A 477,206-nucleotide genomic window follows, 5' to 3' on the forward strand; every position below is an offset into this window, starting at 1 on the left:
CACTTTTTTCTCTTTTTTTTTTTCTCATCTTTCCTTCCCCAATCTCCCTGCTGTTATTCCTTCATTTTTCCCCTATCACGGACACTGCCCACTTCAGGGGTATTGGGCACCAATGTTCTGTCCGTTCTCACCCCTACTTTAAATACTCTTTTATTCTTCTGTCTTTTTACTTTCTTCCCTGAATGTCTTCATGCCTTGCACTGACCTAACACACCTGCTTCTCTGCCCTTGTCTATGCTGATCTCTATTTGTGGTCAAACCTTCGTTTCTGTCTTTCTATATTCTGTTCTGTTTTTTCTCACCTTTTTTTCTTTCTCCTATTCTGTCCATCTCTTTGATTTGCGAGATGTGCGCAAGACTGTGCTTGTTGTGTGAATGGTGCATAACACCGAATCCAGGCGACTGCGATTTGGGGTTTGCCGTAAGTTTATTTCAATGTTCAAAATCTTTGGATTGGTCTTTATGCTAGCATTCTCGCTTAACAATCCTTAGAGATTGCGCATTCTCTGTTTCCCATTCCATCTTGTGTCAGATTGCTCCCTTCTAAAATCCTTCTGGTTTCTCTGTTCCTATACCTGACAACCCCCACCTTTCCACAAATGCTATTGCCTTTACTCTGTGTGTGCGGCACATACTTTTGCTTATGCTGACACAGTTATCCTCGAGATTTTTTTTATTGCCTCGGGACTGTCCCTCCTACTTCCTACAACTCTCTTCTCTTTTCAGCTGCAAACACTAATTGCGGGGCTCAGCTATGTAGCTGCTTACCGCCGTTCAACTGCTGTTTTCCCCTTATCTCTAAACTTCTCTGCCTCCCATTACTTTGCCGTATCCAAATCTTTGTGCACTACACTTCCCATAAGACTCTATTCAGTTTTTTTAACTATGCTTTCCCTCTAACAGCCCCCCCTTCTTCCTGTACTTTTCTCGGCTCTTTTTCTTAGCGCTGTATTACAACCTCTGCTTTCCGTTTCTCCTTATGCCTGTGGGAAACTGTAGTGGATATCTCTGAGTGCTATCGTTTCAGCTGTTACACACATTTCCTGGTCTTGTATGAATAACTGCGTAGTATCTCTTATTTTTTTTTTGTTTGTGTCAGTAGGAGTGTCCGCTTTTTCCTTTTTGCCTCTTTGTGTACGTCTCTGCACTCCGTCTGATTTGGATTTTTGTGTGCACTATACTGTACCGTCTCTGTTTTTTTCTTAGTTCTTATCTCTGTATGCCGTTGTCTAAATCTGGCTTGGCTTTTTCACTTTGAATCGCATTTCCTGCCCGTTATTATTTACTGCGTAGTTCACCTTATTGCTCTTTTTCACTGCTGCTCAGTTCTGTGCTCTCACCCCACCCCCATAGCCATTTCTTTTTCCCTTAAGTCCAATCTGAATTCCTTCCTCTACAACATTTTGTTCTGCCCCCACTTTTTCTGCCCTAATAATCCTCTCTGCCCTCTTTTCTGATGCTCTACCAACTGTTCGTGGTCCGTGTAAAATTTATAAGGGTGTGGCCCGCACGATACCAATTGGGGTAACTTAACACCTTACATACACCTTTTTGGCTTCTGGTGCAAACTAGAAATCATTTTTTTGATTCCCTATAAAACTATTCTTTTTCCTTCTCAGTCCCATGTGGTGTGAGTTTTAATTTTCTTTCTGGAACAAAACTTACTACATTACTAGTGATTGTCATATTTCATATATACTCCCTCTTGGGCTTCGAATCTGCCTTTATAAATCCATTTAAATTTGCCCGAAGAGCTGAAGTTCTAAACCCTTTTTTCCCTCACATATCCTTATCCAGGCTTCCGAAACTGCCATTTCTTTCTGTAACTTTTAAGAGTTTTCCCTAACAAGCGCTGTAGTTCACTATCTCAAGGACATGAGAATCTGGGAAGCTTGCCCACTTTAGCTGCCTTATCAGTCCAGCACTGCTTTGGCAGAGGAGGCTCTACAGTTCACTTTTAAAAGCTCAGAAAGTAATTTTTTTCCCCTTCTCCGTCCGTTTTTTCTGTTCTATGCTGAAGTGGTACAAATTAACCAGTCATTTACACAGGGATATTGTGAACCTCTTGCTGTCTATCCTCTGTCAACTGTATTGCTCCTAAATCCATCTAACTAACTCCCTTTCATATCTTTTCCATATCTTTCAACTCCGTTTTCCCCTCGACATTGGTACAACTTTTTTTCCAACATATTCCCGACGGTGGACTTATGCAAGGGTCTTTCCCTTAACGCCGATGAGATTATCTGATTCTCTGGTATATTTCCTTAGCAGGTATCATAATTGTAAAATGACTTATCTTTTCATGCCTCATGCTGCCAAGTCCGTTACACGTGCACCTCTGAGCATGTAAGAATGTATGGATGTATTTTTTTTGTCCTTCACTTTTAAGATTATGGCACTGTATCTTAGTCTTACTCTGCATTCTCCTTTTATCAGGGCATACTTTTTTTTCCTCCTCTTTTGTGTCATGTTATTAGGACGGTGTCTCCCATTCCCCAAAATTTTCTGCTCATACTGCTTTGACTTTTGGCCGTTGTCACCTTCCTTAAACAAATGCTTTCTCATTCTGCCTTTGAGCCATGATTTTAACCTCGAGACAGGGTGTTCAAAGGGTATCATAATTTACTCCTTTGACAACCGGCTTTCTCCTTCTTTGTCCTAGTGTGGCTCCTTGTGATTATGTTACAATGCTTCTTTAATCTGTTTTTGGTATTATGCTGATAATTCATTTACGTGGCCCCCCCATGATTTATGCTTCATGATCCTGGTTTTCGCACTTTAAATGGTATTACTCAATTCCTATAGATGTTACTTTCTTTTGCCCTGTACAGATATATGTCACATTTACCTTAGTATGATTAATACGCATGTATTTCTTGCTGAATGCTTAACTGGTAGTACTTTAGGAAGACTGTTGCATATTGTGGTTATATTGTTGAGAAGCAACTGTTTTTGTTATATCTAAATGCTATCATATTGTGCTTGTGTTCTATAACACAAGGGTATAGCGTGATTTCCAGAGCATGCTAGCTACAGAATCTTTCTTGTACAAATATTTGTGCTCAAATTTTCATAACTTTTACTTCTATAATGGCAGTGCTGGTCCGCTGCCCATCTACAATCTTTAACACTAAGCTACGTATGTCAAAACTGTCCTACAAGGTTAAGTATTTCACAGTCTTTTTCAGCTTTGTTCGTCTTGCATGACTGAGTTTGTACTGCCTGCCCTAGCTTCCTTCCTGTTCCGCTCTACCACCTCCAAGCTTTCCTTCCATAGTTTGCTGTGTGGCAGCCTTAGTATACACGGTAAAGTTAAGGTGCCTTACCAGAAGAGCTTACATGTTTTTTCCCTTTAAAATAATTTTTTTGCTTGCTACTTCTGGATTAGGCTTCAGAGATTCTCTTTAGGAACAGGCTATATTTCTTATTTCTTTTTTCTTTTTCCCTTTATTTCTTAATTTTTTATTAATTTCTTCTACTAGTGTCATGCAATTAACTTTGATATTGATGTCTGGGACTCACATCCATCGAGGGATGAGGGTATCTCAAATTAGTTTGAGCAGACTTCCATTCCATTTTCGGAGTGGCCTGCGGTTTTGGCATTATTGCCCATTTATGAATTACTTGTATAGATGACCGCGGGGTTAATAAAGAGACGTCTAACGACTTTCGTTGCGATTGTGTACAAGGTGATTCGGGCGTATCTAAATTCTTAAATGTATTTTGGTTGTTTGAATTGAGTAGAATCTTCAGTTGAATAGAGCAGAATCTTCAGTCTAAATTTTTACCTGTATATTTAAAATATCCGATGGAGGTTAGTCGAATTGAGCGGAATCTTCATTTGAATAGAGCAGAATCTTCCTAACCAGCGAAAATCCAGAGGGTATCTGTTCTCCCAGTTCAGGGAACTAATTTCGCAGTTTCCTGAGCACTTTCAGGGGTAGTAGTCTCCCCTCCTTTGAGGGTTCCACCATTGGAGCGAATCATGGCCAATGGAGCTGACTCTTGGCGGCTGGTAGAGCAGAATCCTAGTTGTAGGAAGCCTACCCTGGGGAAACAGTTTTTTTTTGATTTTAACATAAGAAACATAAATAAGCAGATACTAGGCATTTATTTATTTATATACCTTTCTGAAGCATATATTGGACTACATTATACACATAATAACTAACACCACTCGCTCCTACCTAATTTCTTACATATTCCCTTCACCTTTGTTACTATTGTTCGTCTATGATTCTAATGTGCGGCAAAAGCATAGGGCTTTCCGCCAATTGGTAATTTATATTCTAGGTTCTGTTACTGGGACGCTCTTGAAGACACGTGAGTATAAAGGTGTTTTCCATACGCATGATGCATGTTTTCCTTTGAATGATCTTCTTTTGCACCTTTTTTATATATATATTTATATATATATTTATAGAGGTACCTATTATAATTCTTTGAACTAGGATCCACCTTGAGATTTAATTTGCCATATTACACTGCACACCTCCACCTATGTGGATTGCTTTCCCCTTACTCCTAAATCCATTATGTCCACTCAGTCCTCTACTAGCCCCCTGGAAAGAGTTCTCAACTTTTTCCCCGCTGATAAAAAAGAACTTTCCCGTTTATGCCAGACCTGGCACACCGTTTGGTCCGCTAAAGACCCAGGACTAGAATGGCCAATAAAGGGTTCATTTGATCAGGGTAAGCTCCAAGCCTTGATCTGTTACAATGAATCCAACAAAACAGGAAAATCTAGGGATAAGCATTTAGCTGCTATTAATAAATTTATACTTATTGCACAAAACCAGCATGACAGAACCCTAGCGAGGTCTGATTGCGATCAAGCCCCTTGCCAAGAGGCAATAACACCTACGGCCCCTTTGTGGAACCCGGATCAACGTAGACTGCAGTGACCACAGACCTAGGGATCAATATTAACCGCCCCATAATGACTGGACGTAATCCGAACCCGATCTAATTTTGTTGCTCTCAGTTACTCACACTACTCAGCTTCTCATTTAGTATCCAGAAACCATTTCTCTGTATATATATTGATGTGATGTTTCTGTTTCTAGTACAGATAACATGTCTTTATTTTATACTTTTCTAGGTTTAATTGCAAGTGTATATTTATGGTACCATACAAATGACCTAACTAAGTCAGCAAGTTATTTATTTATTTGCTTTTATGCATACCTTCCCTGGGGAGTTCTTATCAACTGCAGGGATGAGCGATCCCCGAAGGATGTTCATTTTATATATATACCTGAACTGACTTATTTATGCCATTTTACTTTATACGGGATCCCTTTTAAATAAAAGCTGTGTATTGCTCATGGTTAAAATGTTTTCTGCTTTAACTGTTGCGCTGTTTAAATTGATGTGACATTCACTTCTTTAGTTTTTTCATGAATATAAAGCCTTCATTTTTGAAATCTCTCTATGATATGTGTGACATCTGAAAGCTTTTCATTATTTCCTTGTCTAAGAAAGAAGAAATATTTAATAACCATTATCCGTTATATGGAATGAATGCGAAAAATATTCCCTTGAACTGGCCATTTGGGGGAGCATTTTGCGCTGATCATAGATTTTATAGTATTCTTGGACTGAGAATTGGTGAAGCTTTCAGACATAAATTGAGAAAGTTGTACACTCCACTTTCTGATTCCTTTCTATTCAAAACAGGTTATCACAATATGGCAACTATTGCTCTTTTTATCTCTCTGTCTTTCACTGTGAGTGATTGTGAGAAGAACTGGTGTACATTATTTGTGTGCAGCAGTCCTGGAATTTATGCTTTGTGTATTTAACTAACACCTTGCTTCAACTAACTCTTACCACGTGGTAGCTTTGTCTTAAAGCGATATGCTTCTCCCTACTTCTTTGACTGATTGAAAAGGGTTACTTAAACTCTATGTGAAGGTCAATCAAGTGGCTGCACTTTTTAATGTTTTTTCCTTTCCATTTGTCTTTTTCGAGGAACCTTTTCCTTGCATTGCCATCTGAATATGCCTTGCCGCAATTCAGATGTATAATATTTTGTTTTATTTTTATTTTCAATTTTTTTGTGTGTAAGCCTATTTTTATTTTTTTTTTTGGTTTTTCATTTTCGATGCTTTGTTTCTTACCAAGCCTCTTTCCTGGCCCCCATTTATACCCACAACCCACCTCCTAGCATTCTGACTTCTTTCAATAACTTAACCACATAAATTGCACTACTGGTCTGTTTAAGTTTTGCCTTTCTCCAGATGGATACACGAATTCCGCTGACGTTCCTCACCGAGGACACGACTGCTAGCAAAGAAGAACTACCCGATAATGTATCTGATCTGAAGGCTATGTTGCAGCAAAGAATCGCTAAATTAAAAGACAGATGCACAGACCCCAACATTACCTGGTGTGAAAAACGAGACATTATTGAGCGTGAGTTTCAACAGATGCATCAAGTGGTCCATGAGCGAAAGAGACAGGCTCTCCACTTATTAGAGTTACAAAAAGCTTTGGCCTCTACCTCTCTTTCTGAATCATCTAACTCGTAAGTCCTGCTGGCCTCCTGCAGCTGAGGGCTCAACCCTTGGTGAATGGTAGTCATTACAGGTGAAGAATCCATACCTACTGGCTATACATTGCAACGCATTATCCGTGCCTTTTTGCCTATTTCTGTTCACCATATTCCTTGCCCTCCATACATCAATAATTGAACATTTACCATCATCTCTAAATTCTAATTGTTTTTTGTAGATATAATTTCATATATACTATTGCTATTTATGTAAATTGGCTTTTCATTATTGAACCCTTCTGGTTTCCCTTTTGCTTTTGCACTTAATTAGCACTGTTTTCTCCATGTTTACATTGTCTTTCATGTCTATTCAATTCACACTGATTATGCCCACTAAGATATAGCAATGTATCATTCAGGCATACAGTTATTTTGCTTATTCCTTTGCCAGCCTCTGGCTCTTGATGGACTGATTATGATGGTGTATGCCTAGAATAAAGACATGGAAAGATCCCACTTTATACACCACAAGTACGTCTTCAAGATCTATCTAAATGATGTTAGATCCCCCAAGGTTGTGGCAATAATCTTTACACCTTGCAAACTATTGGACCATAAGTTTTGGGTCCATGTGAAAGATATACGCAGAACCAGCCTAACCATCTCAAGACCAGTAACTTCCTTCAGCAAGCCAACTTGAAAACCCAGTCCTGTTAGATCTTCCAGATCTCCGTCCAGATTCTTCAGCGCTTCCACCGCCTCAACCATGATCGATGAAAGAGAATTTGGAACTGATACTTAATTTGAGAATTACTGTTGCTGTTTATGGACATTATAGATTCATATTTTATTTTATTTTCAGTTTAGCAGTAATCATGTCTAGATATTGAAAAGGTTTTATTTTTATTTTCCTATTATTTCCTTTATTGTTCTAATTGTTTTTCTAAGAGTTTCCCCGTTATTTCTGTATGTAACTCAAATTGAAGTTGATATTGCTCAGATACAAGAGTTATGCAATTGTTTAACTCTGGTGTAGGCTTACTTACGTTGCATGTCTTTCTGTAGGTTTGACTAAGCTCCAAGTGGGGTAAAGGATATATAAAATGCTTCCCATACTTCCAGGTCACTATGCATATGTCAAGATCCATGCATGACCTTTGTTAATATAAATTTTCCTAGGATTGACCATTTTTGCTGTATGAGGCAACCTCATAACCATATATTTGTTGAGCCACCATAACAATGCTTAATCAAGATCACTGTTCCTTCTCAAGACCACTAAGAAAGATACATTAGATTATCTCCCCATGTACTATGCAACAGATACAATAGAAGTCATAGCAAAACCTGGAAGTATTTATTAGTATGATCCACCTGAAATTGCTATTACCCGTATACCTATACTGCATAGGATTTTGTAAATGAGCTCATGGATTAGTCCCATTCATAAAAACATTTCTCACTACAGGTTTGACTAAGTCTCAAGAGAGATGACATCAGGATTAAACCCAAGGGGTTGAGTAATATAAAGGGAATTCCATATGCCCAAAAATATACCACCTAAGATTGAAGTTTTCTGTCTGGCATAATATCTGCTAGCAACCCATAAGAGCAAAACTCCCCCTCTCGTTTGATAGCTTGCCACCTTCTGGAATGGATGATGACGAGCTTTGTGTCACCCCTCCTCAGAGGGGGTGACAAGTGGGGAATGTATAATTATAGTACAGCAAGAGACCCTCACTGGATGCCCACCGGAAGGGTGGGAAGGCCAGATTTTAGGACTCAGGCTGTAAAAATACCAGCTAGGTTTAAAAATCTATGACTGGCTGCGCAAGGACTTGCTTTTCCTGTAAGTTAATATGTGTCCCCGCTTGGGATCCATCCACTGGAATAGTGATGGGTCAATTTACATACCTTTAACAGCTAAAATAACTGAAGAAGTACTGACTAGGCCAAATAACAAGTACATGATTTAATATTTCAGAATCTGTAAAAAAGCAGGTCTGAACAATGAGTCCTGACACAAACTGGTACAACTGTCACTTTAAATCAGATGAACAAAATGGAGTCTATTAGTTTTGTATAGAAGGCTACAGAGGTTATACAGAGTTCTTAAGATGGTGTGAAAAGTATTGCGACACAGACAGATGTGGAACTGTTATCTCAACGCTTCCCAAAACATGCTGATAAGACTGCGTGGGAAAGTATCATCTCAGAAATTGAGAGCTAGGTATCTCACCATTGACTTCTATGGAGAGGTTTGTGTATAAAAGAGGGGACAATTTGCCATAGCTTTGGAATCCTCCCCAACGCTTCCGTCAGACGGCGAAGCTCTGTCCGGTTGTACCAAGAATCTGTCTGCTGAATGTACCTGATTAAAGTCTGATGTCTGTATTTGTACCAACTTGAAGACTTGTCTTTGGGTAAGAAATAAAATGTATCTATCTATTTAAACCTATCTCTGTCTTTATTCTATCTTCTCTTTACCTTACATTTAGCTTACAAGGCACATCACATACACTCAGTCTCTGGAGAAACTTAGACAGATTTTTAATAGGCATTATCTGGGAACATAAATGGCCCAGAGTATACCTAGATCCAGGAAGACAGAAAGCAGTAGTTATGGGAATTAGATTTCGATTACAGCCCCTAATGCAAACCCAGAGCAGACCTCCTTGTGATTGGGTGACAATGGAGGTTGGAGAAACCATACAGAACCTGTTATGTGAAATAGGTATCTTTAGTCCCCCGTGTGATCTGGAGTCAGAAAGAGGTCCAAGAGGGGGGAATTAAAACAGGAGCAAAAAAACTTCACACAAAATCTTTTTAGGAAAAATTCTCAGAGTTGTAATTCACCCAAGCATAGTACGCACAAAAAGTGAAAAAAATACTCTTAGAGGATGGAAAAGTTTCTAAATCATTGAATTTCTCCATTTATTTTTAATTTCAAGCACCCTTTATGCCCAATTTTCTTTCCTTCTGCTCCACATATATAGCTGTCAAACTGTGTGAAATATCAATCATAACTTTCACAAATCACATAACATTTTGCCATGCCCCCCACATTTGTTATAAGCATAAACATATATGTTACATACTTCACAGTATTACTTAATGTCAATTTCAGTATCAGTGAGAGATAACTAGATGACTGAATAACACTTATCTCAGGGCTGTCGGGTGAACTCACCACACTCGGCAGCCTTTGCAGTATGATGCTTCAAAAATCCTCCAGAACTACTCTATGCACCAGAGTCTTATGCTGGCAGTGTCCCTCCTATTGTCTGACACCACGGAGTTTCGATTACCTCTCGGGCCTTGCTGATTTCTTACACTTTAAGTTCATGCTGACCTCCTTCCAATCTGCTCTTTTACGTGCCAAACAGGATTATTATATCCAACTGACCAACTCTCTTGGCTCTAATCCTCGACTTCTCTTCACCACATTGAACTCTCTCCTCAAGGTGCCCCCTCCCCCAACTCCCCCTTCATTATCTCCTCAGACCCTTGCTGAATTCTTTCACAACAAGGTTCAAAAGATAAACCTTGCTTTCTCTACCTCACCACCTCTCCCTCCACTAGTCCGTTCCCCTCTCTCTCCTTCCCCTCATTCCCTTTCCTCCTTCCCTGAAGTTACTATTAAGGAAACTACACTTCTCCTTTCTTCCTCAAAATGTACCACCTGTTCCTCTGATCCCATTCCCACCCACCTTCTTAATGCCATCTCTCCTGCTCTTATTCCTTTTATCTGTCACATTTTCAACCTCTCACTTTCCACCAGGGGCGTAGCCAAGGGTGGGCCTGGGTGGGCCCAGGCCCACCCACTTTTGCCCAAGGCCCACCCAGGAATGGTGCAATGACTCGCTGTCCCCAAGTTGCATCCCTAGCTGGCTCGCTCCCTTCCCTTCGCTCCCACTCGGCGAGTCCTTCAATGGTTTGTTTTGTTTTCAATTCTGCAGCGGTGCTTCCAAGTTAAGAGCCCCCCACCCTCCCCGGAAGGTGATCGCTGTGTTTTTCCTCCTTTCTGTAGCTCTTTTCCCTGTGCTCCCACCTCGTTTCGCGAGTCCGGCACTTCAGTTTTTTTTCTCCCTGCTTTTGCCGCGGTGCTTCTAACTGGCGTGCGCAGCGATTCACACACACACAAACCGGCTTCAGGGTTCGCTCTTCTGCATCCCGCCCTCTCTGATGCAACTTCCTGTTAGGGCAGGACGCACGTGGCAGAGAGGGAACCTCGGAGCCGGCCAGGCCAGTGTCTGTGTGAATCGCTGCGCAGTGCACGCCAGTACTAAGTTAGAAGCACGGAGAAAAAAATCTGAAGTGCTGGAGACTCGCGGATCGATGTGGGAGCACAGGGAAAGGAGCAATAGAAGGGAGGAAAAAGACAGAGATGACCTTCCGGGGGGGGGGGGGAGGGTCTGGAGGAAAGGGAGAGAAGTGCTGCCCTGTGGGAGGGGCAGGCTGAGTGGCTGGCTGGGTGCTGGACATATGGGGGGGGGGCTGTAGGGAGAGAGGGGCTGGAACTGGAGGGAAAGAGATGCTGGAGCAGTTGGGGGAGGGGCTGGAGAGAAGTGCTGGATCCATGGGGTAGGCAAACCCAGTACTGCCGCTCAATCCCTCAATTCTCCTATGTCCCCCTTCTTCCTGGACTCCATTTATGCCATCCATAGGGTTGTCATAATCAAAATTGGGCAGGGAGTAGTGATCCCATTTTCAAAATGGTGCTAGTTGGCCATATGTGTGTCTGTATTGCATGGAGAGGGTCACAGAGGCCATGGCCCTACCAATTTTCTTGCTGCACAAAGAGCATCTGCAATCAGGGAAATGCAAAAGGGGAGGGGGCAGAACACAACTTAGTTTGGCCCTCGTTCTCCCGCCCTGCTGTATTGCATTAAATACATGCCTATATGCTCACATGTGCCTTGTGATCAGCTGGCAATAAAACAGCAGCTGAGGAAATCCAAATGAGAAGCTGGGCCTCATCTCTCCAGTGGTGCAGCAGTCTGAGTGGATGGGGCGCAGTGGTCCGGTCCTTTCTCGGGCCCAGCTAGGTCTCTTGGCCACCCAGGTCTTGCCCACAGGACCCTGGCAACTAGTGTGAGCTCTTCAGGACCGCATGGGAAGGAGAGCGATAACATAGTAGATGACAGCAGATAAAGACCTATACGGTCCATGCAGTCTGCCCAGCCAGATAAAGTCATTACATATGGTATGAAGTGATACTTCATATTGGTCTTGCCATTTTCAGGTGAGGGAGCAGTGCTGGACCCACAGGGAGAGAAGGAGAGAGACTGGCCCGGGGAGGTGGGTGAAAAGGCTTAACCTGTGGCCCAGGTGAGATCAGAGGCTGGGTAATGTGGCTGTACACACATTATATTAATTTGCCACCTTTTTGGAGGTATTCACTCAATGGTGTACAGCTTCAGCTGCAGGCTTCTCTGGGTCTAGATGATTTTATTAGTCTCCTCTTGTTTCTCGAATTGATCATAGCAGCACTCCCCCGTGGCCCCACACAACAGGAACAGGAGCCAGGGTGATTTTCTACACCACGTGCAAGCAGCTGCCCAGCAGGTAAAATACATATATTTTTTAAATTTTAGCGTGTCATGTAATGTGTTCATACTCAAGAGTGTAATCAGAATGCTGGCTAGTGGTGGGCTTCTGGGTGGGGTAAGTACTTCACTGCCTAGGGCAAAAAAAGGTATATTTAATGATTAAATATACTTTTTTTGCCATAGGCAGTGAACATCCCACCCCCACCCAGAAGCCCACTACCAGTTGTAATCAAAATGATGGCTCTGATGGATTAATATTTAAAAATATTGTTTTTCCCCTCCATTAAGTATGTATGTGGTTTATGTTGATGCAGGGCAGCTGTTGGGCAGACTACTTAGAAATCCATCATCAAGTGCATTCTAAGGCATTATTTTGTAATATCCCAAAAAACACTACTCATCCATAGTGCCCACCCATATTAGCACTGGGCCCACCCAAAATGTCAGGTCTGGCTACGCCACTGCTTTCCACTGCGACTGTCCCTGCTGCCTTTAAACATGCTGTGGTCACACCTCTCCTTAAGAAGCCTTCACTTGACCCTACTTGTCCCTCTAATTACCGACCCATCTCCCTCCTTCCTTTTCTCTCCAAATTACTTGAGCGTGCTGTTCACCGCCGCTGCCTTGATTTTCTCTCCTCACATGCTATTCTTGACCCACTACAATCTGGTTTTCGCCCTCTCCACTCAACCGAAACTGCGCTTACTAAAGTCTCCAATGACCTATTACTGGCTAAATCCAGAGGTCAATATTCCATCCTCATTCTTCTTGATCTTTCCGCTGCTTTTGACACTGTCGATCACAGCATACTTCTCAATACCCTGTCCTCACTTGGATTCCAGAGCTCTGTCCTTTCCTGGTTCTCTTCCTACCTCTCCCTCCGCACCTTTAGTGTTCACTCTGGTGGATCCTCTTCTACTTCTATCCCTCTGCCTGTCGGAGTACCTCAGGGTTCTGTTCTTGGTTCCCTCCTCTTTTCTATCTACACTTCTTCCCTTGGTTCATTAATCTCATCCCATGGCTTTTCCTACCATCTCTATTCTGATGACTCCCAAATCTACCTTTCTACCCCTGATATCTCACCTTGCATCCAAACCAAAGATTCAGCGTGCTTGTCTGACATTGCTGTCTGGATGTCTCAACGCCACCTGAAATTAAATATGACCAAAACCGAGCTTCTCATTTCCCCCCCAAACACATTTCTCCGCTTCCCCCATTTTCTATTTCTGTTGATGGCTCTCTCATTCTCCCTGTCTCCTCAGCTCGAAACCTTGGGGTCATCTTTGACTCTTCTCTCTCCTTCTCTGCTCATATCCAGCAGATTGCCAAGACCTGTCGTTTCTTTCTTTACAACATCCGTAAAATCCGCCCCTTTCTTTCCGAGCACTCTACCAAAACCCTCATCCACACCCTTGTCACCTCTCGTTTAGACTACTGCAATCTGCTTCTTGCTGGCCTCCCACTTAGTCACCTCTCCCCCCTCCAGTCGGTTCAAAACTCTGCTGCCCGTCTCGTCTTCCGCCAGGGTCGCTTTACTCATACTACCCCTCTCCTCAAGACCTTTCACTGGCTCCCTATCCGTTTTCACATCCTGTTCAAACTTCTTCTACTAACCTATAAATGTACTCACTCTGCTGCTCCCCAGTATCTCTCCACACTCGTCCTTCCCTACACCCCTTCCCGTGCACTCCGCTCCCTGGATAAATCCTTCTTATCTGTTCCCTTCTCCACTACTGCCAACTCCAGACTTCACGCCTTCTGTCTCGCTGCACCCTACGCCTGGAATAAACTTCCTGAGCCCCTACGTCTTGCCCCATCCTTGGCCACCTTTAAATCTAGACTGAAAGCCCACCTCTTTAACATTGCTTTTGACTCGTAACCACTCGCCTCCACCTACCCTCCTCTCTTCCTTCCCGTTCACATTAATTGATTTGATTTGCTTACTTTATTTATTTTTTTGTCTATTAGATTGTAAGCTCTTTGAGCAGGGACTGTCTTTCTTCTATGTTTGTGCAGCACTGCGTACGCCTTGTAGCGCTATAGAAATGCTAAATAGTAGTAGTAGTAGTAGTAGTACTCTGCTTCAGGGACCTGGGTTCGTCCTACCGCAACCTACAACCTTCTTACCTTATAGAATAGAATCAGATACACACAGTGCACGGCACACCAGCTTATGCTTGCCATTGAGCTGGCTTTGCACTACTATTCTATAATAGGTTAGGCGTGCCTTAACACTTATAGAATTGGTACTAAACGTGCTTCTTTGTTGCAACTACATTTAGGCACCACTCTACAGAACTGCCCCTTACCCATGGATTCTATATATGGCGCCCAAAATTGCGCACCCAACTTTGAGTGCACTTCTGAGATGCATGTGCAAATAAAATGAATAATGAGCTCTGAACCATCAATAATTGGGTACTAACAACCAATTATCAATGTTAATTGGCTCTCATTAAAATTTGCATCTGCATCTGGATGCATGCTATGCTATAAAGCATGGTGCCTAACTTTTATGATGCATATATCAAAATGAAGCGTAGAATTACAGAATACTGCCTAAATGCACCTAACTTGGGTGCCAGCATTTAGCCTAGGTTTTAGCAGGTGTAAATCAAGCAACCAAAAGTTAGGCATAGGATCCACATGAAACACTATTCTATATAAGGCGCACACCCTTTATAGAATAGTGTATAGTGCTGAATTTTTTTTTGGCACCTAAGTTTCAGCAAAATGTAATGAACTCCCTCCTTAGTGTCTAACACCAGACACCTCCTTATAAAATCCCTTTTTTTTCACTAGCTTGACTGGGAGCTATTAAAAAAAACATGGGAAGGCAGCTTAAGATAAAAGGGGGTTTCAATGCCAAAGCTACAGCGAAGGGTGACAAAAATGATAGTGGGGATGGGACGACTTCCCTAGGCTAGGGCTTTTCAGCTTGGAGAAGAGACAGCTGAGGGGAGACATGATAGAGGTGGATGTGAAGTGTCTGTTCACGCTTTCCAAAAATACTAGGACTAGGGGGCATGCGATGAAACTACAGTGTAGTAAATTTAAAACAAATAGGAAAAAATTTTTCTTCACCCAACGCTTAATTAAACACTGGAATTCATTGCCGGAGAATGTAGTGAAGGCGGTTAGCTTGGCAGAGTTTAAAAAGGGGTTGGACAGTTTCCTAAAGGACAAGTCCATAGACCGCTACTAAATGGACTTGGGAAAAATCCACAAATTCAGGAATAACTTGTATAAAATGTTTGTACATTTGGGTAGCTTGCTAGGTGCCCTTGACCTAGATTGGCCGCTGTCGGGGACAGGATGCTGGGCTCGATGGACCTTTGGTCTTTTCCCAGTATGGCATTACTTATGTACACAGTGGTCATGTCACACAGTATTGTATGAGGGCTATATGATCATATAAGTGATCATATAGCCCAGGAATTTTCACACAATTCTGGAATGTTATCTTGCAGCAGTTTAACAAGTGCAGCAAAACTTTTCAGACAGTGCAACTCAATTTAAATGCTGCAGTTGGTCTTCTGAAAACTCTCAGATTTTGATTAGCACCACTGTGATAAATTTCATGTATTTGAATGAGTTGGTAGTGTATTTCAGGCACAGAAAAGCACATTTCTGAGCAGTGTCAAACTTGTTGCTGTAATGTGCTATGAGATGGCATGGGGTGGCAAGTGATACCCTCAAAAAATGGATTGCCACCCCAGCTTTACACACAATCTGGCATTTCCCTCCCCCCACCCAGTTCTGTAGCTGTCTCGAGACCTTTTTCTCCCCCTGCCCAGTTCAGTAGCTCTCTTGCCTTTCCCTCCTCCCCTTGGCAGTGTTCCTGTGGGCTGCCAGCAGCATCAAAAAAGAAAGCAGCTTGCCTCCAACTGACCTTGGAAGTGTTCCCTCTGCTTTGTCCCGCCTCATCTGACACAACCTCCTGTGTCCGTGCAGGCAGGACCTAGGAGGTTTAATAAACAGGAATGCCAATTAGGACAGTCTAAGTTTCCCCTTTCGCAGCGCAGCCATCATCCCCATTCACTCAAAACAAAGCAAGCAAACCTATGAGCTGCTGCATCCACATTGTCATTTTTTATTGTTGGCCCATCTGTAACAAGTCTAAAGCAGTTTCAATTGGATAGGCAGTGCCTTTAAAGGTGGCGGACAAAAGTTGGTTTTTTTGTTTGTTTGTTTTTTTTTACTCATTGGACAGCTTTTTAATGTATTCGAAAGCTTCCCATATGTAGATATAAATATCATGAAATAACAATTCATATCACTAAAACAGCTTAAAAATTATTATAGCTGGTAGAAACAGCAATTTTAAACTCTGTATTTAATTTGTGCTCAATTTTCTACACTAAAAACTAAATAAATACACTGTATACAATACAGATGGCCAAATTTCAGTGAGAATATCCTGTTTCCTGATGGGTTCATCTTAAATGTTGTTGTAATCTGCCTTGGGAAGCCTGGTGTTATAAAGATGATGGAATATATTGAAATTAAATGGAAGTAGAATTAAACTCTCCTTTCATTGGGGCACATGGAATCACAGCTTCATCTGTTTTGTAGAAGTTTACCTTTTAGATACACAAATAGATTTTTCTGTTGTTTGAGCATGTTTCAGGGACAAGTCAAAATAATACAAATATTTTCTGTCAAACAGATCTCTCATTTGTTGAAACATAACTAAATGTGCTATAAGCCCCTAATGCAGTCCATTTTTTTTCTTATATTTTGTTCTTGTGATGGCTTATACTGTGCCAAAACTGGAAATACAGTGAGACAGAATAATAGAATTCAGTAACATCCAAAACTTATTTTTTTATGTTTTAATCATCTTTATTAAAAGCAAAACATGTTGGTTGATAAGCTTCATACAGAACAAGAAAAAACTTTTACAGAGAACATACCCCAAGAACCCTTCCTCTCCCATACTCCCCTCCTTCCCTGTAAGCTCACCTGACTGTTTCCACCCGCCAAAATAACACAACAGATGTACAGAACAGTAGGACTCAAAGCATTTCATAACACGCACTGCCTCCACTGTATGCAAATCTCTCTCATGAATATTCATTGTCAATATCCTGACAAACCTGACTGCCTTGGGTAACTCCAAGACCAGGTTATCCTAACTACCATAATAGGCAGACACGGTCATATAATTAACATTATAATTTTATTTGTATTTGGGTAATAACTGAGAAAATGCTATTAAAAATTATATTACAATGCACGAAGTTGATTTGGTTAACTTCTGCTGTATATCAACCAGTAGTAAATGATAGTAATAAACAATATTAAATGCATTTTTATAATATACCACTGCATTCAAAACAGAAGGAGCAAGTTCCCAAAAACCATCTTTCTCTTTTGATCTAGGCACAGGGAAAAAAAAAAACTTTCAAATGCTCCCCGGCTTCAACCTAATACATGTTAAATGTGGGATATAAATATCATAAACAAATAGATAGATAGAAACTCTGAATGTTAACCACCTGATTCTCATAATATGATGTCTGTTTTAGTGGCCCATTACCAGGAGAAAAAAAATCTCTGCATGAATATAATACGTGCTAGGATGTCCCTGTAACCAGCCCCTCCAACTGACCACTGATTAAGATTTATAACAAATTACTACTCTACCTATGAAAAGTTATTCCGTTATTATACTTCCTCTGTGTACATTCGTATGCTGCACAAGCTGGCATGTTTGAAATTATAAGTGAGATTAAATAAAAATGCTACCAACAATAAAGAACGACAAGGTGGATGCAGCAGCTCATAGATTTGCTTGCTTTGTTTTGAGTGAATGGGGATGATGGCTGCGCTGGGAAGGGAAAACGTAGACAGACCTAATTGGTTTCAGCGTTCTGACGGCACTTCATCTCCTGTCTATTAAACCTCCTTGGGCAGAACAAAGCAGAGGGAACATTTCCAAGGCTAGTCAGAGGCAGGTTGCTTTCATTTTTGATGCTGCTGGCAGCCCACAGGAACACTGCCAAGAGGAGGAGGAAAAGGTGAGAGAGATACTGAACTAGGCAGGAGGGAGGGAAAGACCCAAGACAACTATTGAACTTGGTGTGGGGAGGGAAAGACAGAGAGCTACTGAATCCAAAGGGGGGAGCGGGAAAGACAGGCGAGATACTGAACGAGGGGGGGGGGGGAGGAAGGCTAAAAGAGATGCCACACCGTGAGCAAGGGAAGGGAGAGAGATGCCAGAATGTGGGGAAAGGGGACAGGAGCAGAGATGGCAGATCATGGGGGGAGGGGGGAACTGGACAGGAGAAAGAATGGAAGGAAGAGAGATCCAATGAAGGGGAAAGACCCTGGACCCACAAGAGAGAGAGAGAGAGATGCAGTACCATGGGGTAGGGGACAGAGAGGGAGAGATGCTGGCTTTGGGGTGGGGTGGGGTGGGGTGCAGGAGAAAAGGAAGAAGCTGTACACAAGGAGGGACAGGGAAAAGAAGGGTAATACTGGACACAGGAAGAGGGATGGGGATACAGAGAGTAGATGGTGAATATGGGGAGGAGGACAGGGATAGGGACACAGAATACAGATGCTTTACAGGAAAGATAGGTACATAGTAGGAATGATGGTGGACACGGAGAGAGAAAAAATGTCAACTGGACAGAAGACCCTGGAAAGAGTAGAAGATTGGCACTTGGGGAGGGGGCAGAGTAGAAGATGGATTGCACTCAGGGTGGAACAGAGCAGACGATGAATGGCACTTGGGAATATGAGTGGGGGGGGGAACAGAGCAGACGATGGATGGCACTTGGAAGGGGGAAGAAGGGGAACAGAACTGAAGATGAGACTGGGGAGAATAGGGCACATGATGGATGAGACTGGGGGGTGGGGTAGAAGGGAAACAGAGCAAACATGAGAAAGGGGCAAGGTGATGAATGTGGGAAAGGGGAGAAGGGAAACTAAGCAGAAGATGAATGAGACTATGGGATGGGGAGGGGAGAAGGGGAACAGCAGAAAAGAGAAAGAGACTAGGGGTGGTGGAAGGAGAAGGGAAAAAGACATGGGCATAGTTTGGGGGGCGGGGGGGGCAGTGGTCCCCCAAACAAACCGCTCCTACCTGGCAGCCTAGAGCAGGGGTAGGCAACTCCAGTCCTCGAGAGCCGCAGGCAAAGTCAGGTTTTCAGGATATCCACAAATGAATATGCAGGAGATAGATTTGCAAGCACTGCCTCCTTGGTATGCAAATCTATCTCCTGCATATTCATTGTGGATATCCTGAAAACCTGACCTGCCTGCGGCTCTCAAGGACTGGAATTGCCTACCTCTGGCCTAGAGGAACCGCAAACTTACATGCACTTCCCTTTCCTTCTCTGCCTCTTGCTCGCTCACTCACTCCCTTCCCCTCCATGGCAAAGCATAATGCAAATGTGCACGGAGCCATACTCCTGCTGTGCGCGCCGCTGCCGGCCTCCCTCCTTCTCCCTCACTCGCCTCATAATATAAGTTCCTTCCTGTTTCCGGAGAAAGGAGGGAAGCCAGCAGTGGCATGCGCAGCAGGAGCACGGCCCTGCGCACATTTGCATTATGCTTTGGAGGGGGAGGGGGTGAGTGAGCAAGCGAGAGGCAGGGAAGAGCATGTGAGTTCACGGTTCCTCCTGGCTGCTATAGCAGCAGCCACGAGGAGTAGCTAGTAGTTTGGCGCAATGGCGCCTATGTCCCTAACCTTGCTGGGGGGGGTGGGGTAGGCAGGATACTGGGCTAAATGAACCATTGGTCTGACCCAGGATGGCTATTCTTATGTTCCTATGTTGATTGTTGCCACAGGCCCAGTGGCACAACTGTGGTGGCAGCAGAAGAGAGAAAGGTAAGTTTGAGGAAGCGATGCTGGACTGGGGGTGAGTGGGATAGGGCAAGGAGATGATGTTTGACTGGGGGGGGGGGGACTGAGGAAAGAGAGGAGGTGATGCTGGATGGATAGGAGGGTGGAAAGAGTAGGGGCAATGCTGGACTGGACGGAGGGAGGGAGGGAGGAGAGAAAGGGCTAATGCTGCATGGGTGGGTGGGAGGGATAGAGACAGACATTAATGGGAGGGAAGGGAGGGAAAGGTAGATGCTGGATAGGGAGAGGGAAGGGAAGCGAAAAAGAGATGCTGGACTGGGTGAGGGGGAAGAAAGAGAAAAGGTAAGGGGAGGAAAGAGAAAAGGTAGAGATGCTGGACTGGAAAGGGGAGGAAAGAAAAGCAAATGGAAGATGCTGGACCAGGAAGAGAAAAAGGGAGGAGAGAGCCAATTTATAAGTTTGGGGGGAGGGAGGTGATAGAAACCCTAGCATCGGCCCTGAGGAGGAGTGAAAGGAAGGGAACAAAGGGAAAGGGTGAGGTACAAAGAAAGAGCAAAAGATTGTGTGAGTGTATGAATGTGAATAGGGAGATACTGGCAGAGAGAGAAGAAAGCAGGAGTACATGGAGGGGGAGTGAAAGGAGAGCAAGAGTGAGGTTGAGGGCCCAAAGAAAGAGAGCAAGAATTAGCTAAATATTGGCAATCTGTTAATTGTATGTCATATGGGCAAAGTGGGCCAATAGGAAGAGACAGGGTATGGTACACATTAATGTAAAAGTTCAATTATTATACTTGTATTTGTTGACTATTGTAAATACACCAATGAAAAATGAAAACAATGGAAGACATGTGAAAGAAGTGAAGGAATGTTGAGGCCTGGTGTAGCATCATAGAGCACAAGTACTTAACTCCATCCCACTCCAAAGAACATGTTAACTGTGCTGAGGGAGGCTGGGGACCCCCTGATGCTAAGCTGCTGCTGATCTGGGGTTGTGGGAATCTATGGGGTGAAGAGGGAAGGAAGACGGGCAGTCTGGGTTATCTCCCAAAAGTATCTGGGAAACTTAACTGTTCTTATATCAGAGACAGGTTCAAGTTAGGTTTGCTGATGAGTCATGGGGGAGAAAAAAATATGATCCAGGTGTAATAATTAGCTCATACCTTTTCATGCTAGCTTGACAAATTACATTTGGGTACAGTAGGTATTTCTCTGTCCCAGAGGTTTTATAATTTAAGGGTCCTTTTACTAAACTGTGTTAGGTGCTAATGTGCACCTAACACAGCTCAAAATGGAGTACAGTGGGAAAAATTTAGGTGTCCTGTGGAAACTACCAAATCGGCACATGCTAAATGTGCAGTAAAAAAAAAAATATTTTTTTTTGAGGAGATATGTCAGGGGCAGAGAGTGGGCATTCCTGTGCTAATCAGTTAGTACATCTACATTACTGAATGCTAACTTGTTAGCGCATGGATACCGCATAAGCCCTTACCGTACTGCTGTCATTTACTATGTTACCACCTACAAAATGGGTGACGTAAGTTCTCATGCAGTAATTTCCAAAAACCGCCCCATGCTAACATCAACATGGTCTTGGTATACAGGAGAGAAACGCATAAGGGTGCACCAAGACCATTTTTTACTGCAGCTAGGTAACTGTGGCAATGGAGGATGAAGTGACTTATCCAAGGTCACAATGAGCATCAGTTGGATTTGAACCTAGGCTTCCCAGCCCTTCTACGTATCATTTCTATAGCACTACTAGATTTATGCAGTGCTGTACACATTACATGCAGGTACTTTTTATGTCCCTAGAGGGCTCACAATCTGTGTTTTTTGTATCTGGGGCAATGGAGGGTTAAGTGACTTGCCCAAGGTCACAAGGAACTGCAGGTTGCCAGGATCAAAGCCTGCTGCACTAACCATTAGGTTACTCCTCCACTCCTGGTGTATTTAGATCAACCAATCTACAGAGCTAAAGACAAGATCACAATGATCTGTTCTTCATCATTGGCTTAAAAAACCTTCCCAATCTTTAAAGAATTACTGTGATCGTCTTTAGCTCTGTAGATCGGTTGACCTGGAGCTTTTTGAGACTTTTTCCTTCCTTTAATGCACATTCTTGTCATTTATATATATATAGTTGAAATTTGAGTGGGTCATTATTTTGATTTTTGGTTGTGATTGTTTGGTTCAATTCACTCTACATCATTTTGAATTGATTTTTTAGCTGTATTACACTAAAATGGATGTGATCTCCTTACAGATTCAAGCCTCTTACAGCAAATGCCTGCATCCCAGGGAACCAGAGTCTCGGGACAAAATTAGAAAACCCTGAAGAAGGGTTTTTGTAATAAGGTATGCAGCTTACGCTTTACTGTGCTGCAAACTGAAAGTAGGAGGAACCTGTTTCATCCGAGATATAAATAAATTTACTGTGGGAAGATTTCAGTTGATAAAGAGAAGCATTTCCTTTTGCGTGTTAATAATAAAATAGTATCTAAATTGCCATTAAAGCTGTTTATTTTAAAAGTCCTATCGCACTTCTTTGACAATGTTGTTCTGTTTTAGCTCATATAAAAAGTTGTGGATTAAACTGCATGATGTATGAGCTGTTTTAAAGGTACTATATTTGCAGGGTTCAATGTTTTAAATGGACGGAGCTAGTCAAAGACAAGCACCCAAGAGAATCAGATACCCAGACCAAACTAGCACTGTGGGAACTTCTTAACCTTATGATTTGGATGAGAAAAGCACTTTGCAGGATTGATTGTCTCCCCTTACCTTTCAGCCAGAAACCCAAAAAAAAGTGGCCAGAGAGAGCACTTGGAGGTCTTTTTACTAAGGTGCGCTGAAAATGGCCTGTGGTAGTGTAGGCGCGGGGTTTGGGCGCACGCAGAATCATTTTCCAGTGCACCTGTAAAAAATGCCTTTTAAAAAAATTTTTGCTGAAAATGGATGTGTAGCAAAATGAAAATTGCCGCGCGTCCATTTTGGGTCTGAGACTTTACCGCCAGCCATTGACCTAGCGGTAAAGTCTCATGTGGTAACTGCGCGGTAATGACCTACATGCACCAAATGCCACTTGGCCCGTACCCAATATGCGCGGCAGAAAATAAAAATTATTTATTTTTCGGCTGCACATATCAGACGCACGCAAAAAATGAAATTACCGCAAGAGCCACGCAGTAGCTCCATTTTGACATGCATTGTGCGCACGTAGGAGCTTACACAGCTTAGTAAAAGGCCCCCATGCCTGCATAAACAGAACTTCCAAGCACACCTTGATATGCTGCCTCAGTATATATAAAATCACAAGTTGGACCAACCACGTAAAAAGGATTTGCTGGTTTTCTTTTCCAAATATTTCTGCAAAAACAAAAACCAAAGGATAGTTTCACTTATAAAGCTCAGCTTAAAACCAAAACACGTGGAACTAAATTCACCTATAAAAAAAGTGCAAAAGCAGTAATCAATCATTCAGACTTGCTTCCTCTCAGACCCAATCCCAACGCCGGCCAACATGGAGCTCTTTACAGCAGGAATAACTTTTTACGACCCTGAGTTTCCCCTGAAGAAGCCTGTATTGGTGAAACGGGTCGTCACTGGGATCAGGTCTTTGATGAAGCAAGTCTGAAGCTAAGTGCTGTTATATTATGTGATTATACATTGAAGATTATGCACAGGATTTTGGTTATTTTTGCTGCAAGTAGTTTGTTATAAGCAAGTCTTTAATTGGAAGCACTTTAAAAAAATGTTCTGCAATAAAATGTCTTCGGGAGGTTTTTGCCAATGATCGGTCTTAGTCAGTGGGCTGCTGTGGCACTCTTGTCTTAGTGACTGAGTTGATTTGACCTTGCTTGATTTCCACAGCATAAGTTTGTGACTGCTGTGCTGAGGCTTTTTTCCTCCCAGTAGTGTAAATTTTGATCAGTTAAAAATTCAGTACCAGAATGCTTAAAAGGAAGCACTGATTACTGCTTTTGCACTTTTTTATAGATGAATTTAGTTCCACGTGTTTTGGTTTCAAATATTGCTACACTACACACTTTGCACCTGCTCATTTGTGTGGGCAGCAAAGTGGGGGGAATTAACACATGTACATGCGAAAATGTCACGTATGCCTAATATTTTCCTGCTCACACCTAAATACACTCCTTGGAATGCCTCCCAGCAGCCTGGTTAAAAGTGTATGTGCTGTGGGTGTAGTTTTTGTTTGGCAAAGAAGGGCAATTTTTAGACAAACCTATGTCTTTGAAAGTTGTCTCCTAAAAGACTAATTATAGTCAGTTATCCTCACAGTCTGCTCACTGCTATGTATACTTAAGAGGTGGCGAGATTTATTTATTGCACAACTGCAGATGATGCTGTGCCCATTTCACAACAAATTGTAATAGCATATTGTCAAAGTCCAGTGGTGTAATATAATACAGAATTTTTCAGAGAGACTATTCAAAGGAAAAGATTAACTTTATTAACCGCCTTTATGAAGAGATTCACCCAAGGTGGTGTACAGTAGGTACAGTTTTTTTTGTTACATTTGTACCCCGCGCTTTCCCACTCATGGCAGGCTCAATACGGCTTACATGGGGCAATGGAGGGTTAAGTGACTTGCCCAGAGTCACAAGGAGCTGCCTGTGCCTGAAGTGGGAATCGAACTCAGTTCCTCAGGACCAAAGTCCACCACCCTAACCACTAGCAACATTCCATGTAGAAGTCGGCCCTTGCAGATCACCAATGTGGCCACGCAGGCTTCTGCTTCTGTGAGTCTGACGTCCTGCACGTACGTGCAGGACGTCAGACTCACAGAAACAGAAGCCTGCGCAGCCTTCTACATGGAATGTTGCTAGTGGAATAGCAACATTCCATGTAGAATCTCCAATAGTATCTATTTTATTTTTGTTACATTTGTACCCTGCGCTTTCCCACTCATGGCAGGCTCAATGTGGCTTACATGGGGCAATGGAGGGTTAAGTGACTTGCCCAGAGTCACAAGGAGCTGCCTGTGCCTGAAGTGGGAATCGAACTCAGTTCCTCAGGACCAAAGTCCACCACCCTAACCACTAGCAACATTCCATGTAGAAGTCGGCCCTTGCGGATCACCAATGTGGCCGCGCAGGCTTCTGCTTCTGTGAGTCTGACGTCCTGCACATACGTGCAGGACGTCAGACTCACAGAAACAGAAGCCTGCGCAGCCTTCTACATGGAATGTTGCTAGTGGAATAGCAACATTCCATGTAGAAGCTCCAATAGTAGCAACATTCCATGTAGAATCTCCAATAGTATCTATTTTATTTTTGTTACATTTGTACCCTGCGCTTTCCCACTCATGGCAGGCTCAATGCGGCTCACTTGGGGCAATGGAGGGTTAAGTGACTTGCCCAGAGTCACAAGGAGCTGCCTGTGCCTGAAGTGGGAATCGAACTCAGTTCCCCAAACTTACAAATTTGTTAACAGCATAACAATAATAAAATGAACAAGTATAGAAATACACACAGTGAAAGATGAAAACTTGAAATCAGCAAATTGAAAACTAATAATATGAAACAGGATCAAAAATATACACATTTAACAGCACTGAAATTAAAAAAAAAAAACAGAGATATAATGCGATGTAAGCATAATAGCAATGAAATATCTAATAAGCACACAATTAGAACATTCAAATACCATTGCTATGATACTAATGCTTTTCTACAATACAGCTTAACATATAGCTGAGGGACCAAATGCAGATATATAGATGAGGACAAGATTTATTTGGATTTGGATTTTGTTCACACCTTTTTCAGGTAGACTGGGTGGTGGTACAGAGTCAGTTGGGATAAATAAATAAGTTCCTTGCATAGTTAATCAAGATATAAGGAACTGGTCTAAGTTACAGTGGGTGTAGCAAGCTAGTCCAGGTGCAGAATGGGTGTACAGTCATTCACCCTATGTATTAAAGGCTTGGGAAAAGAGCCAGGCTTTAACTGCTTCCTGAAGTAGAGGTAATCTCGAGTTATAGTAGTCCCTCTGGGAGTAAACTCCATAGTGTGGCAGTTACCCCTGAGAAGGCTCGCTGGTGGGTTTCACATCATACAATTTCCTTTGATGAGGGGACAGATAATGATGATCCTTGAGAGGATCTTGGAGGTCTCAAAGGTGTGTAAAAGGCTAACTTATTCTTTAAGTACTCTAACCCATTTTGTCTAAGGGCCTTTAAAATCAAACATAGAGTTTTAAATTTAGGCCTGTAAGGTACTGGTAGCCAGGAAGGGTGTGATGTGGTCAAGCCATTTGCTGCCTTCCGTCAGTCGTGATACAGCATCTGTATTAGTTGAAGCTGATACAAACTCTTTTTGGTTTAACCAGTGTACAGGGCATTACAATAGTCTAGTCATGATGTTATCATGGCATGGACCACTGTGATCAGACTTGTTTTTTCAATATATGGAGAGAGATTTTGTAGCTGCCATAGGTGAAAGAGACAATTTTTAAAGATTATTTGAATTTGCGGGATCAGAGTGAATGATGAGTCTAGCAGTATCTCAAGATTCCTGACCTGTGATTTTAGGGGGTGTTCATACTTCCCAAAAGGTATTTTGAAGTCACATATTTGTCCACTTGTGGTTAGGTACCCAAAGAATCTCTGTTGCAGTTAGGCAGGCAGACACTTTACTCAGAGTTGTGGGTAGATCTGGTTCAATGGGTATGAGTAGTTGCACATCACTAGTATAAATGTAGAATTTTGTGTCCATCGACTGAAGCAGCTCAGCCAGAGGCTTGAGGTAGATATTAAATAAAATGGGAGACAGTGTCAGGCTTATTTTTAAAAGAGAAGGACACCAATCTTTCAACACAAATCAGAAGATGGGTGTCCTTCTCACAGGGTAGCCCAAATCGGCATAATCGAAAGCTGATTTTGGGCATCCCCAACTGCTTTCTGTCTCGGGGATGACCAAAGTTCATGGGGGAGGGGGGTGTCGGAGGTGTAGCGAAGGCGGGACTTGGGCGTGCCTAACACATGGGCATCCTCAACCCATAATGGAAAAAAAGGGCATTCCTGACAAGCACTTGGATGACTTTACCTGGTGCCTGAACTGACCAGATGACCACCGGAGAGAATCGGGGATCACCTCCCCTTACTCCCCCAGTGGTCACCAACCCCTCTCACCCTCAAAAAAACATCTTTAAAAATCTTTTGTGCCAGCCTCTAATGTCATACTCAGGTCCATCACAACAGTATGCAGGTCCCTGGAGCAGTTTTAGTGGGTGCAGTGCACTTCAGGAAGGCGGACCCAGGTCCACCCCCCCTACCTGTTACACTTGTGGTGGTAAATGTGAGCCCTCCAAAACCCACCAGAAACCCACTGTACCCACGTCTAGGTGCCCCCCTTCACCTGTAAGGGCTCAGGTAGTGGTGTACAGTTGTGGGCAGTGGGTTTTGGGGGGCTCAACACACAAGGTAAGGGAGCTATGTTCCTGGGAGCAATTTGTGAAGTCCACTGCAGTGCCCCCTAGGTTGCCCGGTTGGTGTCCTGGCATGTCAGGGGGACCAGTGCACTACGAATGCTGGCTCCTCCCACGACCAAAGGGCTTTGGTCATTTCTGAGATGGGCATCCTTAGTTTCCATTATTGCCAAAAAATCAGAAATGACCAAGTCTAGGGACGACCATCTCTAAGGACGACCTAAATTTCAAGATTTGGGCGTCCCCGACCGTATTATCGAAACGAAAGATGGAAGTCCATCTTGTTTCGATAATAACGGGTTTCCCTGCCCCTCCACCGGGATGTTTTGTGAGGACGTCCTCAGCAAAACTTAGGCGTCCCTTTCGATTACGCCCCTCCACGTATCCCTGTGGCACTCCATAGTTTAGTACCCAAAGTAATGTTCCAATGATATAAAGCACCTCATCTGGCAATAGCATGGCTCAAAATTGCAACTTAAAGTTACACTCTTAATTCTGTCCTTAACAAAGGCAAGAGAAGCTCAGCAAATTGTGATCCCTTCAAATCAGGGGAAAAAATGTCAAACTCCCTGGATTAATAAAGGCTCTTAAACATGTAGTGTTGGATAAAATCATTTTGACAAAGATTTCAAATCTAAATCACGAAGTACAAAATTAATTTGAAATCAAAATCAGTAAGCCAGTTGTGATTTCAAATCATAATCAGACAAGAAATGATTTCAAATCGAAAATCGGCAGAGCAAGGTACTAGTATTAAATGTAATTCCCATGGGACAGGATCCATCAATATTGATATGCGTGGATGTGTGAATTACAAAGCCATTCATGACAAGAATTAATATATAAATAGGGTTTACAGACTTTGGTAGCTTATGCTGCAGTTTAGACCTCACCGGCATTATAGGCCATAACATTAATGTCCATGAATCCTAAAATTAAATCAACATCCATCAGCAAGTGACTTTTGATTTAATAACTCACAAAGATACATGGAGGGGCATTTTCGATATGTCTAAATCTGACTTTGGATGAACATCCAAAAATCCAGTAGCAAATATACCCCCCCCCCCCCCCCCCATTTACAAAGCTGCGTTAGCGGCTGCTGGTGGGCTAATGCTGACATAGCCCATTCACTTTGAATGGGATGTGTCGGCATTGCTGCGCAGCTTTGTAAACAGGAGGCATAGCCATTTTCAAACCTGAAAAAAAATTTTTTTCTCAAAAATGGTCATTTGCTAGACATTGCTGTGCTCGTTGTGTCTATCTTTTTGGACCATTTTCAAAAAAAAAAAAGTCCACGTAAAAAACACACAATCAAGCCATTGGGATGTAGGAGGAGCCAATATTCTTAGTGGACTCACCACACAGACATCCCAGCAGAGCAGTGGGGCACTCCAGGAGGCTCTGCAGTGGACTTCACATAAAGGGTCTCAAGTACACATCTCACCTTTAGCCCCTTATATTGTATGGGGAGCCCTTTATAACCCACCAAAAATCTACTGTACCCAACTGTACACCACACCAATAGCCCTTATGCATCACCTATATGTAGGTACAGTAAGTTTTTGGTGGGTTTTGGAGGGCTCACATTTGCCACCACAAGTGTAACAGAGTGGGTTATGGGACTGGGTCTCCTTCTCTACAGTTCACTGCACTGACTACTAGGCTACTTCAGAGACCTGCTTGCTGCTCTAATAGGACTGATCATAGAGCCTGGTTTGTAGTCTTTTTTACATTTTTGGGGTTGGTAGGGGGTCAGTGACCACTGGGGGAGTAAGGGGGAGGTCATGCTTTAATCCCCCCAGCAGTCATTTGGGGCACCTTTTTGTGACCTGGTCATTATTAAACAGGTCTAGTCCAAAGCAACCAACTTTTAGCCCTGGATGTTTTTGCTTTGTTCCATTAAGCAGAAAAACATCCAAGTGTTAGGAATGCCCAAATCCTGCCCCCAGCATGTCCCCCCGACATGCTCCCTTGTGATTTGGATGCTCTTCAGATGAACTGCAAAGAAAACTGTCTTTAAAATGGGTTTTGAAAATAGTGAGTTGGACATTTTGGTGAAAAAATGTTCAAATGCCACTTTGTGCCACTTTTTGGACATTTTTCTGTTTCAAAAATGAGCCCCCAAATCGCTTGAATATGTGATTTCAAATCTAAAACCAACAATAAGGGTAAAAAAAGTGATTTCAAATCAAAATCATACAAAATAATTTTTAATCGTCACTTCAATTTACTTGATTTGAAATCATGCCCCACACTTAACAAAAGATGGAGCTTATACTGGATTGGGAAGACTTGATTAACTGTTCTGTCATAACCTAGTTTTTCTTGTGTTCCCTGCAAATTCTACTGTTCAGCCTCCATAGACTCCTCTTCTGAAACAGAAAAACAAAGACAGACATATTGGCCCCTATTATAGAAACTCAATTCATATTTTGGACATCTGAAAACTGACATTTTGATACCCATATTGCAGGGATGTCCAAATCCTGATTTTATAAAATTGGGATACAGACACCTAACACTGCAGTACATCTTTATGATAAGAGGGCGTGGTCCAGGAATATTTTGGGTCGGACTACAGATTGGTCAAAATATGGAGGTCCAACTCCAATTTCAGAAGGGGAAAGGGTGTCCGTGTTCAGAAAGATGGATGTTGGTATTTAGACCTGTAACACGATACCTCCAGGTTACAGACAAGTGCTCTGATTGAGCAGCTTTCCAATGGAGAGTTTAAGGGAAGTCATCTTCTTAATCTCCCACTGGTTGCTGCCCTTCCCCCTCTGAATGTGAAACTGAACTCTGTGACAGCTTCATGAACTATAAACATTCATGGTACTAAAGTTTTTAATTTCTTGTACGCTAACTGCAAGCCCAAAACAGTGTTCAATCAAATACAGTAGGTATTTGTTTGTTCCTGCAGGGCTCATAGTAATTAAAAAAAACAAAAACTCAAAGAGCTGCAGTGGAATATGAACTAGGGTGCCTAGGTTCTCAGCCTGCTGCTCTAACCACTGGGCTACTTCTCCACTACGCATGGATGTGGCCATTTTATGATATGGATGTTCTTATGCTGCCACAATGATATGCATGTTGCTTGTTTTACCCTGGTCATAGTTTCAATGTTTCATCTTGTAAAATGGATGTGCATTCTAGACGTAACCAGCACATTGACATCCATTTCTCATGTATTTTAGAACAGACTAAATGTCAGCAAATCTATTCTAAAAAGCTAGCACCACCAATGCCACACTGACTTGGATGTCCTTTCTAAAATGTCATTCGTTGTGGAGAATCTAGCACACTGCCAAACTTCTGGCCATTTGGCAAAGTCAGGAATCAAAAGTTGCATGGGTTTTTTGCATTCCTTTAGCATGCACTTAGCTGTAGTAAAAGAGCCCCCCAGAGTTATCCAACACCCATATCACCCATGTGAAAAAATAACTGTTCTCTTTATTAATCAATTGACCAGATTTAATTGATAATTAGATCCAGCTGATTGAACACAGCCAGGTTTGAATTTGAACTTCTTTATATATTGAACCTTATCATGAGAGTGAAGTAGTCATCACAAGATTTCTACAAGAACACTATGCCAAGATCAAAGGAAATTCCACAAGAGTTGAAAAAAAAAAAGTTATTGAAATACATCAGTCTTGAAAGGGTTATAAAGCTATTTCTCAAGCTCTGGGACTCCATCAAACCAGAGAGAGAGAGTAATTACCTCCAACTGAAGAAGACTTGGAACTGCGATGAATCTTCTCAGGAGTGGTCGGCCTGTCAAAGCTACTCCAAGGGCACAATTCCTCCTCATCTGGGAAGTCACAAAACATCACAGAACATCTAAAGAAATATAGGCCTCTCTAGTCTCAGCTAAGGTCAGTGTTAATGACTCCACAATAAGAAAGAGACAGAGCAAAAATGGGATTCATAGGGGAGAAGGTGGAAACTGCTGCTATCCAAGAGTAAAATCAGTGCTCACCTCACATTTGCAAACACACACCTAGATGATCCCAAAGCCTTTTGGGATAATGTTCTATAGACAGATGAGTCCAAAATAGAACTCTTTGGACAACACAGGTCCCATTATGTCTGGCATAAAGCAACCAAAGCATTCCATAATAAGTCAAACTTGGGGGTGGCAGTGTGATGGTGTGGGGGTGCTGCACTGCACCAGTCCTGACTTGAACCCAATAGAAATGCTGTAGCAGGATCTGAAATGAGTAGTTCAAGCATAAAAACCTACAAATGTGTCTGAATTAAAGCAGTTCTGCAAAGAGTGGATTAAGATTCCTCAACAGGAATGTGAAAGACTGCTATCAAATTATATGACGTGTTTGGTTGCAATTACTGCTGCTAAAGGTGGTGCAACCAGTTTGAAGTTTAGGGAGTAGTTACTTTTCCATATCAGTTATACAGGTGTTGGTTTGTTTAATATATTTACTTAGGTTCCATTTGTCTAATATTACATTTTGTTTGAAAGGAAATCAGAAGGGGGGGGGGAGGTAGAAACATTTTCACATTATTGTACTATGAGCACCACTACAGAACTTTTCGGGATCTTCAGATAAGTGCAGCAATAAAACATAATACTCATCTATAAAATGCAGCACAAGACTCAACACATTACCTTCACAACAGTTCAGACAACAGCTCATTCATGCCTACACCTATCCAGCAGAACCTTGTATCAATAATCACAACAACATATGCCCAAATAGGAGACATTATCTTTATTGATTATCTAACAGGACCCAGAAAGCCAGGCCATATCTCTCACCAGAATGAGACAATCACAGTATACGTGCCTAATGAGAATACTGTAATGCTTATCATGCTGGTAGTAACCTCCTGGAGCCTTAGAGGGACAAAGCTCATCCAAGTGCATCTACTTCCCTGACCACACTAGGGAAGTGAGATAACCCACAGAAACTTATTTGCCCTTCTTGATCAGTATACACCTAATAGGTTTCATCAGGTATACAGAAAACCATAAAGGAGTTGCCAAATCTGGAGACCATATTAATATCTGCAGCACTTCCTGCCATTTTTGGAAAGAACTATTACCCAGGAAGCAAGTAGCTATTATCACTTTCACCAAACTGCATACTTCTCCAAGCAGTCCCAGCAAAAGACTCCAGCAGACACTATCGCTTCAGCTTCCACCAGCCCCACAATCCTTCCAGCAACAGAAAACCAGAAAGCGAATGTCTTGCGGCATGCACACATGCCCTTGTCTTGTAAATTGCTACATTAGATTTAATATGCTAGCAGAGAAATTTAGTCACAAGAATCAATTAGATATTTTCATCCTTAAATAAGTAATTCTATCCTTACTATTACCAATAGATTAATTGTAGTCCCTTTGCAGATCATTGACAAAAACAAAGAACCAAATAAATGTCAAGTTTCAGCATCCCTGCTCTATTAGCAATTTTAAGTAATCAACAAGTTTAAGATTCAGACAGGAATCTACAGGGGGGGGGGGGGGGGAGGCTACCCAGTTTTTTGCACTGAATACCACATCTACACTGTGTCCAGAAAACAAATGAGCCCCCTAAACATTTTGCAATAACAACCTCGAACCTGCATCAAATTAAAATTTTATGTGCAAAAAGTGACATCTATTTGCGTCACTGACGCCAAATTAGATCCTGTTTAAGAGATTATTAATTTTTACAAACTGCTGTTACAAATCTCAGTTTCTGACATGACTTACTCACTGATGTCATATGTGATGTCATTGCATATTGATAAACAAACAAAATGTTGTCAAAAGAAGATAGAGTTTTAGTTAAAATAAGAGTTGAAAAAGGATACAGCACTAAAAGATCAGATTTTTTAACATTCGGACTGTTCAGGTATAACTTGTGCTAGAGTAGGTAGCATTATTTAAAATTTAACATCTCGGTAACATTAAGGTGTATTTCTACAAAGCCACACAACATTGTTTGAAATAGATGTCACGTTGTGCATGTAAACTTTTAATGTTTAGGGGGTCACACTTTTTTCTGGACGTAGTGTATAATTATCTACCTGTTGGTGAATTTGTGCACAATGCACAGAGCTAACTCTCAGAGAATGAGTCCCATCTCTGAAGGCTAGACTGATCTGGAAGAGTGAGGTAGACAGACAGATATATACAGTAGAGAAGACCTTTAGGGACACAGTAGAGCAGTCTCATCTCCAATCTGGCATCCTCTGTGCTGAACGGCAAAGATCATCTGGAAAGAGAGCATCGCCTTGTTGGGGAAGGAAGTGATACTGTACCTCAAAGTGAAGCAGTATCCTCTCGCAACATGGGTGTCTGCAGAGGAACATGTCCAGGAGGGAAGGGTGAAGACCACAGATGTAGTTGGTGATTCAAGAATGTAAATAGTTGGGTGGCTGGTGGATCTGAGGAACACTTGCTTGGCTCTTCAACCAAGCCTTTAATGGAAGAACTAACTAACTTGTTAGTCTCACACACACAAGGATTGACTCGGGCTGCACATACTGCAGCAGGACATGTTTATCCACTCCTACCCTAGCTGAGATCATATTTAACCATCTCTTTGACCTCATGTGCAACTTTCTTCAAATCAGTCACCTTACTTTCTAACTCTTCCTACTTTCTTACCCATCTATAGGTTACAACTTTGCCTTACCCTTCACTACCAATTATAATATTCTATTACACATTGTATTGACATTGTAAGTAGTATACCATGCCATACTTTGTATTGTTAGTTGAATATTTTTACTGCTGTAATTGCCTATTGCTCATGTTTGATCTATTCTTACTGTACACCACCTTGAGTGAATTCCTTCAAAAAGGCGGTAAATAAATCCTAATAATAAATAAATAACTTGCCTGGCTGGTGCAAAGGTAGTGGACCTCATGTATCACAAGATAGGGCTTTAGACAGTGCTGGAGAAGACCTGTGTGTACCAATGACATAGAAGGGTGCAGGAAGGAGGTCCTGGAAGTCATACTTGGGGATTATAGATAGGAATTTTAAATTCAGAACCTCCAGAGTACATTTTCAGACATAGCCTCCATTTCAGATGCAGGATTCCACAGGCAAGCAGAAATCCAGAGTCTCAATGTATGAATGAGACAGTGGTGCAGGAAAGGCTTTAGATTCATTATGAACTGGGCAACATTTTGGGGAAAGAGGAGTCTACTCAGAAAGGATGAGCTTCACCTTAACTAGGCAGTAATTAAGGATTCTGGTGCTAACCTTTACAAAGGAGATAGAGCAGCTTTCATATTAGATAATGATGGAAGTCGCTCAGGTGCACATGGATCAGAGAATAGTATATTGAAAAGATACTGGCAAAAAGCTGAAGTTAGAACATCTCAACAGAAAGGCTGTGGTAGACACTGAAGTATTTAAATAAGGAGCAGAGATCAATGATTACCAAATTACTTCCATGAACCGTTACACAGGTTGTGAATACAAATAAAAATACGCTTTGTCTATAAGCAAATGCCAGAAGTTTAAATAAGATAACGTTAAAACGTATGGCATCTAGGAAACCTGGTGGAAGAAGGATAACTAATGGGACACTATGATACACAGAACTGCACAAAATGACATTATTCCCCTAGGTCTTACCACAAAAAGGTGAGTGGCAGCATGTGAGTGAGAGTACAGGTGCACCTAAAAATAAAGATGGGAGCAGCACAGTTGACGAAGAAAACTTTCTTGATGGCTTTCCCATTGTAACAGTGAGAATGCCAGAGCACTTTTTTATATTCTCACACCATTCGGCAGCAGACAGCCCTGTTCCTTCTGCACATCCACATCTCCCTTCCCTTCACCTCTTGGAGCAGCTGCAGAGGACCTGGCATGTGAGGTGAGCTGGAAGATTGTGCTGTTGCAACTGACTGTTCCTCTTTCCCACCACTCATCTGTGGGCTGAATGAATGATTGGTCTAACACTTCTTTCACTTCACAGGGGTCTTTGAATGGGAGTGCAGGCGGTGTATGGGTCTGGGTTTGGCATAGGAGGGGAAAGAGAGGCTGCAAGATCTTGCTCAGTTTCCAGGCTATCTAATCTGACATCATTTCCTCTAAAGCTAGACGACCTGGGAAAAACAAGCTTTTAATTTTTTCAAATTAGCCTGATCTAAAGTAAAGGATTTAGGGAAACCAAACACAGCATAAGAACAAGCCTTCACATACACAGTATATAAATACAAACAGCAAAGGTGACGAATAAGTCCTGAATCAAAAAGATATGGTGCAAAACATGTGTTAAAGATTTAGGAAGCAATTTTATATAGGATGCCAAAATGCGGCGTGCTGAGTGCAAATTCTATAATTGCATCTGGGCACCCAAATTTCATCATAGAATATACTAGCATAAGTCAGCATTCCGGTGCCAATATTTTGACATGCCCAGATATGGTATTTTTAGTGCATGAATGACAGAATTATATAACCTAAGTGCATAATTGACACACCCATGAACTCCCCCTTGCAATTACATATGCAACTTGTGCACTCACATTATAGAATAGCACTGTGTGCGCACAAAGCATTTACACACTTATCACTATTATTTGAGGAAATAGTGCTTACACTTAGGCACTATGGTTATAGAAATGACAGGGGGTGGGGTTTAGAGTAATAGATTAAAAAGTTGTGTCAAAGAAGCCTAACATTTCCAGCATTGCCTGTGTTATCTCGATTTTCTGCACTGGAAAGTGGCACAGAAAGGGGGGAGCAGAGCTGTGGTTTGTGTGACTTTCATCCAGAGAGTTGTGTTTCATTATAAAGCAAGCAAACAAGGAATTATATTTTATCTTTCCCTTCAAGTTTGTTTATAAGTTTAGCCAAGGAATTGTGACTTTTAATTCCCACACACATTCTGCATGACCTTTGTTTCACACAAACAGACCTCTTATATCATTTAACAGTACAAACACTGCACCCCTGAGATTTATAATGTTCAATTTAATATATCGTATAAAAATGCCATAATTACATTTGCAAAATTTTCAATATTTTGGTGCATAATTCCCTGTATGTAATACATGTAGTTTCATTTTTGTATTTTACAGAAGATAAATGTAGCATAACTTTTCTCTCATCAAAAACATTTGGGAAACTTTTACAGAAGATTACCAGTAAGAGGATGACTCCAACATGAGATTGTCCCAATACTTAAGTTATCCGAGTAGGCCTAGAGAAGTATTGGAGTGAATTGGTTAAATGGGGAATGGTTGTTTTGCCTTTCAATCAACTAACTCAAAAGGACACACTAAGAAATTAATAACCAGCAGACTGAAAAAAAATTGTACAAAGTTATTTTCCACATAGTGTATAATTAAGCTGTGGAATCTGTTGCTGAAAGAGTGATCAAAGCAACTTAAAAGCAGGGTTCAAAGGAGAATTGGACAAGTTCCTGGAGAAAAAAAATCACAAAAAATTATTAGCCAGGTAGAATTAGGAGAGCTATTGTTTATTCCTGGAATTAAGCTATGAGAAATATATTTAATCTGTGGTATCTGAGGGTACTGAGTAGTGACCCAGACTAGCCACTGTCAAAAACAGAATGCCACCTTGATGCATCTTGGTCTGACTCAGTATGACTTTTATGTTCTTGTGTTCTGTGTATATTCAAAAACCCTTCTAGGTTTCCTGAGCTCTGAGAGCTACCTGTGTCAATGCCATCAGATGGTATCACCCACTTTATATGGCTGATTCATCCTGCTTATAAAAAGAGAATTTATTTTTTCACAAAAAACCTCAATGATTTTAAAGAAACTGCATTATATCGCAGTAGCTTCTCTCATATATACAAATGTGCATAGGTGATTCTCTTGGAAACTGAACACACAACAGTTGTATCTGGGATGCGAGAACATCAATTAACACAGATTTGTTTGTACTCTCAAGAACATCCTGAAACTTTGTTAATTTGCTTTTGGACTCAAAGATTTTGCTAAGAGCTTTTTCTCATCATAATGACATAGAATTTAACCCCGTTTACTAAGCCACGAATGGGCTGTGTCGGCATTAGCACACCGCCAGCTGCTAGAGTGGCTTAGTAAACAGGGGGGGTTTGTGTAATGAAAATGAAGACATACCCATATGTCTCTAAGTTTACACAGAAAAGGGGGAGGGAATTTTTACTTTTACTCCCTGGGGTCCTGCAGCCTGGAGTTTTATTTTGGCTCAGTTTCTCCTGCAAATGTGTAGTTAAGTATAATTTATTTATCACAGTTTCTATTCCACTCAATCCTACGTTCTCGGCAGAAAATGGTGTCAAGTATTCTTTCAACAAAAATTAGCTATGAAATTTTTTTCTAATAAACTATCTGTTGGGGCAGGATGAATCAACTAAATAATTGCAGCTTTGCTCGTTTATAAATGATACGCTGAATATAGAAGAGAGCTCCTCTGCTTATGCAATGTATTTCTTCCTGTTACGTTTTTTTACACTTATTCTTCTTACATTGTGACATTGGATTGTATTTTCCCCTCTTTTGTGGGCTAATAAGCATTAGTAGTTGCTTGTTGTTCATTTCTTTATGGTTTTTCCATGTACCCGATTTTGGGCCTCTTTTACTAAACTGCATTAGTGATTCCCGCAAGGCAAATGCAACACAGCCCATTGGTGCAATTGCAACACCGGGAATTGTTAGCACAGTTTAGTAAAAGAGGCCCTTTCTTTGCTGCTGTACTATCGTAAGAATATTCTTGTTGAGAAATGGTCATTTTCATTATAAAAATAAAAATATTAAAAATATAAAACTGAAGTGCTATATTTATATATATACACCATGATTCTAAATGACAGAACCCCCTTTTATTTTTCTTTACAACAAAGAAATGGCTGGGTGTACAAAAATAAAATTTGTCTCACAAATAGGCCTATGACAGCATTATTGTATAAAATGATCATGTAACAAATATGTAGCATAATAAATATTCTTTGTAAATATCACATAATAAAGATACTTCAAAACTTCATATCAACAAATGAAAATGATAAATATGAATGCTAAGAATATTACGCTCAAAATCAATTTGCATACAATAATTTGCCAAATTTCAGTTATTAACATGCACATTCAATCTCTTGCATGGAATGAGGCTGCAGAGCGTCCTACTGACTTAATACCAGATCTTCAAACTTCATCAATGACAACGGTGGTGCATGTGCTTCAGAATTGACTGTTAATAGGGCAGCATTTGAAATAATTGGGAATATCAGTATTGTCAATAAGTTTATTCAGTCCACCAAGCGACCACTGTTTTTCAGGAAACATTTTCACTCCGTAATGTTTTGTTTGTCTCAGATATTTTATTATGTGCTTATCTTCTAGTGAAAAAAACCATGTTGAATGATGACATAATTATGTCACGGTTTGCAAAGAATATTTATCATGCTACATATTTGTTGTATGATCATTTTACAGCTCTAGCATAGGCCTATTTGTGAGCCAAGTTTTATTACTGTACACCCAGCAATTTATTTTTTATAGAGAAAAATAAAGGGGTCCTCTATTTAAAACATTGACTTGCCAGGGGTTTGCACAGGGTTCTTAACTGATGACATCACTTCTCAGTACTTCTCAGTCTCCACCTGCTGGCAGGACAGCACAACCCCAAGCATCTGGACTGCTCTGGCTGGAATTGGGTTTTCCAGATGGACATTTAGCGCCCTTCCTGAGGCAGAAGGGGTGGCGGTTTTTTTCGCCGCAGCGTTTACTCAGGGCTCCGGAGTTCCTATGTGGGGGGTCCTTTCGATTGAGGGTTTTCTTGAAGTTGCTTCACTCGATCTAAGCTAAGTATTTTTTCTCTTGCATGAGTATATCTTTGACATTTGAAAGAGGGTTTTCCTCAATACTGCTGAAAAATACTGCTGAAAATCATTATATATATTTGAAGCTGCATAACTATTTAACTTCTAGTTTTTCCCCCTGTATGGGACTTAGGTAGGTAGGTAGTCCTTTACTGGCTGAAGTCAGTTCTTTTGGGATAGTTTGGGTATATTGGTGTTCGTTTAAATATAGTAGTTATATACAAAGTTTAAGAGAGAAAGAGAGTTTTTCATCCCATACGGTTTTCTCATCTAGTTGATGAGTTTTTACGTTGGGGTTTTTTTCTCCATTCTCTCTTAAACAGAACCTATGATAGTATTCTACTCCCATTTATACAAGGGATTGACAATATTTTTGCAGAGTTCCTTGCTGGGAGATTTGAGGTTCGTTTTGTTAAGATTCAATAGTCTTAAGGGTGAATCTATTTGTTTTTCACCAATTTAAAGGGACACCTCCATACTATCAGTATATACAAGAGTCAAACTCCTTTATTTGGGTTGATATATATTATATTGGGTTTGCCTTCTCCCACACTAGTTGGACAATAAGGAATACCAGGTTTAACATCTTATTTTGATGTCCCCTACCAGATGATTTCCATACTCCTGCTACGTCTTGCAAGGTTCCGCGTTAGGAGTTACGGATCAAGAAAGGGATCTGGGTGTCGTCGTCGATGATACGCTGAAACCTTCTGCTCAGTGTGCTGCTGCGGCTAGGAAAGCGAATAGAATGTTGGGTGTTATTAGGAAGGGTATGGAGTCCAGGTGTGCGGATGTTATAATGCCGTTGTATCGCTCCATGGTGCGACCGTACCTGGAGTATTGTGTTCAGTACTGGTCTCCGTATCTCAAAAAAGATATAGTAGAATTGGAAAAGGTACAGCGAAGGGCGACGAAAATGATAGTGGGGATGGGACGACTTTCCTATGAAGAGAGGCTGAGAAGGCTAGGGCTTTTTAGCTTGGAGAAGAGACGGCTGAGGGGAGATATGATAGAAGTGTATAAAATAATGAGTGGCATGGATCGGGTGGATGTGAAGCGACTGTTCACGCTATCCAAAAATACTAGGACTAGAGGGCATGAGTTGAAGCTACAGTGTGGTAAATTTAAAACGAATCGGAGAAAATTTTTCTTCACCCAACGTGTAATTAGACTCTGGAATTCGTTGCCGGAGAACGTGGTACGGGCGGTTAGCTTGACGGAGTTTAAAAAGGGGTTAGATAGATTCCTAAAGGACAAGTCCATAGACCGCTATTAAATGGACTTGGAAAAATTCCGCATTTTTAGGTATAACTTGTCTGGAATGTTTTTACGTTTGGGGAGCGTGCCAGGTGCCCTTGACCTGGATTGGCCACTGTCGGTGACAGGATGCTGGGCTAGATGGACCTTTGGTCTTTCCCAGTATGGCACTACTTATGTACTTATGTACTTATGTTTCAATTATGTAATATCCATGAAAGTAAGCACTGCTAGTCAAAGTCAACACAGGCAAAATTATCCCAACAATGTCGACTTGCAACAGCATGTATTAACAAAAAATATTTGGGGTTTTTAATTGCATGCTTCAACGGATTGTGCTTGCAGTTAATTCTCTGAATCTGGCCACTCTTCTAGTTTTTAACTGTCCTGATTCTATATGACCTTTAAGCATCTACTTCCTTGTTCTTGGAAAGCTCAGGATGGTCCCATGTAAATACTTTCCTGAATAGTACATTTTCTTCGTTTCTTTTCCCGCTTTTTCAGTCAATTTCTTTCTCATATCTGTTTTTCATCAGTTGCGACATCTGATCTGAAGTGAACAGGAATTCTTTGGGCAGCAAATTGAGGAACTGCAGCATCCATCGTGCCTAGGAAGTTGTAATCAGGGAGAGGAGGCTTCCAGTCACGGTCAGCTATAACAGCTAGAATAGTGAATGATTAATGTTGAGAAACAATGAATAGGAAACTACAAATATTTTTTGGCACAAAACAGTTATCAATGCATTTGGTAGCCTAAGAAATGTGCACAACTCAATAAGCCAAGCATAATTATACAGAGGTTTGTTCAACAGCAGATCTACTAAGTCTACACCTAGGGCAATAAACCTCTGGTGACTTGAAAGATCTGAGCATTTTAAAATATGATGTATTCAGGCCACAGCACCCATCATATGCTGTCTCCACCCCAATTCCACCTCCACACTGCCCAGAAAGTAGTCGTTTTCAGCATGGGCAGTCAGAGGGAATATTTAGCGGCAATGTCCAGTTAAGTGCCACTGAACATCCATGGTTAGCTCCAGATAGGCGATTTAAGCAGCCAGGAACCTCTACTAGCCATTTAAATCATTTTGAATATCAACCCCTCTGAGTGCATCCCAATCACAGGTAGTACAAAGTAATATTGCTTACCTGTAATAGGTATTTTCTATAGACAGCAGGCTTGATAAGGCACAGAAGTGGGTGATGTCATCCTAGGTATACTAAAAGAGAAATACGTCTAAAAAATGGCGGGACGTTTTTTTTTCTCCGAAAACATCCAAATTGCAATTTTCAAAACTCGGATTTGAGATGGTTTTCTCTGCAGTGCATGCAAATCACAAAGGGGCATGTTGGGGGTGGGATTTTGGCGTTCCCAAACTTTGGACATTTTTCTGCTATAATGGAACAAAAGCAAAATCATCTAGGGCTAAATGTTAAAAGTTCTGGTCTACACCTGTTTCAATCATGACTAAGTCACAAAAAGGTGCCCTAAGTGACTCAATGACCACTGAAGGGATTGAGGCATGACCCCCACCCCCTTACTCCTTCAAATAGTCAAGAACACCCTCCTGCACCCCTCCCCCGTAGTCCATGTCCTCTCACTCTCAGGTCTATCTACTTGCTTGTCTCAGCCCTCCGAACTTGCCTTTAACGCTGCCATGCTGAAAGCATGCTGCTTCTGTCACCCACTTGAATCCTCTCTCTGTAGTGTCCCGCCTCCTCTGACAGAACTTGTTTCCGGGCGGGACGCTACAGAGAGATGCTTCGAGTGGGTGACAGAAGCAGCATGCTTTCAGCATGGCTGGGTTAAAGGCAAGTTTGGAAGGCTGAGACGAGCAGATAGATAGACCTGAGAGTGAGAGGACATGCAGTGCGGGGGAGGGGTGCAGGAGTGCCAGAAAGATAAGCAAAGATGCCCAGAAGAAGAGGTAACTGAGAGAGAGATGTGGACTCCGGGGGAGGGGAGGCATTCAGAGGGACAGATGCTGGAAATATAGGATGGAAAAAGCAAAGAAGGAAGATGGCGCCATGGAGGGGAGGAGAGAAGGAAGGGAAGAAATGGTGACCATGGAGATGGTATCCATGCAGAGGAGGGGAAAGGGGGAGAGAAAAGGCAGGAGATGGTGCCCATGAAGGGGCAGGGGTAGGGAAGAGATGAGTTTCAAGTTTCTCTATACCGCCCATCATGGGCTGTCTGAGCAGTTTACATATACATATAAATTAAAATCAGTAGTGAAAAGAATTCCATTAGGATAGGAAAGAGAATAAAACAAGGTCAAAAGAAAACAGTGTAAAGTGTCATCCAGTACCCCTTCCCCAAACAGCAGGACTCTCGACTTTATCCTTTATCAATTGAGGAGAGAGTACTCAGGAAAATGCTTCCCCATAAAATAAGGTCTTTAGTTCAGTTCTGAACTTAGGTAATGTGATAGAGTCACATCCAGGATAGTTGGGTTAAGGCAGTTTCAGTCTGAAATACAAGTCCCAGTAGGCATTGCAGGCAAGGAGCCAGGGGGTGAGATGAAGAACCGGGACTGGACTCCTAACTGCAACAGGGGAAGACATGGGTGTAAGCTGGCAGGACGTGTAGATTGGCTGCCACTAGGGTGAAAGAGAGAGATAGGAAACCCTGTGTGCAGGAGCTCATCATTAGTCTAATGCTTAACTCAGCTGATATGGGTGTGGGGGAAGCTAATGGAAGGAGAATAATTGATTGTGGTAGCAGAAGCCAGGGATTGATTAGGCAGGTGGAAAGGAGTCCCAGGAAAGAGAGAAGCAGAAGGAGAGAAGAGGGTAGAGTGAAGCAGATGCAGGGTGAAATCCCTTGGGTGTGAGAAAGTCCCAAAAGTATTTGCAGGCTGAGAACCCTTGGGTAATAGAGGTCCCTAAAGAATTTAATCTACCAGTGAAGTCGATATAAAGGGGAATCCCTTGGGGTATGAGAAATCCCTAAAGTATGGAACCCCTCCTGAAGGTAAAGAGAGTAGAAGGTAGAAACTGCTGCTTTGTGATTTAACTGTGATGATGAACTGAATGAACTACTGTTTATTGTGCACTGGATAAAGAGCCCAGACTGGAGCTGACTGTGAGCCTGTATTGAATCCTGGTATGTGCTGATAGCCTACTGCTTAAAGGGGACTATTTGCCACACACTTTCAGGTGGCTTATATGTGCTTAAGATTGAAGGTGAATGTTGCTGTTGGAACTGTGTATCAGGTCTACTAGAAACCTGCATGGAATAAAGTCCTTAAGATTGAAGTTGCTGGTGGACATTTATTTCTTGACTGTACCGGGAGCCTGTGGCTGGAGGAGATTGTTCTATCCTTGGCTGCACTTAGAGGGAAGTGGTTACAGTAAGGACTCCTGTAACCTCATAAACATGGGTAGAGTGTTCCTCATATCAGGGACTACAACACTAAAAATCCTTTACCTGATTCACTCATGGTGTATTTGCTTGCATGTGGGAACAGTACATAAATGTTGTTGACTGGATCTAAGGGTATGTTGAGGAGAATAAGGAAGTAATAGAGCTTACAGGAAATGTATTAGCGGAATTGGAAAGTAAGCATAAAGAAACGGCCACATCCATGGAATTGCCATGGTATTTGGTGTGGGATGCGTAGGGTAGGGGGTAGGTGGGGGAGAATTAACTACAGAGAGGACACAATTTTTTTAGAGCTTTGTTTGTCAATGCTCAATTATTACTTCTGTAACTTACACAGGATAAGATGCAGAAACAAGTTTGCATATATCTTATTCCAACAGGCCTATCTGTGGTGTGCCGCAGGGATCTGTGAGTGATATTGCGGATAAACTGTTTGGTAAGGTTTGTCTCTGCGGATGATATCAAACTCTGTAATAGGTTAGACACCCCAGAAGGTGTGGATAGCATGAGGAAGGATCTAGCAAAGTTTGAAGAATGGTCCAGAAATTGGCAACCAAGATTTATTGCTAAAAAGTGCATGGTCATGCACCTGGGCTAAAAAGATCCAAAGGAATAGTATAGTATAAGTACTGGGTATGAAAGAAGAGCAGAACTTGGGGTGATTGTATCTGATCATCTTAAGGTAGAAAAGGTGACAAGTCAAAACCAGAAGGATGCTCAGGTGCATAGGGAGAGAAATGGCCAGTAGGAAAAAAAGAAGCGATAGTGCCCTTGTAAAAGTCTCTGGTGAGACCCCATTTAGAATACTGTATACAATTCTGGAGACCGCACCTATGAAAAGATATAAACAGGATAGAGTCGGTCCAGTGAGCAGCTACAAAATTGGTCAGTGTGTATGAAGACAGACTTATAGACCTCAATATGTTTCCTCTGGAAGAAAGGTGGCAGAGATGGGATATGAAAGAGATGTTTAAATATTTCCATGGCATTAATCTACAGGAGATGAGCCTTTTTCAAAAGAAGGATCCGGAATGAGAAGGCATAAGATGAAATTAAGAGGTTATAGGGCTCAGGAGTAATTTAAGAAAATACGTTTTTATGGAAAGGATGGTGGATGCATGGAATAGCCTCCTGGTGGAGGAGGTGGAGACAAGGACTGTATCTTAATTCAAGAAAGCGTGGGACAGGCATGTGGGACTGCTTAGGGAGAGGAGGAGGATAGTGGATGCTGTGGATGGGCAGACTGGATGGGAAATTTGGCCTTTATCTTCTGTCATGTTTTTGTGTTTCTAAGCTGTTTTGCAAATGATAGTGGTAGGATGGTGTGCACGAAACAGGTCTTTTACAGTATCAGGTGGCTCAAGAGCAGAAGTACTGGCATTGCGCTGATGTTCCTGCACAAGGAGTGCGTTCTAACAGCTTCTCACTTCGATTATTGGAAAAGTAATGGAAGCGATGCTGAAGGAAAGGATAGTGAATTTCCTGGAAGCCAATAAGTTGCAAGATCCGAGACAACATGGTTTTACCAAAGGGAAATCGTGCCAAACGAATCTCATTGAGTTCTTTGATTGGGTGACAGGAGAATTGAATCAGGGACAAGTTATGGACGTAACCTACTTAGATTTCAGCAAAGCTTTTGACATAGTTCCCCACAGGAGGCTCTTAAATAAACTGGAAGGGCTGAAGATAGGACCCGAAGTGGTGAACTGGATTAGGAACTGGTTGACGGACAGAAGCCAGTGGGTGGTGGGTGAATGGAATTCGCTCGGAGGAGGGAAAGGTGAGTAGTGGTGTGCCTCAGGGATCGGTGCTGGGGCCGATTCTGTTCAATATATTTGTGAGTGACATTGCCGAAGGGTTAGAAGGTAAAGTTTGCCTATTTGCGGATGATACTAAGATCTGCAACAGAGTGGACACCCGGGAGGGAGTGGAAAACATGAAAAAGGATCTGAGGAAGCTAGAAGAATGGTCTAAGGTTTGGCAATTAAAATTCAATGCGAAGAAATGCAAAGTAATGCACTTAGGGAATAGAAACCCTCGGGAGATGTATGTGTTAGGCGGGGAGAATCTGATAGGTACGGACGGGGAGAGGGATCTTGGGGTGATAGTATCTGAGGATCTGAAGGCGACAAAACAGTTTGACAAGGCCGTGGCCGTAGCTAGAAGGTTGTTAGGCTGTATAGAGAGAGGTGTAACCAGCAGAAGAAAGGAGGTGTTGATGCCCCTGTATAAGTCGTTGGTGAGGCCCCACCTAGAGTATTGTGTTCAGTTTTGGAGGCCGTACCTTGCGAAGGATGTAAAAAGAATTGAAGCAGTGCAAAGAAAAGCTACGAGAATGGTATGGGATTTGCGTTACAAGACGTATGAGGAGAAACTTGATGACCTGAACATGTATACTCTGGAAGAAAGGAGAAACAGGGGTGATATGATACAGACGTTCAAATATTTGAAAAGTATTAATCCCCAAACGAACCTTTTCCGGAGGTGCGAAGGCGGTAGAACGAGAGGACATGAAATGAGATTGAAGGGGGGCAGACTCAAGAAAAATGTCAGGAAGTATTTTTTCACGGAGAGAGTAGTGGATGCTTGGAATGCCCTCCCGTGGGAGGTGGTGGAAATGAAAACGGTAACAGAATTCAAACACGCGTGGGATAAACATAAAGGAATCCTGTTCAGAAGGAATGGATCCTAAGGAGCTTAGCCGAGATTGGGTGGCAGAGCCAGCCGGTGGTGGGAGGCGAGGATAGTGCTGGCCAGACTTATACGGTCTGTGCCAGAGCCAGTGGTGGGAGGCGGGGCTGGTGGTTGGGAGGCGGGGATAGTGCTGGGCAGACTTATACGGTCTGTGCCCTGAAGAGGACAGGTACAAATCAAAGTAGGGTATATGCAAAAAGTAGCACATATGAGTTTGTCCTGTTGGGCAGACTGGATGGACCTTGCAGGTCTTTTTCTGCCGTCATTTACTATGTTACTATGCACTGGACTGCTTGCTTTTCATCAGTGTTTTTACTAGAGTTGATGCAAGCAGCCTCTGTTTAAGCTTCTGAAGGCACTCTAGAAGTGGCTGTGCTGTGAGCCCGGATACCTCAAGGGCATCTGCTCTTTGGGAAACTGGACTCTTAAGGTCACTTTGCCTAGAGGCAAATGGCTTCTCCGTGGAAGATTACTGACTGATCAGCACAGAAAAGGTCTTTCTGGAAGATTTTTCTAGGAGCAACTTCTCTACATCTAAATGCTCCCTTAGACTGTTGAGACAGTCTCTTTGTGCTTTTGGTGACATTCGAGTACAATGCTCACAGGTCTTCTGATTGTATGAGACATTTTGCATGACTTTCAAAGTTCTACATTTTTCTATCCCATTTTGAGCAAAGATGAAGTGCAGATTTTGGCACTAAAGTTTATTATCTTTTTGAGGAGAAATGTAAAACAAACACTACAAAAATACAGCATCAAAACCAATGAACATGGGAGAACTTCGTTTTGTGTTCAGTCACAAGTAGAAAACAAAACTGAGGAGCTGAGAGTGCTGCATATAGAAAGAAAGACCAGTTCCATCAACTGATATCACCCACTTGTGTGCCTAACTCAATCCTGCTTCTTGACGGAAATCACATTTATATGATTACATTTTTACAAACATCAGATACTTACTGCTGGGGTTCCAGGTACCCAGTTGTATCTTCTTCAGCCAATGCAAAACATTCGCTTCTGTAACAGTTTGATCTGATGGAAAAGCAAATGCTTGGCCTTTGGAATGAAGATCTACCAGAACAAGCTGTGGCAAGAGAGGTACAGAGCCAAAATAACTCTTCAGGATTCCTCTGCCCACTGGAGTATTCTTCCTAAATATTTTAAAAAGTATTATGAGTATGCTTAAAAACCTACTACGATCAGAAATGAAATAAATCAGATCTATTACTGATGATCCTAAAGTTCTATTTTATACCGAAAATGAAATGGAACAGCAGCAGCACTGGTTATTTGTCAAAACGATCTATCCCCCTAAAACAGTGATTCTCATCAGTGTGTCCCCATGAGATGGGAGGTGTGTCACAAAACATTTGGTGTAGACAGCAAGCCTGTGTTTGCCTTTACCATCACTGCCTGCAAGCTGGGAAGATCATCTTGAGAATCAGGTTCTTGAAATCCCTGTAACTGGGTCCCTATTTCTGATTCCCTACGATCCCCAATAATAACTTCTGCCTCCTTCCCCAACTGAACATGTTGTAAGTCTGTTTGCTATAGTTTTTGAGTAGCATATTTGCAGATTTTTGTTCAGAATTTACTTCTGTCTATCCTAGACTATAGTAATAGTATTTATGCTGGCTGTCAGAAGAATCTTCTAAAGACAATGCAAAAAGTTCAGAACACAGCAGCTTGTTTGATTCTTTGTGCCCATAAATTTGATAGAGTGACTCCTGTGTTGGTGGTGCTTCATTGGCAGCCAGTAGAGGCACGTGTCCAGTTCAAAGTTTGTATGTTAAAATTTTTTAAAATGTTTAAATCATTTTTATTCATACAACCAGCAGGTGAGTGCAATACAAACAAACAATGTTTCTAACAACAGATACTCTCCTTTCTCAAACCCCCCCTTTGATTTTTAAGATTCTGCATGGGCTAGCTCCTTCTTATCTAGTGAACTGGGCCCAGACCACTGTTAAAAACAGAGGCCTTCGTGATGTCCAGCTTCACTTTCCTAATCCTAGGGGGATGACACATAAGTCTATATTCTCTGCTAGTCTTTTATACCAAGCACCAGCTATCTGGAACTCAATTTCTCTTTAGTTGAGAAATATAGAAAATTATTTTGTCTTTCAAAAAGCTTTGAAACCATTTCTCTAAGAAATTTCTATTTTAAATGGTTTGTAGATTCTCTGTATGCAATGGTATAATAATGATTTTATATCTGATATTGTGTGTAAGCTGGCAGGGTCTGCCTGCTTTTTTAATCTGTTATCCGCAATGAACTCCATTTGGGTATACTCGCGGAATATATGTAATAATGTAATGTGTTGCTTCACAGTTTCTGGCAGTGGAGGGATTTTGTGTTGCTATTACTGAGGCTTCACCAGAATTTGAATATATATTTGTTTTGTTGTATGATAAATGAGAAATCTGGGATTGATGTGTTGAATACAGCTTTTTGATATGGTGTGTGCAAATTCATTCTAAACATAATTTAATAATGAAATATTTAGGTGTGCTTTCTTCGGCTGTGAATTTTATTGTTCGGTGTGTCACATATAGATGAAAGGTTGAGAACCACTGCCCTACAACAATCGGTTACCTCAATTTGAAACTGTAGTCATGAAGTTACCTGCCATTAACTGAACACCTTATTTTACAGCTAATTCAAAATTTGCATAGTGTTTTAGTATACTTCGTAGTCCAGGAGTAATACCCAAGCAGTCTGGATCTTTTCTGATTTCAAAGGCTACTGAAAAGACATGAGCTAAAAGAGAGGGAGGTAAAATTCACACTAGATCCCATTTAATTTGCAAATCTAATTAAATTCTTCCAGATGATTTTCATGAACAGGATAGTAGGACTGAAGCTCCTGGATTTTGAATAAATGGTGAATTTACAAGCTGAAATTTATTGTGGTGGCTGATTTTGTTTCTGCAAATTATGTATTGCAGGGTCAATAGTCAGCCGGCAATGAAGAGCATTTTGCTGACCACTGCCGGTATTATTCCCAGATATTCAATGATGGGTCAAGTCCGGGCTTTGGGACTGACTATCCGGTTTATGCGGCCAGCTAACACACAGACACTTAAGTTGATATTCAGAATTTAAGCGGCCATGGGTTGCTACATAAAGACAGGACTGTGTGTTAAGCAGTTCCATTTATACAGTTATCCTGCCCGGTTAAGTGTTGAACATCAGCACTCAACCAGCCAAGTGCAGACTCTGTCCCCGGAACACTCCCATAATAGCTGACTCTCATTTGGGTGCTAACCACTAATTTTCAGCTGTTTCTGGTCAATTAAATTGTTTTTAATATCAACCAATGCATAAAACTCACGGTAACTTCTGTGAACAAAACTGGAAGACTACAAAATGCTGACTGCTGCCACACACACACACGCACACTATATATATATTTTTTTCTTTTCTTTTCTTTTATTATTTATTTATTTTACTGGAATTGCTAAGGTCTGTGGGGGCAATTCTAGAACTTATGCCTCCATGTAGGTGCCCAGAAGGAACTACTCTGTAACACTCTACTGACGTTCCAGTCCAATCAAGAGGTTAGCCGGGAATTATAAGCAGTGCTTTTTTGTAGAAAAAAAGGTGCCGGTACTCACTGTGGGTGGAGTCACAGGTACACATCAAGGTAAGGTATACACAATAAGTAGCGCATATGAGTTTATCTTGTTGGGCAGACTGGATGGACCGTGCAGGTCTTTTTCTGCCATCATCTACTATGTTACTATATATGACTCCACCCCTATTATAGCCACACTCACGTTAGCCACACCCCTTATACCAGCCATAGCGCACATAAACAGACATCATTGAAAATATTATACTAGTATAGGAGAAAAAAATAATGCGATTTTTTTCATTATAAATAATTTCTGTAAGCTGTTATATCTCCAGTATACCCAGTGCAAAATAATACAGCAGATGTAAATTCTCAAATTGGACATATTCCAGACACTAAAATGAAAATAAAATGATTTTTTTCTACCTTTGTTGTCTGGTGACTTTCTTTTTCTGATCATGCTGGCCCAGTATCTGAATCTGCTGCTATCTGTTCTCTTAACTGCGTTTCCAGGGCTTCCTTTCCATTTATTTCTTTACTTTCCTCCTTTCTTCTTCATTTCTTGCTCTATATCCATAAGTAAAAGCTGGGTCCTCCGCAGACTTGACTGTCCAGTGGATCCAGCTTCTGCCTATTTTCTCCATCCATGTGCAGTTTTTCTCCTCTCTTCCTTTTATCTCATCTCCTTCCTCTCTCTTCCCTCCCCTCCATCCATGCCCAGCATTTCTTCTCTCACCTCCATCCACCCATGTCTAGCAGCCCTCCTCTCCCCTGCCCTCCATCCACCCATGTCCAGCATTTCTTCTCTCTCCCTACCCTCTCCTCCATCCACCCATGTCCAGCAACCCTCCTCTCCATCCACCCATGTCCAGCAAGCAACCCTCCTCTGCCCTTGCCCTCCCCTCCATCCACCCATGTCCAGCGACCCTCCTGTCCTCCCTGCCCTCCCCTGCCATCCACCTATGTCCAGCGACCTTCCTGTCCCCTCTGCCATCCATCTATGTCCAGAAACCCCCCTCCCCTCCATCCACCCATGTCCAGTGACCCTCCTGTCCTTCCTGCCCTCCACCTATTTCCAGAAACCCCCTCCCCTCCCTCCATCCATGTCCAGCGACCCTCCTGTCCCCCCTGCCCTCCCCTGCCATCCATCTATGTCCAGAAACTCCCCTCCCCTGCCATCCACCCATGTCCAGCAACCCTCCTGTCCTTCCTGCCCTCCCCTGCCATCCACCTATGTCCAGAAACCCCCTCCCCTCCATCCACCCATGTCCAGCGACCCTCCTGTCCCCCCTGCCATCCACCTATGTCCAGAAACCCCCTCCCCTGCCGTCCACCCATGTCCAGCGACCCTCCTGTCCTCCCTGCCATCCACCTATGTCCAGAAACCCCTCCCCTCCATTCACCCATGCCCAGCGACCCTCCTGCCCTCCACTGCCACCCATCTATGTCCAGAACCCCCCTCCTCTCCATCCACCCATGTCCAGTGACCCTCCTGTCCTTCCTGCCCTTCACCTATGTCCAGAAACCCCCTCCCCTCCATCCATGTCCAGCGACCCTCCTGTCCCCCCTGCCCTCCCCTGCCATCATCTATGTCCAGAAACCCCCCTCCCCTGCCATCCACCCATGTCCAGTGACCCTCCTGTCCTTCCTGCCATCCACCTATGTCCAGAAACCCCCTCCCCTCCATCTACCCATGTCCAGCGACCCTCCTGTCCTCCCAGCCATCCACCTATGTCCAGAAACCCCCTCCCCTCCATTCACCCATGTCCAGCGACCCTCCTGCCCCCCCCCGCCCTCCACTGCCATCCATCTATGTCTAGAACCCCCTCCCCTCCATCCACCCATGTCCAGTGACCCTCCTGTCCCCTCTGCCCTCCCCTGCCCTCCACCTATGTCCAGAAACCCCCCTCCCCTGCCATCCACCCATGTCCAGCGACCCTCCTGTCCCCCCTGCCCTCTACCTATGTCCAGCAAACCCACCCCCGCCCCCCTGCCCTCCACCCATGTCCAGCGACTCTCCTCGTTCCCCTGCTCCCCCTCCCTCCAGCCACCTGAGCCATCTGAGCCCCCCTCCCGTCTGAGCCCCCCCTCCCCGACCCAGTCCCCACCTGCCGCCAGACGACCCTATTCTGCCACCCGACCCGGCCGGCACCTGACCCAGCATTTAAAAAAAAAAAAACTACGAAGCGGCGGAGTGGTGCCTCGAGTCTGAGTAAAAGAAGAAAAAAATTGCTTTGTCGGCCGGCCATCCCTCACTGTGTCCCACCCTTGCGGAAGTTACATCAGAGGGCGGGACACAGTGAGGGAAGGCCGGCCGAAAAAGCAATTTTTTTCTTCTTTTACTCAGACACGAGGCACCGCACCGCCGCTTGTAGATTTTTTTTAAATGCTGGGTCAGGTGCCGGCCGGGTTGGGTGGCAGAAGGGTCATCTGGCGGCGCAGAGGGACTCCAGGCTAGCTCGGGGGAGGGAGGGAGGGAGGGAGGGAGGAGAGCCGGCTCCAGCACAACTTCAGACCTAAAAAAAGGTGCCGGTACACCTTACTGGTGCGTACCGGCACAAAAAAAGCACTGATTATATGTGTCTTGAAGCAGGTGTAAATGTTAGAGTGGCATACGTATATTTCCATTCTAAAATATGGAATACATGTATGCTTCTGATGGACTGCTCAACCCTGCCCAGAACCACTTCCTACAATCTTTGCAACCTGACGCATGTATGCGTTAGTAGCATCTTTTCTAAAAATTATTTATATGCACTGCCAATTTACACATGTGAAGCTGCTTTTTGTCAGTCTATATGGTGGCTATCGTTTCTTAAAACTAACTCCCAAATCTTTCCTGTGAATTAGACTAAGCAGTCAAAATGTGGGATACTTGAATCAATATTTTGAGTGTTTTTCTCAGAATTAGTCAGCAATATGAGAAAGGACACTGCTGGGGCACAGTGTCATATGTTTGGAGATGCTGCCACCAGCAGGAACAAATTAATTTCAACAGCAAAGGTAACCAAGAGGGGCATAATTGAACGGGGCGCCCATGTTTTCCTGAGGACGTCCCCGCAGGATGTCCCGGCGAAGGGGCAGGAAAACTCGTATTATTGAAACAAGATGGGCGTCCATCTTTCATTTCGATAATACGGTCGGGGACGCACAAATCTCAACATTTAGGTCGACCTTAGAGATGGCTGTCCTTAGAGATGGTCGTCCCCGGTTTTCGGCGATAATGGAAACTGAGGACACCCATCTCAGAAACAACCAAATCCAAGCCAGTTGATCGTGGGAAAAGCCAGCATTCGTAGTGCACTGGTCCCCGACATGCCAGGACATCAACCAGGCACCCTAGGGGGCACTGCAGTGGACTTCAGAAATTGCTCCCAGGTGCGTAGCTCCCTTACCTTGGGTGCTCAGCCCCCCAAAACCCACTACCCACAACTGTACAACACTACCACAGTCCTAAGGGGTGAAGGGGGGCACCTACATGTGGGTACAGTGGGTTTGTGGTGGGTTTTGAAGGGCTCATATTTACCACACAAGTGTATCAGGTAGGGGGGGATGGGCCTGGGTCCGCCTGCCTGAAGTGCACTGCACCCACTAAAACTGCTCCAGGGACCTGCATACTGCTGTCAGGAAGCTGGGTATGACATTTGAGGCTGGCAAAAAATATTTTTAAAGTTTTTTTTAGGGTAAGAGGGGGTTAGTGACCACTGGGGGAGTAAGGGGAGGTCATCCCCGATTCCCTCTGGTGGTCATCTGGTCAGTTCGGGCACCTTTTGAGGTTTGGTCGCAAGAAAAAATGGACCAAGTCGGCCAAGTGCTCGTCAGGGACACCCTTCTTTTTTCCGAGGATGCCCATGTGTTAAGCACGCCCCAGTCGCGCCTTTGTTATGCTTCCAACATGCCCCCGTGAACTTTGGTTGTCCCCGCGACGGAAATCAGTTGAGGATGCCAAAAATCGGCTTTCGATTATGCCAATTTGGGCAACCCTGGGAGAAGGACGCCCATCTTGCAATTTGTGTCAAAAGATGGGTGCCCTTCTCTTTCGAAAATAAGCCTGCAAGTAATTTACAATAGAATCCCAATGCTATAAAAATGTTCAATTCACTCATTCAAAACTCACCAGAGAACCATCAGTAGCAACTCATTTCACATGGGCTTTCCAGCTAAGATTTGCTCAACTCGTCATCTGTTCTCTAAATTCAGGCAAGTTAAACTATTTATTGAAAAAAACTTTTCAATTTTTAAATAAATTTTTTTATGTATTTTTAATTTTATATAAAACTCTCCAAAGATCACTCAATACTGATATGCCATAATCATAACTTAATGGCATTTGTAATGCACAATGCACTTATCTTAAACAACTGGACCCTCCGCTGACATGGGCCATGTTTCGAAATCTGCTTCAGGGTCTGGCCCATATATTTATGGTATAGGGATTTTATGTAACATTGCCCCTTGTTGTCAGGGTTTGATATCATATTCTTTTTACTTGCACTTGGGTTTATTGCTGCTTACGGTTTAAATAAAGTATATATACAAAGAGAATATCTAATCTCTCTCTTGTATAAGATATTGTTTGCCTAATTCTTGATTGTTGTTATTATGGGAAAGGGAAAAGGTATTAGGAAGTGTACGAACAATTTTCAGAGTGAGTTACCCTTTCGGTTTTCTTACTCTTCAACATCTGGTGTCCCTCAGGGTTCCATATTATCTCCTGTTTTATTTAATATTTTCCTCTCTCCTCAACTTACTTTAGTACAATTTCTCGGTTTTACTTGGTGGTAATCGGGCACAGTCGCGCGCTGCCCGCTTACTGCTGGGTTAGTGCCAGAGCCCTTCTCGCCACCTCAATGGGTGGCAGTAAGGGCTCCCCACCGTGTGCCATTTTTTTCCCGGGTTTTATTGGCTATGGGGAAAAGGGCCCTGGTACATGGGAAAAATGGCCCCCGCTGCCAGCGCAGGGCCCTTTTTCCTGCAGCTTAGTAAAATGACTCCTTAACTTCCAGACACAAATAGTAATATAGTAACATAGTAAATGACGGCAGAAAAAGACCTGCATGGTCCATCCAGTCTGCCCAACAAGACAAACTCATATAGTAGTAAAGCGTTCATTTTTCAGATTAAGACTTATTCGTTCTATTCAATCTCTCTTGCATCCTTCAGCTCTTTCTATCTTGGTTCACTCACTCATCATATCACAAATTGAATACTGTAATTCGCTCTACAAAAGCCTTCTACTTAATGACGTACATCGTTTACAACTTGTACAGAATACTGCTATTTGGCTAATCCATAAAGCAAAAACAAATTTGACCATATTATGCCGCTGCTAAAGAATTCCTATTGGCATCCAGTGACTCATCGAATAATATATAAACTTTGTCTTCTGGTTTTCAAAACCCTGGACTCAAAAGGACCTCTATCTTTACTGTCTACTACTTCCATATGTCCCTTCATGTTCTCTCTATTCCCAGGACCACAACTTACTTATTGTCCCAACCTATAAACAAATCCTTCACAAGCATACTCGTGCCTCCATTTCCTCTGTTCAAGATCCCCAGCTTTGGAACCTCCTACCCACCACCTAACGACATCAAACCTCTTTACCAGTTTTCAAGTCAGAACTTAAGACTTTTTTATTCCAGGATGCATTTTATTAAACTCCTCTTTTTCATTGAGCACCCGATTATCATTCTGGAAGAGTTAAGAGCATCCCCAAAGTTTGTTCCCTCCCTTTCTTTCTCTCTGAAAAATTTTTTTTTTTAATATAGGGTGCATTTCCCCCCTCCCCTTCCCCATCTCCTCCGAGTTCCAGGCCCCTCTCCCTCTCCTCCGAGTTCCAGGCCCCCTCCCCCCTCTCCTCCAAGTGCCAGTTCCAACCCCAGCCCGACCTCTTCTCCCATAATAGTCCTCCGTCCAGTCCCGCCTTCCTGCCGCCCAGAATTTAAAACTCATCTTTCTTACCTCGGTCCCAGCGGCAGCAGTGAAAGGCGAGCAGGCTCGGAGCTTCAGCCTTCCCTTCTCTCTGAACTCTGGTCCAGCCCTCATTTCCTGTTTCCGCAAGGGCGGGACCAGAGCTGAGAGAGAAGGGAAGGCTGAAGCGCTGAGCCTGCTCGCCTTTCACTGCTGCTGCTGGGACCAAAGGTAAGAAAGATGAGTTTTAAATTCTGGGTGGCAGGAAGGCGAGGAGTGGATGGAGGACTGTTGAGGCCGAAGGCGGGCAGGTCGGGCTGGCTGGGAACTTCCGGCAGGTTAAAATATTGGAGGTGCTCAAGCACTCACAGAGTCGGTGCCTATGGTGTTAGGCATGCCATAATCCCGCCTTTGAAACGCCTACAACATGCCCTCTTGGATTTGGGCGCACTGCAGAATAAATGTATAAAATGCATAGATAGAGGTCTGCAAAATAGGTTTTGAAAATATTGATTTAGTCGTTTTGAGAAGAAATCCGTCCAAATGGTGTTTTATGACACTTTTTGGACATTTTTCTCTTTCGAAATTCAGCCTGTAGTAACTTATGGAACTTTGTAAGTCTAACTGCTTTGAATATGAGTCCCATAGTGTTGCAGGAAAGAATTTTTGCAATTTACGCCACAAGTGTTTGCACTAGATGCAACTTTCTTTTTGAAGTTTTCTTGTAAGTGCCTAATAAAACATTCAGATTCCTCGTATACATTTTTTGATCCAGTTCAGTTGGAATGATTTTTTGCTAAGGAAGTTAAACAGTTGATTTCTCTTATTTAATAATGTAAAGACTATCAGTTAGATGGTGGGGGGGGGGGTGGGGGCTAACTATTTATACAGTGGTGGAAATAAGTATTTGATCCCTTGCTGATTTTGTAAGTTTGCCCACTGACAAAGACATGAGCAGCCCATAATTGAAGGGTAGGTTATTGGTAACAGTGAGAGATAGCACATCACAAATTAAATCCGGAAAATCACATTGTGGAAAGTATATGAATTTATTTGCATTCTGCAGAGGGAAATAAGTATTTGATCCCCCACCAACCAGTAAGAGATCTGGCCCCTACAGACCAGGTAGATGCTCCAAATCAACTCGTTACCTGCATGACAGACAGCTGTCGGCAATGGTCACCTGTATGAAAGACACCTGTCCACAGACTCAGTGAATCAGTCAGACTCTAACCTCTACAAAATGGCCAAGAGCAAGGAGCTGTCTAAGGATGTCAGGGACAAGATCATACACCTGCACAAGGCTGGAATGGGCTACAAAACCATCAGTAAGACGCTGGGCGAGAAGGAGACAACTGTTGGTGCCATAGTAAGAAAATGGAAGAAGTACAAAATGACTGTCAATCGACAAAGATCTGGGGCTCCACGCAAAATCTCACCTCGTGGGGTATCCTTGATCATGAGGAAGGTTAGAAATCAGCCTACAACTACAAGGGGGGAACTTGTCAATGATCTCAAGGCAGCTGGGACCACTGTCACCACGAAAACCATTGGTAACACATTACGACATAACGGATTGCAATCCTGCAGTGCCCGCAAGGTCCCCCTGCTCCGGAAGGCACATGTGACGGCCCGTCTGAAGTTTGCCAGTGAACACCTGGATGATGCCGAGAGTGATTGGGAGAAGGTGCTGTGGTCAGATGAGACAAAAATTGAGCTCTTTGGCATGAACTCAACTCGCCGTGTTTGGAGGAAGAGAAATGCTGCCTATGACCCAAAGAACACCGTCCCCACTGTCAAGCATGGAGGTGGAAATGTTATGTTTTGGGGGTGTTTCTCTGCTAAGGGCACAGGACTACTTCACCGCATCAATGGGAGAATGGATGGGGCCATGTACCGTACAATTCTGAGTGACAACCTCCTTCCCTCCGCCAGGGCCTTAAAAATGGGTCGTGGCTGGGTCTTCCAGCACGACAATGACCCAAAACATACAGCCAAGGCAACAAAGGAGTGGCTCAGGAAGAAGCACATTAGGGTCATGGAGTGGCCTAGCCAGTCACCAGACCTTAATCCCATTGAAAACTTATGGAGGGAGCTGAAGCTGCGAGTTGCCAAGCGACAGCCCAGAACTCTTAATGATTTAGAGATGATCTGCAAAGAGGAGTGGACCAAAATTCCTCCTGACATGTGTGCAAACCTCATCATCAACTACAGAAGACGTCTGACCGCTGTGCTTGCCAACAAGGGTTTTGCCACCAAGTATTAGGTCTTGTTTGCCAGAGGGATTAAATACTTATTTCCCTCTGCAGAATGCAAATAAATTCATATACTTTCCACAATGTGATTTTCCGGATTTAATTTGTGATGTGCTATCTCTCACTGTTACCAATAACCTACCCTTCAATTATGGGCTGCTCATGTCTTTGTCAGTGGGCAAACTTACAAAATCAGCAAGGGATCAAATACTTATTTCCACCACTGTAGGTCTAAATATTTGGACGATAAAAGTGACTTTGTAGTTATACAAATGTCTTATTTTTTTCCTTATTATTATTAGGAACTGTTGGTAAAATGCATACTGGCAAAAAATTACAAATAAAAAAAATAAAAAGAGAAATAAGGAGAAGACACAACAAAATGAACAAAATAAAAGGATGAAAGGCACGGCATTGAAAGACAATAGGTTACAAGAGTATAAAGGTCTGAAAAAACCCCTATTTTTTATAATACTTGCATGATTACATAGGTTTAAATCTTGGTACCTTAGAACGTATACAGTAGGTAAATTTATATGTTTAATTTTTATACTCAAAATATTTATAAAGGCAACATAAAAGCATAAGAATTGCTATACTGGGGCAGACCGGTGGTCATTCTAGCCCAGTATCCATCTTCCAACAGTAACTAATTCAGGTCACAAGTATCTGGCAGAATCCCAAATAGTAGCAAGATTGCATGCTACCAATTACCAGGGACAGCGGTGGCTTTCCCCATTTCTATCTCAGTAGAAGACTATGAACATTTCCTCCAGGAACTTATCCAAACCTTTTTTAAACCCAGATATGCTAACCGCTGACACCACATCCTCTGGTAATGAGTTCCAAAGCTTAACTATTTATTGAGTGAAAAATTATTTACTCCTGTTCGTTTTAAAAGTATTACCATGTAACTTCATTAAGTGTCCCCTAGTCTCAGTACTTTTTGAAAGAATAAACAATTGATTCACGTTTACCTGTCTAGACAACAAAGTTAGAAAAAAAGCGCTTTATTTTGATGTTATTAACTGAAATATGTTAGCTCTGGGGGTATGTTAATTGCGGTTGTTTTTGTATTGTGTTCAGTGGTGAAGCCAGGCAGGTAATTGTGGGAGTGGCAGGCCACCATATTTTCTCTCTGCCCTCCCCCTGGTATCCCGTGCCCCCTGCTCAAATGCAAAATATACATTTTTGAGCTGACAGGGATCCCAAGCCTTGCCAGCTAAAGACCACTTCCTCTGGTTCTCCAAGCTCTTCAGCTGGCAACATGTCCCCGACCTACTGCTGCCCCCCATGTATGCTCGGTTGGAGAGTTCTGGTCACCGGACTGGCGAAGTCAGCTAAATTGGGGGGGCCTCAGCCCAATATACAGGGATCCAGGCCCCTCACCCTCGTGGCTACAATACTGATTGTGTTCAGTATAAAATTAAGCAAATTTCTGTTTTAATTTCTCCACTGTTGCAGTATTTGATAAGTTTAACTTCTTGGGATTCCCAGTTCAATTTTCTTCTTCATATATTTCTAATCCTAATTTCTAATCTTTGTTCTGTATTAGGTGAAGGCCTGTTTGTGTGTTTTTTTGTGTGAAGAAGTCATTTAAAGTTGTTTTATGCGTGATAGTAATGGCAGGTGGACAGATCAGGGAGCAGGGAGGGTGGATCAAGGGGCCTTCCTTAATTTCTGCCCTGGGCCCCAGCAAGTCTAACACTTGCCCACCAAGCTAACTGCCTCCTTACAGCAACTGAAAGTGGAAGATGAGCCTCTAACTTCTGAGATTGAGGAGACTATTTCAATAATAATTTGTACTGGAGTGGCCTCGTGTATGCTCATGACCACGGACCATCACTGCCATGGAACCAAGAAGCTGACGATAATCCCCATGCTGTTGACGCTTGCACTGCACAAAAGGCACTTAATTGGTCTAGATCTTGTATATGCCTCTTAAGAGAAATACCACTCCTATGAGAGTGTTAAAGTAGATCCACAAGATATTGGTTTTTTTTTATTTTTACCCCGCGCTTTCCCACTCATGGCAGGCTCAATGCGGCTTAGGTACTTATTTGTACCTGGGGCAATGGAGGGTTAAGTGACTTGCCCAGAGTCACAAGGAGCTGCCTGTGCCTGCAGTGGGAATCGAACCCAGTTCCCCAGGACCAAAGTCCACCACTCTAACCACTAGGCCACTCCTCATATTCAAGTACTTGGAGGGAACTAAATGACTCTTGGTGAGGTTTACAACCCAACCAAGGCATTGCAGGAAGAGACTACTGTAGCAATGGCCTCCCGAGAATCCTGCTCATAATCAGCTTGAATAAGCAAATCGTATTAGTAAGGGTGAACTTGAATCCCTTCTTTGTTCAAGAACACTGCTGTCACCACCATTCCATTATATTCCGTTGCTTATATACCACTTAATTCAACCAAGGAATCAACCACCATCACCTTGAAGAATGTTCTGGGAGCCGTTGCCAAACTGAAGGGCAGAGCTCTAAGCTGATAATGCTTCAATGGCACATAAAATCTCAGATATCACCTGTAAGCTGCCCTTGTAGTAAGGTGAAAATATGCTTTGAATAAATCAAGAAAATTCAGGAATTCCTCTGGTTTTACTGAAGGTCTCCATCTGAAAATGGTGAACTCAAAGAGCAACGTTGACTCTCTTCAATCTACAATTGGCCGAAAGGTTTCTCCTTTCTTTGGGATTATAAAATATTAGGAATCCTGGCCTTGAAAGGGAATAAACTCAATGGTGCCCAAGTCAAGGAGACAACAGAAGGTATCCTGCATCACCCTATGCTCTAGATTCAACCTGCATGGGGTCACCATAAAAGCCTTTGAGACAGGATGACCGAACTTGAAAGCAATTCTGAATTACTTCTAAGACCCCCTGATTTGAGGTGATAAAAGTCCACTCCAGAAGATACAGATGAAGGCTGCCCCCTCCCCCCCACACTTTTATCACCATGGAGAGGACCCACTGACCTTCCTTGGGAACCCTCTGGGGCAGCAGACAGAGAAGAGAAAGAGGCACCACTCTCTCTCTTAGCCCCGTGAAAGGAATGCCCCTTCTGCTTACCCACAGAGGAATGAGAACCCTTCTTAGAGATCCCCAGTCTCTAGCATGAGAACCACAGACCAACATCTTACTAGAATGGGATCTGTCTTTGGAAGGTGTTAGGGTCTAGACTTGCCCAATTCCTTAAACTAACTGAAATCTTTCCATACAAGCAGTTGACCCTGAAAATGAAGCTTACTTAAACAAGTCTTAAAAGCAGAATTGGTCTAGAAAGCTGCCACCGATTCCAAAAGGGTTACCTCTGATGAAACTAGAAGTCGCTGGATCCAGCAACTGCACCCAAGCTACATACCCTCCATAGACTGTTGCCTCGACTCCAAGAGTCCATAACCCACTATTCTGGACTGGTCTAGCATGATGATAAGGAAACATGATTTTTGCTTTTTTTAAAACTGCATACAATTCTAAACCTGAAATTGGTAAACATGTAGTAGAATGACAAATTAGTTTTAAAATACTTTGCTATTAGTAGAAAAGTGATGTGAATTCTCATGCTGAGTTAATGTGTTTTTATTTAGGACCTAACTTGGTATTGCTGTTTCCTCATTCAATTAAGAATAATTCAGTAAAGATTTTTTTTCACCTTAGTCAAGATCAAGACATATCGCCACCAAATAAAAACTTTTTTTATTCTTTTTAATAGGCGAATCACTGGCTGCCCTTTCATTCCTTACTGCATAGGCCTACTTGGAAGGTAGTGAATATTTCTCAGATTAAAACTTATGTTGCATTAGTCAAACTTTCAATTATGTGGGTATGGCAGTTGCAATACTGGATGCTCGTATATATCTAGATGTCTAGTACTGTTAGTTGTACTACAGTAATGATTCATTTATTTTCATACAGAAGATGATTGAGTTTGAAGTAAGGATCAAGGTTAGTAGATTATTTTCTATGATTAGAGAAAATGCACTGCATACTTACAGGTTCAACCAACAAGTAGCATATGTCTCCAGATGTTTATCTCTCACCAACTTCAAAATCACAGTTTGGTCACTATGCCTTATATTGCCATCGGAGAATAAAATTAGTAAAGGTTTCTGAAGTCTTAAGTAAGCAGGAAGGTTTTCTACTGTGATTTCTGACTAAAAAAATAGTAAAGAAGTACAATATTATCAGGTTGTTAAAAACAATACAAAAATCTGAAAATTCTGCCATTTTTACCCAGTTCTTAAACACTGGCTGGACACTTTGAAAGCCCAGTATGCCAATGTGTCAAAACCTCTGCATTGTTTTGAAGCCACTGAAATGATAGCCTGCTCAAGTACCCATTACACAAGCAGGAAGGGGTTAAAACTTGCTTACACCCCTAAATTCAAGCTGGGCAATTAAAGGACCACTGACCAAACGTGGAGACAAGGGAAGAGGAAAGAAAAGCTGATTATGAATAAAGAAATAGGATTTGTACAGAGAGGGGCCAAAATGGCTGTTGTGATTGGTCACTGCTTATAACAGCATACAGCCTAGCTCAGATGCTGAGGAATTAGCCCCCCCCCCCCATCCACATACCAAGTGTAAATTAGCAGTAGGCTGCTGTACATATAAGGCACCCAATCCGCCACATGACTGACAACACACCCAGTGATGTTGGCACCTAAGTTGTATTTGAAGTATGTCTTAAAGACACTAAGCACAAGTGTCCAATATGAAACACTGGTATTTGTAATTTGCTCATAAAAAAGATTTGCTTAGTCATTTGCCCCCAGATTCTATAAAGTTGTGCTCCCAAATTTCCAACTACTGTAGTTGCCCTCCTATCTTAACTGTTAAATTAGGCGCCATTTGACCTTATATATCAATAAAGGGAAAGGGGGGAATGGGAATAGGACTTTATATACCACCTTTCTGTGGTTTTTGCAACTACATTCAATAGGTTTACAAAGGGGGCAATGGAGGGTTTGTGACTTGTCCAGAGTCACAAGGAGCTGAAGTGGGAATCGAGCCCAGTTCACCAGGATCAAAGTCTGCTGCACTAAGGCTACTCTTCCACTCCATAGCCCTCAAGTGCCATTAATTGATGTTAATTAGAACTCAGTTGTAGTTACATGTGTAACTGCAATTAGGTGCTGTTCTATAAACTTAGGGGCCCTTTTACTAAAGCTTAGCACGTGCTAAATGCTATGAAGCCCACAGGTATAAAATGGGCTTGTTAGCATTTAGCGCACACTAAGCTATAGTAAAAGGGCCCGTTATTGCCTAAATGCTGTAGCACACAACTAGAAATGGGTGTGCACATGGGCAGATCAGGGGCGTGTCTTGCAGTTACACACACGTTATAGAATACTACAACTTCCGTGCACAACTGCCAACTTTAGACGTGACCATTTGCACCAGCTGTTGACATGGCGTAAGTGCTCGCATCTAAAGTTAGTCATGTGCATGCTGACTAATGCTCTATTCTGTAACACCAATTTCATGTGGTCAGAATTGACTCTTAGCATCCATATATTTTGTGTCTAATTTTGGCACATTTTTGAATCTACCTGTTGGAGTGAATTTTATAACAGGATATGTATGTTGTACCTATTTTATAAATCAACATAAGCAGGACATGTATATTGTACCTCTAACATAAGCACCTATGTGTCTTTATAAAATAGCCTACTGGAAAGCCCCTGTACAAAGTTACACCTGTTCCAAGACAGTGTGTGTATATGCCTGTGGGAACTGGCACATACGTATATCTTATAAAATATTTAAATAAGAGCCAATCCCACCCCCACATCACACTTTCTTTATTCACAGAAACACCTACAGATATGTAGGATAATTTTATAAAGGGACTCTTTTAGGAAATTTTACACAGATGCCCTGTTATGAAATAATCCTTGTATTATATAAAAGCATATGGCATATTTTATGAGCACCTACTTTTATGCCTATGTACCTCGGGACAATTTTATAAGCATCTGCTTGAATGTGTAAAACACTGTTTTACATGTTCAAGTCACTAATAAAATTATTCCCTCTACAAGACCTGGAGAGAACGATTGAAGCTTTAGACAAAGAGCACATGTTCCAGAAAAGCATAGTATAACCAAAATCCAGTTATACAGACCTGTGTGCAATTGATCACAGCAGATCAACCCTTCAAAGGTTGTCATATTGGGAAGTAATGGCATAAAATATCACTCTGGGCCAATTATACCCTTCTTTATTTTATTTGCCCAGATAAATCTATTGAATATTTTTGCCAACCATGATGCAGTTTCTGAATCTATAATCTTCTAAATCTAAATTTTGCTCTAAGGGGATAATTTTATAAACCAATATATCACCTGGACTCATGCCAAAACACAATTGATTATTGCTGCTATCAAAATTATATGAGTTGCAGTGAATCTTGCTTTCTGAATGGTGCTCACTAACAATATACTATCAATACTATAAAAAAATGGAGAAAAAAGCCTCAGACTTAAGTAGCTGCTCTACAGTATCAATGTTCTAACACAATGCTGCCATAAGCACAATCACAGGCAAAACAACTCCGTCTTGTTATATAACATGAAAAAGAGAGAGAGCATACATCCAAGAAAGCAAGAAGACAAGCTTTAGCACCTACATACAACAATCCCTCTCTCTTTTCCTTCTAATCTCTATTCTGGTGGACCAATCCAGTCAAAAATTTGTTTTGGTTTTGTTTAAGAGATCCTAAGCTGAGAACACTTTTAGCCCTTTATTACGGTATGCTAGATTCAATTATTGGAGACTCCCTACTGCATTTGCTAATACACAAATATAATTTTGAATTGATGATTCTACTTGGAGAAGACAGGGGCAAGTGAAGTGCTCATCACCTCTCTTTGCTAAAGAAAAGCTGATCTCATACATAGACTCCTCCAATACATGTACCACTATCCAAGTTTCTCCCATAAAACCGATCCCTCAGAGAATCTCTTCTTTGCTGGAGATACTGCAGTTCTAGGAGTCCTCGTATTCATATGTTTTCTGGAGGAACAGTTTCAGTCATTTCCCAGCCCATAGGACATTTCACCATCCCTTCTTCCAAGTTAGCACCATTAAGTTATTGGTGTCTCAAATGCTACTGGAGGCAAGATTTATTTTGGTCGATGCTGGTAATTAAAATTACACTCACAAATGATGCCAATGATTTTTGTGTGATCAATTTAAGAATGTCCTCTGCGTTATAATTTGAGAGAGAGATGCCATCAATTCTGTGCTCATTGTGCCTAGCAAGAAGCAGTGCTGGCAGAGTTACAGCATATCTGTGAGATCTGAAGGGAAAATAAAAGAAAAATTAAACAGCCTGAATTTATATACCAAAGCAAGAATGAAAAAGCAGGAAAAATAAATTCAATTGTAATTTTTAAGGTTATGCATTTTTGCTTTCAATCACTGAGCTGCTGAAAACCTGAGTAAAAAAAACTCTACTGGTTTCCTCAAATAACTATATTCAGTCGGAATCTTAAATGCAAATGGAATGATGGACCAAGATGTTCTGTGCTTTATAGTTCATCATTGATCATGTTTTATCCATGCCTTGCCTTTATGAACATAAGTATTGTTAGTGCAAGTTCTGTTTGTCAAAGATATACAGAATTTAATGGGATATTCAAAAGTTGTTACGTTTGGAAACGTTAAAACATGCTGCTTATGTCAACTTCTTCAAAAAGTTAAAAAGCTAACTTACAAATGTTGGACATTTTCTTCAAAATAAATTCCCAGTGCTGAATAACCTTTTAAGATGCTCCCAACTTCAACAAAGGCTTCTCTTGCTATGAACAAAAAAACAACAAAAAAAGCAAAGTCCACAATACTGTTTGTTCATATCAAGACATACATCTTGCATGGAAAAGAAAAAGACATCATTAATGCAAAAAAAAGGAAAACAGACAAAAGAAACAATAATGGTCATATCGTCCTTATCAAAGTCCACATTCTAATACTTAAGAAAGATACATTGGGCTATATAGGATGCATGAAAATTCTGCATGGAAAAAAATATGCCTAGGTGTATTCTCTAAAGTACACCTAAATTTTATAGAACAGGCTTAAATTTCTGAGTGGTATATAGAATTACACCGAGCGCCTCTCCACACGGCCAAACTTAGTAGCGGCCATTTACGTCACATTTTACTTGGTGCAAATCCCGATGCCTAAATTAGGCACAGAGGGTGTATTCTATAACAATGCACATAGATTTTAGAAATGCCCATGCCCCACCCATGACCACACCCCCTTTTCAACTATGAGACTTAGAATTTACATGCACCATGTTACAGAGTACACTTAGCAAGTTCTATGCGTAAATCTTAATTAATGACAGCGTTAATTACTTGTTAACATTTAATTGACAATGCTGATTACCTAGCTGACCAATTAAGTTATGTGCATTGTTATAGAATATGCTTCTATTTCCACGCGGAAATTGAGGTGTGATATATAGAATCCAGCAGATGTGATCCCTAAGGTAAAACACTAACCAGCTAATTTTAGTATGTGATCAAAGGAGAGGGATCATGTAAAAAAAAAAAACCCCGACAAGAATATTATAAATTATAACTAAGGAAATGGAGGCATAAGACAAATCACACAGTCAGTGGCAGAGCAAGATTTGTACTTCTGAATCTCAACTCTTCTGAGTCATACGACTATCTTACACCTAAATAACTTTCAACACTCTTTGAAGTGGAAAGATTTGGGGGGAAGTTATCAACACGGGCTACTGTTAAGACATTTTATTTTATTGTTTGTTGAAGAACAGTGGGCTTCCAAGCCTGTGAACTGTATTAATTATTTCATGAAGTGCATTTCCCTTGTTTGGTGACTATCTTTTTTTTTGTAAAGCTGTTACAGAAGTGACAGTTTTTTCCCGACTAAGTACGAGGTAATCTACCTCAGTCTCAGATAGGGAGAGAGAAAGATCTCTTCACTGATGTCCTGTGTGCAGTTATATTTTATAACCTATGAACAGCTATATTTCCTGAACTCCCCAGATACTACTCAGGTAGTAAACAAATGTTTAGTTACTTTTAATATTGATACCTGTTTGATTTACCTGTTATTGTTGCTATATTTCTACCATTTTTTCCTCCTACTGTTCACTGTTCAATTTCATGACAATAAATCTTATTAGTTTATTGACTCTGCTGTCCTGGATGGACTAAGAATCCTGGTGGTTTGTGTTTTGGTCTGTGGGTGCTTTCTGAGAACTGTGAGTCCCCTGAGATTGTGGCCCCAGTGTCCTTAGAAACCACCAGGGAAATAACTTGTGGGTGGGAGACTTGCCCAGAGGCAAGTGGGACCCAGCAGGTGGGTGGAAGGGTATGCAAGTAGAGCACATGATTGATGGTAACGGATTTGAGCAGTGCTGGGACAGACCTTTTAGGTGGCCACGGGGTTAGCCCCCTCCCCAGTGGGCTCTACGCCTTTCGTGACATTGTTAACCCCAGTTATTAGTAACTAGGATTAATTGCATAAAATGGGACCTGTGCTAAAATAGCCCACATTGATAACCATGGGATCTTTTTAATATGCCGTGCTAAAAAGTGTCTGGCACTACTGTCAGCACATGGGCTTCCCACATGCTGTGGCCACTTTTAGTGCGGCAGTAAAATGACTGCGTTTGGGGTTTTTTTTTTTTTGTAATGGCCATGCACTAATTTCTCTATTAGCGCGTGGCTATTACTGCCGTGAGCCCTTACTGCCACCAATTTAGAAGGTGGTAAGGGCTCCCGCGCTATTCCTGTGCTAATCAGGTAATGCATGGTAATATGCCCATACTACCCAATTAGGGCAGGCAAGCCTACTCTCTGCCCCCAGACACACCTCCCGCGCTGGAAAATAAAAAATATTTTCCAGCGTGGGATTAGCATGCGCTAAGCAGAACACTATCATGGGACGCCTCAACACGTACCACAGTAGTGCTCTTTTACGACATGGTAGGCCTACTATGATTAGTAATAGGGCCCCTATGTCCCTTTATCTTTATTAATTTTATTGGTCAAAGACTTTAAAAAAAGTAAATTATAGAAGGGCAGTACCACACAAATAATTACAATTTACTGAAAAATAAGGACAATCAAATATTGTAAAAGCATGGAAAAATTTACTTGGCAAATATAACTTCTTCATTCCATAAACAGTGAAACGTTTAGCAAAAGCAAAATCCTAATGTTAAAGAGATGTTAAAAACATCTGATGAGGTCTCATATCAATTAAAAACAGGGAATACTGGGATCATCCCAGTTGCAGCATTGTGCACTACCATGCAGGAGACCAAGGTTCAATTGCTGACAGAAGAAATAGAACCCTGGGGAACTACAAATTCTGGCGGATATACAGAAGAACAAAGGCCCTCACAGTCTTGAGAACACACAGAAAACAGCGAGGGTGACTCAAAACTAAGTAGAACATGCTCCAGTGGTCTAAAAGGTTACAAAGACTTGACATAGATGTGTTTCAGCCAACTGGCCTGCCTCAGGAGTCTCCTAAAGTTGTCGCAGAGAGCTGTCTATACCAAACACTGCAGGACAATATGGAGCCCTTTTACTAAGCCGCGTAAATGTCTATGTGCACCCAACGCACGCCAAAATGGAGCTACCACATGGCTCTTGCGGTAATTTCATTTTTGGCGTGCATCCGATATGCGCATCTGGAAAATAATTTTTTCGGCCATGCGTATCGGCTGCGCGCCAACTGACATCTGGCGCACGTAGGTCATTACTGTTCATAGCAAGGGAAGCCTTTGTTGAAGTGGGGAGCATCTTAAAAGGTTATTCAGCACTGGGAATTAATTTTGAAGAAAATGTCCAACATTTGTAAGTTAGCTTTTTAATGTGTGAGACTTTACCGCTAGGTCAATGGCTGATGGTAAGGTCTCAGACCCAAAATGGATGTGCAGCAGTTTTGATTTTGCCGCACATCTATTTTCGGTAAAAATTTTAAAAAGCATTTTTTACAGGTACACTGAAAAATGATTCTGTGTGTGCCCAAAACCCATGTCTATACTACCACAGGCCATTTTTCAGCACGCCTTTGTAAAAGGACTCCTATGTTACACGCTATTATCTGTTGCTAGAATGGAAATTGGCAGAAAGCACTGCGCACCAAAAAATGGTCAACCTCTAAAACACTTCTTTAGACTGTCGGCAAAGCGTCCATAGTCTGGAAAATGAAAAAACATTTTTTTCCACACAATGGATGCTTTTACTACAATCTAGAGAATGTTTTAGAGGCTGAACATTTTTTGACGTGCAGTGCTTTCCACTACGTTCCATGCTAGCAACGGATGATAGCATATAACATATTGCCCTGCAGCGTTTGATACAGACAGCTCTCTACAGACATTAGGAGACTCCTGAGGCAGGTCAGCTGGCCAAAACACGGCCGTGTTGAGTCTTTGCTGTTGGACAATAAACCATTGAGACCACTGGAGCATCGTCTACTTATTTTGAGTTATTCTCACTGTTTTCTGTGTGAACTACAAATCTTACCACAGTTGATAGGCAGACTTAGAAAAAATTATCAGACTGATTGTTAGGTTCCAAAAATCACTACAATTACAGCTTCATTTTTACTTGACTTTTCAGGCCGGCCAGGGTGGGGCTGCAGTCAGAGCTCCTGGGGGGAAAGGAGTATTGGTTATTGCACAATGGTGAAACCTGGTGATCAGACTTAAGATATGTCCTGAAAGAAGTGGAGGGTCTGTTGCACCTGGTCCAGGAAATCACTGTGACAGCTGTGCTAGACAGGAGGGAAGGTTACAAAATGCAGAAAACCTCCAGATAGTTGCAAATGAAGGTTTATGAAGTTGTAGCTCAGCAGAAACTAGTTCTAAGAAAGATTAAAGTAACGTGCTATTCTGCCAACCGTCTTCTCCCATCCTCCCACCTTCCCCCCAAAATGGAAATCACAGTAGATAATAAAAACAGTAATAAATCTTGCTGATACATAGAAATATATCATCTCATTTCACAAAAAAAAACCCTAAAAAGTAAGGAGGAGTGGAGAAATCACTGGTCCACAAAGGCAAGGAAACTGAGGATCAAATGGAGATGAATGGAAAACTATAATGAAAAGCTTAATATGGGGCACTAAAGAAAATATCCAAATAATCCATATACATTTCTTAAACATTGAATATGCCTTGAAAAATAGCACTTTCAAAAAAAAAAGTCAACTGAGCATACTGAAGGTGAAAAGCTCCTACTTAAGCACAAATATAGTAATAAATATTTTGTATATTCACACTAGTAAGATGTCTTATTAGCAGTACTGTATAATGCCATATGGAAGATCAAACTTTGAACCCGGGTCAGATGAGGCAAAGGTGATCCAAATAAATCCTAGCTGTTGCTCTATGGCAGCACTTACCAATCTTTCCGTGGATGCGTATGGGCCAATGATGTCTTTATTGAGGGCCCACCCAGGTCATGACTCCAAAAAGTGGGTTTCCTGACCCCATCTGAGGACACAACCCACAGTTTGGGAAGTCATGTTCTACGGTGACATTTAGCAACTAAACTTGAGAGAAGTACTTATGCACTCTGGGGCCGATGCCCAAAACTACCACCAGTGCTAGCATACAGTTAATGGCGGGTTTGCGCACACATTATTGCGCGCCAAATGCCATAGGGCTTGTAAGCCAGTGTTAACATGCGCAGTAAAGATGGCCGAAAATTGTATAGAAATTTATTACAATGGATGGTAATTATAGAGTTGCAGGGGAAGAGAAATCTAGCCTGTCCCCACTGGAATCTAACTCATCCCTTCAAGAATTTAATGGTACCTAAAATACAATTCCGGTCAGCTCTCTGTCTCTCTTTGGGTTTGAGCCACAGCACTGCAGGTAAGGAAGGAACCGAAGTTCGAACTTGGAACACTCTGGTGCGCACATGTAAGACTTGTTTCTGATTTGCTGGCACTGTGCGCTGAGAGGCTGCCACATGCACGTGCCTCAGTCAGAGCTGAGGCCTGCACATCAGCTTGGGAGCAGAGAGGTTTCATGGAAGACTTTCCGCATCTGCGCTGTTAAAGCAAGGAGGAGGAGCAGGCGGCACTCAAAGAACTTGGTACTTAGTAGGTGAGAGACTGGCGCAGGTGCAGTTTACACTTCCACAGGAACCCTGCAGGAACTGCTTCTGTCCTCACTGGAACCCCACAGAACTGCTTCTGTCCCCATAAGAATTCCACAGCCCTGGAGGGGATTCCTGCAAACCCCGTTCTCATGCAGGTCTCTAATGGTAATGAGGCCAGTAAGTATTCCTTTGCAATGCAAAAATGAAAGCACTGCAATAAACAGAAGAAAATGATGGCCCATAACGCCAAAAATTTATCATCAGATCAGGGACAGCATAGATGTTTTTGAGGAGAGGATTTCTTGTCAATTTTTTTTACAGTGAACTGAGGGTTCTGTCTTCTTTTACAAGCAGAAGGAGGCTCCTGCACGTTTTAAAGCCAGGCGGGAAGGAATAAAAACGTGTACATGTTAGAGCAAATTGGAAAGTAAAAGCACACATCCTCGCCTTTTCTTCTACGCCTAAATATGAGCCTTGCCAAAATTCCATGTGCTAATAATATTTTTGAGGCCCACATTTAGGCGCTGGAAAAAAAGTGCCAATATGTGCTCGCACTTCCGTTTTAGTCTGGACATGCGTACAAGAGCTGTGCTTACTACAAAACCTTTGTGCACATGTGTCAGGCATGTTCCTCTCTCCCTGTGATTTAACCATGCATAAAATTTAAATATCATTAGCTTCGAGCCATCACTGAGCTAGCTTTTTGCGTTACTGCTGCATTGTGGGCCCATCAGCACACGGCTTTGAACATCGCCTCTCTGGAAGGAATCACAGTTCATGGCCCCTGAGAGAGAATCATTACAAATAAGTTGGAAGGGGATTTTAAAACAGGTGACAAATATTGAGTAGTTATGAATGATGCCTCAAGGCACAAATGAAACAGGAAAAATGGTCACCCTCACCACCACGACAACCAAAAATAAAATAATTTGTTTGGTGTACAGCTATGAAACAATTAGAATTCTTAAAGCAACAAAATTATCTACATTAATTACTAAGGGGTCTTTTCACTAAGATGTGTTAGGCACTAACACATGCCTAAGCAGCAAAAAAAACTTGAGTAAGGTGGGACATGCTCAGGCATCCCATGATAAAAAGGAAATCTGCGTGTGCTAACCCCATGCGAAATAATTTTTCTTTTCTTCTTTTTTTAAAACTTTTTTATTTATGCAATTTTTCAAACTTCTTACAAGATACAAATTGCTTTAAGAAACATATCTATATACCAAAAGTACCCATTAAAGGAAGAAAAAAAAAAGAAAAGAAAAGAAAATTAAGACTAATGCAGAAATAATTCAATAAAATCCCACTAATGAGGGGAACCAAAAATAAATAAGGATGACATAAAGAAGAACTATCTCTTTTTCCTTTTTTAAATAACAAAGCTTAGCAATGAACCAGTGTAAATATTATACGTATTTAAGGATGTTCTATGCAAAGTCACATCATAGTCATACAGTTAAGAAACTTATGTAGACAAAGTTTGAGCCATTCCATTCTGTAAGAATTGTTTTAATTGTGCAGGATCATAAAATAGAAATTTATGATTTTGCCATTTTACCAAACACAGGGAAAACACAGCAAGAAATTTGCACCTTTAATACAACAGACCTTTCATAGCCTGTAAAGGTTTAGATATAACTGGGGATGACCACACGCTAATGGCAACATCAGCGCATGGCCACTGATGCAAAAAAATTAAGACATTTTTATGGCCACATTTGAAAAAAAAGGCAATAGCAGGTGGGAAAGAACTACTAAGGCCACTTTTCACTGCAGCTTAGTAAAAGGACCCGTAAGTAAAAATTTCCAAAAATTTCTACTCACAAGATCCTGCTATGAAACACAGAAAATTTCAGAATGAAAATTGATCTTAATAATTTTGACAACAGCAATATCAGAGAGTCTTTCCTAATACTGATACTCTAAGGGGCTCATTTTTGAGAGAAAAACATCTAAAAAGTGGCATAAAGCAGCCTTTGGACGTTTTTCTCATAAAAACACCCAAATTGGTATTTTCAAAACCTGTTTTTCATATGGTTTTCTATGCTGTTCGTCTGCAGTGCTTCCAAATCTCAACAGTATGTGTCGGGAGCGTGTTAAAGACAGGACTTGGATGCTTTTCAGCCATAATGGAACAAAACAAAACCTTCCAGGACTAAAACTAAGACATTTTGAGCTACACCAGTTTTTAGAATGAATAAGGCACAAAAAGATGCCCTAAATGACCAGATGACCACTGGAGAGAATCAGGGATGACCCCCCTTACTCCCCCAGTGGTCAATGACCCCCTCCAACACCCCCCCCTCAAAAATGTGATTGCCAGCCACAGATGTTATACTCAGGTCCATTACAGCAGCATGCAGGTTCCTGGAGTAGTCTAGTGAAGGGTGCAGTGCATTCACTTTGCAGCTCCTCAGTACTTCTCCACTCTTATTTCTCCCTACACTCCTCCCCGGGAACTCCGTTCACTGAGTAAATCTCTCTTATCTGCGCCCTTCTCTTCCACTGCTAACTCTAGACTCTGTTACTTTTATCTTACTGCACCATATGCCTGGAATAGACTTCCTGAGCCAGTACGTCAAGCTCCATCTCTGGTTGTCTTCAAATCTAGGCTAAAAGCCCACCTTTTTGATGTCGCTTTTAACTCCTAACCCTTACTCACTTGTTCAGCACCCATCACTCCCACCTGTGTAATTCCCTTATCCCTTATTAGTCCTGTTTGTCTGTCCTACTTAGATTGTAAGCTCTTTCGAGCAGGAACGGTCTATGTCCGGTGTACAGCACTGTGTACGTCTAGTGGTGCTATAGAAATGAAAAATAGTAGTAGGTGGACCCAGGCCCATACTCCCCCCTACCTTTTACATTTGTGGTAGAAACTGTAAGTCCTCCAAAACTCACCAGAAACACACTGTACCCACATATATTGCAAAGGACTTAAGTACAAAACTTACTACGCATCCAACTTCTCCGTCATAGGCAGCCAACTATGGAATGCCTTACCAAGATCCATTCGAACAGTCAATGACCATCTACCTTTCCGGAAGCTGCTAAAAACTTACCTCTTCAAGCAAGACAGTGAATGATACATACCTGTAGCAGGTGTTCTCCGAGGACAGCAGGCTGATTGTTCTCACGACTGGGTGACGTCCGCGGCAGCCCCCACCAACCGGAAAAAAGCTTCGCGGGACGGTCGGCACGCAGGGCACGCCCACCGCGCATGCGCGGCCGTCCTCCCGCCCGTGCGCGACCGCTCCCGCCAGTTGAATGACTAGCAAAAGATGAAACACACAACTCCAAAGGGGAGGAGGGAGGGTAGGTGAGAACAATCAGCCTGCTGTCCTCGGAGAACACCTGCTACAGGTATGTACCATTCACTTTCTCCGAGGACAAGCAGGCTGCTTGTTCTCACGACTGGGGTATCCCTAGCTTTCAGGCTCACTCAAAACAAGAACCCAGGTCAATTGAACCTCGCAACGGCGAGGGTACAACAGAAATTGACCTACGAAGAACAACTAACTGAGAGTGCAGCCTGACCAGAATAAATTCGGGTCCTGGAGGGTGGAGTTAGATTTACACCCCAAACAGATTCTGCAGCACCGACTGCCCGAACCGACTGTCGCGTCGGGTATCCTGCTGGAGGCAGTAATGTGATGTGAATGTGTGGACAGATGACCACGTCGCAGCCTTGCAAATCTCTTCAATAGTGGCTGACTTCAAGTGGGCCACTGACGCTGCCATGGCTCTAACACTATGAGCCGTGACATGACCCTCAAGAGCCAGCCCAGCCTGGGCGTAAGTGAAGGAAATGCAATCTGCTAGCCAATTGGAGATGGTGCGTTTCCCGACAGCGACCCCTAGCCTGTTAGGGTCGAAAGAAACAAACAATTGGGCGGACTGTCTGTGGGGCTGTGTCCGCTCCAAGTAGAAGGCCAATGCTCTCTTGCAGTCCAATGTGTGCAACTGACGTTCAGCAGGGCGGGTATGCGGCCTGGGGAAGAATGTTGGCAAGACAATTGACTGGTTAAGATGGAACTCCGACACCACCTTCGGCAGGAACTTTGGGTGGGTGCGGAGCACTACTCTGTTGTGATGAAATTTGGTATATGGAGCATGAGCTACTAGGGCTTGAAGCTCACTGACCCTACGAGCTGAAGTAACTGCCACCAAGAAAATGACCTTCCAGGTCAAGTACTTCAGATGGCAGGTATTCAGTGGCTCAAAAGGAGGTTTCATCAGCTGGGTGAGGACGACGTTGAGATCCCATGACACTGTAGGAGGCTTGATAGGGGGCTTTGACAAAAGCAAGCCTCTCATGAATCGAACGACTAAAGGCTCTCCAGAGATGGCTTTACCTTCCACACGATAATGGTAAGCACTAATCGCACTAAGGTGATTCCTTACGGAGTTGGTCTTGAGGCCAGACTCTGATAAGTGTAGAAGGTATTCAAGCAGGTTCTGTGCAGGGCAAGAACGAGGTTCTAGGGCCTTGCTCTCACACCAAACGACAAACCTCCTCCACTTGAAAAAGTAACTCTTTTTAGTGGAATCCTTCCTGGAGGCAAGCAGGACCCGGGAGACACCCTCCGACAGACCCAACGCAGCAAAGTCTACGCCCTCAACATCCAGGCCGTGAGAGCCAGAGACTGAAGGTTGGGGTGCAGTAACGCTCCGTCGTTCTGCGAAATGAGAGTCGGAAAACACTCCAATCTCCACGGTTCTTCTGAGGACAACTCCAGAAGAAGAGGGAACCAGATCTGACGGGGCCAAAAGGGCGCTATCAGAATCATGGTGCCGCGGTCGTGCTTGAGCTTCAGTAAGGTCTTCCCCACCAAAGGTATGGGAGGATAAGCATACAGGAGGCCGGTCCCCCAATGGAGGAGAAAGGCGTCCGACGCTAGCCTGCCGTGTGTCTGAAGTCTGGAACAGAACAGAGGCAGCTTGTGGTTGGTCTGAGAGGCGAAAAGTTCCACCGAGGGGGTGCCCCACTCTCGGAAGATCTTGCGTACCACTCTGGAATGGAGCGACCACTCGTGCGGTTGCATGACTCTGCTCAGTCTGTCGGCCAGACTGTTGTTTACGCCTGCCAGGTATGTGGCTTGGAGGAGCATGCCGAACTGGCACGCCCAGCGCCACAGCCCGACGGCTTCCTGACACAGGGGGCGGGATCCGGTGCCCCCCTGCTTGTTGACGTAATACATTGCAACCTGATTGTCTGTCCGAATTTGGATAATTTGGCAGGACAGCCGATCTCTGAAAGCCTTCAGCGCGTTCCAGATCGCTCGGAGCTCCAGGAGGTTGATCTGCAGATCCTTTTCCTGGAGGGACCACAGACCCTGGGTGTGAAGCCCATCGACATGAGCTCCCCAACCCAGGCGAGATGCATCCGTCGTCAGCACCTTCGTGGGCTGCGGAATTTGGAATGGACGTCCCAGGGTCAAATTGGTCCGGATGGTCCACCAGAGCAGTGAAGTGCGGCAACTGGTGGAGAGGCGGATAACATCTTCTAGATTCCCGGTGGCTTGGAACCACTGGGAAGCTAGGGTCCATTGAGCCGATCTCATGTGAAGACGAGCCATGGGAGTCACATGAACTGTGGAGGCCATATGACCCAGAAGTCTCAACATCTGCCGAGCTGTGACCTGCTGAGACGCTCTGGTCTGCGAAGCGAGGGACAGGAGGTTGTTGGCCCTCGCTTCGGGAAGGAAGGCCTGAGCCGTCTGGGTATTCAGCAGAGCTCCTATGAATTCCAGAGACTGGGTTGGCTGGAGATGGGACTTTGGGTAATTTATCACAAACCCCAGCAGCTCCAGGAGTTGAATAGTGCACTGCATGGACCGGAGGGCTCCTGCCTCCGAGGTGTTCTTGACCAGCCAATCGTCGAGATATGGGAACACGTGCACTCCCAGCCTGCGGAGGTACGCCGCCACCACCACGAGGCACTTTGTAAACACTCGTGGGGCGGAGGCAAGCCCAAAGGGCAGCACACAATACTGAAAGTGCCGTGCGCCCAGGCGGAATCTGAGATACTGTCTGTGAGCTGGCAGTATCGGGATGTGAGTATATGCATCCTTTAAATCCAGGGAACATAGCCAATCGTTTTTCTGAATCATTGGCAGAAGGGTGCCCAAGGAAAGCATCCTGAACTTTTCTTTGACCAGGAATTTGTTCAGGCCTCTCAGGTCTAGGATGGGACGCATCCCCCCTGTTTTCTTTTCCACAAGGAAGTACCTGGAATAGAATCCCCGCCCTTCCTGCCCGGGTGGTACGGGCTCGACCGCATTGGCGCTGAGAAGGGCGGAGAGTTCCTCTGCAAGTACCTGCTTGTGATGGGAGCTGAAGGACTGAGCTCCCGGAGGACAATTTGGAGGCAGGGAGGCCAAATTCAGGGCGTATCCGCACCGCACTATTTAGAGAACCCACTGGTCGGAGGTTATGAGAGGCCACCTTTGGTGAAAAAATTTTAACCTCCCCCTGACCGGCAGATCGTCCGGTACGGACACTTTGAGGGCGGCTATGTTCCCGTGGATCCAGTCAAAAGCCCGTCCCTGGCTTTTGCTGTGGAGGCGCAGGGGGCTGCTTAGGCGCACGCTGTTGACGGGAACGAGCGCGCTGGGGCTGTCCCTGTGCCTGACGAGGCCTTCGGGCCGGCTGGTTGTACCTACGCTTTGCAAAAGAATAGGGTGCAGCCTGCCGGGCCCGGGAAAAACGTCCACCTGCTGAGATGGATGCTGAAGGCGCCCGGTGGGAGAGCTTGTCGAGAGCGGTTTCCCGCTGATGCAGTTGGTCCACCATCTGCTCGACCTTCTCACCGAAAATGTTATCCCCCCGGCAAGGGACGTCGGCCAGTCTCTGCTGGGTGCGGTTGTCCAGGTCAGAGGCACGCAGCCATGAGAGCCTGCGCATCACTATACCTTGGGCCGCAGCACGAGATGCCACGTCACAGGTGTCATAGATACCCCTGGACAGGAACTTTCTGCACGCCTTCAGCTGCCTGACCACCTCCTGATAAGGCCTGGACTGCTCCGGCGGGAGCTTCTCGACCAGGTCCGCCAGTTGTTGCACATAGGTCCGCATGTGAATGCTCATATAGAGCAGGTATGACTGGATGCGGGTCACGAGCATGGAGGATTGGTAGGCCTTCCTCCCAAACGAGTCCAGAGTGCGAGACTCCCGCCCCGGGGGCGCCGAGGCGGTATCCCTCGAACTCCGTGCCCTCTTGAGAGCAGAATCCACGACCGCCGAGTCATGGGGCAATTGGGGCCGCATTAACTCTGGGTCGGAGTGGATCCTGTACTGGGACTCTGCTTTCTTGGGAATGGTGGGGTTAGTTAACGGTCGCACCCAGTTCCGAAGCAGTGTCTCCTTGAGGACATTGTGCAGCGGCACCGTGGAGGACTCTCTAGGTGGCGATGGATAGTCGAGGACCTCGAGCATCTCGGCCCTCGGCTCTTCCACAGAGACCACGGGGAAGGGAATGCTGATAGACATATCCCGCACAAAGGAGGCAAAGGAGAGGCTCTCGGGGGGTGAGAGCTTCCTCTCCGGTAAAGGCGTGGGGTCCGAGGGAAGGCCCGTAGACTCCTCTGAGGAGAAATATCTAGGGTCCTCCTCTTCCCCCCACGAGTCCTCATCCTCGGTATCGGACATAAGCTCATGTAGCTGAGTCCTGAACCGGGCCCGGCTCGACGTCGAGGCACCGAGGTCTCGGTGTCGTCGAGCGGTGGACTCCCGCGCCGGCGGGGACGGAGCTCCCTCCATCGACGTCGACGGGGACTCCACCTGCGTGGCGGTCGAGACCGGCGCCGCAAGCGGCGGCGGTGTCGACGGCCCCGGCGCCGGGCTACAGCTCACCGGCGCCACAGACATCGGCGCCGAGGGCGCAAACACCCCCGGCGCCGGCACAGCCTGGCGCATCAGCCCTTCCAGGATCCCTGGAAGGATGGCTCTGAGGCACTCGTCCAGGCCCGCTGCCGGGAAAGGCGGTGGGGCCGGTAGGGGTGTCGGTGCCAGAAGCTGATGGGGGCCAGGAGACGGCACCGAGGTGCCGGAACCCTGACGCGTCGGTACCTCCACGACCGACGGGGACCTCTCCTCTCGACGATGACGCTTCGGCGCCGCCTCCTCTCCGATGTTCGGATGCACCGAGGGCGACCGGTGACGACGCTTCTTGTCTTTCTTCCGATGCGCGTCACCGGTGCCGGGAGGTATGGAGGAGGAGGAGGACGATCCCCCTCGGTCCCGGGGAGCCGGGTCAGACAGGGTTCGGTCCCGAGGGCCACGGGCTGAGGGAGTGACCGGGGCCGACTGCCCACGCGGCCGCTCACCTCTACCCTCGCCAGCGGACCGGCGGGCCGACGGGACCTGTTCTCCTGGGGTCGATGCCATCGGTGCCGATGTCTCGGGCATCGATACCGGTACCGAAGGACCGGGCGTCGATACCGATGCCGTCGAGGTCGACGTCGAGGGGCCGGCGCAAGTTCCAAAAAGACGGTCCCGCAGAACTTGCCTCGCAACCTGAGTCCGTTTCCGGAGACCGAGACACAGGGAACACGACTTGATATTGTGCTCCGGCCCGAGGCACTGGAGGCACCAAGCGTGGGTGTCGGTCTGCGAGATCGGCCGGCCGCAGCGACCACACTTTTTAAATCCACTCGGGACCCTTGAGGACATCGACGGAAAAATCGCGTCGGCGAAGTCAAAGTCGTCAATGGTGGCTGAAATCACACCACGAAAAGGAAAACGACCGTGCGGCCACTAGGCCGTAATGCGGCGTCCCCGCTGGAAGCGAGGGAAAAAGGGAGCGCGTGCTCCACACGCGCAGGGTTTCTTTTTTTTTTTTTTTTCTTCTTTAAAAAGAAACCGGACGGTATACTAAACAAACTAAACAAAACAAAGAAAAAGCACGATCCGCGTAAACGCGATCGAAATCCGGCGGCTGAAACAGAGAGAGCGGCGAGGCACGACTCTCTCCAGACGCGGAAAAAAAGGAACTGGCGGGAGCGGTCGCGCACGGGCGGGAGGACGGCCGCGCATGCGCGGTGGGCGTGCCCTGCGTGCCGACCGTCCCGCGAAGCTTTTTTCCGGTTGGTGGGGGCTGCCGCGGACGTCACCCAGTCGTGAGAACAAGCAGCCTGCTTGTCCTCGGAGAATACACAAATAACCTGACTTAGACTATGAGTCCATCTGCGCTACCCAGATCAGACTATGAAGACTGAACCTGAAATATGCTCCCTATTTAATCCTAACACATCCCTCTTCCTACCCCTCCCTATACATTCTCCCATACTTAACAACACGCTAATCGCAATATACACTCTCCTCCCACTCCCCCACCTTTACCATCCTCCTTTCTTGCCCATCTTACCTATCCACATCTAAACGACCACCTCTTTACTTACTATATTACAGCTGCATCCACTCTATGTTACTTTGTTAACCTGATATACTATGTAAGCCGCACTGAACCTGCTAGTGAGTGGGAAAGTGAAGGGTATAAGCATTACAAATAAATAAATATAATAAATATAAGTACCCCTCTTCACCCATAAGGGCTATTGTAGTGGTGTAAAGTTGGGGGGAGTAGGTTTTGGGGGGGCTCAGCAGACAATATAAGGGAGCAACGGTGATATGTGTACTTGGGAGCCTTTATATGAAGTCCACTGCAGTGCCCCCTAGGGTGCCTCACTGCTCTCATGGAATGTCTGGGGAACCAGTCTAGTAAAAATGCTGGCCCCTCCAACTTCCCAATGTCTTGATTTTCTATGTTTTTCATTTAATTTTTTTTTTTGTTCTGAAAATGGTCCAAAAAGCAAAACATACAAAGCACAAATCCTTGTTCAAAATGCTATTTTCAAAAAGAAAAGATAGATGTTTTTCTTTTTTCGAAAATGACCTTCTTTTCTAGTTGGATTTTGGACATTTTGCTGAAAACTTCCAAAGTTGGACTTAGATGCTGTATCAAAAATGCCCCTTCATGTACACTGTAATTTCATTCTGTATGTTCTACTTACCTTCATTCATATCTGAACTAAATATTCCTAAAACTGAGATATTGCAGTGTGATAAAGCTTGATGGAACTGTCCACTTAAATATCCCTCCACATCCTCAACTGTGGTCAGCTTCAAAGGACAAGGAAGTCTGCTCCTGAACAATGAAAAGGAAACACAGTTCTTATCCAGGAGTTAGATGCTAAGAATCCATGAAACATGCATATATCATTTTTATTTTCCAAGAATACCAAAAAGATTTCCAACAAACTGAAAACCAGTGGAATTAAACTAACCCTCCTTTTTACAAAGCTGCGCTAGCGGCTACAGGTGCAGTAACACTGACACAGCCCATTCAAAGTGAATAGGTTATGTTAGCATTACCATGCACCTTTGTAAAAGGGGCGGTAAGAAAAATATTCCAGCTATAATCACATTGTTCCTGGAGAAAACTGCAGTCTTAGCAGGCTATGATACTCTTGAAGGGTAATTTTCAAAAGTCACGTTAAGGGAATAACAATTTTTACCAAATAATGCATGTTAAATGGTAACATAATGCATTATTTCTCCTTACCGCACATTTTTGTAACACACCACAAGTTAGATAATTTATTTGTAACATTTATATCCCACATTATCCCAAGGAATCTTGAGTTCAATGTGGCTTACAGCAAAATAATCAATATAACAGTGGAAAGGATCAGAGTAGCACCTGTGTAGTAAGTTACTACAAGTTGAAAAACTGGGAGCATTACAGCAAGGGTGTAGATGAAAATGTTGACTACAATGTACAGCAAAGAACAATCATCAGAATGAGAAGGGTAATAGTAGTAACAGTGCAATAAAATTATTATGAGCATTAAAATTAGTGCAAGGGAGATATAAGTACAATACCATTGAAAGGTTAGCACAGGAAGTAATCGATTAAATAGGATACAGAAATTACAATGTGACATTATATAGAAATTAAGCAGGAAAGTTAGTTTTCTTTTGACAAGAATTTTTTACAGAGATGTGATTTCAAAGATTTGCGGAACTGTAGATGATTATATTGATGGCGCGAAACGGTGAGCAGCGGACGAGCAGCGTACGGCAACCGGAGCAGAGGTGGTGTGCCCTTGGCCTCGACCTTCGCTCAATCGCCCAGCCAGGAAAGGTGAGGCGTCCAGGCCTCGCCCCAGTCAGGGAGCGCATGGGCGTGCGTGGCCGCGATCGCACGCGGTTGAGTGCCTAGTTGGGCACTGTGACGGTGGAGATGCCGGGGGAACAAACGAGGAGAAACGGAAGAACCAAGGAGGACAGTCTCTGCGGAACTGAGGCACGGCGATGAAATGCCTGCACGTTCCGACCACCCAGCTTTGAACTACCTCTGCCGGCTCAACTGCCCTGAATTAAAGTCACCTCTCCATCAGTCTTCTACCTCCAATCTCTGAAACAGCTCTACCTCTCAGATCTATGGGAAATATATCTGAACAACTAATTGTGGGTAAATTAGTCAGTCATTTTTAACCAATAATGTGAAGCGTCTGCTCACGCTTACCAAAAATACTAGGACTAGGGGGCATGCAATGAAACTACAGTGTAGTAAATTTAAAACAAATCGGAGAAATGTTTTCTTCACCCAACGCATAATTAAACTCTGGAATTCATTGCCGGAGAACGTGGTGAAGGCGGTTAGCTTAGCAGAGTTTAAAACGGGGCTAGACGGTTTCCTAAAGGACAAGTCCATAAACCATTACTAAATGGACTTGTGAACAATCCACAATTCCAGGAATAACATGTATAGAATGTTTGTACGTTTGGGAAGCTCGCCAGGTGCTCTTGACCTGGATTGGCCGCTGTCGTGGACAGGATGCTGGGCTCGATGGACCTTTGGTCTTTTCCCAGTGTGGCATTACTTACGTACTTATGTACTCCCCCGCTCACCAATATTATAAGGGGCTCAGAACTACTTCTGACCTCCATAGACACCATCCCAAAGAACAAAGCCCTACAACATAACCATCAAATGCGGCCTTCCAGAAGCCCAAAGAGAATCAACACCACAATGAACACCGTCAAATTGCTCCTAATAATTTATTCCATATCCCTGATCCACCATACACTAGCCACCCCACTCACAGAAACCAACATCATACCCACAATAAACAATCTCACTAGACTGTCTAGATACAACACATCCCACCAAACTGACAACAACCAAAACAATGGAAGATCACCAACACGTGGACAACATCAACACAAAGGAAAGAAAGGCCATAACAAACCCATACTACAAGAGAATAGGCAACTAACAAAAATCAACACAACGCCGTACACAGCTGACCCCTACCAAAACATTCAAGTGGGATACATCTACGCCAGATCAGTAGTTAATAAAGCAAAAAAATATCAGATTGGATCAAGTCAGACAACCTCGATCTACTATTCATCAATGAAACCTGGATCCACGATCAAAAGGACCCCATAATTCTAGATCTATGCCCCCCAGGTTACAAAATCACTCACTGGACAAGAAAAGAAAAATGAGGCGGAGGCATAGCACTAATCCATAGATCCTACTTCACCGCAGTAACCGTAGCCGAGTCCATAACACCCCAACTTGAAATAGCCTCAGTCAGAATACCGTACAACCTTGCTTGACCACCTAAACTGTGTCTTGTTTTACAGACCACCAGGTAACTGGAACGAATGCCAATCACACTTCATGGATTTCATATCAACCACCTGTGTATCTAACTCCAATCTACATATACTAGGTGACATCAACCTGCACCTAGAAGACCCTAACTCTACCAATGCACAAGAATGCAAGGAATTCCTCCAACTATAGGGCATTAATTGGCCACATATGCAAGCAACCCATGTCAAAGGGCACACACTTGACCTTATCACACACAAACTGTCCACAGATCAGAACCTAATACTATCAGATACAAAATGGACAGACACACCATGGTCAGACCACTACAAATTAAACCTATCCCTACAATGGCGAAAAAACAGCTCATACCGTATACAAGAACACTCAGCCTACACCCGAGAGGACAAATGGACTCTGAAATATGCTGGCAACAGATATACAATAACGAATGGACAGCACAAACTGACTCGATACACTATCTCCTAGATTGGGATAACAGATGCAGAAGCATATTAGATGAAATAGCACCACTACAAACAAGAACCTCACAAAGACACAACTCAACACCATGGTATAACGAAGAACTGAAAAAAATAAAAACACAAGCTAGGAGGCTTGAACGAGCATGGAAAAAAATAAAAGATGTACACACACTCAACGCATGGAAACAAATGCAAAGAAAATACAAATATGCAATAAGACAAACCAAAAGTTCTTATTACAAAACCAAAATAGGGCCAGACTACAAAGACACAAACAAACTATATCAACTCGTGAACAAGTTACTAGATACCACATTGGTTACCACAACCAACAAAGACACCCCATCTGCAGACAAACTTGCTAAATACTTCAACGAGAAAATAGTAAACCTAAGAAATACATTACCACAGAATACCACCGACATCGAAAAATTCATTGAATGCCTGGATCCAATCCTCGGTGAATATCCAGCAGACCGAATCTGGACAAACTTCGATCTCCTTACCAATGAAATTTGTCATCCAAGCAATTAACAGGTTCGCCAAGACTCACCCCAACTACCTAATAAAATCCACCCCTCAACGCTTCATAGCAGACCTCTCATTTCACCTAAACTGCAACATGGACTCTTCCCTAAGGACAAAGGCAACATACTACTCACCCCAATACCTAAAGATACAAAGAAAAAAGCAGATGAAATCACCAACTACCGCCCAGTAGCATCTATCCCTCTGGTAGTCAAAGTGTTGGAAAGCATGGTAACCAAGCAACTTACCGATAACTTAAACAAATTCTCAATATTACACGAATCACAATCAGGATTTTGTTCCAACCACAGCACCGAAACAGTACTAATTACTCTCCTAACTAAATTCAAACAAGAAATTGCAACTGGCAAAAGCATACTTCTTCTACAATTCGACATGTCTACTGCGTTCGACATGGTAAACCATAAAATATTACTAAACATCCTAGAATACTTCAGGATTGGTGGAAGTGTACTTAGTTGGATCAAGGGTTTCCTGGGTTTCCTAACCACAAGAACATACCAAGTGATATCAAATTCAAACATATCATCACCATGGAAACCAGAATGTGGAGTACCCCCAAGGATCACCGTTATCACCGACCCTTTTCAACCTAATGACGATCCCACTAGCAAAATCCTTATCCAACCAAGGCCTTAACCCTTACATTTACGCAGATGATGTCACGATATACATTCCATACAAACACGATCTAACAGAAATCACAAACAAAATCAAACTCAGCCTGCAAATCATGAACTCATGGGCAGATGCATTTCAAATAAAACTCAACGCAGAAAAAAACACACTGTCTCATCCTCTCATCCCAATACAACACGAGCAAACCCACCAATATAAACACCCCAGATTGCACCCTTCCTGTCTTAGACAGACTGAAAATTCTCAGAGTTACAATCGACCGAAACCTCACGCTAGAAAGCCAAGCGAAAACTACAACAAAGAAAATGTTCCACTCAATGTGGAAACTCAAACGAGTAAACCTTTCTTCCTGAGGGAAATATTCCGTAACCTGGTACAATCAATGGTACTAAGTCACCTAGACTACTGCAATGGAATCTATGCATGATGCGAAGAACAAATCATTAAGAAACTCCAAACTGCCCAAAACACCGCAGCCAGACTCATATTTGGAAAAACGAGATTCGAAAGCGCCAAACCCTTACGAGAAAAATTGCATTGGCTCCCGATCAAAGAACGAATTGCATTCAAAATCTGCACCCTGGTTCATAAAATTATTCACGGTGAGGCCCCAGTATACATGGCAGACCTCATAGACTTGCCAACCAGAAATACAAAAAGATCAACACGCACATACCTAAATCTCCACTACCCAAGCTGCAAAATATAAATCAACCTATGCATCCAGCTTCTCCTACATAAGCACGCAACTATGAAATGCACTACCAAACGTCATGAAAACAATGCATGATCTAACAAACTTCCGGAAATCATTAAAAACCAACTTGTTCAAAAAGGCATACCCTAACGATCCAACTTAAATGCCTGAATCCTGCAACACAATTAAACCAATACTAGAACTGGACAAAACCTAACTCTTCCTCCTTGATTATTTATTCATTTGTTTGTTACATTTGTATCCCATATTTTCCCACCTATTTGCAGGCTCAATGTGGCTTACAATTTATCCGTCATGACTTATGTCATTTCAGAATACATATACAATTGGTAATATATATAGAACATGAATGCTGAATAACAGTCGAATAAAAAGGAAAATACACAATACCACTCTATACCTGTCATACCGGAATTGGCGATCGCCATCACGGTACTATGTAAGCCACATTGAGTCTGCAAATAGGTGGAAAAATGTGGGATATAAATGCAACAAATAAATAAATGTTTAATTCACTTTGTTAATGAATTCCACCATTTCGTGCCCAAGTATGTAAAGTCCGTTGATAGAACAGATTTATAAACAATATTTCTGCAACTAGGGAATCGTAGTATAAGACAATCTCTTGCTCCAGAGGCTGCATTACGCAAGGGAAGTTCTATGAGTGCCTGCATGTATTTAGGAGCTGTATAGCCGCCCCCCCCCCCCCCCATCTTGCCTCTAGGAGGAGCTAAACAACTTCAGAAGAGACGGAAACAAAGCACTTCTGGCAAAGGAAAAACACTCCAGAGTTTTTCTCTTTTATAATAATCCTAAAATTTATTAGAGTAAATAAATGGTTACAATAAAAATTATTTTATTCCAGTATTACAGAAAATGGAATTCTTATTTATATCAATCTAAATTTCAGTACAAGGAAAAATAAAATCTCTCTCTGGTGTTTCTGTGCATTTCCCTGGAAGCTTAACAAAATCTGACTGCCACAAGATGTGCTTGTCAGATTGCTGAAGCTTAATTTTGTCCAATCACTTAATGCCTTATATTTTCTCTCTTACTTATCTGGTATTCTTCAACTCTGACCTCTAAGGTCACCTTCACATAATTCTGCTTCTTTGGTATTTTCCCCAATTATCCAACATTTGCCCTTTGCAACCCCCCCCCCCCCCAAATACTTAACACTCATACTTGTCCTTCACTGAGAGTGTCTCTGTCAGGGACGGCGCAACCCGGTAACCATGGCAGGGGGGCGCCGACCTCTGGAGAGCACCACAAGCCACGCTTACCGCCGCTTACCTCACCTCCCACAGCCCTCATTTGCCTGCGCCCGCACCACCCTGGGGGATTTAAATCTTTTATTTACCTCCATCGCAGTGGCTGCGTCAGTGAAAGCCCTGCCCATCTCTAGCCTTCCCTTCAGTCCCTCTCAGTGTCCTGCCCTCGCAGAAAGAGGAAATGACGTCAGAAGAAGAGAGGGAACGAAGGGAAAGCTAGAGAGGGGCACGGCTTTCACTGACGCGGCCGCTGCGACTGAAGTAAATAAAAGATTTAAACCACGCAGGGTGGCAGGAACAAAAAGGGGGATGTTGGGGGGGATAAGAGGGTGAGCAGGTGGACATGAATTGGAGGGGAAGATGGGGGCAAAGAAGAGAGGAGAAATCGCTGGACATGGAGGGGAGGGCAGGGGAGAGAGGAGAAATCGCTGGACATGGAGGGGAGGGCAGGGGAGAGAGGAGAATTGCTGAGTATGGATGGATGGAGGGGAGGACAGGGGAGAGAGGAGAGTTGCTGGACATGGGTGGATGGAGGGGAGGACAGGGGAGAGAGGAGAGTTGCTGGACATGGGTGGATAGAGCTGAGGCCTGGGGAGAGAGGAGAGTTGCTGGACAGGGGTGGATGGAGGGGAGGGGAGAGAGGAGAGTTGCTGGACATGGGTGGATGGTGGGGAGAGAGGAGTGTTTCAGGACATGGATGGAGGGGAGAGAAGAGAGAGGAAGTGAGATGAACATGAATGGAGGGGAGAGAGGAACAATGCTGGACATGGATGGAGGGAGAGAGGAAAAATGCTGGACATGGATGGAGGGAGGAGAGGAAAAATGCAGGACATGGATGGAGGGGGGAAAGGAAAAATGCAGGTCATGGAGGGGAGAGAGCAAAAATGCTGGACATGGATGGAGGGAAGAGAGCAAAAATACTGGACATGGATGGAGGGGAGGGGAGAGAGAGGAAGGAGATGAGATGAGGGAAAAGGAAGAGAAGAGAAAAACTGCACATGGATGGAGAAAATAGGCAGAAGCCTATCCAGATCCACTGGACAGTCAAGCCTGCGGAGGACTCAGCTTTTACTTATGGATGTAGAGCAAGAAATGAAGAAGAAAAGAGGAAAGTAAAGAAATAAATGGAAAGGAAGCCCTGGAAACGGAGTTAAGAGGACAGATAGTGGCAGAATCAGATACTGGGTCAGCATGATCAGAAAAACAAAGTCACCAGACAACAAAGGCAGAAAAAAATCATTTTATTTTCATTTTAGTGTTTGGAATATGTCCACGTTGAGAATTTGCATCTGCTATCTTATTTTGCAATATATAGCAATGTGTTTCTTTCTGTTTTTCTGGTATTGTGCTGCATGCACAGTCTAACTTCTTAGGATTTCAGGTTAGTTTTTGAAGAATTTGAAGAGGGGCTATCTGTTCTGCATGTGTGACTGCAAGGTCAAATGCATGAATAGGGATCTGTTTGTTAGGTTCTGAGATTTTGTTTTTCAGAGTTGGCAAGACTGTCTGTTCTCCTAATTCTTGGTCTGTATGCTAATTTGGTTTCTGTCATTTTGGGTATACTGGAGCTGTAACAGCTTTAACAAATTAATTATAATGAAAACAAAAAAAAAAACCACAAGTTATTTTTCTTCTATACTGGTGTAATATTTTCAATGATGCCATGGCTGGTAAAATGGGTGTGGCTACTGTGGGTGTGACTACTGAAGGGGCAGAGCCATAGTGATCCTGCCCCTGGATGGGTAGGGGCGCCAACTAATAGGCTGCGGGAGGGCACCAGAAACCCTAGCACCGGCCCTGGTCTCTGTATTAATTCAGAGTCTGTCTGAAAGAAACAGAGCTTTTAAAGTTTATGGCCCATTATTTTAGGCCAAGCAAACCTGTCTGTTAACTTGTCCCTGTAAAAGTCAAGAAAACACAAGCTAGCTAATTGCCCTACTAGATCATAAATAAGAGAATAAGTTATATATACAAAGCTGGCTGATCTGCAAAACCAGACAGCTCTATACTAAACAGGGCCATTCCATAAATTATTAAATGAATAAAAGCACAGATTTTGAAGTAGACTCTAGCTTTTAAAGGTAACCAATGAAGCCTAATTAGCAGAGGGGTTGCACTATTAAAGTGCAACATATTGTAAATAGAGCAGGCTGCTGTGTTTTGAACAATTCAAAGGTTTTTTGTTTAATTTATTGCATTTAACAAAATATTACAAGTATCTACTTGATAAGAAAAGCACCATGAGGCAATATTATATTTTATAAGGCAAAACAAACAAACAAAAAAATAGGGGGAAATATTAGTGCTAAGTCAGTACACAACAAAGAAAAGAAATCCAAAAGGAAAAAACTCCTGAAACAAGGGTAAACATGAAAACCTATAAAAGACTTACTTGACAGAGAACCTATCTATTGAAAAACTTCATCTACTCTTATTCGCCTGCAGGTTTAGGAGTCTTTGATTTCTTCACTTCCAGAAATGATTTCAACAGATTTAGGGTTAAAAAAGATAAATTTCTGAGCACCCACACACAATATTTGCAAGGAGATCTCAAAATAAACTTGGTGCCAATTGCAAGCACTTGTTGCCGCATCTGAAGAAATAACTTTCTACAATCTTGTGTACTTTTAATTAAATCAAGAACCATCCATATCTTCTGACCCATAAAAAGCTTTTGTCTGCAATGAAAATATAACTTCAAAATATGGTGACGGTCTTGAGGAAATAAGAAAGCCACTATTAATGTCTCTCAAGTCACAGTCTCAGAATCAGATTTTTCCAGATAAGCAGTCAGATCTAAGCTGTCCTGAGATAATTCCTCCTCATTTAGAATCTCAGCAGCCCCTAAGGGTTTATCCTATAGAGGTAATATCTTAGATTTATTAGAAATGTGGCTGTTGGTGGAAAAGCTTCTTTTGACAATAAAAGAATTTCCTCAAAATAGGTTTTCAATAAATGCACTGAAGAAAAAAAACAGATGCTTTTGGAAATTCAACAGTCTCAAATACAAATACCTCATAGAGGGTTTTTTTTACAGAGTGGCGGTAAGCCCAATGCGGGCTTACCGATCGCTCTTCCGAGACTACCACCGATCCAATGTGACCGCTGGCAGTAGTCCCGCCCTGAGCACGCGCCACTTTCAGGGAAAAAAAGAAAACCCACTGAAATGTCTTGTGCGACGATAATCAGGCATCGCTGCACACTGGTGGGAGCCCTTATCGCCACCTCAATGGGTGGAGGTAAGTGCTCCCCGCCGCATGGCCACAAGGTAGGAGTTACCTCACCGTGTGGCCATTTTTTTCACCTTTTATCGGCTGCAGAAAAAACAGCCCCCACCGCTAGCGCAGCGCCCTTTTCCCGCAACTTGGTAAAAAAGACCCCAGAGTTCTCTAGATTCTTAACTTTTCTAGCCATATAAACTTCATCATTAATCAGGGCAGCCAGAATCTTCTAGATTCCAAACATTTACCAGACTAATTCTGTAATTGACTCTGTAATGTAGGTAAAACATTCTCAGCCTTCATTATAAGAACTGAAAGTCAACACAGTCCTCATTAACGAGGAAACAGATTCATCAGTGGCGTAGCCAAGGGTGGGCTCGGGTGGGCCCAGGCCCACCCATTTTGTGCTCAAGTCCACCCAGTAGCAGCACACCTATGATGAGGCTGGCAGGAATTCCCAAGCTCCACCAGCCGAAAACTCCCAACAACTCTCTCTCCTGCATACCTTGTAAACAGCAGATCTTCGCCTGCAGCGAGCAGCAACTGATACATGCTGTGGAGCTAACAAATGTAGTGTGTATTAGTTGCTGCTCGCTGCTGGTGAAAATCTGCTATTTAAAAGGTATGCGGGGGTAGGGGGAATGCTTGAGAGACCATATGGTATGCAGGCGAGAGAGGAAGAGACCAAATCACTTGTGGGATAAGGCGGAGTTCTTTTGCCCAGTGATCCCAAGAAACTTCTAAAAGAGGTTAGTGCCTAAAACAGAACCCCCCCCCCCCCCCCCTAGAAGGAAGATAAGGTAGACTGCACCCCCCCCCCCCCCCCCCCCACCATCTTAACATCCTTCTCCAGTATGAGGTAGCACTTTCCCTGGAGTCTAGTGGGAGGCAGGAGCTATCCCTGGTCATGCCTGGGTTTAAAATGGTGCTACTCAACCCTTAGCAGAAGTCTTATAGTACAACTATTAGGGGTTGAGGGAAGATATGATGGAGGTCTATAAAATAATGAGTAGAGTTGAACGGGTAGATGTGAAGCGTCTGTTCACGCTTTCCAAAAATACTAGGACTAGGGGGCATGCGATGAAGCTACAATGTAGTAAATTTAAAACGAATCAGAGAAAATGTTTCTTCACTCAACGTGTAATTAAACTCTGGAATTCGTTGCCAGAGAATGTGGTAAAGGCGGTTAGCTTAGCGGAGTTTTAAAAAGGTATGGACGGCTTCCTAAAGGAAAAGTCCATAGACTGTTATTAAATGGACTTGGGGAAAATCCACTATTTCTGGGATAAGCAGTATAAAATGTTTTGTACTTTTTGGGATCTTGCCAGGTATTTGTGATCTGGATTGGCCACTGTTGGAAACAGGATGCTGAGCTTGATGGACCTTTGGTCTTTCCCAGTATGGCAATACCTATGTACTTATGAGCTGCCACATATTTCCTTTGTAGTCAAACTACTCTTAAAATAGTGTAAAAAAGGAGGAAGTGACGTCATCGGAGAACATGGCCGCTTAAGTGCCGTGCTCCCGACTGCCCACCGCAATAATTAGCGTTTTCGAGCGTGAAAGCCCAACGTGCAACCGGGAAAAAACAGTGGCAGAACTAGCGGAGGGGAGAGATCCCGTCAGGGCCATGCAGAAGCGGGCGGACGCCGTCGATCTTTCACAGTTCGCATTCGCGAACGACGGGTCCAAAAAAAATATGGCGCCTCAATCGCTAGAGGAGACAGCGGACCAAATGGCAGCGGAGATCCCGTTTTCGGGGGACTTGTTTGCAACACAAGGCCGCGGAGACTCGGAGGGCGCTGGACTACCAGAACTCTGTGGCTGGATTCAAGAGATTCGCGCCGATTTGAAAGCGATGCGCTCAGAGCTGGCTACTCTTGGAAACGATCTCAGAGGAGAGATAAAGGAGCTGGGCCACAGAGTTGAGGAAGTGGAGAACAGCCTGGATGACCATGCGGAGACTCTGGGCTCTTTGGAGAGACAAATAGCCGATGAACGGCTAGGGCAACAAACAATCAATGATAAACTGGAGGACTTGGAAAACAGGAGTAGACGCCATAACCTCCGATTTCGTGGAATACCTGAGACCCCGACTTACCAAAATAGTGAAGAGGTGGTACAAAAGATTGTGAGTGCTATACTAGCGGACTCAGCTGACCCGATCCCACCAGAAAGTGTAAACCTGGAACGGGCCCACCGGGCACTGGGAGCCAATAGACGAAATCTCGCTAAGGACATAATTGCATGTTTCCAGGACTTCAAATTAAAAGAACGAGTATTAGCTGCGGCTCGAAAAACAACAGACTTCCAATGGGACTCGTACCCTATAGAAATTTATCAGGACCTGGCCGCGATCACATTAAAGCGTAGAGCAGATCTTAAGCCACTTACTACCAAATTGAGAGACTTGGGGATTCGCTATCGTTGGAGATACCCGTTTGCGATAGCATTCTACAAAGATGGACAACAGTATCAAATAAAATCACTAGCAGAGGCCCACGAGATTCTCCAGGGAGATCAGCAGGCAGATCCGCTGTCCACGCCAGCTGCCTCACGGCCAGTCCAAGGTCAGCGAACCCACCCGAAATGGCAGAGAGTAGGCCAGAGGCGTCTGCAACGCCAGAAGTCAGCGGGACGCCTCACCTGAGAGATTTCCGGTTTGCGGGAGGCTGGGTGAAAGATGGCCGGCTGAAGGCTAACGGTACACTCGAGGAGGCGAGTGGAACTGGCTGTCTGTTTAACTGTGGACATATGGTTGAAAAGTTAAGTTGGGTCGAAGATATTATGCCCGGGGTGCTTAGAGGGCTATTAGATAAAAGTTAATGTTTGGCTGAGTTTGAAGGTGGAAGAGGGCAAGAGGGTCACTTCCCCCCATCTAAGTTCCGACCTAATTGTGGGATCGGATGTTAAAGTTATGGGGTAAGGTTGAGGGGAGGGGGGAGGAGGGTGGGGAAGCTGAAATTGGTTGGGGTATTATGCTATTGGAGGGAGGAGGGTGGGGAAGAGAGGGAAAAGGGACTATCATCTTGGTACACGTTAAGGTTCTCAGTGAATTAGATATCATATTACTATTCTGCCATGTGTAAATATGTTACCATAAATGTACGGGGTTTAAATTCCCCGCAAAAGCGTAAGCAGATGTTCAGAGAAATGCTGCGCCAAAAGGCAGATGTGGTGTTTCTACAAGAGACCCATCTCAAAAGACAACATGAACACCTAGTAAAGCATAAACACTATCCCAACATAATCTGTGCATCCAGTATAGAAGATAAAAAAAAAAAAGGGGTTTTGATTGCGCTCTCGAGTTCTCACCCGTGGATAATACATAAAACAGTTAAAGATAAGAAGGGCAGATATTTACTGCTGATAGTCTCTAGAGGTAATGTGTACTACACACTATTGTGTGTTTATGCACCCAATGAGGGCCAAAAGGTGTTCCTGGCAGAACTGGAGCGGGTCCTACGGGATCATGTCAAAGGCAATTTGATTGTGGGAGGAGATTTTAATTTGACAACTAACCCACAATTGGATAATTCGGGTGGTGCAGAAAGCTATGCCAAAGGAGAGCGTATGGCCTTTAGGGCATGGATGGCAAGATGGGGACTCATGGACCTATGGCGAGACACTCATGGGTTAGAAAAAGACTACACTCATTATGCACCCACACATAACACATACTCGAGAATTGATTATTGGTTGGGTGATGTGACCATGAGATCCAAAATAGATAAGGTGGAGATAGAACCATGTACCTGGTCAGACCATTCTATGGTAGTACTAACAATGCTATCAGATACTCGGAAGAAAAGGCGAAAGCCCTGGAGATTAAATGAGGCATTGTTATTGGACCCACAAAATATACCTATAATAGAAAACTATATTATGGAATATATAAAGTATAATGACACGGGAGAGGTGCACCCAGCCCACGTGTGGGAGGGCATGAAAGCGGTCCTGAGAGGTCAATTAATAGCTTTACAGTCCCATACCACCAAAAAAAAGATAGAGCAAGAGGCTGACTTGCGAAAAAAGATAGAAACCAGTGAGAGAGCACATAAAAGGGATCAGACAGATACAAAAATGTTGCAGGAATTACAACAATATAGGGCCCAGCTTAATGAGTTGCAATTATTAGATATAGCACATCAGATGCAACAAGCCCAGCAAGAACATTTCGAATTTGGGAACAGAGCTAGTAGACTGTTGGCCAACAAATTAAAAAAGCAAGTTCAGAGGAATTATATATCGAGTATATATGATGACACGGGTAAACTGTTAACTCAAGCAGAGGAGATACAAACAACATTCTGGGACTATTATGACCAAATATATAAATCAGAGCAGGAAACAGCCCAGGGAGATATAGAGAAATATCTACAGGAGGTCAGGCTCCCAAGACTATCTGAAGAAGCGACTGAAACCTTGTCAATCCCTATGACATTAGAAGAAATTGAGACAGTGATCAGGAAAATGCCTACGAATAAAGCCCCAGGGCCGGATGGCTTTCCCGCACGTTTCTATAAAATGTTTGCCAAATGGTTGGGCCCCTTGTTGCTGAAGGTAATAACATCTTTTGATGAGGCAGGGGAGTTACCATATTCCTGGAGACTGGCTGAAGTAGTCTTAATACAGAAACCGGGAAAAGATCCCATGAGCTGTGGTTCGTATAGGCCCATATCGCTATTAAATATTGATTATAAAATCTTCACTAAAATCCTTGCAAATAGGTTGCAAAAAATGTTACCACATATTATACATGAGGATCAGGCGGGATTTATTGAGGGCAGACAGACGTTTGATAATATCAGAAGCCTCTTGCATATCATCCAGCAGGCGTCTGATGAGACAGAATCAGTAATTTTGTTCTCGGTTGACGCGGAAAAGGCCTTTGACCGAGTGGAATGGTCCTTTTTATTTACAGTCTTAGAACAGATAGGAATGGGAGGGAGGTTTCTAAAGTGGTTACAATTATTATACACAAGCCCTATGGCAATGCTAAAAATAAATGGCTCCCACACGAAATTGCTGAACCTGGGAAGAGGGACGAGACAGGGTTGTGCAGTTTCTCCTCTGCTTTTTGCACTCTCAATTGAACCCTTAGCTAAGAAGATCAGGGAGCATGGGAATATACGGGGAGTAATTAGAGGGAAGCGAGAGCATAAGATTATGCTCTTCGCTGATGATGTGCTGATGACATTGGCTCATCCTGCACAATCGCTTGGGCAGGTGATGGAGGAGTTGCAACAATATGGGAAGATGTCGGGATTTAAAATAAATGTAAATAAATCAGAGATACTTAATCTTACCATGCCTCAGGATGAGGCCCAGAGGTTGAAAGCATTATATCCAATTCAATGGGCAACCAAAACAATCAGATATCTAGGCATAATGGTCACATCTAGGATTGAGAACATAGTCCAGGAAAATTTCCCAAAGAAACTGAGGGAGTTGTTCGAGGAGCTGGACAGATGGGAAGGCCTAACAATAACATGGCTAGGTAGAATTCAGGCCGTAAAGATGATGCTTCTACCTAAATTGCTGTACTTGTTTCTGGCACTCCCATTGCCGATTCCCCGAACCTTCTTTCAACAATTAAATAAGAAAATGTTTGCATATATTTGGAGAAAGAGACCACCAAGGGTACGAAGGAGTATGATGTTTCAAACTCCAGCAAAGGGTGGAATGGGAGTCCCTAATTTTTATCTGTATTACCAGGCAGCACAACTTAGGATTCTAGCGGGGTGGGATTCAAGGAACAGCAAGAAGTGGCTACATTGGGAAAGAGCGTGGTTGGGGACCCGATACCTGAGGGACATACTATGGGGCCCGGGAAGGGAGATCTTAGCAGCAGCAGGGAAAGTCCCGATGGGTCTCAAACACTTACTAAATACATGGCTCCAAGTTAGGAGAAAGGTGTTTCCAGATAGAAAGTACTTTCTACAGACGGCTATACGAGGTGCACCGGGCTTCCCCCTTGGAGAAGAAGAGAGAACGTACTCAATATGGGCCAAGAAAGGGCTTGATAGACTAGGACAGCTATGGAGTAATGGGGAAATAAAATCCTTTGAAGATTTACAGGAAGAGTTTGATCTAGAGGAAAGAGATCTGGTATTTTATGTCTGCTTAAGGAGTTACATTTTGAAATGAGCCAGGGATGAACTAGAACTGACTGAGACAGGGTTGGAGCAAGCGATGAGAGGGGGAGATGGGAAAGGTAGCATAACACGACTGTATAGAGCATTACTCCTCCTCTCGTCGCCCCAAGGCTTTTATACGAGGAGATGGGAGGAGGATCTCCGGACACAGTACTCGGAGGAGTGGTGGGCGGTTGGATATAGACATCTGTTGAAACTGACCGTGGCCCAGTCATTGGCAGAAAACGGATATAAAATCTTGTATAGATGGTATTATACGCCGATGCGATTACATAAAATTTATCCACAGATTACAACAGACTGTTGGAGAGAATGTGGGGGACGAGGGACATTTTGGCACATCTGGTGGGATTGTCCCCGGGTTCAGGGGTTTTGGACCGAGATTCTAGATATGATATTTGACATGTTAAAGATAAAATACCCAGCTCAAGCCCAGTATTGCTTACTGAATGCACGTCCGGGGAAGAGCCCTATACATTGCCATAAGTTGGTTATCCATCTCCTGGGAGCAGCTAAAATAGCGTTAGCTCAAGCCTGGAGACAGAAAGAAGTCCCCAAAATGCAGATAATAAAAGGTAGACTGCACCATCTCTATCAAATGTCAAAGTTGACAGCTATCCGTAAAGGGCAAATACAACAATTCCAAAAAATATGGCATGTGTATGAACAATGGAAAGGAATTTAGTGAGGATATGTTCTGTACCGATGATGGGTGGGGGGGAGGGGGGATAAGGGGAGTTTAGGGGATCAAAAATATCTGATGTAATTGGAGGCTGGGAATAGTTATGTTATGTTTAGGTAATGACCATCACATTCTATTGAAGAGCATTTATTTTGTATGTTAAGGAAAATGAAAAATTGATGTTAATATACCAAATGGTGTATACTGTTGGCTAAGGTGTATTGAAGTTACAGAATTTGGTTGTCATTTGTGATATGCACTTATTCATTAATAAAAAGATTACATAAAAAAAAAAAATAGTGTAAAAAAGCAAGAATGATGGGCTGCATGGTGAAGACCAAGCAGTGGTGTGCTGGTAAATTTTTAACAACAGGCTCTCTCTCTCAAACACCTCTGCGCCCCCCCCCCCCCCCCCAAAAAAAAAACAAACATTTGCAGAACTGGCTATACCCGGGGAGAGAACGTGCTTTCAAACAATCCTTACATCCAAATTTACCTTCTTTTAATGTAAAAAAAAAATAAATCCTTTATCCTCCATCTTTTAAGACACTGCCTACCTGCTGGATAGTGATGGCACCAGTGAAGACTAACTCAAAATAACCTGGCTGTTCCTTAGCTGGGCCCTAGTATTACCATATTAAAAATGCGACCATACCAACCCTCTGTGGTTATGCTCCACTAATAAATTAAAAGATTAACTGGATTTCTTGAAAGGATTATATAAACTTAGGATGCATCATGACTAGGGACACACACATACGCTTATTTATTCAATATCACAATTCTTCATACCGCCACAAAACAACCTTTTAGGGTAGATAGTGTTCACAATGAGCTCCTTTTATTACCGACCAGACAAAGATAAGAGTTTTCAGTTTTGGCACAGTATAAGTTATCATAAGAACAAAATATAAGAAAACCAATATTGGCTGCATTAGGGGCTTATATAGCCCATCCTATATAATAAAAAGCACCTCCAACATTCTGAAGATGACTCCATGGCACTGTGGCAGTGTAGGATTCGTAAGTCTGTAGTTCAGCGTTTCATTGGCTCTCACTGTCAACGAAGAACCAATCAGACAGAATGGAACTTGGAGGAGGGAAGTGGAGTGGATTGAATCTCTAACAAACAATCATATACAGGGAGGTACGAACATCAGTGGAGGCAAGTGCACAGAACGGAAGGGAAGATAAACATTTAATCACTTTGTCACTCACACACATACACACACACAGACATCACACACACACACTCAATCACTCTGTGTATCTCTCTCTTACACTGTCTGTAAAACACACTGTCACTCTCTCACATGGGCAACTGTATATTGCATTCTCACGAGTAAGGAGCTCTTCTGATGTGACTGTTAAACTGATTGAAGGGCCTGAACAAGGAAAACTTTTACCACATTGTAACCCAGTTTACACAAAAAATATTGTATATAAAGAAATCTTACACATGTAAACAACAATTATATTCAGAATACAACCATGGAAACATTAATGGCAGGAACTCATTACATTGCTAGCGCCCGTTTCATTGCGTTAAGAAACGGGCCTTTTTTACTAGTTTATGTATAAACAAAATAAATCTGCATGAAACAAAATATTTGACTAATAAAACCACTTCCCCCTGAAACATGTTCAAAACAGAATAATCCATTTGTGTATCTAAAAGGTAAACTTCTACAAAACAGTTGCAAAGGTCTAAAATACAGACTAACGCATGCATCCAGTTTTTCCTACCTGTGCACGCAGCAATGGAATGCACTACCGCTTAACCTAAAAACTATTTACGAACTAACAAACTTTCGGAAATCTCTAAAGACCTACCTCTTCAGCAAGGCATACCACAATGATCAATAACTGTAAATGTAATACTTCTCACTTATTTATACTTGAAATTGTTATCCTCTCATATTTGTTTACTTCATCTTACTATGCAAGACATGTTCTCTATGCAATACAAACTTATCTAATCTAGTAAGGCAAATGCCTTAAAGATACATTGTAAGCCACATTGAGCCAGCAAATAGGTGGGAAAATGTGGGATACAAATACAATAAATAATAATGAAGATCTGATTCTATGTGTGCCCCAATGAAAGGAGAGTTTAATTCTACTTCCATTTAATTTCAATATATTCCATCAACTTTATAACACCAGGCTTCCCATGGTAGATTACAACAACAACAACAGTTAAGAGGAACCCATCAGGAAATAGGATATCCTCACTGAAATTTGGCCATCTGTATTGTATACATTTATTTTTATAATGTAGAAAAATGAGCACAAAATACAGAGTTTAAAATTGCTGTTTCTACCAGCTATAATAATTTCTTAAAATGTGTTAGTGATATTCAATTGTTATTTCATGAAATTTATATCTAGACTATATGGGAAGCTTTCAAATAAATTAAAAAAGCTGTCCAATAAGTAAAAAAAAACAAAAAAAACTTTTGACCTCTACTTTTTAAGGCACTACCTATCCCAGTGATGGGCAACCTTTTGAGCTTGGTGTGTCAAAATTCACCAAAACACCGAGCATAACTCGGGTGGTGTGTCACTTCAAGAAAAATCACTGCTACTAGGACCGCCCCCGGGCCCCCCTACCCGATATCGCTGCCCACCCGAGGTCGCCGGGCCCCCCCTCCACCCGTTACCAGGCCCGGAACTAACCTTAAAGCCTCCTTTCACGTTGCAGCAAGCAGCAGCAGGGCAGACCTCTCCTCCTTCCTTCTGTGCTCCACCCTCGCGGACGTTACATCAGGCGAGGTCAGGACAAGGAAGGAAGGAGTGGCCTGCCCTGCTGCTGCTTGCTGCGACGTGAAAGGAGGCTTTAAGGTTAGTTTCCGGGAGCGAGGAGGGAGAGCGGACCACATTGCGGCGGCGCCGCGTGTCATCGAAAATGGCTACGCGTGTCAGTGCTGACACGCATGTCATAGGTTCGCCATCAAGGACCTATCCAATTGAAACAGCTTTAGAGTTGGTACACAGAAGATGGGCAATAAAGAACAAGAACGTGGATGCAGCAGCTCATAGGTTTGCTTGCTTTGAGGAGATGACAGATATGCGGGGGGGGGGGGGGGGGGGGGGCAGTGAAAACAGAGATTTACCAAACTGGCTTCCTTACCGTGGTGAAGTAGATAGGCAGCACAGCAGACTCATCAGTTTCTTTCAAACCTCCTTGGTCCCAACTCCCGAGTGTCCTTTGACTGCCGCGTCCTGCCTACGCAGAAACAGCAAGTTGAATCAGAGTAGGCGGGATGTGGCAGCAGAAGGACCTCGACGCTGGCAATGCATCCTGACCTGTTCTAACCACCGCCTGCAGCTACTACAGGTACGGTAGAGAAGTGGACAATGACAGGCGGGGGCAGAGAGGTTGAGGGAGAGAGGGAGTGGATGCGAGAGGCAAGAGAGAAACCGAAGGGACAAAATAAAACTTAAAATGCATGGGGCAGCAGGAAGAGCAGCAGGGGAGAGAAAATCGGAACACGGACGGTGCGTGCAGCAAGTGGGGTTTTTTTTTTGGGGGGGGGGGGGCGGCCGGGGGACAATGCTCCCCCAACCACTTCACTACTACTACAAATCTGTCCTCCCTCAACAAACGAGCCCCCCAGCCCAGCAACAAGTCTGATTAAAATAATTCTTACCAGAGGCAGGGTATGCTGCTTGCTGACGGTGTAGGGCTCCACGACCAGCTGAGCGCTGCTGAGGTGAACCAGGCAGCCCACGAGTGACGAGCACACAAATACCTTGCCAATGCAGCACGAGGAGGCAGGGCTGCCACACACCATGCATGCACCAATATCAGGTGACAGCTGGTGTGTTTGAGCATGCGTGCCTCCAGCCTCCCGCTGTAATTTGTAGGGGGGGGGGGAAAAAAAACTTTGTCCTGTCCCTGCTGACAGCTGAACAACCGATTCGCAAAATTCTTCAAAAATGAACAACCGGCTCTGCAGCGCCGGTGCGAGCCGGCTCCAGCACACCACTGAGACCAAGCCTTAAAGATATACAAAATAACTCACATTACTTCAATATGCAGTAAGCTCACCTCATTCATCTCTTGTCTTCTAAGTGTCAACTCAAAATTTCATAACCTAGATTTACATATTTGTTTTAGTAAATTACAAAATGGTAGGCCTACAAGTGTTTTACATCAATATGAATGTTTTCATCAAAGCAGTTCATAAAGGTACTTCTCTATGACAGATCAACAAAGTATGAGTAATACTATATTTTTACAGATATAATCACTCACTATATAAATTTTTACAAACCATGCCTACCCCTTGCGCGCTATATATGTGAGCGTGCTGTACCAGTGTATTTTTACTAAGATGCGCCTAGGTGTAATTTTTTACCTTGTGGATTTCTCAGGCACCATATATAGAATCTAGCCATATATGCATAAAAATATAGTAATCTTCAAAGAAAAATGACCTAATTACAATACTTACAACATAATAAACCGGAGCAGATCTTTTGTACCCAACATCCCAGTATAAAGTGATGGATTCTCTCCATAGGAGTACATCTTTATAGCAGGGAAATATGTGACACTTTGTTTCTTGCAGGCATCAGGCCACTCAGCACAGTCAACTCTGCTCAGTAAAACATCAGCTGTTTCTAGAGAAGGAGACACAATGTGTTTCAAATATTTATAATTTTTCAGCTATTAACTGTAACTATTCAAGAAATTAGTTTCATTTTAATATTTGCTTCTACAGAAAACCTTCATGAATGCTACCCACAGTTCAAACCTTAAATAATTTGAACTAAACAGCGCTGTTTAATGGTATTTGCAGTACTGATTGGTTACGAGATGCGTGACACTATATTCCTGCAGCTGTAGCACTCTTGTGGTTCTTGCTTGACATATTGTGACAAAGCAAGTTCTGTTCAAGATACATTACTCCTGAGGCAGGCACTGTGCACCGAAACACGAGTCCATGTCGAGTCTGCTTGCATATTTACCAATAAAATATCTTCAATAATACTATATCTCTTTGGTTGGATTGGAAGGCTGTTCATACATCCCTACTCTTTCCTGCTTGGATTTTATATGTAGGGTTGCTTTTCCTTTTTTTTTTTTGTGCTTAAGATATACATGTATCAGATCATCAGAAATGAAGTTCTCCATGTAGAAAGCAAAGGTAGAAAAACTAATACTGGACACTAATAAATTAATAGCACTGAGGAATTTTGCTGGATTAGTGCAAAATAGACCTCAAGAAAGTAAAGTGATAAAAATGTCAATCTTATACTGCAAGCACTGAATAAAGTATCAGCAAAAGATCTATGTGATGTGCCATGTTTCCAACAAGCATGTTAGTTCATTACCTACCATGTTATTCATATATATATATTTCTTTTTTTTTTTCAGTATTCTAGCTCATGCCTTTCCATTGGTAGTTCAAGGCAAGTTGCATTCAATAAAACTAGGTAATTCCCCTGTCCACAGCATGCTCACAACCTGAGGCAATGGAGGGTTAAGTGACTTGCCCAAGGCTATAAAAATGCCAATGAGATTCAAACCCTGGTCTCTCTGGTTCACTGCCTGTTGCTCTAACCACTAAGCTACTCATATACCTTGCCCGAGAACTGTAAATTGTTCAGCTGTATTCATTTTTTTAAAGTCTTCCAATATCTCATTTTTTTCATTCAAAGATCGCTGCAACTCTTCAACTTTATGACGCAAAATCTTAAGTTCATCCTCTGCTATCAATATTCATGTTTCTACCTGGCCTATATGTTTGCAGTTAAAATTTGATAGATGACCTGATATAAAACTTGTCAAACTTACTTTCCAAAGCTACTTCTACTGCTTGCATCATATTTTCCACAATCATCATCTAGGCTACATCCTCCTGTGTGTGGGCTATTTTAGGGTTTGCCTGCTTTTGTTCTTTCTAAGCATTTCAAACCATTTTTTCTGCTATCTCCTGAACAGTTTATTTATTTATTACATTTGTACCCTGCGCTTTCCCACATACAGCAGGTTCAATGCGGCTTACATAGTAAGCGAATGATACATACCTGTAGCAGGTTTTCTCCGAGGACAGCAGCCTGATTGTTCTCACGACTGGGTGACGTCCAGGCAAGCCCCCTCCAACCGGAAAAAAGTCTTGCGGGAGGTCCCGCACGTGGAGCACGCCCATCGCACATGCGCGGCCGTCTTCCCGCCCATGCACGACCGCTCCCGCTCAGATAAGTAAAAAGCAAAGGAATAAGAAATAACAGCTCCAAGGGGGAGGAGGGAGGGTAGGTGAGAACAATCAGCCTGCTGTCCTCGGAGAATACCTGCTACAGGTATGTATCATTCGCTTTCTCTGAGGCCAAGCAGGCTGCTTATTCTCATGACTGGGGTATCCCTAGCTCCCAGGCTCACTCAAAACAACAAACAGGGTCAATTGGGCCTCGCAACGGCGAGGACATAACAAAAATTGACCTACGAAGAACAACTAACTGAGAGTGCAGCCTGAACAGAATAAAACTGGGCCTAGAAGGGTGGAGTTGGATTCTAAACCCCGAACAGATTCTGCAGCACCAACTGCCCAAACTGACTGTCGCGTCGGGTATCCTGCTGGAGGCAGTAATGAGATGTGAATGTGTGGACTGAAGACCACGTCGCAGCCTTGCAAATCTCTTCAATAGTGGCTGACTTCAAGTGGGCCACTGACACCGCCATGGCTCTAACACTATGAGCCGTGACATGACCCTCAAGAGTCAGCCCAGCCTGGGCGTAAGTGAAAGAAATGCAATCTGCTAGCCAATTGGAGATGGTGCGTTTCCCAACAGCAACTCCCTTCCTGTTGGGGTCAAAAGAAACAAACAATTGGGCGAACTGTCTGTGGCGGCTGGTCCGCTCCAGATAGAAGGCCAATGCTCTCTTGCAGTCCAATGTGTGCAACTGACGTTCAGCAGGGTGGGTATGCGGACGGGGGGAAAATGTTGGCAAGACAATTGACTGGTTCAGATGGAACTCTGACACCACCTTTGGCAGGAACTTAGGGTGAGGGCGGAGGAGTACTCTGTTATGATGAAATTTGGTATAGGGAGCATGGGCTACCAAGGCTTGAAGCTCACTGACCCTCCGAGCTGAAGTGACTGCCACCAAGAAAATGACCTTCCAAGTCAAGTACTTCAGATGGCAAGAAGCCTGTGGCTCAAAAGGAGGTTTCATCAGCTGGATGAGGACGACGTTGAGATCCCATGACACTGTAGGAGGCTTGACAGGGGGCTTTGACAAAAGCAAACCTCTCACGAACCGAACGACTAAAGGCTGTCCCGAGATAGGCTTACCCTCTACATGATAATGGTAAGCACTAATCGCACTAAGATGGTTCCTTACTGAGTTGGCCTTGAGACCAGACTCCGATAAGTGTAGAAGGTATTCAAGCAGGGTCTGTGCAGGACAAGAGCGAGGTTCTAGGGCCTTGCTGTCACACCAGACGACAAACTTCCTCCACTTGAAAAAGAAACTCTTCTTAGTGGAATCCTTTCTAGAAGCAAGCAAGACTCGGGAGACACCCTCAGAAAGACCCAAGGCAGTAAAATCTATGCCCTCAACATCCAGGCCATGAGAGCCAGAGACTGGAGGTTGGGATGCAGAAGCGCCCCCTCATTCTGAGTGATGAGGGTTGGAAAACACTCCAATCTCCACGGTTCTTCGGACGACAACTCCAGAAGAAGAGGGAACCAGATCTGACGGGGCCAAAAGAGCGCAATCAGAATCATGGTGCTGCGGTCTTGCTTGAGTTTCAGCAAGGTCTTCCCCACCAAAGTTATGGGAGGATACACGTACAGAAGTCCGTTCCCCCAATGCAGGAGGAAGGCGTCCGACGCTAACCTGTCGTGGGCCTGCAGCCTGGAACATAATAGAGGCAGCTTGTGATTGGTCTGTGTGGCGAAAAGATCCACCGAGGAGGTGCCCCACTCCTGGAAGATCTTGCGTACCACACTCGAATTGAGCGGCCATTCATGCGGTTGCATGAGTCTGCTCAATCTGTCGGCCAGACTGTTGTTTACGCCTGCCAGGTACGTGGCTTGCAGAAGCATGCCATGCTGGCGAGCCCAACGCCACATCCCGACGGTTTCCTGACACAGGGGGCGAGAACCGGTGCCCCCCTGCTTGTTGATGTAGTACATCGCAACCTGGTTGTCTGTCCGAATTTGTATAACTTGAAAGGACAGCTGATCTCTGAAAGCCTTCAGCGCGTTCCGGACCGCTCTCAACTGCAGGAGGTTGATCTGTAGACCAGATTCCTGGAGGGACCACAGTCCTTGAGTGTGAAGCCCATCGACATGGGCTCCCCACCCTAGGAGGGATGCATCCATCGTCAGCACCTTTTGCGGCTGAGGAATTTGGAATGGGCGTCCCAAGATCAAATTGGATCGAATCGTCCACCAGCGGAGTGAAGTGCGAAAACTGGCGGGCAGTCGGACTGCATCCTCTAGATTCCCCGTAGCCTGATACCACTGGGAAGCTAGGGTCCATTGAGCTGGTCTCATGTGAAGACGTGCCATGGGAGTCACATGGACTGTAGAGGCCATATGGCCCAGGAGTCTAAACATCTGCCGAGCTGTGATCTGCTGGGACGCGCTGGCCCAGGAAGCGAGGGATAGAAGTGTCTGCGCCCTTGCCTCGGGGAGATAGGCATGAGCCGTCTGTGTATTCAGCAGGGCTCCAATGCATTCAAGTTGCTGGACTGGGCGGAGATGGGGCTTTGGGTAGTTTATCACAAACCCCAGTAGCTCCAGAAGTTGAATAGTCCTCTGCATGGACTGTAGAGCTCCTGCCTCCGAGGTGCTCTTCACCAGCCAATCGTCAAGGTAAGGGAACACCCGCACCCTCAGCTTGCATAGTGAAGCCGCAACCACCACTAGGCACTTCGTGAACACCCGTGGCGCAGAGGCGAGCCCAAAGGGCAGCACACAATACTGGAAATGCTGTGTCCCCAGGAATCGCAGATACTGTCTGTGAGCTGGCAGTATCGGGATGTGGGTATAAGCATCCTTTAAATCCAGGGAGCATAGCCAATCGTCTTTCTGAATCATGGGGAGAAGGGTGCCCAAGGAAAGCATCCTGAAATTTTCTCGGACCAGAAATTTGTTCAGGCCTCTCAGGTCTAGGATGGGACGCATCCCCCGTTTTCTTTTCCACAAGGAAGTACCTGGAATAGAATCCCAGCCCTTCTTGCCCTGGTGGTATGGGCTTGACCACATTGGCGCTGAGAAGGGTGGAGAGTTCCTCTGCAAGTACCTGCCTGTGGTGGGAGCTGAAGGACTGAGCTCCCGGCGGGCAATTTGGCGGAGTCGAGATCAAATTGAGGGCGTACCCACACCGCACTATTTGGAGAACCCACCAGTCGAAGGTTATGAGAGGCCAGCGTTGGTGAAAAAATTTTAACCTCCCCCCGACCGGCAGATTGTCCAGAACGGGCACTTGTATGGCAGCTATGCTCTCTTGGATCCAGTCAAAAGCCCATCCCCTGCTTTTGCTGGGGAGCTGAAGGGCCTGCTTGGTCGCATGCTGTTGACGTGAACGAGTGCGCTGGGGCTGAGCCTGGGAAGGCTGCCGGGAAGGAGGATTGTACCTATGCTTGGTGTAAGCGTAAGAAGCAGTCTTCTTTCCCCTGAAAAATCGCCTACCTGAAGAGGTAGGTGCTGAAGGCGCCCGGTGGGAGAGATTGTCGAGGGCGGTTTCCCGCTGGTGGAGCTGTTTGACCAACTACTCGATTTTCTCACCAAAAATGTTATTCCCCCGGCAAGGGACATCCGCCAGCCGCTGCTGGGTCCGGTTGTCCAGGTCAGAGGCGCGCAGCCATGAGAGTCTGCGCATCACTATACCTTGGGCAGCAGCTCTGGATGCAACGTCACAAGTGTCATAAATACCCCTGGACAGGAATTTGCGACACGCCTTCAGCTGCCTGACCACCTCCTGAAAAGGCCTGGACTGCTCCGGCGGAAGCTTATCAACCAGGTCCACCAGTTGCCTCACATTATTCCGCATGTGAATGCTCGTGTAGAGCTGGTAAGACTGGATTCTTGGTCACGAGCATGGAGGAATGATATGCCTTCCTCCCAAAAGAGTCCAGAGTGCGAGACTCACGCCACGGGGGCGCCGAGGCGGCATCCCTCAAACTCTTGGCTCTCTTGAGAGCAGAATCCACAACCGCGGAGTCGTGTGGCAACTGAGTCCTCATCAACTCCAGGTTAGTGTGGACCCTATACTGGGACTCCGCTTTCTTCAGGATGGTGGGGTTAGATAAGGGCTTCAACCAGTTCCGAAGCAATGTCTCCTTCAGGACATTGTGCAATGGTACCATGGAAGACTCTCTAGGTGGTGATGGATAGTCGAGGACCTCGAGCATCTCGGCCCATCCACAGTAACCACAGGGAAGGGAATGCTCACGGACATGTCCCTAACAAAGGAGGCAAAGGAAAGGCTCTCCGGTGGCGAGAGCTTCCTTTCCAGTGAAGGAGTGGGGTCAGAGGGAAGACCACAGGACTCCTCGGAAGAGAAATACCTGGGATCCTCCTCCTCCCCCCACGAGGCCTCCTCCTCGGTGTCGGACATGAGCTCCCTGACCTCCGTCCGAAACCAGGCCCGTCTCGACTCAGAGGAACCACGTCCTCGATGATGGCATCGAGAGGTGGACTCCCGCGCCGGCAGGGACGAAGCTCCCTCCATCAACATCGACGGGGATTCCACCTGAGCGGCGGCCGAGACTGATGCGCAAGTGGTACCGGTGTCGACGACCGTATCACAGGGCCAGAGCCAGCCAGTGCTTCCGTCAACGGTGCCGAGGGCGCAAGCACCCCTGGCACCGGGAGCGACTAATGCAGCAGCCCTTCCAGGATACCTGGAAGAATGGCTTGGAGGCGCTCGTCCAGAGTCTCTGTCGGGAAAGGCTAAGGGGCTGGTGCAGGAGTCGGTGCTCGAATCTGCACGGGGCCAGGAGACGGTACCGGACTGCCCGACGACCGACACACTGACACCTCCTGGATGGAGAGGGAGCGGTCCTCCCGGCATCAACGCTTCTCGGGTGCCGAATCTCTCGATGCCCCGGAGCTCCCAGTACCGTGTGAAGGGGGCGACCGATGACGATGCCTCTTAGCTGACTTCTTGCGATGCACGTCATCGGCGCTCTGCGGTACCAACGAGGAGGACATGGAATCCACACGCCTCCTCGGGGTCGGGTCCGTAAGGGGTTGGTCCCGAGGGCTCTGCACAGCAGGAACCGCCGAGGTAGGTGGAGGCCCACTCGGCTGCTCACTGCTCCCAGTGAGAGGTGGTCGTTGGGCCTGTAGTACCTGTACTCCTGAGGTCGATGCCATGTCCGGTGCTGAAGTTTACGCCACCAGTGCCGATGCTGCTGACGTCGACACCGAAGGGCTGGTGCAAGCTCCAAAAATACGGTCCCGTTGAGCTTGTCTCGCTACCTGTGACCGCTTCTTTAAGCCGAGACACAAGTTGCACGCTTTGGGATTATGCACAGGCCCGAGGCACTGAAGGCACCAAGTGTGGGTGTCGGAAAGCAAGATCTGCCAGCTGCACCGACCACACTTTTTGAAGCTGCTGGATGGCGCCACTAAACAAAGAAAAAGCGGACAAGGCCGCTAAACCGGTTTCCAAGGGCTGACACAGAGAGGGACGCAATGCAGTCTCTCTCCAAGCGCGGAAAACAAAAAACTGAGCAGGAGCGGTCGCGCATGTGTGGGAAGACGGCCACACATGCGCGGTGGGCATGCCCCATGTGCGGGACCTCCCACGAGACTTTTTTCCGGTTGGAGGGGGCTGCCGTGGACGTCACCCAGTCATGAGAACAAGCAGCCTGCTTGTCCTCTGAGAAAATAGAATTATAAAGTATTATATGGAGAATATTACAACCTGATATAAACATAGTAGTAGTAAGGTTTAAGAATATGTGAATTGAACATGGAAATATATCCTATCAATTATTGTAGTTCTCCTCCTACCTTTAATCAGGACTACAGGTTTTTTTTTTTACCATAGTGTTTATTTTCTACTATATTTTAGATCGTAAGCTGCCCTGAAGGTACCCCAATAGGGCGTGACAGTAAAACTACAATAAACTTGAAACCTGATAAAATCATTTATGGGATATTTTTAGTGTTCTTCTGGAATTACTGATGTTTATGTGTGAAAACATATACATTGTAGATCCCACATATAACAGGTGCAGAGATCTAACATATTTGACCATGTTATAAGTGAATTTGTACTACATGGGGTCTACAGTGTAATATCTAATTAAACCACATTATAAGAAATACAAAAAAGTAATAGTGGAATTAGAAACGGTACAGAGAAGGGCAACGAAAATGAAAAAGGGGATGGGATGACTTCCCTATGAGGAAAAGCTGAAGCGTCTAGGGCACTTCAAGCTTGGAGAAGAGACAGCTGAGGGGCGATATGATAGAGGTCTATACAGTGGCATTCCTATGGAGGCTGACACCCGGGGCGCCCCCGGATGCAGCGCGACCCCCCCCCCCCGAAAGGACCCCCCCCCCCCCCCCCCATGAAAGACCCCCCCCGGGTGCACACCGCTGGAGGGTGGGTGCCGCCGCACACACCTGTCCTTCGTTCGTTCCATGCTCCCTCTGCCCCGGAACAGAGAGTAACCTGTTACAGGGCAGAGGGAGCATGGAAGGAACGAACGAAGGACAGGCATGCGCCGCGGCGGCGCCCCCCCCCCCCCCCCAGCGGCATGCACCCGGGTCGAACCACACCCACCGCCCACCCCTAGGAACGCCACTGGGTCTATAATGAGTGCAGTGGAACGGGTAGACATGAATCATTTGTTTACTCCTTCCAAAAATACTAGGACTAGGGGGCATGCAATGAAGCTACAAAGTAGTAAATTTATTATGAATCAGAAAAAATGTTTCTTCACTCAATGTGTAACTAAACTCTGGAATTCGTTGCCAGAGAATGTGTTAAAGGTGGTTAGCTTAGCAGGGTTTAAAAAGGGTCTGGCCGGCTTCCTAAAGGAAAAGTCCATAGACCATTACTAAATTGTCTTGGGGAAAATCCACTGATTATTTCTGGGATAAGCAGCATAAGATGTATTGAGTTTTCTGGGATCTTGCCAGGTATTTGTGACCTGGATTTGCTACTGTTGGAAACAGGATGCTGGGCTTGATGGACCTTTGGTCTGTCCCAGTGTGGCAATACTAACGTACTTATGTGTTACGTCAAGTCACATTGTATGGGGTCTACAGTGTAGTACAGTTAAGTCTGGTGTGGCCAAACTTCACTGACTTTTGCCTCTTCTCTCTTTTCTCCCTGTTGCTGTTAAAACAATACAAGATGGCAAATTTGGATTTAGCACACACTTTTCCCTGTAGATCAAGGCATGTTACATTCAGGTAAACATGCTATTTTCCTGTCCCAGGAGGACTTACAACCTAAATTTGTATCAGGGGGAAGTGACTTGCCCAAGATCACAAGCAGTGGCAGAGGGAGTTGAACCTAGCTTCTCTGATTCTCAGCTCACTGTTCTAACCATTAGGCTACTTCTCCATTCCACAAATTATGTATCCCTCATTAAGACAACAGGGCTTGTGTCCGGAGTCTGTAAGCATGTGCTAAGGCTAGAAATCTAGACAACAGACTAGATCTACTTCACATGAGAACACAACATTTGAATAGTATGCTATAAACACCTACAGATCTATTCTTGGACACCTTGACACCGGCTGCTCGAAGCCGCCTTATGAACAGATAATTGTTTAACCAGTACTGGTGGAGTGAATGTATTTTGACTAGTCAAAGAAGGGGTTTAATGGGAAGGGTAGGGTGGTAGGGTGGGACAAGGAAACGACTTTGACTCACCATTGGGAATCTTATCCGGAAAGAGTAAGATGAAAAAGGTCAAGTCGGGGGATGGGGAGCTGGGGTATAAAAGTTTAAAAACAAAAAGATCTTCAAGTCATAATGCTATGAACATATGTGATATGCTGATTGGTGTAATGTTTAGCTTGAAATGTCAGTTCTGTTAATAAAAATGATTAAAACATAAACACCTACAGATGACCGCAGATACTACTGCATTCGATAGCCCTTCCGTTCTCGGCTTCTTCGCTGCCTGTTTTTTGCTTGTTTGCTTTGTGAAGAGTGTGCCCTCTTCATTGTGTTTTTTCCCTCACTAGTCACCATAAAATTCTACAGAATTGATCAAAACAAAATGAAACTGATTTTATGCAGTAAATAAAAAGATTTGTTGAATGCTGGTGCAGTATTTTCAGTTCTATTTTTAAGAGAGATTTTCCATGAAGAGAATCTAAGAAACAAGTTTGAAAATATGATTCTCAGTATTGTCTATTTATATTCTGCCACTTTCTTGAAGCTATCTGGTTGGTGACAACAAAAGTCAGTTTTTCCTGGGCTTTATATTTTCCACCTGACCATTACAGTGACAAAATGTCCTAGAAATGAGGCAAAACTAGGGCTTGCTGAGAATTGGATCTTTAATGATAAAGCAGTTGTAACTTCTAAACTAAACTTTAGAAGACCTGTTGACTTTTAAAGACCCTTCAAAATGTCAGAAAGGTACACAAAGGATTATAAAGATAAGGTATTCCATTTGATGATATGTCCTTTTATGGAATAACTACTTTGCCATGTTTCTCCATTCCAGGCTGCTTTGTGACTCCCCACAGTATCCAGAGTACAGAAACTCCTGGCATGCAGACTTTGTGATTAAAGACAGAGTAACACAGGAAAAAAATTCAGTGGTTCTGATGCATGCAAGTCAAACAATGTTATACAATTCCCAACTCCTTCCTCAAAGTTCTATCATGTTACTTGGCACTTAGCAGCTCTCCATATCCTCGGCAGACAAGCTGAACACTGACAAAATAATGGTCGTGTACTGAACTGCTGCCAGGCTAGTCGCTGAGCCAACTGGCACCCTGGACAGTTGCCAGCCCCAATCACCCTTTTTGATGGCCCTGACTTCTGCATGACACACAGACATATTTCAAAGCACTTAGCCTTCCAAAGTTCCATAGGTTTCTATGGAACTTTGGAAGGCTAAGTGCTTTGAAAATATGCTAGACAGTCAACAAAAAAAAATGAAACAAGGATATGATACCTTTCAACTTCATAGCTACTTCTACAAAGGACTGCAAAACTGCCAAGGACATTGGTTCCCCTACATATAAAAAAAGAAATAATAGTTATGATTCTATTATACATACTATATTCTGGTTGTAAAAAAAATTCAGTAAGAGCAAAAGTTCCAAAATAATAGCCATAGTAATTTTAACCTTCAGTTTCATAGTGACATTTCTTCTTAATGCTTTTAAATTTTATTGCATCTGTTCTGAATTTATCTCAACACCCATTACTATAGAAGACTGAAAAACATACATAATACACATGGCTAATTTGTTCGGTAACTAAGGGTCCTTTTATAAAGGCGTGCTAGCATTTTTAGCACGTGCTAAAACTAAGCACGCACTAAACAATAGAGGCACCCAACTGTAACTGTTTTATGATTAACTCAATGTAAGCCACACAGAACTGAGTGCTTGACTCAGACGTATGTGGGATATAAATCTAATAAAGTAAGTAAAGTACCACAGGACCACTGCTAGAGTTTGCAGCAGCCATGAAGCCGCTAGGGGCAAGGGGCGAGTGAGGATGGCTCCATCCCACATACCCCCAATTAGACTACCAGGGATGTATGCAGGCCCCAAGAGGGCCTGGTCTTGAAGGGGGGTATTCAGGAGAGGGGGGTTGTTAATTGGCTGGAGGGATAAAGAAACTGACAAAGGCATTTATACAGGTCTCAGCCAAATATTGCCCAGGACCCGCATAATTGCAAGCAGCCAGCAGTTTGGCCTGGCATTTAACATCCCAGTCTAACATCCGATGACAGTCTGTGTTTAAAAACATGCTGAGTTTATTACATTTATTTCACTATATACAAGTTACACAAAGGAACGACACAAGCAAAAAAAAAAAAAAAAGCAAATAACTTGACCAATTTTCCAAGTTAGGATTTACTAGCACAGAAAGCTCCAATATCCTGTATGTTGCCTTACAGTATAGGTTTCTTGGAACTGCATATCTAGGTGATGTGTGAGACAGTAAGGATAACTGAAGAGGCATAGTTTTAAAATTTACCAGCCAGTTTTAGATTTAATAAAATTTCCTTTTTTTTCTTTTTACTGCTAGTTTATGTCTCCTGCTAACTAGAAATTTTCTTTGTCTCCTCACCCATATTTCCTCAATTTCCAAAGTATTGTGGTATATTATTCCCTTATCTTGTTTTTAATTTCCTGAAGAATTTTTTTTCTTTGTGTATAATTCTTGTAAGGGATGATTTCTGTTTATCAAGAGTTGCCTTGATTGTATTTGAAAACTTATAATTAAAAAAAAAAAAAAATTACCAGCTTGCAAAAAGGGCCCTCCTGTCTCTGCTCTCCGTAGATGTCTGGAATTCCTCCCCAGTCTTTGGATTTCTCTTATAGACTGTGCTATAGCCAGAGTTCTGATTTTTTTTTTTTTTTTTTTTGCAGTTTTCCCCAGTTACATTAAGCAGCTCCTACCTTCTACTGAACTCCACCTAAGCACTTTTTCTTTTAAGTGTTTCACCTAACCCCTTAGTACTCTTGCAATTTTGCTCAATTTAATTTCGTCTTCCTTGATTAATCCCAAATCCATCTGGTTTAGTAGTTCTCGGTCAATTTCTCTAAGCCTTTTATTTGCCTGTCTTATCAGTCTACTAGACTATAAGATCCAAGAAGCAAAAATCGTCCTATTATATATATAGTAACATGGTAAATGTTAGCAGATAAAGTCCTGTAAGTCCATCCAGTCTACCCAACAAGGTGTCCAGAACCACATCTGGAACTCTACATAGGCTCCATTTTTTCATGATTAAACACTAACATAATAAACAGGGTAGTCAGCAACTTGCCTTGCCAACCTCATATGGCAGTTATATGATGAAATCTTGGGCATAATACTAAGATATCGTTGCTTTCGATTCTAAGACATGTTTGTAAAGTGCTGCATACATCTGTATACAAATCATTAAAAAATGACAATTCTAAGCTAGCCTTTTATTTTCATTATATATTATTAAAAATAGGACTGCAAGTTAATTGCAGTTAAATCTGCAACTAATGCATTATTAATCACAATTAAAACTAATCACGTTGCAGTATCTCCTGTCTTGCCCAAGCTTCTCTTCTGCTCTCTTCCACTCCCAACCCCTGTCTTCAGCACAATCCAGCATCCTTCTCCCCCCCATGTGATTCAAAATCACCCCCCACACACACACCTGCTGCCAGTCTACCTTAAAGGTGGTCTTCTGTTGGTCCCCGGCAGCGTTGCACACATGCTACCTGCCGCCTGCTCCAAAGCTTTCCCTATGGCCTATCCTGGCTCCTCTGACATCACTTCCTGTTTCTGCATGGGTGGGACGGGCCAAAGGGAAAGCTTCAAAGCGGGCCACAGGCAGCATATGCATAATGCTAGCACGGACTAACAGAAAACCACCTTTAAGGCAGATGGGTGGGGGGAGGGCACAGATGCCAAACCCTGGGTGGAGGGTGAGAGTGAGCTGCAGACCCGCAAGCAGAATTGGAGGGGCCACTGGTGGAAACTATGGCCGAGGCAGTGAGCTCCAGCAACCAGAGATCTTGTTTTTGCTCACCAACAAGTTTGTTTTGCTGCTTATGGGGGTGGAGGAGGGGAGGAAGAGGTGCTGGATAATGGGAGGGAGGAAAGGAGGGGAGAGAGTGATAATGGACCCCAGGAAAGAAAGATAACAGACCAGGGGGAACAGAAGAGGGAGAGAAGGAAGAGAAAGGGAGAGATGTTGGACCTGGGGGTGGAAGGGAGGGAGATTATCAATCCTTTAGGGGAGGGAATTGTGGTGGGCTTTGATATACTGCCTTTCTTTGGTTACAATTAGAGAATGACACAGGGATAAAATTGTCTGGGTTCTGTCTCCACCCCATCACCATCCCTGCAGGCCCTATCTCCTTCCCCGCCCCGTCCCCGCAGGTTCTGTCCCCGTCTCATCCCCGTGGGCTCTGTTCTCATCTGCAGAAGCCTCGAACACTTATGATTTTATATTTAAATCTTTTTATTAAAGTATAAAAAAGAACAATATGCTGTGCAACTATTGTGTATAAATTACAAATAGAAAACAATAATAACAACAAGCAGCTATAATAACCCTCCCACCACCACCCTCTACCCTTCCAATCTCAACAACAGCTGACTTCTACTACCCCAAGAAATCCTAATCCACCCTGTTAAAATGTCCAGAGGTACAAAATACAACCAGTTCTGTATGCCCTAGGGTTGAGAAATATTCCCTATGAAGCACTGTTATGATTTTTTAATCTGTGGATGAATAAGTCATCAACAATCTCAGGATTCAATGTAGCTCTCCTGTCTTCCACAGTCCCTCATGCAACATAAGATGTGTTCTTAGAAGATGTGCTGGTAGCAGGATATACAGGATCCCCCATAAAAAGTTTGCTAGCTGTGGCCAGCATGTTTGCTTGTTTTTCCAAAAAATAAAAATATTGTTGTCTGCATCAATCAAACATAAATAACAGTCTAGTTAATTAACAGGCTTCAAAGTAGAAAGTGACACGGGGACAAAGTTTGTCCCCGTCCTCACGGGCTCTGTCCCCATCCCAGCCCCGTCCCCGCGGTTACTGGGGGTCCCCATCCCCATGTCATTCTCTAGTTAGAATCAAAGCGGTTTACATATTATATACAGGTACTTATTTTGCACCTGAGGCAATGGAGGTTTAAGTGACTTGCTCAGTCACAAAGAGCTCCAGTGGGAAAGTAATTATTATTTTAATTAGGGCTCCATTTTGATTCAAGTTTTTGGAATTACATTTTTAATCACAATTAGTCATACAATTAAAGGTATTTAAATTAATTCATTATTTTCTTTGGTATAAAACTTGTGCGGTGTATTCAGTAAAACAAATATGTACATAGTTAATTGGGTGGGCTGCAACAATAAAGTGAAGTGGCTATTATAAAACAAGATCAGCCAAAATAAGGGCCCTGTTTACTAAGCTGCGCTGGAGGCACGCTAACTTTGTAGCATGCACTAAAATAATATTATATTCCTATGGGTGTCTCTAGCATTAGTGCACGCTAAAATGTTAGCACACCTACAGCGCGGCTTAGTAAACAGGTCCCTAAGAAATATGCAAGAATAAAATGTCTTTAGCATGGAGTATAATAAGCATTACTCAGTACTTACAGCTGGCATAAAAGAGCACCACAGCATGGTCAGTTCCAGCGATAACAGTATGAAATGTTTTCTCTGTCAGTGATGGCACCAGCTCTAAAACAAGTTCTGTCTTTTTATTTCTATGGACTGCTTCTGCCACCTGATCATCTTGAACATCTAAAGATTGAAACATTATACAGAAACATGCTGGAGGTAAGTATCAATTGTCACATCAGGGGTCTTTTACAAAGCATCGGTAAGCCTAATGCAGGCTTACCGAATGCTAAATTGGGACTATCACCGGACCAACGCAGCTGCCGGCGGTAGTTCCACCCCAAGCATGCGACATTTCCGGGGGGAAAAGAAAACCCTCGGAGATGTTTTGCGCAGTGGTAACCTGGTAATAATCGGCAGCCAGGTTACCTAAGGAGCCCTTATTGTCACCTCAATGGGTGGCGGTAAGGGCTCCCCATCACATGGCCTCACGGTAAGAATTCTCTTACTGCATGGCCATGTTTGTCTGGGGGCTTTTTACCCACTGCGGTATAAAAGGGCACTGGCACGCAGGAAAAACAGCCCCTGCCGCTAACGCAGGGCCTTTTTCCTAAAGCTTAGTAGAAGGACACTATCATGCGAAAAGATGTTAAAAGAAGAATAAAGTAAAATCTGAGCAGATAAAGTTAGAATTGTGTTGCCACAGGTGCCACTGTAACACTTACACAATAAGGACTAACACGGGCAATGGCATCCTACATATACATATCTGATTAATTCCTACATTTCAACTTTTCTGAGTGAGTTTTCAGAGGACATCTTTCTGGTTAATTAAACATTACTTTGCTCTGTGCTTTACCAGCTCATTTTCAAAAAGTGACATAAGTCAGCATTTGCACGTTTATCTCACAGAAACGTCCAGATCAGTATTATCGAAACCTCTTTTTGGACATCTTTCTCCAAAGTCCATCAGAAGGACGTCCAAATCTCAATGGGGCGTGCCAGGGGCGTGTTCAAGGCGAGTCTTGGGCGTTCCTAAGACATGGACATCTTTCAGCAATAATGGAAACAAACAAAGATGTCCAAGACTAAAACTTAGACGTTTTGAGCTAGACCTGTTTTTATAACAAATAGCTGCAGTGGGACTTGAACCCACTTCCCCAGGATCAAAGTCTGCTGCACTAACCACTAGGCTACTCCTCTACTCCACACAAGAGGTGCCCCAAATGATCAGATGACTACTGGAGGGACTAGGGGATCACCTCCCCTTACTCCCCCAGTGGTCACTATCCCCCTCCCACCCCAAAAATATGTGATTAAAAATATTACTTGCCAGCCTCAGATGTTATACTCAGGTCAATTAGAATAGCGTGCAGGTCCCTGGAGTAATCTAGTAGTGGTGCAGTGCACTGCAGACAGGTGGGCCCAGGCTTCTACCTCCCCCTACATGTTACACTTGTGGAGGAAACTGTGAGCCCTCCAAAACCCACCAGAAACCCACTGTACCCATATTGGTGCACCCAGGGCCGTGCCGATGCGGTAAGCGAGGTAAGCGCCGCAGGGGGGCGCCCACCTCTGGAGGGCGCCGCCTGCGGTGCTTACCCTCGCCCCGCGCCGCCGAGGCCTTTAAATCTTTTCATCGCCGCGGGTGTCACCAGAAAGGGGGGTGCCGCCGCTCCCGCTGCTCTTCATCCTGGCACCCCCCCCCCAGCCCTTTAAATTTATTTGCCGACGCGATAGCGAGCGCAGCACCTCGTGTGGAAGTAAATGAAGCGGATCCGATCATCTCATTGGGCCTTCCCTCACTGTCCCGCCCTCCTCTGACGCAACTTCCTATTTCCTCTAGGGCGGGACAGTGAAGGAAGGCCCAATGAGATGATCGGATTCGCTTCTTTTACTTCCACATGAGGTGCTGTGCTCGCTATCGCGTCGGCAATTTCTTTTTAAAGACCGGGTGGCAGGGAGAAGACGAGGCAGGGTGAGGGTGGGGGACAGATGGGGTGAAGGTGGGGGGGGGACTCGGATAGCAGAAGGGACTGGGTGGGAGACAGATGGGGTGAGGGTGGGGGGCACTTGGATAGCAGAAGGGACTGGGTGGGAGACAGATGGGGTGAGGGGGACTCGGATGGGCAGAAGGGACTGGGTGGGAGACAGATGGGGTGAGGGTGGGGGGGCACTTGGATAGCAGAAGGGACTGGGTGGGAGACAGATGGGGTGAGGGGGACTCGGATGGGCAGAAGGGACTGGGTGGGAGACAGATGGGGTGAGGGTGGGGGGGGCACTTGGATAGCAGAAGGGACTGGGTGGGAGACAGATGGGGTGAGGAGGACTCGGATGGGCAGAAGGGACTGGGTGGGAGACAGATGGGGTGAGGGTGGGGGGCACTTGGATAGCAGAAGGGACTGGGTGGGAGACAGATGGGGTGAGGGGGACTCGGATGGGCAGAAGGGACTGGGTGGGAGACAGATGGGGTGAGGGTGGGGGGCACTTGGATAGCAGAAGGGACTGGGTGGGAGACAGATGGGGTGAGGGGGACTCGGATGGGCAGAAGGGACTGGGTGGGAGACAGATGGGGTGAGGGTGGGGGGCACTTGGATAGCAGAAGGGACTGGGTGGGAGACAGATGGGGTGAGGGGGACTCGGATGGGCAGAAGGGACTGGGTGGGAGACAGATGGGGTGAGGGTGGGGGGCACTTGGATAGCAGAAGGGACTGGGTGGGAGACAGATGGGGTGAGGGGGACTCGGATGGGCAGAAGGGACTGGGTGGGAGACAGATGGGGTGAGGGTGGGGGGCATTCGGATAGCAGAAGGGACTGGGTGGGAGACAGATGGGGTGAGGGGGACTCGGATGGGCAGAAGGGACTGGGTGGGAGACAGATGGGGTGAGGGTGGGGGGGCACTTGGATAGCAGAAGGGACTGGGTGGGAGACAGATGGGGTGAGGGGGACTCGAATGGGCAGAAGGGACTGGGTGGGAGACAGATGGGGTGAGGGTGAGGGGCACTTGGATAGCAGAAGGGACTGGGTGGGAGACAGATGGGGTGAGGGGGACTCGGATGGGCAGAAGGGACTGGGTGGGAGACAGATGGGGTGAGGGGGACTCGGATGGGCAGAAGGGACTGGGTGGGAGACAGATGGGGTGAGGGTGGGGGGCACTTGGATAGCAGAAGGGACTGGGTGGGAGACAGATGGGGTGAGGGGGACTCGGATGGGCAGAAGGGACTGGGTGGGAGACAGATGGGGTGAGGGTGGGGGGCATTTGGATAGCAGAAGGGACTGGGTGGGAGACAGATGGGGTGAGGGGGACTCGGATGGGCAGAAGGGACTGGGTGGGAGACAGATGGGGTGAGGGTGGGGGGGGCACTTGGATAGCAGAAGGGACTGGGTGGGAGACAGATGGGGTGAGGAGGACTCGGATGGGCAGAAGGGACTGGGTGGGAGACAGATGGGAGAAGGGGCATGGAGCTGGAACTGGGGTCTGAAAAGTGAGCAGGAGGGAGAATGGGGTCATGCCTGGGGCAGGGGTGGATGGGAGAATCAATGGATCTGGAACTAGGGGCAGCCGCAGGTGGGAACTGGGAGCCGAAAAGAGGGGGCAGTGAGAGAGGGGGGATAGATCCTGGATGGAATGGGGAGTGAGAGGGAGGGCAGACCCTGAATGGATGGGAGAGGGCAAGTGGTGAATCGAAGGAGCAGAGAGAAAGGGCAGACAGTGGATAGAAGGGAGTGAAAGAGCAGACAGTGGATGGAAGGGGGCAGAGATAGAGGGCAAATGCTAGAGGGAAAGGAGAGAGAGAGGGCAGATGGTGGATGGAAGGGGGAGAGAGAGATGGCAGACTGGGGCAGATGGTGGATGGAAGGGGCAGAAATAGAGGGCAGATGTGGATGGAAGGAACATTAGAGAGGGCAGACACTGGATGGCATAGAGAGAGCGAAGACAGATGCTGGATGGAAGGAAGACGGTGGAAAGAAGATGAGGAAAGCAGAAACCAAAGACAACAAACTGTAAATATATATTTTTATTATTTTGCTTTAGGATATAGTATTTTAGCTGTGCTAATAAATGTTTATAAATAGAACATTTAAATAAGGTAATCTTTTTATTGGACTAATTTTAATACATTTTGACTTAACTTTCAGAGAACAAAACCCCCTTCCTCAGATCAGGATAGGATACTGTAACAGCACTATACTGTATTGACCTGAGGAAGGAGATTTTGGCCTCTGGAAGCTAAATGCATTAGTCCAATAAAATGGTATTATTTTATTTTCTGTATTTGTTTTATTTCGCTGCTGCGACCAGAAGTAAAAGATTTAAAGGCCCCAGGGTGCGGAGGGAAGGGCAGAGAGGCATGGATGGGAGGGCAGGGCCCAGGGAGAGGACAAATTGCTGGAAATGGAGGGGAGGGGATAGAGGAGGCAAGGATTGCTGGCTATGGATGGTGGAGGGAAGGGCAGAGAGGGACAAGGATGGACATGGGGGCCCAGGGAGAGGACAAATTGCTGGAAATGGAGGGGAGGGGAGAGAGGAGGATTGCTGGCTATGGATGGAGGAGGGAAGGACAGAGAGGGACAAGAATGGACATGGATGGGAGGGCAGGACCCAGGGAGAGAGGAGAAATTGCTGGAAATGGATATAGAGCAAGAAATGAAGAAGAAAGGAGAAAAGTAAAGAAATAAATGGAAAGGAAGCCCTGGAAATAGAGTTAAGAGGACAGATAGCAGCAGAATCAGATACTGGACCAGCATGATTGAAAAAGAAAGTCACCAGACAACAAAGGTAGAAAAAAATTATTTTATTTTCATTTTAGCGTTTGGAATATGTCCACTTTGAGAATTTACATCTGCTATCTTATTTTGCAATGTATAGCAATTTGTTTCTAAGAATATTGCTGACAATTCCTTTCAGTGTGGCAAGTGGTGAGCGATCATTTTCATGGGGGGGGGGGGGGCGTGATCATTTTCACGGGGGGGGGGGGGGGCGCCAACTGATAGTCTGCAGGGGGGCGCCAGAGACCCTAGGCACGGCCCTGGGTGCACCCTTCACCTGTAAAGGCTATGGTAGTGGTGTACAGTTGGGGGTAGTGGGTTTTGGGGGGCTCAGCAGACAAGGTAAGGGAGCAATGGTGAGATGTGTACCTGAGAGCATTTTATAAAGTCCACTGCAGTGCCCCCAAGGATGCCCTATTGCTTTCCTGGGATGTTACTTTTCCACTATTCTACTTAATGCCAAGCTTTCTATTTTTTTTATAAATCTGAGCCTTGTGTCTATTGTTTATCAGTAAATTTGGGCTTTGAATTCAGATCTATAGATAAAAAGGAGGTCTCATTACATATATCTAAATACCAGAGTGCTATTTTTCCATACTTCATAGCAAGAGTGTACATTCCCTAATTACCTGTCCCAATGCAACTGAAGCTTTTACCTCCTCAGTGCATGTAAATGGTTTTATCCCTGTGTGGATTCTCTGATGCTATGTGTGGCTTTCTTTCCAACCAAAGCTTTTACCACACTCAGGAAATGTAAATGGTTTCACTCCTGTGTGTATTCTCTGGTGTACTGTGAGGTTTACCTTCTAACCAGACTCTATACATTCAAATGGTTTTACCAGACTCTATACATGCAAATGGTTTCTCTCCTGTGTGGACTTGCTGATGCACTTTGAGATTGACATTACAACCAAAGCTTTTACCACACTTAGAACATGTGAATGGTTTCACTATATTGTGGATTTTCTGGTGCATTTTGCACGTTTTGCATTTGGATTTATGTTTGAAAATGGACCAAAAAATAAAACATCCAAATCACAAAACATTTTTCCAAACAGCATTTTCAAAAGGAAAAGACTTTTTTTTGTAGAAAATGACCTTTCCTGTTCTGATTCTGGACGTTTTACAAAAAACGTCCAAATTCAGACTTAGATGTCATATCCAAAAATGCCTCTTGTGCATTTGACTTGCCCAAAGTCACAAGGAGCAGCAGTGGGAATTGAACCCATGTTGCCAGGATCAAAGCCCGCTGCACTAACCATTAAGCCACTCCTCCTCTGTTTTGGACATCTTTTGTTCGAAAATGGACCAAAAAAAAGGACGTCCAAATCACATGACGTCCATAGTATTTTCGAACACAAAAGACAGACGTCCATCTTTTTTGAAAATGACCTTCTTAACTGTTTGGAATTTGGACATCTTTGTAAAACATCCAAATTCTGATTTAGACGTTTCTTTCGAAAATGCCCCTCTTAGTGACTTCGGGGGTCTTTTACTAAAGCTTAGCTCGAGTTATCTGCAACAGGGCCCATTTTATTCCTATGGGCCCTGCTTCAGATAACTCAAGCTAAGATTTTGTAGAACACCCCCTTAGAGATTGGGATAGAAGAGAATTTGTAGATTTATTAATAAAAATGGTCCGAACACCTTCAAAAACAAACCTTATTACTTTGTTTAAATAGTCTAAAAATCATTTTCCCATAGTTACAGTCTAGAGCAGGGGTACTCAACCTAGTCCTCGGGACACACCAAGCCAATCTGTTTTTCAAGATAACAATAAATGTGCATGAGATAAATTTGAATGCACTGCTTCCACTGTACCAAATCTATCTCATGCTCATTTATTGTGGGTGTCCTGAAAACCTGACTGGCTTGGTGTGTCCTGAGGACTGGGTTCAGAACCCCTGGCCTAGAGCATTAAAAGACAGCCAATAGATAGCAGCACAGGCTTTAAAATTTCTGCCATAGATTTAAACTTAAGTGTTACAGCCTAGAGCAGCAATTCCCAAACTGAGTTCCTCAAACTCTCTTCAGGGATTCCCCAAGAAATTAGATTATGAAATGTGTTTACATAAATTGAGGGTTCCTCGGTGTATGAAAAAATATTTTAGGGGTTCCAAAATAGTAAAACGTTTGGGAAACACTGGTCTAGATCATTAAAAGATAGCCAGTAGATAGCTTAGAAGGCCTAGTTTAATCTTATTCCTCGCCCACCCTGACATATCTCTTAATTGGCAACTAAGATTTAATGCTAAGAAATGTAGGGTCATGCACTTGGGTTACAATAATCCAAGGGAACAATACAGTATAGGGGGTGAAGTGCTTCTGTGTATGAAAGAAGAGCGGGACTTGGGGTGATTGTGTCCAAAGAACTTAAGGTGGCCAAGCAGGCAGAAAAGGCGATGGTCAAAGCCAGAAGGATGCTTGGGTGCATAAGGAGAGGAATGACCAGCAGGAAAAAAAAAGAGATGATAGCGCCCTTGTATGTCTCTGGTCAGGCCCCATTTGGAATACTGCGTGCAATTCTGGAGACCGCACCTATGGGAAGATATAAACAGGATGGAGTTGGTCCAGAGGGCTGCTACCAAATTGGTAAACGGTCTCTGTCATAAAACATATAGGGACAGGTTTAAGGACCTCAACATCTATATGCTGGAAAAGAGGCAGGAGAGAGGGGATATGATAGAGATGTTTAAATACCTCAGTGGCATTAATGTACAGGAGATGAGCCTTTTCCAAATGAAGGAAAACTCTGGAATGAGAGGGCATAGGATGAAGTTAAGAGGAAATAGGCTTAGGAAGAATCTAAGAAAATACTATTTCATGGAAAAGATGGTAGATGCATGGAATGGCCTCCCAGTGGAGGTTGTGGAGACGAGGACTGTGCCAGAATTTAAGAAAGCGTGGGACAGGCATGTGGGATCCCTTAGGAAAAGAAGGAGCTAGTGGTTACTGAGGAAGGGCAGACGGGATGGGCCATTTGGCAGCCCTTATCTGCCATCATGACTCTCTGTTTCTAAGAACAAGGAGGTGGTTTGTCATTGCAGGGCATTTTCATCCAAAAGTGATTTGTCCTAAACAATTTGTGACTCGCTTAGTGAAAAGGGACCAAAAGTTAGATGAATAACTTATACCACAAGATAAAGGGATATCAACTGCATAATCCTGCAACATTTCAGTCTCAGGTATGAACTAATTACGTCTTTAAAAAAATGAGAAATATCAATAAAAAAGTACATTTTTCAGAAAAACGCATTTGAAAAATAGCAAACTCAAAACATTTATACAGCCTTTCTCTCTGTTATTTGTAACCCTACTTTTGGTCCCCTTTTGCTCAGTCGGTCACATTTATTTGCACTTGCTGAGAAGTAAACACTAAATATAAGCATATACCATAAAGACTCTTTTTATTAGTCCCAGTAGCCCTAGTACAACTTTTAAATAATTAAACAACTCACTAATACTAAGATGCAGACAGCAGTCCAGCAGGGAGACAGGTGTTATCCAGTCTTTTGTACTGTCACATGTATGATATCTCCTAGTTGGCGAGAGATTACATGTGTGCCTTTGGTGCAAAGAGGTCCTAGCTCTCAGAGAATGAGTACAATCTCTTTAGACTTGGAGGAGCTGAGGCAGACACAGAGGTATATAGAGGAGACTTACAGGTACATAATAGAGAAGTCCCACCTCCAATCGGGCAGCTCCTTTGCTGTCTTGGAGGAGGAAGGTGACCTATCACCACCCTGGTGAGGTCCGCCACCTTTGTACTAGGTTCCACATTAGGAGTACTACCAAAGAAAAAGATCTAGATGTTACTGTGAACAATATTTTGAAATGTTCTGCTCAGTATATAGCAATGGCCAAAAACGCAAACAGAATGTTATGTATTATTAGAAAAAGAATAGAAAATAAGATGAAGAATATTATAATGCCTCTGTATCACTCCATGGTGTGTCCTTACTTTGAGTACTGTGTGCAATTCTAGCCGCCGTATCTCAAAAAAGATATAGCAGAATCAGAAAACGTTCAAAAAAGGGCAACGAAAATGATTAAAGAGATGGAACTCCTCTCATATGAGGAACAGCTTAAGGGGTTAGGGTTCTTCAACTTGGAGACAGCTGAGGGAGGAATATGATAGAGGTCTACAAAATCCTGAGTGAGGTAGAATGAGTAAACATGAATCAACTGATTAGTCTTTGAAAAAGTACAAAGATAAGGAGACACTCCATGAAGCTACGTGACAATTCTTTTAAAACAAATAGAAAATATGTTTTCGCTGAAGAATAGTTAAGCCCTGAACTCATTGCCAGAGGATGCGGTAAAAGTAGTTAACATATCTGGGTTTAGAACAGGTTTGGACAAGTTCTTAGAGAAAAGTCGATAAGCTGCTATTAAGTTCAATGTAGCTGCTGAGTCTCAGAGGGCCCTGCAAGCTCTACCATTACCCGTGGCCGAAAACCTCAAGCTCACAGCTCACCCCTGAGCTCAGAGACAATTAGACTAAAATTGTCTCCAAAGTTCTAAACTATGGAGAGGAATGGAAACTAAAAAGATTTTGAGACCCAGCAACCAGACAGATGGTAAGTATAAGTTACTTCTATATTTTAAACCCAATTTGGGGTATAGAAAAGGTGTTAACAAAATTGGTTCTTTTGTTGCATAAACATATATTCAAACAATTCTTCATGCAGAACAATTTAACCAACAGTTTTAAGTCTCTTTTAGCAGGTAAAGTAATACCGCTCTGGAACAACAGTGAAACCATCAGATAAGTATTGACCAAATTACCTTATCTTTCCTTTACTCTATAGTTATAACTTTCTTTTATAGTGTATGTCTTAAGAATTGATTCTTTGTGATCTATTTTATGATTTTCAGGTGTAGACACCCAGAACTAGTCTCTAGAAAAGATAAGTTTGACTAAACTCAGTGACTTCTCAAGGTCATTTCCTTTGCTGTATATGGAGGTGCAGACTTATGTTTACTTTGGTCTTTCTTTGTGCTTCTTTTCTTCACCTTGCTTGTTCACTGGAGCTCAGGTTCTTTTCTTCCAGCTTTAGAACCTACTGAGGGGCATAATTGAAAGGGGCGTCCAAGTTTTCCTAAGGACATCCCGGCGAAGGGGCGGGTATTATCGAAACAAGATGGGCGTCCATCTTTCGTTTCGATAATATGGTCGGGGACGGCCAAATCTTAACATTTAGATCGACCTTAGAGATGGTCGTCCCCGATTTTCAGCGATAATTGAAACTGAGGACGACCATCTCAGAAACGACCAAATCAAAGCCATTTGGTTGTGTGAGGAGACCGCATTCATAGTGCACTGGTCCCCCTGACATTCCAGGACACCAACCGGACACCCTAGGGGGCACTGCAGTGGACTTCACAAATTGCTCCCAGGTGCGTAGCTCCCTTAACCTTGGGTGCTCAGCCCCCCAAAACTCACTACCCACAACTATACAACACTACCACAGTCCTAAGGGGTGAAGGGGGGCACCTACATGTGGGTACAGTGGGTTTGTGGTGGGTTTTGAAGGGCTCACATTTACCACACAAGTGTAACAGGTAGGGGGGGGGGGGGGGATGGGCCTGGGTCTGCCTGCCTGAAGTGCACTGCACCCACTAAAACTGCTCCAGGGACCTGCATACTATAAGGACTGCTACAGGAAAGTATCTTTGCTTTCTCTGAGGACAAGCAGGCCATTAATTCTCATGTAAACTACCGACGCAGCCATGGTCTGACACTATGAGCCTTGACATGACCCCCCAGTGTCAGCCCAGCTTAGGCATAAGTGAAAAAAATGAAATCTGCCAGCCAATTAGAGATTCTGCATTTTCCGATGGCGACCCCCATCCTGTTGGGATCAAAATAAACAAAAAGTTGGGCAGAATGTCTGTGGAGCCTTGTCTGCTCCACGTAATAGGCCAATGGTCACTTCTAGTCCAAGGTGTGCAAGGTGCTCTTGCCAGGATGGGCATGAGGTCAGGGAAAGAATGTTGGCAAGCAATCAACTGGTTCAGATGGAACTCTGATATTACCTTAGGTAGGAACTTAGGGTGCATGTGGAGGACTACTCTGCTATGATTAAACTTAGTTTAAGGGCATGTGGGCATAGCTGGCTGGTACTTTCAGGCTATTGCTACTTTATATGAGGACCCTCATGCAGCCCTTCTAGTGAATGGGATATACACCGCATCTTTCTCAGTGGCCCATGGAACTCAGGAGGGATGCCCTTTATCACTGTTCCTGTTTATACTCACCCTTGAGCCTTTGTTATACCTTAAGTGTAGTTGTGAGGAGATAGTAGGGATTACAGTGAAACATGATATTAAAGTACTCTCATGGTGATGTTGTGGCTCACACCTCACTATGGAGAGCTCTCTGGTTTTTGTTTAAATATACAGAAGTCTCAGGCTCTCACTTCATCCTTGGTGGTGCTGGAGGACTGGTGGGGGGGGGGGAGAGTTTCCTCTTAGCTGGGCGGAGCAGTCCTTGAAATATTTAAGGGTCATTATTCCCTCTAACCTCTCTTTGCAGTATAATTGCAATGTTAAGCCACTGTTGTGAAAACTTCGGTGGGGGCTCGAGATCTGGCGTCCTTATCCATTGTCTCTCTTGGAATGGATTGGATTGTACGGTTGTATGTGTTCCAAATGCTTTCCTTACATCTTAAGGCACGGGATGAGCGGGAGATGCATAGGGCACTTCGTAGTTACCTTTGGCAGGGTAGGCGGGCCAGACTTCTGATCTCCATTATTCAGAAACCTAGGTCTCATGGGGGATTGGGACTCCTGAACCTGCATTATTTAATTGTGGCATGCACAATGCAACAATTGAATGACTGGTTCAGAGGCACCTATGAGTTTTCTGTAACTAATTTGGAAGCCTTCTTTTTTCCAGTGCCCATTTCAGTTGGCAAATTCATACTATTCCAGGTCAATATCTCAGATTACTGTGTCATAACTTGTTTGTTAAGGCTGCAGGGGCTGCTTGGTGGTGGCTTTGCAGACGCCACCACTTTTCTTCCACAGTCACACTCTTTTTGGCAAACAGACACAACCCTGATTTGGGGCCTGGTCATGATTCAGCAGCATTTGTTCGCTGGAACTTCTTGTGCATTCGCTAGCTATACCAAGTACTCACGGAGAAAGGCAAACTGAAAGCCTTTTCAGACCTGTGGACCACCTTCAAAGTGTCTAATATGGACTTTTACTCTTAACTTCAACTGCGTCATTATGTAAACAGCTTGCCGTGGGAACAGCTTTGTAAAGATGTATAAAAGACTCTCGCTGAAGTGCTCATGTTGAACTTCCAAACTAAAGTTCCTTTGAAGTACCATAATACCTACCCTTCAATACTCTACTGCAGATACAGATTACGTATACATGTCGAAGCAGTGGTCTGATGATTTGCAGGTCCAGCTCACTGATACTCAGATCAAGGCTTCTTTGCATTCTGCTCAAAAACACTTTGGTTCTGTCATACTTTGGTAGATGCAATATGTTTATCCTGCGTACATCTCTCCACATAGAGCACGCAGGGCTACCATTTCTGTATTGGCTGCTTGTCCGAAATGACAACACAGCCCTGCAACTCTGGGTCACATGTTCTGGGCGTGGCCATGGATTCTAGCTTTTTGGTCATAGATTCCGCGCAGTACCCATGGACAGTGGGCAAGAGTCATTCTGGTAAAGCCTTAGCTGTTGTTTGATCACTATAATTAGTCTAAGCCAGTGCCTTCTGGGTTCACAAGTTTTCACTGTCAACAGGAACTGGTAGCGAAGAGAGTAATCTTGCTACTTTGGAGAGACTTGGGTTCTCCAGATCCTCCAACACTGGGGATCTGGAAAACCCACATGATCAATTTACTCTCCACAGAACGCTTGGATACATCAGACATTTCTTCTTTGCAGGGTGTAGGCTTCCAACAGATGCAGGAGAATTTTTGGTCCACCTTGCAGCCAGCAGCCCTTAGCAGATTATTGAACTAATCATCTCACACAACACTGGGGGAGCGGAGGGGTTCTTTAATGGGATACAGGAGGGGTGTTCATGGGGAGGAGATTGTTCTATGGGGGGGGGGGGGGGATAAAACGTTTAGTTTTTGACGGCCTGTTACCATTGTGCAGTGTTTGGTGTTGTGTGCGTTACCTGTTGCCCCTGTTATTCACTGTGTAGCATTCAATAAACATGATTTTCTCATTTAAAAAAAAAATCTGACACTACCTTAGAGAGGAAACTTGGAATAGGTGCACAGAACCACTCTGTTAAAGAATTTAGTATAAGTTGATTCAGTTACTAGAGCCTGGAGCTCACTCACTCTGTGCACTGAAGTCTACACCACCAGGGCAGGTACTTTGGTTCACAGGAATCAAGCTGCTCAAAGAACACCAAGTTGAGTTCCCATAACAATGTCGGAGGCTTGATGGAAGGCTTCAGGAGAAGTAAGCTGATATGAATCTAAAGGCTATACAGAGGTGGGTTTCCCTTTCATATGCAAGGTGTACCCACTATTTTGTAAACCTATACAGATTTCAGAAAAGTATCAAGCCTTGAGATTGTTCAATTCCTTGGCAAAAGCATATCCACAGGATAAAGAAACTTTGCTCCACTGATCAAATTAAATATCCGAGTCATATAAATAAAAAGAAGCAACAATACAAATTACATTACCTTGGTCATTCCTATCCTTTTCACCTTCCTCTTCCTCCAGAGTGTCTTGGATTTCTTCCTTCTCTATACCATGTTCAACAAGAGCTATTATCTCTCCAGCATCTTGTAAGGCCAAGTACTTGACAGGAGCTCCCTACAAATAAAAGTGGAATTGAAACAAGAAGATGTTTGATTTGTAGATGCAACAGAGAGGGAGTTTTTCTACCAGGAAGTAGAGTAGTAGCAAAACATAAATATAATTATACAGAAACACACATCCAAAAGGTAATGCAAAATTACCAGCAGTAATTTTCAACAAAGAAAGTCCACTCAAAGATGAAACAAACAAACAAAAAAAAAAAGAGCACTCATTTTTGTTTTTTTTTACAGTTTTTTACAGAAGAAAAATAATGGGGGAACCAAAACTCACAAGTTTATCAAAGGAAACAAACTGGCAAAATAAAAATTTTCTTCTGAGGTCAATATTCAGCTCATGGTGGTCAGAATTAAGCCCAGATGTTTAAAGCCAGGGCATGACCAGACACTGGCATTAAATATCTAGGGTCAGGTAGCCACCTGGAAGTTATGCATATTAGTCAATATGTATAATGGAAAGGGCAAAGAGAGCTGATGCTCAATCAAAGCCCAGACTGGGCATAATCTAGATTGTAACTACCAGCATGCTGCACATAAGTGCAATGCATTACTGTAGTGCTTGAAATTTGGAATATTGACCCTTCCTGCTATTTTGAGACATTGGAGGATTTTGTGGGCAATGCATGGAGTCTTTCCTCTCCATAGAAGCCTGCTTAATTTTGATTTAACCATTTTATAGAAACTCTCAGGGAAGGGGAGGGGTAGCTTGCTAAGTACATAGTTAATTTGGTGAGCAATCACCATCTCTTTTGTTGATCAGACTAATCTGGTTCACACCTTTTTGTGATGCTGGTTGTGTATTTCAGATTAGAATATGCAGTGAGACACTCTGATATTATTATATAGATTTTGGTAAAGGCAACAGATTGGATATGTTACTGTTTACATTTGTCCTGGTACCAGTTTAATGGCATAATGGGGCAATGTTGGATTGGGGCAGAGAGAGAGGTTTTATAAGTAAAAATAAATAAATACATATTTTGTTTCATGCAGATCTCTTTTGTTTAAACTTAACTAAATGGGCTATAAGCCCCTCATGTAGTCCACTGATTTTCTTATATTTTGTTTGTGTGATGACTTATACTGTGCCAAAATTGAAAACTCTTATCACTATCTGGTCATTAATAAAAGGAGTTCATTGTGAACACTATCCACCCTAAAAGGATGTTTTGTGCCTGTACATGTGAATTGTGATATTATGATCCCTTGTTTCATATTGTTGACAGTCTGTGTTATCCGTATGGGTGGTATATTGGTGTATTAGGGTCTGCCCAGTGTATTTATGGTACAGTAAGGTTCTGAGTGTGTTTTTGCACAAGTTTGTGCATAGTGTTTTGCAGTTGAGGGATTGTGGTTAGTATATACTTTGAGCGACCATTTTATTCTTTGACATATGATACATATCTAATATCTAAATTTAATAAAAGGTATTGTGACTTTTATTTTTACTTATTTTTTTTCTGTGTGTTGTCAGACAATTATGGATATATGCCCCACCCCCTGTAGCCTCCCCAAACAGTTGAGCCACCGACCACCTACGAGTCAGACCTCCAACCTCCACATCATCATCACCAGACAGAACCAACAGACTACAGTACAAATGCTGAATTGATGCTAGAATCTAGTACTTCCCACATTTGCACTCAAACCAGACACCTTATTCAAGGGAGTAAGAAAAATGGATTTCAACAGTTTTAAAATGGTAAGAGAAGCAAATATTCTCTCAAGCGGCTAATTTTGAAATAGCTATAGTTAAATGAACTGCATTTATGTATTTCTTTGAAGGGGTGAACAAACATGTAGATAAAGGTGAGCTGGTTGATATTGTATATCTGGATTTTCAAAAGGTGTTTGACGAAGTACCTCATGAAAGACTCCAGAGGAAATTGGAGAGTCATGGGATAGGAGGTAGTGTTCTAATAGATAGTGGGGTTCCCCAAGGGTCTGTGCTGGGACCACTGCTTTTTAACATATTTATAAATGATCTAGAGATGGGAGAAATTAATGAGGTAATTAAATTCACTGACAACACAAAGTTATTCAAAGTTGCTAAATCGCAAGAGGATTGTGAAAAATTACAAGAGGACCTTACGAAACTGGGAGACTGGGCATCTAAATGGCAGGTGACGTTTAATGAGCAAGTGCAAACTGATGCATGTGGGAAAGAGGAACCCAAATTATAGCTACGCAATCAAGGTTCCACATTAGGAGTTGCCGACCAGGAAAGGGATCTAGGCATCGTCGTTGATACGTTGAAACTCTCTGCTCAGTGTGCAGCGGTGGCTAAGAAAGCAAATAGAATGTTAGGTATTATTAGGAAAGGAATGGAAAACAAAAATGAGGATGTTAAAAATGCCTTTCTATCACTCCATGGTGCAACCGCGTCTTGAATATTGTGTTCAATTCTGGTCACCACATCTTTAAAAAGATATAGTAGAATTAGATAAGGTACAGAGAAGGGCAACAAAAATTATAAAAGGGGATGGGACCTCTTCCCTATGAGGAAAGGTTAAAGCGGCTAGGGCTTTTCAGCTTGGAGAAAATATGGCTGAGGGGAGATATAATAGAGGTCTATAAAATAATGAGTGGAGTGGAACGGGTAGACATGAATTGCTTGTTTACTATTTCCAAAAATATTAGGACTAGGGGGGACGCAATGAAGTAGTACATTTAAAACGAATTGGAGAAAGTTTTTCTTCACTCAACATGTAATTAAACTCTGGAATTCATTGCCAGAGAATGTATAAAAGCAGTTAGCTTAACAGGGTTTAAAAAAGGTTTGACTGACTTCCTAAAGGAAAAGTCCACAGACCATTATTAAAACGGACTTGGGGGAAAATCCACTGCTTATTTCTAGGATAAGCAGCATAAAATGTATAGTAGTTTTTTTTGGCTATTGCCAGGTACTTGTGATCTAGATTGGCCACTATGGGGAAACAGGATACTGGGCTTCATGGAACTTCGGTCTGTCCCAGTATGGAAATACTTATGTACTTATAAATATATAAATATGGTTACCATAGATATGTATAATAACTGACCTTGCTTGGCTGCTTGAAAGCGACATTTGCATTGGGAGGAACATCCACTTTGGAGAAGTCCCTGTAAAAGCAGAATATAGTCTAAACATTATCTTGTTAACATGACAAGTACATTTTCACTCTATCGTCTGTCTGATTTCTCTGATAGCTCTGTTAAATATCATGGTACTATATATTTGCCAAAATATTTTGCAACTCAAACTTTTCATTAACATTAAATATAAATATTTTTACATTCATAAAATGTTTCAGTCATGCACATTTTCTTTCAATTACCAAGAATTCATTATTCTACCCACCATGAGCATAACTTTAACATAAGCCCAACTGCCACTAAGAAAGGATTTTATTTTTTACATTAGAAATATTTATTTCACAAATCCAAATCTAAGGGGCTCGATATTCAAACAGAGTTATATGTCCACCAGTCACTGGTGAATAGACAGTTCTGCTCTCTGTGAATTTTTAGCCACTGTATAGATAGTATTGAACCAAACACCCTCTAACTGGCTCGTTACTATCCATACAGTGAAAGAGCAGAGGTAGGGTGATGCTATGAAATTATCCACATAGTGACAATGTTCAGCCCAAATTTGGATAAGCTACACATTTACTTTAGATCTTCAGAACAGCAAGCCTAAAATAAACATATAAAAGGCAATTCTAAAAACTAGACAAGGGGTAGACAATCCCAGTCCTCAAGGGCCACGACCCAGTTGAATTTACAGGATTTCTAAAATGTATAATCCATGAGATCTATTTGCATACAATGGAGGGTAGTGCATGCAAAGGAGGAATTAGGTCTTAACTGCTAATTTACTTTCCATAAGTCACTCCAGACCATGCCCTATGAGTGGGTATATGTCCTCCAACCAGCAGATGTGGAAAATAAGACAAACTGTGAATTGGATATACTTGGTGCTGTAGAGCCCTGTATCCCTCCATATTTCTATTGACAAAGCATCCGAAAAGAACAACGGTACAATGGAATAACAGACCCCCCTAAATAGCCCCATGGGGAACTGAAACAACCAGGAACCAAGTCCTGCGGTACAAAAGTACTCTGCCAAGTTAGTCTGGTTGGCTTATGTCTCTCTTGGAGCATCTTCTCATGTTTGATTTGCCTTTTTTTTTTTTTTTTTAGCTGAGACCCCCACAGGGTCCTCTAGAAGCCAGCCGGCTTCCACCTCCTGCTAGTCTTCCAGTAGTAAAATCCTGCAGCCCAACACACCACAAAACAGTTGAGACATAGTAGGGAGGGAACGGGCATGGTCTGGGCAACTAAAGGAAAGTAAATTAGCAGGTAAGACCTAATTTCTCCTTCCTTAGCGTCAGCTACAGACCATGCCCTATGAGTGGGAAGTACCAGAGCAGTACTCACTGAGGGCGGGACACAGCTAACCCTCGCTCAAGAACTGCTGTCCCAAAGGCAGCCTCTCCCCAAGCTTGGATATCTGAACAATAGTGCTTGACGAAAGAATGCAGGGACGACCAATTAGCCACCCTGGAAATGTATGCAACTGGAATCAACGTGTGCTCTGCCCTTGAGATTGCCTGCGCCCAGGTAGCAAGCACATGCAGACCCCAAGGAGCACTCCTGCACCCTAGCAAACAGGCAGAGAAGATTGCCTCCCACAGCCACCTGGATATCATCTGCACATTCTCCTTTCCGGCTATGTGAGCAACTGACTGCGCACTCCACCCTGACAATTTACGTAGGTCATCACCGTTGCATTGTCAGACAGAACCCTCACAGACTCATCCTCCAGTAGAGACTGGAACAACAGCAGAGTCAGTTATATGGCTCTGGTTTCCAACAGATTGATGGAACAACGCACCTCCTCTTGGGACCAAAATCCCTCAGTCACTTGACCCTGACAGTGGGCTCCACAGCCCAGGAGACTGGCATCGGTCACCACCACTGTTCACCGCAGCAGATTAAGTCGAATCCCCTTGGACAGGTTGGGAGGATGAAGCCACCATCGGAGACTGCCCCTCCAACTACCGCCCCATCTCTCTCCTCCCCTTCCTCTCCAAAATACTTGAACGCGCCATCCACAGTCGCTGCATTGATTTTCTCTCCTCTCATGCCATCCTAGATCCACTTCAATCCGGCTTTCGCCCCCTACACTCGACAGAAACAGCTCTCTCTAAAGTCTGCAACGACCTGCTCCTCGCCAAATCCAGAAGCCACTATTCCATCCTCATCCTCCTCGATCTATCCGCTGCATTTGACACTGTCAATCATGACTTGCTTCTTGCCACATTGTCCTCTTTTGGGTTCCAAGGCTCTGTCCTCTCCTGGTTCTCCTCTTATCTCTCCCACCGCAACTTCAGAGTACACTCTCATGGATCCTCCTCCACTCCCATCCCACTATCTGTTGGAGTTCTCCAGGGATCTGTCCTTGGACCCCTTCTCTTCTCAATCTACACCTCCTCCCTAGGCTCACTGATCTCATCTCATGGTTTTCAGTATCATCTTTATGCTGATGACACCCAGCTATATCTCTCCACACCAGACATCACCACGGAGACCCAGGCCAAGGTATCGGCCTGCTTATCCGACATTGCTGCCTGGATGTCCAACCGCCACCTGAAGCTGAACATGTCCAAAACCGAGCTCCTCGTCTTTCCACCCAAACCCACCTCTCCTCTTCCTCCATTCTCTATCTCAATTGATAAAACCCTCATCCTCCCCGTCCCATCTGCCCGCAACCTCGGAGTCATCTTCGACTCCTCCCTCTCCTTCTCTGCGCATATCCAACAGACTGCCAAGACCTGTCGCTTCTTCCTCTTCAACATCAGCAAAATTCGCCCTTTCCTATCTGAGCACACCACACAAACTCTTGTCCAATCTCTCTTTACCTCTCGCCTTGACTACTGCAACTTGCTCCTCACCGGCCTCCCACTTAGCCATCTATCCCCCCTTCAATCCGTCCAGAACGCTGCCGCACGTCTTATATTCCGCCAGAACCGATATACTCACATCACCCCTCTCCTCAAGTCACTTCACTGGCTTCCGATCAGATACCGCATTCAATTCAAGATTCTCCTCCTTACCTACAAATGCACCCGGTCTGCGGCTCCTCACTACCTCTCTACCCTCATCTCCCCCTATGTTCCCGCCCGTAACCTCCGCTCCCAGGACAAATCCCTGCTTTCAGTTCCCTTCTCCACCACTGCCAACTCCAGGCTCCGCTCATTCTGCCTTGCCTCACCTTATGCCTGGAACAATCTTCCTCAACCCCTACGCCAAGCCCCCTCCCTACCCATCTTCAAATCTCTGCTTAAAACTCACCTCTTCAATGCTGCTTTCGGCACCTAACCTTCCGTGAAATATAGTATGCCTTATTAGTTGGACTCTACACTTGTCTTTGACTGTACACTTGTCTCTAGATTGTACACCTGTCTTTTAGATTGTAAGCTCCTTGAGCAGGGACTGTCTTTCTATGTTTAAATTGTACAGCGCTGCGTAACCCTGGTAGTGCTTTAGAAATGTTAAATAGTAGTAGTAGTAGACTGCAATCGCATCTCAAGGACATGGCCAGAGGATTCCACCTGGAGAGAGCTCTGCAAGGAACACAAATGAGCCTTGGCCCACAGGGCCACGTCAACAAGGCTGCCATTGACCCTAGGACCTGAAGATAATTTCTGGCCCTCAGAGACTTACAGTAGAGAAGAGCCTGAACCTGAGCCCGAAGCTTTTGAATCCGCGCCTCCGGGATGTGAACCTAGACTGTGTCAAACCGGACTCTGAGGTACACACCTGAGTCAGCACCAAGCAACTCTTGATCTTGTTGAACTGAAAGACTCCAGCAACTACACTACATGCGCCGTAACCTGACAGCTCTCCTGATAAAAATCTGCCCCAATCAGCCAATTGTCAAGATAGTGGTGAACTGTTGCAGAGCCACTGCCATAAGACCACTACCACCTTGGTAAAAGTACAAGACGCCATCACAAGATCAAAAGGCATTGCACGAAACTGATCATGCCTCCTCAAAACTGTGAAGCAAGTTGATGAGCTTGACAAATCGGGATATGGAGATACACCTTTGTCAAGTCCAAGGCTGTTAGGAACTCCCCCGAATGCATCACAACAATGATGGACCGCAGCATCTCCATCTGGAAACTGGGAATCCGGAGCACCCAACTGATTCCCTTGAGGTCCAAGATGGGACAAAAGGATCTTCTCCTTCTTGGGAACCACACAGTAGATGGAATAATGGCACATTCAAAGCTTGTCCACAGGAACTGGACACACAGCCTGCAATTGCAGCAGGTGTTCAAGGGTATCGTGGACCGCTCCAACCTTGATGCAAGACTGACAAGGGGATTCCAGAAAGCAATCTAGCAGAAGAAACACGAATTCCAGTGTGTACCCCGTGTGAACAACCTCAACGACCCACTGGTCTGATGTAATCTGGGCCCACCTGCAATGGAATTCCCAGCAATCGAGCGCCTACAGCCCCCAAACCTTCATTCTAAAACTTGTCCAGGCACCTTGGAACCCTGACTACAGTCTGTCATGAAACGTCTAGCCATTCACCATACCCCCCAGCCACTTAGAGGATCTATCCTCAGTACAGCTCAGGTCAGCCTGCACCTGCCACTTGTGCTCTACACTAGTACTCTCCTCCCACCGACAGAGTCACAACCACCTCTGGGCAAGTCTCCCGCTCTTAAATTATCCCCAGTGATTTCTAGGTTACTGGGGCCACATTCCCAGTGGTCCCACAGTTCCCAGAAAGCACTCACAGACCCAACACACAAACCACCAGGATTCTTCTTTATCAGTCCAGAGAGGCAGAACGAACAAACAAATGTGTTTACTCTCAGTGGACAAAAAATGTGCAATTAGCAAACAGTAATAAGTAAATAAAAAATGGATCAATTAGAAAGCTAACTAAACATTTGCATACTTTCTAGAAAGTACCTGGGCAGATCAGGACACATATAGCTGTTCACCAGTTATTAAATATAACTGTTTTTTTACAGGGTTCGGCAAAGAGCTCTCTGTTTCTCTCTTCTTCCGGACTGAAACAACTCAAAACCAGTAAAGTCCAAATGAGATGAGTTCCTGGGACAACAAGATTTCAAATATATACTGCTTCTTAATTCCTCTTTGTGTCAAACTAAAGAAAAAACGCTCAGTTCTCTGTAACAGCTTTACAGCAAAGAAACACCACCTGCTGGCCAAATAGGAGAAATACACTTCAGAACACAATCAATTCAGGAAAATATCCAACACATTTTACAGGCTTAAAACACACTGTTTCTTCACACCATCTCTACCTTCCCAATGGGCACCATAAAAGGACAGCGAACAATGAAAATATCAAGATCATTGAGGAACACCACCTTTACCAGACCAAAAATGATGCAACTCATGCGCTTGGCCTCTAGCTGCCGCAAAGCCCCAACTCACCCCCTGACGGCAATCTTCTGGCAAGAGCAGCAACTTCGTCTACCTGAGGCTCCTAACCAACTTATCCAGTTCCTCACTGAACAACAATTCCCATGAAAGGGAAACTTACTCAATGGAAAGATGCATCCAGCTACTAGCCCTGAAACCACAACGAGCGCCTGGCTGATACTCCTAATGCCATTGACTTCGCCAAAGCCCAGAGCAAGTCATAAAAGGTATCCGCTAAAAACACAGACCGCATTTCCAACTTAGCAACCTCCCAGGTCCACCGGCAAGAAGTCACCTGATGACCTGTCCAAGACCTTCTCCACTCATCAGAAGTATGCCCTTGCTAACAGTTCGTAGAGCCTAACAGCGAAGATGACTCAAAAAATAACAATGGACGATGCTCCAGAAGAAAAAATGTTTATTAAGGACTCGACACAGCTGTGTTTCAGCCGACTAGGCCCGCATCAGGAGTCTCTTGTGTTCACTAAGACCATCCACTAAGGATATTTGTTGTCGTCAGTGTAATGATGCAACAGGTTAAAGCGCTCTGTGCGCCAAAGTCAAATAAAAGCTTTTGTAGACAATGACTTTAGGAGTAAACCCGCAGTATGAAAGCCACCCGAGTTTAACATCCCCAGGGCACCAGAGAACCCCCGCAGGCCTCAGCCCCTGCCAGTAACCAGAAGCACAGATCCAATAGCAAGGAAGGTACAAATATAGAAATATATAGTTTTTGTTTTTTTTTTTTTAGTTTTTGTTTTTAAGGAAGGAAGGAAACAGATCAGAACCCAAAAAAATAAAAACAAACCAGCTGGAGACTGAGAATGCCGAGTCTAGTTAGGGATGTGAAGGGTACTTTATTGGCTCACTTAGGAAAAAAATTTGAATACTCAGTCTCCACCTGCTAGTAGGCGTGCACAAACCATCAGTCTCTGGGTCGGTCCAGAGGGACACTAAGGAGGGGCTCAATTGGGCGCCCCCCAAAAAATGTGAACTATGTATTTATATATTTAAACATTTCTACACCAAAAGCTTCTCAGCACTTAACAGATTGGGCGCCATTTATAGAACAGCATTTAGCACCAGGATCCACGCCCAACTTCGGATGCAAGGATTTACATCAACAGAACCCTGGTGTAAATCCTTGCGCCTAAAATAGGCACAGATCCCCCAAATTCTATAACACTGCACACAAATCCTAGAAACTCCCCTGACTCGCCCATGCCCCTCCCAGGGTCATGCTCCTTTTCAGATCCACATGGGAAAATATATGCACACATCTTTTTAGAATAGCGACTATAATTGATTGTTAGCCCCCAATTATTGGCGCTAATTGGCTCATTAAATTGCATGCACAAATGGGAACGCACCCAAATTTGCATGCTCAAATATAGAATTAGGGAGTAAGTGTACACCTTCCCGCAAAAAGTGCCACTTGGGCACTTAAGCGCTACTCTACAAGGATACACGTAAGAGGCATAATGGGGAAATGCAAAGGGGGTGTACATGGGCACATCTTCCAGTTATGCATGTCCCTGCCACATTTATGAGACCGTAGTTATGCCAGGTCTACTACCAGTGTAACAGTGGACATGTAAATGTTAGGTGTGCAGATACCAGGTTATGCTAGTATTCCATAATGGAATCTGGGTGCCCAGATGCCATTATAGAGCAGGCTCTCACCATATAGAACTACCTCCAGAGTGGTAACAGGCACCGCATTACACATATATTCAGTAATGCACACTACACATGCAGTGAGGATGAATATATGTATTAATTTAAATGCTTACAAAAGTATTTAAAAGTGCCCACTTTATTTATATATTCAGTAATCAGAATGTTATATATAATACAAGCCGCTGAGCCCATTAAAATGGGCAAGAAAGAGGTCGGAGCAACGCCGGGTGCAGCTGAGCCCCAAATCCAGGAAAGCCGCCCCGGGGGATGGTGGCAGAGGAAAGTGCCCAGGTCACAGCAGCGGCGGCAGCAGCTGACCATACCTGTCGGAGACAGAGTGCGCCTCGGAGCTGCTGTCGGACGGTCCCCGCCCGCCCGGTGCTCGCCGGTCAACGTCGGAACTCAGAAGAGATTTGTGACGTGCCGCACATTGGTCACTCTTCATTTATATAGTAGGATACTATTATGTGTTTGATTACTGTTATACTTATTCTGAAGATACCATATATGTGTGAATAAGTATAACAGTAATCAAAACACATAGTAGTACGTTAATTTAAATGCTGACATTTAAATTAGTGCAGCAGTCACCACCACTGAAAACTGGACTGGTTGTGTGTAGAAATTATAAAACATTATCCATTTTCAGAAGAATGCATTAATTACACATAAATTCAAAACATTAGTGAGGAATACTTTTTCTTAAGTACCTTAACAACAATGCAAGTCCTGCTCTTCCCAAAAGCTGCCATGCAACATGATCGACAGTTCTTTTATCTAGTTCGTATGTCTCTTTCTGACTCAGAACAAACACCAACGGTAAACCAAGTTGTAGATGAACAGATGAAATCTCTTCTGGATTTCCAGTAACCTCTGCCTACAGAGCAATGCAAAGTAAAGTAAAGTTATACCAGTCAAAATGCAAGCATAATGTAGGGGAATAAATATCTCTGTCTGGGAAAATAGGAGACTGGATGACTCAGTAGATTACCATGAAATGGGTCTATTACTACAAGGTCACTGGATTAAATACAGTTTACCTTGACAAATTAGGCCATCCAATAGCTATTCAGTGATCTATGTGAAGCAAATTGCTGCTCTTAGCCTAGTTAGCAGTGGATAGTTCACCCATTAAGGGTACCTCAAGGCAGTGTGAGGGCCAAAAGAACAGAAAACAACTGAGTACAGAAAACAAGGCAATATTTTTTTTATGCATTTCCAAACGTATAAACAAGAAAAATGGTGCACAGAAAGAAACTTATTCAGAAATTAGACTACACTAAGAAATCAAATACAAGAACAGGTAACAAGCTAAACTGAAATGCAGTTACTAGTCCTCAATAGTTCAGATCCCAATGTTAAGTCCTAATGGTTAGTGCAGTGGGCTGAGATCCTGGGGAAACGGGTTAAATTCCCATTGCAGTTCTTTGTGACCCTGGGCAAGTCATATAACCCTCTATTGCCCCAGGTACAAAAACTTAAGATTGTGAGCCACTAGGAACAGAGAAAGTATCTGCATGCAAAATGTACAGCACTGCATATGTCTAGTACCGCTATGGAAATAATATATAGTAGTAGTGGTAGTATGACAGGGACTTTTAGGTAATACAGTTAAATACTACCAAACAAAAAGAAAGTCACAAAAGCCCTGAAACCCAAAGAAAAAAAGAACTAAAAAGCATGGAAGCAGTTCCCACTGACAACCACTTGGATGCCAAGAAGGATATTAAAAGATATACTTAAAAGAGTGAAAGGTAAATATACATTTACTAGGATACTTTGAGAAACTGACTGCCTTTTTTTTTAGTTCCCTTAAAAATATCAGGAAATATACAAATTTTGCAGTTCAAGAATAACTTGTCTCAATGTTTGAAAATAAGTTTAAGTAGCCAATCTTTATCGAGACAATGCAAAAACTACAATCAAAGTAGCCTACATAACTGCCACAGTTTCAGATGTTTCCTAAACAGCTATTGATTCTACCATTGTTTAAAATGACTTCTTGTTGTGGCTGAGAGCTCTGTCTAGCCTGGGGCAAATAATAGACCTTTGTAAGGGAAGGAAATTCTCAGGCACAAGCACTTCTAAAAAGGTATATTTTAAACTTCTCAAGCAGTGGCGTTCCTACGGGGGCTGACACCCGGGGCGGATCGCCGATGCGCCCCGCCCCCCGGAACAGCGCGACGCCCCCCCCAGCGAAAAAACCCCCGATCCCCCGGCAAACCCCCCCCCCGGGTGCACGCCGCTGGGGGGGGGGGGGGGGTGCCGCGCGCCTGCCGGCTCTTCGTTTTCATGCTCCCTCTGCCCCAGAACAGGAAGTAACCTAGCGGCGTGCACCGGGGCGGACCGCCCCCACCTTGGTACGCCACTGTTCTCAAGTGCAGTGGGTCCATGGATTTATTTATTTATTCATTCATTCATTCTAGTACCCACTCTTTTCCAAAAACAGGTATTGGTTCAAAGTGGCTCACAAATTTACAGTTAAATGAAGTTACATTAGTGTTTTTCAGTTACAAAGTATTGTGGAGCATCTCTAGTTTATGTATTTAGTTATAAAATTTTTTTGAAAAGGTAGGTTTTCAGGTATTTTCTGAACTGGAGATAGTGAGTGATGCTTCTTATGGCTTTGGGTATTGAGTTCCACCATTTGGAGCCCAGGTAGCTGAATCCGGCCGAGTAGATGGTTTTGAAGATTATGTTTCTGCAGTTGGGTAGGTGGAAAAGTAGGTAGCCTCTGGTTTCTAGGCTTGCATTTCTTGGGGATAGTTCAATTAGGTCTAGCATATATATTCAGGAGACATTCCAAATAGCATTTTGTAGATGAGGGTGCTTATTTTCAAGAATAGTCTTGCCTTGATTGGCAGCCAGTGTAGTATTAAAAGAAGTGGGGTTGCTTTCTCGTATTTTGATTTTTTTAAATATCAGCCTTGCTGCCATATTTTGGACAGTTTGCAACGATTTTATTGTGTTTTCTTTGCATCCTGCATATGCTGCATTACAGTAGTCTAGTTTTGATAATATTATCGATTGTACTATTAGCGGGAATGATCATCTAGGAAAGTAGTCCCCGATCCTTTGATATATTGCCTTTCTGCGGTAAAACCAAAGCAGTTTACATTTACTATATGTAAGTACTTTTTCTGTCCACAGACATTTGACACCTTGGGAAAATTCAAAATAAGTAGGCTAGATTGCCATTTCACACTGTCCAAAGCTTCCACTCTGAACTGCAATGAAAAAAAAAAATTTTAACGGCAGCATTTTGAAAGGCCTGCAAAGCTTCTACTGACTGCTTTGATTTATCAATCCAAGTCTTAATACAAGCAAATTGTCTATGTGTATTCTCAAACTGTCCTAACATTGTCGCTGAAGAGTTAACTTGGGGCAACAATAATTTGCCAAAGTCAGTCACAGCTTCACAAATTGGCTCAAGTAATTAAATGAGTTCTCACAAAAAGGGAAGCCAGCAGAGAAAGCAGTACATGTAAACTGATATTCAGAGCATCTTTAGATTCAGCAACTCCCATGGACTCACTTGCTGGTACTGTGAAAACTTGCTCCTCCTTTGAATTTCAACACACAGTGCAGAGATCTTCTGGCTTAGTGACTCGACAATCTACTCTTGAGCCTCCCACTCCTGCAACCCTTGCTCTCCAACCCTTACTTCACCCAAGCATGGCATCGCTGGAGAGGTCAGGAATGGCAAGCTTTGAGCGTGTAGCTGTAAAGGGGGTGGTTGTGTCCCACAGCCTCCAAATGCCCTCCCTCACCCAGAACAGGTTGAAGTGGGCTGCCATAAGATCCAACTTCTCTGACCCTGGCACAAGAAATAAAAGAACCTTTTGGGCCCAGAAGAGCAGGCAAACAGGCTCATTTTTGAAAAAGATGGACGTCCAAAAAGTGACATAAATCGGCATTTGGACGTCCATCTCACAGAAACGTCAAAATCGGTATAATCGAAACCGTATTTTGGACATCTTTCCCAGACGTTCGTCGGAAGGACGTCCAAATCTCAAAGGGGAGTATTGGGGGCATGTTCAAGGTGGGACTTGGGCGTTCCTAAGACATGGATGTCTTTGAGCCATAATGGAACAAAGCAAAAACGTCTAGCACTAAAACTTGGACGTTTTGAGCTAGACCTGTTTTTCTTACGAATAAGGCACAAAAAGGTGCCCAAAATGACCAGATGACCACTGGAGGGAATCAGGGATGACCTCTCCTTACTCCCTCAGTGGTCACTAACCCCCTCCCACCCCGAAACATTGTGTTGAAGAACATTACTTGCCAGCCTCTATGCCAGCCTCAGATGTCATACTCAGGTCCATGACAGCAGCATCCAGGTCTCTGGAGTAGTTTAATACACTTCAGACAGGTGGGACCCAGGCCCATACCCCCACTACCTGTTACACTTGTGCAGGAAACTGTGAGCCCTTCAAAACCCACTGTACTCACATGTAGGTGCCCCCTTCACCAGTAAGGGCTATGGTAGTAGTGCACAGTTGGGGGTAGTAGGTTTTGGGGGGGCTCAGCACACAAAGTAAGGGAGCTTTGTACCTGTGAGCATTTTATTAAGTCCACTGCAGTGCCCCCTAGGTTGCCCAATTGCTGTCCTGGCATGTCAGGGGGACCAGTCCCAGTCTACTAAAATCGCTGGCTCCTCCCACGTCCCAATGGCTTGAATTTGGACGTTTTAGACTTGGACGTCTTTTTTCAAAAATGGCCAAAAATCAAAGACGTCCAAATAGCAAAACGTCCAAATCGTGGGATGTCCATGGTATTTTCGAACACGAAAGATGGACGTCCATCTTTTTCGAAAATGACCTTCTCCCCACTTCGGAATTTGGACGTCTTTGTAAAACGTCCAAATTCTGATTTAAACGTTTCTTTCGAAAATGCCCCTCAAAGAGAACCATGCCTAACCTCCTCCTTTCCACTTTCCCATAACAGGTACACTAAGAAGGAAAAGAACTTATGCCAAAGAGGGCTAACGTGGCCACTATCTTGATATCCTCAACCCTTCCTCAACATGACAATGTTAACAGAAAACAAAACAAGCAAATAGGATGACACAGAAGAGAAAGGCAAAGGGTTTGCACAGACAAAAGAGCAGACAACAGATTAAACAGAGAGGACACTAAGGAACACAACTGCTGATTGATGAATACAGCATTTTTATTTTTATCTTTATTTTCAGCACTTGATATACTGCAAGTGATCCCTGAGGTGACAATGAGGGGTATAATCGAAAGGGGCGCCCAAGTTTTCCTGAGGAAGTCCTTGCAGGATGTCCCCGCGATGGGGCGGGGAAACCCGTATTATCGAAACAAGATAGGCATCCATCATTCGTTTCGATAATATGGTCGGGAACGCCCAAATCTCAACATTTAGGTCGACCTTAGAGATGGTCGTCCTAGAAGTACAAATAAACACGATAAAAGATCTCACTAGTATGAGAAGAAAAATTGAAAATTTAGAGAATGCTCAAAGGTCTAATAATTTGAGATTTTTGAATTTCCCGAGGACGGTGACAACTATTCCAAGGGAAATGCTACATAGATACCTCAAAGAAATACTGGGATTTACAGATAACAACATTCCTCCTATAGAGCAAGTTTATTACTTACCAATAAAAATTTCTGAAACCTCAGTACAACAAACTGATCAACCTTTGGACGTCTCTGCTATATTAGAAGCTTCAACAACAGACTTAACATCAGCAACTCTGTTAGTAACATTGGCATTATCGTTAGATAAAGCCTTGATTATAAAAAAGTTTTTTAGAAATAGAGAGAAAACTTTCTTGGGTTTCAATGTCCGTATATTTCCTGATGTGTCTAGAGACACTCAAAAAAAACGAAGACAATTTCTCTTGTGAAAGCCAGGTGTTCTCCAGTTAGGAGCTACATTTCTTTTACGTTATCCTTGCAAGTGTATAATTTGTTATCAGTCGGTTAAGTATGTTTTTTTTTTAATCTATACAGCTTTCTGAATTTATCTCAGCTAGGTCTTAGAGGTTAAGCACTGAATTTGTAAATGGATACCAAAGCGACCTGTCTTAATTTCTTATTGTAATAATTGGTAAAATCTCCGCATTGTTAATCTTGGATCTAATATGGTGGACTAGAGTGTACTTTGTTAAATATTTTGCTTTCTTTATTTAAAAATGTTTTATTTCAGACAAATGTACCTTTACTGTTTCAAGTGTAATACTTGTTTAAAAGTTGAAACTAATAAATATAAAATAAAAAAAAAGAGATGGTCGTCCTTAGAGACGGTCGTCCCCGATTTTCGGCGATAATGGAAACCGAGGACGACCATCTCAGAAACGACCAAATCCAAGCCATTTGGTCGTGTGAGGAGCCAGCATTCGTAGTGCACTAGTCCCCCTGACATGCCAGGACACCAACTGGGCACCCTAGGGGGCACTGCAGTGGACTTCAGAAAACCTCCCAGGTGCATTGCTCCCTTACCTTGTGTGCTGAGCCCCCAACCCCCCCCCCCCCAAACCCACTCCCCACAACTGTACACCACCACCATAGCCCTTAGGGATGAAGGGGGACACCTAGATGTGGGTACAGTGGGTTTCTGGTGGGTTTTGGAGGGCTCACATTTACCACCACAAGTGTAACAGGTAGAGGGGGGATGGGTCTGGATCCGCCTGCCTGATGTGCACTGTAGTACCCACTAAAACTGCTCCAGGGACCTGCATACTGCTGTGTGTCATGGAGCTGGGTATGATATCTGAGGCTGGCATAGAGGCTGGAAAAAATATTTAAAAAAAAACTTTTTGAGGGTGGGAGAGGGTTAGTGACCACTGGGGGAGTAAGGGGAGGTCATCCCCGATTCCCTCCGTGGTCACCTGGTCATTTAGGGCACATTTTTGTGGCTTGGTCGTAAAAAAAAAAAAAAAGACCAAGTAAAGTCGTCCAAGTGTTCGTCAGGGACGCCCTTCTTTTTCCATTATCAGTTGAGGACGCCCATGTGTTAAGCACGCCCCAGTCCCGCCTTTGCTACGCCTTCGACACGCCCCCGTGAACTTGGTCGTCCCCGCGACGGAAAGCAGTTGAGGACGCACAAAATCGGCTTTCGATTATGCCGATTTGGGCGACCCTGTGTCGAAAGATGGGCGTCCTTCTCTTTCGAAAATAAGCCTGTATGCGGTTTACAATTTCTATTGACAGGTACTTTACACTGTTCCTAATGGGCTCACAATCTAAACTATATATTATACCTGGGGCAATGGAGGGCTAAGGGGTCCTTTTACTAAGCCACGGCAAAAAGTGGCCTGCAGTATTGTGGGCAGAAGGTTTTGGTGCGCTGGGTCAGATTTTACCACATCTGAGGAAAAGGGCTTTTTTCCGATGGGCCAGGAAAAGGGCCTGCAGTAAAACTGAAACAGCCTGAGCCCTTAATGCCACCCATCTAGCGGTAAGGGCTCAGGCGCTACATACGCGGGACCGATCAGCGTGCGTCAACTACCGATTAATGCCGCATGCAGTAGGAAATAAAATCATTTGTCCTGGTGGTAAGAGCGCATGCCAAATCTTAAATTACCGCCGGGGGGGAGGGGCGCGCTAGCCTGGCGATAGTCTCATTTTAGCATGTGCTGCATGCGCGTAGCGTCTACTGCGCCTTTGTAAAAGGGCCCCTAAGTGACTTACCTAGGGTCACACAGAGCTGCAGAGGGAATTGAACCTGGTTCCCCAGGATCTCAACCCATTGCCGACCTTCAGGCAGCACTGGGCGTCAAACCCAGTTCCCCAACCCACTGAACTAACCATTAGGCCACTCTTCGACTCCACAGCATGCCAATTTGTAATACATTCAAATTAATCCATTTACATATAATGTCTCCTCCTGCCATTTTTGACAGGCACTTGCTCTAGTAAATACAACACTTCTTGGTCCCATTTGTCTCCCTCCCTCACCCAAACAGGAGTTGTCCCTCCTCCTGGAATCCCCCATGCCTCCCCCCCTCACCCATAGGCCCCTCTGATGGTATAGTGTGTAGTTGGGGCAGGAGTGGTCCCCAGTTACTCCTACCCATTCTGACTCTGCTCTCAAAATGGCTGCTGCAACTGGGGCATCACTCCTACCCTGGGTGGGAAGATACTCTTTGTATTCATTTTTTTGTTGCTGTACTGCAATTGAAAGTAATGCACTTATGATCTCGCACAGTAGTTTATATGGTAAACAGAGTGTTCACAATAAATGCTTATAATACAAAGTTTTAATTAGAATTCAAGTCTGTAAATTTGGGATAACCTCCTTAGGAATTAGCCTATGGAGTTATGATTTCAGTTGTCACTCCAAGAGTAGCTCAAAGTCAGCCACTGTAAAAGTACCGTGGCTTTTTGTTTCAGTTTTTACTCGTTGTGGTCTATGTGTGTGGAGGCTATTTTGCTTGGAAGTAAAATACAGTCTTTCATTATTTAAATTATTACATTCTGGCATGGATACTGTGGGGCTCATTTTCAAAAGAGAAAAAAAAGTCTCAAAAATTGCATTTGGACGTTTTTCTCTGAAAAACGTCCAAGTTACAATTTTCAGAACTTGGACTTGAGACATTTTTTTCTGCAGTACGTCTAAGGATTTGGGTGTTCCCAAAACGTGGGTGTTTCTCTGCCGTAATGGAACAAAGCAAAAATGTCCAAGACTAAAAGTTAGATTTTTGGTCTAGACCTGTTTCAATCACTCCTCAGTCACAAAAAGGTGCCATAACTGACCAGATGACACCCCCCCTTACTCCCCCACTGGTCACTGACTCCCTTCCACCCCCAAAAGATGTGAATGACACAGTACATACTAGCCTCTATGACAGCTTCAGATATTATATTGATAAAAGTTTCTTATTTTTCAAAGACATAATTAGTCCATATCTGAGGATGAAATTTTGCAGGATTAAGCAGTTGATATCCCTCTATCTTGTGGTGTAAATAAGATACCTTTCCGCTCAGCGGATCACAAATTTTGTCTCCAAATCTAAATAAGTTGAGCTTCTAAAAACATTCTTACACTTACCACAAGTGGAGCCTCCATTAGTTTGAAATATCTGTGAATGTTCAGTGTGGTCAGCGGTTGTTCCATTAATGTTCTCCTACATTGCTGGCTCGTATCTGTAACCATGTTACAGTGGCAGAAAAAGAGTCTGGCAGAAAACTTACTGGATTCTTCAAAGCTTTAAAATAAAAATACAAAGATGATAATTTGCAACTATGCCACCATGTATGATGAATAATCCCACCTACTCTTCAACTTTATTATACTCGCACTCTCTGAATCTCTCTCTGAACCCCTTGCTGGACTCTCTGGACATTCACTGGACTCCTCATCTGCACCAAAGATAAGACTTTCTCCATGTTCCACTCCCATCCAATCTGCAAATAGAGACTTCTCTTCCAGCAAAGGTCACCATCAAACTACAGTTACAAGACCTCCTTCACCATTCCAACCAACAGCAGAAACAAGAAAGAATACATCTGAGCCTTGATCAGAGACCACACTGATCCAGCATAATTAATAAATCAGGCTTTCTAGCAATATTTATCTTGTGGCACATTTCCCTTGTATAAGATCCCTAAACTTAGTGCTAAAATTAATGCATTAGCCATAAAGTGTTGTAAATAAATCTGTTCTGTACCTGACAATAAGAATCTAGTCATTCCTGAATGTTCTGAGTATATTTCCTTAAACATTGTACAGTGCTCTTGAATAATTAAAAACAAATATATATTTCAAAGGAGCATGTGCAAAGGCTGACAAAACCTACTCCCTGCCAGACACTCCACTCTCAACACCATCACAGACCACCCTCCACTATTTAACAACTCCTCAGCTCATACCAGGGGGGGAGAAGAAGTGATCTTCAATTGCTCCTGCTCTGCCTAGTGCCAGGATTCAAAATGGCACCTCAGACCTTAACAACAGTCTCTAGGGATCAAGCTGCCAAATGAGGATGTGTCTGGCAAAATAGGGCTAAATATCTTTCCCCCTTCTCCCAGCAATCAAAACCCTCTCTCCCCTCTATTGCTATCTTCTTTCTCTTGAGGCCTCTCACCCTTTCTTCCTCTCCTGAACATCCACCACATCTCCCTGATCATCTTAAACCCTCTCCTTTTGAGTTCAATGCACTCTCTCCCAGTGCAGTGAGAGGCACCACTTTTGAAAGGCACTTCCCACTAATGAGCAGGGGTACTGGAGGCACATGAAATATCCTCACTGGAAACTGCAAAATAGTAACATAACGTATCCAAAACAATAAACAGATGAGGTCTCATTACTTTAAGGTGGAAAGGGAAGTGAAGAGGCGTTGGTTAAGATGAAAAGCTGCAAGGGGGAAGATATTAGAAAGTAAGGAAAAAGGGGTGGGGACAGATTAAAAGAGATGGAGGGAAGAGAAAGATAGAGAAGGAAAAAAATTCAACAAGTGATCTTCCCTGACAGGATAATTTTTCTAAACTCATTATTGATCAAACTGAAAGAGGAGGTGCTCTGGTTCTCTCTTCCCTTTATCCTGAAATTAAAATATCAAATTGTAGGTATAAAATAGTCTGCTGTATCACATATTTCACTAAAACATACCCCAAATTTTCCAACATAGCAACCTCTGTAGTTAAAACAAACTTGTACTGAGCACCATACACAAAAGCAGCTTCCATTACTGCTCTATGCTCTGAAAGAAATAAAATAAAAAAAACAAATTAGTAATATCTTACTATTACACCTTCTCCCTCCCCGAGTATTTTTAGTTCTAGAAATAGTTAAATATGAACGTTTAAAATATTTATAACAAAGAACAGCTTTACCTCAAATTGCCAGATGACACCCATAAAGTATTTCCAAAAGTTTAAGTGCGTAGTATATTGACTGGTCATTTAAAAACTAGACAATTTCCCCAGAGGTCTGAAGAAATCTAATACTGTTTCATTTTGCTCAGTTTAATACTTAGTTTTGATATCCATCTGAAATTCAACTTCTTAGAACCATGAAGCTCGGAAGTAGTAATAAAAAGCACTTGCAGCCCCTTAAAAGTGGAGGTGTTCTGGTAACATACTTTCTTCCATCAACACTCCCGGTAATTGATCAAAGGCTGAAACTAGAAGTCATACTAAAAGGAAGACACAATTTAACTCAGATCTCAGTAGTGCTAGTAAGAAAAAAAAAAACCCAGAAATGAAAATGTCTATGTAAGTTCAACAAGAAGGGTTATTCACTCACTGATGAACAGTCTCCTTTTTTTCTCCCCAAATGTAGCTGCCTCACCACAGATGAGCAATACTGTCTTAAGGTTAAGAATACTGACATCCAATAGCATGCATCATATCTATATCCTAGAAAATGAATTGGATGCCAGCTTTAAAGAATACATTCTTGAAAATCCCCAAAGCCACAAAACACGTTCAGTGATACACAAAAATAAATCCGTGCTGATGGCAATTTACTTAGGAAAGAAATGGGCACATGTAAGCTTTACTTCTACATTTCCTTCCTTTCTCTCAGAACAGGCAGATTTTGAAAGCAATGATTGTGTGAAATTCTGAACCTGAAGACATGCACGTTTTAAAACCCTATTGAGGACCCATTACTTTCAACTAGCTTTCAATTGTCTTCTCGATTGAGCGCTTTGTTGTCCACCCTGTTATATAGTCCAAGTGCAGCCCGTCTACTTATAATTTTAACTGTAGCGTTTTTATTGTATTATTGAAGCACGTGTTGAATGTGTCTTTCCCATCCTAAAATGGAGTTATTTTCTTTACTATATTCTTATTATTGTTATTGTAAAGTGCTTTGACCTCCTTAGAAAAGGCAGTATATCAAGTACCAATTAAAAAATTTAGCTCTGGAGATCGCCTGTTGGCGCTGTGAGGGGGAAAGGCGATGGGACATGATGCTGCTTTTCTGAGGTTACAATCAAAGTGATTTACATATTATATACAGGTACTTATTTTGTACCTTGGGCAACAGAGGGTTAGGTGACTTGCTCAGAATCACAAGGAGCTGCAGTGGGAATTGAACCCCAGTTCCCCAGGTTTTCAGGCTGCTGCACTAGCCACTAAGCTACTCTTCACCTCTCCCTTTGCTCACTTGTTCCTGAACAGTAGGAATCTAAGCAGGACTACAGAGAAAAAAAAAATTTGAAGCCAGCAAAAAGAAAGTAGATCAAAAGTGAAAGAGGTGTTCAAGTAGTCTCATGGTTTGAGCAGTGGGATAAGGGAATCTAGGGGTTCTAATCCCACTGTCATTTAAGGGAAAAGGAGATGGGACTTGATACACCACTTTTCTGTAGTTATAATCAAAGCGGTTTACATATTACATACAGGTACTTATTTTGTACCTGGGGCAATGAGCAGTTAAGTAACTTGCCCAAAGTCACAACTCGCCACTGCCTTAAATACAAACTTAGGGGCCCTTTTACTAAGCTGTGGTAAAAAGAGGCCTTAGTACACCCTTGCACGGGTTTTCCCCACATGCTAAAGCCATTTTTACCGTAGTAAAATGGCCAATTTTCCATTTTTGAATAGCCATGCACTAATGTTGCCATTAGCATGCAACCATTTAAAAAAATTACTACGTGAGCACGTACCGCCACCTATTTTGCAAGCGATAAGGGTTCACGCAGTAATCCTATGGTAATCAGTTAGCACACAGTAATGTGGATGAACTAAATGATTAGCACATAGTCTACCCTCCATCCCCCAGGCACGCCCCTCCAAGTAACATTTTAAATATTTTTCAGGAGGTGGCTAGCACAGGCATATTTGGAAATTAGCATAAAAGACACCTGAGCATATCTCTCAGAACGCCATTTTAAGCTGCGGTAAGTGCACAGCTTAGTAAAAGAGCCCCTAAGACTATAGGTTTTCTGAGGATTAGCAAAATACCTACTCTACCTCAATGTAACTCACCTTCAGCCACTACTGAAAAAAGCATGAGTTAAATCCAAATAAACATAAAATTCAATGAAAAATGTTTGTTAATCTGATCTTCTTGTAATCTGAATCAGAAAGGCAATTGAGCCTGTGAAGTGTGGGATAGATAGCTAATTCATATATAGATGTGAAGCAGAATTTTAGAAAGGAAATCCAACTGAGAATTTCGATATCCAAGTCTGTATGTCAGATATGGACATCCATGTCTCATGTATTTTAGAACAGGACCTGCTTGACATATGCCTGTTCTAAAATACTCACTCTTATCTGGGTTCCTTAATACCACTATAGTTAAACGCATGCGCTGGCGTCTAAGTTTGCCGCCAGACCATGGGAGTCAGGAGGAGTGCCTAATCGTCCGTGTTGCCGTATGTGAACCCCTGAACAAGGTGTTATAGAGAAACACGATCCGTGTAGGGTCATGGCAGAACGGCATTGTTGAGCACGAGGTGAAAGCTGAACTCAAAATACCCCGATGCATCATTCTGGTCGTCAAAGAGAGACATAATAGAATGAACAAGCTACAGTGTGGTAATGAGTGGCTACAAGGAACATTGAGATGTTTAAAGTGCAACTAAGGATTGTGTAAAATATTGAGTAGTCATCGAACTGCCAACATTATAGCTATTGGTTTGCTATATCGTCCTGGTATTTAAGGATTTTTGAGGACACATCATGTCATCGTTCCTGCTATCAAGATAATCACTGATTTAATGATGGACTAGATGCAGGGGAATGTTGGGGGGTGATGTATACATGAAGAAATGAATGGTAATGAATGAGGGAAACAAAGGTTGTGACTTGGTGGATATATAATTTAACTAGCCGTTAAGCCCGTAAAAACGGGCGGGTATTGGAATGTTTTTTTCCCCAAGGCCCCCCTCCCGTTGCAGCTGCAAAGCCCCCTGCCATCCTCCTTCCCTGCCAGCTCCAAGGCCCCCTCTGTCCCTCCCTCCCAGCTCCAAGGCTCCAGTCCTCCCCCCTTCCCAGCTGCAAGGCCCCCTGTCCTCCCTCCCTCCCTCCCAGTTCCAAGGCCCCAGGCCCTCCCCCCCAGCTCCCAAGGCCCCCTTCCCTCCCTCCCAGTTCCAAGGCCCCCTGCTCTCCCTCACAACTGTAAGGGGCCCCATTCCCTCACAACTGTAAGGGGCCCCCTGCCCTCCCTCCCAGCTCCAAGGCTCCAGTCCTCCCCCCTTCCCAGCTGCAAGGCCCCCTGCCTGCCCTCCCTCCCTCCCTCCCAGTTCGAAGGCCCCAGGCCCTCCCCCCAGCTCCCAAGGCCCCCAGCCCTCCCTCCCTCCCAGTTCCAAGGCCCCAGGCCCCCCAGCTCCCAAGGCCCCCTTCCTTCCCTCCCTCCCTCCCTCCCAGTTCCAAGGCCCCCCCTTCTTCCCAGCCAGCTGGAAGGCCCCCTTCAGTCCAGCCCTCCCAGTTCCAAGGCCCCCCTCCTTCTGAGACCTCCCATGTCCCCTCCCCTCCCCCCCCCCCAAGGTAGCCGCTACCGCCCCCCCCCCCACGCCGGAGTCGCCACCCCCCCCCCCCCCTTCACCCGGCCCGGGCCCTCTCTTCGTTATTCAACTTACAGCAGCGCCGAAACAGCAGCAAGCAGCAGCTCCCGTTGGCCTTCCTTCACTGCCTGTGCCTCGCCCTCGTGTGACGTCACGTCGGCGAGGGCGGGGCACAGGCAGTGAAGGAAGGCCAATGGGAGCTGCTGCTTGCTGCTGTTTCGGCGCTGCTGTAAGTTGAATAACGAAGAGAGGGCCCGGGCCGGGTGAAGGGGGGGGGGTGGCGACTCCGGGGGGGGGGGGGGCGGTAGTGGCTACCTTGGGGGGGGGGAGGGGAGCGGTAGCGACGTCAGCGGTTCCCTTCAGCGCAGTTTCCCTCTCTGTCCCGCCCCCCTCCTCCCGTCATCACGTCTTGACGCGGGGGCGGGACAGAGAGGGAAGTCTCTACTGCGCATTTGCAGGTGAGTCGGTCACTTGCCATTTATAGGTTTGATAAGAGTTTATAATAATTAAGATTCAATAATAAAGTTTTGTATATGGCATAGTTGCTGTCTAATGTTCTAAAATATTGAGAAATGGATGTCCAATTTCTGGCTACATACAGCAGGAACATCCATTTTACAAACTGAAACATCCAAACTATGAATGGGGCAAAGTAAGGGAAATAGGGCCCTGTTTACTAAGGTGCACTAGCGTTTTTAGCACGTGCACAAAATTAGGGCGCGCTGTATAGGCGCCCACAGGAATATTGTGGGCACCTACACAGTTAGCATGTGCTAATGGTTAGCGCATGCTAAAAGCACTAACGTGCCTCTAGCGCAGCTTAGTAAACAGGGCCCATACACTTTTGTGTTGCAGGAGAGGAATATCCACATTATAAAATGGCCACACAGATATCCATGTAAAGAAGTAGCCTAATGGTTAGAGCAGCCTGCTGAAAAGCAGGGCAGAGAACAAGAGGTGGCTGATTCAAGTCCCAGTACAGCTTTTTTTTTTTTTTTTAATTATGAATCCTTCAGGGCAAGAAAATACCTACCATGACTTCCCTTTCTCCATTCAGTTAAGCACTTTCTGTAACCTGGACGTGCCAAGTACCAGGTCCACATAACAACGTCCATCTTTTTAGACATGGATGTCCCTTCCCTAATCAGAGATGGACATCCATCTTTTGGCCCCTCCCTATTCCCACCCAAAACGCATCCAGACCATTCCTCCCTCGCCATATGGGCGTACAGCATCTATATTCTGGATTTACAAAATTGGAATTTGGATGTCTAAAGCAATATAGATGTCTAAAAGCCAGTTTTCAGATGTCCAAAACATGAACAGAGCTTCTAAAATAAGCAACATAACTTCACTTTGGCAGAAATCAATACAGCAGACTTCTATTCTCAACTTCTGGATAGCACTGTTAATCCTTGCTCTGGGAATAAAAGTTGAAGAAAAACACAAGCTGTATCAAATTCCCACACCATGAGCAACCAATCATGTTTTAATGAGTCTGTCAAAAGCAACCTTCATAATGTCTATTTAATGACTACTCAGTTAAAGGAATTTAATAATAGAGACCTGTAACCTATTGTAGTTATTGTAGTATCCAAGATTATATCATCTGCAAAACGTTTTCTGTAATTTCATGGACAGGAGAATTTTTTCCAGGAATATTCAATATGTGCTTTTTTGTTATTTACAAATGCACTCTGTATATGAAATGGAAGGTAGAGATTTTGCATGTTACATTCTTCCTGGCATAGGCGCCCCGTATAAGAGGCTTGCCCAACCGTGACCTTTTCCCCCTGCTGCCTCCCAGTGGTGTAGCTAGGGAGGGTGCAAGGGGAGCAGCCGCTCCCCCAATCAGATTTCACATGAAAACGGCGCCTACTTCTGCTGGTGCTGGGCCGCCACCACACAGCAGCATAGAATAACACACCACTTTGGAGCTTTCGCTTTCACTACCCACTCCCCTTCGATCCCTCAAACCTGCTTTCTTTAGCGGCGCCCCTCCCTGCTGCCCTGTAGCAATCACAGGCTGCCTGAGCCGGCGCCAAAAGCTTCCTTCTGCTCCGCCCCTCTGACACAACTTCCTGTGTACGCGAGGGTGGGACGTGGCAGAGGGAAACATTCGGCACTGGCTCATGTAGCTTGTTATCGCTACAGGCGCTCCCTGCTAAAGAAAAGCAGGTTTGAGGGATGGATGGGGAGGAACAAGGAGGTTAGATAGAGAACAGGAGCTGGGCTGTGCCTGAGGAGTTCCAAGCCCTGAAAATCTGGTCACAGGACCTCATGAGCCCGCTAGGTTGGGCTGAGCATGGAGCCCACCGAGGCGTTTTCCCCTTGAGCCAGCACTGGAAGAGCTCATCCTCCTGTCCGTTACCTTCCTCGGAGCCCAGAACCTAGACATGGGCATTTTGGAGCGTTCCAGAAGGATCAACTGGCATCTCTATTCATCTATCAATTTCATCCTGGGAGCGTTTTTTTTACAGAGGTAAGTACCAGAATCTCAAACTTCTTCATCGCTATGAAAAAAGAAAGAGCGGATACGTTTTACAAACTATATGTACGAAAGGAAAACCGTATTTCTTGTAAAAGGTAGCTGTACTGTAGGATTAAGTATAATATCTGATACAGGCTAGTGGACACAGCTGCATATACAAGCATGTTACTATGTTTTGATGTCTATACAATACATATGACCAAGATTTAAGTGAGGATATCCTGTTTCCTGATGTTTATCTTAACTGTTGTACTCTGCCTTGGGAAGCTGGTGTTATAAAGATGATAGAATATATTGAAATTAAATGGAAGTAGAATTAAACTCACCTTTCATTGGGGCACATGGAATCACATTTTAACGTCATCTCATTTGTAGGAATTTACATTTTAGATACACAACTGGATTATTCTGTTTTTAGGCATGTTTCAGGGACAAGTGGTTTTATAGGTCAAAATAAAAATAAATATTTTTTTAATGCAGATCTCTTTTGTTTAAACATAACTAAATGGGCTATAGCCCCTAATGGTGTATTAGGTTCTGCCCAGTGTAATATTTATGGTACAGTAAAGTTCTGAGTGTGTTTTTGCACAAAGTTGTGCATAGTGTTTTGCAGTTGAGCGATTGTGGTTAGTATATGCTTTCAGCAACCACTTTATTCTTTGACATACGATACATATCTAATATCTAAATTTAATAAAAGGTATTGTGACTTATTTTTATATTTTTTTTTTCTGTATGTAGACAATTATGGATTTAAGCTCCATCCCTGGCCCCACCCCTAACCCCACCCCCTTTAGCCTCCCCAAACAGTTGGGCCACCGACCGCCTATGCTTCCTGGAATCTTGCTAAATGAAAGATAGGGGTCTATATTATGGATATCTAAATTCACATACCAACCTAAATGGTATGTATAATTGGGACTACACATCACCCAACACAATATTATATATATATATATATATATATATATATATATATATATATATATATAAAAGATTGAAAAGAAATGCAATTTCCTAGTGATCAGCCTCAAAGTCAGTGAAGAATCAAAACCATGAACTGATTAAAACAAAGATTATGACATAAAAAAGGGCATTGCATACCTGGTATTCCTACTGCTTGCACGTAAACAAAAACAAGGTTACTTCTTCCTTTCACAGAATCTTCTACTATCTGAAGTTCCACCATCGTGGCAATATATTTCACTTCATTAAACAGAAGGGCACTAAAATACATTCACATTTCATTAGTATTTAATTCATTTAAGCTTAAAGAAAAGTGCACACTAGTATCAGTTATACACAACTCATTTTCAAACTATAGACCAAAAAGTCTCATTTCTATTTCTCCTTCCCTATTCTTATCACCCAGTAATCTACTATAGTGGCACTTCTGGACTTAAAAAAATGTAATTTAAATCCAGCAAAGTCTCTGTATTCCGTAAAGTTTTCAGTATTGCTGGAAGGGACACAAATGGATCCGATATACGCACTAACAAGTCATCTACAAATGAAGCAATTTTAAATGTTTGGTTTCTCGTTTGTATACCTTGGATTTCTGGATTGGCCTGAATTTCCCTAATAAACAGATCTAAGGTCAAAATAAAAAGCAGTGGGGATAAAGGGAAGTAGCTGCAAATTTAAGGGCCCTTTTACTAAGCTGTGGTGCTACCACGCGCTTACTGCGGCAAAAAATGGTGAACCGTGGAACGCGCTCAGGTGTCCTGGAGTAATTTTCAAATCTGGTCTTGCTAACTGCACTCTAAAAAATATTTTTTTTATTTGCTGGGAGGGAGTGTGTCTGGGGGTCATGGGCACTTCTAAACTAATCAGTTAGCATATTTACATTATAGCGCAACATTAGAACATGAGCTCTTACTGCCTACAAAATAGGTGGCGGTAAGTGCTCACATGGTAATATTTTTTAATGGCCACATGCTAAAGGCAACGTTTGCGCATGGCCGTTAGTGTTTTAAAAATTAGAAAATCAGCCATTTTACTGCTGGAGTAAAAATGGTCTTAGCGCGTTAAGGCCAACTTTTACTGCAGCTTAGTAAAAGGACCCCTTAGTGCTGTAACGGCAAATGCTGGGAATGCCCCCAGTATTTGCTGTGTTGAATCTGCAGTTACTGTGCAGTAAAGTCCTGTGTTAAGCCACAGTAACTGCAAATTTTACCAAAGTTTCGTAAAAGGACATCCTAATGTGGTTATCATATACCAAATTATACTTTTTTTAAACTTGAGATATTTCAGAATTTACAATAGTTTGGCATTCAAGAAGATCTTACAACAGTATACTGAAATGTATGTCTATCTCATTTCATGCAAAAATCGCATATACAACACTTTCGTTTTCAGGTGGTGATATACAATCTAAAAACGTGTCAAAGAAACAAAAATAGAGAAAAATTCAAAGACCATGCTGATTTCCATTCACCATAGCCCACAATACTAGAGGGGGGAGGGGAGGAATCTTGCTTTGCGTAAAAAATACTGCTTCTTTAGAAAAATCAACAAAAGTGCCATTAAAAACAATCCCACTTAGATGGCCTCTTAAGGTTTCATTAATATTATGTAAAAAGAAAAGAACTGCAGTTTAAGACACAAAAGGGTATGTCTACTAAGGTGCGTTAGCGTTTTTAATGCACCTTTAAAGTTAAGGCGCATTAAACATTACCACGCCAATACATTCCTACGGGCGCATTAGCGTTTAATGTACAACCATTAACGTGCGTTAAAAACGCTAACGCGCCTATAGCTCACCTTAGTAAACATACCCCAAAGAGGAGCATATTTTGAAAGAACGACAAAAAACAATGTCCATCTCACAGCAATTTTCAAACAGGAAAGACATCCAGATTTCCTGTTCTAAAATACATAAGGACATCCTTACTTACGCTGGAGCCATCCATTGTGAACAATCATTTTACAATCTGAAATATTTAAATTATAAACAGGGGAAAACAAGGTACAGGGACAGCCATCTGACAGAATTCTTATGAAAAATGGCCACATAGATGTCCTTGCAGAACAGAGGAGTACCTAGTTGTTAGTGCAGTGGACTGTAAGCCAAGGGACAGAGGTTCAAATCCCACTGTAATTTTTTTTTTGTAAATGTAATCGCCAGGAACAGAAAAATACCTAATGTACCTGAATGTACACCACTTCAATAGACTTCAGGCTTAAATCTTTAGGTACAATAGATATTTCTCTGTTCTGGTCTAGATAAAAATGTCCTTCTTTTTAGACATGGACGTTTCTTCCCATTCGAAAGTCACTATTGAATGTCCTACTTTTAGGCCCTCCCTAGTCCTGCCCATAACATGCCCCCCCACCCTTGGACAAACTGCAGTGTGAACAGTCCAAATTCTGACATTCCAAAATCATGATTTGGATGGTTTTTTATGCATTTTGAGGCATCCATCTGCTTTGAAAATAAGCACTGTAGAATAAGCTTAAGACAGAAAAAGTAATATGCCAGTTATGGTAAACAAGTGGCAAGGGAATACATGCATCTGTATGTGAAGAGAAAATATTTTATCCATGTGAAAATGAATCCTGCAATCTGGCAGAAGGAAACACACTTAATTAATGTTATCACAAAATTCTGTTCTACAAACAGATATGGATTAAAATTAAAGGCATAGATCTGTCTTTACTTACAATAAAACATTAGCTACAATTGCATTCACATCAAACAGAGCATCCGTTGGGAATTCTCTCACCATCACATTACCTCTGCAAAAAGAGAAAATACAAACATCTTTTCATATTCTAGATTACTCTACATAGTTATGTTACCTTTTCACATCACTATATTACACAATCACCAGTCCCTTGCCTGATGTGGCTAGCCACAGCAGATGTTTACCACTGATCTCTGCTAAGCAATATCATTGGGATTGGAGGGAGGATGTGAAAGTGATTTGTTGAAACAAATTTGAGCTGACCTGCAAGTCATAAAGCAAAAACATTTTTACAAAATGATTTCCAGGTATGAAGAGACACACTACAAAGACTACCAAAGTAGTCCACTGGTTAAAGCAGAAATTGGTGAATACCAAAGACCCAGAATGGATTTTTTTCCAAGTATCTTTATTGATGATCCAAAAAGAAAAACAGAACAATCAACATACAACATGCCATTTACCGAGCGTCATTAAGCAAGTCACTTTACCATTTCAACATCATCCAGTGGAGTTAACTGTAGACAGCAGGAATTTTCCAATCACTGAATTCCCTTACGCACTGCTGAGTACACAGGTGGAACTAATATGTTTGCCACATAATAATGAGCAAAGAACTTTTATCTGTTCCAAGGAGAATTTCAAACCTGCTGGACTTCATCAAGTCAATTTTTATGTTGTCAGTTGACTATACAGTTGAACCAGACATAACTCAGGTTGGAAATGTTTCATTTCTGTCATACACAGATTCTCTAAATTTCTTCCATTTTCCTTCAGAAAATGGAAGAAGGATCCGACTGAAAATAATAGGAAACAGCATAAGGAATGACAAGTCAATTGCAAAGTGCTGATAAGGAAGGCAAACAGACTTTGAAAAGAAGAATGCGTTGGTGGCAACAACACATAGTAAAAACTTTTTTCAATATATTAGAAATAAGAAGCTGATAAAAAAATCAGTTGGACTGCTAGATGAGCGAGGGGTAAAGGGGGTACTAAGGGAAAAAAAGCCATAGCAGAGAGATTAAATGAATTCTTTGCTTCTCTTCATCAAGGAAGATGTGGGAGAGATACCAGTGCCAGAAATGGTATTCAATGCTGATGAGTCAGAGAGACAAATAAATCTCTGCAAACCTGGAAGATGTAATGGGGCAATCTGACAAACTGAACAGTAGCAAATCACCTGGACCGGATGGTATACATCCCAGAGAACTGATAGAACTAAAAAATTAACTTGCAGAGTTATTCTTACTAATATGTAATTTATCTTTAAAATCCTACTACTACTACTATTTAGCATTTCTATAGCGCTACAAGGCGTACGCAGCGCTGCACAAACATAGAAGAAAGACAGTCCCTGCTCAAAGAGCTTACAATCTAATAGACAAAAAAAAAAATAAAGTAAGCAAATCAAATCAATTAATGTGAACAGGAAGGAAGAGAGGAGGGTAGGTGGAGGCAAGTGGTTACGAGTCAAAAGCAATGTTAAAGAGGTGGGCTTTCAGTCTAGATTTAAAGGTGGCCAAGGATGGGGCAAGACGTAGGGGGCTCAGGAAGTTTATTCCAGGCGTAGGGTGCAGCGAGACAGAAGGCGCGAAGTCTGGAGTTGGCAGTAGTGGAGAAGGGAACAGATAAGAAGGATTTATCCATGGAGCGGAGTGCACGGGAAGGGGTGTAGGGAAGGACGAGTGTGGAGAGATACTGGGGAGCAGCAGAGTGAGTACATTTATAGGTTAGTAGAAGAAGTTTGAACAGGATGCGAAAACGGATAGGGAGCCAGTGAAGGGTCTTGAGGAGAGGGGTAGTATGAGTAAAGCGACCCTGGCGGAAGACGAGACGGGCAGCAGAGTTTTAGTTTAAAACAATTTTTATTGATGACATTTCCAAACATACAAATCCAACAATGTGAATAATATGAACAATTTTTGTGTGATTTAGACTAACATCGTCATCAATTTTTCAAACTTTTGTATGCAATCTGAGAATAAAGTTATCAAAAACAGCATCCATTAGTTCCCAATGCAATATAACATCATATCACATCCCTTAACAAATCTACAGAACATTATTGGAGAATCTCATCATGAATTAAGATGCCCCCCTCCCCTCCCTTCCTCAGCCATAATCCCATTCAGCTTATTGTAGGCTTTCCCTCCCCCCCCTTTCCCCCCCCCCCTTTTTCCCCCCCTTGAAGCATCAGTTCCTTGGTCACAGGGATGTAAGGCCACCTTTTTATGTTACAGAGTTTATCATGTAGGAATGCGAGGGTCCCCCAACTTGTTAATAATATTGCTACGGGCGTGGGGCGCAAGGGCTTGTATATAATTTTTCCAAGTAAGATATAATTCTTTTTGTCTTTTGAATCGCAAAGCGACAGCTCGGACCTCCATCAACAATAAAGCATGAAATCTATTACGCCATTGCCAGTATGTCAGAGGCTCCTGTGTAACCCAGTTGACCAGTATGCATTTTTTCCCCACTAAGCAGGCCTTATATACCAACAAATTATGGTGGACAGCACCAGCCCCAAATATGTTGTCCATCCCCAGTAGGGCTTGTTCCGGTTTCAGCGAAATGCTCTTATGTTCCAAGTATCCTAAAAAATTAAATATTTTAGTCCAGAACTGCTGGACTTCCCGGCACTCCCACAAAGCATGGTAATATGTGCAGGGCGCATTTCCACATCTCCCACAAGTTGGTTCTCCCACCCCTCCCATTTTAAAAAGCCGTGATTTGGATGTATAGGCCCTAAAAATCACCCTTCCTTGACATTCTCTTAATTCTGCGCTATCTATTCGTCTAGGGATCTGTCGTAAACAACTCAGCAACATATGCAATGTCACCTCCCTTCCAAGGTCTGCTGACCATTTCAGTAGAAGATGGCTCATAGTTTGATGTGCCTTGTGTTGTAAAAGCCTTTTGTGAAGGAGTGAGATTGATACTGCCTCCCCAGTAGGCATTTCATATAGTTGATCTATTTTATTGGGCACATCCGCAATAAGAAACTGTTTGGGAATCCCTGCCACATAGTGAGATATCTGTTGATGTGCGAAAGCATCCATCCACGAGATTTCACCTATCCCCAATGACTCCACCCCTTTCAGCCTACCTGTAGAGTCTACCAGGTCTTGTATAATTTTAAGCCCTTTTTGCTTCCAAATTTTAAATCTAATATTATCCATTCCTGGAAGGAAGTCTCCATTCCCTACTATAGGTAATAATCCACTCTGATGTGCATCAAACTCCCAATGGCGGCTCAATTCTCTCCACACCAATCTAAGTGGTCTAACCAACAGACTGCTCTTTATATGTTTTGGCAGTGAGGACTGTTTAGCCTGCAGCACATAATGTAAATGCAGCGGGTTAACCCACCTCTGCTCCACTGCTCGCGGTGTGTGATAAGATGTTTCCTTGATCCAGTCCCCCACATGTCTCAACAAGCATGCTCTGTTGTATCGCAATAGATTCAATACCCCCACTCCTCCTTTTTCCCAAGGATCTAACATAGTTTGCCAATTTATCTGCGGCCGTTTATGATTCCAAAAAAACTTTGAGAGCATGCTCATCAATTTCCTCCAATCTTTTTTTAATAGAAATAGTGGTAAGACCTGAAAGCAATACAGCCACTTCGGGAAGAGTATCATATTGAATAAAGATATGCGGCCTATCAAGGATAGCGGTAAGTTAGTCCATCTTTCCAACAGACGCTTTGTAAACTCAAACAATTTAGCTATATTCATCTGGTATAGTTTGGAAGGATCCCCCGGCAGTTGAATCCCTAAATATGTAAATGAATTGTGTGCGCGTTTTAGTGGGCATGCCAACTAAGACCACTCTGTTTCTGTCATATTTATCAATTGAATCTCAGATTTGTCCAGATTAAGGCCAAACCCTGAAAAGTCACCAAATTCTTTCAAAGTCTCTAAGACCACTGGTAAGGATATATTAGGTTGTGTGAGAATAACTAACAAATCATCCGCAAAAGCAGATATCTTAAAATGCTCGAGTCCTATGTGTACCCCCTGTATCTCTGGTGATTCCAAAATATCCCGAATTAAAGGGTCTATCACCAACACGAACAGAAGTGGAGACAAAGGGCACCCCTGTCTAGTGCCTCTAGCTATCTCAAATCGTCCAGATATCAGTCCATTTGTCATCACCTCCGCCATAGGGCCATTATACAACGATTTAATGGCCTTCCCAAAAAAGCCATTGATCCCATATGCTTCCAATACTCCAAACATAAAGTCCCACCGCACTCGATCGAATGCTTTATGTGCATCAAAACTGATCAGTATGGCCGGGTCTTTGCTCAATGTTATGTGTTCCAACGCTAACAAAATTTTTCTCAGATTTTTTGTTACTGAGCGGTCTCGCACAAACCCCACCTGTGGATCTAACACCAAGTGGGGCAAAAATCTAGCTAGTCTATTTGACAGAATCTTAGCAAACAATTTAGCTTCATAAGCTATTAAAGAGATAGGTCGATAAGATTCTGTTTGAGTTGGATCTCTGCCCGGCTTCAATAACACAATTATTTGCGCCGTTTTCAGCGAGTTGGGGAGTTCGCCTCTTTCTACATATTTGTTAAAGACCTTAGTTACACATATCCCAATATCTTCAATTAAAATTTTGTATACCTCTGAGGTGAAACCATCCACTCCTGGCGACTTATATAGTGGACTATCCCGTATACACCACTGGACTTCCTCCTCCGTTATGGCTGCATTTAAAATATCTTGTTGGTGGCTTTTGAGCTGTGGGAGTGCCTGTCCCCCTAGATATGAATTCGCCTCCAGTCCATCATCCTCTGGTTGAGAATACAAGTGGGTGTAAAATTCTTCAAATACTCTATTGATGTCCTCATTAGTATGAAATCTAGTACCTTTCTTATCTTGAATTTGTGTTACCCATCTCCGCCCCCCCACCTGACAAACCAATCTCGCTAAAAGTTTTCCTTGCTTGTTAGCATGTTGGTACAACTGGTATTTATAATACATCAAAGACTTTTGTGTGTGTGAGTGAATCAATTGGTTGAGTTCTACCTGTGTCAGCAGCAATAGTTTCTTATGGGCATGGGATTGTGTTCTACCATATAGTTGTCGAAGCATTCGCACCCTTTTCTCTAATCGTATCAACTCGGCTTCTCTCATTCTCTTTTTGTGGGAGGAGTATGATATTATATGCCCCCTCAGTACGGCTTTGGCTGCTTCCCAAAAAAGAATTGGGTCTAATTCATAGCTTCCTCTATTAAATTCCCCATACTCCCTCCATCTTTCTTTCAGAAATATATGGAATTGGGAATCATAATATAAGGCTCTTGGGAACCTCCAATAATATGGGCCTTTTGGTTCAGCTTCCCATTTCAAGGTTACCGATATCATTGCATGGTCAGACACCAGGGTGGGACCGATCTCTGCCTTCTCCAGTAGATTCGCCGTGCGTTGTGATATTAGCAGATAATCTATTCGTGACTGAGTGCCATGGGCTCTTGATAAATGGGTATAATCACGATCCCCTGGATGTAGTAGGCGCCAGGAGTCCAACAGCTCCAGCTCCGAACACACCCACGGTACTCCCCTGGAGTAATTCACCGGTCTTATCCGGGAGGGGCCAGTGCTATCCACCAGGGGATCAAATACTTGGTTGAAATCTCCTCCAATTATTATCGGCATCTGGTCAAAGCTTTGTACATGTTTTAGGAGCGTCTGAAAAAAATTTTTGTCATACTGGTTTGGAGCGTATATATTAACCAGTAACAATGGCCTATTGTTTAATGTAATATGTTGAATAATATATCTACCTTGGGAGTCCTGAATCTTTCTGTGCTTCACGCACTGTACCCCTTTCCTAAATAAGATGACTACTCCCGCTTTTTTGTTTGAAGTTGGGCTATCAACTAGATCCCCCACCCACCAGCGGCACAGTTTTTTATGTTCATCTGCATTCAAATGCGTTTCTTGCAACATGACTATCTGTGCCTTGTGTCTATTCAACGTTTGCAGTATCTTTGATCGTTTAATGGGTGATGATATTCCCCCCACATTCCATGATAGTATCTTAACCATAATTGGTTTTATGAAAGCTCAGTATGTTAACTCTCATTAAACACAACTTTCCTGGTAGGCGGGAGCATCCCAGCTTGTCCCCGCCCCCTGCTATTAGGTGGCTCCCTCCAATCCCCGTGATCCTATCCATATCTTCCCAATGTAACCCTCTGTATTGACCTTTCAGCTTTCCCCTCCCTCCTTGTTCCTGGTCCCAATCCCTCCTTCCTCCCTCCCCCCCCCCCGAAAGCCCCCTCTTTCCCTGTCCTGGACCCATTCCCTCCATGTAGTTCTTGTAGAACCGGTCACGTATAGGTACCCCACCCCCTCCCTTACTAGTGTGATTATAGGCCCCAATTATGACTATATTCTCAGCTATATTACCACTCTTATTGCAATGTACCTTGTACAGCAGTCGGATAATACAAGACAAGAATGTTGAGCTATTACTGAGACAGAGCCTTCTATTAGGCCGTCTGTACTTTAGAGTCTCAAGTCGCCATCTCTTAAGTCTCATGTCGCGAATATTCCATCCGTCCAATTTCTTCATCTTCAGCAGGCTATTATTAGTCAGCCGTTATTCTCACATTTTCTGAAACTCTCCTGCATCCCATCAGCGTTTTCAACGTATGTCGAATCTTCCATTTATCTTTATAGCTCATTCCGCTTTTCATTTTTTATAAGGTCCCTTTATTGATATACAGTCTTGTTAGCCACCTTTTCCAGTCATGGTGCCAGCTGCCATGTGCTATTTCATTTTGTTGCTTTGCTTGGCAGCGTTTTCAGATAGTCTTTGGCTTTCTCCACTGTCTCATAAGTGTGTTCCTCGCCATCATAAAGAATCCGTAGTTTGGCTGGATATATCAAAAAGAACTTAATTTTGCGTTCATATAACTCCGCACATACTGGGGCAAAAGCCCGCCTCGCCGTCGCCACACTGATTGAATAGTCCTGGAAACATAAAATTTTTCTACCTTCATATTGCAGTGGTTGACCTGCTCGAATAGCTCTCAGAATCGCCTGCTTGTGGCCATATTGTAAAAGTTTCATAATTACCACTCTGGGTTTGTCACTTGATTGTCTGCGAGGCCCCAATCTGTGCGCCCGCTCAATTCGCAGTGGATCCTGTAAGTTGTTTAATCTTAGCGTCTCCATGAGCCAGCGTTCCAGAAAGCCCACCAGTTCTGCATCTTTTAAATTTTCCGGTAACCCAACAAGTCTTAAGTTGTTCCTCCTTGCTCGATTTTCTAAATCGTCTAACTTGTGCTCTAGGTCTTGCACCTTCTTTTGAAGCTCCGCTCTATGCTCCTCAGGCTCCTGCATGCGATCTTCAATGTCGCTGATTCGCTGCTGCATGTGGTCGAGATCTAGATTAAATCCATCTAATCGTTCGTGGGCAGCTTCCGCTCGGTCGTATAAAGCCTGCAGCTTTTTATCTAAAGCTGCTTCCACTGCCGCCGTAACCTCCGCGGTGATCTCAGCGGTCCACGCGGAGCACACCGAGGAGTCCGCCATGTTGGGATCTAGGGCCTTACCCTTTTCCTTCTCTTTCTTTTGAATTCTTGAGGCCATTCCACAACAAGATGTCGAGTGAAAGGTCTTGTCTCGTGCTCTCTCCTCTCTGATGTATTACAAGAGGCATGCTCTGTATTTAACTCGTTTCGGGTGCCGATTTTGCTGATAAATATTCAAGGAAGTGTGGGAGCTCCGCTTTTCAGCGACCGCTCTCCACCATGGTACCACGTGACCTCGGGCAGCAGAGTTTTAAACCGACTGGAGGGGGGAGAGGTGACTAAGTGGGAGGCCAGCAAGAAGCAGATTGCAGTAGTCTAAACGAGAGGTGACAAGGGTGTGGATGAGGGTTTTGGTAGAGTGCTCGGAAAGAAAGGGGCGGATTTTACGGATGTTGTAAAGAAAGAAACGACAGGTCTTGGCAATCTGCTGGATATGAGCAGAGAAGGAGAGAGAAGAGTCAAAGATGACCCCAAGGTTTCGAGCTGAGGAGACAGGGAGAATGAGAGAGCCATCAACAGAAATAGAAAACGGGGGGAGCGGGGAGGTGGTCTTGGGAGGCCAATGTAACGTAATGTTTTAAAAGGGTTCCAGAGGTGATCTGGGAAATTATAGACCAGTGAGCCTGACATCAATGACGGGCAAAATGGTACAGACCTTTATAAAGAACAAAATTACAGAGCATATACATAGTATAGATTAATGAAACAAAGCCAACATGAATTTAGTGAAAGGAAATCTTGCCTCACCAATCTACTACATCTCTTTGAAGGGATGAATAAACATGTTGAAAAAGGTGAGCGGGTCGATATTATGTATCTGGATTTTCAAAAGGCAGTTGACAAAGTACCTCATGAAAGACTCCGAGGAAATTAGACAGCCATGGGACAGGAGGTAATGTCCTATTGTGGGTTTAAAAACTGGTCAAAAGATAGCAAACAAAGATTAGGTTTAAACGGTCAGTATTCTCAATGGAGAAGGGTAAATAGTGGGGATATCCAGGGGTCTGTGCTGGGACCACTGATTTTTAACATATTTAAAAATGATCTAGTGATGGGAATAACTAGTGAGGTAATTAAATTTGCTGATGACACAAAGTTATTCAAAGTTGTTAAATCACAAGAGGATTGTGAAAAATTACAAGAGGACCTTACGAGACTGAGCGTCCAAATGGCAGATGACATTTAATATGAGCAAGAGCAAAGTGATGCATGTGGGAAAGAAGAACCCGAACTATAGCTACATAATGCAAGGTTCCACACTAGGATTCACCAACCAGGAAAGGGATCTAGGTGTCATCTTTGATGATATCTTGAAACCCTTTGCACAGTGTGCGGCGGCAGCTAAGAAAGCAAATAGAATGTTAGGTATTATTAGGAAAGGAATGGAAAACAAAAATGAGGATGCTATAATGCCTTTTTATCGCTCCATGGTGTGACTGTACCTCGCATATTGTATGCAATTCTAGTCACCACATCTCAAAAAAGATATAGTGGAATTAGAAAAAGTACAGAGAATGGCGACAAAAATGCTAAAGGAGATGGGACGATGTCCCTATGATGAAAGGCCAAAGTGGCTAGGGCTCTTCAGCTTGGAGAAAAGACAGTTAGTGGAGTAGAACAGATAGATGTGAATCATTTGTTTACTCTTTCCAAAAATACTAGGAGTAGGGGGCACATAATGAAGCTACAAAGTAATAAAATTTAAAATAAATCTGAAAAAATATTTCTTCACTCAACATGTAATTAAACTCTGGAATTCATTGCCAGAGAATGTAATAAAAGCAGTTAGCTTAGAGGGGTTTAGAAAAGGTTTGGATAGCTTCCTAAAAGAAAAGTCCATAAGCCATTATTAAAATGGACTTGGGGAAAATCCACTGCTTATTTCTAGAATAAGCAGCATAAAATGTATTGTACTGTTTTGGGATCCTGTCAGATACTTGTAATCTGGATTGGCCACTACTGGAAACAGGATGCTGGGCTTCATGGACCTTCAGTCTGTCCCAGTATAGCGATACTTATGTACTTATTATATTTGTAATGATTTTATTGTTATTCCTGGGCTTGTCCAGTTTTTTGTTTCTTTTTAGTAAACCGCTCTGAACGGCAAGGCTTGAGTAGGTTATACGTTTTGTTGTTATTATTATTTCTCCAGAGCAGCAAGAACCACAAACTTTTCGTGGCATTTTAATGTGTGACCTTCATACGTGCCGAAGTTAGCAGACCATACCTTGCATATAAGGGTTTAAATCGGAGTCTTAATGCTAGAAATTTCTTTCGAGCGTCCACAGTTTGTTTTGTGAAACCCGGAAGTATAGCAAACCAATGCTCATTCCACTGAAGCGACAGAGGATTTAGCAGCTTGTAATATTTCTAATACTTCAGGAAAACACAAATCTCTAACAATTAGGCACAGTGATTTCCGGATTGCATTGGAGTGAAGCAGCACTCAGTGTACCCTTTCAATTTCAAATTTGTGTTGAAAATTCAGCTTCAAAAATTTAGGTGAGAACTCTTCCTGAAAATGTAATGGGCCTTTGACCTCCGCACTTTCAAGAAAACCTAAGATCCTGATCTTATTGTGTCAGTTTTGATTTCCTGCATCTTCAATGGCCACTTATAATTCCAGCACTATCTTAGCTGTTTTTCAGCCTAGAAAGGATTGATCAACCAACTCAGTCACACATTTTCCCAGCAACTCAATCCTATTTTCAAAGGCTAAGAAGCGAGAATTCAAATAAGATAAATCTATTTTTATTCCTTTTATATCCACACTACTGTCTGTGAGCATTTGGGTAATTGTGTTGTAATTGGTCGGTTATAGCCAAAAGATTCCTGCTATCACTATTCTCTTTAGCTGATTTGCAGGGCAATGCAGATTCCAGTTTTCTTGCTAAAGTATCAAAACTCATAGCAAAATTTGTCCAGTCTTGCTTTGCTTACCAGTGGCCATAAGACATATGAAAAATGCAATTTGATGATCGAAAAGGCAAATCAAAAGGGCTGCATAAGTTGAAGTTCATCTTGATCAAGTTCTTCAGCACCCCTCCCCCCTTTTACAAAAAATTTGACATCCAGCCTACAGAATCACCACACTTCTTTAAAGATCACAGTCTACTTCTGGCCAAGGACCATTAGTACAAAAACTGAGCTGGTGTGGGTTATCAACTATAAAGAATACAGTGCAATCCGCTTAAGTGCAAGGGTCTGGGACCAAAGAAATGCATGGAGTTAACCAGAGCGTGCACTTAACCATTGTGACCCAAAGAAGCTTGACATCTGCTAAACATATATACAGTACTGTTTATTATTATACGTACAGTATACAGTCTCCGTTAACTGACATTAGGCTTACTTGAAGTAATCAGTTATAGTCCTCTGTACAATCTTGGGTCTGTGAGTTCCATAGACTATGTCTGCCAGATGATAAAAACTATCATAGCACTGACATCCAGTGGCCTCCAGATAGGCCCGCACGGTGTTGAGACTCTCCAGCGCTCTTGCAAAAGTGACAGGAGGAGATTGTTGAATTTTGTCAGCATGTGCCTCGCTGCTCATTTCTTCATCTGTTCCATCATCGGTCGTTGTTGCCTGCGTGTAGGCGCATATCTTGACATCAGTGCTGTCTTCAGCTGTTTGTAGATCGTAACCAATAGCTACGTAGCAATGGAACGCCTCTTCAGTAACACCGGCTGGGATGTCAATAACCTCTTCATCTGACGCGCTTGCAACAGCTGCATCTGTTTCATCCCTCTCCACATCCCTAACAAAGCTTGCCCGCTTGTAGCAGTTCACAATGGTTGCCTGTGTAACATGATTCCAGGCTTCTTTCTGCATATGTAAGGAATCCAACAGTGATAGATTACAAGCCAGTTCAACAGCACATTCATCCTTGCCAGTCTGGTCATCCATAACGCTCATCAGACAACGTAGCACAAGAGCCCGATAATGTTGTTTGAAATTGGCTATTATGCCCTGATCCATAGGTTGAATCAGAGAGGTAGTGTTTGGTGGCAGGAAGACCACCTTGACGTTAGACAGCCTGACTCATCCCTGTGTGCAGCACAATTATCACAAAGCAGCAAAATCTGACAATTTGTGCCCGCAATCTAGTGTTTAACTTCTTTAACCATTGCTTCCAAATTTCCCCAGTCATCCATGAATTTGCGTTAGCCTCGTATGACACAGGAAGTCGCTTAACTTTCTTGAAGCAATGGGGCTGTCTGCTCTTTCCAATGACGAGGGGTTCCAACTTCTCACTCCCATCCATATTGCAGCAAAGGAGGATCATCAGTCGGTCCTTCGACGTTTTACCTCCAGTAGTTTCGGCTTGTTTGAATGCAAGTATTCCATCAGGAATCGCTCACCAGTAGAGTCCATTTTCATCAGCATTGAAAATGTTACAAGGTGCAAACTCGTTCAAGATGGTAGGAAAAACTGAAACAACCCAATTTTCAGCACCAAAGTCATCAGCGTCTTGTTTCTCACCATGCTGTTTCTTGAATTTTATGCTGTGCCTCTCCTTCCATCTTTCCAACCATCCAACAGTGGCTTTGAATTCAGTTAGTCCAAGACTTTCAACTAGCTGGTTAGCTTTCTCCATAAGCAGTGGACCACTGACAGGAAACTGTCTGTTCCTGACTTGAGAAAACCACCGAAGAAGAGCATCTTCTACCTCCTCAGCTTTTCCTGCCCGTTTTCATTTCCGTTGTGGATTTGAATTGTTTTGCCAGTCTTCCAGAAGCTGGCGTTTCTTCTTCAAGACACGAGAAATTTGACTGGGACTGACACCATATTCTTTAGCAATAGATGCTTGACTTTGATTGTTTTCTAATTTTTTAAGAACTTCTATTCGTTTAGCCAGTGTTAAAGTCTTACAGTTCCGCCGCGATGACGACGACCCCGGTGTACGATCTAACAACATTCTTTTGCTTATTCTGCCTGTGGCAGTTAAAGAGGCAGTAAGTTTGAAATCTCGTTGGCTGTCACGCGCCAATCGGCTTCCATATTCCATGCGCGCGCTTATGCGGAGTCTTTCCTGCAGAGTAGCAGTCTTGAACCATGCATATAAGCGAATCTTGCACTTATCAGTGGTGCACTACACCGAAGTTTGTCCCCATAGAAATTGATGGTGCCAAAAATGGGACCGAAGTATGGCATGCAGTTAAACAGATCATGCGCTTATCCAACTTGCACTTAAATGGAGTGCACTGTACATCACAGAAGTTTCAAATGAAGGCTAATAGCACTACAGCTAAAAAAAAACAAAAAACAGTTCTTAGGTTCAAAGAGAACAAAAAACTGAAAAACAAAATACTGGCTACCAAACCATTAAGAAGGCAAATTCCTACCACTGAATGGACATACAAAATTGCTATAAGAATACCTGAATAAATATGCTTTCGTCATGGCATTTTTGTTTTCACAATACTTGGATACATCTTCCTTCAAACAATTAACCTGTTAATTTAAAGCAGAATGTATAAAATATGTTAGCAGCACTTATTATACATTTATCAAAATGCTTAATAGCATCAATGAAGCCATTTTTAATGCGTAATTAAGAAGAAAAATACCTGTACACCTATTGGACACATGATTACGTTATGTGTCTAAAAGATGTACAGGTATTTTACTTCATTATTAAAAATTAAAAATGCAATCACGGTTAATGAAAAATTGTTACACGTGTTATGTTTCACACTTTTGCTTGGTGTAGGTCTTTTAGATTTAGCTCACACAAAAGGAAAGAATGCTGAAGTGTCAGCAAAATTGAAAATTCCTACACCAAGCAAAAGCCTGAAACAATAACACATGTTAACAATTTTTCACTAAATCAATTCTTAGAAGACAAAGTAAGAAGTAGAAAAATAAATTCTCTACCTTTGGAATATACATTAAGTCCCTGAGTAGAAATAAAGGTTAATAAATGAAAACAAAACTCTAGCTAAGAACAGATGCATTCACCTCTTCTGAATCCAAGTATAATTTTTCCTTAAGTTAATCATCCTTATCTTCTAATTCCTGTTACTCTACCTTCTCTGTCCTTATGTACCACCTCCACTTACCCCCGTGCTATAAGAAGTTTTAATGGATACTGTGTTGACACTATGCTATAATTACTACTGCTGCTACTACTACTACTAATCATTTCTATAGCACTATTAAATGTAGGCAGCGCTGTGCATGAACACATAACAAGTAACACAGCTCCTCCTCAGCAGAGCATACAATCTATTCAAGATAGACAAACATGACAAAATAAGGGATTTGGGAGTTTCATTTACTGTGGGAATGATTGAATCAACATGGGTATTTATGAGACTGGTTTTAACTCCTAACCTCTTATTCACCTATTCAAGAGATTAAGAGTTAAAACCAGTCTCATAAAGGAAAGCTTTTAGCCTGGATATGAATACAGCCAGAGACAGAGTGTAACATATTGACTCAAAGTCTATTCCAGGCATACGATGAGCAAGATAGAAGAAACGGCGTCTGGAGTTGGCAGTGGAGAAGAAAAATACAGGTAAGAATGACTTGCCTGATGAATAAAGTTCTTAGGGAGGGGTGCAAGGAAAGAGACAAGAAGAAAGATACCGAAGAGTTCCAGAATGAATGCTCTTGTGCCTTAGTAAGAGGAGTCTGAACTATGTATGGAAACAGAGAGGGCGCCAATAAAGTGACTTGAGAAGAAGTTATGTGTGTGCAGCAACATTGGTGGAAGATAAATCAAGCAGCAGAACTTTGAACAGGTGGAAGGGGAAAGAGATTGTTTAATGGGAGACATGGTAGGAACAAGCTGCAGAAGGTGATGATAATGTAGATGGAAAAAATTTGTTTTTACCTGCTAATTTTCTTTTCTCGAGTCCAATCAGACCAGTCCATAACTGATGGTTATGTCCATCAGTCAGCAGATGGAGACAGAGACCAAAGAGCTGCGAGGTCTGCACAACATAAGGCAGCACTGCTATACAGCTCCCCTGTATTTGTTAAAGCACTAAACTAAGAAAGAACTTCTAGCGAAAACTAAAAATGTCTCAGAAAAAAAAAATATTAAAACTTTTTTTAATATTGCTACATGAGAAAAGAAAAGAAAGGCTTAGCAGAATAAGAAAAATAAATCTAGACCAGGCTACAAGGTGGGTATCTGGACTGTCTGGTTGGACTCAAGGAAAGAAAATGAGCAGGTAAGGACAAGTTTTTCCCTTCTTTTTAGCCCTATTAGACAGGTCCAGGGCTGATCAGATGTAGCAAAACAATCTTCACATTGGGTGGGATGAAGACTGTGCTGCCAAAAGAACTGACACACCAAAGGCAGCATGTTCTCTAGCCCGAGTATCTGATCTGTAAAACTTTGCAGAACAAGATATGCACCACAGAGATAGATCACTTAATTGGGTCTCAGCCCACAAGGTTGCTATACCTCTGACTGAATGAGCACTAAGCCCAAGAGGAACCTCTAAGCTTCTTTTAATCAATGTACTATAGTTGCTTTAGAAGCAGCTTCCCCTTTCCTCTGACCATTAAAGAACACAAAAAGCATGCCAGATCTGTGGAAGTCTTTAATGACTTCCAGATAATTCAACAAAACTCTGTGGACATCCAAGAGCCTTAACAGTTTAAATTCTTCTCCCTATTCTTCCAAATGAAAGGAGGTTAATTTGACTGATTTATGTGAAAAGTGAAAACTACTTTTGTTCCAACTGAAACTCCTGCCTTTGTAAAGTGTTAAGAAAGAGTCCTGACACAAAAGGGCTTGCAAATCTGAAATTCTTCAAACTGAAGAAATAGCCACCAGAAACAATTTTCAAAAATATATCTTTCAAGTATGTTTTCTTCAGTGGTTCAAAGGGAGGACCAGATAAACCCTCAAGAAATTAAGTTCAGTTTCCAAGGTGGAACAATACACCACAAACTAAATCTGGGTGAGAAGCCAGGCAAAAACCTTGTTGGTGATCACAATAACTCACAAAAGCTACTAATCTTTTCAAACTATGTTGGAAAAAAAAGGACAAAATCTGAGCTATAGAAGCTTTCAATGGCCAAATATTCCAATTGGAACACCAAGAGGAGCATAATTGAAAGGGGCGCCCAAGTTTTCCTGAGGACGTCCTCGCAGGACATCCCGGCGAAGGAGCAGAGAAACTCGTATTATCAAAACAGGATGGGCGTCCATCTTTCATTTCGATAATATGGTCGGGGAGCCCAAATCTTGACATTTAGGTCGTCCCTAGAGATGGCCATCCTTAGACTTGGTCGTTTCTGATTTTTGGCAATAATGGAAATTAAGGACGCCCATCTCAGAAATGACCAAATCCAAGCCATTTGGTCGTGGGAGGAGCCAGCATTCATAGTGCACTGGTCCCCCTGACATGCCAGGACACCAACCGGGCACCCTAGGGGGCACTGCAGTGGACTTCATAAATTGCTCCCAGGTACATAGCTCCCTTACCTTGTGTGCTCTGAGCCCCCCAAAACCCACTACCCCCAACTGTATACCACTACCATAGCCCTTACGGGTGAAGGGGGGCACCTAGATGTGGGTACAGTGGGTTTCTGCTGGGTTTTGGAGGGCTCACATTTACCACCACAAGTGTAACGGGGGGGGGGGGATGGGCCTGGGTCCGCCTGCCTGAAGTATACTGCACCCTCTAAAACTGCTCCAGGAACCTGCATACTGCGATGAACCTGAGTATGATATTTGAGGCTGGCATAGAGGCTGGCACAAAATATTTTTTAAAGATCGTTTTTGAAGGTGGGAAGGGGTTAGTGACCACTGGGGGAGTAAGGGGAGGTCATCCCCAATTCCCTGTGGTAGTCATCTAGTCAGTTCAGGCACCTTTTTGTGCCTTGGTTGTAAGAAAAACTGGACCAGGTAAAGTCGTCCAAATGCTCGTCAGGACACTCTTTTTTTCCATTTTGGGTCGAGGACGCCCATGTGTTAGGCACGCCTGCCTTCACTACACCTCTGACACGCCCCCGTGAACTTTGGTCATCTCCGCGACGGAAAGCAGTTGGGGACACCCAAAATCGGCTTTCGATTGTGCCGATTTGGGCGACCCTGTGAGAAGGACACCCATCTTCCGATTTGTGTCAAAGATGGGTGTCCTTCTCTTTCGAAAATAAGCCTGATAGTGTTAAAAAAAACTCTGAGACTGGATCCGTTATACACAGGAAAGAAGTTTGAAAGCAGTTTCTTATTAAGATTTCCTTACAAATGTTTGGTGGTGATTTCTGCAGTAAACTATGCATTCTTTGAACCCAAGCTTTTGGACTCTAAGTAGTTAGTGCCTCAAATTATATCCTAGGGGACTTCTATTGTTTTGCTGTATTTAAGTGCTATCCAATGTGTTCAAGCTGATATAGTACCTAAAGATTTTTCCTATTTTTTTCCTTTTATTTTTCTGTACCTAGTTTGCCGTCTCTCCCATTCTTATTCGTATAGTAAAGGGCATACTTTATTTCTGTTCCTTTTGTACTTGCTATAAGTGCTCTTCTTGAACAATTGTTTGGATTGTAGAACTGTAAATGCATTGATAATAATAAAATAAAATAACAGCCTCAGATTAATCTGTAATTATTTTTTTGAATTTCATACTAAGAAAGAAATCACAAATAATATAACACCTCTCCCTTTGCCTAAATTGTGCAAAGTTTGAAAAACACAGAACCCTAAAGGACTTACAGTGGAGCACCATTAGTACACACACCATTAAAGCGTCTGATCACTTTATATGTGGTAATAACCTGCCTCCCAAAATCATAAAATTAATGTGTGGTACTCGATAATACATGGTAGGCTGTACCAGAAATGCCCCGGCGGTAGCTACAACAAACTTCCTGCCGTAAGTAGTTCTTCCACAGAGTCAGACTTTGAAGGCTTCACTGAAACAGATTTCAGCAAGACTTTTAACCCAGACAAATAAGCAAAAAACAGCCTGTATATACAATATGTTTAAAGACAATGATACAGAAATGTCTGCAGAAATGATTAGTGACTGGTTGGAGTGGGATGAAAATAATGATCCTGGTGTTCCTAATACAGAATTTCTGTCAGAGAAGGACATTATACAGGCTGTTCAACCACATCATGCTATCCCAGAGAACAACCAAAGTGACAACGAGGATGAAGATGATGATGTGCAGACTATGAAAATATGCCTACTGAAGCAATTGCTTCTCTTGATAAAGCTGTCAGATTTATGGAGGAACATGCAGCTGAACCTTTAGAAATCATGCATCTTAGGCGAATGACTGATTTTGCAAGAAAAAAAGTATCAGTAACCTAAAACATCTAAAGATTACTAACTTTAAAAAATAAGCATTAGCTGTACAATGCATTACAAGTACTTATTTTGTGTTTTGTTTTGTAGATGATTGTTGCAGAAATACTGTAAATACATACAGTGCTGTAAATAAAATTTTTCACACTTAGTCTTTGACGCCATAGTATTTCTTTACTGTTCCGGTAATAAGCGTACCGATAGTACATGGTTACATAGCAATGCCTCTCAAACACCACGTACTAATGGTGCTCCACTGTACTTCATTCGAGATCATAATGTCAACAAATGTCATTCAAGTATCAACAAAACCTAGAAAGCCCAATGAATAATCAAGCAGTGCCCAAAAGCAAAGATTTCCAGGTTTATTAAATATTTGATATCCCGTCCATTGTAAGGAACTTCTGAGCGGTTTTCCAGGTAGAGAGCACAAGAAAAAGAATGGAAATTACAATTTTCTTTTTTTTTATATATTTTTATTAAGGTTTTTACATATTTATAACAAATGCTGATAACCACAACTTAACCATGCTTCAATTGGATTGCCCCCCTCCCCCCCACCCTTCCTATAATATAGCTAATAACCGGTATAGGTACATGATATATCTTTACTCTATAGCTAAATCATGGAGCTGTCATTAACCTGGGCGCATCCAAGTCCACTCCATCCATCAACCTCCAGGCTGTATATTTGTCCCATTGTTTGTAGAATTGCGTAATCCTTCCTGTCTTTATTGCTGTCAACTTGGTCATTTGAAAGATGTAGTCCATTTTATGTACCACCCTTATCACTGGCGGCAAAAAAGGTTGCTTCCATGCTGAGGCTAGCCCGATCTTTCCTGCTACTAGCCACATCGACGCCAAACGATGTGCTGCTGAGGTTATGCCTGCCGGTTGAAATTGCAATAGACATGTCTCCATCCTCAGGGGATAACGGCTCCCTAAGAATTTTTCTAATGTCTTAATTATTTCTAGCCAATATGTCTGCGCTTTAGGGCATATCCACCAAATATGAGCCATATCTCCAGTCTCTTTGCATCCTCTCCAGCACCAGCTACTTTCCTTCTTATACATTCTTGCTACCTTATTGGGTGTCAGGTACCACTGGTACAGCATCTTATAACCATTTTCAATTAAAGAGCTAGAAATAGATACTTTAAGCAAGTAACTCAATGCTTTTTCCCAACTGTTGCTGTCATACTTCTGTTGCATAACTTTTTCCCACCTCTGGGTGTAACGTTCTAGTGGATTTAAATAGGATCCCAACGCTCTGTATAGACGGGAAATACACCCCCTCTGACTTCCCCCTCCCATAGCCTTTTCTAGCGCCGTATCCTCAAGGGCGAGCTCTCTTTTAGCTCTTCGTTGTATGTAATCCCTAATCCTATAGTAGTGATATAGGTGGGACACAGGGAGTTCGAATTCCTCTTGGAGCTCTGCAAATGGTACCATGCTCCCCTCTTCCCAAATCTGATGTAATGCTACCAGCCCTTTCTGCTTCCAGATTCGGAACACATTGTCTGCTGCTCCTATGGGACATCCCATAGCTGTCTGTATTTTCATTCGCCTAAAATGTTTCCTGCCTGGTAGCAGCTTCTGTCGCAATGTATTCCAAGTCTGAAGGGGAAAACGTATTGCGGGGGGCGCCTGTCGAATGCATGTTAGCAGTTGGTTCTGTGGGGCCCATAATATAGCATCTAGTCTCTCCATCTTCAACCAGTATTTCTCAATTTGTATCCAAGGAGTTGAGAGATTGGAACCCCACACCGCTAATACCCGCAGCTGAGCTGCTTGATAATATTGTTTAAAATTAGGTACCCCCATACCCCCCCCCCCTTATTATTTGGCTGAAACATAATGTCTGCCCTTATCTGCCCTTACCCTAGGCGGTTTGTGTTGCCAAATATATGCGAATACTTTGCGCTGCAGATGACGAAAGAAGTGTTTTGGAATCGGTAGGGGTAGTGCCATAAATAGATATAAAATCTCTGGTAGGAGCATCATTTTTATTGCCGAGATCCTTCCTATCCATGATAATTCTAACCCTTCCCATCTCTCCAATTCCCTTAACAATTCCCGGACTTTTTGCGGGAAGTTAGCCTCATACAAATCTATTAGTTTAGCTGTGAGATTAACCCCCAGATATCGCAAATATCGCTTGACCCATCGAAAGGGATACTTTTGGCTTAACGCCAGTGTCATCTCATTAGAGAGGCCTACCCCCATGATCTCTGACTTATCCATGTTCACCCGGAACCCTGCCATCTTCCCATACTGTTGTAAACACTGCATCACCCCTGGCAGTGATTCCTGAGGATATGTCAGTGTAAGCAAAATGTCGTCTGCAAACAACATAATCTTATATGTCTCCTCACCTATGGTCAAGCCATGTATGTCTACATGCTGTCTAATATGTTGAGCCAGCGGTTCCATTGTAAGTGCGAATAACAATGGAGACAACGCACACCCCTGACGAGTTCCCCTCTCAAGGTGGATCAAATCAGATCTGGAACCATTAATTCGTAAAAAGGCTATAGGGTTCAAATATAGTAATGTAAGCCATGAGATGAATCTTCCCGAAATACCCATCTGCTCCAATACTGAAAACATAAATTGCCACTGGACCCGATCAAACGCCTTTTCGGCGTCGAGAGATAATACCAACATTGGTTGTTCTGTATCTCCTGCCTCATGGATCAAATGTATGGCTCTACGAATATTATCGAAAGTCTGTCTCCCACTTATGAAACCCGTTTGATCCCCATGCACCAATTTCGGCATAACCCGTTGCAATCGATGGGCTAAAATTTTTGTGAAAATTTTATAGTCCGTCCCCAGGAGAGAAATCGGACGATAGGACCCACAGCTGTGGGGATCCTTGCCTGGCTTCAAAATGAGTGTTATGCCTGCTAGCCGCCATGAGTATGGTAACTCCAAATGGGGATCCATTTCATTAAATACTCGGACTAGTAGCAGGGCCAGAGCCTTACTATATTTTTTATAAAACTTATTTGTGTAGCCATCGGGCCCCGGGGCTTTCCCATTCGGTAGATCCTGGATAGCCCATTGTACCTCTTCTAAGGTGATTGCATCAGATAAAGCCTCTGCCTCCCCCGTTGTCAGTCTTGGGAGTATCACCTGTGCTAAATATTCCTGGGTTGCTTGTGGGGTTGCTATTTCTTCAGCCTGATATAGCCGCTGATAGTATTTATAAAAAGCAACCTTTATGTCCTCCAGTTTAGTGCCCATTGTCCCCTCTTCTGTTCGAATAGTATGTATGTAAGAACTTAGAGTGCGCTTTTTAAGCTTATGTGCTAGCAGTCTCGAGGGCCTATTACCAAATTCAAAATAGGCTTGCCTAGCTTGCTGTAAGTGTTCTGCCACTTCTGCTAACTGTAATTCTCTAATCGCTAGCCGAATAGCATGTATCCTATCTTGAGATTGTTGTGGTAAAGGGTGTTGTTGAGCTTGTAAGGTTAACCCCAACAGTTCCGCATGTAGTGTTTGTGCATGAGCATTTGCTTGCTTCTTCATATGCGTCTGTATCGCTATTATTTTCCCTCTAACCACTGCTTTTAGACCCTCCCAAAGCATCTGTGAAGTTACCTCCCCATTATCATTGAAATCTAAGTACTCCTTTATCTCCCCTTCCAACTGTAGAAGCATCTTGGGGCTAGCCAGCAGCTCATCCGGGAACAGCCAGGAATGGAATCTCTGGAGGTCTGACTGCCCATTCTATTTCTAACAAAACCAGTGCATGGTCCGACCATGTCCTTGGAAGTATCTGTATCTCCACTACTTTAGGGAATATATTTGGTGGTCCCAACCACATATCTATACGGGACTGGGAGTCATGAACCGCCGAATAATATGTATAGCCCCTGGATTTTGGATGCACCTGTCTCCAGATGTCTATTAATTGCCAAGTATCTAAAAATGTATGTAGTTGCGCTCTATCAGATTGGGCATATCGTATCCCTCCTGTCGTGTTATCTAATACTGGGTGTAACGTCAGGTTGAAGTCTCCTCCTATTAATAGAGTACCTTTAATATATTTGCTCAAGGTCTTAGATACTTCCTTATAGAAGATACCTTGATGGGCATTAGGAGCATATACGTTTAATAGAGACAGTATTTCAGTTCCCAACTGGACTACTAACAGTAGATAACGTCCCTCTCTGTCCCTTATTATTTCCTGTACCTGCCATGGTTGCCTGTTAGTCAGTATTATAAGGACTCCCTTTTTCTTTTTCTCTTTATAGTTTGATGCAAAGTATATAGAATTGTTTCCCCCCCCACTGACATAGGTGTTCTTTGGCTGGTAGCAGATGTGTTTCCTGTATAAAAGATACATCCGCTTTTAGGCGTCGCATCTCTTTAAATAACAGCTGTCTCTTCATAGGAGAGTTTAATCCCTTAACATTAAGGGTCATGCAGGTTATGTTATTCATTGTTTTTTAAATAAACAGCTATGTCCAATATTTATACGGGGACAGCTCCCAATTAGCCCAATCTTTCTTCCTCCTATTCCGGTCATCAATATTTTCTACTTATCCCTTCTATTCCCCACCCCTTCCCCCCCTCCTTCCTCCCTACTGTTGGACACATCTGTAGTTATTGCACAGGTGTGTTTTCGGGGAAGGGACCTCACCCCCCTGTTTATACTTGCAAACAGTTATTATATTCCCGCCGCTAACTGGTAACATATAAATACATTCATAAATCAAACCATACTTTACTCTTTTCACAGAATAACAGTATATAACTTTCTATATCTTATAACATATTAATTCTTCTAAGAATTTCCTAATCAGAAAGTCTCACTCTGCAGGTGACCCTCTCGTTTCAATTTCGGATCTTCTTTTAAATCTGGTGTTGCCTTTCCAATTCCTTGTTCAAGATCCACTGGCACCCAATTCGGGTCGGAGTCGGGAGTCTGACTGCTGTCGAAGGAGACGTCCCTTGCCCCTGGTTACTCTTTGCCAACGTGGCTTTGGTAGATTGGTCTTAGCAGATTGATGCGTTGTATTGCCTTCTGTGTTGTCAAAAGCTTCTGGTAATTGCTCTTTTGCGTCTTCAAGATGTCGTATTTGATGGAGTTTCCCATCCTTATAAAAGCGTAGAGCAAAGGGATAACTCCATCGGTAACGAATACCCTCTGCATGTAAAAATTGAGTGAAAGGCTTTAGCTCCGCCCTTCTTTTCAAGGTGCCGGCCGCTAGATCTTGATAGCAAGCAATATTATAGGACTCCCATTGAAAGTCCGTTGACGCCCTGGCTGCCTGCATAATCTGTTCCTTTAATTTAAAGTCACCAAAACAAGCAATGAGGTCTCGTGGTTTATTAGCTCTTGGCGCTCCCAACACCCGGTGGGCCCGTACTATTTGAATGTCTGAGGGGTCTTTATTGACTTTTATTGTTGCCAGCCATGCACTTGCTATTTTTTGCACTACTGCCTCACAGTCTGAGTATAATGGCACTTCTGGTAATCCTCTGAATCTCAAGTTATTTCTTCTATTACGATTCTCAAGATCCTCCAACTTGTCCCACACTTGCTGGAACTCTTGTTTGGATTTAATCGCCTGTTCGTTTAGGCCCTGTATGGCCTCCGCTTGTTCTTCTATCTTGTCTTCATTCTCTGCCACGCGGACTCCCAGGGCCCCGATCTCACCTCTCAGGTCCTCCCCCAGCATCGCAAGGTCAGATCGCACAGCTTTAAGATCTGCCTGAATTTCCTTTACCCAGGATCCGATGTCTTGTAGAGTTGTCTCCTCAAGCTCCGGGATGTCTCCCGTTTCAAATAAAGGTGGGGAGTTGTGCAGTTGCTGGTCTGCTGAGAGGTTGGGCCGTTGACCCGCCGGGGTGTCGCCATGTTTTTTCGCCGATGCATTCTCGAATGCGAACGCTGATAAATCCACCACGGCAGTTTGGGATGACATTGTTATTCTCCCGGATGTTACTTTAACTCACTAATCTGTGCTTTCTGCTTCAAATAAAGCCACTTTAGCGGGGTTAATATGCTTAATTTGCTCAGGGTGCGACGGAGCTCTTAGCTTACGCTGCCATCTCCGTCGATGACGTCACCTCCTCCCCGGAAATTACAATTTTCAATAGAAAATGATAACAAATGGAAGAAGCAAGTTGCATTCTGCAGACTCGGACAAATAGGTTTTAGGACCTGCTTTTTTCTAAGAAATTTTCTAAGAACAAAAAGGAAAGCATTCTTAAATGTTGAACCAGTCACACTAAAAATAATTTTCTGAATGCTTTGTAAGCAATCCTGATGAAAACTTGGTGTAACTAAACAGTTATAACAAAAGGACTTTATTACATACAGAACGGATATTCATAAACCCTACCCTAAATTGCACACTAACACTCAAACACAAAATGCCAGTAGCATGGGAATTTCTATTAATGTCATGCACCCCCGGAATTCCGGATGAAACTGGAGTGCCTCTCAGGACCAGGTGATAGTAGTCGGGTCAGTCGCTGAGATGCACTTCAGAACTCCGGGAGTGATGCAGGATAAACTAACCTCGTCTCCCGCTCTCAAAGGGCGGGAGAGGAAAATTTAACTATTTTCAGAATTCTCTCCCAGAATTTCGTGTGAGACAATCAAGCTAATCAGTTTGTTTTTCTTTGAAACAAGATATCACTTTTATTTAAACAAATTTTTCCCTTCTTTAAACAATTCAATAACGACTAAATTATCTATAGTAGCAAAACAACCTTTAACTGTGTAACATCATAAAATACAATTGGTTTAAATAACCCTAGAATTTTATTTCTTCCTTTGTAGAGACCTTGACTCAGGAGAAGTTAATTATCAGATAAGTATTCAGCAATCATTTTCAAATGTTCAGAATTTAACAACCTGTTCTCTTTTCCCTTACAGTTACAAGAATTTGATTCTTTGTGCTACTATTTTTCTCTTACAGGTGCGGTGTAACAGGATTTCTCTCCCGGTATCAGGTAAGTATTCTTTATTCTTTACTTTTGTTTCTATTTTTCTTTCTTAAATTCCCTGCTCCTTCCTGTTCAGTGTACTTATTTGTTTTCCTATTCCCCTTTGTTTCTTTTGTTTGCTATCACAAGTTCAGTACAGTCACTTAGCTGCGGGATTCCCGCTCGGCGGGGTCTTTCTTGCGTTGGGGCCCTGGACATCCACTGAAGACTTCGTTGCTCTCCCAAAGGTTCACTCTTCTCCCTACACCTAACACTTAATTAAATTAAATGTAAGCAAAACCCTTACTGCTTAACTCTTCTGACAGCGCTGGGAAAACAGATTGACTGTGGCCAACTTCTCTATTAAAAATAAAATAACATACAACTTTCCCTCACTTTTGGGACCTAAACTATGTTTTCTTACTGTCCCTGAGCTAACTCTGAGTGTTTGCAGCTTTGTTGCTCCTCAACATTCCACACTCACCACAACACCCACTACATGCAAACTCCACGGTCTTTCATACATTTAGTTGTTGACGCCAGCCTTCCCTCTGGAACCCACTCAATATATTGGAAACTTTCAGCTCAATTGCATTTAACATCAAACCTCCTCCCAGAAATTCTTTCACCTTCACCTCTATCACAAGTCACTTTCAAACACCCAACTTTCCACTTTCATACCACTTTTACACTTTAATCACCCTTTTTCTCTCTCTCACCAGCACAACGCATCCGCTCTCTCCAGCTGCCCAACTCACTCTGCCAACTGCCTCCAAGCCTCGTCACCCCGGTAACCTGACCTAGCTTGGGGTTCCAATCCCCTCCTGGCCAATCCCAAGCCTCCCTTTCCATTCCATTTTTTTTTCAGCTGACCATGGAATTCTGGCCAGCGCTGCTCTCACCCCATTTTAATTAAAAAAATACCATTAAAACCAATGGAAAAATGATAAAAATACCAAAAATACCTACTGTTTATACTTCAAAATGCACCAAATTTTCCTCTCACCTAAAACCCCGCATTCCTAGTTAAACCCTGTTTTTAAAATTCAAAAATAACCCCTTTTAACATCCGCCCTCACACTTATCCCTCTAACACCCCTTTTAAAAGCCCAAAAATTCCAAAATCCACTTTAAAAATTCAAACACCTCTCCCTTAACCCACTATGTCGAATAAATTAATTTAACCCTTGATTAACCCCTTCAAAACCTACCCCCTAAAAATATTTAATTTTAAAAACTAACCCACCCAAAAAATCCAGAAAAATTCCCCGACACAAATATGCAAACAAAATTTAAATCACAAAATTCCCTGAATTTTTAAAAATTAAAGACGCTATTTATATAATTTAAAATCAACCAATTAGAACTTCGGGCCAAATGACCCCTTACCTTGTTCCTGATTTTCTGCTCACTTGACCCCTGTCCTTGGTTCCGGTCTCCGACGTCCTGGGGCCAAAACGCTTTGGCCTAAGCGCAAAAACGCGCGCTGCCTCATGCACACCTGCACGTCTCTTCCTCGACATCCTCTTCTCGCCCGGGCTTCCCGCACAGCCACAACAGGCCCCGAAACTAACGGCACCCTCCAACCGGGCCCGATTAAGCCCCTAAAAGTGCCAGAAGTCATCCGGGCCACCACCACGCCCACGAATCCGCCCAAAGCGGCCCCCAAAACGCCAGCAGCGCCCCTTTTTAAAAAAAAAACACAGCGCTGCTTTCCTCACTCCCAGGGACGTGCCCAATCGTCCCCGGGAGCCAAAAACCTCAGCACTGCCCCCTCTCAAGACCCGAGACATCGGAACATCCCGGTCTTCATCCGGCCACGCAAAAAGGCCGCGAAATCACCTCCCATTCCCCAAAACCTCCCAAAACCGGCCCCCAACACGTTGCCCCAACTCCCACAGCATTCCCTCACCAATCCGGCCTAAGAATGGCCGCAAACCCGCATCTTTCCCCCAGAAGGACCTCCCTCCTGGGCAGCAGCCTTCCGGACCCTTCAGGACCTTCCAGGTCAGTATATTAATTATTTTTTTTCCTAACCCCTGGTTACATTAAACTGCCCCTCCCATAAGGTGAACTCTCTTCCTCAACTTACCATATCTTTCCCGCCCACACTCAGCAGCTGTTTGTCTCCTTTGACTCCTAGGAAACTTGAAACTCTAGCAGCAACACATACATTAGTTAATTGGGAATCATCCTGCATTCAGTTCCATTTTGAACAGACTGATATCTCTATCCAGTACGGTCAGACCTCATCAAACAAGAGCGACTGCTCCTTCCATAACTCTTGTAAGGTCTGCTTTATTGGAAAGCGTATACAAGGCAGCTACTTGATCCTTGCTTTGTACCTTCACCTCAACCTACATCTTGGACCAATCTTCAGTCAGAGACACTGCTTTCGGTCAAGTCATTATTAAAATGAACTTGGGAAATCCATTGCTTATTTTTGGGCCAAGCACCATAAAATTTTTTATGGATCTTGCCAGGGACTGGTTGACTTAGATTGGCCACATTTGGAAACAGGATACTGGGCTTGATGGACCATCTGTCTCTCGTAATATGGCAATGCTTATGTTCTTATGTAGTTCTATAATCTAGTCAATTCTTGTATCATCATCTGACCAAGTTGCTCCTCACTGCTAAGAAAGTTATCTAGAAACTGGAGCAACTCTTAGAAACACAGAAACAAAGAAAAATGAAGGTAGCTAAAGGCCATATGGCCTATCCATTCTGCTCATCCTTGCCATCTACTATCCTTTCCTCTCCCTTAGGGATCCTATGTACTTGTCCTATTGTACTCTTAACCCATTATTCACTTATTCGGTACCCATGTTTGTTTTAGTTATTTCCATAATTAATAACTCCCTAATCCCTTATTTTTCCTGTTTGTCTGTCTTGAATAGAGATTGTAAGCTCTATCAAACAGGGGCAGACTCTTACATGTTTTGTGTAGAGCACTGCATACACCTAGTAGCACTATAGAAATTATAAGTAGTAGTAGTAGTTTAGAATCACCCACTTGAGCACTTAATTCAATCCTATTTGTACCCAGAGAAAGCAAAGTTGTTTACCTGTAATAGGTGATTTCTTCTCACCTCTCCAAGAGTTTAACTACACACCCTCAACATCACTAAGGTCCTCCCAAGGAATATCCCTAAACACATCCTCTCCAAAAGGAAATCACGTTGTGTGACATCAACCAACAAACATTCTCTGGAACACACTACAAAGTCTTTGCCTAACACAAAACTATCTTTACTTCAGGAAACAGATGAAAGTTTGGCTCTTCTTCCAAATCTTTAATGGAAGAAGGAGCAACTAAATAGTTAATCATATAAGCAAGGATTAACACCAGCTGCACCTATTGTAGCAAGACTTGCTTCTCAACTCCTATTCTAGCTGAAATCATTTTCATTCTCCTTTTTAACTTCATGTGCAATTTTTCACTAAGTTAATCACCCTTATTTTCTATCCTATCGATATGTTCCATCTTTGCTTACACATTCTGCTGTCTATTAAGATGTTTTAATGTGTATTGTTTTGACATTGTAAGTGTACTGTTATTTGAATATTTTTACTGCTGTAATTTTCTATTGCCTATATCCGGCTTATTTTAGGAGGAGAAGAAAGACAGGAAGGAGATTAACATGGATGGAGGGAAGGGAAGAGAGGAGAAATGCTGGACATGGATGAAGTGGAGGGCAGGGAAGCAAAGAAAAATGTTGGACAGGGATGGAGGGAAGGAAAGACAGAGGAAGGAGATGCACACGAAGGAGAAGGGAGAGAGGAGAAATGCTGGAAATGGATGAAGGGGAGGGAAGGCAGAGGAAGTAGATGTACAAGGATGGCTGGAGGGGAGAGGAGAAATTCTGGACATTGACGGAGGGGAGGAAAGACAGAGGAAGGAGATGCACATGGATGGAGGGGAGGGGAGAGAGGCGAGATGAGAAATGATGAACATGGTTGGAGGGGAGGGAAGAGAGAGGAAGTGAGATGAACATAGGTGGAGGGGCGGAGGAGAAATGCTGGAAATGGATGGAGGTGAGGGAAGAAAGAGGAAGGAGATGCATACTGACAGAGATGAGGGAAAGGGAAAAGAGGAGAAAAAGTACACATGGATGGAGAAAATAGGCAAAAAATGGATCCACTCTATACCTTCTCCAGTCAAGTACACGGAGGACCTGTTTTTACCTATGGATGTAGGGCAAGAAAAGAAAGTAAAGAAATAAATGGAAAGGAAGCCCTGGAAACGGAGTTAAGAGAACAGATATAGAGCAGCAGAATCAGAGACTGGGACCAACATGATCAGAAAAACAAAATCACCAGACAACAAAGGTAGAAAAAAATCATTTTATTTTCATTTTAGTGTTTGGAATATGTCCAATTTGAGAATTTACATCTGCTGTCTTATTTTGCAATGTATAGCAATGTGTTTCTTTCTGTTTTTCTGGTATCGTGCTTCATGCACAGTCTAGCTTCTTAGGATTTCAGGTTAATTTTTGAAGAATTTAAAGAGGGGCTATCTCTGTTCTGCATGTGTGGCTGCAAGGCCAAGGGCCTGAATAGGGATCTGTTTGTTAGGTTCTGGGATTTTGATAACATGTTGTTTCAGGTTTGGAAAGACTGTCGGTGTTGGCATGAGTTGTCCAGTGCTTCACTGAGTGGGACTATGGCTCTTTACTTTTGGGTATTCAGGAACACTTGGTGGAGCAGGGCATCTTGGCCTCGCAGTGGAACTTCCTTTATAATGCTCTTTTGCTCATCAAGAAATTGATTCTGTCCTATTGGATTGCAGAAGAATCACCACCACTATCTGCAACTATGGTTTGTCAATATACGGGAAATGGCCTATTTTGAACTTAGGACCTATCAGCACAGCAGTCCCACTGTCTCCCACAGCTGATGATAAATGCTGTGGTGCAAGATTTTACACTTGTACCCTGCAAATACTTAGACAGCAGACTCATTTTGCACAACATTCATTTTCGATTTGGTATTGCTCTGTTGTTATTATTTTATCTGACTGTTGCAATAAAATATATTTTAAAAAACCAAAACAAAAGGAAGGTGAATGTAGTGTAAGACTATTTCTTTATTGGTGGAGGTGGCAGGTGGTGGGAGCATATTGGGTTGCGTTCATTCAGCGCCCCCAATCATTTTGAAAAGTTGGCTCCTATGCTGTACACTGCATTGGGTGAATTTCTTCAAAAAGGGGGTAAATAAATCCTAATAAGTAAATACAGCTCAATAGGGGGACTCAGAGACAGCTTCAGGCAACATATTAAAGAAAATGGAAAAAAAATTACCAAATATTTTAAAGTCCCAAAGCCTAGAATATTCAATGCACTCAGGATGTTAGCTACATCTAGTTCTATGCCCTAAAGGCAGCAATTTTATAATTTTTTTCCATGGATAAAATCCAGGTTCACCTGTGGAAAAGGGCTTTTATGGTGGTACCGTGTTTCCCCGAATATAAGACACTGCCTTATATTAATTTTTGCGCCCAAAAAGGCGCTAGGTCTTATTTTCAGGGGATGTCTTAATATTTCGGGGAAACACGGTTGGCCCGGCCACCTTCCCTCCGTCGCTCCTGCAACTACCGGTAACCCCCCACCCGAGGTCGCCCCCCCACCCGAGATGGCGCTCCCACCCGAAGTCGCCGGACCCCACCCCCCTCCGTCGCTCAGAAACTAACCTGAACTTAAGCCTCCTTTCACTTTCCTTCCAGTTCGCAGGAGCAGCAGGGCAGGACAGGCCTCTCCTTCCTTCCGAGCCCTACCCTCGCCTGACGTTACGTTACGTCAGGCGAGGGCGGGACACGGAAGGAAGGAGTGGCCTGCCCTCCTACTGCTGCTGCTTGCTGTGAACTGGAAGGAAAGTGAAAGGAGGCTTAAGTTCAGGTTAGTTTCGGAGCGACGGAGGGGGGTGGGGTCCGGCGACTTCGGGTGGGGGCGCCATCTCGGGTGGGGGGGGCGACCTCGGGTGGGGGGGGTTTAGTTTCAGAGCTACGGAGGGGGGGCCCGGCGATCTCGGGGGGGGGGCAACCCTACTTACCGGGAAAAGAAAAACTTTGCTAGGCCTTACTTTCGGGGGAGGCCTTATATTTTCCAAGGGCACCAAAAACCTCGGTGGGTCTTATTTTATGGGGATGCCCTATTTTCGGGGAAACACGGTATCTTGGAACACAGATGCAGTTGTAGAACTGGCATGCCAATGGAGAGCATCAGCATGCCTAACTAGAGGCGCCAAGTTATAGAACTGCCCCACAATCTGCAAAGGCTTTTTATATAATGGCATACCAAATATGATTATGTTTAAGAGTGTATCTCAAGAATTATTTTAATCCCTATTTTGAACGCTGCTTTGCTTATCCATTTCCATCCAGTTCTAAGACTCACATGGTATGGACATATTTTCCATTCTCCTACCGCCGCTCCCAGATGATATAGACCAAATAATGCAATATCCTCATGCAGTAGAGAAAAGCAGGAAGTAATTTCTTTCAATGAAGGTCTTTGCAATCTATTATATATCAGTGAGCACTGCTTGGCAATTCCCCTCCCCAGAGGGAATATGCTACATTTCTGCACTTCCAGCCCTCACTAGTGGACAAACTCTGAGCACAAGTTGAAAATTAAATCCAGGTCACAACTTGGTCATTCAACTGGCCTTTTTTAATAATCTTATGTAAAAAAAAATGTAGTTATTATTAAATTTGTGTAGCAAATATATGGTAATCATAAAAAACATAGATAGCAATTTTCAAAAGTCATTTCCCTAAGTGAATAGATTGTCTGAAAATTGCCTACCCTTTGCCCAGGTTTAACAATGCACATATTTTTACCCAAGAGAAAAAGTAGGTAAGTTTCAGGTTAAGATTAGGGGAAGTGTTTTATATTCCACAGAGCCTACTGGACCCCTGCTAGAGTGGCTAGGATCACTAAAAGTGTTACCTATAAATGTTGGTCGTGTCAAGGCCCTGATGGGTCAACTAGCACACATGGAGGCTTATTTTCAAAGCACTTAGACTTACAAAGTTGCATAGTAACCTATGAAACTTTGTAAGTCTAAGTGCTTTGAAAATGAGCCCCATGGTTTTCTTCTGTAAGAACGTTAGAGCATACTGACGACTTATTTGGGCAAAAATGTGTCTTGTTTTTCATCTGCCAATGACCACAGCAATCTCTTATGAAATAGTGATTTTAAGAGCCTCTTCTCCTTCTATCACTATTTTGGAATCGGATAAGAAATTGTTCAACATCCTATTAGCTGTTGCCTTGCATTTAATTGTCTCCAATTGGAAAAATAATGTACATTTAAATTACAATGAATGGTGGAGCTATGTATGTGTGATCAGAAAGTATGAAATGATTTTGGTTCGCAAACATCATAGAGTTAAGTCAGTATTAAAGACCTGGGCCCGCTTGGATTTATTTTGTCAAGAATCTCCTGTCATTACCTAACCTTGTATTTTCCTGCTGGTGTCTAGGGATGGAACGCTGCTAATGCTCTGATCTTTTATTGTATATGCCATGGATTGTTATTGTTTGTTTTACTGTCTGTTTTATGTTTGACACAAAATTATTAATAAAAATATGAAGCAAAAAAAAAAGAATAGGGAAGTCTTTTGTTAGGGTGTGCTAGTGTTTTTAGGTCACGCTAAAAATCAGCTGGCACTAAACGCTAAGACACCCAGTGTTTAGCACCAGTAGATTTTTAGAGCGAGCTATAAACGCTACAACATCTTAGTAAAAGACCCCCTAGGTTTGAAAGCAATAATGGAAATAGTTTTCCATTTTTAAAACTACATGTGTTATTTTTCCTGGAAAATGGGCCTGCAAGCAAAACTCTGCATGTACTTTTTACTGGGCAATTTTCAAAAAGAAGGTACGTGCATACTTTCCCTTTGAAAACTGGTGCAAAATCCAAAGTAAATGTACTGCAAGTCTTTTCACCTTCTACTGAAACAGTTTTGAAAATTGCCCTCAGAATAGTCTTCTAGCACTTTTTAATTAAAGATACACAAAGCAAGACCAGGGTCAAATGAGAGGCCTACAACGACTCTAGCAGGGCCTCAAAAATGAAAGCAAAGAGTTGAAACATATGAACATTTCATAACTATAACACTGACATTTGCTACCAAAATAACTGAATACAAGAATTCATCACAACCACAAAACCACATACCACTTTCATTTACCTTTGCTACTGAAATTCCATAATCCTTAAGAGGTTCAACTGACTTCTCAAGTTGCTCAAGAAAAAAAACACTTGGCAAAGCTAAAATAAAAAGCAAACATTTGTTTTACAAGCAATCTTCTCTTTGTATAAGCAAATATAGTAATGCAATGAATTACATTCATATGTCTCAGTCAACAATGGCAAATGTTAGTGACAAATAGTCCCTTAGGGAATTCAGGACAAAAAGCTATAATGTAATCCTATATAATAAAACTCACCCTCAACATTCTGAGGACACTGACGTCACTGTCAGTTCCTCCGGGCACTTCCTTCCGGTTCGAAGGGTTCGTGGTGGTGAAGCCACCGAAATCACTGTGTTGGGGCCCCGCCCTCGCGTCAACATGATGACGTCGAGGGTGGAGCAATGGCGTCAGTGGCTTTACAACTAACAACTCAGCACATTGAAGGTGGTGTTGGCGTGCATTGACGAGGTCCGCAACAATGGCGGTCAGTGCCTTCACAACACCGAAGGAGTGAGCAGGGGGGGGGTTCGGGAGGAAAACCTTGCTAGCGCCCGTTTCATTTGCACCTGAAACGGGCATGTTTTACTAGTATATTAATAAATGCCCATGGACCCTTAAAAAGATAAACCAAAATATTGATATGATAACATATCCATCAAGTATTTGGACAACAACAATCAAAAGCTAGAAAGAGTGGAATTACTCAACTGTAGCAGGTGTTTTCCAAGGGTAGCAGGATACCTGATGTGATAGCTGGATGATACTGAACATAAGGTTTCCTAACTTACAAGTAAACAACATCCAGCACATACCCTTTATCTAATTCTCTAGTAACCCAATCAAAGAAACCAATAAGATTGGCTAGACATGCTCTTCTTCTGGTAAAGATGGCCAGAGACCAGGGTATAGCAAAATGTTTCTTTAAAAGACTTTAATAAACAATTATGCATAAACTACTACTACTACTACTACTACTATTTAGCATTTCTATAGCGCTACAAGGCGTACGCAGCGCTGCACAAACATAGAAGAAAGACAGTCCCTGCTCAAAGAGCTTACAATCTAATAGACAAAAAAAATAAATAAAGTAAGCAAATCAAATCAATTAATGTGAACGGGAAGGAAGAGAGGAGGGTAGGTGGAGGCAAGTGGTTACAAGTGGTTACGAGTCAAAAACAATGTTAAAGAGGTGGGCTTTCAGTCTAGATTTAAAGGTGGCCAAGGATGGGGCAAGACGTAGGGGCTCAGGAAGTTTATTCCAGGCGTAGGGTGCAGCGAGACAGAAGGCGCGAAGTCTGGAGTTGGCAGTAGTGGAGAAGGGAACAGATAAGAAGGATTTATCCATGGAGCGGAGTGCACTGGAAGGGGTGTAGGGAAGGACGAGTGTGGAGAGATACTGTGGAGCAGCAGAGTGAGTACATTTATAGGTTAGTAGAAGAAGTTTGAACAGGATGCAAAAACGGATAGGGAGCCAGTGAAGGGTCTTGAGGAGAGGGGTAGTATGAGTAAAGCGACCCTGGCGGAAGACGAGACGGGCAGCAGAGTTTTGAACCGACTGGAGAGGGGAGAGGTGACTAAGTGGGAGGCCAGCAAGAAGCAGATTGTAGTAGTCTAAACGAGAAGTGACAAGGGTGTGGATGAGGGTTTTGGTAGAGTGCTCGGAAAGAAAGAGGCGGATTTTACAGATGTTGTAAAGAAAGAGACGACAGGTCTTGGCAATCTGCTGGATATGAGCAGAGAAGGAGAGAGAAGAGTCAAAGATGACCCCAAGATTTCGAGCTGAGGAGACAGGGAGAATGAGAGAGCCATCAACAGAAATAGAAAACGGGGAGGGGGGGGGGGGAGTGCATAACCATTGGCAGGCTATACCCCGGTCTCTAGCCATCTCCACTGTTTGTTAGCTGCTGTTTCATTTGTGAAGATTGCTCCCTCTTCTTTGTTTTCTCTCTTCTTCTGGTAAAACCATGCCTTCTTGGATTTTTATGAATTCGAGATACTTAACTATTTTTCCATTTAGTAAAGTTTTCATCAATTTACCCACCACTGATGTGATGCTAGGCCACCCTCTAGTTTCCCACTTCTTCCCTACTGCCACTCTTTATTGTCCTTCTCCAGATTTACAGGTACCTGGCAATGTAATGCATAAACAGGTACATGGATAACATTTGTTTTGCTACTTTACTTTATATTTTGGAGACTTCTTCCAGATGCTATATGGTTAGCTATCCTCTATAAACCCCTACTTCCTCAGTGGGCCAGAAAGCTTCAAGAACACAGGCAATTTGTTGTTGTTGTTATTATTATTATTATTATTATAACTTACAGCCCAATATTCTAACATACACAACAGGTTACAACAAAACATATACAATAAAATTAAACAATATAACCATAAAATATAAAAAAAATACAAAATATAACTAAAACCAACAAAAGGTCCATAAAAAATCATCATAAGTGGGCAATAATAGCATTTCTATAAACCAAAAACCATTCTTAATCTATTCTCCACATTTATTTCCATTCATGTCCTCGTGAGTAGGCAAGCAGGAAAAAAAACATTTTCTAACTTTTTTCAAAATGCCCTTGTTAGTTATCAAATGCAAATTCAGAGGTAGAGAATTCCATAATTTAAGAGCGGACACTAAAAAATCTTACGGGTGAAGGGGGCACCTATATGTGGGTACAGTGGGTTTCTGGTGAATTTTGGAGGGCTCACACAAGCTCATTTTCAAAGCACTTAGCCTCCCAAAGTTCCATAGAAACCTATGGAACTTAGCCTCCCAAAGTGCTTTGAAAATATGCATAACAGTTTCCTCCACAAGTGTAACAGGTAGGGGGAGGTAGTAACCTGGGTCCACCTGTCTGCAGTGCACTGCACCCAACATTAGACTACTCCAGGGACCTGAATGCTGTTCTAATGGACCTGAGTATAACATCTGAGGCTGGCACTGAGGTTGGTAAGTAACGTTTTTCATCACATTTTTGGAGGGTGGGAGGGAGTTAGTGGCCACTGGGGGAATAAGGGGAGGTTATTCCTGATTCCCTCCAGTGGTCATCTGGTTATTTAGGGCACCTTTTTGTGCCTTATTCGTAATAAAAACAGGTGTATCTCAAAACGTCTAAGTTTTAGTCCTGGACGTTTTTGTTTTGTTCCATTATGGCTGAAAAAGTCTTAGGAACGCCCAAGGTCTGCCCTGAACACACCCCTTGCACCCCCCTTGAGATTTGGAAGCACTTCTGGCATACCTCAGAGAAAAATACATCTAAAAATAGGTTTTGGAAATACTGGACGTTTTTGTGAGAAAAACGTCCAAATGCAGACTTATGCCACTTTTTGGACGTTTTTCTCTTTGGAAAATGAGCCCGATAATATACATGTTAAAAATTTGCTTTTATTTAGGGTAAAAATTCTCAACACCACTCCACATGGCCTCTACATAGAGTTGGTCTAGGGTAAACCAAAATGTATGCAGATCTCTCGCACCTCTAATTTTTTGAGAGCACACTAAAAAGAGAACTTGCTTAGGGTCGCAAAGCCAGAGTTCAAAGCAATGAATTTAAGAATACATACATAAGATGACTGCAGTTCTACAAAAGAACACCAAGAACTAGAAAAACATATTACTACAACAACATATAAATTGATTTTCAGTTACTCTAAAAGAAGGAAATTCATTTTCATTTTATTTTAAGTTGCTCAAGCTCAAAACCATCACTGGATTTTCAACCAATTATTGGAATAACAAAATTCCTAGACTTACCATCTTTAGTGAAATAAATAAGTGATGTTTTTCTTGGGTGCACACTGCTAACATACTCCTGATGACTGAGCTCCTGCAGCACATTGGAATTTGTCATGGACATGTTAAAGATGCACAGTAGCAAAAAAATGAAATGAGAAATCCATCCATTCATCTTGTTTGACTCAAACATTAGCTACACACCTTCTGGTAGTTTCACCTGAAAAATATTTACAATGATCACATTCAAAGATTTAGCATGTACATGTAAACTATCTGATATTTCTATCTTTGTTTTCAGCTTCACCACATCCCTTTACAATTCTCTTTAGTCATTATTGTATTGTAACATTTATACCCCGCGCTTTCCCACTTATTAGCAGGCTCAATGCAGCTTACATAATATATAATAGGTTTACAAGAAAACACAAAAAGGATAAAACAGCTAAATATAGTAAATAAAGAGGTGAACAATAAAAGTGGGTAAGTAAGAATTGCTTGGCTTATGTCACTCACTTTGACTTTGGAAAGAAGGTTGAGCCCAGGAGCTGTAGGTAGTCCCAAACCATGGGAGTTGGCAGCTCACACAGCCTGGGTTTCTGGGTCTGTAGCTTTGCCACCCGCTCTTCTGGAAGGAAAGTCATCACCTGAGCCATATCAAAGCAGACTCCCCAAGATATTCCAGAACCTGGGTTGGGAGCAAGTGGATCATCAGGCGATTCACCACCCAGCTCAGGCCTTCCAGGAGGGCAATGAACTACTGAGAAGTCACTCCCCTTGCTTCTGCTTCCGAGTCAGCCTGAAAAAGCCAATTGTCCAGAAAGAGATGCACCCGGATGCTCTGGCATCTCAGGTGGGCTGCTGCCACTACCACCATTATTTGGAAAAAGTGCAGGGGGTTGTGGCCAGCCAAAAGGGCAAAGCTCAAAACTGGAAATGGTGCCAAAGCACATAGAAGCAGAAGTACTGCTTGTGGAGATCCACAATGGGAATGTGCAGGTAGGCTTCCTTGAGGTTCAAAGACATGAAGAACTTACCCAGATAAACTGAGGTAATCATAGACCCGACAGTTTCCATGTGAAAACTGCTGTACTCAAAAGGCAAAAACAACTAAAGAATCAATCCTTTGAAAAAATGAAAATTGCTTAATACAAAGTCTGGAACCTGTTTCACCAAATATAGAACAATTTATTATTGCGTTGAGTTTGAACATGATTTTGCCAAAAAGCACTGGTTTATTATAGAACTAGTAAAAAAGCCCCGTTTCTGATGCAAATGAAATGGGGGCTAGCAAGGTTTTCTTCTGTGTGCATGTGGGAGTGTGTGTGTCCCTGCCCTCAGCCCTCTCTCCCTTCCCCTGTGCTGTCTGTCCTCTCTGTCCCCTCCCCCCTTGGAGTCGAGTCCTTCAGTTTAAGTTTCCTGCTGTGCTGTGTTTATGTTACAGAGATAGTGAGGGCTTCTGCCCTCTCTCCCCTCTGAGTCCTTCACTGTTACAGAGAGAGCGATTTGATTTCGTGCTTTGCTGTGTTTTCCTTCACTGTTTGTGTTACAGAGAGAGCGAGGGCGGGGCAGACACTCATGGGGAAAACGGATATCTCTCCCCCTTCACACTTCCGGCTGGAGGCTTCATTTAGAATGTTGGTGGTGCCTTTTATATATACAGACAAGTTTCACAACACTTCCAGGGGGGCCGAGAGTCTTATTTAGCCATGCGTGAACAATACTGGATTTTTGAATTAAATTCTGTAGTTCCTATGGGATTGAACGATTTCATAGAATGGAATGCAACTGTTTAGTGTTCAATAAAGTTGTGACAATTGGAAACGTTATCACGTTTAATGGAAGTTTGTTCTCTTGAAAGATATGTTGCCCCGCTGAATTTACTTTGGAAACAGTCCGCATTAACTTTTTAAAATACAGCACTGGCGTCCCTGACGAAGGAGTTCTGAAACAGAGTGCTCTGTTGGACGTCTTCTGAGCAGTTTATGGGAAAATGATAAATGAAAGTATCAGGAGACTGAGATAAGTCTTTTTACTGCTTTTTGAATTTCTGGTGCTGGTCATATTATATCATTTTGTGGACTTATTTTGGCAATTTTTCCAGTTGATGGATTTTGTACTATAGAGCTTCTTAGATTGCTATGGACCTGTCAGCCTTTTTATATCACAAATTTAAAAAATACTATTTTGACAGATTTAAATAAATAAAGAAAAGCGAGGGGAAATTTGGTAGGAGTTCTAATGGATGTATAGAGCTTATTAAGTGAGCCATGTTTGTGGCTAATCTCACTGAAATAAAGCTCGGCTGTATTTTCCTCTCTTCTTCCCGGTTTTCTTTACAGATATTTTCAATAATAAATTGTTCTATACTTGGTGAAACAGGTCCCAGACTTTATATTAAGTGATTCTGATTTTTTCAGAGGATTGATTCTTTAGTTGTTTTTGTTTTGATTTCTCTCTCCTTGGAGGATTTAGTGTTCAGTGATTTTTTTCGGCATGCATTCAAAGGCAAGCATGCACTCCTCTTATATCCAGGATGGGCCGAAAGGGGCCTCCCTTCTTTGGGACCACAAAATAATGGAATATTAGCCCAAACCCCGCTCCTCTATTGGGACAGGTTCCACTATGTCCAGGTCGAGCAAATGTTGCAAGGTAAGAACGAAAGCCTGTCACTTTAGCTCTGAGCCACATGGAGACATCATGAAGGCATCTGGAACGGCATGGGCGAACTACAGGGAGTAACCTTTTCTGACCACCTCCAGAACCCACTGATTGAAGGTGATACGGGCCCACTTGTAGAGGAAGAGGGTCAACTTGCCCCCTACCTGAACCACCGAGGGGCCCGGTGCACCCTCACTGGACATGTCAGGCTGCCGTAGCCCCACTAGGGGCACCAAATCTTTTGGGATCCGAAAGGAGCTCAATCTGAAGCACCCACCTGAACCCAAGGCCTGGAGCACAGAGTGCCTAGCTGACCAAAACTAGCTCACTCCCCTAGAGCGGCCTCTAGCTGCCAAAGACTACCGAGAGCTCTTCTGTTGTAGCTCCGGGAGATGAAAAGGGTGTGCCTTCTCCATATCCTTCACCAGCTTCTCGAGGTCCTCTCCAAACAACAAATGCCCCCAAAAGGGTCACTGACTGAGAAGCTTCTTGGAGGCCACATCTGCAACCCAATGGCACAGCCACAGCCAGCATTGACCCACCACCATGGTGGCCCTTGACTGGGAGAAAAGATGGACCAAGTCATACAGAATGTCTGCCAGGAAGGCTGTCCTACACTCCAGATGAGAAATAAACCAGGGATTCGGGCAGCTGCTGCAACCAATGAACCATGGCCCTTGCCACATAGCTGCGACAGGTGGTGGTCTAGATGTCCCAAAGGCAAAAGCAAGACAGAACTGCTGTTCCACCCATTTCTCATAGAGCTCATGGACAGCCAAACCTCCTTTTTGGAGACCGCTGTGACGAGCGCTGGACATGTCCTTGAGATACATTCAGTACCCCTCTGCATCCTTAAGAGCAAAAGTATAAAGACGATCCAGGCCCCTGACCCCCTTAAGAGACCCATTCGAGGACTCCTACTTCGCCAGCATCATTCAAGTGAGGGCCTTGGGAAATGAAAAATGTTTCAGGGGACCAGTGAGGCACAGGATTCCCCTCAGAAGGGTCTGTAGTGTGAGAGTTAAGCATCCCCAGTGCACTACTCCTCTTCCTCCTCCTTGGGAGGAGAATCCTCAAAATCAGTCTGAAGGAGATTGAGGTTCCGAGAGACCCTCCTGTTCCTCTAGGGTCCATCCAGAACCATCCAGGGTGTCAAGGGACCCCATCCCCCCAGCAGAGATTGACCCTCAAAATGAGACACTGGCCGGGAGTCTCTGGCACCTAGGGGCCCCACTGCTGACTAAGGGGCCACCTTTAGCCTGCAGGGCTTGATTAACCATTTGGGTTAAGCTGTGGATCCCAAAAGAGAAAGGTTCCCCCATCGGAACCCCCCACAGGCAGACCTAGGGTTGGTGGAGAGATAAGCCTCCCACTCCTCAAAGCCCCAGTTGGGGCTCAGAGCTCTCTTGCTACATTAAAACAATAAAAGGAGAAAAGGAAAGAGAAACAGCGCTGCCATTTCTGCCAAAGTCAGGTCCCAATGCTTCAATACAGGGAGAAGAGCATGCAGCTCAGGCAGCACCCCCCTGATGTCAGAAATGGCCCATCACAGGAGGGGCAGATACAGTTAGCAGCTGTGCTAAGCTGCTGAGTAGCATCTGCTGGCAAACATGCCCAGCTATGTGGCCAACACATTCAGTCCTGCTTTTTTGCTTGAGCTGACTTCAGTGGGGCTCTTGCATCTCCGCCAGCCCCCTGCTCTCTTTGGGTGTGCTTTTTTTTTTTTAAACTCAAATAGCTTTATTCCCCAAAAGAGGGAATAAAGTTAAACTAGGCACACCCAAGCAGCAATTTTTTTTATATCCAAACAGGGTATACAGGCTACAAGGGTCGGGGGGAAAAGGAACATCTATAATTTCCTGATCACCTCTGAAACCTTTTTTAAAAATCGGAGATACGTTGGCTACCCTCCAATCTTCTGGTACCATGCTTGATTTTAAAGATAAATTACATATTACTTACCAGTTCCGCAAGTTCATTTTTCAATTCTATGAGTACTTTTGGATGAATACCATCCGATCCAGGAGATTTGCTACTCTTCAATTTGTCAAATTGTCCCATTACATCTTCCAGGTTTATAGAGATTTCATTCAGTTTCTCTGACTCATCAGCTTTGAATATCTTTTCTGGTATCAGTATCTCTCCCAAATCTTCCTCGGTGAAGATCGAAGCAAAGAATTCATTTAATCTCTCCACTATGGCTTTGTCTTTCTTGAGTGCCTCTTTTACCCCTCAGTCTTCTAGCAGTCCAACCGATTCTTTTGCCAGCTTCTTGCTTTTAATATACCTAAATAAATTTTTAATATGTGTTTTTGCCTCCAACGCAATCTTTTTTTTCAAAGTCTTTCTTTGCCTTCCTTATCAGCGCTTTGCATTTTACTTACCATTCCTTATGCTGTTTCTTGTTATTTTTAGTCGAACCCTTCCATTTTCTGAAGGGTTTTCTTTTAGCTCTAATAGCTTCCTTCACCTCATTTCTAACCATGCTGGCTGTCATTTGGTCTTCCTTCCTCCTCTTTTTAATACATGGAATATATTTGACCTGGGCTACCAAGATGATGTTTCTGAACAGCATCTACACCTGATGTAAATTTTTGACCTTCGCAGCTACTGCTCTAAGGTTTTTTTTTTTCACCGTTTTTCTCATTTTATCATAGTCTCCTTTTTGAAAGTTAAATGCTAACGTATTGGATTTCCTGTGTGTATTTACTCCAAAGCCAATATCAAATCCGATCATATTATGATCACTGTTATCAAGTGGCTTCATCACCATTACCTCCTACACTAGATCATACGCTCCAGGACTAGGTCTAGAATTTTTCCTCCTCTTGTTGGCTTCTGTACCAGCTGCTCCATAAAGCAGTCCTTGATTTTATCAAGGAATTTTACCTCCCTAGCATGCCCTGATGTTATATTTACCCAGTCAATATCGGGGTAATTAAAATCACCCACTATTGTGTTCCCCAGTTTGTTAGCCTCCCTAATTTCCTTTAACATTTCTGCATCTGTCTGTTCATCCTGGCCAGGTGGACGGTAGTACACTCCTATCACTATCCTTTTCCCCTACACATGGAATTTCAATCCATGGGGATTCCAATATGTGTTTGTGTCCTGCAGAATTTTCAATCTATTTGATTCAAGGCCCTCTGTAACATACAATGCTACCCCCTCCACCAATTCGATCCACCCTATCACTACAATATAATTTGTGCCCTGGTATGACAGTGTCCCACTGGTTATCCTCCTTCCACTAGGTCTTAGAGATGCCTATTATATCTAATATTTTATTAAGTGCAATATATTCTAACTCTCCCATCTTACTTCTTAGGCTTCTTGTATTTGCATATAGACATTTCAAACTATGTTTGTTGTTCCTGTTGACAATGTTAATTTGCAATCTTTTGTCTGATTTTTATTTAAAGACACCTAGTCTACTATGAACTCTATTTAAACCTCGCTATCGGGATACCCTATCTTACCTGATTTGGTGATATCTTTGAAAGATACCTTGTTCCAAACCATGCACTTTTCAACGACTGCCGGTCTTCCCCCAGGTTCTAGTTTAAAAGCTGCTCTCTTTTTTAAATGCCAATGCCAACAGCCTGGTCCCACCATGGTTAAGGTGGAGCCCATCATTCTGGAATAGGCTCCCCTTTCCCCAGAATGTTGCCCAGATCCTAAACAAATCTGAAACCCTCCTCCCTGCACCATCACCTCAACCGTGCATTGAGATTCTGGAGTTCTGCCTGTCTCTTGGGACCTTGCGTGGAAGCACTTCGTAAAATGCTAACCTAGAGTTTCTGGATTTGAACTTTCTACTTAAGAGCCTAAATTTGGCTTCCAGAAACTTCCTCCCACATTTTCCTATGTCATTGGTACCCACATATACCAAGACAGCTGGCTCCTCCCCAGCACTATCTAAAATCCTATCTAGGTGACGAGTGAGGTCCACCACCTTTGCTCCAGGTTGGCAAATGACCATGCGAGCCTCACATCCACCAGCCACCCAGATATCTACATGGCTAATAATTGAATCACAAACTACAACAGCAGTCCTAACCCTTCCTTCCTAGCCAAAAGCTCCAGGAGACATATCCTCAGTGCGAGAGCATAGTACATCCCTCGGTGGTCCTGGGTACAGGATTACTTCCAACTGCACCAGGGTGATGCTCTCCTTTTTAAAGGCCTCCCTCCTCCAAATTAGGGCCTGCCACAATGGAGGTAGGACTTCTCTACAATGTCCCTGTAGGCCTCATCTATGTACCTGTCTCCCTCACTTCCATCAAGTCTGCTACTTTAGCCTCAAGAGAATGGACTCATTCTCTAAGAGCTAGGAACTTTGCATTGAGCACACACATATAAACTCTCACCAACTGAGAGATAATCATACATGTGGCAGTCAATGCAAAAGACTGGATAGCACCCCTCTCGCTGCTGGACTTCTGTCTGCATCTTAGTATTATAGAGTTGTTTAATTAAAACTTCTTAAGGTACTAGGGATAACAGATGAAAATAAAGAGCATCAAGATTATATGGTACAATATGTAATTTATTTAGTGTTTGCTTCTCAGAAACTAATTAAAACTCTTAATGAAAACTCTTCTCTCGTTGTCCTAATTAAAATAACTGACTATAAATGAAGACTTGAGCTAGAGGTGGGTGGGAATGAGGACTGAACTAGGCCCTGCTGTTCCTTCTAGATTCTATCTGTTAATACTGTGGCAGAAAATTCAAGTTTTAAAACTATGGGGGAAGGGGTATGGAGACTAGCTAATAAAGTTGTTTTTTTTAATTCTGTTTATCAATATCCTACAATTCCTGTTTTAAACCCAATCTTAAGTTACCAAGCAAAGAGCAAAATAATGTCACTTACCAGAGAAATGTCCTCTTCTCTCGGAACTTCTCAGAAAGAAAGTTAAGTGGGACCTTTCCTCTCTATATAGGTTGGATTCTAAGGAGACTGCTTCAGACAAACCCTTTGAAGCTAGTCCAGTAATCAGATTGTCACAGTGGGATGTATAAAGACTACTGCAAAGGTTACTAAGGACAAACACCCTGCTACTTTCTAGAACATATCCATCATACATTTTAGCTTTGTCTAGGATTATATTCTGCCCAGTGCCCTCACTACATGTCACACTCCACAAATACAGACAGTTAAACTCTTGTTCAACATCTTACACAAAGACAAGAAATATTGGAGCAGTCGGAATTATGCCTCAAATGATTAAAGCTTTCTTTGGATACCCAGCTGAATTAAGGATAAAACAACAAAGATTCCTCCAAATTTCAGGAAGACAGAAAATAGGTAACTATTGCCTTCTGAAATGAAAGGCTCACAAGGAAGCTTCATCTCTGGACACAACAAATTGAGCTAAAACACTCATATCTCTAAGACAAAGTCCTTTCTGTACAAAGTTTCTTACTCTATTATGTCAACCACTTTATGAATCACTTTTACAATAAATATATAAATCATCATGTCAACAGAAGTTTCATAAACATGAATCCAAATAGATGTAATACATGTAATTCTCTATAAGACCATTAGGTGACAGCCTCACACAAAAAGATGAATTTTTAAAGCAATCTACATGTTAAAACAGATTAATGCCATGTCTGAAATGTTCCCCCCTTCACAAAGGTAAAAAATACATTCAGGCTTCCAAAGTACAATGAAAATACTGGATTCCTAAGAGAGACTGATCAGAGAGCAGAGCTAGTTCAACTTTTACAGTGGGGGTCATTTACTAAGAGTCATCACATATTATCTGCCACAGGACTCGCTGAAACCATGGCAGAACACACGGTAACAACATTACGATACGAAAACCATTAGCAAATAATGCCCTTTATATAAAATGTGTTCCTATAAAAAGTTAGGCTTCACTTGGTAAAAATCTGGAAAACCCAATTTTAAAAATTTAACAAGTCTGCAATCCTGTTGCAAAAGAGGATTGATGGCTGGCTGAGAAAAAACTGTCAGTTTTCCTATTGGAAAAAGGTCACTAATGGTGTGCACCAACAGTCTAACTTGAACCACTGCTGTTTAAGGTATTCATCTGGAAAGAGGTCCAATTTGTAAGGTCATCAGATATGCAAATAACCTATTCAAACTGTGAAGAATTGCAGAAGGATTTTCCTGTGAGACTAGATGAAGACTGGGCATCTAAAATGGCAGACGAAATTTAGCAGAGCCAAGTGTAAAGTGATGCACATTGAGAAAAATATCCCAGTTACAAGTACAAAATGCTAGGTTCTGAGTTAGAAGTAAACACAGAGAAAGATCTTGGAGTTATTGCAAGTAATATGTAGAAATTCTCATTAAAAATGCAAACAAAATATTAGGGATTATTTGGGAAAAAATGGAAGACAAAACTGAGAATACCATTATGCTTCTGAACAGTTCAATACTACAACTGCACCTTGAGTACTGTGTGCAGTTCTGGTTGCCCCATCTCAGCAAGGTTAGAGCAAAAATGGAAAAGGCTCCAAGAAGTTCAACCAAAAATAATAAAGGGGATAGGACACCTTTCTTATGAAGAAATGCTCAACAGGTCAGAGCTTTTCAGTTTGGAAAAGAGATTATTCAGATGGGATATGATGCAAGTTTATAAAACAAAGTGGGGTGGAATGGTTAAATAGGGAACAGCTGTTTAACTTTTCAAACACTAAAACAAGAGAATATTCCATGAAACTTAACCAGCAGATTGAAAACAAATCATACAAAGAGGGGCATTTTCGAAAAGTCATCAAAATATGAATTAGGACGCCCTCGCAAAGTCAGCCAAAATCAGGTAGGTATAATCAAAAAATAGTATGGACATCCTTGGACATTCCATTATCGCAATGCAAAATGCCCAAATCAGGGACGCTAAAAGTATAATAAAAAGGGCACCCATCTTCCAGAACCGCGAAAGGACGTCCCTAAAACTCATTGTACTTGTTATTAACATCCTTCGCCGGTTCTACGAGAAAGACGTCCTAATTACTATACTTTGGACTTCTTTCATGTACCTGGTTGTTCCGTAAGTACAATGCATGTAGTTGCGGACATCCAGGTATGGGGAAATATAAAGAACATTCATAAATGTACAGTAAGAAGGACGTTTTTCTCACAAAACTGCCAAAGGACGTCCATCTTACTAGGCCCACCGAAGGACGGCGGGCCTGTAAGAGGGACGTCCTTCAGCAGTTCTGTAAGAAACACGTCCTTCTTACTGCATTTTACACTTATGAATGTAAGAAACACGTCCTTCTTACTGCATTTTACACTTATGAATGTTCCTTATATTTCCCGTACCTGGATGTCCGCAACTACATACACTGTACTTGCAGAACATGCAGCTATGGGAAATATAAGGAACATACAGGGAATGCAGCCCTCTGCTGGCCGGAGTCTCACTTGCCAGTCTCCTCGGAGTTCCTCTTAGCTCTCAAGCCAAGCCACATATTGCAATCGGCCAGGCAAACTGCTCAGCCACATGCTGTTCCAACCAAAGCAGTTCAAAACAACCAGTGGTAAATCCCTGGTAACTCTAGCAAAAACAGCACAGAAGCAAACAGTTCAAAACAAAGTGGTTTCCTTTATAACCCCCCTCAGGGTATTCTTGAGCTAAGCCCTCTTGAGGCTCTCTAACACTTGGCTTCGGGACAGTTTGTAAAGACACGTTCCCTTCTTGCACTCCACCCGGCCTCACTGGCCCTGTGCTCCTGAGCAGGATTCCAGCTGGCCTTCTCCCAGTCACTGGTAAGCACACACCTCTATAGCCGGGGCTCCTCCCTTACTCAGGGTGACTGCTCCGACGTGCCCTCCTCCTGCTGGATATCCTTCCCTGTTAGATCAAGTGCGCCCCGGTCACTACTCTGGTTCCCGGACAATGACCCACCGCACTTTCCCTAGGACTATAACTCGGATTCTCCAACCTTCATCAATATGCAAATTAGGCAGTCAACAAATGCAAATTCAATTTATTAGTACTTGGATTCAGTCTTGTGGGGAACAACTTCTTTCCATTTATCATTCACTTGCAACTGCACTCACTGAGCCCCTTTACTTTGGGAGACCGGGATCTCAGTGTAAAACAGCCACCACCCCTGGATAGGACCTTCTTCACTCTCATTAACCTTACGGTCCTATCCTCTACCCCACGGCTGTTAGTTCATTTTAAATAAGTCACAAGTCCATCAACAACATGGCCTGGTTCACAAGTCCATCCACCACATGGCCTGGTAAGTACCTTCACTCTTAGGGTCTCCTTCTCGCTCTCTCTTCCCTCTTCCAAATACTCCTCCTCCAGCAGGCTTCCCAGGCACCAGGTTCCCCTCTCCTCTCCCTTGCTCCTCAGGAGGTACTGTTTATATAGGGCTTCTAATAGCCCACCACACCCCTTCTGGGCCCCTCCTCCCAGTTCCGGAAGAGTCCAGAGCCTTCTCGGTGCCCTTCTCTTAACAAGGAACCTCTATTACAGATACTCCTACTCTTATTCCTTTTATCTGTCACATTCTCAACCTCTCACTTTCCACTGCGACTGTCCCTGCTTCCTTTAAACATGCTGTGGTCACACCTCTCCTTAAGAAGCCTTCACTTGACCCTACTTGTCCCTCTAATTACCGACCCATCTCCCTCCTTCCTTTTCTCTCCAAATTACTTGAGCGTGCTGTTCACCGCCGCTGCCTTGATTTTCTCTCCTCACATGCTATTCTTGACCCATTACAATCTGGTTTTCGCCCTCTCCACTCAACCGAAACTGCGCTTACTAAAGTCTCCAATGACCTATTACTGGCTAAATCCAGAGGTCAATATTCCATCCTCATTCTTCTTGATCTTTCCGCTGCTTTTGACACTGTCGATCACAGCATACTTCTCGATACCCTGTCCTCACTTGGATTCCAGGGCTCTGTCCTTTCCTGGTTCTCTTCCTACCTCTCCCTCCGCACCTTTAGTGTTCACTCTGGTGGATCCTCTTCTACTTCTATCCCTCTGCCTGTCGGCGTACCTCAGGGTTCTGTTCTTGGTCCCCTCCTCTTTTCTATCTACACTTCTTCCCTTGGTTCATTAATCTCATCCCATGGCTTTTCCTACCACCTCTATGCTGATGACTCCCAAATCTACCTTTCTACCCCTGATATCTCACCTTGCATCCAAACCAAAGTTTCAGCGTGCTTGTCTGACATTGCTGCCTGGATGTCTCAACGCCACCTGAAACTAAATATGACCAAAACCGAGTTTCTCATTTTTCCCCCCAAACCCACCTCCCCGCTCCGCCCGTTTTCTATTTCTGTTGATGGCTCTCTCATTCTCCCTGTCTCCTCCGCTCGAAACCTTGGGGTCATCTTTGACTCTTCTCTCTCCTTCTCTGCTCATATCCAGCAGACCGCCAAGACCTGTCGTTTCTTTCTTTACAACATCCGTAAAATCCGCCCCTTTCTTTCCGAGCACTCTACCAAAACCCTCATCCACACCCTTGTCACCTCTCGTTTAGACTACTGCAATCTGCTTCTTGCTGGCCTCCCACTTAGTCACCTCTCCCCTCTCCAGTCGGTTCAAAACTCTGCTGCCCGTCTCATCTTCCGCCAGGGTCGCTTTACTCATACTACCCCTCTCCTCAAGACCCTTCACTGGCTCCCTATCCGTTTTCGCATCCTATTCAAACTTCTTCTACTAACCTATAAATGTATTCACTCTGCTGCTCCCCAGTATCTCTCCACACTCGTCCTTCCCTACACCCCTTCCCGTGCACTCCGCTCCATGGATAAATCCTTCTTATCTGTTCCCTTCTCCACTACTACCAACTCCAGACTTCGCGCCTTCTATCTCGCTGCACCCTACGCCTGGAATAAACTTCCTGAGCCCCTACGTCTTGCCCCATCCTTGGCCACCTTTAAATCTAGACTGAAAACCCACCTCTTTAACATTGCTTTTGACTCGTAACCACTTGTAACCACTCGCCTCCACCTACCCTCCTCTCTTCCTTCCCGTTCACATTAATTGATTTGATTTGCTTACTTTATTTATTTTTTGTCTATTAGATTGTAAGCTCTCTGAGCAGGGACTGTCTTTCTTCTATGTTTGTACAGCGCTGCGTATGCCTTGTAGCGCTATAGAAATGCTAAATAGTAGTAGTAGTAGTAGTAGTACTCCATGGTCCCCCTGTTCAGGCCTTAGCGGGAGCTCCCTCTGCTGGCCCCTTCAGGTCAATACCCAGATGTCCCAATTGGAGCTCCCCCTAGGGACCATATCATGGCATTTTCCTTATCTCTTGTAGGAGAGCACCCCCTAGCGGCCTCCTCAGGGTAGGGCAGGCCTATGTTTATCACAGTATATCAAACATATAAACGGCGAGTGACCGTACTCACCGCAAATGCGCAGTAGAGACCTTCTCTGCCCCGCCCCCACGTCAATACGTGATGACGGGGGGAGGGGGGCGGGACAGAGAGGGAAACTGCGAGGGAGGGAGGGAACCGCTGACGTCGCTACCGCTCCCCCCCCAAGGTAGCCGCTACCGCCCCCCCCCCCCACGGAGTCGCCACCGCCCCCCCTTCACCCGGCCCGGGCCCTCTCTTCGTTATTCAACTTACAGCAGCGCCGAAACAGCAGCAAGCAGCTCAGCTTCAGCTCCCGTTGGCCTTCCTTCCCTGCCTGTGCCCCGCCCTCGCCGACGTGACGTCACACGAGGGTGAGGCACAGGCAGTGAAGGAAGGCCAACGGGAGCTGCTGCTTGCTGCTGTTTTGCCGCTGCTGTAAGTTGAATAACGAAGAGAGGGCCCGGGCCGGGTGAAGGGGGGGAGGGAGGGGGAAGGAAAACCCCAATACCAGCCCGTTTTTACGGGCTCAACTGCTAGTATGAAGAGATTCGCAAACTTGATAATGATCCATATAAGGAAGGCTCTACACATGTGAACACGTACTTATCCAAATAAGGTCCCACACGCGTGACATCTATGTACATCATGGTCGTCCACGTGCAGACCCATCATATATGGGGCCAGGACGTCCACATGCTAACTCGTACATATATGGAACTTTGCATGTAAGAACGTCCATCACACATGGACGTCCATATAAGGCGATGCACATTTTCCAACGGTTAGTCACTGAGAAACATGTCTCTCCGCAGGGAGCCAAATTTCAGCGTCGCTGAAAATCTGAGGCTAATTGAGCTATGCCTGAGGCACCGTCGTGCCCTTTTCATGCACCACCACCACCACCTGCCTCCCAGGACCGTCTCAATACGAGCCTGAACTCGTATAACAGACCAGTTGGAAAGGTAACTGTTCCCCCCCCCCCAGCCTATCAGGTCCCCCTCCTATAGCTACACATATATGAGTTCCCTCAGTAATGTAAGCACTAACTGTAGTCTGCATTCAAGGGTAATCAGTATGTGCACACGCACATTCATTAACAGACTCAATTTACTTGAAAGGAAAAATATTCTCACTTCCCAACAATACTGCACACAAATGGTACTCTCTGCCCTCATGTCCACCTCAATGACATCATCCGTACCAATGTCATGCTCCCCCACCCCCACCAGTAGTGTTATGTGTCTCTACAATTTGGATGCTAAATGATTTTATGTTGTGAAGGCAAGAAGGGCCATCCCCTGACTCCTGGTGTGCATACGGTGGGACCTCCCCGACCTCATTCGGAGCGTGCGACGGCACCTCAGGGCTCGACCTAAGTTCTATTAACAGGCCACCTGTAATCCTTTGTAAATGTATTCATTTAATAATGCAAATTTCATGTTCAGTTTCCATGTGGCTAATAGGCATAGGCGCCGACTCCGTGGGTGCTGTGGGTGCTCGAGCACCCCCAATATTTTACGGACCGGAAGTTCCCTTCCAACCCAGCCAGAATTTTAAAACTACTACTACCCTCCGAGTTCCAACGCCACCCCTCCCTCCAAGTCCGAGTTCCAAGGCCCCCCCCCCTCCCTCCGTCCGTCCGAATTTTAAAAGCCCTCTTCTTACCTCGCGTCAGTGAAAAGCGTGCACTGCAGGCTCGTCGGCGCTTCAGCCTTCCCTTCTGTCTATATGCTAAGCTGCCAGCTAACACCGAGCTAGAAACTTTTTGAAAGGAAAGGTACACAGCCCACATACCAGTTATCTTTTAAAAATTGGCCCCCCCCCCAAAAAAAAAAATTAGACCAAAAAAAAAAACCAAACAGGTCTACAAAAGCATACAGTGGCAAAAACAAGGTTTACTATAACTGAAAGTAAATCGCCTAAAAATATCACCCCATGATCTAAAGAAAAACCTCTAAAGTGCAAGCACAGAGAAAGCCGTTTTAAAGAGGCTCCAATAAAGGGAATGCAAACTTCCAAACCGGACGAGCAGCTGGGGACGTCTATCATTTTCACCCATAATCGAAATTAGGGCATCCAAAACACAGCAGCTGGGGACGTCCATAGTTCCGCACCCATAATCGAAATGGGGACGCCCAAATCGCAGAGAGCAGCTGGGGACGTTTAGGGATTTTGTCAATAATCAAAATTAGGACAACCATCTCAGGGATGCCCATCACGTTCTTACATGGGCATCCCTGTGATAGTATTTATGCGCCTTTCTCAGTATTTTCGATTCTTTCCATCACATTGGTACAATGGCACCAAAACAGTCACCAGAGAGGGTCCAGAGGAAGAAAATGGAGTTGAAGTTTGGTGTCTATTCACTGTGGCAAAACAAGCACAAGTAAATGTTTATCCACAGGGCCCACGAGTCTTATCTTTACAGGTAGGCACAGTTTCCTTCACCTTGCCTTTCCTCCCCATAATTATACAACAAGAAATGAGTACTCAGTATAAAAAAAGAAAAACACATGGACAGCATCCCTGGCGCTGATGGGGCTCCAAAGGGGCATGCCCTTTAGGTCATGCCCCTTTGGGTCACACTCCTGCGTCCGCATGGCGCTGATACACTTCAGCTGTACTGGTGTGGACCCCTCCTGACATCAGGGGGTCCCATTCACAGGTAGCTCTGCTGCACCTGTTCCAGAAGCGTGAGCTCCTACCAGAACACACTCCTGTCTCAGCACACAGATTCACCAACTCCGACCCACTCCAAAATGCTGCTGCACTTTAGCTGTTCCGGTGTGGACACCCCGCTGATATCATGGGGAGAGGTTCTACTCGCAGGTGTCTCTGCAGATGTTCCAGAAGCACAGGCTCCAACTAGGACACATGCCTGTCTCAGCACACAGGTTCACCAACTCCCTGCTAGTTTGAAGGTTTTCAGTCATTTGGTCCTTGCAATGTCGCTTACTATCAAATATGTAAAGAATAAATTTGTTTTCTTCTTTTGATGTTATTTATCTTTGGATTCCAATTTTCATGTATATTGATCAATGTTTTAGATATTGTTTTCTGTTACATCGATACTGCTATATTGATATTTCAAACATATTTATTACTAATCCTTTATATACTTATTTTATTTTTTTCAATATGTATATATCTGTTATGATACAGGATAGTGAGCCCTTGGACAGCAGCCGTAGGCCCGAATGCGGCAGACAGGTCATCTCCGAAGCCAAAAGGAAGGGAGATAAGGCAGTGACTCAAAAGCTTGGTAAGCTGGGAACTCAGGGCTAGGAAAGGAAGGATCTCAGCAGCCCGGCAAGACTGGAACTCTGGACTTAGCAAGGCTGGAGTTCGGGAGCTAGCAAGAGAAGGCCTAGACAGGACCAGAAGGACTGAGTTGCGAAGACACAGGAAGAGGGTCTTGGCTTCCTTGAAATATGCCCAGACCCATGTCACTCTAAATGCTGCGGCGCTCAGCAGATGGGCAGAGTAGATGCTGTCTCATGGAGGCCTCGAGACGCAGTGTCGGGGAGCAGGTCAGGACAGGAGTCATAGTAGAACCACGACAGTATCCCCTCTTTAAAGGCCCCTCCTGCATCCGGGTCTCCGTTTGGGTTTGTGAGGAAACAGGCGGTGAAATCGTTGAAGGAGGACTGAAGCATGGATTAGAGTCACCAGTTCCCAAGAACTGTCCTCCACACCAAATCCCTTCCAGGCAATAAGGTACTACAACCCACCATGTACCCTTCAGGAATCCAATATATCCCACACCTCATACTCCTTTTCTGGGTTCACCTCAACTGGTAGTGGGGTAGACGAGGCCACAGTTATCATGCTTAATATCAACGGTGTCAATAAGGATACATGAAAGGCAGTGGTGTGCTGGTAAATGTTTAACAACAGGATCTCTCTCCGGTCCACCACTGCGCCCCCCCCACCACAAATTGCAGAGCTGGCTATAGCCAGGGAGAGAGCTTGGGGGGAGGGGGCAATGCATTACTCCAGGAAAACAAATTTTGTAATGATCCCAGGTTCCAATCTAATTCATGTTTAATGTGGGATAAAATGCCATAAATAAGCAAATAAACAAACTTTTAATGTTGAACACCTGATTCTCAAAGTGGACATATTCCAAACACTATAATGAAAATAAAATGATTTCTTTCTACCTTTGTTGTCTGGTGATGCTGGCCCAGTATCTGATTCTGCTGCTATCTGTCCTCTTAACTCCGTTTCCAAGGCTTCCTTTCTATTTATTTCTTTACTTTCCGCCTTTCTTCTTCATTTCTTGCCCTACATCCGTAAGTAAAAGCTGGATCCTCCGCAGACTTGACTGTCCGGTGGATCCAGCTTCTGCCTATTTTCTTCATCCATGTGAAGTTTTTCTCCTCTCCTCCTTTTCCCTCATATCATCTCCTTCCTCACTCTTCCCTCCCCTCCATCCATGTCCAGCAAACCTCCTCTCCCTTGCCCTCCCCTCCATCCACCCATGTCCAACAAACCTCCTCTCCCTCTGCCCTCCCCTCCATCCACCCATGACCAGCAAACCTCCTCTCCCCCTGCCCTCCCCTCCATCCACCCATGTCCAGCAACTCTCCTCTCTCCTGCCCCCCATGACCAGCGATTCTCTTCTCTCCCTTGCCCCCCTCCAGCCACCCATACCCAGCGATTCTCTTCTCTCCCCTGCCCCCCTCCAGCCACCCATACCCAGTGATTCTCTTCTCTTCCCTGCCCCCCCCCCTCCAGCCACCCATACCCAGCAATTCTCCTCTCTCCCCCGATTACCTCTGTCGAAGCGGCCACATTATTGAAAGTCCTGCCTGTCTCTAGCCTTCCCTTCTAGTTCGTTCTCTCAGAGTCCTGCCCTCGCAGAAAGAGGAAATGACGTCAGAAGGCGGGACTCTGAGGAAATGAACTTGAAGGGAAGGATAGAGACGGGCAGGGCTTTCAATGAAGCGGCTGCTTCGACGGAGGTAATCAGGAGAGGAGAATCGCTGCGTATGGGTGGCTGGAGGGGAGGGGAATCGCTGTGTATGGGTGGCTGGAGGGGGGGCAGGGGAGAGAGGAGAATCGCTGGGTGGCGCAGGCAAACGAAGGCAGTGGTGGGAGGTGAGGTAAACGGGGTAAGCATGGCTTGTGGTGCCCTCCTGCCATGCTTACCTCGTTTACCGGAGCCGGCTCGCCATGCTGAACAACCGGCTCGCAAGATCTTTAAAAAATTTCAACCGAGAGCCGGTGCGAGCCGGCTCCCGCACACCACTGATGAAAGGTGATCTGGATCCACAGGTTAGCTGGTTTGAATTGGTATGTGACATGTCCAATCTGGCGTCACTGGGTAAGGCCCGATGAAGCGAGGGACAATGTACGTTTCGTGTAGAAAGCCATACCTGGTCCCCTATCCGAAAGCAGGGTGCAGGGCACCTTTCTTGTCAGCTTGTTACTTGACTTGTTGGGTTACTTGAAGTAAGAGATTCTGGCTAGTCTTCCAGATCCGGGAAAACGAAGTGATAGTTCTCTCAATAGCGGGGACCTCTGTGGCTAGCAGTATGGGCATAGGTACCCAAGGGTGCTGTCCATAAATGATCCAAAAGGTGAGGCCCTGGTGGACATACTTACGTGATTGTTATGACAAAACTCAGCTGAGACTAGTCATCTTGAAAAACCGAAACATAGGCCCACAAAAAGGCCCCGAGACTCTGATTTCTTCTGTTTGCCCGTTGGTCTGAGGATGATACCCCAAAGAGAAGGGAAAATTAGGTTCTTACCTTGGTAATTTTCTTTCCTTTAGTCACAGCAGATGAATCCATTAACTGATGGGTTGTATTCGCCTACCAGCAGGTGGAGATAGAGAACACTGACCTTTGGACGGCTAGCCCCAACTGCCTTCAGAATTTGAGATTTCCAAAGCAGAGTGAACCATAAAGGTAGAATAACATAAACTTTCCTCACAGCGAACAAACACCCCAGAACAGGAGCAATAACCATACAAAGGAGGGACAATCTCAACCTCCTGTAGTAGAACATCATGTAGAAATTCTGAGAACTGGTTTCCAACTTCTCCCAATGAGATTTATATCTGCATGAAAGATCTGAACAAAAAACAAAGTCAGACAGGGAGGGATCATGGATTTATCTGCTGTGACTAAAGGAAAGAAAATTACCAAGGTAAGAACCTAATTTTCCCTTCCTTGTCATCAGCAGCAGATGAATCCAATAACTGATGGGATGTACAAAAGCAATCCCTACTTAGGGTGGGAACAGGCCACACGGCAAGCAAGCACTTGTGCTCCAAAAATCGCGTCCTGCTTCACTGCAACATCCAGCCTGTAATGCCGGACAAATGAGAGCTGAGAAGCCCAAGTAGCCGCACTACAGATCTCTTGAACAGAGCCCACGAGGAGGAAATCGCGCTTGTGGAATGCACCTTAAACACTTCAGGCGAAGACCGACCTGAAAACAGATACGCAGAAAAAATGACTTCGTTGAGCCTACGGGCTATAGTGGCCTTAGACGGCGGACACCCACGTCGAGGACCTGTCAACAATACAAAAAGGTGATCAGAAGTCCTGAAGTCATTTGACATCTGTAGATACTGCAACAGCACCCTGCGGACGTCCAAAAGATGTAACTGCCCAAAGAAGTCCCTAGAAAAGGAAGGAAGAAAAATGGGCTGGTTCAGGTGAAACACTGAAACCACTTTAGGCAGGAAGGAAGGCACAATACATACCGTTACTCTGGACTCTGAGAACTGTAGAAAAGGGTCCCAATAGGACAGCGCCTGCAGCTCAGACATGCGTCTAGCCGATGTCATGGCCACCAAAAAGACTGTCTTGAGAGTCACATCCTTCTCTGAAGCTCGCTTAAGCGGCTTGAAGGGCGAACACTGGAGAGCCTTCAACACCAGCCCCAGGTTCCAGGCCGGACAAGGTGATCACATGGGAGGACAGAGCCTAAACACCCCTCTGAGGAAACAGGCAATGTCCGGATGAGCTACAAGGGACGAGCCAGAGACCTTCCCTCGATAGCATACCAATGCTGCCACTTGAACCTGCAGGGAATTGTAAGCCAGGCCTTTTTGTAAGTGAATATTACTATTATTGGTCTCAGGCCTAGCTTTGGTTCAGGCTCCAAAATGAGATAAAAACTGACAGGCCTGTGCCTCTGACTTGAACTTCAGTGTTGAAACACTGCAGAACAAACAGAAAATCACAAGGGTGGGGGTCTGACAGGGTTACATTATTTAGCAACATGGTGGCCACAGATGTGTTAGTGAAAAACAGTACAAAATGGCTCCTCAGGAAGATGTAGCAATATGGTAGTAACAGATGGTCTTGAAAAACAACAAAGATGGCTTCATGGGAAGATGACCAGGTGTCACAGAAAATGTTTTGAGGAAGATGTGGTCAAAAATGTAGAAATGAGGGGTCTTGCTAGAACATGACTTAGTCATTCGGTAAGGGGTGTTCTATTGCTAGCTTTTTCCAGTAAAATACTAACCACTTCATTACCATAAATCCAATCAGATATGCTTACTGTCATATTACCTGTATCCTGAATGGACCTATAAAACTTAGTGTACTTCCTACTTCAAGCTAGACAGGGGCGGCCACGGCTGCTCTCTCTCCATGGGAAACCAATGTAGCGCATCAGAATTGGCAAATTACCCAATTGCTTTCCCATGAATACCCTTGAGTGGTAAGATATGTCACATAAGACTAAGACCCAGAAAGCACCTATGTGCAGCTGGGATACTATATTCCTATAACCAAAAGAGTTGTACTTCTCATCACAAATGAAGTTCTGTAGATTGTATTTACAGAGCAATGACTAATTGTAATCATACTTGATGCCTAAGAAATAAAAGATACCTTCCTATACTCCTAATTATATTTGGTCTATGTTCTTGGTTATTTCAGAGCTAGTGCACAGCTCTGGTAATTAAGGAGTTCAGATAAACGAGGTGAATATATTAAGAGCAGCCTTGGGAATTTCCTGTGTTCGGGATACCTCCAGTTGGTCTGGGGTACCGGAAGATTGCAGGGTGGCCAATGTAACGCTGATTTTTTTAAAAGGTTCTAGGGGAGATTCGGGAAATTATAGACCGGTGAGTCTGACGTCGGTGCCAGGGAAAATGGTAGAAGCTATTATCAAAAACAAACTTACAGAGCACATCCGAGGACATGGATTACTGAGACAAAGTTAGCACGGCTTTTGTGTGGGGAAATCTTGCCTGACCAATTTACTTCAATTCTTTGAAGTAGTAAACAAACGTGGACAAAGGGGTGCCGGTTGATATCGTGTATCTGGATTTTCAAAAGGCGTTTGACAAGGTACCTCATGAAAGGCTACAGAGGAAATTGGAGGGCCATGGGATAGGAGGAAATGTCCTATGGTGGATTAAAAACTGGTTGAAGGATAGGAAACAGAGAGTGGGGTTAAATGGGCAGTATTCACACATTGTGATCCATAGCAATTCTTAATTCATCAGTCATAGATAACAACAACAGTTCAACACTGATATTTTCTAAAACCATACTGAAAATCATTTAAGACATGATTCCTCTCAACAAAGTCCAACAAAGGTTCTAGGGGAGATTCGGGAAATTATAGACCGGTGAGTCTGACGTCGGTGCCAGGGAAAATGGTAGAAGCTATTATCAAAAACAAACTTACAGAGCACATCCGAGGACATGGATTACTGAGACAAAGTTAGCACGGCTTTTGTGTGGGGAAATCTTGCCTGACCAATTTACTTCAATTCTTTGAAGTAGTAAACAAACGTGGACAAAGGGGTGCCGGTTGATATCGTGTATCTGGATTTTCAAAAGGCGTTTGACAAGGTACCTCATGAAAGGCTACAGAGGAAATTGGAGGGCCATGGGATAGGAGGAAATGTCCTATGGTGGATTAAAAACTGGTTGAAGGATAGGAAACAGAGAGTGGGGTTAAATGGGCAGTATTCACACATTGTGATCCATAGCAATTCTTAATTCATCAGTCATAGATAACAACAACAGTTCAACACTGATATTTTCTAAAACCATACTGAAAATCATTTAAGACATGATTCCTCTCAACAAAGTCCAACAATTGTTTTAATACTTCTTTCTCAATTATCTTAGCCAAAAAAAGTAACATTGAAAATAGTCTGTAATTACCAGGTATAGACATATCCACAGAGCCCTTCTTCAACAAAGGTTTCACAGTTGCTAGCTTCATGCAATCAATTAAATTCCCCTCTAATATGGATTTATTTACTATTTTTCCCAACGGTATAACAATCATATCCAACAATGATCAAAATAAAACAGAGGCGCACGGATCATAAGAGGCACGAGTGGGAGACAGATTTCGTAGTGTTGCTTTCATCATCACTACCTGAAATTCTGACCACAATCCTGACGCTACATCCAACATGGTCTCAATCTCCAACCAGGCTATGACTGCTTGAGCTTCATCCACATGCAGTATTTTATGAAGCCAATCACCATAGCTTTGAGAAGATAAACTTTGATCAAACTCATCAGCATAACAATTAACCAAAAAACTTAGTCTGAAATAACTCTTTTGGCCAATTATGGCCACCCTAAATTTTTCCCTGATAATAAGCTTCCAGTTGGCACACAGAAAGCTTTATAACATAGTAACATAGTAAATGACGGCAGATAAAGACCTGAACGGTCCATCTAGTCTGCCCAACAAGATAAACTCATTTTACATGGTATGTGATACTTTATACCCGAGTTTGATTTGTCCTTGCCATTCTCAGGGCACAGACCATAGAAGTCTACCCAGCACTGTTCCTGCATTAAATGTTCTGAACATTCTGGAATCCTAATTAGTAGCAACATTCCACGTAGAACCCCAAAGAGTAACATATATTCCACAAATTTGAATACTGTCATGATCTTCAACATCTTGAGATTTTCTCCATGCCCACTCAGCTGCTCTCACTCCTCTGCATACTTCTTTTAATAAAGCAGTATGCCAATGATCTTTCTCCTAGCTTTTTTATATACACTGTACCTGAATGTAACTCACCTTGAGCTACTACTGAAAAAGGTGTAAGCAAAATCCAAATAAATAAATAAATTACTATAGTTCTCTGAGGGGCTACTAAATCTAATTACTCCAATAATGAATTTGTCCAGACGTTTACCATATCATCCTGATTCATATCATCAGTAACCACTAATCTTTGTCTCCAAAAGCTTTCAATACATTCATATCAAACTTAGGCCTCCTCTTTACAACTGATAGCACTTTTTATTCTTTATGTACATTAAATGTGTTTTCTATGTAGGTATATACCTTTTATTGATTTTGTTTTATTGTAACTTGCCTTTTATATTTTATGATTTTATGTAAAAATTTTATTTTTATATATATCTATAAACAAGTGCGTGTGTGTGTGTATGTGTTTTTATAGACTCCTGGCACAGGCGACAACACTAAAGCACCGTGTCGGAGGTCACGTGACGTTATGGTGGAGAGAAGTCGTGTGTGAGCTTTTCTCCGTGGCCTGACTGCTCTTATTAGACTCAATAATAGAATCGGAGTCCAGAACGGAAGGTTCCCCGAGACAAAAAGTGGCAGTGAGTGAGATAAAATAAGAAAGAAACTTTAATACAGCAGGATGGCAGCGAAATCCGCACAAAAAGACAAACTCCGAGGGAAGATACCTGAATATAAAATGGCGGCCTCTCCTCCCGAGGCAGGACCTTCGGTGTCGTCAGCCTGGATAAGCGAGATCACATCGGAGATGACGGTGGTGATGGAGGACTTGCTAGATCGCCGCCTCGCTCCGCTTGACAAAAAATTAGACAATAAACTTGAACTATTAAGTTCGAAGCTGGAAGAGCTGACTAGAGAATGCGGATCGTATCAGACTAGGACCAGCGAAGTTGAGGAAAAAATGACTGTAATGGAAGGACGCCAAATAGATCTAATAAGCCAATGTAAGGTAATGGAAGCTAAAATAGAAGATTTGGAAAACCGTTCCAGGCGGAATAATATCCGCCTGGTAGGATTACCGGAGGCTCTCGGTGGCCGATCGCTGGAGCGAGTGCTGGAGCAATGGCTTACAAAGGCAATTGATTTTCCCGCTGACTTGGGGCCCCTACGCATAGAGAGAGCCCACAGACTAGGAGTTCGGCAAGAGGAAAGAAATAAACCAAGAGTGGTGATATGCAGAGTATTAAACTTCGCGCATAAGCAACTGATACTCCAAGCAGCGCGCTCCGATAAGGCTCTGACCTTTGAGGAATCACGGATCCTGTGCTTCCAAGATTACTCGGCCGCCATAGTGACAAAACGGCGCGCTTTTTCAGCGGTGTGCTCCCAGCTATTCAGCATGAAGATCCGATTCACTCTTCAATACCCTGCCACTTTGAAAATCATATATAAAGGCGCTACAAGATCATTTGTATCTGACAAAGAAGCCAAAAAATATGTGCATCAATTGGCGAACTCAAATCGACTGGCAACGGAAGATGGCGGGCAAACCTGAAGGGTTCAAAAGCGCACCTAGAAGGGATTACAAAGTGCAGTGGCACATAACGCAAGGGAATGGCAACGAGTTTAAAGCGGGAAGCCATATTGAAAAGTGGCACAGCATTTAACAATTGGTTTTATATTCATAGTAAGGTTGAGAGTTAATCGTTGGATGTTATAGTATTAAGGTTTCTCAAGCTGCAGCATTTGGAACTCGTACAATCCTCCTTAATAAAGACACAGAAGGAACGCGCAGAGGTTATCTTTATGGAACTTAAGGCAAGGTGAGAGACCTTTTGATGGGAAGGATTTTCAATCGGAGATCTTAACGTCTGTGACTGCGCCAGAGCCCTGCATTTGGATAACAAGCCCAGTATACGTCCTTTAAGCTTTGAGCTCTCAATGGAAGAGAGGTGAACATTTTACTATTATTGAACTCAACGCTGGAGGTATGAAGTAGATATACTGTTTAAAAAAAAAAAAAAATTATCACTGATTTAAGAGGCCATCACATTGGTGCAGACGGGGGAGGGGCTCTCTGTTGAACTGGTGTTTGTGTGGAAAATAACTAAAGAATACCGAGAAAGTTAGGATGGCCATTTTAATATGTACAAAGATTTTGATTACTGCATTATAATAAGAAGGAGGTGTAAGGAATGGGGTGAATCTATTATGGTACGATTGGGGAAAGTGGATTTATATAAATGTGAGAACTATACTGGATTGAAAATGGGGAGGGGAGGTATTATCTGCTAAAGGGGTTAAAAGAGGAAGGAGGGGGAATATGGAGTTTGGGACTAGGAATTCCATAGAGTAGTGGGGTAAACGTTAAGCGTGACGGCTTTCTATAGGGAAGCATTGAGGGATGGGGAATTTGGGAACGGGATGGGAGGGCGGGGAGGGGGGGAGGGAAACAGAAAGGGGGATTTCAAAGAGAAAGAGGGATGGAATGGTAATGGACAACTCTTTGGAGGAGTTATATGTGTGGTTGAGAGAGCAGAAAATGTTTGGTGTGTGATGTGGCGGGATGAATGGGCTGAAGGATTAGAACAAGAACAACAAAAGAATTATAGGACAGAGGGGAGCTGTAGGCTGGGATGGCTCCACTCGATAACTACAAATAACCATCAGAGATTAATCAATGATCTAGGTGATGGGGGGGATTAAAGTAGTGACTTGGAATGTAGGAGGCATCCATTCGCCTATTAAAAGGTCAAAAATTTTACAATATCTTCAAAGAATTAAGGCAGATGTGGCCCTTTTACAAGAAACCCACCTATCGGACCTAGAACATGCAAAATTGGTCAAATGGTGGGTAGGAGACTGTATAACGTCTGCAGCGGTGGGGCGCAAAGGGGGAGTTGCTATCCTATTTAGAAAAGGGATTGCCTCACAGATTCACCAGTTGCACAAAGACTTGGAAGGAAGATTTGCTTTTTGTAGAGTCACCATTGCAAAGAAACAATTCATGTTAGGTAACATCTATGCTCCAAACACATTAGACATGACATTCTACAAGAAACTGACTATGATCCTCAGTGAGAATAGCTCACTTCCTGTTCTCTTGGGCGGAGATTTTAACGTAGCCTGGGATCCACAGATTGATAGGTCTCACCCACCAGCAGCAGGGGGACCCAAGAAAACAAGGGGACTACCGGACATGTGTGATGCTCTAGACCTCATAGACGTATGGCGCACATTGCATCCTGGGGAGAGGGAATACACCCATCAATCAAGGGCACACAATACCCACTCTAGGATTGACTACCTGTTGGTTTCACGAACATTCTTTACCCATATTAATGAAGCTGTCATAGGCCCCTGTATCATCTCCGACCATGCTGCGGTATGGATGACCTGGCAGATAGAAAACCCAGATCAGGAAACATGGGGGTGGTCATTTCCAAGCTATCTTTATGGCAATGAAAAATTTCGAGAATTTTTATGTAAAAAATGGGAGGAGTATAAGCAATTTAATGAGGGAACAGTACAGAGGGCCTCGACTTACTGGGAAGCAGCCAAAGCGGTGATAAGAGGGGAAATAATTAGTTTTGCTAGCCATTATAAAAAGGCCCAAGATGGGGAGATACTACGACTAGAGAAGCGCTTGGCTAAGTTGCGGAAGCAATATGGGAAAGCCCCAGGTGTTAGAGTGAGGAAAGAGATGGAGACGGACCAAATAGCACTGAACTCATTACTCCATGATCGAGCAGTAAAGTCTCAAGTATATTACAAATATCAATTATACAAGCATGGGGATAAGGGGGGCAAACTATTGGCAAGACTAGTGGCGCCGCAGTATACATCCAAGCACATTCTAGGTATCAAGGATAGGGAGGGCAGAATAGTGCGCACTGATAAAAAAATACAAGAAGTCTTCCGCAGCTTCTTTCAGAACCTTTATAAAGCGGGAGATTCTCAAGGCCTACAGGGAGACATATATTTACAAAATGTGAGGACTCCTATGCTGACACAAAGAGAATGTATAAAATTGAACACTCCTATTAGCAGTGATGAAGTTCAATGGGCCATTGGACAAAGCAAGTTGGGAAAGGCCCCTGGCCCTGACGGATTTAAGGCCGAATTCTATAAGCTATTGGGGGATCATATAACTCCTGCATTAACTGAGGCATTTAATGAATGGGTGGAGGAGGGGCGCCTGCCTGATCGGTTAAACCTGGCTCAAATCATAATGTTGCCCAAACCCAACAGAGATCCGTTGTTAGCATCTTCCTATAGGCCTATCTCGTTGATAAATAATGAAGTGAAGCTATTTGCAAAGATATTGGCTAATCGGTTGAACAAATTGTTGCCCAGGCTAGTCCATGAAGCGCAGGTAGGTTTCATCCAAGACCGGTCTGTCACTAAGAACCTACGGAGTATCATAGCGGCTTTAGAAAAATTGCGGCAAGACCCGGAACCGGCGATTTTGATCAGCTTTGATGCTGAAAAGGCCTTTGACCGGGTGGAGTGGGCCTTTTTGTTCTCCGTTTTGGATAATTATGGTTTCAATGGTTGGTTTGTGCAAGCGATTAAGGCGCTATATTCTTCACCTCAGGCCAGAATAATAGTGAATGGGGGGAGATCTGAGGACTTTGAGATTAACAGGGGGACCAGGCAAGGCTGCCCTTTATCCCCATTGCTGTTTGCTCTTTATTTAGACCCCATGATCAGAGACATCCAGGATTGTCCAGCCATTAGGGGAGTGAGGATAGGTCGACAGGAGTTCAAAATTGCGGCATTCGCCGATGATTTATTGGTCATAATCACAAACCCGCGACCATCATTGGAAGACTTACTAGATCTTGTTCACGAATTTGGAGATTACTCAGGCTTTAAATTGAACCTGGATAAATCGGAAGCCTTAACAGTAACAGCGGACACTCGTGATTTGTGGGCTGAGGGATTCCCCTTAAAATGGGCGGAAGGCACATTTCGTTACTTGGGGATCCGTCTGACAGCTAACCCTGCAGAGATATATAAACTAAATGTCCACAGGCTGTTAGAGCAGACAGAAAGGCAATTGGATGCCTGGAATGTGTTGATGATGCCTTTGGGAGGCCGCATTAGTCTTATCCGGATGGTGATACTGCCTAGGTGGCTGTATGTATTGCAAATATTACCGTTGCAGCTTCTTAAAAAGGACATTAGGCAATTTTATAAGGTTGTGATGAGATTTTGCTGGGCAAAAAAGAAGGCAAAACTTAAGTTGCAGTTTTTGATGGGAAATTGGAGTCAGGGAGGTTTCGGCTTACCCCAACTACGGTATTATAATATGGCCTGTCTTTTGAGGGCGTTGAGAGATTGGATCTTTGGGTCTAATATACATGTGCCGCGTGAGTTGGAAGAGGCCCTTTTTCGGCCCTTTAATTTAATCGCTTTGTTACATACCAGAAGACAGATGATACCAAAAGCCTTTAGACATAGCATATTATTAATGCCCTTCAGGGACGCATGGCAATTCCTAGGGAGAAGCTTAGGGGGAGACCCAAGGATATCGGAATTAATAACGATTAAAGGGAACCCAGAATTCGTACCGGGACTTGAAAATCTGGTATTTCAGCAATGGGAAACCAGAGGATATTGTCAGCTAAATAATATATTAGACACATCAGGGAAAATTAAGTCTTTAGACCAATTAATATCACGTGCTGAGCAGAGATGGGGGGATGTATTTGCATATAATCAGATACGTCATTATGTTAAATCCTTGGGTATGGAAAAATTAGAGTTCAATCTGGGGGAAAAGGTACAGGCTTTTTATGATGAGATTGCGCCAGAGAATCCATCTATTTCGGGCATTCACAGAAAATTATGGACCTTGATTCCGAGAGAAGGGCGGACTCAGCTTCGGCAGAGATGGGAAGCAGATTTAGGATTAGATTTAACCAGTTGGGATATTGACAGACAAATTAAAGGGATCCCTAAACTAATTACGGGCGCCCGGTATAGGGAATGTGCTTTTAGGACACTTCATAGGGCATATTTTACACAAACACAACTGTTCCGGGCAAGAGGGATTCAGTCACCAGTGTGCTTGAAATGTGGACAGCACGAAAACACATTTTACCACGCCTTTTGGGAATGTGTAAAGATACAGAGATTTTGGCAAAGAGTAGTGGAATTTTTGTCTTATATATTATCAACACGGATAACAGGCACCCCCTGTCAGTTAATCTTAGATTGTTTAGGATCATTTGGGGGTTTATCAGCGGTTAAGACACTTTTGTGCCGTAAGCTGAGTTTAGTAGCCAGGAAATGCATACTGCAGGCTTGGGTGTCGGAGAGCCCTCCAGAATACTGGCATTGGCGTAACCAAGCACATCAATTGATGGCCTGGGAAGCGCGTGAGGCAAGAGGATCGTGCAAACGTAAAAAGTGCTTCCTTAGTATTTGGGGCCCACTCTTGGGGACTCTAACACAGAAAGGTAGAAGCCACATTCTTAATACGTTGTGAAGCTGCTGGGATGCCACACACCCTAAGAAAGAATAGCCTGCTGCTTACAATCACACACACATAAGACCATAAATCTGATTCTTATGATAGGTAAAGTAGGATGGGATGGAGGGGTGGGGAGGGGAAACAGGAGGGTGGGGGGTTAAGTATATTCAATGGCAAATGACAGCATTAAAATACTTGTCCAAGGGAATGGTGGGGATTTGATTAATGTGGGGCGCAAGGATGTGATGACTCGTTTGTTTGGGATTGCTCCATATTAAAAGAAAGATACATAACAGTGAGGTAAAGGACTGGGGCTCTTCCTAATAATGATGCATGCTAATTTCTTGGATACAGTTTAAGCTTGATCTTTTGTATATTTAATAGTGAAGATGCCAAATTTGTATAATAAAACTATTGAAAAGGTACAATTAATGGAATAGGGAGGAGAAACAAAATGAAAAAACTTAAAGATAGAATGTGCCTGAGGGGTCCTATTATAGAGAATCAAAAGTACCGGAGAATTGTTGATGACTTCTGGTGCATCTATGTCATTGATGTTGTCATTAATAAAATATTGTTGAATTTTTTAAAAAAGAGAGGGAGGAGGGGGGGGGGGGGGGAATTGTTAAAAGTTTGATGACTGCCTTAATATGCTGTTTTTATTGTGTACATTTGATATTTGAAGTTCTGTACATTCATATTGTTGGATATGTTTCTTTCAAATTGTCATCAATAAAAAAGTTGAAATATAAAGCACCGTGTCGAGTCTTAGACATATCATAAATTTTCTAGTTTTGGACTTACATCTCCTTGGTCTTGTATTGGAAGTATCATCAGATACCCTACATTTCTGTTTTTCCTGTAACTCTTTCAAGTGGTGTTTTTGTTCCTCCACCCTTGGTGGTTTTTTCCTCATACACTTACTTTCAAAGCACACAGACTTACAAAGGTACATAGAGGGACATAATCGAACGGCGCCAGTGATGTATTTTGGCGGTGCCGCAAACAGCTGGTCAGACCCGTATTTTCAAAAAAGATGGCCGGCCATCTTTTGTTTCGATAATATGGTTCCGGCCAGTCAAATGCCTTGGATTTGGCCGGGGTTTGAGATGGGTGGCTTCGTTTTTTAGAGATAATGGAAAGTTATGTCGGCCATCTCAAACCCCGGCCAAATCCAAGGCATTTGACAGTGGGAGGAGCCAGCATTTTTAGTGCACTGACCCCCCTGGCCCAACCAGCCACCCTAGGGGTCACTGCGGTGGACTTCAGAAAAGCTCCCTCGTGCATAGCTCCCTTACTTATGGAGCTGAGCCCCCCAAACCCACTACCCACAAATGTACTGCACCCACTAAAATTGCTCCAGGGACCTGCATACAGCCTCTAGGACTTATTGCTGCTGTATAACTTTGGCACACCAGTTCACACCTGAAGACTAATCTCTCTGAAAAAGTCCTTTCTTGAAATAAGCACATTTACTCACAGTTAACTGCAGATCAGAGGTTGTGCCCCACTGGCAAAAAGTCCCCTGGTACTAAGATGAGCAGTAGGTCAGAGCTGGCACAATGGTGTACAATGCCCTCTTTCAGCACCATTCAAGGTAAGAACTACGTTCTCTAACGTGGAGAACACAGGAAAGGGAACTAAAACTGGCTTACAAAAATAGCCACTACAATGCATTGGTATTGTGACTCTGCAGGGCACCTAACAGAAAAGGTGTCACACTCACCCGAGAGCCACATCGCAACCAGGGAAAGGCTGTCGGAGGATAGAACACATTCTGCTGTCATGGAGATGGGTACGGCATTTGAGGCTGGCATACAGGCTGGCAAAAAAGGTTTTTAGTAAGGGAGCTATGCACGAGGGAGCTTTTCTGAAGTCCAACGCAGTGACCCCTAGGGTGGCTGGTTGGTGTCCTGGCATGTCAGGGGGGCCAGTGCACAAAAAATGCTGGCTCCTCCCACGGCCAAATGCCTTGAATTTGGCCGGGGTTTGAGATGGCCGACATAACTTTCCATTATCGCTAAAAAACGAAGCCGGCCATCTCAGACCCCGGCCAAATCCAAGGCATTTGGCTGGCCGGAACCGTATTGTCGAAACAAAAGATGGCCGGCCATCTTTTTTGAAAATACGGGTCTAGCCAGCTGTTTGCGGCGCCGCCAAAATACATCGCCGGCCATGTATTTCTCCGGCGCCGTTCGATTATGCCCCTCTAAGCCTGCCTTTCTGTAACAGGCCAGTTCTCAAAATTCTGCTTAAGTCTGATAAATCCTGAAAAACCATGTCTGTTGTACCAGTTCTTTCTATGCTCTTTGTGAATCATCTTGTCCATAAATCCATCATCCTGGCCTACAACTATCACTCTCTCATCCTTAGGTTTCAGTTCACCTCGCCATAACTATTCATGTGATCAGGTCTGATCGACAAATGGTTTCTGGAATAACACTTTATTTCCCTATTTGTGCATTTGCCATGTGTTTTTCCTTTGCTTGCCGATCTAATTCTTTAAAGATTTTTTTTCTTGTTTCACAAATTCAGCAGTTTCCTTCCCTGTGTGTACTATTAGATTCTCACCCATTCCTTCTACTTGTCAGAATCCTTGTGCAAGTCTAATGATGGAGAAGGATTCTGGATGTTTACTTTCACACTTCTGGAACTATAGAGCTTCAATTTATCTACAGTTATAAGTGTAATGTTCTCATCTTCAAGTTTAGTCTTAGGGAAAAAAAAGAGAGAGAGAAAAAAACAAGCATTATTAACTAGTTCCCATAGAGGGGCATAATCGAACGGAAACGCCTATCTCCATGGGCGTTTATCTCCGAGAACGGGTCCATGAAGGGGCAGGCCGAACCATATTTTTGAAAAAATGGACGTTTTTGAGCTGGGCGTTTGTTTTTTTTAGCGATAATGAAACTAAAAACGCCCAGCTCAAAAACGTCCTAATCCAAGCCATTTGGTCGTGGGAGGGGCCAGGATTCGTAGTACACTCGCCCCCCCTGATATGCCAGGACACCAACTGGGCACCCTAGGGGTCAGTGTGGTGGACTTCAGAAAAAGCTCCCACATGCATAGCTCCCTTACCATGGGTACTGAGCTCCTAACCCCCCCCCCCCCACAAAACCCACTACCCACAAATGTACAACACTACCATAGCTCTTAGGGGTGAAGGGGGCACCTACATGTGGGTACAGTGGGTTTTGGAGGCCTCCCATTTACCAGCACAAGTGTTGCAGGTGGGGGGGATGGGCCTGGGTCCACCTGGCTGAAGTGCACTGCGGTACCCACTAAAAGTGCTCCAGGGACCTGCATACAAGCAGGCCTCTAGGACTGGTTGCTGCTATATAACATTGGCACACCAGTTGACACCTGAAGACTAATCTCTCCAAAAACGTCCTTTATTGGAATAACCACCTTTACTCACAGTTAACTGCAGATCAGAGGTTGTGCCCCACTGGCAACGACTCTCCCTGGTACTGAGATTAGCAGTAGGTCCGAGCTGGCAGAATGCTGTACAATGCCCTCTTTCAGCCACATTCAAGGTAAGAACTAAGTTCTCTAACGTGGCTAACACAGGAAAGGGAACTAAAACTGGCTTACAAAAATGGCCACTACCACATGGACAACAACAGGAAACACAACAGGGCACACTCTGACCCAGTAGGCAGGGGGAAAAGCACCATGGGAGAAGAGCCTACCAACTACCAACATCGTGAGACTGTAACAAAAGCTAATGAAATCACGGAGCCCAATACCCTACACCCACCACAATGCAATGCTGATGTGACCCTGTACTGCACCCGAGAGCCACATCTGACCCAGGGAAAGGCTGTGACAGGATCGAACACATTCTGTTGTCACGGAAGTGGGTACGGCATTTGAGGCTGGCATAGAGGCTGGAAAAAAAGTTTTTAAAGTGGGGTTTTTTTTGGTGGGAGGGGGTTAGTGACCACTGGGGGAGTCCGGGGAGGTCATCCCCGATTCCCTCCAGTGGTCATTTGGGCAGTTGGAGCACTTTTTTGGGACTTGTTCGTGAAAAAAAAGGGTCCAAAAAAAGTGACCCAAAATCGCGGTTAAAAATGCCTTTTTTTTCGATTATCAGCTAAAGACTCCCATCTCTCCTCAGCTGATAACCACGCCGCAGTTCCGCCTCCACCACGCCTCCAACACACCCCTGTCAACTTTATTCGTTTCCGCGACAGAATGCAGTTGGAAACGCCCAAAATCGGCTTTCGATTATACCGATTTGGGCGCCTTTGCGAGACAAACGTCTATCTCCCGATTTAGGTCGCACTATAGGCGTTTTTCTCTTTCGAAAATAAGCTGGATAGTATACAACCCCTTTCTCACAGTTTTAAACTGAAATTTTCTCTAGAAGTAGACATTTTTCCCATAGCTTTAAACTGAAATTTTTTCTAGAGGTAGAAACTTAACAGCCAAAAAACTTTAAGGATAGAAGGAAGGCTCAAATCTTGTTCTAAAAGGCAGTTATTTTCTGTTCTTTGGTTGCTGGAGAGGTAGCACTGCTACTGACCTGAATTAGATATTAATTAACGTGTGAGGAAGTAGAATATTTGCAAAGGTTATTAAGGGCAATCTGATTACTGAGTTAGCTTGAAAGGGTCTGTTTGAAGCAGTCCCCTTAGATTCAAAACTATATAAAGAAGAAAGGTCCCACTTAACTTTCTTTCTGAGAAGTTCTGAGAGAAGAGGACATTTCTCTGGTAAGTGAACATTATTTTGCTTTGTCCTTTGGGAACTTAAAGATTGGGATTTAAAGGAGGAATTATAGGTTAATGATAGGCAAAATAAAAAAGAGCACACTATCAACTAATCTCCATACTCTTTTTCCCCTAGTTTTAAACCTTGAACTTTGTACCACAGCATTAACAGATAGCAGGCACTGCAGGACCTAGTTTAGTCTTCATCCCACCCACCCTCCCAATTACCCACCCACTCCTTGCACAACTCTTCATTTATAGTCAGTTATTGAAATTCGGATAACAAGTGAGGAGTGCTCTTACAGAGTTTTAATTACCTTAATTACATTTCATTACTTTCTAAGAAGAAAACATTAAATAAATCACACAATGTACCATATGAGCTGAAGACATTTTTATATTAGGCTAATATCCTTAATACCCTAGCAAGTTTTAAATTATTGAAAAAAATCAAAAATACCAAGCTGGAGACAGAAGTCCAGCAGCAAGAGGGGTGCTATCCAGTCTTTGGCATCGAGTGTCACAAGTATGATTATCTCCCAGTTGGTAAGCGGTTGTATGTGTGTGCCCAATGCAAAGAGGTCCTCTCTTGAGGCCAGAGTAGCGGACTTGGTGGAGCTGAGGGAAACAGAGAGGTACATACAGGAAACCTACAGGGACACTGTAGAGAAGTCCCACTATCTTGTGCTGCCATGGAGGAGGGAGGTCTCCTAGAAGGACAGCATCACCCTGGTGCAGCTGGAAGTAATCCTGTAGATAGGACCAGCACACCAGGAAATGCAATACCCTCTCGCACCGAGGATGTGTCTTCAGGAGCTAATGCCCAGGTGAGAAGAGTTAGGACGGATGTTGTAGTTGGTGATTCGATTATTAGGCATGTAGATAGGCTGGGTGGCAGGTGGACATGAGGATCGCCTGGTCACTTGCCTGCCTAGTGCGAAGGTGGCGGACCTCACGTCACCTAGATAGGATTTTAGATAGTGCTGGGGAGGAGCCAGTTGTTTTGGTACATGTGGGTACCAATGACATAGGAAAATGTGGGAGAGAAGTTCTGGAAGCCAAATTTAGGCTCTTAGGTAGAAAGCTGAAATCCAGAACCTCTGGAGTAGCATTTTCAGAAATGCTACCTGTTCCACGTGCAAGGCCCAACAGACAGGCAGAGCTCCGGGGTCTCGATGCGTGGATGAGACAATGGTACAAGGAGGAAGGTTTTTAGATTTGTTAGGACCAGGCCAACATTCTGGGGAAGGGGGAGCCTATTCCAAAAGGATGGGCTCCACCTTAACCAGTGTGGGACCAGGCTGCTGGCATCAGTATTTAAAAGGAGATAGAGCAGCTTTTAAACTAGAAACTGGGAGAAGGCTGACAGTCACCCAAAAGTGCATGGTTCGGAATAAGGTATCTTTCAAAGATATAACCAAAGCAGGTAAGACAGGGTATCCCGATAATGAGGTTGAAAAACAAACAACAGTAGATCAGGTGTCCTTAAATAAAAATAAAAATCAGACAAAAGATTGCAAATTAATACTGTGCTGAGCATGATGTAAATATGAACAAACATAATTTGAAATGTCTATATGCGAATGCCAGAAGCCTAAGAAATAAGATGGGAGAGTTAGAATATATTGCACTAAATGAAAAATTAGATATAACAGGCATCTCTGAGACCTGGTGGAAGGAGGACAACCAGTGGGACACTGTCATACCAGGGCACAAATTATATCGTAGTGATAGGGTGGATCAAATTGGTGGAGGGGTAGCATTGTATGTTAAGGACGGCCATGAATCAAAAAGATTTAAATTTCTGCAGGAAACAAAACACTTCTTGGAATCACTGTGGATTGAAATTCCATGTGTAAAGAGGAAAAGGATAATTATAGGATTGTACTACCGTCCACCTGGCCAGGATGAACAGATGGATGTAGAAATGTTAAAGGAAATTAGGGAGGCTAACAAACTGGGCAACACAATAATAATGGGTGATTGCAATTACCCCGATATTGACTGGGTAAATATAACATCAGGGCATGCTAGGGAGGTAAAATTCCTTGATGAAATCAAGGACTGCTTTATGGAGCAGCTGGTGCAGCAGCCAACAAGAGAAGGAAAAATTCTAGACCTAGTCCTTAGTGGAGCGCATGATCTGGTGCGGGAGGTAATGGAGATGGGGGCCACTTGATAACAGTGATCATAATATGATCCGATTTGATATTAGCTTTGGAGTAAGTATACACAAGAAATCCAATACATTAGCATTTGACTTTCAAAAAGGAGACTATGATAAAATGAGAACGGTGGAAAAAAAAAACCTATCCTATCCATTTGGGAACCTTACATTTTTTTCACTGCCCCCTAGGGCACGTAGCTTTATTTTGAACCATTTGTAGAATGTTTAGGAGTGTGGTTCTCGGCTTTGGAGGTTTCCCAGGGGCAGGAGAGAGAGAGTAAGTCTGGATGTTCTGTAATGTAACAGACCCTAGAAGGCTGCCCAGCACTAGCCCCACCTCCCACCCACTAGCACCGCCTCCCGCCACCCAATTTCCGCCAAGCTTCTGAGGAACTATTCCTTCATGTTTATCCCATGCATTTTTGAATTCTGTTACCGTTTTCATCTCCACCATCTCCCGTGGGAGGGCATTCCAAGTATCCACCACTCTCTCCGTGAAAAAATACTTCCTGACATTTTTCAAGGGGGGCAGACTCAACAAAAATGTAAGTATTTTTTCACGGAATGAGTGGTGGATACTTGCAATGCCCTCCCGCAGGAGGTGGTGGAGATGAAAACAGTAACGGAATTCAAAAATGTGTGGGATAAACATAAAGGAATCCTGTTCAGAAGGAATGGTTCCTCTGAAGCTTAGCGGAGATTGGGTGGTAGAGCCGGTGGCGGGAGGCGGGGCTAGTGCTGGGCAGACTTCTGTGCAGTGTTGCCAGGTGGGCGGTTTTCCGCGACCCGCCGCAGGAAATTTTTGCCCGTGGTGGGTTGCGGTTTTTTGGGCTTGTTTTGGGTCTTTTGGGTGGGAAAAAAATTTTCCACCTGGCAACCCTGCTTCTGTGGTCTGTGCCCTGAAAATGGCAGATACAAATCAAAGTCAGGTACACACACATAAAGTAGCACATATGAGTTTATCCTGTTGGGCAGACTGGATGAACCGTACACGTCTTTCTTTGCCATCATCTACTATGTTACATTTCATTGTTGTTAATAATTGTTGGATTTATCTCCTCACAATTCTTTTGGTCGGGGTACAGAGGATTATGGGAGGTTGGGTTGGGGGGGGGGGGTGGAGATAATTTCAAAAATTATTGGTGGCACAATTGGTATTTTACATGGTTTAAATGTGTTTACTGCTACATGTGTATGAATAAGAATTATGTATGCTTACCCACATGGGGAAAATCCACTGCTTATTTCTAGGATAAGCACCATAAAATGTATTGTACTTTTTTGGGATCTTGCCAGATACTTGTGACTTGGATTGGCCACTGTTGAAAACAGGATGCTGGGCTTGATGGACTTTTGGTCTGTCCCACACCCCAGTATGTCGTAAACTTCAGGTTGATTTCCAACAAAATCTTGTTCGCCTACTCTTCTTTCCCTGGATCGCTGCTGCTGCGTCATTTGCTTCTATTCCGCGGTGAGCTATCTCCTGTTTGTTTTTGTTAAAACGAAATGATGCCAAAAAGCACTGTGAAACAATTTCGATGTCTAGCACATTAGAGAACAGAAGCCACCGCAATTTACTAATGCATCCTGGATAAAGCACCAGTACTAATTTATCAAACCTGAAAAATAGTGGCAGAACGAGAGCACGAAAGACTGCACTACGCATAACGAGCAAACCATTACGTTCTTCTTCAAACCTTCACGATACACTATAACGGAGCACACTCTACAACCCTTTGCTAACCATCCCTTTTATTTTACCTGTTGTTCATCCGTAAAGTCTCACCCCTGCCCGCTTAACCTCTACACCCACAATCTCTTCCGGCTTTACCCCCGCCCAGCACGCGCTTTATTCCCCAGTCCCCGCCTCTTTCTTCTCCTCCTCTCCATCATCAACTTCGACAACAAAAGACCGTTAAGGAACTGGTTGGAGGGAGGAACAGAAGAGTGCGAAAAAAAAAAATCAACACCTGCCCTCGTGCATTCAACCCCTTCTTCGCAAACCAATCCTAGCAGTGAGCCACACTGAGCGGGCGGTCCAAAAAGCAGAATTTAGTCTGGCAGACGTAATCATCAGCCAATGACTCCCGCCAAGAGGGTCTAGGCCCGCCAATGGGCTGATTTCGAACTGAGAGGGGGAGGAGGGAGAATGACTAGCTGAGCTTCGTGGAGTGACGGACAGCTCAACCTATTGGGATGTGAGGAAAAAGAAGGCTGGTCCCGCTGGACCAATCCAAAAAGTCCGTTGTTTGGAGCGAGAGCCTAAAATGATGTAGCTCAGCTGATTCTCTCTAGCAGAGAGTTGTTTTTGAACAGATAGAACTGCAGTAGGAGGGGAAAGAGAACGAGAAGAAAAAAGGCGAGGGGTGGGGGTAGTAGGAAAGAAAGAAAGGAGGCTTGCCCTTTGTTGGAATGTGCTGGTGGGGTTTTTAACGGCCTTTGTTGCTTTGGTTCTTTTAAGTATTTTAAAATTAAGTGATAGCCTTTATTCTGTACCAGGCTACTGATGAGTATTAATGTTTTTACTTCCGTTACTATGGGGGAAGCTACTGAGGAAGAATTGAAAGCAGTTATCTCCTGGTCAGTAGAACTAGGATTAACTGTAGTTTACATCGCCCTTTATTCTTTGCTTTTTCTCTTTGCTTACCTGCAGCTCTGGTTGCTCTTGTGCTATAACCAGAGAAGGATTAGTTATCAAACTATATTCATGTTTCTATGTCTCCTGTGGGCGTCCCTAAGGACTATCCTTTTCTCCTTTTATTTAAAAAACTGTGCCCAAGTCAATGACTTGCAGCCTTTTCCACACTGGCTGCTCTACTGTTTTCCAGTTTGTTTGCAGTTCTTCAGTTTGTGCGTGCTAAATCTTTATTTTGCACAGGTAAGTTCTTCATTTTTGGTTGGTCTTATTTATTTTGTTGTTTTCTTAAATGGGTTTAAGCCTGTGGAGCAAAATCTGAAAAGAACATATATATAGCCTTTATTTGACTTGCTAATTCCCTGGTATTTGCTTTAATTTTTTTTTTTTTTTTTACAAGAAAAACGGTTTTTAAAAGACCAGCTAAAAACTAACAGGGCAAGCATATGAGCTGGCTGTTTGCCAGCCATTACGTCACCAGTTGAGCTCCGAATCTTCTGCTGCTGCTGTTGCTGCGCTGCCTCAGCAGGTTGTTACCTTTTACTACTTCGTTTGGAATGATTGAACCTCCCAGAAAAACGGTGTTTGCCGTAGAGGGTTAAGCAAACTGTTGCACAAATTTAAAACAAGATTGGAGCTCTTAATTGAGAGTAGTCATAAGTCCTATAAGTCATTTTTTTTTATTGTCTTAATTATGTGGGCTCTTTCTCTTTTGTGGTGGGACAAAGTATTAAATACCTTCATCACAATGGCTGACTGATGTGCAAGAACCGATAAATAAAGAAAACAAGCGTCGTCTGCGCCCTTTCTAGATTGTGTTAAAATAGTTTGAATATGGAGAGCTTTGCCTTATTGATTTTCTAATTTTTGCTTAATTATCGTTACTTTAAGACTTCATAGCAAAGGAACGCTTTTCCCCCCTTGTTTATAAATGTTAAAAAGACCATTTTTTTTCCAGGTGGGCAAATCCCAAATCTGTTTCCTATTAAAAAGATTATGGTTATCACTCCTTCATAGATGCCAACGTTTTAAAATGATGGGTAATGCCAAACACAACTGTTCCCTGAACATAGTTGATGCGTTCCCCCAATACTGAGCAAGCTCTTACCTGTTACTTCCTTTACACAGTACTACAATTTATTTAACTGTGGAATCTAGGAGAGACTTGATTAGTTTTTGTTACCCGTACACTATTACGTCAAAGGGCTAAAGCATGTATATGAAGTTGACTTCTTGTCAATAATTGGGTTTCTGATTTGGCTTGTGTAATGGAGCCTTAAGGCTTGAACTGAGATTTTTTGGTCCTCTCCTACAGCTATTAGTTAAGTCAGAACCTGTTGCCCTTTGAGCTATATGCTATGAACTTTTCATCTGGAACTAGTCAGTTTTTCCCCATTTTTAACAGGCTGCTTCTCCTGCTCATTCTAGTTCAATCAGTAACAACCCTCTGATAGGGGTCACAGATATACCCCGAATCTGGTGTGGGTGTATGCTGCGCCTGGCCAGTGGATGGTGCTGCTTTGTGGGGATGTTTTTCACACCCCCACGCACCCACATAATGGACTCTTCCTCTGCAGTGGTGCTAGTGGTTTGAGAATTGCACACAGGTCTTCTGTGTGTTGGTGTGTAGTACTGCTATGGATTTGTCAGGATACTCGTGGTATTTGTTGCTATGAAACGCACCTTCATGAAATCAGTTTTGAGCAACAACTGAACTATTTTTTTTTCGTTCATGTTTTTCTAGATTTGGGTACACTTTATACAGGTTGCAGCTGTTTTTATTAGTAAAACGTGTTGCTATGTTATATATATCTGTATGATCACTGTAAGTCTCTAAACAAGGTTTATACACACTTTTGCCATTATGAGCCATATTATTCCACATAAATGTCTAACATTTTCCCTGTAGTGTCTTTTGGTGGTATAAAGATGTCAGCTCTGGCAGCTAGCTCTTTTATAATGCACATCACTAATTTATTCCATGGTTACAAGCTTTGAGCAGTCTTTCCCTGACAGGAACTAGCACGTCATTTTTTAAATTGCTGTTCATCTGTGTGCTAAGAGTACGCTAAAGAACAGAGGACTTATTCTTGTAACAAGTCCCACTGTGTAAAGATGCTAGCCTTGTGGTTCCTGGTGCTTTAAACAGATGAGTGCAAAAGGATTCAAATCTTTCTTTGGTATGGTATAGGGCCTGGAAAGACTTGGTTGCATGATTCGTAGAAGGCCTTGTCCTCTGATCTAGAGAACCTTCATAGGATAGCTTTTGCTGTTTGGGTAATCTTGTGCAAGGTTCATTCCTGAAGGTATGCACATGGAGCCAGGTATTTTGGATATGCCAGAGAGCAGAAATCCATCCACTCACTGTGGTTTCTTTTTTGGGATGTTGGGGAATTACAAGGAAAGGAATGGAGGCAATTTGTGATCTTGTGCTCTTCTCACTTCATGGGGTGTATTGTGTGCAGTTCCAGTTGTTGCATCTTCACTGGTATAGTGGAATTGGAAAAGGTACTGAGAAGGGTTCCCAAAATGATTATGAGAATAGAATGACTATCATAAAGAAAGGCTAGGGAGGTTGGGCTCTTCAGTTTGGACAAGATGGCTTAGGGGGAGGTTTGATTGAGGATTGGATTACAAAGGGCAGAACAGATAAATTGCTTGTTCACGCTTTCAAAAAGTTACTTCATGTGTCCCCTAGTCTTAATACTAACACACATTTAGAAACAATTTTTTTTCACTTGGTGCTTAGTTAAGCTCTAACTCATTGCCAGAAGATGTAGTTATCATATCTGACTTAAAACAAAATTTAGGCAGATTCTGGAAGAAGAGACTATGAACCATTAAAATAGAACTGTAAGAAAGCCACTAGCTAGCATAAAAATCTTGCTGCTACTTAAGAGCCTGCCAAATACTTGTGATCTGACTTGACCAAACAAGATGCTGGGCTAGATGGATATTTTGATCTGACACAGCATGGCAGGTTTGTTCTTGGGTATGTGCATTCTGTTTTAATGTGCACAAAGTTATGAGACTGTCTCCAATTAGCTGATATGTAATATGAACGAGTGCAAAGTAATGCCCGTAGGGAAGATCAACCCAAACTATATCTGCATGATGCAGAGTTCCACATCAGGATTTGCCATCCAGGAAATAGTCTAGGTATCATTGTTGGATACACTGGCATCCTCTGATCAGTGTGCAGTGATGGCTGGCTAAGAAAGCAAATAGAATTAGGAATCATTATGTAAGGAATAGAGCATAAAACAAATTGTGTATTGCACTATGGTGTGACAACACCTTAAATAGTGTGTGTAGCTCTGGTTAACCACATATCAAAAAATACATAGCTGAATTAGAAAAGATAAAGATCAGCAACCAAATGATAGAAGGGAATGTAGTGATTCCCCTTTAAAGAAAGGTAAGGGCTTTTCAGGTTGGGACAGCCAGCTAAAGGGAGATGAGAGGTTACAAAATGAGTGGAGTAGAAGAGGTAGATGTGAATCATTTGGTTGCATACCCTCTAGTCCCTGTATTTTTGGAGGGAGTTATGTAGTTAAGTAGAAATCAGTTTTCTTCACTTGCCTTTTAACTAAGCTATGGAATTTATTGCCAGAATATTGGGAAAAGTGGTTAATGTAGCAAGGTTTAAAAGTTTTTGGACAAATAATCTGTAAGCTATTTGGACTTTGGGAAAGTTCACTGCTTTATTCTTGTGAGATCTTGTACTCTTTTTGGGAACCTGGGCTTGATGGACAGTCACAGTACAGAAATGCTTTATTACTTGTGTAATATCTAAAATATGACACACTAATGTATGTTAGTTTATGGGTTTTTTTAAGCCTGCTAGGCTAGAACAGCCCAGATCAATATCTTGCAGCTTCCCCCCCCCCCCCCCCCCCCCCCAGAGAAGATAGAGAACTGAGCTCTAGTATTTCTCTACCTCCAGCAGATGGGGTAAGTTTGGACTGGTGCAGTAGGCTTCAACGCAGTCCTAACTACCTGGGGCAGTCCACAGCCTGTGTCCTCTGTGGTCAAGTCCCTTGGCCAGAGATTTTCCCTGGTAAAGTCTAGGGGCTTCCCTCTGCAGAACCAGGCCAAAGCCCATGAACTCTCAGCATGCTATGCTGGTGTAGATCCCTGGGACCCAGGGATGAAGGACCTTCTCAGACCCCCCTCTACCAGTACCCTGCCACAATAGTAAAAAGTAGGAAAAAATGGCTGTTCACCTTTTATTCCCCTACCTAATGTTTGGGGAATAAGCTGGGGGGGGTGGGGAGACAAGCTGCAGGATAGCAAGGAGCAACACTTGGCTGTGGGGCAGTGGATAGTCCTGGACACCTTTTAAATGCACTCTGATCCTAGGTGTGGGAGGAAGGGTCTCTGTCTATGACATTTTGAGATGCCAAACAGGAACCAGTGCAACGCCTACAGGTGCCAGTGGCGTCTATGGCCCCCTACTGTGGTGGGGGCAGCCACAAATGCAGCCACCTGATAACCAGGTGCACACCTAGGCAGTGAGTGCAATGAAACTGGACCCTTGCCTAGTGTAGCTGTACCTGCTGTATAGTTCTCTTGGCTTTTTGGCAGGAACCACAGCCATTCTCTCCCTCCTCCCAAAGCATTGGATCATGTGGAAGGAGAGTCGCAGTGCCAGAGCATCACTGGAACAGAATGGCTATTTACTCATTTCTAAGTGCATCAGACAAGCTTTAATAGGGAGCCCCCTCCCCCAAGCTCCTAACAGGCTGCATCAGTTTAGTGAGTCATTGGAGCTGGATTGCTCCCTGATATTTCCCTAGTTCTTGTGGGGGTAAATGAGGAAGTCCTCTAGGGGTTTGCCCTGGAGGGACCCCTCTTGGCATCTAAACTGATAGAACACTTCACACCTAAATAACTGGACCACTGGTGAATCCTCACCCTTATCAATTTCAGTGAACACCACTCAGTAGGAGCCTTAAGATGGGGGGGAGGGGCATCCTTGCATGCTTCAGGAGCCATCTAAGGCTTCCCTACTTCATCAAGCTCTATCAGATGTATGAGTGGGAGGCACCAGAGGGGATCTTTAGGGCATAAAGCTCTTAAGCAAGCTTCATCTGCTCCTGTGTGAGGAGCTCCACAAGTTCTGTCTAAGGTGGATACCCTAGTAACAGCAGTAATTAAGAGGATGGCCATTCCAGTCAAGGGGACTCAGTACTGAAGAATGTCAAGGACCCCTATCTGTAGGACTGTGCAGCTTGTGTCCTCTTGCAGAGGTACAACAGTTGCCAGTCTTCAGGGGTGGTACAGCTAGTCAGGTACACTGACTTGGTTTGAATTTGTCCTCAGACTGCAGTATTGTGGCCTAGAAGATAGTTTCAGGAGCTATTTGTTCTCAGGTAGTTTTTGTGGCTTTCTCTGTTCAGCCAGTTTCCATTTTGTATGCTGTTGTGTACGGACCCCTTGCACTTTCATATGATGCAATCTCTCTGCATGGTGCTGTCATGCTTGCTGAATGTGATCTCCCTTTCATGTGAATCAGTTAGTCTATCTCCCAACATTTTGGATTGGGGGAGCTCATTCTTCATCAAAACGCCGTAAGTTAGATGCCCCACATGGTTCTGTTGTGTAATCTGGAGGCCACAAACTCCTTTCAGATGTAGGACCAGCTTTTCATGTTACAGAGACTGCTGAAGGAATAGGCATCCTCTAAGTAGTAGATTAAAGCTGAGCAGAAGCTGGGCAGTAATTCCAGAAGACACTTGTAAAGCAGAACTATGGTCCTTGCTGTCATTTTGTGAAACAGTCTGATCTAGCTAGGGACAGTGTGGCCTTTGGCAGGGTGACTCAAACGCCTTGCCCCCCCCCCCCCCCCCAAAAGTAAGTTATTGCTTTTGTACATCCCATTGTTCTGGACTGGCCTTGTAGGATGATAAAGGCGAAATTGTATTCATACTGTGTTAACGTTTTCTCCTCTTGTCCTTGAGTCCTGCTAAACCAGTTCCATGCCCACCCTGGAAGACTAGTTACAGGGGTGAGTTTAGGATTTACCTGCTCCTGCATTTTTTATGTAGTTTGGCTTATTGACTTATTCTATAGTAGTTCCCCATGCATGCAAAGTGAGTCTTGTATGTTCCCTGATCTGCTTTGACATTGAAATACTGGAGCGTTCCAGACTGTACCAGTCCTTCTCCTGAACTTGTCTAGTGCATAGGCGGTCGGTGGCCCAACTGTTTGGGGAGGCTAAAGGGGGTGGGGTTAGGGGTGGGGCCAGGGGTGGAGCTTAAATCCATAATTGTCTGAACACACAGAAAAATAAATAAAAAATAAGTCAATTAATACATTTTATTGTAGATATTAGATATGTATCATAAGTCAAAGAATAAAGTGGTTGCTCAAAGCATATTCTAAGCACAATCGCTCAACTGCAAAACACTATGCACAACTTTGTGCAAAAACACACTCAGAACCTTACTGTACCATAAATATTACACTGGGCAGAACCTAATACACCAATATACCACCCATACGGAAAATGCAGACAGTCAACAATATGAAACAATGGATCATATCATCACAATTCTCATGTAGAGCCACAAGACACCCTAATTCATGTTTAATGTGGGATAAAATGCCATAAATAAGTAAATAACTATAAACTTTTAATGTTGAGCACCTGATTCTCAAAGTGGACATATTCCAAACACTATAATGAAAATAAAATGATCTTTTCTACCTTTGTTGTCTGGTTGTCCGATTCTGCTGCTATCTGTTCTCAGTGCAGGTCAGGAAGTCATCCTCCTTAAATATCTCCCTGGCAACCCAGCCAACCCCCCCCCCCTCCCCCCCCCCCCCCCCCCCCCCCCCCCCCCCCCCCGCTCTCCCAGCAGTAAGGTAAACAAACCATAAACCAATTTCTACAGTTGGTTACACAAGGCTAGAGGGCTTTCACTGCAGCTCCTGCTGTGAGGATGGAGGTAAAGCAACAATTTAAACCTCTCGGAGCACAGCAGGGGAGGCCTGTCCAAGCCTCTTATACCGGGCGCCTATGGTCTAGTGATATCACAGATATATCTACCTCATCTGCTGGTAGGAGAGTCTCAATGCAATGGTCTAATCTTCTGTTGACACATATGACCAAATGTATTTTTGTGCATGACACACTAAACTCCTATAATCTGTAGTTGAGGCAAAAGAGCCCAGTCTGTTGCCCTAATCCAGAAGTCTGCCTTTAGGATACATTTTCAACTTAAACTCCCTTATTAACGTAAAATATGGCTGTGGGTGGTTCCTTCTCCACAGCCACATCAATCTGAACAAGAATCTTACCTACCCTACTCTTGCAGAAACACCCCTTCACTCCCATGGTACCATACACTATAATCTAAAAACCTCCATTATAGCAGTGCATTGGTGTGCTTTGAGAGTTCTTACCAGGAGACAATGAGGCATATTTTCAGAGCACTTAGCCTTCCAAAGTTCCATAGAAACCTATGGAAGTTTGGAAGGCTAAGTGCTTTGAAAATGAGCCCCAATGAGGCATATTTTCAAAGCACTTTGGGAGGCTAAGTTCCATAGGTTTCTATGGAACTTTGGAAGGCTAAGTGCTTTGAAAATATGCCTAAATGTGATCTAAAACTCATGTTTTTAAGGGTAGTATTTTACCATCCAGTTCCTCCATTTTCAGTAGTTTAGTAGTACTCATTCTTTTCTTGTTATTGGAGGATCTGAAAACCTCCAATTAATTCAGAAGTCATATTGGCAAATGCTACCCCTTCAGAAAAATAGCTTTCAGAATTGAAATGTGTGTGGAGTAGGGCCTCAAGGAACGTTGAGTGTGACAGTGGGAACTTGAGATGATGGAAGTAGGCATTAACAAATTAAGGAGTCCTTTTTACTAAGCTGCACTAGTGGATTTAGCATGAGAATGCCATGCAGCAGCCCGTTCTATACCTATGAGCTACATGGCATAACACACAGCGTGCACTAAATCCGTTAGCAAGTCTTAGTAAAAAGTATACCACAAGAGAAATAAAAGGTCAGTTACTGGTCTGCCACTGGTATTTAGATTAAATACCCTCCCACCTCCCCTAGGAGTTGTATTCTCTGAGCTTCTTTATTCAACTGCCTGGTCCTGCACAGTTGAGGCAGGTGGGAAGGTGTGCATGCATGCACAGTCGGGGCTGCTAGAAACTTTAGAACACTGGGCAGCATACTAGGGCTCCATGGGGTGGCATTACCCATACGTGGCAATGTCCTGCTGTCCTCAAAATACTTCGCTTTCACAGAGGGGGAGGGGTGGCCTAGAATGCCCTCTGGTGAAGATGGTAGGGAGAAATGGTGAAGGAATTAAAATGCATAGATGGATCTTTCCATATAGAATGGAGAATCAAAACAAACTTCAAAGACCTTCACACTTTTAAGCAAGGCCTAGATGGGCATAACCTGGCTGACTAGTGTGGCAAGAAACTCCAGTTACCTTGTTGGGCATACTGAGAGTCAAGTAATGCTATAGAAATTATTAGTAGTTTTATAGTAGCAAAATTGAGACCTAACCCTGTCATACTTGTGCACTATTAATGGTAGTGGCAGAGTGCAACTTTTACTTCTATTTCAAATAAACTACTATTACTTACTACTACTTATCATTTCTATAGCACTACTAGACGTATGCAGCGCTGTACACTTGAACATGAAGAGACAGTCCCTGCTCGACAGAGTTAACAATCTAATTAGGACAGACAAACGAGATAAGGGAATATTAAAGTGAGGATGATAAGGGTTCTGAACAAGTGAATAAGGGTTAGGAGTTAAAAGCAGCATCAAAAAGGTGGGTTTTTAGCTTAGATTTGAAGACGGCCAGAGATGGAGCTTGACGTACTGGCTCAGGAAGTCTATTCCAGGCATATGGTGCAGCAAGATAAAAGGAACGGAGTCTGGAGTTAGCAGTGGAGGAGAAGGGTGCAGATAAGAGAGATTTACCCCGTGAACGGAGTTCCCGGGGAGGAATGTAGGGAGAGATGAGTGGAGAAGTACTGAGGAGCTGCAGTGAATGCACTTATTGGTCAATAGAAGTTCGAACTGTAGGCAGAAACAGATAGGAAGCCAGTGAAGTGACTTGAGGAGAGGGCTAATATGAGCATAACAACACTGGCGGAATATTAGTCATGTAGCAGTATTCTTACCCCCAAATAATTATTTCAATCAAATTTTGTATAGTGTAATAAAACACTAAAGGTTAAATAGAAAACTGCTTAACTTTGTCACCGTTCCATTCTTTTTCTTACATGTTGAACTTCATTTATCGCCCTTTTTGAAGTACAAGTCAAAGCAGTCAAAACCGAAATAAAAGCAGAACTCCATAGTATGATGGGAAAGCCATTCAAACAAATAGATTAATAAATGAATATGTATTTTATCTGAGTGCAGTAGTCTCGCCGCAGAATACCTCAGTGTCTCTCATTCCAGGATAAACTTAAGGACCTGTATTATAAACTAGTACCAGTACTTTTTTTTTATTTTTAATTTCACGTTCAATATATAACACAATAACAATATGTGGAATACTATTTATGTAGGATATCATTAACCACTGTGCAGAGGGCCAGCCATGGAAGGCACATCCTTAATGCTAATTAGGAACATGGAATGTGCCATGATGGCTCCTCCCCAAACCAAACACTGAGTTGTTGTATCGCTATTCTCTGAGGGGATTAAAATTGATAGTGTGGTTCTAACAAAATAGGATCTATGATCTCTTTAGAGCCTAGAGAGACCTTTGTGCTATAGAAGGTCTTACAGCAAAATATCATAAGGTTTTTTTGTAGTTGTAAAGGTTTCAGTATTGCATTGATGAGCAGAAAGATTAGGTAAGTAAAATATTCTGAAAACAAGTGATCATATCAGACTTAAGTAGCTATGTATGACTTACAATTGTTTATTTCAGCTACACAGTGAAGCTAGTCTGCAATGTCAGGTATGCATGAGGTTTTACCAAGAACTACTGATTATAATTGATCTTTATTTTTTTTTCCTCATTCTAGATTATCTTTAAAGCCAAATCTTCACCCGAGTTCAAGTACAAGTAAGTTTGGTGTGCATCTAATACCATATACTGTAGCATTTAATATGTTTTGTATCTTAACTGGCTAGTTCCTTTGCAGGATAAACCCCAGCTTAGCCCCTGTTTGTTTAGTTTAAGGCACCATCAGTCCTATATATTTTCAGTTTGCAGGCTTGATAACTAAAATGAGATGCTGAGGACTATTATCTAGTATAGCTCTTTCAAAACTAGAGCTTGTAAGACTTTGGAATTTTGTTTATAAACAGGGGTCAAAGGGGTGTGGGGTTGTTTTTTTTTTTGTTTTTTTTTGGTGCTTCCTATTCAAAATCAAGTACAGAAGTGAGCATTCATATACAGCTACCTGTTCTGCAAGCATTTCTGTAAAAGTATACAATGAGGCAATGATCTGCCAACAAGCAAAGTAATAAAACAAACAAAACAGATCAGTCTAAAAAGAGAAGTGATTTATTAGACAACAGTTACCCAACATGGGCGTTTTACTCACAGGCTGCATCAAGGATAGAACTAAAATAAATATACACACAAACAAATAATGTTCATACAAGATGAAGACAATAAAAAGCCAAAGCTCAAACTAAAACATAACATGAGTAGCCATACTTGGTCAGACCAATGGTCCATCTAGCCCAGTATCCTGTTGCCAACAACAGCCAATCCAGGTCACAAGTACCTGGCAGAAACCCAAATCGTGGCAACATTCATGCTACAAATCCCAGGGCAAGCAGTTGCTTCCCCATGTCTGTCTCAATGGCAGACTATGGACTATTTGTCCAGGAACTTGTCAAAAACCCAGATATGCTAACCACTGTTACCATATCCTCCAGCAAAGAGTTTGAGAGCTTAACTATTCATTGAATACTTCCTTCTATTTGTTTTAAATGTATTTCCATATAACTTGTGTCCCCTAGTCTTTGTACTTCTAGAACAATTTTGTAGACCTCGATCATATCTCCCCTCAACCATCTCTTTTCCATATAAACTGGCAAATAAGATACATATAAGGAGCAGGTATGTATATAGGGAAGATTTGTATCTGTTACACATGCATGGCACACATAGTATAATCCAGTGTTTCAATCCAAAGACAGGGATAGTGGCTGGTGCCAAGGCAAGCAGTACCAAAATGTTTCAATTCAAAGAAAAAATAGTATGGTAGATGAGTGATTAGGTGCCAAGGCAGGCAGTACTGAATGATACCAAAAAGGACACCTTCCTAATAGGGGAGTAAAGCTAACCTTCCCCCTATTAGTATATGTCATTTTCTTAACCTCAGTATTATAGACTAACTGAAGGGAAGAAAAAAAAAAAAAGCAGACATTAGAACATCATGGTAATTTACCCCCTAATATTCAGCTGGCGGCAGTTAGCAGTTTTTAAACATTGATTGTTGCCAGCTAACTTATCCCCAGATATTCAGTGCCGGGCCATAGCTGAGCACTGGCACTGAATAATGGGGACTTTTTGGGCAGGTTGGGTGCCCAGGGTTTATATGCTGGCCCATTTTTTTTAACTTAAGCCCTCCCCACCCCTCTCAGCCATATAGGCAGGCCCTTCTGGGCCTACCTGTATCCCTGGTGGTCCAGCAGGGTCATTGGTGGCAGGCACACAGCCCTCTTGCTTCTGCCTCTTGCGGTGCCAGTCTAAAATGGCTGCCACGAGATGTTGTGTTGGCATTGTTGCACAGCTTAGTAAACTGATAAATATGAAGCAAAAAATGCAAATACCAATAAATATGTATATTTGTAACAAATGTGATTCATCTTTTCAAAAAAAACAGGGTGTCCTTTTTGATAGTTATAGAAATACTGATCTGCCTCTTGGTTTAAACCATTCGGTGTTACTATATTATACTTCAAAAGCTTTTTTTTTTTTTTTTTTTTTTTTTTTTTCCTGCCTGCTACATCTATAAAAATCACCACCTTACCTCTCCAATGTGAATCAATCTTACGTGAAACAACAAACTGTAAATCATCAAACTTATGCTGTTATGCATATTGTCAACCAGTGGTTTCTCACAAGCATTCCTTATTACAGTCCTATGTTTGATACATTTACTTGGTTCTCTAGCCCAAATAAGGATTACCAATATATATTAATTTACATACCTGGACATATTGCTTATCTCTCATGTTATCTTCTGAGCTTATACCTATCCCCTGATACTGGATGTACCAACACTTTGGTTTTTTTTTTTTTTGTTCTTAAATTTAATTTGGCATACTGAGCAATGTAAAAAAAGGAAAATGTCCTTCCTTCATAGAACAGCAAGTGCAGATGGTGACAAAACGTCCTTCAAACTCTTTCTCCTTTTTAAAAGCAACCAAAGTGTCCTTATCAAAATATATAATCTGCACCATGGGCAAAAATCTCCTTAATATCTGATAATCTCATGAGACAAATGATCAAGAGTGCACACAACTTTTATTCACTTTCAGATGAGAGATTGAGACTCCTTTTGTGGTGGTCAGCTCTAATCCAACCTTCTGCTACATGTTTTAGGGGATAGCCTCTATCAGGTCCTAGCCATAATTTTAGTCTGATTCCTCCTATCTTGTTATGGACAGCTTCTTTTAACCTTTCAAAACTGACTATATGGTAAACTTGTTTTTAAGGGCCTGGCTGTGGCAACTCTCATAATGCAATAGCTTAAGTTTTTTTTCAATATAATCTTAAATGTACCATTTACATACAAAATTGTAATGTCCAAAAAAGCTAGCTCTTTCCTACTGAAAATCTAGAAGTTAAGCTATATATGAAATTCCAAAACAACTTCCTGTCTTCCCTTCTATATACATCTATGAATCTATACACCATAACAAAATGTTCTCTTTATATGGATTTTTAGACAAAAAATTCTTTCCAGAATTCACCATGTAAACACTGCTAAAAATGGAGCTATGGTTGCCACATGGCTGTTCCTTTTTTTAATTTGCTTAAAGCGTCCTTTAAAAAAAAAATTCTTTTAGTACAATAGTACCTAATTCAACTATATATTCTGTAAGGATTCTCAAGTTTCTTGTCCTACCACTTAAAGCCTCTCCTAATATCTAGAACATCTTTTTGAGGGATATCGGTATAGAAGGATTCTACACGTAATGCAACAAGAATGTTTGTTTCATTTTAATTTTATATCCTTTAGTATATTAATGATATGAGTGGAGTCCATCACATATATGAGGGTCTAGTGGCCTTAAAGGTATTGTCAAATTTTGACAAAAGTTTAAGTATTTAACCTATTATGATCTAGGTCGTCTAGGTGAGTTCTACAACAACTTGTGAATTTGGGGGCATACATAGATAATAGGAATCGTAGGCTATTTAACCTGCAAGAAATCAACCTGCTTGTTTGCCAAGTTAAGGCATTTTTTTTTGTTTAAACAATAGGATCATGTCTTTTAAAAGTGAAAAAAAAAAGTGTATCATTTTTGTCTCCTAATCTCATAGGCATAGTCAGTATTGTTCAATGCCACCACTACACCTCCTTTGTCTGCTTGTTTTGATTAGAATAGTATCACAATCAATCAAATGGTTCTACTGCTTTTTTCAATATCTTCCAATCTTTCAATGTCTCAATTTCAAAAGCATGAATCAGTGGAAGAGGGGTTCAAACTCTTTCCTTACGATTCTCATAATCATATGAGACTGTTTTTTTGGGGGGGGGGGGGGGGGGGGGGGGGGAATACATTTTTAATTTCTGGGTAATTTTTTTTTTTTCTCGAAAAACTGCAAGTTCTTTACTATCCTGTCTGACAAATTCCCAACATCATGGGAGACAGTTGTCGTATCATTAGATAATAATCTTGTAAAGTGTTGGTTTGACAAATCACAGGCTGATTCATAGATTGATGACTCAATGAACAACTGTTTCCCCCTTTGTATCCCGTTTTGGTGCAGGTGACTTGATCCTCCTCTTCCCCCCCCCCCCCCCCCCCCCAATCTCTTGCCCAATTGAAAAACCTGCTCTGGAAGGTTCGAATAAGGGGGAAGTGTTGTATAAAGTGGTGCAAATCAAACACCTCATCACTTACTCCTTCTCTAAGTGATAAGATGTTCTATAACTGGTCTGTCTTCCATTCTACCTACAAACTTCGTTTGTATCCCTAAATTCATTACATTTTGACCTACTTTCTGATGCCAAGGATATACATTTCTATATTTATAATCTAGCTCATCTCTTCTATATTTATCAGGTTTCATAGATTCACCTTTTTCTTATTTCTTTAACACTCTTGTGAGTTTATTTTATATAGATGACTAACATGTTCCTTTAAAAAAATATATATATATTTATCCAGATCCTCCAACTTCTCTGCTTTCTTTGTGGTAGTTTTGAACAATTTAAAATCATGAGGTTCAGGGAACACTCATGCAGTATTGCCTTACCCTTAAATAAAAAAAAAAAATCCTAGTCATTGTACATCTTCGGTTCCTTACTCATCCTCAAACCCCTCAGAATCCTGTGGCAGAAGTCCAGTAACGAGGATGAATGGAGTTCTGTACAAACATCTTTCATTGAGTTGAATTGCTTCCTCCCAGTGATCTAGATGGTTATCAAGATTGGAACTTTTCTCAAACATTTATTTGGGTAAAAGTTCCTGTAACTGGGTATCAGTAAAGCTGAGGATGTTCCTCCATGGAGGATATGACACCATACACAATAGGAGACAATGATCTGCTAACAGGCAAAAGTAATGAAACCAGATCAGTGTAAAATAAAGAAGTGAGCTCTGTCGAGCAGGGACTCTCTCTTCATGTTCAAGTGTACAGCGCTGCGTACGTCTAGTAGCGCTTTAGAAATTATTATTAGTAAGTGGTTTATTACTGTAACCCCTATGGGTTAAATTTTAAAAGATTACCTGGCTCCTTCTAGATCTGGTGTAGGCAGTGCAGTGAAACTGAGTGTTCCGCATGCTGATGGAACTCTCAGGAGAGTGACAAACAGCTCAGGCTGGCAGTTGGGAGGGAGCTGTATTGGTGAGAACATGTTACTAGGAAAAGACCGGAAGAAAGTTGATGCTGGAGATCATCACCTGAAAGAAAAGGCGCCCACCGTTCAAGAGAGCCAGAGAGAAAACAGAGAGAACAGGCTACCTTTAAATCTAGACTGAAAGCCCACCTCTTTAACATTGCTTTTGACTCGTAACCACTCGCCTCCACCTACCCTCCTCTCTTCCTTCCCGTTCACATTAATTGATTTGATTTGCTTACTTTATTTTTTGTCTATTAGATTGTAAGCTCTTTGAGTAGGGACTGTCTTTCTTCTATGTTTGTGTAGCGCTGCGTACGCCTTGTAGCGCTATAGAAATGCTAAATAGTAGTAGTAGTAGCTAAGTGACTGAAACTATTAAAAAAGTGCACATAAGAGAAAATAGTAAAGGAAACCTGAACAATAAGTGAGAGAGAACTAAAAGAAAGAGTAGAGGAAAACTTACATGTTGAGATCCTTGAAGGTCTCCAGACAGCAGAAAAGGAACTTTACAAGAATCTAGTGTTTTGTAAAATTGAATGTGCTTTAAATGATTTATGTACCTAATATTTATACTTATCTGAAAATGCTCCCAATGTTTCCATATCATCAAGCTGATCAATCCATAGACTGGTGGGTTGTGTCCATCTACCAGCAGGTGGAGATAGAGAGCAAACTTTTGCCTCCCTATATGTGGTCATGTGCTGCCGGAAACTCCTCAGTATGTTCTCTATCTCAGCAGGTGGTGGTCACACACAGCAGCAGCTCTGGCTAGGCCTCCAAGCCTAATTCTTAGGTTTTGTTGAGTGCCTGGGGTTGAGGGCTCTTTTGAGCAAGTGCAAACCTGGTGGTGCCAGGTCCCTCCTTTTCTCCCCCCTCCCGCTGGCTCCGTTTAAATTTTTTTTTTTAACGTCCTTAAAGGCGTTTATTTCGACGTTTATTTAAACGTTCATTGCAGCTACTCACTGGGACACCAGTTCGTTACAGCTCGGAGCGGACAGCAGGTAATTTTTACCTTTTTATAGCGGGCAGGGGGTTCCCCGATTCTTCTCCTCGTGGCATATGGCGTCGGAGGGCGAGGGCGCAAAGGGTCGCTCCCCGGATCGCTTGAGCGCTTCTAGAGGGGATGCGGGGGTCTTACAGCCTGATTCGCCCTTGTTGGGTGACAGTTTCGTGACCGATGAATGTCCCGGTCCTTCCTCCGGCGTGGCGGTTTTTCCCGCCATAAACGCCCATCCCCCACTCCTCGCCTCCGCCATCTTGGCCGGCCACGCGGCTCGGACGGCTTCTTCGTGGGCCGCCCTTGAGGTTGGAGACATTAATGCCATGAACGCCCTTAATTTGGGCGACGGCACAAAAGCGGCTAAAGTTAAGCGCCGTTCTTCCCGCGCGGCTCCTTCGCGGAGTGTCGCGCCGGACGCCATTTTGGATGCGCAGCATGTCTCTCCCCCGCTCTTGCGAGCGCCGGTTGAGGGTGCGTCTAGGGCTGTTGCCCAGGCTGCGGAAGTGCACAGTCTGGGGGGTTTCTCCCCCGAGTTTGTTTTGCTGCTGCATCAGGCTTTCCTCATACAAAACGCTGCCCCTGCTCCCTTGTCTGGTAAAGAGGTTGAGGTTCCCAGAGGTAAACGCCCTCGGGTTGATTCCCAGGCCTTGGAGGACTTTGTCTCCTCCGATGTAGATGAGGGCAGCGTGTCTGAGGTCTCCCAACGGTCCTTTGCGGATTCCTTGGAGGAGACGGATCCCCGCTCGGATGGAGCGGATGACCCCTCTGCAGCGCGGCTTTTTAGCCCAGAGGATTTGCCCAACCTGTTGTTACAGGCCATGGACACTTTGAAGATTTCATCTCCGGAGGACATCTCTCCCTCAGCCCCTGTTGGCTCTGCCATTATGCTGGGGACGAAGCGCCCGCCTAGAACCTTCCACGTGCATGATGCCATCCACACCTTAATTTCGGCTCAATGGGATGTCCCGGAAGCGAGCCTTAAAGTGGCTAGGGCTATGTCCCGCCTCTATCCTTTGGCTGTGAGTGAACGTGAGGCCTATCTGTGGCCTACCGTGGATTCTTTAATCACTGCGGTGACTAAGAAAACGGCGTTGCCGGTGGAAGGTGGCACGGCCCTAAAGGACGCCCAAGACAGAAGATTGGAGGCAGCCTTAAGGTCGTCCTTTGAGGCGGCTGCTTTAAGTTTGCAGGCCTCAGTTTGCGGCTCCTATGTGGCCAGGGCGTGCCTAACTATGGTGCAGCGGGCTTCCCCCTCGGATCATTCCTTGAGGACTGATTGGCCGGCCCTGGAATCGGGCTTAGCCTATTTGGCAGACTTGCTGTATGATGTCTTGAGGGCCTCAGCTAAAGGCATGGCTCAGACAATCTCTGCGCGGCGGTGGCTTTGGCTGAAACATTGGTCTGCTGACCACGCCTCTAAATCCCGCCTGGCTAGATTGCCTTTTAAAGGCAAGCTGCTCTTTGGGGTCGAGCTGGACAAAATCGTGACCGATCTCGGCACGTCTAAGGGCAAGAAATTACCAGAGGTCAGGGCTCGGGCTAGTACTCGTCCCGGTACCTCCAGAGGACGGTTGCAGGAAGCCCGTCGGTATCGCCCGGGCAAGTCGGGTTCCTCTGCCCCCTCTTCCTTCAAGAGGAATTTCTCCCCCAAGCAGCATTCCTTTCGCAGAGACCGCCGTCCCGGAGGTGCTCACTCCGGTCCTCCCCCAGGGTCTCGTACCCAATGACGGGGCCTTGGTCCACCCCCCCAGTGCAGATTGGAGGACGGCTGTCCTCGTTTCTGGGCGAGTGGACCACAATAACTTCAGACGCGTGGGTGCTGGAAGTCATCAGAGACGGCTACAAGCTAGAGTTCTGCCGACCCTTAAAAGACGGGTTTGTACTCTCTCCCTGCAAGTCTCCGGTCAAAGCTGTGGCAGTGCAGCAGACCTTGGACAATCTGATCCGCCTGGGCGCGGTCGTTCCTGTGCCAGAAAGTCAGCTTGGCAAGGGACGTTACTCCATTTACTTTGTGGTACCAAAGAAAGGAGGTTCTGTCCGGCCTATCCTCGACCTCAAAGGGGTCAATCGGGCCTTGAAAGTGCGGCACTTTCGCATGGAGACTCTCCGCTCTGTTATAGCGGCAGTGTAGGCAGGAGAGTTCTTGGCTTCCCTGGACATCAAGGAAGCGTACCTGCATATTCCCATCTGGCCTCCTCATCAACGCTTTCTGCGTTTTGCAGTCCTGGGACGACACTTCCAGTTCAGAGCCCTCCCATTCGGGTTGGCTACTGCTCCGCGGACCTTTTCCAAAGTAATGGTGGTCATCGCGGCCTTCCTACGAAAGGAAGGGGTACAAGTCCATCCTTATCTGGACGACTGGTTGATCCGAGCCCCCTCTTATGCAGAGTGCGGCAAAGCTGTGGACCGGGTAGTTGCTCTTTTGAGCTCCCTGGGATGGATCATCAACTGGGAGAAGAGCCAGCTGCGCCCGACTCAGTCCCTGGAGTACCTGGGAGTTCGATTCGACACCCAAGTGGGCAGAGTGTTCCTGCCAGACAATCGGATTGTCAAACTTCAGGCTCAGGTGGACCAGTTCCTGGTAGCCTCTCCTCTTCGGGCTTGGGACTATGTGCAGCTGTTGGGCTCTATGACGGCCACGATGGAAGTAGTGCCCTGGGCCAGGGCTCATATGAGACCACTTCAACACTCTTTGCTGCAGCGCTGGACTCCGATGTCGGAGGATTATGCTGTGCGACTTCCCTTGGACCCAGCAGTGCGCAAGGCGCTGAGCTGGTGGATGCAGACAGACAAGTTGTCTGCGGGAATGCCTCTGGTGACCCCAGAGTGGATTGTCGTCACGACGGACGCCTCTTTGTCGGGCTGGGGAGCCCACTGCTTGGGAAGGACAGCGCAGGGGCTCTGGTCTCCTGCAGAGGCAAAGTGGTCTATCAACCTCCTGGAACTCAGAGCCATTCGGTTGGCGCTTTTGGAGTTCATCCCGGTACTGGTGTTGAAGCCTGTACGGGTACTGTCGGACAATGCCACGGCTGTGGCCTATGTCAACCGCCAGGGAGGTACCAAGAGCGCCCCTCTAGCCAAGGAGGCTATGAATCTTTGCCAGTGGGCGGAAGCGAACCTGGAGCAGCTTTCAGCGGCCCACATTGCCGGAGTAATGAATGTCAAGGCGGACTTTCTCAGTCGCCATACCTTGGAGCCCGGAGAGTGGCAGCTATCGGCTCAGGCGTTCTTGGACATCGCGAAGCGCTGGGGCCAGCCGAGCCTAGATCTGATGGCGTCATTTGCCAAGTGCCGCGCTTCTTCAGCAGAGGACGGGACCCTCGATCCCTGGGAGTAGATGCTCTTCTCCAACAGTGGCCGACACAAGAGCTCCTCTATGTGTTCCCGCCCTGGCCCATGTTGGGCAGGGTGCTAGACCGGGTGGCAAAGCATCCCGGCAGGGTAATCCTGGTGGGTCCGGATTGGCCCAGACGTCCCTGGTATGCGGACTTGATCAGGCTCTCAGTCGACGATCCTCTGCGGCTGCCAGTGGAGCAGGGCCTGTTACATCAGGGTCCTGTGGTGATGGAGGATCCCTCCCCCTTTGGTCTTACGGCCTGGCTATTGAGCGGCAGCGTCTGAGGAAGAAGGGCTTCTCAGACAAGGTCATCGCCACTATGCTGAGAGCGAGGAAGCGCTCTACTTCTACTGCTTACGCCAGGGTTTGGCGTATCTTTGCAGCGTGGTGTGAAGCAGGCTCACTTTCTCCCTTCACTGCTCCAATTGCTTCAGTGTTGGCGTTCCTGCAAGAAGGTCTGGAGAAAGGCCTGTCGCTCAGTTCCCTTAAAGTCCAGGTAGCGGCTCTGGCTTGCTTCAGGGGCCGCCTGAAGGGTGCTTCCCTGGCTTCACAGCCAGATGTGGTGCGCTTTCTCAAGGGAGTTAATCACCTGCGCCCTCCTCTGCACTCAGTGGTGCCTGCGTGGAATCTCAACCTGGTGCTAAGAGCATTGCAGAAGCCGCCTTTTGAACCCTTGTCGAGGGCATCTCTGAAAGACCTGACGTTGAAAGCAGTCTTTTTGGTGGCTATCACTTCAGCCAGAAGAGTTTCCGAGCTCCAGGCGCTCTCATGTCGAGAGCCTTTTCTGCAGTTCACTGAGGCAGGAGTGACTATTCGCACAGTGCCTTCCTTCCTGCCCAAGATTGTTTCTCGCTTCCATGTGAATCAGCAGCTCTGTCTCCCTTCCTTTCGTAGGGAGGACTACCCAGAGGAGTACTCTGCTCTTAAATATCTGGATGTGAGACGAATCATCATCAGATACTTGGAAGTGACCAATGATTTCCGGAAATCGGATCATCTGTTTGTCCTGTTTGCAGGTCCTCGTAAGGGTCTGCAGGCTGCTAAGCCTACAGTGGCAAGATGGGTCAAGGAAGCCATTGCAGCGGCTTATGTGGCCGCGGGGAAGGTGCCGCCTATCCAGCTGAAGGCTCACTCCACGAGAGCTCAGGCGGCCTCGATGGCAGAGGCCGGATCCGTCTCCTTGGAAGAGATATGCAAGGCGGCAACTTGGGCTTCGGCTCATACATTCTCCAAGCATTACCGTTTGACTGTGGCTGCACGGGCGGAGGCCCGGTTTGGAGCTTCAGTGTTGAGGTCAGGGATTTCTATGTCCTGCCCTGGGTGAGTACTGCTTCGGTACATCCCACCAGTCTATGGATTGATCAGCTTGATGATATGGAAGGTAAAATTATGTATAATCATACCTGATAATTTTCTTTCCATTAATCATAGCTGATCAATCCATAGCCCCTCCCAGATATCTGTACTGTTTTTATTCTGGTTGCATTTCAGGTTCAAGTTTAGTCTTCAGTTACTTCAGAAAGACTTCGCGTTCAAGTTCTTCCTTCACTTGGATTCTTCAAGAGTTGAGACCAGTTTGTGTTACAGTGAGCTGCTGCATTCCTCTCCCCTCCGTTTTACGGGGCTGGATTGAGACTTAAAATTCTGCCGGCACTCCCTCCCGCTTCGTGCGGCTGTAGGGCAGCTTTGTACCCCTCCCGCTTCGGCGGTGGTAGGGTCAGTCAGCTCCTCCCGCGGTTGCGGTTGCAGGATAAGCCAGATCCCCCCGCATCGGCGGGTGTGGTGTCCCTCCCCCGCTCCGCGGGGATGAGCTGGACGGATTCCCCTCCCCCACTTGTGTGGGGATGAGCTGGGTTAATTCCCCTCCCCCGTTTCGGCGGTGGTGAGCTGGGCAGAGTGTCCCTTCGTGGGTGTAATTCTCTTAAGTGCTGAGTCCTGCGGATGGAGCTTTGATATCGACATACTGAGGAGTTTCCGGCAGCACATGACCACATATAGGGAGGCAAAAGTTTGCTCTCTATCTCCACCTGCTGGTAGATGGACACAACCCACCAGTCTATGGATTGATCAGCTATGATTAATGGAAAGAAAATTATCAGGTATGATTATACATAATTTTACCTTCTAGACTAAAATGATTTGTGTTGCAAACCAGTAATTGAAATACATATGTTAAATTTGCAAGTTGGTAAAATATCATTAACATTTAAATATAATTCAAATAATAAAAAAATATATTCTTTTTATTGTTAAACTCCCTGGTTGGTGTTGTCATTTTGGGGAAACACTGTGACATATTTGGTACCATCATTGTAATACCTTGCTCTGCCACCAGGGGGTTTGCATTACAAAAGTTATCCAATGTGGCCACATTTCACCCTCAGGCTGCATCAGGGCTAGAACTAAAATGTAAACACATACGCCATTAAGTCATAGTTATACAAAATGAAAATAAAGCCAAAGCTCAAACTAAGACACATAAGTGAAAAAGATACACATTGCATACATATATGAAGCAGGTATAGATTATGTGTATAGAGAAGATGAGACTCATTACTGCCAGTCTGAGTGGGATTTGCAACTGGATTTTGTTTTAGATCATAGGATGTTTGGATTCGGTGGTGTCTCCAGAGGGCATCTGCTACTTGCATAGCTTGATTAGTATACACCACAGCATTTGGTGGATACTAAACACTTTCATATATTTCATGCATTTTGTGGGTATGGGGTTCCAGTCTTTCTCCTCCTCCCCCCCCCCCCCCCCCAAAAAAAAAAAGAGATAACAGTGCAACTACTGTCATTGGGAGACACTGGTAGTCCACTCATGACTCATCCCTATTAATCCACAGACATAAAGATGGACCTTGGTTTTTATGTGGCAGGAAGTGCCTCGTTGTCGGTGTATTTTCATGACTGACTATACTCCATGGACAATGGAACAAGACCTTTTTGAGACCTACGTATGCATTCACTGCATGCACCAAGGAGATCCCTCTCGCAAAGTTTAAAGCAACATATTATGCACACAACATAGCAAACCCTTCTATTGGCACTGCTTTTTTTCGTTGTTGTAGGAAAAAAGGTACCAGTACTCATTGAATCAGCAGCGCAGCACCTTGCATCTGCAAAACAAGCAGATTGTCTTGGGCCTTCCCTAACTGCTATTAGAATATTAGATATCTTGCATTTTTCTAATATCCTGGCCAGACTCTGGCTTCTATAATCTAGTTTACATAAATCCTTGATTACAGTTATACTCAAGAAGCCTTATAAAGTAAGGACAAATCTGGAGCCTCCTGATCTGCCAGCACCAGCCTGAAGACTGCAGGCCCTTCATAATAGGGTCCCTTTATGAGTAGGCTGCACGGCTGAGAGAATTCAAAGGAGCACAACACCTGGTCTCAAGGGAGGACCAACAGCTCTTGACAAAACAAGCACACTAGTGGGGATGCAGCATCCTTAACAGGACAAATGCTGACAACTTCGGGCTATAATTGGGGCCAATGGCCCCCATGACCTTACTTCCAGTAGTGGGGAGGCCTTCCACCCCCAGGGTAGAGTTCTTGGGGTCCTCTGCAGCTCTGGTAATACGTGACTTACCTTAAAAATCAAGCATGGTACCAGAAGATGGAGGGTGGCCAATGTAATGCCAGCTTTTTTTAAGAGTGCCAGAGGTTATCCAGGAAGTTGTCAAATGCTTCTTAAAAATCCTGAATCCAGAAACAAAGTACCTCATGGGTGACTCCTGAAGAAATTAGAAAGTCATGGGATAGGAGGTATTGTGGTCCTGTTGCAAATTAAAAACTTTTAGAAAACAAGAGTATATTTAAATGGTTAATATTCTCAATGGAGAAGAGTAGATAGTGGGGTTCCCCAGGGATCTGTTCTGGAACCACTACATTATAACATAACATTTATAAATGATCTAGAGATGGGAATAACTAGTGAGGTAATTAAGCTTGCTAATGACAATTATTCAAAGTTTTGCAAGAGGACCTTATGAGACTTTGATGGCATTTAATGTAAGCAACTGCAATGTGGTTCATATGGGAAAGAGGAACCCAAACTATATAGCTACACAACGCAAGGAATCGCTGCCCAGGAAAAGGATTTAGGTGTCCTGGTTGTTACATTGAAACCCTCTGCTCAGTGTGCAACAGTGGCTAAGAAAGCAAATAGAATAGAAAAGGAATGGAAATCAAAAATGAGGATGTTGTAATGCCTTTGTTTCACTTCATGGTGTGACTGCTCCTCAAATAGTGTGTACAATTCCGGTCACTACATAATTAAAAAAAAAAAAAACTTGCTGTCCCAATGTGTTGGCTTCTTTCGGCGTTTCCCATTGAGAATTTTATGCCACACCCTAAAATGAAGGGAGTTCGCAAGGCCGTCCCATCTCTGTCCAGAACATCTTCACCGGTGCAGCAAATGCTGGGACATGAGGGGCATAATCGAACGGGGCGCCCATCTTTAAGGGCACTCATCTCTAAGGGCATGCCGTATTTTCGAAACAAGATGGGCGTCCATCTTTCATTTCAATAATACGGTCAGGGACGCCCAAATCTCAACATTTAGGTCGACCTTAGAGATGGGGGCGACCTCGGTTTTCGCCGATAATGGAAACCGAGGACGCCCATCTCAAAAACAACCAACCAAATCCAAGGCATTTGGTCATGAGAGGAGCCAGCATTCGTAGTGCATTGGTCCCCTTCACGTGCCAGGACACCAACCGGGCACCCTAGGGGGCACTGCAGTGGACATCACAAATTGCTCCCAGCTGCATAGCTCCCTTACCTTGTGTGCTGAGCCCCCCAAAACCCACTACTCACAACTCTACACCACTACCATAGCCCTTAGGGCTGAAGGGGAGGGCACCTAGATGTGGGTACAGTGGGTTTTGGAGGGCTCCCATTTACCACTACAAGTGTAACAGGTGGGGTGATGGGCCTGGGTCCGCCTGTCTGAAGTGCACTGCACCAACTAAAAACTGCTCCAGGGACCTGCATACTACTGTCACGGAGCTAGGTATGACATTTGAGGCTGGCATAGAGGCTGGAAAAAATGTTTTTTTTTTTTTTTTTTTTTTTTTTTTATAATTATTTATTTAATTTTTCAAAAATACACAATATGATGTGACCATACAAATCACATTAAATCCATAAATGAAAAAAAAAAAAAAAATATTTCATTTAACACATAAGGAAACAACGAGAACATTTTTCTGTCCACATAAAAAGAAAAAAGAAATTGATTCCAAGATTTAGGAATTAATTAAAATAAAAAAGGAAAAATAACTAAGTTAATACAGAGCCACTTCCTCTCTCTCTCATACTCCAGCCTGTTGTGTGGGAGGGCATATAGGAACCTTCGTTATCCCGACAGGACCTGTTTCGCCAGATTGCTTTGTCAAGGCAGAGCGAGCATAAGATATACCAGGAAGCTGGAACCGATTATCCCTTGACAAAGCAATCTGGCGAAACAGGTCCTGTCGGGATAACGAAGGTTCCTGGATGCTCCTCACTACATTCATAAGATATATAAGATAAGTCATTTGGGGGATAACGAAGGTTCCTGGATGCTCCTCACTACATTCATAAGATATATAAGATAAGTCATTTTGATAATTGATAAGTGGTAGTTCAAATAGTTTTCTTCCTACCATTATAAGTGTGTGCCCTAAGTACTTTTCACATGAATATTTGTTTTCATTAAAATTTGGATGGAGGGGGTAGTCAATGATTAAAAGACTGTTACGGCTGACAGACAAAAGTATTTTGTCATAATATACAGCCAAATCATTATCGATGAGACATCCCCAAAACTCATGTTGTATTGTACTGTGTGACACCCACTTATCTATTTTTCTACTTTTTGTATTCTAGAAATAAGCAGTGGGCTTTTCCTTTAGGAAGCCATCAAACCTTTTTTAAACCCTGCTAAGCTAACTGCTTTTACTACATTCTCTGGCAATGAATTTGAGTTTCTCTTCACTCAATGTGTAAATATTCGTATTTGTTTTAAGTTTACTACTTTGTAGCTTAATTGCGTGCCCCCTAGTCCTAGTATTTTTGGAAAGAGTACACAAGCAATTCACTTCTACCCGTTCCACTCCACTCATTTTACAGACCTCTACCCTCGGCCATCTTTTCTACAAGCTGAAGAGCCCTAGCTGCTTTTAAGTTTTCCTCATAGGAAAGTCGGTCCATCCCCTTTCATTGCCCTTCTCTGTACCTTTTCCTGATGTTACTAAAGTGACTTGGGCAGGATAGAGGAATTTCTGGCTGTGCATGCTAAGACAAAATTTTGTGAGCTACCTTTTTTACCAGGATACCCATGCTAGTGTGTTGGTTCGTTATGTAGGCATTACATATACCTTATGTTCCAGCAGAGCTTTTCTGGACCTTCATCCAGCTAAGAACTAACTCCATTGGAGATTTATTAGTAATGTGATCTGAGGAATATTGTGCTATTGCTTATGCCTTGTTTTTGTTAATTTAATAATACTCCATGTTTTCTGAGCCACTCCTTCTCTTTTGTGATCTAAAAACAGTCACACAGAGGAAATTATTTTGTTTAGAAGTTTTTCTCTATTTCAGTAATAAATGGTTTTGCATGAGATTTTGCAAGTTACATAAAAATAAAATAAAAAATATATAATGGAATTATAGTAAAGGTACAGAGGGGGGGATGGGACAACTTCCCTATGAGGAAAAGCTAAAGCAGCTAGGGCTCTTCAGCTTGGACAAGAGAGGGCTGAGGGGAGGAGTGGAATGGGTAGAGGTAAACCACTTTTTACTGTTTCCGAAAATACTAGGACTAGGAGGCACACAATGACACTACTAAGTAGTAACCTTTAAAACAAGAGAATATTTCTTCATTCAGCATGTACTTAAACTGTTTTAATTTGTTGCCAGAGAATGTGGTAAAAAGTTAGCTTACCAGGGTTTAAGAAGTTTAGATGATTTCCTAAAAAAAAAGTCCATAAACTATTAAGATGGACTTACGAAAATCCACTGCTTTATTTCTAGGATAAATAGGCAGTGAGCAATAAGCATTCCGAGGAGACAAGACAGACTGTCCCTTGACAAAGCCTTATAGCGAAACAGGACCTGTTGGGATAGTTAGAGCTCCTGGAACCGCTCGAGGCATACATACACAGATAAGTGGTTTGAAAGTTTTCCAGATGTATATGTATACGCTTATCCAAGAAGACTTCCACTGATTTGAAGGGGGTCACTCAATTGTTTGAGCTTTTGTGATTATTTTTTGATGATTTTGAGCACATTAAGGACAAAAAAAGAAAAGGAAAAAATATAAATGGATGATAGGGGGGTTGTCTGTGATTAAAATAGTCACATGAAATTGACAGTCCAGCTAGTCATTTGAAGCGACAGTATGAGACTTCCCTTGAACACATTCATTGAATGAACCTATTTACTCTACTATTTTGTTTTTTGAGCTGTTAACACACGTAAAGTAGAGTGTCATTTAGAAGTTTTGCATTATTTCTAGGATAAGCAGTATAAAATAGTTTTACTGTTCTGGTATCTTGCCAGGTATTTGTGACCTGGATTAGCCACTGCTGGAAACCAAGATATGGAGTTTGATGGAACATTTGGTCTGTCCCAGTATGGCAATGCAATGTTTATGCTCTTTGGGTTGAGAAACCCCTGCCTTATTCTGTTTCATGTTATGTAACGTTAACCATACTGCAATTTTATTGAGCTTGTTTTTAATGTGCTCAGAATCTTAACATCTGCGTACGTGAATGATTTGATTTTAATTTCATATGAACTGATTCAGTGTTCAGAATGGTGCCAAAATGAGCCCTGTAGGATGCCACAAGCTGAAGTAGAATTTTCATATAAAATTATATTTGATCTTCTTGCCTGAGAATGGGAACCATGATAAATGCAGTTTCTGCTATACCAATGTTCTGACTTTTATATTCAATAAGATGTGATCAACAAGGTCAATGCACTAGATCTAACAAGATCAATAATACTGCATTGTTTTGGTCCATGTGACTTTGATAAGTGGTGACCACTAATGGTCCTCGTATAAATCTACTGTGATTTAAGACTTCAAGTTGAGGCAATTGCATTTTAGTTAGAGCTTTAACCAGCAGGTATTTGCACTGGTTCAAATGTTGTTAATCCTTGGCTCACTTAAATTATTGTAATATCTGTATGAGATACAGTATCATCTACTTTGAATATCAAGGACGCGCATACAATATAGTCATTTTAGGATCTCTAATGATACAATCACCACTAGATAGTTATCAAGCACAACTATTAGATATACTGCTATATCAAGGCTTAAGAACCCTTTTCTTTTGTTGGAAAGACCTATCCTAAGCAACTTATTTAACATGGTGGAATTCTATGTGTATAAGCTAAATATGAATATGCAGCGGCTGAAAAATATAACTCAATTACAAAAAATATGGTTCCTTTACTAGATCAACTACACAATAACCTTTCTCAGAGTTGAAACTTCTGTATTACTCCTGTGACTACTATTTGTTAACCTGTTATGTTGGCTAATTGTATTTATTTTAGACATTTTTGTTATCCTCTATAAAACACAATAAATATTGGAACTAAAAAAAAAAGATTATTGTAATATCCTCCTTTTTGGGCTTAATTTCTAAATATCTTAAGTTACAACTTATTCTGAACACGATGGTGAGGGGTGACTTTTTAAATTCTCAGAACGTATTCATAAACTGCGTTGGCTTCATATTGAATAGTGTTCAAGGCAGTTTGCTTGTGTTTTTTTGTTTTTTGTTTTTTTTATATTCTTTATGGCTTTACATTACCAATAGCTGCTGCTTTTTTTTTTCTTTGCAAAATCTAGTTTGCATAGTCCAGTTAGTATTTGTCTACCATCTAATGTGTGATTCTCTGAAATTGCTAGCACTATATATTTTCAGTCAAGTGTGTATCGCTATGGAATTAATTTCCATCTTTCCTTGGGACAGAGAGGAGTTTTGTTTTTTGGTGTGGTGTTTTTTGTTTTTTTTTTTTTAATTAGAAAATAGGTGAAAACTTTTGATTCCTGATAACTACTAAGTAAATGCGATCCAGTGACTATTTTAAAGCTTTGCTAATGTGTAAATTTTAACTGTGATAACATAGTAGATGATGGCAGAAAAAGACCTGCACAGTCCATCCAGTCTGCCCAACAAGATAAACTACATGCTACTTTTTGTGTATCTTACCTTGATTTGTAGCTGCCTTTTTCAGTGCCCAGCACTAGCCCCGCCTCCCACCCAATCTCAGCTAAGCTTCTGAGGATCCATTCCTTCTGAACAGGATTCCTCTGTTTATCCCACGCATGTTTGAATTCCGTTATCGTTTTCATCTCCACCACCTCCCGTGGGAGGGCATTTCAAGTATCCACCACTCTCTCCGTGAAAAAATACTTCATTTTTCTTGAGTCTGCCCCCCTTCAATCTCATTTCATGCCCTCTAGTTCTACCGCCTTCCCATCTCCAGAAAAGGTTCGTTTGCGGATTAATACCTTTCAAATATTTGAACGTCTGTATCGTATCACCCCTGTTTCTCCTTTCCTTCAGGATATACATGTTCAGGTCAGCATTCGTCCTCATTCGTCTTGTAATGCAAATCCCATACCATTCTCATAGCTTTTCTTTGCACCGCTTCAATTCTTTTTACATCCTTAGTAAGATACAGCCTCCAAAACTGAACACAATACTCCAGGTGGGACCTCACCAATGACTTAGGGGCATTAAAACCTCTTTTCTTCTTTTGGTCACACCTCTCTCTATACAGCCTAGCTACGGCCACTGCCTTGTCACACTGTTTCGTCGCCTTCAGATCCTCAGATGCTATCACCCCAAGATCCCTCTCGCCATCCATACATATCAGACTCTCACTGCCTAACACATACTTCTCCCATGGATTTCTACTCCCTAAGTGCATCACTTTGTATTTCTTCACATTGAATTGTAATTGCCAAACCTTCTTCTAGCTTCCGCAGATCCTTTTTTTTTCATGTTTTCCACTCCCTCCCGGGTGTCCACTCTGTTACAAATCTTAGTATCATTCACAAAAAGGCAAACTTTACCTTCTAACCCTTTGGCAATGTCACTCGCAAATATATTGAATAGAACCGGCCCCAGCACTGAGCCCTGAGCCACTCTACTACTCACCTTTCCCTCATCCGAACGAATTCCATTAACCACCACCCTCTGGCGTCTGTCCATCAACCAGTTCCTAATCCAGTTCACCACTTCGGGTCCTATCTTCAGCCCATCAAGTTTATTCAAGAGCCTCCTGTGGGGAACCATGTCAAAAGCTTTGCTGAAATCTAAGTAGATTACGTTTATAGCACGTCTCCGGTCACCCAGTCAAAGAATTCAGTGAGATTCGTTTGGCACAATTTACCTTTGGTAAAACCATGTTGTCTCGGATCTTGCAACGTATTGGCTTCCAGGAAATTCACTATCCTTTTCCTTCAGCATGGCTTCCACTACTTTTCCAATAACCGAAGTGAGGCTTACCAGCCTGTAGTTTCCAGCTTCTTCCCTATCACCACTTTTGTGAAGAGGGACCACCTCCGCCGTTCTCCAATCCCACGGAACCTCTCCCATCTCCAAGGATTTATTAAACAAATCTTTAAGAGGACACGCCAGAACCTCTCTGAGCCCCCTCAATATCCTGGGGTGGATCCCGTCCGGTCCCACAGCTTTGTCCACCTTTAGATTTTCAAGTTGTTCATACACACTCTCTTCAATGAATGATGCTGTATCTACTCCATTCTCATTCGTGCTTTTGCCAGTCAATCGCGGTCCTTCTCCAGGATTTTCTTCTGTGAAAACAGAACAAAAGTATCTATTTAGCAAATTGCTTTATTTTAAACTGCATTGAACCCTGGAAAGGGAATTTAGCAGGTAGCTGTATTTTATTTTAACTGAGTAAAGCGGTCTCATGTTGAAATGTCTGGTAAAACACTAGTAACAGTAGATGAAGGCAGGCAGACCTGCATGGTGGTCTCCCGTCATACCATATGCCATGAGTTTATCTTGAACAAATGCAATATAACGCATGCATACTTGATCTGTTACCATTTTTCAGGGTACAGACCATAGTCTGCCTGGTGCTGGTTTTATGCTCCACTACTTGAGTTACCATTGAAGCCCAACTCCAGCCCTTCCTGATCTGTCTATTAATAATCGGGGGCACAGACCATAAGAAGTAGAGCCTCTTTCTCCCAATTACTGGAGTTGCTGTTTAAACATCACCAAGTTCTTTTTTTTTTTTTTTTTTTAATACTAATTTTACCATCTCCACTGCTGTCCAGCTTTTGCTATTTGTCCTTGAAGAAGGTTGCTTACCTGTAACAAGTGTTAATGCTGTCTCATAAATTACAGCTTCTGTTTAGGATAGCATAAAACTGAATAATTGTTGCAGTTCCATCAGTGCAGAAAATCTCATATTTGCATGGTAGTCCTTGGCTCTAAACTTAACTTTTCTAGCACGTTGTGCCAAATGTTACTTAAGTGAGGACTTGTACTGCTATCCTCAAATGCCTGTGTAAGGTAAGCAACTTGTTGTATTGGATAGAGGTTAAGGATATCTATTTGGGCCCAGTTTTGCACATGAAAGTCTTGACACTTGAATCCATGCTTTCTTGCCACTCCTGTTAAGGCCAACTACCATAGCATTCTTATCGGGGTCTATTTGAGCATAACCCCAAATATAGATTGAAATCTTCAGATAAGACACATTTTGAATCATTTTATACCAAAGTATGAGAAGAAAGGTAACTAAGCTGATAGGACTTCAGCAAGTGCTTCTTGTTGACCTATTAGTGCCCGATGTTACCATATGAGAACAAATCAATTTGTTCCCAAATGGCTGCTTATGGGAACATGGGTTAATAGACTACTGTTGCTGGTTGTTAGTGGACTACCATTGCATTAGTCCTGCCAATAACCTTTTTTTTTTCTCTCCAATTAACTAGGGCACCACTGCATTTGGGCTTTCTATTTGCCAGTTTCCTCTTCCTAGTGATAAATTTAACTTGTGCAATGTTGGTGCATAGTGATGTGCCAGAAGATCATCTACGATGGACCATGTTGGCTGGAGTCCTAGTCAATGATGGCCTCTTTTTTGCTTGTGCTGTTTCACTGGCTGGTTGTATCTTCAAAATTGCAAAAATGTCTTCAGCAAATGTCTACCTCGAATCAAAGGTAAACACTTAATTTGTTTTTGAGACTAATTTTTAGACTTTAGTACTTCTATATTATACCTTGTGTTTTGGGGGAGGGGGGTCCTCTTCAAGCAGGCCAGTTGTATTTTCACTCATCTGACAGAGCCTGGTGCAAACACAGATGCTGACAAGTGAGATGTACAGATTTCTAGTAGCATCCCACTGTACTTGCGATGGTGACTTCTGCCCAACACACGAGCATGGGTTCCTCGGTCTTTGTTTTCCCACAGAGCAGGGAAGATGTGTCTTCATGTTTTTCCTCTATTGCAGTGCTTTCCTCTGTGAGTATTTTTGTTTTTCTTTTGCAATTCTATTATCCCTTTAAACTTTATTTTACCTTGTTTCCATTTAGTTTTCTTTTTCATGAGTTGCCAGGCCTATTTAGGCCAGAGCACCAACCTCAATTTGAACGCTTCCCCTTTTTCAAAGCTCACAATGGAGTTTAATTTGGCCACGATTCTTCTTTTACCAATGTTGGTGGCTTCAAAAGGTGTACCCAATGTAGTTGGGCAATTTCTGTGACAGATCTGCACTCATGATGCATCGGGTGCCTTAGGACTAACTGTTCTCTGTTTGTTTGAAAATGCAGTTGAGGACATGGGGCATGGCATGTCCAGCAGGAGAAACCTTTTGGTTGCTCAAAGACTGGTCCAGTGACATCAGCACCAAAAGTATTGACCTCAAACGGCTGCTCAGACTTAAGACAACCACTGGGAGTGCACCAGCATCAAGGAGGTCTCCCCTCTCTTCACATCAGGCACTGAAAGTAGGACTCAATACCAAGGGCATGTATGGGTTCAACATTGTCCTTGTCGGCACCAAAAGACCACAATGCTGAGCATCGGGGAACGCCCAAGAAGCATGAACACCAGTGCATTAGCATCTCCAGTACCCAAGAAGTGCCAGCACTTGGAGCACCATTTCTCTCTTTGGTAGTGGTAGAGGTGCCAGTGTGGAAGCCTTCGAGCAGCCAGGTTCCTGCTTCATTTCAGCACCAACATCTTCTCAGGCTGCCTCTCCTGGCTCCCCTCCCTGCCTTTGTGGATGATTGCCTTCAATGAGCAGTACCAAGCCATACTCAGGGAGGAGCTGGCACAGATACTGCAGTTGTACTTTGCTCAAGTATCAAGGGTGCTTGGGCCAACTGTAGATCAGCCCCATATTCTAGGTGCTCCTACCATGCTATTGGGGAGATCCTTGGCGCCAGCACCTCGAATAGTGTTATCAACTCATGCAGCACCACTCTTGACATCAGGAAAGAAAGCTTCCCCAGAGTCTTAGGGTAAGGCTGTAGCTTGGCACCCTTTGGGGCATGGACATCAGTCCAGTGAGCTGGTGCAGGCACAGACCTACTCGGTCCAGTTTAAGTATGGTGAGGAGTCTAGGACTGCTCATGGGTCTCAGAAGATCCCAGTTACCTTTTGGAGGAGTAGCCCCATGGAGTCCCTTCTTATCCCTCCCCATCTTAGAAATAAATTGCCCAAGGGTCTCTCTCATTAGTTTTGTCAAGGAAATGGCATTAGCCATCCTATTTAAGTTAGATATGGAGGGGCCACTCTGGGCAGAGGTGTTCTGTAATGGACTGAGCCTCTTCCTAAGGAAGGGGTCACAGTACCATTGCACCTTTATTAAAGATGCACTGACAAAGAACTGGGAATCTCCCCTGTCGGTGTAGATCACACCTAAGAAGGTGGCTATGCGGTATCATATCCAGAAGGCTCCCAGATTTGAGAGGGCACAACTGCTTTGCCACTCTAGTTGTCTAATCCACCCTCAAACGAGCTGGGAGCTCCAGGACTCGTGCCTCGGCTCCCTCAGGTAGAGAGGTTCAGACACTTGACTCATTTGGTAGGAATGTTTCAGGCCTCAATGCTCATTGCTTTCATCCGGTCCTATTGGCTCTACATGAGCCTTTACTTGAAATCTTTGCTATGCAGTACACTTAATCTTGGAACATTCTTTCCTTCAGGAGTAGGTTATAGAGCTTTGCCAGCAGCTGATGTGCAGAAACTATATGGCCAGGGGCACTTATGATTTTTGATATAGCTTCCAGACTGTCCGCCATTGGTGTGTGGATGTGCAGATTCTCTCGTGGATGTGTCTCTGACCTAGAACCAGTGGTTCAGGAGAGGTCGGCAGACATACCTTGCAGAGGAGACAGTCTTTTGGGGGACAAAGTGGAGATTACTGACGTCAGAAAGAGATGTACAGATACTATCCAGTCCCCATCTCAGCAACCTCTAGCTGCAGCCTCTTCTAGATGATTTTTCAAATGGGCCTAGGTGGCAAGCCTACTACCCTCAAAAGGTGTAAGCTTTCTCACTCTACCACTAAATTGCCCACCAAGAGCATCGTTCATCAGCTCTCAGCACAAGCAGGTACTTGTAGAGGAAATCTCTGCCCTTCTACAGGCCAATGCAGTCAAAATGTAGATTGTGAACCCTCTAGGGACAGAGAAAGTACCGGCATATAATGTGTACAGTGCTGCGTATGTCTAATAGCGCTATAGAAATGAGGAGCAGTAGTAGACGTTTCAGCTCAATTGATATTGAGGCCTTGTCATATCGAGTTACTATTGTTCTAGTGAACCTGGTAGCTAGGGATTCCCAGAAGTGAGAATACAGCTGGCCTGCTTGTCCTCAGAAAAAGCAAAGTTATTCACCTGTAGCAAGTGTTCCAAGGACAGCAGGCCAGGTATTCTTATATACCCTCCCACCTCCCCTTGGAGTTGTATTCTTTAGCTATTGTCGGTGGCAGGGGCGTAGCTACGGGTGGGCCTGGGTGGGCCCAGGCCCACCCAGTTTAGCTTCAGGCCCGCCCAGAAGCAGATCCTTGCCCTCTCCCGACTCCCACCCCTGCCGCAGCGCTTCATTTAATTCTGTGGGCGCTGCTGTCACAGTCTCCCACCCCTGCGCTTACAGTTTGCTACGGCGCTGACAGCAACTCTACAGATGCGGAACCGACGTCCGACGTCCTGCTCCGGGGCCTTCCCTCTGCCGCGCTGATGTAACTTCCGGTTTACGGAAGGCCCCAGAGCAGGACGTCGGACGTCGGTGCAGCATCTGTAGAGTTGCTGTCAGCGCCGTAGCAAACTGTAAGCGCCGCTGCGAGGGGTGGGAGACTGTGCATTTACAGCAGTGTGGACAGAATTAAATGAAGCGCTGCGGCAGGGGTGGGAGAGGGTGAGGAAGTCAGTGGGGTGCTGGGCCAGTAAGGGGAGGCTGGGAAGGGAACAGAAGGGTGCTGGACTTGCCAGGGGCAGAGGGTTGGAGGGAAGGGGAGAAGTTTGGGATTTGCAGAGGGAAGGGGAGAAGTTTGGGATTTGCAGAGGGTTGGAGGGAAGGGGAGAAGTTTGGGATTTGCAGAGGGGCAGAGGGTTGGAGGGAAGGGGAGAGGTTTGGGATTTGCAGAGGGGAGGCTGGAAGGAAGGGGAGAAGTTTGGGATTTGCAGAGGGGAGGTTGGAAGGGAAGGGGAGAGGTTTGGGATTTGCAGAGGGGAGGTTGGAAGGGAAGGGGAGAGGTTTGGGATTTGCAGAGGGGAGATTGGAGGGAAGGGGAGAGGTTTGGGATTTGCAGAGGGAAGGTTTTGGATTTGCAGAGGGAAGGGGAGAAGTTTGGGATTTGCAGAGGGGAGGTTGGAAGGAAAGGGAGAGGTTTGGGATTTGCAGAGGGGAGGCTGGAAGGAAGGGGAGAGGTTTGGGATTTGCAGGGGAGAGGTTTGGGATTTGCAGAGGGAAGGTTTTGGATTTGCAGAGGGAAGGGGAGAGGTTTGGGATTTGCAGAGGGGAGGTTGGAGGGAAGAGGAGAGGTGCATGGAAAAAGAGCCAGATGCATAAGGGGAAGGAAAGATCGGAAGAGAAGCTGGTTGGGGGATGGGATCAGAGAGGAGAGGGACACATTGGTGTGGAGAAGGGAGAAAGGGGACATAGGTAAGTATACAGAAGGGAGATGATGGGCATTAGGTGGGAACATGGGGACAGGGACACAAATGTGAGATGCTGTGTGGGGATGGCACATGGGCACAGAGGGGTAATGCCTGACAAGGGGGGGGGGCACGGGGATATGGAATAGAGATAAAATGCTGGACACTGGAGAGGGGGGTATATGGACACAGAGGGGGGGGGAGAGAGATACCAGACAAGGGGGAGAATAGGAACACAGAAGGGATATGCTGGGCATGGGGTGCATAGGTGAACAGAGGAATGATGATGGATGAGGGGATATGAACACAGGAGAGATACTGGACAAGGAAATATAGGAAAACAGAGATGGGAGATGGATGATGGACATGAAGAAAGAAGAAATGTCAAATAGGAGACCCTGGCAAGTGAGTTAAGAGAAGAAAGAGGGAAGCAGAAACCAGAGACTGGGACCAATATGATTTGAGAAAAAATGACCAGACAACAAAAAGGTGTAAAAATATTATTTTATTGTCAATGTTGTGAATATAATATGTTGGATTTGGAATGTACATCTTGCTAAAGTTGATGTTAAACATGGCTGGGGTCCAGGACAGAAATCTAGGAAAGGACCCCAAAGTCCATTACCAGGCTGCGCCTTCAGCTTCCAGCATGCAGGCTTTCTCTGGCCAAGGAACCAAGCACAATTGCCCTAGTTGCAATCCCTAACACCATCCCTGGCATGTGCCATCTTTATATTTTGCACAGGAGCAAATGCCTTTCTTTCTTGTTTCTCTAGTGTTGTACTACATGCAAGGTCTAGTTTCTTGGGGTTTCCATTTAATTTATATTTCTAGAGTTTGTGGTCACTTATTCTGTATTTTGCATTTGTGTCTTGTGTGTGTGACTGAGGTATTCTGTTAGCATGAAGTTTCCATGTAGCATTCTGTAGTAATTTGGCTTGTTCAGCTTTCCTGATGTATTTGTATTTTTGGGCCCTACTATAATATTTAAGGCACTTCTTTTTCATAGATAGGATCTTTGTTTTTGGAAGTTAGTGTTGGCATGGTAGATTTGCTCTAGGTTCTGAGTGACTTTTTGTTTTATAGATTTTTATAAGTTAATTTATAATATGTCTGTAATTGAGATTACACTAGAAAACAAAATTTCTTTGTATGATGAGTTTTGTGGAGAATTGTCCTTGCTGTGCTCTATATCCATTGTTGGTGGAGGGCCAGGAGGTTCTCTTGATGCAGAATGTGTTTGGCTTCAATACCATATATTTGTTGGAGGACCATGGCTCAATGGGGCTGAATAGTGCAGTCTATTGTACTTCCCTTAGCTCTCAATTGGCCTGCAGCCACTGAAGCCTGCCCTGCAACCCTCATTGAAGTTATGGGGAGAGGGGTAGGGACAGAGTATGAGTGCATCAGGTTGCTGTTTTTTCTCTTTCAAAAAAGTTGGCAACTCTAGTGCCCACTCATCCAACCTGTTGGCCCACCCAAAAATTGCCTTCTGGCTACGCCACTGGTCGGTGGGCAGGAAAGCACCAGCATATGCATGGTGGGATGCTGCTAGAAATTTCTACAGTCATCCACTCTGGGCTTGTCAATGTCACCCAGATGTGATAATACTTGGGCTGCTGTCTTTGGAGAACACCTGCTAAAGGTGAGTAACTTCGCTTTACTTGGTGTTTGAAACTTTGTTGCTATGAATGTCTGTGTAGATGTAAGGTGTTAAAAAATATATTTAATTTGTAAGCTAGTAATCTTTCTCCCAAATATTTCATCTTCAGTTTATTCCACTAGTGAGAATGTAGCTACTGGTATGTCAGAATATAATGAATTGTAACTTTTTTCTTTACATCTTGCCATCCTCTGTTCTTTGAAAGAACTAGTTCTACTTAATTGATAGAAATATAGCTTGCCATTTTGTCTATTAAACATCCAATTAAAGAATTTATGTGAAACACTGGTTCCATTTTCCTGCCTTTTCAAGTTTGACTTGTTTCCGATTTGCACTTGGTACTGTGAGGCTTTTCTTCCCTTCTCTGTGTATAGTACAAAATAGTTGGCATAGACTTTTATTCAGTAGTGCTGTTATTACTACAGTGTCTGGCTGGTTTGCTTCCATTCTTTCAATGGGAATAGAAATGGCTCAGATGATGGAAACTTCATTCTCTAACACTGATGTGCCAGAGTAAAATCCTGATGTCATGACCCTATAGAATAGCACTGTTCACATAAGCATGTCTCGTATACTAGAAATGTTCTTGTTTGACTTTTGTGTACTGGTGTGTGTTGATATCAACATGGGTAGGCAACATAGTTGTCTCCTCTGAATGTTATCTGCCATATGAAAACTCACCATTCAAAAAAAAAAATAAAGCATATGAATACATAGGGCCCAATATTTAAAACAATTTAAACAGGAACCTCTCCTGGCCACTTAAATAGCCTGTCTGTGGCTAACCAGGCATTCAGTGGCACTTAACCAAATAGTGCTGCTGAAGATGTCTGGCTAGTACCCAACCCAAAACCATCTATTATGGGGCCATTCTGGAGGCAGGGAGTCGGTAGTTTGCCAGTTAATTGCTGATATTCAGCTTGTAGGAGTAGCCTAGTGGTTCGTGCAGTGGATTTTAATCCTGGGAAACTGGGTTAAATTTCCCCCTGCAACTCCTTGTGACTCTGGGCAGGTCACTTAACCCTCCATTACCCCAGGTACAAATAAGTACCTGTATATACTATGTAAACTGCTTTGAATGTAGTTGCAAAATCCACAGAAGTATATCAAGTCCCTTTCCCTTAATGGCCAAGGTAAGAGGACCGCATAAGTCGGTCCTATTTTATCTTTATGCAGGTCACTAGCTGGTTAAATGCTGAATATTACACTTAAAGCAGCTATATTTTCACCAGCCCCATATAACAAGACATTCAATGCCAGAGTCTGGACATGGTTTGGCATTGAATTTCCAGGGATAACAGTGATGGCAATCTGCAAAAAAGATACCAGGTGAATGTCATATGCTGTTAGCACTTATGGGCTCAACAAAACAATTCTACTTTTCCATTAACATATAACTGATAAAACACAATTCAGATTTTAATATGGAAGGGATGTGGCTGTTTTCCATTGACACACAGCCTTAAAATCCCCCCCCCCCCCCCAAAAAAAAAAAAAGCTATTAACTCATCCTTTGTCACTTGCAATCCATTCCTTGTTTCTGTGCAGAAGGTGCATTAGCTTTGCCTGATTAGGGGGGAGGGGGGGGGGGTAACACTCCCTGGTTGTCGCTCACTATTTTTGCTTCCATCCTATGTACTGGAGTGACCAGTTTCCCTGTTGTGGAGAGTTCTGTCATCTACTTCATACCAAGCTGCGAAATGACTTTCAAATTCCAAGCTACAAAATCTGCTTTGTCTAACTAGATTTTTTTTCTGTACTAACTCTGAACATATTGTCCATAGTCCACTTTTTCCTCTGCTGCAGTTGTCCTTGACCATTCATGTTTGGATTTTGATCTTGATTTTCTGAAGTAATTTTCTTGTTTGGCTTTTATTTTGTTTTTCCTTGTTTACTGACTTTTTACATTTTCTTTCTTTCTTGCATCAGGGCACATCTGTGTGCCAAGCTGTTGCTGTGGGAGCTGTAGTTATTCTTCTCTATGCTTCGAGAGCTTGCTACAATCTAGTGGTGGTTGCCACTTCACCAGGAAACAAACCTAGTCCATTTAATTATGGTTGGGATACTGTTCCTAATAGGGTAAGTAGTATTTTCTTTTCTTCTACTTTATTTGCATGAACTTTAAGGTCCTCTTGTAAAGAGCATTGCAGAATTCTACTTCCTTTAGCATTCCAGCAGACCAGTCCAGACCAATGAGTTGTCTGCCTACGGATGGAGAATGAAAATAGTTCTCAAGTATTTACTCCTTTTAAGGATATAATGCAGCATAGAATGTTCAGTATTTGTCTTCCAAGTGGCTAGATGATGGGCTAACAGCCCTGCTCATGATCTGGTTTCTAACTAGTTTCAGTTGAGCTTGTACTACTTTTTTTTTTTTTTGGGAGGGGGGGGGGGTTGTGCTCCTGAGTCAGTCTTATAATGAGTCTCAAGTGACTTGGGGGTTCCTATTTGTCTTCCCCTGAACCAGCTTAGCTGCATTTTGGTTGTGTTGGGGGTACCCTCCTGGACTTGTTCTCTTGACCCAGTTTTATGCATGGGTTTCAGTTGAGTTGGGGGTGCCTTCTTTGACATTGGCTCCTGTTTAAAAATAATAATAATAAAAAGTAAGCAGCTTGTTCTATGGAGCTAAATCTGAGATCCCTACCACCCCTCTTCTCCCAGCCCACCGGCATCTCCTTTGGAAGTCGGCATTTGGTGATCCTGTTCTGATTTTATTTCAGTACACTATTTCTGTTCCTCTTTAAACACACAGGTATCTGACTTGTTCATTCCTCACAATATGCACTTTTTCCTGCTCAGCTGCATAAGTTACTGCCCATGTAGAAACGAGTCCAAGCATGAAATAAGCCCCCTAGTAGTTTTGGAGTCTTCGCACAGATCCTCCAGGAAAGAAGTCTCTTGCAATATAACCACCCAAATCTCCTTGGAGAGAAGAAAATGCCTCATTTGAGAGTAAGCAAAGAACTCAGTGGACGAGATATGAAACTTCTCCTGCAAAGACTCAAATGAAATCACCCTGCCTTCGTCAAACAGCTGGCCCCAAGAAACCAATTCCAAGGATTCCCAGCAAAAAAAGGACCCCATACCAATCCCAGGAGGAAAAAGAGGATTATGCGCTATTGGCGACAGCTTAGATAACACCACATCTGGCCTATCAAACAGCTCATCCCAGTAGAAAAAAGTAGAATATATCGATGGATACAGACCCATACCTAGAGACTTGTGTTTTACGAGGAAGCCACATCATGGCCCTAAGCGGACAAGAGCCTACCTCAGCTTGCTCCAACTTCACCCATAATTTATGGGGATGATCATGAAACCACTCAAAAGCCGCTCGCATTGACCTCTTAGTCTGGTTCCTGCTCCTGAGCCTCAACCAATTCTGCCACCAGACCCCCAGCCTTCTCCGATGTAGGCTCTCGACGAGTGTATGGGCCTTGCTTCCAGAACTTCTGGAAGGTCTGCTTTGGCGCCGGGGGTGCTTACCTGGATCATTCGGTCCAGCAGAGAATGGCGGATCTACCTTGCTGGGGGTATAATCTTTTCAGAGAAAAGGTGGAAGATTTGGTTGACCAGATCAAGAAGTACAATGATGCTATGGCTTTTCTCTCCCATCGGGCACCTTCTGCTACGGCCTTCTCAACCATGAGCTTTTGGGGGGGGGGGGGCACGAAGTGCTCCCTATTAGGTGAGGTACACTCAGACATCCCGACAACCTATTCAGGCTCAGCCCCAGCGAGCTCGTTCTCATCAACAGCATGCGCCTAAGGCCCCTGCTGCTCCCCAGCAAAAGCAACGGACGAGTTTTTGACTGGCTCCAGCGAAGCACAGCCACAGTAATTGTCCGTACCGGACAACTTGCCGGTTAGAGAGAGGCTAATGTTTTGTTTTTTTTTTCTCCAAAGGTGGCCTCTCATAACCTCCGACCGGTGGGTTCTTCAAACAATCCAGTTAGGATACACCCTCAATCTGGAATACAAACCTCAAAATTGCCCACCGGGAACTCATTCATACAGCTCCCAGCACAGGCAGGTACTTGCAGAGGAACTCTCTACCCTTCTAAAGGCCCATGCGGTCGAACCTGTTCCACCAGGGGAAGAAGGGCTGGGATTCTTTTCCAGGTACTTCCTTGTGCAAAAGAAAATGGGGGGGGGGGGGGGGGGGGGATGCGTCCCATCCTAGACCTAAGGGTCCTGAACAAATTCCTAGTCCGAGAAAAGTTGAGGATGGTTTCCCTAGGCAACCTTCTTCCCATGATTCAGGAAAACAATTGGCTATGCTCCCTGCACTTAAAAGGATGCTTACACACACATCCATCTCACAGGATGTACCTTCGATTTTTGCCTGGGAACACAGCATTTTCAGTACCGTGTACTGCCCATTGGCCTGGCGTCTGCGCCCTGAATGTTTACAAAGTGCCTAGCAGTAGTCGTAATGTCGCTAAGCAAGCTGGGAGTGCATGTGTTCCCTTATCTCAACGACTGGCTGGTCAAGAGCACCTCGGAGGATGGTGCTCGGGAGTCCATGCAGATAACTATTCAGGTGCTAAAGCTTCTTCTAGGGTTTGTAATAAATTACACCAAGTCCCATCTCGTTCCTGTTCAAAAATTGGAATTCATTGGAGCACTACTGGACATGAAGACAGCTCGGGCTTATCTCCCTGAGACACAGGCAGACAACCTGTCCCTGGTGTCTGCAGTGTGAGCATCTCAGCAGGTCACAGCTCGGCAGATGTTGAGATTTTTGGGGCACATGGCCTCCACAGTTTATGTAACACCCATGGCATGTCTACATATGAGATCAGCTTAATGGACCCTAGCTTCCCAGTGGTATCAAGCTGCAGGGAATCTGGAGGATGTTATCTGATTGTCCACAGACTTTCGCCCAATTTGACCAAGGGACGATCATTCCAAATTCCTTAGCCGCAAAAAGTGCTGACGACGGATGCATCCCTCCTGGGGTGGTGAGCACGTGTAGATGGACTACACGCTCAGGGAGCCTGGTCCTTCCAGGAAACAGGTCTTCATATCAACCTCCTGGAGCTACTAGCGATCTGGAACGCTCTGAAGGCTTTCAGAGATTGGCTGTCCAACCAAATTATCTCGATTCAGACCACACAGTCGGGTTACGATGTACTACACCAACAAGCAGGGAGGCACCAGATCTCGCCCTTTGTCAGGAAGCCGTCCAGATGTGACTTTGGGCACACCATCAGGGCAAGTTTCTCCAAGCCACTTATCTGGCAGGCATAAACAACTGTCTGGCTGACAGGCTGAGCAGGGTAATGCAACCTCACAAGTGGTCACTGAATATGGGTATCGCCCGCAAAGGTCTTCCAAGCATGGGGCACCCCCTTGGTGGTTCTTTTTGCCACTCAGATCAATCACAAGGTCTCTCAGTTCTGTTCCAGGCTTCAGGCCCATGACAGACTAGCGTCGGATGCCTTTCTCCTACGTTGGGGAACAGGCCTTCTGTATGTGTATCCTCCCATACCTCTAGTAGAGAAGACTTTGCTGAAACTCAAGCAAGACCATGGAACCATGATCCTGATAGCACCCTACTGGCTGCGTCAGATTTGGTTCCCTCTTCATCTGGAGTTGTCCTCTGAAGAACCATGGAGATTGGAATGTTTTTCCAACCCTCATCACTCAGAACGAGAGGTCACCCACATCCCAACCTCCAGTCTCTGGCTCTCATGGCCTGGATGTTGAGAGCTTATAATTCGCCTCCTTTGGTCTTTCAGAGGGTATCTCCTGAGTTTTGCTTGCTTGCTTCCAGGAAAGATTCCACGAAGAGGAGTTACTCTTTAAAATGGAGGAGGTTAGCCGTCTGGTGTAACAGTAGGACCCTAGAGTCTCTCTTGTCCTACACGGACCCTGCTTGAATACCTTCTACACTTGTCAGTCTGGTCTCAAGACCAACTGCATAAGGGTTCACCTCAGTGCAATTAAGCTTACCCTCTACACGCCAATGATAAGTACTATCTCTGGACAGCCTTTAGTTGTTTGCTTCATGAGAGGTTTGCTTTTGTCAAAGCCCCCTGTCAAATCTCCACCGGTGTCATGGGATCTCAATGTCATTCTCACCCGGCTGACGAAAGCTCCTTTTGAGCCACTGAATTCCTGCCATCTGAAGTACTTGACCTGGAAGGTCATTTTCTTGGCGGCTGTTACTTCAGCTAGTAGAGTCAGTGAGCTTCAGTTCATAGTAGTGGATGCACCTTTTTATACTAGGTTTCATCACAGTAGACTGTTCCTCCGCACACACCCTAAGTTCCTGCTGAAGGTGGTGTTGGAGTTCCATCTGAACCAGTCAGTTGTCTTGCCAACATTTTTTCCCTATCCTCATGCCCACCCTGGCGGAAGTAGCTTGCACACCTTGGACTGCAAGAGAGCATTGGCCTTTTACATGGAACGGACGAAGCCCTTCAGACAGTCCACCCAGTTGTTTGTGTGTTTTCCGATGGTGACTCCCCTCCTGTTGGATTAAAAGCAACCATCTCCAGTTGGCTAGCAGATGGCATTTTCTTCGCTTATGCCCAAACTGGGCTGACTCTGGAGGGTCATGTCACAGCTGCATCGGTGGCTCACTTAGTCAGCCTCCATTGAAGAGATTTGCAAAGCTGCAACGTGGTCTTCAGTCCACACATTCATTTCACATTACTGTCTTGAACAGTATACCCGACGCAACAGTCGGTGCTACAGAATCTGTTTGGGGTTTAGAATCTAACTCCACTCACCTAGGCCCATTTTTGTTCTGTTCCAGGCTGCACTCTCTCAGCTAGCTGTATATAGTTTCAGGTTAACCTATAAGTCCTCGCCGTTACGAGGCCTAATTGACCAATGTTTATTGTCTTGGATGAGCCTGGATGCTAGGGATACCCCACTTGTGAGGATAATACAGCCTGCTTGGCCTCAGAGAAAGCAAAGATACTTACCTGTAGCAGGTATTCTCAGAAGACAGCAGGCTGATTATTCTCACAATCCCACCCACCTCCCCTTGGAGTCGTTTATTTCTTAATGCTTTAGACTTAACTGAGGTACGCGCTCACGCAGTGGGAGGAAAGTCCACGCGGTGCGAACTGCACGCACACTGAATTGTGGGAGCTGCATAGGTTCTTAAGGAGTACAGAATTGTGACTCTCTCTACCTTCTGGCTAATGGACACAATCCCCACAAGTCCTGGACTGGTCTGGTGCTGACCCTAAGGAATATTCTGTTCATAAACCATTTCAGAATAGGACATTGGAAAGTATTTAACCTGCTTTTTACTATTAAAAAATCAGCAGTATTGTCTGCCAAATTTAACTATTAAGATGCAGAAGACCCAGATACCCTGTAAGTGCTGTAAATAGTACTTCGTATTCCGAGGAGACTTGTACCTTTGGTGTGAATACTCAGTGGTGCTGTATCATATCACCCCTGTTTCTCCTTTCCTCCAAGGTATACATGTTCAGGTCAGCAAATCTCTCCTCGTACGGTTTGCAACGCAAATCCCATACTATTTTCGTAGCTTTTCTTTGCACTGCTTCCAGTTTTTTTACATCTTCAGCAAGATAGGCCTCCAAAACTGAATACAATACTCCAAGTGGGGCCTCACCAACAACTTGTAGAGGGACATCAACACCTCCTTCTGCTGGTTATTCCCCTCTCTACGCAGCCTAGCATCCTTCTGGCCACGGCCGTAGCCTTGTTGCATTGTTTCTTCACCTTCAGATCCTCCGACACCAACACCCAAAGGTCTCTCTCCTGAGTCGAGCTTACTAATCTGTCCCCTCCTATCTGGTATCTCTCTTTTGAGTTTCCGCACCCCAAGTGCATCACTCTACACTTCTTGTCATTAAATTTTAACTAAACACTAAATGGGATAAACTAGTTTCAACCAGAGCATGATCAGTTATAGTCCAAAAATGTGCTCCAGAAAACTTTTTTTTTGTCTTTTTTCTCCAATTACAAACATTACATTCTTCTAACGTTCGGAGATCCCTTCTCATCGTTTCTACTTCCTCCAGGGTATCCACTCTATTGGCTATTTTCGTGTCATCCACAAAAAGGCACACCTTTCCTTCCAACCCTTCAGCAATATCTCCCACAAATAACAGAATAGGCCTCAGCTCCGACCCCTGAGGAACTCCACTGCTCTCCTTCCTTTCCTCCGAGCAGATTCCATTTACCACCACCCTCTGCCACCTGTCGGTCAACCAGTTTCTTATCCAGTTCACCACTTTCGGTTATTCACGAGTCTTCTGTGGGGGACCGTATCAAAGGCTTTGCTGAAGTTCAAGTAGATTACATCTAGCATACGTCCCTCATCCAGTTCTTTGGTCACCCAGTCAAAAAAGTCAAGATTTGTTTGGCATGATTTTCCTTTGGTAAAGCCATGTTGCCTCAGGTCCTGGAACCTGTCGGTTTCTAGAAAGTTAACTATCCTTTCTTTCAGCAGCGACTCCATTATTTTTCCTACCTCCGACGTGAGACTTAATGGTCTGTAGTTTCCCACTTCTTCCCGGTCTCCACTTTTGTGAAGAGGGACCACATCCACTAGTCTCCAATCTCGTGGAACCTCTCCCGTCTCTGAAGATCTATTAAATCTTTTTAAGAGGTCCCGCCAGGCCCTCTCTGAGCTCCTTCAGTATCCTGGGATGTATCCCATCCGTCCCCATTGCTTTGTTCACCTTCAGATTCTCCAGCTGTTTATAAACTTTCTTCCGTAAACGGTGCAGTATCCACTCCATTCCCAGACGTTCCCTCGCAGCCAACCGCTCTCCTTCTCCATGATTTTCCTCCATGAACACCAAAGAGAAATAATTGTTTAGCATATTCACTTTATCTTCATCACTCTCCATATAGCCATTCTCATTATCTTTCAGTCTCTCAATTCCATTCCTATCTCTTCTCCTTTTTCCAATATATCTGAAAAAAGTCTTCGTCACCTCTCTTTGCATCTTTAGCCATTTTTTCTTCCGCTCGCGCTTTCGCTAGCCATATTTCCCACTTCGCTTCTTTCAGTATATTCTAAATCATAGTTACCTGATGCCAGGGTCCACCTTGGGAGTCTGCTTCACTGGCTTCCAATTCATCAGTGTATTCTTTAAACTTGTGGTCCTTTAAATACAAATCCTTTAGACTTGGTCTCCCACATTTATTTGTTCTCCCTTACCATTGTTTATTCCCCAGCCCATCTCCTCCATTCACTTAACGACCATTGGTTGGCACTTCCTGGCCCCAAATCTGCCTGGTTAGAGAGCCTGCCTTTAAAGACACATTTTTTACCCTTTCAAAAAGTGTAAAGACTAGGGAAATTCTATGAAGTTAAAATACTTCTAGTAGTTTTTAAATAAATTATTCTCACTCAATGCATAGTTAAGCTCTGAAACGCCTTGTCAGAGCAAGTGGTAAGTTACTATAGATGCGCTTAAAAATAGGTTTGGCTACCTTGAGGAAAAGTCAATTACCATTAAGAGTCTAAAAGATAAAGCAGTAGCTTTCCCCAAATCTAAGTATAGAATCTTGCTGCTACAGATTTTGCCAGACACTTGACCTGGATTGGCCGCTGTTAGAAATGGATTTTTGGACTCGCCCAGTAGGGCAACTCTTATGTTCTTATGTTCACTATTGGTGAAATAGCAGACCATTATTAAATGGACTTGGGGAAAATCCACTATTTCTGAGATAAGCAGTATAAAATGTTTTGTACTCTTTTGGGATCTTACCAGGTATTTGTGACCTGGATTGGCCACTGTTGGAAACAGGATGCTGGGCTTGATGGACCTTTGGTCTTTCCCAGTATGGCAGTACTTATGTCCTACCCTAGAAGGTTAACAAAATGGAATCGACTTCCTGATCTTTTCAGCATACCTTTCTGTGGGAAATCTAAAAATGACTCCAATTTGGAGATGGGGGGGGGGGGGGGGGTCATTTTTTTTCTTTTGTTAAATTTGGTTAGTTGCCTATTACATCATTTGTTCATTGATAACCATAAAAAATATAACTAGCTCCTTCTTTCACTTTTGTATTTTAGGGAAATGTGGAAAAAATCAGTGGCCAACAATATGTGATATTTGGAGTTGTGTTATTTTTTTGGGAGCTTTTGCCAACTAGTTTAATAGTGGCTTTCTTCCGGGCACAGAGGCTGAATCAGAATCTGGTAAGTGTGTATTGAGTATGTGTACAGTAGCATCTTTTGTGGAATAACACAGGCAGCCTAGACTCTGCTGTTCTACAAACACACCACTTTTGCATTCCCTTCTCAGTGAATGAGTCAGTGATATAATAGGAATCAAAGGCTGCGCCTTGATTTGCTTTGCCAAGAAATCAAATACCTGCACCAAGATATGGCTATATTGCCCCCTTTCCCACCACTGGGGCACAGTAAGTATTCGCCACATCCCAGCCAAGATTGTCTTGCAATTGGACATAGCATTTTCAGTATTGTGCTTCCATGTGCTTTAGAAAGCTATCTGCACAATGTTTATGCCAGAAGACCACTGCACCCAGCTGTTGCGTTACCTTTCCTTTCTCTCCCCCCCCCCCCCCCCCCCCCCCCCCAATTCAGGTAAATTAGTTTTTCTACCAGCCTGCCTAGCTACATCACTGGCCTTGCTCGGTTCTGCACAGATCCAACACCAAAGCCTTAGGCAGGTAGGAGAGAACACACACGTAGAAAGGCAACTCTCCTTTCAGTACTGCCATGCTAGGTCCAGTCAATTGCATCCAGTAAACTAGTATGATTAGCCCCAGGTACAAAAGCTTAGATTGTGAGCCCACTAGAGACTAAATACTTGTACATAATATACACAGCTCTTGGTCTTACCACAACGGCAGTGTATCAAATCCATGACTCTTTACCCTTTTATGATATGAATCACCAGCAGAGCCACGGTTCACCCTTCTGCCACCTGATCTCTCCCTCCATCCCCAACTGGCCATCCGTGTTTTAATGTTCTAAAATCTTTTTTTGCAAACTTTTGTTTTAATTGTCCTTTTTGATCTAGGCAACTGCTGGTATGGTAAATAGTCAGAGTTTTGGCTCCAGAGCATACTTTTTTGACAATCCAAGAAGATATGATAGTGATGATGATCTACCCAGGTTGGCTGGTACAAGAGGAGAACGAGGAAGGTATGTTAAATTGAAAAATGCTTCCCTCATTTCTGAAAACTTGAATTGTAGATACTTAACAGTATTCTAAAATGAATACTGTTAATTATAGGTGTTAACACTATGGGTCAAACTTTCTTATTTTGGAATAATTTTAAAACATTACAAGTTAATTTTCTCCTTGTTCTACAGTGTTGCTTCCGTTATTGGGCAATGTGGAGCTTGACTGTACAAAGTCCTTTTTAACATGGTGGCATAAGTGGTCTAAAATATTTGAGAGACTTGTGGAGGTCACGTGTCGCCATGCTACGGGGCAGACGCTGAAAAGCAGAGCTCTGTGCGCGCCTCCTAATAACCGGTGAAATATCAGCTAAATAGAGAAGGAATCATGAGACTAGATGCGATAGCTGTGGAGTCGGTTATCCCACCGGAGAACCAGGAAGATATAGCATAAGCATTGAAATGACGACAAACGGTGCAGAAAGACTGGGAGAAATCGAGGCTATCTGAAAACAAAATGGCCAACCCACACACCCCGGGAGAGACAACAGTTGGATCGGTGTGGGTGACTGAAATTACAGCTGAAGTGACGGCGGCGGTGGAGGCAGTGCTAAATAAAAAGCTGCAACAAATCGGGCAGAGGAGGCACGTGAGCGTATAGATAATGTATGTTTGGAGCTGGATTCGTGACTGCAGCGCACCTCTGACTTAGAAGAAAGTACAACGGCGCTAAAAGAATCGCATTCAAAATTGAAGCAGAAGGTGGCAGATTTAGAGGCCAAATTAGATGATCTGGAGAACCGCAGTAGGAGGAACAATTTGCGCTTAGTGGGACTCCCGGAAACACTACTGGATAAAGACTTACCATCTTTTTTGGAAGAGTGGATTCCTCGGTTGCTGCCGCTTGGAGATCAGCTTCAGCATTTCTGTATGGAAAGAGCACATCGGATTGGACAGATTAGATCATCGGTGAACCGACCAAGAGTGGTAATTTTTTAAAAGCCTGAACTTTCGACATAAACAGCAGATTTTGAATGAGATGCGGAAAGGGCGCCAGCTTACATATCAGGGACACAATATACTGTGCTTCCAGGATTACTCTCAGCACATGCAGCAGTTAGAAAAACCTTTCACACCGGTGTGCTGCACAGAATTATACAAGATTATTCGCTTTGCACTCCTGTATCCAGCTAAATTGAAGATTACGGACAATGGCACGACCAGACATCTTGACCAGGTGAATGACGCCAGAGCTTATTTGCAGCAAATGAATTCAGAGGCGAGCTAGGAAGACATCGGGCTGAAATTGCTGCATAGGCAGTAGGACTGTATGAAACTACATTCGACTGTTGGGCCTTCAGAAGAGGTGGTGAGGTTGCTGATTATGGCGGGAGATAGTAAGGTGGGAAAAAGATTATTGTGGGGTAAGTTTGATTTCACGGCTAACTACTGAGTTCTGTAGAAGAAAAATGTATTGTGCTTAGTCTTTAAGGGGATTGGACCAATGGTTAAAGTATGGAGTACCACAGTGAGGGAGTTGAACATGTATGATTCTGAAGAAGGCATAGAAGGGGAGGAGGTGTGGGCGACGGAGGGTGACTTATCCTGATGGAGAAAGGGGATGGGAGGGTGGGCGTAAGATGCAGAGCAAAGAGATTGGCACAGAGGATGGATGATATGCAGATTCGGGTTGTGTGAGAGGGATCATGGGAAGAAGGTGTTGGCTGTATATGCGGGGATGTTGAGGCTGGGGCAACATGCTCGCTTGATGATGATAGATATATATACTGTTAAGAATCAGTGTGTGTGTGGTGATAACGTAATGGGACTGAAAATATACTCTTGGAATGTGGGTGGTATATCATCGCCCATTAAAAGAATTATGAAGTATTTTCTTTCTTTTAATACTTCATAATTTGAAGAAGAAAGGGGCGTCAATAGTTATGTTACAGGAGACGCATTTAACATCCCTGGAACATAAGGAACTACAAACTTGGTGGGTAGGCAATATGATAGAGGCCCCTGTGGTGGAGAAAAAAGCAGGGGTAGTGATCTTATTCCACAAGTCTCTTCAGGTGGAAAACAGCATGTGTACATGGACCCCGAAGGGAGATGTATTGTGGCTCGAGTATTGATAAATGGAGCATCTTTTCTCCTGGGTAATGTGTATGCCCCCAATGTTTACAATAAACGATTTTTTTAGGAACATTAGCAAGTTGCAGTCGGCTAACCACACAGAGCTGATCATAGGAGGAGATTTTATTATAATGGCGGACCCAGTCATGGATAGAGCTCACAAAGCTCATAGAACATCCATTGATGATAAAGAGAATACCGCTGCTATGTGATGTGTTGGGGGTGGTGGAAGTATGGAGGTTGTTGCACCCGGAAGTTAGAGATTATACTCGCTACTCCCAGGCACATCACACCCAATCACATATAGATTAAATCTTGGTGGATAATGGGAGTTTTGCTAGGGTCCGGGCTGCAGATATAGATCCAACAATATCGGATCATGCGGCTATATTTATAGAATTGAGTGGGGTTCACAGGTCACACAAGAAGGTGGAGGTTCCCCTAGAATTATATTATGATCAAGAATTCGTATCGTTTATAAGGGATAAATGGATGGATTACAAGGTTCCTAATGGTGTACATAGCCATAATGCAGTTCTTTACTGGGAAGCAGCGAAGGCTGTTTTTTTCTTTGGGGGGGGAGGGAATTGCATACTGTAGTCACACAAAAAAAAGAAACAGAGACAAGGATATAATTAGGCCGGGACGACAACTGACTACCTTACAGAGAGCATATGGTGTAACTTCAACAAACCAAATTCGAGAGGCTTTTGGCCACTCAAGCAGCTCTTAATGAACTGTTGCACCAAAGGGCGATTAAATCGGCTGCCTATTATAGATATCAACTTTATAGATATGGGGATAAACAGGATAAACTTTTGGCCCGAATGGTGAGACAAAAGACAGGCATGCAAAGAGTGTTGGCCTTACGTCAACCTTCGGGAAGATTGGTACACACTGATGAGATTCAGCAGATATTTCATGATTACTATAGGAAACTGTATGAGTCAGATTCATCAGATGAGCTGGATCCAGGGATGTATCTTAGTAACTTAGACTTACCAAAACTGTCAGAGCAACAGAAAATGATGTTGAATAAACCTATAGACCCTGAAGATCTTTGAAGAGAGATTAAAGAGGAGGGCATTGAATAAAGCACTGGGCTTGGACGGGTATCGGGCTGAGTTCTATAAGCTTCTGGAGGTAGATATAGCAAAGCCACTGTCAGACGACTTTAATATATCTGTAGAAGCTGATGAGCTGACATTACGTTTAGCAGATATAATGGTATTTCTTAAGCCACAAAAAGATCCGACTAGGCCAGAATCATATAGACCCATATTGCAATTAACTATGAGGCTAAATTATTTGCAGGGATTATGGCCAAGCGCCTAGCAGGATTGTTATCAAAGATCATTGTGCTGCCTCAGGTGGGTTTCATCAAGGGCAGACCGTTTAAAAATATTGGGATGATCTTAGCATCGTTAGAGTGGGTACATAACAAGCAACAGGACTCTACTAATAAGTTTTGATGCCAAAAAGGCATTTATTATTATTATTATTACTAGTAAAAGGCCCGTTTCCGAAACCAATGAAATGGGCGCTAGCATGTGGCTTTTTTTTGTGTGTGTGTGTGTGTGCAGGTTGTTGTGTGTCTTTTTTTTTTTTTTTTTTTTTTTTTTTTGCTTGGGGGTTGTGGGATGTGCTGTGCTGGCAAAGTGGGTTGGATTGGTGTGTGGCTTTGAGGGTGTGTTTCTGTTGTATTGTGTGTGTGGTTTTGTCTGTCAAGGAGGTTTGTGGAGGGGGGTCTTTCTGTTGGTGAAATGTAAATGTGGTTGTAGGGGGGGTCAGCCTTTGCTGAGTGGTGTTTTTTTTTTTTTTTGTGTTGTGCTGAGGCAGCAGTGTTTTAGATGGGTGGAAGGTAGAGGAGCACGTTCTTTGTCTGTTGGTATTTTTTGGCCATTTCAGGGCTGCTGTAGGGGAATGCTGGAAGAGAAATGTGCTGTTGGAAGCAGCGCCATCTTTTTCCATTGGGCCTGGGTTCTGGGCATCCTGGAGGTGGGTGACGGCTTGCCTGAGGACGGGGATGGTTGTTTTAAGTTGGCGGAAGGGAAAAGAGCATGGTCTCGGGCCGTCGGGGGGTGATCCGGTATGTTTGGTCCATTTCAGGCCGGCTGCAGGGGAATGCTGGAACATTTATGTGCTGCAGGAATCAGCGCCGTCTTTTTCCGGGTGCTCGGGGAATCCCCGAGGTGGGAGACAGCTTGCCTGAGGCTGGGGATGGTTGGGCACATCCTTGGCCGCTTCGGCAAAAGGGGAAGAGGAAGGAGATGGGGAGTTACCTGCAGCCGCCTGAGAAACCATGTATTCTTTGTTTTGTATTATTAGTTTGCATTTCTGTTGAAGAAAGAGAGTGGATACCTTTCGAATGATGGAGGTGGTGCGTCGGTGTGCGGTTGTTTCGTTAGTTTGGCAGCCAGTCTCCAGCGATTCCTAGGCAGGGAAGGAGTACTCCTCCCCCTTCCTTGGTCGCTGTTTGCTGCTGGCTGGGTCGCGGTAATCCTTCCAGCTGGGCTGCAGCTTGTCCTGTTCGCCCACGTCCCAGATGGTGACGGGCACGTTGTTTTCCGGCTCCTCCGACTCCATGTCAAGCGATCCCAAATATAGTCTTTGCTATAGGCCCTCTGGCACTCTTCAGTACTGGCATTAGGCATTTAAAAATTTCTCCCCCCACCCCCCGGTCTATTTTTGCACATACCCACAGCAGGAATATTCTTCTCTCGTTCCAGTGGTGGTTCTGTGCTCTCCGTGCTGCACAGATAATGCTCCTCCCTTATTGTCACGTAGTTTGATTGGTCCGTCTTACGTTGCCTAGTGTTGCCTGGGAACGGTGTTGTGATGGTCCTTTGTGTTTCAGAATGTTGAGGGTGTTTTTTCTGATTGGTCCGTCATGCGAGGGCGGGGCAGAGAGACATGGTCAGTGTTGTGGCTTCACCACCATGAACCCTTCAGGGAGTGGCTGAGTGACTTCAGAACGTTGTCTTCAGAATGTTGAGGGCGAGTTTTATTATAGTAGATTATTTATTGCATTTGTATCCCACATTTTCCCACCTTTTTGCGGGCTCAGTGTGGCTTACAATATGATATGAATAATGGGAATACAATTTGTTACAACTTGGTTATGGATTACATTGTGCAGAGTTATGCGAGACAATCGAAGTATCGTTGAGGAATATAACAATGGAACACAAACCTTGAAACATTGGAAGGAGACGATGGGAAGCTTAAAGGGCAATATTAAGACACGAAGACATATGGTATACATATTTCTGTGAGTGAAGGTATGAGTGATGTGAGAGTTCAGAAGTGGATGTATGATGCATTTATGAACAGAGAGTGTGGACTTTGTGTGTTGGCTCTTTCCGTAAATTTTTTCAAAAAGATGGGTCTTCAATGATTTGCGGAAGGAAGCTTGCTCGTAGATCGTTCTTAAGTTGCGCGGCAGTGTATTCCAAAACTGCGTGCTCATGTGAGAAAAGGTTGATGCGTGTAGCGTCTTGTATTTCAAGCCCTTGCAATTAGGGAAGTGGAGGTTGAGGAAGGTTCGGGATAATCTTTTAGCGTTTCTGGGTGGTAAGTCTATTAACTCAGACATGTAGGCTGGGGCTTCGCCGTGAATGATTTTATGAACTAATGTGCATACTTTAAAAGTGACGCGTTCCTTGAGTGGAAGCAAGTGTAGTTTCTCTCGTAATGGTTTTGCACTTTCATATTTTGGTTTTCCGAAGATGAGTCTGGCTGCTGTATTCTGGGCTGTTTGAAGTTTCCTCAGTATTTGCTCTTTGCAACCTGCGTATAGTGAGTTGCAGTAATCCAGGTGGCTGAGTACAAGGGATTGCACTAGGCTGCGAAAGACGGATCTTGGGAAGAATGGTCTTATCCTTTTCAATTTCCACATGCAGTAGAACATCTTTTTAGTTGTTGTGTTTGCATGAGTTTCGAGTGTTAGGTGGCGGTCGATAGTGACTCCAAGGATTTTTAGCATTTCTGAGATTGGAAGGTTTAGGTTTGGTGTGTTTATAGCGGTAAATTCCTTCGTGTTGTATTGGGAGGTGAGTATCAGGCATTGAGTTTTTTCTGCATTTAATTTCAGACGAAATGCATCTGCCCATGTGTTCATGATATGTAGACTTCGATTTTGTTGAAGATTTCTTTGATGTCTTGTTTGAAAGGGATGTATATTGTCACATCATCAGCGTATATATATGGGTTGAGGTTCTGGTTTGATAGGAGTTTTGCCAAAGGGATCATCATTAGGTTGAAAATGGTTGGTGAGAGGGGTGATCCTTGTGGTACTCCGCATTCAGGTGTCCATGTCATAGACGTGGTTGAATTTGATGTGACTTCATACGAATGCTGGGTTAGGAACCCCTTGAACCAGTTCAGGACATTTCCTCCAATGCCAAAGTATTCAAGTATGTGTAATAGGATTCTGTGGTCAACAATATCGAAGGCACTTGACGTGTCAAATTGTAGGAGGAGTGTGTTGTTGCCAGTCGCAATTATTTGTTTAAATTTAGTCATAAGGGTGACTAATACTGTTTCTGTGCTATGATTCGACCGGAATCCTGATTGGGCATTATGCAGTATTGAGTGTTTGTTTAGATAGTTTGTGAGTTGTTTAGTTACCATTCCTTTCGGTTATTTTGGTTTAGTGGTATGGATGCTACTGGCCTGTAATTGGTTAATTCGCTCGTGCTTTTCTTTGTATCTTTAGGAACTGGGGTGAGTAAGATTTTTTTCCTTTTTCTTTTGGGAAAAGTCCGTTTTGTAGCATGAAGTTTACATGGTTCGTTAGGTCTATTATGAATTGTTGAGGAGCAGATTTCATGAGGTTATTTGGGCATATGTCTAGTTTGCAGTGGGATTTGGCATATCTTTTGAGAGTTTTAGAATTGAGGTCTTCTGATAGTAGTTCGAATTCGGTCCAGGTTCTGTCTGCTGGGTGTGTTCCTTCTTCTGGATCTAGACAATCTAGAAGTGTGGCGTATTCAATAGGGCTATCGGGTATCTTGAGTCGTAGTTGTATAATTTTCTCCTTGAAGTATTTCGCAAGGTTGTCAACGCCTGGTTTATCTTTGCCGTTGTTTGTAACTGGTGTGGTGTCTAATAGTTTGTTCACAAGGTTGAAGAGTTTGTGTGTCTTTGTAGTTTGGTCCTATTATTGTTTTGTAATGTAGTCTTTTGGACTGTTTTATGGTATATTTGTATTTTCTCCGGAGTAATTTCCAGGCGTTTAGTGTTTGTTCGTCTCTCTTTTTGTTCCATACTCGTTCTAGTTTCCTGACTTGTGTGTTAAGTTTTTTCAGCTCTTCGGAGAACCATGGATTTGCTTTTTTCCTGTGTGATGTTCTGGTTTGGATTGGGGCGATTTTGTCTGTTGTTGTACATAAATCGTCCCATTCTTGGAGGAATTGGATGGTGTCAGTGTTTGTTGACCATTCGTTCTGGTAGATCTGTTGCCAGAATGTTGTGGGGTCTATTTTTCCTCTCGTGTGTGTTGTTCGCTCATGTTTATTGATTGTGTTTGTGTGTTTTTCGCCAGCAGAGAGAGACATTTGCCTTATGGTGGTCTGACCATAATGTAGGTGTCCATCTTGTGTCAGTGAGTATGATAGTTGAGTCCGGTTCGAATTTGTTTGTTATAATATCTAGTGTGTGTCCTTTTTTTGTGTTTTGGTTGCATGTTGGGTGCTTGCAGATCCCAGAGTTTTAGGAATTCTTTGCATTCTCGTGTGCTTGGTGAGGTGTTGTCTTCTAGGTGTAGGTTGATGTCTCCTAGTATAAGGATGTTTGAGGCAGATACGCAGGAGTTCGAGATGAAGTCCATGAGTTGTGTTTGGGAGTCTTGCCATTTTCCTGGTGGCCTGTAGAATAGGATTGTGTTAAGGTGTCCTATTAGGTTTGGATGATTAATTCTTGTCGATGCAATTTCAAGTTCTGGTGAGGTAGAATCACCCGTGATTGTGATGGTGAATTTGACAGGGTTAAGTGGGACTTTTAATTACAAACATTACGCACATATGGATTTGAGGGCTTTTTTTGAAAAGGCAGTTTCCACACTTTATAACAGGCCCATGGCTAGAGTATGGGTCAATGGTGTCTACACACAAGCATTTACAATAAACAGGGGAATGTGCCAGGGCTGCCCACTGTCTCCTTTATTATTTGCTCTAACATTAGATCCATTGAATCGGAAGATTTTGGGGAACCTGAGATTACTGGGATCAAAATGGGAATTTAAGATTTCAGCTTTTGCTGATTTATTGGTCCATGTATCTAATCCATTTCAGTCTCTGCCAGTGCTATTGGACAGCTTTGCCGAATATGGGGCATTCTCGGGGTTTAAATTAAACACCCAAAAGTCGGAGGGCTTGCCCACTGTCTCTTCATTGCAGAATCGATGGGTGGGGGGGGGGGGGGGTTCCATTGAGGTGGGCAGATGAATTTTACCTATTTGGGAGTCCGGTTGATTGCAGATACTAGTCTAGTGTATAGGAGGAATATAGATAGACTTTTATACAGGACACGAGACAGCAGCTACTACAGTGGCAGCATTTACCACTATCTTTGAGTGAGAGAATTAGTCTATATAGTATGACTTTTTTCCTAGATGGCTATATGTATTTAGACAATTACCGTTATACATTTTACAGAAAGACCTTAGCTTAGATCAGGGGTAGGCAACTCGGTCCTCGAGAGCCGCGGGCAGGTCAGGTTTTCAGGATATCCACAATGAATATGCAGGAGATAGATTTGCAAGCACTGCCGCCATGGTATGCAAAATCTATCTCCTGCATATTCATTGTGGATATCCTGAAAACCTGACCTGCCTGCGGCTCTTGAGGACCGGAGTTGCTTACCCCTGGCTTAGATCAATGTTATCACTATTTTGCTGGGGAGGTAAGAAACCTAAGCTTAAACTAGAACAGCTATACGGAGGATGGAGATTGGAGGGCTTAGGACTACCCTATTTAAGATGGTACAACTGGGCATGCTCATTAAGACATTTGGTGTATTGGGTACGGAAGAGTTTACACCTTGGGACTTGGGGAGAGATCTTTTCCATCCACCCACATTTCTTGCTCCATGTGTCCTATGGACGTATACCTAAATTGTGGCGTAATTCATCCTTTTGCACGCCATGAGACATACCTGGCAATACTTACTTTTGATATTGCATAAAAACCCTTACTGCACGGATGATAACCTTTTATTGGAAATTCCTATTTTGGCCCGGAGTTAGCACAGGGGAGGGTTGCTGAATGGGCGAAGAACGGTGTGGTCTATGTAGCAGACAAGTTGCAGGAATCGGGAGAGATTGTCTAGAGAGAATATGGAAACTATAGTGGGGAGTGGAAATTTGGATTGGTATTCATACTTCCAAATATATAACTGTCTCCCAACTTAAACGGTCTAATTGTACCAGAGGGATATATAGAATATTGGAGCAGTTCTTTCTGCCATCGGAGAATGTTCAAATTAGTCTCAGCAATGTATAGAGCTATAGTCATGGTGAATCCACATAGAAGCTACGGGGATATAGCGCAGAAGTGGACAACTGAGTTGGGGGTGGAAATGGGATGGGGACATACTACAAAATCTGAGAGAGATATGTGCACATACATATAACAAAAGACATAGAGAACTTCAATTTAGAATTACTAGAGCATACTTCCCCCAAACAGGAATATTATGCCGGATGTTTAGAGGAGCCCAAATGTTGTAAATATGGTGATATGGGTGTGTCATTGCTTCATATGCTTTGGACGTGCCCATATAAGATTTCTGGAATAAGATAACGAGATACTGCAGGCACATTGCATACAGAGCTTCATTTGGCACCCAAGGATATTGTGTTAGGAATGGTAGGGGGCAGGAATCCTCTTAGACGGGCAGAACGCTCGTTGATCTGTAAAGCCAATGTCATAGGGAAGCAGTGTATCTTACAATATTGGACACAGGAGGTGTCGCCCTCTTTTTGGCACTGGAGGAATGCCTTTCATGCTTCGTTGGTGGTTGAAGCCCGAGATGCCTGTTGCACATTTAATCAAAAAACATTTTTGGGCAATCTGGGAAACATATATCCAATCACTACCAGGACGAGCACGTAGCCTGATTCTGAACTCCATGTCACTTTTAAGACACAGTGGAGGAGAGGGTTTAGATCTTTGCATAGGGAGGGAGGGTTTAGATCTTTGCTTAGGGAGGGAATGTGGGGGATGGGAGGCGATAGGTATTTGGGGGTAAGGAACCATAAGAGTTCAGGTTCCCTGCGATTTGTTTGTGTTTTTGTTTTAGGAATGGGAGCTAGGGGTTGGGGGGGGGGGAGGTTCCTGGAACCTGGTGGGCAGAATGGTGAGAATGGGTATTGAGAATATGGCTCAATAGATGTAAGATTCACTACCTGCTCTATTGATACAGAGCTCTTTAGAGTTTAATGTAATGACATGATTTGATGTGGCTGTTAGGTGTGTTTGAGTTAGTAAAAGTTATGCTCTGGTGGGTTGGGGGGGATCACATGCATTGTTAAATGATGAACTACAAATAAGTTTTTGTATCTGTTATATTATCTGTTCAATAAAGATAATTAAACATAAAATATTTAAGAGACTTGGTTATGCCCAAGGGCCACGTTCGTTCTTTTGAGGCTCTGCAGTCAGAGGGGCACCATGAGAGCCTGTGACTGGTACTCATATCTATAGGTGACTCATACAGGGTCACTGGATGCTGCCACCTTGATTGAAGGCTTAGCAAATTTGATTGTCAAAATATTTACTCATACCTGGGGTACCAGGGCTAGTCTGTCATTCTATCAAATGAAAATAAAACAAAACCCACTCAAGAACAGTATAGGAAAGCAAGGTTAACTGTGAAATGGGACCTTGGCAGTGACTCGTTTCATGCCCGGGATAACTGCCTGACAACTCTTCACTATGCTGCATCAGAGCTTGGTCCTAAATAGATGTTAAGAGACAGTTAAAGAAACAAACCTGTAACAAGATCTAAAATGTTTACACTACTAATAATTCACTTAAACCATACCAATATTATGAGTTATGCTTGCTCACCTAAACCGACGCCAATAGTATCTCTTAGCATTTCAATATGGTGCTAAGGCAATAAGCACCACCCTTATAATGACAATTCTCCGAGGACAAGCAGGCTGCTTGTTCTCACTGATGGGTGACGTCCACGGCAGCCCCTCCAATCGGAAACTTCACTAGCAAAGTCCTTTGCTAGCCCTCGCGCGCCCGCGCGCACCGCGCATGCGCGGCCGTCTTCCCGCCCGAAACCGGCTCGAGCCGGCCAGTCTTCTTTTGTCCGCACTCGGTACGGTCGTGTTTTCGCCGTGTCGAGCCCCGGAAAGTCGACCTCGCGCGTCCAATTTGTTTGAACGTGTTTTTTTCCTTCGGGAAAGCTTGTCCTAATCGGGAAGTGCTCCGGAAACCCCCCGCCGGGTTTCGTGTAAATCCTCCCCGTACTTCCAGCTTTTTTGCCCCGGTAAGTTTTCTTTCGTCGTCGGGGTAGGCCTCTTTTCGGCCTCGGTCGAGATTTTTTCTCCCTCTAAATTTGGTGCTTCAAATTTCGCCATTTCGGCTTTTGATTTCGCCGGCGTGATTTTTCCGCCCATGACATCGAAGCCTTCCAGCGGCTTCAAGAAGTGCACCCAGTGCGCCCGGGTTATCTCGCTCACTGATCGACACTCGTCGTGTCTTCAGTGTCTGGGGGCCGAGCACCGCCCTCAGAACTGCAGTCTGTGTTCCCTGCTTCAAAGGCGGACTCAGGTAGCGAGACTAGCCCAGTGGAACGTGTTGTTCTCGGGCTCTTCGTCGGCATCGGCACCGGGATCTTCGAGTGCATCGACGTCGTCAGCGTCCAGACCATCTTCCTCGGCCGCCCCTGCATCGAGTGCATCGAGGCATCGGGCCTCTGCATCGGCGCCGAGACATCGGATAGCTGCATCGACGTCGGTGGTACCAGGACCTCGTCTGCTGATGTCGTCGGACGGTGGTGCATCGGGTGGAGTGCAGGTGAGGGCTGTCCATTCCCCTGCTGGTGGCGGTGAACCCTCGGGTGGGTCTCCGCCTACCCTGAGGGCTCCTGCGGTACAGCCCCCCCGAGATCGACCTTCTTCAGTCTCGGCCCCGAGGAAGCGACGAGTGGATTCGACGTCCTCCTCGTCGGTGCCGGGGAGTTCCGGTGACATGCTTCGGAAGAAATCGAAGAAGCATCGACACCGGTCTCCTCCCCGTGTCGGCACCGAGAGCTCTGGGTCGCCGAGGGATTCGGCACCCAGCAGGCATCGGCACCGAGAGGACCGCTCACCCTCTGTTCAGGAGGTGTCGATGCGCTCCGCTCTGGACAGCCCGGAACAGCCTCCACGCCCGGAACAGGTACTGACGTCGACGCCTGCATCGACCTCTCAGCCTTTCTCTGCAGCCGCTCTAAACGAGAGCCTCCGGGCCGTTCTCCCAGAGATTCTGGGAGAGCTGTTGCGCCCTACCCCTCCGGTACCGGCGGTGCTTGCGCCACCGGTACCGTCGAGCGTGGCGCCGGCTGGCCCATCGCCCAGGTTGAGGTCCCCGACGTCGGTACCGCGTGCGGTACCGACCGCGGCCACCTCCCAGGAAGGCTCCCCGACTACGTCGGCGGAGGGAGCTTCGCCGATGCGGGCGAGGGAGTCTACCTCTCGACGCCCCCATCGTGGACGGGGTTCCACGGAGTCGAGCAGGGCGAGGTTGCAGACACAGGTCCGTGAACTTGTGTCTGACACCGAGGGTGAGGCCTCGTGGGAGGAAGAGGAAGATCCCAGATATTTCTCTGACGAGGAGTCTGGGGGTCTTCCGTCTGATCCCACTCCCTCTCCTGAGAGACAGCTTTCTCCTCCCGAGAGTCTGTCTTTTGCCTCCTTTGTCCGGGAGATGTCTACGGCCATCCCCTTCCCGGTGGTTGTGGAGGACGAGCCCAGGGCTGAAATGTTTGAGCTCCTGGACTATCCTTCTCCACCTAAGGAAGCGTCCACTGTTCCCTTGCACCATGTCCTGAAGAAGACATTGCTTGCGAACTGGACCAAACCATTAACTAATCCCCACATTCCCAAGAAGATCGAGTCCCAGTACCGGATCCATGGGGACCCAGAGCTGATGCGCACTCAGTTGCCTCATGACTCTGGAGTTGTGGATTTGGCCCTAAAGAAGGCTAAGAGTTCTAGGGAACATGCTTCGGCGCCCCCGGGCAAGGACGCTAGAACCTTAGACTCCTTTGGGAGGAAGGCCTACCATTCCTCTATGCTCGTGTCCAAGATCCAGTCTTACCAGCTCTACACGAGCATACACATGCGGAATAATGTGCGGCAGTTGGCGGGCTTGGTTGATGCTCTTCCCCCTGAGCAAGCCAAGCCTTTTCAGGAGGTGGTCAGGCAGCTGAAGGCGTGCAGAAAATTCCTGGCCAGAGGAGTTTATGACACTTTTGATGTTGCGTCCAGGGCCGCTGCTCAAGGTGTGGTGATGCGCAGGCTCTCATGGCTGCGTGCCGCCGACCTGGAGAATAGAATCCAGCAGCGGATTACGGACTTGCCTTGCCGTGCGGATAACATTTTTGGCGAAAAAGTCGAGCAGGTGGTAGAGTCTCTCCACCAGCGGGACACCGCATTCGACAAGTTCGCCCGCCGGCAGCCTTCAGCTTCTACCTCTACAGGTAGACGATTTTTCGGGGGAAGAAAGACTGTTCCCTATACTTCTGGCAAGCGTAGGTACAATCCTCCTTCCCGACAGCCTGCGGCCCAGGCTAAGCCCCAGCGCGCTCGCTCTCGTCAGCAGCGTGCGAATCAGCAAGGCCCCGCGGCTCCCCAGCAAAAGCAAGGGGCGAGCTTTTGACTGGCTCCAGCAGAGCATAGCCGACATCCAAGTGTCAGTGCCGGGCGACCTGCCTGTCGGAGGGAGGTTGAAAGCTTTTCACCAAAGGTGGCCTTTTATAACCTCCGATCAGTGGGTTCTCCAAATAGTCCGGCAAGGATACACCCTCAATTTGGCCTCTCAACCTCCAAATTGTCCACCGGGAGCTCAGTCCTACAGCTTCCAGCACGAGCAGGTACTTGCAGAGGAACTCTCCGCCCTTCTCAGCGCCAATGCGGTCGAGCCCGTGCCATCCGGGCAAGAAGGGCTGGGGTTCTATTCCAGGTACTTCCTTGTGGAAAAGAAAACAGGGGGGATGCGTCCCATCCTAGACCTAAGGGCCCTGAACAAATATCTCGTAAAAGAAAAGTTCAGGATGCTTTCCCTGGGCACCCTTCTCCCCATGATTCAGCAAAACGATTGGCTATGCTCTCTGGACTTGAAGGATGCCTACACACACATCCCGATACTGCCAGCTCACAGACAGTATCTGCGATTTCAGCTGGGCGCACGCCACTTCCAGTACTGTGTGCTACCCTTTGGGCTCGCCTCTGCGCCCAGGGTGTTCACAAAGTGCCTAGCTGTGGTAGCAGCGGCGCTTCGCAGGCTGGGGGTGCACGTGTTCCCATATCTCGACGATTGGCTGGTGAAGAACACATCCGAGGCAGGAGCCCTGCAGTCCATGCAGATGACTATTCGCCTCCTGGAGCTACTGGGGTTTGTGATAAATTACCCAAAGTCCCATCTTCTCCCAGTGCAGAAACTCGAATTCATCGGAGCCCTGCTGGATTCTCGGACGGCTCGCGCCTATCTCCCAGAGGCGAGGGCCAACAACTTGTTGTCCCTCGTCTCGCGGGTGCGAGCGTCCCAGCAGATCACAGCTCGGCAGATGTTGAGATTGCTGGGCCACATGGCTTCCACAGTTCATGTGACTCCCATGGCCCGCCTTCACATGAGATCTGCTCAATGGACCCTAGCCTCCCAGTGGTATCAGGCCGCCGGGGGTCTAGAGGACGTGATCCACCTGTCCACGAGTTTTCTCGAATCCCTGTATTGGTGGACGATTTGCTCCAATTTGACTCTGGGACGTCCCTTCCAAATTCCTCAGCCTCAAAAAGTGCTGACCACGGATGCGTCTCTCCTGGGATGGGGAGCTCATGTCGATGGGCTTCACACCCAAGGAAGGTGGTCCCTCCAAGAAAGCGATCTACAGATCAATCTTCTGGAGTTGCGAGCGATCTGGAACGCTCTGAAGGCTTTCAGAGATCGGCTGTCCCACCAAATTATCCAAATTCAGACAGACAATCAGGTTGCCATGTACTATGTCAACAAGCAGGGGGGCACCGGATCTCGCCCCCTGTGTCAGGAAGCCGTCAGCATGTGGCTCTGGGCTCGCCGTCAAGGCATGGTGCTCCAAGCCACATATCTGGCAGGCGTAAACAACAGTCTGGCCGACAGGTTGAGCAGGATTATGCAACCTCACGAGTGGTCGCTCAATTCCCGTGTGGTGCGACAGATCTTCCAGGCGTGGGGCACCCCCCTGGTGGATCTCTTCGCATCTCAAGTGAACCACAAGGTCCCTCAGTTCTGTTCCAGGCTTCAGGCCCACGGCAGACTGGCGTCGGATGCCTTCCTCCTGGATTGGGGGGAAGGTCTGCTGTATGCTTATCCTCCCATTCCTCTGGTGGGGAAGACTTTGTTGAAACTCAAGCAAGACCGAGGCACCATGATTCTGATTGCTCCCTTTTGGCCGCGTCAGATCTGGTTCCCTCTTCTTCTGGAGTTATCCTCCGAAGAACCGTGGAGATTGGAGTGTTTTCCGACCCTCATCACGCAGGACGAAGGGGCTCTGCTGCATCCCAACCTCCGGTCCCTGGCTCTCACGGCCTGGATGTTGAGGGCGTAGACTTTGCCTCTTTGGGTCTGCCAGAGGGTGTCTCCCGCATCTTGCTTGCTTCCAGGAAAGACTCCACTAAGAGAAGTTACTTCTTTCATTGGAGGAGGTTTGCCGTCTGGTGTGACAGCAAGGCCCTAGACCCTCGCTCTTGTCCTACACAGACCCTGCTTGAATACCTTCTCCACTTGTCTGAGTCTGGTCTGAAGACCAACTCCGTAAGGGTTCACCTTAGTGCAATCAGTGCATACCATTACCAAGTGGAAGGTAAGCCGATCTCAGGACAGCCTTTAGTTGTTCGCTTCATGAGAGGTTTGCTTTTGTCAAAGCCCCCTGTCAAGCCTCCTACAGTGTCATGGGATCTCAATGTCGTTCTCACCCAGCTGATGAAACCTCCTTTCGAGCCACTGAATTCCTGCCATCCGAAGTACTTGACCTGGAAGGTCATTTTCTTGGTGGCAGTTACCTCGGCTCGTAGAGTCAGTGAGCTTCAGGCCCTGGTAGCCCAGGCCCCTTACACCAAATTTCATCACAACAGAGTAGTCCTCCGCACTCACCCTAAGTTTCTGCCAAAGGTTGTGTCGGAGTTCCATCTGAACCAGTCAATTGTCTTGCCAACATTCTTTCCCCGTCCTCATTCCTGCCCTGCTGAACGTCAGCTGCACACATTGGACTGCAAGAGAGCATTGGCCTTCTATCTGGAGCGGACACAGCCCCACAGACAGTCCGCCCAATTGTTTGTTTCTTTTGATCCCAACAAGAGGGGAGTGGCTGTAGGGAAACGCACCATATCCAATTGGCTAGCAGATTGCATTTCCTTCACTTACGCCCAGGCTGGGCTGGCTCTTGAGGGTCATGTCACGGCTCATAACGTTAGAGCCATGGCAGCGTCGGTAGCCCACTTGAAGTCAGCCACCATGGAGGAAATTTGCAAAGCTGCGACGTGGTCATCTGTCCACACATTCACATCTCATTACTGCCTGCAGCAGGATACCCGACGTGACAGTCGGTTCGGGCAGTCAGTTCTTCAGAACCTGTTTGGGCTTTAGGATCCAACTCCACCCCCCGAGGGCCCTGTTTGTTCTGTTCCAGGCTACACTCTCAGTTAGTTGGTAAATTTTTTAGGTCAATCTCAGTTATGTCCTCGCCGTTGCGAGGCCCAATTGACCAAGGTTGTTGTTTTGAGTGAGCCTGGGGGCTAGGGATACCCCATCAGTGAGAACAAGCAGCCTGCTTGTCCTCGGAGAAAGCGAATGCTACATACCTGTAGAAGGTATTCTCCGAGGACAGCAGGCTGATTGTTCTCACAAACCCGCCCGCCTCCCCTTTGGAGTTGTGTCTTCCCTTGAAGTGTATTGTCTTGCTACATACTGGACTGGCCGGCTCGAGCCGGTTTCGGGCGGGAAGACGGCCGCGCATGCGCGGTGCGCGCGGGCGCGCGAGGGCTAGCAAAGGACTTTGCTAGTGAAGTTTCCGATTGGAGGGGCTGCCGTGGACGTCACCCATCAGTGAGAACAATCAGCCTGCTGTCCTCGGAGAATACCTTCTACAGGTATGTAGCATTCGCTAAATGGCTCAACTAATCAAAGGTCAGATCAAAGAAATAGTCAATTTCAAGGTTAAGTCTGACAGGTGCTATTGTATCTAAAGTGTAAATCCATATTTGTTCCTTATAATTAAGTAGACATCTCATCACCTCCATCCACTCCCAAATGAATCTGTTCCAACACATGCTAAGGTATCTGTTTGGTACTAGAATTCTTCTCAAACCAATGACACTAGAATGGCTTGAACACTCTTACAATGTATGCGAGATTTATGTTCAGTAACACACTGTGATGAATCTAGAAGTCCTTCCACCATAGACCAAATCACAGGGGCATACTATAGCATAAATAGCCTGCTCAGAGTTACAATCTGTTATCTCAAGAGGTTATAACATGGTGTCCCATGCAGGGGCGTAGCTACGGGTGGGCCCAGGCCCACCCAATCTGCACTCAGGCCCACCCAGTTTTAAGTGCCACCGCCAGTGAAAAGTGCAAAGCAAAGCAGCCACAGCCTTAGTTTCTGCCGGCGCGGCCTGCTCAGCAGCTGACCTCCCGGTCCCACCCACCTGTCTTCAGCAGTCGGTCGGCACTTGCAAGCAGCTCTTGATTTTTCTGGTCCTCCGGCTCCTCCTCCTCGGCCTCGTTCTCTTCTCACGCTAAAATGTAAGCACGCCACTAAGCAGCACTGCACGCGCCGCAGCCACACGGCACTGCCTGCTCCCCCCTGCCCCCAGGCCCGCAGCGCGTATGGCACGATAACACCATGCCGGGCCGCACTCAGTGCTGCATGGGAAAGGCAGCTGCCGGCCTGGCTGTGTCATGGACGCAGCTCCTTAGTCCATCCATCGCTGTCTCCCTGGTGCCCTGCCGGCCAGGTCTGGATGGATCTAGATGATTCAATGCCGTTTGGGTCATTGTCACAGCAGCCAGCAGCAGTAGCACTCCCCTGCGGCCTCACAACACAATCTGAGATAGGATAGGAGCCAGGGTGCTCTGCACCACGTGGCACATGCAACTGCCCAGCAGGTAATAAAATTTAAATACATTAAAAAAAATTTTTTTAACGTGATGTAATTTTTGTACTCAAAATGCTGGCTGCTGGTGGTGGGCTTCTGGGTGGGGTAAGCACTTCACTGCCTAGGGCAAAAAAGGTATATTTAATGATTAAAATATACCTTTTTTTTTGCCCTAAGCAGTGAAGATCCCACCCCCAGCCAGCATTTTTATTACTCTTGTAATCAAAATGATGGCTTGGTCTGGTGGTGGACTTCTGTGTGGGGGTGGGGTGGACTCTTCACTGCCTAGGACAAAAAATAAAAAAGATATATTTAATCATTAAATATATCTCTTTTGCCCTAGCCAATGAGGAAGCCCATCCCCACCCAGAAATTCACCAACAATAAATTTTAATAGTACCCAGCTTAATTTTAAAAGTTGTCTTACTCTCATTTTGGTGGGGTTTTTTTTTGGGGGGGGGAGGGGGAGATGGTCTCTGCAGTGCTTAGGTTAAAGTTTTTTTTTGTTTTTTTTTTTTAAGTGTAGGCATTTTTCTCTGGATGCACTGGTGCGGAGGTGGGCTCTGCATTGCCCAGGACATTAAAAAAAGTCTTTTATATTTAATGCCATGTGGGTGGGTAGGAGTAGGACAAGGCTGACACTAGGCTACAGGGAGGGAGGGGTGGGGTGGTAGGATAGGGCTTAGCTATGGGATGGATTGTGGGGAAGGGAAGGATTGATACTGGGCTACAGGGATGGATGGGGTGGGGGGTAAGGTAGGGAAGGGCTGATGCTGAGCTACGGGGTTGATGGATAGGGAGTAGGGAATAGAAAAGTGGGTGTCAGGCTGCTGGGATGGATAGGGAAGGGAAGGTCTTTATGTTTTTGTAATATGTTTTAAAATTGTGTGTTGAATTGTGATGTGCTTAGAATTGCAGCAATAGTGTGGCATAGAAATTTAGAAATTAAATCTATACATTTCTAATTTTTGGTCCATTATTCTGTAATTGATGAGGGTTGGTCTGTGGTCTGCATGTGACCGAGCAGGTGAAAGTTTCTGCTAGCATGTGGTTTGTAAGGGGATCTATGAGTCTGACTTGTCTGGCTTTTGCGTATTGCTGTTGTGTATATTCACTGCTGCTTTTTTAAAGGTACTGTTATTGGAACTGGTGTTATGGTTTGCAATATAGGCTGTAAGAAGCCCCTTTGTAGGATTTAGTGTTACTTCACAAAGTACCTGGCAGTGACGGGATTTTGTTGCTATTATTGAGGTGCTACCAGAATTTGAATACATTATGTCATTACTGTAATTATAATGCAGGATCTTGTCATGTGCATTGAGATGTTTGCTATTATAGTAGACTTATGGCTGGTCAAGTTTGATTTGGCATAATGTAACTACATTTATAAATATCGGTTTTTTTATGTATGTATGTGGTTTATATTGATGCAGGACAGATGTTGGGCAGCATTCTAAGGCCTTATTTTGTAGTATCCCAAGAAACCCTACTCATACCTATATACATAGTGCCCACCCAAAAAGTCAGGTCTGGCTACGCCACTGGTCCCATGTACATAAGTAATGCCATACTGGGAAAAGACCAAGGGTCCATCGAGCCCAGCATCTTGTCCACGACAGCAGCCAATCCAGGCCAAGGGCACCTGGCAAGCTTCCCAAACGTACAAACATTCTATACATGTTATTCCTGGGATTTTGGATTTTTCCAAGTCCGTTTAGTAGCGGTTTATGGACTTGTCCTTTAGAAAACCGTCCAACCCCTTTTTAAACTCTGCTAAGCTAACCGCCTTCACCACATTTTCCAGCAATGAATTCCAGAGTTTAATTACACGTTGGGTGAAGAAATATTTTCTCCGATTTGTTTTAAATTTACTACACTGTAGTTTCATCGCATGCCCCCTAGTCCTAGTATTTTTGGAAAGCGTGAACAGACGCTTCACATCCACCTGTTCCACTCCACTCATTATTTTATGTACCTCTATCATGTCTCCCCTCAGCCATCTCTTCTCCAAGCTGAATAGCCCTAGCCTCCTTAGTCTTTCTTCATAGGGAAGTCGTCCCATCCCCGCTATCATTTTAGTCGCCTTTCTCTGCACCTTTTCCAATTGTACTACAGCTTTCTTGAGATGCGGCGACCAGAATTGAACACAATACTCAAGGTGCGGTCGCACCATGGAGCGATACAATGGCATTATAACATCCTCACACCTGTTTTCCATACCTTTCCTAATAATACCCAACATTCTATTCGCTTTCCTAGCCGCAGCAGCACACTGAGCAGAAGGTTTCAGTGTGTTATCGACGACGACACCCAGATCCCTTTCTTGGTCCGTAACTCCTAACGTGGAACCTTGCATGACGTAGCTATAATTCAGGTTCTTTTTTCCCCACATGCATCACCTTGCACTTGCTCACATTAAACGTCATCTGCCATTTAGCCTCCCAGTCTCGTAAGGTCCTCTTGTAATTTTTCCCAATCCTGTCGCGAGTTAACGACTTTGAATAACTTTGTGTCATCAGCAAATTTAATTACCTCGCTAGTTACTCCCATCTCTAAATCATTTATAAATATATTAAAAAGCAGCGGTCCTAGCACAGACCCCTGAGGAACCCCACTAACTACCCTTCTCCATTGTGAATACTGCCCATTTAACCCCACTCTGTTTCTTATCCTTCAACCAGTACCAATGATTGCGGTAGTGCACCTTTGACACGGACTACAAATGTCATGACCTATTGTTACAAGAAATGATTTACTTGGGGGAAAGAGCTCTAGAGCACTCGCTATTGTTTATAATTTAAGAGCAGGCGCTGTATTTATAAGTTTTAGGATATTAATTTCTCCACCAATCACCAAAGGTGATAATTGCAATATTGCAATAAATTAAAGTATATATCTGTTGAAATGCAGTATTCTGTACTGCAAGATTTGAAAGCATGTACTCAGAGCATGGCACTATACCATATACTCAGAACACAAAGAGACTATACTTTTAGCTTCAGAAAAGGTTTATTTTTAAAATACAATTGCACATGAGAGGTAAGTTTAAAAAAAAAAAAAGAGATCTTTACAGATAATCTGTACTTAAGCCAGGTAACAGGTCTAGATCAAAAAGTTATAACTCTCAGCACAGTCTTTTTGTTCTCCGAGGACAAGCAGGCTGCTTGTTCTCACGACTGGGTGACGTCCGCGGCAGCCCCCACCAACCGGAAAAAAGCTTCGCGGGACGGTCGACACGCAGGGCACGCCCACCGCGCATGCGCGGCCGTCTTCCCGCCCGTGCGCGACCGCTCCCGCCAGTTCCTTTTTTTCCGCGTCTGGAGAGAGTCGTGCCCCGCCGCTCTCTCTGATTCAGCCGCCGGATTTTCGATCGCGTTTACGCCGATCGTGCTCTTTCTTTGTTTATTTACGTTTAGTACCGTCCGGTTTCTTTTTGAAAAAAAAAAAAAAAAGAAACCCTGCGCGTGTGGAGCACGCGCTCCCTTTTTCCCTCGCTTCCAGCGGGGACGCTGCGTTGCGGCCTAGTGGCCGCACGGTCGTTTTCCTTTTCGTGGTGTGATTTCAGCCACCATTGACGACTTTGACTTCGCCGACGCGATTTTTCCGTCGATGTCCTCGAAGGTCCCGAGTGGATTTAAAAAGTGTGGTCGCTGCGGCCGGCCGATCTCGCAGACCGACACCCACGCTTGGTGCCTCCAGTGCCTCGGGCCGGAGCACAATATCAAGTCGTGTTCTCTGTGTCTCGGTCTCCGGAAACGGACTCGGGTTGCGAGGCAAGTTCTGCGGGACCGTCTTTTTGGAACTTGCGCCGGCCCCTCGACGTCGACCTCGAAGGCATCGGTATCGACGCCCGGCCCTTCGGTACCGGTATCGATGCCCGAGACATCGGCACCGATGGCAGCGACCCCAGGAGAACAGGTCCCGTCGGCCCACCGGTCCTCCGGTGAGAGTGGGGGTGAGAGGCCGCGTGGGCAGTCGGCCCCGGTCACTCCCTCAGCTCGTGGGCCACGGGACCGAACCCTGTCTGACCCGGTACCTCGAGACCGAGGGGGATCAACCTCCTCCTCCTCCATGCCTTCCGGCGCCGGTGACGGGCATCGTAAGAAAGATAAAAAGCGTCGTCACCGGTCGCCCTCGGTGCATCCGGATATCGGAGAGGAGGCGACGCCGAAGCGTCATCGTCGTGAGGAGAGGTCTCCGTCGGTTGTGGAGGTACCGACGCGTCGGGGTTCCGGCACCTCGGTGCCGTCTCCTGGCCCCCAGCAGCTCCTGGCGCCGACACCCCTACCGGCCCCACCGCCTTTCCCGGCAGCGGGCCTGGACGAGTGCCTCAGAGCCATCCTTCCGGGGATCCTGGAAGGGCTGATGCGCCAGGCTGTGCCGGCGCCGGGGGTGCTTGCGCCCTCGGCGCCGATGACTGTGGCGCCGGCGAGCTCTAGCCCGGCGCCGGGGCCGTCGACACCGCCGCCGCTTGCGGTGCCGGTCTCGACCGCCACGCAGGTGGAGTCCCCGTCGACGTCGATGGAGGGAGCTCCATCCCCGCCGGCGCGGGAGTCCACCGCTCGACGACACCGAGACCTCGGTGCCTCGACGTCGAGCCGGGCCCGGTTCAGGACTCAGCTGCATGAGCTTATGTCCGATACCGAGGATGAGGACTCGTGGGGGGAAGAGGAGGACCCTAGATATTTCTCCTCAGAGGAGTCTACGGGCCTTCCCTCGGACCCCACGCCTTCACCGGAGAGGAAGCTCTCACCCCCCGAGAGCCTCTCCTTTGCCTCCTTTGTGCGGGATATGTCTATCAGCATTCCCTTCCCCGTGGTCTCTGTGGAAGAGCCGAGGGCCGAGATGCTCGAGGTCCTCGACTATCCATCGCCACCTAGAGAGTCCTCCACGGTGCCGCTGCACAATGTCCTCAAGGAGACACTGCTTCGGAACTGGGTGCGACCGTTAACTAACCCCACCATTCCCAAGAAAGCAGAGTCCCAGTACAGGATCCACTCCGACCCAGAGTTAATGCGGCCCCAATTGCCCCATGACTCGGCGGTCGTGGATTCTGCTCTCAAGAGGGCACGGAGTTCGAGGGATACCGCCTCGGCGCCCCCGGGGCGGGAGTCTCGCACTCTGGACTCGTTTGGGAGGAAGGCCTACCAATCCTCCATGCTCGTGACCCGCATCCAGTCATACCTGCTCTATATGAGCATTCACATGCAGACCTATGTGCAACAACTGGCGGACCTGGTTGAGAAGCTCCCGCCGGAGCAGTCCAGGCCTTATCAGGAGGTGGTCAGGCAGCTGAAGGCGTGCAGAAAGTTCCTGTCCAGGGGTATCTATGACACCTGTGACGTGGCATCTCGTGCTGCGGCCCAAGGTATAGTGATGCGCAGGCTCTCATGGCTGCGTGCCTCTGACCTGGACAACCGCACCCAGCAGAGACTGGCCGACGTCCCTTGCCGGGGGGATAACATTTTTGGTGAGAAGGTCGAGCAGATGGTGGACCAACTGCATCAGCGGGAAACCGCTCTCGACAAGCTCTCCCACCGGGCGCCTTCAGCATCCACCTCAGCAGGTGGACGTTTTTCCCGGGCCCGGCAGGCTGCACCCTATTCTTTTGCAAAGCGTAGGTACAACCAGCCGGCCCGAAGGCCTCGTCAGGCACAGGGACAGCCCCAGCGCGCTCGTTCCCGTCAACAGCGTGCGCCTAAGCAGCCCCCTGCGCCTCCACAGCAAAAGCCAGGGACGGGCTTTTGACTGGATCCACGGGAACATAGCCGCCCTCAAAGTGTCCGTACCGGACGATCTGCCGGTCGGGGGGAGGTTAAAATATTTTCACCAAAGGTGGCCTCTCATAACCTCCGACCAGTGGGTTCTCCAAATAGTGCGGTGCGGATACGCCCTGAATTTGACCTCCCTGCCTCCAAATTGTCCTCCGGGAGCTCAATCCTTCAGCTCCCATCACAAGCAGGTACTTGCAGAGGAACTCTCCGCCCTTCTCAGCGCCAATGCGGTCGAGCCCGTACCACCCGGGCAGGAAGGGCAGGGATTCTATTCCAGGTACTTCCTTGTGGAAAAGAAAACAGGGGGGATGCGTCCCATCCTAGACCTGAGAGGCCTGAACAAATTCCTGGTCAAAGAAAAGTTCAGGATGCTTTCCTTGGGCACCCTTCTGCCAATGATTCAGAAAAACGATTGGCTATGTTCCCTGGATTTAAAGGATGCATATACTCACATCCCGATACTGCCAGCTCACAGACAGTATCTCAGATTCCGCCTGGGCGCACGACACTTTCAGTACTGTGTGCTGCCCTTTGGGCTCGCCTCCGCCCCACGAGTGTTTACAAAGTGCCTCGTGGTGGTGGCGGCGTACCTACGCAGGCTGGGAGTGCACGTGTTCCCATATCTCGACGTGGCTGGTCAAGAACACCTCGGAGGCAGGAGCCCTCCGGTCCATGCAGAGCACTATTCAACTCCTGGAGCTGCTGGGGTTTGTGATAAATTACCCAAAGTCCCATCTCCAGCCCACCCAGTCTCTGGACTTCATAGGAGCTCTGCTGAATACCAAGACGGCTCAGGCCTTCCTTCCCGAAGCGAGGGCCAACAACCTCCTGTCCCTCGCTTCGCAGACCAGAGCGTCTCAGCAGGTCACAGCTCGGCAGATGTTGAGACTTCTGGGTCATATGGCCTCCACAGTTCATGTGACTCCCATGGCTCGTCTTCACATGAGATTTGCTCAATGGACCCTAGCTTCCCAGTGGTTCCAAGCCACCGGGAATCTAGAAGATGTCATCCGCCTCTCCACCAGTTGCCGCACTTCACTGCTCTGGTGGACCATCCGGACCAATTTGACCCTGGGACGTCCATTCCAAATTCCGCAGCCCTCGAAAGTGCTGACGACGGATGCATCTCGCCTGGGGTGGGGAGCTCATGTCGATGGGCTTCACACCCAGGGTCTGTGGTCCCTCCAGGAAAAGGATCTGCAGATCAACCTCCTGGAGCTCCGAGCGATCTGGAACGCACTGAAGGCTTTCAGAGATCGGCTGTCCTACCAAATTATCCAAATTCGGACAGACAATCAGGTTGCAATGTATTACGTCAACAAGCAGGGGGGCACCGGATCTCGCCCCCTGTGTCAGGAAGCCGTCGGGATGTGGCGTTGGCCGTGCCGGTTTGGCATGCTCCTCCAAGCCACGTACCTGGCAGGCGTAAACAACAGTCTGGCCGACAGGCTGAGCAGAGTCATGCAACCGCACGAGTGGTCGCTCCATTCCAGAGTGGTACGCAAGATCTTCCGAGAGTGGGGCACCCCCTCGGTGGATCTTTTCGCCTCTCAGACCAACCACAAGCTGCCTCTGTTCTGTTCCAGACTTCAGACACACGGCAGGCTAGCGTCAGATGCCTTTCTCCTTCATTGGGGGACCGGCCTCCTGTATGCTTATCCTCCCATACCTTTGGTGGGGAAGACCTTACTGAAGCTCAAGCAAGACCGCGGCACCATGATTCTGATAGCGCCCTTTTGGCCCCGTCAGATCTGGTTCCCTCTTCTTCTGGAGTTGTCCTCAGAAGAACCGTGGAGATTGGAGTGTTTTCCGACTCTCATTTCGCAGAACGACAGAGCGTTGCTGCACCCCAACCTTCAATCCCTGGCTCTCACGGCCTGGATGTTGAGGGCGTAGACTTCGCTGCGTTGGGTCTGTCGGAGGGTGTCTCCCGGGTCTTGCTTGCCTCTAGGAAGGATTCCACTAAAAAGAGTTACTTTTTCAAGTGGAGGAGGTTTGTCGTTTGGTGTGAGAGCAAGGCCCTAGAACCTCGTTCTTGCCCTGCACAGAACCTGCTTGAATACCTTCTGCACTTATCAGAGTCTGGCCTCAAGACCAACTCAGTAAGGAATCACCTTAGTGCGATTAGTGCTTACCATTATCGTGTGGAAGGTAAAGCCATCTCTGGAGAGCCTTTAGTCGTTCGATTCATGCGAGGCTTGCTTTTGTCAAAGCCCCCTATCAAGCCTCCCACAGTGTCATGGGATCTCAACGTCGTCCTCACCCAGCTGATGAAACCTCCTTTTGAGCCACTGAATTCCTGCCATCTGAAGTACTTGACCTGGAAGGTCATTTTCTTGGTGGCAGTTACTTCAGCTCGTAGGGTCAGTGAGCTTCAAGCCCTGGTAGCTCATGCTCCGTATACCAAATTTCATCACAACAGAGTAGTGCTCCGCACCCACCCAAAGTTCCTGCCGAAGGTGGTGTCGGAGTTCCATCTTAACCAGTCAATTGTCTTGCCAACATTCTTCCCCAGGCCGCATACCCGCCCTGCTGAACGTCAGTTGCACACATTGGACTGCAAGAGAGCATTGGTCTTCTACTTGGAGCGGACACAGCCCCACAGACAGTCCGCCCAATTGTTTGTTTCTTTCGACCCTAACAGGCTAGGGGTCGCTGTCGGGAAACGCACCATCTCCAATTGGCTAGCAGATTGCATTTCCTTCACTTACGCCCAGGCTGGGCTGGCTCTTGAGGGTCATGTCACGGCTCATAGTGTTAGAGCCATGGCAGCGTCAGTGGCCCACTTGAAGTCAGCCACTATTGAAGAGATTTGCAAGGCTGCGACGTGGTCATCTGTCCACACATTCACATCACATTACTGCCTCCAGCAGGATACCCGACGCGACAGTCGGTTCGGGCAGTCGGTGCTGCAGAATCTGTTTGGGGTGTAAATCCAACTCCACCCTCCAGGACCCGAATTTATTCTGGTCAGGCTGCACTCTCAGTTAGTTGTTCTTCGTAGGTCAATTTCTGTTGTACCCTCGCCGTTGCGAGGTTCAATTGACCGGGGTTCTTGTTTTGAGTGAGCCTGAAAGCTAGGGATACCCCAGTCGTGAGAACAAGCAGCCTGCCTGTCCTCGGAGAAAGTGAATGATACATACCTGTAGCAGGTGTTCTCCGAGGACAGCAGGCTGATTGTTCTCACCTACCCTCCCTCCTCCCCTTTGGAGTTGTGTGTTTCATCTTTTGCTAGTCATTCAACTGGCGGGAGCGGTCGCGCACAGGCGGGAAGACGGCCGCGCATGCGCGGTGGGCGTGCCCTGCGTGCCGACCGTCCCGCGAAGCTTTTTTCCGGTTGGTGGGGGCTGCCGCGGACGTCACCCAGTCGTGAGAACAATCAGCCTGCTGTCCTCGGAGAACACCTGCTACAGGTATGTATCATTCACTTTACAGAGCATGCTGTGGTCCATTGAAGATTGATGAGCCATGAGGCAGAGGCAGGTGGACTGCAGGTCAGGTCCCAAGAGTGAGCATCAGGTTTCAAGAGAGAGCAGCAGGTCCCAAGCGAGCTTCCCAAGAGAGAGAGCTGGGCTGTTTCCAGACTTTTTATAATGTTCCCTGAGTTGTAGTTTGCAGGGGATCTTGGGTATTGTAGTTTGCAGGGGAGCATGGTCACATGTTTCCTGGATATCTGCTGGCAAATGGCTTTTCTATAGCTTGAGGGTTTCAGTCTGCTGTGATAGGTGGAGTTTCTTTTGTCATTTGAGTCATAGGAGTCTCTGTCTGCTTCAGTTTTTTGTTCTCTAGAGATGTCTTGGTGACCCTCCCAGCCAGCTTTTGTCTCTAAGTGTTTGTAATTGACTAGCCCTGCTACCAGAAATTCCCAAGGAAAAGGGGAAAGAAGGTATTGAAATGCAGTTTCAATACATCTTTTAAAAGCTGCATTTTTATATTGATAAAATCAATAACTCTGCTACATATTTAATTCTGACAATTGGCTTATACCATAACACTATAATAGTGGCTCTTGCCAATATTTCCCCGATAGTGCATCCCCGTTGGTATGCAATTATGAGTAGGTCTTGAAAGCAATTATGAACCTGAAGTACATTCCAAAACTTGTATAGCAAAGATGTAACTAATGGTATATGAGTAGTATAAGGATATACTGCCACCAGTCTATCTTGTATACATGTAGTGTTATATTGCAGCAATGCTTCGTGGTGAACATATTTTGAATAATAAGCTTTTCTTAGTGCTGAAGTAGTATAACCACGAGCCCTAAATCTATCCCGCAACATCTTAGCTTGCATTTCAAAATAATCGTACGGACTCTTAAGTAGCTGACTAATTGGAAGATTTAAATGTAATTGTGTATGGATGAAAGTTACCAAAATGCAATAAGGTGTTTCTAGTTGTTTCTTTCCTGTGAAGAGTAGTATACATGCATCCTTATAATAAAGTTGAACATCTAAAAATTGAATAGTAAACTTATCAAATTGGATGGTAAACCAAAATGTGCTACAGAATTGGATTCGAGTTTGAAACTGTTTTAGTAGGTCATAGCCCCCCTCCCAGATTCCCTTAGCCAGCTCATTGGCATGGGATTTCCTTCCTAGCCAGTCAGCAAGCTGAGCAAGCGCAGAGCAGCCAAGCGTTATGCTGGCTGCTCTGTGCATGCCAAAGATGTCCAAAAAGGACGTCCCTGACAAGCACTTGTCAGAGCCACGGGCCGGTGCGCAAGCTGCAGCCGCCGGTACAGCCTCATTCTGATCCCAGCAGTGATATCTGCTTTCAGGGGGATCCCAGCAACACCAGCAGCTCTTGTTTTTTTTTTTTTCCTCGGGGAGAGTGGGGGGGGGGGGGGGGGGGGGGAGGGGAGAAGGTCAGCAACACCAGAGGCTCACGGGGGTGGGAGGTGCCCCAAATGACCACCGCCGGCATCGGGACGTGCGAGGACATCCAAATCAAAAAAAACTATTTGGACATCCCTTTCAATTATGCCCCTCCTCCAGGTCGCTCTCAGCCAACCACAGCGCATTTAGCTGACACCGGTGACAGCTAAACACGCTGTGGTTGGCTGAGAGCGACCGGGAGGAGGGGTATAATTGAAAGGGACGTCCAAATTTTTTTTTTTGATTTGGACGTCCCGATGCCGGCGGTGGTCATTTCGGGCACTGAGAAGGACACCCATCACAAAAAAAAATCTGGGGGGGAAAAAAAAAAAACTTTCAAGTGCTCGTCAGGGACGTCCTTTTTTTTTTTTTTTTGAGTGAAGGCTGTCCATGTTAGGCACTTTAGAAGGACGTCCCTGACGAGCACTTGGACGCTTTTTTTCCCCCCCTTCCAATTCCCTCACAGCAGCCCCAGCGAGAGGTGCAGACCTCCCATTAGGTTTTCCACGGTGAGGGGATAAGAAAACGGTAGTGCATCTCATTGTAGTACGAATTATACACATTATAATACTAATTTGCTCATCTGCATTCCGTTTTCGTTGCTGCTATCATGATAGGACAATGCCCTTTTGTGCATGTCCTGGTTTACTACTTGCATGTTAAACTGGCTAGAACCAGTTTAAAACCCACGTTACTGGCTCGTTTATTTTAGTGCATCTAGCCCTAAGTAGAAGTATCACTTAATTGTGTATCTGCATCTTGAACATATAATTCCAACTTTTGCACAGTGATAGCACCTCCCTTGCCAGCCTTCATTATCGCAATTTGACAGTTAATATGCAGTTCACTGAAAGCTTTATGTTCTTGTGGCAAATTGTGCCAAGCATATACATCACGAAAAGCATTTTCCAATTTAATTTCAGTAGCACAAGTCTTTGAAAAATTAAGCGCTGAGTCCGCCATTTCCATGGGCATCCATTTAGAATTCCATTTAAACAAGGACATATCTATATTAGTTTTGGGGGGGGGGTTTTTTCCCCAAAACTCCAATAGATCAACTTGTTGGGTAGTTCTCAGGTTCAGAGCCCGCGGGGTTGGGCTCTGGAGCAAACGTGAGCCCTTGGGCTGCTGACGAGGAGTGACAGCAGCAGGCAAAACCCACCAACCAATGCTGGGCAAGCACACCGACACAGGCAGGGACTGCAGGCACCGCCCAGCGAGCCGGAACACTGGACTGGAATTCCCCGGACTGGATGACACAGGACTGGAACCCCCCCGGACTGGAGGACACAGGACTGGAACACCGGACTGGAGCACACCAGACTGGTCCACACAGCTTCACCTGCACTTAGCTACTAAGCCCCCCAGGAGTTGAGCTCCTGGGTTCGAGTAGCCGGCAGGACTTACTGGATACCGGATGACACAGGGACCAGGACTGGAAACAGAAGTACTCCTAAACCTAAACTGATCTACGTGCTCCCAAGCCCTAAACCAGCAGGAGTGTTCCTAACAGTAAACTGACAAAAGGACTTCCTAAGCCCTATACTAAACAGGAGCTCCTAAGCCCTGCTCAAGAAAGGGACTTCCTAAGCCCTAAACTAACAGAGCAGGGAACTAAACACAAAGCTAACACAGGTGCTACTAAGCACCAAGCTACAAGCAGAGCTCTACACTAACAAGCTAAACACAAAGCTAACAAGCTAGCTAAGCACTGCTCTAGCAAGCTAGATACAAAACTAACAAGGAGCTTCCTAAGCACTACTCTGGCAAGCAACCAGAAGAGCTCCTATCACTAAAAGGGAAGACAAGGGAGCCACAAGGAAAAAGCAGGGAAGCTAACATAAGCCAAAAGTGATTCTAAATCACCAAACACCAACAGCAAAGACTGCAATGCTCCCAATAGCACAAACACCAACAGCAAAGACTGCAATGCTCCCAATAGCACAAACACCAGAAGTACTTCTAACAGCAAACTCTGCAGTGTTCCTAACAACACCAAACCCTGAAGTACTTCTATCAGTAACAGAGCTTCCAAAGCCCTACACAGCAATGCTTCCAAAACCAAGAGGGAAAAGCAGGAAAGCTAAACACACAAACACCAGTGCACACTGCACTAACACTAACCTGGACCTTAGCAAAAGCAAGCAGGGAAACTAGACACAAAGTCAGAAGTGCACACTGCACCACCCTACCTAAAGCAAACACCACTGTTGCAAAGGCTCTGAAGGAAACAACACTACTTCCTTATCAAGGCCCTCCCTGATGATGTCACACTCACTAGACCCAGGCAACAGCACCCTGACCCAGAGAGCACACTGAAACCCATAGAGGCCCAACCCACACCAATGCAACACCGTGAAGCACTTGAAGCCAGTACACCCAAAGAGAGGTAGAGCTAACTCAGTCCACCCACACAGCTGTAGTAAAGTAAAACAATTAACCCCATGCTGCTGGAAGCTGCCAGCACAGAGAGACAGAGCCAGCTCAGAAAGAACAGAGTAAAGAAACAGAAGCCAGCTAAGAAGCTGACCCCCAGGAAAGAGGTAAGTTTGAGAGGGGTTCTGACCCCAATCATAACAGTAGTTAAGGTAATATCTCCAATTAATACTAGTACATAAGTACATAAGTACATAAGTAGTGCCATACTGGGAAAGACCAAAGGTCCATCTAGCCCAGCATCCTGTCACCGACAGTGGCCAATCCAGGTCAAGGGCACCTGGCACGCTCCCCAAACGTAAAAACATTCCAGACAAGTTATACCTAAAAATGCGGAATTTTTCCAAGTCCATTTAATAGCGGTCTATGGACTTGTCCTTTAGGAATCTATCTAACCCCTTTTTAAACTCCGTCAAGCTAACCGCCCGTACCACGTTCTCCGGCAACGAATTCCAGAGTCTAATTACACGTTGGGTGAAGAAAAATTTTCTCCGATTCGTTTTAAATTTACCACACTGTAGCTTCAACTCATGCCCTCTAGTCCTAGTATTTTTGGATAGCGTGAACAGTCGCTTCACATCCACCCGATCCATTCCACTCATTATTTTATACACTTCTATCATATCTCCCCTCAGCCGTCTCTTCTCCAAGCTGAAAAGCCCTAGCCTTCTCAGCCTCTCTTCATAGGAAAGTCGTCCCATCCCCACTATCATTTTCGTCGCCCTTCGCTGTACCTTTTCCAATTCTACTATATCTTTTTTGAGATACGGAGACCAGTACTGAACACAATACTCCAGGTGCGGTCGCACCATGGAGCGATACAACGGCATTATAACATCCGCACACCTGGACTCCATACCCTTCCTAATAACACCCAACATTCTATTCGCTTTCCTAGCCGCAGCAGCACACTGAGCAGAAGGTTTCAGCGTATCATCGACGACGACACCCAGATCCCTTTCTTGATCCGTAACTCCTAACGCGGAACCTTGCAAGACGTAGCTATAATTCGGGTTCCTCTTACCCACATGCATCACTTTGCACTTGTCAACATTGAACTTCATCTGCCACTTGCACGCCCATTCTCCCAGTCTCGCAAGGTCCTCCTGTAATCGTTCACATTCCTCCTGCGACTTGACGACCCTGAATAATTTTGTGTCATCGGCGAATTTAATTACCTCACTAGTTATTCCCATCTCTAGGTCATTTATAAATACATTAAAAAGCAACGGACCCAGCACAGACCCCTGCGGGACCCCACTAACTACCCTCCTCCACTGAGAATACTGGCCACGCAATCCTACTCTCTGCTTCCTATCTTTCAACCAGTTCTTAATCCATAATAATACCCTACCTCCGATTCCATGGCTCTGCAATTTCTTCAGGAGTCTTTCGTGCGGCACTTTGTCAAACGCCTTCTGAAAATCCAGATATACAATATCAACCGGCTCCCCATTGTCCACATGTTTGCTTACCCCCTCAAAAAAATGCATTAGATTGGTGAGGCAAGACTTCCCTTCACTAAATCCGTGCTGACTTTGTCTCATCAGTCCATGTTTTTGTATATGCTCTGCAATTTTATTCTTAATAGCCTCCACCATCTTGCCCGGCACCGACGTCAGACTCACCAGTCTATAATTTCCCGGATCTCCTCTGGAGCCCTTCTTAAAAATCGGAGTAACATTGGCTACCCTCCAGTCTTCCGGTACTACACTCGATTTTAGGGACAGATTGCATATTTCTAACAGTAGCTCCGCAAGTTCATTTTTTAGTTCTATTAATACTCTGGGATGAATACCATCAGGTCCCGGTGATTTACTACTCTTCAGCTTGCTGAACTGACCCATTACATCCTCCAAGGTTACAGAGAATTTGTTTAGTTTCTCCGACTCCCCCGCTTCAAATATTCTTTCCGGCACTGGTGTCCCCCCCAAATCCTCCTCGGTGAAGACCGAAGCAAAGAATTCATTTAATTTCTCCGCTACGGCTTTGTCCTCCTTGATCGCCCCTTTAACACCATTTTCGTCCAGCGGCCCAACCGACTCTTTGGCCGGTTTCCTGCTTTTAATGTATCTAAAAAAATTTTTACTATGTATTTTTGCTTCCAACGCTAATTTCTTCTCAAAGTCCTTTTTTGCCCTCCTTATCTCCGCTTTGCATTTGGCTTGGCATTCCTTATGATCTATCCTGTTACTTTCAGTTGGTTCTCTTCTCCACTTTCTGAAGGATTGTTTTTTGGCTCTAATGATTTCCTTTATCTTACTGTTTAGCCACGCCGGCTGACGTTTAGTCTTTTTTCCCTTTTTTCTAATACGTGGAATATATTTGTCCTGAACCTCCAGGATGGTGTTTTTAAACAGCATCCACGCCTGATGCAAGTTTTTTACTCTGCGAGCTGCTCCTTTCAGTCTTTTTTTCACCATTTTTCTCATTTTGTCGTAATCACCTTTTCTATAGTTAAACGCTAGCGTACTTGATTTCCTAGTTTCACTTCCTTCAATGCCAATATCAAAACCGATCATATTATGATCACTGTTATCAAGCGGCCCTCGTATCGTTACCCCCTGCACTAGATCATGAGCACCACTAAGGACTAAGTCTAGTATTTTTCCTTCTCTTGTCGGCTCCTGAACTAGCTGTTCCATGAAGCTGTCCTTGATTTCATCAAGAAATCTTATGTCCCTTGCGTGCACAGATGTTACATTAACCCAGTCTATATGCGGGTAATTGAAATCCCCCATTATTATTGTGTTGCCCAGTTTGTTTGCGTCCCTGATTTCCTTTAACATTTCCGCATCCGTCTGTTTGTCCTGGCCAGGCGGACGGTAGTACACTCCTATCACTATCCTTTTCCCCTTTGCACATGGAATTTCAATCCACAGTGATTCCAAGGAGTGTTTTGTTTCCTGCAGAATTTTCAATCTATTTGATTCAAGGCTCTCGTTAATATACAATGCTACCCCTCCACCAATCCGATTCACCCTATCACTACGATATAATTTGTACCCCGGTATGACAGTGTCCCACTGGTTATCCTCCTTCCACCAGGTCTCAGAGATGCCTATTATATCTAATTTTTCATTTAGTGCAATATATTCCAACTCCCCCATCTTATTTCTTAGGCTCCTGGCATTCGCATATAGACATTTCAAACTATGTTTGTTGTTCCTAAGTACATCATGCTTAGTACTTGACAGTATTAATTGGCAATCTTTTGTCTGATTTTTATTGTTATTTAAAGATACCCGATCTACTACAATCTCTTTTGCAACCTCACTATCAGGATACTCTATCTTCCCTGTTATGGTGATATCTTTGAAAGATACCTTATCCCGAACCATGCTCTTTTGAGCGACTGTCGGCCTTCCCCCCATTTCTAGTTTAAAAGCTGCTCTATCTCCTTCTTAAACGCCGATGCCAGCAGCCTGGTCCCACTCTGGTTAAGATGGAGCCCATCCTTTCGGAATAGGCTCCCCCTTCCCCAGAATGTTGCCCAGTTCCTAACAAATCTAAAGCCCTCCTCCCTGCACCATCGTCTCATCCACGCATTGAGACTCTGGAGCTCTGCCTGTCTCTTGGGCCCTGCGCGTGGCACAGGTAGCATTTCAGAAAATGCTACCCTGGAGGATCTGGATTTCAGCTTTCTACCTAAGAGCCTAAATTTTGCTTCCAGAACCTCTCTCCCACATTTTCCTATGTCATTAGTACCCACATGTACCAAGACAGCCGTCTCCTCCCCAGCACTATATAAAATCCTATCTAGGTGACGCGTGAGGTCCGCCACCTTCGCACCAGGCAGGCAAGTCACCAGGCGATCCTCACGTCCACCAGCCACCCAGCTATCTATATGCCTAATGATCGAATCACCAAGTACAACAGCTGTCCTAACCTTTCCCTCCCGGGCAACATTTGGAGATATATCCTCGGTGCGAAAGGATAATACATCCCCTGGTGGGCAGGTCCTGGCTACAGGAGTACTTCCTACTTCACCAGGGTGATGCTCTCCTTCTAGGAGACCTCCCTCCTCCAAGGTAGCACAGGGGCTACCTGACTGGAGGTGGGACTTCTCTACAACATCCCTGTAGGTCTCCTCTATGTACCTCTCTGTCTCCCTCAGCTCCATCAAGTCTGCTACTCTAGCCTCAAGAGAATGGACACGTTCTCTGAGAGCTAGGAGCTCTTTGCATCGGGCACACACATATGACACCTCACCAATTGGGAGATAATCATACATGTGACACTCAATGCAAAAAACTGGATAGCACCCCTCTCGCTGCTGGACTGCTGACTCCATCTTAGTGGACTCCATCTACTGATGATCTGATGTCTTGGCTCAAGTACATGGATCCCAGTATTACAGTTCCTGATAATTCTGCGGTGTATTAGACTGGCGTCAAAGGCCTCCCCATTGGTTGAATAAAAAAACCTACTTTTGTCTCAATTGGAGTGATCTTTGTTCTTCATCACTTCCCTCTGATTCACCTGATGAATGTCCATGATAGCCTGTTCTTTTGCATCCAGCTATACACCTGATTAGTTTGGTAGTCATGTTCATCCTGTTTGTACTGTCCTTTACTGTTGTGGCACTGGGTTTTGTCAATATTCTTTTTTTTTTTTTTTGGGGGGGGGGGACATTTTATTTTTTTGATTTGTCATTCTATCAAGTCAGTTTAGGTAGCATAGCTCATGCATGGTACTATATTCCAGTGGCAAATGTGTGGAATAGCGAGCGTCCTGAGAAAGGACAGACATTGATGGATGGTATTCACATTCTGATGAAAAATCTTTATATATTTAAATCTTTTTTATTAAGAACAACAACAGTTAAACATGTTATACACTGAGAGATATTCAACCAAGTAACAATATGCTAGTTCAAATCAGCTTGTGAACATTTTCTTTATTTTCCCCCCCCCTCCCTCCCCCCGTCCCCCTCCCATCCACTCGTCCCCCCCCTTCCCCCCCTTCCCTTCCCGCTATGTTCAAGCCAGTTTCAAACAGTGCTACCATCCATAGGGCATTCGTTCAAGACATTGGGATTAAGAACATTCTTCCTCCTGAGGCAGTAGCTTATATGCACGACCCACTGCCCAGGGCTTTGTTTCTCATAGCCCTTCATCTACCATCTCCATCTTTACCACGAATCATACAGCTTTATTGTTCATATCAATATCCTTAGCAGACTAAAGCCATTCCCATATGGTCAAATGTCGGCGGTGCATGTCTCAGCATCGTCCCCCCTCCTCTTCCCTCCCCCCCCCCTCCCTCTCCCCCCCCCCCCCAGTACTTCTCCCTACTCATCATTCTCTCTTGCTCCACATTCATTCCCATTCATTCCAACTCATTCAATACCTGACTTCTAACTCTGGGCGCTACAACATTCAGGTATGCAGTCCAAATGTTTATGAAATGCTTCCTTCTTTTGGGGGTAAATCGCGCACCTCTGGCTTCCCACAGCATAAGCTCGTGCAATTTATTCCTCCAATACCAATAGGAGGGCGGTATGTCCTTTATCCAATGATTCAATATGCATTTCTTCCCCAGAATGCAAGACTTACTCAGAAATAGCTTCTCTTCTTTTGTACCCCGTGCCCATACTCTTGGCGAGCTAAACATGATTCGTTCAAAAGTGAACTGTATTCTACACTTCAGAACCCTCGACACAAACCGGGCAAGAGCTGTCCAGAAACCCCTAATTCGCTGACACTGCCATAACCCATGTGCCAAAGAAGGCATTGCCGCTCCACACTTCCGGCATCTATCGGCCTCCACTATCCCTGCATGCCATGCTTGCTTGCCAGAGAAGTATGCTCTATGTATTGTTCTAAAATGACATTCTTGCAGTTCAGCACTATGCACTACTCCTGTCATCCCTTTTAGTGCTATGATTACTTTCTCTATAGCAAATGAACTTCCCAGCTCCTGTTCCCATCTCCCCACTACCTCCTTGACATCTTTGGGGGGTTTTAGATCCTTCAGCGCCTTGTGAAACCAGGAGATTGATGTTTGCCCTAATGCATCCCCTTGCAGAAAATCCCTAATCTTCTTCCCAAACTCCAATGTGATCGCAGATCTAGGCAAGCTTCTAAAGTAGTGTTCCAGTTGTAAATAGGCCAATCTCGCCAGTGAGCCGCCTGCGCACCTCCTTTCAAACTCCCCATAGGTCAACAGCGACCCATCTACTTGAAGAAAACTCTCCAGTAACATCACTCCCTGTCTCTCCATGTCCTTAAAGATTCGGTTTTCCCTGCCCGCCGGGAAATCTACATTCCCCACTATCGGTAACAGCACACTGGCCTCTGGGTCCTGCCCCCAGAGACCCAACAGCATCCTCCAGGCGTATCGCAGAGGTTGTAAAAGCACACTATTTTGGAAAGGAGCTGGTATCTTCACTCTTCTAGTGTGTAATAAGCAATTTAAGGACCATGGTCTAAACAAAGCTTGTTCCCAACCTATGTCAGTGTATGTTGTCGAGTGCAAAACCCAATCTCTTAAATGTCTAGCCATGCATGCCCAGTTATAATCTTTTAAATCAGGCATGCCTAATCCACCTTCACGTTGAGTCCCATACACATATTTCCATTTCATTTTCGATTTTTTCCCCGCCCAGCAAAACCATGCTATGTGCCTCTGCAGAATTTTCAGATCTCTAGCCAGCAGTTTAAGAGGTAAAATCTGCAACATGTACAGCCATTTCGGGAATATGACCATACGATATAGATGAATCCTACCAAGAAAAGATAGCGGTAATGAAACCCAGGTTGTTAGTTGTGTTTTAGTTTCCCCAATTAATCGAGGGACATTACTTTTATATAAATTTGCCGGATCCATCGACAGTTGCACTCCCAAATACTTAAATTCCATGTGCGCCTGTCGAATCTTTGTCCTAGTCCAAATCTCTAGATCTACCCCAGCACTTATTAGGGCTTCTGATTTCTCTAGGTTCAATTTAAAACCCGCAAAATCCCCGTATTCCTCCATGCTTTCCAACAACCGGGTCAATGAGTTCTTCGGCTCGGTTATCAGCGCCAGCAAATCATCTGCAAATGCTGCAGTTTTAAATTCCTGACCCAGGATCCGAACTCCTTTGATCTCTACATTGTTGTTAATTTCCCTCAGTAACGGGTCCAGGGTCAATACAAACAGCAGCGGCGAAAGCGGACATCCCTGCCTAGTGCCCCGCTTTATATCAAACCAGTCGGAGAATAGCCCATTGACACTAATTCTCGCCTTAGGTTCCGTGTATAACGTTTTTACCGCTTTTTCGAAAAATCCTTTTATGCCATAGGCCGATAAGGTCTCAAACAAAAAGCCCCAGTCCACTCTGTCAAAGGCCTTCTCGGCATCAAAGCTTATTAACATGGCTGGCAAACCTTCGTCTCTTACTCTTTCCAGTGCCCCAAGTATTCGTCTCAGATTCCTAACCACTTTTCGACCTTTCACGAATCCCACCTGCGATTCTTCCAGCATTGTCGGCAGAAACCGGGCCAGTCTATTCGCCAGAATCTTAGCTAAAAATTTCGTCTCCGAATTCAACAAAGAGATAGGCCGGTAAGATTCCGGTAAGTGTGCCTGCTTATGTGGCTTCAGTATTACCGTAATATTAGCCTTATTCATATGTTCAGGCATCTGCCCCCTTCTAACCACTTCATTGAATACTTCTGTTAGCTGTCGTCCAATTCCTGGTCTAAGTAATTTATAGAATTCATTACTGAGGCCATCCGGCCCAGGTGTCTTCCCCAGGGAACTCTGCTGCACTACCCAATCTACTTCGTCTTCTGATATTTCTGCATTTAAAATCTCTAGGTCTGCATTTTCCAACTTTGGTATCTCCACACTATCCAGATATGTTGTACTCGGGGTCACCACCTCTGCTTGCCGCTTATACAGCTGTTCATAAAAATGCCTAAAGATCTCCGCTATCGCACTATCCGTGTGTTTCAACTCTTTTTGGCTATTAGCTAGGGATAACACTTTTCTAGACCCCGCCTGTCTTTTCAGTAGCCTAGCCAAGAATCTCCCACCTTTGTTAGCAAATTTATATAATTGATATTTGTAGTACATTGCAGATTTTTGCGCTGTCTGCTGCAGCAGTTCATTTAAGGCTTGCTGCGCCTCTAACAACCGGGCCCGCGCTTCTGGTGTCTGAGTGTGGCCATATTCTCTCCTTAAGGTTGTTACCCTCTTCTCCCATCTCAGTACTTCTCGTTTCCGTACTTTCTTTTGAAAACTATTATAGGCTATTGTCTCACCTCGGAGAACCGCTTTTGCGGTTTCCCAAAAAAGGACCGGATCACTCCTATGGGCCTCATTTTCCCCTTGATACTGTTCCCATCTCGCCTTTAATTGCAGCTGAAACTGTCTATCTCGATAAAGATATGTCGGGAAGCGCCAAGAGAAAGTCCTCTGCGCGCTATTATCCAGTCTCATCTCCATCGACACCCAGGCATGGTCAGAGACAGCTATTGGTCCTATCTCAGCTCTGTGCACTTGTGTTAGCAATTCCCTTGCAATCAATATGTAATCAATGCGGGACAGTGTGGAGTGGGCCCTAGACAGATGCGTGTAATCTTTTTCCAATGGATGCAAGGTTCTCCAGACATCTATCACATCCAGCGCCTCCTCTAGTACCCCCAATCCCCTCTGGCCCCTGGACAGCTCCCTCCCCGTCGGCCTTGATCTGTCTAGTAGCGGGTCTCTGACTTCGTTGAAGTCGCCAGCCATCACTATGGGGTTTTCTCCCATATCCTGCATTCTGCTCAAGAGCGTCTTATAAAACACCTTCTCAAAGGTATTAGGTGCATATATGTTACATATCAACATTGGTTGCCTCTCTATTTCCAAGGCCACCAGAACATACCGCCCTCTGGTGTCCTTTACCGTTTTCCGTATTTTTACATGCAGTCCCTTACGAATCAAAATTATCACTCCTCCTTTCCCTCCTACTGCCGGGGAATCTATGATCTCTCCCACCCACCATCTCTTTAGTTTCTCATGTTCTATGTGTGTCAGATGCGTTTCTTGTAGGAGGGCTATTGTCGCTTTCTGGTCATTAAGGACCTTCAATATTTTTTGTCTCTTTATTGGTGAGTGAATGCCCCCCACATTCCAAGTCACAATCTTTAAAGTTGTCATCCCTGTATATTAGTGTGTGACTCCAATTCTGCTTTCCATTTTTTATACACCCCGGAGGTGTCCCAGCCTCCACCTCCCGGGTTCAGTTCTTTGTCTACATTTCGCCCACCCTTATTATCAAACAGCCACATCTTCCTTACATACATCTCACTCGCCCACATTCGCTCATTCTTCTTAGCCTTCCTTTGACCTGCCCCTCGCTTCCTAATCCTCCCTCCCCTCTGTCCCTTGAGCCCTTCCCCCCCCTCTCCCCCCCTAGAATACTTTACCCCCATCATGCCCAATGGCACGTGAGCTTCCGTGTCCCCAGGATTAGGACACACTCTTATTGTTCTGAGGGCTGCCGCCCTCTGGTGTCCTTGACCAGTAAGCAGTCTACTCATAACCACAACCAGAAGTCCTTTTGACTCGCAACGGCGAGTCACCATCAACATGTGTATTAATCAAAGCAATGTCTCCTCCATGTTTCTGCTGTCTTTAACCCCCATCTTTCTGTCAGCTTTTCATCACGATCCACTATTTGGCGTTCACTTCAACCATTGTTCTCTCCAGGTGTTCCTCCGCTTGCTCCTGTCAGTTTATTCACAAAATCTTTAGCCTCCCTCACTGTTTCAAAAAAGACTGCTTGGCCATTGTGAATCACCTTCAGTCTTGCTGGATATAGGAGACTAAACTTATATTTGAGATCAAACAAAGCTGAGCAGATGGGGGCAAAGTCCCTTCTGGCTGTTGATACTTTCTGTGAATAGTCTTGGAAACATAAAATTTTTTTCCCCTGGTATTCCAGTTTCTTCCCTGCTCTCAGGCTCTGCAGAATCTCCATTTTGTGAGCATAGTTCAGGATCTTTAATATGGTCACCCGTGGTCTCTCTGCGTTGTCACGTCTGGGTCCCAGCCGGTGTGCCCGTTCTATTCTCAGCTTGCCTTCAAGATCTGGCTGTTCCAACGCTCCTGGCAACCATTTTTCAAGGAAAGCACTCAGATTTTTGTCCCCCAAGCTCTCTGGTAGACCCACTAGTCTCAGGTTGTTCCTCCTGGAGCGATTCTCAAGATCCTCCAGTTTCGCTTCTAGCTCTCCCAACCTACGGGTCATTTTCGGGTGCTCTTCTGCAACTTTCCAGATCTCCTCCTCTGCCTGCCCCACTCGCTGTTGTACCTCGTGCAGCTCAGTCATCAGTGTGGTTTGCCTCTCCTCCATGCCGTCCAGCTTATCTAAGATCAGTTGCAGCTTTTGATCGATCGTCTGCTCCACTGCCGCCTTCACTTCCTCAGTGATCTCCGCGGCCCATAGCGAACTAGGCGAGGGCGAATCAGGCGCTCCTTTGTCCGCCATTTTATTTTCGCCGGGGCGCGCTCGATCTTTGGGCTCTTTCCGCCCTAATTTTGCCGCCATGGCTCGCGATTCCAACTTTTGGCTCTCGCCCGTGCAGGGTTCTTTCCCGCTTCCAAATAAGCGTTTTATTCTCGTTTAGGACGCTGTTTACGAGTGCGGATCACTTCGTGTCCCGGAGTAGCTTCACCTTCCGTCTCTCTACTCCATTCCCCAACCGGAAGTCTCATGAAAAATCTTTAAATATCTTGATCTATGTTGCATGAGTAACAGTACAAATTCTAATTGCAGATGTACATCTAGCCAAATCGTACTTACAGGATGCAAATTTCAGAAACAGCAGACTGTACAGGGTACGCAAATTTCAGGCACAGCAGGTTGTAAAGGGTGTCATCAGGCAGCTGCAAAATCTTACACGTTTTGGTCCTATGTGAGTGTTCAGAACTCTTGGAGAAGGATTGTGAACTATTTTGTCTGTGGACTTGGGCAAAACTATCCTGCAGAAGGCTGATGTTCAACCTTTTTCCAATTCTTTTCCATTGGGTACCAGAAAAGGGACTAATGCTCTTTTGCATAAAGGGAAAAATGAGGTGTATCAGCTCAGGAGATGGGAAAAACTTGATGTGAAACAGGGATCTCCTAGAGCCTGGCAAAGCTTTCAGCTACGTCGTCTGATGAGCATTATGGACGACCAGACTGGCAAGGATAAACGTGCTGTTGAACTGGCTCGTAATCTATCACTGTTGGATTCCCTGTGCAGAAAGAAGCCTGGAATCATATTACAAAGGCTACCATTGTGAACTGCTACAAGCGGGCAAGCTTTAAGGATGTGGAGAGGGACGAAACAGATGCAGCTGTTGCAAACGCATCAGATGAACAGGCTATTGACATCTCAGCCTGTGTTACTGAAGAGTTTCATCACTACGTAGCTGTTGATTACGATCTACAAACAGCTGACAACAGCACTGATGTCCAGATATGTGCCTACACGCAGGCAATGGCTGAAACAGATGCTCAAATGAGCAGTGAGGCACATGCTGACAAAATTCAACAACCTCCTGTCACTTTTGCAAGAGCGCCGGAGAGTCTCAACACTGTGCGGGCCTATCTGGAGGCCACTGGATGACAGTTCTATGACAGTTTTTACTGTCTGGCAGATGTAGTCTATGGAACTCAGACACAAGAGTGTACAGAGGACTGTGATTACTTTAAGCCTAACTCCGTTAACGGATGACGTCAGTTAACGGATGACTGTATACTGTATGTATAATCAGTACTGTACATATGTTTATCAGATGTCAAGCTTCTTTGGGTCACAACAGTTAAGTGCACGCTCCAGTTAACTGCATGTATTTCTTTGGTCCCAGACCCTTGCACTTAAGCAGATTGCACTGTGTGTGTGTTATATATAGCAGATTGGAGAAAACATAAATCAATTGATTTCCTTGATGTGTTTGATGTGTTTCCTATCTTTAGGCTGCCCTCTACCTTTTTGTGGTCTTTTTAAGACACGGCCTACAAAAAAGGAAACTATAATAACAAAAAGAATGTTAGCATGAATTAACCCCTATTTGCATTATTTTTTTGTCTCTCGGATCTAACTAGGCAGAACAGTCACAAACTTTTGATTTAAAAAGGCCCTCAACTGCTTACATACACAGTAACATAATAGATGGCAGATAAAGACCTGTATGATCATCCAGTCTGCCCAACAAGATAAACTCACTACATGTGACTTTGTATGTATATCTGGTCTTGATTTATCCTTGCCATTTTTAGGGCATAGATTGTAGAAGTCTGCCCAGCACTGTCTTTGTTCTAAAACTTATTAAGTTAATGTCGAAGTCCCTGAACAGCTTTACTCCATCCCATCCAAATCAATTCAGCCACGATCAGGGCACAGACCTTAGAAGTCTGCCCAGTGCTGGCCTTGTTCTCCAACTTCTGAAGCTGAATCTGTCTAACGACAATCAGAGAACAGACCATAGAAGTCTGCCCAGTACTGGCTTGCTTCCAATTTCCAGTTTTACTTCCTGACTGCTAAGTTTCTTTGGATTCATCCCTTCTAAACAGAATTCCTTTATATTTATCCCACTATTGTTTGAATTCGATTACCGTTGTCATCTCCACCACCTCCCATGGGAGTTCATTCCAGGTATCTGCCACCATCACCTTGAAAACAGTGTTCCTGGCGTTTATTCCTGATCCTGCATCCTTTCAACCTCAATTCATGTCCTCTCATTCTAGCGCCTTCCCGTCTGTGGAAAAGGTTTGTTTGTGGATTAATATCTTTCAAATATTTGATCATCTATCGTATCGCCCCAATTTCTCCTTTCCTCCAGGGTATACATGTTCAGGTCAGTACGTGTTTCTCCTTATACATTCTACAATGCAAATTCTATACCATTTTATTTATTTTTTATTTATTTATTTATTAAGGTATTTGTACCCCACATTATCCCCACAGACATGCAGGCTCAATGTGACTTACATAAACCGGAGAGAGAGAGAGAACTCCGGAGATATCAGATACAAATGAGAATAGTAGAGTAGAAGGGCAACAAAGAAAGGAAACATTACATATAACAGTACAAAAGATTGGGACTAAACAGGATCCGCGTATGCCAGGTGGTGGAAGCAATGGCCTACATTGTTACCGGAGAAAATGCTTTGGTAAACAGATGTGTTTTTAGTGCCTTGCGAAAGGTCAGGTAGTCCTTCAGACTGGTGATGTCTCTAGGAAGTGCATTCCATAGCTGTGCACTGATGAAGGGAAAGCTTGACGCCTGAATAGATCCGTGCTTACAGCCTTTCCAGCTGGGGTAGTGCAAGGTGAGATATAATCTGGAAGACGGGGTCTGCATTTCTGGCCAGCAAGTCAATCATATTTAGCATATAACTTGGGACTTCCCCATAGATGATTTTGTGGACCATGGTGCAAACCTTGAATTCAATACACTCCTTAATCAGAAGCCAGTGAAGTTTAGAAAGAAGAGGCATCGCGCTATCGAACCGAGCTGTATTAAAGACAAGCCGTATTTTGGACAGTCTGTAGCTTTCTCAAGACAAAGCCCTTACACCCTGCTAATGTACCATTTGAAGTAGTCCGTGTGACAGAGCACCATTGATTGTACCATATTTCTAAAGAGTGGTCTAGGGAAGAGGTGGCGTACTCGCTTGAGCTTCCACAGTGTGATGAACATCATCTTGGCTTGTGCCTTTGCTTGACTTTCAAATGTTAACAAATGGTCAAATATTACTCCCAAAATGTTCAAACTATCAGAGATTGGAAGAGTTAGACTGTTGACCACAATAGAAGTGGGAGGGATGTACTTGTGCTGGGAAGTCAAAACAAGGCAGTGTGTTTTCTCTGCATTGAGTTTTAGCTTGAAAGCGGTTGCCCATGAGTCCATGACTTGCAGGATGGTTTCGATAGACTGAAGAATTTCTGAGACTGTAGAATTGAATGGAATATATACTACAACATCGGCATAAATATACGGATTTAGCCCCAAATGAGCTAATGTGTTGGCCAATGGGGTCATCATAATGTTGAAAAGGATTGGCGACAGGGGAGAACCTTGAGGCACACCACAGTCTGCACTCCATGCCGATGAGAAGTGTGTATTCACTTTGACCTTGTATGTTCGAAGCATGAGAAATCCCTGCAGCCACCTGAGTATGTTGCCTCCTACTCCCATTTCGTCCAGCAGTCTTAAAAGAATATGGTGATTGACCATGTCAAATGCACTCGGCAGATCAAATTGGAGGAGCAGTATGTTCTTGCCGGTGGCAAGTTCCTGCCTGAGCTTTGTTAGTAGATTGTGCTGTGCCCTGCATGGAAGCCTGATTAAGAGGCAAGCAGATTGAAATTTAGGATATAATCCGTCAGTTGACTGGTGACCACACTTTCCATTAGCTTGACTAAAAGTGGAATGGATGCTACCGGCCTATAATTAGTCACATCGGCAACCTTTTTCTTGCTGTCTTTTGATATGGGTGTTAAAACAATGCTTCCATTATCCTCTGGAAATAAACCACACTGAAGCATATGATTGAGATAGGATGTTAGATGATCAAGAAAGTAGGATGGTGCTGCTTTCATTAGATCGGGCCTGCATCTAGACAACAATGCTTTCTGGAGTATTTGCTGAGCGCCTTAGAAACTGTGAGTGGTGACCGGTGCAAAGGTAGTCTGGAATCTGTCCACCAGAAATGCATCTGCAGTGGCTCCAACACAGCTGGGAAATCTTCAAAAGCAGAGGTGGCAGGTGGTAGCAACAAACGGAGTTTTGTAATTTTGTCTTTAAAGTACTGTGCTAGCTGAGCAGCAGACAGTTGGTCAGTGGTCGAAGAGACAACTGAATTTGTGTTAATGAGCTTATTTAAGAGTTGATATATCTACGAGTCAGTTATCTTTTCCCACTTTGACATAATAGTACCTTCACCTGGCTTGCCTGATAGCATACTTGTATTTCCTCTGCATATTCTTCCAGGTGAGGAATGTCGTCCCGTTTATCTTTTTCATCCAAGCTCTTTTGAGCCTTCTATTTTGTTTTTTTTCAACTGATTGAGCTCATCAGTGAACCTCGAGGAGATGTAATGCACAAGCGGAGACCTAATTTTAAGTAGTGCAATGTCATCTAGTACACTGGGACAATATGAAGTCCACTCCGCTAGGAAGTTAGTTAAATCAGGCTGTTTCAACCAATCCATATCATAGATGGTCCGCCAAAATTGTACTGCATCTATACGACCTCTTGTGGTGAATGGAGTGTTCTTTTGGATGGGTTACCTTCATCACTTTTCTCTGAACCGCTTCATCTTTTTACATCCTTAGTGAGATATGACCTCCAAAACTGAACACACTAAGTGGGGCATCAACATCTTTTTTTCTTCTACTGGTTATACCTCTCTATGCAGCTTAGCATCCTTCTGGCAATGGCCCACTGCCTTGTCACGTTGTTTGTCACCTTTGGATCCTCAGACACATCACCGGAAGGTCCTTCTTCTGAGTTGAGCTTACCAATCTTTTCCCTCCTATCTGGTATATCTCTCTTTGGATTTCTGCACCCTAAATGCCTCACTCTGCATTTCTTGGCATTAAATTTTTTAACTCAAAATATACTGGGTTATAATCCTGTTTGGTTTCTATTATCTTCTGTGAAACCAAATATTCAGAAACCTCAAATCTTTACATATTGGATCAACCAACTGTTCAAAAACTAAATATATAATATTATGATGAGTGCTCAGTTTATGGTGCATTACACTGACCAGAGCCATTTTATAACCAATCCACCATCATAGCACCACTGTCCATACCTGCCTACCACAAGTCATATATCATATATCTCATGGTCCGCAAACAGTTCTTATTTCAATGATTGGGCAGTCAAAATTATAAATGGTCCCACAATCCATCATGAACAATATCATTGTAACTAAATAATTCTTATGTTCTCATTCTTTGTAGTCTCAACATGGTTCATGTTTCACCATAGGCATCCTCAGGAGAACTTACTGTGATGGAGCCCAACTCCAACCGAAACAACATACCACTCATCACTCTCCACATAGCCATTCTCAGCATCTTTGTCTACCAATTCCATTCCTATCTTTTCTCCTTTCCCCAGTATATCTGAAAAAGGTCTAGTCACCTCAACATATTTAGCCATTTTTTGTCTTCACTTGGGCGCTTTCGCTAGGCATATTTCCCTCTTTGCTTCTTTTGAGTTTAATCCTCTTTTGCCCTTATTTTTTCAGCAACTTGTTTGGAAAAACATATATGCTTCTTCCTTTTTTAATTTTTGTTTACTTTCCTTATGTAAAGGTCAGTTGCCATATTTATAGTAGTTTTCAGCTTGGAACACACTGCACGTCCACTTCACCCACGCCTCCCCATGACATCTGTTCCTTTTAGGTATTTCCTCCATTTTAACAAAATCAGTATGTCTGAAATCTAGTACTTTGGGTTTTGTATGCCCACTCTCCACTTTTGCTCTTTTATATCAAACCATATTGTGTGGTGATCACTATTACCTAGGTGGGCACACACATGGACATTGGAAACACTTTCTCTGTTCTGAGCACTAGATCCAGTGTCAACCCTTCCCTTGTAGGTTCTGTCCCATTTGTCTGAGCAAGGCACTTTAACAGGCATCCACAATCTTTCTGCTTCTGCCGATGGGATGTTCCAATCCACATCAGGCAAGTTGAAATCTTCTAACAATAGCACCTCCTCTTTCATACCAATCTTTTGAATGTCTTCTATCAGATCCTTGTCCAGCTTCTCCATTTTGTGCCAGATTTTGTGCTGTGATTGGATTTGTGCTCTGATAAACATACTTAAAACACCTAAATATTTTGTCAATTATTTTCAAGGGTTGTCTAATAAAAAGGAAGTTCCCAAATCTAATACCTCTTGTCTTAATGCCAAAAAGGCTTTCCTACATTCTTGTATCTGCTTTGTAACATCTGGATAAACCCAGACTCTTGCCACAGAAAAGGGATTGAGAATTACAAAACTTTCATAATAGCATTATCTTTTTAAAAATAAATGATGCTATTAGTGTTGCTGAGTTCATTTTAAAAGATGTTTCCAAAAAAGCAGATATATTGAACTCTTATTCTGTTCCTTGAACCAAAGTCTCTGGGCCACCCCCTTACATTTTCACTGAAGAAATATAATATACTCTAAAGAGGAAATAGCTTCAGGGAAAACCAGCTTTTTCTTTTTTTTTTTTTTTTTTTTTTTACTGTAACTTCCTATGTTTTCTTGGTAACATACAAATTCTAATTAAAAAAAAAAAAAAAGCTCCAGAAAATATTTTCTCAGTACATCAGCCATTCCCAACCCAGTCCTCGGGGCACACCTAATTCTATCATGTTTTCAGAATATCCACAATGCATATGCATGAGTTAAATGAATATCGAACATGAATATTCACTGTGGATATCCTGAAAACCTAATGGGACTAGCCTAGGTATGCCCCAAGGACTGGGATGGGAATAGCTGCAATACATCAACAGGCAGGATTTCTGGAGACCTTTGAGTAGAGGTGTGGTAGCCGTGTTAGTCCGCTTTTAAGGGAGACCTTTGGAAACCTCAAAAAAAGGTTTATCCTTCTGTTGTAATCTGCTCAATTCTTTGATGCAGTAATACTTTATCCTTTACAATAGCAGTAGAGAGGCTCAGACACTACACTCATTTGGGAGGAAGACTTTCCAGGACTTGATGCTTATTGCCTGCATCCAGTCCTACCAGCTCTGTACAAGCCTTTACTTGAAATCTTTGGTACACAGTACAGTTAAGTCTTGTGGATTCTTTACCTCGGGAGCAGGCCACATAGCTTAGCCAGTTGGCCAAAAAGCAGCTGGCATGCAGGAAATCTGGCCAGGGATGTGCAGACTCTCATGGCTGCATGTCTGACCTGAAACCTAGCAGTTCAGGAGAGGTTGGTGGACTTACCTTGTCGAGGAGAATCTTTTTGGCGACACAGTGAAGGGAGTCACTGGCCTCGTCAAGAAACATACCGATACCATCCAGTCCTTGTCTCAGCAGCCTCCAGCTGCAGCCTCTTCTAGGTTTACAAGAGGGCCTAGACAGTGACCCTACTAATTAAAGGCATAGGTTTCTGCCAACTTCCTGCTCTGTGCAAAACCCCCGGGCCCAGTGGTCTCGGCCTCATCAGTCCCAACTACAGAAGCCCCAGCAGGATCCTCAGTCAAAGCAGGGATGAGCTTTTGACTGGCTCCAGGAGAGTATAGCCATAGTACAAGTAACAATCCCAGATGACCTACCAGTAGGGGGAGGTTTAAGGGTTTTTTTTGTTTTTGTTTTTTGGAGAGAGGGTCCCAGTGTCAAAGGTGGCCCCTTATAATCTCCAACCGGTGGGTTTTTCTGTTTAGGTTATACACTAGACTGGTGTCAGACCTCCAGATTTTCCACTGAGAGCATCAGCTCTCAGCACAAGCAGGAAAGAGGAAATCTCTGCCCTTCAGACCAGTGCAGTCAAACCCACGCCCCCAGGGGAAGAAGGGAAGGAATTCTATTAGATACTTCATTGTGCCCAAGAAAATAGGGAGGGGAGAGATTTCATCCCATCCTAGACATATGGGCCCAGAAATCCCTGGTTGAAGTCCATGATGACTTCCTTGGGCACCCTTTTCTCCATGGTTCAGGAACAAGATTGGCTATGCTTTCTGGACATAAAGGATGCCTATACTCAGATTTTAATGCATCTCCGGTTTCAAATAGGGAAACAAATAGAAATCAAACAAAATAAAACATGGAAAAGAAAATATGATACCTTTTTTATTGGACATAACTTAATACATTTCTTGATTAGCTTTCGAAGGTTGCCCTTCTTCGTCAGATCGGAAATAAGCAAATGTGCTAGCTGACAGTGTATATAAGTGAAAACATTCAAGCATTACTATGACAGTCTGACAGGGTGGGAGGATGGGGGTGGGTCGGAGGTATGCATGGGGACATCAAAGCATATCATTGATATTCTAACAGGATGGGTGTGGATAGGTGAGGGGTGGGGTGATCAACAGAGACATACAGCTTTATGGTTTATAATGGGCTAGGAACCCCAGGTCCTTGTTAAGTCCTTTCTGTTGGGTGTTAAAATATTCAATCATTCTGACTTCAAAGGTCTTACGTTCTTGTATGGTTTTAAAGTTACCTTTCAGTATTCTCACTGTGAAATCACTGGTACAGTGTCCTGGTTCTGTGCTGTCCCACCGGGGTGGGGGCCCTACTGGCTGTATTGTTCATGTGATGTCTATGTAAATTGAATCTTGTCTTAAGCATCTGGCCTGTTTCTCCAATATAGCATCCTTTGTTACATTTTTTTTTTTTACACTGAATGATATACCACATTGGAAGATGAGCAAGTGAAAGATCCCTTTATGTTGAATATCTTTCCTTTGTGGGTAACTGTGGGGTCCTGTGAAATATTTTGGCATAGTTTGCAACTGGATAAATTACAGGGAAGTAACCTGTTCCAGGGCAGAGGGAGGGAGCTGCAGCGAACCAGCGAAGTTAGCGTAGCGAACTCGGAGCCGACAGGCGCGCGCCACGGCACCCCCCAGCGGCGTGCACGTGCGGCGGACTGCCCCCCCCCCCCCCTTGGTACGCCACTGGCTGCTTTATTGGGGGAAAAAATAAATTCTGATGTATGGGCACTAGTACCTGATGCTCCTTATTGGGGTTGGAGTATGCCATCATACGCTATTGAAAAATTTCATGTGGGCAAATCACTCAAATGGAGAAAAAGGTTTGTTTATCTGAGACTCTTATCTTTCACAAGGACTCAGTTTTGAATTCCCTTTAGGGCATCTTTAGACTGTCTAGATGCTTAACTCCACGGTCTCTATTGGTGTGTGATTGTTGGGGGGGGGGGGGGGGGGGGTTAAAAGGATAACTCGTTGGTTGAGGTAAGTAAATGTGAGGGAGGAGCTATAAGAATATAAGCCCTTCCCCATTTTCTCGAGTCGGTGCTAGGAGTGGGGGTAGTTTGGTTTTAGGGTGGTTCTTGTTTAGTAGGGTTGGGCTGGGTTTTGGTGATTATAGTTGGATAGGGGGGGTGAGGGGGCAGGTCACATAACTTCTGTTTCTACTTCCTGCATGCTCGCAGGTCTGTTCTGTGTATAATACTTTTTTTATTGAAAAAAAAAAAAAGATTGAACATAATCACCAAAAAACAGATTGGTGATGTTATGATTTGTTGTTAAGCGATTACTATCGTAAAAAAAAAATTGGTTTCCATTAATTTACTTACCACAGAAGTCACTGGCCTGTAATTCCCAAACTATTCTTCACTTTCTCTTGTTTAATTTTATTTATTTTATTCCAGACTTTACTGCTTGAACTGGCAGGCAGGGCTAAGTGATTCACAAACTAAAAGAGCACAAAAGGAAAAGAAGAATAAATAGGAGCGCACAATCATGGATGCAGTTAAAACAAAGTATGTCTTTCAGGTAAATTGGCACCAAACGTGTGCTGTCCAAAATTCACTGGGATGTGATTATGCCTGTTCAAAGAACCACTTTTTAAGAGTTTACTATGGAGTGATAGTGGCACAATGTGATAGCTCCACAAATGTGGAGCTATGAAGGAAAAGGCAGTATGTCAGATGGACCTGGCAGAACCATATGATCGTCAAGCGATCTCAGAACGCACGCTGGTGAATAAGGGATAGTCAGTGTGGAAAAGTAGGACTTGGTACTTTGCTAGAATGCCCGAACAGCTAATAAACGTTTTTTGAATTGGATACGAAATTTGATTGATAACCAATGATGAGCCTTTAGCATAGGCATAACATGAGCTGTCCTACGAAGATGAAAGAAGATAGCTGTGTTCTGAAATATCTGAAGTCATTTTGAGTGTGGTTTGCAACACTCCTAAATAGTTAGCCCAAGCCTCGTCATGAATAATGCTAAGATCAATGAATAAAAGGTATTGTGGCCAAAGAAGGGCTGAGCACTGAGATCTATGGCTCAAAATGAGTCTTGAGTCTAAGATAACACCCAGATAGCAAAAGCTGGCCATAGGAGTAATTGAGGTGCCTAACAGAGAAAGTGGTGGAGAAGGAGGTATTAGATGACCAGTTAACCAGTAGACAACAGTTTTTATCCCAATTTAGCACAAGATAACAAACAACCATTGAACTATAGCATCAAGACAGCACTGACGGGGCAATAAATCAGGGAAACAGGGGTAGGCCTTATACAGCAGAGGGACCACATCTGCTTTTCTCCAGTCCTCCAGAACCACTGCTGACTCTAGAGAGGTCAGCCAGTCGAGCCACTAGAACTTCCCTAAGTTCCTTCAGTACTCTTGGATGGATGGATGTTTGGTGTCTAGAATCAACTCCACCCCTCTAGGCCCAGTTTTGTTCTGTTTTAGGCTGCACCACCACAGCCAGAATGTATATAGTTTTGAGTTTGAACGTTTCAAGTCCCTATTGTCCTAGCATTGGTGAGCCTGGCAGCTAGGGATTCCCAACTGAGAATATATCTGGCCTGCTTGTCCTTGGAGAAAGTGAAGCTGCTCACCTTTAGCAGGTACTTTCTGAGGACAGCAGGCAAAGTATTTTCACAAACCCTCCCACCTCACCTAAATTACATGACTGAGGGGCCCATGTTCACATGTCGGTTGGGAAGGCACCAGCTTATATATGGTGGGATACTGCTAGAAACTTCTACAAGTTTCTCATTAGCGTTCTGGTCGCCGCCGCATCTCAAAGATATAGTGGAATTAGAAAAGGTGCAGAGAAGGGCGATGAAAATGATAAAGGGGATGGGATGACTTCCCTATGAGGAAAGGCTAAAGCAGCTGGGACTCTTCAGCTTGGAGACAGGCTGGCTGAGGGGAGATATGATAGATGTCTATAAAATGAGTGGAGTGGAACGGGTAGACATGAAGCGTCTGTTTTACGCTTTCCAAAAGTACTAGGACTAGGGGGCATGCGATGAAGCTACAATGTAGTAAATTTAAAACAAATCGAAGAGAATTTTTCTTCACTCAACATGTAATTCAACTCTGGAACTCGTTGCCAGAGAATGTGGTAAAGGCGGTTAGCTTAGCAGAGTTAAAAAAATGTTTGGACAGCTTCCTAAAGGAAAAGTCCAAAGACCATTATTAAATGGACTTGGGGAAAATATTTCTGGGATAAGCTGCATAAAATGTTTTGTACTTTTTTTTTTTTTTTTTTGTGACCTGGATTGGCCTCTGTTGGAAACAGGATGCTGGGCTTGATGGACCTTTGGTCTGTCCCAGTATGGCAATACTTATGTTCACACCGGGCTCTGTCTGGTTGATCTTGCTTAATTGAGAATACTTGGGCCTACTGTTCTCAGAATACCTGCTACAGGTGAGTAACTTTGCTATTAGTGCTCTTATGCTACCTAACTCAAATGTGGTAAGTTTTATATTTCCATATGTTATCAATTGAAACTAGACATTGTTTTCAAAATGAACATGCAGCAAATTTTTGTAGAGAAACTACATTTGAACTTATCACGGTGGAATGAGTATTCTATGCACACTATATAAAATTTGTGAAGTGCTGGCCTCAACAAAATTTAAAAATTGTGCTCTCCTTAAAATATTAAATCTGTTCTACTAAACATGACATTTGTTACCAAATTTAAACATACTTAAGATTCTTTGCTGAAAAAATTATGGAACATACCAGTACCATGTAAGTGCAGTACATGGTGAGAGGATAGGCTCATCAAATACCAGATAATCTACAAGACAAATCTTAAATATTTAGTATGGCATGTCTTGTGCTTCCTTTTTGAATGATAATCTTTTTAAAGTTGATTTCCTAAATGTTATATTTATTCCACGTAAACTATTCCATTAACAATGGCTGCCTTTTCACACAGGCTTTTGGCACCCTAAACTAAAAATGTACTATCCAGATATTCCATTTAATAGTTTTTGCTACCTGGCAGCTTTGGGATGGTCTCAACCTTAACACCGAAGTGCTATCTCCAGTAACAAAAATCTTTTCACTTTTGTATTAATATGTAAAACCAAAAAGATATGCAAATAACACAACTTATAGTATACAGTGACTCTTCAGCATGTTACCATGAAGCACTTGTTCTGAATTATAAATTTAAACTGTTTTATTCTTTGCTTGGTTGGTGAGGAAAAACATGGCAGCAGGGGCGTAGCCAGACAGCAGATTTGGGGTGGGCCTAAGCAAGAAGTGGGTGGGCATCAAGTGTTCTCCCCCTCCCACCAAAAAAAGATCTCAGCTGGTGGGAAAATGCTTCTCTCCACCTTGGCAGTCTGCAGCAGGCATGTGCTGAAAACTGAGCATGCGCAGTTGCCAGTATCATGGAGAGTAGCGTTTTTATTATCAGGGGGAACTCTTCAGCTGGTGGAGTTTGGGATCCCCACCAGCTACCACTAAACGTGTGCGACTGTTGGGTGGGCCTGAGCCCTAAGTGGGTGGTCCCTAGCCCACCCAGGCCCACCTGTGGCTACGCCACTGCATGGCAGACAAGGAGGGCAAGAGTTTGGTCTTTCCCTTAGCTTCTTACAGCACAACTAGAACAAATTGAAATGTGAAGTATCTTGTTGTATTGGACATGTGACCATCTTTGGCAGAAAACAACTAAAGTCTGGAGACTTTATTTGTCTTTTTCCTAGAGACTGGCATATATTACTTTTAAAGAACTGTCTCAAATATGTTTTTGTTATGTTTTTGTTTCTTTAATCAAGCTTATGCACACCGCAAGGAACTAGTTGGTATGGTACAATATGTCAGAGTGCCAGCTCCTCACATGACCCGCATTTGCTGCATGAACAACCAACAAATACCCCACTGCTGTTTACTTGTGGAAACTTACAAACACAATAACTGAAGACCAGAAAAGACTGCCTTGTGGACTAGTTTTCTGACTATGAACGAGTTCCTTTATTCCAGAACTGAATCCATCTGCATAAACATTCCATCACCTGCGGCAGCTGAAAGCGAAGCCTGGACGTTTACTTGAATGCTTATGGGTACTGTGTTGCAGATGAAACAATACTGGGAAGCATTATTTCCTGCCCTTTTTAAGGAGCTAGCTGGCTTTTTGCAGCAACTGAGCTTCCCAGTTAGATTACATAGATATTTGCACTATTTCTCTGCATATTCAGAATGAACAAACCTTTCAGCCTACAATTAAGACCAATGTTCTACCGTGTTTTTATATTGCACAAAATAAGAATCTAGACGGGAGCATCTAGATATAATTGGTAATGAGTTTCTGTATAAGTAGCTTATTAGGAAGGTACCTAAAAGTAATTAACATTTAACATGGCCAATATAATGAAGAGACAAGATGTAAGCAGGAATATTACTTGGTGTCTTGTGAGCATAAACTGTGCTAGAGATGTTCCACTAATGTTTTCCAGGGCTCTGTTATTTAAAACAAACAAACAAAAAAAGTTCACAACTGATTTCTGAAGATGCATAGTGATCAGTTTCCCCAAGCACTGGAGATTTGTAGGGTTTTTTGTTTGGGGGGGGGGGGGGAGGAAGTCTTTACCCATATTCACAAAATAGAAAACAGTACTTAAGCCCTAAGACTGCACACTTCTCATGGAAAGGTTCTGACTCCTTCACAAAAAGGGCTTAGTTTTTATAAAATGTTCTTGCATTTTTTGCCTATAGAGAAACATTTTCTAAATTGGGTTTGCATTCTGTTATGCAGTACAAATACTTGGTCTGATTCTTCAGATACTAGTATACATTTTTGACTACAATTGTAATTCTGCATAGTTTCAGTGCAAAATTTCAGAGGTAATTTGTCCTGAGACATTCTTGAGGCTGATTATTCTTAGTATTTAAGATAGCATTTAACATGTTTGCATAGATCTTAGTCACTAATCTTATGACATCAGCCATGTTATAGTAAGGAGAGCCTTTGAACAAAGAGGCTGGTGCTTTGCACTTGAGTAGGGTTTCGTTTTGTTTTTTTCTTCTGTGTTCTTTTGCAGGCTAGTTGATGCTTAAATAATTGCTGTTTGAGTAAAGGCCTATCGGAGCAGGGCAACCAGGAACTTTTTTGAGACATTTGGCACTTACGATCCGCTTAGTCAAATATTAAGTGGAATAAGTGGTGAGAGAATGACAAAGCTGCTAAGGCATACAGCTTAGTATAGGGATCAGATTAGAACCTGGAAGCCTTTGAGTACTATGAAGAGCCATATAAAACTTCAGTGGTATTAATGGTTTTTTATATTGAGAGCCACTTTAGCTGGTAATCCAAGCTTGTTACCAGTTGAATGTTTGGATCCTCCTTTGGTATTTGAAAATGTGTGGCATTTTTTGCCTATGGAAGAAACATGTGGCTCCAGAGGCTTGGTACAAGTATATTAAAACCATGTCAGAACCCCTTAGTGGTAGTCATAGCTAATTACATTAAGTATTGAAAAACATGAAAGCTACAGAAACTACATATGGCAGGTTCTAGTATCCACTATTTTTGGTGTTCACAGTTGACTTATTGGACAGATGCTAAAAACTACATATTTCTGTTCATATGACAATACACTTGAATGGTTTAAAACTGGTTTTACAAATCTTTTGGAAAGTGTAATCAGTAAGGAGCACTTTGAGATTTTATTCAGAATATCAAAGGCAACATACATAGTATAGCTTTTTCATCCTCCTCATCCCCTCACCAAGAAACAGCCTATTATATGTAGCAAAAATGGTCAGTATTGTGAATTGCCATAAAGTGGTGGTTACTAAATGTCTCAATACATTATAATGTGCACCTGACTATGTACAGCATGGCATATGGAAGACATGATGGATTCTGAAGAGATTCTTCCTTTTGCCAAAGAAAATTCTAACAATCTGGAGAAAATTTAGTGGTCAGTATTTCGGTGCTTAAATATAAAATGTTGAGAGGATTAAATCATGTTTTGGGTAGCCATAAATGATGATTTTATAAATTGTTCTGGGACATTTTTCTTCACCTTGTAAATGACCCCATCCAGAATGTTATATACTCAAATAACACTGATGATAAGTTGGTGGAATACATATGCTCCACTGGTAAAAGTTTAAGATGAGGTGGATACTTGTCTTAGATTTTGTAGGTTTTCCATTAATATTTTCTTAAGGAGGTCTTAAGTGTTCACACTTCTCGCATGTAAAACCAAGGTTATTTAAATGCAGCCTGCATAAGGCACCATTCAAATGAGTGTCAAACTGCATGCTTTTTCTCCATGGAGGTTTTTTTTGCTCTGATTGCAATAAGCAGTGGGTTTCTCTTCTGCCCATACTATCTTACCATTTTTAGCTTTCTTCTTGAACCTTGGCATCAGAACCACCAACACCTTCCATTCTCCCCCACTTATAGCTAACTAGTTCTAACAGCTGACCAAAAGTACGTGAGGGTACTGTAGTCTGTAATAGTGGTGATTCTCAAATGACCAATGAATTGCTGAACTTCTTACAGAAGAAAGCTGTGTAAAGAATGTTTCATCGTTTCTGTTTTTGCTCTAGTTAGTTGTTGGAACAGTTTTCTTACCTGTCAGATTTCCTTGCTTGAATTACAGGAAAGTGAATGGATCATGGAACTTACAGAATTTCTATAGCTTGTTTATCTCCCACTTCACCAAAGGCAAAGTAAGTTGAGTTTGGTTGTGAATCCTAAAGCACTAGGAGCACTTTAAGTTAGTTTGGGAGGACAGGGAGTGTCTTGCCAAAAAAGCTACAGGTTCACAATTTTCATCTTGTACTGAAGCACATGACCAGTTAATGCTCTTCCTCAATATTTGATTAGTCAGATTTGTCATGTTGCCTAACAGTTCTGTTAAGGCTACTAAGACTCTGCAAATGGGTTTTCAGATTTAAATTGAGACTAGAGCAATGAATGTTACTTTACAGTATAGCTCAGAAGTAGTGTCATATGTCATTGCTTTCCATTTGTCAAGTGTTTTCTGTGTGTTTTACCAGTATTTCATTAGCTGCTGTGTACACTGGTTAAAGATGATAGTGGCCAATGAATATACCTCTATTCATTTAATTGTAACTAAACATTACCATGATGAGATAATAAAAAAAAAAAAGTTTGCATTGGACACAAGTGACTTTTTTTTTCTCTCTCAACCCAAAATAAGTTGGAAAGAATTAAAAGGTGATCAAATGTTGTGGGCCAAAATAACTCCCCCAAAATTTAACAGAATGAAGGTGAAACTTGGCCTATGGGAAAAACTACTGGATACATTGAGCTTGAAAATAAGCTGCATCAGACAGGGGTTCTACTACTGCTACTACTTAACATTTCTAAAGCGCTACTAGGGTTACGCAGCGCTGTACAGTTTAATAAAGAAGGACAGTCCCTGCTCAAAAGAGCTTACAATCTAAGGACAAAATGTACAGACAATCAAATTGGGCAGTCTAGATTTCCTGAGGTTCTAGAGGAATAAACTGCCTTGCACACCACCACCCCCCCCCCCCCAAAAAAAAAAAAATGGTATTTAACTTTAAATCATGTGGTCCTTATCTGTAAAACCAGTACAGTATATGGTAAAATGTAGTGGGTTAAAACATCTGCCAAAACATCTGTGGGTATTGGAATAAAATGGAAAGGAATTATATTAACTACTTTGGCTGAAAGATAAGTTATAACTGTGCATTACATACAGATCACTAACATTTTTGTTTAGAAAGATTTGGTGCACAGCCCTTAGATTTTTTTTTTTTTCCTTTTAGTTAAAAAATTTCCTAAGGTTTGTTTTGTAGTGGTTTCCAGTGAAGAATTTTGACCTCTAGCTTCTAAAAAGCTAGATTTTGAGCAATCTGATTTCATACTTTGGCATAAGTAGTATTTGTGGTTGTGCTTTTCTACTTGTGTCTGTATTAAAGGACTTATTTCTGAATTTGCTCTGTTTTCCTTCGGACAAGAGTGTAGTAAGCCCTCACAGCATGGGTAAGGTCTTCAGCAGCCTGAGCAGGATACTACTCCACCTTACTGTTACTGAAAGATTCTGAGCCACATCACCATGAAGGAGTGCTATTACAAAGCCATTTGGTTGCTTGTCACGGTAGGCTTTTTATTCACTTTTTTACTGTAATATGATACTTTAGTACCTTAGCTTTTCAGCAATTTCTAAGTGGCCCTTATTTTGCACTCAGGCCAGTGTAGGCCTTAATTGAGGACATCAGGCTTGGTGTTTTGCTCAAAATTTGGTTTTACTTTTTTTGTTTTTTTTAAACTGTATTTTATTGATTTTCAGTTATACAAAACATTTCTCATTTTTACATCTTATCACTCATAACAATACGCTACAATTTTATGCCAATTATTGCTAGTATTCCCTTCCCTCCCTCCCCCCCCCCCCCCCCCATATCATGGTGGTGCTATTGTCTGTTCATGTAAATGTTCATATGGTTGCCACACTTTGCTAAAGGCTCCCATTCGCCCTCTTCTCATAGCCGTCAGCTTTGCCATCTGGTACAGGAAGTCCACTCTTTGCATAACCAGCCTCATTTCAGGCGGCTGTGGGCTTTTCCATTCTCTGGCTATAACCAGTTTAGCTGCCACCAGGTATTGTATGGCTAGTTTGTGCTGGGGCCCTGTCGCTGAAGCTGGCTTGAAGTGAAGGAGGCAATACTCCGGCTTGCAGGGGAAGGGGCACTGAAGTACTGTCGTTATCATTGCTATCACATTCTTCCAATATTCTATTATCTTGGGGCATTCCCACCAAATATGCATAAACGTGCCTGTAGCCCCACACTGTCGCCAGCAGTCTCCTGATGTCTCTGGATATATTTGCTGTAATCTATCTGGCGTATAGTACCACCAGTAAAAAATTTTAAATCCATTTTCAATTGCATTTTGGGCCATAGAGGGTTTTAAAAAGATAGCGATAACCTCTTTTCCAACACTCCTTTGAGAATGTACCCTGCAATACTCCCTCCCATCTATTGATGTATGTTGGAGTAATGTGAGATACTTCCCCTTCCCCCTCCTTTCCCCATCGCCAATTCCAAAGATGTTTCCCCTAGCTCCAGTTCTTCTCGGGCCTTGGTTTGGAGGTAGTTACGTATGCAACAGTAAAACACCTGATCTCTAGCCTGCAATCCATATTCCTCCTGTAGCTCTGCAAAGCTTATTATCTTATCATCCCACAGTTGGCCCAGCTTGTGAAGACCCGCCCGTGCCCAGTGTTTAAAGGCTATCTCAGTGGCCCCTAAAGGAAAGCCTGGTGCCCTGCATATCCCTGTCTGATGAAAATATGTACGTTCTGGGAACCACTGTTTCCTAATTTGGCACCAAGTGGATAAAATGTGGCTAAGTCCAATGGGCATTCTGCGCCCTATACTCCCCAATTCTTTACTGGATATCCACAAGAGATCCCCCACCTCCCTCATCCCCAGCCATGCCCTTTCCCAATGTAGCCATTTTTTATTAACTGCTGGGTGCCAATCGGCCAGGATTCTTAATTGTGCCGCCTGATAATAAAGAAAGAAATTGGGGACTCCCATCCCCCCTCTCTCTAATGGTTGAAATAGTATAGCACGCCTCACCCATGGGGGCCGCTTCCTCCAAATAAAAGCAAACAACTTTCTATTGAGGCGTGCAAAGAAACTGCGAGGGATATGAATAGGGAGCGCCATAAACAAATATAACAGTTTAGGCAGCATCATCATTTTAACGGCGCTAATACGACCCTTCCATGAAATGTTTAGGCCTTCCCACCTATCCAGTTCAGCTACTAACTGTTATTTTCATCGGGGAAATTTGCCTCATAGAGATCCTCTACTTTAGGAGTAATCTGTATACCCAGATACTTAATAGATTTTGTGGCCCACACAAACGGGAATGCCTCCTTCATCCGCCCCATCTCTTGGTCAGGTACTGTGATATTAAGTATCTCTGTCTTAGTAATATTCACCTTAAAGCCTGACCTTTCCCCATATTGTGCCATTAGTTCTATAGCCCGCCGCACCGATGACTCAGGGTTAGTCAATGTCATCAGCACATCATCCGCAAACAGCATTAGCTTGTGCTCCCTCCGTCCGCGAACTACTCCCTTTACTCCTGTATCCGCTCTTATAATACAGGCCAGTGGTTCAATTGTTAGGGCAAACAATAATGGCGAGACTGCACAGCCCTGCCTTGTGCCTCTTTGAAGTTCAAGCGGCTTTGAATAGGAACCATTCACTTTTAATACCGCCAATGGAGCCTGGTAAAGCAATTGCAGCCACTTCAGGTAACAACCCCCAATCCCAACTCTTTGTAGCATTGCAAATAAGAATGGCCATTCTACGCGGTCAAACGCTTTTTCCGCATCGACTGACAGCACTATAGCTGGCTCACGCTCATCTCTCATTTGTTGGAGTAAGTGCAACAAACATCTAGTGTTGTCAAAGGCCTGGCGCCCCATTATAAAACCTACCTGGTCCGAGTGAATGAGCTTAGGGAGTACTTTTTGCATCCTAGTGGCTAGAATTTTTGTGAATATTTTATAGTCTACATTTAGAAGGGATATAGGTCTGTAAGACCCGCACTGCTGCGGGTCCTTTCCGGGCTTAAGCAGGAGGGTTACCGCAGCCAATCTCCATGAGTATGGTAATTCTGGCGCTTGATCAAAGGTTTGAAAAAGCCTCAACAAAAGTGGTGCCAAAATACTAGCATACAGTTTATAAATCTTAGCGGGGAACCCATCTGGCCCCGGGGCCTTAGCCTGTGGTAGGGCTTTGATTGCTTCTTTAATCTCCTCTAACCCTATAGGCGCCGACAGTGTGTCCCTTTCCCCTGGTGACAACTGAGGTATCTCTATCCCCTGCAAGAACTCTTCAATATTGTTAGGGGGCACCTTCATTTCTGACTTATATAAACTCGTATAGAATTCATGCAGAGTAGCTTGAATGTCACTTGTTTGTGTTACAATCTGGCCTTGGTTGGTTGTTAAACTATGGATCTGATTACGAGACATCTGCTTTTTCAACTTGTTTGCTAATAATCTACTCGCTTTATCACCCATCTCATAATATTCTTGTTGCACCAGTTGCAATTGGTGGGCCACCTCTGCCATCTGTAGCTCATTTAGCTGCAATCTGGTTTTATGGAGCTCTGTCATTACTGCCCTATCTCCTGGGTCGGCTTTATGCTTTCTCTCTGCCTGTTGGATCTGTTCCCTCAGCTCGCACTCCTTGGCTTCTTTGGTTTTCCTCATGTGCTTTAAGGGCAATAAGCTGCCCTCTCACCACTACCTTCATACCCTCCCATAGGCTCGCTGGGCTGATATCACCTACATCATTAAACTCTAAATATTCTTTTATATATTGTTCAATCTTCCCCACATTCTCTGGGTCATTTAGCAGTGCCTCATCTAGTCGCCAATATCTTTGTCCCCCTACTACTCTCCCTGTCTGTAACCTTAGGAGGACTGGGGCATGATCGGACCATGTACGTATTCCTATCTGTGTCTGTTGCATGGCTTTAGCCACTACCCCATCCCCCAGCCACATATCTATCCTAGAGTAGGAGTTGTGTGTTGCTGAGTAGAATGTGAAATCTTTATCCTGCTTATGTGTTGCTCTCCATAGGTCTGTTAAACCCCATCTTTTCATAAAGCTGCCCATAACCTCTCTGTCTTTCCTGGCATATGTCGCTTGTCCTGAGGAGTTGTCCACCAGAGGATCTATTGTCAGATTAAAATCCCCTCCCATCAGCAGCTGCCCCTGGACATGCTGTTGTAGTTTTTGTTCAATTCCCTCCAAAAACTCACCCTGTCCTTCATTAGGTGCATATAGTGTGACAAATGTATACAGTGTATTATACAGTGAGGCCACCACCAACAGAAACCTGCCTTCCCTATCTGTTATTGTTTTGATAATTTCCCAGGGGAGCGTGTCCATAAATGCCATAAGCACACCCCCCTTTTTATGATTTTGACTACTTAGAGTGTATTATTATGGGATACCTCCTATGGACCAGCAATTTCTTATAACAATGCTTTAAATGTGTTTCCTGCAGCATAATTACAGCACTTTTCATTCTTAACACTTCAGCAAACACTCGTTTGCGCTTCATTGGGGAATTAAGGCCCTTAACATTCCAAGTTACACAATTAAACATTCACTATTTTGGCCTCCCCTATACGCTATCTTAATCAGCAACCACCAGATACTTAGATAATAACCCCACCCCATCCCCCCTTCCCCTCCCCCCCCTTGCCAAAAAAGACATGGCCCACATCTCACTTGAGGCATGTCTATTGCTGAGGAGTCACGTCTCCCTTTTGTCCCTCAGCTTATTCCAAAATTCCACCCCCGTGGATTGGCTTGCTCACCATTTGTCCATTAAGCCGCTCAGTCTGCTATCACGATGTCCTGTCACTCCTTTCATTTTCCTTTTGACGAGCTGAGTTGCTTTCCAGACATCTGTCTCCTTAGGCGACCTCGTCCTTGCGATACTCTTTGCCACCTGGGTTTCTTATCGCGTGCTGCTTCTCCTTGCGCGCTGGGTCGAGGGTCAGTCGCTGCCTCCCTTTGCTTCATATATTCTTGTGCTTCCTCAAGTGATATCACTTTCCTCTGCTTCCCTTCACAAAAAAAGGTTAATGCAAAGGGGTATTGCCACTTATAAGGCACTCCTTCCTCTCGAAGTTGCGCTGTTAGCGGACGCAGCTCTCCCCGACGTTTTAGGGTTATGGCCGATATATCTTGATACAGCTCAATCGGGTAGCTTTCCCATTGCACGGGGCTCTCTAATCGCGCCTTCTTCATCACTGCTTCTTTTATTTTAAAGTCCGTGAAGCAAGCCATTATATCTTTTGGCTGGTTTGGTCTCCTGGCGCCCAATGCACGGTGCGTGCGCTGGAGGCGAATGCTTGCTTTATCATAGGGCTGGTCTTCAGTGGATAGAACTTGCGCTGCTATAGACTGCACTATTTCCTCACAGTCATTGAATTCCGGCAGTTCGGGCACCCCCCGTTTTCGAATATTAGAGCGCCTGCTCCGGTTCTCCAAATCCTTAATTTTATCCATGAGGTATTGAGCTTCTGATTTTCGCTCCCTGAGCTGTTGTTCCACTGCCTTGTTCACTTCTATTTGCTCTTCCTGGCCATTTTCGATCTCCATTACTCGGCTGCCCAGTTCTGATATTTCCCCTCTTAGCTCAGTACTCAGTTGGGCAAAGTCTTTGCGCATTTCCTTCAGCTCCGTTTTTATTTCTTGGAACCACGTGCACAATTTCTCCCACACTTCAGGCTCTGCCGCCGCTCTGTCGATCGATAGCTCGCCTCGTGGAGATTCCAGACCTTGCTCTGCCATCGTCGACGCATGGGCGCCATCTTCTTCCGCCACTATTCCATCCGCTTTAGCTTTTTGCTGGTAGGAAAAGGCTGCTAAATCCGGTGTTTTGACTTTGGATTGCGACATCTCTCGGCTCAGTGCGCTTTCCACTACCGAACGCGGTGGTTTCCGCTTGTCCCACGGGGGTTGGACCGCTATAAAGTCTCTATTTTAAAGCTGATAGACGGGAGCTCCGTTTTCACCGCTCCATTTGCTAGCGTGATGTCACTTCCTCCGTTTTACTTTGTTTTTTAGATGTCCCAGAAAAAGGCCTCAGCAGTGTATGTCTCTCTGGCCCATATGTTTTGGGGCAGCCTTCTCCATGGGCTCTAGAGCTGCTTCAGGTGCATCAGCAGAGACCACATCTATGACTAACACAAAGCATGGATAAAGGTTATCATGACCATACATCCTTGTTTCACTCTTTTCATCCTTGACTTCATCAACAGCAAGGGCTTATGCCAGTCATGAGGAGACCAGCACACAGCTGTCACACCTTCTTGGGAGCACAGTGCACTAGTAATCATCACCAGTGTCTTTAAAGTTTCCCCAGTGTGAAGACCATTCAACCTCTTTGCTGTCAGAGGGGATGCAACAACATCAAAGGACCCAAGACCTGGCATATAACTCATGTAGCTTAGACATGGCTACTCTTACTGTATTTTCCATGCCTTTACCAATGGCAGCCTTTTTGAGTAGATGGCGTGTTATCTTACTCTGTGATGTGACAAGCATCTGTCAAGGCAGAGAGATTCCAGTCAGTCAAGACTTGTATATTGCCTAAAAGACAGGCATCAACACAGACCCAAAAGGACTTGGGTCTGTCACACAGGTGTCCTACTCCAGTGCAGCAGTGGAGGAAGCTTCAAGCCATCAGAGTATCTTGCTAACTTGATGCTCTTGCCTAAGGTCCGACATAGCTATTGGTAAGTTAACAGGCAAAGATTCAGATTTGCTTTTTTTAAATACTTTTGTTGGGTCAGATGGAGCGCTCCTGGATTTTGATTAAGCCAGATCTTCCCAGCAGAGGGTTAAAATATCTCTACTGTAAACCCTGTCTCTATCAAACCTGAATAGAGGGCCAAGGAGGTCCTATTACTCTAAAAGGTGTAAGTATCCTCCTCTTTCCAAAAACAATGGTTCTCATTCTCAACCTAGACAATAAAACATAAAACTCAACTCAACCAAATCCACAGCCAAACAGGCATGCTATTTTGACTTGTCTCCTTGACCATAACTAGTGTTCCAATATCCATGTGGGACAAGCCACCAATGGGAGGTAAGCCTACCACTTTGCTAGCCAATGGTCTCTTATAACTTCCACTTTGTTGTAAAGACCAGCCAACTAGGATATCAACATCTCTTCAGAGTTACAACCAACAGCATCTTCAAGTTCTCTGCATGAGGAAATACTTACTAAGCACCTATTTCACATTGAGACCAATGCCATTAAACCCATTCTACCCAGGGGTAAGGTAGAAGGGATTTTGTTCACAGTATTCTCAGAGGACAAGTGGGCCTATTGGGGGACGCTGATCATATTGACCAATCCGGGACTTATGACAATTGTAAGTAGAGCTTTCTGAAGCATGAGATACACTCCACTGGGTGAGTGCCTTCCACCTGCCGTGAGAAAACAGTGAGCTCTGTTCTTTTTCTATTGTGGTGAATCAAGGGTGTGGCTTTTTTAAAATGTTTTACAGCTTCCTCATATTATTACGCAGGACAAAGAGCTGCTTTTTGTGACTTCTGGCATTTTTTTTCAGCCTTTTGTGTTCCCATTTGTGGAAGCCCCTCTTATTTTGTTCCTTTCTTTTCTTAGTTTTCTTTTTTTTTTTTTTTTTTCCAGTTTTAAGTTTCCTTGTTTTTCTGTCATCACATAACCATTTTTAGGCCTTGACTTCGGCCAGGTTCTTCCTCTTTATTTTTCTAGTGCCTTGCCCCTGTGTCAGGCACCATTGCTTCGTTTGATTTAGCTGCGGAAGCTTTTCCGTCCATGTCCTTGAGGGTTCCCAGTGGCTTCAAGTTCTGTACCCAGTGCAATTGGACAATCTCTGGGAAAGACACCCATTCCTGTTGCCTTCAGTATCTTGGGCCTAACCACAGCCTAGCTAACTGTGAACTCTCTTCATAGTAAGAAGAGAACCCAGGTTTCCAGAGGCTCACCATGAGAGGTCTTTGGAGCCAAGTCAGTTCCTCCGTGTCAGTAAGCATGGCTGCTGCTAGGCCCTTAGACATTGGGAGCAGTGATGCGTCAAATGGGTCGCCTCCTGCTGTGCAGAACCCCCAGGACTGTCCACAGTCAGACCCGATCCCAAGGCAATGTGAGGATTCAACATTGTCTTTGCAAGCTTCGGGTTAAGGCCAAGAAGCATAGTCACTTGCCCTTGATGCATGGTGCTGGGAGCTCTAGGTCATTGAGCTATTCAGCACCCAATAAGCATTGGCACCGGGGGACTGCTCCCTCTCATTACAGGAGATGCTGATGTGTTGAGTCTCGCTGGAGCTAAGACCCAGCTACTGAGCTGACACCTCAGCTTTTCCTGGTGTTGGCCCTCTGAGCGTATCCAGGCTTTGCTCACTGAGCTGCTGGATGGCCTCATGCAATGGTGTGTATTGGCATTGGGGGTGCTTATGCCTACCCTGCCTCCCACTGCAACCCCACTTGGCCCTCAGCCTAGAGTGCAGCCTCTGACACAAATGCCACATGCAGCTCTGATGTCAACTGTCAGCATGCACTCAACGTCAGTGGAGGAAGCTTTGCCAGAGTCGAGGCAGGAACCAGCTTCTCAATGCCATTCTAGAAGACATGGCTACTCCATGTCAAGGCACATTCAGTCTTAACACTCCCACCCAGAAGTACTGTCTTCCACCGAAGAGGAATGCTCATGGGATTCAGAGCAGGATCCAAGGTACTTTTCCTCAAATGTATCCTATGGAATTCCCTCTGAACCCTCACCTTCACTTGAAGTCTCCCCAAGAGAGCCTTTCATTCCCTTCTTTTGTCAAGGCTGTGGCTATTCAATTTCCTTTCCCTTGGAAGTGGAAGATGAGCCCAGGGCCAAGATGCTCAAGGTCCTGGACTATAAGTCTCCTCCGAGGGAGGCTGTCTGTCCCTCTCCACGAGATACTCTGGAATTGGGAGTCCCCTCTGTTGGTCCCGGTACTGCCCAAGAAGATCAATTTAAGTACCAGATCTACAGCACACCTGGATTTGATAAGCTTCAGTTGCCTCACAATTCATGGTGGTGGAATCTGTCTTCAAAAGAGCCAGAAGTTCTAGGGACTTTGCCTTGGCACCCACCAGAGCAAGCTGAGTCCCTTCGTCAGTTGATCAAGCAGCAGACGGTGTCAAATTCTTGGCCAGGGGTGCTTGCGACATCTGTTTTTGTTTAATAAAACTATTTATCACCATTTCTCCGAGGACAAGCAGGCTGCTTGTTCTCACGACTGGGTTGACGTCCACGGCAGCCCCCACCAACCGGAACAAAACTTTGCGGGCGGTCCCGCACGCAGGGCACGCCCAACACGCATGCGCGGCTGTCTTCCCGCCCGTGCGCGACCGTTCCCGCTCAGTCTTTTCTTTTCCGCGTTGGAGAGAGCCGTGTTCGTCTCTCTCTCTGTCAGCCCCGGAAACCGGATTGCGCTTTTGCCGCGAGTTTTTTTTTCTTTGTTGTTTTCTCTGTTTTATTTTGTTTCAAAAAAAAAAAAAAAAGAGAAAACTGTTTCCCCCTCGTACTTTTAGCGGGGGCGTCTCGTTGCGGCCTTGTGGCCGCGCGGTCGATTTATTTTTCGAGGTGTGATTTTTACCGCCACCATCGACGACTTTGACTTCGCCGACGCGATTTTTCCGTCGATGTCCTCGAAGGTCCCGAGTGGATTTAAGAAGTGTGGTCGGTGCGGCCGGCATATCTCGCAGACCGACACTCACGCTTGGTGCCTCCAGTGCCTCGGGCCGGAGCACGATACCAAAACGTGCACCTTGTGTCTCGGTTTACGGAAACGGACACAGGTGGCGAGGCAAGTTCTGCGGGACCGTCTTTTTGGAACTTGCGCCGGCCCCTCGACTTCGACGGCTTCGGTGTCGACGGCCAGATCTTCGGTACCGATGTCCACGAAATCGGCACCGACCCCAGGAGCACAGGTCCCGTTGGCCCGCCGGTCTTCCGGAGATGGCAGGGGTGAGAGGCCGCGTGGGCAATCGGACCCGATCCCTCGAGGCCGAGGGGGATCTACCTCCTCCTCTTCGGTACTGCCGAGCGCCGATGACGGGCACCGAAAAAAGACAAAAAAAGCACCGTCATCGGCCGCCCACGGCGCATGTGGCTACCGGCTCCAGAGATGATTCGACGCCGAGGAAGCGGCAGCGCCGGGAGGAGCGTTCCCCCTCGGTGGTAGAGGTATCGTTACTTCAGGGCACCAGCACTTCGGTGCCGTCTCCTGGACCCGAATAGCTTCCGGCACCGACACCTCTACCGGCCCCCTCGCCTTTCCCGACAGCGGGCCTGGACGAGTGCCTCCGAGCCATCCTTCCGGGGATCCTAGAAGGGCTGATGCACCAGACTGTGCCGGCGCCGGGGGTGCTTGCGCCCTCGGCGCCGTTGATGGAGGCGCCGGCATGCTCTAGCCCGGGGCCGAGGCCTTCGATGCTGCTTGCGGTGCCGGTCTCGACCGCCACGCAGGTGGAGTCTACGTCGATGAAGGGAGCTTCATCCCCGCCAGCGCGGGAGTCCACCGCTCGACGACGCCACCGAGGACTCGGTGCCTCGAAGTCGAGCCGGGCCCGGTTGAGGTCTGAGCTACAGGAGCTCATGTCCGACACCGAGGAAGAGGCCTCGTGGGGGGAGGAGGAGGACCCCAGATATTTCTCCTCAGAGGAGTCTGTGGGCCTTCCCTCCGACCCCACTCCTTCACCAGAGAGGAAGCTCTCGCCACCTGAGAGCCTCTCCTTTGCCTCCTTCGTCAGGGACATGTCTATTTGCATTCCCTTCCCTGTGGTCTCTGTGGATGAGCCGAGGGCCGAGATGCTCGAGGTCCTCGACTATCCATCACCACCTAGAGAGTCCTCCACGATACCGTTGCACAATGTCCTCAAAGAGACACTGCTTCGGAACTGGTTGAGACCTTTATCTAATCCCACCATCCCCAAGAAAGCGGAGTCCCAATACAGGATCCACTCAGACCCAGAGTTAATGCGGCCTCAATTGCCTCATGACTCGGTGGTCGTGGACTCTGCTCTCAAGAGGGCACGGAGTTCGAGGGATACCGCCTCGGCGGCCCCGGGGCGGGAGTCTCGCACTCTTGGCTCGGTTGGGAGGAAGGCCTACCAATCTTCAATGCTCGTGACCCGCATCCAGTCCTACCAGCTCTACACGAGCATACACATGCGGAATAATGTGAAGCAACTGGCGGACCTGGTCGACAAGCTCCCCCCGGAGCAGTCCAGGCCTTTTCAGGAGGTGGTCAGGCAGCTGAAGGCGTGCAGAAAGTTCCTGTCCAGGGGTATATATGACACCTGTGATGTGGCATCTCGTGCTGCGGCCCAAGGTATAGTGATGCGCAGGCTCTCATGGCTGCGTGTCTCTGACCTGGACAACCGCACCCAGCAGCGGCTGGCCGATGTCCCTTGCCGGGGAGATAATATTTTTGGTGAGAAGGTCAAGCAGTTGGTGGACCAACTACATCAGCGGGAAACCGCCCTCGACAAGCTCTCCCACCGGGTGCCTTCAGCATCCACCTCAGCAGGTGGACGTTTTTCCCGGGCCCGGCAGGCTGCGCCCTATGCTTTTCCCAAGCGTAGGTACACCCAGCCGGCCCGAAGGCCTCCTCAGGCACAGGGACAGTCCCAGCACGCTCGTTCCCGTCAACAGCGTGCGCCTAAGCAGCCCCCTGCGCCTCCACAGCAAAAACCAGGGACGGGTTTTTGACTGGATCCATGGGAGCATAGCCGCCATCAAAGTGTCCATGCCGGACGATCTGCCAGTCGGGGGGAGGTTAAAACTTTTTCACCAAAGGTGGCCTCTAATAACCTCCGCCCAGTGGGTTCTCCAAATAGTGCAGTGCGGATACGCCCTGAATTTGGCCTCCCCTCCACCAAATTGTCCTCCGGGAGCCCAATCCTTCAGCTCCCAGCACAAACAGGTACTTGCAAGGAACTCTCCGCCCTTCTCAGCGCCAATGCGGTCGAGCCCGTGCCACCCGGGCAGGAAGGGCAGGGATTCTATTCCAGGTACTTCCTTGTGGAAAAGAAAACAGGGGGGATGCGCCCCATCCTAGACCTGAGAGGCCTGAACAAATATCTGGTCAAAGAGAAGTTCAGGATGCTTTCCTTGAGCACCCTTCTACCAATGATTCAGAAAAACGATTGGCTATGTTCCCTGGATTTAAAGGACGCATACACTCACATTCCGATACTGCCAGCTCACAGACAGTATCTCAGATTCCGCCTGGGGACACGGCACTTTCAGTATTGTGTGCTGCCCTTTGGGCTCGCCTCTGCCCCACGGGTGTTCACGAAGTGCCTCGTGGTGGTCGCGGCGTATCTACGCAAGCTGGGAGTGCACTTGTTCCCATATCTCGACGATTGGCTGGTTAAGAACACCGCGGAGGCAGGAGCTCTCCGGTCCATGCAGTGCACTATTCACGTCCTGGAGCTGCTGGGGTTTGTGATAAATTACCCAAAGTCCCATCTCCAGCCAGTCCAATCTCTGGAATTCATAGGAGCTCTGCTGAATTCTCAGATGGCTCAGGCCTTTCTTCCCGAAGCGAGGGCCCACAACCTCCTGTCCCTCGCTTCCCAGACCAGAGCGTCTCAGCAGGTCACAGCTCGGCAGATGTTGAGACTCCTAGATCATATGGCCTCCACAGTTCATGTGACTCCCATGGCTCGTCTTCACATGAGATCTGCTCAATGGACCCTAGCTTCCCAGTGGTGCCAGGCCACCGGGAATCTAGAAGATGTCATCCGCCTCTCCATCAGTTGCCGCACTTCACTGCACTGGTGGACCATTCGGACCAATTTGACCCTGGGACGCCCATTCCAAATTCCACAGCCCACGAAAGTGCTAACGACGGTTGCATCGCGCCTGGGGTGGGGAGCTCATGTCGATGGGCTTCACACCCAGGGACTGTGGTCCCTCCAGGAAAAAGATCTTCAGATCAACCTCCTGGAGCTCCGAGCGGTCTGGAACGCACTGAAGGCTTTCAGAGATCGGCTGTCCTGTCAACTTATCCAAATTCGGACAGACAATCAGGTTGCAATGTATTATATCAACAAGCAGGGGGGCACCGGATCTCGCCCCCTGTGTCAGGAAGCCGTCGGGATGTGGCGTTGGGCCTGCCAGTTCGGCATGCTTCTCCAAGCCACATACCTGGCAGGTGTAAACAACAGTCTGGCCGACAGACTGAGCAGAGTCATGCAACCGCACTAGTGGTCGCTCCATTCCAGAGTGGTACGCAAGATCTTACGAGAGTGGGGCACTCCCTCGGTGGACTTTTTTCGCCTCTCAGACCAACCACAAGCTGCCTCTGTTCTGTTCCAGACTACAGGCACACGGCAGACTAGCATCGGATGCCTTTCTCCTCCATTGGGGGACCGGCCTCCTGTATGCTTATCCTCCCATACCTTTGGTGGGGAAGACCTTACTGAAGCTCAAGCAACACCACGGCATCATGATTCTGATAGCGCCAGATCTGGTTCCCTCTTCTTCTGGAGTTGTCCTCCGAAGAACCGTGGAGATTGGACTGTTTTCTGACTCTCATTTCGCAGAACGACGGAACGCTTCTGCACCCCAACCTTCAGTCTCTGGCTCTCACGGCCTGGATGTTGAGGGCGTAGACTTTGCTTCGTTGGCTCTGTCTGAGGGTGTCTCCTGTGTCTTGCTTGCCTCTAGGAAGGATTCCACTAAAAAGAGTTACTTTTTCAAGTGGAGGAGGTTTGTCGTTTGGTGTGAGAGCAAGGCCCTAGAACCTCGTTCTTGTCCTGCACAGAACCTGCTTGAATACCTTCTGCACTTATCAGAGTCTGGCCTCAAGACCAACTCAGTAAGGAATCACCTTAGTGCAATTAGTGCTTACCATCTTCGTGTAGAGGGTAAAGCCATCGCTGGAGAGCCTTTAGTCATTCGATTCATGAGAGGCTTGCTTTTGTCAAAGCCCCCTGTCAAGCCTCCTGCAGTGTCATGGGATCTCAACGTCATCCTCACCCAACTGATGAAACCTCCTTTTCAGCCACTGAATTCATGCCATCTGAAGTACTTGACCTGGAAGGTCATTTTCTTTGTGGCAGTTACTTCAACTCATAGGGTCAGTGAGCTTCAAGCCCTGGTAGCTCATGCTCCGTATACTAAATTTCATCATAACAGAGTAGTGCTCCGCACTCACCCTAAGTTCCTGCCAAAGGTGGTGTCGGAGTTCCATCTTAACCAGTCAATTGTCTTGCCAACATTCTTTCCCAGACCGCACCCATTGGACTGCAAGCGAGCTTTGGCCTTCTATTTGGAGTGGACACAGCCCCACAGACAGTCCGCCCAATTGTTTGTTTCTTTCGACCCCAATAGGAAAGGGGTCGCTGTCGGGAAACGCACCATCTCCAATTGGCTAGCAGATTGCATTTCCTTCACTTAAGCCCAGGCTGGGCTGACTTGAGGGTCATGTCACGGCTCATAGTGTCAGAGCTGTGGCAGCGTCGGTGGCTCACTTGAAGTCAGCCACTATTGAAGAGATTTGCAAGGCTGCGACGTGGTCATCTGTCCACACATTCACATCACATTACTGCCTCCAGCAGGATACCCGACGCGACAGTCGGTGCTGCAGAATCTGTTTGGGGTTTAAATCCAACTCCACCCTCCAGGACCCGAATTTATTCTGGTCAGGCTGCACTCTGTTAGTTGTTCTTCGTAGGTCAATTTCTGTTATGCCCTCGCCGTTGCGAGGTTCAATTGACCTGGGTTCTTGTTTTGAGTGAGCCTGAGAGCTAGGGATACCCCAGTCGTGAGAACAAGCAGCCTGCTTGTCCTTGGAGAAAGCGAATGATACATACCTGTAGCAGGTGTTCTCCGAGGACAGCAGGCTGATTGTTCTCACCTACCCTCCCTCCTCCCCTTTGGAGTTGCGTTTTTACTCATTTTTGCTTGTCATTCAACTGAGTGGGAACGGTCGCGCACGGGCGGGAAGACGGCCGCGCATGCGCGGTGGGCGTGCCCTGCGGACGGGACCACCTGCAAAGTTTTGTTCCGGTTGGTGGGGGCTGCCGTGGACGTCAACCCAGTCGTGAGAACAATCAGCCTGCTGTCCTCTGAGAACACCTGCTACAGGTATGTATCATTCGCTCTACCAAAAAAGGGTCTATGGTTTACAATTTTAAAAAACAAAATTAAAATTAAAGGAGCTCCATTGTAGTTGGGACCGAAAGCAACCAATTACACAAGCTCATACTTAGTCTTCAAACCTGTAAACTGTGTACAGGATCACATCGTTGGCTGAGATTGAAAGCTTGCTGAAAATAAGCTTTTATAAAAGGGCTTTAAACTTTTGAAATGACGACAAGAGTATTTGGAAGGCAATTCCAAAGTGAGGGTGCCAAATAGAAAAAGGTAGAATGTCTGTCTGATGTCCTCATAGTGAATATGCTTGGGCTTGGTTATAGCTAATCTGGGTGAATCAAGATCTTAGTTGATGTGTGAATCAGGGGATTGTAGTTGATGAGTAAGAGTATACAGAATGTGGCATCCAGGATCTCTGCCCAAAGTATAGCAATGCGCAGACTCTCATGCCTGTGTGTTTCTGACTTGGAACGGTTGGTTCAGCAGCGGTTGGCGAATGTCCCATGCCAGGGAGATAACCTTTTTGGAGAGAAGGTTGAGGAGGTCGCTGACCAAATCAAAAAACACACTGATACCATCTCTTCCCTCTCCCATCGGACTTCTTCTGCATCTGCCTCCACATCGAGGAGGGGTCCCTTTTACTCATAGCTGTAGGTACACCGCCTCTTGCCAGCCTGCAGGCTCAGCCCCAATGCGCTCATTCTTGTCAACAGCTTGTGCCCAAGGCCCCTGCTGCTTCCTAGTCAAAGCAAGGGACAAACTTTTGACTGGCTCCAGCAGAGCATAGCAGCTGTCTGTCCTGGATGACTTGCTAGGCTGTGGGAGGCTGCAGTTTTGTTAGTTTATTTTTCCAAGAAGGGTGGTGCTTTATAACCTCTGATCAGTGGTTTCTCCAAATAGTCTGCTTCAGCTATGCCCTCAATTGGTATCAAAAACCTCCAAATTGCCCCCTGACATCTCAATCCTTCAGCTCTTGACACAAGCAGGTACTTGTAGAGGAACTGTAAGCCTTTCTGAAGGCCCATATGGTTGAGCCTGTTACACCAGGAGAAAAAGGGTGGGGATGCTATTCCAGTTATTTTGGGATCTTGCCAGGTACTTGTGACCTAGCTTGGACAGGATGCTTCAGTCTGTCCCAGTATGGCAATACTTAATGTACTTAAGTATTTCCTTATGCAGAAGAAAATGGGAGGGATGCGTCTCATCCTAGACCTAAAGGCCCTGAACAAATTCCTGGTCAAAAAAAAAGTTCAGGATGGTTTCTATGGCACCCTTCTCCCCATACACCAAGAAAATGATTGGCTATGCTCTCTGGACTTAAAGGATGTATATACTCACATCTCAATACTTCCAGCCCACCGAAAGTATACAATTGCAGCGGGGAACACACTACTACTAGTACTGTGTTGCCTTTTGGCCTCGCATCAGCTTCCAGGGTTTTCACCAAAGTTCTAGTGGTAGTTGCAGCATCGCTATGTAGACAGTCCATATGTTCCCTTATCTCGACAATTGGCTGGTGAAAAGCATCGCGGAGGAGGGTGCTCAGGAGTCCATGTGGAGCACTATTTGGGTGCTAGAGCTACTAGGGTTCATTTTAAACTACGCCAAGTCCCATCTTCTCCCTGCCCAAAAATTGGAATTTGTAGTAGCCCTGCTCGACACACAAAGTTCAAGCTTACCTTCTGGGGCTGAGCGCAGACACTTTAGTGTCACTGGCTTAAGAGCATAAGTGTTGGCATACTGGGACAGACTGAAGGTCCATCAAGCCCTTTCCAACAGTGGCCAATCCAGATTACAAGTACCTGGCAAGATCCCAAACCAGTACAATACACTTTATGCTGCTAATCCTAGAAATAACCAGTGGATTTTCCATAAGTCCAGCTTAATGGTTTATGGACTTCCTTTTTTTTAAACCCTGCTAACTGCTTTAGTACATTCTCTGGCAATGGGTTCCAGAGTTTAAAATGAATCGGAAAATGTTTCTTCACTCAACATGTAACCTTACTATTTTGTAGCTTCATTGCATGCCCCCTAGTCCTATTTTGGAAAGAGTAAACAAGCAATTCAAATCTACCTGTTCCACTCCACTTCACTTTTCACAATCCTCTTGCAATTTAACAACTTTGAATAACTTTGTGTCAGCAAATTTAATTACCTCACTAGTTACTCCCATCTCTACATCATTTATAAACATGTTAAAAAGCAGTGGTACCAGCACAGACTCCTGGGAAACCCCACTAACTACCCTTCTCCATTGACAATACTGACCATTTAACCCTACTCTCTGCTTTCTATCTTTTAACCAGGTTTTAATCCATAATAGAACACTACCTCCTATCCCATGACTCTCCAATTTCCTCTGGAATTTTTCATAAGGTACTTTGTCAAATGCTTTTTGAAAAGCCAGATACACAATATCAACCGGCTCACCTTTGTCCACATGTTCACTCCTTCAAAGACATGTTGTAGATTGAGGCAAGATTTCCCTTCACTAAATCCATATTGGCTTTGTCTTATTAATCATGCTTTTGAATATGCTTTGTAACTTTGTTGATAATACTCTACCATTTTGCCCAGCAACGATGTTGGGCTCACCGGTCTATATTTTTCCAGATCACCTCTGGAACGTTTTTTTTTTTTTAAATCGGCATTACATTGGCCACTCTCCAAGCTTCCAGTTCCATACTTGATTTTAAAAATAAATTCTAAATCACTAACGATAGTTCTGCAAGTTCAATTGTCAGTACTCTGGGACATAGGAGCCAACATTTCAGAATTAATGAGGTTGCCAAGCCCAATGTCAATAACCCCTCCCTGGGCACCTACAGGAATTCTCTCAATATAGGTGTGTTCAAGCATCCCCAGAGCCAGCTCCTATGCTCTGGGATGAATACCATCCTGTCCAGATTTCTACTTTTCAATTTCTCAAATTGTGCCATTACATTTTCCAAGTTTATAGAGACATAGAATGTGCTGAGGATGTTGGGTTACATTTCCCAACAGTACATGCAACTCCCCTGGCATATTGCAAAGTAGTGGGAGAATGTACACATTGCATCTCTAATATGTCTAGCATCTAACAAGGCACAATTTAAAGGTTACATTCTGAATAAGTACCTTATGTGATGTTGAGACAGCATCATTCTATCATGTGAAGTCATTTACCAAAGAATTTCTACGTGTGTGATTTTCCAAATATTCCAGTTTCCTATGCGTATATGCTTTCTTTGGCCAATGTACTATTTTAAGTTCCTTTAAGTCTTTAACTTCTTTTTTGAGGGAACTTACCTATTGGGGGTTTTAAGATGTGTGCTGTTGTATGCCTCCTACCATATTTCAAAAGTTGTTGCAACATTATGACTATTATAATAGGACATGAAATAATTATATACATTTAACGTGTTTCATCTTAAGGAATTATGGGAGGCTTTTGACCCAATGATTGCAACACAATTATTATTGGCTACACTGTGTAATTATGAAATGTGCCAAACCCACTTTGCTTTTTTTCTCCGCTTATAAAGTTCAAAAGCAAAATCATAAAATTAAAATCAAAATTCATTTTATTACAATTTAATATATTATAGGTTTTGGGTGTGGTCTGAATGTCTCCTAAAAATCTGAGTATGTGCATAAGGTCATTAGTTAAAGGGGCTATATTACAAAATGCCCTTGAAGCATTAGTATGTGAATATGCCAAATGAATGTCTGATCACAAAAAGCTCTGCTACAGCCAGTGCCGTAGCCAAGGGTGGGCCTGCATGGGTCAAGGCACACCCAGAAGCACACCTATGATGTGGCTGGCAGAGATTCTCAAGGCCCACCAGCCGAAACCTCCTAACAACTGTCCCTCCTGCATACCTTGTAAATAGCTGCTGTTCGCCTGCAGTGAGCAGTGACTGATCCATGCTGTGGGGCCAACATGAGCAGTGTGTATTAGCAGATTTTCACCTGCAGCAACTATTTAAAAGGTGGTGTGTGTGGAGGGGGGGAATGTTTCAGATACCATATGGTATGCAGGCGAGAAAAGTAGAGACCAATTCACTTGTGGGACAAAATAGAGATCTGCCCACCCATCTTGGGCCCAGTCCCACCCAAAATTGGGTGTCTGCCTACGCTCTTGGCTACAGCACCAGATCTCTCTTCTAAAGTATTAATTTGGCCAAAATGGTGCAATAAATGCCATATCACAACTGAGTCCAATCCATTCAAATGATGCTTAACTTAAGCAAAGTCCAATATGTCAGTTCCTACTTCACTGATTAAAAGTTTGTGCAAAGTCATTCAAAATTAAGGGCCCAGTTTACTAAGAAGTGTGTTAGGCGGGTTAATCATGTATGTGCCTACAATATCCCTAGAGTTGCCTACATGGTTAGCATGTGCACTAAGTGTGGTCGTGCTAAAAATACTAACACACCTTAGTAAATGGAGCCCTAAGTTATCTTGATGGGTTGTCTTGTGTCCAAAAAGCTTGAAGGCTGCTTGCCAGAGTACTCCCATTTCATCTCTTCTTCAGGAGTGTCCATTAACAGCAACAGAATGAAACAGGAACAACGTAAGATCATTTCTCTACAGCTACCACTAATTCCAAACATTACTGGAACGTTCTATAACACTGATTATGCAAGCTCAAGTGATATTACTATATAGAGTTCATTGCCTTCCTAGCTTGAATGTTGAGAGGGTAACTATAGCTTTGCTGAATTTGCCTAAAAGTATGTTCATAAATAATTCTGGCTTCTGAGAAAGATTACTAGGAGGCTGACAGAATTTCCATTTGTTACAGGGCTGAAACTGGCCCACCATCCTTTTTTTTTTTCTGCCCAGTTTCAGACAAAAGGCTACTGCCATAGTTTTGTGTTTGTCCCAAACTGACCATGTGTCTTTAGAAGCTAGAAATTTGTGCTTTTGTCCTGTTTGTCTCCCTCCCTCTGAACAGGAGGACTGGGAATTTTTTTCAGTGTTTTATCTCATGCCTTGCGCTGATGGGCTTTTTTTTGTTTGTTTTTTGCCTATTTTTCTCTGCCAGGCCTTCTAAGTTTTGTTTTGTTCTCCCCACCCCCATTTTTAAGTTTCCTTTCTTTTTCTTGGGCTCAGTGGGGTGCATAGAGGCCTGAGCTTCAGTCAAGCTTGCCCCCTTTTCTTTACCCACTTTTTTCAACACCATCAATGCATGGCTATTTTTCCTTCCATATCATCAAAGGTTCCCTGTGCCTTCAACTGCAGCCGGTGCAATAGGACAATCTCTGGAAAGACACCCAGTCTACCTGTTTTCTTTGCTTTCATATGAAGGAAAGAACCCAGTTTGCTGGAGAGCAACCCTCTTGCCGCTAAAGGGAAGCTAAACAAAACAGAAGACTGAAAGAGCCCTTCTAGTAAAGGAAAAACACTGGAGTACAGTTTTCTCTTTTATAATGATCCTAAAATTTATTAGAGTAAAATGGTTACAATAATTCCTTTTATCCCCGTATTGCAGAAAATTTAATTCTTATTTGTATCAGTCCAAATTGCTCTCTGCTTCTCTCTCTATGAAAAACCTTATGGAGCCAGATCAAATTCTTGACGCTATTGGCATTGGGTACAGCGGTGCACATGAGTATTAGGCCCTTAGCCACTGGGAGTGGCTGTGCATCAAGTGGGTCTCAACCTCCCTACACACTGGTTGTTGTGCAGGACCTCCCCAGGACCAGTCAGCATAGGATCCGCCTCAGAGGCAATGCGAGGATTCAATGTCATGCTCGTTGGCACCAAGAAGGGAAGTGTTTGACTGGCATCGGGAGAAACCCAAGAAGCACTGGTATTGATAATCCTCAACATATGGTGCCAGGAGTTCTGGGATACTGAGGGATCACTACTACTACTACTACTATTTAGCATTTCTATAGCGCTACAAGGCATACGCAGCGCTGTACAAACATAGAAGAAAGACAGTCCCTGCTCAAAGAGCTTACAATCTAATAGACAAAAAATAAATAAAGTAATCAAATCAATTAATGTGAACGGGAAGGAAGAGAGGAGGGTAGGTGGAGGCGAGTGGTTACAAGTGGTTACGAGTCAAAAGCAATGTTAAAGAGGTGGGTTTTCAGTCTAGATTTAAAGGTGGCCAAGGATGGGGCAAGACGTAGGGGCTCAGGAAGTTTATTCCAGGCGTAGGGTGCAGCGAGATAGAAGGCGCGAAGTCTGGAGTTGGCAGTAGTGGAGAAGGGAACAGATAAGAAGGATTTATCCATGGAGCGGAGTGCACGGGAAGGGGTGTAGGGAAGGACGAGTGTGGAGAGATACTGGGGAGCAGCAGAGTGAATACATTTATAGGTTAGTAGAAGAAGTTTGAACAGGATGCGAAAACGGATAGGGAGCCAGTGAAGGGTCTTGAGGAGAGGGGTAGTATGAGTAAAGCGACCCTGGCGGAAGATGAGACGGGCAGCAGAGTTTTGAACCGACTGGAGAGGGGAGAGGTGACTAAGTGGGAGGCCAGCAAGAAGCAGATTGCAGTAGTCTAAACGAGAGGTGACAAGGGTGTGGATGAGGGTTTTGGTAGAGTGCTCGGAAAGAAAGGGGCGGATTTTACGGATGTTGTAAAGAAAGAAACGACAGGTCTTGGCGGTCTGCTGGATATGAGCAGAGAAGGAGAGAGAAGAGTCAAAGATGACCCCAAGGTTTCGAGCTGAGGAGACAGGGAGAATGAGAGAGCCATCAACAGAAATAGAAAACGGGGGGAGCGGGGAGGTGGGTTTGGGGGGGAAAATGAGAAGCTCGGTTTTGGTCATATTTAATTTCAGGTGGCGTTGAGACATCCAGGCAGCAATGTCAGACAAGCACGCTGAAACTTTGGTTTGGATGCAAGGTGAGATATCAGGGGTAGAAAGGTAGATTTGGGAGTCATCAGCATAGAGGTGGTAGGAAAAGCCATGGGACGAGATTAATGAACCAAGGGAAGAAGTGTAGATAGAAAAGAGGAGGGGACCAAGAACAGAACCCTGAGGTACACCGACAGGCAGAGGGATAGAAGTAGAAGAGGATCCACCAGAGTGAACACTAAAGGTGCGGAGGGAGAGGTAGGAAGAGAACCAGGAAAGGACAGAGCCCTGGAATCCAAGTGAGGACAGGGTATCGAGAAGTATGCTGTGATCGACAGTGTCAAAAGCAGCGGAAAGATCAAGAAGAATGAGGATGGAATATTGACCTCTGGATTTAGCCAGTAATAGGTCATTGGAGACTTTAGTAAGCGCAGTTTCGGTTGAGTGGAGAGGGCGAAAACCAGATTGTAATGGGTCAAGAATAGCATGTGAGGAGAGAAAATCAAGGCAGCGGCGGTGAACAGCACGCTCAAGTAATTTGGAGAGAAAAGGAAGGAGGGAGATGGGTCGGTAATTAGAGGGACAAGTAGGGTCAAGTGAAGGCTTCTTAAGGAGAGGTGTGACCACAGCATGTTTAAAGGAAGCAGGGACAGTCGCAGTGGAAAGTGAGAGGTTGAGAATGTGACAGATAAAAGGAATAAGAGTAGGAGAGATGGCATTAAGAAGGTGGGTGGGAATGGGATCAGAGGAACAGGTGGTACATTTTGAGGAAGAAAGGAGAAGTGTAGTTTCCTCAATAGTAACTTCAGGAAAGGAGGAAAGGGAATGAGGGGAAGGAGAGAGAGGGGAACGGACTAGTGGAGGGAGAGCTGGTGAGGTAGAGAAAGCAAGGTTTATCTTTTGAACCTTGTTGTGAAAGAATTCAGCAAGGGTCTGAGGAGATAATGAAGGGGGAGTTGGGGGAGGGGGCACCTTGAGGAGAGAGTTCAATGTGGTGAAGAGAAGTCGAGGATTAGAGCCAAGAGAGTTGGTCAGTTGGATATAATAATCCTGTTTGGCACGTAAAAGAGCAGATTGGAAGGAGGTCAGCATGAACTTAAAGTGTAAGAAATCAGCAAGGGCCCGAGATTTCCGCCAGAGGCGTTCGGCGGATCACCCAGTACCTAAGTGTCTGTGCCAGGAAGACTGCTCTCCCTCCATACAGGAGGTGCTGATGCATGTGTGTTCATATAATTATGTTCACATTGTCCTATATTTGTTTTTCTTCCTTTTTTTTTTTTTCAGTGCACCCATACATCTCTAGCATCTATTAATGCAGCATCTATGGTCATCCATCATATGCTAAAAAGTTCTGATAAATATAATAACCATGTATGTAACTAGTGGCATTGCCTGTTCATGTATTACCCCATTGCTGTAATTAATATCTTTGATGACTATGGTTCCTCTTCAGAGATGTATATCAAAATTACCAATTTATGTGAATGACAGGACTCATTCATGTACATTACTCACATATGTTTCTTAATATTCATAATGTTCCGTTCAACCAATGTTCTATACAGTTACATGCTTTTTTTTATTTTCTGTCCTAGCATATTTTAGAGAAGAGAACATTTCTCTGGTAAGGGAACACTATTTTGCTTTGGGAACTTGGGGTTTAAAGGAGGAATTGCAGGTTAGTGATGGGGAAAATAAAAAAAAAAAAAAAAGCAAATTTTATCAACTAATCTCCATAGTCTTTTCCCCTTAGTTTTAAAAACTTTGTATCACATCATTAACAGCCTCGATCAGGCATTGCAGGATCTAGTTTAGTCTTCCAACTCACCAGCCCTAGGACAACTCTTCATTTATAGTCAGTTATTGTAATTAGGGTAAGAAGCAAGGATTGCTCTTACAGAGTTTTAAATACATTTCATTACCATCAAAGAAGGGAACACTAAATAAATCATACAATATACTGTATAAACAAAGACATTTTTATATTAGGCTAATATCCTTAAAACTGTAGCAAGTTTTAAATTATTGAAAAACTTAAGAACACTAAGATGGAGTCAGCAGTCCCGCAGTGAGAGGGGTGCTATCCAGTCTTTTGCATTGAGTGTCACATGTATGATTATGTCCCAGTTGCTGAGATGCCATCTGTCTGTGCCCGATGCAAAGAGCTCCTAGCTCTCAGAGAACATGTCTGTTCTCTTGAGGCTAGAGTAGCATACTTGGTGGAGCTGAGGGAGACAGAGATGTACATAAAGGAGACCTACAGGGATGTTGTAGAGAAGTCCCAGCTCCAGTCTGGCAGCCCCTGTGCTACCTTGGAAGAGATAGGTATCCTAGAAGGAGAAAATCCTCCTGGTGAAGTAGGACGTACTCCTGTAGCCAGGACCTGCCCACCAGGGGATGTCGCCATGTGCTGCCCGGGAGGGAAAAGTTAGGACAGCTGTTGTTGGTGATTTGATCATTAGGCATATAGATAGCTGGGTGCCTGGTGACTTGCCTGCCTGGTGCAAAGGTGGCGGACCGCGCGCATCACCTAGATAGGAGTCTAGATAGTGCTGGGGAGGAGCCAGCTGTCTTGGTACATGTGGGTACCAATCACATAGGAAAATGTGGGAGAGAGGTTCTGGAAGCCAAATTTAGGCTCTCAGGTAGAAAGCTCAAATCCAGAACCTCTCTACGGTAGCGTTTTCTGAAATGCTACCCACGCGCAGGGCCCAAGAGACAGGCAGAGCGCCGGAGTCTCAATGCGTGGATGAGACAATGGTGCAGGGAGGAGGGTTTTAGATTTGTTAGGACCTGGGCAACATTCTGGGGAAGGGGGAGCCTATTCTGAAAGGATGGGCTCCACCTTAACCAGGGTGGGACCAGGCTGCTGGCATCGGCCTTTAAAAAGGAGATAGAGCAGCTTTTAAACTAGAAACGGGGGGAAGGCCGACATGACTGGTTTAGGATAAGGTAGCTTTCAAAGATATCACCAAAACAGGGAAGATAGGGTATCCTGATAGTGAGGTTCCAAAAGAGACCATAGTAGATCAGGTGTCCTTAAATAAAAATCAGACCAAAGATTGCAATTTACACTGTCAACTGCCGAGCAAGATGTAAACAGGAACAACAAACATAGTTTGAAATGTCTATATGCAAATGCCAGAAGCCTAAGAAGTAAGATGGGAGAGTTAGAATATATTGCACTAAATGAAAAATTAGATATAATAGGCATCTCTAAAAGCTGGTGGAAGGAGGATAATCAGTGGGACACTGTCATACTGGGGTACAAATTATATCGTAGTGATAAGGTGGATCGAATTGGTGGAGCATTGTATATTAAAGAGAGCCTTGAATCAAATAGATTGAAAATTCTGCAGAAAACAAAACACTTCTTGGAATCACTGTGGATTGAAATTCCATGTGTAAAGGGGAAAAGGATAGTGATAGGAGTGTACTACCGTCCGCCTAGCCAGGATGAACAGACAGATGCAGAAATGTTAAAGGAAATTAGGGATGCAAACAAACTGGGCAACACAATAATAATAGGTGATTTTCAATTACCCCAATATTGACTGGGTAAATGTAACATCGAGGCACGCTAGAGAGGTAAAATTCCTTGATGAAATGAAGGACTGCTTTATGGAGCAGCTGGTACAGGAGCTGACGAGAGAAGGAAAAATTCTAGACCTAGTCCTTAGTGGAGCGCATGATCTGATGCGGGAGGTAATGGTGCTGGGGCCGCTTGATAACAGTGATCATAATATGATCGGATTTGATATTAGCTTTGAAGTAAGTATGCATAGTAAATCAAATACATTAGCGTTTAACTTTTTTTAAAAAGGAGACTATGATAAAATGAGAAGAACGGTGAAAAAAAAAACAGAGGAGCGGCTGCAAGGGTCAAAAATTTACATCAGGCGTGGATGCTGTTCAAAAACACCGTCCTGGAAGCCCAGGCCAAATATATTCCTTGTATTAAAAAAAGGAGGATGGAAGACCAAACGACAGCCGGCATGGTTAAAAGTGAGGTGAAGGAAGATATTAGAGTTAAAAGAAAATCCTTCAGAAAATGGAAGAAGGAACCGACTGAAAATAATAAGAAACGGCATAATGTCAAATCAAATGCGAAGCGCTGATAAGGAAGGCTAAGAGGGACTTCAAAAAACAGATTGCGTTGGAGGCAAAAACACATAGTAAAAATGTTTTAGGTATATTAAAAGCAGGAAGCCGGCAAAAGAATCAGACCGCTAGATGACCGAGGAGTAAAAGGGGCGATCAGGGAAGACAAAGCTGTAGCGGAGAGATTAAATGAATTCTTTGCTTTGGTCTTCACCGAGGAAGATTTGGGTGGGATACCGGTGCCAGAAATGGTATTCGAAGCTGATGAGTCGGAGAAACTTAATGAATTCTCTGTAAACCTGGAGGATGTAATGGGGCAGTTCTACAAACTGAAGAGTAGCAAATCTCCTGGACTGGATGGTATTCATCCTAGAGTACTGATAGAACTGAAAAATGAACTTGCAGAGCTATTAGAAATATGTAATTTATACTTAAAATCGAGCGTGGCCAATGTAATGTCGATTTTTAAAAAAGGTTCCAGAGGAGATCCGGGAAATTATAGACTGGGGAGTCTGGCGTCGGTGCCAGGCAAAATGGTAGAGACTATTATTAAGAACAAAATTACAGAGCATATTCAAAAGCATGGATTAATGAGACAGTCAACATGGATTTAGTGAAGGGAAATCTTGCCTCACCAATCTATTAAGTTTCTTTGAAGGGGTGAACAAACATGTGGATAAAGGTGAGCCGGTTGATATTGTGTATCTGGATTTTCAGAAGGCGTTTGACAAAGTACCTCATGAAAGACTCCAGAGGAAATTGGAGAGTCATGGGATAGGAGGTAGCGTTCTATTGTGGATTAAAAACTGGTTAAAAGATAGAAACAGAGAGTAGGGTTAAATGGTCAGTATTCTCAATGGAGAAGGGTAGTTAGTGTGTGCTGGGACCGCTGGTTTTGAACATATTTCTAAATGACCTAGAGATGAGAGTAACTAGTGAGGTAATTAAATTTGCTGATGACACAAAGTTATTCAAAGTCATTAAATCGCAGGAGGATTGTGAAAATTAAAAGAGGACCTTAAGAGAGTGGGAGACTGGGTGTCTAAATTGCAGATGACGTTGAATGTGGGAAAGAGGAACCCGAATTATAGATACGTCATGCAAGGTTCCACGTTAGGAGTCACAGACCAAGAAAGAGATCTAGCCATCTAGGTGTTGTCATTGATACATTGAAACCTTCTGCTCAGTGTGCTGCTGCGGCTAAGAAAGCAAATAGAAAGGTATTATTAGGAAAGGAATGGAAAACAAAAATGAGGATGTTATAATGCCTTTGTATCGCTCAGTGGTGTGACCGCACCTCGAATATTGTGTTCAATTCTGGCCACCACATCTCAAAAAAGATATAGTGGAATTAGAAAAAGTACATAGAAGGGCGACGAAAATGATAAAGGGGATGGGACGGCTTTCCCTATGAGGAAAGGCTAAAGCAGCTAGGGTTCGTCAGCTTGGAGAAAAGGCAGCTGAGGGTAGATATGATAGAGGTCTATAAAATGAGTGGAGTTGAACGGCTAGATGTGAAGCATCTGTTTACGCTTTCCAAAAATACTAGGACTAGGGGGTATGCGTTGAAGCTACAATGTAGTAAATTTAAAACGAACCGGAGAAAAAGTTTCTTCACTCAATGTGTAATTAAACTTTGGAATTTGTTGCCAGAGAATGTGGTAAAGGTGGTTAGCTTAGTGGAGTTTAAAAAAGGTTTGGACAGCTTCCTAAAGGAAAAGTCCATAGACCATTATTAAATGCACTTGGGAAAAAATCCATTATTTCTGGGATAAGCAGTATAGAATGTTTTGTACTTTTTGGAGATCTTGCCAGGTATTTGTGACCTGGATTGGCCACTGCTGGAAACAGGATGCTGGGCTTGATTGACCTTTGTTTTTTTCCCAGTATGGCAATACTTATGTACTTATGACATATCTTGGGCTTGCCCTGATGCACTGCATCGCAGTCCTTTGGTGTCAATGAGGACGACTTGTTAAAGTCTTTGATAAAAACTGTGATGAGCAGTGGAGCAGATGTGTTGTTGATGAGTGGTCTAACATGTTCTGTACATGTCCACCATATTATTATGCATCAGGGCAAGCCCAAGAAGCATAAGTATTGGTCCTTCTTGACACCTAGTGGCAGGAGCACCAGGGCCTTGGAATTGCTGGCACCAGGAGTGTTTCCATCATTGAAAGGGGTGCCAGTGCACAATTCTGAGACCAGGTCACTAGACCCAATTGGTAGGAAAACATTTCAGGCCTCTGCTCGTTGCTTGCATCCAGTCCTATCCACTCTACATGAGCCTTTACTTGTAGTCTTTGGTAAGTCTTGTGAATTCTCTCCAACAGGAGATTTGCCAGTTGGCCAGCAAGCAGCTGGAATGCAGAAAGCAATCTGACCAGGGGCACGTGATATAGCGTACAGACTCTCCGCTATGGGGGGTGAGGATGTGGCTGCATGTTTCTGACCTAGAAATGGCAGCTCAGGAGAAGTTGTTGCACGTTTGTTGACGGGGTGACAGCTTGTTTTGAGATGAGGTGGAGGAGGTTGCCAACCTCATAAAGAACATATACACCATTTCAATTCTATCTCTGCGCCCTCTAGCTGCATCCTCTTCCTCGGTGAGGGTTTTGAGTGGGCCTAGATGAACATAGGTGTAGGTTCCTGCCGTCTTTCCACTCTGCCCAGCAGTGCCAGGTCCAGAGTGCTCGGCCTCACCAGCCCTGTCCTCAGAAGCCCCAGCCAGCACCCCAGTTGAAGCAAGGGATGAGCTTTTGATTGGCTCCAAGAGAACATAACCATTCCGCACAGCTCCGGGAGTGGGGAGGCTGAATTTTTTCCATCAACCAGTGAGTTCATAATGTTTCTTGGTTATGTCCTGCATTGGTGTCAAAGACCACAAATTGCCCACTGAGAGGATTGTTGCTTAGCTCTCAGCACAAACAGATACTGGTAGAGGAAATCTCCACCTTTTACAGGCCAATGCAGTTGAACCTGTGCCACCAGGAGAAGAGAAGAAGGGAAGGGATTCTATTCAAAGTATTTCCTTGTGCCCAAGAAAATGGGAGGATTTTGTCCCATCCTAGACCTAAGAGCCCTGAACAAATTCCTGGGCAGAGAATCCACCAGAATTTTCCTGGTCACCCTTCTCTCCATGATTCAGGAGAACAATTGGCTGTGCTCTCTGGACTTAAAGGATGCTTTATATTCACATTTCAATACTTCCTATGACTAGGAAGTATATCGGATTCTGAATAGGGAAACACCATTACTAGTAGCGCATACTGCCATTTCATCTTGTGTCTGCTCCCAGGGTATTCACCAGATGTCTGGCAGTAATATACATCTGTGCAGGTGGAGGGTGTGTTTCCCTATGTGACTGGTCAAGAGCACATCACTGGAGGGAGCCTCAGTCGATGTGCCTAGAATTATCTGATAGGAGAGTCAAGTATAGGCTAAACAGAGGATCTCTAAAACAGCAAGAAAATAGAAAGCAGAAATGGGATACTTCAGGACAAAACAGCAGCAAAATGACTAAGCTCCTTATAGGTTTACAATCTACATAGAACCAGTTACAACCCTCCCAACCCTATGCTGCAGACTTGGTGGGTCACTTTCATATTTGTCTTGTAAGAACTTGACTGTCAAACCAGCAATAACAATACCTCAGATAAAGCAACACTGCAAATACCACCAGGGTGGATTTTGCTGTTGGGCATTCTCTGGTGGGCTGGGCAGTCAGACAGCACTTGAGAGGTAGTGAAATGCAGCTCTAGCCTCTGTATCATATCTTATCTGAGTCAATCCCCTTAAAATGGCAGGGATTAGAGGGCCAGAGGCATTGAAATCATAGTAAGCCTATGCTCTCCAATTGTCTGGGGTCATTGAGAGGAAGGGATCTTAGTACAGGAATAGTAGAGTGACATGCATTAGCAAAGGTGTGTGTGGGTGTAAGAGTTAACTTTTCAAAATTATTAGAGGTGCTAAACTCAATGGAAATGACCTCTCCCTGGCCACAGGCAAGGAGTAAAATGCTAGGGGTGCATAGGTATCCTGGCATCCTTAAAAAAAAAAAAAAAAAAGGCAAAATATATGTATTGTGGTCTCATACTTATCCTGTAATCTCTGCAATCCAGTATTTCGGCTTTTAGGAATTGATATTGACAGTCTAAGAATTATCCAAAGATAAAGCAGATATCTATATCATACTTATGAGACAGTTGACTCCTTCCAAGTTGAAATTTCTGCAGAATGTATCACCTGCAGCTGCTTTTTTCTTGACAAGTTACAGTGCCTTTTTTTTCACTGATGTTCAAATAAAAGGTATCTAATAGTCACAATGGGTTGAATTCACAAACAGCTCTCCTCCACCCCTTCTTCCCTTAGTCCAGTCTCCCAACCCTCTTACCCCTACCTCCTTTTCCGAAATCACTGAAGAAGAAACTTTACTTCTTCTTCAATCCTCAAAACTAACCACCTGCTCCTCTGACCCTATTCCCACTCACCTACTCAACACTATCTCTCCTTCTGTCACCCCTTTCATCTGTCATATCCTCAATCTGTCACTTTCCACTGCAACTGTCCCTGATGCCTTTAAGCATGCCGTAGTCACCCCACTCCTCAAACCTTCTCTGGATCCTACCTCTCCTTCCAACTATTGCCCCATCTCCCTCCTTCCTTTCTTATCCAAGTTACTAGAACGTACTGTCCACTGTCGCTGCCTCGACTTTTTCTTCTCAACCTATTCTTGATTCACTCCAATCTGGCTTTCGTCCCCTTCATTCAACTGAGACAGCACTTACTAAAGTCTCCAATGATCTATTCCTGGCTAAATCCAAAGGGCTCTATTCTATCCTTCTCCTTCTTGATCTTTCTGCTGCCTTTGATACTGTTGATCACAGCCTACTCCTTGACACGCTGTCCTCACCTGGATTATCAGAATTCTGCTCTCTCCTGGTTCTCTTCTTATCTCTCACAGTGTACTTTTAGTGTATACTCTGGTGGTTCCTCCTCTTCCTCTATCCCGCTGTCAGTGGGTGTACCTCAAGGATCTGTTCTAGGACCTCTCCTTTTCTCCATCTATACTTCCTCCCTTGGTGCTTTGATCTCATCACACGGCTTTCAGTATCACCTTTACGCTGATGACTCCCAGATCTACCTCTCCACACCAGTAATCTCAGCAGAAATCCTGTCCAAGGTATCTGCCTGCCTTTCTGACATTGCTACCTGGATGTTTCACTGCCACCTGAAACTCAATATGTCCAAAACTGAACTCCTTATCTTCCCTCCTAAACCAACCTCTCCCCTTCCCCAATTCTCTATTTCTGTCAACAACACACTCATTCTTCCTGTCTCGTTTGCTCGCAACCTTGGGGTCATCTTAGACTCCTCCCTCTCCTTCTCTGCCCATATTCAACAGATTACTAAAACCTGTCGTTTCTTCCTTCATAACATCGCCAGAATTTGCACTTTCCTTTCTGAGCACGCTATCAGAACCCTCATCCACACTCTCATCACCTCTCGGTTAGACTACTGCAACTTGCTTCTCTCAGGTCTTCCACTCAACCATCTCTCTCCTCTTCAATCTGTTCAAAACTCTGCCGCACGACTAATATTTTGCCAAAGTCATTATGCCCATATCAGCCCTCTTCTGAAATCACTTCACTGGCTCCCTATCCGTTTCCATATACAATTCAAGCTCCTCTTGTTGACCTATAAGTGTATTAACTCTGCAGCCCCTCACTACCTCTCCACCCTCATCTCTCCCTATACTCCTTCCCTAGAACTCCGTTCACTAGGCAAATCTCTCCTAATTGCACCCTTCTCCTCCATTGCTAACTCCAGACTCCGCTCCTTCTATCTCGCCGCACCTTATGCCTGAATAGACTTCCTGAGCCATTACGTCTAGCTCCATCCCTGGCTGCCTTCAAATCCAGGCTAAAGGCCTACCTGTTTGATGCTGCTTTCGACTCCTGTCTTGTAACTTTTATCTTATCCTTATGTATCCTTCCCTTATCCTTTTTGGTCCCGTTTGTCCTGATTTAGATTGTAAGCTCTTTTGAGCAGGGACTGTCTTCTTCATGTTCAATTGTAAAGCGCTGTGTACGACTGGTAGTGCTACAGAAGTGATTTATAGTAGTAGTTAACAATGATACTTAGTAAATTGTATTCAAACAATATCTGGACAACTTCCATTAACCAAAAATCAGGGGCCTTCTATGCTCTGCTATCTGAGGGAAAACATCCTATTTATCCAGATGACAGCTAGTCCAGTTAGAGAGTGAAACCTCAGTTTTCATTGGTTTCGGTTTTCGTTGATTTTTTCAGTGAAAACTTTGTCTGGGATTTCATTGGTTGCCTCGGTTTTCACTCGGTTTGCGAAAACAAAGGGCAACCCATGCGTTCTCCTGCTCTTTGTGGCGTTTCTCGTGTGAGCATCACCCCGCGCGTCTAACGCAATGCACGCAAGATAAAATCATATGTGCTCAAATCTCATTTTCCCTGTTAAGTGTTTCCCTTGCTAATAAGTTAACCCTTTCCCTTTAGCTCCATCATGGGACTATGGCCCAGATGCACTAAACGTTTTTCATCGTTAAATGAGCCCTTAAGGAAGAATTTCCGATCCTTTCCATGCACTAAAGCCTATTTTTCGACGGTAGTAGCAGCTAACGAAAACGGAATGGAGATGAGCAATTAGTGTGAAAACCCCATTGAAACGACATGCACTAACCTTTTCCGATTGCCTTTACGCAGGAAAAAGGCAGGAAAACTAACGAGAGGTCTGGACCTCTCGTTAGGACAGCTCTGTGCCAGGAAAAAGTGTTAAGTGAAAAAATAAACAAACTTTGAGCCAATTCCAGCGCATTAGCAGAGCTAAAAGCGCTGTGATTGGTCCAAAGGACCTCAGAAAACACATAAAAAAATAAAAAAAAGGATCGGGAGGGGGCAAGGGCGCTCATCAGGAGCGTCCTGTACGGACGGCCTTGCCCCCCCCCCGCTGCTCCCCACTTTCCGCCGCTCCCCCCACCCCGAAAAAGCAAACTTCTAGAAGCCCCTGCCCCCCTCCCTTCCTCACTACTCTCTCACCTCAGCTCCGCCTCCCGACATCCTCCGTCCGTGCCCCGCCCCCTTTTGGGGTCGTCGCCGCCATTCCCCTCCTCCATCGGGCCCCCCTTCCTCTTACCGGGCCCGTGCAGCGCCTCTCTCCTCTGTCCGAAGGCGCTGCACGGGCAAGAAGAAAGCTGAATCAGCTGATGCCTGCCTTCGCGATGGCGCGTCTTTCTCCTGCTGCGCCCGCCCCTGTCTGACATCAGTAACCTACGTAGGTTACTGACGTCAGAAAGGGGCGGGCCCAGCAGGAGAAAGACGCGCCATCGAAGCTGGGCAAAGGCAGGCATCAGGCTTTCTTCTTGCCCGTGCAGCGCCTTCGGACAGAGGAGAGAGGCGCTGCACGGGCCCGGTAAGAGGAAGGGGGGCCCGATGGAGGAGGGGAATGGCGGCGACGACCCCAAAAGGGGGCGGGGCACAGGACGGAGGATGTCGGGAGGCGGAGCTGAGGTGAGAGAGTAGTGATGAAGTGAGGGGGGCAGGGGCTTCTAGAAGTTTGGTTTTTCAGGGTGGGGGAGCGGCGGAAAGTGGGGAGCAGCGGGGGGGGGGGGGGGGGCAAGGCCGTCCGTACAGGACGCTCCTGATGAGCGCCCTTGCCCCCTCCCAATCCTTTTTTTATTTTTATTTTGATTTGGGAGCCATGTGCTTGTGATTTGACTGTGTTTTGACTGTTTGTGGCATGCGCAGAGCAGCTAACATAACGCTTGGCTGCTCTGCGCATGATTTGGGGGCCGATTAACGATGTGTATTGTGATTCTTTGATACATTGTACGTTTCAATACCGATCTCAGCATGTGTGACTTTTTTTTTTTGGTGCATTTTTCGTTATTTTAAAATCGTTAGGGACTTTAACGATTTAGATTTTTTTACGTTTGGTTGCTGCATCTGCCTCCTAGTCTGCTCCTAAACTGCCCTTCTCCTTCCTTTAGATTATGTATAGATGTTACCAATTTTATAACTGATTTTTAATGGTACCAGCTGGTGCAATCCATAGCTGCTGGGGGGTGGGAGGATCCCTATTCTATTACCTAATAGAATTCTGGTGCAAATACCAGATTGTTTTCCAAAAGTGTTCCATTACAATGTTCTACAGAGGAAAGACATTCATAGTGCAACTAAATCCAAACATATTTTTATTTCAGCAAATACATTCCTGAGTTTATTTGGCTCCAGCTCCCTTACAGTCTAGAAAACAAACCATGAAACCATGCTTTCTATACACTACACATTTTTCCTTACAAAATTACTGTCCTTCAACAAATGTGTAGGCCCAGGTGTCCTTTTCATAGTAAAGAATATTTTTTAAATACAACTCTTACAAGGCTTGCTTTTGGGAAGTATGTAAGCTTAAAACCATTTAGGTACAAAATGCTGATGGTGACAAACACAATAGTTTAAAGTTAGAGGTCACTTTGCTATCTTGTGAAAATGAATTGCTTTTAATGAAGGCTAATTTTCCACTAACCAAACTGGAATTCTAAAGCAAACATTTTATGAAGTATTCAAGTTATCACTCAAGTTTCAAACTGGTGTTCAATTAACCACTGATTTTATATTGTCCAAGAATGTACGTACAGTGTGCTGATGTTTCAAAAATATATACTCCTGTTTAATCTTAGACAATTTGTTCAAGATGGTAGAGTTGGCTACAGCAGAAGCTAATGTCAAAAGCCTTATGGTAGAGCTACACAACCACCATGGTATACTTTTAAGCAGTGAAATCACAGCAGTAAGTAGCAGCTCCTTGCAAAATGTCACCTTTTCTATCACTGCCTAATCAGTGAGAGGAAAGGTGATATAATTTTTTTTTTTTTTTAAATTGCCATAGGCAGTATTGGTCCCTTCCCACCCATACCCTAGCAAACTGCTGCCCCTCCCCCTAAACTTAAAATATTCCTGGTGTCTAGTACACACCCCAGCTTATCCTCCTCCCCCAATCCTGACTTTCCTTGCTAGTCAAGGGCCTCCCCATTGACTAGACCCCCCCCCTAACTCACACTTCACCTACTTTCCCTGGTAGTCTAGTGATTACCCAACCTCTGCCCTTAAAGGTGTTTTTTTTTTTTTTTTTTTTTTTTAAAGTCATTGGTGTCTAGTAGCACCTCTCCATCTAGCTAACCTCCCCACCACGGTCATATATTTTAAGAGGCAGGAGTAATGCCCACTTGCTCCTGTCTCCAACAATGCCTCGTTGAAAAATGTCAGGTAACTGACCCTACCTGGGACATCTGCAGGGGCAGGCCAGTAGACTGATACAAAAAGAAAGGTATGTAGGGCAGGGTAGTGGTAGACACCACCTCCATCCCAACCAACCCTTCTACGCTGCAGCTCCAGCACAAATTTTCCTCTTAGCTATGCAGCCAACACTTTTTTTCCTTGGATGGCCACAGAATGGTTAAGAACAACATTTTACATTTCATGCTAATGCAGTGTGTGACTTCACAGCCCTACTGAAGCCATTTTTGCATTGTTAACCCATTTGACACAACATTAAACCTGGGGTAATGATATGGAAAGTCTTCTATATGTCCCCGTCTTCAAAGTAGTAGTAAGAAATGCCCCACCCCCCTCCTACCCATGCCTAACTGGAAAGGCTATCAAAGGGAATGTAGCATTTGAGGTGTTACTGGAGGCCAAGGACATGCAAAATGTTTACTACTGTTAAGTATCCTTGTTCAACTTTGTTGAATAATTTGTTTTTCAGACCTACTTTTAAACCTTTTTTTGTTGCTGTAGATGTTATACCTGCAGTTTCTTGATCTTTAAAAGTGTTCATTGTAGAAATTTTCATTTGTTTTGACATAACAAGCTGCCTAAAACTTGAACCTGTAATTTATTGAAACCATGACTAGATCTTAGCTAGTCATACAAGGCAACAATTGCCTTTTAGGGCTTAGCTTCTGTACTTAGCAATAGCCTATAACTAATGTCATTTGCTATTGTGTTGAAGAGGAACAATATACTTCTATTTACAAGAGAGTTCATTTTCTTTGTAGCATATCTGCTACTAGTGTGTGAAATTTTATAATTAGGGTGCCTGGCTTGAAAAAGCAACAAGGCAGTTATTTAAAAAGGCTTTCAGGCACTTGTCGGCTACAGGGTTTGTGCTAGTATTTTATAAAATCATGGTGCACCAAATCCATGAATTTACACCAGCTTGAGAGCAAAGCCATATGTATATCTGTAGGCTTAACTCACAGTGCTGCCTCAGCACATGTCTACAGTGAATTGATGTTCTCCTCATGACAATCTGCTACTGGTAGAATGTTTAGCATCAACCTATACAGATGGAACAAGGTGCGCAAAGGAAGAACAAAATTGCTGGAAATCTTTGAGTATCTAGGTTGACTGTAAATACTATCCCATGAGCTAGCAATTGTTCTTAACTTCCCTTAACCAATGGATTTGGGGGTCATAAGCCTCATTTGTATTTTTGGTTGGGATGTGCTGTCTGTAAGCCACTTGCCTGATGTCTTTGAACAGTTAGATGCTTTTTCAAACATTTTAAACCTAAAACATTACCCTTACACTGTACATGGTCATATTTGGAAGAATGTTGCAATTTGAGTTAGTGCCTTGCGCTTGGTAGGAGAAGCACTGTACTTACCCCAGTGTCCCCTCTTTGTACGGCAGGGTTTTGGTGCTCATTTTCAGTACTTAAAGCTGCAGCTGGATTCACTGCTTTATTCTCAGCCCATACTAGAATTATTAACAGCAGAACCTGCAGTCCTTTCATACAGGGCACCTGCATGCTATGGTAAACTGATGGCCTATAGCAAAAGTCCCCATCATACTTGGCCTATACACCTCCCCTATTCACTTACTACTGTGTGGTTCACAAACCTGGTCCTAGAGGCACCCCTGCCACTCAGGTTTTCAGGATATCCACAATGAATATTCATGAGATTTACATACAGTGGAGGTAGTGCATGCAAATTTCTCATGATTAGGCATTGTCAAGATCCTGAAAATCTGATGCGCTGAGGTGGCTCCATAAACACATTTGGAATCCACTCTACTACTCTCCAGTATGAAAGCATTATCTAAACGTTGTTATCACAAGAATGGGTGGAGAAGAGCAGAGACCACTGCCTCAGCCTTTCCATTTCAAAATATAAATGGCTACAATTGCAGCTATTGCCTAGGATCTGGGTTTGGATTTTAAAAATACAGGCAAGGGGAAAAGACTGCAGGTTAGTAAAACTGCTAGCCCAGCAGGAACAGGAGGAGACCTGTTTTCTGTATCTATAATTTTAAGTAGTAAGGATTCCTACTTTCAGACTAACATAGGCTAATGCCTGATGGAGCAGATGGGATTTTGCTTTCCATAATGGATACACTAGGTGTGTCGCACATATAGGAGCAGCTGAGGCATTAGAGTCCGTATTCAAATCCTACTGGCACTTTGTCTTTAACACATCACTTCACCTGCTGTTGCTTGTGAGCCAGCTGGACAGAGAAATACAGTCAAGTGCGTTAGTAAACTCACCTTGAGCTTAGAAAGTGTGAGAATCTAATTCTGAATCCAAGCATCAGTGCAGCAGATCTTGATCTGTCTTATAGTAAGTACCACCAATACCGCAATCTATATCTACCCCCACTACATAAGTTCAAACAGGCCCCTAACAAACCATTCAGCAGTTAGACTTCAGTTATTATCCTCCTCATTCCCCTTTACTCAAATGTCTTTAAGAAGTCTGAAGGAGTGGCTCTTGGCCCACAGAAAATGACTTCAGCCAACAGCTGTGGCAGCAACAGACTTTACCTTTCTTCAGCATTCAAATCAATTTGTCTAGTTCACTTATTCTTGAAGTAACAAACATAACCAACCCTCCTTGTGCTGTAATATATAAAAGTCATAACTTGCCAATCTGTTCTGTTGCTTCTTAGGCTCTTCTAAAGACTTTATAAAAAGCCTCACTGAAGGGTGCTCATCCTAATTAAGGCTTTTTCTAGCTGTTTAAGAGGGAGAGGAGTTGGTCCAACCAAGTGCACATGCAAATCCTTCAACTGTTACGTTAGCAAGTTGCAGAGAGTACGATTCTGAAAAAGAAATGCTCAAGGTGTGCTATGGATTCTTCATCAGACGCCAGTTCTTTAACCATACAAATGCTAAAGCGAAGTGGTTGATTAAAAAAAAAAACAAAAAACACGCAGGTGTAAACATCAACAAAAACAAAAGTGCCTTGTGCAATTACTGAGTATTTAGCAGTAGGTTCCTGAAGTTTTCCAGTTCCTTAATGCTAGTTGAAATCCTGTGTGTAAAGAAAAGACAAATTTAAGAAAAAAGCCAAAGAGAATAAAAGCAAGTCTACCAACGCAGCATCTTAATATGAACAGAAAGTTTCTTGCAAGCATAGGGTGTTAGTACCACTACAGAATATGGAGGCACATGGATCGGTGGGTACTTTTTCATTGGGCAATTTTCACAGTAAAATGTGTGTACTGATTTTCAAATATGGAAAGGATGAAGAGCCAGATGTACCAAGGTCCCAGTAAAGATTTGCTGATTTTTCAACTTGGTAAAATTGACTGAATTGGAACTACAGAGGGATTCCAAAAGTGAATCGTATGTAAATAAGATGCTTGCAAAAGCATTGAGCAGCTTGATTTGGGGGGGGGGGGGGGGGGGGAGCCTGTTTGTCAGCTGCGCATCTGCAGAACAGCCAATCGCTAAGCGTGGCTGCTCTGCTCATAATCAGAGCAGTGCTTGTATATGTTGTTTTTTTATGCATGCAAAGAAGCTGCATATATGAAGGCCGCTTGGGGGGGAGGGGGGGGGGGTTGTGCTTCCAGGGCTGGAGTAGCAACTGATGGGCAGACTGTTGGGTTGGGGCTCCAGCATCTTCCCTGCCTCTCTCAAAACAACCTTCTAAATATGCACTAGAAGTGAAGTACAAACTTTAAAAAAGGGCAAAGCTTGACAAATAAGAACTGTCAGTATGGACAGCTCCAGACCTCCTGTTAAATTTTCCACAGTAAAGGTAGGAGCTGCTTCTGGGCATCGCATAGTAATTAGCTCATTACAATAGCTTTACATACAGTTTTCATTAGCTGCTACTGTGACAGGAAAAGAAAGCAGAACGCTTTTGTGCATGTCTGGCTGAACTCTGTGCTCACTAAACCAGCTAGAACCAGTGTAAAACCCACGTTGCTGGCTCATTGTGTGTTGTGCATCTGGGCCAAAGTCTGCAGCTGTATAATTCACAGCTATAAAAACTATCTTCAAACAAACATCTATCCAGTCCAATTCTGAACCAATTTGTCCACATTTCAGACCATTTTGGTAGGCTAGAAACATGCTCTGATTATGCCAGTTGCAGTTTTTGGGGTTAAGCCAGAGAGGAAAATTCCACAGTGCTATGTCGACTATACAGCAGGCTCCGTTTGTTATGAAAATCAGTGGAGACATTTAGTTGAAAAATATTTTCTTTTGTTTGTATTATAGTACTTCACTTAGGAGCACTTCAATTTTTAAATTTATTTAAACTAAAATATCCCTGTTACAAAATTGTGCCAAAACGGTGATGCTATAACAGGTCTTACACAGTTAGACTTCCTGCAGAAATATCCTGTACTACTTATGGCCACACAGCACCCCACAAGCACAAAAGCCTCCTAGAGGAGAGAACAAAATATCACCCCATACAGCAAGGCCTGTATCAGGCAGCTGCTAGCAGAAGGAAGCAGCTTGAAGCCAGCATCTTCAAACAAAAGACAAGCAGTGGTCGTTGTGAGGGCATTTTAGCAGCAGCCAGCATTGCTCATCTGAGCCTTGTCAGGGCCATCCAAGCAGGTGCCAGCAGCACACTACAAAGAGAGCTAAAAGTGGCAGGAATCTAAAAGGGGTCTGTGTTTGATAGCAAAGAGGGAAAAATAGCAGCCCAGTCAGGTACCTCAAACTGGTCACTCTTAGTCTTTCCTCCTTCACCCTGTCACTAAGCTCACTTTAAATTTGTCCCCTGCATGCTTACATTCTGACACAGTAATGGAAAAGATTTCTAACTCATTTCTTTTGAACTTCTTTCCTTCAGCTAGTTATCTCCTGATCATTCCAGCCCATGATACCGCCCTGAAGTTTGCTAGATAGATATCAGAATGTTTGTCCTATCTCTTGCTTTTCTTTTTTTTTTTTATAATTTCTATGGCATCAGCTTTAGCCCCTTCCTTATCTATATGGCTTACAGTGCAGGACAGACACCATGGTGATGATTCTCCTTTGAATAATCTCCACTTTATTAGTGTCTTCTTGGATATTTCTCCAAAACTACATCTAATATTCATGGTGAGGTCACAGAGGGAGGGAGGAAGTGGCATCATACTGCTCTTTCTACTACCTCTTCATGCACCCAAAAGTAGCTTCCCAACTTTTATCATACTTAACTGGTAACCTCATGATCACTGAAGATGATTTCCCCTTCCTCCCTGTATTGTCATTATCAAGGCCACAAAAAGCACACAATCCCTGAAGGCACGGGCTAATGACATTTCTATTTACAACCTGCCCAGGTGCAACCCACAGTTGAGAAAGCCCTGCCCTAAATTAATTTTTTTCTCTTTCTTTGGTTAAAGGAAACCCCAGCCCCATTAGGTTTTTTGTATAAGAAGTATGTATGCACTGTCTCCAATATATGTATATAGCTCATGCATATTAATTAGGGATCTTCTAAAATCTCAAATGGCTGGCTGGAAAAAGACCAGTCTGAGCATCAGTGGATTAAAGCACAGCTACCAAACCATAGGCCATCCTTCTAGCTTTTTAAAGTTATGGTGCAGACCAGTAAAAGCCTGACATCAGGGTTAGGTAAAATAATGGAAACTATTATAAAGAATAAAATAACCAAAGAGACAAATATGGTTTAATAGGACAAAGGCCACGTGGATTCAGCCAAGGGAAGACTTGCCTCACCAATTTGCTCCATTTGTTTGAATGCATGAATCAACATGTGGATAAAGATGAGCCACTCAATGTAGTGTATCTAGATTTTCAGAAAGCGTTTGCTTAAGTCCCTCAGGAGAGACTCCTGCAAAAATTAGAGAGTCATGGGATAGGGGCCAATGTTCTGTTTGTATTAGAAAAAGATCTAGATATCAATACATGCTGAAAATCTTCTGCCTAGTGTGGCAAACAGGATGCTAGGAATTATTAGGAAAGGGATAGAAGATAAGACAAGGAATATTAAAATGCCTCATGCAACCAAACATGGAGTACTATGTACAATTCTGATCACTGTATCTTAGAATTAGAAAAGGTTCAAAGAAGGGCAGTAAAAATGATTACGGCGATGGAACTCGTCTCATATGAGGAAAGGCTTAAGAGATTAGGACTCTTCAGTTTGGAAAAGAGACAGCTCAGGGGGGAATATGATAGATGTCTACAACACACTTAGTAGTACAGAATAGGTAAACATAAATCAATTTTTTTACAAAGAACTAGGGGATACTCTAAGATACATGGTACTACTTTTAAAACAAACAGGAAAAATATTTTTTTCACTCAATCAATACTTAAGGTCTGGAACTCACTGCCAGAGGATGTGGTAGCAGTGGTTAGTGTATCTGGGTTTAAAAAAAAAAAAAGGTTTGGAAAAGTTCCTGGGAGGAAAAGGCCATAGTCTACTATTAAGACAGACACAGGGAAAGCCACTGCTTGTCCCTTGGATAAGTAGCAAGAACCTTGCTATTTGGGATGCTGGCAGGTACTTGTGACCTGAATTGGCCACAGTTGGAAGCAGGATACTGGGTTAGATGGACCATTAGTCTGACCCAGTATGGCTATTATATTCCTTTCTCCCTCAGACATGCTTATTACTCTGCTGGAAATTTTCATAGTTGGAAGCCACACACATCTCCTTGCATCTATGGTATACAACTCAGATCACTTTTCACCAAAAAATAAAGTCTGGCAAGTTCCTCCCCTTCTGAAACCATGTGGCCTAGGATCCTATGACATACTAGATTAAAGTTTTAGAGACAGCCTTCAATAGGTTGCTTGAATTTTAGGAGAAGTAGCCTACTATTACCTGGTCGTTTTAGAGACAGCCTTCAATAGTTTGCTTGGATTTTAGGAGAAGTAGCCTACTATTACCTGGTCATGTATCCTCTGTAAAGACTGAGTTTGTGGCACAGATGCTTTGTTTCTAGCTATCTCCCTCCCTCTCTGCACACACCCTAATTCAGCATGGCAAGAGGAAGAGCTGCAGATTGGGCTGCTTCCTTTAAGAACAGTCTGGCCCAGGATGGCAGGAAAGCAGGAAGCAGCCTGTGGAGCAGGCAACCCCTCCCTGCACTGAAATGGTATGCAGGGGAGGGGGGACCTTGAAAAAAGCTGGATAGAGTGGCGCATGATGAGGGAGGGCTGCAACAAGATGGATGGGGCCGGTGTGTGTTGTGTCATGGATGGGGGGGGGGGGGGGGGGTTGGAGAAAGGCAGATGGTGAGTGTGTCTGTCATGGGGCTTGGATGAGAGAGGGGGGAAGAGACCTTGGGATAGACAGAACAGGAGTCTTTCTGCAAATAAGTAGGAGAGGATAGGGAGGGATGGGGAAGAGATTGGAAGGTTCTCTCCCTATCCCACCCCCACAGCACAGACAGATTTTCCTCTCTCAGCACCCATCCACCCAGTGCTCTTTTCCTTCCCCCACCCCCCCCCAAAGTACAGATATCCACTTCTGGCTGTCTCCTGCTCTCCTCCTCCCCCAATCCAGCATTCCCTCCCGCACTCCCCCCAAAGCACACAGACACCCACCCCTTGCTCCTTCCTGCTCCACCTACATTACACATAAAAAAAACTCAGCACTCTCTCCCTCTCTCCCAACCCACCCCATGCAGCACACAGACACCTGTCACACCCTCCCCCCCCTCCTGCAGCAACACAGGCACCCAACTGTCACACCCTCTTCCCCCCCCCCACCCTTTCCAAAGCAAAGCAGGCAGCTCCAGAGGAAAAGGGGAGCAGCCGCCTCTTCTGACAGCCAGTGCTGAATGCAAAATTACAACCAAGCGGTTCAAAATTTAGGGCTGGCATCAAAAAGAGAAGGCTGCTGCCCGCCACATAGCTGCCATCTTTTCTTTCCACTTGCCTCCACTGCAAGGGTATGAGGAAGAGACTGAGACTGCCTTTGTGGGCATGCGTCACAGCTTCCTTGGTGGGAGGGAGGAGGCAGAGTGAAGGGAAGAGAACAGAGCTGCTGCTGCTAGTTTTGCCGAATGGAGCTGCTCGCTGCCATGGTGGGAGGTAGGAAGTGAAGTGAAGAGAGTTGAGCCACTGCTGCCTTGTGATGGTCTGGCAAAACTCACACACCAGGCCTGATTTTTCAGTCACTATGGTGACCTGGGGTTCGTCGCTCCCTCATTTAATAATAACTATGAAAATGGTTAAAAAAAAAAAATTTAAAAAAAATACCAGTAAACAAACCTTCCGAAGGCATTGAAAAATGCGACTATTTCTTGCCGTGTAAGCTGAAATCCATACGTTGGGCCTCTTTCTGGCAAATTTTCTATCTGTTTCTCAGAAAACAGGATCTTTAGCGCTGTACCCAGGCCCTGAGTCTGTAAAATATAAATAAAACTTCAAATAACAATCGCAAGGGCACCCACAGTCCAGAGATTGTCTATGTGCTTTGAAAATGAGCACCATAATGTACTAACCTGCAGTTTCCCCCAAAGACGACATTTGAAACAGCCAACACAATCCATTATTCTTGAAATATTCCTAAAATGAAGCCTAAATTCCTCCTAGGGAAAGAAGGAAGAAACAACCTTGAATATGCTTCACTGCCATGGAATGACTTGTTTTCATCTGCATTTTAGTCCCCTGGGGTCTCCTGCCTTAACTACTGCTGTTATCCCACCTGGTGACTTATCACATACAACTGCATCACTACATTAACGAAAACAAGTTCCCTTTTCTATTAGGAAAAAGAAAACAGTTTCCTCTGGGAACAAAGGTATAACATGCTTTTTAGCAGCCAGAAACAAGTTGCCTAAACTTTGTTATGCATGTTTGCCTTCTTTCTTTTCTTTTTAAACACATTTTTAGTGATGTTTTGGACTATCCAAATGTGTAAAAGTTTTTTTTGTTTTAGGTTACAAAAAAGTATATAATTTAATGTAAGTTTATATACCACCAAATCCTCCAAACAGATGTTCAATGTGGATAATAAATACAAAGGAGAGCAGCACATTTGCTGGGAATTACAAAATGAAAAAAAAAAATCATATTCAATAACAAAATCAAACAGAAAATACATTCCATTAAGGACAAAAAAATTAAAAATTGATTCAAAAAATCTCCCATCCCAGCCAAACATGACTGGCATGGGGGGAAGGGTTTATTTTTGCCTCACCCTTACATGTATAAATAGTACCTAACCCTTTAAAAAAAAAACAAAAAAAAAAAACTCTCTCTCTCGAGATCTCTCTCTATATATATATTCTCCAAATCTATGCAACAGCAAAATGTTGGCTGTTCATTATTTTTGAAAAGTATATGTAAAGATGTGTTTCTCTTCTAAAACACAACTAAAAGTATGGGGCTTCTATGTGCCACAGATTACAGTACTTAAATGTAAATTACCTTTAGTTTATCTGCATCTTTTTTATTTCCAGCAAAAAGGGAATTTTCATCAAAGTGTAAAGGAAAAGATCTAAAGAAAAATGAGGAAGAAAAACATTTTTCAAAACTGAAATATTTAGCAATGTATGCCTTATATGCACTGCTTATAAATTTAGATACCACTTCTATACTAGAGTCTGGCAAGCTTCCCTCCTTCCCCTGGGCACTGTTTGATCTCTGCAGGGATATGTGACTAAAAGGTAGCTCTTGAACTGCTACACAGTCTTCCTATGCTTATGCTTGTCATACTTTCGCAAGCAGTGGTTCTCAGCCCTGTCCTGGATGCACACCAGAATATGTACTCAATCAGGGCAATTCTAGAAATGATGTGCTAACATTTCTGCATGCCTTATGCACATGTTTAGAATACAAAGCACATACATGCCAATATTCCACCTATTAGGTAAATATGCCCCCGTCTTGCATAGTGTGCATTTGCAAAGGGGTGTACACATGGGCTGGACACTAGAAGGGCTCCCACTTAGTGTCTCCTATAAGTTACAAGTGTCCCTGTCACATTTAGGCACTAGCATAAGCAATCTAATACTGTGTTATGCTAGTATTCGATAATGGAAACTAAGCACTTAAGTTTCATTACAGAATATGTTTCCATAAGGTGCCCTTAGGGCGCTTAAATAGAGGCAAACAGCTATAGAATTGCCCCTGCATAAGATATGACGACACATGGGAGACCCAGTGTACGCAAGTCAATCTTGCACATTTTCATTCACTATCCTGAAAACCAGACAGAATAAGTGAGCCTGTAGAACTGGGTTGAAACGTACTGCTTTAAGGAAATCTATTTTACTCACGTATTACACCATGTCCATTTTTAAGATAAAAACATTTTTCCAGTTGCCACACCACCTCTCCATAGCATTCTGCCAAGAAGTCCATGGAGCATTTATATACAGGCCCCAAGAATTTTCTAGTAATAGCACTAGGAAGCTACCAGATGTGGTTACTTACTTGACATCCTGAAGGATTTCCAACAGCAACTTTTTATTTTCAGTGTCTCTGGCTTTATCGCCTGTGAAGAGCTGAAACCCCAGGCGCTCAATGAAAGGTAGCACTTTGGATGCAGCTCGCAGTTCGATGAGATAGAGGAAGTACAAATTCCTAAGCCGCCTCGCACCTTCCCCTTTTGTCAGGACTGTGTCAAACCTTTTCTGAAATTCACTGGCATTGTGTCCCCATATCTGTTCCAACCATGTCTCTTGAAAAACAAAAGCAAAATAAAATAACTGCAATTCTAAAAAATACGATGTCCTTCAATGCTATCCACCCTGCTTTCTTGACACGTAAACGAAGCAACAGTATCTTAGCAATAAGCACTTTACTTGGAGAGATTGTCTGTCATTCTAGGAGCAGAAGGGATAAAGAAGGCAGATCATAAAAAAATCAACCAGGATACCAGACTGCCTCATCAGGAACCTTCTTCCCTGAACAGTCTGGGGGCAGAAGTGTCTTACTCCAGGAAAAGACATTATGGAAAGGATGTAAAACAAAACTGTGTGAACTCAAGATTGTCTCACATTTGAATTCTTAATGTGAAAGATACATTTGGAAGTGAGCAACCCCATCAGGGTCCATCAACAACTTCTAAGTGACCCAGACTGGCCACTGTTGGACACAGGATGCAGGGTTCAATACATAATTAAGAAGCACCATACTGGATCAGACTATTTTCTTAACAGGCAAAACGTCCTACCCAAATCGTGAAGTAATAGTAAAATCAGATGTTTTTGACAGGGGAGTACAGTCATTACTGCAATATTAAAAGGGATGAACCAGAGCTGTGGCTTCTATAGAAATCGTTAGGGCTCTTTCTAACTACAGAAAGGTTTGCCTAACTGAATTTTGCCATAAGAAAGCACTAGTGCTTTAAATACTGAACTCTTTATTTAAACTGCTGTGATAGCTTTGCCTAATGGAAGTATATCAAACACAATAAACTAAACTATGCAAACCAGATAGAACATTTTAAACATGTAGAACTTAATTTACTGTATTGTACATTCAAGTGCCATGATATAGGAACGAGAATGACTATCCTCATACTGTAGGAATTCTCTCCCCTTCGTAGTCTTGTGGCAGAATCAGCAAAATGTTACAGAAAAAGAATGATCTTTGGAAGTATTGTCTGCTAGCAACATGAAAAGCCTGTGTCAGAAAAACAGCACGAGCCAGAAAGGCAAGTCTGTGTAAATCTATTACCTACAGTCAAGAGCACAGATGGAAAATTTCTTGTCCTCAAGTATCACAAACGGGTCTTTATTATTTTTTATTTCCACAATATTCTTAGGATATCCAAGATGTAATGAAGTGCCTGAAGTCCAGGTTTCCTTAACTACACTCTCTTACTGGGCCACATTAAGGGAGGCATAGCAAGCCTACCTAGCCAGAAGGGTGGGGCTCAGGAAGAGAGGAAGTTAAAACCTGCCTGACTGGGAACAGAACTGGGAGGCCCAGACCAGGGAGAATGGGTCCTCCAAGAAAGATACCAAGCTAGGGCAGCAAGGAGAGTTCCTAGCCCAAGGGAGGGCAACCACTGTCCTCAAGGACCACAACCCAGTTGCGTTTTCAAGATGTACTGTATGCAAACCTCTCATACATATTCATTGTGGACATCCTGAAAACCCAACTGAGTTGGTTGCCCATTCCTGTCCTAGCCTGTGACCACAGTGTTTGAAGATTGTATCAGTGAAGTACTGGACTTGGGCCTGCTAGGAACTGATCACCGTGGGTGTCAACATGTGCAAGTTTAGTGAAGCTGAACTTTGGCGAATCCAAGTCATTTAAATTCTGCCTGTTTTTGCTTACCAGAACTGTGACAATTATTATTATTAGTTACATTTGTATCCCACATTTTCCCACCTATTTGTAGGCTCAATGTGGCTTACATAGTACTGGAGAGGTGTTTGCAGACTCTAGTGTAAACAAATACAAAGTGATATTGTGGTAAGATAAAATTCATGTGGCACAGCCACATTAGGGAATCGTTCAACAGAAGAGTTGTGTTATGTCCATTACGTACTTTAGTTTTGTTGTGTTGCAGAGATCAGACATTTATGTTGGATTGGTAGGGTATGCCTGTTTAAACAGGTTAGTTTTTTCCGGAAGTTTAGGTGGTCATACTTAGTTTAAGGCTTTTGGTAATGCGTTCCACAGTTGTGTGCTTATGTGGGAGAAACTGGATGCGTAAGTTGATTTGTATTTGAGTCCTTTGCAGCTTGGGTAAGATGTTTGTTACGTTTTGGATCATATTAAAAGACTCCGTGCCTGGCTGCCATCCATATAAGGATACATACAATCCAAGAATTTGCACAAATGTTTCTAACTCCAACCTGTTATAGACATTTGAGAAGCAGTTTACCAATCTTGGTCTAGTCCTATGTCAATTACTTTGTCTAACAATGACAAACACTCAGGGCAGCTGGATATTCTTATTCAAATTGAAAAGCACTTGTCCAAAGCTCACTCAGTCCATCAGCAGCAGTTTTGAGAAAAATAGGTAGCGGCTTTTGGACTGAGTTGTGCATAGAGTATTCAACACAAAATCATTAAAAGACCATGGACTTAGTTTTGGCACAGGGAGAAGCTACAGTAAACACATTTTGGCTTGATGAATCAAATTAATAGCATAACTCTAAAACTGACTAAAAATAGATGGAGTTTGGAAAAGTGCTCTTCAATTACAGATCAATAACTGGTACTTGAACAGATGAGACGGCCTCCTCCAAAGGACACAAAGCATCAGATTTCTCGCTTATTCTTTGTGGCTGTGGAGTCTTTCCTTCCCTGACTAGCAGATACCCCATACTAGCCCAAGGGCTGAAATGATACCTTGCATGGGGACGATGTCCCAAAATGGGTTAGTTTTGCACATGCCATGATAGTAATGAACCTCACTCCTAAGCCAGGGTATGTGGAGTATGACTCAGTCTGTCAAATTTACCATAGTGCTTGACTGCATCAAAGAGGGCCTGATAACATGTAACATGTATAAGTACAGCCAACCTATCTGGTTGCACTTGAAAATTCCTTTACATCAAGCCTGTGACACACAAAATGACGGAAAAATAATTTTGGTATCTTTATGTCACACTTTCTTGGTACTTGGGAATCTTCCATTTCTCTACATAATTCACAAAATAATCGCTTGTAAGATGCAGTTCTTGTGTTTCCCCTTTACCTGTAGCAATCCTTAGTGCTACTCTTTGGCTGGTAGGAGTCCCCCTTACCAGGCCTGAGCACACCTTTTCCACAGTACTCTCAGGCCACAGTCGACCTTGGCAGATGGTGGATCCAGATTCATATCTACCATGTATAGCTGTTATTTGGAACTCCATACCAACTGCTGCAAGACTTTGTAGAAACTATTTGGGGTTCCGAAAAAGATAAAACCCTATCTGTACTGTAAATTTGTTTATCAAGCGATGTTTAATACCTTTAGATTACTGATTTCCTAGAACTGGTATTCCTAGACAAATTGGTTGTATCCTCTTCAAATTGTAATCCACCTTGAACTGATGAGGTATTGGCAGAATATAAGACGAATGTATGTATGTATTGCTACAAATTAAATTGCCTTTTTCTGCCAGTGTCAGATTGTTTTGCTGAACATGCAGGTTAGTTTTGCTACTGCATACTGTAAACTTGATTCCCTTAAGCCTACAAGACAATAAAACCAAAGGAGCAAGCACACACTGTATGACTAACTATAGTTTTACTTGTACTGTATTTGGTTGATAGACGGGACCTTTTGTGAAAAAGTGGAAAGTAGGGAACAGTATCTGTAATACTACAGCAGGCATATGCCACATACCTTGCAAAAGGTACCGTGCACTCAGATGAATGTTGATGCTTGCATGTAGACCAGAAATTAATCTATAAAAAGCTCTTTTCTCTACACAAAGTCCTAAAAAAAAAAAAAGTTTACATTAAGAAAAGTTAATTTCTCACTGAATAAGATCCAGAACACAGTAAAATAACCAAACTTAGCATATGCAATAAACAGAATACTGCTGAAAACACAGAAGGCTTGAAAGGCTGTGGAGAAAGACTATTGCTGAATCTCTGTATAGTCCTTGGTGTGAAAATATTAGGAAGTATAAAGCAGCAGTTTCTTTGGCGTAAGCTAATTTTTATGATTCGTTGGTTTTGCAGGCAGGTAACTCTTCTAAAGAGTTTATTTCAAATCTTTAAAAAGATAACATGAATATTGTTAGTTCTTCATTTCAAGCAACACAGCTTAGCTAATTTTTTTCAGTCAAAAGGTTAAAAAAAAATTTCACATAGGGTCAGATGTATGTTTATATTATAGGTCAGGAGTATTTGGTAGTCCTGAAGTACCAGCAAACAGGTCTTAGACATTATTTGCCACTATTTCTATGGATGCTGTTATGAAACGTTTGAATAATCTTTCTAAAAAAATCTTGCAAGCTGGATAACTGCCCTTATCTGCTGACAACAATTTCTTTGAATTTAGTATCTTGGTTAACTAAGTTAATGAAATCTTTTTTGAAGGATGGAATCTACCCCGATTCGGTTTCTAGTACTGTTCTTACTCCTATTCCTAAGTCTGGCAATGTTGATTTGTAGATAATTATCGGCCTGTTGCAGGTATTCCATGGGTTGCTAAACTCTTGGAATTCCTGGTTTATCAAGAACTTTAAGAATTAATTTTCTCTAATAAGTACATAAGTACATAAGTAATGCCACACTGGGACAAGACCAAGGGTCCATCGAGCCCAGCATCTTGTCCACGACAGCGGCCAATCCAGGCCAAGGGCACCTGGCAAGCTTCCCAAACGTACAAACATTCTATACATGTTATTCCTGGGATTTTGGATTTTTCCAAGTCCGTTTAGTAGCGGTTTATGGACTTGTCCTTTAGGAAACTGTCCAACCCCTTTTTAAACTCTGCTAAGCTAACCGCCTTCACCACATTTTCCGGCAATGAATTCCAGAGTTTAATTACACGTTGGGTAAAGAAAAACTTTCTCCGATTTGTTTTAAATTTACTACACTGTAGTTTAATCGCATGCCCCCTAGTCCTAGTATTTTTGGAAAGCGTGAACAGATGCTTCACATCCACCTGTTCCACTCCACTCATTATTTTATATACCTCTATCATGTCTCCCCTCAGCCGTCTCTTCTCCAAGCTGAATAGCCCTAGCCTCCTTAGTCTTTCTTCATAGGGAAGTCGTCCCATCCCCGCTATCATTTTAGTCGCCCTTCGCTGATTGTTTACATTTCACACAACATGGCTTTTGTCCTTTACATAGCACCATAACATCAGAGATAAGGAATATTATGAGTAAAAGGAGGTAAAGACACTTTATTGCAGTTTGACATCTCCAAAGCCTTTGGTGCTATTGACCATCCTTTGATGCTTCATAGGCTTGCTGAATTAGGGATCCGTGGAAATATGTTAAAATGATGCTTCATAGGCTTGCTGAATTAGGGATCCGTGGAAATATGTTAAAATGGTTTTCCAAATTTGTAGGTAAAAGATATCAGGTTCATAAGAATGGGTTTTTTTCTGATCCTTGGTTACCCAGTTGTGGCGTCCCCCAGGGGTCTCCACTGTCCCCTTGATTAGTTAATATTTATAGGAGATCATTGGGGGCCTGGATATCCTCTTTAGGATTGCAAATAATGACTTATGCAGATGATATTTTCTTACCATGCCCTGCTTCAGATATTTTTGATAATGTGTTAATGTTAAAAGAAAATATTAATTTGATCGATTCATAAGCTACAGCTAACTTTTTTATGATTCTTTGCCTCAGAAACTTTTACAATTAGCTACTGGGGACGTTTTACAGATTATTAACAAGTGTAAGGTTTGGGGTATAATACTAGATTCTAGTTTGTCTTTTGATGATCAAATTACAACTTTTTTTTGCTAAAGTTTGTCAGTTGAGAGCCATATGAAAATAGTTTAAGTATGAAATATTTTCAAAGTATTGCTCAGTCTGTTCTTTTGCTGTATCTGGACTACTGTAATTCTTTATATGGAGGTCTAACATCAAAGTTGTTGTGAAGATGCAGATGCTTCAGAATACGGTGGTTAGACTGATTTTGAGAGTTAGCAAATTTGATAGAGTAGCTCCTCTTCTTAATAAGCTGCATTGGCTTCCGGTTCATTCTCGCACTTGGTTTAAAATAGCTTGTATGGTTTTCAAAGCTTTGGCAGGGCAAAATTCAGTTTGTCATTCTAAATATGTCTTTACTGTCTACAAGACGGATTTTCTTGTACTATTCATTCTAATACTTTGATATTTCCTAATTTTAAAGGAGTTAGGTACAAAGGTTATTTGAGTAATTCTTTTCAATATTTAGCAGTAAGGATTTGTAATAACATACAATATCAGGTTAGGTCTATTTGGTCTTACTTATTGTTTAGAAAAAAAAGTGGAAAGCTCTATAGTTTTCAGATATAAACTCAGATTTAATTATGTTTTTATTATGTTATAATTCCATCTATTTGAGATGCTTCTTGGAATCCACAATGAATCCTTTTGGAGATATAGTGGAATATAAGTTATGAATAGAATAGAAAATGCTATTTACCTTCCAGCCAGTTGTAAAAAGTGTTGTCTAGAAAGAGAAAATTAAAAACAGTGAGAATGTGTTAAAAATAATGTCCTGCTGAAAAGGAAAACGATATCTATGTATAAATATATAAACAAAATGGCAGGTGGCCTTCGATGGTCTGTACAGGCAAAGGTGCACATACACTCTGATATAAGCATGCATACTCTGCCACCCTCAGGCTCACAAAATGGTTCCTGGCACAAAGACAAATATTTGAAAACTGCCCACCCGAGGGGAATCCAAGATGGCGGCAAAGTAAAAGGAAGTGTCCTGAGTCCCTCTGAGACACTTACCCAAAAAATAGACGGATAAATTCCCGCACCACCTGAAACGAGGGCTGCGATCGTCAGGAAGCAAGAAGGGAGTGATCAGGAACCATAAGGTACCATTCTGACGAGGTTGAGAAGCAGGGAAGATTTGGCGATCGGATCAGTGCCTGCAAGTGGCGAACTAACGCTTCTGGGAGAGCAAGGCTGTTGCTGCAGATGGGAGGGAATGGCGATCAGCGAGAAGCAGGAGCAGCGATCAGGTGCGGGTGAAGGAAGTAGCTGCGGAGATTGGAGGAAGCGGAGGGCGGAGGCATTTGAAGGACGCCTCAGGCGGTTTGGAGTGGCGGGGCCTGACGGCGTCGGTGCCTGCCTTTGGGTGGAGGTGGAGACCCGCAGCGATCGTCTGGGAGGAGAGAGAGGAGGGGAATCACTGTCCCTGTGGAGCTCTAAGTAGTGCAATATTGTGCCTAGAATTAAATATGAATACTGCAGCTTTGAAATAGTGCTGTCTGCAGATGGGTCCTGGTTGTTTTGGCCCATATCTTGCCCCTGTTTTTTTAAAGGGGACCGATTTCCAGCATGAAAACGTGTACAGGCGGAGTGAAAGAAAAGAAGGGACTGGGAAAGTCAAATAGTTTGTGAGGAACCAATGGGCCAAGGAGTGAGAGGACAGCTTAACAGCAGAGTTCCATTGGGACATTAGGCTGAGTGAGTGAATCCTATAGAGCTAAGTGGTATTCTGAAGGTGCCCTGAAGGGGAAAGATCACCGAGGAATGCCACCAAAGAAGGGTCTGGAGCGTTTTCGTTTTTCAACAGAGCAGGGGGAAAAAACTCCGGTGGCGTCGAAGGGGACAGAGCCGAGTGAAGCAAAGATGGCGGGGAGTCCAGCAGCGGCTGGGGATGAACATGTTGAGGTGAGCCACTGGCCGGGTGAAGATAGTAACATAGTAGATGACGGCAGAAAAAAGACCTGCACGGTCCATCCAGTCTGCCCAACAAGACAACTCATGTGTGCTACTTTTTGTGTATACCCTACTTTGATTTATACCCGTGCTCTTCAGGGCACAGACCGTATAAGTCTGCCCAGCACTATCCCCGCCTCCCACTACCGGCTCTGCTATCCAATCTCGGTTAAGCTCCTGAGGATCCATGTGAAAAGGGAGATGGTGACTTGGTTTCAAGAACTGAAGGCTGATTTGGCAGGGGTGTGGATATACAAAATGCTCTCAGAGAAATAAGGGCTGACATCCGTGACTTGGGAACACGTGTTGGCGAGATGGAGGAAGGGATGGAAAATTACAAGCAGGACTTGGGGGAAATTGCAGAAAAGTGGTGAATGAAGAGACGCGAGAATTGCAAAACTCAGGGAACAGGTCGAGGATTTGGAAAACAGGTCACGCCGCAATAACTTGTGATTTAAGGGCGTCCCTGAGTTGGATAGGGTTGGCAAATGTGCAGCAGTGATTCAAGAGCTGTGTGGGTTCATTTTGAACCCTGAAGATGGAAGTCAATTGCCGGACCTTCACATCCAGAAAGCACACAGAGTGGCTGGCCCGCAGCGGGAAACTCGTCAGAGAGACATATTGGTGTGTTTTGCAGATTTTCCCTTGAAGGAGAGAATTTTGGCCAAAGCCTGTAAAATTGAAGTATTTCAAGATTTGGCCTGGTCTACATTGCAAAAGCGTCTCTCCTTCCGAGAAGCCACAAAGTTTATGAGATCAAAAGGGATTAGATACAGGTCTTCCAGTTTGGGATGTGGTTAACAGTGGATGGCAAATCGTGTAAAGTCCAGACTCTGGATGAGGCTTGGTCAGCTTTGCGTTCTTTGGGGTGCAGAGATGTTCCAGTTCAGACAGAGAATCGGGAGACTGCTGGAGAGCTCAGAACCATTTTGGCATGGCAGAAAGTGGTGAATCGCGGGAAGACTTCTGACAAGCAAGCATCCTGAAAGAATGCAGATGTGTGGACTAGTGGTGATTTGCTTAACTCTGTGGGGGAGTTGAGGGGTGGAGTGTGGGATGTTTGATTGACTGTAAGAAATACGGGTGTAAGTAGGGTGATGGGAGGGATAGGGATTAGCGTTGGGTCAGGAGAATATGTGGATTCCTAGTGTGATGGCTGATTTTCTGATAAAGAGATCAGTTGCAGGGAAGGGAAGGGGAGGGGTAAGAGGGAGCAGAGGAGAGTGGCTCTTGGACAGGGGGGAGGGGAGAAAGGTGATGTGATGTTGGTGGGCACATGGAATGTGAATGGGTTAAACAATCAGGGGAGAGGCAGTACAGTATTTAAGGAGTTGGGTAGGCTGAAGTGGGATGTAACCTTCTTGCAAGAAACACACTTAAGGCAGAGGGGGACACACTTGCTGCGTCATAGGCCTTTTCGGGAAGTGGTGGTACATCAGGGAAGAGGACAAAAAAAAAAAAAAAAAAAAAAGATGTGGGGAGTGGCTATTTTGATTAGGCAAACTTGTGGACTTGTGATTAAAGAGGTGTTTCGAGATACTAGTGGATGTTGTGTGGGTCTTCGAGGGTGGCTCCAGGGGACGGAGTTGACATTAACATCTATGCTCCGAATGTAGGACAGAGGGAATTTTTTCAAGCGCTACAGGAAGAAATGTCGGGATTTGTGAAAGGGCTAGTTGTGGTAGGAGGGGATTTTAATATTGCACCAGATGCCAGGTTAGATCATTCGACTGGAGAAGGGCAGCAGAGTGGTCCTGGGAGGAAGGCATTGCATCAATTTTTGAATGGGTTGGAAATCGTGGATTGCTGGAGGTTAAAGCATGGGGTACAGCAGGATTACACCTTTTATTCACATGCAGCTCAGACATATTCCCGGATAGATGGGTTATAGGTGCATTGTAATGGATGGCATATGGTGGGGGCAGCTGAGATAGAGACCATTTGTGTTTCTGATCATGCGCCAATGTGGATTAAATTACTTGGGTTGGGTCAATGCAGGAGACAAGGAGGTCTTAATGAATCATTACTTGGGGATGAGAAAGTGCGGGAAGATATCCAGAGTGCTATTCAGGAATTCCAACGGTATAATGATAATGGAGAAGTAAAGGACGGGGTGCTGTGGGACGCGCTGAAGGTGGTGGTGAGAGGTGTCATGATTAAATGGGGGGGGGGGGGCACGTAAGAAAAGGGAAACAGACCAGCTGTTGTTGACCTTACAAAAGAGATTATTGCATTTAGAACAGATGCACAAAAGGAACCCTAAATCGCAGAGATGGGCAGAACTTAAACAAGTGAGAGGGGAACTAGCACAATTACAGATGGCAGAGGTGGATTTTATGAGAACTAAGCTTAAGCAACAATATTTTGAATTTGCTAATAAATCCAGTGCAATGTTGGCCCGTTACCTGAAGGCGCAAAGAGGGCGCTCCCTTATTCAGAAGCTGAGGGACGAGAGGGGAGGATGGCACTATACTGACTTTGAGATAGGAAATTGTTTTGTGGATTATCATAAAAAACGTTATAGTGCGGCTGGAGAACCACAGACGGTAGATATGGCTCAGTTTTTAGATCAGATTCCTTTACCATGTTCGGATGAATCTGAAAGAGCCCAGCTTGGGGAGCCCATTAGATTAGGAGAAGTTCAAGGAGTGATAAAACGACTTCCTAATGGTAAAGTGCCTTGGTTTAGATGGATATAAGGCGAGGTTTTATAAATGTTTTATGAGGGAGGTGGGGGACCTTTTGGTGAGAGTGGGGAATGGGGCTTTGGAGGGTAGTGGGTTTTCAGAATCCATGTCGGAGGCTGGGATAACAGTTTTGCCTAAGCCTGGGAAAGATCCGGTGGTTTGCGGTGCATATAGACCTATTTCCCTTTTGAATATGGATGCAAAGATAGTGGCTAAGGTCCTGGCTAATAGGCTGGCTAGAGTGCTCCCAAAGTTGGTCCATATTGACCAATCGGGATTTATCCCGAAGAGACAGGCAGGGGATAATACTCTTCATTTGATATGGGAGGCGCAACGTTCTCAGGCTAGTACAGCTTTGTTGGCTATAGACGCAGAGAAGGCTTTTGACCGGGTGACCTGGGGGGGGTTTTGCGTGCAGTGATGAGTCAGATGGGCTTGGGAGATAATTTTGGGGCTTGGTTGTCAGCGTTGTATACAGCTCTGAAGACGCACCTTAACATTAATGGGGGATGTACTTCCTTCTTCCCAATAGGTAGAGGGACCAGGCAGGGATGTCCTTTGTCACCACTCCTTTTCGCCCTGTACACGGAGCCTTTGGCGGTATTGATAAGGCAGCACCCAGATGTCAAGGGTATTAAGGTTGGGGGGATGGAACATCGAATTGCTTTATTTGCAGATGATCTATTGATGTGTTGCTCTATGTGGTGGACCCTGAGCGGACACAACCGGTGGTCTTGGGGATTTTTGAGGAATTTGAACGATATGCTGGCCTAAGAGTTAATATGGATAAGAGTGAATTATTGGGGATTTCTTTGCAATACAGGGAGAAAAGTAGATTGAGAGAGTTGTTTGCATTTAAGTGGGCCAAGCATCATATTCGAAACCTGGGGATTTAGATTCCTAGGGAATTGGGTAGGGTGTATGGTCTCAATTATGAGAAGATAATAGATCAAATTTGGGGGGAGTTGTCCTGATGGAAGGGATTGTGGTTATCTTGATGGAGGCGTATGGCAATGGTGAAAATGAATGTGCTGCCTAGATTGTTATTTTTGTTTCAGGTGTTACCAGTAGCGGTTCCGAAACAGACATTGAAGCAATTGCAGGGTATGGTGGCACAGTTTATATGGAGGGGTAGGCATCCTCGATTGGCGAGGCAAGTGTTATGGGGTGATCCTGAGAAGGGGGGGGGGGGTAGAGCGGTACCCAATTTTGAATGGTATTTTATTGCTGCTCAATTGAGGATGATTATAGACTGGGAGAGGGAGATAACTAAGCCTGCCAGCCAGTTAGAGCAATCATATAGTCCGCACATGCCGATGAGCTCTTATTTGTGGACTTCTGAAGGACTGGGAGGGATACAGAACCCATATGTGAGGCCAGTGCTGTAGGGAGGGCGGCTGACACCCGGGGCGGGTCGCCGCTGCGCACCCCCCCCCCCCCCCCGGAGCGCATTCTTACCACTGGCGTAGGAAAGGGGATGGGTGGGAGGGCCGCTCCGCCCCGAGTGCACGTCGCTGGGAGCTGTGTCGGCTTTGCTGGTTCCCTGCTCTCTCTGCCCCGGAACAGGAAGTAACCTGTTCCGGGGTAGAGAAAGCAGGGAACCAGAAGAGCCAACACCCACCAGTGGCGTGCACCCGGGGCAGACCGCCCCCCCCCCTTCCTATGCCACTGTGTGAGGCATCTGATGGAAGTGTGGGGAGGAGGAAATGGGGGCAGTCTGACGGGGTGTCTACAATGGCGCATTTGAGGTGGGAGAGCAAATGCTAGTTTTGTGCAGTGGGAGCAAGCATTCATTGTGAATTTTCGAGCGGTGCTGCAGGGGGGGAGGGTGAAGAGCTTTGCAACATTGTGTTCCATGTTTATCAGGGGGAGACAAGTTTTCCTATATACAGATCCAACATTTTGTGGGGGGGGGGGGGGGGGGGGGGAATCCACAGGAGAGAGAGAGTGGAAAATCTGTGGCTTTTGTTGAAGAAGGTTCCCAGGCCAATATCAGTGATATATACATTTTTGAGGGGACATGATCCTGGGCCATTTGGTTTTCAGGGGGCTTGGAAGTTACCGCTTTTCTGATCAGGAGTGGGAAGGTGCGGAAAGCTTCAGTATGTGTTTTGGTGCTGGAAAATGCATATAAAGTTTTATCTCGATGGTATTACACACCGGAGAGACTGAGAAAGATGTACCCTGGTGCATCAGATTTGTGTTGGAGGTGTGGTTTACAAAGGGGTTCCTTTATGCATATATGGTGGACATGTTCCGGGGTGGTACCTTTTTGGCACGAAGTTATGAAGGCCTTAGTAAAGTTAATTGGCTCATCATTGGTGTGCAGCCCTTTGGGGTGTCTTTTGGGCTTATACAATGAGAGGGAATCTTGGGAGGAGCGGAAATGGTTACGCTGGGGGCTGGCAGCAGCTAAGTGCCTCATAGCACAGTATTGGAAGAGGGTAGACCCTTCGACATTGAGTGATTGGAAATATAAATTGGGTCAGTTAATGCAAATGGAGAGATTAACAGCCTACCGCAGGGAGGGGGCATGGCGATATAAGGGAAGATGGGCTCGCTTACAACGATTGACCAGTATTTAAGTTAACACAGTTTTAGAGGAGGAGAAGGGAGAGGGAGAGAGAGTGCCCCAAAGAACCATGGGGTGATCTTAAGCTGAGTAGGAGTTAGAGTGAATGGGAGGGGGATGATGTATTTTAGGGGTACAAGGTTGAATTGGGCAGTGGTTGGGGTCTCTGTTTGATATTGTTATTTGTTACAGTGGGTACAGTGGGGAGTTGGTTTCAGATGTACTAGTACAGTAGTTTAGTACCTATGAGCTCCTGCGTGGGCAAATGTGAGTGAGATGTGCTCGTTATGGAATTATGCAAAATAAAAAATATTTTAAAGTGAGAAAAAAAAAATAAAGAAACCTGCCCACCCTGTGTGCAGGTAAAAAGTATGCATTTTATTGTACAGCGCATTTACTAGTACCGTCATTTAGTGGAGGCATTCCCAGAAGTTGGGTTAGGGCAGAGATTGCAGCAGTAATGTTCCCAGAGGTAGGATCATTTGGAACTGCAATACCACACCTATATTTCTACACTTAAAAAGCATACACACTGTTTTAGTTAGGAAAACACCATCTGTAGGTTCCTTTCCTTAGACATAAGTTCACTCAGAAAACTGGTGCAAAATCTGGGTACAAAGTAACACTGGCCCTCCATCTATGCTGTCATGAGAAGAAAAAAAAAAGTGAACTTACCTTCATTGTCCCCTAGAAATAAAAAAATGTAGTTCAATTAAAACATTTTCAGGAAGAAAAAATTAGATTTTAACTAGCAGAACACTTAGTAACTGTCAGTCATTCTGATCACTTCACATCCAGGGATTCATTTCAGCTACTTGGGGTTCAGATAGTATTGGATTTCTGTCTGTAACCATTTCCAAATGAAATACATGTAGGAAAATTCACGTTTAAACCCGAGTCTTACAAATAAGACTGTATTACTATGCTTGCTACATTCAAATATTTTATATAATACCCTGCTAACTGCTTTTACTACATTCTCTGGCAACAAATTCAAGAGTTTAATTACATGTTGAGTGAAGAAATATTTTCTACGATTCATTTTAAATTTACTACTTTGTAACTTCATTGCGTGCCCCCTAATCCTAGCATTTTGTGGAAAGAGTAAACATGCAATTCATGTCTATTCGTTCCACTCTGCTCATTATTTTATAAACCTCTATCATATCTCCCCTCAGTCGTCTTTTCTCCAAGCTGAAGAGCCCTAGCCGCTTTAGCCTTTTCTCATAGGGAAGTCATCCCATCCCCTTTATCATTTTGTCTCCCTTCTTTGTACCTTTTCTAATTCCACTATATCTTTTTTGACATGCGGTGACCACAATTGCACACAGTACTCGAGGCGCAGTTGCACTATAGAGCAATATAAAGGCATTATAACATCCTCATTTCTATTTTCCATTCCTTTCCTAATAATACCTAACATTCTATTTGCTTTCCTACCCAACGCTACACACTGAGCAGAGGGTTTCAACGTATCATCAACGATGACACCTAGATCCTTTTCCTGATTGGCGACTCCTAATGGGGAACCTTACATCACAGAGCTATAGTTCAGGCTCCTCTTTCCCTCATGTATCACTTTGCACTTGCTCACATTAAACATCATCTGCCATTTGGACGCCCAGTCTCGTAAGGTCCTCTTGTACTTTTTCACAATCCTCTTGCAATTTAACAACTGAGAATAACTGTGTTGTCACTAAATTTAATTACCTCAATAGTTATTCCCATCTCTAGATCATTTATAAATATGTTAAAAAAACAGTGGTCCTAGTACAGACCCCTGCGGGACCCCACTAGCTACCCTTCTCTATTGGGAATACTGACCATTTAGCCCTACTCTCTATTGTCTTATCTTTTAACCAGTTTTTAATCCACGATAAAACACTACCTCCTACCCCATGACTTTCCAATTTCCTCTGGAGTCAGACAAAGTAGTACAGTAGCTGTGTTCATTCACTGTCAAGGTTAGCAAATAAAAACAAGAAAAAGGAAAATAAAAGTCATCTTAATACATTTTTAAATTAGCTTACCTAGGCCAGGACAGAACAGACAGGAATTGAGAAAGGTGATGGGAAGGGATTCTTGGATTTAGCTCATACCTTTTCAATAGTAGCTCAAAGTGAGCTACATTCAGTAACATGAGGTGTTATCCTGTCCCCAGAGGGCTTACAATCTAAGGGGCCCTTTTACTAAAGGGAACTAAGCCCTAACATGTGTTTAGTGTGTGAAAAAAGGCTTACTGCAAAACTCAAAGCGCTTTTCAGTAATTTGACAGTTTGCGTGTGCTAATCATGCATTGTTTTCAAAACATATTATTGGGAGGAGTGTGTCATGGGAATGGAAGCGTTATCCAGCTAGCTGGATAAGGCTGACTTAATGCAAGAGCACTTAGTGCTTCTGAAATAGGAGGCACCAAATGCTCCTGCGTTTATTTTTTTGGCAAGTCCTGCATTATAATGGAAAAATTATCATGGGACTTGCAAAAAATATATTTGTATTTAAAAAGCCCTAAATACTGCATGCAGGCAAAGGGTAATGGGATTTCAAATACCGCATTAACACACATTAAGCCCAGCCCTGAGGAAATGGAGGGTTAAAGGATCCTTTTATCAAGCCATGCTAGAAAGTGGCCAGCGCTGCAATTAGTGCGTGGATTTGCTGCGCACTCTGGCCACTTTCTAATTTCCCTAATAGCATGTGGCCATTACCAGTGGGAGCCCTTACCGCCACCTACTTAGGAGGCGGTATGGGTTCCTACACTACTCCTGTGGTAATTGGGTAGCACACAGTAATGTGCCTGCGCTACCCAATTAGCACAGGAACACATACACTCCGCCCCCCCCCACTGCAAAAATTAAAAGATATTTTACCATGAGAGCAGCGCACGCTGCTGGACAAAACTACAGGACACCTCAGCGCAATCCACTGTAGTGCCCTTTTACTGCATGGTAGGCCCACATTAGGCCTACCATGCCTTAGTAAAAAGGGGCCTCTAAGTGACTTAGTGAAGATCACAAAGAGCTGCACTGGGATTTGATCAGGGCTTCCTTGATTCTCAGCCCATTACTCTAAACATTTGGAGGTTTTGGCCTCCATAAGCTAGTCAAAAAGTGTATTAAGTTAGTCCACAAAAAAAGATAATCACCTTTTTTTTTTAATTTTTTGTATTTACTTTCATTTTCTAACCTCAATCAGACAACTATGAGTACAGGTTACATACTATTCTCTGCAGCTCCTAACCTCAATCAGACAACTATGAGTACAGGTTACATACTATTCTCTGCAGCTCCTAACCTCTCTGCTTCTCTAACCAGATTTTTATCAGTTTAAAAAGAAATGCACAACTCACAGCTAAACACAACATGTAATGGCTCCCAGATTCTCATGGCTCAATCTCTCTTTTCCTCAAAGGGAGGGTTAGGCTCTGTAATCCCACATGACATCCAGCTGCAATGTACCAGATGAAGAAGCAGTTGAACCTAGGTCAACCACAGCTCCCACTGGATTCACTGGTCTGCATCTGCTATTCTTAGTTATGTACTTCATAGTATGCAAGCTTTTAAAGCATTAATAATCACAGATTTTCAAACACTTTTTTAAAGAATTATAACAGGTAATCAGATCGTCTGCCTGAATGGCACACATACATGCCTATATTACTCACCACGACTGGAAGCCAAAGGATTGAGAGGTCTTTTAATTGTCTGAGGCCTAGAGGCAAATAATTAAAATAGGAAATGCACACAGTTAGCAAAGTGATTGTATACTTATTCATAAGTTACAATTCATGAAAAAAAAATCAAACCATCATGTTTTCATGGTGTTGCTTGATATGTTCAATAAGTAGACTTCCTACCACCAAATTCATTTTGACAGAAATTCTGTGGCCTATATACACCCAAGTCCCCTATACTTGGGTGTAAAGCAGGTGTTCTGCTAGCAGAATAAGATCCGGTTAGTTACTGAAAGGGCTGTGCTGAAACTGACAAATTTCTAGGTAATTTTAGATGTGTTTTGGTATACATAAATACCCCAACGTCTCAGAAGATGCAGAATACATTTCTCAGTTTTATATGACCAACAGACTGCCATAATGTTTGCCATTTTTAACATTATTATTTCCTTAAACTCCTTCATACTGTGTAATGAGTACTACAAATACCATTAACCTCTTAACCTACTTGAAGCAGTTTTCCTCATAAATAATGTTCCATATCTTCCAGGCATCTGGCCCTTTGTAGCCCGTGTAACGCTCTGGATTAAGAAGCAAGTCCACATACTCAGCATCAGGAGAGTGCTCATCTGCAAGAAAAAGATCTTCATGTTAGAAAGGTTTCTTGAGTTTCAGACATTTGCTTCCTGTGATGACCAGACTTGATATGAACAACAATAATAAGTGTGAGGCCTTTAAAGGCATTTTGGCTACAACCATCACAGACCCTGGACCAGTGCTTCTGAACCCCATTCTGAAGGCACACCTAACCACAGACAAACTTGAGTACAATGGGCCTCCAATATATGCAAATTTATCTCATGCATATTCATTGTGGCAAACCTGAAAACCCGACTAGCTTCATATGCCTTTCGGACAGGATTCAGAAGCTTATGCCCTTGGTCTTCATTCCTAGACCTTGAGGGTCACCAACAAATCAGATTTTCAGGATACCCCTAATGAATATGCATGAGATAGATTTGCATACAGTAGTTAAGCTGATTCAAAATATGCCTGGATGAAGAATTTGTTGTATGACTTGAATTTGAAACAAACTTGTAAATAAGCCAAACACAGATCTGCTAAAAGAGCTCAAGGAATAAAGTTATTCAAACGCGCAGATAAGGGAAGGGTATAAGGAAATTTCTATGTGTTTGAATATCCCTTGGGGCACTGACAGATTCATCACTGGAAAGGCACCACCAAGACACTGCCTCAATGAGGCCATCCCTCCTAAGTCATTAGTAGTGGGTTAAAGATACTGCTAACAAGAGTCAGAGAGCCCCAAAATTATATTCAAGTACTAAAAAGGTCTCTGGCTGAGACTCGGAGAAATGTTGACAGTTTAATGTCAAGATTACTCCACAAACATGGTGTGTATGGAACTGTAGGAGACATAAGAGAGGCAGTAGATCTGTGATGCAAGCACAACAGATCAACAAATGTAGAAAATAACAGCAAGGACTTTTAATTCAACCAAATAATCACTTATTATTGACACGGCCATGTCGCCAGAAGACTGCGTCAGAGGCAAAACTAGAGAGGTAAAACCAAAAGCACACTTTTGGTTGAATTAAAAGTCCTTGTTATTACTTTCTACATTTGTTGGTCTGCTGGTTTTCTACTGAATAGAAAGAAGTGTGCCAAGAAGGGGGTCACTGCTGAAAGTACACACGATAAGCTACATTGTAGGAGACAATTCCACATATGTAAGAGAAGTTTTGTAGAACATAAAAATAGCCATACTGGGTCAGACCAAAAGGCTCATCTAGCCCAGTATTCCATTTCCAACAGTGACCAATCCAGGTCACAAGTGACTGGCAGAAACCCAGATAGTAGCAGCATTCAATGCTACCAATCCCAGGGCAACCAGTGGCTTCCCCATGTCTCTCTCAATAGCAGACTATAGAAGTTTCCTCCAGGAACTTCTCCAAACGTTTTTTAAACCCAGATATTCTAACCGACCAACACATCCTCTGGCAACGAGTCCTGGATCTTAACTACTTGTTGAGTGAAAAAAATATTTCCTCCTATTTGTTTTAACAGTATTTCCATGAAACTTCGAGTATCTCCTGATCTTTTCCCTTTTTGAAAAATGGTAAAAGATTAATTTTTACCTCTTCTACACCACTCAGGATTTTGTAGAACTCAATTATATCCCCATCCCCCCTCAGCTGTCTGTTTTCCAAGCTAAAGAGCCCTAACTTCTTTAGCCATTCCTCATATGAAAGGAATGCCATCCCCTTTATCATTTTGGTCACTCTTCTTTGAGCTTTTTGTAACTCCGCTATATCTTTTTTGAGATATGGTGACCAAAATTGAACACAATACTTAAGGTGAGGTCGCATCATTGAGCGAGAGAGGATTTGTTTGTTGCATTTGTATCCCACATTTTCCCACCTATTTGCAGGCTCAATGTGGCTTACATAGTACCAGTGCTTTTTTTGTGCCGGTACGACGTACCGGCACCTTTTTTTCTCAGGCTGACAGAACTCTCTCGCTGAAGTCTGAGTCTCCTGCTGAGCGGCTCCGCTGTGGCGGCGGATGAAGTTTGTCACGTCACCAACCCCTTACCTTATCAGCTTCGGCAGGCAGGCCCAGCAACAGCACGCACCCGACTGCAACGAAGAGGCGCGAGCGTGTTGTGAAGCCAGGTCCTGCTCCTGCCTGCCTCGTGCACTGCCTTGAATCGCGCGGGACAGAGAAGAACTGACGCCGTCAATAAGTGCTCACCAGCACTACTGCTCCCTCCGTAAGCTCCAAAGTTGGAAAAATGCCTGCAACAGGCAGGGCACAGCTGAGCACCGGCAGTGGGGCACCCGTTTGTGCTGCTGCGCCCCTGTCCCCCCCGGTGACAAATCAGAGAGGCTGGTTCAGGGCAGCAAGCAAGCTCCTCCAGCACAGCCCACAGCCTGAGAAAGAAAACGTGTCGGTGGTGGGTGATCTGTTTGAACTGCTGTCGTTGCCGGCGGTCTGAAAGACAAGCTTGAAGGTAGGACGCTGGAGCTTGAGAAAGAGGGGAGATGTCGGACCGTGGGCGGGGTAGGGGAGGAGAGTGGAAGAGAGGGAGAGAAATGTTGCTTTCTATGAAGCTTTGGTCTTTGTTGATTTGTGAATTGGGTTTTGGAATATAGGACCTTGCCACGTCCTGAACAAGGGGTTACACTGAAGGAAGGAAAGAAGTTTTGAGGTAAAATATTTCCTTTGGGTTACCACAAACTTAATTGCTTAAATGTGGAGAGCTTTAAGGATAATGGGTATTAATTTTGGTGGGGAATTCCTACTGAAGGAAGTTGGCCTCTGAGAAACCAGCAATCACTTTTCAGGTCTCTTCAGCTCTTGAGTTGTGCCCTAAGCACACATGCTTGTGGCTTGGTCTTCTAATTGCTAAGGTGTGACTCACTTAGCTAGTACAAAAGAGCGCAATACCTTAACCTGCTGCCAGTCAGGAAGCCTAAGGATGGGCACTGCCCATTTGTTTAAATATTTATTGGATTTTAAAGGTTACAAATAGCAGGACGGGATAAGACAAATGCAAGATGATGTCTGTTAAATTGCTTAGTGAAAAGGAGATGTAAGGAAGCAGGGTTGTGGTAACCAGAGGCTAGGTAGAATGGGGGGGGGGGGGGGGTGTTAGAAGGTGCTTCACACATGACTGTTTTCTTGTTAAGGTTTTCATAGTGGTTCCCCCTCCTCCAGCCATTTTAACACAGGTACCCCATACCCACAGCCGGTACTTCTGCGCCTATCTGGGGTCTCTGATGCCTGCCATGTGTGCTTTGCTAATCTTGGACTATTTACAGCCCAAAAGTACTGTGGGAATGGATGCTGTTTCCCTTCTTTGTCGGTTGGGGGGATAGTAACTGGATTGGAGAGTGCGGTATATCAAGCATTTAATAAATGTAAACATGTAGGAGGCTCATCACACTGTCTGTTTTACCTAGATTGTAAGCTCTTTGAGCAGGGACTGTCTCTATGTGTCTCATGTTCAGTGCTGCGTGCGCCTGGTAGCGCTATACAAATGTTACTAGTAGTAGTAGTAGTAGTAGTAGAGAAGCTAGACCGCGGGTTGGTTCTTGGTGTGTGTGAAGGCAGTCAAATGCATGTGTTTTGGTATCTGCTAAGGTCTGCGTCTACATCTAGTAGATTAGAGAAAGCTTATGCTAAAGAATAAAGACACTGCCATTTGCATCTATTTACACCAACATGATCTCTAATTTGCTCTGGAAATGATTGATGTCACAAATACAGGATTAGGGCTTCAAGAAAATGAAGTATATAAAATGTAATGCTAAGGGCACTTATGAGCCAGAAAAGGCAAACAGAGAGCACAATGTGGATGGCTAGATATAGTTCTGAAATTAACAAATGCTTTAGATTTTGCTTTATTACTTTTTGTTCAGAACTGATCCAGGTATAGGTAGCAGTAGTGCAGAAATAAGTGATAGCACTGCTTGAGAAATCTTAGTAAAGCTGGGGAAGAAATAATGAAACTTCAATTTGTAGAGGAAATGGTTTTCATCAGCTTTGTTTAGGTCTATGCTGTTTTCACCATTTATACATTTATTTTGCACATATGAATGCATGATGCTTCACTAAAATGGATTGATTTACACAGGAAAAAAAAAGGAAGGTCTTTATTTGTTCCTGAAAGTTATGTTAGTGGACCTTTTTGTGTACTTTTTTCGTCCATTTTATAGCACTTTACAGTGTTTTTAAATACGATCTATAGCAGAATTATGGACTTCTACATTTTTAGGTTCTTAATACTGCTGGAATAAGGCAGGTCAGATTGTTAGTATTATACCCAGGCACTAAGATTAGCATTACTTATTGTGACTCCATCAAGATCTTCTGATATGTAGTTCTGTGTGGAACATCCTGTTTGTTATGTTTTATCAGTAAGAGATGTATTGGTATTCTAGGGACTGGTGTAATATTCTCAAAGATGCTTTTTATATGCTCTATGGCTGGTAAAGGGGTGTGACTACCGTGGGGTGTGGTTACTGTAGGGGCGGAGCTATATATGGGGCAGAGCATTCATAGTAGCCCCACCCCCCAGGTTGCCCTGCATGAGTACCAGCACCTTTTTTCTTACAAAAAAAGCACTGCATAGTACTGTGATGGTGATCGCCAATTCAGGTAAGAGAAATACAGAGTGGTCTAGTGTTGATGTTCATAGATGACAGAGTATTTTAAGTGATCAAGGAGAGAGAGTTAAATTTTGTCCAGTTCTGGTAAGAGTTTTGATTGTGTTGCAGAGTTCAGGAGTTTAGGTGGGTTCATTCTGGTATGCCTTTGTGAACAGGTTGGTTTTTAACGATTTCTGGAAGTTTATTAGGTCCTGCATTGTTTTCATGACGTTTGGAAGTGCATTCCATAGTTGCGTTTATATATAATAGAAGCTGGATGCATATGTTTTATATTTTAGTCCTTTGCAGCTTGAGAAGTGGAGATTTAGGTATGTGCGTGCTGATCTTTTTATGCTCCTGGTTGGGAGGTCTATAAGGTCTGCCATGTAGGCTGGGGCCTCGCCATGAATAATTTTATGAACCAGGGTGCAGATTTTGAATGCGATTCGCTCTTTGATTGGGAGCCAATGTAGTTTTTTTCGTAAGGGCTTAGCACTTTCGTATTTCATTTTTCCAAATACGAGTCTAGCTGCGGTGTTCTTGCGGTCAGGAAGCCGTTGATCCAACTGAGTACACTTCCACCGATCCCGAAGTATTCTAGTATGTTTAGTAGTATTTTATGGTTAACCATGTCAAATGCACTTGACATGACAAATTGTAGAAGTACACTCTTGCCAGTTGCAATTTGTTTGAATTTGGTTAAGAGTGATTAGTACAGTTTCGGTGCTGTGGTTGGAGTGGAATCCTGATTGTGATTCGTGTAATATTGAAAATTTATTCAGATAGTCAGTAAGTTGCTTGGTTACCATGCTTTCCAGTAGTTTAACTGCCAGAGGGATAGATGCTACCGGGCGGTAGTTGGTAATATCATTTGCTTTTTTCTTCGAGTCTTTAGGTATTGGGGGTGAGTAGTATATTGCCTTTGTCCTTAGGAAAGAGTCCATGTTGTAGAAAGTACTTTTGGTGTGAAGTGAGGTCTGCTATGAAACGTTGCGGGGCGGATTTTATTAGGTTGTTGGGACATATGTCCAGTTTACAGTGGGATTTGGCAAATCTGTTAATCGCTTGGGTGACAGTTTCAACATTGAGGAATGCAAAGTTTGTCCAGATTCGGTCTGCTGGGTACTCATCCAGGGTTGGGTCCAGACAGTCAGTGAATTTTTCGATATTACTGATGTTCTGTGGTAGCGTATTGCGTAGGTTTACAATTTTCTCGTTAAAGTAATTAACAAGTTTGTGCGGGTCCTATAGACCCATTTCATTGCTAAACGTGGATGCCAAAATCATAGCTAAGGTGCTGGCCAATAGACTGGGCAGACTGCTACCAACATTAATAGATTTGGACCAAGCCGGTTTTATACCGGGGAGGCAAGTAGGTGATAATATCAGAAGAACTTTGCACCTGTTGTGGGAGGCCCAGAACACAAGAACTGGGGTAGCTATACTGTCGATAGACGCCGAAAAGGCTTTTGACAGGGTGAATTGGGGGTTCCTGCGGGCAGTGCTCCAGAGTGGGGTTGGGAGGGAATTTTAGTCTCTGGGTGGAGGCCCTGTATAAGAACCCAAAAGCGTGCCTGAATATCAATGGGGGCTATTCGCCTTTTTTCTCGATTAGTAGAGGCACCAGACAGGGGTGTCCATTGTCCTCCCTGCTTTTTGCCCTTTATGTAGAACCGTTGGCCGTGGCGATCAGAGATCACCCGGGGGTAAGGGGGATGAGGATTGGTGACCGGGAACACCGCATAGCATTGTTTGCCGATGACATGCTACTCTACGTGAAAGACCCGGGAGACACACTACCGACAATCTTGGGGATATTTGAGGAGTATGAGAAATATGCAGGGCTTAAAATAAATAGGCATAAAAGTGAGATTTTGGGAGTTTCCTTAAGGGAGGAGGAGGCAGAGGTAAGAGACCGGTTTGAGTTTAAATGGGCAAGACACAGAATTAGGTACCTAGGGATTCAGCTGCCAGGGGATCTAGAGAGATTACTCTCACTTAACTATGGACGCTTGCAAGAGCAGATACAAAATGACCTGATGAGATGGAAAAATAAATGGTTATCACGGTGCGAGAGGATGGCTGTGATTAAAATGAACGTGCTGCCACGCTTATTGTTCCTCTTCCAGACACTGCCAATCGCGGTGCCGAAACCATTTCTTAAGAGATTGCAGAGCTCCACATTGAAATTTATATGGGGTAACAAGAGACCGCGGCTGGCACAGAGGGTATTGTGGGGGGGAAGGAGAGGGGAGGGAGAGCGGTATCCAACTTGGAGTGGTATTACTAGGGTTCTCAATTGAAGATGCTTTTGGATTGGGAACAGGGTAGGGAGAAACCTGCCATTCAGGTGGAACAAGCTTACTGGCCACAGAGGAAGTTGAAGACATTGTTGTGGACCTCGGAGAGTTTGGGGAGAGGGCAAAGAGGGAAGGGTAATCCATTCCTAAGACATCTATTGGAAGTGTGGGGATCGTTGAGGAGACGAAGGGGGCACCTAGCAGAGGTGTCCTCAATGGCTCACCTTAGGTGGGGGCCTAAATTCATAGCGGGCAAGGAGAATGCCACGTTTGCTAGATGGGAGCGGAGGGGCGTGGAGAGATTTAGAGATGGGATGCATGGTAGGGGAATGTGGACCTTTGAGGAGCTGAGTAATAGGTATGGGATTCCGGAGGGAGACAGATTTGCGCATACACAATTAATACATTTCATGGGGAAACAGGGATGGAGGGGAGGAATACCACGGGAGGGAGAATGGTTGGAAAACTTGTGGAGCGTGTTGAGAAAGGTCCCAAAGTCCATTTCTGTGGTGTACCGCTACCTCCAGGGAGAGGAAGAGCGGGCATACCCATTTCAGGGAGCATGGGAGAGGGATCTGTTTACAGAGCGGGAATGGGATCACATATGTGGGGAAGTCCAGAAGGCTTCAGTGTGTGTATTGATACAAGAGAATGCCTATAAAGTACTCACGTGGTGGTACTACACACCAGAAAGGTTGAAAAAAAAATGTATCCAGGGACTTCGGATGAGTGTTGGAGATGCATGACACAGATAGGTACATTTCTTCATGTGTGGTGGACCTGCCCGGGGGTGGTGCCATTCTGGCAAGCAGTGATGAAAGTGCTGGTGCGGATTCTGGGGGTATCCCTGGTGTGTAATCCGCAGGCCTGCTTACTGAGGATGCACAATGAACGAGAGGTGTGGGAGGAGAGTAAAATGATGCGCTGGGGACTGGCAGCGGCAAAGTGTCTCATAGCGCGATGTTGGAAGTCAGTGGACCCCCCAGACATAGGGGAATGGAAAGTCCAAGTACGGCAATTGTGGTACATGGAGAGATTAACAGTCTATAGAAGGGAGGGTGAACTCAAACGCAAGAAGGGATGGGCTAGGATACAACACATGATAGAACATCTCTAAAGGGGCTGGATAGACATTATAGGGAGGGGGGGAAAATCATACATATTTGCATAAGTAGTGGAGGGAACACAAGGGGAGCATTAGTGGAGGGGGAAAGGTGTAAGGGACTGGGGGGGGTAAATACAGAGTTGAACAAGTGGGGATATGTAATAGCTAAAAGAGAGATTGTCTGATGTATCAACGTTCAGATACCAAGATATACAGAGGGGAGTATGTTCCGGGTGGTTGTTTGTAAATGTAACTGAATGGAAAAGAAGCAAGTTAAAGGAGTTGATTAGTGAATATATTGAGACACATTTGCGAGATAGTTATAACAATTGATGTTTATTTAAGGTCACATGGTTAAGCCTGTTAATATATGTCAAAATATAAAACTGAAAAGAAATTAGACACAACAGCTGATTAGTGTGTATATTGAGGCACAATGGTGAGATAGTTATAACAATTGATGTTTACGCTATGTTACATGGTTATGAATGTAAATATATGACAAAATGCAATAAAAATTTAAAAAAAATAATAATAATAATTAACAAGTTTGTCTGGAGATGGGGTGTCTGTGTTGGTTGTGGTAACCAGTGTGGTATCTAGTAAGTTGTTTACGAGCTTGTAAAGTTTGTGGGTGTCTTTGTAGTCTGGTCCTATTTTGGTCTGCCTTATTGCATACTTGTATTTTCTTTGCATTTTTTTCCATGTGTTGTGTGTGTATTCATCCTTTATTTTTGTCCATGCTTGTTCAAGCCTCCTAACTTGTGTTTTTACTTTTTTCAGTTCGTTATACCATGGTATCGAGTTGTGTCTTTGTGAGGTTCTTGTTTGTAGTGGTGCTATTTCGTCTAATATGTTTTTGCATCTGTTGTCCCAATCTAGTAGGTAGTGTATAGAGTCCATTTGTGCTGTCCATTCGTTTTTGTAGATCTGTTGCCAGAAAATTACCTGGTCTACTTGGCCTCTCGTGGTATAGGTTGTGCGTTCTTGTTTTTGGTTAAAGCCTTTTTTTCGCCACTGTAGGATTTGGTTTAATTTGTGGTGGTCAGACCATGGTATATCTGACCATTTTGTATTTGATAGTATTAGGTTCTGGTCTGAAGATAGTTTGTGTGTGATGAGGTCAAGTGTGTGCCCTCTGACATGGGTTGCTTGCATATTTGGCCAAATAAGGCCCCGTAACTGGAGGAATTCCTTGCATTCTCGTGCATTATTGGAGTTTGGGTCTTCGAGGTGTAAGTTTATGTCCCCTAATATAATTAGGTTGGAGTTAGACACACAGGTGTTTGATATGAAATCCATGAATTGTGACTGGCATTCGTGCCCCTTACCTGGTGGTCTGTAAAACAAGACACAGTTAAGGTGGTCGAGCAAGGATGTATGGTGGATTCTGACTTGAGGCGATTTCAAGTTGAGGTGTAATGGACTCAGCTATGATTGCTACGGCAAAGTGGGATCTATGGATTAGTGCTATGCCTCGGCCTTGTTTTTCCTTTCTAGTCCAATGAGTGATTTTATAACCTGGGGGGGCATAGCTCTAGAATTATGGGGTCCTTTTGATCGTGGATCCAGGTTTCACTAATGAATAGTAGGTCCAAGTTCTCTGATATGATCCAGTCTGTTATTGTTGTTGGTTTGTTAACTACTGATCTGGAGTTTATATATCCCACTTGAATTATTTGGTAAGGGTCATTTAAGGTCGAATTTATTTTAATTTTTGTTAGTTGCCTATTCTCCTGTCGTGTGGGTTTGTTGTGTCCTTTCTTTCCTTTGTGCATGTATTGGAGATCTTCCATTGTTTTGGTGGCTGTTAGTTTGGTGAGGTGTGTTGTATTTGGACAGTCTATTGAGTATATTGCGAGTATGACGTTGGTGGTTAGTGTATGGTGGATCAGGGATAGGGAGTAGATTATAAGGAACAGTTTGGCGGTGTTCATTGTGGTGCTGGTTCGTTTTGGCCTGATGGTTGATTGCGTTTGATGATTGTGATGTGGGTTTAGTTTCTGGGATGGTATTTAAGGATCTGAGGTGGCTCTGTCATTACAATAATGATGTGACGATTGCTGGGTTAAAAATAATTGGTTTACTCACAGTTGGATGTGTTGGTATTTTCTCTGGTTCTGATGTGTAAAGTTGTTTCAATATTTGGGTTAGACGTCTGATGGATAGCTGGGTTTTCTGTATGGCAGAGGCAGTCCAGAAGAAATTTGTAATTTCGTTTCGGTGGTGGGGAAGCACACTGGATGGGCAGTGAGCTGCCTTTGCTCCCGTAGCTGGACCACACATGACTCGTCTGTTGCGGTGCTGCAGTGCTCCAGGCTCCTACGTGTGGTCTAGACCCCAATCCCTGAGATCTCAGTAGAGGTCGGTCCACTCACTTCAACTCCGCCACGAGGTTGAGGGAGAGTCGCTGCCAGCACAGGCGTCTGACTTGCTGTGAGAAGGAGGTGCTCTTTTGTCCGATCAGCGGCTCCTATCCATCTCACTTGACTGCCCTCTCCATTTCCACCGCTGCAAGCACGATCCCCTCGGCTTTGGCTTGCCTCGTGGCTCCAGTGTCCAGCAGGGGTCGTGGTCGCCTGTATTGCCGTGAACATAACCCTCACAATGCCATGCTCCTAGCCGGGTGATCTCGACTGGAAAAATCAGTGCCTCCTCCGCTATCCGCTGTGCCGGGCTGTCTGCTGCACCATCCGCAATTGGCCTTGGTCTTGGCCTCAACTCCATAGTCTTCTTGGTGCCATGGGTTGTGGGCAGTGGGCTGGTCGGCTGGCGACGCAGGCGGACACAGCCGGCGTTCGGTCAACCGCGTTGGAGGTGGGCATTGTGGCCGGGTTGGGCAGCAGTGCGGCTCCAGATCGAGGTGGTCGAGGCTGGCCTACAATGCAGCCCCAGCCGAGGAGTTGCAGCCGGCTCTCTGCGGCATCCCGATCCGGGCTAGGTGGTCGGGACTCAGTTCGGGCTCCACGATGTCTCCCGTTTCTATCACCAACTGGATTGTGGTGGTGCGTAGCCAAAATTCAGGGCTGGTCCCATCTGGTCCGCCAAGGGTCCCGGAGCTGGTTGCTCCTGAGCCCGTCTATTCGGCAGCCATCTTTACCATCTTTATAGTATTCAGTCTCATTTACCATCCCTTGCCTAATAATTCCTAGCGTCCTGTTTGCTTTTTTGGCTGCCGCTGAACACTGGGCAGAAGATTTAAGAGTATTTTCTACGACACCTAGATCTTTTTCTTGGGTGCCGACTCCTAAGGTGAACCCTAGCATCAGGTACTTATGATTTGGATTATTCTTCCCAATGTGTATTAGTTTGTATTTGTCCACATTAAAATTCATCTGCCATTTGGATGCCTAGTTTTCCAATTTCATAAGGCCTTTCTGCAATTTTTCATAGTCCACATGCGTTTTAACAAAATGAGGCCGTTATAATTCCTTTGTATTGCTCCATGGTGCAACCGCACCTCGAATATTGTGTTCAATTGTGGTCACCACATCTCAAAAAGATATAGTGGAATTAGAAAAGGTGCAGAGAAGAGCAACAAAAATGATAAAGGGGATGGAATGACTTCCCTATGAGGAAAGGCTAAAGCGGCTAGGGCTCTTCAGCTTGGAGTAAAGACGGCTGAGGGGAGATACGATAGAGGTTAATACAATGAGTGGAGTGGAACGGGTACACGTGAAGCAGTCTGTTTACTCTTTCCAAAAATACTAGGACTAGGGGGCATGCAATTAAGCTACAAAGTAGTAAATTTAAAACAAATCAGAAAAATGTTGAGATCACCAACCTTAGAGATGGTTGACCTCTTTTTTCGCGGATCATGGAAACCAAGGACGCCCATCGCAAAAACGACCAAATCCAAGCCATTTGGTCATGGAAGGAGCCAACATTCGTAGTGCACTGGTCCCCATCACATGCCAGGACACCAACCGGGCACCCTAGGGGGCACTGCAGTGGACTTCAAAAATTGCTCCCAGGTGCATAGCTCCCTTACCTTGTGTGCTGAGCCTCCCAACCCCCCCCCCCCCCCAAAACCCACTCACCACAACTGTACACCACTACCATAGACCTTGGGGATAAAGGGGGGCATATAGATGTGGGTACAGTGGGTTTGTAGTGGGTTTTGGAGGGCTCACATTTACCACCACAAATGTAACAGGTAGGTGGGGGATGGGCCTGGGTCCGCCTACCTGAAGTACACTGCACCCACTACAACTGCTCCAGGTACCTGTATACTGCTGCAATGGACCTGAGTATGGCATTTGAGGCTGGCATAGGGCTGGCAAAAAAAGTTTTTAAAGTTGCTTTTTTGAGGGTGGGAGGGGGTTAGTGACCATTGGGGGAGTCAGGGGAGGTGATCCCCGATTCCCTCCGGTGGTCATCTGGTCAGTTCGGGCACCTTTTTGAGGCATCGCCTCCTATCCCATGCCCTTTTAATTTTCTCAGGAGTCTCTCATGAGGAACTTTCTGAAAATCTAGATACACTATAATCAACTGGCTCACCTTTCTCAACATGTTTAGTTATGCCTTCAAAGACGTGCAGCAAACTGGTGAGGCAAGCCTTCCCTTAGCTGAACCCATGCCGACTGTCCCATTAAACCATGTTTGTCCATGTATTCTGTAATTTTATTCTTTATAATAGTTTCCACTACTTTCCCTGGAACTGAAATAAGGCTTACTGGTCTGTAATTTCCCCAATCACCCCGGAACCCTTTTTAAAAATTGGCGTTACATTGGCCACCCTCCAATCTTCAGGTGCTACAGACAACTGTAGTTTAAATCTTGTTATTGAAAACAAAGCAAAATACAAGGCAGTGAACCCTACTAAACAGTTAAACATGTTAAAGCTTAACATGACCTGCTGTGTTCTCTCATAACTGATTTTATTCCCTCCCTTGCACCATACCCCTCCCCGTCACAGCTTAAACCTTATTAAACAATCTGTATTAGTAGAATAAGAAACAAGAGTGCAACATCATTAACTACATAGTTAAGCACAAAGCACAAATGACCATACTGCAGTGCATTAGTACAAGTCAGGCCGATAACTCATGAACCATGCACTCTTTAGCATTCCCATACATTTTAGTTTAAAAGCTGCTCTATCTTCTTTTTAGAAGTTAGTGCCAGCAGCCTGGTTCCATCCCGGTTAAGGTGGAGTTCATCCTTTCACAATAGGTTCCCCCTTTCCCAGAATGTTGCCCAATTCTTAACAAATCTAAATCCCTCACAACGTCTCCACCACGCATTGAGACTTGGGAGCTCTGTTTGCCTCTTGGGTCCCGTGTGTGGAACGGGGATCATTTCCGAAAAAGCTACCCTGGAGGATCTGGATTTCAGCTTTCTACTTAAAGACTCTAAATTTGGCTTCCAGAACTTTTGGTCTCAAAGCTAAGTGATATATTTGACACATAACACAACACATTGCCCTAAGCATGGTGGTGGCAGTATGTCATGGGGATACTTTCCAGCAGCAGGGACAGGGAGGCCTATGAAGATCAGAGGAAAGATGGATGCTGCAATGTACCGACAGTAGGTAGACTTAACCTAAATGACTCATGACTGTTACTTCTGTAAAAAGGGGCTACACAAAGTATTAACAAGGTGTGTGAAGACTTAATGTTTTTTTTATTCTTACTTACTCTTTGAATAATTGTATACTTGTGCTTTCACACGGAAAGGATAGTATATGTGGTGTAGGTCAGTGAAATGAACTCCTACTTTAATGTATTTTTAATTGCCTTTAGAGAGCAGAAAGTGATAATTGTATAAAGGTGTGAAGACCATCTTTTACTTAGGATTAGCAATACTGCCAGCAGTTAAAGGGTTATTCTCAAGGCTGGTAAAACGGGAATGACTAATTGTGGTACAACAGTCAAGATCTACAAAGTGGAGCAACAGAAACCAAGTAGCTCAGGATGTGTCATCTTATTGCTTCAGTGTGCACATTTTTCTGCTGCACTGCACAGGAAACCAGAAGTAAAATAAGCTAAATAGTGGAATAAACTACTAAGTTATTTCTTTTCTTCAAAAAAAAAATGCACAGAAAATAAAGATTTTTAAAGCTTTTACATTTAGAATGTGGACTGGTGAGAGAAAGAGGCCTGGTAATGGGAGAAGAGATAACCAGAGTCTGAACGGAAGAGCAGGAACGTGGAGAGTAAGAGAAGGAAGAAAAATAAATATAGGAGAGAAAGATACCTGGGGAAGAAAATGCAGGGATTTAGACTGAGTGAGCAAGTGAGAACTGTGAGAATGGGGTGGGGTACAGAAAACAAGATCAGATGGGGGGGGGGGGGGGGGGGGAAGCATGGACAGAGGGACCAAGTTGAGTGAGAATATGACAAAAAAAAAAAAAGAGCCAAATGTGTGTTCCTCTGATGCAGGCAGAATGCTAAAATAAAGCCATGTTTGGTTTTTAAGGTTGATTGAATTGATACTATTTTTTTCAGGGTTCATTTATAATACATAACTTAAATTTTTTTATTCACAAAGACAGAAAAGGGTGCAGGAAAGAGAAGAAGAGTAGATATGGAGTGCTTGGGGAGCATGGAAGGCAGGGAAGGAGAGCAAGAGGGAAGAGAGGGCATAGCAGGGAAAGTAGAGTGCAAGGAAAAGGATAGTTCACAGATAAGTGGCAGGTAGAAGGGAGATTGGCAATAGTGCAAGAGGGCAAGAGGAACAAAGAGCGAGGGCCGAAGAAAACACAAGCTTACATGCCCACAGCCAATATGTACATACCCCCAGAAAAGCGTACAAGAAGTGAGCAGAGCAACTGGAAAGAGATGGGAAAAGACGAAAGAGTGCAAAGGTGGGTGGTAGAGAAGGGTGGTGAGTGCATGAAGGATAGTGGGACACAGTGAGTACAGAACACATGAAAGAAGTCTACATCCCCCTCTCCCCCCCACACTAAACAGAACCCTACCTACCCATCTCCCCAAACCTCCCCCACGTACATATTCACACAATCCCAACATACCCATCCATTGATCTCCTCCACATATCCATACATGCCCCTAGCAACCATACACACTACATATAGATAATCACTCCATGTCCTCATATCCAGTTCACACATCCTCAGATAAACTCACCCCATGAAGATAAATATACAGCACAACACTCGCAAAGACCTCAGATATACCATCATTCACACCCCATACTCACTATCCCTTCCAACCCACTTATCCCCTGCTACTTTGCAGACATACACTAACTGAACCCCCAAGACAGACTCGCTTGAATCTGTGAACAGAGGAAAGGGACAACACTTTTTTTTTTTAAATGATGAAGTTTTATGGGGAAGTGTCCTAGTCCTACTAACCCCCCCCCCCAATTGTTGGGGGAGGGTTTCTGTAGATGCAAACTATATGATAACATATGCGATGTGTCACATATGCAAGTGTTATCCATCAAGTGTGTCTCAAAGGATAAAAGGTTGAGAACCACTGGAATATACATGAGAGAGCTCAAGCACTATGTGCTGCTGCATGTAATGCAGTACTGTGCGGCGAGGTAAGTGTCTGCCCTGTGCGGTAAATGCAGGGCAGAGGCTGACCATGCTTCCTACATTTACCGCAAAGGCTTTGCAGTTACCACACATTGATTTTTGCGTTGAAACATGTATTAACTGCAAAACCTACCACACTTAGCACACGTCAGTAACTTTAGCTGTTAATTTGTATGCATGCACCGACAGCGACTGGATTACTTTACAAGTTGTTTAACCTCATCTTCCCATTAAACAAGAATTCAAAATTGGCAATTTGTCAAAGTATGTTTTCCACAACTCCTACAATATTTTTTAAAATGCATATATTTGGGGTGGGGGTGGGGGGAACCCTCACACACTTCAAACTTTTCTGAGTATACCATAGTTTCTGGTGTTTTTAGTGCGCTTAAAATTCCAGACTTAAATGTACAGGTTCTGTTCATGCTCAGTCAATAATGCAGCCTCATACCATCAGCTTCACAAAAGTTGTCTCCAGAATCGTCATGGTTAGCCCACTGAAGGAAAGCTTGTTGAGTTTCCACACTGTGAAATAAATAAAATAAAAACAAGACTTTCATTACTAGTTTATTTCAGAACCAAGCAAGCAGAAATCTATTGGGGAAAAAAAAAATACCTCAAAGATTCATCAACTGCTCCAAGCCTCTCCGCCTTTTCACAGTCCACCAATTCACCAACATGTCTGTTTGCTTCTTCTGAATACTAGAATGCAAAGTCAAAACCACTTCCTGTCTTCAGTAACTCTGACACTATCACTTGACTTCATAAACAGGAGGTCTATACATAAGTTCAATAAAAGTAACTATTTTATACAGGCAACATAGGAGAATATGCAGATCACATACCTTAAAGCCAGAAGATTTAATGCCATCTGGAATCTCACTCTGAAAAAGAAGAGGTGTTACCCTGATGTTACTATTTGTGAACTATGCTGACAAAAAATGGCAGAGAGCCACAAAACTGGACAATACCTGAATTGTGATAAACGAGAAAGAAGACAAAGTTAATAGTTGCAGTTAACTTGGGTATGAAAGAGATGATTAATAAAGCCACACTGTACCAAGGAGCATTGATACATTTGGCTAAAGCAATGCTACAACTGCTTAAACGTCCAACTGCTCAAGTTTAAATTCAAACTACCACAACAGGTAACATACAGATCAGTTAATAGGTTGTAATTTTAAAACAATAACCAGATTACTGCTTCTGTTAGCTATCAAAACACAATGCCAAGTTGAAATCACTGGGATTATTTTTCAAAAACCTTTTTGCTGTTACTAAGGAGCCTAGGCAGTGGTGTGCTGGAGCAGGCTCTCAAGAGCCGTTTGTTAAGTTTTTAAGAATTTTGGGAGCCGGTTCTCCATGGCTACTTTAACAAATGGATCCCAAAATATGGGCTTGGGCCCCTCCTGAATTCTCTTTTACTTTGCTGGCAAGAGAGAGACCCCCTGTTAACAATTTACCAGCACACCCCTGAGCCTAGGCAATAAACCTCATGCAAAAAGGTGTTCAGTCTGGACTCGCAAAAAAAAAAAAAAAATTGACAAGCACATTACAAAGTCACTCAACCAGCGACGCAAAGAGATTCAGCCTAGGCACAGTAAAAATGCCTATGATACTGTGGGTCACAGTACTTTTGTGAACAGAAACCCAAAATGCTTTTTAAAATGTTGTCAGCGTGTTACTAAGGTTAAGCTAAATAGCATTGTCATATTAAACTGAACATTCAGTTCTCTTCTTTTGGCTCCTCCTGCCAGCTCCCAAATTATATACAACTAAGGACCTGATACTCAGAACCCCTGCACGGTTCTGAACAGCGAGGTAAAAATGCCGCCAGAACTGCGTGGGGAATAACTCCCTCATGATCAACACGAATGACATGCAAATTAAACGTAGTCATAGCGTTGATCAGTTGATCATGAGGGAGTTCTTGGAGTGTTAAGGGGAGGATTGTGCCTGGGCATCCACTCAAGAGAGAAAGGTCTGGGCTTTTCTCCTGAGGGAGAAAAGTCTGGACCTGTCAAAAGCCCTGGTGGACCCCCAGGCCCCTCCCCCTCCCCAAATAAGGGCCTGGAGGTCTTGTGGACCCCAACCCCCCCAAACAAAAATCAGTTAAACCCTTGGGGGGGGGGGGGCAGGTCTAGGATCCACCAGAGCTTTTTTTTTTTTTTTTTTTTGACAGGTCTCCCTATTCCTTCCCAATGCCCTGCCAAACCCTAATGCAAGCATACGGCTTGCCATGGGAAGAGCGCCCTTTTTTGGCGCGTGCCCGCTGAGCACTGGAAAGGAATGTGGGAGACCCTGTTTTGCATGCATTTTCACGCTCATTGCGCTCAGAGCTGGCAAGCTCGCTGCTTTATGCGTTCACTGGCTCTAAGCATTCCATGGGAGCAAATGTGGGTGCTAGTCAGGTGCTAATAGCCTCTAGCGCCTGCATTAGCTTCCCCGTATTGGGGCTTAAGCCTGGTATGAGAGAGTTGCTCGTTGGTGTAACAGGAAAAGTGGTAGAATTAGTGCACTCCAGGTGAGGAAATCTAAGAAAAGCAGACAACCAATATGACAGCATGTTTAGAACCCTCCATCTTATGCATCGTTAAGAATTTTCAAAGAGCAGTGTCAGAGAATGTGGAAAGCAAGAGAGGGGAGCATGCAAGGCAGACACATAGTAGGATCCGACTGCCCTGTCTTAGAAGAGCACTGGCACCTTATTATTCCCACTATAGGTGCAGTGCATGTTAAGCACCCCCAATATAGACCGACCACCTTCAATGTGTCCATGGAGGAGCAATTTGTGTTGCATTCAGCATCCCCAATCATTTTGAAAAGTTTGCGCCTATGATTCCCACCTCTACAATCATCCCGTGCTGTAGGAACTGCAATGGCTATACCACAGTGTCTGATATTGCCTCAGAGTGCACAGAAATTAGCTCTACTTTCAAACCAAAACAATTATTCAACTAAAAAAATAACTACTGAGACTCTCATTGAAACTAGTTGAATTTAATTTCGTTTAATATTTCCCATGCCACCTGATGCACAATAATAAAAGAATAGAATAAAACAAAAACCCCACCAAAACACACAACTAAAGTTTAGGATCAATCCTCTAAATGGCTACATAGTCTGACACAATAACAAAGTTAATGACAAAAAAAGTTCTGGAAACTTATTGCTTGGAAGTAAATCTGCATTACACAAGAAAAGGAGTCCCTCCCCCTCACTTCCTTCTCTTTTTCTCCCCTTCACTTTCATGTCTCATCTGTCTTACTAGTACTCTGTGAAAAATTTCGTTTTGATGAAAGAGGTAGAGGAAGGACTAGGGAAGCCCAATGATTAGTCACTTGCCATAGCAGGTAAGTCTGGAAGAAAGCTCCCTGCTTTTGTAAATAGCCAGGGGGTATGGCTATGTCCCCATTAAAAATAATAATAATAAAAATAAGTGATTCATGGTATAATGCTCAAATGCCTACAGTGCTCATGAGTCAACTCAACCAAATCAAGGATAGCAATGTTCCTGAGAGTTCTGCCAATATATATCCCAAGGTTTCCTGGTCCAGGGCTTTCAGTTTTTCAGAACCTCTTGCAGGAGACTGAGCTCTCTCAGGGCCTGATCAAAACTCCTGCGCTGTTCAGAACAGCACCAGAGAAATACCACCCGATCAGCATGTCTGAGCAGCTCCCTCATGCTAATGACATGCAAATTCAAGCGCTCATAACATTGAGCATGAGGGACAACTATGGGAGGATTGTGCCTAACTAAGGTTAACTGCACAGACCTCTGTACTTTTAATTTTTGATATCGGTAAGGGTTAGCAGTTATTTATTCCTCTCATATATGAAATCTTCCCAAATTTAACAAGCTGGTCTGAGGGCCCGCAAAATCTTAAACCACAATCCATTTATTACAGCAAGATAGACTAGGTTTTCCCTGTATTTTAAAATTTCTTAAATAAGTTTAATTTTTCAAAACAAGGCCTGCTTGGATTAGAAACTCACAGATAAGATGTATATAAAAGAAAAAAAAAACATTCTTTATGCTTTTAGTCCGTCAGAGGCCATCTTGCAGATTTTCAGGACCAGCCATACACAGATGAGAACAAAATATAGGAGGCCTCAGGTGTGTGGAGTATCAGTCACGATCTCTCAATAACACACATGCTAGTCCTATCTCTGTGCTCCCTAAATGCCAAAAGCAGGAATACTGAGCTGCATCTGGAGATGTCAATAGTTGAGTTTGGTCTACAGGGGATGCTGAGAAATGAGGTATAGTACACATGCAGCCCGTGCCACAGTTCCAGCTCAGAGCAGCAAGATGGTGAGGTTGTAGCTGGAGCGGTACACTCGCTCTTCATTATATTTTATTTTTGTTACATTTGTACCCCGCGCTTTCCCACTCATGGCAGGCTCAATGCGGCTTACATGGGGCAATGGAGGGTTAAGTGACTTGCCCAGAGTCACAAGGAGCTGCCTGTGCCTGAAGTGGGAATCGAACTCAGTTCCTCAGGACCAAAGTCCACCACCTTAACCACTAGGCCACTCCTCCACTCAGGAAATATGGTGACTTTTTTTTTTTTAAAGAGGTATAAGAATTACTCAAAAATGTATATCTACAGGAGATATTTGTTTCACTCCATTCAATTTAGTTTAGGGAAAGTACAAAGGTAGAATTTATTTGGCTATGACAATCCCTGAACAGATTTGTATAGTGCAACTTGGTTATCTGGCAAGAGACAGAGGTTTACACTAGGAGAGTTCCAGCATGGATCATGTACTGGAAACTATACCAAAAATATAATACGGTATCAGAAAAATTCTGGGAACCACTAAGATCAGGCTACAGATCAAGGCTTTTGTCTGGATTCCTGTAACTGGAGTCCCATGTCTATGCCTTTCCTTAAATCATCACCAAGGTCTGATATACCCAATTCTGCATCTCTGAGAGCTCCGCACAAAGACATACATACATGAAGATAAACATTAATGTTGTCACACTTAATGAAGGGAGCCTCAACAACTCACATAAAAAAAAAAAGTCCTAAAGCTAGAAATCTGACAGATTCTTGTATCAGAACTGACTCTACTAAATCACCAATACCTACAGAAGGGGTGGGGAGACTGGTGTACCGCTCTGCACAACTCCAGAAAGAGTAGCAGCAATCCTCACACAAAATAAGGAAGAAGAGCAAAAGATCCTTTTCATACTATAGGACTCCAAAAAGAGACCAGGCAGGATATCCATTAAGAGGCACAACAGAAAACACTGAAATCTTATTACTGAACATATATTCCCTTAACCTCAAAAAGGTACATTCTACAAAGATCACCTACTAGACTTTAAAACTGCTGCAATATTTTTCCCCAACTGTAGTGGGAGACTTGAACTGCAAATCTAAACACTCTAAATAAAACTAGCCGTTGAGCCCGTAAAACCGGGCTAGTAAAGGAAGGGGGGGTTTGAAAGGCCACCCCCCCCCCCCGGATAGGTCGCTGCTGCCCCTCCCCCCTCTGGAGTCCCCGCCACCACCCCCCCCCCCCCGGAGTCCCCTCCGCCATCCCTCCACCCGGGCCGGGTACCTGGCTTCACTATTCAAACCGCCGGAACGCAGCACACAGCTCATCTGAGCTGCTGTCGGCCTTCCTTCTTCTCTGCATGTGTTCCGCCCTCGTGTGACGTAACGTCGGCGAGGGCGGGACACAGGCAGGTAAGGAAGGCCAACGGCAGCTCAGATGAGCTGTGTGCTGCGTTCCGGCGGTTTGAATAGTGAAGCCAGGTACCCGGGCCGGGTAGAGGGTGGGTGGCGGCGGCGACTCTGGGTGGGTGGGGGGAGCGGTAGCAACGGCGGTTCCCTCACTCGCATGTGCGCAGGTTCCCTCTCTGTCACGCCCCTGTCATCACGTATTGACGCGGGGGCGGGACAGAGAGGGTCTCTACTGCGCATTTGAGAGTGAGTACGCCTCTTGCCATTTATATGTTTGATAAGAACAATGATCCAGTTCTCCATAAAGTACTAGTACTATACTACTAATTTCTATATATGCACACAATATATGTAGCTATTTCCTCTGTCCCTAGTGGGCCCACAATCTAATGTGAGAAAAACTCAAAAGATCTTAATGCTAGTCTAAATTCAAGTTTATGGATTTCTGGAGCCATGGGTTTTGTAATTTCTGGAGATTACAAAACCCAGGGCTCAGAGACTATCCAGTCTGCTTAGGTAGACATGAATCCAGTCTGCTTAGGTAGACATGAATCCAATTCCAGCATTGATATACTACTTACAAGCAGACAACCAGAATAAAAAAAAAAAAAAAAATCACATAATTACAATATCAGATCATGTCCTTGTTGTCAACAAATCCCTCTAAAAACATATCACTGAATGGAAATAAACTCTGGAAAATGAGTCTCTCTCACACCAAATACCTTACAGTCTTTCAGGAACTAGAAGTGTGGCAGACAGATATAGATACCAGGGAATATTTACAACGCACCTCCTAAACTTAGCAATGGAATACAGAAAAACCTATACAAATAAGTTAAACCTATTTTGAGATTTTAGCAAAGAACAAGAGAGAGAAAAACAGAATTGTTGAGAAGTTTCAAAATGACTTCAACCTCCAAGCAGAACACAAAAAAAAGTAGGAAAGAAGTCATATGCAAAAATCCTTGAAATTTGTGCCGAGACTGAAGACAAAATAGAAACAGAGAAAATGAAGGCCGATATAGACCATATGGCCTACCAAGCCTGCCCAATCGTGCAATCTACTATCTGTCTCTTCTTCTCCCTTAGAGATCAGTTAAGATAGCTCACCTACTATAACTACCTTAATCATTCCTTTCCTTCCTCTTTCTACCCTTATTTAACCTCTGCACAATATTAAATGTATCTGTCACCCTGTAATGACAATGTTAACAAAACTATGTAAGCCACATTGAGCCTGCAAATAGGTGGGATAATGTGGGATACAAATGCAATCAAACATATAAACGGCGAGTGACCGTACTCACTCGCAAATGCGCAGTACAGACCTTCTCTGCCCCGCCCCCACATCAATACGTGATGACAGGGGGGGGGGGGGCGGAACACAGAGGGTCTGTACTGCGCATTGCTGAGGGAGGGACACCGCCGTCTAACGCTCCCCCCACCCGAGTCGCCGCTGCCACCCACCTTCTACCCGGTCGGGCCCTCGCTCCTGAAACAGCGAGGGTCCGGGAATGCAGCACTGAGCTCTGCTGAGCTGCCGACATCGCCCTTCCTTCTTCTTCTTCTCTGCCTCTGTCCCGCCCTCGACGACGTTACGTCACACGAGGGCGGGACAGGCAGAGAAGAAGAACGAAGGCTGACGTCGGCAGCTCAGCAGAGCTCAGTGCTGCGTTCCCGGACCCTCGCTGTTTCAATAGCGGAGCGAGGGCCCGGCTGGGTGGAAGGTGGGTGGTGACGGCTCGGTGGGGGGGGGGGGGGGCGCGAACTCGGAGGGGGAGGGGCAGCGGCGAACTCGGCGGGCCTTTCAACCCCCCCTTCCTATAATAGCCCGTTTTTACGGGCTCAAAGTCTAGTAAATAAATAAATAAATAAATATATACTTGTTTCAAGCTTTCTTGAATTCAGATAGTTTTTGTCTCCACCATCTCCACTGGGAGGCCGCTCTCCAAATTCATCACCCTTTAGGTTACTTCTGAGCCAGTCCCTTTTTTTTTTTTTTTTTTTTAATTTAAAGAGAGTTATTAAAAGATGAAAAAAAATACATCATCATGCAGGGAAATACATTAAACAGCAAGACCAAACACCATGATAGACATCTGCTGCGTAGTGGCAACAGTATAATAATGGGCGATTTGAGTTAGCCCAATATTGACTGGTTAAATGCCACGTCAAGAAGTGCTAGAGAGGCAAAATTCCTAAACATAATTGACTCCTTCTTGGAGCAACTGGTCCAGGAACCAACAAAAGGGGAGCCATTTGATATCTAGTCCTTAGTGGAATGCAGGACTTAGTACAAAAGGTAACGCGTTGGGTCCGCTGAGACACTGTGATTATAACATGATCAAATTTGACTTAACTGGAGTGCAGTCACTAAGGAAATCTATGGTAGCGGCATTTAATTTTCAAAAAGGTAACTATGATAAAATGAGGAAATGGTTTTAAAAAGCCGAAAGGCTCAGTTGCAAAGGTTAGGACTTTAAAATCAGGCATGAACGTTGTTTAAGAATAACATTTTGGAAGCCCAGACTAAATATATTCCACATATTAATAAAAAGTGGAAAGAAGAGCAAACGACAGCCCACATGCTTGACATGAAAGAGGCTATTAGAGCCAAAAGAACATCTTTCAGAATATGGAAAAAAGATCCATATGAAGAAAACAAGCAGCAACATAAGTACTGGCAAGTTGGATGCAAAGCATTAATAAAGACAACCAAAGGCGAATACAAAGAGAAATTTGCCTCCGAGGCAAAAACTCATAGTAACTTTCAGGTATATCAGAAGCAGAAAGCCTGTAAGGGAAACTGTGGAGCCATTAGATTATCAAAGAGTAAATGGGACACTCAGGGAGGAGAGCCATAGCAGAAAGACTGAATGAATTCTTTGCCTTGGTCTTTACAGAAGATTATATGAGAGATCTACCTGTACCAGAGATGGTTTTCAAGGAACTGAAAGAATCTTGGTGAACCTGGAAGATATACGGAGCCAAAATCGACAAATTAAAAACGGCAGTAAATCACCTGGATCAGATGGTATACACCCCAGGGTACTAAAAAACCCAAATATGAAATTGCAAATCGGGACCAACACCAAGGACTCACAAGGATTCCATGTTGTCCTCCTCAGCACCAAGGGATTCCCATGTCAAGCATCAAGCAGAAGTGAAGAAGCACCAACACTGGTCCTCTTTGAAGCACAGTCCCAGGAGTTCTGGAGACACTGGCATAACCTGTACCCAAAAAGCATCAGTGCCAAGAGGGCTGCTCCCCCTCTGTGAAAACGGTGCCAATCCACCAGTCTTCCCGCAGTCAGGCCCCTGCCTCCAATTCAGCTCCTGTACCAGCACTGATCCAGCCTTTACTAATGCCTGTCCACAAGGAGCAATTCAGGGACACGTTACAAGGGGAGCTGGAGCATGTCCTAGCTCAGCGTGGTATTGCCCCTGCCCATCTTGGAGACCTACATTATGCCTGTCAGGTGTTCATTAACATCAGTGCCTCATCGGGCATCAGTGCTGGAATCAGCTGATCCAATGCTCCTTTCCAACCCATCAGGGGAGAAAGCAACTCCACAGTCCAGGAGAGGGACCCATACCTCGGAACTCTTGCCCAGAACCTGGTCGAGTGTCCAGTGGACTAAGGCAGGCACAAGACAGACATCAAGAAGAGTACTTCACAGAATCTGATACAGACTGCTCCTGGGGGTCTGTAGTGGAGCCAGAGGAGACCTCGGAAGAAGAATCCCTTGGCCAGCCTTCTGACCCCTCTATGGCCCAGGAAAAGAGAAAATCTCTATTAAAGGAGCTCTTTTGTCAACTTTGAAGGAGATGGCCGAGGTATAGGCGTGATGCAGCAAGAAGGACCTGTGGCCGGCAGAGCAGAATTAATGCAATAACCTGAAACAGGAGCAGGATACCGAGCCAACCTTCTGCCTGCCACTGAAAGCCTCTCTTCACACCCAGGGAAGCAACAGGGGGCCTGACCCTGGAGCATAAATGGTGCAGTGGCAGCAGGGGTACCCTTAAGATTGCTTGCACCAGGCCTGGCTTCGCCTCTCAGTGGCCCTGCCAAAATCTTCAACTGACGTCTAAGTTCTCATCTCTTAAATATCTTGATCATTAATCTTAATTACTTGCTTAGTACAAGGCTTAAAGGTCAACTCTGAATCTAGCAAAAATACCCAAACACTGCACCTCCAAACAAATAAAAATAGGTACATTATCCACAGTCACTATGAGGGGGGCCGCTAAAGTGTAACATTACATCAAAAGGACCAAGTTCTGAGTTTTGAATAAATTTATGCATCTAAGTCCATGGTGTTCAACCACCATGCAACTAAATCAGCCAATATTAATAAGGCAGAGCTGAGATCACTAGAACAAGGGAAGAAAAGCATGTCAGCACACATGCAATCACCATGTTGGAAATTACATTGCAGAGCGGTTGCTAATACAGATTAAACAATGCAGCTGATGGAGCAGATCCTAATTTATCAATCCAACTAGAGAAAACATTCTCAATTCTTATTTACTGCCTTCCGTCAGTCAGGAAAGACTCAAACCACCTCAAAACAGCATCCCTTACTCCAACTTCTAAACGATGCAGCAAGATGCTGCACACCACACTCTCGAGAACAACATATCTATCGAAGAAAACCACCATTACTGCATTATGAGAATTTGAGAGAAGTTAACCAATGATCTAATGTTAAACTCTAATCATGAGAACTGAAGAAAAGCTCTGGGATCATAACCCTGATAGAACTATAGAGATGTAGAAGTTGAAATCACATGGAACATTCCCATTCCAACCAATAAACGTGATACTAGAAAACCAGATAGTTTCCTGAATAGTCAACTGTTGGCGGGCAGCACTTTGACTCAGTGGCGTAGCTACGTGGGGCCTGAGGGGGCCGGGGCCCCCGCAGATTCACCCCCGGACCCCCCTCCTGGCGAACCCACCCCCGCCTACCTTTACTTTTGCTGGCGGGGGATCCCACTCCCTGCCAGCCGACGTCTTCTCAGTCGCTTCCTGCTCTTCAATTTGTTTGCTGACGTCGTGCAGGACGTCAGCAAACAAATTGAAGAGCAGGAAGCGACTGAGAAGAAGACGTCGGCTGGCGGGGAGTGGGATCCCCCGCCAGCAAAAGTAAAGGTAGGCTGCAGCGGTGGCGGGTTCGCGGCGGGAGGGGGGCGGCGCCGGGGGGAGAGCTAAAATGTGCCCCCTCCCCTCGGGCTCTGGACCCCTCCCCCCACGGAAGGCTGGCTACGCCCCTGCTTTGACTGCCTGCTGCCGGCATTCAACCTGAATATTCAATGATGGGTTGTTTCCGGCAACAGGTATCGAATATCTGGGTTTTTCAATACCGGCTGGCACGTGATCGGTTAAGTCAATATTCAGACTTAACAGGCCATGGCTTAACAGGCAAAGAAGGGGACTTACTGGTCACGCCCCCAGAAAGCCCCCAATATCACTGGCTTTATTTTCAGTGCTAACAGCAACAATAGTAGGTTAAATGCCGCTGAAAATGTCCAGTTAACCACTGAGACGCGAGTTAACCGGTTGGCATCCGTTCCCGGCCGGTTAACTCATATTGATATCGGGCCCAGTGGTAATAGGAGGAAAAAAACACTTTTGTCAACTATACTATTCGTGTATCATTATACCTTAAGTATAATCAATCAATCAGGCACCAAGAAATGCAATTGGAGACCAAGCAAATGTATCATAAAGATACAAAAATAGTCCCAATCGTCTTGTGCACCACTGGCCATATTAGTATGTTACATCCTATGAATTCCAGGAGGAGGTGCTCTCTTGCACAATGCAAGTATTAAGACCACACCCAACATACCTTGGAAATCATAATCAACATACACTAGCTTAAGAATGAGGTCCATTTCTGACATGATATGAGCAAACAAGCCACTAAGAGACACTATTGCATGATCTGTAACTTTAGCAGACACCAAAGGTAAAATTATGTATAATCATACCTGATAATTTTCTTTCCATTAATCATAGCTGATCAATCCATAGACTGGTGGGTTGTGTCCATCTACCAGCAGGTGGAGATAGAGAGCAAACTTTTGCCTCCCTATATGTGGTCATGTGCTGCCGGAAACTCCTCAGTATGTCGATATCAAAGCTCCATCCGCAGGACTCAGCACTTAGAGAATTACACCCACGAAGGGACACTCTGCCCAGCTCACCACCGCCGAAACGGGGGAGGGGAATTAACCCAGCTCATCCCCACACAAGTGGGGGAGGGGAATCCGTCCAGCTCATCCCCGCGGAGCGGGGGAGGGACACCACACCCGCCGATGCGGGGGGATCTGGCTTATCCTGCAACCGCAACCGCGGGAGGAGCTGACTGACCCTAACACCGCCGAAGCGGGAAGGGTACAAAACTGCCCTACAGCCGCACGAAGCGGGAGGGAGTGCCGGCAGAATTTAAGTCTCAATCCAGCCCCGTAAAACGGAGGGGAGAGGAATGCAGCAGCTCACTGTAACACAAACTCGTCTTAACTCTTGAAGAATCCAAGTGAAAAAACTTGAACACGAAGTCTTTCTGAAGTAACTGAAGACTAAACTTGAACCTGAAATGCAACCAGAATAAAAACAGTACAGATATCTGGGAGGGGCTATGGATTGATCAGCTATGATTAATGGAAAGAAAATTATCAGGTATGATTATACATAATTTTACCTTCCATATCATCAAGCTGATCAATCCATAGACTGGTGGGATGTACCGAAGCAGTACTCACCCAGGGCGGGACATTGAAATCCCTGACCTCAACACTGAAGCTCCAAACCGGGCCTCCGCCCGTGCAGCCACAGTCAAACGGTAATGCTTGGAGAATGTATGAGCCGAAGCCCAAGTTGCCGCCTTGCATATCTCTTCCAAGGAGACGGATCCGGCCTCTGCCATCGAGGCCGCCTGAGCTCTTGTGGAGTGAGCCTTCAGCTGGATAGGCGGCACCTTCCCCGCGGCCACATAAGCCGCTGCAATGGCTTCCTTGACCCATCTTGCCACTGTAGGCTTAGCAGCCTGCAGACCCTTACGAGGACCTGCAAACAGGACAAACAGATGATCCGATTTCCGGAAATCATTGGTCACTTCCAAGTATCTGATGATGACTCGTCTCACATCCAGATATTTAAGAGCAGAGTACTCCTCTGGGTAGTCCTCCCTACGAAAGGAAGGGAGACAGAGCTGCTGATTCACATGGAAGCGAGAAACAATCTTGGGCAGGAAGGAAGGCACTGTGCGAATAGTCACTCCTGCCTCAGTGAACTGCAGAAAAGGCTCTCGACATGAGAGCGCCTGGAGCTCGGAAACTCTTCTGGCTGAAGTGATAGCCACCAAAAAGACTGCTTTCAACGTCAGGTCTTTCAGAGATGCCCTCGACAAGGGTTCAAAAGGCGGCTTCTGCAATGCTCTTAGCACCAGGTTGAGATTCCACGCAGGCACCACTAAGTGCAGAGGAGGGCGCAGGTGATTAACTCCCTTGAGAAAGCGCACCACATCTGGCTGCGAAGCCAGGGAAACACCCTTCAGGCGGCCCCTGAAGCAAGCCAGAGCCGCTACCTGGACTTTAAGGGAACTGAGCGACAGGCCTTTCTCTAGACCTTCTTGCAGGAACGCCAACACTGAAGAAATTGGAGCAGAGAAGGGAGAAAGTGAGCCTGCTTCACACCACGCTGCAAAGATACGCCAAACCCTGGCGTAAGCAGTAGAAGTAGAGCGCTTCCTCGCTCTCAGCATAGTGGCGATGACCTTGTCTGAGAAGCCCTTCTTCCTCAGACGCTGCCGCTCAATAGCCAGGCCGTAAGACCAAAGGGGGAGGGATCCTCCATCACCACGGGACCCTGATGTAACAGGCCCTGCTCCACTGGCAGTCGCAGAGGATCGTCGACTGAGAGCCTGATCAAGTCCGCATACCAGGGACGTCTGGGCCAATCCGGACCCACCAGGATTACCCTGCCGGGATGCTTTGCCACCCGGTCTAGCACCCTGCCCAACATGGGCCAGGGCGGGAACACATAGAGAAGCTCTTGTGTCGGCCACTGTTGGAGAAGAGCATCTACTCCCAGGGATCGAGGGTCCCGTCCTCTGCTGAAGAAGCGTGGCACTTGGCAATTGGCCGATGACGCCATCAGATCTAGGCTCGGCTGGCCCCAGCGCTTCGTGATGTCCAAGAACGCCTGAGCAGATAGCTGCCACTCTCCGGGCTCCAAGGTATGGCGACTGAGAAAGTCCGCCTTGACATTCATGACTCCGGCAATGTGGGCCGCTGAAAGCTGCTCCAGGTTCGCTTCCGCCCACTGGCATAGATTCATAGCCTCCTTGGCTAGAGGGGCGCTCTTGGTACCTCCCTGGCGGTTGACATAGGCCACAGCCGTGGCATTGTCCGACAGGACCCGTACAGGCTTCCACACCAGTACCGGGATGAACTCCAAAAGCGCCAACCGAATGGCTCTGAGTTCCAGGAGGTTGATAGACCACTTTGCCTCTGCAGGGGACCAGAGCCCCTGCGCTGTCCTTCCCAAGCAGTGGGCTCCCCAGCCCGACAAAGAGGCGTCCGTCGTGACGACAATCCACTCTGGGGTCACCAGAGGCATTCCCGCAGACAACTTGTCTGTCTGCATCCACCAGCTCAGCGCCTTGCGCACTGCTGGGTCCAAGGGAAGTCGCACAGCATAATCCTCCGAAATCGGAGTCCAGCGCTGCAGCAGAGAGTGTTGAAGTGGTCTCATATGAGCCCTGGCCCAGGGCACTACTTCCATCGTGGCCGTCATAGAGCCCAACAGCTGCACATAGTCCCAAGCCCGAAGAGGAGAGGCTACTAGGAACTGGTTCACCTGAGCCTGAAGCTTGACAATCCGATTGTCTGGCAGGAACACTCTGCCCACTTGGGTGTCGAATCGAACTCCCAGATACTCCAGGGACTGAGTGGGGCGCAGCTGGCTTTTCTCCCAGTTGATGATCCATCCCAGGGAGCTCAAAAGAGCAACCACCCGGTTCACAGCTTTGCCGCACTCTGCATAAGAGGGGGCTCGGATCAACCAGTCGTCCAGATAAGGATGGACTTGTACTCCTTCCTTCCTCAGGAAGGCCGCGATGACCACCATTACTTTGGAGAAGGTCCGCGGAGCAGTAGCCAACCCGAATGGGAGGGCTCTGAACTGGAAGTGTCGGCCCAGTACTGCAAAACGCAGGAAGCGTTGATGAGGAGGCCAGATGGGAATATGCAAGTACGCTTCCTTGATGTCCAAGGATGCCAGGTACTCCCCTGCCTTCACTGCTGCTATAACAGAGCGGAGAGTCTCCATGCGAAAGTGCCGAACTTTCAAGGCCCGATTGACCCCCTTGAGGTCGAGGATAGGCCGGACAGAACCTCCTTTCTTTGGTACCACAAAGTAAATGGAGTAACGTCCCTTGCCAAGCTGATTTTCTGGCACCGGAACGACCGCCCCCAGGCGGATGAGATTGTCCAAGGTCTGCTGCACTGCCACAGCTTTGACCGGAGACTTGCAGGGAGAGAGTACAAACCCGTCTCTTAAGGGTCGGCAGAACTCTAGCTTGTAGCCGTCTCTGATGACTTCCAGCACCCAAGCGTCTGAAGTTATTGTGGTCCACTCGCCCAGAAACGAGGACAGCCGTCCTCCAATCTGCACTGGGGCGTGGACCAAGACCCCGTCATTGGGTACGAGACCCTGGGGGAGGACCGGAGGGAGCACCTCCGGGACGGCGGTCTCTGCGAAAGGAACGCTGCTTGGGGGAGAAGGTCCTCTTAAAGGAAGAGGAGGCAGAAGAGCCCGACCTGCCCGGGCGGTACCGTACGGGCTTCCTGAAACCGCCCTCTGGAGGTACCGGGGCGAGCACTAGCTCGAGCCCTGACCTCTGGTAACTTCTTGCCCTTAGACGTGCCGAGATCGGTCACGATTTTGTCCAGCTCGACCCCCAAAGAGCAGCTTGCCTTTAAAAGGCAATCTAGCCAGGCGGGATTTAGAGGCGTGGTCAGCAGACCAATGCTTCAGCCAAAGCCACCGCCGCGCAGAGATTGTCTGAGCCATGCCTTTAGCTGAGGCTCTCAAGACATCATACAGCAAGTCTGCCAAATAGGCCAAGCCCGATTCCAGGGCCGGCCAATCATCCCTCAAGGAAGAATCCGAGGGGGAAGCCCGCCGCACCATAGTCAGGCACGCCCTGGCCACATAGGAACCGCAAACTGAGGCCTGCAAATTTAAAGCAGTAGCCTCGTAGGACGACCTTAAGGCCGCCTCCAATCTTCTGTCTTGGGCGTCCTTTAGGGCCGTGCCACCTTCCACCGGCAACGCCGTTTTCTTAGTCACCGCAGTGATTAAAGAATCCACGGTAGGCCACAGATAGGCCTCACGTTCACTCACAGCCAAAGGATAGAGGCGGGACATAGCCCTAGCCACTTTAAGGCTCGCTTCTGGGACATCCCATTGAGCCGAAATTAAGGTGTGCATAGCATCATGCACGTGGAAGGTTCTAGGCGGGCGCTTCGTCCCCAGCATAATGGCAGAGCCAACAGGGGCTGAGGGAGAGACGTCCTCCGGAGAGGAAATCTTCAAAGTGTCCATGGCCTGTAGCAACAGGTTGGGCAAATCCTCTGGGCTAAAAAGCCGCGCTGCAGAGGGGTCATCCGCTCCAACCGAGCGGGGATCCGTCTCCTCCAAGGAATCCGCAAAGGACCGTTGGGAGACCTCAGACACGCTGCCCTCATCTACATCGGAGGAGACAAATTCCTCCAAGGCCTGGGAATCAACCCGAGGACGTTTACCTCTGGGAACCTCAACCTCTTTACCAGACGAGGGAGCAGGGGCAGCGTTGTGCATGAGGAAGGCCTGATGCAGCAGCAAAACAAACTCGGGGGAGAAACCCCCCAGACTGTGCACTTCCGCAGCCTGGGCAACAGCCCTAGACGCACCCTCAACCGGCACTCGCAAGAGCGGGGGAGAGACATGCTGCGCATCCAAGATGGCGTCCGGCGCGACACTCCGCGAAGGAGCCGCGCGGGAAGAACGGCTCTTAACTTTAGCCGCTTTTGTGCCGTCGCCCAAATTAAGGGCGTTCATGGCATTAATGTCTCCAACCTCAAGGGCGGCCCAAGAAGAAGCCGTCCGAGCCGCGTGGCCGGCCAAGATGGCGGAGGCGAGGAGCGGGGGATGGGCGTTTATGGCGGGAAAAACCGCCACGCCGGAGGAAGGACCGGGACATACATCGGTCACGAAACTGTCACCCAACAAGGGCGAATCAGGCTTGAAGACCCCCGCATCCCCTCTAGAAGCGCTCCAGCGATCCGGGGAGCGACCCTTTGCGCCCTCGCCCTCCGACGCCATATGCCACGAGGAGAAGAATCGGGGAACCCCCTGCCCGCTATAAAAAGGTAAAAATTACCTGCTGTCCGCTCCGAGCTGTAACGACCTGGTGTCCCAGTGAGTAGCTGCAATAGACGCTTAAATAAACGTCGAAATAAACGCCTTTAAGGACGTTCAAATTTTTTTTTTTTTTAACGGAGCCAGCGGGAGGGGGGATAAAAGGAGGGACCTGGCACCACCAGGTTTGCACTTGCTCAAAAGAGCCCTCAACCCCAGGCACTCAACAAAACCTAAAAATTAGGCTTGGAGGCCTAGCCAGAGCTGCTGCTGTGTGTGACCACCACCTGCTGAGATAGAGAACATACTGAGGAGTTTCCGGCAGCACATGACCACATATAGGGAGGCAAAAGTTTGCTCTCTATCTCCACCTGCTGGTAGATGGACACAACCCACCAGTCTATGGATTGATCAGCTTGATGATATGGAAACCATTATTTATACTAATAAATTCTGTAAATGTACTGTGAAGTAAGCTATACCCTCTCTGCACTGTGTGGTAATTTAAAAAGAACATACTGGAGCCTAGCTTTGCAGCACACATCTGAAGCTATTTGCATGCAGTCAAATTAACTCAGCAGAGCTCATACTGAGTTGTGACCCTTACAGCTGTTTCTGGTAACAGCCACATAATAAATGTGCGAGAAAACTAAACACTTCCACACTGACATCAGATACAAAAAAAAAAAAATTTAAGAATACCAGCCAATGTGGCTACCAGTACTTCACAAAAAATGAGTCACAGCTGACTTTCTTCTGGTGCCACATCCTTGTTACAAAATATGTAGAAAATGCAAGAAAAATCTGCATTCACTCGTACCGTGTGGCATGGCTTCACAGCGCAATCTTTTATTCCACAGTGGCTGACGACATCCCAGAAAGGGCAAGGCTTCTTTAGGTTTACCTGCAAAGATACAAGAGAAGTACAATGGTAGATATAGTGAGATATTGCCAAGGACCAAGACATAACTAGGTTCTTTAGAAAGAAGACAAGAGTAAACAGCTCTAATTTCACAAATGCCTCCTAGCTTACATGTTACGTTACAGGAAGCTTTACTACGCAGGTGAGTCAGTTTTACTCTCTAACTTACTCACTATCATAGTGGTATCAGTTCATGGAAAGCTCGATTTCACAAGACCCAGAAATCCTTTTTATAATTAATGACGTCATTTTATAATGAACTTGAGCATATAGAAGAGTATTTCAAGCACTTAAATATGCGCCTTTAAACCTGATACATACATATATATACTAGTAAATAAGGCCCGTTTCTGACACAAATGAAACGGGCGCTAGCAAGGTTTTCCTCGGAGTGTGTATGTGAGAGTGACTGTGTGAGAGAGAGGGAGTGAATGTGCGAATGTGTGTGTGTGACAGAGAGAGAGTGAGTCTGAGTGCGAGTGTGTCTGTGAGAATTAGAGTGTGTGAGTGCGTATGTGAGAGACAGTGACTGTGAGAGAGAGTATGTTTCACACAGATACACTGTGTATAAGAGTGTGTGTGTGTGTGTGAGACAGAGTGTGAGAAAGTACGTGTGCGATGCACAGACTCTCTGTGAGACCGAGTGTACGAGACCGAGAGTGTGTGAAAGTGACTGTGCGACACATAGAGAGTGAATGTGATACAGTGTGAGAGACTGTGAGAGAGAAAGACACTGACTGTGAGAGAGTGTGTGTGTGTGTGTGACAGAGATACCTCCCTCCTCCCCCTCTGGTCTGAGGATCCCCTCCCCTCTGGTCTCAGGACCCCCCCTGCCTCTCCCCCCCCCTCTGCGTGGTTGGCAGCAGCGTGTGAGTGTGTGTGACAGAGTGAGACTGGGTGCGAGTGTGTCTGTGAGAGAGAGAGAGTGTATGATTGTCCTCTCTCCCCTGCCCCCTCCAGCCACCCAGCGATTCTCCTGTCTCCCCTGGCACCCCCTCCAGCCACCCAGCGATTGTCCTGTGTCCCCTGCCCCCCCCCCCAGCCACCCTGCGATTCTCCTGTATCTCCTGCCCCCCTCGAGCCACCCAGCGATTCTGCTCTCTCCCCTGCCCCCCCCCTTCAGCCACCCAGCGATTGTACTCTGTCCCCTGCCCCCCCCCCTCCAGCCACCCAGCGATTGTACTGTGTCCCCGGATTAGCTCCGTCGAAGTGGTGGCGTTATTGAAAGCCCTGGCCGTCCACGGAGTCAGCTTCAGAACGTTGGAGGCGAGTTCGTTCCCTCAGTCCTGCCTTCTGATTAGCCGCCCTTGACGTCATCACGTTTTGATGCGAGGACAGGGCAGAGAGAGATGTGACACCGTTACGACCCCTTCACTGAAGCCACGGAGTCAGCTTCAGATCGTTGGATGTGCTTTTTATTATAGTAGATATATACACAGTTGTTCCTACGGGTAAAGAATAGGCAGAGCAGGCGCTGAACTAGCATTTATGCATGTGTTTATCTTTACCAGTATAAAAATGCGCATTTACACATTCCTCAGAACAGTTCTAAATGTGTGTACTCACTTTCCCTGCGGTAACCTCTAAAGGTACAGAAGTATGTATGTTGTTGTTGTTATTAACTGGATGCAACAGTGGTGTAGAATGGGTAGAAGTGAATCAATTTTTCACTCTTTCAAAAAGTACAAAGACCAGGGGACATTCAATGAAATTACACGTAAATACTTTTAAAACAAATAGGAGGAAATTTTTCACTCAAAGAATAGTTGGACTCTGGAATTCGTTGCCAGAGGATGTAGTAAAGGATGTTAGCATATCTGGATTTTAAAAACAGGTTTGGACAAGTTCCTGGAGGGAGAGGCGATAGTCTGTTATGGAGTTGGACATGTGGAAGCCACTGCTTGCCCTGGAATTGGCAACATGGAACGTTGCTACTAATTGGGTTTCTGCCAGGTACTTGTGTCCTAGATTGGCCACTGTTTGAAGCAGGATATTGGGCTAGATGGACCATTGGTCTGACCCAGTATGGCTATTCTTATGTTCTTAAGATAGACACCTATGGCCCAGATGATCAAAAGCCCTGCGCTGTTCCAAACAGCGCCCTAAAAATAGCGCCGGGCTTTTCTGCATCGATGATCAAAGATAATAGCACTACTTAGATTTGCATGCATTATCTTTGATTATCATGTTTAAAGTGCGGGAGAATTGTGCCGAGCATGCGCTCAGCACAATCCTCCCGCACTTGTTTGACAGGTCTGGGCTGTCAAAAGCCCAAACCTGTCAAACAGCCTGCCCCGAGGCCCCCCCCCAAAAAAAAAACGTCATGGCCGCCGCCGGCCAAACCCTCTCCCACCCTCCCACCCAGCGATGGGGGGTGGGGGTGGGGGCTGGTGGTCCGGTGGTCTCCAGCCCCCGAAACCCCCAGAAATCGTTGCTCCATCGACCGGGGGGGGGGGGGCTGGAGGTCCACCCCAAATCCTCCCCCCCAGCATTCTCCTTAAATTCCCTGGTGGTCCGTGGTGTCGTGACACCCCCCTGGCCCCGTCCCGGCCCCCCTACCTTGTGTTGGAGGAGGGACGCATCATGCCTGCCGCCCTCCTCTTCCAGTCAGTCGAAGCCCAGCACCGCCCACTGCATCCTGGGATGCACTGGGCGGGGCTACAGACCATGTAAGGGAGCGATTCCCTTACATGGTCTGTAGCCCTGCCCAGTGCATCCCAGGATGCAGTGGGCGGTGCTGGGCTTCGACTGACTGGAAGAGGAGGGCGGCAGGCATGATGCGTCCCTCCTCCAACACAAGGTAGGGGGGCCGGGAGGGGGCCAGGGGGGTGTCACGACACTACAGACCACCAGGGAATTTAAGGAGAACGCTGGGGGGAGGATTTGGGGAGGACCTCCAGCCCCCCCCCCCCGGTCGATGGAGCAACGATTTCTGGGGGTTTCGGGGGCTGGAGACCCACCAGACCTCCAGCCCCCCATTCGCGTTTGCCTTGGGGGGGGGGGGAAGGGGGGCCTGCCAGCATGCAACTGCATGCTGGACAGGGCTCACCATTCCTCCCCAATGATCCGCAAAATCTAACGCCAGCTCGGAGCTGGCGTTGATTTTGCTGCGGCCCGCGACCCAATCTTTGGCGCGCTGGTCGCTGATCATTGGGGATGAATGCGTTAAGTGCCAATTAGCATGCATTTGCAAGCTAATTGCGCTAGAAGCCCTGTTTAGCATGCATTTGCATGCTACTTGCACTGAGAGCCCTCGAGTGCGCTGTTTCAGGCGCTCGAGGGCTCTGATCATTGGTCGGCTGCAAACTCTGGCGCTAGTATGGCGTTAACAGCCTCTAGCGCCAGAGTTTGCTTTTGATCATGAGGGCCCCTATGTCTTTCCTGCCCAGGTGCTCTAGTAGAGATTTATCCTTCCCACTAAGTGATAAGCAGGAACTAGGCTCTTTCACAGCATCCTTTTCAGAACCACCCAGTGAGGATGACATTGTTGGTAACAGTACATTTTATTGTTATCTGACAAATTAATTAATGTATTACCTATATATCACGTGTCAATATTCAATCCAAGATAGGGCCAAAATTATGTCCAAGATGCATTTCTACGAGTAAAACAAATGTTTTACACACAGAAATGGGCTTTTATACAACTGCCCTCCCAATGTGTGCAAACTTTATGCACATAACTTCACTCAAACTAAGCAGAGGGGTTAAGCATTTACATGCAGATTTTATAGAACCATGCATATACAAGCTGGATAATTTAGGCACACAGATAGCAGGTGGAATGTGCTTGGATACCTCCCCATGGGATAACTATGCAAGGGAAAGCATACACACTTCCCCTCTGAGAACTAGTGTAACTTAAGGGCGTATTTGATGTTAAGCTTGGTATAAAAATTTCTCTCTCTCATGATAGGGGCCTATCCAGGGTTAACACACCACCTCTGGAGGTATCCTGGCTTTTTGTTTTGCCTTCTAAAAAGGTAATTTTGTGATCAACATGGGCCTTCGCAGTTCTACCTCCTAAGTACATTGGAGATTTGCAAATACATTTTGTTTTGTCCATATTTTGACAGAGGAGAGGGCTCACTTTCTTAGATAAGAGAAACTAATATTTCTGCTTAACTAATGAAAAATTCACATAGCCAGTGAACGTGTACACAGAGGAATAAAGTTAAAGGACAAAGGGCTAAGGAATTAAATGTTTGTTAAAGCATTTATGTAATTTGGGATGAGCAGCCACACGAGATGACAGTTGTAACTTGAGTGTAATAGCAGATTATACTATTTGCAGGCAGAGTTTTATTCTTTTAATTTTGTATGTGTTTTTTTTATACTTTGTTTACTACTGTGTTTATGTTCTGTAAATCACTTGGGTATAAGAAGTACAAAAGTTTGAAAAATAAATATTCAGTATGTTTAGCATATAATTTAAAGGATGTAACAATATAAGATATGTCCTGAAAGTTACAATAGGGTATTTTGTAATCTTAAATGACAGGCATGTAGTCTATATATGACAATGGTAGGGCACATCAGGTCCTTCTCTTGCTGGAGGTGCCAGAAAAGAGACCTCCAGAATAGCAGAGGCGAAAGAGGTGAGAATACAGTGAGAAATGCCTGTGCAAAGAGTTGCCTGCAGCTGCATGGGCTGGCTGGAAACCCAGACACTGACATCCCAACCCCTGCCACACACATGGAAGCCAGTGGGCTGGCAAGGAAAGCAGTCCTGGTGCTGAAATGGCCAGCTGCCCAAGGAGGAACACTGTAGCAGAGGAAGGTGGGGGAAAGGATGACAATACTGAAGTTGGGCCAGGGAAGGCAGGGGGATATAAATGCTGGAGATGGCCTGAAGAGAATGAGTGTTGGGGGTAGAGAGAAGGGGTGTAGATAATAAATCAATTTCCCTTCCTATTTTACAGGTTTCTGCAAATTGGAATCAGTAATTTACTTAGGTTTTCTAAAAGTGGTGTCTGTCTAGGCCTGTCACGTGTGCAGGTCCTGTGCAGTGCACAAGGTCATGGATCACAAGGGATGGAGGAAGGACTGGCATGCCCAGGGATGGTGGGTATGGTTTCACCAGTTGACAGCTGGTTGATATCTAATTGTATAAGTCACATTAATAGTGTAACAGGGTTACTGTTTACATAAGGACAGGAACAGAGTAGTAGGAACCTATGGCTCTTCCATGTTAAATCATGACCTTTCACTTGCGGATGATTTAGCATTGAAAACCCCAGAGAGTTTATTTTCTTCAAACTGGCACATACAGCATGAATCTCAAATTTTGCAAACATGCCAAAATTTCACAAAGCCCTTGGGTGGTTTTGACATAGACTTGTGGGAGTGAGGAGGATACGAAGAGAAGTGAAGGTTTTTTTTTTTTTATTACTGTTTCCTTGTAAATGTTTACCTAAATATTGAAATGTACAATATGTTTGTTTGAACCAGTGCATTTGCATAAATTCTTGGATGCCAGTAGACCAGGGTCTGGGTAGAGCCTGATGATATAGGTTTCGTACTGTCCCTTTATTTTTAATGTATAAGATTTCCATAAAAAATTGCTACAACCAAAAGTGAAAAACAAAAACAAAAAAAAAAAACAGCGTAAATTAATCTCTACAATTTCAACCACAATAATAGCGGGGGGGGGGGGGGGGGCAATATAAGACAAATTAAAAAGGAAAAAGCAATTGTTCCTTTAGTTTATCGTTTTATTTGAACTGCTCCCAAGTTTTTCATCCTTGGATCCTGATAGAAATGGACATTATTTTGGGGCCCTTTTACTAAAGCTTGGCATGTGTTGACAGTAGCAAGTTAAGAGCTTCTTTTACAAAGCCGCACTAGCAACTCCCGTGCAGCAAATGAGAGGAAGCCCATAGGAATTGAATGCGCTTCCTCCGATTTAATGCAGAGGAATCACTAGTGAGGGTTTGTAAAATAAGCCCTAAATGTTGCGTCTTCTATTTTATACCTATGGGCCATGTGGCACTTAGCACACACTAAGCTTTAATAAAAGGGCCCCTTTATTCTTTTTCTTGAAGGAATATATTGCTGGATTTCTTCTCAAGAAATTACACTTGAAATCTATATAAAAACTTTACATGTAACATTTTGAAAAATAGAAAGGTGAAAGAAAAATTAAGGGGGTTGTTTACTAAATATTAGCTCGAGTTATCTGCAGCAGGGCCCATAGGAATAAAAATGGGCCCTGCTGCAGATAACTCAAGCTAAGCTTTAGTAAACAGGGGGGGGGGGGGGGGGTAAATATTAAGCCTGAGCATTTTTGCAGTTCTCTTCATGCCTTTTTGGTACAATGTGAACCCCATATAGACATCAAGATGAAACTGTAAACCACTTAGGTCTAAGCAGTATATAAATACTGAAAATGAAATAATTGACTGCATTATATGTGAATCCATGTTACATGGAGTCTATAGTGCAATACATAATTAAACTATTAAAAAAAAAAAAAGTCCAACCCTTGACCACGTTATAAGCCATCCCTTTGTTATATCAAGCTGTGTTATATGGGATCTAAGGTGTAGTTAGGGATCTATATACTAACACTGCAGCAAAGTAAACAAGATAAAGCAAATCTGCTTACCTGTAACAGATGTTTTCCAAAAACAGCAGCATATAATTAGCACACAAGTGAGCAGTGTCATCACAGCATCAGAACAGAATAGCTCTCCCAGAGCACAGAACTACTGTAATTTTCTGAACACATGTGCCCAGCAGTCTCCTCAGTTAGCTCCACAGTTCAAGAATTAGAACTTTTGAGGAGATGGAAAGAACTGTGTGTGCCTGATTAATCCTGTTGACTACAGAGAACACCTATTACAGGGTACCTGGTCAAAATAGCCCCGACAAAAAAGCTCCAGACATAACAGTCATTGTCAAAACAGCCTGCCCACAATATAACCCTTGACAAGTTAGCCCCCCGACAAAAGGGCCCGATCAGGCTGCCCAGAATCCATATGGGACTGCATTTTTTTCCTAATAATCTTACCTTGCCAAACAGGATAAGGTTGGCTAAGACTATGAAAATGATGACAATATTGTTTTTTTGTTTTTAATTAGCATGTTGATGGAAGAATAGTTTCTTTAAATAGCAGAAGAAATCATGAATACCAGTTTGTAGCTATAGAATTTTATTTATATATGTTTTATGCAATTGAATGCTGGTAGGAGTCTTTATCAGTGAAGATTTCAGTTGTAGTTTATTATATTTTTTGTGATGTGTTATTTTTCTTAGGGGACTGTTTTGTTAAGGGGGCTGTTTTGCATAGAGGCTATTTTGTCAAGGGTTGTTTTGTGGGAGGGACCATTTTGTCAAGGCTATTATGCCTGGGTGCCTTATTACAGGTAAGCAACTTTGCTTTTTTTTTTTTGTCAAAAAGAAATGAGTCAGTCACACAAGTGGGTGACTTCCAAGATCAGGATTGCTTCAGTTCTCAGATTAAATTTTCCAGTGTTGAGAGGCAACAAGATGATGTAAGAATTGAACAGATTACAAAAGACAGGTTGCTCAGAACCACCTGACCAAATGCTCGGTCTGGTTCAGGTACTAATGTGGTGTGAAGGCAGAGAAGATCGAGCAGTTGCTCTCCAGAAAAGCAAATTTCAAGAGGCAATGGTAGCAGCAGTGACTCGGATTTGATCAGGTTGACTGTACTGGTCAGAGAGATGTCAGGATATTAGCCGATTACCTAAGCTTTGCTTTGCCACTGAAATACCAAGCCTATTGGGGTTGAAGGAGTCAAAACAGCTGCAAAGCCTTTCTGCTGGAATTTGTTCTTCTAAGGTAGGACACAATAGCCCATTTATAAGCCAAAGTTTGGAGGATCTTCTTGCCCTGATACTTGTGAGGTTTAGGATAAAAAGGTAGTCAGCAATCTCCTTTGATTACAGAGAAAAGATATGTAACTGCAATTCGTATCAAAGGTGGTCACATGTGGCTAAGGCTTGAAGTTCAATTATTCTTCTAGACAAAGTGGCCACGACCAGGAATGGTACTTTCCAGTCAGATTCTTAGATGAAGATTCCATTGTCTCAAATGATTATACCTCTCTCCATGCAGCCTAGCATTCTTCTGGACATGGCATCCACCTTGATGCATTGTTTCATCACCTTGAGATCCTCAGAAACTATCATGCCAAGGTGATGTCAAGGGGGAAAAAAAAAAAGTTTGCCTTTTTGCGACTGACACAAACATAGCTAATAGAGTGAATATTCCAGGAGTAGAAACCATGAGAAGAGATCTCCAGAAACTAGAAGAATGGTCAAAGGCCTGGTAGTTTGTGAATGGCTCTTTTTGTGGAGGAAACACTGAGAATTCAATTTTATTAACAGCTAAGTCTGTGATTTGGACTCGTCTTGAGGGATTTCGGAAGCAGCGCAAGCAAGATCTCGATATCTGCTCAGAAATTCAGGATTCACTGGATATACACAACATTAGCATTTTATGATATTACAATGAATTATTGTACAGTTTGTGGACACCAGTGAAAATTCATCACCTTCTGGATTCCTTGAGAATATTTGACTTGTGTGGGATCTTTGGTCTCAGATAAGTCAGATTTTTACTGAACTTTTATTGACGTTTTCTTTTTTCATTACAGTTGGTTTCTATAACAGCGGCAGTAAGATCAGATTGCTGTGTGTGCATAATATTTTCATTGCTTTTGAGGGGTCCAACAGTGGGGAATGTTATGTAGTAGTTTGTCACTTTTGTAATAAATGTTTAGCATGATATTTACATTTGGCCAAGTAATGCTTTCATTTCCTAACACCTTTACATACAGCATTTATTGTTTAGATATTTTTATGATGAATATGATTAAGTCTTTGGATTACATTTAAAATTGTAAATTTTCCTGCGAGAGGTGGGGTATTATATTATATTTGAGCATGTGCAGTTTATTTATTTATTTTCCTTAGTTGTAGTCTTTAGTTGAAATGTAATACCAAGAAGTGCAGAAATCCAAAGGAGATGTAGAAGATAGGAGGAGAGAGACATATGAGCTTAATTCAGGAGAGGGGGACCTTTGTATGATGGTGTCTGAGGATCTCATGGTGATGAAACAATACAAGGTGGTAGCCACAGGCTGAAGGATGCTAGGCTGCATAGAGAGGGATATAACCAGCAGAAGAAAGAAGGTGTTGATGCCCCTGTACAAGTCATTGGCGAGGACCTTGCCAAGGACGTAAAAAGCCGTGAAGTGGTTCAGAAAAAAAAAAAAAAAAAAAGAAAATAGTAGGGTTTTGTGTCACAAGACATATGAGGACAGACTTGATGACCTGAACATCTTGTTGAGCAGATTGGATGGCCCACACAGGTCTGCCGTCATATACTATGTTAAATGATAGCTTCATCAGAGAAAAGGACACCATTCAGGTCCCATGGAACAGGAAGCTTCTGGACTGGTGGTTTGACATGGAGAAACCCTCATGAATTTAGAAAGAATGGGACACTTGGAAGCAGAAACTACCAGGACATGACTGGCTGAAAGCATACTGAGATGTACTTTTAGTCCAAACCAGTGGAGTGGAGGAGTAGCCTAGTGGTTAGAGCAGTGGACTTTGATCCTGGAGAAATGAGTTAAATTCCCACTGCAGCTCCTTGTGACTCTGGGCAAGTCACTTACCCCTCCATTGCCCCTGGTACAAATAAAAAGCTGAATATACTATGTAAACCGCTTTGAATGTAGTTGCAAAAAAAAAAAAAAAAAAAAAAAAACACAGAAAGGCAGTATATCAAGTCCCATTTCCCTAGAGATATTGAAGAATGGTACTTCATTTGAGTCACAGCCTTGAAGTTGGCATGTAGGAGGGTGACCCTGTCATGCATTAAGGTTGGAAAGATTTGGAGCCCGCCCAGAGAGAACAAGTCTTTTGAAAAGGGAACCAGTTCTGTCAAGATCAGTATAGTGCCATAAGAATCTTTTATATTGAGCTTCCTTTGGAATCTGTACAAGGTTTTAGCTATCATAGGGATAGGTGAATAGGCACAGAGGGGCCAAGTTCAGTCTATTGCTACAGCATCGTGTGCTTCTGAAGTCACTGCATGAGGGAAGGGAGGCAACATCAGCAGAAGAAACCTGCTGGACTGTGCAAATCTCTACGAAGACATTTTCATCTTCAATTTCAAGAGCCTCTTCTCTGCCTCATAATGGTCTTGAAACCAAATGAGGCAATTTGTCCAGGCTTGCAGGGACATGAAGCCACAGTCCTTGCATAAATCAGAGCCCACGCAAATGACACAAAATATCTTTGTATCAATTTGTAATTTTCCTGCTGCAGGTCATGCAGGGCCAGAAGCTTGGCTTAGCTTGCAACGTAATCCCACGAAATCACTCAAAAAATAAAATTATTTTGAATCAATAAAAGGAAATAAGGAAATGTATATACAAGGAAAAAGTGCCAGGATACTAGTATAGAAACATTCCTCAACACATTTTGGGGGAATTGTTTCATGTCAGTGTTATCAGGATGACTTTACTCACTTGTGTGCTTGACTCAGTCCTACTTGGTAATGAACCTGACCCAATATGGCAACACTACAATGGCTGTATTCAAATTAACATGACCTGTAAAGCTGCTGCATTCTGTGCTGTTCCCTACAGGCTGCATTACCTAGCCCAGAGAGGTACGGACAATGATCACAGGCTGCAGGGCACCTGGCACAAGGGGTGGGGTCCACCAATATGGAACTCTCTTCCCTCCAACTCAAGGCACGTTTCAGTATCCATAATGGGCCCCACTCCTTCCAAAGACAAGCACAGATCTTCAGCTACCAACACCAAGCCCCCAACGCCACCGCCAAAAGCATGCCACTAGGACTCCAGCCTCTCTGAAAGCAAGAGAAAAACTCTGATTCAAGCCTCTACCAATTTCCCATTTCACCTTCCCGCAAAAAAATTCCCAACAGTGAGAATGGTGCTCTCCCTTACCAATAATTTTTACGTCTACACTCCTGTGAAACCTGTACTAGGAGCAGGAGGAGGGGTATTATTTCCCTTCTGCCACAAAATTCCAAACGGCACAGCTGACTTTTTGACATACTTTGAATGATGTAGGGGGTCTGCTGCTAAGAGTAAGTGTGGCCCTCGGAGAGGAAATCTAAACTACCACTTCGAAGGAGGACCATATTAAATCTTGCAGGTATTAATGCAGCATTAATATCTAAACAGGTTATTTGAATAAGTTCTCTCATTCATATGCACATTAGAATTATCATTTGAAATTTTAGCACCAATATAAATTATATGCACTAATGCCTTTTGTATATAGACATTAAAACCCACAGTAACGACACTTTAACCCCCTCCTCTCATTTACACTAACTCCCCATGACCCTCTAATTACCAGGTTACCACTACATGTACTGAAGTCAATTTTGGGGAGATGTGGCTTATTTTATTAACTGTAAAACTGTAACATGTAAAAATACCTTGTAATATCGAAAGTAGTCGCTTTCTAGAAGTTTTTGCAGTTTAGGGAAAAGCTTGAAATTGTTAAAGGCGTCAATGGTTTCAACATCACAGGTGCAATCATCTAAGTAGCCTGTGACCTGTTAAAAAAATAATTTAAAAACAAGACTGTTATTCTCAAAATAAAAATCAGTATACTCCTTAGGGGCAATGTGTTGCAATGGGAATAATGTTTAATACATCTGTTACCTTAACTGCAGAAAAACAGGTACATATTTGTGAAAGATATGAATGGAAATATAGACTTGTGTCCATGAATTCAGCCTTCTGATCATCATTAGATACATATTGACTGTTCTTAATCACAGTTCAGTGCATCATTCTGTAGTTTCAGTTATGTTGTAAGTATTTTTATGCTGCTTCCATTTCCTCAACCATTCTCTAATGTAACATCTGAACACTGTTTCAGAAGTTATACATGTACAGCTGGTGCTGTATAACAACTTCTAGAATCAGCTGCAAGAATGCAAGTGATTCAAGTTTCTTATAAATGCAATCTTAGTTATGTCAGGTCCAATCTGAAGCTTCCCTGGTACAATTCCTGTTTTCCCCTGATCCTGGCTCTTTAGGGCAATACCTAGGACAACACTGCTACTATTGACAACCTGCATTAGAGTTTTGTTTGTTAGTTAGGAAGGTTAGTTAAGTCAAGACTATGAAATTAGAACCTAAAAAATATCACGAAGGCTCAGATCAAGGGTTCATCAAACCCAGCATTACGTCTCCAGAAGCGGCGGTTACTTGGAAGTACCTGGAGGTCCTAAAAGCAAAGTCCATTACACATTACTCACTCCCTGAGGTAAGAAGTGGAGACATCCAGATCTATCTGGATAACGGATGTCTTCTCCAGGAACTTATACGAGCTTAAAAAAAAAAAGGTTTAAACTACTGTTGCAGCAAATTCCACAATTTTATTAAGTGCTAACTGAAAAACATTTGAATTCACTTACTAGTTAGTTTCAGTGTCCCCTTGTCTTAGTATCGTTTGAAAAAGTAAATAACTGTCCTATTAACTTGTTCCACTCTACAGAAGATTGTGCAAGCCTTTATCATATTCCTCCCTCAGCTGTCTTCTCCAAACTAAAAGTCCTAACTGTTTAGTCTCTCTTCATAAGAGAAGCATTTCATCCCCTTCATTATGTGTTGCACTTTTCTGTACCTTTTCTAGTTCTGCTATACTTTTTTTTTTTTTTAGATGTTGTGACCAAAGCTACACAGAGTACACAATGGACTGATACAGAAGCATTACAATATGCATTTTTTTTTAATTACTTCATGGGTTTTTTTTGGTCACAGCTCAGGCAAGTTACATTCAGGAACAGTAAATATTTCCCTGTTCCCAGAGGGTTCACTCTGTATGTTTGCACCTGAGGGAGGTTGGAGTAATTTCTCCAAGATCAGTGTCACAGATACCAAAATTACATAAATGGATAGAAATACATACGCAATGTTTTGGAGCAGAAACTTGAAGGGAAGGATCTCATTTCTGTGCAGACCATGTCCAAATGCATCTCTCCCTAAGCAATGACTATGATGGTTCAGTGACAGCTCTGATCAGTTCTTAAATTAACTAGGAAACTGAACACATTCAAACAAGATCAGAAGTGATCTAACAAACTGAACTGTTCTAGAGTAAAAACAAAATCCCAAAATCCTAAATTTAGAAGTTTGCCTCAGTTTGGAGAGTCATTTACTGATCCATAAAAATCAGAAGTATTGAGATTGGGGGTGGTTCTGGATACAATTTTTTTTTTAATATGGAGCACTGCCTACTTTCAGCTGTGAAGTCTGCATTTTTTAAACTGAAACATCCCACAATTATACCCATATCTGTCACCTCAAACCAGTTATGGAGTTAGTTGAGTAGCCACCCAGTGGTTAGGGCAGCAGCAGGCTGAGAACCAGGAAAGCAAGGGTTCAAATCCAACTGAGGAACTGAGTTCGATTCCCGGCACAGGCAGCTCCTTGTGACTCTGGGCAAGTCACTTAACCCTCCATTGCCCGACGCATAGAGCCTGCCATGAGTGGGAAAGTGCGGGGTACAAATGTAAAAAAAAACAAACTGCTGCTTCTTGTGACCTGGGAAATACCAACTGTTCATGAATGGAACTTTCCTTGAGTTATCAATGAAAAGGTGTGAGCTAAATTAAAGATAATTACTCAGATCCTGGCATGTCAATACTACTGTAATGTATTAGCAGAGTACTTCTCAAAGTATGTCCTGCAGATAAAACAATGGTCTACAATGGAAATGGACTATTTGCAATTGCTCACTCTGTGATCATGTTAAGGTACACATGAGCCTTTACCTGCATTTACAGGCAGACGCTCAAAACTGTGGCGCTGTTTGAACAGAACTGGAAAAAATACCACCGGATCAGCGCACTGAAGGAACTCCTTAATGCTCAACGCAGAGATGCTAATTTAGGCATGCTCATAGCACAGAGCATTAGGAAGTTCAGCAGGAGGATAGTGCCTGGCGCATGCACTCAAGAGTTCTTGTGCCTAAGCACAGCTCTTGAGCGCACGCCCAGAAAGCCAGAGGGGGAGGAAAAAGTGTCAGTTGCTTAGCATCCCATGCAACAACCAGGAAGAGGATGACAGCACAGAACCTGCTCTTCCCAGGCACCAGTGTTCCTGCCATCTGCAAGTATAATCAGCTTAGCTTTGTGATAACTCTTCAGTGCAAAGCTGGTGGGGTTTTGGTTTGTTTTTTTTTTTGCCATGTACACAGCTCCGATAGATACCACTTCAGTGCGTAGCTGGTGGTTTTTGGGTTTTTTTTTCTTTAATCACATGTATAGCTCAGATAGCAGTGCAAAGCACAGTTTGTGTGAAAACTTATGCAAATATTCCACTGAGCTGCTGCAATGCAAAATCATGCAAAGGAGTAGCCTAGTGGTTTGTGCAGTGGACTTTGATCCTGGGGAACTGAGTTTGATTCCCACTACAGGTCCTTGTGACTCTGGGCACGTCACTTAACCCTCCATTGCCCCTGGTACAAAATAAATACCTGAATATATGTAAACCGCTTTGAATGTAGTTGCAAAAACCTCAGAAAGGCGGTATATCAAGTCTCGTTTCCCTTTCCCATTAATACAAACAATGAGAAAATGGGGGTATGAGGACAGTTTTGCAAGCCTGTTTTTGTTGGAAAAATAACAGCTATGGTTATTTTCCAAAGCTGCCAAAATAAAAATTGTGTCCCCTCTTCACTGTGACCGGTGAAAACAAAAAGGGCTCTGTACCTCAAATCAGAGGTTCCCCGACCCCCTCCCCTTGGTGGACCAGTAGGCTGTGTGCTACCATCCTCCAACCCTGATCTGGGGCTAGAAAGTTTCAAAAGCCCCCCCCCCCTTTCACCGAGGTCCTATACCTTCCTAAAGCTCCTCTTCCTGAAGTCTGACATGCTGCCCCACCCTAAGGACACCAACTCAGCTGGCACCATTTAGAGCTAAGCAGCATCTGAAGCAAAAGAGTGGCGATCATTCTTGCCCCCACCGCTCCCCCAGACCCTTGCATACAACAAACAAAGTAGATATGCCTGGGAGTCTGATCTATATTGGTCTTTTTTCAAATCAGAAATATGATGTTCTGATTTTATATGCTTTTTATTAAAGAAAAAACATGAACTTTATGTGGTCAGGTGATTTTTATATTTATGTGTCATATATGTTGTTCATTTATTATTTACGTTTATTATTTGCGACACAACATAACTAAAGACTGCAACAGACATTACCTGACTCTTCTTCCCCTTTTCCCTAAGTTCCCCCCCAACTTATACCTCATTATACCACAATATCACTTTGTATTCATTCATACTATGTATTTGTTCAAACCGTAATCGGCTAACACCGTTAACGGTTATATGTAAGCCACATTGAGCCTGCAAAAGGTGGGAAAATGTGGGATACAAATGTAACAAATAATAATAATAAACACCTTTAATCTGCTTTTGTTTGTTGTACCTGCTGGTTTGTATCTGTCCAGACCTTTGGGTTGAGTTGGGGTCCTGAGGGAAGCTGGCGGGATGGGAATAGCAGTGGGGCGGACCTTAACCTTGCGAAGGGGTCGAGTTTCAGGAAGGAGTGGGGCTTTGGAGAAAGGGGATGTCATTTTTGCTGGTGAATGAACTTTTAGTTTTTCACTGGTTGCCACAGTGACGGAGTAGCCTAGTGGTTAGTGCAGTGGACTTCGATCTTTGGGAACTGAGTTCGATTCCCACTGCAGCTCCTTGTGACTCTGGGCAAGTCACTTAACCCTCCACTGCCCTGGTACAAAAATAAGTACCTGAATATATGTAAACCGCTTTGGATGTAGTTGCAAAAACCTCAGAAGGGCAGTATATCAAGTCCTATTTCCCTTTCCCCACTTCCCCTCAAAGCGTGATGTTCCTAGCTGAGGCAACATGTGTAAAATGTCATATAAACTTTAGCTAATGATTTAACTGAGCCAAGAGTTCATTTGCACCTCCTCACTAAATCTCACAAAAACACATACTAACCCATTTTCATGGGTTAGTACAGAGGCCCTTTAGGAGGCCAAAAACCATTAAAATTGTTTTCATTTAAGATGATGCATGAAATCCTATCCTTTTTTAGCATTTGATATTTATTTTATGTTTAGCTGACAATATTTATTCTGATTTGCTAGGTTTCATATGAAATTGTATTGACTATGATCTTTTTGTTTCATGTAGGAGAATGTTTTTATTTCTGAGTGAGTTTTACCTATATAAGTATTGCCATACTGGGACAGACCGAAGGTCCATGAAGCCCAGCATCCTGTTTCCAACAGTGGCTAATCCAGGTCAGAAGTACCTGGCAAGATCCCAAAACAGTACAATACATTTTATGCTGCTTATGGTAGAAATAAGCAGTGGATTTTCCCCAAGTCCATTTTAATAATGGTCTATGCACTTTTCCTTTAGGAAGCTTGCCAAACCTTTTTTAAACCCCACTAAGCTAACTGCTTTTACTACAATCTCTGGCAACGAATTCCAGAGTTTAATTACATATTGAGTGAAGAAATGTTTTCTCCAATTTGTTCTAAATTTACTACTTTGTAGCTTCATTGAATGCCACCCAGTCCTAGTATTTTAGGGAAGGGAAATGGGACTTGATATACCGCCTTTCTGTGGTTTTTGCAACTACATTCAAAGTGGTTTACATAGTATACTCAGGTACTTATTTGTACCAGGGGCAATGGAGGGTTAAGTGACATGCCCAGAGTCACAAGGAGCTGCTGTGGGAATCGAACTCAGTTCCCCAGGATCAAAGTCCAACTGCACTAACCACTAGGCTACCCATTCCAATCATTATTTTATAGACCTCTATCATATCTCCCCCTCAACCATCTTTTCTCCGAGCTGAAGAGCCCTAGCTGCTTTAGCCTTTCCTCATAGGGAAGTCGTCCCATCCCCTTTATCATTTTCGTCGCCCTTCGCTGTACCCTTTCTAATTCCACTATATCTTTTTTGAGATGTGGTGACCTGTATATGGTTGTTTTCTGTTTTACTCCATCACTGAATTTATTTGGAGGTTATATTTGTCACTCTTGTAGTAGTGTATGATTTTAGTGTATACTTGTTCCAGTTGGATTTGTTTTTGAGTTATGTTTATGCCAGTGTTGCTGTTTTGTGGTTTTAGCAATACTTCCTACTTCTATCTGTAATTTATATGGTTAATTAACGTAGGGCCCTGTTTACTAAGCCACTATAGAGGCACGCTACCGTTTTTAGTACACGTTAACCATGTAGATGCCTATAATATTCCTATGGGCGTCTACACAGCGTGAACTAATTTTTAGCACACGCTAAAAACGCTAGCGCACCTTTGTAAACAGGGCCCTTAATTTGTAACTGAAATTGCTGCCTGTCTGTAATGGGGTAGCTACATCACAGACCATGGAGGAGTTCTTGGGGTAGCAGCTCCATTATGAAACAGCATTCCACTAGCACAGAATTATAATAACCGATTATTTTCAGGAAGAAGGTGGCAACATGGATCATCCAAGATCTGCGAAGGTACTCAGACTTCTTTGCTATGCATGTGATATAACCAGGAATAAGATCCATACAGAAAACAATATAGACAAACAATAAAAAAAAAAAGTTAAAAATTTAAAAAAGTCAATATTGCTGATTCCTAATTCTTGATTGTCTAACAAAGTTATCCCGTAATCAACTCTGAACCCAAACTACATTTGAAACTGAGGTGCACTGCAGGTGATGAGATGGGAGGCCAGACAGGAAAACAAACCTCTACTCTCATAGACATACAACCTTCTACCTTTATGTAAGAAAATCATCCTGTGTAATATATTCTGTAGCATACATAAGTTCATATCCCATGATACATCTGATTAAAATCATTTTTTAAAAAAGAGGCAAGCAAGGACATGCTCTTAATTGCAGAAAACATGCATATGGCATGTATGGGGGGGTCTCTTGGGTGATGTGCTGAAACCTGGAGGGGGACTTCTGTGACTCTGCTTCCTCCACCCCATTAAGTAATTTACCTCACTGGAAGAAAGTCCCTTCCTTTTTTTTTGGAACAGATCATCGTGCTCCTCCAGATTCAAATAAAAATGAAAGCAAACGACGAAAGTGTTTCTTCCCTGGGCCACTACAATGAACTCCCTCATCCCACTGAATATTTACATCTTAGTAATATCACAGAAATCAATTCAAAGAAAAATTAGTGCCTTTCGGAAGGCTCACCTGGCAGAAACACCTGTGTGATGGGGAATCTGCGAAGTTTCGAGGAGAGCAGCCCCGCACAATACACAGGGCGACAGCAGCACAACCCAGGAACAGCAGTAAGCGCATCGTCTCCTCCGCCGGCCTCGCTCTCTCCTCTTACAGTACAAAGCTGGAATAGTCTCAGCGCAGGAAACGCAAGTGCCGAGCGCTTTGAAAACTGACGCGTCCTTCGCTGAGGGTTCGTCCCGCCCCCTCTCATTACGACACAGGACGGAAGCACAGACGACTCGAAGCCCAACCCCGTTTTTGATGTTACCTCCTTGGCCCCGCCCAACAAGGCAAACTGACAGAGCGAACTGCTGCTCACGTACGCGGCGTCCGGCACGGCGCGTTCAGGTACTTTCAGCTGCAGACTACTCCTGAGTCCTCCCCAAGCTGTCGACCGCGCAAGCTTGCCTGTGCTTCGCAGAGCGTCATACATAGACCATCGTGCCAGGCAGGCATAGGCAAACCAGGCACGTACGTAGGGCCCAGGGGTTGGGAATGGCCCTTTTTGATGGGCTAGTTGATGGCTAGTTGTCTAATTATGTGCTTCAAGGATAGCATGTTCGGTTATTAATTGCTTTAGTGCCAGCTGGTTACAAGGATTTTTTTTTTAACTAGTGTTCACTTATGCCTGTTTGAATAATTTCTAGTTTACAACAATTTTCCTTTCAAATATGATTGATTTATATGTTAATTATTAACCCATCACTTCATGGCAAGGATGATGCTAAACCCAGAGGACCAAGGTCTTAAAAAGATACTGTGAGAGATAAGCATGCAATAACCAGAATAGAATAATCTAATTTTCCATTTCCTGTTGTAAGCCTTTTTCCACATTAGTGAGGGAACCTATTGATGTTTGTATCCATAGCTCCTTCTTTCTGCCAGAAAGCTACATTCTGGTTACACTTTGCTTACCACTCATATGCAGAGCTGCTAAGGGGGTCCCAATTTTTGAGAGGGAAATTTTAGTACCCACACCCCTCCCCACCCCACTCCACTCTGCCTTGGCTCTGCCCACTCTACATCATGGATGGGTAGAGGGAGTGCTTCAGTTTACTCTAGTACACCCCCTATCCAGTATTTATTCCCTCCAGAGACATAATGCAAGGGGGCCTTGAATTCTATACAAGCTTAAGCCCATTCCAAAATTGTGGTACTGGTTGAATTGCTGGCGGAGCTGCCCAAGCCCCGCTGGTTGAAGAAGACCACTGCATGAGCTTCCTATCGTGCTGTTTGAGCAGTGCAGCAGTTGGCAGCATGCTTAACCACTAATACCGGTCCTCCCACATATGCTCAGTTCAGGCGCTTGAAAATGGAAATTAAGATATGTTTTTATTGTACTAGCCAAATACCTTTTTCAATTAGCTTTCAGAGGACAAAATCTCGTGCCTCAGGTCAGGACAGTATCAGTGGCATAGCCAAGGGTAGGCCCGGGTGGACTCAGGCCCACCCAGTAGCAGCACACCTATGATGTGGCTGGCAGGGGATCCCCAAGCCCCACCAGCCGAAAACTTCCAACTACTCTTCTTCCTGCATACCTTGTAAATAACATATCATCGCCTGCAGTGAGCAGCGACTGATACATACTGTTCGCACTGGCCCCATAGCCTGATGTATTCCCACCTATGTGGATACAAGAAATTGCATCAGAGGGAAGGCTGTGGGGCTAACATAAGCAGTGTGTATTAGTTACTGCTCGCTGCCAGTGAAAATCTGCTATTTAAAAGGTATGTGGGGGAGGAAGGATGTTTGAGAGACCATATGGCATGCAGGCGAGATGGGGACAGACCAAATCACTTGTGAGACAAGATGGTGTTCTTCTGCCCACCCATCTTGGGACCAGGCCCACCCAAAATTGGGTGTCTGGCTATGCCTCTGGACAGTATACTGCTGTTGCAGTATCCTCTCCTGACCTGAGGAAGGAAGTGTTGGTCTCTGAAGGCTAATCAAACATGTATTAAAATCAGTCCAATGTAAAGGTATCACCTTATTTTCTATTTTGTGTGTTATTTGCATTTATTAACCATTATTAACACAGCTACCTCATTACTTTATTCTAAATTACAAATACAATTATTTTCTGTACATTTGTTACTGGCCATTTACTTTTTCTAATTGTGTTGGTCCCAGTCTTTTGATTCTGCTTTCCTTCGTCTTCTCTTAACTCTCTTGCCAGGGTTTCCTGTCCATTTGTAATTTTTTTCTCCTTTTTTTTTTGTTCTATTTATTTTTCTGCCTCTGTCCAGATTTAATTCATTCTTACTGTCCAATCTTCCCTCTACTTCATCTACCTATGGCTTTTCATCTTTTCCTCACCTTTATTCTCCCATCTTTCTCTAACTCTATCCTCTTCCCTTTCCATTCAGTAGCTCCCCTCTTTCTCTCCCTACCCTTCTATCCATCTCCCCTCTCTCTCTCCCCTTCCTTCCAGCATCTCCCCCTCTTTCTCACTGCATCCTTCCATCCAGCGTCTCCTTTTTCTCTCCCTATCCTTCCATCCAGTATCTTCCCTCTTTTTCTCCTACCCTTCCTTCCAGAGTCTTCCTTCCCTATCGTTCTATTCATCTTCTCCCTTCCTTCTGGCCAGTTTTCTCTCTACTCTTTTCCATTCAGCGTGTCCCTTTTCTCTCCCCATCCTTCCAGTGTCTTCCTTTTTCTCTCTATCCTTTTACCCAGCGTCTTCCCTCTCTCTCTCCCCATCCTTCCATCCATCATCTACCCTGTCCCCATCCAGTGTCTCTCTCGCTCTCTTCTCTTCCTTCCATTCAGCATGTCCCCTCTCTCTCCCCATTCTTCCAGTATCTCTCCTCTTTCTCGCCCTCGATCCAGCATCTTCCCTCTTTCTTCCTCATCCTTCCAGCATCTCTCCTCTTTCTCTCCCTCGATCCAGCATCTTCCCTCTTTCTTCCTCATCCTTCCAGCATCTTTACTCCTTCTCTCCCTCCTTTCATCCAGCATCTCTCCTCTTTCTCTTTCCATCAGACCAACCAGGGTCTCCCCCTTTCTCCCCTTCCTTCGCCACAGCTTCTCTCTATCCTGCCCTTTTCCATGTCCCTCCATCTTTCTACTCATCTCTCTCTCTGTACCCCTCTTCCATCCAGCATCCCCACTTATTTTCTCCCCTCTGTTCCCTCCATTCAGCACCTCCTGCCTCCCTCGCCATACCCTTTCCCCTTCCACCCAGTATCTCAGTGTTTCCTGACCACTGCTGCTTCTCACAATGAGCAGCAGCGGCTGCGGCAAAAGAACAAGAAAAGCAAGTGTGGGGCCGCAGACACCTTCAGGCATGCAATGCTGGCTCTGCCGGACCTCTGCCCCCTACTGTCAGCTTCCCATTCTGGGAGCAGAGGACTGGCAGAACCGATAGCACATGCCTAAAGGTTGCTGCAGCCACACGCTTGCTTTTCTTGTTCTTTTGCTGTGGCCGCTGCTGCTCTTTGGGAGAAGTAGCAGCAGTGGCAGTGGAGCCCCTGGCCCAGCATTGTGTCTCAGCGGGACACTTTCCCGCTTTGGCGGGAGTGTGGGAGATGACCTGGCAAAGTGGGAAACTTGGCAGGTCTGCATATGATCTTTCAGTCTTGGTCCTCTTGGTTCTCCTATCAAGGGCATTGTTTAGAGTACCCTTGCCATGAGTTGAACGGTTATTAGCATATGAATCATCAATCATATTTGAAAGGACAAAAGTACTGGTCATATACATAGACATGTATTAATGAAACATAGCCAGCATGGACTAAGCCTAGAGAAATCTTGTCTCACCAATTTGCTTTTTTTTTTTTTAATTAGTGAAAACGTGTGGATAAACAGTAAGCTGGTTGATATCTGGATTTTCAAAAAGCATTTGGTAAAGTACCAACTGAAAAACCCCTGAGGAAATTAAGGAGTAATGGGATAGGAGACAATGTCCTATTGTGGATTAAGAACTGGGTAAAAGATATAAAACAGAGAGCAGGGTTAAATGATCAATATTCACAATAGAGAAGGTTAAATAGTGGGGTTTTCCAGGGATCTGTGCTGGGACTGCTGCTTTTTATATTTATGAATAACCTGGAAACAGATGTAAGGAGTAAGGTGATCAAATTTGCTGATGACACAAAGTTATTAACAGTTGTTAAATCACAAGAGGATTGTGAAAAATTGCAAGAGGACCTTACAAGGCTAGGAGACTGGGTGCACCCCAAAGGAGTTTGCTGCGGTGTCTTCTGAAGGATAGCGGTAGTGAGGCAAACTGTTGACTAATCAGTTTTCATTGTATTAGACAGTGTTTATTGAAAGAGTGAATTTCAATAATTGACCCCCGATGCAGGCATTTATGCCGAAACACGGCACGTGTCGGGTCTCTCATTAAAGAACTGCTTTGCTATCCCAACCTTGGAGGCCCTTGATGCTTTTTTCTGTTCTTTCGTCAAGTGCACAGTGATGCACATAGTGAAGAGCAACCCAGATTATAGCTACATGATACAAGGTTCCACATTAGGAGTCATTGCCAAGGAAAAGGATCTTGTCATCAACGATACGTTGAAACCCTATGCTCAGTGTGCAGCAGCAGCTAAGAAAGCACATAAAATGTTAGAAATTATTAGGAAAGGAATGGAAAACAAAACTGAAATATTATAATGTCTTTGGTATGACCACACCTACAATATTGTGTGTTCTGGACATCACATCTGAAAAAAAAAAGATTTAGCAGAATTAGAAAAGGTACAGAGAAGGGTGACAAAAATGATAAAGGGAATAGAACATCTCCTCTGTGAGGAAAGTCTAAAGGGGCTAGAGTTCTTCAGCTTAGAGAAGAGATGGCTGAGGGGAGATCTGATAGCGATCTATAAAATCATGAGTGGAATGTTATTGCTTGTTTATTCTTTGCAAAAGTACAAAGATTAGAGGGCATGCAATTAAGTTACTAAATAGTACATTTAGGGTCCTGTTTACTAAGCAACGCTAAAGGCGTGTTAGTGTTTTTAGCATTCGCTAATAATTAGGATGTGCTAAATGCTAAGTCACCCATAGGAACATATGGGCGACTACTGTTTAGCGTGGGCTAAAAATGCTATTAGACATTTAGAACAAATTGCTGAAAATATTTCTTCACTCAACATGCAATTAGCTGTGGAATTCATTACCAGAGAATGTGCCAAAAGCTGTTAGGGTGGCAAGGTCTAACAAAGGTTTGAACAAGTTCCTAAAACAAAAATCCATAAATCATTATAAAGATGAACTTGTGAAAATCCATTGCTTATTCCTGGGATATCAAATTAAACAAAAGTTGAGCTACAATACAGAGAGGTAGCTACTACCGATGGCGCCGGACCATTACACCTTATTAGCGCTATCATCATGTGGAGATAGCGCTAATAAGGTGTAATGGTCCGGTGCCATCGATTCCCCTTGACAAAGCGTCCTTGCGAAACAGGCACCTGTTGGGGAAATAGAGGCATGCCGACTGACACAGATAAGTAAAGCGCAGTCATAGACATCAATAAGACTTTGATTAGTCCGCTCCTGTAGGCATTAAATTATTGAATAGTAGGCGTGCATTATCAATGTAGGTGGGAGGGGGAAGGAGAGTCGACAATTAAGACTGTACACAGCGTTCAAGACTCACCGTATGGTGGAGTGAAATCAGCTGCATAAGATATATGAGATTTCTCCTTAGTTAAATTTGAGATTCCCCCCGCAGCAGCACGTACCTACGGTAGTAGCTACCTCTCTGTATTGTGGCTCTACTTTTGTTTAATTTGATATTACAAACAGTATTAGTAGAGACTTAGCTGTTGTTTATTGACAGTATTCCTGGGATAAGCATCTTGCAATCTGTTTTAGTGGAATAGCCACTGTTAGAAACAGTACAGTGATGTATATGTACTTATGTGCCTAGAAATTATCCAAATACAGGTTACTGGACATTAGGTTTTAAAAATTTAGTTTCCCTGTAACCAGCTGCACACATCTTCTTCCTCCCCCCCCCCCCAATCATTTTTGGAACCACAGTGTAATCATTTTACTGTCATTTTTAGCCTGAACCAGTATTCTGTACAAGTTATTCTAATGCTTTCCTACCATCTTGGTCAATCATGTACACTGTGTTAAACAATAAAGAACAAATTAGACTTACATCAGTACCTGTTCTAAACAAATTATGATGCCAAATTAATCCACAACTAAAATAATGAAGAGGTATTCATACATACCATTATTAACAGTGCCACTGCTGACCTCTGGAGCATAGTTTAGTATTAACCCTGAGGCATGTTGTTAACTGTGATATAGTAACATAGTAGATGACGGCAGAAAAAGACCTTCACAGTCCATCCAGTCTGCCCAACAAGACAACTCATGTGTGCTACTTTTTGTGTATACCCTACTTTGATTTGTACCTATGCTATTCAGGGCACAGACCGTATAAGTCTGCCCAGCACTATCCCCGCCTCCCACCACCGGCTCTGGCACAGACCGTATAAGTCTGCCCAGCACTATCCCTGTCTCCCACCACCGGCTCTGGCACAGACCGTTTAAGTCTGCCCAGCACTATTCCCGCCTCCCACCACTGGCTCTGGCACAGACTGTATAAGTCTGCCCAGCACTATCCCTGCCTCCCAACCTCCAGTCCCGCCTCCCACCACTGGCTCTGGCACAGACCGTATAAGTCTGCCCCGCACTATCCCCGCCTCCCAACCACCAGCCCCGCCTCCCGATCTTGACTAAGCTCCTGAGGATCCATTCCTTCGGCACAGGATTCCTTTATGCTTATCCCACGCATGTTTGAATTCCGTTACTGTTTTCATTTCCACCACCTCCCACGGGAGGGCATTCCAAGCATCCACCACTCTCTCCATGAAGAAATACTTCCTGACATTTTTCTTGAGTCTGCCCCCCTTCAATCTCATTTCATGTCCTCTCGTTCTACCGCCTTCGTATCTCCGGAAAAGGTTCGTTTGCGGATTAATACCTTTCAAATATTTGAACGTCTGTATCATATCACCCCTGTTTCTCCTTTCCTTCAGGGTATACATGTTCAGGTCAGCAAGTCTCTCCTCATACGTCTTGTTACGCAAATCCCATACCATTCTCGTAGCTTTTCTTTGCACCGCTTCGATTCTTTTTACATCCTTAGCAAGATACGGCCTCCAAAACTGAACACAATACTCCAGGTGGGGCCTCACCAACGACTTATACAGGGGCATCAACACTCCCTTTCTTCTGCTGGTCACACCTCTCTCTATACAGCCCAACAACCTTCTAGATACAGCAACCGCCTTGTCACACTGTTTCGTCGCCTTCAAATCCTCAGATACTATCACCCCGAGATCCCTCTCCCCGTCCGTACCTATCAGACTCTCGCCACCTAACACATACGTCTCCCGTGGATTTCTATTCCCTAAGTGCATCACTTTGCATTTCTTGGCATTGAATTTTAATTGCCAGATCTTAGACCATTGTTCTAGCTTCTTCAGATCCTTTTTCATGTTTTCCACTCCCTCCGGGGTGTCCACTCTGTTACAGATCTTAGTATCATTCGCAAATAGGCAAACTTTACCTTCTAACCCTTCGGCAAGGTCACTCACAAATATATTGAACAGAATCGGCCCCAGCACCGATCCTTGAGGCACTCCACTACTCACCTTTCCCTCCTCTGAGCTAACTCCATTCACCACCACCCTCTGGCGTCTGTCCGTCAACCAGTTCCTAATCCAGTTCACCGTTTTAGGTCCTATCTTCAGCCCATCCAGTTTATTTGAAAGCCTCCTGTGGGGAACCGTGTCAAAAGCTTTGCTGAAATCTAAGTAGATAACGTCCATAGCTCGTCCCTGATTCAATTCTCCTGTCACCCAATCAAAAAACTCAATGAGATTCATTTGGCACGATTTCCCTTTGGTAAAACCATGTTGTCTGGGATCTTGCAACTTATTGGCTTCCAGGAAATTCACTATCCTTTCCTTCAGCATCGCTTCCATTACTTTTCCAATAACCGAAGTGAGGCTTACCGGCCTGTAGTTTCCAGCTACTTCCCTATCACCACTTTTGTGAAGAGGGACCACTTCTGCCATTCTCCAATCCCTTGGAACCTCTCCCGTCTCCAAGGATTTATTAAACAAATCTTTAAGAGGACCCGCCAGAACCTCTCTGAGCTCCCTTAATATCCTGGGGTGGATCCCGTCCGGTCCCATGGCTTTGTCCACCTTTAGCTTTACAAGTTGTTCATACACACTCTCTTCTGTAAATGATGCTGTATCCACTCCATTTTCTTTTGTACTTTTTCCAGTCAATTGCGGTCCTGCTCCAGGATTTTCTTCTGTGAAAACAGAACAAAAGTATCTATTTAGCAAATTTGCTTTTTCTTCATCACTATCTACATAGCGGTTCGCAGTATCTTTTAGTCTCACAATTCCCTTTTTAGTCATTCTCCTTTCACTAATATACCGAAGAAATTTTTGTCACCCCTCCTTACATTTCTAGCCATTTGTTCTTCCGCTTGCGCTTTCGCCAGACGTATATCTCTCTCTCTTGGCTTCTTTCAGTTTCCTCCGGTATTCCTTCCCGTGTTCCTGTTCTTGAGTTTTTGTGTATTTCTGGAACGCCAACTCTTTAGCCTTTATTTTCTCAGCCACTTGTTTGGAGAACCATATCGGTTTCCCTTTTCTCTTGCTTTTATTTACTTTCCTTACATAAAGGTTTGTGGCCCTATTTATAGCTTCTTTCAGCCTGGACCACTGTCCTTCCACTTCTTGTACTTCCTCCCAGCCCATCAGCTCCTTCCTCAGGTATTCCCCCATTTTAGTAAAGTCAGCACGCTTGAAATCCAGGACTTTGAGTTTTGAGTGGTTGCCCTCCACTACAGCAGTCATATCAAACCAAACCGTTTGATGGTCACTGCTGCCCAGGTGGGCACCCACTTGGACATTTGACACGCTATCCCCATTTGTGAGCACCAGATCCAGCGTCGCTCCCTCCCTCGTGGGTTCCGTCACCATTTGTCTGAGCAAAACACTTTGGAAAGCATCCATGATCTGTCTACTTCTCTCCGATTCCGCCGAAGGAACCTTCCGATCTACATCCGGAAGATTGAAATCTCCCAGCAACAGCACCTCCCTCTTCTTTCCTAACTTTTGAATATCCGCGATCAGATCCCTATCTAGTTCCTCCAGTTATGTCGGGGGTCTGTAGACAACACCCACGTGGACTGAGGTTCTATCATCTCTTTTTTTTTTTTTTTTTTTTTTTAATTTATATGAAGTCTTTATTAGTAAATGGAACATTCTTTCAACAGTACAGCTCATGGTTACATTGCAACTTAAAACAACCACAACAGTTTAGCATATGATACATGTTGCCTCCGCTTCAGAGTATGAATGAGGTAATACTGATATCCTTCAGAACTTCAAGTTTTTTATAGTGTTTTTATATTATAAAACAAACAAACTTCACTTTATTCCCCCCCTCCCCTTACCTCCCACCCTCTCCCAACCCGGACTGGTTATATGAATCTGTGGTACATTATGTATGAAGGAGAAAGGAGTCCCAAGTCAGACGCCATCTATTGGTGTGACTGCTCCGCTCTGCAATAAGGCGCTCCATCTCACACACATATCTCAGCTTTCGAATCCACCGACTCAAAGGTGGAGTCGTAGTCTGTTTCCAACATGCTGCTATAACAATTCGAGCTGCACATGTAGCATAGCGCAGCAGTGTTTGTTGGTTAGCTAGGAGGCCTGCTGCTTTAGCGGAGAATAAGTAGATAGTGGGCAACCAAGGGATTTGTACCCCCAACCACAGTTGCAGCCTGCTATGAACCGCTTTCCAAAAAGCCTTTATTTTCTTGCAGTGCCACCAGATGTGACCCATGGTTCCCTTCACTCCACATCCTCTCCAACACAACCCAGATAGGGTAGGGTAGATACGCTGCAAGCGCTCTGGTGTCATGTACCACCTAAATAGAACTTTAATGGCATTCTCTTTAAATGGAACATGAGAGGATACCCTCGCCACAGCTTGTTCCATCCTCTCCCATGTCCCCTCCTCTAGTTCAATACCCAAGTCCCTCTGCCAGTTTTTCCTATGGAGTGTGTAACGGGGTGATTGCTGAGTGATAATGTGGTGTATGCGAGATATCAGCCCTGTAGTCGTGCCCGACCCCTCACAAATTTGCTCGTGAGTTGTTTGCTTCCTGCGCAGTACATCCTGCACCGCTTTTGTCTTAAGAAAGTGAGTCAGTTGGAGATATGCATATTTGTCAGACACCAGTGTCGGGAACTGTTGCTGGGCTTCTGCAAAAGTCAGAATAGTTTCCCCATCCATCAGCTGCCCCCATGTTCGCAATCCTCCCTCATACCAACCTGTAAATATACCCCTCTCTGTCCCCGGGATAAATAATGGGTTATATGCTATAGGGGAGAGGCGCGTCAGTAAGCAGCTACGTTGTGGAAACAGACTGTCCCAATTGTCCATAGTTACGTATATGGAAGGGCATAGCCCATCTTCTAGACACCTAAGGGACCGCGGTAGCCACATTAATGCCCCCAGCGGTCTGTCCCCCAAGGTAAACTGTTCCAAGTCCACCCATTGCCGGTCAGGATAGGACTGAAACCATTCCACAGCAGCTCGCGCCTGAGATGCTCTATAGTACCAGGCTATGTTAGGGACCCCGAGTCCTCCTCTTTTTCTATCCTGATACAGGAAGGCCCTTGCTAGTCTTGGACGTTTGCCAGCCCAGATGAATCGTACAATACGATCTTGTAGAGCAGCAAGAAATTTACGGGGCAACGAGATCGGAAGAGCCTGGAATAAATACAGTAAGCGTGGTAATATATTCAGTTTAACTGCGGCTATTCGGCCCAGCCAGGAAAGCGTAATATCCCCCCATCTCTCCATGTCAGCGGATAGAACTCGGCCCAGTCCCTTGTAATTTGCTGTAAAGAGGTCAGGTAGCCCAACCGTTATGTTCACCCCCAAGTATCGTATGCTCCCACTAGCCCACCTAAAAGCATACGTATCTTTTAAGGTTTCGACCTGATCTTCAGGTAGAGTTACATTTAAAGCCTCAGATTTCGACATGTTTACTTTAAAGCCAGAGAGTATCGAATATTGCTCAATGGTTTTCAAGAGCTCAGGGAAAGATGTTAAAGGTCGAGTAATAAACAATAGCACGTCATCTGCAAAAAGGGCGAGTTTGTGTGCCCTCCCCGCTATTGTAATACCAGTGATTCCCGGATTAGATCTGATCCTAGAAGCAAAAGGTTCCATAACCATGGCAAACAACAACGGGGAGAGCGGACATCCCTGTCTAGTGCCTCTATGCAAGTTAAAGAAATCGGAGTATCCTCCGTTTAATCTGATACATGCTTTAGGTGAGGCATAGAAAGCTTGAATCCATCTACAAAATTGGGGGCCTATCCCAAAGGTCTCCATAACCCTATACATGAATGGCCAGTGCACCCTATCAAAGGCCTTTTCAGCGTCTAAACTAAGAAGGCACATTGGCTTATGCAATCTTTTTGCTAAATACATTAAGTCTACCACTCTTCTCGTATTGTCCATTGCTTTTCTGTAGGAGACAAAGCCCACCTGGTCAGGATGGATAATCGCTGGCAACAAGGGGGCTAGTCTATTAGCCAGAACTTTAGCTAAAATTTTGACATCTGCGTTCAGAACAGATATGGGACGGTAAGAACCACAGTCAGTAAGGTCCTTGTCTGGTTTCGGTATCACTGCTATCCAGGCCTCTAGCATGGAACCCGGTAGTGATTCCCCCCGTCCAATTTGGTTAAACAGATCAGCCAGGAGTGGAGACAGTTCTGGGGCAAACCTTTTGTAGAACTCCTATCATCTCTTTTTAAGGTGATCCATATCGCTTCTTCTTTTCCCCAGGTCCCTGTCATTTCAGTTGCCGTGATATCATTTCTCACATACAGAGCTACTCCTCCACCTTTACGACCCTCTCTATCCTTCCTAAATAGATTATAGCCTGGCATGTTTGCATCCCATTCATGGGAACCATTTAGCCACGTCTCTGTGATTGCAACAATGTCTAAGTCTGCCTCCACCATCAGGGCTTGAAGGTCATTAACTTTATTGCTTAGACTGCGAGCATTTGTGGTCATCGCATTCCATCTACATTTCCTGGTATGCGTTTTAACATTAGTGATTTGGGGGTGTCTTAACCCTTTGGGTACCTTCCTATCTTTTTGTTCCACCTTCATTCCTTTTTCTTCTGCATCCGTTCTATTTTCAGGAATATCACAGTGCTGTAATGGCGGAAAAGAATTCTGTAGGGGCAACACTTGTGAGGGCGGATGGGGGCAATGAGTATATCAGCACTATTTAGAAGCAGGTTGTAAATTTGACTTTTCCTGATGTGAATATGTGAATTTAAGATTGCCACATGCAAAACAAAATGTGGTCAGTCCTCCAAACATTTAGCAATAAATGCCAAAAGAGTCCACATTTAAAATAATAGTTGTCTTTCATCCAAAAATATTGTGTGTATTAATTTTAGCTTGCAAATTGCAGTTTTAATACCTAGGAGAGCATATATTCCCTCCTTCTTAACAGGTAACCTAAATTTAAGTGCAATTTGTGTGCTAAAATTTATAGAATACTGCCATTCATATAGGTAAGTGTACACCTTGAAGAATAATCAGCAGTAGTGTGCCTAACCATTATTCTGTAATTACATGTAGAGACCTGCACGGGAACGGGGCTTGCGAGAATCTCCTCCGGGGCTGCTGGGTTCCAGTGGGGATGGAAGCAGTTCTTGCAGGCTTCCCATTGAAATGTAAGCTGCACCTGTGCCAGCCTCTCACCTACCAAGTTCTTTCAGTGCTTCCTCCTCCTCTTTGTTTTAACAGCGCAGATGTGGAAAATCTTCCATTAATCTTCTCTGCTCCTGGGCTGATGCGCAGGCCTCAGCTCTGACACAGGCATGAGTATCAGAGGTCACCTGGCCTACTGGCATGTGCATGTGGCAGCCTCTCAGCACACAGTGCCAGCGAATCAGAGAAAAGTCTTACATGTGCCAACCAGAGTGTTCCAAGTTCAAACTCCTGTTCTTTCCTTGCCTTCAGTTCTGTGGCTCAAACCCAGAGACAGAGAGTCACCCGGAATTTACTTTACATACCATTAAATTCTTGTGGGGATGGGTTGAATTCTTGCGGGGATTGCTGGGGGTGGGTAATATTCCAGTGGGGACAGGTAGGGATAGGTTAGATTCCAGCAGGGACAGGTTAGATTTCTGTCCCCGTGCAACACTCTAATTACAAGCTCAAATGGCACAAATGCAAGGGGAATTTACACGGGAGAAGCAAGGGCATGTCCTAGGGGTGGCCAACCTTTCCCTTTATGCAGGCTGCTTATTGTACGTTACACATGTAATGCATGCCAATACCATTTTATGCTAGTCTCTCTATATAAAACGCACCTCCAACGTTCTAATGAAGCCTCACTTACTCAACATTCTAAAAGTGAAGGGGGTGAGATCGCTTTGTGTCTGCCCCGCCCACGCGTCAAACGTGATGACGTCGAGGGCGGAACAATGACACTCAACCAATCGCATCGCTCGGCAGCGAAGCGTCAGGGAAGGAGGCGGCGCTCCCGACGTCTAGCCTTCCCTTCGCTGTGTTCCGCCTTCTTCTGACGTCAAGGATGACATCAAAAGAAGGCAGAACACAGCGAAGGGAAACCTAGACGTTGGGAGCACCGCCTCCTTCCCTGACGCTTTGCTGCCGGAACCGCCACGGAGGTAAATTTAAAAAGAATAAAAAAAACAAACACAGATGTTGGGGGGAGAGAAGAGGGTGGCCAGTAAAGTAGAACAATGGGAGCGGGAGGCCAGGGGAGAAACGACAGCATGGATGCGAAGGGGGGGGGGGGGAGAAGAGGGCGGGCCAGGCTGGGACATGGGAGAGAGAGGAGCATGGATGCGAGGGGGGGGTCATGGAAGGGAGAGAGGGGACTTGCTGGAAAAGGATGAATGGAGGCGGCAGGGGACAGAGGAGCATGGATGGCCATGGATTGGGAGGGCAGGACTCAGGGAGAGAGGGGAATTGCTGGATAGGGATGAATCGAAGGGATAGATGGGCATGGATGGATATGGATTGCAGGGCAGGCCTCAGGGAGAGAGGGGAATTGCTGGATAGGGATGAATGGAGGGGCCAGGTGACAGAGGAGCATGGATTGGAAGGGCAGGACTCAGGGAGAGAGGAATTGCTGGATAGGGATGAATGGAGGGGACAGATGGGCATGGATGCATATGGATTGCAGGGCAGGCCTCAGGGAGAGAGGGGAATTGCTGGATAGGGATGAATGGAGGGGCCAGGTGACAGAGGAGCATGGATGGGCATGGATTGGAAGGGCAGGACTCAGGGAGAGGGGAATTGCTGGATAGGGATGAATGGAGGGGACATATGGGCATGGATGGATATGGATTGCAGGACAGGCCTCAGGGAGAGAGGGGAATTGCTGGATAGGGATGAATGGAGGGGGCAGGTGACAGAGGAACATGGATGGGCATGGATTGGGAGGGCAGGCCTCAGGGAGAGAGAGAAATTACTGGAAACGGATGAATGGAGGGGGCAGGGGACAAAGGAGCATGGATGGGCATGGATTGGGAGGGCAGGGCTCAGGGAGAGAGGGGAATTGCTGGATAGGGATGAATGGAGGGGACACATGGGCATGGATGGATATGGATTGCAGGGCAGGCCTCAGGGAGAGAGGGGAATTGCTGGAAAAGGATGAATGGAGGGGGCAGGGGACAGATGGGCATGGATTGGGAGGGCAGGGCTCACACTCTCTCTCTCATATACAATGTCTTTCTGACTCTCACTCTCACACACTCTATCTCACACTGTATCACATTCACTCTCTATGTGCCACACAGTCACTCACACACTCGCTTGGTCTCATACACTCACTCTCACAGAGAATCTGTGTCTCACACACACTCTCTCTCTCGCCCACACACACACACTCTCTCTCACACTGTGTCTCACATACACACTTGCACACACTCTCATTCTCACACACACACTCTCTCACAAACACACTCACACCCAGACTCACTCTCTCTCTCACACACTCACACTTTCACTCTGACTCTCAAACAGTCACTCTCACATACACTCTCCCAAACATACACACTCCGAGGAAAACCTTGCTAGCGCCCGTTTCATTTGTGTCAGAAACGGGCCTTTTTTACTAGTATTCTATAAGAACAATTATGCATATATGCGTCTTTATACAGAATAATGACCCCTAGCAATGGTACCATGAGAATATCGCTAGGGGTCACTGGCACCATTTTGGATCTGGGTGATAACCATGCAGCAGCAGAGAAGGGTTGCTGCCGCCTAGTACCAATCAACCACCAATGCTGATGCCAGGGTAAGTGGGGGATCTGGGGGTAGGGTAGAGCCCTGGCAGGGGGCATGATATTAAGATACAAGGGGTAGGGTTCGGAGAAAGGGGTCAGACTGGTTGTGCCTCCACACTGATGTTGGTCATGTGTCAGTGCTGTCGTGGGGTGTTTTAGGGAGTGTTGTAGTGTGGATCAAGGGCATCTGGGTGTGCCATTGGGGTGCCAGAATTGTGTCAGGATGTGCCTGATCAGGTGGTCAGGTCTGTGTTGGGGGGGTACAGATACCTGATTAGGGGATGTCTGCCCCTTCATCAGGGATGCAGGGCCTGATTGTGTGTGTGTGTGGGGGGGGGGGGGGGTCACTGTGACAGCACCTGAGGCTGTGTATATCTGGGCCAGTAGAGTGAAGGGTCCATGATATCAGCCTAAACATGTAATACGGTGCCTATGTGCTGTGTGTCCTGCGTGTGCTCTTAGAGTAGTGGCAGGCAGACCTAAATACAATGCACTGCAGTAGCCATTCATAGAAAGAACTAACAGTTGCAGGACACCATAGAAATCATCAAATGGGTACTTGTAAGAGAAGGATTATGATGCCAGATCTCAGCACTGGTTCCAAATGAGGTTGAAGGGAAAGGAGGAACTATCAGGACAAAAATAAACACATTAAGCTGTCTTGGGCACGATAAATATGCCATCTTTTCACGTATATGTGAAGTTTATACATAAAAACAAAGAACATAAAGGCAGACGGAGACCATATTGCTAATCCAGTCTGCCCATCCACACCACCTGCTTATCTGTACAATTCTTTACTTTCCTTCAGAGATCATCTGTATTCATCCCATTATTTCTTGAATTCAGATACTGTCTTCATCTTCACCACATCCACTGGGAGCCTGTTAAACATACATGATATAGAAGGCTCTAAAATCCAGTATCCTGTAGGATATCTCTCCAGGTCATGAGGAGCAGGACAAATTAGTTCTGGTTTTGCTTCATTGTTTGCAGTGCAGTCAGGCTTGGCTCAGCCTTTCTCTAATGTAGCGATGTCAACTTAGCCAGTTCCATGCTGGAGACTTTTTGGACAGTCTTGGTTTTTAACCTACATCCCAGAGTAGTGGGCTTTGTAGGGTCTGATCCTGCCCGTTGAAATTAGTGCTGCAAGTCCCATAATGTATCAGAATAGGGTGGTCAGAAATCCAGGACTGTTCCAAAATCTCCAGCCTGGAACTGGGTAACTTGTCATCTCTGCTCATGACCTGAGGCCACAGAAGCGATATTAAGAAAGGTAGGGAAGAGTTAGGGACTCGATGCTGGGGAATGGAAGTAGGAGATAGATCAAGAAGGAGGGAAGAAAAAGACATAAGAGTTGATGTGGGGGATGGGGATAAGAGACAGGAGCAAATACTGGAAAAGAGGGAAGAAAGTAAATGGGCAAATGCTAGGAAAAGGGAGGCACTAGTGGGGGCAGATTCTGAGCAACAAAGGGGAAAGATGGGGAAGATGCTGGGAAAGGAGGGTAAAGACTAGGGGAAGGATGCTGGGGTAACGGTAAGAGTCATGGACATACACTGGGGGGAAAGGAGAAAACATAGGCAAGTAAATGTGGAAGAGAAAATTAATAGTTTGTGGAGGCTGGCAAAAGAATGGGAACATAAATGCATGAAGAATGATGTGGAGGTGGAGGGGATAGGATACAAAGAAAATGAATTTAAAGACTGGAAAGAGAAAAATAAAGTGAGGGATTATGTGAGGAGAAAAATGGAATAACATGAAGAGAGATGGAAAGTGAGAAGAGAATGAGTTTTGGTCCTTAATGGGAGTAGGGGTTAAAACATCACAAATTAGGGCAGCCCCTCTTCTTGTTTCTAGAAGCTACATGCATAATAGTAGCGTACACCACATACAACCCAGAAAAATTACAGGAAACACTGTATCCCATGGTCATGGCTATAGCCATGCAGCTATAAATTGTACAGCGCTGCGTAACCCTAGTAGCGCTTTAGAAATGTTAAATAGTAGTAGTAGATCCCCTCTAGAATGAGCAGCCAATGGGGAAAGCTTGGACTTCCAGTGGGCCAGTCCACCCCTGTTCATCAGCTCCTCTTCCTCCAATATTATTTTTACTTCTCACCTGTTCATCAGCCTCTGATGTGAGGCCTCAACTGCCCTCTTCCTCTGGTATTGTATTTAATCTCTCATGTCTGTATCTGTAGCCATGTCTCTGGCTGTTGTTCTGAAAGGCTGAACACTGGTAAGGAAATGAATGCATGTATACTGCAGGAAGATTTGGCTTAGTTGGCTTCATCTGTCGTGGGATCACAAACCAATCCTGTTTTTCAGAAGATCCAAAATGAATATTTTTATGTATTTAGTAATTTATGTATTATTTAGACATATATATGCCACCCATCTCATGAATCTAAGCAGCTTCCAAATAAAACATACAAAATCAGACAATAGTTACATAAAGAAATTGAGCAGTTGGACACAACTACACAGAGACCTAAGAAAAAAGTATAAAATGCTTAGAGGCCTTTAACTAAACTGTTGTAAAATTTACTGTGGCGTAACGCAGGACTTTACTGCACGGAAGCTGAACATTTAATGTAGCACCTATTGGGGTGTTCTCAGTATCTTCTACTGAAAATTCTGCATTAATGTAAAAATGCTAAAAATGCAGCTTAGTAAACAGGGTCCTAAGTGTCTAACACGGTGTACTACAAAGGTCACTTAACT

General features: G+C 44.2%; 3 protein-coding genes across 3 annotated transcripts; 1 reads left to right on the forward strand and 2 right to left on the reverse strand.

Moving 5' to 3' along the window:
• Positions 1–39,672: 39,672 nt before the first annotated feature.
• On the reverse strand, positions 39,673–236,019 carry TXNDC16 (thioredoxin domain containing 16). The gene is made up of 22 exons (XM_030215380.1): positions 236,003–236,019; positions 229,931–230,071; positions 197,983–198,181; positions 194,215–194,294; positions 174,173–174,246; positions 161,209–161,283; positions 158,650–158,771; positions 151,208–151,298; positions 149,648–149,804; positions 141,337–141,503; positions 133,531–133,591; positions 130,355–130,487; positions 116,947–117,093; positions 112,789–112,848; positions 102,124–102,292; positions 81,323–81,456; positions 65,921–66,005; positions 65,366–65,504; positions 62,194–62,354; positions 47,409–47,599; positions 40,563–41,034; positions 39,673–39,742 (listed from the first exon to the last, which is right to left on the reverse strand). The coding sequence occupies exons 3-21, from the start codon at positions 198,152–198,154 to the stop codon at positions 40,889–40,891; spliced, it is 2,364 nt and encodes a 787-aa protein (XP_030071240.1). The 5' UTR covers positions 198,155–198,181; positions 229,931–230,071; positions 236,003–236,019; the 3' UTR covers positions 39,673–39,742; positions 40,563–40,888.
• Positions 236,020–236,522: 503 nt separating this feature from the next.
• Positions 236,523–342,807, forward strand: GPR137C (G protein-coupled receptor 137C). The gene is made up of 7 exons (XM_030215064.1): positions 236,523–237,119; positions 246,896–246,936; positions 268,237–268,465; positions 276,000–276,149; positions 284,091–284,216; positions 285,064–285,188; positions 340,462–342,807. The coding sequence occupies exons 1-7, from the start codon at positions 236,748–236,750 to the stop codon at positions 340,598–340,600; spliced, it is 1,182 nt and encodes a 393-aa protein (XP_030070924.1). The 5' UTR covers positions 236,523–236,747; the 3' UTR covers positions 340,601–342,807.
• A 35,669-nt stretch (positions 342,808–378,476) lies between these two features.
• Positions 378,477–459,326, reverse strand: ERO1A (endoplasmic reticulum oxidoreductase 1 alpha). The gene is made up of 16 exons (XM_030214064.1): positions 459,086–459,326; positions 452,322–452,441; positions 440,765–440,848; positions 423,675–423,713; positions 423,446–423,531; positions 423,281–423,354; positions 407,255–407,375; positions 406,738–406,784; positions 403,749–403,760; positions 396,559–396,585; positions 393,806–393,898; positions 389,947–390,193; positions 388,939–389,008; positions 388,011–388,097; positions 387,778–387,911; positions 378,477–382,615 (listed from the first exon to the last, which is right to left on the reverse strand). Exons 1-16 carry the CDS (start codon positions 459,191–459,193, stop codon positions 382,555–382,557), a joined length of 1,410 nt encoding a protein of 469 aa, XP_030069924.1. The 5' UTR covers positions 459,194–459,326; the 3' UTR covers positions 378,477–382,554.
• Positions 459,327–477,206: the final 17,880 nt, after the last annotated feature.

This window comes from Microcaecilia unicolor, chromosome 9, assembly GCF_901765095.1.
Source record: "Microcaecilia unicolor chromosome 9, aMicUni1.1, whole genome shotgun sequence".
In the NCBI taxonomy this organism is placed as follows: Eukaryota; Metazoa; Chordata; class Amphibia; order Gymnophiona; family Siphonopidae; genus Microcaecilia; species Microcaecilia unicolor.

Bases quoted from the DNA above. Each gene is read 5' to 3' on its own strand.
- TXNDC16 (XM_030215380.1), bottom strand. From the start codon at position 198,154: ATGTTTGAGTCAAACAAGATGAATGGATGGATTTCTCATTTCATTTTT. The intron at 117,094-130,354 runs GTAATGTAATTT...TTCAATCTTTAG, and splicing joins AAAGGATAGGAATGACCAAG to ATGTTCAAGATGATCAGGTG. The intron at 112,849-116,946 runs GTAAGTACTGAG...TTTTATATGTAG, and splicing joins GGTGCTCTTTTATGCCAGCT to GGGAACCAATGTCCTTGGCA.
- GPR137C (XM_030215064.1), top strand. From the start codon at position 236,748: ATGAGTATTAATGTTTTTACTTCCGTTACTATGGGGGAAGCTACTGAG. The intron at 284,217-285,063 runs GTAAGTGTGTAT...TTTTTGATCTAG, and splicing joins AGAGGCTGAATCAGAATCTG to GCAACTGCTGGTATGGTAAA. The intron at 285,189-340,461 runs GTATGTTAAATT...TCTTTAATCAAG, and splicing joins ACAAGAGGAGAACGAGGAAG to CTTATGCACACCGCAAGGAA.
- ERO1A (XM_030214064.1), bottom strand. From the start codon at position 459,193: ATGCGCTTACTGCTGTTCCTGGGTTGTGCTGCTGTCGCCCTGTGTATT. The intron at 407,376-423,280 runs GTATGAGGCTGC...TTTTTCTTGCAG, and splicing joins CAACTTTTGTGAAGCTGATG to ATGAGCACTCTCCTGATGCT. The intron at 406,785-407,254 runs GTAGGTTAAGAG...ATTTGCCTCTAG, and splicing joins TATGAGGAAAACTGCTTCAA to GCCTCAGACAATTAAAAGAC.